The 576,716-nt window shown below is 48.3% G+C and overlaps 7 protein-coding genes and 3 long non-coding RNA genes across 30 annotated transcripts; 3 read left to right on the forward strand and 7 right to left on the reverse strand.

Moving 5' to 3' along the window:
• Window positions 1-268: 268 nt before the first annotated feature.
• Window positions 269-2,944, reverse strand: LOC141571739 (uncharacterized). The gene is made up of 2 exons (XR_012496830.1): window positions 660-2,944; window positions 269-421 (listed from the first exon to the last, which is right to left on the reverse strand). It is a non-coding gene; the product is annotated as an uncharacterized LOC141571739 (long non-coding RNA).
• Window positions 2,945-12,622: 9,678 nt separating this feature from the next.
• On the reverse strand, window positions 12,623-312,566 carry RPS6KA2 (ribosomal protein S6 kinase A2). 6 transcript variants are annotated; one of them, XM_074333812.1, is made up of 23 exons: window positions 312,150-312,566; window positions 308,002-308,061; window positions 263,669-263,722; window positions 92,215-92,331; window positions 87,952-88,033; window positions 68,898-68,978; window positions 66,696-66,775; window positions 63,807-63,913; window positions 61,045-61,082; window positions 58,403-58,545; window positions 52,499-52,569; window positions 50,787-50,875; window positions 50,215-50,279; window positions 43,275-43,377; window positions 37,652-37,782; window positions 36,550-36,675; window positions 29,086-29,175; window positions 27,357-27,515; window positions 25,561-25,722; window positions 22,632-22,708; window positions 20,904-21,021; window positions 17,626-17,763; window positions 12,623-15,767 (listed from the first exon to the last, which is right to left on the reverse strand). In XM_074333812.1, exons 1-23 carry the CDS (start codon window positions 312,210-312,212, stop codon window positions 15,642-15,644), a joined length of 2,280 nt encoding a protein of 759 aa, XP_074189913.1. In that variant the 5' UTR covers window positions 312,213-312,566; the 3' UTR covers window positions 12,623-15,641. The 6 variants fall into 6 exon arrangements, with proteins under 6 accessions (XP_074189913.1, XP_074189914.1, XP_074189917.1 ...); XM_074333813.1 differs by having other exon boundaries at window positions 36,550-36,672; window positions 312,150-312,334; XM_074333816.1 differs by lacking the exons at window positions 308,002-308,061; window positions 312,150-312,566 and adding an exon at window positions 263,821-263,925.
• LOC141571740 (uncharacterized) lies at window positions 241,617-251,027 on the forward strand. The gene is made up of 3 exons (XR_012496831.1): window positions 241,617-241,738; window positions 247,273-247,380; window positions 250,889-251,027. It is a non-coding gene; the product is annotated as an uncharacterized LOC141571740 (long non-coding RNA).
• Window positions 312,567-341,082: 28,516 nt separating the features above from the next.
• RNASET2 (ribonuclease T2) lies at window positions 341,083-360,458 on the reverse strand. Of its 4 annotated transcripts, none has more exons than XM_074333818.1 (10): window positions 360,345-360,458; window positions 359,982-360,155; window positions 357,835-357,895; window positions 355,014-355,069; window positions 353,792-353,849; window positions 350,505-350,575; window positions 347,027-347,140; window positions 344,160-344,205; window positions 342,767-342,841; window positions 341,083-341,482 (listed from the first exon to the last, which is right to left on the reverse strand). In XM_074333818.1, the coding sequence occupies exons 2-10, from the start codon at window positions 360,068-360,070 to the stop codon at window positions 341,291-341,293; spliced, it is 762 nt and encodes a 253-aa protein (XP_074189919.1). In that variant the 5' UTR covers window positions 360,071-360,155; window positions 360,345-360,458; the 3' UTR covers window positions 341,083-341,290. The 4 variants fall into 4 exon arrangements, with proteins under 4 accessions (XP_074189919.1, XP_074189922.1, XP_074189921.1 ...); XM_074333821.1 differs by having other exon boundaries at window positions 354,951-355,069; window positions 360,345-360,388; XM_074333820.1 differs by lacking the exons at window positions 355,014-355,069; window positions 357,835-357,895.
• Window positions 360,459-388,476: 28,018 nt separating this feature from the next.
• On the forward strand, window positions 388,477-419,164 carry CEP43 (centrosomal protein 43). 8 transcript variants are annotated; one of them, XM_019712399.2, is made up of 13 exons: window positions 388,477-388,700; window positions 389,285-389,338; window positions 392,592-392,646; window positions 393,008-393,096; window positions 393,805-393,942; window positions 396,450-396,530; window positions 399,397-399,456; window positions 406,264-406,490; window positions 408,506-408,618; window positions 410,576-410,644; window positions 415,081-415,120; window positions 416,024-416,120; window positions 417,228-419,164. In XM_019712399.2, exons 1-13 carry the CDS (start codon window positions 388,599-388,601, stop codon window positions 417,306-417,308), a joined length of 1,206 nt encoding a protein of 401 aa, XP_019567958.1. In that variant the 5' UTR covers window positions 388,477-388,598; the 3' UTR covers window positions 417,309-419,164. The 8 variants fall into 8 exon arrangements, with proteins under 8 accessions (XP_019567958.1, XP_019567961.1, XP_019567962.1 ...); XM_019712402.2 differs by having other exon boundaries at window positions 388,487-388,700; window positions 416,024-416,130; window positions 417,228-417,356; XM_074333822.1 differs by having other exon boundaries at window positions 388,489-388,700; window positions 406,267-406,490.
• A 52,158-nt stretch (window positions 419,165-471,322) lies between these two features.
• On the reverse strand, window positions 471,323-474,893 carry LOC141571741 (uncharacterized). Its single transcript, XR_012496832.1, has 3 exons — window positions 474,086-474,893; window positions 472,989-473,091; window positions 471,323-471,459 (listed from the first exon to the last, which is right to left on the reverse strand). It is a non-coding gene; the product is annotated as an uncharacterized LOC141571741 (long non-coding RNA).
• Window positions 471,339-484,093, forward strand: CCR6 (C-C motif chemokine receptor 6). 2 transcript variants are annotated; one of them, XM_019712413.2, is made up of 4 exons: window positions 471,339-471,477; window positions 471,751-471,834; window positions 481,143-481,249; window positions 481,349-484,093. In XM_019712413.2, exons 3-4 carry the CDS (start codon window positions 481,238-481,240, stop codon window positions 482,459-482,461), a joined length of 1,125 nt encoding a protein of 374 aa, XP_019567972.1. In that variant the 5' UTR covers window positions 471,339-471,477; window positions 471,751-471,834; window positions 481,143-481,237; the 3' UTR covers window positions 482,462-484,093. The 2 variants fall into 2 exon arrangements, with proteins under 2 accessions (XP_019567972.1, XP_019567970.1); XM_019712411.2 differs by having other exon boundaries at window positions 471,343-471,477; window positions 471,731-471,834.
• Window positions 484,094-492,040: 7,947 nt separating this feature from the next.
• GPR31 (G protein-coupled receptor 31) lies at window positions 492,041-493,830 on the reverse strand. Its single transcript, XM_019712392.2, has one exon. The coding sequence runs from the start codon at window positions 493,682-493,684 to the stop codon at window positions 492,680-492,682; it is 1,005 nt and encodes a 334-aa protein (XP_019567951.2). The 5' UTR covers window positions 493,685-493,830; the 3' UTR covers window positions 492,041-492,679.
• A 5,218-nt stretch (window positions 493,831-499,048) lies between these two features.
• Window positions 499,049-500,948, reverse strand: TTLL2 (tubulin tyrosine ligase like 2). The gene is made up of 2 exons (XM_074333970.1): window positions 500,892-500,948; window positions 499,049-500,656 (listed from the first exon to the last, which is right to left on the reverse strand). The coding sequence occupies exons 1-2, from the start codon at window positions 500,946-500,948 to the stop codon at window positions 499,049-499,051; spliced, it is 1,665 nt and encodes a 554-aa protein (XP_074190071.1).
• Window positions 500,949-515,657: 14,709 nt separating this feature from the next.
• Window positions 515,658-550,327, reverse strand: UNC93A (unc-93 homolog A). 5 transcript variants are annotated; one of them, XM_074333828.1, is made up of 10 exons: window positions 546,565-546,689; window positions 545,527-545,689; window positions 542,075-542,212; window positions 537,274-537,455; window positions 536,323-536,552; window positions 535,167-535,292; window positions 529,924-530,138; window positions 527,778-527,913; window positions 526,155-526,286; window positions 515,658-516,430 (listed from the first exon to the last, which is right to left on the reverse strand). In XM_074333828.1, the coding sequence occupies exons 3-10, from the start codon at window positions 542,159-542,161 to the stop codon at window positions 516,171-516,173; spliced, it is 1,368 nt and encodes a 455-aa protein (XP_074189929.1). In that variant the 5' UTR covers window positions 542,162-542,212; window positions 545,527-545,689; window positions 546,565-546,689; the 3' UTR covers window positions 515,658-516,170. The 5 variants fall into 5 exon arrangements, with proteins under 5 accessions (XP_074189929.1, XP_074189927.1, XP_074189928.1 ...); XM_074333826.1 differs by lacking the exons at window positions 545,527-545,689; window positions 546,565-546,689 and adding an exon at window positions 550,187-550,327; XM_074333827.1 differs by lacking the exon at window positions 545,527-545,689 and having other exon boundaries at window positions 546,565-546,658.
• Between the last annotated feature and the right edge of the window lie 26,389 nt (window positions 550,328-576,716).

Here is a 576,716-nt window from a genome sequence, read left to right on the forward strand (position 1 = left end):
GCTGGGCGCTCATAGGCAGCAGAGGCTGCCCAGGGATTCTGTGCACATTTACAAGGACGGATCATCTGGTCACCTAACATCACTTGGTACCCCCTGGGGCCGTGCAACATCAGGTACACAGCCCCATGGCGGGGCTGGGGGGACCCACCACCCCATAGCTTGAACCTGAATGTAATTGAGCCTGTAGCTCCATCCACCTCCAGGTCACAGGAAATGAAACGGTTGTGGGAACTAATCCAAGGAAACTCTGAGGAAGTAATCAAACATGTCCAGTGAGTGGGACGTTTACTAGGACAGCAGGACAACCGAACCGCTCTCTTCTACACACCCCCGCATGAAGAAAGGGGACTGTCCAGTTGGGCCCTGCCCAGCAGAAATGTGACAAGAGCCACACGCAGGACACACGTTTTCAGCAGCCACACTGAAATGTAAAAAGAAACCAGTAAAATTAATTATAATAGTCGATTTAGTCCAATATAGCCATTATTTCAGTATGTAATCAACATAAAAATTTTTATTGAAATATTTTATGTTCTTTTTGTACTAAGTCTTCAAAATCTTATAATTCATCACAGTTCAGATGCCAAATTTTCATTGGCAATGCTTGATCTGTATTTAAATTTCACAGAATTTACAGTTTAAAAAGTATATTCACATACCCAAGGTATTCCAAACATATGGAAAAGTTTCCTGGACTGAATTGAGGGGCCCCCAAGCTCATTTTCAGTTCACGTTTGCATTCATACTGACAAAACTGGCTCAGCTTTTTTAGAAGAATTTACTTTGAAGCAGAAGCAATGTCAGTTTCAAAATGACATCAGCTCAAGTTAAGTAAACTCACCCACTCTTGTTGCAACCGGTTGTTTTAACATTGAATCCAAAGCTCAGTTTATTGCACAATTTGAACAGCATCGCTTCAAATGGGGGGGGGGGCAGTTTTTGCAGCTAATTTACACACTGCTGTTTATTATTACTAAATGTTCTGCCTGCTCATGTTAGAGAATTTTGTCAAATCATGATTTGTATTCCAGAAATTCCAATTGCAAATAAATTCTCCTACCCATCTAGCCAGGTCACAAGGAAGCGCTGAAAGAAAGCCTTCCAGCTTCAGGTTTAGCTCATCCATATACAGTGTGATACTGGTGAGAAGACATACGTCACACTGCCCCTCTTCCTTGCTTAGCCAACGTGGCAAACATCCCCTTTGTTTTAAGAAAGTCTTGAATTGGAGGTAAAGGAGGAGTAAAGTCCCGTAAAACTCTTCCAGGACTCAACCGCCAGGCTTGTGGATTTTTCAGTAGTTCCGTGAACGGGTGATGATTCAGACCCTTTGCACATATTTGCCGAACAATTGAAAGAACTCTATCCATTACCCTCTCCAAAGTGTCTGCCTCCGGAAGCAGAATGTAAATATTTTCGACATGTATCACATAACGGAACAAAGCAGTAACACAAACTTCCGTGTCTTGTTTCAAAATTCCAACAAACCCCAATTTTCAGCCAACAGAGCTGGAGCACCGTCCATTGGGATAGAAATTCCTCTTTTTCACCTCTAGCTGACACTAAAAGACTCAAATACCCACTCCGTGGTTTTATTTTTCAGGCCTCGGGCTGGCAACGTTTCTTTGTACATTTGAAAGTTTGATGCTGGCCCAGGACGTGAGTCGTTCCAAGCAGCTGGCTGCTCTTCAGTCGTTCCTATGCTCTTCCATGTTGGGGTTGATGAGGTGTGTTTCAGACCAGTTTATTATTATAACTTCTTTTAACCTAAACGATGTTTCAAGCTGTCAAAAAGTCTGTAAATTCTGAATACATAATGTTGGCTTAACGTGTTTTTCATGAAGGTGATTTTCTTTAACCATCACAAATTGCAGGCCCGTCCTGCTATTTGTGCCTGGTCACACACTTTACACATCGTTTCCTCTGAGAAGGTGTCTTGCCAGTCATGACAGTGGTGCCACTTTCCTCTTGTCTCACTTGCGTTACGCCAGCCTTCCACGGTGGCACCTCTTCTTAATGGGTTGGAAACTTGAATTCTAAGGACGCTGTCTAAGCCTCATTTTCTACAATGTGATGTAAACCACAGTGATTAAAACAGCCAGCTGAATTGTGGCGAATTTTGTGACTACACTGTGAGTGTAATACTCTCACATCGGTTAACACACAGTAACATTAAAACACAGAAAGGGATCAGTCCTTTTCTGCAGAAATCTTTCACCCTCAAAGTGGGTTAAAGTTTGACTGAGGTAATTTTGCTTAGTTGGCCTCAGAGGAACTTCCACGCAGGCCAGGCTGCTGGGATCTGCAGGGCGGTTCTGAGCAGTGTATCAGAAAGCCAACAGTGCTTTGTCCTCATCCACTATCTCTAGCCTACTTCCTGGCTTCAAAAGAGAGACACAGCTTGGCAGAATTCTGTGCTGATTAAGCAAACTGGTGTCCTTGGGTCCATTTGCCTGAATGGGACGTTGGCTCCATGGGCGATAAAAGTGCCACGAGTGGGAAAGGAGGTGGTGTGGCTGAGCACCTGCCGTGTCCCGTGCACATTCACACTGTCCCCTGCAGGAGGGGGAGTGACACTCCCACTGGTGCTTCCTCCCACATTCATGTCACAGGAGCCCGAGGTGGTGGGCTTCACGCAGCTCTGCATGCCATGGCTGGCATTCCAGCTGCCAAAGTGAAGGCATTTCCTATTTCACTCAGCACTTGTACTGTGTGTTGAAAATGTTTTCCAGTGACTTTTGGGGTGGGACGGGGAGCAGGAGGAGGGAAAGTGTTTTCTCATAAGTGAAACCAGTTCGGGTCTTATGTGTGGGCTCCCACGCCTGTCTGCGCTATGGTCACTCTCGTTCCATGGTTCAGTCTCTCATCTGTCCCCCAGTTGGTATTGGCTGCTTCCCAAAGGTCAGTATTGTGTCTGGGGTTCAGGTAAACACAACAGATAAGGATTCTGCTGTGATCACAGTCCACCTGGAGAAACATGCAGAGGGTGAGGGGGTTAGAGAGGGAGAGAGAAGAGGGAGAGGGAGGAAGGGAGGGAGGAGGGAGGGAGGGAGGGCGAGAGAGAGAGAGAGAGAGAGAGAGAGAGAGAGAGAGAGAGAGAGAAGAGGGAGAGAGGAGGGAACTAGAGAGGGAGGAGGGAGGAAGGGAGAGAGAAAATGAATGCCAGGTTATGCTAAGTGCCGGGCGGGAGATGAGCAGGTGATGGGTAAGGCAGAACTTTGACAGGGCAGGTGGGTGGGGTGCTGGTTTGGGCGGGACGGTCAGAGAAAGCCTCTGAGGTGGCGAGGCCTAAATCACCAGCAGAAGCAGCCCTCAAGGCCTGGGGAAGAGAGTTCCAGGCAGGGGGAATGGAGCAGACCCGGGCTCGGTCTGTCCCAGTGACAGTCCCAGGCCGTGTGAGGGTCCGCAGGTCCCACAGCACAGGTGTGAGTGTAAGCAGGTGGCTCAGCCCCTTGGTACCATCCCTGTGGCCTCAGGGCTGCTCTCCCGACCTGCTGAGTGAGCAAGTTCTGCACACAGCTCCGCTAGTATGCTGACCTCACCGGCAGTTCTCCCGCCAGCAGCAGCAACGGGGCCGACCCAAAGCCTCAGCCACATGCTACCCACACAGCAAGAAGCTCACCGTTAAGGAGGTGCAATGGGCTGATGTTCGTGTCCCCTCAAACTCATTTGCTGAAGTCCTACCCCTCAGCGAGATGGTAATTGGAGGGGGACCTTTGGGTGGTGGTTAGGGTTAGATGAGGCCATGGGGTGGGGGGCCCTTATAAGAAGAGACCAGGGCCATCTCTGAACCAGGAAGCAGGTCCCCACCAGACACCGAATCTGCTGACACTCAGATCTTAGACTGACCAGCCTCAGAACTGTGAGAAACAAGGGAGAGGGGGGCACCTCTTTTAACTTCCTCTGGTTCCAAGGGCATATTTAGGGGATGTCGATTCCCCCCTCTAGTGGCGAATTGTGACAAGTGCAAACACGGAAAGCACTTTCCAGAGGAAGCAGTGACCTTCCGGGAAGAAGAAATGAATTCTGTGGTCAACCTGCCTTGGTCAGCAAAGTCATCTCATCCCTCCCACCTCCCCACCCCTGAGGACACCAAAGCCCTATTTAGAATTGCACATGGTCACATTTACAGGGTTGGCACAAGGTGGGTGTCACGCAGGGTCTCTAGTCCCGCTCCCCGCACAAGAATGCAGGACAGGGTGAGGCCAAAAAGGAACACCCACGGAGCCATAGATGGGGGAGTCATACCACTATATTCTCGTGGGCGGCTGGGTTGGAGACACAGGAAGCAGGAGCCACACGATCCACAATCCGCCGTCCCCTTCTCTGCCAACCAACGTACTTGCTAACTGCAATCCACGCCTGCTAGCGTAGCCACAGCAGTTATATCAGTGGCTGGTGGCTAACTGGTAACAGCTGACGGCCAACCAGTTACAGCTGACGGCCATCTACTACCCAAGCCAGCACCTTTCCATGTGAGGCCGAGAGCCTGGAAACTGCTCTCTGGGACTCTGTCCCACAGTGGGTCCTGTGGGTCCCAGCTCAGTACGTCACTCATTCATTCCCAGATGTTGTTTGCCAGGCATTGCACTGGAGCTAGGAATAGAAGAGGACGCCTGCCGTCAGGGCTGTGCCAGGCTGGGGGAGCCAGGCACACCAGGAGCAATTCCATTTCCATGTCTGTCTCGCTCGGGTACCAGGGTCTGTGGGGAGCAGTCAGGGCTGGAGAAGATTTTATGGAGGTAACGCCTGAGCTGAATGTAAAGGACCGGTGGGCTTAGTCTCCTGGACAGTAACCCTGCAATTTTAGGCAGCCGTTGTGACCCAAACTGCATTCAAACCTGCCTGCAGTACTTGGCCCCAAGTAGCTGAGCAGGAGGTACTGGGTATACAGGGAGTTATAGTTACAGCGGGTCTGAGGTCCTTTGCAAATAAAAGTTGTCTGGGGCCCTACTGAGAGCTTGATGTGTATGTGATGGCACACAGGGCTGACGTGGGGTGACTGTATCAGGCCCAGGTGACGACCAGATCTCCTCTTCATTTTCTGCAAGGTAGACAGTCTTAATGTATTAGAGTTCTCCAGAGAAACAGCACCAACAGGAGGTCCGTCTATTAATCAGTCATCTACCTATCATCTGTCCTATCATTTATCTATCTGTATCTATGTGTTCTAATCGCTCTCTCCTATCTATCTACCATCTTTCATCTATCGATCTATGGATCTATCATCTATCTATCTATCATCTGTCTATCTATATCTATCATCTGTCCTATCATCTCTCTACCTACCTACCTACCCACCCATTTCACTGGCAGGCTGGAGACTCAGGTAAGAGTTGATGTGCAGTCTTGAATCTGCTGGTTGGAAACTCAGGCAAGTTTCTATGCTGCAGCCTTGAGACTTCCTTCTTCAGAAACCTCAGTCTTTGCTCTCAAGGCCTTCAACTGACAGGATGAGGCCCACCGCATCATGGAGAGTCATCTGCTTTACTTAAAGTAAATGATGCTACTCAAGTTGAATTTTAAATACTGTTCTCACAACTGTGAGAGTTTGGGCTCTGCTGTTTTCCAACTGCCAGTTCCTACTGTTGGAGAAATTAGACAAAGAGGTGAATGGAAATCCCAAAGAGGTTAAACACATGTTAGAGGAAGTAGATACAGCCTACAGTTTCTTATCTGAGATACTTGGGGCCCTGTGTATTTCAGAATGCAGACTATTCTGGATTTTAGGAAGGTACTGTGGTGCAATGCTGTATATTACATTAGCGCCTCAGTGAGGTCTGGGGCTGAGCCTTAGCGCCCTGCAATCAAATATCTCTGCAGGAAAACATGAATATTCTGCACTAAACATGCATGTCTGTGCAAAGTACGGTAGTGAGGATAGCTGAGACCACCAGTTGCTCCACAACAGTTCAGGTTAGGCTTTGCTGCTGTAGAAGAGGACAAATAATCTTACCCTACCCTTCTGGTTCTTGGCCGAGACGCCCTGTAATGAAAGAAAGATTAGCAAGGAGTTTTATAACATGTATACTTCTGTTTTATAACATGTATACTTCTGTTCACAAGGTAGAGACCCAGGAAAAGAGAGTCCGAGGTGACCCCCATCACCCCCTGAATACCATCTTCAGCTAAAGACAAAAGAATGATGCTGGGGAGGGGACCTCAGCTCCGGGAGGCCACCAGGAAGAGCGCAGCAAAGTGGGAAGGTTGTCATGCAGATTTCTCCACGGAGGATACTCTGGGGTTAGTTACCCTTCTCTTCCAGGTAGAGCAGACTTAACCGACAAATGAGGGAGACACCCTGACAAACGCCGATTTCCTTTACAAACCTAAATGTCCCCTACAAAAGGGTAGCTTCTACTCTGTTTTCAGAGCTTCTGTATCTGCTGTTTCTTGAAAATAACCAGCTCAAATAAGCCTTAGGCCGAAGAGGCGTAATTTGAGGTGGCATATTCTGTTCCCCTTCATTCCTGTCTTTGAAACTTCCCCAAGAAGTTTCACAGCCACTTATTTGTAAAATACATCTTATCTCATTAAACTTGGCCTGGTTGTTGGCATAAGCACAGCAAAAATAGTAATTGACCATATGGGCTCCTTGTAAGTCTGCTTTTCTGGAACTTTCCATAACAAATCTTAGATAGGACTTTTAAAAAAGGCTCTCCCTGCCCTGCCCCTGCAGACCTCTCCCTATCCTGCCCCTGCAGACCTCTCCCTATCCTGCCCCTGCAGACCTCTCCCTGCCCTGCAGACCTCTCCCTGCCCCTGCAGACCTCTCCCTGCCCCTGCAGACCTCTCCCTGCCCTGCCCCTGCAGACCTCTCCCTGCCCCTGCAGACCTCTCCCTATCCTGCCCCTGCAGACCTCTCCCTGCCCCTGCAGACCTCTCCCTGTCCTGCAGACCTCTCCCTGCCCCTGCAGACCTCTCCCTGCCCCTGCAGACCTCTCCCTATCCTGCCCCTGCAGACCTCTCCCTATCCTGCCCCTGCAGACCTCTCCCTGCCCCTGCAGACCTCTCCCTGCCCCTGCAGACCTCTCCCTATCCTGCCCCTGTAGACCTCTCCCTGCCCCTGCAGACCTCTCCCTGCCCCTGCAGACCTCTCCCTGCCCCTGCAGACCTCTCCCTATCCTGCCCCTGTAGACCTCTCCCTGCCCCTGCAGACCTCTCCCTGCCCCTGCAGACCTCTCCCTATCCTGCCCCTGTAGACCTCTCCCTGCCCCTGCAGACCTCTCCCTATCCTGCCCCTGCAGACCTCTCCCTATCCTGCCCCTGCAGACCTCTCCCTATCCTGCCCCTGCAGACCTCTCCCTATCCTGCCCCTGCAGACCTCTCCCTGCCCCTGCAGACCTCTCCCTGCCCCTGCAAACCTCTCCCTGCCCCTGCAGACCTCTCCCTGCCCTGCCCCTGCAGACCTCTCCCTGCCCCTGCAGACCTCTCCCTGCCCTGCCCCTGCAGACCTCTCCCTGCCCCTGCAGACCTCTCCCTGCCCCTGCAGACCTCTCCCTGCCCCTGCAAACCTCTCCCTGCCCCTGCAGACCTCTCCCTATCCTGCCCCTGCAGACCTCTCCCTGTCCTGCCCCTGCAGACCTCTCCCTGCCCCTGCAGACCTCTCCCTATCCTGCCCCTGCAGACCTCTCCCTGCCCTGCCCCTGCAGACCTCTCCCTGCCCCTGCAGACCTCTCCCTGCCCCTGCAGACCTCTCCCTGCCCTGCCCCTGCAGACCTCTCCCTGTCCTGCCCCTGCAGACCTCTCCCTGCCCTGCAGACCTCTCCCTATCCTGCCCCTGCAGACCTCTCCCTGCCCCTGCAGACCTCTCCCTGTCCTGCAGACCTGTCTCGGGCCCACCAGCTCCTTCAACGCCCCTCCACATGGAACCTCCTCTGACCCCATGTCCCATAACTCTTTGCCATCTGACAGGCTACATCATTTGTGTCATTTATTTTGTGAATAAAAGGGGCTACGCAATAAACTTGACAAGCCCTGGTGTGGGGAGGGGGTGTCACATAGCAGGCCTGAGAAGCTCAGTGAATGACAGTCACTACACAGGATGGCCTGATCACAAATTCCCAACAGAGCAGCTCATGGCAGGTGGTCACAGGTAACAAAGGTCAGCCCTTACCTTAACTGAGCCCTGTCCACGTTCCCATGCATCTAGGGTAACATACCAGAGTACTGTTCTTTTCCTCTCTACCGAAGGCACAGCCACTGCACCAGAGCACGAGACCACAGACCCCCTCACTGTTACCTGGTACCCGAATACCATCTCTCTGTGCTGTGCGTGCTAATGATTAACTATCCTGCCCTCACCAAGGTGAAAGACGCATGTGTCCCTCCTTTTACTTCTTATCCAATCCTAGGGATTTCCCACTTTGCTTTCTCCCGCCCTCTTAACCTACCATCAAGGGATTTCATGTCTCTTCCTTACGTTTTCTACTTTGATTCTAAGTGCATGAAAGCAACTGCAAAACTGTTCTCTGGAGCATTATTTCAGTCCCTCAAGGCTTTGCTTCCAGGAAGGTCCTCAAATTTTGGCTCAAATAAAATCTTATCGGACTTTTCTATAGGGCGGACGTTGTTTGGCCGACAGTGTGTTTGCTTAGCTCTCCTCTCATTAGGACGGAAGCCAGTTGAGGGCGGAGTAGCAGGGAGACTCGCCTGCTCGCTCACTGTGGCTTCCGCCTTCCGTGGTGCCTGGTGAAGAGGGGGTGTCAACACCTATTTGTCTGAGTGAATGAATCAGTGGCTGGGCCAGCTGTCCCCGCAGTAGAATCTTCCAGACTGCGGTTCAGGGCACTGTCTTTGTGGTTTGTCCTTGCAATGTTTCCAGCAGCCATCCTGGATCCCCAAACCCCACGCCACACTGAGGGGTGCCAACTGTGCCCCTCTGGGGACACGGAGACACACAAGTGGCCCAGAGCTGCCCTGCAGTCTGCGATTTACATAGGGGCCCAGGAAGGTGTTGGAGGGAAGGAAGTATGGAGACCTCTGGGCCTCTGGAGGCGCTGGATGCGAGTCCCAGCCCCGTGCTGCGCGGGCTTGACCTACCTCCTGGCTTCCGTTTATCTCACACATCGGGTGGCTATGGAGCCAGACTTCATGCTTTCATCACTAATCTTCTCAACGGTTTAGAAATCCAATTTTCACCTCTGTTCATGTCAGAGTCTTTAATTTGGGTTTTATGTGATTTGGGATTTCTTTGGCTGTTTGGAGATATTTTGTCAATAGGCTTGACTTTATATTGTTAGCAAAACTTAAGGCTCTAAAAATATTTTTCAAATTTGTGTGAAGAGCCTAAATCTGATCTTAATTTCTCTCTCTTTTTAAAGACAAACCTTTCCTTCAGTCTGAACACCTACCTTTCCAACTGCTCTTTAGGCCTAGAAGCAATAAAACCTGACTGATCCACTCTAAGCCCATAGTTTTAAATGACAAACAAGCCGAGTTTGAAAGCCTGAGGTTTTGACGTATCTCCCTGTGAGTCGAGCTTCCGGGGTCACAGCGTCCCGCAGTCCAGCGTGGAACCCAGGAGAGCTGAGAGGCCAGTGAATCGTGTCCGCTTCCCTCAGGAGGGAAACACGTGTGGATAAAATTCCGGGGCCAACACTGAAACAAGTGGGGCTCCTTGCACACCATGACGTCTGGCTGGCATCACAGTGGCCATTCAGGAATGTGGCTTTCTTGCCTGAGCTCAGGTGTGACAGAAACAGCATACTGAGGCTTGTTTCTCTGTCAAATGTTTATTTGATGTTTTTCCTCAACGGAGTAAAGTGAAAAACATGAATCTGAATGCACATGTCATAAATGAGTGCTTTTGATCTTAGATCCTGAAGCCGTTACTGGGAATTAATTAACTAAAACCATGGAGGTCACAGGCTCCGCACTGAGAAGTTGGTGTGTATTGCTGAGAAGGGCGGGCAGATCTGAAGGACTGGGGAGCGGTCCCGCGCCCTGTGTTCCTGCAGGCGCTCAGGACCTGGGGACCTGCTGTGACACTGGCCCTGACCTGGTGCACTCTTCTCCCCACTGGAGAACCAGCCCCGCTGCGGAGGGCCTGGCCCTGAGGACAGCGGTGGCCTGTGGTCCGTGCTCAGGAAGCGTGTTCTGATTGAGTGACTCTGCCACGCAGGCTCGTCTGTTTAGCCTGTTTCCACATGGTGAGGTTATTGTCACTATGTAAAAATACCGACAAACGGAAGAAGCTGAAGGGGTGCCTGTCTGAGGGTGGCACCTTGTCCTGTGTGTGGCAGAGTGAGCCAGGCTCTGGGGATAGGGACGGAGACAGGCCTGATGCTGCGGGTGGCACAGCCAGGCCAACGCTCGCTGACAACTCTGGGTCCTGAGTCATGAGCGGCATTAGGAATCCCTCCCCCCAGAACTCGAAGGTCACAGGCCAGATAAGTTGCTAGCAGTTTGTGGGGCCTGAGAATTGGTGATGGGCTGGCCTTGAGCCCAGCAGCTCAGGCTGTTGCCCCCTTTACCCGCCTCCTTCCTCAGCATCTTGGGAAGCAGATGCGGCTGAGGCCTGGGGTGGTGTTGCTTACAAGTGACAGTTGGATGTGAGATTATGTATTCAATATTCTGAATGAAAGGTGTCTGGGGGCCTATCCTAAGTCCCAAAACAGATGGATGTTTCTATCCTCAGGTGCATTTGTGACTTGCTGACACTTGAGAGCTAGCTGACGGCCCCATGAGATAAGGGCAGCAGCGAACGTGCGGGCCAGCCTCCTCTCCCCGGCCTGCCGGCGGTCTCTCAGATGACACTCACTTCAGCATTTGGGGACAGTAGATACAAAATGGAGTGGCTTATTATTGGGAGACAAACCCCAATGGGTCTTGCATTTCTGCACACCTTCTCAACGTTTGCACAATGCACAGCCCAGGAAGATAGAGACCATGTCCCGCCTGGGGTTTTGGACTTTCCTAAATCGGGGTGTTCAGCTGTGACATAAGTCCACTGCTCATTCCTCCTCCTCCTGGGTCTCTCCATCACCCTGAGACTTGGGGGGTCAGGGAACGGACGTGTGCATGGGCACATGCTGTCTGCTCTGTGCACTCGGACCCCAGCTCTCGCGTTTCCGTCCGACATCCAGTGGCTCGGTGGCAGGACAACTCATCAGCCTGAGTTGGGCAAAGCCTCAGAAATGGCACAGTTCTTGACCTCATGTTTCCTGAACCAAACACACGCACACAGGCTGAAAACCATAAGCAGGTCTATACTCAGCTCGATGTAGTGTGGTTGACAGGATAATGGGCCCTCAAAAGTTGTCATGTCCTCGTCCCCAGAACCTGCGACTATGTCAGGTTACATGGAGAAGGGGGACCGAGACGGCTAATGAGTTGACCTTCAATAGCGGGAGTGTCCCAGTGTCCCCGTGTCATCACAAGCGTCCTCAGTAATGCAGGAGGAGGCAGAGGGGTGAGTGAGCGACAAAAGGGGAAGTGGACCTGCTGTGCCTGGCTCTGAGGAGGGAGGGAGGCAGGGACCTCCAGGAACTGGGGGAGGGGGTTCTGCCTCTCCCTGGAGCCTCCAGAAGGAGCGCAGTCTGGCCGACACCTTGATTTTAGCCCCAGAATACGTGTTTTGGACTTCTGACTTCCAGAACTGTAACCTAATGAATTGTGTCATGCCACCAGGTTTGTGGGACTTGGTCATGGCAGCAACAGAAAACAACACATGTTGAATGGAAGGGATGTTTTTCCAAGTTTGCAGCATTTTCAGTCAGCACTCTCCAAGCGCTCTGGTGAAGCAGGAGCCAGAACTTCTCGGGCAGCAGTTCTTGGCCCTGAAAGTCCCCTGCGGTTTCAATGCGCCTGCAGGCACAGGCAGTCTTGGGTTTCAGGGAGAGTCCCTTCCTCTGCTGGGGCAACATCCACAAAATGAGGGCAGAATGTGTGTATGTGTCACCTGGTGACATAGCAGGTTAGGAACTGGCCAAATGGGAAGAAGATGGTACATTGGAGAGCTGACGACCAAGCTCAGCTTCTTGGTTTGTTTCTGTATAAAGAAAGGATGGGTGGGCATGTGGGGGCAGGTGACACAGCAGGGATGGCCCCCAGCAGCCACCGCTGGGCCACCTGCTTCACCACCAACACCACCATCCACTGTCTCCTGCCAGCGCCCCCACCCTGTCCCATCACACAGCCAGGCTCTGCGTACACACACATGTGTACACACATGTTCTCACTCATGCAAATGCACACCACACATGTACACTACATACATGTTCACCACACAGGCATGTGCACACACACCATGTGTGCACCATAGATGCACACACATACACACCACACACAAACAGGCTGATACCACACACGTGCACAGTATACACACAAACATGTACACACATGCACACACCAAACATGCTCCCACGTCACATGGAAGTACATGCTCACATGACACAGTCACGTGCACACATGTACACACATACGAGCATGTACACACACACACACACACGGTGCTCCCTGTGGAGTGCATGGCAATACTGCCCGCATCCCCCAGGGAGATGCCATCTCGTAGCAGCAGAGGCTGGCAGCCGCCCCAAGACGGGGGAGTAAGGAGCTATCTGCAGACTATTGTTGGTGACTGTGTAGAAAGTCTAAAGGTTACTGTAATGCTAGAAAAATATTACACTTCATAAAACCCATGTTTATTTAAAAAATCTATTCAGAAAGTCTGGAAAGCGTAATAAATATCTGTACAGTGGCCGCCCATCTCCACATAAAACAGAAAGCATGAACAAAAGAATGGCCTGTAAACATCAACGCGGCTTGTAAACAAAGTGCTGAGTCAGGGGTCTGGGTAGAAAGCGTGCTCCATGCCAGCGACCACAGCGTCTGGACAGGTCTCGTCCTTTCCCCAGTGGTTTCCTGAGCTCTGCAAGGCCACCCTGGAGTCACCACTGCCTTTTCCTCACCACTCAGGGGCATTTTCTATTCTAGAGAATTCACGCCTCTCGGAGAGGTGAAGGGCAACCAGACCCCGTGGGAAATGAACAGAGTGCAAATCAAGTTATCACGTGCTTGAGGGACCCAGTAAGCACGAGGCAGTCCGAGAGGCCGCGTCAGGAATAACACCGTGTAACGAGCAATACTGGCTGACACTGAGCACTACTGTCACCGAGAAAGCCAATGCAGTTCCAAACATCAACACACACAACGCTAGTTTAAAACCAGACAACAATCTGACCTGAGGACAGAAGTGATGGACGGCTCACTCTTGCCCAGTCTGGGGGGTGGCATCTATGAAAGCTCCCACACTGGTGGGGCCACTCAGGTGTTTCTCCTAAACAGGGGGGCTGTCAGGGTGGGGTGACACCACACCTGTGGGTGCCGTGAAGGGGCCCTTGGCGGTGGGCTAGGAGGCCTGAGATGTGGGCCTTGGTTTTCTGGCGACAAATGCTGTGGTTTCCTGATCCAAGGGATGTGGTGAGAGGTGTGAGCAGGGCAGCTATTTAACTGTCACGTGTGCGATCCTACCCAGCCTTTCACTAAGAGAGGTGCCTGTACAGGCGCCATGAGAATGGCCATGACACCTTCATTCACATGCCGATGGCACAGCCATTGGCGTTTGAACGTTCACTTTGCGAAACGGTATCATCACTGCTCTAGGCTGACTTTCTGCTGAAGGGGCTGTTGTGGGTATAGGAGAGAAAGCGGTGGTACTGGACAGACATTCAAGTAGCGCTGGTTCAGCAGAGCAGCTGGCACAGTAGCTCTGGGGACGCACACCCACTCCCCGCTGAGGGCAGAGTGTGGGCTACAGGAGCCTGGGGATCCCGCTGGGGCCGGCAACTACAGCGCACGCAGGAGTGTAGCCTCCACACCTGCTGCTCCCCGGCACGCCCCTCAGTCCTCAGCCTCCCTTCCCTCCATCAGAACTGCGGACCTTAAGCAAACAAACCGCCCAGCAGACAGGCCAGGCCTAGGGGCTGAGCAGTTGCCCCTGCAGCCAACACAAGATGGAATGACTTGGGTCGACTTCTGAAGGCTCTCCAGTTTCTCCTAAGTTTCTAACAATAAGTGACATAACTCAGGTCTAAGATGAAGCTATTGTGGGTGGAGGTCACGTGAGCCTGGAGAAAGCATTTTCTGTTGAGAAAACATGAGACATGCCTAACGGGGCTTGGTGGGAAAACATGTGCATGAACTTGCCCCCCACCTTTTATTTCTTGTGGTTCTCTGAGAGAGAAAAAACACCTCATGGAATAATTAAAGCTTCTGAAATCGTTTATATTTTAAGGTCTGAAAATAGTAGACCAAGCTAAGGAGTAATTTTTCAGAACGCAGAGTGTGTGTGTGTGTGTGTGTGTGTGTGTGTGTGTGCGCGCGTGTGTGTGTTGGGTACCAGAGAGAGTTGAGATGCAGGGACAAAAGAAACAATGAAATAGCGTCTCCTTAGTGAAAACCTGGCTGTGAGCAACAGATGCTCCCGCAGTCCAGCCTCAGCGCAGAGGGACAATTGGACAGACAGAGGGCGGGCTTGAGTCTCCTGTCAGCCTGGCAGGTGGCTCCCTGGCTTGGGACCGGCTGGGAGGAGACAGGACACACGCACCGCTCCTCCAGGCCTGGGCAGTGGCACTGAGCCTGTGCCGGTTTTCTTTACCAAAGCAACGCACGCCCGCTTGCTCTGCACCACACCACACCTGTGTGAACACAGCCCAGGGGGACACTGCCCATCACTGACTGGCCAGGTGAGGACAGACTGTGCAACAGACACACAAGGAGACAGCTTCCACAAAGTGCATCACTGCTCTGCTCACGCAGCTTCCAGCTCCCCGGCCCCCAGGCTGGGGCAGCGGCCTCATGTGCCCATCCTGTCACCAGTGGGGCTGACAGAAGATTGATGGGAGGCAGCAGAGCTCACGGTTCTATGGTCATAGCTTTTCTGGGACCAGGAAAGCAGAGCAAACCCACAGCAGTGGGGAAACAGGTGGACCGGGCCCTCAGCCAGCGGAGCCAGGATCCTGGAAGCTCCAGTGGCCTCTGCGATCTAGAGCGGGGGGCAGGGGCATGGGCCCTGGGATGAGGGGGATGGGCGACTCTTGTGAAATGTGGTACCAAGGCAGACACCGCTGGCCGGTTCTGGGGGGCTCCTCCCGCTCAGATCCGCGACAGGACACAACACCTCAGTCAGAAACGCAGGCGCAACAAGACAGGGCTCTTTGGGTCAACTTGAGGGGGCCAGGCATCTGCTCCTAGTGCCATGTGTCCCCTGTCCTTCAGCCCGCCAGGAACTCCAGGACCACCAGCCAGCTCCTCCCAGGGAGGCACGGCCGTACACTGCTCGAGACATTCCCTTACATAACGACTAGGGTGCATGTGTCGGAAATCTCACCAGGAGACTGGCTTTACGATTGGAAAAAATGTCTCCGCAAAGCAGGAGCCATGGGTCAGAGGCCCACAGTCAGAAGGGACCCCACAGGCGTTCAGCGTGGGTGCCGGTGGTGACGGGAGTCCGTCTGGTTTTGCTGGGGAAGGAGGTGGCAGGTCAGCAGAGCGAGGAGCTGGGAGGTCACCGTTGATCCTCTCTGGGCTGAACAAGGAAACGCAGAGCAAGCAAAGGCGCTGTGCTCACTCCAGCAGCGCCCGTGACCGGATCCCAGGCCAGCGCCCGCGAGCCGACGATGCTGCAGGCCCTGCTGCTGCTACAACCTCGTGGACGTGAGTCTTTTCATGCCTCTGCGCTGGGCCAGGCTGGACGACAGCACTGGCTCCAGCCGTGGGGCCTGAGGGGTTCTGTTTAGAGCAAAGTAGGTGGCAGCCATTGCGCCCTGCAAAACAAAGGAAAGGGCCAGGTGACTGCAGTGTCACCAGCTCCTGAGTGGGAGCCTGCAGCCATAGGCCTCTCTGGGCCACTGCCGGACACTGGGGTGCTGAGCAGTGAGCCCAGGGCGCAGCCTGGCACACACTGGGCCCCTCGTAAATAACAGCGATTTGTTCTTCTCACCGCATCCATCCACCATCCCACACCAGCCTTGAGCTTTGCTTGTGATGTGCGGTAAATATTTCTGACTCATATGGCGCCCCAGGCTGAGGTCAATGACCCTCACTTCTGGCAAGGGGACCGGGTCTGCTCTGGCCTGCTAGGTCCGTAGGTGCATACTCACACCCCACAGGGGCCTGGCCACCTCCACTTTGCCCATTCGGAGGAGTTTGGACTAACGCGGGTAACTGGGTTTCTCCTGGAGCAGCTTGGAATCCTCAGCATGGTCTACATGGGACCGCTCTCAACTGAGTAACTCCATCCATCATCGGATGGCACGTCCTGCAGGTTGGGCCAGTCCCCAAAGGCAGCGCCACCTGCGAGAGGAATGCTGCTCTGGGGTAGGTCACTTGTAAAATGACAGCCTTGGTGGGCTTTATGTCATTTCTGGGTGTTGTACTGGGAGTTCTGGGTCTCACACATCCTACTGAGATGAAGAGGCCACGGGAAAGTGTTAGAATCATGAGCCGAGAGGCGAGTGTCACATCTCTGGCAAGGCTGTCCAAGATGGACAAAATACATAGATAAGTAGCTTAGTGAGCCGGTGGTATGCTGTAGACCTCCACAGCTGACCTCACAGGATTGGCATCAGCCCCCACGGGCTGACCCTGAGACCTGGCAGTATGTGGCCTCAGCCCTTTCCCACGCAGAGCAGCAAGAGGCCGCCCCCGGCATGTGAGGCAGAACTGGCTTGTGGCAGTGTAGACCCCCTGTCCTCGGGGTGGCCATCCGTCCGTCTGGACTGTACAAGAGGGTGCTGGTATGTCCCGACGGAGGTGACCAGAAGCCACTCACCGCCTTGCTAGGTAGGTTCGGGGACACCTGAGTGCAGTGACTCAGAAATAACAGCTGTACTAGTAGGTTGTCGGGTGGCAAGCGTCTGCTGTAACACATGAATGAAATGAGTGGCTCCACTGTCGGTGGGAACCTCTTGGTCCCTGGGAGTGACACATGTCTGCTGAGGTCTGGCATGAGCTCAGAGAGGACGGCCACACCCTGAGCTCTGCTCGGCCTATAGCCTTGTGCTTCTTTCATGGCCCCGAGGTCTCAGGACGCGCTCATTTAAGAGGTGAAGCCGATTCCTTGATGCACGTGCCAGGGGAAATCTATTAGGAAATTAAGGGAGAGAGCAGTGGCCCAGGCCACCTGCTTTGCAAATAAAGTTTTACTGAAACGCAGTCACACTGCCTGCAGATGCGCTGTGTAGGGGTGTTTCTGTGCTATATTGGTAGAGCTGAGTCATTGAGAGAGAGAGACATCGGGCTCAAAAAGCCTAAAATATTTACTGTCTGGGCTGTTATAGAGAAGTCTGCAGACCTTTGGTCTAGAATTGAGGATTTGGGGACCTGGAATTGTCACAGCCCCGAGACTCAGTCTCTCTCTCTCTCTCTCTCTCTCTCTCTCTCTCACACACACACACACACACACACACACTCACACACACACACTGAAGCTGTCAGCAATGTTCACAGAAGCTGTAACTCATGTATGTGCGGAAAGCTGTAAAATACAGGGTCAGGATCCCGGTTTGGGTCTGCGGCTCCCTTTCTGCACACTGCGATTCCTCAGGTTTGATCGTAAGGTATCAGAGCAGCTTTCCTGGGTCCCCCACCCCCACACTTTGCTGTCATGCCGCCTGTGGGTACCTTCACGAGGTGGACGTCCTGTCGGCTGAGCTGCTGCTGGGACAGGTACTCTCTGTTCACAATCCACGGGTGTTTGAGGACCTGCACCGCCGTCAGGCGCTGATGGGGGTCCACGTGCAGCATCTTGGACACCACGTCCTGTTGGGGGAGGTGGGGGGAGATGAGGGGCACCATGAGCACAGTCCTCAGAGCCTTCCCGGCAAAAGTCCTTTCTCCCTTTCTTGGCAAAACCCGACCACTGTTCTCAGTGACTCTTTGCATTTTAGGGTCAAATCTTTATTTTTAGGTTCACAAGTATGTGGATGATTTCTAAGCTTTAACCAGCACCAACTTTAGTGGTTCAGCCCCGGTTTATACTGTGTCAAAGATTTTTTGTCTACAGAGAAATCCAACATGGAGACGTCACATGCTGCAGGTAAGGCACTGAAATACCATTTTAGTACAGATGACATCTTCCAAAGGAAGAAGCTGAAATAATTAATATCCCACAGATATAAACTAATTCATAATAATGTATATAGTTCCATTTTTATCATATTATCCACAAATATTTGCTACAAATAACCATCAACCATGGAATAGACAATCTGCAGCCATCACATATGTCCAGAGGGCTCCCATCCAGGTGGCATGATTTTCTTATTTGATTTTAGAGTGACAATAAAAACTCCTAAATCTGGTTAAACACAGAGCTCCACGTTACATTTACACGATGCAATACAAGCACACATGTGTACATACGTGTACACACATGTACAGCCACAACTGTGGTTTGCATTTGCACAGCGTTTCTGCGAATGTCTTCACAGGCTGCTGCAGCTGTTGTCGTGAGCCATCAGATTGTCCTGGGGGGAGGGTAGTGATCTTCCCTGCTGTGCAGGTGAAGGTGTGGACGTCTGTGGTGATTAACTTAGTGCCCAAGAAAGACCTATGACGAGAATCCACACTTTCCCACTAGTTGCTCTCCTTCCCTTAGAGTTCCCACCAGACTTCAAAACGAAATGAATACATCCTGCGAAGCTGAATTACACAGCAGAATCATTGATCAAATGATTCTGAATCAAATGATCTTTCTGGTCATAAACGACCACAAAGAAATACCATGTACGATAACAATACCCTTTCTCCATAGAGAAACCCGCTGCTTTTAGTATGTGCTACCGTGAATCTTGGTAACTTCTTGAAACAAATATCTCCTGGAAGCATTGTTGTGCCTGTGGCCACGTGTAAAAGTGGAAGCAGAAAGACCGCTACTGACTTGCTCAAGGTGTCACGGGAAAGCAATATGTTTCTATACATGCAGGATGCAGGCCAAGTAAAAAGAGACGCCCCTGTGGGCTTTGCCTGTTTCTGCAGGACTGGAGGTTTTGTTGGGTGGTGAGCACAGAGATGGGGAAAGGTGCCAGGAACTGAGGAAGGAGAGGACATGGTGAGGACCGGGCAGGAAGAACTGTGCAAGGCCCTAGAGGCAGCAAAGCCCTCGGCCCACGGCTGTGATCTTGGTAATGCATCCCCTACATGACTTCACGCTTTTCCTGACACCTTCTCCCTGCCCCCACTCCTGCTTTGGAGATCCCGTCCCAGAGAAACCACCAGCACCCAGGTCCTGGTCTGTGGCTCTGCTGTGGGAAGCAGAACTAAGAGACTTCCTAGTTCTGAGACAGAGTGGATGGGAGGAAGCACTGGAAACGTCAGAGTCCGACACATGGAAAGTGCTCACTAAAGGCCAGCTACCATCACCCCCTCTGCCATCACCTCCTCCATGACCTCACCGTCACCTCCACATCTCCTCCATCACCTTCTTCACCATCCCATCTTCTTCACTACCACCTCCATCATCTCCTCTGCCATCACCTCCTCCATGACCTCACCGTCACCGTCACAATCACCTCCACATCTCCTCCACCACCTTCTTCACCATCCCATCTCCTTCACTACCACCTCCATCATCTCCTCTGCCATCACCTCCTCCATGACCTCACCGTCAGCTCCACCATCACCTCCACCATCACCTCCATCATTCCCTCTGCCATCACCTCCACCATCATCTCTACCATGTTCATCACCTTCTCTATCACCTCCTCCACCATCACCTCCTCCATGACCTCACCATCTCCTCCACCATCACTGTATGAAGTCACACTGTGCTGGTGATGGTAGAGTTGGAATCGTCTACTCTTCTTCCAGTCACTTTATAGTAACACAGGAAATACACTTGATGCTGCTTCTTACTAGTGGTTGGATTCTAATTTACTATTTGATTAGAGAGAAGTTTGATGACGTCAACTAAAAAAGACCAAGTCTGATGGACAGAAGAAACAGTTCTGGTCACAAAACAGTGCAGCTGTGGGGAAGCCCAGATGCAAAGTATTTTAAAATAAGGATACAGGGGTGGCCAGTTGGCTCAGTTGGTTAGAGCACAGTGCTCTTAACAACAAGGTTGCTGGTTCGATCCCCACATGGGCCACTGTGAGCTGTGCCCTCCACAACTAGATTGAGACAACTACTCAATTTGGAGCTGATGGGTCCTGGAAACACACACTTAAAATAAAATAAAAAAGTTAAAAAAGAAAAAACAAGGGAAATACAGCTCTGCTGCAAGCTGTCTGCTTGATCAGTCTGTGATCACCTTGGGCAGCCATTCTGCAACATCGCTACGAGTCTGATGGTTAATTTTAGGTCAACTTGGTTAGGCCGCGGTACCCAGCATTTGGTCAAACACCAGTCTAGCTGTTTCTGTGAGGTATTTCTTAGATGAGATGAACACTTATGTCTTTTGGCTCTGAATAAAGCAGACTACCCTGCATAACGTCGGGGCGCCTCGTCCAATCCGCTGAAGGTCTTAAGAGAAAAAAGACTGAGTTCCCAGAGGAAAATGGAGTTCTGTCAGCAGATGGCCTTTGGACTAGAGCTGCAACACACGTGCTCCCCTGAGTCTCCAGCCTGCTGCTCTGCCTTGCGGATGTTGGGCTCACCAGCCTCCATAGTCATGTAAGCAACTTCTCTAAAAGAAATGCGTCTCTGTCTCTCTCTCTATACATCCTGCTGGTTCTGACTCTCTGCAGAACCCTAATACAGCAAGACTGTATAAAATGTAAAAAATGCCATAAAATATTTTTGCCTGCAATTTTTAGTTTTTAGCTGAGCAGCTTTTAAAAAATCTATGAGGATAAAATAGCTCTATTGTTTACATGAAAGGTGTCCTCTAGCTTCGTCACAGACAGACGTGCAGTACAGAATCTCCACACCTCAGAGAGACTACTGGGCTATGAGCTCACCTTTGCCGCATCAGAGATGGAATCCCAGTTTCCCCCCGAAAGGGCATACTTCCCGCTGCCAATCCGCGCCAGAATCTCCTCGGGAGTGTCATCCGGTCCATTTGCAAAAGGGGTGAATCTGTGTAACGAGAGGGTTACGGGAATGAGAGCTTCCATTTTACCATCTAAACCACGGCTCACACTGAATACTGCCTCTTTGTTGTTAAAAAGAAGAGCTTTTTCTTCCTCCTTGTGTTCCAAATCCAGGATTCATGAAAATCACAGTTTATTTCTTAATGCTTCATCCACTTGTCTTGCCGGGTCATGCTAAGGGTCGATAGCACAGAAAGCTCTGTGGGGCCCGGATGACCCTTCTGGACTGTTTCTGGCTTCCGTGGTGACTGTCACAGTGGTCTGCCTGTGACTCAGTTTACATGGTGGTCGCATGATATAATGGATGAGGACCTGACATCTGAAGTCTGAGAAACCCCCGGTCGATCTATGACCAACTCTGGGTTCTTTGACAAATTATTCTTTTGAGCTTCAGTGGCAAGAGGGCCCTTGAATGGGTACGTGAATGATGTACTGACAGGATCTCAGCAGTGACGTGCACACACGCATATCAAGTGCATACATACTTGCCCCACTGGAAACGCGGGCACTGTCACCCCTTAGCATAAACCAGGGCATGTCAGTATATGCTTTCCTAGAAAGGGAATTATATGTGACTCTAGTGACACTCCCTTTAGTGGCAAAGTTGGTGGCCCTAGTTTAATGTACAGGCAAAGCGAGTATCAGAAGAATCACAAAGTAACAGCAGTGTGGCCTCAGGAAGCGCCGCAGGTTGTTCTCCTTCCATAGTGGACACTAATGACATTTACTATGAAATCGCGCATCAGGCCACAGACAGAGCAGGCCATTATTACCCATTCTGTGACGGCACTGTGCCAACCAGGACGGGATGGTCTAGGGACCCCATCCCTTTTATCCCCTCCACTCAAGTATTTAATAGACCTAACAATGTAGGGAGCCAGAGGAGTTCTTGGAATTCTAGACCTTTGAGGCTGGAAGGAGCCTTGACTCTCATGCAGTGTCCTCTCCTCACTGAAAGTGTGGGAAGTGCAGTCAGCGGAGGTCAGGAGTTCAGCCCGGGAGCAGAGCTGGCGAGGGCAGGGCTCAGGTGGCAGGCACGACCCTTCTGTAACACCGGTGTCCTGTCCGGGTACAGTCCAGTACACCTGTCCAGTACACCTGTCCAGTACACCTGTCCAGTAAACCGGTTCATGCCCGTCTGACAGGCACAGAAGTTGGTGGTCAGCGCCACTGCTGGCTGCCTTTCTCAGGGTGCTGTGTCACCATGAACCTACGGCTGCTTCTTGGCTCAGGAGGATGGTTTAAGGGGCAGATGTTTGGACCCTTTAAGGGAGGGCATGGAGCAGTGGCAAGAACGTGGGCACGCAGCCGAGGCCTGGGTTTTTGTGGAGGACCTGAGTTCTGTAGCCCCCCGCACAAGGGGGAAGAAAAAACTCTTCTTTTGAACAATTCTGGAGATAGCTTTTAACGAAAATGCAGGCAAAAACCCCTGTCTTTGGTCTTCAGTTCTGAAAGGGGCTGGGGAAGGCTTGCCCACACCCATGCCTGGGGCGGGCCCAGCGCTGGCCCCAGCAGGAACAACCGTGGACACCTACAGCCTAGCCTCATGGGGGACAATGCCCTTGGGTGCCGGCACCAGTCTGAGGTTCACATTACCCGGCCAGCATGGTGTACAACAGGATCCCCAGACTCCAGATGTCACACGCTGCATCATAGCCTTGCCGTTTCAGGACCTGGAAGGGGACACGCAGACAACAGATAAGCAAGCAGCACAGACAATGCGAGCTCACAGTATGCTATTCCGATGGCACCACGATCCTGGCAGGTGGACAGGGGATGACATTTATGAAGGTTGAGCCGACTCTAATGCACTGAATAGGGCCCCCAAAGACCAGCAAACACAGGCAACCATCGCTCTTGCCGGATACCCGACAGATAGACTGAGAAGGAAGCTTTTAATTTTAAGGCAGAAGAAATAGTCTTATTATGGTAAAATATACACATCATAAAATTTACCACCTTAACCATTTTTAAGTGTACATTCAGTGTCAAGGACACTCACACTGTTGTGCAGTTGTCTCCACCATCATCTCCAGAACTTGGCATCTTCCCAAACTGAACCTCTTTCCCCATGAAATGCTAACTCCCCCCCCCACCCCCAGCCCCTGGCACCACTATCTACTTTCTGTCTCTGTGAATGTGACGACTCCAGGAACCTCATATTAGAGGAATCACACAGCATCCATCCTTTTGTGTCTCGCTTATCTCACTTCACATGATGTCCCAAGGTTCATCCATGCCATAGCGTGAAGCAGGACTCCCTTCCTTTTGAAGGGCTGGCTAATGCTCCACGGGATGGAGGGACCACGTTTGGTCCACCATTCAGCCACTTCCACCTCTGGCTGCTGTGACTAACGCTGCTGTGAGCCTGGTGGATGGTTATCGGTTTGTGTCTCTGCTGTCAGCTCTTTGGCTGGGTCCCACGATCATTCCATGCTTAACTTTCTGAGGACTCGTGAAGGCGGGGTTTTCGCGTGTCCCTGGGTTACATGCTCCCACCGAGGGCAATCCCCTGATACGCTATAGCTGGGTCACAATAAGGAAGCAGCTAGCTCAGGGATTACCGTCGGGGTGCAGCGTTAAGTGTGGGTTCAGCGGAGCTTGTTCAAGGTCGCTGTCCCGTCTGTGTGTCTTTGTGCCTGCAGCCGGGCAGGGGTCAGCCAGTACGCGTGAACAAAGTGAGCACTCACCGCTCCCCTTGCCTCAGCGCTCACTGGCTGCGAGGTCTTCAAAAGTCACGTCAACACTTGCAGGCTGTTTGGGTTTGTTTGTGTCTGTGAAGCGTGGCTGACAGTATCTATCCTGTCCACTTCATACGATGTAAGAGGATACATGTTAGGAAAAAGTGGTCAAAGTGTTTTGCACACGGCAAAGCAATATACCAATTTAAGGAAGTCCATAATCGCTAAAATCAATACTATCAATATTAATACTGATCAAATAAAGCACTAATAGGGGCTTATTACCAGATTATGTTTGAAGGGGCCACAGGTAAGAGGCTGGAATAACAATGGATGACCTAACAATGGCCCCCAGCCAACCCACCGCTGCAGCGTGCATCCATCTGTTTCTCCACCAGGCCACTGACTGACACCCTCCTCGCAGGCCGGTGGCCGGGCGAACCTCTGACGGCTCACAGACCAACCACTAGGTGTCAGCATGCCTTCCTCTTGGGACTTGCTGTACAACTCACTGCACTCAGGCTAGGGCCTCTGATACAGTTCCATCAACAACCAGGAGGGTCCACACAGAATCTAATGTCTGTTTTCACCCCCGACCTCCTCTCCATCCGTCAGCAGGACCAGCCTCTACCTTCCACACCTGCTTTCACAGCATCTCAGGCTTGGGTGCTTTTCTAAAAAGCAAGAAACTGGATTCATCTTCATAAACATATCCATGACTTCAGAACTAATGGGCATGATCCCCGGGGATGGACATGATGCCTCTGCTGGGCTCCCGGGTCCTCTGAGATGAGGGCACGAGCCTGTGGGACTGATGTGAGCACTCATCTGCAAATCTCCATGGGGCCCTGACACGAAATTTGGTAGAAGCTGACTTGCTTCTGTCGTGGAAGATCGCCTGGAGTGAGAATTACGGCGCACAGTAGGTCCATGAACCTGCTGTCTCTCCCGGTGAGGTTGCAGGTAGGGTTCTGACCACAGGTGACCCACAGCTCCCTTTCTGGATGCACAAGAGCCTGATGGCATCAGTTCTCACTGTAACTCCTACCAGATATGCAGCTGTTATCCAAAAGGGCTGCAGCATAACGACATTTTACATGAAAGCATTATGTGTAATATATACATATACATACATATATACATATATATATGCATGTGTATATGGAGCCACTTTGAAATGGAGCTGGAGCTGCCCTCCCACAGGAACCGCCCTGCACGTCTGATGCCTCAGTCCTCTGGGTGTTCAAACAGGGCCAAGTGACCTGTGGCCTGGGCCTAAGCAACACTGTGCCCCAAAGAGCTGTTTGCGAGGGTGACAAGAAAACAGATAGTATGACAACCGGACTGATGACGACAGCACTGAAAACTAAAACACTGTTTACAATCAGCGTCACTATGTCATGTTATCTGCACGGAGAGCAGCGCCTTCCATCTGTGGATGTCACTGTCCCCGTCCCCTTCTCATATACACCATCGCCTTTCTCTCCTCATTGGAACATTATTTGGGTTTCTGGAAAGGCAGGAGGAAGATACTGACCTGGGAGGCCTAGGACGCAGAATTGCGAAGCACTGAGTCAGGCAGAAGCCCAAATCAGTTATTCCGATTAATCTCAAATCAGTGCTTATTGCCTCTTACTTTGAAAGCCTTTTATTTTTAGGTTAATGGTCACCATCAAACATTTTATAAAGAGGAAAATAAAACATTAAAACTGTGTTTGAGCAGGACTGGGGGCCGATTCTCCTCGGATTCATTTCTATTCTGACATTGATGCTGTGCTAAATCAGACGCCCCCACACACCAGGCGACACAGGCCTGTCTCCCACGGGCTCCGAGCCCTTCTTACCTCTGGGGCAACAAAGTTGGCCGTGTAGCAGGGCGTCATCAGCAGCCCATTCTCGGCTCGCAGCTGCTTGGCAAACCCAAAGTCACAGATCCGGATGGATTCAGGGTTCCCAGACTCATCCACATACAGGATATTACTCGGCTTCAGGTCCCGGTGAACGACCTGGATGGAAAGGCAGGAGAAAGACGCCTGTCTTGAAGGCCTCGGACGCGGCAGGACAGAGAAGGGGGGATGCATGCAGAAGGTAGGGCTTATTTTGGGGTTCCTTATTCTGAGCAGGTCCTGCAGCAGGAAGCAATTCAGCCTGGATGCTATATTTGGAGGGGCCCTCCCTCCTCTCTCTCTCTCTCTCTCTCTCTCTCTGACCCCTGTGATGGTGGATGACTATTTGAATGAATAAATAAATAAGCAGTTATCTAAGGTGAGGGACTCACTTACTGGGGTCATTACATAAAAGGGGATGTTGTGGTGAGTTCAGGTAATGTGAATGCAAAGATTTCCAAAGATAATCATTTGCCTCATGTCTGCCAAGGTCCAGCACGTTTAGGTGTGTGATGCAGGGACTGACGCAGGCAGGGACCTCTTCTGTGGGGCATCTGACACAAAAGCCCTGAAGCTGCACCTGAGCTGAGGGAGGGTCTGCAAAAGCCATAGTGACGGCTGGGCCAGTGACCCCTCAAAGCAAAGTGGTTACGTGGGGCACTCAGCGATTCCTCCTGAAGGGGACAGAAGCTGACACGAGGGCCAGAGGTGCCACTGCACACAGCTTGGATCCTGAGTGTGTCCACTGTCCTGGTAAAGCCCAGTGAGAGGACACAGGAGGGACATAAAAGGGACACACGCAGGCAGCTGGCTTAGTGTACAGAGGCCCGGGTGGCAGGAAGGCGAGTGTGCTTCCGGTTCCATGACCTCCTCTCATTAAAACAGAAGCTACTCTGCAAAAGCCAGCACGCAGGGGCTGCCTCTAGAAGGGGAGTGCTAGGAAAACCAGGGAATGCTTACTATTCCCAAATCACAAAAAGGGCCCATTGTGTGGTCCTGCAAGGATATCCTCCAGGATAAATGCAGCAATAACTGCATTTTCAAAGCTTCTGACCACACGCATGCTGGCCGAGGAAGTTCGCCTCCTTCATGGAAGCACTGAAATGGGGCAGGAGCGGTGATGTGGCACCAGCCTCCCCATGAGGCCACGTCTGGGGGCTGAGACGTGGGGTGGGGAAGCAGTATCCGGTGGAATGGCTCTATCACTCACTTGTGTGTGACCTGGGGCAAGATGTTTGACCTATGTGTGCTCTAGTGTCCTCATCTGTGACCTGGGTGTCATCCAGAGTCTAGCCGTGAATAAACAAGGAGCTGAGAACAGTGGCTGGGCCACGGGGAAGGCATGGGAAGCTCAGCTATATTGTCACTTTGTCCTACAGTATCCCCCCCGTTGGTTAAGGAATTCAAGTTTAAATAGGGCAAGCGATGAAAATTCCAACATTTCTCTCTATCAAGCTAAGAGCCTCTTTCTGCTGTAATGGATCCGGGTACACTTAACTTCCTCCCTCAGCTCCTGGATACACTACGGGCACGAATGACTTTAGACGCAAGAGGGACGCCCGTGATGCAGAAGGAAGCGGGACAGCAGCTCCCGCAGCTCCCGCGGCTCGCCGCCCCCTCCCTCCGGCCCCCTTCCCTCCCCCGCCGCCCCCTCCCTCCCCCCCCCCCCCCCCTCCCTCCCCCCCCCCCCCCCCTCCCTCCCGCCCCCCCGCCCCCTCCTTTCCCCCCCTCCCCCGCCGCCAGGGGCCGCTCACCCCCTGCGAGTGCAGGTAGTCCATGGTCTTGGCGATGGTGCACAGCACGTCGCTGGCCTCGCGCTCCGAGAAGCACCTCTGCCGCAGGATCCGGTCCAGCAGCTCCCCGCCGCGCATTAGCTCCATCACCAGGTACACGGACTTGCCGTCGTCGTAGACCTGCGAGGCGACCAGCGCACGAGCCTCATGAGCGGCCGTGCGTCACCGGGCGCTGCTCCCGGCAGCGGGGACAGCGCCACAGGGGCAGCAGCCCGTGCGTGCGCACATTGGCTGGGGTCCCCTGCTCCCCGAGTGGAAGCGGACTTCTGTAGGAAGGGCGGGAAGGCCCGTCCCGTCACCCCAGACGTGGCTCTTAGGACAAAACCGGCTACAGTAACTCGCACTGAGGGGGCGAGGCCAGGAGCTCACAGCTGCCCGAGGACATTTAGCTGAAAGGAAGGAACCTCGGCGGTGTCCCCCCTCCCCGCCCCCGGGAAGATGCGGACGCCTTTAGCCCCTTGGGGGATGTTGTTGACCGGCAGGTCTGACCCCGCAGGTCCGGGTGCAGCGTGACCCTGGTGTCTGACGAGCCCGGCGCCGCTGTGCGTGGAGCAGCCGGACGCCGGGAGAGTCCCAGCCGGGAGAGTCCCAGCCGTTAGGCGTTAAGCAAACTGTTGCAGTGAGTTCAGGAGAGCAATAGAAAGGGGGAGCTTCCGTCCTGCTACCTGTCATCTCTGGAACTTAAAGCAAAAACCCAAACAGCGCTCAGGCCCTTGTGAGGCCACGTGCTGTGTGCACCAGTCCGGCTCACAAGCCCGGCGCTGAGAGAACTGGACGGAAGCGCAGGAAAACACCTAAACACGGTTTCTTTCTAGCTTATAAATCAATGGATTTTCATAACAAATGACTAAAATAATTTACCTGACTCTGGAGTCCATAAAAGACGTTAATTTGCTGCATTTGTTTGAGTTTATGAGCTCAAATACTGTCCTTCTGACACTGTACACACGATGCCGTTTGTGACAGACATGGTTGGAAATGCTTAGACAGTTTTCAAACTAGTTGATTTGTTTGTGGGTCTTAACAGAAAAAAACGACAGGGCCAGGGGATTGGAGGTGGGTGTGACGACTAGGAATACACCCAAACTTTGTTGACATAAGGTACTTGTTTTGTGTTTTCTTCAGATGTGAAGTGGCATTGGCAGTCCTCTCACTCCAGGAATTTACGGGGCCCAACGGGAAATCGAGGTGGCCCCAATAATGTGTGGTTTCGGGTCCCTGAGGGGACGGTGGAGAGGAAGGAAACTCTCCCCTCTGGCCTCAAACACCACAGCCCCTAGGCCTTCGTGGATTGTGGGGGGCACCTCCTCATGGGGGCGGGGGCTCAATGGGGCCACTAACAGCCCACCAGGGAAGCTGTGAGGAGCCCCCACCGGAGCGGGAGCCTCCAGCCTGCCCTCTCCGTCTCATCCACCCATACTCCCCGTTGCTGCATCTTCAGGAATCTGTAGGAATGGCGATGGAAAGGAACGCTTCTGGATTGGAATTCACACCACTTATCTTTTTCTCTTTTACGTTATGTAGTTTGGGAGAACAGGGGGACGTGAGCAAACGGTCGGGTGGTGCGTGCGGCAGAAGCTGGCTCCGGCATGCGCCCGGGGGCCCTGAACATCAGCCGTGCAGAAAGCTGGCTTTTTGGTGCCAGGTGAACACAGAGTGGAAGCAGCACCGCTGCCTGGAGACCACTTACGTCTTTGAGGGTGATGATGTTCGGGTGCTGGCCGTACCTCAGGAGAATCTCAATCTCTTCCGAGGGGTCTCGTTTACTCTTATCGATAACCTGGGATAAACAGAGGACACGGGCTATGAGGTTCTCCGACTGGCGTCTGCCGGCTTGGACCCTTCCTGCCTCCTCCCCCTCCCCCCCAGCTCACACTCGACCCAGACAATTGATGCCTGGAAATCCATGACCGTCATCTTTCCCAGCGTAAGAGGGGCATTTACCAAAGAAGGGCGTGACCCTTTGGACGTCAATTTTAAGATATTACAGGGTTGGATGGAGAAGGTTGGGTTTGGGGAGCTCATGCAGGCCCCATCATGTAATGGAAGGTGCTTGTCAACCCTGATAGGCTCTGGGTAGGTGGCCTTTGCCCTCTGCTCTGCCCAAAATGAGACTCCCGCTGCTGTGTGTCTCTGGCTCCACACCAGCAGCAAAATGTGATCAGGTCACTGAGACGCGGGGCTGGTGTACATGCTGCCACTGGCGCTTAGACACAGACTCTCTCTCTTCTTTCTTTGTCCCCACTGCACATGTCAGGTAACACATACAAGCCTGTACCCGTGAAAGTGGATGGCTTCCAAGGACAGCGAGCGTGTCATGAAGGAAAGCCCACGTGAAACAGGGAGCCATCAGTTGGCAGATGGCTCACAGCTCTGTAGGTAGCTGACCTCCGCCCTCACTCCCACTTTTATGGGGATAGAATGGTGGGGGCAGGGGACCCCACTCATGTGAAACCTACCACTGTGTGTTAGAAACAACACTCAGAATAGAAGAGTAGTTTGTACTGTTCTTAGCATTAGTCCCACCTAATTTAAAAAGATTTGCAATTTGAAGAATGTGCAATCGTTTTACTACTAGAGTGTGAGGGAGCTTTGCTCTCACCTGTCTTGTCAAAGACTCTAAGCAGAGCTTCGCATAAAACCCTTTCGTGTAGATGAACAGCGTGCTTGGGCATCACTGGCCCCGCTGTCTGAGCTCTGCCCCAGCACCCATCCTCCCCTCCCTTCCCCTCGCTGCTGGGAGACATCGCCTTGGTGCCAGGTTTCTCTCCCATCTCGGTTTGAAGCCCACTGCCAAGCTCTGATGCCGTCGGTGCCCCAGAACTGTGAGTCCAAGGACATGGTAAGCATCAGAACCTCAGGCTCCCTCTCCTGACACAGCGTTTTTCTCCTCTTGCTACATTTAACTCTACGGCCATTCTAGCTGGGACACCAGGACTACTCAGTCATTGAAATGAGGCAACAGATGGAGCCTTGCTCTCAAGGACACACATGTGGAAGCCTCCTTCAGTGTGCGAGGCTGCCTAATATCTGACACTTGCCGGCCACGGGCAGGCGGGCCGGTCTTCACACAGCTGGGACTGCAAGTTGGCCAGCAGGGCTGTAGGAATGTCTCTGCCCCAACTACCTGCCAGGCACTCTGATCTTCCTGGGCTGGGACCTTCTCTTTGCAGTTCAAAAAGGTTAAAATACATTAGTGGGTTAAAAAAAAATTAGTAGTAGCTTCATTTTTCCCAAATAAATTTCACAATAAAAGAAATGTATTCGTTGCATAAATCTGTTTTGCCACCCTCCCAATGGAACATGGTGTAGGATAAACAAGAGAAATCTTTTACAGCTAGTGGCCGGGGGGAGGCGGTGCAGCCACATGGAGAGGGCTTCCCACAGGACCTGGGGGCTCACCGTCCTCCCACCCTCCTCCCTCCCTGTGGTGGCACTGACGGGAAGCAAAGCACCATGACGCAATCCCTAAAGGTCAGGGAGGTGAGGTGGTTCTGCAGAGAGATGAGACACCCAGCCTGGGAGGGAAGCCCCCCCACCTTATGTTCTCACTGCCCTCCTGGCCCACCTCCTACCTTCCCCCGACCTGCTCAGGGCCACTTCACACCTAACCTGAGCTGGCATGGGCCCAGCTGCACGTTTTTGTTCAGACCCCGTGTTTTGATCCTGTTGTCAGCAAGTGCTAGCTGCTTTTATCCACAAACCCTTTTCTGGTTTTTGTTTTGTTTTGTTCTGCAGGGATGAAGAGCTCTTTCCGGAAGGTAAGGAAGAAGAGTCCTAAGTGGCCCTGCGTGGTGAGGTGCTGCCACTGGCCCCTGAGCACAAAGCCTCAGCCTGTGCTGCGGACAGCAGAGCCCGCTCGGGCGTTGAACATATTGTCCAGACACGTCAAGGAAGGAATTTCTTCCCTGTGGGGTCAGTTTCGTGGACTTGATAGTGTTAGATCTGCTTCTAGTTCAAGAAGCCTTGGCAAGGCAAGTCCCTTATTTTGAGAATCATAGTGTTTTATAATCTTCCCTATGTAACAAAGCTGAGGGAAGACTTCTCAGTCAGCACATTCACGGGTGAGGTGTCCACTCAGCATTTCCATGCTCAGGTGACAAGGATGGGCCACCAAGAAGTCGGGGGAACAGTCTCTCTCATTGTTATCTGGTAATGGCCAGAGAACGGGCGCGGCCCAGAGGCCAGGCAGCCACCACGGCTGGTGAGGGAGCCTTTCCGGGGTTGCTCCGATAAGCAGCGTGTTTCCTGAGCCTTGTCAGGTTGGAATGCCCGTGCTGTGCAGGGTCTGGCCTTGGCAGCAATGGCCCATGGCGATGGCTGTCCTCAGCAGGGACACAGGGGCCACGTCACATCCATTCCTGTTCAGGGCGCTGAGATGGGGACAGGCCTGGGTGGGGCTTGACCACCAGCAGCGGCCTTTCCTCGTCCTTCTGTCCTTGTGTTTCCACATCTGCCTCGTCTTCCTCATCTCTCTCCAGCGGGGCCCCCTCTGCAGCATTGAGCACTGCGGAAATGGGCGCTGGGGTGGGGACTGAACACGACATGCGGTGGACGCCCTGGCCTGCAAAGCTCCCGCACGACGCAGGTTACTTCCGCTCACCGGTCAAAAAGCTCAATGTCACATTTGAAACGAAAGTAGCAGAGCATGTAATGGGTCCCTTGTTGGATTTAACAGACACCGTCTCCCATATGATTAATTTAAACAAATGAAACAGAGGAAGAACTCCATATTTTCCTGCTGGAAAAAAATTAAATTTCCACGCCAATCAGTTTTCCTTCTAAAAATGAGTTCTATTCATGTCAAACATCTGTTTTAATTCCACTGCTTTTTCAGTTGACAAATGACATACACAGTATGAAAGTGAGCACAGAAACGCTGCCACTATTGTACACGAGCTGTTGTGAATATAAATTGGGGCCCTTCTCAGGAGAGGCTGACCCAGCCTCAGGCGTACGTGTGTCAGCCACACTCCATCATTGCATCAAGAACTGGGTGACACAGACGTTGGCCCAACTGTAAAGCTCTCACGTTTTTTCTTTTAAGCCTGATTCTATTGCTAAAACAAACTAAGGCAATTTTAATAACATGACAACATGTTACTGAAAAGAAGCGTGGCCGTCTCTTAAGGCACGTGCTTCCCGCCAGGAACGCTTGGCCTGTGCTGGCGCTGGGCTCCAGCCCCGCACGGACCTTTCAGAAGGACAAAGGCGAAGCTTGGAAGTGGAACTTTGATGACCAGGTGCCTGTGTCCGTAGGTGTGGAGGTAAATGGCCGACGGGAAAAGCTGCCAGGGCAGTAAAGCTCACTGAGATGTGGACCCTTCAGTAACATCGCGCTTTCTGCTTCGGCCTATGGTTCTGTGGTCAGTGAATTCCTGAAGGGCTGGATGGTGGTGAGTTTCGCGAGGGCAGGTGCGCGTTCCTGCCTAGACGCTAGCACCGTGTCTGCAGTAGAAAAGGCGTCTGTAAGAAACTGCGGAAATGACTGAGAACCGGCTTGCTGAACACAGGCACGTTTGCTGAACAAAATGGAATCTTAGACAAGAAACGCTCTATGGAATAACTGTCATGTCAACCCGACAATACGAAAGCCAGAGAAAGGGGCAAAGTGACGTGGGATGTGAAGAAAGGCTCCTGACTCATCTTCCTCTTATCCTGGATGCCACCGAGCACTGCAATGGGCTGTGGGGACAGGAGCCAAGCTACGGGGACTGTCGGGGTAACAGCGGCCACACAGGAAGGTACGGCAGGCTGAGGAGCACGGCGTGGCAGGACAGCAGTCACAGGCTGCCCAAGAGCAGAGACCCGCAGAGACGAGGTGGCACCCACGCTCAGAGAAAGTTCCAGCCCAGGGAGGACAAGCCGGGTGGTCCAGGTGGGAGTTTCCTGTGTTGTGGGACCAGCTGGTGAGAGCTTCTGACCCCACACATGCCGCGAGGCTGTCGGAGGCCTGATCTTCGTGGAGGTGACAGCGGGCCTGCCGTCCTCTCAGAAAGACCTGCACTTGCACCTCCCCCGTGTCAGTGTCACAGTGTCAGTCAGGGCTGCCATGCCCCTGCACACAGCTGGGGAGTGCTGAGCTCTTGGACAAGTGTCATCCTGCTACCAGAATATTAAGCGGAAGCTTAACAGAGAACCCCTCCCCCCTCCCCAACACCAGCCTGCTGGCACTACCCCCACGCTCAGCGTTTGTGACATTCGGGCCTGGTAATTCGTTGTGGGGCAGTGGGATGGGCTGTCCTGGGAGGGAGGGGGAGGAGCTTCCTGGCCTCTGCACACCAGCCGCCTAGAGCGACTCGCTCCATCATGACCAGATGTCTGCAGACACTGCCAGTTTCCCCAGGGGGCAAAATACCGCCCCCCACCCCCGTCATGACTGCCCTAGGGTTCAACCCTGTATTCTGGCCACAGCCCAGCTGTTCAGCCAACATTGCAGGTTCTCTTTCCTGCTCCTTACTCAGTGGGGACGGTTCTGAGTCACCCACATAGCTGGGTGAGGGGCCCTAACTGACTGGGACTGGATTGCTTCTCAAAATGAAACAGACACCCTTTCCATCCAAGGATTTGGACGCTGAGCTTGCATACTGCTCCGGCGGCAGCTGAGAGAGGTGGTGCTAAATTCTAGTGACGGAATCAAGACCAGCCCCCAGGCCACACTCCGGCTTCTGCGTTATGTAGAAAACACACTTAATTCTTCTGTGTCTTAGTCTCTCCGTCAATAAGTGGGGGTATTGCTGCTTGTCAACAACTCAGCTGACACAGAAAGAGACACAGGAAATCTGAATTCCATTCTCCCTGGAAAATGCTGAAGACAAAAGTGACATGGGGACGTGAAGGCAGTTTCGGTAGCGAACGCTGACCTCTGCCACGAAACTCCTGCCGGCTCTCTCACCTCGGAGGGAAAGCCAGACAAGGTGTTACCTAAGCTCAGAGAGCTGGCTGCGGCCAGCCCCCCAGTAGCATACACATGCCCTCAGATAGCTCTGGCTCATGGAGAAAGTCACCCTCTGTGCTTGGCTTTTAAGCATCTTCCAGACAAAAAATGGTGGCCCATGTGGTCTCCGAGGGGATCAGGGACCTCCCTGTAAGGTCCAGCAGCTCAGCTGCCCAGGGAACTTCGACGCTCGTCATGGAGAAGCAGGAGGCCTGTTCTTCCTCTTACCGTCACCCGCGGCTGCGGCGCCAATGTTTCTCAGAAATCCTTATTGCAGAGTTTGGCCTCATCAAGGTCTTTGGGACAGAGTTATGAGCCACTTAACAAAGCTGCATTCAGATGGTGTCCTTTCATGAGCGCTGGACGTGGGAACACGAGGGGGAAACATCCCATGGCCTTTGTCAGTGGGGTTTGTTTTCAGAGGCACAAACGATGGCTGGTCAGCCTCACAGTAGCCGTGTGTCCTCTAGAAGGGCGTCATGGCTGCCCAGCTGGCTGAACAATACACCCGTTTCTTTGTGCTCACTGGCGGAGGCCATTGTTTTCAGGATTGCTGCAGGTCACCCGATAAACTAAAGAAATGCTGTGAGAAATGACCCACGCCAAAAACAACCCTAAGAAGCCCATGTATGAAGCGTATGTGAAGTACATTTCAACGTGGAAATGAAATTCTCTCGAATGAGGCAGAAGTCAGGTCTGCTCCCCACCATCCTCATCTTTGCATCTGTATACAGATGGGCGAATGCTGGGCGTCCACCCAAGCTCTCCTTTAAAGTCTCCCAAGGATGAGGGAAAATAAAAGGCTTCACCAAGTCAGACCCTAGAAACACAGCACATCACGTGCCCAGGCTGTGGAGGTAGCCGCGTCGTGACACAGCTGGTTCTCTCTCGCTCAGAAGTCCGCTGTTGGGCAGTGGGACACGACAGCAATCCTCAATGCAGTGTCAACCCTGTTCTCCCAGGAAGTTTAAGTAAAATTCAGGCCGAATTTTCTTCCTGCAAACTCTCCTTAATGTGTCAAGGCACGCGACAGGCTGGACATGGAGAACCTATCAGCGGAACTTACAAGTTAATTGTTCCTTCACATTCTTAGTTGTTCAAGGAAGTCAAGACAAATTTGTCAAAAAGCCATAAATTCCCAGCCCGGGTGCCTGAATTTTTTGCCCGGTGTCTTTGGACAGGGCTAAGCATTTTCCTAGCACAAGACACGCTGGGTACACATTCTGGTGAGCGTGCACGCCGTTCTTGGGAATCTACCTTTGGAAAGACCTGTGTCCACAAAACGGCAGTGGAGTCTGGGTGAGCTGCGATGGGTCAGGACGGGGTCATCTCACCTAGTCATTGTTTTGAACAATGCTTTTGGAGCCTAGGAGAATCACAGTGGATGGAATCCCTCCTTTTTACACTGCTGCCTGCTGAACAGGTTCCATCTTTATCCTAATGTCCTTTGAAGAACATGTACAGTGCCATGTGCTGCAGACATGTTTGGAATGAGCCAGAATAGGTCCAGTCACAATGACACCCAGGCTGGACCTGGCTTCTACAGCCTCCAGTTCAGCTTCATGGGAAAGTGATGGACTTAGAGTATCTCGTAGAGAGAATGTGCAGCTTATCCTTTTTCCATAAATTAGAGTATGATTTTAGCAGGAAACCTTAGTTGCAAGCCACACTTTACCAACCAGAAAACTCAAGAAACTGATATTTTGTATTTCTAGATCAAATATTTAATCTAGCAACAATTATAGAAGCTGAAGTTACTGTGTAGAGAATAACAAACTGGATTACAGAGAATTGTTACTATTTACTGTTGTTGATGATTGAGAGTAACACCAGCTGTCTGCTTAAGGTTTTGTAAATACTACCAGGTGGTGCTTCTACGTAACTCCTTGATTTGATTTTGGTGACTCTGTCTTCCTCCCTCCCTTTGCCAATGGCTATGCCCGTCCCCGGCTCTTATTCAAAACACAAAGTGCCCAAAGCTACTGCTCCAGTGTACACTACATACTAAGCTACTACAGGTAAGCAGCACCCAAATGCTGGATAGGACTGAAAATATTCATGATTTGAAAAACAATTTTTTAATGGATGACCTACTGTCAAAGCAAAGTAAATTCTACTATGTTCGCGCCTGGACAGTGGTGAAGGGAGAGAAGACTGCTGGTCAGAGGTGCCTGCTGGGGCCGGGGGCCAGCACCCCGCAGCCCAGGCGGGGCTCACCTTGACGGCGTACTCTGCGTCGGTGGCCTTGTGCACACATCGCTTGCACACGGAGTAGGAACCCACGCCGATGTCCTCCTTGACCTCATAGCCGTCCGTGAAGTGGATGTTGTTCCCGTGCAGCTGCTGGGAGACGGAGGCAGCGCATGGGGTCTGAGCCGTGTGCACGGGCACACGACATAGGAGCAAGGGGGTGCCCAGACTGTGCACTTGGGGACACTGGGGTCACAGGCAATGGAGTCCCCTGGCCAAGGTCACAGAGATAGTAGCGATGGCCCCCTGATCTCTCAGGTTCTGAGTTTTCAGACACCACCGTGCACTGTGTCAGCTGACAGGCCATGTTTCCCCCAAAGCTCTGAAAGCAGGAGAATGTGGAAGTGAAGGGACGGAGCCCTATAGCTCCAGGGCTGTGACTCTGATGCTTGTGTCCCAAGCAGGCATTTGGATGTCACCATCTAACTGGAAATCTGACCCCATCATGTGCCAGTCACAGCTGGCTTCGCCTGTGCACCCATCCAATCCTCCACCCCCTGCTCAGAGCGTACACAGGAAGCCACCAAGAGTGACATACACTGTCACAGCAAGTGCCCACTTTAGAAGGCTGCGTTTTTCCAAAAGGCTTTGGGGAGAGAAACATGGAAATCCAACGCCTTCCAATTTACCCCGTCTCAGTTCTTAGATAAAATTGAATCATAATTTCTTCTTAGAATTCTATCTGGTTATATTTTAAGGTAGGAAACTCCTTACAAAAATGTCACCACATTTGTTGACTTCCTCAAGAGTACGTTTCACAACCGGAAAATGGTACCCACAAACTCTCGGGGTACTGGCTCAACTGTGCACCGTGGAGATGCCCACATGTGACGTCTGTGGGCTCCAGCTGCAGCCCACCTTGGCGAACTTCACCTCACGACTCTGTCCCTTCTTTAGGGTGCGTGTGAAGCAGGGCAAAGGGCCACAGTGCAGACACCAGGGCCGACACTCAGCAACCCCGGAGGCCAGCGGAGAGGCAGGATGACAGGGCTGCCTGCATGTGACCTTGGTGCCAGCGACTCCTGGTCCTGACCCGCTGGGGACGCACCGAGCTGGGCACTCCCGTTACCTGCACGATGGGGTGAACTGTGGCCTTGTGCACATCTTGCTGGGGGGGCTCCTGGACCAGGCTGGAGGCCACAAAACTGAATCCTCTGAACAGGTGGTGAGCGTTGGCGCTGGGGGGGACGCCAGGCGAGTCTGCAGGGCACAAGGACAGAAGTCAGCCTTCCGCGAGGAGCCGAATCACAGTGACCGTGGAGGGTGATAGCTCCGTGGTGTGTGTGTGTGTGTGTGTGTGTGTGTGGTATGTGTGTGTATGTGTGTGTGTGTGCACACGTGAAATGTGTGGTGTGTGTGTATATGGTATGTGTAGTGTGTGTGTGTATGTGGTGTGTGTATGTGGTGTGTGTATGTGGTGTGTGTATGTGGTGTGTGTGTGTATGTGTGTGTGTGTGTATGTGGTGTATGTGTGTGTGTATGTGGTGTGTGTGTATGTGGTGTGTGTGTGTATGTGGTGTGTGTGTGTGTGGTGTGTGTGTGTGTGTTGGAAAAGGAGACAAAACGGAGGCTGAGAAACGTGGAACCATATGAAACTACACTTTATTTTGGGCAGTGCCAGGGGTGTGATTTTTAAACGGCAAAAATCCCTAGAACAAGCGCTTTAGGAAAATCACAGCTTACTAAATATTCTCAACCACAACCCTCTGCCCCTGTCCGCTGCAGACTGAGGCCCAAAGCTGAGGGTGCAGCTGTCAGGTCAGGACCCGTGCCCTGGGGCCGCGTCAAGTACTGAGGTTCAGCAGGAACCTCGCTCAGGGAGGGAACGGGGAGTGAAGGGCTTTGCTGCCCCTCCTGCTCTGCTGCGCTGCCAGCCCTGCCTGCCCCAGTCCGCTGAGCTGTGTGCAGCCGGAGCCTCTGCTCTTCAAGAAACAGTGGGGGACGGGGCACTCTGATCATGCAGGGCCGGGGTGACAGGGTTCACGGAGTAACTGTCCCCAACTATGGCTCCTCGCACTGCACCATTTGTTCAAAAGCTTGGCTGCTGTGTGAGACCGTCCCGTTTCAGGTTTATCATTAAGTAAAACAAAAGGATACATCACTGGTAGGGTGAAAATATTTGCACCATAAATAATAGACAAGGGGCTGAACTCTGTCACCCAAAGAGCACGCAGAAATTGATGAGAAAAAAGCAAAATGCCCAGAAGAAAAACGGGTAAAAGATGGACTGGCAATTGCTGTCCTGCGTAAGCAAGGTGCTCGTCTGTCTGACGAGCAGGCATAGGCGCATCTGAGATAACAAATTAGCAACAATGAAAGTGATCCATCATGACTGCTTGGGGGGGGGACGTGACGATGGTGGGTGGGAGCACGGCAGGCAGAGCCTTTGGAAGGTCATTTGGAAGTGCCTACCCAAATTTAAAGTTTGCGTGTCCTCTGAAGGCCACACCCCCTCTAGGAATGGATCCTACAGAATCACTTTCAAAAGTGCTTAGAAGTGTACAAAATGTTTGTTTCAGCCATATTTGTAACAGCAAAAACAACGGCGACAGCCTAAATGTTCAGCATTAAGGAAATCACAGGTGTGAGCAACCACACATGCACAGAGGGGGCCTTGCCCGGGGTGCACGTGACGCTATGAGACACCACGACCAGCATGGGACAGCCGCGGGGACTGACCCCAGGGATGGACCCAAGAGCTCGTCAAGTCAGAAAGAGAGAACAAGCTGCAGGATAAGATGGAGAACACATGCATTCAAGAAAAATGTAAAAACATGTAATGCATTGTCATATACATTATATTACAATGAAATGATAAGCAGTACATAACACTGTAATAAGAAATCCTATGTGTACATTACAAATATGTAAATCTATAAGAAAATGTGTTTAAGTTTTTTCTCACAATGTACATATACACAAAATTTAAAACACATCTTTTATATAAATCCCTGGAGCGTGGACTGGAAAACCCACAGGAGTGGCTTTGCCTTTCTGCTTTTCACCCTTTGTGTTCATACTTTATTTTGACATGGAAACCACACACGATAGTTTTAGTTTTATCCCTTCATGGTGGAGCAGGTGGGTGGGTGGTCCAAGAACAGGGTTCTTTCATCCTCAGCATTTTATCTGGGGACAGTGGCGAGGTAGGCGGCTCCTTCCAGCCCAGGCGCTGAACCTGAGCTCCTGGTCAGCACTGTGGACAGCGAGGGGCCAGACTCTGGGCTCAGCCCTGACCCGTTACCTTGCAAGCGCCTCCTCAGTCACCCACCCAGCAAAATGGTCAGAGCAGAAGGTGCTTGGAGACAAACGGCCAACATGCTAGAGATGCTTAATTAAAACCAAGGTGCTCGTCTGAGTAGATTTTAGGATGTAGAAATTACGGGCTTCGAGGCGCGAAGCAGAGGCAGCACGCACCTTCGGGAGACCCAGGGGCAGCACGTGGCCGGCCGCTCCAGATGGGGGCTCGCTCCTGGGCTAGCTCTGCACCCTGGTTCTCCTTTTCCTGTACAGAATTCTTGCTCTGAGGTTGCCCTGCTCATAAAAATCCTCCAAGCTACCATGTGCTGCACCGTCTCCAGCCAGCACATAGGTCCACCCTGTCTTAAGCAATCGCCCACCCAGGGGCGCTCCAGGTCCGCCCACAGGGCTCTGCATTGCAGAACTCAGCGCCCTGGTGACTGAGGGTGACCCTGCTAAGGTCGAGTAGACCAGCACAGAGGAGTATGCGCGGGCAGACGGCACAGCGCTGTTAATACCCTCCCTGTTATTTACCTTGAATTGATACAGTTTCATTAGGGATGGAAACTTGGTAGTCTTTTAACTCACAAAGGGGCGGGAAGGACACGGCCACGCCTCCCGTGGCCACGCCTCCCATGGCCACGCCTCCGGTGGCCACGCCTCCCATGGCCAGGGGCTGCCTCTTCCTATACAGGTCAGATACTACCTGAGGCTCTGAAGGATCTTTAGGTTAGACGCTAACAGTGGACTGGTGTGGCTAGATGGGAACAATGACAGATGGCACAAATAGCATTTAAAATGCTTTATAATCATCTTGGGGATGCTGATTTGCTTTAGCTCAGTACTTAAGAAAGATAATATATGATTTGGAAAGAATAATTAAAACTGAGTACAATCAACCTTTGTTAATCCCATGGGTATTTGCTGACTTGTGCAAAATGTTTGATGGGTTTTTAAATCTTAGACTGGTGTCGCTCTGCAGTCAGCACGCTACAATGGGCAGCTGATGTGTGACCAGGAACTATAAACTAGCTTTAGCTCTGACTGAAATATTAAAAAAAAAGAAAAGAAAAGACTCGGCTACTACTGGAAATCCCGACACTGCCTCCAGGAGCCTAACCGATGGCTGTGGACGATCTTCAGCTTCAGTCCCGTCGCTGCCGTCTCCCTGCAGTCCACCTATGTGCTCAGCTCACGTGCCTAGAAAACTCTACCCTGTTGTCAGTATACAGAGAAGGATTTTTCTGTGTCCTTAGCACTTCCATTGCTACCTACCTCAAAGGTGTAATAAACTAACTTTAAGTAAAATTGATTGGAGAACTCACAATAGTAAGGCATGAAAAACCCATTTCTAGACAGCATTAGAATGCACTGTGTCTAATTTTGTTTTCATTAGGCCAATACGAAAATGAAATTGAATTCTCTATGTGCACAAAAGCCTTATAAGGTGCTTAAAACAGCTAGCTGGCCGACTAGCTTGGAGTTCCTGTCCTTTATGGATCATGTAAAACGCATGTGTGTATGAATAGTTTAGAGTTGGCTGTATTACCATTTTCTTATTAGGTAGCACCAGTATGGTCCTTATTGCAGCATTTTAAACACACCGCTCCAAGTCATGTACACTCATGATGAAACACCACCATGCCCTTAAGGACTCAGAGGTTTGCGTCCATGCTCACAGGCAGTGCTTTTTGTGGGGGCGGAATGCGTTGGTGCTCCTTTCCCACTCAGGAAAACCACAACAGGAGAAATAAGGCCACCTGCTCAGCTAAGCTGTGGGCAGAGGCAGGATGCAATCCCTGGCTTTCCAACCTCTGATTCTGTGAAATGGGTCAATTTTGTCAACAATAAGGACCCACCCTGACATACAAATACTTCCTAAGGCAGTTGGGAGCCAGGTGAAAGTGCCCCGCCTCTATTAGAGAGGACAGACCCATGGCTCCCCTCCTTGGTAGCCTCATTAAATCTGGCACCAGTGGCCACTCAGCACTCTGACGGCTGTCATCACTCAGGCGACAGTCTTGGTTTCATCTGGGGACAACAGGAGGACCCGAAAGAACTCAGTGACAGTTTGTGTCAGGACTCCCTAGGGTGCCCTGAATCAGCTTTCTCCCAATTTTAGGAGCCAACGCCACCAGTCAGGAGCTGCTGGCCCCTTAGGGTCCCCAGAGAGCCCCGAGACTCCACCCCTCCCAGCTCTCACCTGGCGAGCTCACCCTGGTGGGCAGCGGCTTCTCCAACAGCCTAAACCAAAGGAGCGAGTGGATTGTTGGTCCCAATGTGACCCACTTGATGTTTGTATTTCAACATCTATGTATTTCTTCCAAACATCACAGAAAATTTCAGATTCCAAAATATTAATAGTAAGGACCCCAGTAACCACCAACAGGCTGACGCCGTCCCACCTAGATCTCCGGAAGGGGCTTGTTGATTTGTCTGTTTGTGAGTTTTTAAGTAACTACTAATGTTACGGACTGAATTGTGTCCCCAAAATTCCTGTTGGAGACTTAACCCCCAATGTGACTACATTTGGAAAAAGGGCCTTTGGGAAGGTAATTAAGATTAAATGAGGTCATGAGGGTGGGCGCTGCTCCAATAGGATGGTGTCCCTTATAAGAGGACGAAGAGACACCAGGGACCCCTCTCTCCTCAAGCACAGACTCAGGCTGTGTGAGGACACAGAGCGGGCAGCCGTCTGCCAGCTAGGAGGAGAGCCCGTACCAGACACCAAAATGAACGTCTGCTGTTTAAGCTGCCAGTCTGTGCTATTTTGTTATGGCAGGCTGAGCAGACTAAGACAATCACTGTATCTAAATATGTTACTATTAATTCATAATATCACAAAAGGATAACTTTTAAAGGGAGCTGACCAGGTCTACTTGAATCCGATAAGCCTTAAGAGCAATTTTAGACATACCATGAAAGCTAAGTTTATACATCCGTCTGCTAGATCCAGTGATATGCTGAGATCCAGTGATAACATGTTTCAAACAGGTGTTTGTTTTTGCACAAAGATCTGTAGTTCACAGAGCTATGCACTTAACTGACTGCCTCCTTCTTCCTGTAAAAACTCTCTAAATGAGGGATTTTCATTGTCCTGAGGTGCTTGCCTCTGTGTGTCCCTCTGGAAGAGGTGGTCACAGGACTAGCAACTCAGACCAAGAAGTGGAGGGTGGGGGGTCTGCAGGACACCTGGATGATTTCTCAACTGGATGTCACAGGGCAGGGCGGGGGGTGGGGTGGGGGGGTAGCTGAGAATTGGTTCTCACCTAAACCTTTACAATTGAGCAGAGAAAATTAAAACATCAAACAGCACTGACTGTTATCTTCCATGAAAGCATTCTTGATCCTCGGACTCTCTGGTTCTTGGGTATCCGTCCCTACCTGGCCAGGTAGGAGGACCCACCATTGGCAAGAACCACAGATCTGATCCCACTCATGCGGGCACACACCTGTGGGTGTCCGGGCTGTGAACTCAGGGTCAAAGTGGAAGGTGTCCTCGGGTCGGCCCACTGCTGGCTTGAAGGGCGGCTTGATCTCCTTTCTGTACAGCTTCTGCAGGAAAATCAAGTCAGGGACTGAGTGGGTGGGTGCAGGGGCCACAGATGGCACGAGAGCACGCTGAGCGGCAGCAGAGGCGTATGACAGCTCTGTGAGGACACTGGAAACTGCCTCCTGTAAACACTCCAGGGTCCCCTACTGTTCTCACACCCCAGGACCTGTGCTCTGGGGGCCTGGGCACCCTCCCTGCACACCTACTCTGCCTGTCCCCATATTTGGGCAGCCAGGCCTCTCTGCTCACATGGGTTGGGGCTGGCTTTTGCGCTCTTTCACACGGTGTTGTGCTCTCTAATGGCCGTCGGAACACCTGTGTCTGATGAGAACCAGCCTTCCTGGGGCAACATCTGGGGCCCTGAGCTTATTTCACTGCTATGACCTGGATGCAACGCACAGAAAACCCACACCGCCTCACTCCAGTCTCCAGCGCATTCGTGGAAATGCCTTCCAACCCGATAGACATTGTTTCCAGGCCTCTCAGGCATGGCCATAACTCATTTCGGGGGGGTTGGTGATTCAACTTAGGGAACAACACAAAGGCGTTTGGGACCAGGCTCAATGGTGCGTGGATGCCACTGCAGGTGTGGGTGGAAGGGAGCCGGGAGGCTTGGGGTGCCAGGCGGAGGAAGGGTTCTGGGCGGAGGGTGGCAGGGCACTGGGGAGGGGCTGAGCCTGCAGCAACCCTGCTCCCAAAGGAGCCCTGACAGGGGTTTCCTCCCAGGTGTGGAGGGGTTCCAGATGGGGAGGATTTAGAGGTCACAGTGATGGCCAATGTGCTGAGCAGCTGTGCACCTGGCAGGCTGGCACGCCAGCAGCTGGGCTTGGAAACCGGGAGGGTCTTGCCGTAACCACTTAGCAGGTATTTCTTGAATCCTGCCAATCAGAGTCCCCAGGTGCTGGCTGAAAACACCAGTTCCCAGACCTTCCATGGCTCTCTGCACCTCAGCTGAGTCAGGGACCCTGATGGCTGGGCAAGTTTGGGAAACAGACACAGTGACTCTTGTGGAAACTGCCCTAAATCTCTCAATAACGCTGAAAAGCAGATTTTTATCACTCCCATCTTACAGATGTGGAAACTGAGGCTCAGACAGGTTAGGTAACTTGTCTAAGGTCAAGAACAACTAAGGGGCTGACAGGAGGGCGAGGGGACCTGGGTCTTCTGACTCTTCCCGTTACAGAAGAGCTCGGATGAAGGTGCAGCTGGAGGCAGGAGGTGCAGATGTCCAGATCCCTGCCCAGAGCACAGCCTTCCGGAAGCCCCTGCGGCCTGAGGAAACTGCCGACTCAGCTCTCAGAGCCACAGCCATGTCCAGGGATAAGGTACCAGGAGGCCGTTCAGACTGGTGACCGCTGGGCTCCCACTCGCCTGTGCACTTGGGAGCCATCAGAGGAGGAACCATGAGTGAATGCAGCCCCGAATTATCTGGTCGTTTCCTGCCCCGCATGAATAGATTTCATTTGAAATTGAACTACTCCTTAAGCCCTTTTCAGAATGAAAGATGCTGCTTGCCGTGGTGAGGTACTTGTCGGGCTGGACAGACTCCTGGCTGCTGCACTTGTCAGAGGAAACCTAACAAGCGGGGCAGGCCCTGCACCCTGGTTAAAATGCAGTCGTGACCAGGACCCACAGCCACCCAGTGGGGCCATGGGCTTGGCCCTGCCCTTTGTACTAGTGAGTCTGCTTTTGCCACATCTGAGCCAGGTTATTAAATAAATGTCTGTCCTTCTCACATCAAAGTCACATCCCCTCCCTCTGCATGCTTCCCAGAGGGGAAGGAGGGTGGGAGGGAGGGAGGGGGAAGGGAAGCCTCTACCACAGGGCCAGGACCCTACTTTCATTCTCAAGGGGCATTTATTTACACAAGAGATTGCCACACACACACACACACACACACACACACACACACACACACACGCCTGGTCTTCACTTAATCCAAATGAAAGATGTTTTGCATCTGAAAGCTGAAACTTGTACATTTCAGTTCTTCTTTTCACCCCAACTCCACGCCACTGGGACCCACAGGAGCCCACAGGAGCAGGAGGGAGGGCAGGGCAGTCTCCCATGTCTGCCCCCAGCTTTACAGTGGCAGATAGAACCATCCCCTTGACCCAGTGCTTCTTGACCAGGCGGTTCTGCCCCCACGGGACAGCTGGGTTGCCACGCTGAGTACGACTGGCACCCGCTGGGCAGAGGCCAGTGGTGCTGCTCTCTGTCCACTGTGCTCAGATGGCCCAGCAGCCTCGCTTCCTGTCGCCCCTCAGCAGTGTGGCCGTCCATCAGCCTTGTTCTGGGATGTGGAGGTGACTCTGCTTTCCTGGGACCCCTCCCCAGCTCTCACGGCTTGTCTGCCATGGCCCCTACCCCTCCCTCCCACGGAGGACCTCAGTGACTCCAGGACCCAAGCTAACTGCAAGCACAGATTTCATCTGTAACCAGGCTGCCTCCCATGGCCTCACTGTCCCCAGCCCAACCCCCGTTTTCCCCGCTGCTTTCTACCCCAGGAGAGTTCGGCCGTCGGGCCGGGAGGCTGAGCCCTTGGAGGGGACGCCGCTTCCCACCTCCAAGTCTTCACCCACAAGGAAAAAGTTCACCAGCATCAGATCTGTAAGCCAGCAGCGGGGCTGCTGTGAACGTCCTTTGGCTGGAGAGCCCCGTGTCCCCCTCATTGAAGTATTTAGTGGTAACTCAGGGAGGGAGGGAAGCCATGGTGCCCCGGCACCCCCATCCCAGGACACCGTGTCACGGGTCTCAGATCCCACTTAAACCCGGCTCTGCCCTGCGCTGAGTCCCAATTCCAGCATGTCCCTATGTCATGGGACCCAGCAACCACGCAGCGTGTCAAGTCCACTGGCTTTACACCGTAGCTTGTCTGCTGTCCCTCGCCCTTTCCAAACCGTAGGTGTCAGCCTGTGCTTCAGGGAAGGAGATCCTAAGTGACCAGAAGGGAAAGCATGTGCGAGTCCCCAGGGCTGGGCCGGTGGGCGGGGTTTCGCCGTGTTGGTGGGCGGGGCTTCATCATGCCGGTGGGCGGGGCTTCATCAAGCCGCAGGAAGGTCCCGGCAGACCCTTCAGGCCCCCACTCTGGTCCCTGTGCCAGCGTCGTCTATGAGCGTAATCGGCCCCCAGGACAGCACCTGCTCCGAGCCCTGATGTCGCTGTGGCTTCGTTCTGGTTTCCCGCAGGCAAAACGGGCGGCATAGGCCCCCGGGTCTTCTGGAGCCGTCACGGGTTCGTTGGCGTCCCCTCGGGCTGGATGCAATCCCGAAGGCCGGCCACTCCTCCCGGTTACTGGATAACATTGTGGAAAGCGCTAGTATGTGTTACTTTTATACACGCTTTCCTTTCCGTGCCCAAACCTAGGAGTGGGTTTGAGGGTGCCATTGAGGGGAAAAGTAACCTGCTTTCCCTTTCCTAATGTTCACACAGGGTTAAACCCAGAATGGACCAGCAGCAGCGTTTTGCGTAGGAGTTTGAGCTGACGAGATGCATCACATTATAGTTCTGACCTAGATTTCCTCTCCGAGTCTCTGGAACAGTGCGTCCCACACGGATGACGTCTCCTGATCAAAGTCACCGGCCTCACTCCAACGTGTCGTCTGTCCCCAGATCGCAGGGGACACAAGTCGTAGGATGTCAGAAGGATTTCCCATACCTAGGAACCTCTGAGCAGGTGCATTAGGTTCCATTTATGTCTGAAAGATCATCAAAGGGAGTCAAATAAAAATGGCAACTGGATAATGCAATCGGAAAGTGTAGTGTTTGGGGTCACAGACCCCACATCTGCTTTCTGCAGGCACTTTTGGCCCAGGCATTTTAAAGTTCAATGTTCCAGTTAGGCAAAAGGCACAGCTACCGATGATTCCTGAAACTACACTGTCCAAGTCGGGCTGTGCGCAGAGCACTGCCAGGGGGCAGGGTCACCGGAAGAGCTTGGACGACACCAGTGCACCGTGGTGGCTCTCTGAGCCGGGGGTCGGAGGACCAGCACTCTGCCTGCACAGCTTTCTCCCACCATAAGCGATTCCAGCAAAAGTACCTCGATTCACAAATCTGCTGAAGCCCAGGGTGATCAGTCACTGAACAGAGTCCTGTTGGATCCCTGGAAAGGATGACTTTTCCTGGTGTATTTGACACGGGAATCAATGGATGGAAATCTTTTTCCTGAGCAGCGGAAGGGACAGCTGCACACTGCGGACTCCAGTTCTGCGAGGTACTGAGCTGTAGGGACAGGTCCCAGGAAGCAGCCCCCTGCCATCCACCTTCCGTGCAGTCCTGTGTGAACCCCACTGGTGGGAAAGGAGCCCTGGGGGCCTGCAGCCTTCTCTGCTTCTGCTGGTACGTGCTGTCAGACCACCCAGTGACCCTGGGCACTCTTCTCACTGCCCCGTGCCTCAGTTTCCCCCAGGACTTCCTCCCATCTCACAGAATAACAACTGATGATGCGCTTGGAAGGGTTTCGGAATGTCAGTAGAACAATGCGAGCACAAGCTCCCAGCATTAATAAGAGCAATTGCAATAACAAACACCCACCAGTTACAATGAGGGTCTCGCCTTGGGCAGGAGAGGAGAAAGCTGACCTGCAAACGGCCGTCCCGTGACGGGTGCTGTGGCAGCCCCTCACTCCCACTGAGGCTGACCGGAGTCCTCCACCTGCTCACCGGCCTGCACTGAGTCACATTTATGGAGCTCACCTGGGGTTTGTGCTGTGTTCTGGGCACCGCTCCAGCCCCAGGGCAAGGAAACACAGCTCACTGTCTGGCCGCTCCCCTAACCGTCCACTGAGGCATTCCATCTGTAATTAACTCTAATTTCTCATTCAGCTAATCAAATGGAGCACGCTTTCGGGAAGAAGCCTCCTGCACAAAGCTGGGCTCTGAAGGCAAGTGAAGGGCAGAACCAGGCAAACAGGCTGCGACCCCCACTTCTATTGTCAGTTTACTTATTCTGCTGCCGCAGGTCACCTGGAGACCCTGGAAGACGTGTTAGATGGCAGGTGTTTACTTGAAAAACAGACAGACTTCTGCTGGCAGTTTTGGGACACAGAAGGAAACAGGAAGCGAAATAAGTATCCTTGTCGTCCAGACTGCATCGGAGGCAGGCACAGGGCTGAGCTGAGAGCAGGCAGCCAGGGAACCGGCTTCTCACCACCCTGAGCGTCTTCTTGACAGAGGGGAGGCCTCTGGGTCACAGCACGTTTTACAAATGCGACTCCACTGTGGTTTTCAGTGATCAAAGCTGCTGAAAACGGGGCTAGGGAGTCAGGGTGCTGGGTGAGGAGCTGTTTTGTCAGGGGCAGGTTTCCATTTAAGAGAAGACTTGAGGAGATGAAGTGAGCTGTTCATCTTGGGGAGGAGGATTCCAGAGGACAGACCAGCTCCAGAGCAGGGAGGCCAGCAAGGAGAGCTGCGGGGGCAGTGAGGTCCCGACTCTCCCTCCCTTTTCTCCATGTCTCCAGCCCTCCCTGCTCATTCCTCTTCATCGCGTGGCCTTCTCTTTGTGACCAAGTGCAGGTCCCTTTGTTTATTGCCTCTCTCCCAATAAACAATCTTACCATTGCCCAGATGGTGAGCCCCAGTGGGTGTGGGGCTTTGCCCACCCCACCCACTATTCTGTCCCCAGGCCTGGAAAGTGCCTGAAACATGGTCAACAAGCATGGCTGAATAAATGGAGAAATGAGTAACAACTGAAGGGCCGTGCGGTTCTACCCTGAGTACTCATGGAAGGGGGGGGGGCAGGGGAGCGGGCGGGGGAGGGTGGAGCACGGCGGAGCCCCCTCACGTCACCAGAGTCACCAGTGCTCGTCCACCCAGGCGTGTGCCGCCCTGTGCTGTGTAACACACAGCCCCGTTGTCACCTAAATGGTTCGTCCGACGTCTAATTATCACGTGCAGCATAGTTTCCACCGAAAATCATTCCGGCTCACAATCAGCTGCGAATGGTCGTCAGGTGCCCATCCGTGAGCTGAGGACGGCCTGAGGTCCTTACAGGCCTACGTGTCAGGGAAGCTGAGAAAAAGGTTTCAGACGGAGGCTGTGGCCTTCACTCCTTTGAGGGCCTCGACTCTCAGTTTTGTGGGTGACAATTTAACAATCTGATTTCTACTTTGTCTTTAACAGGCTTTTTTTTTTTTTTTTAACCTGGCCTCAGAGGTCACAGATATGCTGATACTGTATCTGCTTCTCTCTAATCTTATCTTTGGAAAGAAGGCTAATCTCATAAAAGCTCTATAAGCAGAACTATAAAGCTCATCAGAGGTGAACCCCATTTCTCTCCCTGACTGAAGACCATGCTGCCAGGGTCCCTACACCCATCTCGACGGCCCCCTTGAATAGTCTTCCTTAGGTCTTTAACAAGTGTCATGAATAACTTTAACAGCCTGGGCCATATTTTTTCTTTAACAACAAGAGAGCTGTGTGGGCCTTAGCCCTGTTGGAGATCAGAAATGCAATGCAGAACCTGGGGTGTCCAGAGGCCCTAGCACTAAAAATGCCCGCACAGCCCCTCCGAGCAGCCCTCCGAGCACCCCAGGATCCTTGTTAGCTGAGGAGGATCTCTGCTCTGTCCTCAGTGTGGGGAAGGGCCGCAGGGTCACCTAAGCCCCCCTCTAACGGGCCAAGAATAGTAACAGATTTCAGGCCCAGAGCTGGTGGGGAGGGGTGGTGGTGGCTCCTGGGCTGCAGCTGTGAAATGCCAGCCCCTGCAGAAGGCTCGTGAGAGCCCACCCCCTTCCAGGGCACAAGCTGATGTTTACCTCTGGTTTGTACTGAGCGGCGGGTGTGCCCTGCACCCCACCTCCCTGCCATTCGTGTGCAGTGGGGACTGCAGCAACTTACGTTCCAATCTATGGTGACAAAGAAAGGGTGACGCTTGATCTCCTCCACGCCATCAATACCAGCACCTGTAACAACGACAAGAGCGGCACGAGGACAAAGATTGCAGTAGATGTGTGACCTATGGACGTTCTAAATACCCAGTCACACTGTGCGAGATTCCCACTGAAAGGCAACTATGGGAAATCTTTCTGTAAGGAATTATCTTAAAAATGAATTGGTACTTAGTTACCATTCATGCAAGTCTCGACTTCAATATATATTGAAATTTCTTAAGGGACATTAAACTGGAAGCAGCTTTTCAATTGTTCTGTCCTGAGTTTGTAGAGTTCCAAAAGTAAAGGAAGTAAAATAGTTTAAAAAAAAAAGTAAAAACAGTGACTTCTAGAAAATTGCTTCCACTAATGCTTGGGCGGTGACTGTGTGTTTGGGCGTCCTTGGAGCTCGCACAATATGTGGCAGTGTTCCCACCCACCTCAGGACCTTTTGCTTTCAGGGACCTAAGGGGCAGGCAGTTGGCCCATGTGTCCCCATGGCACCCCACCACAGCGGGTGCAGGGCCCTGGGGCTCTTACCCAGCCGGTTGCAGGGGTTCCGCTTGAAGAGGGCTCTCAGCAAACTCTGGGCCTCCATGCTGAGGAACTGGGGCATGCCCAGCTTGGCTCTGCAAAGCAAGTCAGACTTAGGGGGAGGGCAGCCCCTAGGGGACCGGCTTCTTCAGGCTTTGCCGTCCTGCTCAGTTAGCATCAACAGGCCAACAGGCTCAGCTCAGAGTGACCGCAGCAGTGCGCCCTGCCGTTTTGGCTGTAGGGCCTTTTGCATGGAGAGTCAGTGAGGACACCAGAGTTTTTGTTTATGTGGGTTGTACACATTAGAGACGGAAACAGAACATTGTACACTAGCTAGTTAATAATTGATCTTAAAAATAACCAAGCCTCGACAAATAGACAATCCCAATCCCAGGACTGTCGGTTGCATTTTTAAAGGGAATTAACTAGGATTTCCAAAGGAGCAACATGACGGCTTTGAGCCAAGCGGTGAGATCCACACTTTGGGAATCTCTTCCAGGCCTGCCGGAAACCAGCGGGGTTCTCTTTCCTGCCTCTGCGCTTCCTCTGTTGTACTATTACAAGGAAATCAGGGAAAGGGGTCTTGCAAGCCCCCAGAGGGTCTCAGGCCCCTGGGACCACACTTTGAGAACCACGGGACCACAGCTGGGTGCTGCGTCTCAGAAATGTGGCCCCTCCTAAGTGACCGGTCCCGAGCCCACACCTGGGATTTGCTGGAGGGACTTATTCTAGCTTTAGAAAAGGTACACATCTTATGACCCCTTAAAATAAACAGGAACTGAGGTAATCAATACAAAAACAAGGGACTGTTTTTGTCATTCATTGTTTTTGTTTTACAGATGTCATTCACAACGTAAGGTCACCTGACACAGGAAAACACTGATGAAATCTTCCTTTTGGGCCTCCTCCACCGACCTCTCTCCTTCTATTTATACAATGGCACCATCTACAAAAACTTAGGCTTTTTAGGTGCCTCTGGGTTGCATAAAGGTTACAGACCATTTGTAGGGTTTGAGAGAGCTGGTCGTGAGGACCAGCGGCTGTATGAGGTCCCCTTCAGGCGCACAGAAGTCCCCTTGTAATGGTTTCCTGGCCTCCTCCCCACTCCCGGGCACCCTCCCATCTGCTTTCTTCCTCCTAGAGCTCTCCCTCTGACATGCTGCTCAGACAGAGCCTGGACACATTGAAGACATCACAGTAGACTTCTTTCTGGGGCTAAACTTCTTTCTGGGGTTCTGGGAGCCAGAACTTGCACGGTAAATGATTCCTCATGAGCATTAAGGAGAGAACTATGTTTATATTCAGTCACCCGGGCAACTTGGTTCCTGCCAACGTCAGGCAGGAGAGCTCAGGTATCTGCACAAATGGGGTCAACAGGCAGAGAGGAAAAGAAGCCCCAGCCCTGCATCCTCTCTGGAGCCTTAAGTCCTCTGCCCGCTGATCTGTGCTTCACTTCTGATGGTCACCACTCATCACATCTAAACGCTTGCTGTTGGGCAACTTAGAGGATCCCTACTGCTGGAAAACTTTATCTACGGTAGAAGCGGTCGTCAGAATCACTCAGTGCCCCGTTCACGGCTGGCCATTCACTCCATCCACTGTAGCCATCATTACTGCCAGTAGCTGCCTATCACCCAGGTTTCGAAGACTGAAGCTCTGAATATCAGAGGTGCTAACAGCTCTGGGTGGGTCCCCAAGGGTGGGCGTTTCCTACTCACTTGAGGATGAGGGCCATGGTCTCCTTCCTGTCCTTCCCCTGGAACGGCAGGGATCCCGTGAGCATCTCGAACTGCAAAGGAACACAGGACAGGGAGAGCGCGTGTTCAGATGGCGGGACGCAGCCGCAGAGAGTTCCAGGCAGCCCAATGCAGCCCATTCACTTCCCGCTCAGTGGGATGCAGGCATCGCCGCCCTGCTTGGTGAACATCAGCGAGCAGAACTGCTCATGGAGGTCACGTGGGGGGGATGTGGACAAACGATAAAAGCAGTCAATAAATCAACTCTGTGGTAGGTGAGGAGGTGCTAAGTGCAATGGGCAAGAGAGAGTGGGTAGTGGGGGATGGGGGGAGGGCATCTCGGGCCATCCGTCTCCTGTGGGGTTGGCCGAGGACCCCGTCCTCTGGTGGGTGCTGGGGAGGGGGTGGCAGCTAAGTCATACTGAACATCATTACGTATCAGGACGGGCCGGGGAGCACACTGAAATGCACACAAACGCTTTCCTAAGAGTAGGACTCATCCTTCTCACAGTCTCCTAGGAGGGGAACTACAACCCTAAAGACATGGACGCATTTAAGGCTTCACTAATGTCACTGGTCTACTCTCTGAGAGCAAATTTCAGAAGAAATTAAAAAACCCTGTGCATTCGGGTGTTTGAAGCTCTCTCACATTAACTAACGTCTGCTGTCCCTGCCACGTGTACCCAGTGAGTGAAGGCACATAGAGCAGACAGGCTGCAGGAAACGATCAATATACAATAAAAAACGAGAGTGAGAGGGTCCAAGGAGAATCTAGAAATAGACAAACGCGATCAAATTGAAAGGCTCGAAAGCTCTGGCTGGCAGGTGAGCTAGTCTTCTGATAAAATAGGACACATTTTATAAATTGATCACACAAATTAAAATATTTCTTAAAAAAGAACCACATTAGCAGAGAAAATTCTCTTTCTATTTTAGTTCTTCCTTTTTCCCTCTTCTTTCTTTCTTGAGTCTAGTACGGATGAAATTCCATGTCAGAGGAAAGCCTGTCTGGCCACGTGAAATGAAAAGGCTATTACTTGACTTGCTGTTTAATCTTTGCCACGCAGACAGCGCCCATTCTGATGCCTGTATATCATCTACCTGTTGATGACGATATCATGCAAACACTTGCTGAGTGGTTTCTTTTCAGCTTTGACTACAAATCCCTAATGATCAGGGTCTAAATCCTTTGTGTTTCTCTCCTTCCGTCCTGTTCTTCCCTGCACTTTGTTCTTTCCCCTACAGGTCCTTAACCATTTATCAACCCGCAGAACATCCAACACAATGGTATGCATGGGTGTTCAGTAAATGTTTCTTGGGGATGAGGAGGTGGTGGTGGTGGTGAAGCTATTATTTTTCAGCCCACACGTGTCATGGTGCTCTGGCTTCACTTCCAGCCCCCTTCAGCGTGCCCTTTTCTGTCAGCTGTGGAGAAAGGGGATCGTGTCAGTATTGCCATTCTGAATAAAGCTGCTGAGGAATTTCTCAGCATTTAAGTGTCTCATGAAATCGGGCTATTACGGATGAGCACCCCTGAGACACCTGCCAGTTGTGCTCTAGTGTTGGACAGTCTCGAGACTGACCCAAGTCTCCAGGGCCAACTGATAAAAACCACGGTGGGCGGTGGGCTCCCACACTGGATCACATGTTTGGTGGGATACCTCCAAGAGATTCATTCACAAGTCAGCACCCAGGCCGGCTGCAGAAATGGAGAGGGGACCCGATAAAACATGGGTGCAGTTTCACTGTGAGTAGTTACGATGCTCCCAGGAGGGTAAATAATTCGATGTACTAAAGCAGTGGTTTTCAACTGGAGACAATTTTGAGGCCTGTCCCAATGTCCAGACACAGTTTTGCTGGTCAGCACTGGGGGTGCTGGTGCCCGTGGCCAGGGGTGCTTCTCAGCGGCCCACAAGGCCCAGGACAGTCTCCAGCACAAAGAACTGCCCGGCCCCAAACCCCAACAGTGGCGGGGTGGGAAGCCCTGTGTACACGGACATCTAATGAACCTAGAGGTGGCCAGCCCTGGGGCACAGGTATGTCACCACTCCAGGAGCCTAGATGGTGCTGGGCGCAGAAGAATGAGAAGGTCTCGGTAAGGGAGACACGGGTCAGAGGGGGCCAAGAATTCCAGTTCATTTGGCTGATCAACATTCTCAAAACAAAAGGAAGAGCAAGTTGCTGTCTTTATCTGCAAGTGAGACGGTCTGAGGGGGCAGCAGCCCCACTGTGTGGGGTGTGGGTGGGGCTGGATCTCACTCGCCAGACGAGCGTGTGAGCATGTGTCAGAGCCTGTGGGACACATGTCTTGTGTGAGAGCTTCAGATCTCGGCACTGACCCCTCCTCCAAACAGCCTCAGGAGAAAGGGGCAGCTCTTCCTGCCTGTTGCAGGGGCCGCGCCCCAGCCCAGAAGCAGCCCCGTTTACTGCAGCAGCATAAGCCTTCACACGGAACCCGCATGTGATGGTGCTCGCACTTGCAGGGCCGTGGTGAAGAAACAGGCGGAGAGTGGAAGGTGGGCTCCTGCACGAACCCAGAGCATTCAGCTGTGTGTGGAACGTGCACAAAATGCAACCCTGACGTTATCCTCAACACCGACGTCTAGGCCAGGGTGTGGATGTGCTGGCGATGCACTGTCGCCGTGTAGCCATCAGCGTTTGTTCGCGCTCCTTTCTGGTCACAAGTGCGTTGCCTCAGACGTTCCATTTGTGCAGCACAGGCAGCGCCACCATCAACACGAGCATCTTCCCTCCAGCCATGCGGAGGGATTGTGGATTATCAGAGGACAGGGGTGGACGGTCCCGACTGAGGAAATTCAAGGAGGGGATGGGCAGCGGCCCCTGTAGTGTGAAGACCCTTTCCACAGAGGTAAGTGTGGATTCTACAGCAAGGAAGGGGTCTTATCCAACCTCTCCTGTTCTTTGAGCCTTGGTGTCCACTTCTGTACACAGAAACAATGCTACCTTTCCTGCTTAACTTAATGATTTCTTGGTTCAGATCAAACAAACGTGAGGACGCTTTGTAAACTCTGAGTGCGGTGCAGACGTAACTTGTCATCAGTGTGACCGCCCCTCCCCCGCTTCACGCTAATGAGCAAAACCTCGGTTCTGGGACCAGCGTGATCCACTTCTCCAGCTGCAACGACACACTGAGTGTGGAGCCCCTTTGACCAAAATGACTGGACAACTCCAAGAAACAGGTGAGCCAGTCGGTTAGAAATGTGCTGGGTCCAGTGAGAAATGTCCGGGCCATTCCTGCTGTGTCAGAGATGCCAGGCGCCAGCCGGGGCAGGCGTCCTTTAGAAGAAGTAAGGAGCCAGCCTCTGCATCAGCTCCTCACTTCCCGGACCACTGGGGACATGGGGAAGGTCCCCTGGTGCTTAGGAAATGCCCTGTGCCGGAGATGCTCCGAGAAACGGATTTTCACAATGTAAGATGACAGATGTTGCAACAGCAACATGTTCAAGTGCCAAGAAGACACAAAAGACAGTGCCACCAGCTCTGCAGGGAGAACGGGAAAGGCTCCGGGAGTGCCTGTGCCGTCCTGGGGGACACTGAAGGGAGGTAGTCTGGGCAAGGCCTGGGGAAGGGAGATTAGCTCAAAACAAGTCGTATTTCCTCGTCTTCCTTGGTCCTCATTTCTGCTTGTCCTTTCTCTCAGGTGTGCGTGCATAGGTGTTTTTTCTTTCAATCTTTCTTGTTATATACCTCTGCTTTTCTTATTTTTTTCTTTCAGCTTCTCCATTTATTTCTTTAATTTGCAATGATTCTGACCAGGACACACTTTTGAGGTCTACTTTGTATTATGGGATAGATTTTATGGTCCATTGTGTTAATATATAGAAACAGATTAGGGGAATATCACATCCCCCTCTCCACCCCCCGGGAGGCTCCCCATAACTCAAGTGGGCTTTGACGTAAGTGTGGCTTTAGCTGCTGGCTCCTCACTGCGATCACCTGCTCAGTTGTCCCTTCTCTCCAGTCTCAGGCTGGCCTCCTGTTGAGACATCAGTTACACTGCGACACATGCAGTCCCAAGTCATGACTTCAGCTCACTAGGAGAGGGTTATCTGGAGGACCGCTGTGTGATCCCTCGCAAGCCCAGTTTAGTCACTACCTGTCATCTTCAAGGGTTTTGGGTTTGATTTCAGAGGAAGCGATAACAGCTGGGGGTCCCCAGCGAGGAAGGACAGAACTGAGCCAGGGACAGGATGAACCATGGGATGGGGTCCCCTATGGGAACCTGCCTTTCTGCAGAGGGATGCTCTTTGCAGGAGGGCGGGACTTAGAAACCGGAATTGCTCCTGAAGCTGCACACCTGTGACCTCCGACTTATCACCCAGTGTTGGGAAGGCAACCTCGAACTTCCCAGGGAACTCTGCAGCAGGCGGTGAGGCCGGTCCCCACCCCACCACCAACCTCTCCAAGCAGGGGACACAGGAAGCCCCGGCCAGTGAGAAGGAAGCAGAGCAGGGAAGTCTAGAAACAGCGGTGGGGTCTCCAGCGTGGGGACTGACTGCACTAGCTTATGCCACTCCATTTCTGAAAAACCATAAAGACAGTAACCCAACTCCTACTCTTAGCTGACATCTATGGAGCCTTATTATGTTGCAGACGTGTCTCGGTTTCTTTGCCTCTAATAAGCTGTTCAATGCGTTGTGATCCGTTTTAGGGAGTGGCCTTCTCATTACAATTCGAGTTTCCTGGCAGGTGGCTGACAGGCCAGAGAAGGTGCTGGCCCTGGGTACAGGAAACCACCAAGATGGTGTCATGTAGGTCTGCCCCACAGAGGGAGGTCAGTAGTCTGTCTGTGTGCTGACAACCAGACGCCGCCAGCCTTTCTGAGCCCATGGGGCTGAGGACCAGACCTACAGACCAGTGACCGTGCCCCTCAAGGAGTCCTGGGTGCCGGCCTAGGGCTCCCCAGTAACACCTGGGAACCATGGGAGGTGCAGCCCAGCAGGTCCATAGCAAGGGGAGCAGGTGTGTGCGGTGGGGTTGGGGGCTGGTTGCTGAGGGAAGCTGGGGTGCAGACGCACACAGCTGTGCCTCGTGCTGGCTGAGCGAACGTCGGCAAAGCTACTCAAGCTCCTGCAGCCTCAGTTTCCTCATGTGTTGCCTGTACAGGATGCAGGTGGGGTGGGGGGGGGACTTGGACAGCCCTGAAATGCCACCACACCACTGTCATCCAATGTCAGATTCCACAGTGTCTCAAGTCTGGTCTCCTCTGAGGGCTGGAGAGCATGGAGGCCACAACACGGCGTCTGGCTGGGAGGATGGACAGAGTGAGCGCGTAGAAGGAAGGGAGCGCGGGAAGGGCCACCTGGGCGTTGGGGACAGGGAGCCAACACCATTCCTATTATGACGACAGGGTGCCTGGTGGAGACAGGGCCTGTTTTATGCTCTATCTGTGAACATGATCGAAAGAAAATTCAGGTTTCTGGGTGTAGATATAAAAATGTTTAACTCCATGTATATTTTGGCTCATGTTAGTTTTTATGACTAAGTGGAAGGATTTTGTGTTTGAAGAAAAATATGTTTAATATGGAAATTGCGGCACCTCTTAAAATCTTCATGTTAAACCTGCAAGAGCATTAAGTATAAAGAAGGTTTGGCTCTTGCTACATTTGTGTCCTTATTTGAATCCCAGTTCTGTTTCCTGATGGTGGGAATTTGGGATGGGCAGAGAAGGAGGCGGCCAGGAAATGTAGGGGTCAGGACTGGGTGGCTGCGTCCTTGCTGAGTCACATAACGGGCACTGGTTGTGTACATTGCAAGCACTGTTTTCCCCGGGTCATTCCCGGATCTGTGAACCAGCCTGGGGCTGGAGGCGGGGGAAGCAGGTACCACGGGCACTGACGTGGACCGAGCAGGACGGGCCGTTACCATGAGCACACCGAAGGACCACCAGTCGGCGCTCTGCGTGTGTCCTCTCCGGTTCACCACCTCGGGCGCCATGTACTCGATTGTCCCACAGAAGGAGTAAGCTCTCTTGTCGTGGTCGATGGCCTCCTTACTCAGCCCGAAATCTAAAGGCAAATAGCACACAGCACTGCTCAGTCTCCGAGGGGCACTCAGGGCCATTCCCATGCCGAGTCCTAATGGGTGGGCTTCAGTGTCACTTCTGTGAATTCTGTCTGACCGGGCGTCACTTCCCCAGCTGCTCTACCTGGCCCCACAGAACCCCTCCCTCCCCCCTGGGGTGCAAGCATCATGGCCACACATGCTGTGGAAAGCCTGGGAATTCCCCAAGTCAACGGTCTTTAGGAATCTGCAGACTCAGGAGGCCTTGTGAGGAGGTGAAGAAATTGCATTTCTTAGTGACCAACATGTGCTCCCCAGGAGACCGCTTCCTAGCAGGCCCAGGCAGGTGGACCTCAGAGCGCTAAGCTGCAGGTCAGGCTGAGACAGGAAGGAAAGGACCGGAACGGAGGGCTACTTCAGAAGGAGGTCCCTGGTTGGCGAGGCTCGAAGCGGAAGACAGACAAGTGCGAGGGGACGTCAGGGCACCTGCCTGGGGTGTGCAGTGAGCACCCTCCCCTCCACCTCCTCCGTGAAATCTTCGTTAAGTTCTCCCTCCCTCTGATGCCCGTGTGCTCACGCACTTAGCGGAGGGAGCACACAGAGCACGTGGGTTCTAAGATTATAGCACCGCTCAGTTGATCATCTATGAAAATAAGGATGACATCAGCTCCTCCCAGGGCCACGTGAAGGTGGAGTGAGGCCATGTGCTGAGTGAGAGTGTCAAACACCCACGGGTGACTGCTCGTTCACTGCTGCAGTGACTTGCTCGGCACATTAGACTTTCAGGGGTTTGTTTGTAATTTGTGCCTGGCCAAAATGACAGATTACCACATATTATTTACTTGGGTCCCAAATAAATGATACAGACCCTGACAATTAAATCACAAAAAGCCAAAACTCTAATATTACAGATAAACTTGATGTGGTAGCTCTACTTTCTCCAGCTACCGCTGCACATGGGATTTATATAGGACACGGGCAGCTCCTCACTCAGCAGAGAAAACATACACAATATGAGCAGAATCTTAGATCCACACGAAAAGCCACCGTGAGCCACCCTAACCAGCTGTGGAAGCTGATTTGACTTTCTCAGCTTGTTAGGGGTGGATTCCTTCTGCCGTCACACTGGCCGGGGAAGGCACAAAAGGCAAGAACAGAACAAACTAGAAGGAGCCCAGGGGCAGCCCTGTCTGCTGCCCACTCCAGGTGCCCTAGAACCTGTGATTCTCCTGCCAGCTGCGTGTAGTCTGAAGGTTCTGCTAAAGGGATAATCACGATCTTGTGTATAATTAGAGAGAAATTGTAAAGGTCTAACTTTTCAACTTTAACAAGCATTTAAAAATATTTCCTGAGTACGTATGGTCAGCTATTCTGTTAGGTACTGGGGATCTGGAGAGAGCAGGGGAAACCTGCCTTGGAGAATGACTGTGTGGCCAGAAGCAGACCAGTAACTGAGTGGCAGGGAGACCGGGTGGGAGCCTCAGGAAGAAGGAGCAGCCAGGTAAGCTCTGAAGGAAGAGCAGGGGTTGACCAGCTGCTCGAGCAGGGATGTGCTTCCAAAAGAGGTGAGGAGAGAGCGTTAGTTCAGGGACATGTGGGAGGGGATGTGTGTGGAGGTGAGGCCGGGCCCAGGTCAACCCCGGAACCTGTGACTAAGTCACCGTGCACGGGAAAGGGACCCTACAGGTGTGGTTATGTCAAGGATTGTGACACAGGATGTTACCCTGGGTCACCACGTGGGCCCATGAAGCAAAGGACCCTTACGAGAAGGAGAGGGCAGAGGCCAGAGTCCCAGAGATGAGAGGCTACGCCACTGGCTCTGAAGATGGAGCACAGGCCTCGAGCCAAGGGACGCGGTGGCTCCTAGAGGCTGGGAAGACAAGGACACGATGCCCCTCTGGAGACTCTAGAAAGGAGCGTGGCCGGCCCACACCTGATTTCAGCCCCATGAGCCCCATTTTGGACTTCTGGCCTCTAGAACTGTAAGATGATATATTTGTGCTGTTTGAAGCCCCCACGTTTGTAGTAATTGGTGACAGAAGTCAGAGGAAACTAACACAGATGGGTGTCATGGAACTAGAGAGCACGTCTTCAGGGTGACTGAACTCGGCATTGATGAGAAGGGCTTGAGGTTTCAGCAGGGAATGGGTCCCTCAGAAATGATGAGGGTGGGAAGGGGTGCAGGGCTGGTCACGCTACAGTGAGATCATGGATATCTGTCCTAAGATCAGAGTGGTGCATCGACACTCCTGAGCCAAACACACAGTGGTGCCCAGTGTCCGCAGGGAAGGTGCTAGAAGGGTCTTAGGCCAGAAGGAGAGAAGGAAAGAGGGACAACCTGGGATGTTTGAGCATTTCTCGATGCTGCAAGGACACATAGCCCCACACTCATCCATAGCGATAGAAAGTCAGCCAAATCAGAGGCTCATGTCTGCACACACTAGCCCCAGATTTTACCAGGACTCAGATGTTGGCAGCGAGGGAGACCAGCACCTTTTACAAACCTGTGATTTTAATGTGTCCCTCTTCATCCAGGAGGATGCTGAAAGACAGGGGGAGAAAACAGATGCTTTATGAGACCTGACATGCTGGGGACATGGGAGCCAGGGCCGCTTGGGGTGCAGTGTCCATGCAGGAGTTGCCTGCTGTCCCAGACGGGGGCTTTCAGATTGCTGCTCCCTAGTCAGCAGCTTCTGCTGGGTAAGGGGGAGTTTGGATCCATGGTGCCTGGTTAACCAGGCACATGCTAGGACTACAGGTTTGAGAGCATAAGCCCACGGGGAAGGTTTGGGACCCTCCAGACTGTCCAGTGTGAGGAATGGGACCGAGAGGGCCCGGACTGCCCTGGGCCATGGACACTCAGAGCCGCTGAGGGGATGTTTCTGTCCCTGCAGCCCCTCAGTTGCCAGAGGCCTGCTCCTGCTCCCCTGATCGCTCCCGGAGCCCCACCTGGCTCTCGGGACCAACCTGACCTCCGGGGAAAGCCTGTGACACCTTGGGGGTCCTTGACACTGAGGAGCCTTGGGGTCGGCAATCTTCACCTCATTATAGGAGCTATTCCCACTGGGTCCCTGCCTTGTTCCCTGGTCCATGCCCTCGTCATGCCAGCATCTGACATCTAAATGCCCCACAATGGAGAGCTGGCCTTGCTCTGCCTAGCTCCCCAGTGGGCGGGTGGAGAGAGTCTACAGGGTGGATGCAGGCCAGCTCTCCTGAAGCCATTCTTCTAGGTGGTCAGCCCTCGGGGTCCCTGGGCTCCTAGCCTCCCGTTTCTCTTTTTTGCTGTAATTAAATCCTGTTCCACCAGCTCCCAAGAGACCAGGAAGTGGACAGGACAGAAACCAAAGCAGGCTATGAAGATTAATATGTGATAACTTAAAAAAATATCTGGGAAACGAAGGAAGTTCTGACACTTGCTCCCACATGGATGGACCTTGAGGTTTGTGAGTATTTGTCACAAAAAGACAAACACTTTACAATTCCACTCACATGATGTCTTAAAGGAGACAGAGTCACAGAGACAGAAGGTGGAAGGGCAGTTCCCGGGGACTGGGGGAGGGGTGGGGAGTTATTGATTCATGGGGACAGTTTCAGTTTTGCAAGATGAAGTGGGAGATGGACGGTGGGGATGGTTGCAGCACACTGAGAACACTGAACACTACGATACTGGACCCTTACACATGGTCACGATGCTGCAGTTTGTTAGGTTTATCTTACCACAACTTAAAACATCTGCCATGGGATTGAAAAATACCTACTATTTTATGGAGACAGGAAGGGAAATGTTACAGGGTGTAACTGAGATGACAATTTATAATGAAAGAGGCAATGTTTTTATCTTTGCTTTTCAGTTAGACTCAATCTTTGCCCAGAAATGAGCAGCGCTCAAGACAAATTCTAATTGACAACAAATCTTTTTTCTTCAACCCTGTAATTACACGTCACTATTTTTAACTGTAAAGATCCCTTTGACCTTTAAACAGAGAGAGAACCAGGGCTCACAACCGGTGAGCATGGGAGATCTGCCCTGCTCGCTGCAGGAAACAGCCTCATTAACAGGATGCTGATTTCTCTGGGGGGACCCTCGAGGGAGGGCCTGTTACAATTACACAGACGGTTATTTACATGTGCAGCTGTGATGCTGCACCGTGCTAGTTACGTCACAGTGTCAACGTGCACACACGTCACCGGGCACAGGCAGACGCCCTTTGCATCTCCCATAGACGACCCTGCGTGGCATAAAGTTGGCTTTGGAGAGGAGTTTGTGTCTGTCTCAGTCCATGCAGAAGAAAGAGGAAGGGATCTGGAGCACGGGCCAGAATCCCCCTTCCTGATAAGGTCTTAGCTCACGGCGGGGGCTGCCTGTGCCTAAAGCTGGTGGGTCCCACCAGGCGCCACCTTGTCCAGGGGAAGGAGTGGGCTGCACAGGACAGTGACTAGTGAGTGACAAAACCAGTGACTTTACCTTGGGGTCAACCACTAGGTCAGCACTTGAACCTGAAATGGCCTCCACTAGATCTCTCTCTCTTTTCAAGGGGCTCACTCCTAATTCGTGGGTCAGCTCTCCATGGAAAATATAAGAAAAAAACCTGAAATGGAAAGTGTTATTACAGAGGCACTTTCCTCTTCTAATTTAGACTAGATCAGCAAAATATCCCAGAAACGACATTACAGATGATCTCTGCCAAACAAGCATGGATCTTACTGGAACTTGGGCCTGGGCAATCCGGTGCCATTGTCTTTGAGAAAAACTCTGGGAAGAACTCATCTGACTTGTCACCTAGAAAGGGGCTTCTTGAAGTAGTCGAAAGGGCTTCCTAAAGCTGGGCACCGGAACAGAAGAGACAGACCAGCGGGGAGGAGGCCAGGTCTGACGCTCCCCAGGGCAGGATGGGCGCACCTCTGGGAAGGAGACGCCTCGTGGCAGGAAGCGGATGTGGGATCAGGAGGTGAGGGCGGGCTTCCCACCTATCCAGACTGACCTGAAGAAGAGGGACACGGGCCCTGCCTCGTCCCCCCCAGGATCAGGGCAGAGGGGGCTGGGAACGTACTCTACAGCTCACGTAAGCACACCTGTGTCTGGGTACCTCGTCAGGCAGCCAGGTGGAATCTGCTCACCACACCTGGAATCCCAGCCCGGGAGGTGCCAGCATGAGGATATGCCCAGCCTGCCTCCTGATGTGCAGTCATGTGGGAGCTACACACTGAGCAGACGTGGGCAGGCAAGAAACGGGGTGTGGGGGCTGCGCCCTGCTGGCTCACTTACTTCTCAGGCTTCAGGTCCCTGTAGATGATGCCCAGGCTGTGCAGGTGGTCCAAAGCCAAGGCTAACTCAGCCAGGTAGAACTTCACGTCCTCCTCCGTGAACATGACCTAGTGACAGGGACACAGACTGTTCAGCACCTTTGGGGGCTGGCTCGCTTTCAGGAAGTCTGCCCGAGAGACCATGCCTCAGCCCCACAAGTACACACTGGGGCTCTGTACAACATCATGGCCCCCCAGTGATGCACTCTGGCTCCTATCATGGGAACATGAGTTCTGTTTATAGCTTTAAGATCGGGGAAGGCAGAAGAGCGCTTCTTACAAAGACGGCTTTGTTGGTCTTGTGAGGGGAGCACGTGGATCTTAGTCACCTGCCGGTCCTTCAAGCCCTCACAGACCACGCAGCTCTGGACTGCAGCTCTGGGTTTATACTTTGGTACGAGCGCTTCTGATGTGAATTAGTAAGATTTTAATACACAACGAAACCACACTATAAAAGCCTGAAGAGCTCCTGGAAACATGTGTAACTCACTCTTCTCCCTTTGATTTCACATCTTCACGTTGGGTGCATGCAAACTAGCAACCTGCTGTCCAGCCAAAGTGGGCCGAGTTCTACCAAAGACAACAAGATTGTGCAGAGTCAGTAGGGTGCCCCAGGCCTGGGGAGGCTGGCTGGACAGGGGACGCGTGGGTATCAGGGTCCATGAGTCGGGGCACCCTGATTCAGGCAAGCTAAGTCACACATGAGTTCAAGGTCATGGTCTCATAGTGACACTTCTCTGTCCCTGGTGGTTCTGAGAAGCAGCACATGTTTCTGTAGTCACCTTACTAGGAAGGCAGATCATTATCAGAAACCATTTTTCACATTCACCATGAGGTCAATGTCACAGAGACTAGGAGTCCACGGTGCGCTCTCTGAAGGCAGACATATGAAAAATCAACACAAGGTTGTCTGATAAGCATGGACTTAGGAATCAGGGTGGCCAGGTGATGGATGGTGGATGTCAGGCTAATGCCGACGGCGCACATCCATGTCCCGGAAGGGGTGCTTCCCAGTGGGGCCGGGACGTGCCCCTCGTCCTGGTGGGGACGCTTAGGAGCTGCCCCCTCCAGCCCCTGGAACCTCCGGGTCCATCTCCCATGTGCAACCAGTGCCTTTCCTGGCTAGACGTTTATTTTCTAAACTCTTCACAAATTCATGGGCTTACTTACAGTCAAGTTCTGCTGGTCACCGACTTCTCCTTCCTCTGACCTTATGTATAAACACCACGGGGTCGTGTCTGCAGTTTAGTGCTCAGAGGGCAACCGGATTTCTCTACCTGCCCATGTGAGGGCACATCTCAGTGTAGCCCCCAAGTACAAATGACAGACCAAATCTCCACAGAAATTAAACACCTCAGGAATGTGAGTCCCTGAAGGCGGTCAGCATAGTGACCTGACTGACACACTGCAGGAGGCCGTCCAGCGGACGTGCTGAATGAGAACACACATGTTTCCGTTGTGCGGCGCCTGACAGCCTCACATCTACTCTGAGGTAAAGGACTAGGGGATTCTCCCCGTGAGGCGCGACAGGGCTTTCTGCTCATTACTGTTGCTTTTTTGGTCAAGGAGACCAAAACATGGTATCATACTAGACACTGAACAAAACCAAAACCAAGATGGCCTGATTTTCTGTAAACAAGAGAGGGGGAGGGAACAAATCAATAGAAATCAGATGAGAAACTGGAAGACGTCAACAATCTTCCATCTTTAGAAATGTGAGTGCAAACGGGGGGCATAGGAAGGGACTAGACTCCTGCCCCAGAAGCAATAAGACATCTGCTTGAGAAGGGACCAGAAGACAGCAGCTCCAGAAGGGACGAGACATCAGCTTCAGAAGGGACCAGATACCTGCTCTAGAAGGGCTTTTTCTAGAACTTAGATCTGATTCTTTAGCCTTAGGCTTTGAACCTATACTGCAAGGAGCCCAATTATGTCAATTTTGCCATCGCTGGAGGGACCATAGGAAATAGAGGGAGAGAGCAAACTGAGGTCCCTGGGCCCTTCATACCTGCCCCACCCTGATCTAGCATTCATTTTGGGGTCTCATGCAAGATGGAGGGAATCTCCTGATAAAAGAGGTGGAAGGGGTGAAAAACGGGGAGAGGGCAGTCTCAATCCGTTATAGTCCAATAAAAACCTTGTGCTGGGGTAGATTCCATCAGAAGGGCTGGAAACCTCTTCTAAGCATCTCTGTAATGTGTTGTTGCCTTTACCCCTCTGTATAAAGGATGTTCATATAGACTCAGGATGAAAGCCCAGTGTTATCTCCACCACGGTGATGGTTTCTACCACCCCATGAAGCAGAGGACTCTTCAGGTCAATTAGGGCCAGGGAGCCTTCATGTTGCATTAAGTAACATTCCAGAAAGTTCCTACGTCAGGTACTGACAGATCAAGGATAAATCTCGGGGCTGTGGAGTGGCAGCTGGTCATGGAGACCTCATGTGTGAAGACCTGAAGCTCCTCCCTGGATGTGTGGTGAGCGTGTTAATAGCATATTCATATGGTGGGAAGTGAGATACTGTGGGATACTGTCTTTCCCAACTGTCACCACAAACCAATCTCCTGTTTTCACCTGGTCTACATGGGGCAGGAAACAGAGTGCAAGGAAGGTTCGAGAGCTTCATAGGGGTCTTTGGAAGAGTCAGTTTTCTTAACATCTTTCAAGGACAGAGTTCTTCCCTGTGCAACATGTAACTTCTTACACACACACGCGTGCGCGCACACACCCCCTCTATATACCTCCCCATAATCACCCACACCCCACCCTTCCACTCTGTTTTCTGTCCCTCTTTGTCCCTTGAATCCCAGACAGAAGCCAACAGCCTGTGGCCTCCTAGGAGGGACATTACCTCTTTGGAGAGCCTGGTGAACAGGTCCCCACCCCGCAGGAAGTCCAAGATCAGGTAGAGTTTCCCTTCCGTCTGAAAGGCTGTGGGAGGACAGAGAGTGAGCATGTCAGTGTCACGGTCCTCATGGTCCCCTGGAGTGGACAGGGTGCTTTAACTCAAGCAATACTGTGTAGTCATTTCAGAAACGGGGCTGGAACCAGTTGCCGACAGCTTGCCAGGGGCAGAACTTAGGGACAGGGAGCCAATATTAATGAGTTCTGTCTGCCTCTGTCACTTTTATTACGAGTCTTGAGACTTTTTCCTCATTTCTCTCCCTTCCCTTCCTGTCTTCCTTCCCCCACTCCTTCCTTTTCTAATCATAAAGGGGATTGAAAGGCACAGGGAGAAAAGGATTTGTAGGTTCCGACTCACTGTCATTATCACCATGATCAGCGTTGGGCTTTGGGGACAAACAGGTGTCAGCAGAGACACTTTTGCTAGAAGCTGTTTGGAGGAGCAGGATGACAGCCTCTGACCATGTTTGGCCGAGTTCCCTTTCCTTCCTATCCCATTGCATTCTTACAACTTGGCGTTCAAGGGCACCCGTTATTCGAATCCTTCTTTAATGGCAGCACTGGTGACGGGTCGGCCCAGCTACTGGACATGGCAGTGGGGCTTGTGTTCTAGGTTTAATCAAATGCCACAATTATGGGCTTACTGCTTAGTCTTCAGGCCTCTGGCAGCACACAGCGTTCCCACCCACCAGTGAGCCAGGGCGTGCCTCAGTCAAAGGGGGCTGAATGCCATGTGAGGGTCAAGAGAGACCAGGACCATCACTACTGGGTGGCCAGCCAGTTCAGTGGGACTGATGCTGTGTCACTGGTCATCTATTTTACATGCATAGGAAGCACGGCAGGAAGGGTCCTGATGGCTGCACACCTCAACACTTTCTGATTTCTAAAAGTAAATGCTAAGGTCACTGTAGATGGTGGCTTTCAGAAACACATGGCCTCTAACTAGAAAACCCTTGGTTAGAATTGTGTGACCTGGAGTGTGGATTAAATGCTCTATCCTAGGGCCTGACGGGCAGACGGAGAACACGTATCATTTGATCAACCAGAGGTAATGCAGAGGATGCGATTAAAACTCTTTGTAAGACGTCCAGTTCTCAACTTCTGCAGAAAACACCCTGGATGCCAACTGCAATGACATGTGGTGTTGGATCTGCCAATAGGCCTGAGGGGTGACAGCCACCACATGGCTTCTAGAAAGTCCACACCTGTATCTGCTCATACTACTTCTTAAAGAAAAAGCCACAGAATTTCCAAACAGGAATGAACCGTTTTCTTAGTAAAATCAGAAACTCACCAGCACACAGCAGCAGGCCCCGCCCTCCCACCTCTGGGCCAGTGTTAACGCTTAGCTCCCGACTTGTGCAAATGTCACAACAGTGTCTTCCAACTCTGCCCTCCCCGGCACCTTTCAAACCAACAAGGTGCCACTTTTGTTCTTTTCTGTACGTTATTCATGTTAGTTACTCAAGCCAGGCGGTAAACTTTAACACGGCACGCATGGCTCCACTGTCCTCATTTTATCCGTTTTTATACTTATTGCTTCTCTGAGGAGATAAAAAGGCAGAAGACAAAGTGAGCGGAGTTGTGTGGTCCCCCAGATACGTGGTTCTGGGAAGACTGTTTGATCCCAGCCTCAGTTTGGTCTTCTGAGAAATGGAAGCAATACTCGTAACTTACCTTGAAAGCAAGTTTTGAAGGTTCAATAAACTAACATCTTTAAAATGCTTGAAACACAGTATTGACTTAAAATGCAGGAGGGGTCACCATTTCTGCTTTAAAGAAATTACTGGGTCACAAAGCATTTTATTTTGAAGCAACACAGAAATATGTCATAGATTCACCCCAATCTAGGTCAACAGGCGTGTTTTCATCATTTAATTAATAACAGTAATTTAATGAATAGTAATGTGTAGCCGCCTCACATTAGGTCTTGAGTGAAAGATAAGGCATCTTGCTCTTTTAAAGAAAAATACAGAGAGATTAAGGAATCGGGGAGAGGGTAACTCCGTCCAGACAGGGCTGGACACTGACCCAGGAGAGTCTCCCTCTGACAAATCATGATTTTTTGATGTCCTGTGATTTGGGGAAAGTTGCCCTAGGTTCTCTCAAAAGGAGGTTATTTTATTTTATTTATTTTTACTGTATTTACCATAATGAAGCTTTACAATGAAAGGGTGATTCACTTCTGCCAATATGTCTCTCTCCATTTTTGATCGGACTCGATCCCGAACTGCAAAACAGAAGAATAAAGACTGTTAAGAGGCAGGAATTAGGGTTCTGATGAACATGGAATATAAAACACTGAGGCAAATAATTTCCACCAACTGTTAACAAAAATTTTCAGACACATACAAAAGTTGAAATAGGAGAGTAATGATTGCCCTGAAACCCTCCACTAGATTCAACAATTGCTTACATTCTGATACATCATGTTCTCTCTCTCTCTCTCTCTCTCTCACACACACACACACACACTTTAGCTAAAAATCTGACAGTAAATGGTCAACACCATGACACCCGACTCTCAGGTGTACTGCCGTGCAGCACCCCTGTGAATAAGGACATCCTCTTACATAACTAACTCGACTGTCACGCCTAAGAAAATGAGCTGTCATTCCATAATAACATTTAATATCCAACCCAAATTCAAACCCCACCCCCATGTCATTTACAGCTGATTTTTTCCCCCCAAACCTAGGATCCTGTCAAGGTTCACACATTATATTTGGTTGTTATAGTTATGTGTTCTTTTTACTTTTACAAATAGCCCCACATCTTTCCCCGCCCTGTCCTTTTCTGGCCTAGACTTCTTGGTAAGTCCAGGCCAGTTTCCTATAGTTTCTTCCTCAATCTGGGTTTGATAGATTAACTGTTTGTTCTGATGCTTATATTTCTTCAAACTGAGGACAGGTCTGAAGGTTTTATGAGACAGAGGCTAAACATTTTTTCACAGACACCTCTGGGTGACGCTGTCGCCTTAGATGGAGGAGATGATGGGTGATGCTATGTTATTCTCACTATATGATGATAAATTCAGTGACATGGTTAAGGTGGCAGGTCATCAGTCTCTCACTGTAAAGAGCTACTCGTCCCTTTGTAAATGAGTCACCTGTGGGGTGATGTTTTGGTATCAAATGACTTGGGGTTCCCTACCAATTCTTCATCCAATGGTGACATCAGATACATATATATACCCTTGCTTGAATCATTTAGGGTTACAAAATGGCAGTTTCCTCATTTCTGGTGGAACTGGCAATCATGAGGAAGCTTCTTCTCCCTCTCTCCCTGAGACTAACTATGGAGTATGGATTTTGTTATAATGAATTACAATATTACTCTGTTTGGTGCTGACATTGTGCAATGTTTAGCCATCTGTGAAAACAGATGGAATTAGTTTTGAGGCAAAAATAAACCAACCAACAAACAAAGACCACCACTTGAGAATAAGAACAACTCCAAGATTCCCACAAACAAACTGGTACACCCAGGGCAGTATCCATGTGACCTCATGTGGTCCCGTGTGGGTGATGGCAGAGAATTTCCCCAAATACCAGTAAGTGTGACACGTAGGTGAGTATTGCATCGCTGGGCCAGGCACTTACATTCATCTGTACGTGGCCCTGTGAGACGCACTTTTACAGTGTCAGTTAAGAAGTCTCCCTACAGGTGGCCGTAATGAACAGTGGTCACAAGCACTGGCAAGGACATGGAGAACTTGGGAGCCTGTGCACTGCCGGTGGCTGGAACAGGCGCCATGGGAGGCAGCTTGGCAGGTCCTCAGAGAGGACGTACGCAGGGACTGTTAGGTTTTTAAGAACTGGTTTCTCTAAGTTTCCTCAGGCTACCGAGGAACAGTTTTTCCAAATAAGTGGATATGTTCATTTAAAATAACAAAGATAACACAGTTTCATTAAAAATACCTTGACTTTTTAGTTGCAATTAGACTTTTTCTCAGTGACTCCATTAGTTTTGCTGTTTTAAATACACAGTGAAACAGTATGTTAATTAATAATTTGAATTTTAGAATCTGAAGAAGTATACATTTATTTCAAGCAGTGGACAACAGACGTCTGCAAGAATTATTTTGTTCCTAACTGTTCTCCAATTAAAAGCAATCCCAGTCATAAAAATGGTGGCGTGAGGTGAGCCTCTTAAAATCTCCCCTGAAATTTACAACAAATTGAACAACTATAACTCCACATAGGACTCCCTCTACAGCAGACAGGTAAGACTAAGAGGCTCACTACTGAATTCACCTACAGGTGGGTGAATCGCGCGAGTGGGAAGGAGGGAAGGGAGAAGTGAGGAGATGGAGCCGCACGGGCGCAGGACGCAGACCCAGCTCAGTGCGCCGAGCTCGCTGCTTCCCGGAGCTACCGCAGCTGCGGGACAGGGAAGAACTCGGACTGCTAGGGCTCCGCTTATGGCCCACAGGGCTGAGGGGGCAGCATATACCACGGCTGAACCCAACGCTCATGGCAGAGACCTCGGAGAAAAGACTGAAGGAAAAAGGCTGAAAATGGTGGTTTAAGCCCTCACTGCTGAGCAGAGAACAGAGCCTTAGGCACTGAGACTAGCCGCCCCCTCCCTACCCATCCAGAGCTCGCCCCGCCCCCACCTGCCCGGTGCTAGAAGTGGAACAGTAGCAGTGTCAGATCAAAACAACAGAAAATTTGCAGTTCTGAGAACTGTGGTCTGCAGACACGGACTCGCAGCCCAACTAGTACCGGCAAAGGGGAGGGAGCTGTGGAAGCAGGACCGGCTGTGGTGGTGGTCGCTGCCATTGCTCTGGGCCACCTCTCACAATCCACCCTGCCCCAGTCCCCAGCTATCTGGGTGGATCCCTGCAGGAGTAAACAGAACTGCTGAAACACACGGGCTCTGAATCTGGTGCAGGAAGAGCTTTGAAACTTCAGAAGTTCTCCGCATCCCCGCACGGAGGTGGCGCTGTCAGACCCAGGTGAACTATTCACAGAGGAGAACCCCACCTTCCAGGGAATCCCCACATTGTGTGAGAAGCTGGAATAGCGCAGAGAAAACATAACACTACAGTGTGAGAGAGAATAAAAGGCTGCAATCAGAGAGAAAATAAAATATTCTACCAGCACCTACTGGAAAACAAAAGAAAGACCTCTTTCTATCAACCTATTGCAGAACCCATTCCTGTAGATGTCTAGGAAGAGAAATAATAAGTCATTAATTGCCATGGTATATTATGGAATACCATGGTATACATGGAATAACCAAGGTAACAAGACAGCTCAGAAAGAAAATGAAAAGTCTTCAGAAAATGAATTTAAAGACATGGAAATATGTGACTTAAATGACAGAGAATTCAAGATTGCAGTTCTGAAAAACTCAAAGAAATGCAAGAAAACACAGATAGGCAGTTTAATGAACTCAGAAACACAATCAAAGAAAAAAAATGAACATTTTACCAAAGAGATGGAAATTTAAAATAAGAACCAAATAGAATTTCTGAGGATTAAGAATTCAATAAAAGAAATGAAGAATGAAATAGCCAGCTTAGGTAGTAGAGTTGAGCAGATGGAGGAAAGAATCAGTGACATCGAAGACAGAAATCTGGAAATGCCATGGATGGAAGAAGAAAGAGACCTGAGACTTAAAAGAAATGAGAGTTCTATAAGAACTTTCTGATTCCTTCAGAAAGAGCAATATAAGAATAATGGGCATACCAGAAGGAGAAGAGAGAAGGGAACAGAGAGTATATTCAAACAAATAGTCGACAAGAACTTCCCAAACTTGTGGAAAGAACTGGATCCTTGAATCCAAGAAGCAAATAGAATGCCTAATTACCTCAACCCCAACAGGCCTTCTCCAAGGCACGTTGTATTGAAGCTGTCAAAAATTAACGACAAAGAAAGAATCCTCAAGGCACCCACGGAAAAGATGGTAACCTACAAAGGAAAGCCCATTAGATTATCACCAGCTTTTTCAGCAGAAACTCTACAATCCTGGAGGGAATGGAATCAAATATTCAAACTATTGAAAGAGACAAATTATGAGCCAAGAATAATATACCCAGCAAAGATATCCTTTAGATATGAAGGAGGAATAAAGACCTTTCCAGACATACAGAACCTGAGGTAATTTTCTAGCACATGACCTGCACTACAAGAAATACTAAAGGAGGCTATTCGACCACCATCAACAGGGATAATTTGTGACAACCAAAACATAAAAAGGGGGAGAGTAAAGGCCTGAACTGGAATATGGGACTGGAGAAAGTAAGCATGCTGAAGAAAGTGGAATACTCTAAATATGAAACTTTCTTTTACATAAACTTAAGGATAACCACTCAAAATAAATCCAGAATTGAAATATATACCGAAATAAAAGAAGAAACAGAGGGAAACATCATAGAATACCACCACACAGAAATAACAGACAACAACAAAAAGGCAAAGAAACAATGGAGACACAGTCTTACCAGAAAACTAAAGATAGAATGATAGGAAATCCTCACATATCAATAATCACCCTAAATGTAAATGGACTGAACTCACCAATAAAAAGGCACAGAGTAGCAGATTGGATCAAAAAACTAAACCCAACCATACGCTGCCTCCAAGAGACACATCTCAGCTACAAGGACAAACATAGAGTCAGAGTGAAAGGGTGGAAATTGACACTCCAAGCAAATGGTATCCAGAGAAATTCAGGTGTAGTCATACGGATATCAGATGAAACAGACTTCAGGATATAAAAGGTAACTAGACAAAGATGGACAGTTCATAGTGATAAAGAAGACATAACAGTCATCAATATTTATGCCCCCAATCAGGGAGCACCGAAATACACCAAGGAACTACTAACAGAACTAAAGGGAGAAATTGACCAAAACACAATTATACTAGGGGACCTAAATACATCATTGACAGCTATGGATAGATCATCCAAACAGAAAATAAAGAAAGATATAACAGCCCTAAATGACACATTAGATGAAATGGACATAATTGACATTTATAGAGCACTTCACCCTAGAACATCAGACTATACATTTTTTTCTAGTGTACATGGAACATTCTGAAGGATAGACCATATATTGGGACATAAAACTAGCCTCAGCAAATTTAAGAAGATTAAAACCATATCAAGCATATTCTCTGATCACAAGGCTTTGAAATTGGATATCAACTGCAAAAAGAAAGCAGAAAAAAACCACAAATATGTGGAGATTAAACAACATACTTTTAAAGAACGACCGGGTCAAAGAAGAAATAAGAGAAGAGATCAAAACATACACAGAAACAAATGAGAATGAAAATACATCCTACCAAAATTTTTGGGATGCAGCGAAAGTAGTTTCAAGAGGGAAATTTATATCATTACAGGTCTATCTCAAGAAACAAGAAAAATCCCAGAAAATAACCTCATCTTATACCTTAAAGAACTAGAAAAAGAAGAACAAATAAAACCCAAGATCAGCAGAAGAAAGGAAATAATAAAAACCAGAGCAGAACTAAATGAAATAGAGAACAAAAAGACAATAGAAAAAATTAATGTGACAAAGAGCTGGTTCTTTGAATAATTAACAAAGTTGACAAACCCTTGGCTAGACTCACTAACATAAAAAAAGAAAAGTCACTAATAAAATCAGAAATGAAAAGGGGGGAAGTTATCACGGATGCCACAGAAATACAAAGGATCATCCAAGAATACTATGAAAGACTATATGCCACCAAATTCAATAATCTAGAAGAAATAGACAACTTCTTAGAACCATATAGCCTTCATCGGCTGAACCATGAAGAACTGGAAACTCTAAACAGACCGATCACCAGTAAGGAAATTGAATCAGTCATCGTAAACCTTCCCAAAAGCAAAAGTCCGAGACCAAATGGCTTCGCTATTGAATTCTACCAAATCTTCAAAGAGGATCTAATACCAATCCTACTCAACCACTTCCAAAAAACTGAAGAATAAACAATACTCCCTAACTCATTTTATGAGGCCAACATTACCCTGATACCAAAACCTGGTAAGGACAGCACAAAAAAAGAAAACTACAGACCAATATCTCTGATGAATACAGATGCAAAAATCCTAAACAAAATTCTAGCAAATCAAATGCAACAATACATTAAAAAGATTATTCATCACGACCAAGTGGGGTTCATCCCCGGGGCACAAGGATGGTTCAACATATGCAAATCCATCAATGTGATACATCACATAAACAAAATAAAGGACAAAAATCATATGATTATATCAATTGATGCAGAAAAAGCATTTGACAAGATATAACATCCATTTATGATTAAAACACTTAATAAAATAGGTATAGAAGGAAAATACCTTAACATAATAAAGGCCATATATGACAAACCCTCAGCTAATCTCATAATTAACGGTGAAAAACTGAAGCCCTTTGCTCTACGTTCAGGAACATGACAGGGCTGTCCCCTATCACCTCAGCTTTTCAACACAGTGTTGGAAGTCCTCACCAGAGCAATCAGGCAAGAGAAATAAATAAAAGGTATCCAAATTGGGAGTGAAGAAGTTAAATTATCACTCTTTGCAGATGACATGATGCTATATGTAGAAAACCCTAAAGACTCCACCAAAAAGCTATTAGAAACAATAAACGAATACAGTAAAGTTCCCGGCTACAAAATCAATGTACAAAAGTCCATTGCATTCCTATATACTAACAATGAAATCTCAGAAAAAGAAACAACAAAAAAAACCAATTCCTTTTGAAATTGCAACAAAAAGAATAAAATACCTAGGAATAAACTTAATCAAGGATGTGAAAGACCTATATGCTGAAAACTATGACATTTTTAAAAGAAATAGAAGACACAAAGAAATGGAAAGACATTCCGTGCTCATGGATTGGAACAATCAACATAGTTAAAATGGCTGCATTACCCAAAGCAATATACAGATTTAATGCAATCCCCATCAAAATCCCAATGGCATTTTTTAAAGAAATAGAACAAAAAATCATCAGATTTGTTTGGAACCACAAAGGACCCCGAATAGCCAAAGCAATCTTAAGAAAAAGAACAATACTGGAGGTATCACACTCCCTGACTTTAGCTTGTACTACAGGGCAACAATAATCAAAATAGCATGGTAGTTGCGGAAAAACAGACACGTGGACCAATGGAATAGAATTGAGAACTCAGAAATAAAACCACATAAATATGGACAGATAATTTTTGAGAAAGAAGCAAAAAACATACAATGGAGAAAAGACAGCTTCCTCAATAAATGGTGCTGGGAGAATTAGAAAGCCACGTGCAAAAGAATGAAACTGGACTGCTGTCACCATGTACCAAAATTAATTCAAAATGGATCAAAGATTTAAGCATAAGACCTGAAACAATAAACTGCATAGAAGAAAACATAGGTACTAAACTTATGGACCTTGGGTTCAAAGAGCATTTTATGAATTTGACTCCAAAGGCAAGGGAAGTAAAAGCTAAAATAAATGAATGGGACTATATCAAACTTAAAAGCTTCTGCACAGCAAAAGAAACCATCGACAAAATAAAGAGGCAACCAACTGAATGGGAGAAGATTTTTGCAAACAGTGCCTCTGATAAGGGCTAATATCCAAAATATACAAGGAACTCATGCAACTCAACAACAAAAAACAAACAACCCAATTGAAAAATGGGCAGAGGACCTGAAGAGACATTTCTCCAAAGAGGACATACAAATGGCAAATAGACATATGAAAAATGCTCAACATCACTAATCATCAGAGAAATGCAAATAAAAACCACAATGAGATATCACCTCACCCCAGTCAGAATGGCTATCATCAACAAGACAAATAGTAACAAGTGTTGGAGAGGCTGTGGAGAAAAAGGAACCCTCATACACTGTTGGTGGGAATGCAGACTGGTGCAGCCGTTATGGAAGGCAGTGTGGAGGTTCCTCAAAGAATTAAGAATAGAATTACCATATGACCCAGCAATCCCTCTCCTGGGTATCTACCCAAAAAATCTGAAAACATTTATCCCTGAAGACATGTGTGCTCCAATGTTCATTGCAGTTTTATTTAAGGTGGCCAAGACATGGAAACAACCAAAATGTCCTTCGATAGATGAATGGATAAAGAAGTTGTGGTATATATACACAATGGAATACTGTTTGGTGTTAAGAAAAGATGAAATAGGACCATTTGTGACAACCTGGATGGGTCTTGAGATTATAATGCTAAGTGAAATAACTCAGACAGAAAAAGTTGAGAACCATATGATTTCACTGATATGTGGGATATAACACTGAAAATAACAAAAGAACAAGATAAACAAATGAAGAAACAAAAACTCATAGACACAGACAATAGTTTAGGGGTAATGAGAGGGTAAGGGGGAGAGTGGCTCTAGAAGAGGGTAAACGGAGTCTAATATATGGTGATGGAAAGAGAACTGATTCTGGGTGGTGAACACACAATGTGAGATATAGATAATGTATTACAGAATTGTACACCTGAAATCTATATAACTTTACTAACAATTGTCACCCCAATAAACTTTAATTTTAAAAAAAGCAATCTCACCTGCTATTTAAAAAACAGGAAAAAGGTATGTGTAAACACAGTACTGCTATACAACCCAGCAATTCCTGTCCTAGGTGTAGACCCAAGCTAATTAAAACGGCTCTAACAGACACCTGTAGTCCTGTTTTCACAGCAGCGTTATTCACAACAGTCAAAAGGTGGAAGCACCCCAAGTGTCCCTGGACAGATGACTGAGAAACGACATGTGGTTCATCCGTAAAATGGAGTATAATTCAGCCTTAAAAGGACATAAAATCCTGATACCTGCTCAATATGGATGAAGCTTGAAAACATTATGTTCAGTGAAATAAGCCAGACACAAGACATGAATACTGTGTGATTCCACGTCCATGAGGGACCTGGATTTCACATTTATAGAGACAGAAAGTGGAACGGTGGTGCCAGCGGCTGGGGGAGGGGAGTGAGGAGCAGTGTGTAATGGGGGCAGGTGTTGTTTGCGGTGATGGAAAGTTTGGGGGATAGATGGCAGTGATGGTTACACAATACTATGCATGTGTTTAGTGCCACTTACAAGTGGTGAAAAGGACCAATATTATATTATGGATTAGGGTTAGGGAACCCAAAGGCCATAACAGCCTGGTGAAACAATTAGAAAAAGATCTTACATCCAAATTTCCAAGGGCTGTCTAGTTATAGTGAAAAAATAAATATCTATTTCCTCCCTACATTTTACATAAAAAAGTCCATCTAGATCTATGAAAGAGTTAAGTGTTAAGCAGAATCGAGCCACAAAAATGGTAACGAAGATGAATACCTATCTGACGTCTGGGTGGGAATCTCTTTTTCATAAAGGCAACTGAAGCGATGACAGGAAAGAGAGAGAGGCTGAGTTACAAAACACCTGCAAATTGGCCATCCAGAAAGATCGTCACATTCAAAGGCAAACAAAAAATTGAGAGATTGTCTGAAACACACAGAAAAAGGGCCAGGAGCCTAAGTCACCACAATATATAAATCGTCTCATCAAGTCTAAAATAATAGAGAAAGGAACCAAGACTACAGCCCTGACAGACAACATGATGTAACACAGATTAAACACATCAGTTTGGGAAAACGTGTCCACAAATGTGTTTTATAAGATTGACTCCATGGGCACACATTGACAAAACGCAAGCAGACATCGGCTCTAGGGTGGCAGGAAACAGGAAATGGCTGTGTTCACTCCAGGACAGGATTTATCACTGCGGACAACTAACTGTGTAACTGACCATGCCTGGTTTCCATGGACCCATGCAGGGACACGTGAAACACGTCAAAGGACAGTCGTGACACCAGGCGATGCCCTTCAGATATGAAACAAGCCCCATGAGACCAGCTCTCCAAAGGTGACTGGGGGTTCTCCAGGTCTGTGCAAATTCTACTGTGTTGGGCAAGGTCCCCATTCTGACCACACCAGTGCCCTCTCTTTGTGGTGTTGGTCACTTCTGGGCCAGATCCACAGATGGAGTGAAAGGGCTGGGACCATGGCTCTGCCATTTGAGTGACAGCCACGGATGGTCCTTCCACTAAGAAAGAAACAGACATGAGGGAAGGTGCCCCATTTCTGAGGCCGAGCATGTTCACACTGCCTGGTGAACAACAAAGGCTTCCGAGACGCTTTCACTCCTAAGACCTAGATGCACGAAAAAGAAAGCCCAGAGATGACTCCTCAATCCTTCCACTGTTACTGTGCCAGTGAGTCACAGAAATCAGACAGCAACGTGTGGGCAGCACTCTCCCGCCGGGCAGTTGTAGACCAGTGTGTGGAGTCTGCAGCCAGGTCATGGGCCCCTGTGGTGGTTTTCCTCAGATACTTACGGGTGAGCCTGGAAACGAGTGGGTTTGCTACTATGGATGTAAAAAGAAAAATGTTCCAGGCTATTTTGAGATTCACTAACAAACCGTAGGTATTGGGGATAAATGAGCCTTTTTTGGCTTTAAATCAACCCTGTACGTGTGGCCCACCTGAAACGGGGAGCGCTAGGGGGACATGGTTCTGTGGTTTGCTTTGCTCTGTACAGCAATCTGTACCTGCCAGTACCAGCTCTGACCTTCATGTGTCCTTCAGCCGGCGTGGCCCTTGGCCGCCCCTAGGGCTGAGATGAAGGTGGGGACACCTATAAATTCATCCTGCTGTGCAGGACACAGGCTCCTCCCCAGGAACCCAGGGAGGAAGCACATTCTGACGTCACCCTGGTGGACATGAAACACTAGGAAACCCAGAGCGACCCTCTGGCCCCCTCCCCCTTTGGATCAGGCCACGTCTTCACGACTTCCAAGTCCCACAGCCCTTTACACGACTTTGGGTGGACCTGCTCCTTTGTGCTCATGAGGAACTGAAGGTTCAGGACATTCCGAACTGTTGATTTTGTTTCCGCAACCAGGTGGCCCGTTCTGAATGTTTATGAGTTAAAAAGTGGGCCAACGCCCCTGTCAGTCCTAACAAGATGTCTCCATAACCACAGTCCTTGGAGGGCTCAGGGCAAGTGAAAATCAAAATGCAAGCAGGCCTTTTTGCCAGAACCTGATGAGGTGGACACTGGAGCCAGTGGTTGTGAACCTGAGGCCACCTCTGGGCAGCTGCAGGCCCACCCTCCTGCGAGTCACCAAGACTCCCTGTAGATGGCCGACGCAATCTTATGGCGCTAGTTGGGGACATGCTCATGAAATTGATCTCAAAGTATGTGGCAACTGCAAGCTTCATAAGCCTCCCTGGTGAGAATAAGCAACTTATTTTGGAGGATGGATTTCCTTAGCAAAGCTCCATCTGCAACAAGGGGACCCGAAACCCTCTCTTCAGAGTTGGATACCATTGCCTGCATTTGTCTGAGTTTCAAATGATCTCTACCACTATAATTACTCTATGTTACATTATATACCAGATTGTGTCACATTACATTATGTTACATTACGTAACATTTCATTATATTATATATAGATGGTATTTTAAAAGAAAATTGAGGGTAAGATAAAAATAAATGTTAATAAGCGATCTATCAGTCACTGTGAAGATGAGAAAGGGGCAGCCAGTAAGCACACCTTAGGAGAGCACAGGGGGCATGGTGGGTGGGACGCTGCACGTGCAGTGACCACCCAGAGGACCGGAGAGGACAGCGTCCACCCACACCACTGCAGACTGCTCCAGTCACAAAGAGGCATGACGGTGACAGATGGTGGCTCGGGGGTCCAGGCAGCACAACTTTAAGGATTCTGAAGACAGAGGTGGGGCACAAGGTTTCAGCCACATCAGGTTCCGCCCGGCTGAGCGACCGCTGCTCACCACTTGTTCCTTTGCCCGTGAAACGCTACTGGGTTTGAGATCACGCTCTGAGCAGCCTCCTGGCTGCAGAATAACAATCCACCTTCACACACCGTCTTTTGCCTACAAAGGTCTAACTCAGCAAAAAGTGGCCCCCCATGAGAAGTGGCCGAAAGTTTGCACTGTTTACTCCAGAGAAAAAAGAGAGGAAGAAAACTGTGAGGAATAAACACTGTGAACCACGTGGATTACCAGGTCAGGCACAGCCCCCCAGGATGTCAGCCTCTTTCTCTATACTAAGTTATTTAAAAGAAAACCAACCTGCTTATTTAACTAACTTCTTTACCAGAGAACTTTTCTGTGGATCTGTCTTCTGTATTTACACTGCACAGATATTAAAGATGACAAGTAGTGGAAAAAAGCAATTTCCTACTTTTTCATATCTACAAGATATGCAAATTTGGTAGAAACAAACATACAGAGAACCCCCGCGTATACAGGTGGTGTATAATAACGAATGGGAGTACCTAGTACATTGGGACAAGGGACAAGACACACCCCCAAGAGCCCGAGAAAGACAGGAGCCAAAGGTGCCTAAGGGGGACTCATTTCATTGTACCTTTCATCTCAGACCATCTACTGGGAAAAGAAACGCCCGAGGGAGCAGAGCCCTCAGGCGCAACCAGCTGGCACATGGCCTCCTGATGAAGACACGCGGCCAGGTGTGGCAGGGAGGCGGACGGCCTCTGACTCCACGCCCTCCAAACCACGGGACTGTGTGTGAGGGCTTCACTGCGTTGTGCCTCAGTTTCCTCCTTTGTAAAACGAAGATGATAAGACCAGTAGGGACACTTAACACATATGGTTGAAATTGGCCTTAGCCCTCCACCCTCGGAATTTACAATCATCCAAATGCAAATCAAATAACATACATGAATTCGTGTAGAAATAATATCTATTCAAACTAAGGGGCTGATTGAAGCTTAGTTTCTGAGTAAGTCCGTTTCTAAAGGAAGCATCTCAGTGCAAGAGAGAAGGACATGAATAAAATGGTGCTGAAAGTGACATTCTGAGGTTGGAAAGCACTGAGCTGGCTCTGAGCAGGGACTAGGGCATGATGTTGTCACCCACAGGAATACAATACACGCGTCCCTGTCCTGGTCCCCACGTGCACTCCACACGGCCTAGTGCACCTGGGGACATTCCAGGAGATGGAAGCGGAGCTTCTTAAAGAAGGTGGGGGGTGAGCAGCAGTCAGCCTCAGGTCCACGTCCCTCCCCCCTCACCAGCCAGGCCACTGCCGGAACCCACCCACAGACGCCAAGAAACACACGTGAGATCACCAGAACTGTCTGTTCGTTACTTAACTGTATAAACAAAAAGATTTTCCCAGAATATTTTTCTTCTCCTTGAGAACCAACAGGACACAAACCCCATCAATTTCCTTCTGATTTCCTTCAAAGCAGGGGATGTATATCACCGTTGGCCTTTGAAAATGTATCTTACAGGGAAAATGGTGGAAAACCTAGCTAGGCATGAAAACACAGGTGAAGTCCTACCAGAAAATCATCACTGCAAAGAGCTACTTCACATAGAAGCTCTGTCCCTGTGGACGCTGAAACAGAGTGCAGGAGAGCTGCCCTGTGCGTGTGTGGCCGCGGTCACGACACAGGGACCAGCTGTCCTCTGGAATTGGCATGATCCCAGGCTCTTCACGCCACAGCTGGAGGCACGAGGCTGAACCAAGAGGTAACTTTTCTAACCTGACGGCCATGTCCTGTCCGCCTCCCTCCCCACTGCCCCACTCAATCAGACCCAAACCAAACCAAACCAAACCAAACAGGCCCAAAGACAGTTTTTATGGAGCAAAGACCACAGGGGAGCACAGCTGGCCCTTGCTGAAGCTCGGCTGTCCAGCAGCACCGCACAGGTAGCGGGGAAGCTCGTCCTCACTACGCTGTGAGACGGGCACTGTTCTGACACCAGGCCACGCTAAGGAGCCGGACACGGAGGCCAGGAGCGCTTGCCCAAGGGCACGCAGCCAGTCAAGTTCGGGATGGATGAGGCCCCCGAGTTGGGCTCCCAACCACAGCCCCAGGGGTGGCACACTACAGACACAGGGGTGGGGGTGTCCACCGGGGGGAAGGGGATACCAAGTCTCCCGCCCAGAACACTCCCAGAGCCACTAATTTAGAATCCTGGGGAGTGGCCCCCAGGTGTCAGCATTGTATGAATGTCCCATGGGCACTTCCAACCAGCAGTCAAGGCTGGGAACCACTATTATCACCATGGTGACAGCCGCCACTTGGCAGCTCACTAAACCGGGACTGAGATCAGGGGCGCTCCAGTTCTGGTGTCATCATGCTTGGGGTGTTTATAGTCTTTTATGCCGAATTCCCACAGCACCAAGTGGGCACGTCTCCCTTTGGCACTTATTCCACGGAACTGTGACCTAGAACAATGGAATGTGGCATTGTGGACACAGAAACTGTCAGCTGAAGAAGTTGAATATTTTCAAAGGGTCCTTAAGTGACGAGGAGACACGCAGTGCCATCCACGTGAGGTGGGAAGATGAGGAGAAAGGAGCCAGGCAGGGGCCAGCACCCCTGCCTGCCTGTGACACCTCCCGCTGCTGGAGCAGCTGGCTTTCCCGCAGAAACGAACGCACCACCTCTCTAAAGAGGGGCAGGCGCCTGACAACTGCAAACTGCTGAAAGACCAAACAGAGCTGTCAGACTTGCATCCTTCATGTCTAGTTATTTGTTACCCCACTGACAACAATTCTCACTTCACACACGACACTCGTGTCTTTGAGAACAATCTGGAGTTTTACAATTATTTCCACAAGACCTCCGCCCCCTTTCCATCTTTTCCTTTTGCAAACAATTTCCCTGTTGCATCTTCCCTCGGACGGTTGTCTGTACTTTCAGGTTTCATCGCTGACAGTGGGGCGTGTCAGGGCCATTGTCACAACACTCCTTTTCTCTTTCACATTCTTCAGAAAATGAACTGGCTTGCAAACTGCTGAGGCTGTACAGATGGAGCATGAGTTATGGACTATTTTCTGAGTTTACGGAATCTTTTAGTAACCCAGGCTAATGGAATGCAGAGGTGTCGGAGCAAAAACAGATTTAAATAATCCTTTGAACCAATCCTCCTCTTTCACAAAGGGGGAGAAGCGAAAGTGTAGAGGGGCCCAGCGGTGCACGAGGGCGGCGTCCCCTCTGTACGTCCCCATCCTCCTGTGACTGGCTGCAAGCACCACCTCACGCAAAGGACTGTGTCATCAAACTTTTTTGTTTTCTCTTAGGAAAACAAATTCCAGTTGCATTTCTGGAAATAAAAAACACCTGTTTTTTTAGTGATGGACCATTATGGGAAGCTGGAAAAAAACACTGTATGATATAAAATAAAGTTTGGGTTTAAAGCTGGGTTTTAAGGAGCACAGGGAACGGGAGATTTTTCTACTCCTTTATGCTTATATGGCCCATTGTCACGATGTAAAAGTGACTTTACACAGTCAAGCACATTGTTCCGGAATATTTTATAATAACTTTACATTACAAGTCAAGTATGTTTCATTTGTGTTGAAAACTTGAAATATGGAGAAGAGAGAAGAACGTAAACGCTACCAATAATCATACAGCTGTTTTCATTGTGGCATCTTTCCTGTGGCATATATTTAATATTTAGTGTTTAACATCAGTACATCTCCTGTACTGGTGGAGATGCTTGTGCCTTTAGCAATATTAGGATCGGTCTGCACACATGCTTATCTCCTGCCTCCTCCATGTAACACGGTGCCAGAGACTGTCTCGGGGACCCCGGGCTGGATGATAAATGAACCTGGAAAGTCATGCATCCACAGAGGTGAAATCACTGAGACAGGGCTTTGCACCTGAGCGGAGAGGTCAAGTTAACACAGATGGAGTACAGACTTAGCAGCCATTCAGCAGAGAGAATCCCAGCTCCTGGCCTGACCTCGCCCCTTCCGAGCAGCGTGGACAGCCAGTGCCTCAGGTTCCAACCCACTCCTACTTTTTCTCCTGGTCCTTTCAGGGGCAGGAGGAGGGGTTGTATTTGAGGAGAAAGAAGGAGCAGGTATGATTTAAAGAGAAAAGGAACAACTGAAGGTCACGGTGCCCTGACTGGCAAGTTGAATATGGAATCTGCTGATGGAAAGCAAGCTGCTGACGGGTGTGTGATCAGGATCGGAGGACAATCCGCCTGGGAGGATGAACCGTCACAGCTTCCCGTTTCCATCGCCTTTGTCTTAATCTGCAGAAACCTGCCTGCTCTGTCGGGGAGGGTCGATCTGAATGCTTTTAGGATGAAAAAGTGGGTTTTAGCAAATGGCCGTGTTATTTAGCAGCTATTGGCTTTAAAATGACAGCTTCACTGAGACGTAATTTGTATACTATTCAATTTTCTCGTTTAAAGTGCACAATTCAATGGTTTTTAGAACATTCACAGCTATGCAGCCATCACCACAATCAATTTTAAAACAGTTCCATCGCTCAAAAAGAAACCCCATCCCTATTATTAATCATCCCTTTTCTCCCTAAGTGCTCCCCAGCTCCTGGCAACCGCTAATCTACTTTCTGTCTATGGATTTGCCTCTGCTGTTCTTTCACATAAAGGGAATCATACAATCTGGGGAGCTTGCTGCCTGGCTTCTTTCACTTAGGTTGCAAGATTCATGTTCATTGTAGCATCAGTATTTCTTTTTTCTTTTTATTGCTGAATAATATGCCATTGCATGGCTATAACACATTTCATTTTCCCATTGATTGTGGGACATTTGGGGGTTTTGTCCACTTTTCGGCTACTGTGAGCTGGCTAGTGGGGCTATGAACACTTGTGAAAAGTTTCTGTGTGGACACGTTTTCATTTCTCTTAGTTACACACCTGGGAGTGGAACAAATGGGTCATAAGCTAACTTTGTGTGTGACCTTTGGAGCGAGGGTCAGAACGGCCATTCGTTTCTCAGACACCCAGGTGATTTGGAACTAAAAGCTGCCTAATTTTCTATTTCTCTGCAATTGTTCTTAAGTGAGGAGATTCTTTCACTATTAATAAAAGGTGGGGACAGAACGTCAAAACCTGTTTCCTATGCATCTTTGTTTCCCGCACATGCTTTAACGCAGGATAAGGAATTTGACAAAACCATTCTTCTTTTTTTAAAATTAAAGTTACTTGGGTTTACAATTGTCAGTAAAGTTACATAGATTTCAGGTGTACAGTTCTGTAATACATTATCTATATCTCGTATGGAACCACAAAAGACCCTGAATAGCCAAAGCAATCTTAAGAAAAAAGAATAATGGAGGTATCACACTCCCTGACATTAGCTTGTACTACAGGGCTACAATAATCAAAACAGCATGGTGTTGGCAGAAAAACAGACACACAGACCAATGGAATAGAACTGAGAACCCAGAAATAAAACCACATACATATGGACAGATAATTTTTGACAAAGAAGCTAAAAACATACAATGGAGGAAAGACAGCCTCTTCAATAAATGGTGCTGGGAGAATTGGAAAGCCATGTGCAAAAGAATGAAACTGGACTGCTATCTGTCACCATGTACCAAAGTTAATTCAAAATGGATCAAAGACTTAAGCATAAGACAAAATAATCCTTTAAAATTATATTATTATGAGAATCTTGGAATATGTGGCCAAGTTCAATTGACAGTTTTAGAAATATAATTATATGTTTCTATATAAATAATCATACATACATGTATATATTATAAAAAGCACTCACTATAAAAAGCAAGGCTTAAATTATGTTCTATTCATAGTGTGGCATTAAAAACTCAGGCGTCTGCAACAAAGCAGAAGGCCTAGTTCAGAGGGTCCAAAGCTTTGTACAGAGTCACTGGGACAAGCTGTTAGAACGGTCAGCTTCGAGGCTCTAAGGATTCTGATTCAGCAGGTCAGGAGGGGGCCTGGGCGTCTATTTTGAACAACTTTCTCTTCCCAGACACACATAGGTGGTTCTGTGCAGCCTCCAGTCTGGCCAAAGTGGGCACCACTGGCCGCGGTGACAGTGCCATCCTGATCCCTGCCTTTTCTTCACCCACCTTTGCAGACTGGAGTCTCACTTACCTTCTTACTCCCTCGTGAATGACCTCATTTGGAGCAGCTCTTCGCCTCCTTAGCATACTAAAATGTTTAGGTCTATCTATTTGGTGTATATTGTCCTACATTTGTAGTTCAGGATGTGTATCTGATTTACCAGCTAGACAGTAAGCGACTTGAGCACAGGGAATGACAGATTCTTTGCACTGCCCCACATGCACTTGCTGAGGCCACTGTGACATAGGACCGACACATTCAGAGTTGCCTTGACATCTTTGAGTTTCATGGCCCCAAAGCTTCACCATGAGTCCCTGCTCTTGAAAGGTGTCTGTCCTCCCCCATCCTGCTGGTTCCGCTATAGGCTGGACCAGCTGGACCTCATCTGGTCCTCAGACTAACAGGCTGCCGTTTCCTGCCCACCCACAGAATTATCCAAACAAGTCCATCACATCTGCCGAGGAACCAGAGGCCACCTCACCCTCTTGTTACTACAAAGCCACCTCCCACAGCCCCAGCTGGTTCAGGCTGCTGAGCACCACCTGTGTGGCCCAGCATGGCACGTGCCCTCCTCCCCGGGGGTGATGAGCTTAGGTGACTAATACAGTCCATTGTCTCACCTGCCCAGTGACGGTGTCAGGTGTTCAGCCCTCTTGCACTGTTAAGGGCACAGGATCCCTCCGTCACCAGCGGTGACTAGGAGGTGATCAGAGCAGACGCAGTAGGTGTTCAGTTCTTGTGTATTGTTGGCTAGATGACCATGACCGTGGAGTAGAGATTTTCGACAACAGCTTTAGTTTGACCTGGGTTTAGTGCTGTTGCTTTACCGGAGGGTAGGGGTACCGAGGGCTGGGAGCCAGGTGTGGGACTGTATTTCTAAATCCCAGTCACCAGGACAACAAAGGGGAATATTACAGCCATAGATCACGTTTTGTTTAAACCTGAGTAATCCAGTCGGACAAAGAATTTAGGCTGGACTGTTGTCTACAGGCAGCCGTGACAGTCTGCTTTGGCTCCCCCGCCATGCTTTCCGCCAAATGGTTCGCTACAGAAAAAAACACATGTGGAAAGATGGGATTTACGCATTACGGCTTTTCTCTCTAAAAGTGGTGGCAAGTTTGCAGGGATATGTGGACTATGCTGGGAAATGTTGATACCGTTCATCATCAACTAGAGAGTAACGTGTCTGATATACTCCTTTGGAGATAGCTTCTGAAACCCTGCGGCATGGAACGGAATGAGCAATTTACTCAAATAACGAGCGGAGCATAACGCAGTTATATGCCTCAAACATGACCTTTGTGAAATCCTCACCTTTTAAGGTAGCTTTCTTAAGAACCTTCATTGCGTAGAGCTGTCCTGCATCCGACCCCTTGATCTTCCTCACCAGGAACACCTGATAAAGAGAACGCAGAACACATGAAATTGACAAGACTTCACATGCAGTTTCCTTATTTGATCTGACAAGGGGTTTAGAAGAATTCCAATACAATAAGTATGCTGTAGGAAAAATTTCAATGTAAAATTTTCTCTGACATCCAGGCTGCCAGGAAAAGTGTCATCTAATTCACACAACTCTGTGGTGACATCATTACGTGTTTGTATGAAGAATTATCATGGTTTTGGCCATTGACTTTCCATTAAACGTTTTATAGAAGTAATAGCAACTTTCTTCTTTCTTTTCTTTCTTTTCCTTCCTTCCTTCCTTCCTTCCTTCCTTCCTTTCTTCCTTCCGAAGACTAGTTGTTTAGAAAACCAACTACTATTCACAAGTTTTAAGGGAGAGCATTTGGTTTACTGTAAATACCCCTTTGTAGCCCCGCCCCGTGAAGACCACCCGAGAGCTAGTACCAATCACACAAGACAGATTCTGAGTCTCAAGAGCAACTAGTTTCTCTTATTCTAAACTTGCTTTACTTGAACGTTAGCTTTGAGTGGCTTAAGCTTACAGACAGGCTGCTTTCTAAGAGGCTCTTACATGGACTCACGCGGACATTTAGGAGCGCTTTCTGAAACACTTTCTGGGGGGTACATTGAGAACCACCGAATGATCTTGCTGTATTTTCCAGTGTTTCATTGCTTTCCCGTTTCAACGCGAATGCGTAAATCGCTTTTCTGTTTGAAGATAAGGCTGTGTTTCTCTTGACCCAAGCCCTATTGCTACCCGTGCTCCCTGGACAGCACAGAAATCACGATGGTCTGAATGGACTGCAAAGGGCCATCGGCTGTCTCCTTTGTTCCAGCAAACTGGTCCAGCACTGGTTTGTTGGCTCCCAGTGCTTTGCAGGACTGACCTCCAAGATGAGAGCACATGCAAGTGTGTGGTCCTGTACGGAGGACACCTCACAGTTCAGCTGCCAGCTCAGCTGTCCCCGCACCAGGGGCTCATTCCTCCGGGGTTTAGTGTTGCCTCTGTTACAGGGACAATCTTCTTATGGCTGCCCAGCGGACAGTAGATATTGAGGATGAGATTAGTTAGTGAAGGACTCGTGCAGTCAGGATGCGATGACAAGTCACTCAGATGGTTCCTTGGAGTTTGGGGTCAGGAGCAAGCATCAGCGCAAAGGTCTACGTGGCAGAGACTGCACTTTGTTCATTTCTGCATCTTGAGCCTCTGCAGTCACTGACTGAATGAAAGAAGCACTGGGGGGACTGGTGATGGGCAACTGCGAGCCAGGGACACTGTGGTCCAATGTCACACCAGCTCTCAGCTCTTTGGAGCAGAGGCAAGAGGTAGAAACGTGTTTAACAGGCGTTTTCGGCAGGAGGAAAACATTTAGTGTCGCCTTTCTTTCTCGTATAGATAGCAAAAGGAAGATTACTCCCACATAAAGGCACTTATTTGGATTTACAGATGAGGAATAAAATAATACGGGCCATTAGAGCATACGGCTTTCCCTCCTCTTGTCATCAGTTCTGCTTTTATAAAACATTCATAACCAACAATACTGAGTGGACAAATACAAGTTGTACTGGGGCTCTCAGTTGCCTGACATTGGCTCTGTGCTGTTCCCGGGGAACCTCCGAGCGAGGATTTCCAGAATAATAACTCTCTTTTCCAGAGTCCTGGCACGTTACTTCAGCACCCTCATCCCCCCGCGTCCTGAACTTTCCCTCCAATGCCAACAATGGCACTGACCGGCCGGCTGACCCGGCCCCACACACATGTCATGGTTGAGCTGGTGAATCAGGTCGTTCGTGGAGGTTAAATGTTCATAGGAGCTGCCTCTGCCTTTCACTTCTCCTGTTCATTGTCTTCTGAACTTTATCTTTTTATTCCTCATATGATAACGGCTGGGAAGGGGAGATACGGACTCTTACCAAGGTGATCATGCCAAGAAGATCCTGCCAAACACCGGTGTGTCACGTGTGGTTTTCCACAGGACGGTTTCTTTTTTTAAAGCAAAATTGAAATTCAAACTTTGAAATTTGGAGGGAATTGGGAAAAGCCCTTTCCCTGTCACTGTTAACCTGCCAGCCTCCGAGGAGGATGTGGTCAAGTTGCTTTCATTCAGTCGAGCTTCTGAATGGACACACAGAGCCTCACGTGTGTCGCCACTGAGCCCAGAAAGCACTGCCCCATCTTTGCTGTCACCAAGCACCGGGACACGGGGGCAGCATCAGAGTGAAAGATGAGTCACTTGGTAACGACTAGTCAGCCATGGTCTGGCCGGTGCTCGCTGGACCTCGTCTTCCTTCACTGCGGACACAGGGCACCCGGCTGAGCCTTGCTGGCCTGGGTTGAATTCGTTCTCAGGACACAACACGGAGCACGTCTTCAAAGGTAGGAAAGGGAGACAGCTTTGTTGGTCTCTATTTCCAAGTCATGGTTCTTCGAGAAAGAATCTGCCCCTTTCCTTTTCGCCGACATTTCTAATCAATGGCGGGACATTCCATCACCACATCACATAGGTCCTATTTCTGTGTTTTCAGTTCCAGCTATTTTCACTGTGAGAGACTGAAATCTTTACTACCATAAATACCTGATAAACTACATCAAATAGCCATTTTTGTAAGGGACAAAATTTTGAATACTGGTAATCTCGTATGATCCAAACTAACATGCTTGCGTGTACATTAGTACAAACACATTCCTTACCACATTACAGTGTGGAAAAGAGAAAGAGAAAAGAAAAGACATTCCACCCGATAAGAATGCCAAAAGATAAATTTTGCACAATCGAATCTTTGTGGTCTGTAGGAGACCATCCAGAACATCATTAATATACTATTGAGCCTACATGAAATCAACAGGGCCCGAGTTCACTTTGGCACAAAGTCCCATGAAGAATGGAGAGTTTTGGGGAATGCCCACATACCATAAATAATAGTTATTTTAAAGAGCAAGGATTCTGTTCTGCTTATACTCCAGGAGAGGTTGGTGTCAGGGTTTATTTCATATTATGGAAATCATGCTGTTAGGGTCGACATACTTCTAACAACGACACCAAGGACGTAGGGAAATGAGCATGGCGCTGGAGTAACTCACCTCTCCCTGTAACGGACAGGATTTACTGATAGCCTGTTGTAGATGGACGTGGCCCTAAACAACCAGCTATTTCTCATTTCCTGAGGGGAGTTCGCTTTATTGTAATTGGAACATAAACAAGAAAGGAAACAAACAATTTATGCAAAATACATCTTAGGCAACTACTAGGAAGGATTCGTGTCAAATTAAATCACACAGTATTAACCCCCTTTTATAGATGGGAAACTGAGGCCTAACCAGGTAAAACAACCAGGCAATTGACTTGCAGGGTAAGGAGAGGAGCTGGTCCCAGGCTTCCTGAATCCTGAGTGACCAAAGGGGACGTCGTTTCCCCCTTTTCTTTCTTTCTTTCCTTTCTTTAAAAAAAATACCTGTAGAGCATGCACTGCCAAAGATGCATTGGCTCAAGTTCAATAACCTGCTCACTACGGTAATAAACTAAAAGCCCAGGGAAGCCATTAGAAGAGGGAAATGTATGTGATATTCTCGAGGGCTACGGGCAGCCCCTACTTTGCACAGCTCTGTGGTGATGGAATTCCAGCCACGCAGTGAGATCGCAGTTCTGACATGCTGCCGGGTTCCAGGTACTGTGTTTCCCCGAAAATAAGACCTAGCCGGACCATCAGCTCTAATGTGTCTTATGGAGCAAAAATTAATATAATACCCGGTCTTATTTTACTATAAGACCAGGTCTTATATAATATAATATAATATAATATAATATAATATAATATAATATAATATAATATAATATAATATAATAAATATAATAAATATAATATAATATAATATAATATAATATAATATAATATAATACCGGGTCTGATATTAATTTTTGCTCCAAAAGATGCATTAGAGCTGATTATCCGGCTAGGTCTTATTTTCGGGACACGCGGTAGCGTGGGACCCTGAAGCGGGAGGGCCGCCTGTAAATTTCATTCCGTCAGGCGCAAGGCCATGCTTCCTTTGTGCTCAGGAGGCATCAGCACCATCTTTCCTGTCACCAGACATTTGAGGACTTCCGCCTCGAGATGGGGACCAGCCCCAGTGGAACAAGACGCTCTCAGGAAAATCAAAGACCAGCTTACCTTTCCGTAGGACCCTTGTCCCAAAACCTTCAACAGCTCAAACTGGGAGGGGTCGGCCTTTTCAAACCCTTCCTTCACATGATGGCTGATGTCAATCTCCTTCACGACGCCTTCTTCCTACAAAACAGCAGTGACACCAGATAAGCACACAAGTCAGAGGGTCCGTGGAATTCACGTTTCATCCAACATGAAAGTTAGGATGAGTTGGGTATGCTATGGAATTTTAGGGTTGGAGTTTCAAAGTCATGATGTCATGTAGCCTTACATAATTAGCCTAGCTACTTGTGCTGATTACTCCATTTGCAGGCCACGTGAGCTGGTGCTTCTTTTCTCCATGGATTTTTGTCATGTGGTCTTACCAATACAACAAGGAAATGGAAAGGGACTCTCAATGAAATCCATTTTGCTTCTGAACAGTTTGGGCAAAAGTCTGGATAGGGATGGATATGGAAACTAGGGAACAAAATGGTCCTCGGAAAATGTGTGTTAATGTCCACACTGCCATGCTCGAAAGCGCCATCGGTGGGTCCCACGTGTGGAAGCAGCTTGTGCAATGCTGATTTATTTCTCTTCCTCCTCCTCCTCCTCCTCCTCCTTCTCTGTCTCCTTCCGACCATCCCTGGCATTTTTGCCACAGCTCACACAAGGAACGTTTCACTGCCACCCTAGAGATTTTATTTCAGAAGAAGCAGAAGACATGTGCTGCCAGTCCAGAAGCAAGATTCCCAACAGGAAAGAAAAGTCCCTGATCTTTGTTTTTTTTATTTTTTATACATTTTATTGGGGAATATTGGGGAACAGTGTGTTTCTCCAGGGCCAATCAGCTCCAAATTGTTGTCCTTCAATCTAGTTGTGGAGGGTGCAGCTCAGCTCCAAGTCCAGTCACCGTTTTCAATCTTTAGTTGCAGGGGGCGCAGCCCACCATCCCATGCGGGAATTGAACCAACAACCTTGTTGAGAGCTCGTGCTCTAACCAACTGAGCCATCCGGCCGCCCCTCCAGAAGCTCAGCAGCAGCTCATTGTCTTTGATCTAGTTTTGGAGGGCACAGCTCACTGGCCCATGTGGGAATCAAATCTGCAACCCTGTTGTTCAGAGCTCGCGCTCTAACCAACTGAGCCATCTGGCCGCCCCAAAAGTCCCTAATCTTTAAATTGAAACATGAACAGGAAGCACTAGAAACATTCATCAGAGAACTTCCTGTCCCCAAAGGTGTATTACTTCACTTGTAAAAGGCGATGCCATCTGCCCAAATGCCAGCAATTGGAAACTGGAGAGTTGGAAAGTAGGGTGTTTCCTGACATTAGAGCCTAACTGGTCTTTCAGGTTATCTCTGGCTTCTCCGGGATTGTCCTGCAATCCCTCCGTCCATCTGACTGTTCCTCCCTGCTTGTACTTTTGCCACTGGTTGGATATAGGAAAACGTCAACCTGGACTGGCAGAAAAGCTCTAAAAATAGCTGTCAGCGATTGCAAACTGTGTTCTGGGCACCCAGGGCTTTTCATAGATTATTTCTTTTCTTCCTTAAGAAATCCTATGAAGTAGAGATTTTGTCCCGATTAAGGTCACACAGCTATAAGTGTTAGAGTTGGGCTTCTAACCAAGGAGTACTTTAAAGCCACACATGTCCTCCCTATATTTAAATCTAAGGGCCAATATTTTCCAAAGAAATCATAATAGCAATAGTTTACAGTGGTATCTAAAATGTTTGAAAAATTCAGCTTCTCAAAAGTTACAAATTTTATCTCCATATAACCAATATGGGACGCCTTTAAGGGTAGGCAAGGTCATATGTGCTGTCAAACCTCACTCAGCAGGTCAGTGGCCTAAGCAGTTACCATTTGCTTTTTTTATTGCGATGGTTAAAGGAAACACTTCAATGTCTGCATCTGCAAGGATTATTTACCATTTTTGGAAAAACACTGGTTCTCGTATTTGTAAAAATAGCGAATATTGCCAGCCATGATGGAGTCTCTTTGGTCCGTTCATAAGGCTTGTATAAGCGCAGTTAGGAGACAATTGCTTTGCAATTACTTCCTGAATAAGTCAGTAAGAATGCTGGGACCAAGCCAGCCAACGTGCATTCTGCTTAGATCAGAGTTTTGGGGTCACATTGGAAGCCCCTTCAGCTTTTACTGTGGCTTTCTGGGGCTGCAGGACCCTTTTAGCCATGGGACAAATCTTTCCATCTGTAACAGGGAAAGAAGGGTACGGAACCTTGGGGCTCATGGTGTCACCTGGCTTTCTGACGGGGAACAGTCTGCAGCGCGGCTGTGGCAGACTGATTCCCCACTTAGAACACAAGGCCGAAAGCTGAAGTTCAAGAAAATTCTCCGAGTCCCCACAGAAACATAAATGCATATGTTGCCTTTTCCTCCTGGTGACTTTCCAGAAACGGAAGATGATTTGCCACTCAAACAAGAATAAAAGGCCCCTTGCCTGTTACAAAGCTCTTCCCGGGCAGTGGGCCCGTGGCCATCCTCTACCTACACCCCTGCACAGCGCGACTCATCCAGAACCCCAATTTCTTCCTAACATATCTTCAACCACGCAGCTGTGTTCATGCAACACCTGTGTTATGAAAAGGTGACGTTCAGCCAGTCACAGCTTTCTGTGACTTCATTTTGGTCCTGTGAACACATTAACGTCATGCTGCTGAATAAAATGTCAGATTCAACACCATCCAAAGATGGGGCGTGGGGTGGAGGGAGAATGTGACGCCAAGGAAAGGGCTATGGAGGCAGGTGACAATGGGGGCAGGGACTCTGCCTCTGCTGGTCTCTTCCCTGAGCACATTCCACAGCACACGTGTGCATTTACCGAAGGTTTCCAGACCATCCCTATTCTTCACTTGCTCTTCTTGGAGGTCCAGAGGCTCAGAACTGGGGTAAGTAAGGTCACTCAACCCGCTGGGACGGCAGCGGCCGCCTCTGCCTCTGCGAACCGGTCATCACAGGTTTGTCCAGCTCTGGGTGGGAATCTCGGGGCTCCCTGCCCCCTGTGCACGGTGCCCCAATCCTGGAGGTGGGGTTCACGCCTTTCTAAGAACACTGGGGTGAGCATCCCGCTCCTCTCTTCTCCGGTCCCTGCCCCCAACCCCATCTCAGTAGTTCACCTTCTTGAGTCATCGCCTTAACATTTCAAATCAAAGGTTTTGACACAAATCTCTCAACATTTCAAGTTTTGTGTGGATTCTTGCTGTCAAAGTATTTAGAGCCAACGTACCCAAAGCACACACCGGATTTCATCTCCGAGAATGGCACTGAAGCCTCAGGGTTATTCCCTGATATGACTGCAGTGCCGTTCACTTCCCACTTAAAGAATAAGGTCTTAATAGTGAAAAATTTCAACTGCTGGCAGATAAAGAACCAAGAGTGTCACACTGTCGATTTTAGAGTTCTGCATTCATACTGACGTTTTGGCTTGAACTTGCCTGAGGATACTTTGCTCTTCTCTTTCCCAAGAAGTTTAAAAAAAAAAAAAAAAAAAAAAAGAGGAAGGAAAGAAAAAAGGTCTGGGATCCAGTGCCGACTGCAGAGGTCTGTGTGCACAGAGAACATCTAGAAGGAGGCGGGAGGGGAACATGCCCAGGCACGTCTGCTTCTGTTTCTGGGATGGTCCCATTTTCTGGATCATTTCATAATTATTGCCCTAAAGGGCAACCAGAATTAAAATATCATACATGCCTTATTTTGAAATAATTGCCTTTTTTATGGGGCAGGTCGTTTTATCTAGAACTCTGGGTTTTAATGCCATTCCCCTAAGAAAATAAGGTCTGTTCCCAAATTCTCTACCTATAGTACTAAACATTTGGTTTCTAGCGTGATTCCTGTGAAAGGGTATTTTCTTTTTAATAATTTGGGGGAAGAGGCTGGTATCATGATCTGAGGCTTGTTCCTCAGGCAAGTATTTGAAACATGTTCTAATGTGAGAGATAGAAACTGGAGAAATAAATTGCTTGGGTGCCATTTTGATATGAAAAAATAATTTGTGACAATGAATTTTTAAATCCCCGTTGAACTGTATTTGAAGTTCTGACTGATTGGAGACATTCCCGGGCAGGTTAACTAGCAGCTGTCGTGAGAGGCTGGTGAGTTGGAGAGATGGTGATGAAAAGGGGCCAGAGGGAGAAACTCACAGCTGTTCACCCTTCTCTGCACCGAAGTCACCTTCGTAGGTAATTTCCTCTGTTCTGAATCGTCTGCTTTCATGTTTTTAAAAGGAGAATATTTATGATGCATAAATGCAAATTAAGTTGTGAATATTGATGATAAAGACATAAAAAATAAAAGTTGGGCAAATGCTAGCTTTATCTCCATAAAAAGGGGAGAGGTCATTCTAGAAATCCCCGATTCCCATGTAGGATATCAATTTATAGGAAGATTATGGAGATTTGAAGGGGGACAGGGACAGGTGTACCTCTGGAGGTCTCAGCTTTATGTAGGTAGGTAAGAGGTCTACTGGGAGCCAGCTGGGGATTGGTCACCTGTGCCCTGCCCTGGGGGGTAATGAGTTCACGAACCCCAAGTTCACCAGCTTTGCCAACTGCCCTCAAGGGGAAAGTTGGCTTCAACTGTCTTCTCACCCTGGGTTCTTCCTCTAACACAGATTTTGGCCTGTGGGTATTTCCTTCTAACTTCCCAATTCACCCATACATTTAAATATTTTAAAAAGGATATTTTATCCAGTACTTCTAATTGTTTTTAGCAAGAGGGCTTGCCACATTGTGGGGGCAGAGCCCCAGAAAGTAGTTTCCAGGCTCTCGGCCTCACATAGACAGGTGCTGGCTCAGGTAGTAAATGGCCACCAACTGTGATTGGATGGCCATCAGCTGTGGCTAGTTGGCCGTCAGCTGTAACCAGTGAGCCATTGGCCACTAATATAACTGCTGTGGCTACGCTAGGAGAGAGAGAAGAGAGAGAAAGAATGGGGCTAGCAAGAAGATGGCGGCTGGGCTGGCAAGCGTGGATGGCAGTTTGAGGACAGTGTGGATCCAGCCTCCAGTGAGAGTATAGTGCCGCCAGCGAGAATATAGTGGTATGACTCCCCTACCTATGGCTCCGTGGGTGTTCCTTTTTGGCCTCACCATATCCTGCGTTCTTGTATGGGGAGCGGGAGCAGAGACCCTGCAGGCCTCCCTGCACGACAAATGGCGCAGCGAGCAGGGTCTCCCGCACGACACACATCTAGTCTACAGTTATTGCTAGAAATGGAAGTTCAGGAATGCTTTCCACATGGAGAGCTACCACGTAGCTTTTGTGGCTCCTGTGGGGGGAAAGACAGGAGCAGACCCCCAAAGAGGTCCTCATGGGAGGGACGTCTCCCAGGGGCCTGTCGCTGTCTAACGCTTCACTGCTTGTAGTTTTGGGGTCTTCGTTACCAGCCAAGCAAATGGCACGAATGAACATACGCTGTGCACTACGACATCCTAGAATGGGTGTTTTTGTACAGATGACCAACATAAAGTAAGAATAACCAGACACTTGAGCCCTGGACTCTGGGAACCAGGAGGAAGCTCCTCCTTTCAGACAGGCTGGCGGCTTCTCCGAGAGAACCCCGGCAGCTGAGCCAAGAGCAGATTCTGACCTCCCGGTGCCTACACTCGCACTCCAGACAGCACCACTTCCCTCTAGCCAGGCCTCAGGAGGTTTGGAGAAGCAGCGGTCAATGAATTCCAGTGTCATCTCTGCTGTTTAAATAGCCTTTACGCGTCTCAGCAAATGCGTCTGCTTTCACGGCTGTGAGCAATTGTGAAATGGAATTATAGGACCAGCTGCACTTATCTAGTCATTTCTTAGGAAACTATTCCTACAAAAGCTTTCCTCTCCATCTCTGATGGGCTAACTAGAGGCTGAGCCTCTTAGGACGGTGGCACCACTCCCCACAAGTGTCAAGCTGGTTCCATGGGCACTTGCTGGAATTCAGACAAAAGGTGGCTTATTTAAGAAGAATGAACTCTCCATAAAATCAGGAGTCAGAGAAGCAGGAAGGATAAGGGGCGGGGAAGAAACAGGAAAATACTGGGTGAGATATTCAGACGGAGGCAGTAGCTCTGAAATTTCAGGCGTGTAACACACCACCCCTGAGTAGGAGGGAAAGACCTGCTCAGCTGGCCACCCGAGGTCTGTCCTCCACCCCTGGTAATTTTCAGTGCTTGAACTACAGATATATTTGCCATGATGCCGACTGGATGCAGCAGATTTCCCAGAGGAAATTTCTCATCTTTCCAGGAATATGGCTTTTCCTTTTTCTTACCAAAGAAAGTGATTCCACACCAGGGAGCCGTCATTGAAGCGGCTCACATGCAGTGAGAAGCAGAAAGGCGTGCGTTGGTAGCTGAGGGCCGGATTCCACCTTCAGAAAGAAACCGTACGCTGCTCACCGCAGCCCTCAGAGGTGCAACTGGGCTAAACTCGGGGTTCTTAGGTCACAGCACCATAAGAAGGGGCCGTGGAGGATGAAGGGAGGGGGGCTGATGAAGAAAAGCTCCAACAGTTGTTTTCTTTCTTTGCCTTTCTATCCAAACTCTTGCCTTTCAACCTCCTCCACTCCTAATAATTTTGGTTATTAAGGCAAGATGAATTTTCCCTCCATTTTTAAATGAAAGCTCCACCCTCACTGTTCCTGTCTTTCTCCGCCCCCATTGCCTATTGTTCCCCCAAATAATTTTCCCTTCCATCCTTCTGAAAACCTGTCGGTCTGCTGGTGTTTTTATAAATCACACTCTATGCAGGTCAGGCTCCCTGAGAGCTGGGATTATTAGCGGTGACGGCAGAGGGACCGCGGGTGTGCTTGGGCCTCCCTCACACGGATGGATTTGCAAAGGGTGGGGGACGGTGTCCCACAAACACAGGCTCCCAGGTTCTGACAGCCACCATCCTGGGCGCGGGTGAATTCTAGGAGGTTCCCTCAACCCCTGAGCTCCCCGAGAGAGCAACAGATAGCAGGTCTTCAAATACTGTGGTTTTGTTCACTGACGAGATGCTGCAGGAATCTAACTCTCGTTTCCATCAATTAGCCAAGAGTAACACTGGTTTTTTTTACACGTTGTTTCATCGCAATTCCAAGAACCCATTGATGACGTCAAGTGAGGACGGATTGTACTATGAAAAGCCAACCGTGAAGGGACAGTGACAGCGTGAGGCTCTGGCATCTGATGCTGTGTTTTACATGTTGACCATCTCATCTTGAAAGCTGCCTTCAGTGCTGGGCTTTATAGAGTCATTTCTAACAGGAGGGGATCAGGAACCTGTTACCTATTGATGCAAATGTGTTAACATGGACGGAAGAACCTCCCAAGAGCCTCAAAACTGGGAAGGGTGGGAAACGCACGCCGTTGGTCCAGCCGCAGAGGGGTGTCCTGACGGAACAGACAGCTTTGTCCGTGACAACGTCTGTTCCGGGCAGTGGGCTGTGTGCCCAAGGGGGCTCAATAAATCCTATTCTTCAGCACAACTTTAAGAGCACTGTCAAGGGAGACCCGGCAGAGGGTAACGCAGTGATAGCTGGCTGCCCGCCTGGTGGGACCGCCAGGCAGTGCTCACACTTCTCTTTCCCTCCCGCACACTCAGAACACGTCCTCTGTCTTTGGGATGCACAGTAGGGAAAAAGGATGCTCCCAGGGGAGAGAGACCTGGTCTCAAAGGCTGTAAAAGCCCAAACGGAGACCTACACGATGAAGCCCACGGGATCAGTATAATCAGGGAAATCACAGTCACGCCCCAGGGACATCTGCGGGGACGAGCTTCCTAATTTTTCCAGAAAAGGGAAGATGTCAATGACCTCAATGTCATCTTCTCCAAGACTTAATCATTTACATGTTTCTGACCCGATAGCCTAGTTTGTTTGTTGTTTTTCCAAGTCAACATTTTGGTAAACGTTTTGTAACTGTCTCTATCAGAACAAGTGTGGCTACCTGTGGGGCTGCTGATAAAGCGGAGTAAGGAAAGGCTGAATACCGGGCAGTCAGGACGCTGTGCTCACAGGACTCCTCACTCACACTGGACAGCGCCGTTTCTCGCCTCTGTAACTACTGGCCATGCGACGCTGGCTTCCCCGCTCCCACGACCGCCAGTCATGTGAGAATGTGCAGGCCGTCGTGAGAACAGCCAGAGGTCCGTTCTAACGACTGCTCATGGTCAGCGCTGGTCCCTCTCACATGACAGGTGGCAGAGTCATCACAAAACTACATACTCAGAGGCAGAAGACTAACTACGAGTATCATCCCAGAGGCTTCATTTATTTTTCTCATCAAGAGAATTCAAGGTGTGGTTCTCCAGAACCACCAAGAATTTCTTTACATTCGAGGCAGGTGGTCGGATGGGTTTGAATCTTCCAAAGGGCACAGACTATTCTCAAAGATAGTGTGAACGCTCAAAGCCTTCATGGATTGTTTTTCGTTTCCCTTGCCGTATTGGAAGGCCATCACTGTGAATTTGTCATTGGAACATTCAAGACAAACTGTCATGACAGTTACAGATTCTCTAGCCCTCAACTGGCAAACTAGACCTAAAAAGTGATTCAAGGGTGAATATCAAACTATTGGGCAGAACCATGGGCTGCATGAATTCCAGCATTCAGACGTTCACTGGGAGACACCAGTGTGACCCATTCTGCTATTTAGTGAGCAGAGAAAGGTGCACACACAGGACACACATAGCATCTCTGAGCAACACCTATGTAAAGAAAGGTAATTTGGGTTCTCCAAAGAAAAAGGTGCTTAATATAGTTTTTTTCATGGTCCAACAAATACACAGCAATAGTTACTAAAACCAGTTGCTATGACTAGGAAAGTCTTACTCAAGAAGGTCTATATTCACAGCTCTTCCCCTGAAAGCGGCGATGGAAAGTCCCCCCAACCCCCATAGAAGAGATGCAGGCGTATGTTTGTGACCTGCAATGGGGCAGGAAAAGCAGAACCTTTAGGGTGTAGAGAAGGATGACTTCTTCAAATTGATAACATCTTAGCAAATGTGAATAATTTGCAAGGGGATCAGAAGGGGCCACTTGGGTGGGAGGATGATGGCAGCACATTTAGCACATAGGCAAGTACGCAGGATGAGGTCATGATTTGGGGAAAGTAACTACCCTATCAGGAATTTTATATTATGATACAGAATAATCAACCCCAGTGCCCAAAAGGATCTAAAGAACCACTGAGTCCATGTTCTAGAAAGAGAAATGGCACTGTGACTGGTCGTATTGGGCAGACTGGCAGGCACTGTGTTCTTTTGTTCCACACACACCCCCCCTGGTCAGACAACAGGCTCAGGCGTCCAAACCTTCTGACCCAGGGATCTCCCTCCTCAGACTTCATGAAGAAAATCTGAATACGAAAGCTGTTTGTTACAATGTCTTTTATGAGAGTGAAGCAAGGGGAAACAATTTAAATGTCCAGCAAACATGGGAAAACGAAGTAGATGCTGACACCTCCACCAAATGAAATTTTATGTAGGCATTAAAAGTGATTGCGCCGTTTACACTTGCCCCCAGAATAATGAAACCCTTAGGGAAACGAACTTGTACAGTATCCGTGTGCTGAAAACGACAGACTGCTACGAAACGAGAGAAGGAGAGAGCTAAATAAATGGAGACGTGCGGTGTTCACAGATCAGAGGACTCAACACAGTAAAGACTTTAATTCTCCAAAAATTGATCTGTACGTATAACGCAATTCTTATCAAAATCCGAACAAGGCTTTTTGTAGATACAGAAAACTTTATTCTACAATTTATATGGAAATGCAAAAGACCTGGAGAGCTAAAAAGAGTTTTGAAAAAGAATGACAAACTGGGCGGGATTATTACTGCACGGGTGTTACAATGTAGCTGCAGCGATCAGGACAGGTGGTATTTGTGGACAGACAGATGCATAGACCAAAGGAACAGAAGAGGGGCCTGGAACAAATCTATTCAAATATACTCAACTGATTTGTGACAGGGATGACAAAGCAATTCAATGGAGGAAGGAGAGTCTTTGCAAGAAATGGTGCTGGAGCACTGGACCGCCAAAGGCCAAAAGAGAAAAAAGACATTTGATATAAATCCTGGACCAAGTTCTTGGAGAAAAATTCTTAAACGTGACAGCAAGAGCATGATCCATAGAGGAAAAAATATGTTAAATTAAACTCTAAATGTTAAATCAAAATTTAAAACATTTGCTCTGCAAAAATTCTGCTAAGATGAAAAGAGAAGCTACAGACTTAGAGAAGTATTTGCAAACCCCTTATCCAATAAAGGTCTTGTATCTGTAACATATAAAGAGTTCTCAAAACTCAACGGTAGAATAAAACAACCAATCTAATTAAAAAGTGGGCAAAAGAGATAAATGGTCATTTCACAAAAGAAGATACACAGATGGCAAATAAGCACATGAAAATATATTTCACATTGTTAGCCATTAGAGAAATGCAAAACTACAGTTAGATATCACTACATACCTATCAATGACTAAAATTTTAAAAATAATGATAACATCAAATGCTGGCAAGGATGCAGAGAAACGGGTCTCAAACGTTGGTGGTGGGAATGTCAAGTGGTACAGCCACTGGAAAACAGTCGGGTACTTTCCCATCAAACGAAACCTGCACCTACGTTACAGCCAGCGGTCGTGCCCTTGGGCATTTGTCCCCGGGAAATGAAGACCATCTTTTACACAAAAAGCTACATGCGATGGGTCCCAGGAGCTCATCGCTTAACACCGCAACTGGAAACAACCCAGACGTCCTCCAGTGGGTGAATGGTTAAGCAAACTGGGAGACCATCCCACAGCAATACACGGGAACAAGCCGCTGACACGCAACTTGGATGACTCTCCAGAGAATATGCTGAGTGATGAAAGCCAAACTCAAAAGATTGTATTTATAGAATTCCATTTGTATAACGTTCTTGAAATAACAATATTATAAAGAAAAAGACCAGTGGTTGCGGAGGTAAGGACGGTGTGTGTGTGTGTGTGTGTGTGTGTGTGTGTCCCTAAGAGTAGCAGCAGGGGTCTTTGTGGAGATGGAACAATTTTGTGTCTTGACTGTGGTGGTGGTTACATGAATCTGCACACGTTATGAAATTGCGTAGAACTAGGTGTGTGTGTGCACACGCGCACACATGCACACGCGCACACACATGCACACACACACGCACACCCATGCACACGCACACATACACACATGCACGCGCACACGCGCGCACACATGCACATGCACACACACATGCACGCACGCGTGCACACACACACGCGCGCACACACGCACGCACATGAAACGGGAAATCCAAGTAACTACTGATGGCATCAAACACAAATTCCTAGTTTTAATATTGTACTATAGTTTTGCAAAATATTACCAGGGTAACTGGGTGAAGGGCAGACAGGAGCTCTGCACTAGTTCTTGTAACTTCCCGCGACTCTGTAATTATTTCAGAATAAAAAACAATTCATAAGTGATTTTGAAGTCTATTCGGCAACGTTGAAAGAGCCTTGTTAGAATGTTTTAAAGAACTCACTAAATAAAATTTATATATGATGGTTACCATGACATTTAAAAGATGTGGGAAAAATATTACGGGAAATAATTTGAGATATTAATGGTGACAATATTAGAAGACTATAAATGGTTAATTTTCTTTCCTTTGTTTTCCAAATTTTTCTATATAGAAATATGAAAATGATCAATGCGACCCAGGCTTCTATATGAGCACATTTAAAACAATAAAGTCACCTCACTAACCTCCTATGTGGGGTTCCTACGTTCAGCCACTGCTAGCACCTCCAGCTACACTGATACACAATGCAAAGTGTAAGCAAAATACGCTGAGCTAATTAACCAAATACGATTAAATACCTGGCTGCAAGAAACGAAAAGACGGAAGCGAACATCAAATAATTTGGAGACCATTTCTGGATGCGATGAATCAACCTGCCATTTGGTGAAAAACAAAGGCTCAATATTTTTAAAGCTATCACAATTTTATACTCAACATGCAAGATTCATCTTGTAGATTAACACAGAATTTCTAATCAGGTACAGATGGTAAACATAAATACATGCATATGGAGACCCACACAAGCTTGCCAGCCTGGCAGGCAGCCAGGGCGCTAATAGGTTTTCTTCCTGGGAGGTGGGGGTGTTTGGGGGTGGGTGGTATGAATTTACTGGAAACTGACAAAAGAAAAAAACTGGTTTAAAGTGAAAGTAGAGATGACTGCTAGAGCTGTTTAGAATGAGTTAAGTAATACATTTATTTCTCTTAAATAATTTTGCAGCTATAAATATGAAGTGCTTAAATTCTTTTTCTTGAATAGTCATGAGTAATAATGAGTGAAATGAACTGTAGTCACTTCTGTAGTGTGTGTGTGTGTGTTGGATTAATAACCGCTTAATCGTTGAGGGGAGGTCCCATGTGAGTGATGTCCCTGTGAGGCCAGTGAATAAATGTGACACCTGGGGGGATGGGAGAGAACCGTTTCTGTCAATACTTTGATCTCAACGACTTTTCCAGTTTCCAGCGGCTAAAAGTAGGTCATCCCCAGTACCCTGAGGGAAGCTTGCCGACTTGGCGATCAGTCTCAGGACACGTGTGACGTGTAGTGGCCCTGCTGCATACACGATTTTTCCTATCGCAATGGTTCTCAACAATAACACTCAAAGACAGAAAGCTACCATGAACTTCAGAACTAAGTTTAAACAATTTCAGTGGTAATGTGCAGGTAATCTCTTACTAGTTTCCAAAATTGTTAAAAAGATGAAAGTTTTGGACAAAAACCTCATTCAAAGGAGTCAGCTGAATAACCGACCGTCCCCTGTTCATTTTTTAAACCAACTTAGTTGACATCTTAAAAGAAAAAAAAAATCAGATACGGCTTCAAGATTTCAAATCCCCCCACCAGCCCGCCCATCACATTGTCCTCGACCCCCCCAGAGCTGTCAGGCTGGGAGAACGTGGCCCAAAAGACCAACTCAAATGGAATTAAGCTAACTGTTGAAATCCACACATATGTTCGTTTTGCCAATCAGCTACAAATTACAGATCTCCACAGTCACGGCACAGATGCAGTATTTCAAGCGAGGTGACAAACTGAACTGGTTTGCACAGTACAGCACCCTTTTCGGCGCTCTTACAGCTCACTGCCACCACATTGCCACTGTTGTCCCCATCATGGGACACCAAGGCTCCTTGGAGGCATCCAGACAACTAGAATTTTACTCCACAGTAGGTGGATTTCCTCTGCCTAAAGTGGCCTGGGGTGCGGGGTGGAAGCTCGCCAAACTGGCGAACGCTTCTTGGACAAATCAGAGGTCGCGCACAGGGTGGCTCGGGATCAATTTCATTATCAGTTGACCCCCCATCGCCTGGCCCCTTCGTGTGAACCGCTGTTCTGATCTCGGTGGACCCTCCTACCTGGCCAGTGCCCAGCACGCAGTATTTACTAGGTGAGTGTTTGTACAGGAATAAAGGCAAGCTTGTGGGTGGTTTAAAAAGCATGTCACACCCTCACGTTTGGCATCCACAGGACGTCCGGCTCAAAGCGTCATCTGCGGAGCCACACGTGTGCATGGTCACGCCCCCGTGATGACAGGTCATCCCATGGACGGTCTAAGACGTGGACTTGGGAACTGTTCACACTCTTGGAGTCATTATTTGTATTACACATAATTTTTAAACTCAAAGAAACCATAAGCGTTTTTAAAAGTCTACCCTGGCTTGGGGTTTGGCCAAAATGCTTCAGTCACGTTCAACAATTCCAGTATCTGGCTGCAGGTCGAGACCACACACTTTGTCCATAACAGACGTAAGTGGGGGAGAAAATCCCACAACTTTTCTGAAGCTCTGGCAGGCACAGCATGCCAGAAAGTCATCTATACTAGAACAAATGATCTGAAAACTTGTCTAGAAAACCCCGTCAGGTGAGGATGTTCTACTGAACAGCTGAGAAGAACTTCTATCACCTCCTACAGAAGGCACAGCCGCGACAGACCCACACTACCCCGGCCCCTGAACTCCGGGTGCTGGCTGGCGTCCTGGCAGCAGCCACAGGCGCTCAGAGGCTCTCTCCATCCATTCTGTGGTCCAGCTGTGACATGCAACCCAGCAGGCTATGTTAAGGGTGTAAAATCGGAATGGTTCCGTAAGTCATTAGCAGACGAGCTCACTACTGTAACTTCGCAGAATGAAAATTCTCATGGTGGGCTGAGCTCATGTCTGTTGGCACCAAGGCCCTTAGCCACGGACTCATGTTTATTCTCTTTGCTTTTCTTTCATTTTCTTTTCTCCTTCTTCTCCTTCCCCTTCCCCTTCCTCTTCTTCTTCTTCTTTTTTGCTTCAACTCATTAATATGAGACAATGCCTACAAGGGACATGGCTCATTTAAGCAGAATGGCGGCCAGAGGTGGCGTGTAAGAGCAGCAGGCATCCTGGGCAGAGCAGGACGGACCCTGCAGGGTAGCCCCGCCCTCCCCTCTAATGCACTGCACCCCTCCTCTCTGCGGTGCCCCCCTCTGACTCAACTCACATGTCACATGTCTGACTCATTTCACTGTTGAAGACACTATGACCAAACATGGTACTGCTTTCCATGGACTTGGCTAATTCCTGTGCCAATTACAGCTGAGATATTTAATAAAGAGAACGAGGCTGCTATCATCTGTCTCTGAACGTTTCCAAACTGCTCTTCTTTCCCAGAATGACAGCTTCGAAACATCAGTGCAAATCCCACGAGATGTGCATTGTGCTCTTGGACCTTACCCAGAACTGACCCCGCAGAAGACACACAGGTTACGTCAAAGTCTGTCGGTGAGAAATGGGCACTAGTGGTCAGAAGGAGCTCCTGCCAGCAGGCTGCCCGATGCGATGGCTGCAACTGCACCAAACCCCATGGTGTGTATGTGTGTGTGTGTGTGTGTGTGTGTGTGTGTGTGTGTGTTGGGAGGGGCTGGATGGAATGATCTAGTGCAGTTCTCACAGCTGCCATCATTGAAGCAGTGGATGCAGTTCATAAGTTCAGCTTCCAGCTCCTTCTTCCCACAGAATGACATATTTTTCTTATTATCCTTGGAACTTTTCAAATAATGGTTACTGGGAAATGGCTATTTCCATAAGAACGCTGCACATTTTCACTAGCTCGTGCAAATTTTAACTTCTGTTTCGAGCCTCAGGACTACCAAATTCCCAGGCTAGCTTTGTAAAGTTGAATGTGACACAGAACTTAGCCTGCCTTCTTTTGCTGTGAAAATTGGATGCAAAGAATTCACAACTGGACTAGGAGCTGCTGACCGAGTAAAATTCCCACGGGAATTACGCTTCCGTTGCCATTCCTCTTCCCGACTCCAGATGTGCACCCGTGTGGGGGAGGGGGAGAGCGCAGGAAGAACTGAGCCCGAGGCTTCATGTGACGAGAAAGCAGAGGCAGGCGTGCCGCTGACGGGCAGGATGTGGTCTCCCTCTGCTGTGGTTCCCAAAGGACACACACTGGCCCAGAGGTGTCAGATCTGTAACAGGTTTTTTTTAAAGAAAAGAAGTGTGACCTTCCGCCCTGCGGAAAGCCGACCTAGGATGGGATTCTGACATACAGGTGAGGTGACACTCCCACACTGTGACTCCACCCGCAACTTTATTGCAAGTGTTAAAAATACACCAACTGCATGTGCACTCAGGGCCCATCAACGAATGGCAGTCATGAGTGTCACAAAGATAAGTTGGGAATCGAGAAAACCTGCTTTGAAATGGTTTTGGGATTTCTTTGCTCCTACACCCGTTCTCTGTGTAGCTAGAATACTGTTCAAATGACGGCACAAAACACCCATTCAATACACACCGTGTAAAAATTTACAATGTCTTTAGCAATTTGGACTCAAATACACTAAAAGCTTGAACCGGGAGCAGCCTAAGGGAATCTGCACTCCTCGCAGGTCTGTGCGTGGAGGGTTTTACAACCAGAAAAGGGGCTCTTCTTCAAGTGAGTTATTTACGCATCTCGTTACGAGACAGTTACCCTGTCACCTTTAGTATTGGAGGTTTCTTTATTCTGATAAAGGACAAAGAGTCATCATCATCAGACAGTGTCCTTCGCACAGAAAGGAAAGTGCCTGAGGCGTGTTGGCCTCCAGATAAGGGACCACGGAAGGTGAAGGTGAAGGTGACGGGAGAAGTCCTAGGACACTGCCAGGACCTAGATGTCGGGCTTCCCCAAATCCATACGATGAAGACTTAACCTGAAGTGTGACGGTATAGGAAGGGGTTCTGGGGTGACTAGGTCATGAGGGTGGAGCCCCCGTGATGGGATTAGTGCCCTTATAAAAGGGACCCAGAGAGCAAATGGTGAAGCTCTGGGGGTCTCTGCTGATGGGCCAAGACCTGTTTGCAGAACGCTGGGGACCCTCTGCGCAATGCTGAGAATGAAGCCTGTGCTGGCCATGCCTCGTGCTGTTTCCTAAGGAAACTGATCTAGTCAGACGAGCAGCCAGGCAACGTGGCCCAGGAAAAGTAAAAACTCATTCACAAAGCAATTAGGCCCGTTTTTATCTCCCTGTCCCCTCCAGGTCCTCACTGTGTCATCTGAACCTCTCTGCCGGTGATGAGATCAGAGACCAGCTATCACGTGTCACATTTAGACCTCGTTTTGGCCTCATTGGCACTTACGGCCCTGGACTCCTCCCCCCGCCCCCCTTTCCTGTCATGTTTCCTGGGTTGATTTTGGAGTGACGGGTGCTGTCTGGAGGCAGAGCCGTCACTCAGTTTCCAAACCCGGCCTGAGCCTGGCATTTACATCAGCAAAGTGCTTGGCAGCTTTTGTTCTTTTTGTGCATTTTATCTCTTAAGATATTTACTGTCTGTCCCACGCATTCCCTTTCTTTTTTCTGTCTCATCTCCAATCTTGAAGAGTTTCTGAAGGAAACAAAAATAAGAGTTGACAAATTTCTAGGCGCCTTTTTCTTCCTTTTAGCTGTCTGCCTCGCACCTGCACTTTAATCTGACATGTTCTGAATATTTCCTTCTGTTGTAGGAGTGCTCATGGTGACACTATAAAATGGGCATTTTGCTGGTACGCAGTGGGCAGTCTAAACAGATGGAAGCAAAATGTGGGAACTTTCCACCGAGGAGTTGCATGTTCTCCTGGAGGTCATCTACTGGGCATCAGTTCACTGTGACGGAGGGTCACCAGTCCTTCCTACATGGCCCAAGTGACCAGCTCTCATTTCAACAGACCCAAGTGCCAAGGAGAGGGTGGTGGCTTCAGGATCCATGACCCCTTTTCATATCTGAGCCGTCCATGTGTGGCCGTCAACGCTTTCAAAGGTGATCATTTTAATGACCTGTGAAGGGGCTTTTCCCAAGTTACACTAAGAGACCACCACAGGGAGCAAAGTGGACAACTGAGACCACTGGATAAGGTGGCGAGGGCCCTTCTTAGAATAAGTCACCCTTTCCAGGTGACTCCTGCTTGAAGTTCCTGAGGCTGGCAGACCCTCCCCCCTTACCCGCCAGGACCTCCAGTTTATGGGGTTTTAAGAGAAAAAAGCTGCCTCATGCATGACCACCAAATTGGTTCTATTCCTCTCAAAGGTTCCCGAAGTAAATGCCTAACATTAAAAAGAGAGAAGTGGAATGTTCTAGAAAACCTCACCAAAGATCACACTTCATGTTGTACAGCATAGAACTGTCTTACATTCCAGATGGAGACACGTGTAAGAGAAGCAAGTCTATTCTCCCACTAACATGAATCTAAGCAGTGACTCTACATGAACAGTGCGCGTGGGGCTCTTTTAAAGCTTAACCCCCCCCACTGGCCCCCACCGTGCCTGGAGCAGCTTTAGAACGACAGCTGCTTGGCCACCTACTGAGGGGTTACTGGCTCCGCCTGGACCTCCTTCTCCAAATAATTTAATTTACAACGAATTCCGAATCATTAAACTCAGGCTGGGGGACAGAGTGTCACTGTCTGAGCTATAAGACACTCGTGACAATGAGAAGGACTTGGCTTTACATTTTAAAATCCTGAATTCCCTCTTTGGCGTTGTACTTGGGTCTTTTTTCCAGCTTCCCTCAGGAGGTCTATGATGTGTGTCTTCTTCCGGCTCTTCGGTCCCTGGGATGCACACACCAGTCACCCTTGGTGATGTCAGTGATGTCCAGTGTCACGGGAGCCCTCCCCCGCTGGCTGTCCCGAGGGCTTGCCGAGCGTGTACAGTAACTTTGAGCCACCAGAACCAGCCTGCCCATTGCCAAGAGCTGGCCACTGCTCCTCGGCTGTGCTGGTATCTCGCAGGAGAGGACGGCCAGTCCCAGGTGGGTTAGACTTCTGTCAGCAGTTGGTGCCATGAGCCAGCCCACCATTGGCCGGAGGAGTCCAGTGCCAGACCGACGGGTGTGTGACAGCCTCGGAGGACCAGCAGGGCCCCAGACAACGTCCTTAAAGATGGGGCGCTCTGTGCGAGGGCTTGGGGTTGCACAGGGAGCTAGAGCCCCCTCACCAGGAGGGGCCATCGCTGGGGGGACGCCACCAGGAGGGACGTTTTCCTGTTTGGTGAAATTTCCTTGCAGTTCTGGTGACTACTGCTCAAGAGAGACGCATGGAACTTGGGGTAGTAGGGATAAAGAATGGGAAGGTTTTCACACAAATCCTGGCTAGAATTTTGGAATCAACCTATGAGTCAGGTCTGAGATCTGAGACAACTTATGACATCATCAGGGTTTGCACAAGAAGACAACAGACTTCTCCCTCCGCTCCCAGAACCAGTGTCCTCGGCCTGTCACCACCCATTACTGCAGGGTAAGGCCACCTGCCTGCTTCTGACTGCACTGCACTGGGAGGAGCCTACATCAGCGGCACTCCTGGAACATCCCCCCGAAAGTGTTCACGGCTGTTTCCGGCATCTCCCGAGGACCCTTGCACGCACGGCCCTGTCGCAGCCCGACGAGCTCAGGCCTGCTGTCCCTTCCAACCGCCTCGCCTGCTACGCCGCTGATGGAGGTGCTGCCCCTCCTTTGTCCCTGGGACCACTTGCCGGTGCCACAGGCTCTGCCTCCGGGTACCCTGGAGGCTGTGTCTCTGTATGGTTCGGAAGGGCCGCCCGTGGTGATCTCTGGGGGAGCAGAACCCACCAGGTGGGGACGACGGCTTTGTCTCTAACTGTGGGCCGTGCTTTGCCATCAGCCCCAAGCCCTCATGTGCATCTAAGCTCATCAGGCTCTGAACATCGCCCGCCCCTGCCTGGGAGGTCACCAAGCCCTTCACAGGAGGGGGCTGTGGATGGGGCTCCACCGTGGACAGCTAGAGGGGAGAGACGGACACTGGCTAGCGTCCCCTCCTGCACCCAGCTGGGCCCAGACAAGCCCTCTCACTCAAGGTCACACAGTAGCCGACTAGAGCAGTGCAGTGAGGAGAGAACACAAGCTCGTCACAGCCAGGGGAGCAGACTGACCAAAAGGGATTTCCCTCAGATTCAGTGCCACAGAGCAAAAGTCCTCTTTACACAGCAGATGGCGAGTGTGAACTGAAGGGCTGTGTTAGCCCACAGTGTGGGGAGGGCCCCAAAAGCTTCCAGATGGGCCAGGAGAATTAGCGCATCAAAACCCACGGTGAGCTATTGAGGTACATGAGGAGGGCGTTAAAACACCAGGGGTCCTGGTCCTACCTTCCACCAAACACCTTTTCCGCTTCCTGTAAAAACAGGCGCTTACACGGATTGACTGTGGGTTGTAGCCATTGTGGCCGGCAAGTCTGATGCTCCTTGTAATTTGAGAAGAAAGTCCCCTCCCGGCCCTCCCTGCGCTGTCCTCCTCGCTGAAGCCACGGCCACACATCCTGGCCAGTCTCCGCATTCCCTTTCCACATGGCCCTGGGCATGACGACAGGGGACCATCGCCAGAAGATTCACACTAGTGACTCCAAAGCCAGAAGGAAACCAGGGGCAGCTAAGTTAGAGTGACAGATGAGCAAAGCTCCCAGGGGGAAAGAAGGAAGATGACTAATTTCGGTCCATTTCCCAGGGCTCCAATTTAACACAAGAGTGCAGACAAGGACGGATTAACTATGGAGAAACGCCGACATGTTAACAGTATTAGGTTTCTAAGAAAATGCTTTTTGACCAGGAAACCAGCTTAAAACAGAGTGCTCCATCAGCAGTTGACTGCCTAGCTTATAATACGAAGTATGATTAATTCACCGCATCACTGAACCGAGCCCGGGTGAGACTAGCTGGATCGGGACATCCCAGCACTCGCTGCCCAGTCTGAACCGGGAAATCTGCTCAGAGGAAACCCATGGTTTTGCAAGGAAATAGGCAGAATTTCTCAGGCCCGTAGTGTACAGGAGGTTACACCTCTCTCAGGCAATCTAAGATCAACTTAAATTTCCCAAGGGTCTGTTAGAAATAATGGCTCAGAGAAACCTATTTCCCTTTTCTTAATCGAAAAGCTAACCATTTGGGGAAAGAGCACAGCACCCCAGTGAAATGACCCCACACTGCAGGTCGCCCCCTGGGAACCCACAGGCAGGCTCACGTCTCGCATCCAGGTGGAGGACAGACACCCCCCTGCTGGCCTCGGGGTGGTCCCCTCAATGCCACTCCCTGCTCTCTGTAACCACCAAGGGGAACCTGGTGTCATGTAACAGATCTCGGCTTTCCTGCTGACAGAAATCCTTGAGAACATGACAAAATCTTGGCACCTTCTCCCCAGAACACTACACAAGTGACACACACACGAAATGTATCCCAGAATGTCAGCAATTCCCGAGGTCCATCCACAGAACCCCGAGTTAGGAATGCCTGTTCACGTTAAGAGAACAGAATTAGGAGTCTATAATTGACTATTATCTTCTGGGGCTGAATTTATTTCAGTGTTTCTGAAACATAGCAGACATCAGAAAATCCACTCGGCCTAGAGTCTGTACATAGAGTCTAACTGTCACACATCTCTGGGTAGCTGGTAACCACAGCACAGACCCCAAGCCTTCTCTGACTGGGACCACTGAAGGTTTTTGGCAAAATTCCAGATACTGGAAAACAAACAAATAAATGTCCAGGCCGCCAGTTCCCTGTCCTTCTAACGGCGATGTCCCTTCCGCGAAGGTGTGAGGACCGGAGCTGCCAGAGGCCGCCTTACGTACGGGGGCAGCATCCATGTGTGCTTACTTTTTGTACATTCCTCTCCCTTTCTGTATCCCATGTATTGATGTGTGCTGTCTTTTTCTATGGAAGGACCTGGGTGGCTTGGAAAAGGCAGGACCATCCTTTCGGGTGGTCTGTGCTTTGTCACGGGTTCTCCCTTCTGACTGCCTGTCTGAGGCCAAGCTTCCTTGCTGGGCTCTGGCGGTGGGTCCGGCAGCTCTCGCGCTGGCCTCCTGGTCCTCAGTGGGAATGCTCTGTGGGGGCCCTCTGGCCACTCCTACGATGCCCCCCAACTCCACCCTCATCAACTGTGAGGACTGTACCTCGTGGGCTGTTTTCTGGATTCTCAGGTCTTCACAATCCCGCTGGCGAAGGACATTTTTCCTGCCACTGTGACTCGGGAAAATGTTTCTGAAAAGACTTCCCTCGCTAACCACACATCTTCCCAGCATGGAGTTGGTGCTATTTCCTAGAAAAGCATCTTCGCCTCCGCCCACACAGTTGCTGGGGGAAAGCTGCAGCTTAACATTTGAATTCTGCCTTCCCAGGAGAAAAGAAAACTTTTAACCCCTTCCTATGCCCTCCCAGAGAGAATGCCCAGAAGTGATTAAAATTCTTTTTTCACTTTGGGGTTCCAAAAGCTCATAATACAAGTATTGGTAAGACAGTTACCACTTGGAAAGACATTCAGGAAATCATATACATAGACCTGAGGAAGAAGCCCCAGCATTTAGGATGAACTAAAAACATGTTGACACGCTCCGCAGCCTGAGCTACCGTGCTTTGTTCATTTAATACCGACTGACACTTGTGCTCTGTGCTACGCCAACTTCCAGAGACATAGCTGGGTTGACCTGGCCACTGCCCCCGAGGAAGGCTCACCGACAAAGCTCCAAAACCCGTGGGACAGCGACCCTGCACACGCAGGCTGGGACGTCTCAGCACGGGCCATTATGATCCAGTCCATAAGATGCACATATGACAGTCCCTCAGAAGAGGCGTGTGTGACGGCCTGCTGCCACCTACCTGTAGGAAGCTAATGCTGACAGCTATCACCGTTCCACAGTCGGAAAGTAATGTCGCCAATGAAAATACTTTAATTTTCGTTTCTTGTATTTCATGCAAAACACAACAACCAAAACACCCGAAACTACAGGATTTACAAAGGTACACATAATTACCACCATTACTTGCCTCTCCCCTAGAAATTCGAGAAAGTGCGATAAGCACAGAAATAGAAATAAGAGTGGTAAACATAGCTCAAAGGCAGTGTGTGCATTTATATGGCCCCAAAGAGCATAAACCAAAATAAATACAGTAGATCTAATAATAGAGGGTTTCAACACAAAACAAAACACACAACTCAATTCCGTTCTTATCAACCAAAATTAGCAAGATAGTAAAAGCAGCAGGGAACCAGGTAACAGGCAAAGCAGTAATAAAATATCAAACATAACACCTCACAGGTATATAGAAAAGCAGAGTAAAACATTATAGAGACACAAAAGTAGATTTGAATAAGTAGAAAGAAATGGCGGGAAGACAGTGCTGGTAATTCTTTCTGGTGTACGTATGTTTAACCCAGTTTATTGAGGTATATGGACAAATAAAATGGTGAGCTATCTCAGGTCATTCGTGCAGATGTGCTATACAATGTGTGCCCACACTGGGGACAGGGTGCCCCATCCAGCGACGCAAAACATCCATCACCTCATATATTTATAACCAACTTGGTTTAAGTCTAAATTTTAAGAGGTTTCTTCTGGGATTTAAAAACAAAATTTTCCTAAACTTTATGTGAAATAATAAAGAGTAGCACCAAAATTTTGCAAAAATAAAAAGCCTCTCAGGGGATTTGCTCTCTCAGGGACTGAACACTATGGTAAGTATGTAGCCGTGCAATGGTGTGTAATGTGTGCGATCACTGCTAGAGGAATGGGTACACGCACTGAGACCTTGGGCCGACGCTGCAGACACGGAGCCTCACACACGGTGACAGTGCCGGCATTCGGTGACAGGGAGTAGGAGGCAACCAGCAACTGAACTGGGAGAACTGCCTGGGCATTGGGGGAAATTCAGTCCTTCCCCCACTGACATCAGATACCCAAATACCTTCCAGTTGGTTTAATGGAAACGTGCACACACACTGACACACACACACCCCCCCCCCCACAGAAAACTAGGAAAAATCCAGGCGAAGACATCACCGCTGTCAGAACAGAAGGAAGTCTAGAAGGAAAGGCAGAGCAGAAGGGTAAAGATTTAACCACGTGAATCGTTCTGGACTTGAAAAGCTCACCAAAAGCACTAAAAAGCAAACGACAAACGGAAACTATTTGGAACCTAAACAGCTGTCCATGTATGGGCTCCAGCGCCCGAAAGAAAAAGCGGCCAGTGCACTGAGTGGGAAAGTCTCGTGCAAGGAAATCAAACATCTGAGAAATGCATGTTCAAAGTCGTCTCCCCAGTGCGCATAGAGGAAAAATATTAAATAGATGAGACACTTTTATTTTGTTGGTCTATCTAGTTAGTCAAGATCCTGAAAATAAAATCGACCAATGTTTGCTGAATTGAAACCAGGTGACCCCCTGCTGACACAAACACAGTTAAGTTCCTGCCAGGAAGCTACTTGGGACCTTCGTGCCCTCAACCTTCATCTTGAAACAAACGATTTCACTTTCAGGATTTCTGGAAACAATCAGGGGTAGGGACATATAGTTCAGTGTACAATGCCTACCAGCTCAGCATTATTTATAGTGAAAAGATTAGGGGGGAAAAATCCAAAACATTCTGTGTTGTTTAAATAAATTGAAGATATACAACTGACCATTATATAAAACATACTATTAATTTTGATGGTATTTAATGAGATGGGAACACACTTATGCTATAATATTCATTGTTTTAAGGAATCAAATTTCTATGTTCAGAATGATAACAAAATTCCTACGTAGGCATACACTTCAGAAAGAATGCACGTGTCCCCAAAACTAACATATAAACGGTGCCAAAAATATGTATACACATTTTAAAAAAGGAAAAAACTATTAAAATAGAAATAGTCAATATATACTGCTAACAAAAGATGAATACAAGTCACATGTGACTTCTGCAATGACAAGAGGTGCTCAAAGTGGTTCCCATCAGCGTCCAGACACTTCTGGTTATGGCGAACTCCTGCTTGAGCAACATTGACCAACGTGTCCACTTGTACACTTTGTTTTTGGCTCCCCCGGTATTTCGTTCTGTGCAGTGGGATTCAGGAGGGCGTCTAACTTGCTGGGTAATGTTCTGCATCCTGGTGCAGTGTATCCAACAAATGAATTAATAAGTATTGGTGAAGAGAAGGAAAGCATTTCAAATTACCAGCATGAACATATATACAACTACTAATTTTATATTAAGAACAAAAACAACACATTATAAAACAAAAATTAATTTAAAAATGATCGGTGTACGAGGGCAGTCCCATGCCTCCAGCAAGTGGCCTGTCACCTAGCTGTCCTCCTCGGCTCAGGGGGTGTCAGATCTCACATGCTCAGCTGCTCCCTCGGCAGCTCTAGAGGATTTGAGGCGCTTCTTACATACACGCGAGACAACTCCCCTCACAGCACACACTGCCCACTGCTTCCCTGAACAGCTGTCAGCCCTGCCCCTGTTGCCACTGGCAGTGACAGATACCAGGGGACGCAGGTTGTGGAGCCTGTCCCTCCCAACACCGAGTTTCCTGGGGAGCAGCAGCACGGGGGGGGGGGGGCCTACCCACATATCAGAGCTCCCACCTCCCAGGGCCCCTAGAATCACATCTTGGGGTCTCACCACTGCCCACCTGCAGGAGGGCAAGGGGAGTCTATTCAAGGTCAGGGAACAGAGGCCGTGGCGGGATGGGAGCAAAGGCTGCCTCTGCCAAGCCCCTTGGCTTCACCAGGGGACAGTGGTGCCCATGAGTACCCAGGAGTGCCCAGGGACTGTCAGGACGCACGTAGGGAACGTCCTCCCTCCGTGCTGGGGCTGCCCGCATGGGGAGAGAGGGAGGCGACAGCTTCCTTGGTCTCAGGGCGTGAAGCTGCCCCAGATGCGGAAAGTCCATTTCAGAGACAGCACTGGTGGCAGAGTTCAGCTGCTCATGGCCTCATGGGGTCACACTCCCTGGGAAAAGCATGGGCTTGCTTCTAGCTTAGCTCCTTGTGACCTGCAAGCTCCATCACACACACAGACGTGGGATGTCACTGTCATCCCAGAGGAGGTGGACGACCGCTGAGGATGACCAGGCAGGCTTGCAGGGAATTTATCGTCTTCTGTGTCAAGGACAACAAACCACATGCAGATACACCAGCTCTGGAGGACTGACTGCTCTTCATTTAAAGTCTGGACCAAGGCAAAACTGGCCGGGGAGGTGGCCAGGTGCCTCTGTGCAGAATGTGCGCCGGGTCGTCCCGTGTGGTTGACAGCTTACAGAGGTGGCTTGTCCTGCAAAGGCGCACGTGGTTCTACCACAGCGGTCGTCAGGCGCTGCCGACTGTGCTGGTGTGACCCCTGCCTAAGGTGCCGGGGTCATTCTCCGAAACACTCAAGTTCTCTCTGACAGCCTGAGAGGGTGACAGTCCAACCTTGAGGCAATGAGCTGGGTAGTGAAGTTGTGCTGGATTTGGCCAATTTTGAAATAAAATTAAAGATAATACAATAAAGGGTTCAAAGGCAGATGTTCAGTTCTCATCTAATTGAAATAAAATCATTCCTGTTCAATGCAATGAAGATATCCTTAGGCAACGTCACGGGTTATCACGTTATCTCTTTACCACATAGAAGGTTAAAACATAGACTCCTCACTCGTTTCCTAAGTCCTAATATACTGACCATAGCTGACCACACGAGTATTGTAAATATAACCTTATATAGATATCACGGTAAAATAGAAACAGAAACCACACAGATGATTACAGGAAAACCATGTTAACTCACCAGCTGGCTTGCTTGAAAGGCAGTACTTTCTGAAGTAGTAAAATATCTGACTAATAGTCCTTATAAAAACAACACTTTTATTACCTTAACTATAACAGTCTTATTAAGATGCTGAGAACAACCCAGAAGAGCTCCGTGGGGATCCTACTTTTGCCAACAGATAAGAATGACTTTAAATTGACAAAGTAGGATGGAGCAAATGCTCTCAGAACTCCCCTCTCTACATTGCGCACTGTTTCTATCCGAGCCAACAACCACAGGCACCGCCAGTCTGAGCTGCACACATAAACCTCCAGGCTCTGAAACACAGCTTTGGCTTCGAAGCTGAAGGCTGATAAAAGCAATTCTGCTTCTCACAGCGCATTGGATAAATATAAAAACGATGGAGTTAAACTATAGAAAACTATAACGCTTTATGTCATTTTTTTTTGGTCTTTACGGTAAAATACAGAAGCATGACACTAGGCTGCATTTGGCCAGGGCTCGGCAGGGGCACTCAGGAACTGAGAACCGTTTTCCGTGCTGGTTTTGGCGTGGAGGCCTGAGTCTCCAGATCTGGCAAGGACGGGTACCTTAGTGCAACATAGAAAGCACTTCATCGGTGTGGGGGCAGAGCCCCAGAAAGTAGTTTACAGGCTCTCGGCCTCACGTGGAGGGGTGCTGGCTCGGGTAGTAGATGGCCGTCAGCTGTGGCTGGTTGGCCGTCAGCTGTAGCCAGTTAGCCAATTAGCCGCCAATATAACTGCTGCGGCTACGCTAGCAGAGAGAGAAGAAGAAGAGAGAAAAGAATGGGGGCTAGCAAGAAGATGGCAGCTGGGCTGGCAAGTGTGCATGGCGGTTTGCGGACAGTGTGGATCCAGCCTCCAGTGAGAGTATAGTGCCGCCAGAGAGAATATAGTGGTGTGACCCCCCTACCTATGGCTCCGTGGGTGTTCCTTTTTGGCCTCACCATATCCTGCGTTATGAGGGGAGCGGGACCAGAGACCCCGCAGGCCGCCCCGCACGACAAATGGCGCAGCGAGCAGGGTCTCCCGCACGACAATCGGCTTTGTCCATCACATGCAAACGTGGAATGTCACTGTGCAATCTCAGAGGAGGTGCTCAGGTGGTTCATTCTGTTTGTTTTGTTTGTCATGAGATAAACAAACTGGATTTTCAGAGAAAAAAGCCAATTTCTGTTTTACATGATAAAGCACTGATTAGCCAATGAGTTTAGTGGTGTTTTTTGTTTATTCTCCACATCTGGAAGTATCTCAACATTTTGATGTCACAGAAATTGAGTGTCTGTCACATGCGCTTTTGTTATTAAACAGTTTATCTGAAGAGTTAAGAACTCAAGACAATGCCCATCCCCCTAAATGAATGGAAGATGGTGGTGGTGGTAAACATGATGGGTCTGTTGTCTCTTTATCAGCAAGGATCATCATCTCTCTTTACAAAGAGGGTTCCCTTCTCACTTGACTCTGAAGAATACAATCTTCAGGTGGAAGGGAGCTCGTTGGGAAATCAATCAGTTCATTTCAGATGAAGAAATGGGCTCCAAGGCGACAGTGAATGACTTAAAGTCATAAACAGGACAACCTGGGCCCCTTCTTCCTGAAAGCATGTGCCATGCACCCCTCATCCCTGCCCTGGATGGGTGGCTGCCACACACAGGTGTGCCATTACCTGATGAAAGAGTTTATAACTGAGCAATCATGTGAAGTTGAAGGCTCCCGAAACAGCAAGTCTGGAAGAGACCCCTTATGAGAGTGAAGCAGCCTGTTAGCCCTCAGACCCGAGGACACTGGATGGGCGGCCTGGGTCCAAACCATAACCCTAACCCTAACCCCTAACTCTAACCCTATCTCCTAACACTAATACTAACCCTAACCCTAACCCTAATCCTCTCACCCTAACCCTAACCCCTAACCCTAACCCTAACCCTAAGTGTTCATGAGCTGTGTGACCTCAGCAGGTGTCTTCATCATTTGGTACCTTACTTGTCCCCTCTGTGAAGCGGAGGTGAGTACCTCAACAGTGACAGTCAACACTGTTAGATTCTGTGGAGCCAAGAAAGCATTTGAAGAACCTTAGCTCCTATTGTAATACAGTTCTCTCTTCTTTCTTAAAAAATTGTGGCCTAAAAACCCTCTGGACCACCAGGCTCCAATGTAGGGGAGGTTCTGCCAAGCTCATCCTTAGGTGACGGCTCGTGTCCAAGCCAGCAGGGCGCTTCCTGCCAGGTAGGGTGCTGGGCATGGCCTGTAAATCAGGGCCTCTGGGCTCAGGCAGTGAACTGTCACCATGTGTCCCAGGCCATTGTTACACGGAGAAAAGTGTGTGCACTGACCCAGGTATTGCAAGGATTCACAGAGACACGGACAGCTGTGGAACAGCTTAGAAATGAGACTGACGAGATTCCAAACTTAGCGTAAGTGCATTCAGACAGACAGACAGACAGACAGACAGACAGACAGACAGACACACACACACACACACACACACACACACACACACACACACACACACGAGCCTCTGCATTTCACCTTCAGTCTTCAGTGCGGAAACCCAGGTGGAGAGGAACAGTCAGTCGGAAGGAGAGCAACATGGAACAGAGACGATCACAGCAGAGGAGCCGGTGAGTCCGACCCGCCCAGAGTCGTGGGCTCGGCCACGGCCAAGGACGGATTTGAGAACGTGCACGTGTGTTGTGTACGCCATCCAGTAAACTGCATACAGTTGTGTTCTGTTTTCTGGGCTCAGCCCTTTTTGCAGCAACGCGTATGTTGTCATCTTAAAGTTATTACAAAACGCAGGTTGCCATGGGCCCAGGGGACGTCACTGCTTCGTGTACAGAATGGGAAGCAGAGCCCGCCACAGAAGGGCGCCCCAACAAGACGCCCTGGTGCGCCAGCCTCGTGCTGCTTTCCGCCCTGCAGTGTGCGCACCTCCCGGGGGTGGGTGTGGGCAGGTGTGAGAGAGCAGTGCGCTTCCAAGGGCTCGGTGGCAGCAATTCCACCGCGATTCATAAAAATACATTATCCTGGCATTGCTAGTTATAAGAAGATCGTATTTAAAGAAAATTTAGAGAAAAACATTTTTTAAATGTTGCTAAGTACAAAACCGTTTTCGGAGAAGATGGACGCTATGTCACCGTGACGTCGGCACAGCTGAGTTCAGGCCAGTAGGAAGTAGACTGGCCATGGGCAGGGCGCAGGGCCGTAAACTCTGGTACAGCTCACTGGGCAGAAAACCGGCAGTTCCGTGGTATTTCACGTTACTACATTTCACGATTTCACATCCTCCACATGTTCTCTTTTTCCACGATGTAAAGATCACATAATAATCTCATTTCTAGATTAAAAACGAACCTTTTAAAAAGTCCCCTTTTGTGATTACACAGAAACTCAAATGCTGTTTTCAGAAGGAAAAAACAGACAATTAAATACTTTGACAATGATTTTTCGGACCTCCAGGCCAGAAAACAAAGCGGAACGCAAAATTAGAAGGCACCTCAATTGTGACTGTCAGAATCCCGGCACTTCATCAATTCATGGCATTCAAAGTGCTGAAAAGAGCTATTTTTCTACAACACGCACCCAGAGGTTCTGGGTCGTCCTCCCATCATCACAGCGGCCTGTTCCCTCACTCTGGTGACCAAGGATGTCCCCACTTACCCAGCCACCTAACCCCCGAGCCAGAGGCCATGAGGAGCTGGAGGTGAAAGGGCCCATGGCCCTCAGGAATGTGGGGGCAGGCCACGTCAACTCAGGTGCCCACTGTGCCCAGCCTAAGATGGCGGCCTCAGACCCTGGCTCCAACACACCTCGGTTGGCCTGTCCTGTGAATGTCCACAGGTCTGAAAGAAACCTGAGGCTCCACCAAGCCCACGCATGGCCTTGGATGGAACTAAACGAAGCAGAAAGATCTGATGTGGTCACTGAGTGTCAGTCAGTGGTGGTTTTCAGTTTACTCCTGCCCCCTCCTCGTCCTCCATCCATACCCCACGGGGCATGAGGGGGTATTGCTGACTGTCGAGGCCTCTGCCCTGAGTCCTGGGCTGTGGGGCACAGGGTGGATGGGGCACAGCAGAGCTTTCTTGTGAGACGTGCAGACACTGCAGGAGGCCGTGGGTGTTAGGGACGAGCAGTACATGGAGTCAGGGGACCTCCGGGGCATTGTAAAATGTAAAGCGTCTTACAAAGCACAGTCATGATGGGCTGACACCCTCCAGGGATGGCTGTCCCCACAGTGTTACCCTCATCCCCTGGTGACACTCCCACCAAGTGAGGAAACACAGGCGTCAGCACACGTGGTGGCGGGCAAGGCCCACCCGGGGTGACATGACACGTGCCGGTCACCGTCCCTGGGGCTGGGCGAGGACTAGATGTCATGTCTGGTGGGGGGAGGAGAACTGGGGACATCAAACCTCTACGTGGCTAAAGACACAAAACTCACAGCAATTAAAACCTCCTCACTGCATAGACACACTGCCCATCATTCTCCATTTGAAAATCCACTCAAATATCCATTCAGCTTTTGACATTATCCACTTTTCTCAACCCAAAAACTTTCCCACGGCGATATGTCCCAGGACCCTGGCCCAATGTGTCCTCTGGGCCTCTCTGACCTGGGGCCCTCTCCACCCAGACTTGGCCCCACCCCATATCCAACTGGACACGAGGTCCACCTTGCTCCCCAGGAGGGAGCTGATGTCCCCTTACCCCCCCAGGAGGGATTCAGTATTTCCCACAAACCCAGGAAGTCACATGAGCAGAATATCACATAGACGAGAGGTTAGTGGGGACGGCCAGGTAATGCGTTGTGAATGTTTACTGTACATCACCTTTCCATTTGTGCGGAGATGCCCACTAGTTTAGATCTGAAAAGCCCATGGCTTTCGTCACTTGCACCTCAGCCAAACAGGTGCGGCCCAGAGCAGGAGGGCCCAGTAACAGGGCCTGTGGAAGGCACACACTGCCCATCTACCCACTGTGCCATCAAAGGCGGCTGGATCTGGGAGTCTGGCTGCTGGGGACGCAAACTTTTTGAAATATAGCCTTCTACATGTCCAATAAAACCAAACTTCTAGGGAGAGGGAAAGATTTTTAAATTTTCATCTCCTGGCCCATCTCATGGACCTTTCAAAGCAGCTTAGCTCTGTGACCTCAGGAATGGGTGTCCATGGATATGCAATAATCTTACAAGTACAAACTATACTCACAAGTTAAACGTGCCATGGATCTGTGGGAGTCATTTTTTATCACAAGTGTTATAGTATGACATTAATTTTTACCAAATTCCTAGCATAACATAAACATATACAAAATTTAACAGGCATTTATTTTCTCTATGGCAATAAAGTGCCAACAGATAAGCAGATGGTGATAAAATTTCTATTATTAAAAATGTTAGATGTGATTTCCATCTTAACTGAAAAAGCAGAAATTGGAAAGCACATTTTAGAGGTCTTATGTCAGGACGCACTTATGCATCCAATTTACAGAGTGGGAAGAAACCTCTTGAATATGAAATGCATAAAATACAGCAGTGTAATGATGAGCTGGTTTTAGGACTTAAATATTTCTGTAACTTGCTGTGGATAAAATTTGAAGGCTTAGGAAAAATACCTCACAATGTTTCTTATCCTCCGTGCTTTCTACTAGTTTGAAATTCATTCAACTCATCTCAATTTGATTGCTGACTTCTTTATTCATAAAAAATTCACTTTGGGGAAAAGAGAATGAAAGCATATACACATATTAAACTTGGAAAAACAAAATAATTATTTCAATGTCAATTCTAATTAAGATAAAGCAATCTAAGTGTTACTGTAAATTTGCATGTTTTTCAAAGCATTATATTACACATAAATTAGTTCCTGGAAATTACCAAATTGCTGTGTGTGAGCTAAAAGCACTGAAATTGTGCTTACTTAGTAAGCACATGGCCTGCCTGTGTGGGTTTGATCCATCATCAGTCACCAGGCTCCTGGCAGGACCGTCTCAGCGTCCATCACCTTTGACCTGTGAAAGTGACACCCTCCACTTTGCCTCCCAGGTATCTTAGTGGCTGAACTGAACAGCTCACGAGATTCTCGCACAACTTCGAGAGTGCAGGGGGGAAAACCCAACTGCTAGAAGGAATTGGTTAGGAAGGGTATGGGTATCCTGCACATCTTTCATAGCTCTGGTCAGGCTAGTGTGGGACTTTCGGGCACACATACCTACACAGGCTCCCTCCACTGCCCAGATGTGACGAAAAGAGACGCCCCTGAGAAATATTTGCATGTGACAGCATGTCGTAAAAAATGAGGTAAAGCCATCACATTCCTTTTGGGTGCTTATTAAAAGCACCCACAGCCAAGAGCGACGACAGCATCACGAGACCCTCGGCTTGCCCTCTGTGAGACTGTGGACGCGCCTCTCTAGTCTCATTTCCAACCAGGGGCACCGCGCCAAATGAAGACTGCGTCTGTTCAAGAAGCAATGTGCAAGCTTGCTGGTGCTCCTGTTTTTCTACAGCACTTTACCTCCATCAATGTACCAAGGTTCTGTTTAACGGGCACACCGCTTACAGCAAGACGCAGTCAGTATATTTGTTTTATTGATAGTAATCTCAAAAGCTCACCCCGTGCAGGGGTGAACAGAGACTCTCCAATTAAGTGCCCATAAAAATGTACATCTTAACATCTAATTTATGGCCAGGAAATGCCATATAGTTATGCCATGAAATACTGTCACTAAGTGAAAAAAGCCCAGGCTTCCTATGGCTACCACACAGCCCTCAGTGTGTAAAGAACGCCAATACTGTACCCCAGTTTGCTCATTTTCACACTGTGACTGTGGCCGTGTGTGGCAATCTTGTCCCCCTTATTTTATAGCATGTCCAACTAAAAGTTTAAACAAGACAAAGAGGTGACGCTGCCATGCCCACTTTTCAGTGAATAAATTCTTTCAAGAGCTGTGAACACAGACATCATTGCAGGAGATTTCGTTTCCCATGGAGCAGATCATGAGTGACCTATTTGAAATGTGATACGGGTCCAGAAACTCACACTTTTGGAGAACTCGGGGTTTGCACAAACAACAGCAACTAAAGATTCACTTTGGGGATGTTTAAGATCTTCGGAGGGGGTGGCCCATCAGAGTGTCTTGGAAACATACAGCAGGTTTCTATTACGGCCATTCATGGGCGAAACCTACAGCTTCTGGGCCGTCTGTGCCCCTCCCGGCACCGGCCACACCCACGCAGACAAACGTCCACAAGGAGGCAGGGCTCTGGGAGCGTAGTCTCCAGAAGAAGCCCAGGGCCAACACATTTTCTTTCCACCCAGAATGTCCTGAATTGACAAAGGAGCCCCAGCACTGCTACATGCAGAAGGTGGTGGGCTGCGAGGGGGTGGGAAATCACGGCACCGCCCCCCAGGATACCATTTTGCACACGTTCAGAAACTGCATCTTCTTTGTTATGATATTTTTCCTTTGGAAAATGAGGAATTGAGGGTTGCTCACATATAGCATTGACTAGTTACAGTTCTCCATTATGTCCAGCTGTCAATCTAAGCACAGAACCTAATTCTGAAATTTATTTATAACTGTTTGCAACTGTCCAGGCTGATTGTTTTTAACATTAAAGTGAAAAACTCAAACATGATATCAAAAGATTTTTTAAAAAAAATAAGGCCTATGAACTTCTCCATAGAATTAGCAGTTTATTCTGAAGTAATGACAGATTTAATGTAAATCAGTTATACATGAAGTCAAATTTCCTATTACCACTGTGAACAGAAATCTATCTTCTGCTGTACTGCAAGGGCCTCCTAGCAGGACTACATTTCCCAGCCTTCCTTGCAGCCAGATAGGGTCATATGACTAGTTCTCACCAATGGAAGGGGAGGGGATAGTATACCTTTAAGAAGCTGCAGCCTCCTTCAGTTCCTTCCCCTTAATGGGGAATGCAGAGTCCTTCTGGTGGGGGTGGGGGGGTGGGATGGGGGATTGAGGGGATTGAGGGGATGGGGGTGGTGGTGGTGGGGAGTGGTGCTTGGGGGACAGAGGGGTGGAGCTATAAGATGTAGAGACTGTAGCCCCAACTCACCACCACAAGGAAGAAAACTGGCCCCTGACCAGGATCACTGACATTAGACTGATACTTGATCAAGAAATGAACTTTTATTAACTCACTGCGATATCGTGTATGGCATTGCTTTAAAATACCAAGAAGGTGCAGAGCCCCTGGGAAACTCTACAGGCCCAAGAACCGCTGGGTAAGCCTGGCGTCTGAGCTCACACACTATGTGGGACAGCACGACACAGGTGAACGCAGAGCAAATGAGCACAGCCGGAGCTAAGCGTCTGCTTTCACGAGGGAGCAATGGCACCAGAACCGATCCAATTCCTAGCATCCCGATGGTGTGACACTGGGCAAACACCTTACGCTTTCTTGACTTTGCTCTCTCCTCCACAGAAAGGGCAATCCTCCCTTAATTGGTTATCATGAGAAATAAATGAGCTGTCACAGGTGAAACACTCATATCAGTCCCTGGAACGTGGTAGGCACTCAAAATATTACTTGTCATAATAAATATCATTATTATTATTATTCCTGAATATCTGACACAGTGATATGTAATGTCTCCTTCAAAAAAGTTTTTGCTTCCACAGTAAAAGATCCAGAATTTACGTCATCATAAAGTCATCATAAAATAATACACAAACTCAGAAGTATAGGATGGAGGGCCTGAATCTTTGAAAAAACAAAGCTTTAGATGATAACACTAGAGAGTTGGTTTCACTGGAATATCCAGTAGAGTCTGACTTTCTCCTGGCAGGTAACAGTGTCATATACGGCAGGATTTTATAAATACTTGTTTTCCTGCAGTGTTGGGGAGACCCGGCTCCCCGCCTACTGTGAGTATCCTGAGGCGAAAATCCTCACCTGCCATACTCCCCTCGCCCTCCAGACAGGCCTTCAGTCAGTGGGTTTATTTTGTTTTTATTTGTCTTCTGATTACATCCTAATGGGAAAGTCTTGGCATAAAATGAATGAAAATGGAGACCCACGTGTTGGTCAGAGAATATCAGTACCATGAACTAAATGTGGACTTCTTCAAAATAGGAGGTATCTTCCTTTTGCTCCCCAATTTAAAACCTCAAATGCAGGCCTGACGTAACCCGGTGCTCCCGTGGAGAACGCAGGAACTGAGTCCCATCACACTGCCTGCACCCTGGGCTGCTTTGGGACGAAGTGTGAGAAAAGGGGTGGACACGTCCACAAAGTGGGCTCCACAATGAGGGAGACTAGCAATAGCAAATCTTCTCATGGAAATCGCACACACCTGTACACATGTGTGAGTTCGTGTGCAGACGTGTGTGCCTGTGTGTGCGCCACCCTCCCTGACACCCTCGGGGCACGGAGGCTGGGGGGCGTTATACTTTGTGAGATAACCTGCGCGAAACTCCACCCTCCCCACCACCATAAACAGCCGTGGGACCCTGAGGAAATGAGTTAACCTTCCCAAACGTACTTTCTTCCTCTTCAGGACAACGTGGAAAATAATATCTACAGTAAGATTGTTTTGAGAATTGGATAAAAAATTAAAGTTTTAAAGAAACACTGAAAGCACCATTTATAGGACTTGTTACATGGTAGCTGCTCAAAAAATATATTACTGTTTTCAGGTGAGGAGAGAGCAAGTCACCGCACTTCCGGTGGGTGAGCTGGACCGCCAGGTGCTAGTACATCTGGGGCATGTCGCTCCTGGAACTCGGGTGGCAGAGGACTCCTCTGTCCCCTGCTGGCCTCTCTCCACAGAGGACCCTGAGCTGAGGGCCCCCAGCAGGCGCCTAACAGGCCGCAGTTCCAGTAAAGCTCTGCATGTCCCCACCCTCTGCCCCGGGCCAGGCTGAGGGTGTCAGCATGAGAGCAGACTCACCTGGTGACCTGTAGCTGTGCATGTACATGATTCCTAGTCCTACAGGAAAGCAATCAAAGGTTTACTGGTTCCCGCCACCTCAGTGCCACCACTGCCAACTTTGTTGCTGGGCGATTGGGAGCACCGCTAGCCTGGGGTTTCTGTGTGGCCCTGTCACGTGTACAGGGGTCCCTGGATGCCCGCGGTCCTGCTGAACATGGTGCTGCATATTCGGGCCAGAAACAGTCACTATGCCTGCTGGATGCCATCTACTAAAGCCCAGGTGTGGCTTCGTGCCTGTGAGCAAGTCACCGGAAAGGTAGCTTTGTCAGAGCTTATTCCAAGTGGGGGAGGAGGAGTGGGTGGTTAGGGGACGCTAGGGGCCGGGGGGCCGGGGTTGGGCCCTGCGCACAACAGGCGGAGAAAGCTCTCAGCCTTTGATGCATCACAGCCGGAAGCAATAACGTACCTCCCAAAGACATCCAGTTGTCACCTCTCTCTCATAAGTTAAGTGCTGTGTAAAAGAGCCCTGGCACAGATGGTCACATTGAAATGAAAATACTGGCCGTGGGGCCGATTGCCTCCTACCACCACCAAAAGCCAAAGTCCACTGTGTTTCACAGCCAGTGGGTAAATACTGAGCTCAACATGTCACCACGGAACTGAGTGTCCCCAGGGCCCTGCACAGCACACCTTTTCCATTTTCACATGAAGAAGCAAAGGGAATGGGTGGGATGAGTCTGCAGCTCAGATAAGTATGTGGTTTTGTGAACACAGGATCGAAACGACGGCCGTCACATAGTCACACTGCAGGTGGAAAATAAGCCGGTTCTCTCACTGGCCCAGTGGACCCAGCCTCCATGGTCGGAGTCCACCCTACTCCTGACAGCAGACATGGTGCCTCCGGAATAGAAATCAGCTGCACTTTGTCATGTTTTATGGAAAACTGCGTTAACAAGGCATTCTGCGCGTAGGTCTTTTATCCATTTTTTTAAACTCAAGGACGATAAGGGCGTAACTTGTGGAGACTGGAAACTGGCCTTGCTTTTAACACTGGCTCCGATGTTGGCTGCTAGTAGGAAGAGAGTGAAAAGTGGTGCTGATGCTGAAGAAAACGGAACACTCTCAATATGAAACTTTCTTTTACACAGACTTAATGGTAACCACTCAAGAAAAATCCAGAACTGAAATATAGAACATAATAAAAGAAGAAACAGGGAAAAATCATAGACTATCACTACACTAAAATAATAGCAACAAAAAGGCAAAGAAACAATGGAGACACAGCCTTACCAGAAAACCGAAGATAGAATGACAGGAAATCCTCACATGTCAATAATCACCCTAAATGTAAATGGACTGAACTCACCAATAAAAAGGCACAGAGTAGTAGACTGGATCAAAAAACTAAACCGAACCATATGCTGCCTCCAAGAGACACATCTCAGCTACAAGGACAAACATAGACTCAAAGTGAAAGGGTGGAAATTGACACTCCAAGCAAATGGTATTCAGAGAAAAATCAGGTGTATCCATACCGATATCAGATGAAACAGACTTCAGGATTTAAAAGGTAACAAGAGACAAAGATGGACATTTCATAATGGTGAAGAGGACTGTACAACAAGAAGACATAACAGTCATCAATATTTATGCCCCCAATCAGGGAGCACCGAAATGTACCAAGCAACTCGTAACAGAACTAAAGGGAGAAATTGACCAAAACACAATTATACTAGGGGACTTAAATACATCATTGACAGCTATGGATAGATCATCCAAACAGAAACTAAAGAAAGAAACATCAGCCATAAATGACACATTAGATGAAATGGACATAATTGACATTTATAGAGCACTTCATCCTAAAACATCAGACCAGCAAAAGAAACCATTGATAAAATGAAGAGGCAACCAACTGAATGGGAGAAGATTTTTGCAAACAGTGCCTCCAATAAGGGGCTAATATCCAAAATATACAAGGAACTCATGAAACTCAACAAAAAAACCCCAAACAATCCAATTAAAAAATGGGCAGAGGACCTGAAGAGACATTTCTCCAAAGAGGACATACAAATGGCAAATAGACATATGAAAATATGCTCAACATCACTAATCATCAGAGAAATGCAAATCAAAACCACAATGAGATATCACCTCACCCCAGTCAGAATGACTATCATCAACAAGACAAACAGTAACAAGTGTTGGAGAGGCTGTGGAGAAAAAGGAACCCTCATACACTGTTGGTGGGAATGCAGACTGGTGCAGCCGCTATGGAAGGCAGTGTGGAGGTTCCTCAAAAAATTACCAATAGAATTACCGTATGACCCAGCAATCCCTCTCCTGGGTATCTACCCAAAAAGTCTGAAAATATTTATCCATTAAGACATGTGTGCTCCAATGTTCATTGCAGCTTTGTTTACGGTGGCCAAGACATGGAAACACCAAAATGTCCTCCAATAGATGAATGGATAAAGAATTTGTGGTATGTATACACAATGGAATACTATTTGGAGGTTAGAAAAGATGAAATAGGACCATTTATGACAACATGGATGGATCTTGAGATTATAATACTAAGCGAAATAAGTCAGACAGAAAAAGTCGAGAACCATATGATTTCACTGATAGGTGGTATATAAAACTGAAAACAACAAAAGAACAAGACAAATGAAGAAACTAAAACTCATAGACATAGACAATAGTTTACGGGTTACTAGAGGGTAAGGGGGTTGGGGGGTGGTAGATGAGGGTAAAGGGGATCAAATACATGGTGATGGAAGGAGAACTGACTCTGAGTGGTGAACACACAATGGGATTTATAGATGATGTAATACAGAATTGTACACCTGAAATTTATGTAATTTTACTAACAATTGTCACCCCAATAAACTTTAATTTAAAAAAAAGAAAAGAAAAGTAATGCTGGGCTTTAAAGACACATCACTTGTGCCCCCAACATGTCTTCATTAAAAACAGCATGTGATATCAGTCTCATAAAAGACATTCAAGAAATGTTTAGACCCAATTGTATTTGTGAGAAACATTTTTAGACCCAGTTGTACTTGTGAGAAACATATTCAAAATTTCTAACTCTCTTCCTTTGTAAACCAAATAAACTAAACTCTCACAATGAGAACAGAATGGAGATAAACTTGTAGTCTCACTGGGAGACCAGATCACATATCCTCAGACAGAAACATGGAGGTCATGGAGATGCAATATGAGATGTGTGGACAATGAGAGAAGGAGAGGTCAGATGAGGGAGGTCAGAGGATGGGAATGGGTCTGGCTTGATAAGGGCTTGCTTCCCGGAGGAAACAGGGCAATTGGAGGGATCAAGGATTGTGGCAGGGAGAGGACCTTCCAGGTGAGACAAACAGCTCAAGTGAAAGACGCAGGGGCTGGAGGAGGCAAGCATCTTTTGGACAACAAGGCCTAAGTCTATCTGATTAGAACAGGCTTCTTTTCTTTGTGGTTGTTTTATTTTTATTTTTTGCTTAAAATGTGGCAATGGTGGCAAATAAGATCAGATTAGTAAGTCACGAGTTTCCACGTCAGTGAGCTTGGAGAAACAAGGACCTCCCAAGAATTAAGGTCTGGCAGATAAAACATCAATTTAAGATTGGTTTACAGATGCCCAGATGTGACCTCAAATGTCCCTCAGAGCTGGGAGAGACAAGATCCTATTTCGGGGCCCAGCGCACCCAGATGGATCACTTTAATCTTTAATAGATGGAGGAATGGAACGACAGCTAATACCAAGGGCTCACTCAGCAAAGATACCAAGCGTGCCTTCTGGTTCCAGCGGTGCTGAGGGCGAATCTGAATGACATCAGATAGGGAGCAAAGCTAAGAGCTCAACAACACACAAGTTCTACGCATATGTGGCACTAGCAGCATGTGTGTGGCCTGGCAGTGGTGGGGCTGCTCCCACCAAATGGTCATTAACATGTGCTAGGGATTGAATCGTGTCCCACAAGAAATACATGTTGAAGTCCTAGCCCCTAGTCCCTGAGACTGTTACCTTGCTTGGAAATAGGGTCGCTGTACATGTCATTAGTTAAGATGAGCTCAGACTGTAGCAGGGTGGGTCCTGATCCAATAGACGACCACGAGAACGCACACACAGACGAGTGTCACGCAATGACGGGCGGAGGCTGGGGTGATGATTCCACAAGCCCAGGAACGCCTGGGGCCAGCAGAGGCTGGAGGAGGTGAGGGAGGGAGGGTTCTCCCCGAGAAGCTGTGAAACAGCAGGGCCCTGCTGACACCTTGATTAAGCCCCCAGTTTGTGGTAGTTACGCCCACCACAGGAAACTAACCTAGCACGCACCAAACACTGACCCTTACTAAAACATCGTCAGTGACCAATGTCCCCCAGTGGTGAGCATGACCACCTTTGGGATTGTCTACGTTATACAATTTATACCACAAAATATAATAACAATAAAATCCAAACCAACTCAAAAATCATTCATACCTTTAAGGGAAAGAAAGCATGTCTGATATAGAAATAGTTTACCGTTTACGAAATGAGAAAAGGACGGAAGGTTTACTTAATAGAAAGATAACTACCCCACAGCCTTGCTGGAGACCCCGGCAGGATGCAGTAGTGGACCAGAGAGTTTGCAGAAATCCTGAAAGGTGGGCAAGAGACAGGACACTGATGTCACAGAACGAGGACCATTCCCAAGGGAATCGGGAGGGTCAAAATTATAAACGGCAGGCGTGGTCATGGGAAAATCAACGGGATAACTGATGAGCAAGTGCATTGGGAAAAGCTGGCCTCTAAAGAGCGGCAGCTGGGTGTTGCCTCCGACTGAAACCAGGGAACTGCTCTCCCGGAAGGAAGGACCTGGCGTGGGTGCTGCGGCCACTGACAGCAGCAGGTGACCCTCGACGCCTGCCCTGCAGGCTGTTCTCCGTGCTTTCTACACACCAAGTGAACCCACGGCCCTGTGTGTTAGCCTCCTTCATGTGGGGGCCTAAGTAACTTACCAGTCCCTGACTTAACTAGTAGTAAGTGAGGAGCTGGAATTTGAACCCAGGACCCAGAGTCGATTTCTGACCACTCGACTCTAATGTCTGACACACAGGAGGCAGCACATCAGGACGGGAGCCTGTGCCGGCCCCTCCATCAGACCCTGAGTGATGAGAGAGAGGCGTCGGGAGACAGGGAGGGGGCAGGTGGCGGAGAGCAGGCAGGCTGCCGGAGCCTGCTCTCTATGGGAACAGCACCCCACCTGAGAACAGGCTTGTGGGAAAGCAGACCAGAGCAGCACCTGTCCTAAGTATCTCCATTTAGTCAGAAGTATGACTCAGTGACAAAGAATCATTAGGAGTCTGAGAACAGAAACAACACCAGCACGAAATCTTGAGTATTCTGAACTTCTAAGCCAATGTCTAGCTGCAACATTCCTCAGAGGACAGGGCACAACAAAAACACTTTAAAATGTTATTCAAGGTCTCAGCTTATGACTCCCAGGTGCACCAGCGACAGAGCAACACAGGAGAAAGGGTGACATGAGTCACCGGAGAGAGAGGCTGGGGAGCGTGATGTGAGAGCCAGACGGCAGGTGAGACACCCGACAGAGCGCATTCGGTCTCAACACTTAATTTTCCTGAGTAACTGATGAGTTTATTCCAACCCCAATCAAATCCCAACGTGTATTTTTGGGTCCTGAAAAGAATTTTAAGTGTTTGGAAGAGAAATGCTTTCAAGGTTACACCAGTGCTAAAAGAGAAAGAAGGGACGGAAGAAAACAGAGTAGGACAGAGTGAAGTCAGTCTGAGAACATATTAAAAACGCACATGACAAAAGTAGCACTTAAAATTGTGGGTAGTTAGCTGGTTCCAAAGGCAAGATGCTGTCTCGCGCTACAAAATTATGTGAAGTCATTGTGATGAGCTGTTAAAAGAGAAAATGAAAACACAACTAGTGTAAGTAAAGGTAACATCTTCCTAAATCTCACAAGGATGCAGATCTTTCTTATTTAGGTTCAAGAGCAAAGGGAGATGTTACAAAGGAAATGATTTACGGATTTGGTTACGTTATTATTTGTATGAGGTTGGTGCAAAAGTAACTGCAGTTTAAAAGGTTAAAAAATTACAAAAACCACAATTACTTTTACACCAACCCAATCCTCACACAACCTACTAGTTGATGAAGACAGGCAGAAGGGTATAAAAGAAGCTCGGAAGAACTCCCAACTAATGGAAGGGATTCCCTTCAACTGATCATTGCCCAATCATTAAGCCGGTCTGAGGACTCAGGCAAATGCAAGCCAAGGGCAGACCGAGACCTCCAGAATGGCTCTCAGAATGCAGTGGGGTGGTACGCAACTAAGTTTTAAAAGCTTAACATTAGATAAGTGTAGAGGCACAGACGGGGTCTGGATACAGAAATCCTTGAGCAGTCACTGCTATCTGACCTCGTAGAAAGGGACCTGCACGCCGATGTCATGGGCACTGCTCTGGACTCCACATGCAGGATAGTCTGGACAGCGGGACAACCTCGCGGCCGTGGGAAAAGCTGTGAGGACCAGACTGAAGGGAGGAAAAGGCAGATTTGCGTTTCATGGCACACACCATGCGAGCAAACGCACACACTGGACCTGCACGTGGACGATGAGGCGTGGAGGATTCCAGCATGGAGACTGTCACTCTGACCTGAGAATGGTGGTGCCACTGCAGAGAGATGCGAGGGAGGAGGGGAGATTCTGAGGGAAGATGGTAACATCCACTGACGTGTGGTGTGAAAACCTCGAGAGACAGGCCTGCGTGACAGTCACATGGAGATGGTGGGAACACCCTGCCAGCGGGTGAGCTCGCGAAGGGAGAGAAGGGAAAGCTGCTGAAACCAGAATCTGACACTTTAGCTGTGCAGCTTGCCCACGTTACCAAGGAAAAGGAAAAATCAGCGACAAGTTAGACAGGGTGATATGTCAGAGAGAAAGGGGGCGAATGAGATCGAAACTCGGCAGCAAGGGGGCGGGAGCCAAGTGGTTCCAGTGGAGATGGCAAGTGAGTCAGGAAACTGGTGACCTGAGCTGGGGGCGGGGCTGTTGGTGAGATAAAGATATTCAGTCTGTCAGGGAAAGTTAAGATGGCAGTGATTTCAGGAAGAAAATGCAATGACTGTGTAGTTGATAATGCACAAGATTATAGATCTAAACATAATATGGGCAAAACCACCATTTTCATGGGGTTTTCTTTGATTTAACCAGCAGCATGGACACACATCTGCAGAGCCGGGCGGACGACGACGGTCCCGGGTACCCACCCGCTCTCCAGTCGTCCAGCCTGCAGTGCAAGCGTCGCTCTGGGCTTTCACACCAGCTCCTGCTGCTTCATTTGCAGCACTTGTCCCCTAATGGAACCACCGCAACCATGCAGCAGGCAGAGCTCTGGTGCAAGCGGCACTGTCTTCTGCTGTTACCATGTTCCACTGTTCCCACCTAAATGGGCTCAGGAGCAGCCCAGGGACATCTGCAGTCACACTGGGCATGGTCTGCTGTGACACAGGCGCCTGACAACCATAATTGTTGCTACTGTTCACCTCTTGGGCAGAAGCTGCACTTCTTAGGAGGGAGGGAGGGAGGGAGGAAAGGGTAAAGCAGGCATTGTGGGGCCCGCGGGAGCACAGGAGCGGCCTCTGTTGGAGGCTGACTTCCTCTGGTGTCACCACCCTGCTGTGGGACACAAAGCCTGTCCCCCTCCTCAGCCTGGCCTGGAAGGCGGCCCTGCAAAAGGCAGTGGGGACAGACCCACCACACTCTTTCCTCACAGGCCTTTATGCTCCTACAGAAATAATGTAGAGAGGCACACGGATGGATTACATAGTTTTCAAAATTAAGACGGGATTCTCAACAATGGAGACAGGCAGGAAACACAGAGGAATGAAAAGTCAGGCGACATCCGGAGCTGTTTCAAAGCCAGCTCTGGATGGAGACTGTGGAATCAGATAACCCTTTGAACTTCAAGGCATTTGGTTAAACAACCTGGAATCTGCTCACCATGAACTGAATCCTGAGTGGTTTGTGTAGGTAAAGCTCTAAACATTTTGGTTGTAAGTGTCTTTGTTTATACAACATTCTTTCCTGTTGCGTCAGGAAAAGGAAGCCTGTTTTCTTTGAGAGAACGGAGGCAAGAAGAGAAAGCATGTCCGGCCTCTGCTGGCTTCTGGAGCCGTCCAGCAAGCAAAGGGGCTCCCGTGAGTGGGCACCAGTTTTCTCCTTCCTGCTGCCCAGCTTTCTGTCCTCCGTCCTCGTCCTCCTTCCCAGCTGACCGGGACTCAGCCGCCAGGCACCACCTCCATCGCTCTCAGATGACAGGCTCATCTGGTGCTCAGAGCCCAAGTGGGGAGGGCTGGTGCGGGCAGGAGGACGGGCATGGCCCAGGTCACCTGCCAGGCCCCATCCCGTGGTGTCAGTGTCACATCTCAGTACCTGAAGACCCACTCCTGCTGATATTTGAATAAGCTGAACTGACACTAAGGACAGGCAAGGACTTTAGGATGGCAGATTCTGTAACCTGTGGGCCAGGGGGCTTGAGGGTAGTTAGAACGCGTTAGACAGGAGGCCAGGATCGACGGTGGTCAGAGTGACACTAAAAGTAGGCTGAGTTCCTTTCCTTCTGTCATGAGGCTACCAGACGGGTGGATGAGGGTGATGAGGTAAACATACTGTCTCTGGCCCTCGGGAAGACATTATACAAGTTGTTCTCAGAGCTGCACTGAATAAAATGGACCAGTAATGGCTGGTGGGCTAAGTGCTGCTGCTAAGTCCCCCGAAGCGGAGCATGGCTCAACCAGGAGGCAGGTTTCCAATGGGGATCCTTGGCCCTCTGCCAGGCCGCATTCTCACGTGTGCCTGGGTGACGCAGGCAGCTGCCTGAAGCTGAAGGGACAGAGCTCTTGCAGGGTGACAGAATACATATGTGTCTCTAAAAATAGTGACAAATGGCAAGGAAGGATTTAACAACAAAGACAACTGAAATACAAAAAATAAATCTATGGCCTCACTCTCGTTAAACAAAAACCAAACAAGCTGCAGAATAGCGATGGGTTTGAGCCCCATGTGAGGTCAGCAACATGACAATAATGACAATGGTGAGAATTACACGCAACAGGGCACAGGACAGTTCAAGTGTCTTCTGAGAAAGTCAGCTCACATCTAGAGTTACTGCTCCTCTTCCTCCCAGGAACACGCCCTCGACCTTGGCTTGTGCAGTCTCCCTTTGGTTTGCATGTTCCCCTCCAACTATAGTTGCCACTCACTGACCTGTCACTCCTTTGTTAAGACTTGGAGCAAACGCCACCTCTTCTAGGAGGCCTTTCCTGATCACCAGTTAGGGTAGATCCCTCAGTTATATGTGCCATGGCACGCTCTGGTCTTCTGGTTACGTGTGACACTACATGCTGGTTCCCCAGTAGATCACGGCTCCGAGGACAGACACTGTTTCTGTCTCCCTCTTGGAGTTTTCCCCAAGGTAGGGCCTGGCATGCTGTAGAAACCCAATAAAGAGGTATTCGATGAAGAAATGAATGAGTCACCCAGTCAGATGTGACATCTCCTCTCTGCAGTTATCTAGCGTTTCCTCTTTGACACACTGCCCCAGGAACTGGGGGCCAGCTCTCACTTTTGACGGATTTAAGACCCCTTAGAGCTGGAAGCATGCCTCACTGGTCTTCGAATGAGCACCTACGAGAGTGTCATGCCCCAAGGTTGGCTGGATAAGTGAGTGGGAGCACAAAACAATGATTCTTTTAACACACAAGTTGCTGTTCTTGCCCCATTTTCAGGACTAGATAATAAAAGCTGCATGTCGACTATTTTAAGTGAAAGAAAATTTCAAACATGTAGAAATCAGTGAAAGAAGCTCCTTTTTTCACAAAGTGAATAGAAATGGCAAATGGAATACTTGTGCATTTTGAAAATGGTCTTATCACCATCAGTAGGAAATTAAATTTAAACTTGAAGTCACTTTTATTGCATTATCCTACTGAAATATCTTGCTTTTGCCTAGTCGACATAGGGAGCAACTTATTAAAATATCCTGCATATCCAGTACTTCTTAAAAGGAAAAAGAAAAAATCGAAAAACCTCTTGCCCTCACCTCAAAAAGATGGTAATAAATGAAGAAAGAGAAATATAAAAAAACCAAAACCGGCTAACTGGTTTACCTGAGCCTGGCTAACTTATGATTCCGTTCTGGTATTTACTGAGCACTACAGTCCACATGACATTATAAAGAGAAAGTAATAAAAATCAAGCCATATTTCTTTACTTGTAAGCAAGTTATATACTAGCAGACACATGGACTATAGAGAGGGATCTTAAATCCATATAAACCACGACACTCATGATACGAATATCCACAACTCAAATGTACACAGCACTCCACTGCTCATAAAATACTTCCACGTCAGACTTCCTATTTAATTTGAGAGCAAGCTAATCTGGTTAAGGTACAGGGCTGTGTCAATGACCAGCTCTCTCTAAAGGCAGCTGGGAGTGTAAAGCCAAGACGCTATTGAAGAACAATGTGAACGTAGGAAAGACTTGCTGCTTTTGATGTCAAGACTGACTCCACAGCGATGACAAATAAGTCAGCGTGGGTCTGGCCCAGGAGAAGTGGAAGAGACATAGGCCCAGTCCTTCTGGGAACCTCGTAATGTGACACAGTGGCCGCGAAGGCCAGTGGTGAAAGGATGGACAATTCAATAAGCAGTGGTGAGAAAACTGGTTATCTTATTTTACAAAACAGAAAACAAACTTAGTTCCATATCTGGGTAAAGAGCTGCAGCCTGAGGCAGCTGGACTCCTGTGAGGTCCTCATCAGTGCTCTGCAGCTGCAACCGGCAGGGCACCGTGAAGACGGCCGCACGTTGGAGGGTCCTCAGTGTGGCTGAGCCTTGGGGCACGCTGGGGATGGGCTGTGGCCCAGGCGCTGCACAGGACGGACTGTCAGGGATGGTGGAGGGTCCAAAGGGCCCTTGAGCCAACACCAGCCAACCTGGCAGTCAGGGCTGGTCCAGGCTGAAGCGGACACCTCCATGTGTGTGTGTTGGAAACGGTGAGGCTGCAGCTAAGAACCTGTCCAGCTGTCCCCAAGGCATCCCCCCCTTCTAAGGTCACTAAGGAAAAGGGGAGGGGCCACAGAACAAGGGGAATGAAATGTCCAAACGTTTAACAGTGAAAAGGAGTGATAATAATAAAATCAAGAGAAGCTCCATTCTTACTAACCCTCCATGAAGAAATTCCCAAGAAGACAGTCCCCATTTAAAGTGTTTAACTGTGCGCGACACGATTTTAAAAGACACGGGCACTAACTTCCCCCTTGCAAACAGCTCTGGCTTTGAGATGTAAGGACAAATGGTCTAGGAAAAAATTAAAATCAGTGTTTGGAAGTTTCAGACTTTACTTAAATTGGAACATCACAGTTCACGAACAAAAGTAAGAAAAATGCCTTCCTTTCTGTTTAAAGCTTCCCCGCAACACAGGTTTCCTTGAGGACCTGTTTGGGGGTTTGGAGTGGGCTTGTGGAAAACTCAAGGAGAAAAAGGGAGAAAAGCCAGAAGCAAACAAAGGAATGGACTCCACATTTCCTACTGTCCAGAGCGGCCACATTCCCTGGTCGGTGACTGAAATCGCCCTGAGCTACTTAGCGGGGGGTGCTCAACAGCAGACGGGGTGAGAGGGCTGGGCCAGCTGAGCGGGAGGCGAGGCTGGGCTGCTGGCTGGCCCTGGACCTCCGGGGATGGGTGACGGGGCCTCCGAGCCCTCACGGCCTCACCAGCGAGGCGGTTGATCCAAGTGCTATCTGATGGGACTGCTGTGTGAACCCAGCAGAAATGTGGAGCGAGCGCAGAGCACGGTGCCTGAGGTCGGCGGAAGCACACCACTGTCACACAGGGACATTTCCACAGCAAAGCAACTGTCCACAAGATGTGAGGCGACGATGAGACGGCAGAGCGGCCCCTCGTGGGGGCACAGCTCTCCTCACCGGCGTACCCTCCCTTCTCCAGGCCAGCACCCACTCCCTTTGCCTCTCCACAACCACCTCCAGTCTGACGTTGTCTGAAGATCCCAGCCGGGGAGACGCTGCAACTGGCAGCCAGGTCTGCGTTTGGGTCCTGGTTCCTAAGGCCTGTCCGCGGACATTTGTTCATTACATCTATGAGGAGGAGCTCGGCCCTCCAAGACTTTCCTTTCTTCTAAAGCCCCATGGTTTTACAGTCGATTTATTTACAGTAGACCCCTGCTGGTCTGTGCCACGCACGTAACATAAAATCCTACCGCATTCACAATTATTTCAAGAATACTACTCTTGTCTCCTTAATTAGGTTATAAGCTCCTTAAAAGGTCATCACATAGCCCGAAAGATGAGCCTTAACATGGGTTCCTAATATGCCAGTCTGGCTTGGACCTTCAAATTGCTTGTTGAGGCTTAATCCAATTACAATAGCATAATTTATATTTGTGAGTCTCCAGGAGATATCTGTATTTAAAATATCACGCTTTCTATCTTGGGCATTTAAATTTGATGTGACATTACAACAAAAAATTAACAGACAGCTTATGATTCTAACAGCAAAAGGGCTGCGTCGGGGTGGCATTTTAGAAAGAAATACACGCAGGAGTATGCACACACTCCCCGTTATGCATCCAGCGGAGACGTGTTAAAGGGTTCATAAAAATAAAAATGGCACACAAATTTTACTGAAAAGAGCAAACTGCTTTTTGGGGTGGTAAGACCTGAAACAAAAACATGGTGAATGGATGAGCTATAAAGACATTATCCTGCCTAAGACATAGCAACTCAAATAGACAGGTTTTTACTTGGCAGGCTGCTGTGAACTTAGCCAAAGCCACAAAACACCACTGGCCTCTGGGCCCTGATTTCCTCCTGCAGGTTCAGAACCCAGTTCGTGTCTACAGGAAGGCAACACCTGTGCAAGGTCGCCCCATGGATGGGAGGAGGGGGCGCCACATATTAGATTCTCAGTACTTCTCTGTTACAGCTGCAGCCCAGGCGTCAGCAGTCCTGCCTGTGTGAAAATAAAATGGTGAACACAGTACGAGACTGTTTAAATAGATCAGACGTTAGCCAACTGTACTCTGTTTCTTTTGTGACCCATAGAGATGCTTGTAGAAGGTTAAAATTGGTTTCTTTGAAACACGCTGTGGGGGAACCAAGCTAAAGAGACACCTTGCCTTCCTTGCTTTATGACACGAGACAAGCAAGTGGCACTGTGAGTTTGATTCTGCACAAATCTATCCTGAACACAACACCCCACTAGAAATCTGGATGTCTGAGCAGGGCTGCAAAGGCCCTTCAAAGTGCCTGCAAATCCTGGTGGATGACATAGTTGACACAAAACTTACGGCATTCGTGCTGTAAACTATACCACCAGGAAAGTGAAGAGAGCCTGCAAAATTCAGAGAAATATTTGCAAATAACATATCTACTAAGGGACTTGCACCCAGAATATATAAATAACTCTGGCAACTCAATAATAATTTTTAAGTCACCTGATTTTTAAAACGGGCACGTGATCTGAACAGACGTGTCTCCAAAGAAGACGTCACTCATATGAAAAGATGCTCAATACCAGTAGTCATTCGGGAAATGCAGCTCAAAACGACACTCATACAGCCCTTCACACGCACTAGGATGGCTGGGACCATAAAGCAAACGACAACAAGAGTTCGTGAGACACCGGAGGGGACATGCACCCCTCTGCTGCTGTCGGTGGGGATGGAAACTGCCTCAGCCACTTGGGAAACAGCCTGGAAGTTCCTCCAAAACTTAAACAGAGTTACCATCTACCCAGCAATTCTAGTCCCAGGTTTAATACCAAGAGACATGCAATCGTGTCCACCCAGGAGCTTGTACACAGCGTACACAGCGGCACTAGTTACAAGAGCAAAACAGTGGGAACAACTTACATGTCTATCAACTGATTATTGGATAAACAATGTGTGTTATGTCCATAAAACAGAACATTTGGTGATAAAGAGAAATACCTGCCATGATGTGGATGAACCTTGACAACTACACTACATGAAGCCCATCACAAAACACCACGTTTTATGATTCCATTTACACGCGATGTCCAGAATCGGCCAAGCTGCAGAGACACAAAGCGACTGGCGGTTACCTAGGGCTGTTGGAGGGGCTGTGGAGGGAGGGGAGTGTCACAGCTAATGCGTACAAGGGATTTTTCTGGGGGGGTGATGAAAGGTTCTAGAGTGTGACGATTGCGTAGCTCTGCGAACATACTAAAAAGCTTGGAACCGTACTCTTTAGATGGGGAGTTGTGTGTATGTGATTACAAAAACAAGAAAAAGTCATGGCATTCAAGGGAATTTAGGACAAAACGACTGGTGACTGAAAGAGGAAACTTTCTTGCTGGCTTTTATGATAATGCAACTTCTAACATGGCACAGAGTTCATTTTTCTCATCAACCTCATTACCTCATTTTAATTTTGAATCAGTTCTCGGGAAAAATTTTGGAGTTGGCCCAATGTATGATGGGCAATCTCCACAGGGTATCTGCTTACTGACAGCGTGAGAGAATTCAGGATGGGGCCATTGCACATTTCAGAAATGGACAACCACTGCTCCCCTAAAACTGTATAAACAGCCACGTACATTTAGAAGTTGGGTACCTTTACTTGTGTGGTGGCAACCAGTATCTCTATATCCACAGAAACTTAACCCAATTTGGCGCTACAAAAATAAAACACTTGTCTCAAAATTCTCACATCGGATTTAACCACCTATGGGTATGTGGAAGAAAAAATCCCATCGAAGAATTTCCAGTTATAGATTCGGGATTGTTTGGTCCATGAGGGAGGAAAAATCAGGAGTGACTTTTGAGTCTCAGGGAGAACCTAACATTTTGACTACTGTTTGGATCTAGACGGATTAGAGCAAAGCCCCTGGACGCCACGCAGATAAGGCAACATTTTAGATGTGGGTAAAGGGCTGTCACGGCTTTATTCCATCTCTCCCACAGTTGATAGACATTCACGCACAAAGTCAAATCCAAACAATCGGGAAGCGCAGGATATCTTTTTATAATAGAACTTTCATGAAATAGAAAAATGAACGAAACACAAATAACTAAACAATTTAAGATCAGATTTACTTCCAGGGTGCATAATGGGATCAGCCCAAATTCAACCAAATGGCTGGGGACATGCGGAAAACTGTCAGGTAGGACACAGCGGGGGGCTTTGTTTCCTCAGGGTGGGACAGTGGCAGGAGATGATAAAGATGAAAAACGCTCATCTAGGCTGGTGGTTTTCAAACTGGGGTTCTCTGGGACCCTGGAGTTCTGTGGCCTAGTCTCAGTCCCTCAGAGGGACCAGGCGGAAGCCACAGGGACATCAAGACCCCCCACATCCCATGCAACCAGAGTGGCTCTTTGTCAAAATCTATTTCATATACTGCAGTTCTGCAGAAGACGTTTGAAAACGGGGTCCCAGTGTATGAGACGAATGGAAACATTTTGATTTAAATTTACTTGCAGTGTTATTACAGGAAGGACCGCTGGGCTGCTCGGCAGCTGGATTAGATATCCCATCATTTTTATGATATGCTATAGTTAAAGCTATGGTTGTGGATGGCAGTGTCTGAATTTATATCAATGACCTAAGAACATTGAAACATCATAGAGCATATTCTGAATTATCAAAAGCTTAATTTTATTTAGAAAATATATTCTATAAAATGAATACATGCATAACCATTTATTATATAAAGTTGTAACTCAGGATAATTTTGAGAAGTGGGAAGCCAAGTATAATAAATAAAAGACCTTTTCTAGATCCCGTCCCCATTTCTGTCTTGTTTTGAATCCCTCTTGAAATTATTTACAGTCTAGATTTTAGGCTGAAGGTTACTATGAGAAAGCAATGCAGAGAGGAAAGGGACAAAGCATCCGTGGCCCCACTCAATCCAATGAGAGGGATGTTTCAGCTGTGCTGTAGGAGATTTCACGCACTGCGGGGTCCCCTACCGACACGTGGACACTGAATTCACTTGCGGCTGGCGTCCTGGAGTTCTCGATGCCTCAGCTACACGCAGGCGAGGAGGAAACTGTGCTGGATGCCGCTGCCCCTCTCCTGGCCACTGGGCTAATCCCGTGACTCTACTGAGGGTCAGGAAGACAGTGCTCGGAGCCCACAGGTGTCACCCCACCCACTGCGGTGCCGGAGGCCTGTTCAGGTGCTGACGTCTCCCCGTCTGACGCTCTTCCTAAGAGGTCAGACCAGATCTGCTCAGTGTCGTCTCGCACCTTTTTAATGCATCTTTCTCTCTCCCTGTGCTACTTCCTTGGGCTCCTGCGGACGGCACCCTTCCCTTCCCTTTGCTTCCCTCTCTTCTCTCCTTCACTCCCACCCATTAAGTATTTCTTCTTAAAAGTAAGTTGTTGGGTGTGCCCAGGACGCACAAAGGCGGCTTAGCCAGAGGAATGGAGCCGTCCGTTTGTATTCCATTTTCAGGACCTTTCCTTGAATTACAAGCCTTTGGTGAAAAGCATCGTGTCTGAATTGTCTAAGTCAGAGGGGAAGTTCGACCTCACAGTCAGGAGCAGTTCCAGCCCTGGAACGTGGCCGCTCGGCCTGGAGCGCCTCACTTTGCGCTGCATTTGCGACTTTGTACTAATGCTCCCGACGCACGACTTACCAACCTCACTGAGTTGCGGCGAGTCCCAGGCTGGCACGCAGGACCCGCAGCAGTGCTTCGAGAAGCTGGACTCGGTGTTGTAAACAGACGGCAGTGTAAGGGGAAGGATGGAGCTTTTCAAAAACAATTTTGTCTACTGCCTTAATTTGCTAAGCAAATCGCTGTCTGAAGGCATCTGGAAGCCGCACCTACACAGGGAGTCCCGATGTGCTTCCCACCCCCACACCCGCAGGTCTTCCCACTCAGATGACACCTCCACCGGCAGCTCTGGCCAAGGCCTGGAGTCATGCGATTCCTCCCTCGCGTATGCCGGGTGGTCTGGGTTCAGAACAGCCGCAAGACCTACCACGCCCGTCAAGTGGCAACTTCTCCTGCTCCTTCTGCCACCTGGTGTCCAGCTCCCACACCCCATCCAGAGGGCGTGCCAAGCCAGACCTGCTACCACGCCCTGGCGTGACACCCTCAGGGTCTCCATGAACGGTGCACTGCAGCCCATCCCTCCCATGCTCTGGCCTCGTGTTTCTGGGTCCTGCGCCCTCATCCCACCCCTCCTCTCCATCCCCTCCTCCTCACCCCTCCTTCCTGCTCTGGGGACACAGACCTACTAGGGTCCCACCTCAGGACCCACACACGTGCTTCTCCTTCGGAAACACTCAGAAACACGTGCTGCTCCCCATTTCACTCAGCTCTGCTAAATGACCCAAGACATTTTCCTGGGCCTCCTTATCAAAACTTGTTCTCCGCTGCCCCCCACCCCCGGAGTCCCCCACTCACTCTGCAGGGATTTTCTCACCAACATGTGTCGCTACTTGAAGTTGGTGCATTTTTCTGTGTAAACCTGGCTTTTCCTTCCTCCCCACTAGAATAAAAGCTCGCGGAAACAGGTACTTCACCCTGCTGGTGAGTGACCCACCAATATTGTGTGCACGACACAGGAGCCTCCTGTGACGACAGGGGTAGAATGCCAGGCACCAATCCTGGGATGCACAGAGAAGGCGAGCGGTGGGGTCCGGCATTGGCCACGCTCCTGGAGCCCCTGCAGGGGAGCCCTGCACCTCCCGACACCCCGGGATGCCCCCACATACATGCTCAGCGTCGATTGCTCCTGCCACTGTTTCCTGACCTGCCCCATCCCCCGAGACTGGAGAGGGGAGGTGAGCGCTCACCGCCTCACTCTTCCTCTCCCAAAAACTGGAATCTTCCCTCGAACTAGACTGATCTGTTACGTCAGTTCCCTTCTGCTGCTGTGACAAATCACCACAGACCTAGTAGCTTGAAACAGCGCACGTTTTTCTCTTGTGCTTCCAGAGGCCAGACGCCTGAAATCCATGTCACTGGTGTGGACGGAGCGGTGCCTTCTGGAGGCTCCGGGAGAATCCGGTCCTGGCCTTTCCTGGTTCGTGTCCCTTTCCTCCATCACCAGTCTACTTCTGCCGTCACACCCCCGCTCCTTCTGATGTCACGCCTCCCTCAGCCCCCCTCCTGGAAGGACACCTGTGATTACATTTAGGGCGGACACTCCAGGACCATCTCAGATCCTTAATTTAACCCAATCTGCTGCGTGCCTTTCGCCAGGTGTGCTGACCTTCACAGTGTCCAGCCCCCCAGGTGCCGTGTGCCCGCACTAGAGCCCAGAGAGTCCATCATGTGGACACTGGGCTGGGTCCTCGGGCGCTCAGGGCCTGGATGTGGGGGCTTCGTGGGGTCTTTTTACTTTATTCCCTGCCACAGGAATCCCAGCAGGACACGCCAGCCTTGTTCATTAGCACCTAAATGGACGTTTCCTCTCAGTGGACTCACCCGACTAGGAAACAAGCATGTGGACTCCATGGGTGTGGACACTACGCCCGTCGGCTTTGCCGTAGAGAACACGGCCCCATACTTGCGGGCTCTCGCGGCACTGTTGGCGTCCCGAGCGCATGGGCCAGGCCTGGCAGAAGGAAAGAGGCAGAGGAGCAGAGAGCAGACTGGGATGAGGGCTGGCTTGGGAAGATGCCAGATATGGGGGCTTTTTCCTTTTCACCGAGGGGAGTCCTGGATGCAGGTGAGGGTAGGATTTCACGTCATGTCGGGATGGACTGCTGACCTGGAACCTGAGAGTAGCCGTCACTTTCCTGCCTAAACCATGAAGAACAGAAAGTTCTTGCCCATAAAGTGTCACCTGGGCTTGAAGGGGAGCAGTGACAGTAAAATGCCCGGGGCTGGGAAGGGTGGAGGGAGGCTACAGATTAGATACTGAGGGAGGGTGCCCACACTTAAGAGGGGGAACAAAATGAGGACCCAAGAAAGAGCTGAGCCCGGACCGCCACATGCCTGGAGGGAATCCTGGACAGAGCCCGCCCTCCTGTGGGGAGGTACCACCTCACGGAAAGCAGCCCTGGGCTTATAAGCTTGAAACTGACATTGTTTATCGCCAAAAAATCAGCCTTAGGAGTTCAAAAGCTTTTAAATTTGATTAGAAACTTCCTTCAGGGATGTCACCAGAGCCGTCCATCTTCCTGGAATCAAACCTATTCTTCCGTAAGCACCAGCTTTTCAAACAAAAACCCTTATTGACTTGTCGTATTTACCAGTTATTAAAAATTGCTAGAGGGAATACACTTTAAAATTTCTGAATTTACTTTGAAAATGTTGAGAGTTTCTCCACCTTTTAAGATATTTTACAGCTTTAGAATTTTTAAGTGATAAAAATGATTTGCTCTGTTTCTGCCCACAATCCTTACTGTGAGATGGCACTCGCCTGCCTGCTGTGTCGTGAGTGTAGGTTAGATGCCATTTCCATGGGACGTTTTGGATCACTGAACAGTAGACTTAAGGTTTGTAAACTGCCTAGTGCCAGGAATAGCTAAAGTTGACATGCGGTGCTAATGGCTTCTTAGTGATTTCATACATGCAGTGGTTTTGATCCCCCCCACTGGTCTCAGGTCACAACCGTGTTTCCTACATTTCAACCCCTAGACCTACGTCCTACAGATCATTTCCAGGCACCTGGTGAGTATTCAGTTAAGACCTGAGACAGAAGTGTCTAAGGGACCTCCAAGGACCCAGAGACATGCACTTCACAGAGAACGGCCATGTAGGACAGAGCGTGGGAATGGTCTTGACAGTCAGTCCTGGCTGTACCTGGACACGGAGCCACCGGAGTCCAGCCTGATGTGGCCCAGACCTGCCACACGATGGTTCAGGAAGGTTTTGTACAAATGCACGTGTGACGACCAAGTCCTGAACTAGCACGGAGGAGTTGTCGGGTCCACACAGATGACACTGGTGGGAGGACAGAGGGAGGCCCGGCATATTCTGCCCCAACAGCAGAGGGAGCACAGAGCTCCCGAGCCCTGGCCTGGCCTGCAGAAGGACACGTTATGCAGAGAACTCTCCGAAACGCCTGAACATCACAGGAATGCGTGCCAAGCCCACAACACAGGGGAGAACTCTTCCGGTCGTCTCTCCGTCCAACACACTACCCTCCCCTTAGATGCGATTTTGGACACGAACCACCCTGTAGGCTGGACTCAGGGCCAGTGCACTGCACTCCAGCCTTGGCCATTCAGCAAAGGACACTTCCCCTCCCCGCGTCCCACAGATCCTCCCATCCAAATCCGAGAGCTCAAGGGCTGGAGTCCTCCAAAGAAAGAGATGACTCTGAACCCAACTGGCAGATGAGCTCAGAGCAAGGCGGGCTGGGTGTGGACGGAGAGCAGGGTGCAGGGCCATGGGCTGACAGCAGCCCCGAAGGACAGACAGTCAGGGGAGGGAGGACTCGTGGGGTAGAAAGTGACACGAGGGAGGGTCCACAGATGGACCAGGCTGGGGTGCAGGCTAAGGAGTGATGACAGAAGAGCCATCTCATAGGTGGTGAGAGGTGCTGTTTGGCTTGCGCAGCTGGGTGGGAGGTGGAGATGTTAACACGGAAACACAGGGCTGCTCCTGACCTCCCATGACAGTTTGGACAAAGGTCCATCACCCTATTAAGCGTAGGTTCTGTCAGGGTCGGGATGGCGTCTCAAACACACCTCTTCTCCATCCCTCATCCACATAGAGAATGACTACAGCCCGTTTATTGTAACAAGTCACTGTCACTTCCTTAAATCGATCACTGGAGTTCTACCCCCTACCGGGGGTGGGGGGAGTCACCAAGCTCAGCAACACACAGGGTGTCACAGGAAACAGGAAGACATGCTGGTGGGGATTTAAGCCAAAGGCCTGAATACTTACACCCACTGCAGTGCCCCCTGAGCGTGTCGGGGAGCTCGGCCTCTCAGCGCCCACATAGCCGGCTGGCCGGACATCTGTGTTCACTTCTCAGTTGGGGTGCACCCTACAAAGTCTTGACTGAGTCACACATCAACTTTCATGCCTTCCCTTTTTGCTGAGGTCTATAAACACAGAAGTCCTGCTCACCCCATGCGGTTCCCCCGGTTCTCCGGGATGAAGGCCACTCGCTAGAATTGCTCCGTTTTCCAGCGCCCGTCTTCCCTGATCCCCCACGAGACCACAAACCAAGTGATTGCAAGGAGCCCACCGTGCTCTAAAAATAATGTCTGTTCTGCTTTGTTTGCCTGGTTTCCTGTCCTTACTGTATCTTCAAAGTCAACCAGAGTCACTATGGCAAGTCATAGAACGAGAGTGTCTCTGGTGGCACCTCGCACGTCAGCCACGTGGGCCATGGGATGTGATGCACCAGCATCTCCAGCGTTTCACTGACAGCCGTGCAAATGGGGTGCCTGGTGGGTGCTGCAGGGTGGGCACACTTCTAGGGGCCCCTGCAACCTCTGTCGGCCGGGCCTCTGCTTTTCCAGCCCCGTGCCATCTCCTGTCACACAGTCTAAGGCATCTCTCCCCTCCTCTGGGGTTACTCACATTTCTGGGTTTTTGCATCCTTAGAAAGAGACTGTCCACACTATACTTTGGATGTAAAAATACATGTGGCTATTAATATTGTGTCTAACCTTAGTTCTAGAGAGTTTGCAATTATCCTGGGTCAGGAAATGATCAAATTGGGACCGTCAACGAATGAGCAATTTTTTAAGTAGGCACTAGAGCATTTCTACCAAACCATTCCAAAATAAGTCTTTCGAAGGCAAGTCCCCCATCCTTTTCCCTGAAAAAGTCGGCCACACATTTTAATGAGTAAACACTGTGAGTCTGTGGGTCTTGGGCAGGATGGTGTGGCCGGGATGTCACACCACAAAGCATGTCACAGCTCACGCTGACCGCACAGACACGCCAAGGCAGGTCCCAGCCTTGAGTTCTGGTTAGTGTCCAGCTGACAATGCCAAGGCTGGGAAACGGGGCAGAAGAATCGATCCAGGGAAGCCTGTTTTTCTTAGTTTGTCAATCTTATTTAGAACCTTTTCTTTGGCCACTGGAGGAAACGTGCAGCCAACAACCTAAACGTCCATTCTCCGATTCATGTTTCAGAAACTTACGCATTTCACACAGGACAGCGGGATAGCCAAAAGAAAACACCAATTCTTTTCTGTAAGAAGCCAGATACTTTCTGCCGCTCCTCACCCCTCCCACAATGAGGTAGGGGGCTGACCCCAGGAACAGCAGGAACCCCATTCTCTGCTTCACAAGAGCCACTATTTCCCTGAATTATGTTTAAAATGGCAGCAGTGTAGATCAAATCTTCACTCTTGGGAAACTTAACAGAGTTACAACCTAGGAAAAGCTGGCTTCCTGGTGATAATACTAATTAGAAACAGATGTGTCCTCAGAAGGTGAGGAAGAGGAGGCTATCAAGAGGAAAACCTCCCCCTGCCCCGTTCCCCCCCACACAATATAGTGCAAAACCCCACAGACGGGGTCCAAGCAAAGCCAGCTTGGTGTAACGCCACAGAAGGTGAAGTGCAAACTCTTCCCTGACAAGGCACAGGCCGCGTTTGTAGCATCCGGTCACTTGAGGTCAGCATTATGTGGTCATCCCGGATTTGTAGCTGAGGAGACAGAAGGATGAAGTGGCCTCTGAGGCCGATGCCAGGCAGGACGAGGGAACATGAGGGACCAGGATGGGCGGTCAGCAAGCTTGGGCATGTCCAACGCAGGGAGCTCCGTGGGGGTGGGGGACAGGAACACAGCCTGTGGGTCGTGGGGACCTTTGCAAATGAACCCTGTGGACAAGAAGTGGCTGCCGAGTACCTGTGGTTGTGATCAAGCAGGGCTCTCTGCTCAGTGCTGGTCCTGGATGCCCTTTAATGGTCTCAACCAACACATGCAAATGACCCACAAAATACGTGCTGTTCTGATGCTGGCTGGGGACGTAAGAAGCCTTTTTTCAAGGGACCACTAAGGTGGGGGAGGGCTTGAGCCAACGTAAGGAGGAAGCGTAGGGAGTTATGGGCCAGGGAGTGTGTGTGGGGGGGGTGGTCAGTGATGGAAATGTACTAAGAGGGCCCGCTGATTCCTCCCAAAGTGACCGACCAGGGTTCTTGTGGAAGGAAGGTCAGGGTCACCAGACATCACCCAGGGGATGGTGGGGATGAGGAATGTGATCAGACATGGAGGGTGGGGGTCCTCTCTGAACCGACTCAGCAGGATTCTTGCTAAAACTGGGTGCTGCACGTCCTGCAAGGACCACAGAGAAGCTCAAGGTCAGGGCCTGGTGGAGAAGGGGTCAGGTGACGCTGAGTAAAGCTGCTGGAGGACAGTCTTCCTCAGTGCACATCCCGGCGGTGCCAAGCCCTGCTCTTGCTTCGTGACAAATCACAGCAGTATGGCTCCCGCACAGTCACCCTGTGTGCCCTGGTGTGCAGGTCCTCACACTTAATTATAGCTGCACTCCATGACGTCGCCTCAGCCAACACGTCAGCAGCAAAGGCTTCTGACACAGCTGCACATTCTATACGATGAACCAGACTGTACACCGAATAGATTTGTGTCTGAGCCATTTGCTTCATTAAAGTCACACTGTAGCTTAAGACTATTTGTTGGTCATTCCACTTGAGTGTAATGTAATAGCTTTTACCGGTGTAAATGTATCAGCAAACACACAATGCTGGGGGAAATGCAACGCAACATAAGCCAGTGTCCTCAGGAGTAAAAGGAGAGCATTCTAGAGAACGCTGTTTGTGCTGGGCTAGCTTTGCTTATAAACAAGCACAGAGCCTGGGAGAAGTATTTCTGGCTAAGCAGCGGGCAGCCCTCCTCTCCAGACAGAACGAACTCATCTTCGGTCTCCCCACATTTCAAAGGGGCACATCCCACTGCAGCCCAGCCCCAAATGCACTGAGCGACCCACACCACACCGCTGCTGTGCCCCGTTCTTCATCTGTCTGCTCAAGCACCAGGGCCCCTGTCCCCACCCCTCCCTGTCTCAGGGAGTGCAGATGTCCATCTCCCATTATTAATTTGCCACAGCTAAGACACTGCCCCCACCCACCCCCAGCATGCAAGACAGCGTGAAATCCCGGGTGATCAGTAAGTCAGAGGAAGTGCAGAAACACTCCGCCTCCTCACTAACTGAGCTTTCATGTCAGTCTCTGCTTCTGAAGGCATGAAACATACAACCACATAGTCACTGTTGCATCGAGGCGTGTGCTAGAGGAGACGGCACACGGGGTTACTGAAAGAATGGGTAGAGGGGATGAAGAAAGAAGAAGGGCTGAAATCTCAGTATTTTTGGCAGTCTTCTCACATATATTTGAATAAGCAGCAATACTCTGGGACGTTTACTTGGATGTAAGGAGAGAAAGTATGTAACGAACTTGCAAAGATAAGGCGTACCACAGAAACAGTGACCACAAATAAGGAATGTGATTTAGGGTCTTTAAAATGGTGATACACAAATTAAATAGTCACTAATATGCACCATTTATTGTGGTCCTCTCTGATTTTTTTTGGTCCTGTTGCCCTAAAGTCCAATAAAAATCAAGATTAACATAGAATTCCTTTGGGTGCATGTATTGAAAGTACCTGAAAATTATTTTAATTAGAAATGGTTTTCCTGGAAAGCACCCAACATCCAGAAGAAGAGCTTTACCTATCAAACACCAAGAAAAAGCCTTAATGTTTAACTTTCCAGGAAGCCTTTTTTTCCATGACTGGAGCCAGCACTGCTCACAATATTTGCTAAGAGTCCCTTTATTTTAGTAGGACACCATGTTTCTCTTAAGAAGGGGGAAGCAGTTAAAATACATTCATATGTACATACAGATAGCATTTGGTTATCTGCAACCACAAGAGATAAAAAAGACTTGACAATTGACACCATGATGCTACTCCAGTGATGGCAGAGACGTCTCAGGATTTCACCCTACAAAGCAGTCTTGCATTTCCGTTTTGGCCTCTCTCGCTAGATGTTAAGTTCATTGAGGGCAAGGCTCCCGCCCTTCCACTCCAATCGCTCAGCACAACACATGTGGGATATGCTCATTTTTCTGAGTGTGCAACAAATGAGCACATATAGAAATAAATGAAATTCTTCTTCCACTAACAGTTTATCACGATCAATATCCCATGTAAAAACTTCCATTTTGTTCTTCTTACACGCCCCCAATCATCTTTCAGTAAAAATGTCAACAACAGGTGAAATAATAGGTAATGGAAGAGAACCAAGCCCGACCTTGCTATCCCCAAACTAAATAACCATTCCCCAAATGAAGTACTTCGGGTATTGATATCTGTAGGAAATTGGTAGATAAATTGTACCCTGAGTAAATCATATCACTTTTCATTCATTGAAAACCTATAAACCCTCCTAGCCACCTCTCTCAACTCTCCCCAGCCCCCCAGCCAGGCTTGGAATCTTGCAGGTCCGGTCTTTGGTGGCTTTCCCGGAGTCCTGAAGGTGAGGTGGGGGAGGATTCCTTCTGGAAGATCTGCTAAGTTGGGACACTGGTGCTGGCATTTCCTGGCTCTCGAAGCCGCCTTAGCTCATGCTGCCACGGCGAGAGCACCTGCATGGCGATGCGTTCGCAGATCAGGACAGCTGACTCACGGGCGACGTGCAGGCTACGGAAGAGGAACACTGACATCCCGGGACGCACTTTACCAATATCCACAGCTAACAATGACTGACTAGCGTTTTTATCATCCAGACTCCATGTTGTCTTTACATATGGTAGCTCATAACTGTCCTGTCGATCCTATGACGTGGGGACTATTATCACCCCATTCCACAGGGGAGGAAAAGGAGGCTCACAGAGTTTAAGAAACCGCCCTGCTCGAGAAAGGTAGAGCTGAGAATCCAATTCAAGTGCACCTGATGCGAAGCCCAAATCTGCCAGAACTTTCTAACTTCCAGAAAAGGCTCTCTAGCATAATTTTAGGTTGTGGAGCATATTCCAAAATACCTCAGAGAGTGATTTCTTTTTTAAAATGACAGTAGCCCTCCTTCCTGTCTCGTCTAATACATGGTAAACTCCAATACCCACATGACCGAAATGGCTAAAATTAAAAATAGATAGCATTTGCTCTTACATTAAAAACTTCCTTTAAAATATTTTAGGAGTAGGAGCATAATAAGCAAGTCATTCTGCTTCCCCAGACCCCGTTTTCTCATGTGTGAAATGGACTGACGAGTGAGGCAATGGTTACACCTTCCAGCTAGGGGCTGGTTCTTAGCCAGTGTTGGCAATGACCTGAAACCACAGCTTTCCTGTGGGTGAGAGTCTAGCAGCCCCTGAACCTGGACACTTTTCCGGGGTGTGTACATGGCAGTGTATGCAAGGCATCCGATTCCCTTTAGAAAGCCTGAGACCATTCTTGCCAGAGTCAATTAGGTAGCCATCTCACCTGCTGCAATGCTGATACACCACAAAAATATTTAAGCTGTAATTCATAAACAGTTCCCAAATCTGATTAAGTAACCTGCCTTCTCTGGTGGTTAGAGTTTACCAAATGTTGGGTTCTTGATGTACAGTTACTTTTAAACTCAAGTATGAAAACATAAATCTCTCTGTGAAAGTCTTTTTAATAAAATGATACTATTTTAAACTTACAGTAACTACTGTTACTTTCCTGTTTGTGTCACTAGATTTTGAATTTCAAATAACATTTTTGAAAGTCTCCGTGTATATTTTAAAATATAAATTTCACAGAAACAATAAAACCTTTTTTTTTTAAACAGAATGTGTTTTCTTTTTTATTAGTCCAAACAGAGGAATTACACATCTTTGTTAAGTGCTCCGTATGTCCTATTTCTCACCTTCAAACTATTGACAGACCTTCCCTCCTAAATTTGACATTTTTTTTTGACAGGTGATTCTTAGGCTATAATCTGCTGTGAATATACAAACGAATAGGCAGGCTTCTGTGGAAAAAGATGGGGAGGCAGCTGGGCAGGGATATGGAATTTACTGGACTGAGGCACAGGGTCAGACCCCACAGGTTGGGACACAACGACACCAGGCATTCTGAGTCTTGTATTTTTTTGGAGCTACAATGCCCAGAAAAGGGCTGAACCCACAGCAGGTTCTCCATAAACACGTGCAGAATAAATTGGTTGGTAAGCTTCCAGCAAGACCCTCCATTTCTCAGGGCTTTTCCGCCTAGAATAGAATGAGGATAGTAAAACATGCCTGCCCAGATTTTCACAAGTACCAACCGACAGAAGCTGGCAAGGACACGTGCAGTGATCAGAGCATGGGCCAGTGATGCTCATCTTTATTAGGGCTTCACCCGGCACCCAGCACAGCCTCTGGGTCAGATGGAGTGCTCACTGATTACATACCCACAGACTGCATTTCTTTCTAGACAATTTGACCTTCTGCGTATCTGATGGTTTACTAATGGTTTTTAGATACTTAGTTTCACAATGAAAAAAATCTCATTTCTCTCCCCTCCCACTCTTGGCTCCCATTATATTTTCTGAGGCACTTCCACAACCCAGTTCTCCTTTTTGAACCGTAACATGGGGGTGGGGGGGAGGATGGGGGGGAGTGTATCCTCCCCCACCCCCCCCCATGGGTTCGCCCGGTGCCTTCCTGAACATGCCAGGAGCTGGGTCACACGTGTGCCTCCCCTTGGAAAGAACAATAAATGGAAAGTGACGAGGAGCTGTATAATAATAAACCTGGTGTTTTGATGACTAAAAACTTATCAGGTATAAAGGTAAATACTGTTCTGAGTTTCTGTTCTTGTCAACTTTAGCTTTTGAAAGTGCATAAGATGCAGGAAAAATGACTTACTTCAATGAACTTAGGTTTAATTTCTGTCAGCCTGAGGTTTAAAGCAAGCCCTCCTCCATTATTTGATTAATAGTTGCATTTGTTTGAAAAGACATTTTACCGTCAGAAACCAGCCACAAAGACCCTTTCCAGTACTTTAAATTCTGATTTACTGATACCATAACAGAAACTTTTTAAATAAGTAATTCCCTGTTGCTTTCATGTCTATTGCTGAGCTTTGCTTTAAGATCTCTTAATTACAGAATCCATGCCTGTAGCTCATATCATGGCAGCTGCAACAAAGAACACCAAGATGAAAAATGTGGCATTGTTCCAATTGATTTGACTTCATTAAAACAGACACGCCAGAAACCTCCATAGGTGCCCGCCTTGTGGCAAAGCCAAGGGCACCGTTGAAGGAAATCCCTACCGTTGTGTCATAAGCCCCCCCCCCTCTGCCACAATGTATCTTTTTCACTTGAATGTATTTCACCATTTTGTCATCTGTAGCTTCAACAATACAATTCGGACACTGGGATGAAGATAAGATTTGATTGTTGAAGAAAGAAGGAAAACACATTACAGTACCAACTGTCCACAGATGACTTTGGAAATCTGAAGATGACAAGACGAGGGACAGGAGAAAAGGACATGATTTTCAGGGTTCCCTGGGTTTCAGGACGAATCCCTATGAAACACAGAGCGGCAGGGGCATTGCATGAGCACCTTTCAGACGGGCTGGAGTCGATTGTGTTGCTGCAATTTTTTTTCATCATTTTTCGTTAATTCTACACCGATTGAAATACTCGAAGGATCTGCCCCGTGGAGTAGTACTTGTGTGGCTCCAGCTACTGTAATACAAACCCCATCAACATGAGCAGAGGGCAGGGCTGGGGGGTCCAGCAGAGGGGGCTTCTGAGGTGCCAACCTGAGCGGCCGGCTAGCCTTCCTCATCCAGCTGACTACCCAAATCCTGCTGTGACCGTGGAACAAAATTAGTTAGAAATTCAGCAGGGGCAGAGTTTAGTCCCCGCGGAGAACCGAGGACCAGTCCAGTTATTACTAGTAAGTCCCAACGATAACGTTCGATGTTAGGAAACCAGGACCAGCTCTCAAATAACTTTCACTCCCTGACATGCGCCTGCGGGCACAGTGCATGTGACAATGGGAAGGGCTCGGACGGCCCCGGGACCCGCGGCGGGGACCGGGAACCTGCGTGCGTGAAGGCAAAAGCATTTACCTCGAGCCGACTTAGACTGGAGCTCTTGGAGCGCGATTTCTTGCGCAGGTACACGGAGAAGAACCTGCGCACGGTGAACTTCTTCATGCTCAGCTCCATCACCCCGCGCCCAGCCGGGAGCAGCCGCAGGGCCGGAGGACGCGCATCCCCGGCGCATCCCAGGCGCGGAGGTTAGGTCCGTGGGCTGGCGCGCGTGGCCAGGGAGCGCGGCGCTGCGGCCAGCCGCGCGGGGCGTAGGCTGCGGGCACAAAGGGCAGGCCAAGCGGGCCACCGCGGTCGGGGCCGCGATCCCTCCTCCTCCACCTCCTACTGCTGCCGCCGCCCGGCGAGGACCAGGCAGCCCCGCCCCGGCCCGCCCCACCCGCCGCCACTACCACCAATCAGCGCCCGCAGCTCCAGGCGCTCCGAGCAACCAGCTCCAAGCAACCCCGCCCCGCCCCGCCCCCGGCTACTACTGCCAATCGGCGTCCGCCGCCACGCCCAGCCACGCCCACCTTCTCCCTCTCCTCCACTACCACCAATTAGCGCCCACCGCTCCACTGCTCCAGGCATCACTCCTCCCCCTCCTCCTCCTCTTCCCCCCTCCCTCCGAGTAGTCCGCGCTCGGAGAGGCCCGCTTTGCCTCCGCTCCGCCCACCGCACCCAGCCAATCAGCGCCCGCCGTGGAGCATGCCTAATAAGCCGGGGCGCTGCGCAGCACCACACAGGGACGGTAGTGCCGGGACTCTGCTACGCCGGTCGCGTGTTCTCTGTTTTCCTCCAGTGGCCTACTAGGCTTTTTTTCTACTTTAGGAGGTGTCGTTATGTTTTCCTTCCCTAAAACATCCTTTTACTCACTTTGGCACAATGCTGTTCTGTGCCGAACAAAACTTTGCTGATGAGCAAACACTTCTAGAAGATGGAACAAAATCGGGAATACGTGCACTCTGCACCTCTCCCCGATCCAGCCCCATGACCCTTTCCTCGCTCCAGGTCCTGCAGCCCCAGCGCCCCGATAGGGGAGTCCACCCGTCACTAGCCCCACGTGGTCGGGACGCCGGCAGCCAGCTGGGAAGCCGCCCTTGGCAATGGTTGGAGAACAAAGACACATCCGTTCACCTTGACCTCCGACTCCATATATAGAAAATTATCCAAGGGATGACCTATCAGGGCCTGCACAGACAGTGTCCTGAGACAGGGCTCTCAGAGGCCAGCGGCTGGCTGTGGGTCTGCAAGAGATTTGCCTGAAAGGGAAATATTTTTTTTTTTTTTTACAAATGCAGTCCCAGATAGGCAGGCGGGCTCTGTGCAGCCTGTCCTGTTTCACTCGTGTGCAATGTCCACCTGTGGAGTTTATGTTTAAGATAGGGTCAGCCGATCTCATTAGCACACTGCCACCAGCTGCTGAAAGGTCCCGAAACAGTTATGTGGTGTTGCTCAGACTGAAAATCCATGTGTCATGCTATGCCCTTGGCTAGATCAAAAGTTGTATTAATACCTGTGATAGGGGAGCAGCCAGATAACTCAGTTGGTTAGAGTGCAAGCTCTGAACAACAGGGTTGCAGGTTCGATTCCCACATGGGCCAGTGAGCTGCACCCTCCACAACTAGATTGAAGACAGCAACTTGGAGCTGATGGGCCCTGGAGAAACACACTGTACCCCAATATTCCCCAATAAAAAAAATAATAACCTGTGATAGACTATCTTTGCTGAAGTGAGTAAAGAGGGACCCCAATAAGAGTTCATGCTGCACCCAGGTCACAGATGACGCCAGATGGCTCTTGGGGATTCATGGATGCCGCAGGTTCCGTGGTGACAAGCACCGAGTTCGGTGTCAGGAGGCTGGTGCTGCCACCTCTTTGCTTGGTGAACTTGAGTTCACCGGCATGTTTTGTGTTCCCACCGCAAATGTCTAAGGTAAAACTATGCCAGTGAAAACCGGTTCCTGTTTCCCTGGAGGGTTCTGGTGGAGGGCGATTATTCCGACTTTGGGAACCAGCTTCTTACCACCCTGTGTCCACCACCCTCACCCAACCATTACCCCATACCACTCAGGCATCCCTGCTCTAAGCACACAGGCTGTGCCACGTTGCTGTTCTGACAGACACTGGACATCTGGCTGGTCACCAGCAAGGGATGAGGGAGGGCACATCTCCTTCAAGCTTCACTGCGGGGAGTGGGTCCAACTTACTGGCCAGGAGTACCATATGCCAGTTACGCCAGCTCAAGGCAAAAGGCTTGGAGCAGGCATAAATCCAGGCTGCATTTTACAACAAGAGCACCTGACCTGGTGTGACAGAGCCGGAAAGGAGACGTCTTATGGGACATTCATGACTCTCCAAAATTTGTACAACAAAACTGTTCTATTGTACTTGGACACCTCAAAAGAAAAAAGAAAAAAAGCTTTCATATTTCAACTGTGTAATTCATTTCTTTGCTAGAACAAATCTGTTTGCCTTTGTCTGCGCTGGTAAAACAGAGGTATGTCAACATCCCTAGCAGTCACCTACCACCATTCCATGTGCTTATACAATGAAACCCTCCAGGCCACCACATCTGGCATCGGTCTCAGGACCCACTTGAACCTGGGCCCAAATGATCCTTACCAAACACTGGAGAAGAAAATGTGAACTTCACAAAGGCTGGTGCCCAGAGTGGGTGGAGGGGCTTGGAGAGAAGACACAGAGTTCTATAGACCCCTGGTTATCTCCAGTTTCTCTCTGACTTAGGCACCTAAGTGTGTGACTGAACTCCATGGCTGCTGCGTGTAGAGTCCCAGCATGACCAGTGCACATTCAGTTTAGTCCACCCAATGGCTATGGGTCACCTCCTAGCTCTTGGCACTGTGCTTGGCATCAGGAACGCAAAACAAAGGTGACATGGCTCCTGACCTCCACATGTCCACAGTCGTGTGGCAGAGAGGGGGAGTGGACAGACAAACGCAATGCAGTTTTATGAAATGTGAAGAAACATAAGAAAATGCTATGTGAACAGAGATAAGAAAGAAGTCCATTCTAACTGGAGAAGCGCAGGAGGAGCTGGCATTTGGGGTGACCCCTGGGGTTAAGGAGATGTTTTCTGAGCAGGCAGGGTCCCAGGCTGCCGAGAAGTTAGAACAGGATTTCGTGACTGATTAATAAAAAAGTAAAAGTTAAAGTTCCTACCAAATGCTCCAGATACAGGAGGTATAAAATTTCAAAATTTCAAGGGCAAATGATTATGTCAATCAAAGGAGATGCTGAGAGCCTGTTCCCCACGCGGGGGACTTCCACCGGCTCTGAGAACACACAGTGTCCTGGACACTGCAGGAGTGGATGCTTTTGTCAGGAAGGTGACTGAAGCAGAGCATGCGGTCGCAGCCTTCCCTCTCCTCCCCTCAAAGGCCTAGGAACGGGTGTCGCCTCCCTTATTTTAAACCCCACCACGAGACCTGTGACCTGCTGGGGACATGGCAGCTTAGGTCTGGCATCTGGAGGAGAGAGCAAGGATGGACGTCTCTCAGGGAGGCCCAGAGGGGCTGCTCATTGAGCGGACCTGTATTCACAGGGCCTGTGTCAGGCAGGACACAGGACAGTTTCCTACAGACCAGAAGTGACCACGCAGGACGGGGGCCAGTCTGGAAGTGTCTGAAACCCTGTCGGGAGCAGAAATGTGTGTGCAGCACCAGGCCCAGAGAAGAATTCTACGTGACCCCCAAACCGAGGGCCCTCTGTCTTGTAAGTGGGCTGCAGCCTGGGGCGGGAGTTTTCAGTCACAAAAACCTTGGAAGAGGACACGACAGTTCTCCCTGAGAGAAAGGGTCAGGCTGGGCTCAGGGACGGGGGCCAGCGCACTTGGGAGCAACGCAAGTAAATTTCTCTATGCCTTATCTCTCCTCTCCTCCATGAAAGGGACCCTGCAGGCTGCCAGTGTGACGACGGGAACTCAAGCCAGGCAAAGAGGACACGTCTGAGTTGGATCAGTCCCTTGGATGGGAAATCCCAATTTCTTAATCAAGTTTTAAAACTTAAAACAAATGTGACAGTGGGAAGAAAAGCTAGAAATTCACAAGAGTCCTTCGTCATTTGCTCCACAAATACTGAAGGGTGTGTTTTGATCTGATCACAGGCCAGGTTTGTTCAACAAACCAGTTACACCTGGATGCAGTGAGAGAGGAGAAGGAGGAGTCAAGGTTGGTGTCCAGGTTACATCACAGAGATTCCATTTTGACAGCCGGCAGGGCCCCAGAGGACAGGAGCCCACCCACCCGTGTGTGGGCGCCTCGCAGGGCTGAGCCTTCAGTGAGAGGCTGGGCTACCATAACCCCCTGCAGACATGACCCAACTCTGGCACTAAGGGGGTGTGACAAGTGTGCCCTGGGATTCGTGAGCCCAGGCAGCCCTTACATAAGCTGTGGCTTCGATCACTCTCACTCTCTGTGCAATCCAAAAACAACAACAACAGTTGGAGCTGAGAATTTCAAGGAGCCTCAAGTTGTTCTTAAACCAGGTTCCTAGTAAAGATGCACATGAAATCCAGGCTTCAGAGAATTCCTGGGATACAGTTCGGGGCTCCCAGTTACTGAAAATGCAGTTCACAAGGACACTGGGTATCACCGATACAAGACAACTGGCCACAGATTCAGACATGTGAAGTTCGGCTCCTGGACTTGTCAGACGGAGAATAAAAAACTCATCACGCAACACTGTGTTTAAGGGAATGAAAGAAATGAAAATACAAGGTGTGATCAAACAATACAGTGAATGTTTACATTTTTTAAAATTTATTACAGTAAAAGTCACATTGCCATTCATCCTCCTCAAAATAGTCCCCCTCACTTCGAACACACTTATCCCATTGTTCTTGCCACTTTCTGAAGCAGTTCTGGAAATCATCTTTCGTGAGTGTCTTTAGTTGCACTGTCCTGGCTGCCTCGATGTCCTGAATCATTTTGACCTTGGGGAAGAGCCAGAAGTTTCACGGTGCCGGATCCGGCGAATAAGATGGATGAGGAGACACCGTCATGTTTTTATTTGACAGAAATTGCCACACCAGAAGGGATGTGTGACACGGAGCGTTGTCATGATGGACAATGACATAAAGACATTCAGGAAAGAGGATGTCCAGAACTGCTTCAGAAAGTGGTAAGAACGATGGGATACATGTGTTTGAAGCGAGGGGGAGTATTTTGAGGGGGATCAATGGCACTGTGTCTTTTACTGTAACAAATTTTTTTATTTAAACTTTCACTATATTTTGTGATCACACCACATGATTGAAGAACAAGAGACTCTAGAAGTGACCGAACAAATAGAAAAATGAACAATATACTTCTGGAAATGAAATGATGTCATACTAGACACAAAACAGATACAGCTGAACATAAAGTGCTTGTCATGCAGGGACTCATGTGGGGTCTCTGGTCCTGCTCCCCGCACAAGAACACAGGATATGGTGAGGCCAAAAAGGAACACCCACGGAGCCATAGGTAGGGGAGTCACACCACTATATTCTCGCTGGCGGCTGGGTTGGAGACACAGGAAGCAGGAGCCACACTGTCCGGAACCCGTCGTCCTAACTGCAATCCGCTCTTGCTAGCTCAGCCACCGTCTTCTTGCCAGTTATATCAGTGGCCAATGGCTCACTGGTTACAGCTGATGGCCATCCAATCACAGCTGATGGCCATTTACTACCTGAGCCAGCACCTTTCCACGTGAGGCCGAGAGCCTGGAAACTGCACTCCTGGCTCTGTCCCCACAGTGCTCCTTGTTACAGAGCAGATCTGCCAGCTGCAGACGGTGAGAGACCTAAGCTGACGAAGCAACACGTGAAGTAATGTAAAGGAACATGCATAGGAAAGTGACTGTGGGGGCGGAGCCCCAGAGAGTAGTTTCCAGGCTCTCGGCCTCACATAGACAGGTGCTGGCTCAGGTAGTAAATGGCCAACTGTGATTGCATGGCCATCAGCTGTGGCTAGTTGGCCGTCAGCTGTAACTAGTGAGCCATTGGCCACTAATATAACCGCTGTGGCTATGCTAGGAGAAGGAGAGAAGAGAAGAATGGGGCCTAGCAAGAAGATGGCGGCTGGGCTGGCAAGCGTGGATGGCGGTTTGCGGACAGTGTGGATCCAGCCTCCAGTGAGAGTATAGTGCCGCCAGAGAGAATATAGTGGTATGACTCCCCTACCTATGGCTCCGTGGGTGTTCCTTTTTGGCCTCACCATGTCCTGCGTTCTTGTATGGGGAGCGGGAGCAGAGATCCCCCGAGGCTGCCCTGCATGACAGTGACATATCTTGAATTAAATTTCTACCCGCTGTTCTGAGGGTGACTTCACCTTTGCTGAGATTCTCTGAGTCTTGAGAACAGGGGTTCTCAACTGGAGGGGACTTTTTCCCTAAGGGACATTGGGCAATATCTGGGGACATTTTTGGCTGTCACTGCTGGGGTTAACAGGAGGGGTGCTATTAGCATCTAGTGGGAGGAGGCCAGGGATGTTAAAGACCATCCCATAGTGCACAGGACGGCCCCTCAACAAAGAACGCCCCCCGCCCCACCACGCAATGAACAGGGAGCAAGGGGAAGGCAAAGGGGGAGTAGAAACCTGCGGCACTTTTCTCATAAGACGGTTATCTGCAAACATGGCAGTTCCATGCAGTTAAACTACTAATGTGGGAGCACCCTATACAGTGTAAAATGCTCAACAAAGTTATTTGTTAAAACCCTAGAGATCCACACAGAAAACCAATGACATAACTGGGCAAGGAGCAGGTCCCCCGTTCTAGAATTTTTATCTGAAAGCTCTCTCTATGAGACTATGCTTTTTATGCAGGACACGGCCATTCACCCCATTGTCCAACCCAGAAGGTGAGAAATACCACTCCCTTCCGTCACTTCCTTATTCCCTGGGTCTAACACTCACTTATGTCAACGATCCTTTCTAAACACTGTTCACATCTCCCCTTCTTCCCAGCCCTGCTCTCAGTAACACAGTATGGACCCCAGTCAGGTCTTACCAGAACATAGTAATTACCGGCCAAATGTTGTCCCCCACAGCCCACCTGCAATCCTGCTACCGAGCTGACCTTTTTAGAAGTAAGTGGGTCGAGTAACCGTAATGCAACACAGCTGCCGCGTCAGCCAGGATGGAGTGCAACCCCAGGCTCGGCAACCATGTTTTGATCACGGCTCCTTGCTTGCCCTTGGCCTCTCCTCTCTCTCCCCCAGAGCATGGCTGTGCCCTGACACGCGGTGTGAAGTTGAACTTCCAGTCCCCTCCCGATGCTTTGTGCACTGTGGCCACTGCCCAGGACGTCTTTCCTGCCCTCCGGCCACACCTACCAGCCACACGTCTTTCCCACATTCTCCATGATTCACTATTGCTCCTGGAGAAGCCCACTGACATCCCTCCACGCCACGGCTGTTAGGGAGTCTGCGCCTGGGGCCCTCAGTTCCCTTGTTACAACTCCTGGCTTCTCTGTCTGCCTCTCCCACCAACTTGGAAACACTCAGGGGCCACTGTCTATAGCAACCGGGACATGTTTGTTTCATGGGATTTTAGATGGTTATTTTCAGAGATTTACTGGCAGTGAAGAACTGGTCCTATATCATAATGTCATCTCTGTAGCAGGCTTATGAAATCTACAAAACAGACACCAGGTCGCCAGTCTCACGAGGTGAAGAGACTGAGGCCCAGGAGGCCAGCCGACCAGCTACACTTCCACAGGATGAAAAGGGTTCCGACAAGGTCTGGGTGTCAGCGAGTTCTCAGATTCTCCACGTGCCAAGCACTATACCAGCTGCGATCCAGAGAAATCACAAGAGGGAGTGGCACCGAGAGGGTGACAGACCGGGGTCCTCACTTCCCTAGACACTTCCACTTGGCCCAGACATGCCACAAGGCCACCCTCCTGCGGTCAGAGCATCTCTCAGACGGAAGTCTGGGAGGCGGCCTCAGACGCTGAGGGTGCCCTGACAGCTGGCATGCTGTGGTCCAGAGGCAGAATGGCTAGGTTTTCTTGTTAACGTTTTCGTTACTCACGAGACGGCAGAGGGATCCCAAAGTGAGACTCATTCCATGCAGTCATGGCCTTCAGAGGAAAAGGCGCCCTGCTAGGCATGCTGAGGGTAAGAAATGGGAAGACATTTGAGGCGGATGTTATGACTTGCCTGGTCTTCCTTAACCGTGGTATTTTTAAAGGGGCAAAGGAGCTGTTCTTTCATTCGGAGGTGACAGCATCTGTAACTTTACTATTGCTTACATGTTGTTGTGGGTTGAGCGGTATCCACACCCACCCCCACAACAAAAAAAAAAAAAAAAAAGTTATATTGAGGTCCTGACCCCCAGGGCCTCAGAATGTGACTTTATTTGGAGATGGGGCGGTTGCAGGTGTAATTAGTTAAGATGAAGTCACATTGGGGTAGGGTGGGTCCTAGTCCAATATGACTGGTCCTCCTGAGGCCACGTGAAGGCCGAGACAGCATGAAGAAGGCCATGTGACAATGACGGCAGAGGTTGGAGCTGTGCAGCCACAAGCCAAAGACTGTCACGGCCACCAGAGAAGCTAGAGGAGACAAAGAAGAATTCCTTGACACATGTCAGAGCAGCGCGGCCATGCAGACCCCTTGATTTCAGACTCCTGGCCTCCGGGACTGTCAGATAATCCATTTCTGTTGTTTTAGGCCCCAGTTTGTGGTGCTCTGTCACGGCAGCCACAGGAGACGAACACACTTCTCATTCCATAAATGTTACAGGGAACCTTTGTGACAAAGATGGTCCATAGAAAGTCTCCCCTGTTGAAGAGAGTCTTTGGGCTAGCAGTATATAAGGAAACTTAGCTGTAAACAGAGAAATAAGGGGCTTTTGGGGGGTCAATCCAAGCCTAGCCATAAATTACAGAGGAACTTTCAAAGGGAGCTCGCAGGAAAGAGGAAACAGGTTAGAACTATAGCAGGAAGGATTTCTGTTACTTAAAGAGGAAAAATAAAATCCTCGTAATAGAAAAGTCTCCCAAGACCTGGAACAGATACAAAGGAGAATATAAAAGTCTTGCCAGAATTTTTCTTTTTTTTTTTTTTAGGCAAGAAATGTTCATCTTTTAAAAATATTTCATAGACATCTACCGCATTTCAGGTAGTAAATACTTACATTAGAGATGGGAACTAGATGGACTCACAGAAGAAGCCCTCAGGGACACCAAACACAAGGGCGTTTAGGGTCCCTGGCACGTCATGCCTGCTGTTCCATCTCCCCTCCTACTCGTCAGAGGGGTCCGAGGGCCACGGGACGGGGTGGGGGCACCATTCTTGGCAACACAATGGATTACATATGTAGACACATAAAAATGCTGGACAACAGAAGGGGACTAGCCTCTTCTTTTAAAAGCGTGGCTGATCTAATAGTAAGTGGGGGAGGGGGAAAGGAATTTAGGCAAACAGTAGGGAAAGAAGATATTCCCCCAAGGTAAGCAATGTTGCAAGTATGTGTGGGGTCTATGTGGAGCCGAGGTTTTCACAGGGTCTGGAGACGTGGGAAGTGGAGAAGGCCAGGGCCCCACGCGGCGTGGGGGTTCCGTCAGACCCTCAGAGAACAAACTGTACCGTGAGCTGGGAGAATCTCTGTGCTGGAGGAGAGGGGCTTCTTCAGGTGTGAGCGCTGGACAGGGCGTGGGAAGGGACTGTCCCCTCTCAGACTGCACCAGCTCATGTCTACTAGTGAGGCAAACCGAAATCACTGCCTGGAAAACATCCGCCAAAAAATTTACTCTGTAAAGGTCCAGATTGTAGCGCCTCACGGGCCAGGCAGAGGTAACCAAGTCCTCTGACACAGCTGTACGTGTGTCTCAAGCTCACACACAGAGAACATTCTAAGGGACACGACTCATAATCCTGAATTGCTGCGTACCGACCGGGAACAAGAGTCGGGAGAGACGACAAACTGCAGAATGAGACTTGTAAAGACTGCAGAGGGTGACATTTTTCTAAAAATAATAAAAAACGTTTGCTTAACATGTTTAAAAACCAAAAAGGGAGATTGAATGCATTATATGGAAATTAGAGATGATAAAACACTCAAGCAGATTGGTAAGCGTAAGTAAAACTTTAAAACTTACACTATTATACTTTAAATTATAATCTCAATAGACAGATTAAACAGCAGTTTAGAGGAAGTCCGAGAAAGAGTTAATAAGAGACAAGTTAGGTCAGCTGAAAATTGAAAAAACCAGCAAGTCAGAAAGGCAGGAAATACAGGCAGACTGGAGAAACATCCAGCACGCCTCTGAGTCTTAGAGTAAGACAGCAGAAAGAGAGAAAGGAGATAGGCACCATCCAAAGAGGTGAGACAACAGTTGAGAATTATTCAGAGTTGATAAAAATACCAATCCTCATATTTGTAAAGGCCCAAAAATCTTAAGGAGAATTAAGTAAGTATAAACCCATTCCTAAATACATCATATTAAATCATCAGAATGCAAAAAATAAAAAAAAAAAACAAAAAAAAATAAAAAATCTCTCTCCAAAGCACCCAGAAGAAAAGACAGATTTTCTACAAATGAAGGCTAAAGTGTCAACTAACATATCACTGGAAGCCAAAAGAGAGTTTCATATATGTGAAGTGCTAAAATAATTTCAACCTCAACTTCTCGACCTTGCTAAAGATCTTTGAAGAACAAGGATGAAATAAGGACACTTGTAGGTGAACAACCAGAGGAAGTTTACTTCAGGTAAAGGTAAACACTCATGACTGCATGACAGAAATAAAAGTATCGCATACTTTGTGGACTTAATTCAAGTCAGGAATGAAACACTGATTTTAAAAATAGCATGTACAGAAGGAGGGTGATCAGAGTTACAATCGTCTCATGTCCTTGTATTTCTCAGGAAGTCAATGAAGATGTGGGTTAATAGTAGACTAAGTAAACATATGTGCTAAAATTGCTAGGGTAAGCAATAACAAACAGAAATTCACTGTGTAATTGCTAAACTAATAGAGCATAGAACAAGAAAAACACTCCAAGAGTAAGGGGAAAAAGAAACTCAGGGATAGGAGAACGCACAGGAAACACACAGCCGGAGCGGCAGCACCATGACCTGAGTGTCTCTGTCAGGGATAGGAGAATGCACAGGAAACACACACAGTCGGAGCGGCAGCACCATGACCTGAGTGTCTCTGTCAGGGATAGGAGAACGCACAGGAAACACACAGCCGGAGCGGCAGCGCCATGACCTGAGTGTCTCTGTCATTCAGTCTTGAGTGATTTCATGGCCGTGTCGGTCAGTCTCGCTGAGCACGTGAAGAATAGCAGCCCCTGCCCATTCTTGACCCACCATTTCTCAGGGCTGTGTCTGCAACCAGCAACCTTGAGGAATGAGGCTCTGTTCCCTCCAAGACAGAGCAGGCTTGCTCACCCCTTATTATAAAACAGTAGGGACCCCAAGTTCAGGCTCCCTGGATTGGGTTGCAGTTTCACTGTCAGCATAGCATCCATCTGGGCCCCCCTCCATTAGCCACTTGAGATTTGTGGGGCAAAGGAAACCAACGCAAACATGGTACTCATGCCACGTGAGTGATAAAGTCCCTTCTTGCCGATCCTGGAAGCTGTGTCTTCTTTTAGCACCCACAGAACAGTAACGGGTGAATTATTAGTTTGTAAGTAAGGTGAAATGAAATCCTAGACCTTACACAAACTAAACGGGTAAAAACAAATCAAAATATTACAATCAATGTTCATGGGCTACATCTTCCAGTTAAAAGACAGAGTGTCAAACTGCTCTAAAGTAAATGTATAGAGACACGTCTAAAACAAGAGACATGGAAAGTTTCAAATAAAATAATTAAAAAAGATATATCATGCAAGTACTAACGAAAAGAGCTGATGCAGCAATATTAGCGTCACACAAATTACACAACAAGCATTCAAAGATACAAAAAATTCACTACATATTGATGAATGTTTCAATTCACTAGGGAGATACAATAATTATAAACTTGGACACACCATGTAGTTTCAAAATATACAGTATTAATCAAAAAAGGCAGAACCAAGAGGGGAAACCCATTATCATTTCAGGAAATACTTAACACATCTCTGAATAAATGATAAATCAGCAGAAAAACAAAAATCAGTAAGTATATGAATAATCAAACAATACACTTAAGAAAGTTGACTTAACACTTTGTGTGCGGGCATTTTCCCGCCAAATCGCGTCGTAACGCGGGGCTTTTTTGACATTTTCTCGCCAAAATTAGACTTTCCGTAAAATATTCATATCTTTCGATCTATTTGATATTTTTCTATGAAACTTTCAGTGTTTTAGTTTAAAAAGAGGTCTCTATTTATTTACTTTGCAAAATTTTTGCCGGTTCCAACTAGAGGCGATATGACGAGTTTACTCGTTTCCCACAAACAATGTGATATTATTTAAGGAACACGCATTGCACACAACAACCAGCCACTTCAGATTGCGTCTTCTTTCCAAGTACACATGAAATAGTTACAAAAATTGATCACGTTGTAATCTAGGCCACAAAGCTCAGGTCAGGAAATTAACTAGAGAAGAATCTCACAAGTAATTGTTATCATATAGATTAATAGTTTCTTACCAAACCATAAAGACCACTTCCATTTCGTGTGACTAGCTCCGTGTGACTAGATTCCACACACTCCAGTGTACAGAAGCCAGGTGCTCTAACAGGAGGCTTCCCGAACCACCCAGGACGTCCTGATACACGCCTGGGCCCTATTTCCAGATCAATGACTTGGGCTACATTTCTTTTCCTACAAACCCAGGCAAGGCTGCTGGTCTCCTCCAGTTCTACAGAGCCAACCTGATGTCAACACGCCCCCTGAGCTCGGCTCTCTGTGCCCATCTCACCACACGCTTTCTCTTGCTGCCTGACTCAGGGTTTCAGATCCGCCATGCTTCTTGCTGTCTCAGGGCCACGGACATCCGGTTACCATCCTCTGGGCCATGCTGCACCCCCACTCTAACTCACTGAGATTAGCCCTCCTCCAGCTCTCACCTCCAACACCAGTCTGTCAGGGACGCTTTCCATGCACCCCAGAATCAGCCCGGCCCCCGGAACATGCACTGAAGGTAACGGGAATACTTAGGTGTACGAGGATGATCGTTCGGCTTGTGCTGTCATTCCCACGGGACTGTAGACTCTGAGGCCAGGAACTGTGTGTTTTTCCAGGCACTATTCACAGCACCCGTTGTGATGCCTGGTACATGTGGAACCAATATGTGCTGACTGCAGATAAGCGACTTGGGCAGTGGACGGGTAGCCCGTCAGCCACGATCACTTTTGGACACGACGTGACCCAGCACAGAGTGCAGAGTGAGGACTGACTGGGAAGGGTCGCCCGCCACCACTGTGATTATTAGCACATCACCTCCACTACCTGAGGCGACAGCGACCCTCAATGCTATTTCTAGGACTGCTAAGGACCTATGACACATACTATTTACAGAACACGGAATTCTTTAGTAGAGAACAGATGTTAGGTGCACAATGGCACATCCTGAAGCTCAGCACTATGTACGTACAGCCCACATTTCTGACCCGACGTGTGTCCCCTGCACCGTTCCTGCTCCCCGGCCGGTGACGTCACTGCTTCCAGTCATTCTTGTGATTGCACTTCCTTCCCGGGACAACTGGCTGGGGAGTCTGGTGACTTTTCAGGACGTCTGACACTCCAGTCCTGTCACCACTCGCCAGGGACAACTGCTAGAGCTCAATTTCCCAATCTCTTCAGGGAGGTATTAGATGCAAGTTGCAAACAGGAACGAACGTATGTTGCAAAAGCATTTTAGCTTGGAAGTATTTTAAATAACAGACTAAAAATATGAAAACCCAAAAGGAAGTTAAGGTCTGAGAATTTTTCTTTTCTATGTAGTGTGAACGTGACTACTGTGGTGATGTGCTCCCTCCCACAAAAGATGGAAGTCCCAGCCCTACACCTGTGAATGGGACCCTATTTGGAAATAAGGTCTTATTTGCAAATGGAATCAAGTTAAGATGCTGCCATAACTGGATCAGGGAGGACCATAAACCCAATATCTGTCATGTTCTGATAAGAGACACACACGCAGAACGCCATGTGAAGGTGGAGACAGAGGTTGGGGTGACGCGTCCACACGCCAAGGGCCACAAAGGACCACGGCAGCACCGCAAGCTGCACAGAGGCCCAGGACAGAGTCCGAACCTTCAGCGAGAATACGGCCCAGCCCACACCTCGCTCGTGAAGTCCTGGCAGGAGGAGACCATCTGAGAGTCAGGGTGGGGGAGGGGCCTTACTAGGGTGACTTCCACGGGGTAAGCCCTGGAGCGAGAAGCCCCGGTCAAAAAGGCAAGAGTCCCTGCAAGCAGCGAGGTGTCCTCTTTCTTTCATCGTCCTCTTTCTACTGCCAGCACTTGAGGGTCAAGGAATGATTATTTCTTTTCAGGCCTGTGTCCTACACGCACCATTCATTACAACTTGCCTCAGACACAAAGTCCATTGGCATCCTTCTCTTGCAAGGTCGTGTGTAAAGGTAAATTGAGTCAGACACATTCTACAGGCTGGGGAAAGCTCAACGTGTTGGCTTCAAACTCATCCAATTCCTCCCCCTCCTGTGTGTCCCTGGGAAATTCTAAATGATTTCAGCTCTCGGAGCAATCTGTAGAAAGGTACCCCCACCCAGGACCCTGGACAAGACTGCGGGTTGTGTCTGCATCTGGACCCCCGAGCAGGATTTGGGTGGGTGCGTAAGCTGGGGAGGCTCAGGACGGTTTGGGTCTATACCTGGTCAGGCTGTATTTCTGTTTTCAGCACCTACATGATGGCCCACGCACATCTCCATGCGAAGGTCCCCTGCCTGCTGGGACAGGGACCAGCTACAACCGCATTCTGTGCCCTTGCCCAGCTTCTCATTTTACAGCTGCGGACACGTGTAGCAAAAGATGTCGGTGCTTTGCTCAGGCTCACGATTTAGGTCAGAACCCCGGTCTCTGGGTTTTACATTGCTACTTTTTCTACTTTATCTCATAGTTACATCTTAAATTTTTTTCTCTTTCTTTTTTGGTGAAAAGCAGAATATATCTTCTACTTCTAGTTGACCATCTGCAACCACTTGCACAACTCAGCAAGTACAGAAAAGTGTGGTAGTATGTGGGCAGCATTTCAAAGGTTTTTTTTTTTTTTTTTTTTTTTTACCAGATTATGCAATTATCTCAATGCACTGAATTATGTAAGCGTACCTGAAAAACAGGTTACTGCAAACGGTAAAACTAGAGATTTGAAGTGGATCTACTTCTTACATATTTCTAATCTTTGCAAAGGATTTGTAATGTCCACTGGCTATTTTCTTGCTTAGTTTAACATTTTTGTCAATAGTAGAAAATTCCTCACTGAAAGATACAGAAAAGCCCAGGAAAGGCATGAAGGCTGTTAGCTTAAGAGGAGGAAAACTTCTTTTAGCACTTCACACTGTCACTTTGAAATACTGGTGACAATGATCAAATATGCCACCAATTCCTAAGCTTGCTTAGAATCCACACAGATGACCACAACACTTACACATGGTCTTAACTATTATGTGTGACAGGCCAGCTAATGATGACATTTACGTGGTGACGTGTGGCTTATGAGGTGTGTACACAATACTCTGTTGGCCGGCTATTCAGTGAAGACATCACAGGAGGTTTTCCCTGCATCCATGTGGAAAGTGACATCGCTCCTAGGAGCCACGTGCCAGCTGCTGCTCTGTATTATTTCAGGTGTCCAGGCAACCGTAGCCAGGCCAGTCAGTCCTTTGTTTTCTGCCCCACCCTGAACGCTGGCAGTGAGCCGTCCACATCCAGGGCAGGACGCTCGGCCTTTCAATTGTGTTCATATTCCCGCCACACTTCCACTCACCTGCACTTATTTCTGCTCTTAGGTTCTTACAAGCATGGATGCGAAAAGAATTTAAGAATGTTGAAGAATGTTAAAAGAGAGCGTCCATGAGAATGTTGTCCTTAAAACATGGTCAATATATGAAGAGTAGTGGAAGTTGGAAGGCTGGGCTGAGGATTTTCCTAAAGAAAACACCTTGAAACTACATGTGGCAAAGGCCATTTTGGGGTATTCCATCCTCTCGTCTCTATTTGGTATTTTGAAAAAAATAAAATCTCCCCAAGAACTTATTTCCATGTGCATTTTCATTCCAATTCTCTCCTCACTTCAAAAAGAGCATTGAGTATCTAAGCTTGCTTGGGAAATTTACACCAACTGGTTCTACCCAAAGGGCAGTTGACGAAGCTTAGCCAGTTTTCAAAGCAACAGCAATTCATCTGCTTTCCTTTAAATGTCTCCCACGTGAGTGGACTGGACAATCTTCACTTTGTTCCCTCGAGGAACTTAGCAAAAGGCTTTCAGATGACGTAGCCGCAAACCCAACACCATTTCTTGACTTAACCAACTTATTTCCTATTTTTGCTCAGAACGAGCTTCTTTATGTTGCTGAAAGACAGCCTGTACCCTTGGCAGAGGGCGAAACTGTCACAGGCTACACTGGTACCTTGTTGTAACACCCTCTTGGATGTCTGGTGTTAGCGGACATCCAGGGTAGGAACCTCAGGCTGGACAGCCTGCGGACCTGTTGGTCACTCTGAGTGGGCTGATTTTCAAGACCGGTCTTGAACGGTGTAGCGTGATACAACCGTTGCTTCATTAAAGGGCGAGCAGCGCGATTCAACTCCCATGTCACCAGCTCTGGCAGAGCACACGCAGCGTGCTGGGTCCCCCCCACGGCCCAGGCTCCCCGGCTGGCCCCTCACAGGCCCCACTGGGCCCGGACACCGGGCTGCAGAGGTCCTGTCTTCCCAGAGTCGTCCTGGGCCTCAGAACCCGCCACAGTGCTGCTCATTACTCCACGTTTTCTCCTACGTCCTGAGTCAGGCTCATTCTTGGTACGAGCGCCAAGCAAGCCGGGCCCCTCAGTTCCTGAATCAGACACAAGAAGGCAGAATGTCTACTGTCATCAGCGTTTAGAAAGCTGGTAAGCGCTTCGCAAATCAAGCTTCCCTCCATGGAAAAGCACGCACGTTTCCTTGGATTTCGTTAGTAACAGGCATGCTGAGGGCAGAGCAACCTAAAGCCCACACAGGTTTTGTATGACTTGACTAAAGTAGCCAACAGGATGGAGAAGAGAAAGGATGATAATGCCTTCAGGTCTAAGAGGCCCGTGAAACTCCAGTTAGGGGTGTCCCAGTTTAAAACAAGAACAGAAATAAATGGGGTGCGGCGGGGGAAAGCGGGGAATACACCCAGAAATCCCAGAAAGGGGGAAGTGATGCAAAGCGCGTTCACTTGTTTCATAAAATGCAAATAAATGTGCTCAGTAACCCCTATGTTTTATTTAAAACATATATTTTCAAAGGTTTACTAACATGGATTATATGGCTTTGTAAAAACCCCCGAGTACTCTTCATCTGTTCCACTGAGACATTGTCCCACCACACACTGTGAGGCTGAGCAGGTCCCCTGCAGGAAAAATACCTGTCGTGACAATGCGGGAACACAAACAAGACCGAAGAGCGGATTGTATCTTTATCTAAGTTGAATGATTCTCCAACCACACTGGTCAAGGTTTCAAAGGCATTTACTTGCCCATTCTTCAGGGTAAAAGGTTCTTAATATCCTCTCATTTAATGAGTGTTTGCCTCCCAACTATAGAAACAAGAAAGATCCACAGTTAATTACAGAGAGTAATGTGCCCCATGCTGCATGTGACCCTTGTGGAAATTAGACATTTTTCTATGGATGTTCTGTGGAACAGCAAGAAAGGTCGTCACAACGCTTCCCACTGGCATTGAACATGGAGCAAGCAGCCCTTCCCAGCTCCACTCAGCAGGACAGGGCCTGGGTGTCCTTCTGTGGGCTCCCCTGTCACAGCAACCTTGGCAGGAGGGGGTGCAGCCGAGGCTGCGGGAGGGTGGAGTCAGGGGCTGGTCCTGAGGGCAGCTGACTTAGTCCCTCTCAGCCCTTCATCCTCAGTAAAGTCAGGGTGTTTTACTGCATAGCTCACAGATGGTTTCCAACACATTATGATCAAAGAGTTTAATTTTCTCAAATAAGAGGAAATAACCTGGAATGTGTGAAATAAGGCCCACTAGGATGTCCCCCTTCCTCCACGTGCCATTGCCTCTCCATGTCCCCTAAAGTGACACGGCAGAGGTAGGGGTGGGTAAGCCACCTCTGAGACAGCTGAGAGCTATTGAGGGTCTCGGGACCCGGGGGGGCTTCAGAGCCTGCACCTCCCTCTGCTTTCCACCCCGTGTGACTGACAAGCTGTCACAGACCCACCAGACCAAGGAACGCCAAGGGACAAAGTCCCCCCGTGTCCATAGGCCTGCAGGTGAGCGAGTTTAGGACTGAAAAGGAAACTCCCGGGATCTGGAAGACCCTGTGAGGTCCCTCATTTCCTCCCAGCTCACACAAGCTGCCGGACACTCAGCGGGAAGTGAGAACTCACCCTCATGGAGGCCTACGCTGCACCTCGTCTGAGATGCTCCCCGTCTAAGACGCACTCCATTTCGCTAGTGTTAACACGGACACAAATGTGCATCTCAGCACCAGTAGGCTATGGGGAAGTTTTAACCTTAATTTAACTGGCCAGTTTAGTTCATGGAAGTCAGGGGGTCTGTGACCTGTGGGAGGGCTAATGCGCTCTTTTCTTGGCCGGAGGGGTTCGACACACATCTGCCCGTAATCCCATTAGCTGTCTGTGTACCTGCTGTACCCCTCGTGGATCTGACTGACCAGAAATGCTGTGGACCCCAGCCCCGCTCCGAGGACAACCCCTCGGCGGCCGTGAGCTCAGAACACTTTTGTTTGTCACAAAGTCGTGACCCACCATACCAGGAATCACTCAGACACGGTGCGTCTCCCCACTGTGTGCTTCCTGAAGGGGAGACTGCAAGTCCCTAAAATAGAGCCGTCTGCAAGCAGTTTGTACTCAGCAAATGTGCATTGATGGGCACGGAGTGAGTGGTTCAATGAGCCTCATGTAACTCTTCCCACCGCCCGCACACCAGCTGTGTGCTCCAGGAAAGACGAGGGCACACAGAGTGCTGCCTGGTTTCTAGGAACTCTGATTTAGGTTGGGGAGCGGGGAGTGTGGGGGAGCAGCCATTCGCACCGAAGCATGAAGCCCACAGGCTGTGAGCACGGCAGACCTGCACACAGGGCAGTAAGCTCTGCCACCAGCACTCAAGCCACGTGGCAGGATATGCAGCAGGACAGCCCTGACCCAGAACACAGGCTCAGGCGCAGGCCGGAACATTCTGGCACCTCTCAACCCATTTATCCAAGAAGATGCCACCCCTCCCAGGACTGGTGATCGGACACACGCTGGTGGAGGTAAACAGGTGGTGCTCAGTTAACAGAACAAGTCCTGCCAGCATTTGGGTTTTGGGAGATGTCAGCTGACTAAGAACATGAAGACAGGACAGCTGTATTTTCAGTCCCTAGGACCAAGGTCTGAGCCACATACTCACTCCACACCTTCAGCAAGACCCTCAAACCCCCGAGGGTCGGCTCCATCACCTCGCAAGGGGCATAACCAGGCTGAGGTGATGAGCCAATGGGAGTGCTTGAAGCTGTAAGCACCACCTGGGCGTCTGGCATTGTCACCAGGCCCTGGGCCCAGGAGCCCCGTGGTGAAAATTAGAACTGTCATCATTGGATCTGAAGCCCACCCCTCTTCTGGTTTGGAAACACACAGAACAGAAAGCAAGCTGGACAACGGGACCCTGTCCTCACGCTGGACAACGGGACCCTGTCCTCACGCTGGGTAAAAGTTAGATGATAAACACCGGTTCTGCTCTTGCTGATTTTCTTAAAAAACAACAACAAAAAACAAAAAACTTTAGGGAAGCTTTCAATAGCTACTAGGAGAGAAAAACAAAGTTTCAACAACTAAAGTTCACCAAAGGATGACCCAGATGAGGCTCAAATATGTATAACACACATATTCCTCGTGTTCTGTAACAGGTGCCGCAAAACTTGGGGGAGTGGTGGGGGGTTCTGCAGAGCAGTGCGCAAACGGTCACAGAAGCACGTGTGCAAATACGCACGAGACGTTCGGGGCAGAAACCCAGAACTGTGGCGGCAGGTCCGCAAACAGGCAGCCAGCATCAGCCTCCCGTCTGAAGGAGGGTTGGTTTCTGAGTCCAGCGTCGCTGGGACACCAGGCAAACAGTAAAGCAGGTGACCCAGACGGGTCGCAAGTGTTCACACTTACTGCGCGTGCGCTATGGGTCCCCAACTCTAAGAGTTCACATGGATTCTCACCGTATCCTCCGCACAGCCCGTCCGACAAGTGACTGGGGCCTCGAGAGTGGGCCCTGAGGACGCCAGGGCCCGGTCTGCCTGCTGCACTTCGCAGCCCTCACTTTAGGTGACCCCGCGGGTGACACGCAGCAGGTCAGCACCCGAGGGGCACAGGTCAGCTTAAAATTGTGTGAAGGTCCTTCACATACGAGGCCTGACTGCCAACAACAGCCATCTTCAATCTGAGGATGCACCTGGACACCTTGACAGAATCGCCAATGGCCCGGGGGACGGCAAAGAAGCCCCCCTGAGAGGGGCTCCCAGGGCTCCCCGCACAGCGCAGGAGCGGTTGTGGCTTCACGGTGGCAATTCTGACACCCCTGCCCCCCGCATCTCAAGGGGACTTGCTGAACGGACATCCTGAGGAACTCAGGCCCCTCCCCTCCGTGTCCCTTAGCGTCCTTAGAAAGATCCTAGGGAGTCAAGTTGTGGCTGGGACTTGTCCTTGGGGGGCCGGAGTGGACAAACGCTGCCCTCATGCCCCTTGGGAATGGGCTCGTGGTGTGGGTTATTGGGCCGCAGGCTGCACCCCAAGGTGAATGACCAGGGAAGGCACCGAACAGGTGAGCAAACTTGGTCCCGCAGAAGATCAGCCCGAGTCCCCTCGGTTCCTTGTGTGCTGGGTGTGACGTGTGTGTCAGCTGTGGCGCAGGAGCTCATGGGTCAGAGAGGGGAATGCATGGGGACACACCTTGAGCCTCAGTATCACAGCTCTGACACGTGGCTAAAAAACTAGATTCCACGGAACAACGAATTCTAAGTTGTGCCCCTTGACAAGCGTGTGAAGGGTCCACGTCCCTTCCAGAATTCTATACACTTCTCCAGTAAATGAACCTCTGTCTTCTTCCTCACCCCCAATGGACGTGACGGTTAAGCAACTTCACTTCTCAAAGGCCTTCGGTGGCACTCACATGGGGACCCCAGAGCCATCAGCTGAATAGGGACAAATGTTCCAAAAGAAGTGGCAATGAGGCAGGAAGAAAAACAAGTCAAGTGTGTAAATATATTAAGACGGCGAGTCCCCTCTCCCAATCTCAGCCTAATAATTAAAAACCAAAATCAAAATTATGTAGGATAAGTCATTAAGTCTTTCATTTAAACACAGGCTGGCAAAACTAATTGCACTGAAACTGTCCCCCAGCTGTTCCCTGCAGCCTCAGTTCTGGAAGGACTCGGTGACGGTGAAGGCACAGAGGGCTCTTGCTGGCCACAGAAGGACCCCACGCCGCCCGTGGCCCGTCCGCAGGAGGACAGTGCTGAAGCAATTCAGCGGTGACGGGATTGTTTCCTTTTCTACCCTGGAAAGAAAGTACTTCCGTCCAAATTTTGCTTTGTTTCTTTCCTAAACGGGCTGGAGCTACAAACATGCTCTGTGCAAATAAGTGGCATGGGTTCTTAGGCCCAGGGATTTGGACAGAGGAGAAGGAGGGGGTCAGGGCTGCTGGTCCTGGGAGGCGGTGATGGGAGCCCACGGGGTGATGTGCACACTTGGGTCCCGGAGCTCCAGTCTCGGTCCTACTGCCCTCTGGCTCCAGCGCCAGTCACATGACCGGGGACAGTGCCCCGGATCGCATTCCCTTCGTGGGAAGCTGTGGGAGACTGCTCTTATTTTACTGGGCAAATCCAAGGAATCAAAGGAAATTAAGAACATTCAAAAATCACTTTTGTAAACTGGAAAACACTAGACAAGCACAAGGCATTAATACTCACTATGAGGAGAACAGAGGAATTTTAAAGTCGTTTTAATTTCTTTGTAGTACTTACGATAGATGGTTGTTTCCTAAATCAGATGGGAACATATGCCATTTTTTAAAAGTAAAGAATCTTACTTCTGTAATCAGTACTAATATTTTGGCATATTCTCTTACAATGCATATGAGTCAGCCTGTAGCTCACTCCCTTTGTGTGTGTGTGTGTGTGTGTGTGTGTGTGCGAAAGAGAGAGAGAGAGAGAGAGAGAGAGAGAGAGATTACTGAACAAATATTTGAGAAATATTTATATTTGACTGTCTGCCAAACACACGGCATGCTGGGAATATCCCTGGGGATTCCGTGGCCAAGAAGATACACACAGTACCCACCTCCTGGGCACCAGTTCTGTTCAGAGGAACATAAATAACCACACAATTAAAGTTTAATCACAGAAAGGGCAAGCATTACGACGAATACTTTGGGTGACAGGAGAGTGTGTAATGGGAGAGCACCTACCAAACTGACCCTTTACAGCTCACACAGTTTTTAAGCCTGATCTCCCCACTTAACATTGTTTAAAAGGCATTTCTGCAAGCTTTCATACTGTTGTATAATAGTCTCATGTTGTGGGGTAACATAATTTGACCATCTTCCCGTTTATTTTTAAGTGAAAATATAATACTGCAAGGAGCATTCTTGAACATAAATCATCGATTAATGTCTTATTATTTCCTTAGAAGACATTTCAACAAATTGCAATACTGAGTTAAAAGTCCCCAAAACTTCTAGGTTAATAATACATATGCCAAATTGTTTTAAAAAAGCTTGAAGCAATTCATACCCCCCCGGCAGAGTTAAACCACATCGCTCAAAGAACACCTACCAGTGGTCAAGTTTTGCCCTTAAAAAAGTGCCAAAGTTCATGGCCAAAAGTCATTTACTATTTTAATTTGCATCTATTTGATTATTAGTGTTTAAAAACATTTGGTGGTTGTTTGGATTACTTTTCTATTCTGTAAATATATCCACGTCCTTGCTCCCTTTTTTTAGAGTTAATATTTTGCTTATTGTTTTCTAAGAGTTCTTTGTACATTAAGGAACTAAGCCTTTGTCAAAGTTTATGTATAGATATTTTCCCAGTCTATCGCCTTCTCATTTTATTTACAAAGTGTGACATAGAAACGTTTTAAAAAATAGTTTAGAAAGTCACATCAAATGATGCCTTTTATGAAACACTTTCCTTTAACTGTATGCCTAGAAAATCCTTTTCCACCCTGAGATTGGTTAAATGTTCAACTATATTTTCTTTCTTTCTTATTTAGCTATTTCTATTTAACTTTGATCCATCTGTAGGTTTTTGGAGTGCATCCTTCTTTACCCAGACTCGATTTTCCAATGTGATTTCCTGAATCGTATATATGCCCCCATTTCCAATGCATCTTTAATAATACACTAAGTATTAAAGGACTATTTCAGGCTGTTTGCTCCTGTCCTGTACCTCATGACACAAACTCTCAATGGTCCAGTGGGAAGCCTTACTTTATTCCTGACTTAATGGGGCTGCAAATTAAGTGAGTGAAGATAGGTTTTCTTTATCATCTTATGAATATTTCTTTATTTGTAACTATTTAATATCTTAAAATCAGAAATTATCTTCGATTTTAGAAAATTACTTTTTCTCTTTTAAGATTGTCATGGGTGTAGAATTCACTGCGAACATAAATCCTATTTCTGGGATATTGTCATTCTAAGAGCTGTTGCAATTGTGAGTGACAGCCTTTTGGTAAAGTAATTTAGCTGTCGACTGGCTGGTGATGGACACGCTTGACGCAGGGTGGCAAGCGGTGGCAGCACAGGAGGCTCGGAGGCTTTCCAGACTCCACATTACATTACAGGACTCCATTAGGCGCCTGCGCTGGGGGGTGTAAGCACGGGTCTGCCTGCAAACCCACCCCTTGTCACACTAACACGTTTTCATGTTTGGGAGTCGCTTAGCATTACGAGGGGTCGTTTATGGATCAATACCAGTCAGTCAGTACCAGCTCCAGGATGCGGGAACATGGAAAGGGACCAGCAATGAAATTCAAAAGAGAAGACTGGTTTCTTCACTTAAGCACAACAGGTGAACAAGTATGTCCTCTGAACCAGCCCAGCCTCACGCAGAACCATCTGTGCCTCCCTGGCTCCCTAAACTCGGTGCAAGCGTGGAACCAAACTGAAAAATAAGCTTTACATGGCGACCCAGTTTAACACATGTGAATGGAATCAAACATGGTGTTGGGGCTCTCAGTGTGGCTTGGACCAGCCTGGGTGCTGATTTAGCTTATAAATCCAGTATTTCATCATAGCATAGCCCTTTAAGCCAAGTAACGGTGGGGGGCTTCACCTAGCTCCCTGCAAGCCATGTGCTAAGGCCCCAGGACCACAGAATGTGGCTGCATTTGGAGCTGAGGCCTTTTAAGAGGTGATTAAGGTAAAAGCAGACCGTTATGGGCCCTGATTCAGCATGATGGGCGTCCTTGAAAGGAGCAGAGATTTGGGCATGGACAGAAACCAGGGATGCGCACACAGAGGAAAGACCATGACAAGAGGGAACAAGAAGACGGCTGTCTGCACGCTGAGGATGAGGCCTCAGAAGGAACCAGCCCTGCCAACACTGTGTCGACTGCTTCCTCACCAGAGATCTGCACGGCGAGACTGTCCAGAAACAGCCAGTGGACGACCAGCGTCCTCCTGCGGCCGGTGTGCACGCCCGACCTTTACCGAGCAGCTCTGCTTCCAGCCTGGGCTGTGCTGTCAGACGCAGTGTGCCAGGACGGCTCCGGGACAGGAGGAAACCCAGGGTTGCAGCTTCGTCGGCCGCAGCACTCTGTCACTCATCCCACCCAGGGATCTGGGTGTCACATTTGTGAGACGTGGAAGCACGGTGAGCTCCCCACAGAGGGGCCTCCCCATCAGGGCCCAGGGCTCTTCAGGAACGTGCCAAAGGCTGGGGGCATGGAAAGGGCCTGCCCGTCCTCGGTGGCTTGGACCTACCTCTGCTCCAAAAGGAGGACGGATTGTAGTTTCTGCAGCACGATGGTTAGAATAATTATTCCCATCCTCCCTGGAAGACTCTAAAACACCCAGAACGGCACTTTGTGGAGAAGCAGCTGTTGGAGGTGCTCTCCGTCCTTCGGGGTGGGCTCTAGGGGAGGGAATCGGGGGAGGAGGGACCCTGCAGATGGGGAGGCAGCATGGCCACTGCGACTGGCTCCAGTGCCCAGGACACAGGCGGCGGGCACCACACGCGTCCACTGCTGAAAGGGAGGAGCAGGTGTCAGGAAACAGCACGAGACGCCACGTCAGGGCCCGAGTCTGAGTTCTACACTGACGAGCCAGTAGTTGTGGGACTTTAAACAAACTACTTAGACTTGTGACATCTCGGTTTTGTTTCCTGTAAATCAGGACCACCCCTCTTGCAGGTTTTCTGGAAGTTCAATGACGGTTGACAATGGTCTGTAAACTTTGCATTCTAGAGGAAGTTCGTTAGGACTGTTAGAAACACATGTGTCACGTGCACGTTGCGAGCAGCATGGGCCGTCCAGCACTGCGCTGGCACTGATTTCATGTCCCTCGTTCTGCCCAGCCTCCTAGACCTGCGCTGACTCTGTGCCATCTGCACTGGCCTTTGCTCTGCGCAAACCACGGCAAGGTCCAGGGCGACGTGCCTCTTCCTGCGGAGCCAGCCCCAACCCCCACCTGCCCCCCCCACACACACACTGGACCAGGGCTCCAGACAAGTGGGAAATGAACACACTGTACGAGACAAGTCATCGCTGGTCACGGTCAAAGTCTCCCATGTTCATGAAGAAGAAACTTTGTTAGAACCACTCACTGACCAAAACACACACTCAGCACCAGCTGTGAGCTTAAGACATTCAAGACCTGTGTCAAGAAGAGGAGGTTGTGCTGAGCTTGAGCTACTGAGGCGCGCACACACACACACACACACACATTCACACACATGAACATTTACACACATTCATACATTTACACACATTCATACACACATTCACACATGTAAACATTTAGACACACACCAACACATTCATACACACATTTACACAGACATTTGTTTTATTTCATTTCACTGTGTTTTGCTTGTTTAAGAATAGAATTTGCAAAGCTGTATGTAAAGAATCTTGAATGGTATAATAAACAAATTATTAGGGTGAGCCACATGAAATTGCCAAAATTTTTAGCATTTTTCAATAAAAATTATGATTCTTATACGTCATATGTTAGAACCTAAAGAACACACCATGTACCAAAATTAACTCAAAATGGATCAAAGACTTAAGCATAAGACCTGAAACAATAAACTGCATACAACAAAACATAGGTACTAAACTTATGGACCTTGGATTCAAAGAGCATTTTATGAATTTGACTCCAAAGGCAATGGAAGTAAAAGTTAAAATAAATGAATGGGACTATATCAAACTTAAAAGCTTCTACACAGCAAAAGAAACCATCGACAAAATAAGAGGCAACCAACTGAATGGGAGAAGATTTTTGCAAACAGTGCCTCCAATAAGGGGCTAATATCCAAAATATACAAGGAACAAATGTAACTCAACAACAAAAAATAAACAAACAACCCAATTGAAAAAACGGGCAGAGGACCTGAAGAGACATTTCTCCAAAGAGGACATACAAATGGCAAGTAGACATATGAAAAAATGCTCAACATCACTAATCATCAGAGAAATGCAAATCAAAACCACAATGAGATATCACCTCACCCAAGTCAGAATGGCTGTCATCAACAAGACAAATAGTAACAAGTGTTGGAGAGGCTGTGGAGAAAAAGGAACCCTCATACACTGTTGGTGGGAATGCAGACTGGTGCAGCCGTTATGGAAGGCAGTGTGGAGGTTCCTCAAAAAATTACGAATAGAATTACTGTATGACCCAGCAATCCCTCTCCTGGGTATCTACCCAAAAAATCTGAAAACATTTAGAGATAAAGACACGTGTGCTCCAATGTTCATTGCGGCTTTGTTTACGGTGGCCAAGACATGGGAACAACCAAAATGTCCTTTGATAGATGAATGGATGAAGAAGTTGTGGTATATATACACAATGGAATACTATTCGGCGGTAAGAAAGATGAAATAGGACCATTTGTGACAACATGGATAGATCTTGAGATTATAACGCTGAGCGAAATAAGTCAGACAGAAAAAGCCGAGAACCATATGATTTCACTGATATGTGGTATATAAACCAAAAACAACAAAAGAACAAGACAAACAAATGAGAAACAGAAACTCATAGACACTGACAATAGTTTAGTGGTTACCAGAGGGTAAGGGGGGTTGGGGGTGGGGGGTGGGAGATGAGGGTAAAGGGGGATCAAATATATGGTGATGGAAGGAGAACTGACTCTGGGTGGTGAACACACAATGGGATTTATAGATGATGTAATACAGAACTGTACACCTGAAATCTATGTAATTTTCTAACTGTCATTCCAATAAACTTTAACTAAAAGAAAACAAACAACAAAACCCCCCCACAAAAACAAACAAACAAAAAAAGCGATCACACCCCCCAAAAAAAAAGTGAAAAAAAAGAGCCTGAAGAACAAGAAAAGTCTATGAAGTGGTATTTGTGGAGATTATTCTCATGGGTGGTGGACGAGGAAAGGAAAGAGGAGACAATACGAATGACAACACACCGCCAAACTGGAGGTGCACACGAGCAGTGATTAGTGACCCAAAGCAGAACAGTTATGGAAGGCAACGTGCTTCCAGCGGATTGACCTGGAAATGATGGAAGAAAAAGCTGAACTCTCATCAGAAGTCCATGTCGACAACCAGGGACTCGCACCGTAAGGCACGCCTGGGTCACCATGTCCACCAGCTCCAGAGGCTCTGTACGTCAGAGAGAGGGCACGTCCTGTGGCACCTTCCCAGGGGAACACGGGCCAGGAAAGTGCCCTTTAAAAGTCACTGATGGTTTCTAAACCAATCCATTTTCCTGCTAATGTCAATAATAATATTCCACTTAGTGAAATGTTTGGTCAGGTGTCTGACGGCTGACACTTGTCTGTTCTGTAGAAATGCAAGAAAGTGGCATTTTTAAGAGCTAGTAAGTTTTGTTTTTGTTCATGGAACATGAAGATACTTTCTCCAAAGAAGAGACACGGATGGCTAACAAGCACATGAAAAGATGCTCAATGTCACCAATTATCAGGGCAATGCAAACTGAAGCCACAACGAGATGTCACCTCACACCCATTAGAACTGCTACAATTAGGATGAGAATGTAGAAAACAGTACAGCAATTACTCAAAAAATTAAACACAGAACTGCCACAGGAGCCAGCAATCCCACTTTTGGGTACACACCCCCAAAAATTGAAAGCACGGCCTCAAAGAGAGACACGCACACCCATATTCATAGATGTGTTATTCACGTCTGACTGTGCGTGTGCAGCGGGCTGAGGAGCTGACTGGGTGGGGGGGACTGGGGTAAAACCCTCCATGCTTCCTTCTGATAAAGAAAGTCGGGGAGCAGCACAGATGCCCCTGTAGAGCCGGAAACAGGAAAAGCCGAGTTCCTCCCCAACACAATCCGTTACAGCCATCCATGTCAAGAAATAGATTACGTTTAAAAAGAAAGCAACGTAATGCATTCAGTAAGTTATTTATGGGAAACAGGAAAGTTTGCGTTGGAAAAAGCTTTTGACTTCAATTAGGGACAATGGTGCTTTGAACACAGTGGCAGGTGGCTCTTGGGGAAACCACTGCCTGGCCAGGCTAGCGAGGGAAACACGTGAATTCCCGTTTGGTCCTGGAGGAGGACGCGTGGTAGGGCGCTGACCCAGGGGAGAGAGGGAGGTCACCCAGTTGTAACATCTTGAGTCTGAGGGGACCGCTGCACACATTTCCAACAGGCACCCAGAACAATGGCTGATGTCTTTGGAGGGAGGTCGGGGTGAGACGAGGACGGAGGAATCTGGAAGCACACAATAGGAAGTCAAGGAATGCACTCAAGAGTTATTTATGGAAACAACAAATCTACTTGAAAGAGGTAGGAAGTGACAGAAATAAGCATTATGATCGCAAAGGATTTCTTTTTTAAACTGTGTTTCTACAAAATCTTTCTGACACTAATGCAGATAGATACGTGGAAAGTGACCTTCGGCCAACAGATAAACCAGGTCCTGAGGATCTAGAGAGACTCCTTTCTCCTACCAAGGCCACGGCTGTGCTCTCTGCACATGCCCCCACCCAGCTCACTGAGGACCCAAGGTCAGTATCAGACCCAACTCTTCATTTCAAAAGGATGCAGAAAGACAGACACAGCAAAGAGAGTCTGGCAGGCATGTTTCACCTTGACCCTCACTTGTTCCCGACGGGTAAGGACCCTGGTCGTCCCACCCCCACCCGCACCTTCAATCCCACTTTCCCCATCATCATCTCCCAGCCCTGACGCCGGCCCCAATTGTCACCCCCATTTCTCCTCTTTGTTCATAAGCTACCTTTACAAATATTCATGACAGGTCCTACATGCAGAAGGTCATCAACTAAACAAAACAGAAAGGCTGGGGACACACGGCAAGTCCCCGGCATCTCCCCACAGTCCCAGTGTGAGATGGTCCTGACATCAGCCTTTCTGGATGGTTCCCTCCGAGGGTCTGGATAATGCGAGATACCTTCTGTCTTGGTGCTTGAAGACTATGATGGCGTCACCGACAGGACAGGTGAAGATCGAATGAGGTTTCTCCTCTTTTTGATCATATGTTCTCTGTCTGTTTCCTACATCTACATACTAGAAGAATTCCTCAACATTTTCCTAACTTTTCTGGTGTTTTTTTCCCCCAGCAATCATATCTTAAATCTGGAAGAACGCTTTCTTCTTCCACGGTGATTCCTCCTTCATTTCATCCTGTTTGATTTATGCCGTTAGTGTCCTATTTTCTGAAATCTCTCAGGGTTTTAAAGGTCTCGTCTGTTCCCTGAGCTAATCTGCTTCTTCTGAGGTCAGTTTGTTTGCGTTTGTGTCAGTGGGTAAGGGAGCTGGCAGGGAAGAGACAGAAGACCCAGTGCAACCTGGCTCAGCTGTGATAAGCGACTTTGCCGGCTCACACGTGAGCTCTCCACGGAGTCCAGCTTCAGACACCGCCTTATCATTTCTTTGCCCTGAACTTCCGAAGCACCCTTCTCTGGCCTCCCCTCCAACACAGCAGATTAATCTCCTAAGTGCCATCCCATTCTTGTCACTGTGCTCCTTAGGTCACAGTGGTTCCTCAGCCTAGTACACTCTTTAATGCCTCACGCTGCCAAGGAGAGTCATCGCAGTAAGCGCTCACCTAAGCCCCATGGAACTTAGATCCAGACGGTTCCCACTCTGCCTGCCCTGCTTTCCCTCTGGGAGTGTCCCCGAGCCACACCCAGGAAACCAGCTTTCTGGACCCCAGCTGCTAAGACTTCCCCCCTCTGAACTCCGCTCTCACTTATGGCACTCATCATGTTGTGGGGTGAACGTGACTCTGCAAGTCTACACGTTTGGACCCCATCAAACTTCCGTCAGCGTATAGCTCTGTATGTCCCCGCAGCCAGGCAGAGTGCACTGCACATGCCAGAGGCTGATGATGGCGCCTGAACTATTTCCCTTGTTCTCCTCACATTCTGACTAATCAGTTGTAGACACCGCCCTTCATAACCCAGCACAAAAGACAGCTGTGTGAGGGGGACTGCAGTTCTCTTCGATGTAGTTTTAGTTAAATGGATAAAACTCTCCTATTACTATTGTACGCGACTCTAGCAAACGTAGGAGAATTCCCATAGAGTTGTTTGCGTATTTTGAGAATTTATAATCCAACACAGAAAATACTTCCAATACGTCAACAACTCCCCCAGGGAGCTGGGCTGGTGTGGAGGTGGGGAGGGCCAGCACTGGCTGTCCTCCCAGAGGCAGGACGAAGGACCAGTTTTCCACACACGAGGCAGGACTTCCTGGTGTCAGAATTGGGCAACACCCAATGGGACACAGGGAGGCGCACGGTCTCACTACAGGGAGTTTAAAAATAATAACCTTGCTCACATCAGCTTTATTTGTCAACTTGAGTAGGTGTTGGGGCTGCTCACTTTCTACCCTTTAAAGGAGGAGGGGAGATTTTCGGATTAAATTATAGGATTATTAGGATGTGTCTCAAAATAATGTGGAGCTGGTGGGGGTTGGTACAGGAAGGTTAGATGCATAAATAAAACAAGGCTGGCCTTTACTTGATAATTTTTGAAATCACATATCTGTGACAGATCCACGGAGGTTTCTTATACTCTTCTATGCGCGCTTGTAATTTTTGATAATAAAATTCATTTTTTAAAGAAGGGATTTAACCTCTCAAGCAAATGAGTGTGGTTGTAGATTATTTGTAGCGAATATGACTTTTTAAATGCTTCTAATATTAACATCACTCCCAGAGCAGCATGGAGTAAGTCATTTTTAAAGGGTGTGCTCTGATGTGGCCGCGATCCGGCAAACAGAGAACTAACTTCATATGTCTCCACACCTGGGAGGTACTCACCCCGCCAGCCCCGCTCCAGATGCTCTGCCATGTCTCACCACTGTCTCCTGCACCACCCAGGCTCCCCTCAGGGTTCAAGCCCCAGGCCCCTTATCTTTCCACTTCTCTCCCTCCGCTTTCCAGCCTCACTCTCCTCTCGGGCGCCTCAAAGCCCCTCTGCCCCATACAATGGCTGTTCCATTCTTTGGAGCATCTCACCCTCCCTCCCACCACAGAAGCAAATCTTCTCGCAGCTGCATTCTTCAGGATGCAGGGTACGTCGATGATCACAGGCAGTTGTATTCCTCAATCATTTAGATCAAAGTGTTCTCTTCTCAATTTTCATTTCACTTAAATACAACATACAGTTTACTCTTGAACACTGAGGGGGCTTGGGGCCCTGATACCTTGTGCAGTCAAAAACTTGCATATAACTTTGGACTCTCACAAACTTGATTGCCCCTTGGTGTCCATGGGGGATAGGTTCCAGGACCCCTGCAGATACCAAAATTCAAGGACGCTCAAGTCCCTTGTATAAAATGGTGTAGACACAGTCAGCCCTTTGCAACCGCTGACTCCCAGCCATAAATGGAAAACAGCTCAGGAGTTTATTGAAAAATAATCTGCATATACGTGGACCTGCACAGTTCAAACCCATGTTGCTCAAGGGTCGTCTGTAAAAAGAAACTCAGTGCTCTGCCTCCAATTCTTCTATTTTTAATTTCTTATAAGTAATTTTGGTTCTCTTGAGACTTGCGCTCTGCACGATGAGGAGAGTGTTTTCATGTCTTTCCCAGCAGGTAAGCGCCTCTGTGTAGACTTTACAGTGTGTGTTCTCATACATCCCAACAGGTACATCAGTGCGATTCCTGATTCCTACCCAGGAGGGCTGGGGAGAGGTGACAAAGGACGACAGGGACTGAGGTCCCAAGAAGCAGGACCGACGCATCCGACTCCAGCGAGAAAGTGGCCAACAGGGGCTCAAAGTCCGGTCTTCTCACTCTGAGTGCCTTCTGCCTTCCGCTGTGCTGGGCGACATTCAACCCTGAAGGCACAGCTGATATCGGGTGACCAAAAATGAATTTCTAAAGTTTGGCCAAAGGGTCAAGAACTCCAGGAACTGTGCACATTTAGATGTCTACTCCCCAAGTGACTTTATTACTAATTAGAATACATTTTTTGGATCATGGACTTTCGTAGATGAAACCAGATTTGTTCACCACAGATACGAATTCTATAGGATTTAGTTCATGTTACAAAACCTGGCTGCCCACCTATCAGCACCAGTAGCAGAGTGGTAAGTCTGGAAAGTCAAACGGCGAAGAGAAAGACAATTACACGAGAGTTGTTGCTTTGTCAATCACCGCACCACAAAAATAATAACTATTTTCTCTTCTATTTGCCATTTAAATAAGATAACGAAGATTTAGAAAATAAGTAGGACACAGCCAAAAAGAGAACGTAAGGTAAAATAGACATTCTGCCACCAGCCACGTCGCTGAAGTTTCGTCCAGATGTAAAAGCAGACAGTGCCCCCGCCCCTCTGCCATTCTTCTCTGACCTTGACCCTGAGCAGGCCAGCCGTGGCCGTGAACTCGCCCCTCAAACCGAGTGCCCTTCTTCCCTATCAGCCACTGTCTCCCTGTCTCTTCTTATCTGCTTTTGCTCTAAGTGAACCTTTGCTCTGCAGTTAGGAGCAAAGGCAGGAGGAGAGTTTAAAAAAGAAAAAAAAAAAAAGCCAGAAAGACAAAGGAGTGAAAATTAGAGCACGAGCAGAGTATTCCACGATGTGCCAACCCGTACACGCCTGGAAGAACACAAAGAAATACACACAAAGCCCGCAGCTTCAAACGCGCCATTTGAAGACTCACCTGAGTGCAAGAAGTAGCTACGACACTCCAGGGCAGAAAGAACCAGAGGGCTGCAGGGCGACTGTCACCTTTCCTAGCACAAATGACCCTCACTCTCAAGCAAACGAGGCACATTCGATGTCCTAGGAGACAACGCTATAAACCAGTTACTGCCCCTGGAAGCCAAGGCCCTGCCCAAGCTCTGTCTTGACACAGGGGCCAGGCCCCTCTCTCACACTTGCCGTCCAGGACCGACCAGGACCCCAGGAAGGTTAGCATCACACCTCGGGTTCTGGGTGGCCTCAGCCTCAGCCCCTCCCTCCTCACGTGACTCCAGTTCTGAGGACCACCCTTCTTGGTTTCTGCCAAAGACTTGCTCCTGGTGGCGTCTCTCCCAGAGACGGAGTCCCGTGCTGACCCCCCGAGCTGGGGCTGGGGCCCTGACACCCCAGTGGCCTCCTAGGATGCTAGGACAATGGCTCCCCCGTGTCCACAGCTGAGTACCCTGGTCCCTCAGCCCTCCTGTGAGGGGACCCTGGACTCAGTTCCTTCTGTGTGTCTCAATTCACCATGCCGTTCTCCCCCAAGGTGGTGGGCTGAGGTTTACATTTTATAATGAGCAGTAAGAATATAAAAGAGAAATGGCCTATACAATATGCTGTTTAATTGTAAAATTTGACCCATCCTGAAGTAGAATTCTAAGGGTTTTCAGATGCCGCCTTTATGTTTAACCTACAGGCAATGACCCGAGGAAGACGTTTCAGAACAAGGCTCCACTGAGGAATTACAGGTGACAAACTGCCCCAGCTTTCTTCCTTGTTCTTCATGAATGAACTGGGGAACCTAAAACTCAAACATGGAGACGCAGGCATCACTTAGTGGGTCTCTCAGACCTGTTAACTTAGTAAGAGCTGGTGTCGAAATGCCATTGCACAAAGTAAGTGTCACGGTTCTTGCTCTTGCCGGGGTTCACATCCAGCTCACATCGGACGGCCGGGGGCCGGCTCGCCTGAAATCTCAGGTCCAGGGACAAATGAGGACAAACTGCGGGAGTAAGTCGGTGCCTTCCCAGACCCCACAGCGGGGGAGAGCGTTTGATGAGGCAGAGACACCAAGCCCACTGTGAGGGGGCAGCGAGGGTCTGGAGAGCCAGGGCCCCGGGGCTGTCCTCTGACGGAGCCAGGTCGGTCCTGCTGGCCCATCACCAGCGACAGAAAGCAGAGCTAGTGCTGGTGCCAGGAGGGGATGTGGGAAGACCCCAGAACAGTTTGCTCATCTCCAGGCATGGGAACTGAGAGGAAGGGGACATCCTCATCCCCTCATGGACCCCTGAGCTCCTTGGCACTTGGGGTGCAGGTTGGGGAGATGCTTCAGGATGAGCTCTGAGCTGGAAGCCTGATGTGTCACTGCTGAGCACCACCAGGGCAGTGCCACCGCCGGCCAGGTAAACGCGACCCAGCGCACACCTGAGCACCCATGGCAGCCTGCGCCGAACCTGGGGACCCCACGCCTTCCGCGGCAGTGCACGCCCTGGCCTCAGGGCTGCCACCCACCACACTCGGCCCACCCTGTTCATCCTGTGGGACATGTCGCTTCTTCCATGAAGCCTGCCTTGGCTGCCCCAGACTACACTCCTCCAGACTGCGTTTCCAGCACCTGCGTCCGCGCTCTCAGCAGGCTTGCACGAGGATGATTGGTTCGTGCCGCTGTCGCCCCACAAGCTGAGAGCTCCCTGCAGGCGGCACCGTGTCATCATCTGTTTCTTTGCAGCCGGCATCTCACAGAGCCGCTGCACTGACCCCTGCCAGCACCAGTGCCATGCAGTGGCAAGCATGCATGCTGGAATGACCCTTCCGTTCCTCGCCAGCAGTTTGAAGGGGACAGGGAAGCGGAGGATGGCGGGGTCCGAGGGTAAGTGGTGAGGACAGAGTCTGTGGGGGGCCTTAGGACACAGTTCTGGAGCCCTGCCCTCCACTGTGATGACAACCGCGCAGAAGAGAGAACGCGCAGACGGTCTGCAGTGACTTTGTGTCTGTCCCCCGCAGACCTGGGCACAGAAATGGCCAGCACAGCTCCTGCAAGTATTCAGCTCCCCCTGCCACTGTCCCTGATCCTGAGGACAGCGTGTAAGCAGCAGCCACCACATGGTGCATGTGCCACGTGCCGGGGCGATGTGAACGCTAACACTGCTGTCTCGCGGGAGCTGGGCCACAGGCCCAGGCAGCAGGCTCGCGCATTCTGCCCATTCTCAGAGGGGCACGTGGGGTCGCCCGCTGTACTGAAGAGCTGGGGGCTGCAGTGCTGCAGAGTACACACCACTGTCACCAGTGTAAACTGGCCATTTAAACACGTGCGACAGAGGACAGCGGCAGGCCCCCTGCTGACCCTGGGCGTCTGTGTCGTGGCTGTAGAGTCGGGAGGCCAGGGGATTTCCAGCCACTAACACGAGAAAATGGAGGAGGTCGCTGGAGGAACAAGTTTGTCTATAAAAATTCTATGTCATCATATTTACCGTGTTTCCCCGAAAATAAGACCTAGCCAGACCATCAGCTCTAATGCGTCTTTTGGAGCAAAAATTAATATAAGACCCAATCTTATTTCACTATAACACCGGGTCGTATATAATATAATATAATATAATATAATATAATATAATATAATATAATACTGGGTCTTATATTAATTTTTGCTCCAAAAGACGCATTAGAGCTGATGGTCTGGCTAGGTCTTATTTTCGGGGAAACAGTATTTTTCCATTAAGATACTTTACTAGAGTACGTGGTGTGCAGGAATCCACCCACTTTTATTTGCTCAGAGGTGACTTGTTAAACTCTGATTTTCTGAGCTGAAGAGCAAACACAGAAGGTCGAAACAGCCTAGCTTTGAGGATGTTTGAAGGTGGGACAGCACTGCCCATGAGCCAGCGGAGGTGGATGGTGAGCGCCACCCAGGTTCGGAGCTCGCCCAGAGTGAGCACAGCCAAGCGAAGCTGCCACTCCCCGGAACCACTGCCCACGGCCTGTAACGCTAAGAAACACTTGTAATCCACCTGCAGTAGGAATGAGACCCAGGGGATTTACTCAATGACCCGAAGCCACCCAAGTGCCCCTGGGGAAGGTTCTGCTCATGGGTTTCGTCACTAGTTCACATGCCCCAGTTTGGGGCCAGAGATGGCAGAGCTGGCACCGCTCCCGGTGGCCTGGTGAGGATAAGATTCCCGCCACTACAGCAGCGCCTGTGAGGAGGGACAGAGCTCCCCAAGGAGCTCGTGAGGGGGAACCACTTGTTAAGTCAACACTAAGTCATTTTTACCAGGGCCACTTACAGCCACTGGTAAAGAGCAGAGCCATGAAGCAATACAGCCTGGTGGGTGCTGAGGACACAGAAGGAGCCCAGGGGCCACGCAGTGTCGCCCCTGCGAGAGAAGTGGTGCCTGGTCAGAAGGAAGTGGGAGGCGAGGCTGAGGACAGGAGCGGGTGATGGGGAAACCGAACCCGCTGGAATCATGACTCTGGTTAGGGTCCAGGAAATGCCCCAGGGGAGCGACGGGACACAAACCCTGTGTGAGAGGCAGTCTTGGGAACATGCCAACACACTTACGGGACCCTGTATACTTGACCTCGTACCTCAATTTCCTCTTCTGTAAAATGGGGTAATAAGTGTGCTCCTCCCGAGGGTTATGAGGATTAGATGAATGGTTATGTGGAATGCACGGCGTGCCTTGGATCGCTGAAGAACCTGGGATCTCACCCCAACTGCTTCGCTTCCCAGGTCTAAACCTGAGGTTCGAAGGGCTTAACTGGCTTCGCTAACATCACACTTGGTTAATTAGGAGAGACTTGGAGTGAGTATGCACATACCAGTCATGGCTGCTGGGACAGAGAGGGTCAGAATCCAAAGGTCAAGAGGAAATGAACCAGCACAGGGACAGGAATCCTGGGAGCTGGAGACAGGAGTCAGCTCCGTGCACACATGAACACCACGCACGCACACACGGATGCACACACGTACACGCTTGCACACATGCGTACACATACAGATGTCCACACATGCACACCCAGATATGCACACATACACGCTTGCACACATGCGTACACATACAGATGTCCACACATGCACACCCAGATGTGCACACATGCACACAGTGTACACATACAGATGTACACACATGCACACCCAGATGTGCACACATGCACACTTACACACACGTGTACACATACAGATGTACACACATGCACACCCAGATGTGCATACATACACACTTGCACACACGTTTACACATACAGATGTCCACACATGCACACCCAGATGTGCACACATGCACACTTGTACACATACGTACATATACAGATGTCCACACATGCACACACAGATGTGCACACATGCACAATTGCACACACACGTACACATACAGATGTCCACACATGCACACACAGATGTGCACACATGCACACTTGCACACACGCGTACACATACAGATGTCCACACATGCACACGAGGATTCACACACACCTCTCACACCTAGCTCCCAGGAAATCACAACCAGGAAGAGAACCTGGGCTTAACCCTGAGTGAGGTGGAAAGTGAACGCAGAGGAAGACACCACAGCCGTGGGAATTAACAGAGGGAGAGTGTGACCTGGGGAACCGGGAAGGCACAAATCACAGGAATTGTGCATCCAGGCCTCCCAGCGTGGGGACCGGCCACAGGAGCGCCAGGGCCTGACAGTGAGCCTCCGTCCTGAGGCAGGTCAGGCTCAGGACACGCTGGCCCCGCAGACAGCTGCCCACAAGGCCACCCAACCTTTCTGGGCTCCAGAACCCTCCCTCTTCATCCCATGTCTCCCCAGCTTGTCCCAGCACAGGTAGGGCCTGTTGTGCCTTTGGGGGTAAGAGGGTTTCACAGCGCCAGGTGCCCAAACACACATCTGTGACACACAACACGCTTGTTGCTTCTCATCACAGTCTCACAGTGGCGTGGGTCCCCCACATTCATCAGGCTCCCCTCTTTTGGAGGAAAAAGGGTCCTCATGTCCACAGGCCACGGACGCATATGTTTCTAAAAGGTGCAGCTGCCCACAGGGGCCTGGCCCGCCCAGCTGGCTGACTGCTTTAAAGCTCAGCAGGTTCTCTCAAATGACCCACATTTCCTGAGAAAGGGGGTCTGTCCCCCCCCTTCCTCTACAGGCATCATCAGCACGGAGTGAAATGCTTCAGTTGAGTGAAAATACATGTCACTTCGTCCCTCAGTGACGACTTGGAACAACAGCAGTGAAAACAGCTTAAACAACAGGACCCATCCACCCACACCCGAGGCAAACCAGAGCCCCCTTCCTTCTCCCTGATGAGTGTCGGGGCCCCCCCAGCCGTCCATGCACGCAGGCTGCTGTGCTAAAGACCCTGGTCCCCACCCCGTGTGACTCATGCTTTTGGGTGAATTGATGCTGTTGCTTTACTTCCGTGAAGGGCTGTTGTCCCTTTGCACAAACAGAATTCATGTCTGATTTCACGGAAGATAAACCCAACCCTGGGAGTCAGCCTGGGAGTCAGAGCACAGACTGTGATATGTCCCTGTAATGTGTTCGGGGAAATCCTGATGAGAGACCTCTGAGTGTGCCTGCCATGGGAACGTGTGTCCCCTCAAACTCGCAAGGAAAAGGATTAAAAAAAGGGTATGTACCACATAAAAATGTTACATACCTACTTGAATGAGCAAACAAAGAACACCGGGAAGAGTGGAGGTGAAACAGGGCAGGTCAGTTCCACTCGTTAAACTTCCCAGTGTGTCTCCAGGACCAGATCTGCCAGCTGTGCCCCCAGATCTGCGTGACCGGTCCCTGTAGGACAGGCATGGTAACCGAGTACATCTCTTAAGACAGCTGCCAGAAGCTGCACACTTACATAAACTCCCCATAGTTTATAGGCAAATATTTGGCACTTCTGGACAAAACTGTCGCCTGTCACTCAGGAAGCTGGCACAGCGGTGCCAGCACCTTCTCCACGAATGGCTGAGCCCAGCGTCCCCGAGCGGTTTGCTGGGGCAGCACACTCTGCCTGCCCTGCAGGGGGGAGCTGTGACCGCCGAAGCCGTGCGTCAGGCTGTGCCCAGCCCCTCATGCTGCACAGCGGGGCACACGCCAGCATGTCAGCCCCCGATGATGACAGGGGCTCAGGTGGGACCGCCAGCATTGCCAACGCCCCCGATCTTGCCAGTGGAGCCCGGGAGTCCTGACTACGACCCTCCCCAGGGAGAGACAGAGTGGGAGGCGGAGCTCCGAGGGCCCTGGGAGGTGGCCGGTGAGGACTGGAGGGAGAAGGGTACGGACAGACGCCGCACGTCTCTGCAATGTAACGTGACGGTCCTGGGTCAGGACCCGCTCCTGCACTGGGTCACGTCACAGCTCTCAAGCCCGTCCTCAGCACCCACTGCTGGAGTGGCAGAGGCCCTGCTCCTGGGGCTCTGACATAACCCCAGTCCTGTGGGATGATGTGCCAGGGCGCTTACACCCAGCAGGGGCCCCTGAGAGCTACTCACCAAATCCTCCCATTGCACCGGCTCTGATCCTGCACACCGCACGCGCGCCCCGGAGCCGAGACAGACACACAGACCCGTCAGCTCAGAAAGCCACACAGGACTCCCGTCCGGTGCCTGTCACCGAACCAGACACCGATGTGCCTTTGCTGCTGGAATTATGTCTCATGGCCCCACACACGATAACCCCAGCTCTGCCGTATATGAGACCCGTGGACCGGACGGACACGTCTGCATGGTTCCTTGAGCTGTTTTCCTCATTGGCAGCTGAGGCTAATTCACTCCGGGCAGGACTGCGTGGGGACCCCTGCTCTGCATCCAGCATGCCGGGCTCGCACTCCGCATTTCATCAAGAACTGTCTGAGTAACTGAACAAGTCATTCACTGAGATAAGCCTCAGTTTTCTCATCTACAAAATGGGCTTAAACATCCTATTTAGCAAGCGCTGCTCCTCTACGGCAAGTCCCAGCAGCGACTTGTTTCAGACTTAAATGGCCACTGTATACACACAAGTACTGAGTGTTTGCGTGGATGGAGACCTCTGCACGTCCCCACCACGGGCAGATGTGGCATGCACATTGCGACTGTCATGTTTGATAAGGAACACTCACTAAATGAAAACATTAAATAAGCGACTTGTTAACTGGTCATGACCAGCGTGCAGGACCTGTGATAGCAGCAACGTGCAGTTATGCTATATATTCTTGAGCGCTTTAAAATAAAATGAAAGTAAAAAACACAAAATTCCTAGGTTTAGAAGGTTCAGGCACTGCCAATGCACTTTGCGAAACCTGAGCTCACTGTGATACTATCTTTCTTGCTTTGCATGTGGCTGTGCCATGTGGTGTGGAAATTATGAAAAGGAAAACCACGCGGGAGCAGAGCCAGCCTTGGAGTCTCGTCCTCAGATGGAGGGTGTCAGGACTTGACCTGAGCAGCTCTTTCCACTCCTTCCCTCCTGTGCGTTCTCACCACTCCCGGGCCTGCTCGGGCCTCCCCCACGTTGGGACCCGCTGACTGTGACAACCTCCACAAGACTTCCTGGTTTCGGTCGCCCCAACCTCCCGTCAGCCAGCCTAAGGCCTGCCAGGCGGACGTTCCAAAATAGCTCCGCTCCTCTGTCCCTGCCCACTCAGTGCCTCCCCGCTGCCTGTGGGGCCTCCACCCCCGTACTTCCCACCTCTGGCACCTGAGAGCTTGGAGCGCTCAGCCCACTGCCCCCCGTGGGAGTCTTTGCCCCTGCAGGGCCCAGGAAGGTCGGACCCTCCCCACGGAGCTTTCTTAACATTGCACCCACTTTCCTCTGAACCCCACCATGGTGGCATGATGGGTGTGACATGCCAGATGGGTTACATTTTCCAAGGACCCCCCCCATCTCAATAGTTTATCTTCAAAAGGATTGGAGGCTCCTTGGGTTTGAGGCAAAGGCATATTACAAAAGGACAGTGCTGTGTCTTTTCCAGCATTTATTTCTGTAATAACCTATTTATCCAAAGATTAGACTAGAAGATCAAGAATCTTCTAGGGAAGGCTAGACGGCAGCTAATCGGGCCAAAGGCCCCCATGCAGCCATTCAGGAGGTGCAGTGAACAGCCACTGACCAACTGAAATCATTGCCTTGATCGGCATGAGGAAAAGAACCGGGCAGCTGCATTGGGGGAAAACAACTACAAATTAGCAACAATGCAATGAAACTAAATGATATTCAAGACGAAGAACCAGAGAGATGGGCTTGAGGGGCCTCGTGACAAAGTCCCATGGACCAAGGACCCCACCCCCAGCTGACTGTCTCAGGGGAGGAGGAACAGGACAAGACAGGTGGGATAAAATGAGAGAAAGATGAGAGAAAAGTGAGGAGAGGAACTATAAGAAAAAGAAGTAAGCACGGCCCATCCTACCACCTGTGCTCCAAGCTCTTGATAAACGAGTCACCCCTTTCCAGAGACAAACCACGGGAAGTTCACGGTCAGCATTCCCTCGTGATCCGAACTTGCAGAGAGAAATCCGAGAGTAGCTGACTGCCATCAAACTCAAGGACGAGATCAAGTGACACTAGACAGGGAACGGATGTGATGCAGAACGGGAAAGGTGCAAGCCAAAATTTAAAGAAAAACAAAAATAAAGGACAACACTTTGATACCTGAACAAAGAAAACAATGAGGAAGGTGCTAAAAATCATACTTCAAGTTTCATACTAAGTAAAATATTAAGACGTGAGGGGGAAAAGTTTACCAATGTCATACATAACTTTGAAAATATAATTACTTAGCTGACTGGCCAGTTTGGCTTCCACATAAGATTGGGAGACCATCTTAAAATAAGAAAAGAAACACCACCGCATACTCCAAACTGCTTTTTAAAAACGCAAACACAGGTACTTACTAACAGTGCCCCATAGAATTTAGAGAAGGCTTGGCGGAAGCGAGAAAGCATGTCGCCAAAGCAGCGATGATGATGGTGACGGCCAGGGAGCCACAGTCCTCCCCTTCAAGCATGGAGACTGTCACCCTCCACGTGTCCCAGAGCACACCTCCGGCGAAGTCTGTAAACATTCGGGCTGATTCTCAGCGGGCACCCTCCAAAGGCAGCAGCAGTGAGGAGAAGTCACAGGCACTTTTAGTAACTGACTTAACCCAACACCTCGGGTCACTTACTTAATATAGGGAGTGCTATTCCCATTGGGCAGCAAGCGAGCAAGGCTGGCCACCTGTTCTGCTGCCCGTCTGCCTGTCTTGAGCGAAGCCCAGATTGGAGGGAGCCACGAACGTGATGCCAACCGAGGCGCTGGCAGTGGGCTGACACCTCCGCCCCGCAGCTCTGTCCAGAGGTCCTGTTCCTCCCACATGCCGGGAAGATGGCAAATCAAGTTGCCGAGAAGCAGTGATTCTGCTTCTTGTTGTGAATATTGCCTTTATGCCTTTCTTTTCCAGAGACCATTTTTGTCATTGTAAGACTCTGATCGACTTGTCGCACTGGTAGAGACGCTGCTAAAGAAACTTAAAATGGGGAGAATGTAAGCTACGTCCCAGTGGCCACACAGCTTAATCTCAAAAGCCACAAAGAGTCACTCTTCCTCATGGGCAGCTGCCCCTCTCGTCTCCTGAATCAGAACGGCACTCCAAACCTGTGGCCACAAATGTCTCACGGAGACGGACTGGCGGTCAGTTTTGTAATGATGTACCTACAGACACCTCCCACTGACACGCCACCCGCAGTCCTGACGGGAGGGGCCGGCCGCTCAGGCCAGCGTGCCCAGCAGCTTGACACTCAGCCATACCCACTAGCTTTCCCAAACAGCTTGACTGCTGCTAACATCTGGGGAGAACGCCAACAAAAGTAAAAGCAATCTGTACAGAGCACATTCCACTCGCCACACTCTGGCTCCGCCTGGTTCCTGAGTGAAGGGGCCAACACTCCGTTCACATCGCCTCTGGGTTCTAAGAGTCTCCCGTCCTCCTGCAAGGATGCCCCTCTCTGACTTCACTACGACTGTCACCGTTCCGTTGAATGACAACAGTGCTAACGGTGCCTGTTGTGCGTCATCTGATGCTGCTGTTGGTCGGGAATCCATGTGGCATTTTTCATAAACGGATTGAGACTATCTCTATGCCCGTAAACCCCCACAGAGGGGTGGCCCTATCCAACCACCCCACACACTTGACCTGCCTCACGGGCACCTGCCTGGCGAACAAGCTCATGTGGCAGCTCGTCTGACCCACACAGAAGCCGCCTGCTTTGTTTCATGTTGCAGTGGTCACCTGCACCACAGACGAGCAGGAGAACGTCCTCCGGGGATTTGCTGAGACGTCCCGTGTGATTTGGAATCTCCCCCCATGTGTTCACTCAAGGTCTCCCCAGGCAGGGAAGGCACCATCACAGGAGCTGCTGACTCATTAGCTGGTGAAATTGTGGGGCCATCTGTCCGCAGGCTGAGGCGCTGAGAGGAGCTCGCGATCGGATGCAAAACTACCTGAAGCAGCCAGGTGCAGTCTGGCCCAGAGGGCTCTGCCTTCCATCTTCTGAGTGTGCCCAGCTGGGGTAGCTGGCAGGTGTTGTCCTGGGTGTTTCACTGAAGTCGCAGTTCCATGATCCGGAAGGTGGGGTTTGCTTCCACCCACGCAGGGGGGACCCCTTACCTTCCCATGGCTGAACATCACTCACTGCTGGGTCCTCGGTGTCTCTAGCTGACACCTGTCCTGAGCCAAAACCTGCCCCAGCCACCTGCTGAGAAGGTCCTCCGGATGTCAGGGTGTCCGGTGGGCGACAGCATCCCAGACGGCCCTCCTGCTCGCCCATGGCTGCTTGTGCCCCGTAACTGTCAGTCACAGCACATCCTCCGCCCAGCCGCTCAGGCCAAACATATGGGAAGCTGTTTTCATTGTCCTTCCTCTTCATCTCCCACAGTGACTCAGTCTCTCTATCGTGTCCTTGAATCGCCCTTCCCCTCCCCCCATGGGTGGTTTCTCGGGTCAGAGAGCCCCGTGTCTCCCTAGGATTTGTTTCCAGTCTCCCCACCTCACTCCGTCCCCCACAGGGCAACCAGACCGACTCCAAAATGAAACCCGTGAAACTCCTTCAGGACCCCGTCCTCACCTGCACACGCACCCCCAGCCCGGGAGGGCCCACAAGCAGATTCTCCTAGGAGTGCTGCTCCTCCACTCCCACATCGTCAGTCTGTCCGACCTTCTCTCCCCCTTCAGCTCTCAACGTCACTTCCTCCACCAGCCCGCACTGACCCCCAGGATGGGGTGAGGCCCCGATCCTACCTGCTTCCCGAACACCCTGGATTCCCCTGCATGGAAATCACTGTCTTGGTCTGTGTCGTCCCCTCGTCTTAGGCCACCCAAGCCAAGGAAGGAACTTACTCATCCTTGTATACCACAGCACCCCCGTACCCAGGAAGGACTGGGCCCCGTGCTTTAGGAGCCGCATGTTTCACACACACAACCAATTATTAAAGAATGTTTGTGCACAGCACAGCCCGTAACCATGAAGGTTCACTGCCATGACGAAGTCCACTCAGGATCCAAGAAGTGCTATTCCAAACTCTCACCCTGCATGTCAAAACCCAAGTAGGTGACAGCTATGAAGGTGAGTTCTATGGTGCCCTTGGGGACAGACGCCGTCCCAGACTCTGAGAAGCAGAGCCCTTAGGTAAGAGAAAGGGAATGTAATTCTCAAATCCATTCCCTCGGTGTGGATGCAACAGATTCTTGCATATCAATGTCCCTTCCCAGTGGTGCCACTTGTACACTTTCTTGCGTTTCTTCATGGTCCAATTCATGATTTAAGAAGTACTCAGGAACTGCTGCGGGATTTGCACAAACTGTATGTGGGGCTGGCTCACGTTTTGCATATTAAACCATTTACATTGCTTTTACATTTGCACTTGTAGCCCTAAATATATGTACGCATGCACGAGCAAGCCACTGATTCTTTAGTCTTTACTGTATGAAACCAGGTGCTGCTTTAAGAAATAGTGAAAGTAGCAATATGGACAATATCTATTTATATGCTGCAATAAAACGCTTTGTAATATTGTTAACAATATGACAATCATGGGCCCTCATTACAACGTTTGAGCATGACATGCAAAATTCACAGTTTGTATCTGAATCTAAGTATTCCTTAAAGGATTTTACTGACAATTTCAATTGTTTGGGGCAGAGTTAATTTCTCTAAAATTAAATGAGAGAAAGTTAACTACACTGATTCAAGAAAGAGTAACTAACTTGTCATTACTGTTCATAAAACACAGTGTATGTGAGAGAAACCGTCCCCAGGAGCTGGGAAGACACTGACCCAACCACCTGTCACTCAGGTGTGAGGGGTGATGGGAGAGCAAATAGCTGGAGGGGGTCCCAAAGGGAGTGCGTTCTCGGGCCACCCGGGCCAGAGGTAAAGCCAGCAGGAGGAACACTGAGAGGAGAGTTTAGGAGGCAGGGAACGGAGATCGGGGAGAGGGCTGTCCAGGGACGCCAGTGTCTGGGAGGACGTATGGGGCAACAGCAGGAATGTGTGACAGTAACAAACGACTGGTGAGGCGGCCCTCTGAGTGGTGACCTACAACAAGGGAGGCCGCAGGTGCTCATTTCTGGGCATCTTCAGGAGCGTGCCCTGCCTCTGGAAAGTTTCCTTCGGGTTCATAAATTAATTACAGCTGTAACTCCATCTTTTATCCTTGTGTAATTATTTGACAAAGACTCTGCATTGTGTTTGTCTGCTGATATAAATAAGGTCAGTCTGATTTGGCTGGTTCTTTATCAATCGCTTTTTCTTTTGTAGATACTCGTGAACTGCCATTTTAACTGTCCTGCCCTACAGTGTACCCCAAAACAAGAAGGCTGGGGGTCAGAGAGTAGGTCTGCTGAGTCCTGGCTCTGCTCATTACCAGCTCTGCGACCCTGAGAGGCTTATGGGGACGCCGAGCATTGCAATTTCTTCCTCTTACAATGGAAATAAATGCACTATGCTATTCGCCCTGTGGGTTGTTGTCGCCGTTGAGTGGTGAGACCTCCGTGAAATACGGCGTGCTATCACGCTCACAGTAAGCGTGCAGTAATTACTGACTTTTTGTTCCAAGCACAACATAAGACAACATACATGTTTAAAAATACCTCTTACCCAAGTTGGGGCTTATTCTTTCTGGTGCTCTAATTGGATTTCTGTGCACTCACCTGGTGTGTTTGCTTGTCACCTTTCACACCTGTCCTATTCCGAAACTGTCCCAGGGACGCTGCTGTGTGATCACATGGGATTTTTTGTAAAGTAGCTTCTCCATTTTCCTTTCGTTAGGACCACATGAGGTTGTCTCACCGCAACTATGCAAAGTGAACGTCTCTCTTCTCGGGGGACTCACTTCCCTCAGGCTTTGTCACCGTACCTACTTCACAGACCTGCCTCCCCGAAAGCTGGGGACACGTCCCACGTCCTGGCTCTTTTCCTTAACACGATTCAGACCCTCCCTCCAGTGAACCTTTGCTATTTCCCTTCTTACAGGATTTTCCTGCAACGCCTGCCTTTGGGGTGGGGGTGGGACGGTGCTTACAGCGTTATTAGGTGGAGTCTGACCCCCCCCATCGTCTCTGAATCATTCATAGGCACCTCCTAACCCCGACGCATCTCACCAAACAAACGGGTGAAGTCACATTATCATCTATGTAACAATGTTAAGTTTAGTTCGCTATCCACAGAATGCTTCTTCATAGGTGGAGGTCAGTGGCCACCATACGGATTAACACTCGCTTTCCAGCTATGTCATCGCGGAATGACCGGACACATTTCAAATGTTAATTTTCTTTTTGTGTTATATCTTAAGTCGGATGAGAGGTCAGCTTCTCCGTGGGAGGGTTATATACAGGGCTCAACTCACATTAGCTGAGACCAGCTTTTAAATTCAGAGAATATACATATTAACTTCATTCAGAAGCAGAGAACTTGATTTTACCAAGCTCCACATTAATCAAATAGAGACACAGCCTTGAACAGGAGCTAGTCTATAATCAAAGCTAAAGCAGAACAGCGTGTTACACAAGAAAGGCTGATATCTAAGAGTGTCATTTCTTTCATACCCCGCGTCATTAAAAATACCTCTGTTTTTGTTCTCAAGTCTTTCTCTTGATTGTTCAAAATTTCTTCACAGAAGACATATGAAGAAGAAAAACGGTGATACAGAATGTGAAATCAGAGAAGCAGGGTTTTGTTTAGAAGAATGCAAAGCTGTATTTACCGTGACTGCAATTCAAAATTACTGGCAGCTTCCAAGTTCTGTGCAATTCAATTAGCCTTGTGTGTACCTTTTTGCTTTGAGGGGTTAATTTTTCCACTTGAGAAAAAAACAAAAGGAGAATGGATGGAATGATGAGAACGTGAAATGTACCTGATGGTGGCACGGAACAGTTTGGCATGTTTTCTGCAGGTGATATTTGTTTGAAGAGCCTTCTTTCAATTCCTCTAACTGCTGTCTTCAGAGGAACTTAAGTGGATTCTCGCTGCTATTCTCATTTTTTGGAAGAAACTGGCTCACATTTCTTACAGACAGTCAAGGCGTTGGAAACTGCTTTTGCACAAGAGGTGGGGGTTATGTGTGGCAAAGAACTGCCCCAGTCCCCAGTCAGGAGAAGTTCAACTAGACCATAAGTAACACACACCCAGGCACTGAAACACCCCTCCCACTTAGGAGAAAATCTTACAATAAAACAGTAAGAAGGCAGGTGCTGACAACACACAGCACGTAGCCAAGGTGATTCGAGATGACGTTCTGCTTCTAGAAGTATCGGCAGATAGCCAGCATCTCCCTGCCGTCTGCCCAGCCTTCTCTACAAGAAAAGGAAAGCCCACATTGGCAAGCTGCTGATGAAACGCAGCTTGGTTTGCTACGGGCGTATGTTTCATAAAATGCGTTTGCAATTGAAGGGGTTGGGACTGACGAGGTATAGCTACAACGCAAATGTGGCCGTGGACATAGGCACATTTCTCTGGCACACGGAAGTTCTACGTCGCCACAGAGATCGCAAGTGAACACAACGAGACACGCAAGAGAACTCTTCCATGAACGATGCCCTCTGACCCCACGTTTTTCCACTTGATTCTGTTTGGCCACATGTTCAGCCTTGAAAATGTTTTTGCATGGCTTTCCTGGATCTTTGTGAAAGCAAGCATAGACAACGGTCCAGAACACCCGCTGCTGGCATCACCGCGTTTCGGGCAAAGCCTGCAGTCATTGGTCTCTGTCCTTGTCTCCGAGGCCTGACACCCCCATCTGTCCTTACCTGTCCTTTCTCTGTATTACAATAAAGTTCTGTGTACTGCGGCCTATTTCAGTTATTAGAACTCTAGTACATTTTTTTCTACACAAGGATTTTTAATTAGGACTCTTCCTTTTTTTGGTTAGTGCTCTGGTTCCAAATTTTCCAAGGTTTTAAGTGTTCTGTCCCAACCCCATGTTTTCCCACATGCTTGCTATTTTCAGTGGGTGATTCTGCAGGTTTTCTCAGGAGCACATGTTACTTTACAGCTCACACACTTGCACTGCTAATCTCTTAGTGGAAACTCTAAACCTAAACCACCTCATTGCTCACTTTGTTCCAGATATGCTGTTGCTGTACGGAGTTTAATCCATACAGGCAAAATGCATTAGCTTCTATTAGTTCATGTTTATTAACGAACCTTTCAGGAGTTTATAATCATTCACTTATCCAGACATTTAGGTGCAATTGCTGTAATTTGTGATGTAACATTTAGGCCGTACGAACAAACTTTCTGCCCAGATGAGAGTCTCTCCAATTTCCCCGCAGTATGATGACCTCTTAAGTCGATTTCTGAGTTTTCCCCCCCAGATAAATAGTTATTTTCAACTGTGTCTCTGGTTATTGCTACTGTTTTGGCTGTTCCCCCAAATTGCTACTGTATTGTGTCCCCCGGAACACCTCAAATTCTGACTTCACTCCGGTTTCCCACTGTTCCACGCCTATCAGTTTTGACGATGTGTCAACCGGGCCTGAGACGACCACCCCCACACTCCAGGCCCCTCTATCCAACATCTACTCAACATCTTGTCTCAAAACATGTCGCTTCAGTATGTGCAGAGTCAGTCTCACCTGCGGCACAGCTTTGCCAACCCGGTTACGCAAGCCAAGACCTGGCGTCATCGTGACGTTTCCCTCTCCTCTTCTCCCCGTCAGGCTGTTACCGAGTCCCATCGATTTCACCCAAGTGTTTCTCAGGTCATCCACTCCCTCGTCGCCACCACCACCTCAGAGATGGACCACTGCCCAGCCCTCTCCTGACCCTCCACTCACAGTGGCCAGAGGGACCCTTACGACACTCAAATCTCAGCATATCACCACTTTCTGCACTCACGTCCAGAAAACCAGGAGTAGCAGAAAATACCTTCAACTTGGTAAAAGCTAAACTCCCAAACATTTAGAATATATCACACTTAGTGGAGAAACCTTAAAATCACAAGCTAGATGCCCATTTCCATCACAACAGTGTAACATGGCACCAAAGGTCGTCACCGGTGAAATGAGGTAGAAAGAGGACGCGGGGAGGAGAGAGAGGGACAGGAGGGGGCAGTAGGCGGAGGGGCAGAGGAGAAAAGGAATGAGTGGCCTACGGTTTGGAAAGCGGAAGAAGGAAAACTATCCTTACTGACAGATCACATGACCCCATGCACAGAAATTCCAGCAGAATAGAGAAACTTAAAGCTAACGGCAGTTGAAAAATGTTGATAGATGTAAAATCAGCTTAAAAATCAATAGCATTTCTCTCTGCCTACAATAACCAATTAAAATTTTTATCAAACTTATGTGATGAAATTTTATCAACTGCCTTTTCTGTATCAATAGATATAATCACATAATCAGCGTGGTTTTCAATGAGAAGAGTCAGGGACCTGATCAAACAATAGGAAAATTATGAAAACAGTTTGGAGCAAAAGAAATTTGTGGGACTGTATATGACTAAACATAACTCACTAAACATAATCAGAAAAACATAAAGTGAGAAATGTCACTTTGCAACTGTCATATTTAAAAGTCTAAAAGTACAATGGAACCAAGAGTTGGTGAGCATGGAGAGAAATACGGATGCCCGTGCAGCTCTCCTGGGAATGTGAAGGGCTGTAAGTGCTTGGGAGAACATTCTAGCAGTAATGAAAATTACGTTAGTAGGATCTGTGGTCTGTCCATCCAATGCTATATGGCCTGGAGACCCTTCCCCAGTGACTGGAAGGACACATGGGCCAGGGGACAACCACTAGGGCAGGCTTTAAAAACAGCACTGGAGGGGAGAGTAAGCCCCTGTGACAATAGCAGTGTAAATGAAGACCTCACACGTGGCCTCTTACTCTGCACTGTACGAGGTGTGTATATATCTAAGGACATAGAGGTGGCCCAGCACAGCATATTCCCATGGGAAGGGAGGTAGGAGGGGAAAATGAAACCAAGTAAAATAAGAAGTGCGTTGATGGGGACACCTGTATATGGTGACCTGAACAGTAGCAGTGAAACTCGGCATCCGAAGTTTTCAAACAACGCTGAAAGATTCAATGGTGATCTTTAGAATCATTGCAGAGTGGTGATGGCCAGTCAAATGAGTAGTTCAGTTTAGGGAAGGATTCCCTAAATAGAACAATTTCCAAGATGCCTATAACTAGTGTTGTGAAGAAGAAAACTATCCAGGAAAGTTCAGAATAAAGGGTGCTCAGAGAAGAGAGCCAGAAGGAAAGGGTGAGACAGCCAGCACCGACCAGGTGCCTACTTTCATGTATCACCTCTGCAATGTCCTCAGTGTCACTGAGGTCCTTAGGAGTGTCATCTTCTTATATGTCCGGAGAGCTGACGTCCCTGAAGCCACACAGGAGGACTAGAACCCGGCTCTGTCCCTCCCAAAGAGCTCGAGTTCAGATGGCAGAGAGCCTGTCCAGAATAACAGAGTGACCCATTTCCAAAATGAGGCATTATTCTTACTGAGAAAACACTGTTGATTTACTGAGAAACAGGTACACAGGAACCTTCTAGAAACAACTTCAGGGGTGTGGTGAGGATTATAGGTGGAGTACAATGGGGAGGCAATGTAAGAATTAAAATATCTTGACTGATATTAAGGATAGTGAATATCTGGGCACATTTGAAATGATGGAAGAAAATCTGGAAGAAATATAGGTTAAAGGTGCTAATGAGATAAAGGTCAATTATGAGAAAGCAGTTCCAGAGACAGAGAGAGGAACTGGATTGAGAAGTTGACTAAAGAATGATCCCATTATTTTCTTTATTATTATTATTATTGCTTGTTATCTTTATAGAAGAGAATTTTTCATGCTAATATTGTATAACCACAGAAAAAGAGGAAAACGTTCTCTAGTATAATTAAATCTATATATTAACATTTAAATTCATATTTAGTTCACTAAAATGTTTGTGATCTTTATTGGACCAGAAAAAAAATGAATTTAAATCAGTATACAAGGTGTGATCAAAATAAATGGTGAATACTGCTGCTTGTGACATCAAGGTCATGTTAATTGTGTGTTTTGACCTTGATGGAACTGTACAAGCTGAGTTTGTACCCAGGAAGACTACGATGAACTCTGAATACTAAAAGGGCTTAGTGGAGCATTTAAGAAACAATGTGTGTAGGAAACGGCCTGAGGAATGGGCAAACAGTTTCATCCTCCATCATGACAATGCTCTGTGTCACACATCGCTTCTGGTATACAGCAAGTCTGTCAAACAAAAACATTACAGTGTGTCCTCATCCACCTTGTTCACTAGATCTAGCACCGTGTGACTTCTGGCTCTTCCCCAAAGTAAAAAATGATTCAGGACATCAAGGCAGCCACGACAGCACAACTAAAGACACTCACGAAAGAGGACTTGCAGAACTGCTTCAGAAAGTGGCAAGAATGATGGATAAGTGTGTTTGAAGCGAGGGGGAATAGTTTGAGGGGGATTCATGGCAATATGTCTTTTACTGTAATAAATTTTTTAAATTTAAACATTCACCGTATTGTTTGATCACACCTCGCACTTTTGTTTTTATGTAATAATTCTGTTGGAAACATAATAGGATGGAGCTTGATGTCAAATAACGGAGTTAAATCACTTTTGAGAGAAGTTACTTGGATTCTACGTAGAAAATTCCTATCTCACAAAGTTAAGCTATACCCAATAATCTTTATTAGAATGTTGTCAAGAGTTAGGATATTAACCAGATAATTTCATTGTAAATAAAGACTCTTCCTTGCAACTCCCCATTTCTCCTGCCTGTGACACAGAAGGTGCTCAGTGATGTCCCCAGACCCAACATTTTAACGCACATGTAATGTGGCAGTGGACAGACGTCACTACTAACGAAATAATCACCACTTGTTCACTTACTCTACGGTTTTACCACAATGACTTACTTTGCACAACAACTGAAATCTTTTCATTTTCAACTTTAGTTTACATTTTCAGGACGGGTGACTTCTGAATTGAAGTTTCCACCATTGATTTTCATGAGCAATAAATGATAGAAAGAGTAAACTGTACCACAAAAGTAAAGTGTATTAATTAAGTTCTGTGAACTCAACTGAGCTAATCATGCCGACAACTGCGGGAAACACGAAGCAGAGGTAATGTGCTGCTCAGTGCAGCAATATTCAAAGAAACTGAAAAACGGGAACAGGATTACGCACGTGCCACAAGCAGTGAGCCCGGACAATGGTCGTTCCTGACTCTGCCACTGACCATTGCCTGCTCTTGTCCTGACTGGGGCTCAGTTACTCTTACTGAAAACTGGGCAGTAATTCATGCTGCTCCCCACACGGGGCTGTGTCAAGGTGTGCCAGGACGATGCGTGTGGGGTGCTGTCTACACCGAGTCACCGCTTTTAGTAATAGAGGAACAGGACGACAGTCTCAGAAGCCAGAAATGAAAACAGGACATGTACTTAAGGAAAAATACAGCACAGAGAAGATGAAACTATTTAAGATTGCTTTGTGTTTTACCTTAATTTCAAGTCCCATTCCATTTCTAAGCATTGTTATTCTTTATATCACTTTTTCCCTCCAAGTCAGAATCTCAAGTGAAATTGGTGAAGAGCCTGATGTACAGGTGGGTTAAGAGGATTAGTAAATGTCAAAGAACAACAAAAGGAAAAGAAAGAAAGGGATGAAATTAAATCCTGGCACATTCTTTAGTCAGCGGTATTTAATCTTTCTGGCCCTCGCCATCTCCTGGACTTACAGGTGTGTAACTGTACCCATGATTCTCCACGAAGGATTTAATTATCAAGAAGTGTTTTTCAAATAAACACTTCAGTTTCTGCGTCTGCCTCTGACTCATCGCAGCTGAAAGCAAAAGGGTTGAAAGGTCCATATCGTGCACAGAACAACTGTGAGTTTTCTAAATGGAAGGACAGCTTTAAACATTTGAGGGCTTCAATTTTCCTATGTGCCATATTCTGTATTTAACCAGAATCTTCAATATAAAGTCATTTTCAGAACCCCAATGGAATACTAATCAAATCCATGCATCTTACGTTGAATTGTGTTTACGTGCTCTATCACCATGGAATGTCTTTTTCCCATTTGGGTACCAATCCCTCGGGACTTGGCGCCAGAGTTAACACCCATCATGTAGGTTTTTGTATGAGGCTTTGCAGCTGTACCATTTATTACTGAACAAGTATTTACGGGGTGCTTGTGATGAGCAGGAGCTGGGCTAAGCTTACAGTCTGGTGATAGAAAGAGACACAAATGGAACTGTGGCAGCCTGGGGAGAGAGGTGTGACCTGCCTACAGTATTGGTTGAGCCCCACATACCCTGGTTTGCTCACTGCTCTCCCCACGCTGTTTCTATGTGGTCCCACCGAGGTCCACAGGTTTGCTGTATCTCTAGGTGTCCAGAAAATGTACTGACAGCAGAGGGCTCTGCCTTCTCAATTCCTCATCATATATGTCGCTATGTGTTCCACGGATAGACAGACATCACCTGTGTAGCTACTATGACAAAAAGTTTACCCTGGGCTTGCTGTTTTGATTGGTAAGGAGGTGAGCTAGTCAGCATCTCACCAAGGTGAGTTCATTAGAACATACTGGTGCATATTCAAATGGGAGCTGACTACCTGAGATTTCCCACCTGGCAGTTATTTCTTCAACACTGTTTACTACTGCCTCCTCTACCCTCAGGTGGGAGTCAAGGTTCTGCTGAGAACAGAGGAGTGCTCAGTGATGAAGGCCTGGATTCCTGACAGCTTATTTAGAAGTTGAGCCAAAAACAGGCCCAGATCAAGAAAGCATAGTCATATGATCACCAGACATGATCCACCTTCTCGCCATGCTCTTGGGTTTGTTCCCAACATTGGTTTTTGATGAGCTTTCATCATTTCCCTGTAATCCACAGGCTGCCACATCCCCTTGGCACGTACGTCCTCGGCTACACCACCTACACTTTGTCACCACTGAGTTTCACTCACCACCCTAGTCCAAGAATACATCGTACGTTTGTTTCTTTTCAAAGTGTAGGAAGCCCAACCTGTGGCTGGCCGGGGTCCTATAAATCAGAAGAACAGGACAAATCCGTGGTTGGTTTGCACACCTGGCAAAGGGCGAGGGTTGTTTTTTTTTTAAATCATACTTGACTGGATAAAATGAAGAAAAAACGTAAACCTAAGGGATACTGAAGGGGAAGAAAGAGCAGATTTTTTACGAAAAATGGGTGAGATGTCTGTGCGATGGCCCAAGCAGGAAAAAATATAGAAAGCAGCTACTGCTTGTGGCCACTACTTTTAAATGACCAACGACTAGAAATCTGGGTGACAGCGCTGGGCAGAAATACAAAAACATTCATGCATGATATGGAGGGAATACAGAGAACAGAAATATCTAAGAGTGGCTGAAAACACAAAAAGAACAAACAACGAATGAACGAGGTGTCCTAGAGGCAGAATCACTCCTTACCGCAAGCAGTCATCTGTTCACATTCACTTAACTAGTGACTAAAAACCACAAATCAGTTCCGTGCACTAGTCAGAATGCAACCACAGGCAAAAGTAAATGAGTCAATCAGTTGTCTGTGATGGACATCCTGGAGGTCAGTTTGGCCCCGCCATTTGTGGCGGTGACTGATGGCACGGCGTGATGCTCTAAAAACACAGGAAGTTGACCAGCTCATTAGCGTACCAATAGGTCAGCCAGGCACCATGTCCTATTGGTTTTTTCTACTAAGTCGCTCTGCTGTCACCCATATTGACCCCATCACTGCTGTCATCACCCAGTTCAAAGTCTCCATGCTTCATGCCTCAGCTCCAGCACTAGCTTGTCTGATCCTGCTTCTCCTTCTGGTTCATCTCGAGACGCTATTGGGCTAGTCTTCCTGACGCCCTGCTCCAGCCACCTGAGTTCCCCAAACAGTTGTCTGTGATGGATCCGTCCTTCCTGGCCTGTTGGGTCTGACTCCAGCCCCCACAATATCATCCAGGGGCTCCCCAACTTCCTTTAGTGGGCAGGCCGGGAGGGGCTTGTACTCAAGCTTTGTTTGTGTGCTACTGTCTTGAAACATGGAAGACAGCAGCCTCACAAGAAGCAACACCTTGTGCCATTTTTGGTTTTTCATGAGAAACCACAGAAAAATCATTTGACTCAGAGCTGAGCCTTGGTACTTGAGGCCCAGGTCTTAAGAAGACACGGCCATGAGATGGAAGACGTAGGAGAAAGAAAGTTAGTTTATTTCTTGGTCTGTTATGGCTTGAATGTGTCCCCCATAAGAGGTGCTGAAGTCTCAACGTCCAGGGCCGGTGAAGGGACCTTACTTGGAAATACCATGGTGGGCCCTCATCCACTTGACTGGCGTCCGTATAAGACGAGGAGCCAAGATGCACAAAGGGGAGAGGCCCGTGAAGACGGAGGCAGACAGTGGGGTGCTGCACCTGCAGGCCAAGCACGCCAAGGACCGCCCACAACACCGGAAGCTCAGAGAACAGCGTGGAACAGCTTCTCCTTCAGAGCGCCCAGGAGGAACCAACTCTGCTGACACCTGATTTCAGCCTCCTGGCTTCCAGACTGGGAGAGAATACATTTCTGTTGTTTAAGTCCCCCGGTTTGTGGTTCTTAGTCACAGCACTCTAGGACTCCGACACCTGTCCCTGGGCAAATGTTTGTCAAAAGGCACAATTTGGCTACAGCACCCTGTGTTGAACCCCACCTTCTAGATTGTTCTCTTTGGGTGCGAGGGCCCAGGTCTCGCTCAGTCCTCGGCATCTGTGCAGAGGCTGTCCCAGGCCTGGCCTTGCATCCTGCCAGTGCTTCTCCTTCTTGGGATCCTGCTGAGGGACTGGATAACTCAAACGCAGTGGTTCAGTAAGGAGCTCAGGACCAAGCCCTCTGCGTTGTGACAGTGAGAAAGGAAAGAACAAGGACAAGTGGCAGGAGGGTCCCTGGAGAGGGAGGCACACAGGAGGCTGCAGAGCGCCACCTCCCGGCTCACCTGGTCCGACCTGAAGCTGGAAGCCCGGAGTCCAGGCCACCCCTTCCCATTGCCTCCTCTCCACCTCGGCTCAGGCAAGTCAGGAAAACTGCTTCAGGAGGAGGGAACCGGTACCTGGAACCAGCCTTCTGAGCCGCAGTTCTTCTAGTGTGCGGACATGTCCCCTCAGTATCAAATCAGGTGGGGATGTGACATGCACTGAGGAAGCCCTCACAGCCCCGTGAGCTGCCTTTTAAAAAGGAACACCTTCAGGTGCAGGGTGGAAAAATGGGTGAAGGGGGTGAAAGGTACAAACTTCCAGTTATAAGGTAAGTCCTGGGGCTGTAACGTGCAGCAAGGCAACTGTAGTTAACAACTATACTGCGTACTTGAAATTTGCAAAGAGAGTAGATCTTAGAGGTTCTCATTACAAGAAAAAAGTGTTGTAACTACGTGTGATAGATGTTAAATAGACCTATTGTGGTGATCATTTTGCAACACATATGAATATCAAATCATTATGTTGTCCACCTGAAACTTCTATGTTATATGTCAGTTATATCTCCATACAAATGATTTTAAAAATTAAAAAGGAATGTACTTATCCAGAAGACAAAATAACCCAGAAATTATTGGAAAAGAAGAGGAACAAGAGGGAACTTATCGCAGCAAATGTTAAAATATAAAATTAAAAATTGGCAATGAATTTTTGGGTATGAAACCAAACGCATGAGCAGCAACAGCAAAACTTAATAAATGGGACTACATGAAACTAGAAAGCTTCTGTGCAGCAAAAGAACCCATCAACAAAATGAAAAGGCAACCTAGGCAACCTATGGAACGAGAGAAAATATCTGCAAACCATATATCTGATAAAGGGTTAATGCCCAAAACATATAAAGAATTCATACAACTCAATAAGAAAAAAAATCTGATTTAAAATAGGGCAGAGGATCTGAATAGACATTTTTTTCAAAGAAGACACACAAATGGCCAACAGGTACATGAAAATGTACCTGTCACTAATCAATATCGCTAATCATCAGGGAAATGCAAATCAAAACCACAGTGAGATGTTACCTCACAGCTGTTAGAATGACTATCATCAAAAATACAAGCAATAACAAGGATTGGCAAGGATGTGGAGAAAAGGGAACCCTTGTGCACTGTGGGACTGTAAACTGGTTCAGCCACTATGGAGAACAGCGTGGAGGTTTCTCACAAAATTAAAACTAGAACGCCCATAGGATCCAGCAATTCCACTTCCGGGCGTATATCCAAAGGAAATGGAAACAGGGTCTCAAAGAGAGATCCGCAGTCCATGTTCACTGCAGTGTTATTCACAACAGCCAGGACATGGAAACAACCTACATTGTTCACAATAGATAAAGAATATACAGACGGTGCCAAAAAAATGCACCCACATTTTAAGAAAGGAAAAAATTGTATTAAAATCGCAATACTCAGTATATACCGATAACAAAAGGCGAATACAAATCATGTGTATACATATTTTTGGTACCCCTGGTGTGTGTGTGTGTGTGTGTATATAATGGAATAGCGGAATTATATGCATCCGTGAGGAAGGAGGACATCCTGCCACCTGCGACAACATGAATGGACCTTGAGGGCGTTATGCTTAGTGCAATAAGTCACACAGAGAAAGGGAAACACCGTATGATGTGACTTCTATGTGGACTCTAAAAGAAGCCTGACTCACAGAAATAGAGGAGAGAGGCGGTTACCAGGGGCTGGGGGGTGAGGGGAAGGGCAGATGTTGGTCAAAGGGTACAAACTTCCGGTTATAACATGAATAAGCGTGGTGATTATAGTTAATAGTACGCTACTGTATATTTGAAGTTGCTAAGAGAGTAGATCCTGAATGTTCTCTCCACAAAAAAGAAACAGAGATTACGGACAATGCCGCAGGGGCTAGCTAACGCTGCGGTCATCCTTTTGCCATATGTAAGTGTATCAGATTACTACACCTTAAATGTATGTAATATTACATGTCAATTTTATCTGAATAAAGCTGGAAAAAATAGTATGAAAAGTCAGATAAATGGAAGAGAAAAATCCAAAAACAGACCCAGGTATATGTAAGACTTGAGGATAGAAGTGACATCTGAAGTCATAACAGAAAGACAAGGTTATAATAATAAGTGAGTAGTGAAAAACAACTGAGCAGTTTGGAAAAATTAATTAAATCTCTAGGATACACCTCACGATCCAAAACGCCAGAAAAACCAAAAGTCTAAGTGTAAAAATTTAACACCCAAGTACTAAAATAGAATGAGGCTGAATGTTTATGTTATCTTTTGATGGGTGCAAGTTTCCGAAGCATGAAATCAAGACTAAATGTAAAACTTTTGGATGTCAAAACACTACAGTCAAAATCTAAATCAACTGCCAAGAAACAGTGTCAACATGGATAACAAAGGGTTGGTGCGCGATGGAAAGAGCGCACACAAATTAGGAGGAGATAATGAACCAGTTTGTAAGCTGAGGGAGAGACGGAATTGCAGACTGGAGAACGGGCGGGTGGACAGTCTGGGCGGGAGCGGAGACAGAAAGGAAACAAAGGTGGAGGTTCGAGAACATTGCGGTGGAGGAGGGGACGGGGCGTGCTGGACATATAGAGCACATGTGTTGATGTCCCCGAATGTTCCCACAGTACAAATCAGCGTGCCGGAAATGGCCCAGAAATGTCACCAGTAACGTGTCTCGTAATGAACTCGTACTTGGGACAGGTACCTTTGATACGGACTTTTCACTAATGATTGTTTTAGTGGACATTTTTCTACAAAGACAAAAACAGCTTTGTGAGTCTCCATTCACTTGCCCTGAAACAGTTTCCTTACTTACAGGCACAAAGGGAACTCGTGACAATCCTGTTTGCCACGGGCCACCATTCAGCCTGGCAGAGGGCAGTTAGGAGAGGCTGGCCTTGGGAGAAGCTGGTGCCTGGAGCTGCCTTAGGAAATGGTGCCTGGCCTTACTTGTCAGACTGAATTTCAGTTTCCAGAAGGACTCCTACACCAACCCATCAGGCAAAACTGAAAGCTTTTGAAAACGATTTTCCCTCTAAAGGGACTAAGCATTCCACGTCCATTGGAATAAAATTCATAACCTTAAGGTGATACCAAAATCTAAACCAGAATGTACTGACTTTTTAATCCTACAATGTAATACAAACATATCTGAAATTACAAGATGAAAGGGTCTGTGCCCACATTCCTTTTCAAGTGGTCAAAATAACGTGACCCCCAAAACATGGAGTAATGGTGATGTATTTTCAATAAAATAACTAGCAAATATTTCAATGCATACACCATGTGAGGTACCTGAGCCTCACATGTGAGAGGGGGGTAAACTCGGCCATCACTTGGGGTCAGTTGTGTCTCAATAACTGATCTTGAGCTCATGAAACATCAGATCCCAATATTTCTAAACACACTCAACAGGCCTTTTGCTTGCTGATGAAACTGGGGGAGAAAGAAGAATAACCAGGTTAAAAATCCAGCCATTACACTTTTCTGACTAGGATGTGTGTGTTCACATGTACACAAGTGTGTAGATATAAACATTGGACTTTCGAAGGTTACTTAGAATTGCAGTAAGCCAAAGATTCTGAGATTTGCCTACAAAGCACAGGGACGAAATCCTCAAGGCTTTGCCAGGAAGGTAACTCTGAAAACAAAGCCAGTAGATTCTGGTAGCAGTCAGCAAACTTTTCCCGCATAGGGGCAGGAGGTAAAGATTTTAGGGGCCACATGGCATCTGTCACAACCACTCGACTCTGTGTTCTTCCTTCTGCTCTTTATTTCTGCCTGACCTATGGCCACCTCCTAAAAATGGCCCCAGGTACTCCCAGGCCTCTTCCTTCTTCACATTTCCCAGGACCAGAACTTGTGCGAGGTTTGTCATCAGTGAGGACCTTAAGCAAACCTACGTCTGCTCCAAAGTCAAGTATGTGCTGCCTCACTCGGCCAGGTCCCCCATGTCACGCTGTCACTCAAACAACACATGCTCAATTTCTCTCTACAGCCACTTCCAAATGATTTTCTTAAACCCCACGATGGATATTCTGGATCTAGTCCAGTTCTTGGCAATGTCTTGTTAAACTGTCAGATGTGGAAATGATTAAACGAATGAGTCTCAAAGTCTGCTCACTTATCATGAAAACTCTCATCAATGAAGAGATAATCCATTTCACCCTTTTCCAGGTTGGAAACTGCTCAGGAATTGCAAGGGAGCGTGGTCAGTAGCCTTGTTTTCGTCTCAACAAACACCATCCTAGCAACGTTGATCAGGCAGCCCACGGCGTCTTGTAAGGAATGTTCATATTACAATTTGCAAATTCTAGGTCCCAACAGTGAATCATGATCTTCCCAAGGGAATTCATGTCAAATTTCTAAAAAATGGCAGCTTTGGGATGTGTGGGAGGAAGAATTTAGATCTAATCTTTAGCTGGCTTCTTAAATTCCCAGTTTAGAAAGCTTCAAGCATGCCTCCTCCCCTCCGCCCCCCCACTATGGGTGAAAAAGGTGAAGGGATTAAGAAGCACAAATTGGTAGTTACAAAATCGCAATGGGGATGTAAAGTCCAGCATAGGGAATAGAGTCAGTAATATTGTGCTAGCGTGGGACGGTGTCAGATGGTTGCTGGACTTACCATGGTGACCACTTCTTTAGGTGTATAAATGTTGAACTCTGGTGTACCCCTGAAACTAATATAATAGTGTGTGTTAGCTATACTTTTACTAAAAATCTTTTTTAAAAGTGGAAGACAAAGAAAGGCATTAGAGAAGAAAACTGAGTGAGTCCTTGAGTGAAGAACGAGCATTGAATAATTAGCTTTCTGAGATGGTTTCAGCATAATCCTACCTCAAACTGAGGGTAGTAAGAAACGTGGCCTCCGTGTAGTACCTGCCTAGTCTGTGCCAGGGACTTACATTTCTGTCACCTCACATGTTTACTGCAGCCCTATTAACTTGTTATCACCACTCTCATTTAACTGAGAAGAAAGAAAGAGGAGGCACAAAGAGTTTGATTTGTCCAGTGACAAGGCCACGCCCCGCTCTCTTCACTCCTCCCACAAAGTACCCAAGGCCACGCCCTGCTCTCTTCACTCCTCCCACAAAGTACCCAAGGCCACGCCCCGCTCTCTTCACTCCTCCCACAAAGTACCCAAGGCCACGCCCTGCTCTCTTCACTCCTCCCACAAAGTACCCAAGGCCACGCCCACCTTCTCTTCACTCCTCCCACAAAGTACCCAAGGCCACGCCCCGCTCTCTTCACTCCTCCCACAAAGTACCCAAGGCCACGCCCCGCTTTCTTCACTCCTCCCACAAAGTACCCAAGCAGCTATGCAATGAAGGCCCCGGTTTAACCTAAGGGATTTGAGGAGAAGACACTTTCTGAGAAGTTGCGTGTTTAACAGGAAAGGGTAATTGTTACAAGTCCTGTCACACAAAGTGCACAGAAAATGGAAGCAACTTCCCCGGCTTGCACGTGTTAAACCCCTGAGTTCACACAAGTACTCTGTTGTCATTTTGTGAGATGCGTCATTGCTGGTCGCCTTAGTGAGGATCTCAAACCAAAATCTGTAATTAAAATTGTGTCACTAATTGAAGAGTTTAATGCTGAAAACATTATAGACCAGGGCAAATTGAACAACAAAAGTGTCGCCATTAGAGACATTGATGGTGTCACTTGAGGTCCCCTTTCTTTGAGCGGTTTTCCAAAATACCTGCAGCCACCAAGTGACAAAAACCACCAAGAGGCGTCATCATGGAGCGTCCTAGAATAGAGCCTGCTGGCCAGGCCCCCAACATGGAAGACCACCTCTCGGGCATCCTGGTTTCTGTACCTGAACGAGACATTCGGTTTCGGATGATGGGGCCAGCATGAGAGGGGCCTGTTGCTGGGGAAGCTGAGCCAACACCGCGGTCTCAGGTGGGGCTCAGTGAGCTGGCGGAAGTCAGACTGCTTCCCTGTGGCTGTCAACAGTCAGTCTCCAAGTCTGAGCTTCCTCACCTTTCAAATGGGGAAGTTGGAGCTGATGGCTGTGGGGGTTCTATTGGACCCTGTAAATGCAAAGTTGGGAGACTTCTTCAGGCAGGGTCAGGCTGGCACTAGGAAGGTGGTTAGCAGGCCATCAGTCCTGAGATACTCAAACATCGGTGTTTATAATAGGAAAAACCAAAATACCCGCCTACAGGGAAATGACTTACTATGCTACGGCACTTTCCTGCTGCTGTTTAAAAAAAATAATGGAGATTTACCTCCGAGACACGCTGTTGAGAGCAAAAAGCAAGTTGCAGCCTGTAATGATATTAATCCTCTCAAAATACTACCGTATATTTTATAACCAAATATAAGTTTCTATAAATAAGAATAAAACCACTCTAAAAATAGGTGCCTTTGGTGGGATGAGCAAAAGGGTGGGAGTGTACTTTATGGTTTTAGTAGATTTTCACCTTATCCATAATGTTTCTATTTTTCACAAGAACATTATATTTAAATAATAATGTACAACGAGCGGCATCTGGGGTGTCTGTCATGTGACTGTGGGTGCGCTAAGGCTGCACTTTTTCCGGTTTGTCTGGCGAGCCTGGTCCTATGGGACCGGCCTCCCCACGGGGACCCATGTTGCACTCAGGCTCTCTCTGTCAGGCCTGCCTGTGAGCAGCATCCCTGGGGACATGGGGTCCAGGACAGCACACCCAGCCTGCACTGGGCCCTGGCCTGAGGTACCCCACTGGTCCAGCTGAGAGCCCTTGGAGATGGACAGGACCCGGGTCATGGTCAGTTGGGCCTTGAGAGGTGGGAGAAGCAGCTGCACAGGGGTGTGGATGGGCCCCGAGGCCTCTGGGGCGCTGACAAGCCGATCCTTACGTCTGATGAAGAAGGAGCCGCAGAGCTGGCGCCCAGGCTTGGAGTGAGGACATGGGGTCAGCCCTGCGCTCGGCCACTGGGGGTTTTGGATACAGGGTGTGGCTTCTCTGAGCTTCAGTTTCCTTGTCTGGAAAATACGGCTACTCTGACACAGTTCCACTTCCCACGGTAGATTTAGGAGTCAGTGAGAGAACGTACAACAACATCAGCTGTAGACGGTACAGCTCTTTAACGATACATCTGCGACAAAACACTAATTTCCTCAAAGCCTCTGAAAACTTTGTACAGCTCCAACTATCAATCCAGAGCAAAGGATGTCAACAAAAAGAGTCGGCAGGAACAATGCCAAAGCCCGCACAAAACAGGCAGGCTCCAAGGAGACGATGGTGAAATCGGGTGGGTCATCAGTGGATTAAACAAGTGGCCCTGAATAAACGAAAAGCTCGCACGCTGTCAGTCACTACATGAAAGCAAGTGGTTGAGAGCAGAGTCCACAGCCAGATGGCACAGGTTCAAACTCCACGTCCCCCTATCAGGAGGAGTGTCACCTTGGCCAAGCACCCAACATCTCTGCTCTGCAGTTTCCTCCTCTGTAAAATATGATAGTATTTGCCTCCCAATTGTTATGAGGACTAAATGAGTCAATACTCATAAAGGACTTAGAACAAGGCCTGGCACACAGCTAGTAATGGATAGTCATTTGTGAAAGAAAGAAAGAGCATGACCATGGTCTTCACACCTATTACGAGGACGCCTGGACTTTCCTGTACATTCCCATGATGCTTCGGGGCTCATAAAGCATTCCCAGGCAGTGCAGTGCTCGGTGGGGCGGCCTTGTTTTTCTCATAGCTTCCTGCATCTCATTGCTTACTCGTGGGAACACTAGGTTTGAAACTGCCTTGTGCATACTTCATTCATTGATTCACCCATTCATTGATTCACCCATCCATCCATTCCAACATTGCAAGGTTCTTTGCTGGGAGCTGTGGAGGACAGAAGGTAATGGAAGCTAGAGTCTTTGTTTTCACGGTGTTGATAATTTAGAAAGGAGATATGTCATCAGACAGATACTAACATTTCAGGACGATATGCACTTTCTTTGTCAAATCTCTCTCCCCCTCTTTGCAGAGAATTTGATTTTTTTGCATTTGATCATAGCCTTCCATTCTAGTTTCCAACTTTGTCTTTCTGCCATCATCCAGTGATGACTGTTAGAACAGGAGGAGCAGTCCCAGCCCAGCTTCCCGGCGTCCTCGTGCAGCAGGGACGGTGGCCACAGCCCTTGGCTCCAATCTCCATTTTCAAGTCCCTCCCTCTCCAGGGATTTCTCCAGACAGTGTTTGTTTTTTAAAAAGCTTCTAGAAGATCTAATTTTTAAAGTGGCTCTTTCTTAAAAGACCATTGCTAGTTTTCTGAGCAAACATCACATATACACATGGTAGAGCTTCCCCAAAACAAAACTGTAGGGTGCTTTCTTGGCAATGCCGGCTGATCACCGTCAATTTGGGATGAAGCCCTTTCTTCCCAAGGTGAACCCCATGGAAAGGCCAGACACACTGAGCTGCTTTGGGGATGCTGTATAACAGAACTAGCAGAACTGGGAGTTTCATCGAAGCCCCTTCCTTGTTTTGCTTCTGTCCGTCGACTGAGCCATTTGCCTTCAGAAACTGCCAACTGAGAGCTGAAAGGGTAAATGCCAATGTGGGGTCTCACTGAGATCCAGGTTCTTCATCTCAAAATCAGCCCTGCTTCTGTTACTCGTACACTACGCTGCTGCTAGGGCGTCATTTCTGTGAAACACTTAGGTGCCCATTTCACACGTAGAAATGTCATACAGAGTAAATATAAAATATAGTAGGAAACATAATCAGGACAAAAATACAGTGAGAATATAGTAGTATAATCATGAAAAACCGGAATACCATATATACGCAGAATAAATCTGTAGGTGGTAGTCTTCTCAGGGGCTAGTTATGAAACACTGGATTGCCTAGAAAAGCAATTTACATTTGGGGAATCGGTTAAAAGGATGTAGGGTAATAGCTAAGACGGTCCAAAAAGTTCATTCTAAATTCTAGTGCTGTGTGCCAACCACTGAACAGACCTCCTCTTTTCAAAGTCCTGTCAGAACAAGGGCCTGAGGTCAGAGACCCCACTTCTCTTTTTCTCCAAGAGATGGAGAGGCGGAAAACACAGTTAAAGGGGAAGACGGTTGTGTCAAGTCGGGCAGATAGTCACCAAAGCGGACCCAAAGGATGCAGGAGTGGAGGAGCTGGGGGAGCGGGAGACACAAAGCACAATGGGTAGGAGACCCCCCACCTCGTTACCTTGTCCCTCTCTCTGTCAGTCCTCAGGACTCACAGGTCACCGGGTCCCAAAACACTGTTGCCCATGTCAGGAGGAACCAGTCCACCACTGGGGGCAGCTTCTGAGCTCAGCATCACCCATCAACCATCAACCATCCCTTGGGGTAAAATGCTCATTCAACTTTGAGTTTATCGTTTGCACTTCTATCCTCCTTTCTCTGGAGGTCCAGAAGGAAAATGCTGACACCTGTCAGTTGGAGCTGCCTGAGGTCTGTTGTCGGAAAGGTTTTTGTTTTCTCTGATCCCATCTCAGAAACCTTTGACACTTCATGCACCTCCCTTCTTGTGATTGGCCCTGGTCTGTTTAGATTTTACTTCCAATCATTCTTCAGTTTCTATGAGATCTCCTGCTCTATTTTCAGTTCATGAACGCTTTACCTCTGTACGTTTCTGGAATAACTGCAGTTCCTCTTCTGTGAGCAGCTCCAGCTCCACATGTCCACGTGACTCCCTGTGATTCCACATGACACCAACACCTCAACACATGTCTGTTGCTGTCCTTAGCTCCTTGTAAAGGTCCCTAAGCTGGTGGCACCCTTGTTGGCCTATATTCCCAGGGGTACCCAGCGTCCTTGGGTACTCGTGTAGAGTCTCATAAATTCTTTTTACATTCTGAGAATGACCGGGGGTTAATTCTACACCAAGACAAAAAGACCAGCAGTGACTTAAGGCAAGTATGTCTTCCATAGGACCCAGCCCAGCAGGAAGAGCCTGGGCCAAGAGCAAGCGTCCTGGGTTTGATGCCACTTCTACTGCTTACAAGCCCCATGGCCCTGGCTCATTGCAGATTCCCCAGGCTCCCTTCTGAAAGGTAATCAAGATCAAGTGAGGCTTCACGTGGGAGCACGCACACACACCACACACATATCCACGCAATGGTACATGTGACGAGAGAGATGAAGCCACACGCTGAAAGCAGACTGTGCCCGCCCTACAAGCATCCACACAGCGTGTTGCAAAACGTGCTCTAATTCTCTCCTCCAAGAAAAACTCTGTCATCTCTTACAAGCAGAATTAGTTCAGACCCTGTTCTCTGATCACACTGCAACGATGGAGAGAGAACACGCTGGCTTTTGTTTTCTTTTTTCTCCTGTGTTTGGTTCCCGCTGCCACCGTGAGGCATGAAGTCTGGGCTGAGGAGGGCAGCTCAGAGCACAGGCATCCTAACAGGCGAGCGAAGTTCCTGCCTTGGTGATTCCTTTTCTCCTGTATTTCCTGCAGTTTTGGCTTCATGAGCTTTGAAACTGATGGTTGATTTACGGCATTTACAACAGTTAGAACCTCCCTGTGGATTATGCCTTTAAATCACAATAAGTGTCCTTCTCTAGTCTTTTTCTTCAATTGTTTGTTATTCATGTTGCAAACTTTGCTTCCTTTTTCATTTGAAAGCCTCTTAATCCAAACTTTTAGAGTCTGTATTTCACAGCTACACAGCTAGGATGCATTTTTTTTATACAAATAGGTAGGGTTGATTTTATTAACTAAACCTGAGAATTATTTTTAATATGTGTTTATCCCATTTAAATTTTTTGAAGTTATAACTATGCTGGGTCTTAGTTTCGTCACCATACTTTATGTTATGTTCTTGGTTTCCTGTTCCATACTTTTCTATCTTTTGACAATTGGCCTGGTTTCTTAGGTTTATGTTGTGAGTCTGTTTCTACTCTGTCACCTGGGACCATCTGTAGCTTGTTTTAATTACAAAGTCTTACAATAAATGTAAACATCTATTCCTTGATTCATCAACTTCATACAGACTCCCTTACTAACCTATTATAAAAGATAAACATGTTTTCTTCCGTCCCCCAGCTCCTTTCATTTTGGTTTATTAAATTACAATATTTAATTATTCTAGTAATTCAGTATCTTTATACTTGATTCATTAAGCTGAAATACTCCCTACTGATACAGGCTTTCCCCATCACATCCTCTGTCACTCCAGAGCTTAATTATTATTTTACGTGTTTAAAGTTGATGATATTTACATTCTCTTTTATAACAAAATCCCCACTTATTTGGCTTTGCTTCTATATTTAAATAGACTCTATGTTTTCTTTATTCCTCCCCCACTCCCCCCACACCATGACTTTTTTTGTGTATCCTTTTGTTTGCTGGACTTGATTTTTTTTTTTTTAAGACAGGCTCATGATTGCTCCGTTATTTGATTTCTCCTATATTTAAAAATGTCTCAATTTTCTTTATCCTTGAAGACAACCTTGGTTCAGTATTAAATCCCTGTGTGTTACGCCATGTGATGTTTTCTCTTTTAAACATTACATTTAGAAAAACTGGGTGCAGTATAATGCCCTACATTCTAGAACTTAATTCTCAATCTTTATTTATTTATTATCTATTAAGATGAACAATTTTCATTTGTTAAAAATTACGACTGAAAATCATCTGAGACAATATCAAAAATCAGATAATAGTTTAAGAATCCTACACATCAAAAGAAAAATATTCAGACTTGCATTTAATTTTAAAAATTGGTGGTGAGTATGATCAACTCCTGTTTCAATATCCTATTACTTAGTAGCCAAATCCGCTTTAGCTTTCTTAAGATTTAGATCTCATTAGGTGGTAAATTGCCCGTTATGTCTCACTAGCGTGTTTCCCTGAAAATAAGACGTAGCCGGACCACCAGCTCTAATGCATTTTTGGAGCAAAAATTAATATAAGACCTGATCCTATTTTACTATAAGACTGGATCTTATATAATATAATAATATAATATAATAAAATATATATCAATATAATAATAATATAATACCGGGTCTTATATTAATTTTTGCTCCAAAAGACGCATTAGAGCTGATGTGTCTAGGTCAATAAGACCAGCTAGGTCTTATTTTTGGGGAAACATGGTATGTGCATGATAGAAACATGTGCGATTGCTTTCAAACTATCAGCAATTAAGCTAACAGTGATAGGTGGGACATAGGGCAGAAATCAGCCCTCTATTAAAGTATGTATTTCCCAAACTGAAGAAAAATAGTTTTCTGAGTGAAAGTGGACTGTGCACACACTAAATGAACGTGGTTGTGAAGGGCTGTGCATTTCTCTATCCAGTACTTCAGGGCCTACCCAGAGCCAGGCTTTGCGTGTCTGTGAATGAACACGTACATATCACACTTTCATACCCCTCAGCCTCCAACAGTCCTGCTCGTCTGCTGCTGAGGAGTTTGAATCAGAAAGGAGAAGCAAAGGGAGGGCAGAGCTGCCTCCCCTACCAGAGGGAGAGGGGTGAGATGAGAGGCAGGCTGGGAGAAGGGTGGGCTACACCCGGGAAAGTGGAGGAAATGCTGGTTGGGAAGCCAGGGACACAGGGGTTTCCTCGAGGCATAAAAGAAGATGGACAGACAGCTGTGCACATCACGGCGGGACACAGAATTGGGCTGGAGAAATGACCGATGGCCCGCTCTCCTTTTCCCTGTGTCTCCTCGTTTATGTGGCCTCAAGTATCTCTGGAACACTTTGAGACAAGTCCCCTTTCCCGCTGCTCGTCCTAGAAAAGTTATGGATGACCAGGGCCAAAACTATCCTAACCAGCAACCCAGCTCACTTTCACAAATGACCCGTGGGCCTCACTTCACAGTTGACAGCAAGGTCTCGGGGAGGTGACGACATGCCCGGGTCACATAGCTTTCAAAGGGCTGACAACCTTGACGTTGACTCTACTACAAACATCTACTTGAATGACACGTCTACAGTTACTAGTCAGAGGTTTGGAAGTCGGAGTTCCCACGCCTGTCTGCCGTGGAGGCAGGGACACCCAGGTGACAGTGCTGTTCTTAGGACAACTGTGGCATGCCAGCGCCCTAGGGCAGGCAGTGGGGGGACTTCACGCTACTGGCATAGGTTTGTCAGAAAAAAAGAGTCTGGAATTGCCAGAGCTTGGAAAAAACAGCAGCTTGCAAATCTGAAAACAAGAGACCAGACAATGGGTTCCGGGAACGGAGTGTTAGGGGAGGGACATGACAGCAGGACTGGCCGCTCAGGGCGTGTTCCCCAACTCCCCAGAGACTCTGGTTCTATGGGATCCTGACGGCAGGACCCCAGTTGTCTCCAGGAAACTCCCCTGCAGCCCAAACCTACTCCTGCCGAAGGAAGCTGGGAATTCGTGTTCTGTGGGTTTTCCAACAGGATCGCGGAGCGTGCGATCAACACCACATGCTTCCTTCCGTATTTCCAAGGTGGCCATGTCTTCGTTTGCATGGGTCACAGCTCTTCCTTGGAATCAGCTACGGAGGCTGGAGGGGAACGGACGTGCCTGGAGGATGTGAGGTGAAGCCAGACAAGCCGCACACGTGGTCTCCGTGGCCAGAGCTGGCGTGTCTAACTCTAAGGCACTGGTGGCACCCTTGCCAGTTTTACTTGCTTTGCTTGGTAGAATTTACTTGGTGAGCTGCCCTTTAATAATCATATAAGCTGAGAAAGAAGCGACCACTGGAAAAACTGAACAAAATCAGATAAAAGGCTGGTCTCCATAAAGTGCCAGGCACGTGGCACGTGCTCCAACCAAACAGGGTCTTTCCTTTCCTGACTCTTTTCTAGGACCCTTCCCGCTAGGCGACACCTGAGTCTCTACAGAGTACGGACACTATCTACAACCAGCCTTCAGCCAGACCCCACAGCTCACTGCCTGCTCAGCAGGGACACAGCGCGGGGGGCATTTCCCACTGGCCCCCGATGAAAGGGGCTGCCATCACTCAGGCACGCAGAGACAACACGGGCTGATCAGCCACAGTGACTCTAGGGACGTGCAAGGGACATCAGAGTCACCCACCACTGCTTTGCATGTTGTTTCTAATAACACAAACAAAGAAATACAGACATTTTCTTTCAGGAAATTTTTTAAAAAGTTATGGGAACTTCCAATCCTTCGCTCTTGACTGACTAACCTGACAAGCCACTCAGAATGAGTCTGCGGGGAGCATAGGGCGGAGAAGGGAACTGTCATGACTTGAACCCGCCTACTGCCCAGAAGCCAGTAGTCTCCAAGTGGGAGACAACTGTCGAGTTGTGCCCCCCCGCCACGAAAGGATGTGGAAGTCCGAACCCCACAACCTCAGAACATCTCCTCCTCTGGAAATAGATAATCAAGTTAAAATGAGGCCATTAGGGTCAGCCCTCATCCACCGTGACCAGGGCCCTTCTGTAAGGGGAGATCGGCGCACAGACACGCACGGGGAGAACGCCATCAAAGACAGAGGCTGGGGTGATGCGTCTACAAGCCCAGGAAGCAGGGACTGCCAGCAGAGAAGGTGCCGCTGGGGGCAGGCCTGCTTTGCCCTCACAGCCTCAAAAGGAACCAGCCTTTGATCTCACCCACAGCTGGATCTTGGACTTCTGGCCTCCAGAAACGTGAGGAATAAATTTCTGTTTTTAAGTCACCAAGTCTGTGGTACAGTGTGACAGCAGCCCTAGCAGACTAATACAAAAAGGGCACTTCTGAAACCTGACTTTAAAAGCATTCTATCAGTCCGAACTTCTTCTGCTCCCTTGTTCCTATCTGACTCTCCCCTGCAGCCCTTCCCAGCTGTGTCCAGAGACTAAATGCAGGGCTGTCACCTAAGTCAGAGGCCACGGGTCCCCAGGCCATGGGCTGCCTCTGGCCAGGCCACTGCCCCAACCCGTGTTCAGACCTTGAGCTCTCTGGCTCCATGTGGGCCACGCACCACCAGCGTCACCTCCACTCTTCTCCTGTTGACCTGCCACAGACGCCAGGGCCATGCCACCCGGCGCAGGCCCACCAGAGCTGAGCGACGGAGCATGGCCGCAGGGTGGGACCTCCTGAGCTCCACGGCCCACGAGGGTGATGTGGACGGGTGAGGAGCGCCCCACACACTCTATTTCTAACATCTGTCTGGTGGCAGTCAGTATATAATGAATTCTGAGCCCAAAAGACAGTTCTAAGAAACTTCTGGAGAGAGGTTTGGCAACAGCTAGTGAAACTGAACACGTCCTTGCTCGGCACACAGCGATTCCATTCTAGACACACAGGAGAGAGAAGGGGCGTGGTGGTGTTGGGATGTGCCCAGAATGGAATCTGCAGCCTTGGTTGTCCTCATGAGAAATCAGAACCATTCCCAGGTGAAACACAAGCAGCAGTGAGAAGGAGTGAACAGCCGCAGGTAAATCTTAGCAACACACGCGGAGTGAAATATATACCCTAAATACACAAGGGGCGGCCCAGGAGAACCTCTTCCTGGACAGGCCATGACAGAGGTGAGTTTTGGAGGCCGTCTGAGGGTGACCCTAGTGGCCCTGGCAGTGAGTAGCCAAAACAGAGGCTGGAGGCATCCAGGGGATGTCTGGACTGATGTGCAGGGGACATGCCAAATACAGGTGGCCTCAAGCCTGGGGGGCCGTGCCCTCTACCCTCTGTCCAGACACACATCCTTGGTTGGCCCCTAGCTCTGCAGGCCACTCCTACCCGTCCGCCTACCTGGGGATGGGGGGTGCCCATTACCATGGACACAGGACTCAGGTTTTAGTGAGCAACCGAGGAGTTCGCTTACCAAGATTTCTCGGGGTGCATAACCTCGCGCTTAGTCACTTAACACTCCTCAAAATTCGTTACGGACAAATCAGAGTCACAGGAAAACTCTGTACCTTCTCCCTAGAAAATGCACCGAATGTCGCATCCATGAGTATGTCTGGTGACTCAGGACAGCCTTCGAGGGGGCTTTCAGGAGCCTGGGGCAGGAAGCTCTGTCCAGAGAGAGGTGAGCCTGCCCTGCTGGCCCCGCCGACACCCATCAGTCTGCACCCTGAGGGCTCTGTGCCAATTACATGGGACGTGGCGTTTTCAGCCTAAACAGGAAGGGATATTAAGAGAAAAGCTGCTGCCATCAGGCTGCAGGGACATTGCTAATCGTGCTTTTCCTGAAGGCACAGACCCACTTTATAGGCCCAGGGAGTGGTGTCTGCCCAGACAGTGACAAGCAGCTTTCATTCCCTGGACCAACGCATCGCCTGGAGATGATGGCCCACTAACTAACTGGCCTCTCCCTGCACTGTCACCTAGGAAACGTAGAGGCACACAAGGGCGAGTGTTTACCTCTTTCTGAAGGTCAGAGAGACCCCTAAGGTGGGAATGGTGGACGCCAGCCTTGTGCATCTGCTCTTCCCCAGCCTGACCTTGCCCTCAGCCTCCTGGGCTCGTCCGCATACAGTGTTCTGATTTTATCTTGTAGTGTGGACTATGTGAGCCAATGTCAATCCTTTTGGGAACAAGGTGGGTAAACAGACACCCCTGGGTTTGGAGATGCAGAGGTTACCAGTGTCCCTGGCGGGGCACCTGGCACAGGTTGCAGGACAGTGGGTTCTGGAGCTGTCACGGGCCCCCAGCTCAGTCTGGAGCCAGCTGGGGAAGAAGCGACCACCCTGCAGATATTATCCCCAAGCTGCTGAGGAGAGAAGGGGACAAAAGGGAAAGCCAAGGGGAATTGTGAACAAAGGAAAGTTTCTGAGTTTCTTTGTGAGAAAGGATATGAGAAAGAGAGAGAAACCTGGTGACATAAGAGAGAAAGTAAAATGAACAAAATAAGATCTCAAAGGACACTGTGGGGGTGGGACCGGTTGCTGCATTAGGGAGTGTTGACCTCCAGTGGGATGAGGGCCTGTCATCCCTGGGCCATGGGGATCAGAGAAGGAGGGTCGGGCAGATGTGTCGGGAAGGGGGAGACAGGAAGTTACGGTAATCTAATGGATCCTTTGGTTTCCTCAAACAGTAGGAGATGAGTCCATCTGCTCAGAAGTTGGAGGGCCTTGATAAGGAGATGACCGTTCAGGATGGCCGCTGACCAGCAAGGAGGAGCCCAGCGCCCCACATGAGCTGACAGATGGCAGGTGTGAGCTGGGCTTCCGGCTGCCCATCCGTAGCGCCCTTTAACGGACCCAACTTCTGCCACCTGGCGCTCTCTCTTCAGTGAGGTCTAAGGTTTTCACATACACCCTTTAGTGGGATTGTTTATACTGAGGTGGCCACAGGCACGAGCTTTTCTCCTGCACCACCTCCCAGGTGGAACACCAGCGCCTTCTCCCGTCCACATTCAGACTCCGGGAAACAAATCTAAGTTCTCAGCAAGTGTGTCCGCATCTTCCACTTCAGGAGGCTGGCATCACGCTGCTCATGAGCGGCGACTGACAGTTGCAAAGTAATTAGTAGGTTCTAGCAATCAATTCTTTTACCGTGTTTCCCCGAAAATAAGACCTAACCAGAAAATAAGCCCTAGCACAATTTTTCAGGATGACATCCCCTGAACAGAAGCCCTAATGCGTCTTTTGGAGCAAACCTTAATATAAGATCCGGTCTTATTTTCGGGGAAACACAGTATTCGCCAGTTACAACAGTCAGCCACTATTTATTAAGAGCATGAAGAAGCCTAATGAATTGAAACACAGGGACGTGGGGCCTGACAGCATGGCTAGTGTAACGATGGCAGGTTTACGTTCCCAGCGACACGGTGCGTGTCCCACGCCTGACACACCTGACCCAGAGCCAGTGCTCAGCAAAGCCTTGTTTTATTTTTAAAGCAGTTTCTCCTTTAGGGGCCTGTAAAACATCTTCTAAACCTCTCTCGTGAAATATTAAACTACCCCCCCTTTCTGAGGACCGCCTTCATACACAGAATGATAAAACATCCTAGATTTGGAAAGTTTGTGTCCCCTTGTTACTGCCATAGTAAAACACTATTCATGCAGAAAGCGTCTCAGTTTGCAGACTGTACAGCTCTGCACCTATGTCCGTGTGCTACTTTAGATCCAATTTCTGAGTCATGCTTCATGGTAAAATGACCTCACATTAAAGTCCCACCACACCTAAAAGAATCATGAGGTTACGTTGCTTAGCCACATGGGTGAACCATTCAGCAGCACCAGCAAATGGAAATGATCACGCTTTCTTCCCAGCCATTCCACTTCAGGCACATGCCAGACACATGAGGAAATATGTTTATGGCAATGATTTACAGAGCAAAATAATAACACCAAAAATGGGAGGAAAGCTGAATGTCTACAGGTAACAGAGCTGATAAAACCCTCTCGTGATAGACTACACATTTAAGGACAAACTACAACAGAACTCTCTAGAAACCTTAGTAAGAAAGAGGCTGTATGGTGTATGACTTACAGGTACAACTGGAATCCAACTGAATAACGTACTGATTGTTTTGTTAAAAATGTTATGTAGGTGCCCAAATGATAAAGTTCATCGTAAAACTCCCTAAAACAGCCAGACCCATCAAGAAATGCAGAGCAAACAATTTTTCAGTTGTGTGTCACTGAAATAAGACTGAACATATGCAAATAATTAGGAAATTACATCGACCTGGGTGATAGCTCTGTTTTACCGTCAGAAAACTCTTGTGGCTCATGGCGCTTCACATCTTACAAGATGGAGCTGAAGTCATTTGTCTCAAAACATATTCCATCCGCGAATTCATCCCATTCTGTTCTTTCTTAGACGTTACTTCAAAGCAGTGATCTTGGCTGATTTTTCTCGTCACTTGCAATCATTCCATGTGAGAAGAGCACGTTGTAAAATTCTGTGTCGCCTGAATGCTTTTCTCCTGTGATTCCCAAACTGCAATTTTATTTCTGCCACCTTTGCCATTTGCCATTTTAATGGACTCCACTGACTGGATTCTGTAATGTTTTTCCTGTCCTTTTCTTCCAGTTCCTTTCATTTCTTCAGTATAATTTATTCAAACTCAAAAGAGGTACGAAATATCCAGCTGCACATAGTGGGGAAGGTCAAGACCACTCTAACGCTTTTCCTGGCCACATAGAAATCCACTCACAAATCTGCAAAACTCTAAAAACTCTAAAATGCCATCTGCAGTTTATCCTACCAAGACAGTAGTCTAGTTTCTCACCCAGGTTCAGCGCCGCCCCGCCCCCAATCCCTGCAACAACCTCTGTGGGGTATCAGAGATTAGGGAACGGATTCGGAAGCAAAGAGGGGGCGGGTGGCTAATTGATGACGGGGATTTTAGAGGGAGTTGGAAAAGCCTTTCTCTTCCAGTTATAAAGTTCATGAACCACCGCCTAGCTGACAGTTATAACGGCAAGAGGAAATGACAGACATCTCCTGGCAGATTTGACAAAATTGGAAAACCCCTAAAGATCTGTAGGACCAGACCATGACTGACGGAAGGGAGGGAAGACAGGAGGGGGGAGATGCCTTGGAGACAGGAAGGCCTCTGTTCATAGACCTACACTTTTATAACAGGTGAAAGGATAGACAGACATAAAGATCTGACATCCCTTTGTCTCCTATTGTGAGGAAGGTTCTAGATTTGGAATTTATCTGAAATCCTAAGACACAAATTTTTCAGGTCATTTCTTGCCCGTTGCAGAACAGTGATAATTCTGTGCTTAATCAACAAAGAGAGGGACTGCACTTGTAAGATTATTTAGAAACAAAGAGATCTGCAAAGCTGTCAACGTCTCATTCCCTAATAAATCATGCTAAGCCACGACCCTTCACTCCAGTGGCAGCCTGGTGTAAAACTGCTACTGTGTTTCCCTGAAAATAAGACCTAGCCGGACCATCAGCTCTAACATGTCTTTTGTAGCAAAAATTAATATAAGACCAGGTCTTATTTTACTATAATATAAGACCTGGTCATATATAATATAATATGACATGACATGACATGACATGACATGACATAACATAAAATATTGGGTCTTATATTAATGTACCCAGTTTGCTTTTCACTCCAAAAAGCCTTATCTCCCTGCGATTACTAGGTGTGTATGTCCAGACACCTTGTGAAATGACTCAGACCTTACTCACCTGATATATAGTCAGAACCATGCAGACAGGAAAAAAATCTGTAAATTAGAGAGAAGCTGCACACTCTAGAGGTATGAAAGAGAATTCTAAACTTCCTCTTTACGAATTGGGAAGTTAAACACAGAATGAGCTTTCTCACAGTAGGAAACTACCATTTACGCATTTAAAGCTACAGAGACAAAAAAAGACGTGGGGAGCGCCCGCACACTAGGATGGCCCCTCGGTGTGGGCCCCTGGCCTGACGCTGGTGTGGAGGGTCCACTGACAGTTATGGCTCAACCAGTGCTGTGCCTGGGGAAGGGGGCGCTGTCCAGGGCCGCTTCAGGCAGGAGAAGCGGTGACTCTCTGACTCTACATGTTGTCCCGAAGCTCTGCACTTAGTCACTCTTCCTCCCTTCATGTAATGACCTTGACATCTGAAAAACTGGACCAAAAAACAGAGAAAACTTGCCATTCCCTTCTGAGGGAGGAAAAGCAAAGTGCTGCAAAGGGCTGTGCTTCCTTTGAAAGGACTATGAGGAGGGTCACGTTTCTAAAATTAAGGTCACTGTTTTACTCACTGCCCCTTGCTTTTGCTCAAGCTATCCTGGGTACCCACCCCAAAAAAACTGCATCACGTGGCAGGCAGCCTTCTCTCGTGAACCCCACTGAACACATCACCCAGTATGCAGCCCCTCGTGCCACCCCTCCCCTTAAAGTGTGGACTAGAAGGTCCCTGCTGGTTGCCATTAGGGTGCAGGAGATTGTAACTTCTGCCTTGCCAGCAATGGAGTGCTTTTGTTGCCTGCCTGCTGTGGCAGAGCAAGCTGCTGAGTTGGAGATTCTCACATGTCAAGGAATGGAGGCTCGCAGGCCAGTAGCCCCGGGCCGGGGACCTGAATCCTCCCTCAAGCAAGCGAGGTTGGAAGTGGGTCCTTCCCAGCTGAGCCTCAGGTGGAACCATCCCTCACCAACACCCAGACTGCAGCCCGTGAGGTGCCCTGAAGCTTAGGACCCAGATTCCCGGGACCCAGGAACCACAAAATAATAAATATGTGTTAATTTAAGCCACTAAGATTCTTTGCACAGCAACAAATAACTAATACACCCATCTTTTATTGCGTTGTCCAAATACCACCTTCTTCCTGGAAACTTCTTGCTCTTCTCACCTTCTCCTCACTCCGCTACTAGAAGTAATGTTTCCTTCCTGATCTTTCCACGATACACCTGTCTCCTCTCGTCAGCACCGCACTTACCCCTTTCTGATCTGTCTCAAAGAGTTTTGAGCCTACGGCCCTAGCTCGATCAGCTAGCCGAGGCCAGCCCTTCCCAGGCCCTTTGAGCCCCAACGTGGCCAGACACAGCAAGAGCTCAGATATCGGCTGATTTCACCTGGCGGTAACAAGGTGTGCCTCTACTTTTGGAAAATCTCGGGCAGGAGGCGCACGGCCGTCAGAGGACACAAGAGGCCACCAGGACCAGCAGCCACTATCCCCATTCTCACCGCCCAGAAAAATTCTGAAAACACATTGCCTGTGTATTGCTAATTTATTCATAAAGGAAAATAAACCTATTTTTTCTGAAGATTAAAAGAAACACTACTTCTTATTGCAAAAGAAATGGAAAAGTTTACCAAGTAAAAGAAAATAATAACCTGTCACAGCATCACTCAGTCACTTTGACATTGCCTTTCACGTCCTTCTAGAATTTATACGTCTACACACTTACTGACTTTTAATTAAATTACACTTTTTGCCATATGACTGTCTCATAGCCTGCCTTTTGCATTTCATACATGTGGATATTTTTCTTACCAATTAACATTTGAATATCTATTGGATTGTGTAACATTCAAATCCTGTATTAATGTACATTTAGGTTGTTTCCAGTTTATTACTATCATAAATAAAACGACAGAAAGGGAAGTTATAACTTAACAATCCCAGAAGCCACTGTTTGGGAAGGAAGTCCCCAACATTTTAGAAACCCTTCCAGCAAATTCCCTAGGTCAATTCCCAGGCACATATCTTGCAAATTCTCACTTACTGCTGGAAGGCCAAAGGGAACAGTGGGTGGAAACCAGGAGGGACAGGTGCAGGGAAGAGGGGCGGGCCGGCCGCCAAGGCCGTTCCAGAGCAGAGCAGAGACTAAGGCAGAGCTTGGACACAGAGGAGTCCCCTGAAGGCCACGGTCTGGTGAGAGACCAGCCAGGGCCACAGAAGCTAACACTCTGTCCTGGTGCCTCGGAGTCTGGCCCTGCCTCCCATCTTGGCAGATTTAATTGTCCTCAGGCTAGGCTAATTCCATCGTCCCTACAGCCCTAGAAGGAGTTACCAGAATTAGTCCCATTTTACCAATGAAAGAGAATGTGACTAATCCATGGAGTTGCAAAAGAAAAGTCCCGATTGAGAAATGTCCCAGCAAAGGGACCCGCCACCAAGAAACTATGCAAAGGTGTTAGATGTTATTCATGCCTTTCCTGCCAATGGTTCTCATGAGATATCCCCGAATCTCACACAGCAGGTGCACAGTTAGAGCCGAGACACACCCACCTGTATGTTTGCAGGACGAGTGTTTGTGGAAACACATACGCGGCGGGTTTGGAAATGTGCACAGTCTCATACAAGTGCCAGCAATATCGTTCAATGGAGATGGTAGGAAAAACCAAGAGTTATTTTTAAACTGAGAGACAAAAATGAGAGAGAGAGAAAAATACCCTAACATCAGAAACAAAATTTACAAGAGTTAGCAGATATTTATAAAACTCCTGACAATCTTAACGTCTGCAGTGAGTCATTCAGATTTAACTTGTCTAAACTTGTGTCTTCAACAATTTTACATTTCCTATTTTCCTTGATATTTTCCATGGTGCTGTTTCCATATTTAAATAGTTCTAAATGTGCGAGTCACTTAAAGCTATAATGCATGAAAACTTTAAGCAGATAAACTTAGCAATGTGAACTCCAAGAAGCCCACTAAGTATAAGGTTCCCAAATGAATTCCTTGAACACAACTGTCAGGTCAAAAGCATAATCCTCAATGTTTGTGAAAACACTTCGGCTTTCTATCGAGGAAGCTTAGACCAGACTGCGAGCCCATCAGTTTCATTTGCAAAGGTTTCACCTGTGCTTGAGTCAGGTGCCTGAGACAGTACAAGACGCCACTGTAAATTCCATGAAGGACAGAAAAAGGGCTTGTCACCAAATCGGGAGCTTCAGGTTACGGGACCCCACAGTCGTGGAGAACAAGCACACGTCCACACAACCCTCTCTCTGGCCAGTGCAGCCACACGGGAGACCCCTAGAGACAGGGCACACATCTCTACCTGGGCAGCCGTTCATCCTTGGCAGGTTCTGGTTTGAGAAGAGCTGGTGTGAACCAGACCTGCCTCCTCACAGCTCCCACCCACCGGTCCCCTGGTCTCTAGAGCCCCTCTCCACGAAAAGGCTAAGCATTTGAAAACCTACCCTATTTGTACTATGTCCGTCCCCTCAGGTTAAGGATACCAGCTCCTTCACTGTTTGCTACAGGGCATGCTTTAAGATAATTTACTCACTAAATATTTATAGAACACCGACCAGGGCCAAGATCCAGAGCCAGGGCCCTTGCATGCCGGCAGATGGGGGAAGGGTGTCCCGAAAGCCTCTTCTACGAACACGAACACACTCCTGGTTGTTTCCAGTCCTTACGTAGTGCAGGGCGTGAGCTGAACACAGTAGTTGGGTGTGGGCCGCCCTCCCTCCCGCGGCACCCTAAGGCATAAAGGGATGTGAGCCCAGCACTGACGTCCTGGCGCCCAGGCCAAGGTCACTGTCATCCTAATAATGTTTACTTTACTGGTGCCCAAGGGACTCGTAGCGCCTAACGTGTACGTTTAAAAGCAGCAAAAAAATATATACAGAGGGGGCCAAAAATATATATATATACACATTTTAAGAAAGGAAAAAAATGATTAAAATTGTAATACTCAATATATACCAATGACAAAAGATGAATACAAGTCATGTTTGACGTCTGCAATTACAAGAGGTGCTCAGAGTGGTTACCATCAGCGTCCAGACACTTCTGATGATGGCAAATGACTGCTTGAGCAACGTTGACCAAAGTGACCACTTGTATACATTTTTTTGGCATATAATATAGTATTATATAAAATATTATATTAAAATTATATAAAATATTACATAAAATATATGTTATATGTAGTCATCCAAAGAAGTAGAGAGACATTATTCAAAGATGGGCTATTCACTGATCCATAAAGAATAATTGTCTTTCTATGGGAAAAATAAAAATAGATTCCTATACCACCATACATAAAATTGAATTTAGGACACTAATTTAGTACTAGAAGAAAAAAGAGATAGTCTTTATGTTTTTAGGTAGGAAGAACTTCTTAAACAACAACCCCAAAAAATTAACTAGAGTACCAATTGGTTTGAGAAATTTGAAACTTTCTTAACTACTAAAGACCCCACACAGAGAAAGGCACAGACCACAAACCACTTGGAGATATTTGCAGCATTTGTGGCCAGGGATTAACGTCCAGAATTTACAAGGCACATCAGCAATCATTAAGGAGAGGACAGGTAACCTAACTGAAAAATAAATGATGGATATGAACAGACATTTCACAAACAAGGAAACCAAAATGGCCAAGAAAATATTTCAATAAATGCCCCACGTGCCCCGTAACGTAGAAACACAAATTAAAATACTTCATGGATCAGGTTGGCAATCTGGGTAAAAGGTCTGAAAACATCAGAAGTTCTCCCACTCGGCAGAAAGCTGCACAGAGAGGAACGGGCAGTACCTAATAAGATTGAAAACGTGCGCACTTTTTGATGCAATCCACTTCTGTGCATACAATTGCGAGAAAGGACCCCGCTACAGGGACATCTAACACCCCAGATTTGGAGACAATGAGATGCCCATCAGGAGGGTGAGACCAGGAAAATCAGTAACATGCGGAAGGAAAAGGCAGGTTGCAGAAATGTAACACACTGCAATTCCACTGATGCAACTTTGAAAACGCCCAGAACGCCACGTACCATTTATACATATATTCTTATCCATATGCTATACAACGGAAAGGCGCACGTACAAAGGGCTACACACCAAGTACAAGCTGGTGGCTGCCTTTGGTGCAGGAGGGGTGGTGGGGAGGGATTGGGAAGCTTCTCAAAGGGGCTTCCGCGTGATTCGAGCACCATCAGATGCGCATGTACTAACGCAGTTCTGGTGCCTACTAGCGGGCTGTGTGGCAGCGTCGGATGTTGAAGGTCAAATCATCCTTTGTGCTTCCCTAAATTTAACTTCCTCCCAACTGGAAAAGGGAAAGCACAAAAATAAAAGTAAGCTGGAACTTGAGTGGATAACTTGGCCCCTGATTAGCACACCACCTAATGGAATTAGAATAATTAGGAGGCCCATGTCACTAGTAACCAGCTCATGACTCATCAACTGCTCACACACCCTATGTGTGCCAGCACGGGGCCGGCCTGCACAAGGTGGGAGCGTCCGTCCTGGTGCCCGAGCGCTGGGTGCAAAGGGGCTTGCAGGCTCACCTTGTGCCACGTACCACCCCTTGCTTCACTCACCCCACCAGCACCCTTCCCAGCGCTCCATTCTTCTCTGTGCTTTATTGTTCTCCACTGCACACATCACTGTCCCACACCATATCTTTTTTATTAATTATAATGTTGATGAATTGTTTAGTCAAATGAAGGTTCCACGTGGGTAAGGGTTTGGCATTATCTTACTGGCACAGGCCCCAGGGATGAGAGGATAAGGGTGGGGTTCCTTGCACCAACGCTGAGGGGCAGGCACACGCACAGGCCCAGCACAACGGGAAAGTCCCCAGAAAGAAGCAGGAATGGCTCCCCACGGGCACTGGGGTCACGACCATGACCATCCACCCAGCAGGGAGCCAGAATTCCTCCCGAGACGTTTATCACAGGGCTAAAGACCTGGTATAGAAAAAGCTAATATATTTCCCCAAAGACTATTCTGATCACAAAAAAACAGGGCAAGACACACCCGTGTCCACTGCACCCAATCTGGCATTTCCTTCCCATGCTTTTCCTCTGCATATTTCCACAGTGATGCACTTAAGCTCTGGAACTGGGGCTGTCCAAGTGACCCCAACCTGCCAGCATGAGACTCCTGCACTGGGTGCAGCTGTCACCCCAGGACAGGAGTCACAAGGGGAACCTCAGGGTGAGCTCCATGGGGAGGACTGAACCAGCACACGTGGGGCGCAGCCCGTGAAAGCTGCTTTAGCAGGGTCTCGGGCTCACGGGCCCAGGTGGCAGGTGAGGGCCCTCCTGGCACCGCCCATGGCCCCCAGCAGCCCACAGGCAGGAAGGACTTGTTGCAGGACACCACCTGGGAGAAGCACACAGCCCGACCGACTGAAAAACGAGTAGGACCCACACAACTTCCAAATCCACGGCTCAGCTGTGTCCCACCCCTTAAGTGAACAGCAGGTGGGCAGATGTGCAACGCTACACATGTGTGAACATCAGCGGAGGCTGTGCCCTTAGTTGCTATGACAACCATGCTGCTTACACTACAGAGTCATTAGCGCTCCCTGCACCCCACGGGGCCGAACCCCTGGCAGTCAGGACCTGAATGCGGATTCTACGTCGGTATTCACCTGGCTGACGGTTGCTGCAAGGGGGTTCACCTCCTCCTTCCCTGTATCACCCAAATTACAAACCAGGCCTCCATCAGGCAGGTCCCAGGCTCCCTCCCGATTAGCCCTCCCAGTCAGTGGTCGGCCCGGCCCTTTCCCAGCAGAAATGAGGAAACGGGAGATGGAGACACGTTACAGCTTTGAATAGTTTCTTTGTTATACCAGCTTCTGACACTGTCTCCCATGAACCAGCGAGGTCAGCGCTGGGACCCTGACATTTCGCAGCTGCAAGTCTACGTGTCTCTGTGGGTCCCCCGAGTGTCCCCTGAGCACCAAGTGTCTGCGGGCGGCGCCCTATTACCACACTCAGGAGCAAAGGCTTAGGAGCCGGACACGGGCCCTCCTTGCACTCCTGACATGCCTTCCACCAACCTGCATCTTCCTTTTCAAACGGTCCTGAGGGCATGCATCCTGCAGCTATGGTGACTCCCCGGGGCCATCAGCCGTCCCTCGCCCTCCACCGGGGAAGCAAAGGGCTCCGAGCACAGGTGCTCCCTGGCCGCCACCCTGTGGTCACTTGTGGGCCATGGTGGCCACCGGCGTGAACACACGGAAGCTTGGCAACTGCTGCCAGCACATTCCCGTGGTCTGGGGCGGGCGCGGAGCCAGGAGGCCACCCCTGGTGTCATTAGGATCCCGGGGGCATTTGTCTCCTCTGCAAACACAGCCTCTATGGCAACAAGCTCGGTAAAGAACAGCGCCGGGTCCTGCACTCTGTGGACACTGAAGCAACAGGACCAGAGGGCAGGGAGGACACACCAGGATGAACACAGGGCCCACAGGATGGCAGACAGCGGCGTCCTCCCACCGGCTTGGACATGGCTGTGTCCCCTTAAGGAGAGGCACAGAACAACTGTGAGGTGAGAACACCTGGGGAGAGTGTGGGATGGGGCCCAGCGCTTTGTTTATCTTGTGTGTCCTGTCAGCCTTGCTCTGTCCCCACTGACGGGAGCAAGCGCGAGTGGTCACCCAGATTCAGTGGGTGATAGGACTCTGCCCTGCTGTGGCTCCAGCTGGAGACAGCGGAGGCGGCCTGCAGGACTGAGGCCCCTCCCCAAAGCTCCCGGGCACAGCACCCCCAGCACAGGGAACACGGCTGCTCTGCGTGTCCTCGGTGCCCTCAGGGCAGAGTTGGCTCGGGCTGCCCAACATATACTGCACACATGTATTCCTCACAGTTCTGGGGGATGGAGTGGCGAGCGGCGGCCGGCACGGCTGGTCTCTCCTGAGGCCTCGGTCCTCGGCATGAAGATGGCCATCTTTTCTCTGGGTCATCACATGGTTGTCCCTCTGTCTGTGTCTGTGTCCTAATCTCTTCTTATAAGGACACCTGTCTGCCTGAGGGCCTGTCTGCAGGGAGAATCGCCCGTTGGTGACAGACAGATAGCAGATGAGGCTGGGGTGTGGGCACAGGGACCCTCCCCCCTGCTAGACTGCATGCTGTGGTGACCTGAGTCTTTCTGGAAATGCCGGGGTCCCATGTGCAGCCTGGAAAGGACCCTACACAGGAGGAGCCAAGCATCTCTGAGCTTTGAATGGTGGGGTTCCTGACTTTTCAGTCCATGAGCCCCATAAATTATTGTTTACTCAAACCAATTGGATTGGACTTTGTATCACTAGTGGATTCCAACACTCAGTCAATTGGGGGATTTTTTGCAAAGCCAACAGACACACAGACTCCTGGAAATCTATACAATAACCAGAATGTTCTCATAACTATTCAGTCAAGCCCTATTTCGCTATTCATGGAGCGAAAAAAAAAAAAATGCCAAAAGGCAGAAGCCTGTCTCCCCTTGAGAAAGAGACCCCACCGAGCAGAGGGCCAGGAACAGGCAGGATGTGTGGAGGTCGCGATTCTTCTCTGCCTGCCAGTCCCGCTGACAGGGTATTTAATCTGTACCCGGGAGCTGGAATGTTCACAAATCTTGCTGTAAAGGCTCTGTCAATGGCTCATGGGCACTGATTAGAAACTAGGTAAAGTCAATGTTCATTATTTTAAATAGAGGCTTTGTTTATAAGTATTCAGTTGTTCATGACCTGTGACCTTCCACACAGCGACAGCCCAGCTCCCTGGGCAGCACGGGAGGCCTCGGGGTAACTTCAGGGAGAGGAGACGGGTATGAGACACACGGCTGTTGGAAAGAGCACTAGAGCACAGACCGATGCTTTGCAAACCTCAGCTTCAGATCGGAGGACCAGGGCACACACTTAAGTTTACAGAGACAACTTAGAATTAAGTGGAAGAGAAATCTTAAAAGAGAGAGAGAGAAATCTTGGGTTATGCATTAGATTGTAAAATGGTAGGGAGGCAGCTACTTCAAAAGATATCAGCTAAATATATGGTGATGGAAGGAGAACTGACTCTGGGTGGTGAACACACAATGGGACTTATAGATGATGTAATACAGAATTGTACACCTGAAATCTATGTAATTTTACTAACAATTGTCACCCCAATAAATTTAAAAAGTAAATTAAAAAAAAGAGATATCAGCTAAGAATATTGATGAGTCTTAAGTATTCATACTAAGTCCAGGATGACAGAGCCACAATGAGGGCTAAGGCGGTCACAGAGGAGGGCAATTCCCTGTCTTGGGATCACTGACCCAAACCCTCTATTGTGCAGATGGAAGGACTGTGGCCACAGGGCCGGTCACCTCCCTGGGAGGGTGACGCAGGTCAGAGCCGTCCCACTGTGTCCCCTGCCTGCTGGGATTAGTCCCCACCCATTCCCCTCAGTTTTGAGGTGACGAGGCTTTACTTCTTGGTGAAATCTGGCCCACATGGGTGCACACCCTGGGGGGACGTTCAGCCGGTGGTGACCGCGGCCAGGCCCTGACCCCATATGAGCCTCATGATGCCCTGGGCAGCTGACGGGTCCCACCCTGGCTCTGACGCATGGCCTGGGTCACTGTTCTGTGGGCTCAATTCTGCAGAAGGCAGAAGCAAGATGCCATGGCATTAACTGCCACCCCTCCCGTCTGCCGTTACCCTATTTCTGTGTGAGTGCCATTGACCCTTGAACAACGAGGTGGGGCACCCACCCCGCGGTGTTGGAAATCCGTAAACAACGTTTGACTTTACATGGGCCCTTCGCATGGTAGGTTTCCACCCACAGATCAACCAACTGCACACTGAAAACAGTTCCCATCACGGTTGGGAATCCGCTGCTGGGAAAGGGAAAATACTTACTCAGCCTGCAGCTGGCTGGTTGACTCCCCCAGTGTGAGACCCGCAGATCGGAAGGGTGGGCTGTATTTATTGAAAATCAATCAGCATATAAGTGAAGCACGTAGTTCAAACCTGGTTGTTTAAGGATCAAGGACACATCCTTTGCCCAGGACAGAGGGGCTGCTGGGGGGAGGCCCACCGACCCGTTCAGGGGTGCACCCCTAGTACCCAGCTTGCAAAACTCAACTGCTCCATAAAGAAATACTGTGGAATGGGTGCACCAACGTCCTTAGTTAGAACACAGAGAGGCCATCTCTGGTTAGACAGCAGTACTCACCTGACTTTCTTTGTCCATTTCAAAATTAACCTCTTGCAAATTAAACTTTAGTCATAACTTCAGAAAAGTCATCTCTGCAAAGAGCCAATGAAATCTCTTAAAATCTCTGTTGCGTTTTTCAACGTGAGCAAGCTGGATACTAACTGGGGGGGGCATCTTGATGTCATCTTGATGTTCACCACCCTTTGTGACTGAAAGTGGATCCATGTTTCTGTCCACTCTGGTTTGTAAAAGCAGCGTCCCTAGTCCCATGCACTGCCCCCATGTGTCTCCAGGAAAATCTTTTACTGTAGCAGATGAATGAACCAGTATCAGACTCCACCGAGCTGAGAAGAAGAGGTTTTAAGAGCCACAAGAGCGACCCGAAACTATTGGAGCCACAGAAACACGTCAATCCACCGCATTCTAAGAATTACCTGAACTTCTGTAAGATTCCAGCTGCTACATTTTCACCTACTCGTCACAATTTCTCTAAAGCTTCACTGCTACAGATTTGCTTGAAAGAGAATCTTTCCTTGACAAAGTGGGAAGAGAGAATGACTAAATCGACAAACGTTTATTGAACTAGTTTGTAGACTGTCTCCTTCTCTGTGAGGTAGGCCATTACACCCCGCAGCCACTTTTTAACAATTCAAATAGTAAATGTTTTGAGTTAGCTGTCCTTAATAACATTCAAAAATAAACTGCTTTGTAAAATTCCTATCCAATTTGTGCTTTAAATGTCTCTTAAAAGTGATAGAAATATATCTCAATTTTTTGTTTCTAAAGCAATATAATTATATTTCTCCTCCCTCATTCCAGGCAAGTCAAAACCTACTTGACCTAGATTTTATTATCTAACCCAACTAAATTGTTGCTTACACTTTATATTACAAAACAACTGTGTATAATGCTGTCAGAGTTTTTCTTGTCCTATATTAAACACAAAAGGTCCTATATAGCTATGAAAATCACCAATTGGTGTCGGCCTTGTTCCACGCTCTTCTACAGCTATCTTTCTAATATTCACCACATTCTAAAAACAATAATGTGTCAACTCGGATAAGTAAATAATAAATCACACTGCAGGTTAGAAATGCGTCCCCAGGGGACATTTAACTGTTGTCACTCTGAGAGATTACAACTCACTAGAAACACATCCTGCTGTTACCTACTTAGATTGTGTTCATGAGATGTGCTTAATTAAGCTGTTATTTTTTTTATTATTATTATTACATGCAATGTGGTTAAACAGTCGCAAACATCTATGAAACTGGGAAAATATATGGACTTGCCCGCGGGCCATCAAGAGTTCACCAGGAGGGGCCCCTTAGAGACAGACCAGTATCAGAAACGGCCCATCCAGCCCAACAATGACGAGGAACCAACATTCTGGAAATCGCCTTTGCTTGTGCTGGTGCTGGATCATTCTCTCCGGCTGCCCCTCACCCGCTGTGACCCACCCAGGGTGCCCCCACCGCACACGCTCGGCAGGGCACAGGGTCACTCCCGTATTGGTGCCTGCATTTCATGCCACCCCCTCGAGTGTCCATCTTATCTCCTGGAGTGGTTTCTCACATGCAGGTACTTGGTCTTACCTATCTTCTCATCTCCTACGACATATAGGTTGAGTGTTCTGAAAAGAACTGACAGTGTTTTAAAACACAGATTTTATTATTATTCAGGTACGTCCAGGCCAATAGATCAGAAGACAACTGCCGCTTAGAAGACAGCTTGCTACTCACAGTTCCTAAGGGGAGGGGCTATGCCACACCGAGAGCCCTGGGGTCAGTCAGGAGGCAGGGAGAGTGGGGAAATGTGGGCGAGAGCCTTTCCTGCGGTTCCCACGGAAGGAGCAGGCGAGCTCGGGGAGGCAGGCTTGGGACTGGCTAATCTGCAGATTCCAGCAGCCTCTGGGGCCCATGGCTGCCCCTAGTTGTCTGGTCCTGGCTCTGGGGTGATTAGGGCAGGAGGATGTGGCCCCCAGTGTGAGTTCCTAGAGGAGGTAGGCTCAGGCTTGGTTGAAACGTACACTCCTGGGTGAGTTGTTTACTGTCTTAGAAATCAGCTAAGCCGGGGAGGGACAGTCTCCAGGGCCAGTATTCCCCAGATGTCAAAGTATCAGATGCAGAAAATAACAACCTGCTTAACACAGGTGGGGAGGCTCACTTTCCCGACGCTCTGATTCTCGGGCCATTATACTGAACCCTCCCACTGCCCTTCTTGACCATCATGTGAAGGGAGGCGCTCTGAGTGGGTGTCCACAGCCAAGGGTCTGGCCCCCCGCTCTGCCACTCACTCACTAGATGATCTTGGACAAGGCATTTCAACGTCTGGGACCCTCGGTCTCCTTGTCTATAAAATGAAGTGGATGGGCTATGTGATTTCTAAGACTCCCTCCAGTTCCCAAATTTTATGAGCCCCTCCTGTAACCTGCAACATAGAAGATCTGCACTTATCAAAGAATCCAAACTCAAGACCACCACATTCTAACAAAATGCGTGGGTCCCCCCACTCGCCAACATGTCGGGGGATTGTCTGAGGTGTGGCTCCCACTTGTGTTTCCAGATGGCTGCAATGTCCCTGGATGAAGTCAGATTTTCAGGGAGCTGTTGACGTGGACCCCATAGGGTGGACTTCTCATAGAAATGCTTTCTCCTGCTTTGTATTATATTTGATCTCACCCCCTCCGCCTACAATTCAGGGCATCACAAAAGACATGACTCAGAAACACACTGTACTTTACAGAGGCTATTATGGGGGCCTGCCTTTTCCGGGTGCCCTGGTTTGAATGACCTGCGGGAGACACTTGTCTCTGGGCTCAAGGGACAGAAAGTGCCCTGGAGAGCCGGCTTTTATTTTTTGTTGGGTTGGTTAGGTTTTTGTTTTTTGGCTTGTCTGTTTTAGCTTTCATGGCCGGTGTCCTGTCCTTGGGAAGCCAGCCGTCTCAGAATGAAGCCCACCGCCCACCTCTGGAAGCCTGCTGCGCCTCGCACCTCCTCGGGGAGCTGAACCGTAGGCTACCTTATTTCCTTTACCTCAACATACGTACTTACTTCTGGTAAATCTCATAGTGAATGTTAGTTAACTTACTGAAGTCTTTGGGAATGAGAACAGTATCAGGAAGGAAATGCCCCCAGGGGTGTGGTGTTCATGTCTTCAGAGCCCACGGCCCCCTGAGGGATGGCTGTGGGTCACAGTGGGCTAGGACTAGGGACACTGGGGTGCGGGCTGGAACTCGGGGTGCCACTTCCACTGGACTGTGCCTCCAACCTGTATACATGACCTTGCTTGCTTTACCCCCAAAGTATGAGAAAACCCTTTTCATTCACCTTATAAAAGCATTTAAAAAATTATTCTAGGAGTGATTTTAAAGTGAAATGTAAGTTCACCTTAAAATTATATGTTCACGCATAGAGATGTACAAATACAAAACTACTGATTAAGCCCAAGTCTGCACATACGCGCTTAGAGACAGTGAGTCAAGCAGGGTCAGGGTATCTCCTGCCCGGCTTACACGGCTGTATGCGCATAGCTGGACAGCCACAGATGTGCCTCAAAACAGTGGTGAGACTCACAAAGCCCGTGCTCACGTGTGTGGCCGTGATTTTCACATCCCTGTGTCTCACACTCTCCTTTTTACAGAGTTATGGTGACACAGTGCCGAGTAATTCCTCTAACGAATCCAGCAGGCATTGTAGGAGCTGTTCTCGTGACCTGTTGGACTGTAACCTGATGCACATACGAGTTATTTAATTTAAAAATGGGAGAAGTCTGGGGGCTGGGGGAGGGGGAGTTAGCGCTTCATGGGGACCGAGTCTCAGTTTGGGGGTGAAGAGCTCTGGCGATGACGGAGGGGACGGCAGAGCAGTGTGACTGAGCTGTGAGCCTGAGGTGGTTAAGATGGTGACTTTCAGGTTGCACATGTTACAATTTAAAAAGTTTTTTAAAAAGCAAAAAGAAAATTTAAATCCGATTCTTCTTACCTAAAATATTACCTTTTAGTAATAGTTTTAACAAACACGTACTTTGTCACATTTTCCCCCTTAGCTTCTAATATTGCAGGAAAATGACAGTATCCTCACTCTCCTTGATCGTGAAAATACTCGTGAGACCCATAACACTGAACTCATTTGTGCTGCAAAGGACCCTCAAAACCAAGACGTGCTTCTGAGGGACAGCGTTCACCAGAGTTGTCACCTGCCCTTTGCCTATTTCTGTGATCTGACACTTTCCCGTTTGATGACACACAGACTTTCACTCGGCCTCCGAAAACAGCTTTTGAACTTGCCCTTTACTGGCCCAAATCTATCACATTAGTAATTTCCCAGCAAAAAACACAAATCGTTGAAACTTGCCCAGAGCCCCAGTCCCGGAGCGCAGCCCCCCCTACCTTCCTGAGGAACAGGTCCTGCAGCTTCCTGTGCGGCTGCCTGGTCATCCCGCAGCCGTGGCGCCCAGGGGCCAGGTCCACAGCCTTGGAGCCATCCCGCGCCTCTTCAGTTATCACCGCCCACGGCCGCTGCTGCTCGTCACCAGGCAGCGTCTCCCTGCACATCCGCCCGCCCCGCCCTCCTCCCAGCAGCAACAGATTTGCAATCAAAGGAGTCCTCAGGCTCTCCCTCCTTCCACACCCCAGTCCGGCTGTGAGACGCCAGGCTGCAGACAAAACCCCGCCTGGGACTCACCAGAGGGAAAGGGGGCCGTGGGAGAGGTGCAGTCTCCGGCTGTCCCCTTCTGATCTGAGGGCAAAGTAGCGTGCTCAGCTCTGATAAAGATAAGCACACACTTTATCTAACCCCACCTCTGCCAAACAGTCAAAGGTTCAAAACTGTCAGAGACCCTGAGAGGGGCAGGCCACGAGACCTCTCCCCACAGGGCACCTGCCACCTGCCAGAGCGTGAAAAGGCAACTCCCAGTCTTCTTTTTAATAATTAGTCATAATTTCAGTCCTTTCAACTAAAAGGAGGGAGATAATAAAGGTGGTGGCTTATTTTTTAGGTGATGCTGGGTCAGCTAACACACATTGATTTTGCAAGGATTGCATTCATTATCCATCGTATTAGTTCTTTGAGTAATACCTCACCATGCTGACACGCACACATGCACACACACACACACACACACACACACACCTGTGCACACACATGTACACACAGTTTCTCTCTGCAGCTACCACGGGCTCACTTGTAGTATGTCCTGTCTGGGTAATAGAAAAATCTGCTTTGCCTTCCTCGTGAAAACTGGGTTCTCACATTTCCTCCACAACAGCCAGCCCTTTATGGCTGTCCCTTGCCTCATGCCTGGCCTTGGTCCAGACAGAGGTGTGCAAGGTTTAGTGTGAACGCAACCTCGGAACAGCGAGCAATAGGTTAGAGGCAGAGCTGTGATGCTGGCCAAGTGACCTTTCTGATTTTTATTTTTTAAGCCTCTTGTTAGTATATAAATAGGCTTCTCCTCTGAAGTTGGAAAGATGCACTATGACAAAATGACCAACTAGTAATTAGTTTTTAGACAACAGATAACAAAAGTCATGGTGAAGGACATGGGTGTAGAATTAAACTGGAATAAAAATATAGGGCTTAAAAAAAGGACTCAAAGGCAAAGAGGAAATTCAAGACAGAAATGGACAGAAATTGCCCTGATTTACGGCTGGGCAAGTGAGAGGTATGGCCCTGTGGTCTCTTCCTTACTCTAAAATGCTGAAGAATATGTCTTTTCCAGCCAAATGAAAACAGTCAAAGTACAATTGTCCTTTCTTAAGTGGCCACTATTCCAGGAAATTTGTTCTAACCAGGCTTTCATTCACCCCATTGCTCCTGGAGCAGATGCACTGTGTGCTCTTTTTCTCAAATAGGACATTGATTATCGTGCATCTATCCGTGTGACTGTGTTTTCGTGTGTAAGTGTGTATATACATACACATGCGCACATATCTCATACAAACAACACAGGAGATAATGGAAGAGTAATTAGTTCAGCCCTTTGAGGGGCATTCTAAGATATAATTCTCATTAATCATACGTTCCATTAGAAAAATTATTAGGAACCTACTATACAGGATTTTTAAAAACGTGTACCATATGTCTACCATTATACATGCATCTTTTCCGTTCTGGAGCCATCGGCCATTAGGATATCTAAGCAGGCTGATCGTCCTCGGGAGCTGTCACTTGGAGAATAAAGCATATGCTCTGCTCAGGCCATGTTATGGCAATAGAGCAAAATGCCTCTGTTTGTAAAAATCTCTCAATTACTTTTTGCTACTGATAACTAGCACAGAATAGTAACAGGGAAATAAAGAGAAACTGGCGTTCTTCCTCTTCTCACCAAATTTCTTACCCATTATTCTGTGTGGGTCTAGGCAGTCCCTGCCCATTGAGTCTTGAGTTCTCCCTTTGTCAAATCAGCAGAAGCTTAAAAACAATTCCAGGTCTATACCTTTTCCCTAAAATGAATGCACATCTCACCCATTTCCAAGGTCCTAGATCTTAAACTCTACCGTACGTGCTTTCTTTCACAGAAACAAGCAGTCTTTCTTGGGAACACCCTTCACCACGAACAGAAGACGCGCTCGCACTACAAGCATGGCGCAGCCCACTCCTGCCCTCTTGTGGGCACCACGCAGAAGCGTGGAGGATATTACAGAGCGATAGCTTCTCTTCAAACCCCACGCCACCACATTTCTGAGTGCTTAAGGAGGACAGTATGAAATACTTTCCTTAAAACCTGGGTTCTTGTGGTCTTCCATGAATACATTGTTTAATTACTTTATTATTAGTCCTTGTTTTAATTATGTTATTATTAGTTCTTTGCTTTAGCCAAAGAATATAGTACCAGGCTGAATTGAGACTTAAAAGAATTTTTTACTGACTTTCTGCTGGGGGGCAGTGTTTAGACTCTGGTATTATACTTCACACACACCAGGCTACAAATGGAAAGGTTTTTGCCACTATCAGTCTGTAACGTATTGAACCCCTTAGAAACGGTGCTTCTCTCACATGAAAAGTATTCCCAACTTAGCCAACAGCAGTGCCACCAGCAAGTGGCTATAAGACAAAAGAGAGTGGGCTTATTTGGGGCACCATCACTTCCTTGGATTATTTTGTATGCGGAAAAAAAGAAAGGCTTCTTAAGACAATGTTTAAACATCTACTTCTAAGGGTATATCTATCTGATCTACCACATAAAGAAGAAATCCCCAGAGCTAAACAAGAAGCACCTCAACCACACCCAAGAGAAGCTCACAGAGCTCTTTGTTGACCGTGAGGTCGACCAGATAGACGATTGCTCAGTGGAGACTCCCTCACTCAGTCTGTCTGTAGACAAGGAGGAAGTATGAGCCTGGTCTGTTTTTCCCAGGAAACTCTCTAGGTTAGATCAACACAAGCCACACAAAACTCGAAAAAGTTTCAACCAAAAAACTGTCATCTTTCCTACACTACACATTTTGCCCAAATCACTTTAAACAGCCTGTTTACTTGTCCCTCACGACCAGGGTTGTGGGGAGGGAGAAGGGTGGTGCAGGGCTAAGAAAAGACAGTAGCCAAGGTTAGAGTGCTAGCAGGGCCAAGGGACTCCAGCCTCAAGGACTGACTCCGACTGGGCCAACGCATAGTTTTTATTGGTAAACTCCTAAAGAGGTAAAAGATTGTTAATCTCAGGATCTGTGCGTTACGTAGCCTGCGGGCTGTCTTTCCGAAAGTTCCCATTGTGTTCCAGCTTGTACTTTGCCTTCACACACGCACATCTCCAAGGAATCCATTGAAGGGGAGGGACCGATATAATTCCATCGGGCCTCAGTTTGCTGAAGCACTCCCTTGTGAAATCCTGGGAAGAGCACAGGGCAACAAACGGTTTGGCAGCTACAAGGCAACACTTACTGACAATTCTTGTTCCCTGTCTGGTGGCGGTATGCCCGAGGACCAGAAGAGAGATGGAGGGGCAGACGGTCTGAACAAGCCTGACCTAAAGTTAGTGGGTTTTTTATAACAATATCCCAACTGCAATTCAATGCAAATTTCCATAAGAATTAAAAGGTAATTATCTAGAGCTTGGTCCCTTTGAAAATGCATTAGCAAAATAGATGCGGGTCTTTGGTCTCTGGCTGAATGGCAGTCATGTTAGATCTAGTTGCTTTGCAATAGAAACCTTTCATTTTTAATGGGACTTAATTGTAGGTATATGTAGTATGTGAACTGAATGTTACCATGGTGACTATGGCATGAAATTGCCTTTTATCTTGTGCATGAGAGATTGTCCTAACAATCTTGGCTTACTCATCTTCAAATTATTTTGAAAAACAGCTATCACTGTTTATTGGCCGCTGCTTTGAAGGGACTGCTGCTGCCATCCCTTGGGGCGTCCATCCTCCAGCAACAGAACCAAAATGCTCACACAATTAAACCCAAGAAATATACAACTGCCACCACAACAAAAAGCATTCCTTTCATGTTTGCATTAGACCACCATCATGTCAACCCTGAAGCTTTAGTTTGTGTCTTCCTCTGCAAAACCTATGATTCCGTTTCCTTGGCCCGTCCCATAGAATCAGACAGGCCACCCTAGTGCAGTGTCCAAGACAACACTAGGTATTCATCATGTCTTTTCTCTTCCCCGGCCCCAGGGACAGTAGGCAGCATGTGTGCGGTTAGGTTGGGACCGCATGGCTGAGTCCTCACAGCTGGGAACAGGAATGGAAGTGATGTTAAGAGGGCAAGAGATAATCACGCCCACCCAGCCCTTGTGACTGGAACAGAGAACCTGGAATAGTGGGGTTGCCAGATGGAAGACTCCTGCAGATCCGAGCCTGCTGGACCGAGCTGCCAAGGACAGCCCCTAGGCTTGGCAACCTGTGTGCCTCTTGTGGTAAGACCCTGGCATTTGGTGCTTATTGGTCACCACAAAACAATGTAGTCTTTGCCATAGGCCTAAGACACGTGGCTAAAACATTACAGATGGATCGCCTGGCTTCACAGAAAGGAAACTGAAGCCCAAAGAGGCCACACAGCAGGGTGGCAATAGGGCTATGTCTCCTACACTTCCTTCCTCAGTCTCCCCTCTGTCCCCCATCCCACCACTGCACCCCCAGACGTGTCACAGTCATTGTGCTCATCACGTCACCATGTTGACTGAATCCCTTAGCACCTTTAGAGGTGATAGGTGTGTGTGTGTGTGTGTGCACGCTTATGTATATGTGTGTCTGCCTACATGCACGTGTGCTTATTTATGTGTGTGTACATGTTGGGGGGGAGGGAAACAGGACATATCCTAAATTCCCCCCCAGACCTCTCCAGGTGCTGGCACATGGCATGTGTAAAGACATTTTTTAATGAAGCATCATTAGGGAAGCTGCCCCCCCTGCAGGGGTAGAGCTGGTCTCTAACCACTCAAGTATCACATACCAAGTATGTGTGTGGAGTATCTGGTGTCAGGTACTCCCTCAATTCCAGTCACTGGGAAACTCAGCCTCTAGTGGAAGTCCAGTCAGCTTCTCGTTGGCAGGACCATCAATGATCCACAGAGTAAAAGCAGCCCGTTGCCATCCCATCCACCCCCAGACTTCCAGGGGCAAACAAGACAATGGAGCAATCATGACCCCCAAGTTTTCCATGTAGGACACAGAGGCCACTGTAAGCTGCTGGTGAACACCTGGGGACACAGGTCACTCCCAAGTACACGTGATACTACTTACAAACATGGAAACTATCATGATGAATACCATTTAATTGCATGTAGAATTGAAGGACTGGTGAGGCTTTCCCAATGCATGGATAACAGGAATACAAATGCTGTGACGTGGGGTCTGTGATTCATTGTTATTCATTTTTATTACTATTATTTTAAACAAGGAGTTTCATTTTGAAAAAACACTTGGGACCCACTAACTCAGAAGCCCCAGGAGCAATAGCCGGGCTGTGGGCGGAGCCTGATTTGGTTCCTCGCAGTCTCTGGTTTCCAAGCTCAGCCGAACCCTATTAGATGTCATTTGCTTAACATGAAAAAAAAGTAAGTGTATGAAAAGACACTCTACTGAATGGGAGAGGCTGCCAATGATACATCTGATAAGGGGCTAATATCCAAATTTATATAAACAAACAAACAAAAAATTCATACAACTCAACACCAAAAAACACACAAAAAAACAAATCAAACAACTTAAAAAATGGGCAGAGGACCTGAATAGACATTTCTCCAAAGAGGACATACAGATGGCCAATAGACACATGAAAAGATGCTCAGTGTCACTAATCATCAGGGAAATGCAAATTAAAACCACAATGAGATATCATTTCACTCCTATTGGAATGGCCATCATCAACAAATCAACAAACAAGTGCTAGTGAGGATGTGGAAAAAAGGGAACACTCGTGCACTGTTGGTGGGATTGCAGATTGGTGCAGCCACTATGGAAAACAGTACGGAGAGTCCTCAAAAAACTAAAAACAGAACAACCTTATGACCCAGCAATTCCACTCCTGGGTATCTATCTAAAACACTAATTAGAAAAGATAGATGCACCCCTATGTTCATTGCAGTATTACTTACAATAGTCAAGATATGGAAGCAACCTAAGTGCCCATTAATAGATGACTGGATAAAGAAGTGGTACATTTATACAATGGACTATTACTTGGCCATAAAAAAGAAGGGAATCTTACCATTTGCAACAACATAGATGGACCTAGAGGATATTATGCTGAGTGAAATAAGTCAGACAAAGAAAGTCAAATACCATATGATCTCACTTATTATATGAGGTCGGACAATTAAGTTTGCAAACTCATCCTAGAAAAAGTTCTACCTACCTCATTGCTGAATATCACTATGGTCACCTTTGAAGTACTCCCCTCGGTAAGCTATGCACTGACACCAGTACCTAGTGCACCTTTCAAAGCAATTTTGGAACTCTTTTTCCGGAATGGCCATCAGAGCTGTCGTCATATTACCCTTGATGTCCTGAATGTCATCAAAATGTCTCCCTTTCAATATTTCCTTTATCTTCGGATAAAGAAAGAAGTCATTGGGGGCCAGATCAGGTGAGTAGGACGGGTGTTCCAATACAGTTATTTGTTTACTGGCTAAAAACTCCCTCACAGACAGTGCTGTGTGAGCTGGTGCATTGTCGTGATGCAAGAGCCATGAATTGTTGGCGAAAAGTTCAGGTCGTCTAACTTTTTCACGCAGCCTTTTCAGCACTTCTAAATAGCCAAGTTGGTTAACTGTTTTTCCAGTTGGTACAAATTCATAATGAATAATCCCTCTGATATCAAAAAAGGTTGCAACAAGTTCTCAAACTTAATTGCCAGACCTTGTATGTGAAATCTAAAGAACAAAATAAGCAAACAAACAAAACAGAAACAAACACAGATACAGAGAACAAACTGATGGGAAGGGAGTTGGGGAATGGGTGAGAAAGGTGAAGGGATTAGAAAGTACAAATTGGTAGTCAAGGGGATGTGAAACACAGTATGGGGAATATAGTCAATAATGTTATAAAAACTACGTAGGGTGCCAGATGGGCACTAGAGGTGTCAGGGGGATCAATGCATAAAACATGTAAATGCCTAATCACTACCCTATACACCTAAAACTAATATGAAATAATATTGAATGTCAACTATAATTTTAAAAAATACATATTCCCAGGGTGTAAAGTACAGCACAGGGAACATAGTCAATGGTACTGTAACAGCTATGTACGGTGTCAGAGTGGTAGTAGACTGGGGCGTTATCACTTTGTGAGGGGTGTAAATGTCTAATTAGTATGTTGTTTTGTACACCTGAAACTAATATAAAAAGGTTAAAAAAAAGGAAAAAGAAAATTTAAAAGGTCAATGAAACTCCAAAGAAAAAAGTAAGTGTAAGAGAAATTAAAAATTTTTTTTGACCCATCAAGAGGTTCTGTGACGAGACTGTAAAACTGTTTTTACTTCACAAAAGAAATTACAGGAGAAATTTATCTTTGATTTTGGCAGATGTCCACATCATAGCACCCGAGTTTTGCTAAGACTCTAGAGCCAGATGGCTCATGTTCAAACCCCAGAGCCAGCCCTTGGCTGTGTGGCCTTGAGCGCTAATTGTCTCAGTGTTTTCATCTATAAAATGGGGGTAGTAACAGTGGTTTTGGTTATGAGTGTTACCTGAGATAACATTCGTAAGGTGCTGGAATAGTGCCTGGGACATAAGTATATGTAAGGGTTCGTTAAATAAATTAAAGGAAAATAAAAAAACAGGAAAAAGGAAAGATACCCTTGATTGCATTGAGAGACCACTCTGGCAATAAAGTGGTAAGAAAGAGTGCTTTGTCCAGTGTCCTCACTGCACATAAAAGGGCTTTACGAGAAAAGCATTTTATAAATTAGAAGGCACTGTACGGACGAGCGAATGACTTCCTTCATTGGTCTGGTCATTATAAATCAAATTCCAAGTGTCCCATCCTGACACCACCATAAACAATTAACAGCAAAACAAGAGCTATGAGTGTCCTTGCACCTCGAGAAAAACGGAACCACGGAGCAGTCCTTTAAAGATCTTTTTTCAAATTCATGACTACATGATCCGGTTTTGCCTACATGTCCACCATCAAATACGGAGCCATACCGCTCAGTCATAGGCTTTTCCTGAATGACTGCAAAGCCATTTCTTTTAGAATTCTACTGTTTAGCTAGAAATGATGGAAAGCATCCAGAGAGTCCTGAGTGGTAAAGGAGTGAGCCTGCGTGCACTGTGCGAGCCCCGGGCCGTAGTGCAGCTTCTCCTAACCACGCCCAGCGTTGCACTCCCACTAGGGCCACTACTCAGGGGCCGTGACCCCACTGCCACGGGGGGCGGGGGACGGGACCACCGGGCACACGTGAGCCAGGAAGCCACTGACAGTGTTTGCCGTTTAAGGACATTTAAGTGACAGGCAGAAGATAAGGACCCAAAGGAGGAGACTCACGAGGAAGAGCCATGAGGAGGACAGCACTGCCTCCATGGCCTGAAGGGAGCGGACACTCCCAGGAGCGTCCACAGTGCATTGTCAGCTGCCAGACTGAGCTGGGACGGACCCAAAAATCGTGGGGCTGACAACATGGAGCTCGTTTTTCCTGTCTTACAAGAGTAGGTACGATGGACTCTAAGGCAGGGGATCACCATGGGGCAAAAAGGGACTGAGAGTGGGGAGAAGGGATGCAGAAACACCCCCAGGGGTGTGGGTGTGGGGCAGGGGTGCAGCCCATGTGGGGCGGGTCCTGTCCTCCAGGCCTTGAGCTGAAGTGCCCCATCCTTTGAAAACGAAACGGAAGTCTGGACCGGGAATGAGCAACTTTTGATAACGTGAGGGGACATGTAAAAAGAACCTGGAGACCAACAGGAATAAATGTGTCTGGATCTTTATAAATATATCAGACATCTGTGGACCACATGTTCCCATCCTTCTGTGTATGTACGTGTGTTTATATGCATACGAGTAAGAATCAACATCCGTATGAAAGGAAAACCAAGTTCCCAAGGCCTGACAGTGTGTCTCATTCCACTTGGGCCTGTCAGCTGTCGCCCCAGGTGGCAGCCTCACCAGGGAGGGCCCAGCTGCTCAGTGACGCAGGCAGGAGTCCGGCCCAGGTCTAGGGCGGACCCCACAGCACTGCTAGCATTGCTGGGACTGTAACAATGTGAAATGCGTCTCTGTGTGCTGGGAAATGAAAACACCCCACAGCAAAATCACATAAAAGAACCGGGTGTTAGATTACGTTCCACTTCTGACACAGGAGAACTCAGGCTGAAAGCCAGTCGAGGCAATTGCGGGTGTTGACATCGAAAGGACTGTGACAGTCTAGACTAAGAAATCGTCTGTCACGCTGTGCCCCCCGAAAGCCAAGGCCCAGAGACGCCTCCCAAGCTGCCTGGCTGCCACCCACAGCCTCTGCCGGCCTCTGACTCTTCGTGACGTCCGGCGACAGACAGTGCTGCCACGAGCTCAGCACCAGCGCCTCCCCCACGCTCCCACCTCTGACGTGTTTAGCACCTTCTTAGTGTGGAGGAAACGGGGTTCCTTGGTGCATCTATTGGTCATGGACAAGCACAGTGCACATCAAGAGTCTCTAGAAGCCCCACTGTGATAAAGAAATACTAGCATTTCATAGATTCAAAAGGAGAGGCATAATTTCCTATCGCTCCTGAGACCATCATTTAGAAAACACTGGCCTCAATTGGAGCAGAGGGTGTAAGACGTCAAGCTGGCATCCGCAAAAGAGAATTTAAAAAGCATCCTAGTTGTTTGAAAGACATGAGGCCAAAAGCATAACCTTTTAGCAAACAATGCAGCAATCACTCCACTTCTTGTGACCTGCATTTTCATCTATGAAATACAACAACGATAGTAAAGAAACAGTAACCATGTACAATTGCCTGGGACGATGGCAGGTCCTCAGTAATTATCAGTTCTTCTGATGAGTGAAAGGAGCTAATGGGAAGTAAGTATGCTGTCCCTCCACAGTGACACAGGTCTAAATGGCTGTTAAAAGTAAACAGAGCACTTCCTACTTCTTCTGGTTCACCAGAGGTCAGAGTCAAAATGGCTACCATTATGTTATGAGACATTCATAAGGCGATTACAAATTTCAAACAGAAAGTTCCCGTTGGGTTTTTGGGGGTATTATTTTGATAATGACATCTTTCATTCTGTATTAATAACTGGCAGTGACTTGTCAATTAATGATCTACTTCTTCTCATGTTATTTGTCACTAAATGTCACTAAATTTCACCCTCAACTGGCGAAATTATCTAAGACAGTAGAGTTACCCATGTGTTACTAGCCCAACATATCTGTAATAGATCATCATCCAATGACTATAATTAATTTAATATTTTTAGGATGAGTTGAGCCTTAACAAATTAATTTCTTAAAATATAATTATGTATTAGTAATTTAGGTATCTTCGGAAATTTTGGAAAAATATGGAAAAAAAAATCACCTGTGATCCTAGAATTTCATGAAAAACCTTGGGATTTTTTTTTTTTTCTTCTAGAAATCTTGTCTGGTTTTCTTGGGAGTTGGGACGTAGGCTATAGCCGAATATACTAAAATTTGGGGTCAATGTTTTTTCCTAAAGTTAATGCTTGGTTTTTCTCCAGCTATCTCCAAAGGAAATTTAACAGCGTAACCCTGATTGAAGGGTTTTCCTGGCTCAAAATTTGCCTCTAACACTTAACTAGTTTCTATGGGAGTGCTGCAGAGACTGGGAGAAACTTTCCACTGATCACAGTAATAGGAGTGAGTCTGTATTAGCCCCATTTTAGATTATTCAAGGATGGAATTTAAAAAACTCAGAGGTTGCCGATGAGCTTCTTTTCAGTTACAGGTACCTCCTTCTGCTAACACCCCTGTTCTGGAACCTTCCTGCCCATGGAGAGTCCGCCCCACCCTGTGGCCGACTGCAGTCCCGACGATGACCACCAGGGGGCCCTCGGGGCCCCTTAACACACCCAAGGTCTGTGAGGGCGAATGCATCCTCCCCCAGGCATCCCCGGCCCTCACAGCCAGCATGAAGGGATGCAGCGGCCGTGACTGGGAGCTGAGCTAGCCAGCCCCAAGGTGGCATGTTTGTGCCTGAAAACAGACTGGAAAACCAGGATTCTGTATTTTACTCCCTCTACTTCACCCATTTTCCAAGGTCACCTGTCACCTTCACATTATCAACACCATCTGAAAGCAAAATGCATCTGTGAACCCCATTTCATATGCTTCAGGATGCACAGCAGAAGCGAGGAAAGATTGCGTGAAAAAGAAAAGACAAAGACAAACAGGAAGAGCAGCCATCTTCAGTGGCGATGAAGGCTCGGAGGACCCGTGTGGCCCCAGGAGAGAGACGAAAACTCAGGAGAAAGAAAAACAGGAGGGAGAACCCAGCTCATGGTCCAGTGTCAGAATCCTAATCTGAAATCTGGTGTTGTGACTCTACTAGGGGCTCATGTGACAGGAGCCTCTTAGGCAGGGCCTCTGCTCGCCAAGAACGGTGACAAGAAGCTGGGGTGGGGGTCACGTTCGAACAGTGTTTGCTGAGTGGCCACCACCTACCATGTTTCCCCGAAAATAAGACCGAGCCAGACCATCAGCTCTAATGTGTCTTTTGGAGCAAACATTAATATAAGACCTGGTCTTATTTTACTATAAGACCAGGTATAATATAATATAACATAACATAATACCTGGTTTTATATAAGACTGGGTATAATATAACATAACATAACATAATATAATATAATACCGGATCTTATATAATAAAAGACCGGGTCTTATATTAATTTTTGCTCCAAAAGACGCATTAGAGCTGATGGTCCAGGTAGGTCTTATTTTCGGGGAAACATGGTAATAGGCACATTAGAATTTTAGCTCTCTAAGGTTCTTCTCAAAAGACTAGGTTTGAGTCATCAGTCATTTTATTTGCATATCGAGGTGTCTGGCAAAAGAACAGATTGTTTCACAAATTATTAAGAATTGAAACAACACCAAAGCACACACACACACACACACACACACACACACACACAGATGTCAGGCAGGCAGCTGATATGTGTGTATCAGGCACATGGCATGTTATCACTGTCCAACCACAAGAGTTAGAGTTATGTTTCCTCCTTTACCAAGGGCTGAGTGGTCAGCCTTGGTCCGTTCATCGGAAAGCTGTGGCCTGGCCTCCAGTCTACACCTTACTGATCAGTAGTGGCCACTCCCTGTCTCCAAATAGCCGGAGACCTAAGGAACAGTTGTTTTTCTTTATTCAAGTCCCAGGGAATCAATGGATGTCTGAGCGATGCAGTCCTACAAAGAGGACGTGTGTGTTCACGCCAAAACAGTAAAAAAAGAGGAAAAGGAAGGAATGGAGACAGCCCAAGGGGCAGGAGCTGAATCAGAGACCCTCTTCAGGGCTGCGTGCCTGCACAGGTGACACGTCTGCCCCCGACAGCCACCCTCCCTGCTCTCCTTTTTACATTTCTTTTTAGAAAATCAAATAAATGCAGAGTGAAACCATAACAGAGAAAGAGAATTCAGCCAGCTGTTAGACTGGAGCGAGCTTGCACGTCCATCTGGTGAAACACCTGCGAGACGGCTAATTGAGGTGTTGGTCACATGGGCAGCTTCCGCCACTTTCCTGGTAACACTCACGCTTCTCAGCAGAGATGTACCCACTCCTGTCTGCCCCACAGCTAAGAGTGTGTTAGGATTTTAAACAGGAGGCCCTACAAGCCTCTCACTCACTATAATGATCCATTTAACACAGGGCTGTCAGAGAGAAGGAAAGGCAAACACTTCCCTTTTACGTCACTGCTACCTGACTAGCTGTCATATTTCCAGAGTGTTCCCAGTGATGCTGTGAGGGGCAGTTGTGCTTTTACATCCTGGACATAAGATGTGCCTCCTGCCTGTCATACGAGGGCGAATCTGAGACGTGAGTGGGCTGGCCACCCAGGCCCCTGACCTGCAGTGTGGTCAGGTCCTGAGGGAGACAGCACTGGCCTTGGAAAGCTTTCCAACTCTGGCTCGTGTTGGTGCCACCTTGTAGCACTGGTCATTGGTTTCCAGGGAATGATTCTCAAGTGACACCCACGTGCATCTCACAACCTAGGATTCAGTTCTGATTACGCAGCAGACTCGGTCTCATTCAATCTGCCTACATTCATTTCTACAAGAGAAGAGAAACGTACTCAGTACTGAAACTCTTCTTTCCTGTTCGGCGAGGCCAGTCTAAATGTGGACAGTGATGGTTGGTGGGAAAATGTCACTTGAGTTTTTGCAAGAGACACAGTCCCTCACATCATATAAAGCCAAAAACAAGTTTTCCTAAGAATCACCAATGAGGGCTTAGCTGTTTTCTGCTTGACCGGGTTACAAACTACACTGAAAGGAAGTTAGAAGAAAAGAGGAAAGGGGCCAGTTCCTCTCCCAAGACATCTCATTTGCTGGGTTTATGTAAATTAGGAAGCAATTCGAGAGTATTCAGACATTTTTCTAGTCACATAGCTCAAATAATTTCAACCACCTTGAGATTTTTCTCATTATCCTAAATCAGTCATTATTAACCTTCAGTTCTACCGCCACAATATGTATGTCTAGTCAGGAAATCTAACTTGTACAAGCTAACTTGAACCTTTTTTCCCCAACAAAATTCTTAGTGTTACGCTGGTAATGGAAACATAGTCAGACCCAGACAGGAGTACTGCAAGTTTGTAAAAAGTAAAACAGTGGAATTCGCTCATAAGTGATGCAAATTCAGTGAATGACAGCAATCAAATGTAAGGTCAGCCACTCGGTGATGGGGTGCCTTTGCTCCAGGTTACAGGCTCCTGATACCAGATGGCACTCTGCAGCCCTCAGGTGAGCTGCTAAGAAGCCCATGATGGCAGTACAGCTCCCTACCTACACACGTTACAAGGCCGGTGAGGTAGGGCTATCAAAAAGCAACCAGATGTGCAGGGAACCAGGAGTATCTCTGTTTAGTGTGAACCTCAGTGTAGTTTGATGCATTCATGTAAATTAAAGAAATCTGACCAGAAGCACTGTACCTGCCATGCCTGCCGTGAACACTGAGCCCAACAGCTATCAATGCCATGGCCTACCTGCACACGTGGCATCACTACCTACCAGGACTGGCAAAAACACCATAAAACTACATCATAAGACTTTTTGTTTATAATGTTACCACTCAAACCACACAGCTGCTTGAAATAGAGAAATCTACCTCCACCTAAAATGATCCATTTTAGGCCTAATTCCTAGAACAGCTTCCCACATGACCCAGGACTCTACCTGCGGTTGGCTGTTAAAGCCACTTGGCCACCGAGCCACAGCCTGTGGGCCGGCTGACACAGCACAGGGCTGGCCCCACATCCCAACTGGGACTCGCTTTGATGTCTTTTTGGCCATTTGTAACTCCAGTTTATTGTGAAAGGATATCATAGCATTTTAAAAGGAATACTGCACATAAAATCATGTGTATGATATCCATGATGGTCTACAAATGCAGAATAAAACAGTCTTAGTGGAAAGCAGGAGGGCATTTCCAATTTCTTACATGAGATGGACCCCTGCTGTACAAAGACCCTGTTGCATAACTCAAGGCATTTCTGTATTTCACACAGAATGTCAAATGATTTCCATTTCTGTCGTGCCCCACTCTCAGCACGCCACAGCTGGCTGTGCTGGACGTTGGGCCATGTATAAAACCCAAAAGACTGAAAAACGATTTCACATTTAACATTTTTAAAAAATGTAATTCATATTCACATGGAGAAAAAGAAACCGATGCGAGTATCTCTTACCTCTGCTGGCGCAGCTGATCTCGCCTTCGGCAGCAAGGTTGAGTCACATTTGCCCTGTTGAGGCAGAAAGTAAAGAGAGAATCCCTTTGATTCACAGGACGTCACTTGCAGTGAGCAGCTTTGTTATGGAAGACATTTACACGGACACTCACCAAGCCTGGGACTTTCTTGTTTCTGAACATTAATCTCCACATGGTTTTAAATAATTTGAGGGGCCTCTCTAGCTTTTGGGAGCCCTTTAGTGCACCCTGAAAGAAGGGAACTTGCAAACTTTTGTGCAATTTACATTCAGCCAAAGGAAGTGACGATGTTCCCATCACCAACCTCAAAACGCAAGCCAAAAAGAAAAAAAAAAAAGTTGCTTGTTCAATCTCCTGATGCACGGTATTTAACTAATCAGCCGTGGTTTCAGTAAGGGAACGAGACAGACACTGTATGGTGACTTCTAGGTTCTCCATTCTAAGAACATTCATTCCAGCTATAGGAGAGCAAATTGTAACCTGTAAACACACGTCTAATTAAAATTCTAATCAGGGTCGGTCACCGCGGTTCAGGCCCATCTTCCGGGCACCAGACATTGGGCAAATCCCTTAAGCAGTGGCCTTGGTTTCACCATTTGCAAAGCTGAGGTCAGGCAGCACCTGCCTTATAGGGCAGTTAGGAGAACCGAGCTGGTACATTCGCGCCCAGCAGTCACGGGGGGCCATGGTAGTGATGTACCGTGTTCCCCTGAAAACAAAACCTAGCCGGACCATCAGCTGTAATGCATCTTTTGGAGCAAAAATTAACATAAGACTCAGTCTTATAAAATATAATACCAGATATAATATAGTATAATATAATATAAGACAGGGTCTTACATTAATTTTTGCTCCAAAAGACGCATTAGAGCTGACTGTCCAGCTAGGTCTTATCTTCCAGGAAACACGTAGGAATGAAGGGGGTCCCCACACTGGAGGTCCCCGAGACATCTCGCCCTTCTTTGAGAACACTGGCATGGGTTTCTCATCTGGGATCCCTTAGGAGTTGACCCTCCAGGTGTTAGACTAACTGTCCTTGTTTGTGACTGGGCTCCAACTTCTGACTCGTGAGGGTGGAACAGCAAAGGAGAACCAGTAGATGGCGCCATTGTCCACAGGACCCAGGACCTGCGGCCCCTGGAGACAGGCTCAGCCTCCCCCTCGGAATTAGGCCATAATTCCGTGTCAGGCTGGGCATTTTGAAACCGTCTAGAAATTACCTACATAGGTTATTTAAGAGGTTGGTTTTCTCCAGCCCTTTCTCTGCAGTATAGAGTCTTTAAATGTCTCTGGGTGGTGGGTGGTTTCGATACACACATCCACCCCCACCCCACACGCCCCTGGAAGGCTCACAGCCCTCCACTGGGCGACTCCTGGTCCCAGCTAGTAAATACGGCGGGGGCTCCCTCCCAACCTGCACCAAGTCCGCCAGGAGATGGCAGCAGAGGACGCAGCCGAGGGCAACCTCCAGGACTGGTACTGCTGCAGGAGATAGGCCTCTGCTCTGTGAGGCCTGAATGATGTGTCCCGGGTGACAAAACGCGAATTCCTTCCACGCGGGACCAAACTGTCAGGAAGTGGATCTTGTTTCCCACAGCACCTGCCTGTCCCTTCACGGCCCCTGGTCCTCTCCCCTGGGGACCCAAGGCTCCATAGACCTATCAGCTCAACCTGGACGTGTACAGACTAAAGCACGGGTGTCAAAACTGCGGCCTGCGGGCCAACTGCGGTCCGCAATCCGTTGTTAATTGGCTGGCAGCAAATGCCAAAAATATATTTAGTTTACTTAAATAAACCAGGTGAGGCAATACGTACTTCACCTCGAGTGAGTGGCCCGGCTGTTTGAGTATTTTACCGCATATGGCCCTTGGTGAAAACCGTTGAAATAAGTTTTGACACACCTGGACTAAAGGGTTAGTGGTGGTGCTACAGCGTCCAAGAAATGCTCCCTCTTCTGCTGTTGGCTGGTTCCTGGGCTGTGGCCTGTTTCTTTTCTAGATAAAACAGGCCAAGAGGGTGTCTGACTCATCTCAGCGATGGCCAAGCCACGACTAGAAGTGGGTGTCTCAATCGCAGCTTACCTACCCCCAGTTCTATGGGTCAATCCGTGATGAAGGAGAGGAACAGAGAGCTGCCCAGGGGACTTCTAAGGCCAGCAAGATGGGCAGGTAAAAATCCCGAGAACTCTCTCACTATGCACACGTGGGAATGATGGAAAATCAAAACAAAAAGTGCCTCAATGAATAGCCAAGCCGTAAGAAGGAAGGAGGGGCGAACCCACAGGGGCTGAAAGGGAGCAACGGAGGGGCTGGACCACTGCTGAGGCTGCCCTGGGAGGGGGGTTCACTCGCTATAATCCTTGAATTCAGATTTTTTAAAAGCATTTTTTAATCGAGGTGACTTTCAGATAACACAAAATTAACCACTTTAAAGTGAATGATTCAGTGACATTTGGTACATTCACGAAGTGTGTAACCATCACCACTATCTAGTCCCAGAGTATTTTCATCAGTCCAAAAGAAACCCTGTAGCACTATTTCCATAGCCTAGAAGTGGAAGCAACCTGGGTGTCCATCGATGGATGGCTGGCTAAAGAAGAGGCGGTACATTTATACAATGGAACGTTAATTGAAAATGCCAGACCTGTGCCTTCCGTGAGTTTCGGTGTGACTTATAATGCCAGCCTGATTCACCTTAAGTTCCACATGAAAGTTGGTCTTATGCCAGGAATATGCTTCAGTTGCCCAGTGGACACAAAGCAAACACACCTCTGGGGGGACATGACCCCAAACCAGGCCCCGAGGACGTCCCACAGAAGAAGCAAGACCTGGAAAGTGTGCTCACTATCAAAAAATTGCAAAAACCCAAGGAAACAATACACCCCCGGAAAAAATAGCAGACACATGAAAAAGCAAGAGTTGAGCCAAGAACGTCAGAGAGCACAGGGACAATATAAGAGAGAATATAAAATAAGTATTTTTACGTTCTAAAGACATAGTGAAAGCAATAAATGTAAACAAGCCGGGAAGAATAAAATAAAACCGTTATGATTCATAAATGATATAATCCTCTGTGAAATACAAGAGAATGCACTGACAATTTATTAATTCTAATCAGAGACTATGAAAAGTTTACTGGACACAAGAGTAATATTCAAAAGTTACCATGCTTGTGTACATCACCAGGAAACAAAGAGATGGCATTTGCAAAAGCAAAAAAGGAGAAGCAGGGGGAAAGAAAAGAACAGAGTAGAAAAGGAAACCAGTAAAATGCATAAGAACTTTACAGAAAATATGGTAAAGTTTATTGAAAGAAATAAAAAACAAAAACCAATGCAATAAAGTTAAATATCATATTCAAGAATGGAAATCTTAATGTGATAAAAACAAACGTCAACTTCCCCTAGATCAGTCTGTAACTTTAATGTCATAACAATCCAAATCTAAGCAGGCTTAATTTTTCCTGGAATTCAAATCCAAGAGTGCAGGTGGACGGCCAGGCACCACTATTTGAAGCAGAAGGGCAAGCAGGAGACATACTTCCAACCAGACAGCAGCCCTTAACTGATGGTCGTACCTGAATCTGTTCAGGGAACAAACGGAACCTGGAAGACCCACCTGTACAGAGAGCTCGGAGAAGGGCAGACTTGACGCTGAAGGATAATGGGGGGAAAATGGTCTCTTCAATGAATGACGCTGGCCAATTGAGCCATCAGCCTCATGCCATGTACAAAAATAAATTCAAAACCAAAATGGGAAAAAGCTGAACTACATAATTTTTAAAAGGACATTCAAGAGATTGTATTTTTTCACTTGTAGTACTCAAGGCTTTTTTCAACCAAGTCAAAAATCCATACGTCATTTTTTAAATATCAATAGATTTGACTCCATTTACATAAGATATTTTGCATGACAAAAGATACCACAAGGTCAAAATAGGCCACAGACCAGAATAATATACTTGTAGCCCATATGGTTCTTAAAGAGTTAGCACGAGGGGCATATGAAAAGTCAAGGTTAGTACTTGCAGGAGAGCTGTTTCCCTGTCATCAGACAGGTGAAGCCTTTGCTCCCACCAATAGCACACGTGTGCCAAATTGTCTCCAGTGGGAGTGGGCGAGCATAGAGAAAAACAGAAACCCTGATACATTGCTAGAGGGAGAACAAAAGAGGTCAACTACACTGCAGAGGGATTTGTCAAGAGCAAGTTAATTTGTGAATGTGCAGATCTTGTGGCCCACCAATTTCACTTCTCAGTATCAAGACTGGGAGCAAAAACTCAAGTATATGTGGGGGCGGGGCATACAAAGTTTTTCATTGAGCGCAGCTTTAAAAGAGGAAAAAATGAACATTATCTAACTTGGTTCCTTGGTAGGGAATGGAAAAAGAAATGGGCATATTTCATACCATGAAATACTATATAGCACTCAAAATGAACAAGATCGAACTGCATGAAAGCATGAATACATCCCCAGAGGGGTTATTTGTGGGCCAACCCAGAATAGCCAGAGAAGCAGGTCAGTGTATCCCCTGACTGTAGTCACTGCACTTGAAATATGAGCCAAACCCAGACACGGAAGAGTCTATTGGGGTTGTTCTGTGGGCACTTGTGCTATTTATAGCCTTTCTCTGCACTTGTAGGAAACGTGTACTTATCTTAGAGACTCAGGCTAACTGATGTGCCCACAACATAGCTTTGCAAATCAGCCTGGCTGGGTCATGGAGACCGGGCCTGGCATTTTTCTAATGACTCTGAGCCAAGCATTAACACTGCTTGGTCTGTAGTCCAAGTAGCCGGAATCAGAACCACTCAGACGCACGTGTCACTTTGCTTCCAAAGAGAGACTGCCAACTGCTTGTCGACACGTCCTACTGCAGCAGCAAACTCCTCTGCGGACTGGAGATCTCTCTAGAGCAGCAGGACTGCAGGACCACAGAAACGCAAACCATCCTGGACGTTCCCTCTTTGCCTCCCCTGAGAAAGCCATACCGTTAGATCAATGGCGTGTAGTCTGAAGGCCGAGGACCCGGGTGTACAGACACATCCATCCACCAGGCGGCTACCAGAGTACTTAGAACAGGGTGTCAAGTACTCTCCCAAAGCAATGGAACTACATTTCCTTCTCAAAGAACCATAACTTGCCGGTGCCTTCTGGGATTATTTGAGATACTGCAGGGGCTTCTCCCCACACTGGGAGCACGTCCTTATTTGGCCTTACACTGAGGCAAGCACGGTGGGGTCATGACCCCAGAACTGCACGCACTCACCAGGGTTGGGAGGGAGCTCGGCAAACAGGGTCCAGCTGCGAGGGATGAGGTAACCACATTCCTGCCTGTGGATAACAGAGCAGCCCAGGTGTGCGAGATGGCGTCTGGAAATCAGTGAGGAGCTGAGCCCGGAGCCAGAGCTGGGCGGCACTCAGGCCCCCAGCAAGGTCCCCTGACGCCAGCATCTGGGCCGCAGGCCCCCGTCAGCCCTGGGACACTTGTCTGGGTAACTGTTGGTCTGAGGGCTTCCTGTGCGCTGTGGGATGACCTCCTACATCCCAAGGACCCCCCCCCCCAAGTTATGACCAAAACTGTGTCCACACCTCACTAAGCATCCTCCACGGGGGTAGGACCGCCCCTGGTTGAGAACCAGCCACATCTTTAGGAGCAAGGCTCCAGCCTGGCAGGGGACATGGCAGGTTTGGGGTGTGGAAAAGACCCACATCCACAGGACGGTGAAAACAGGCCTGAGTCGTGCTCGCAGCGCAGGTCAGAAGCCCCAGTCCTAAGACTATGACTCAAGGTCACAGCCACCAGCAGAAAGTGTCTCCATTCAGAGGCCCAGGGAGCTGGGCCGGTTCCCTCCGCCCCTCTGAGCACAGGCTGGACTCATCCCAGGCCTCACCTGCAGGTGGGAGGCAAATGGCTACAGCTGTGCTCCTGGAGAGGCCGCGGCCAGGCCAATGCGGCCCCACTCCCGATGTCAGGGACGGGCCCCCCTCAGCCTGGAGGATGCCACAAAGCAGGGCAGGAGCACACACTTATAAACGCATTCATTAAGTGATTTGGAGTTTATGAGGCAGAGTGCTTCTCCCTCTGTCCCTGAGAGTCCATTGAGACCCCAGGACCTGTCTGCTCACCCTTAGCCAATGACCTTCAGTTCCTGGGAAGGTTAACTTACCTGTCGACTTGACTGGGCCTCGGTGCCCGGTCGTTTGGTTAAACACTAGTCTGGATGTTGTGAAGCTTTTCTCAGATGTGACTAACCTTTAAATCAGGCGGCTCTGAGTAAAGCAGACGTCCCATCACGAGGTAAGTGGGACTCAGTCATCAGCTGGGCCTTAGGAGAGAAGCAGCCTGAGGTCCACCTAGAACAGGGGTGTCCAAACTTTTTTCAACGGTTTTCACCAAGGGCCATATGCGGTAAAATACACAAACAGCTGGGCCACTCACTCGAGGTGAAGTACGTATTGCCTCACCTGGTTTATTTAAGTAAACTAAATATATTTTTGGAATTTGCTGCGGGCCAATTAACAATGGATTTCAGACCGCAGTTGGCCCGTGGGCCGCAGTTTGGACACCCCTGACCTAGAAGGAAGGGGTGTCCGCCTCCAGACGGCCCCAGACTACACCTCCACTGCTGCTGGATTTTCCAGCCTGCCGGCCTACACATTTCCGACTTCCCCCACAATCGCATGTGCCAATTCCTTCAAATAAATCTCTCCCCGCCCCCTCTGTCATATTCACATCCATGCTAGTGGTCGGTTTCTTTGGAGAACCCTGACTAGCATGTCCCTCTCTTTCCTAACGGTAGTTCTGATTCTGAAATTAGGAGATCCCCATTCCGTGTAATTCTCAAAGCTTCTAGCTTGGTATAAAAGTCTCTGTGTTCCTGGGGTCTAGCCCAGGAAGCCAGGGAACAACCTGGTGCCTCTTCCCATCAGCCCTTCGTGTGTCACCACTCACTCTGCTGCCTGGACAGGTCACCCCGATTCTGGGGGCCTGGGTCGCCTCACCACCAGGTCAGAAGTTGTAGGTGTGAAACACAACTTATATGTTTGCTTTTTCGGTCTATGGGAGCGACTGCTCTCTTCTGTTTACTCGAGGGTTTGTTACTTCTAAAGTAATTACTTTCCATAGACTACGTCCCAGGACACCTCTGAAGGACAGCAAACGAGCTGGATGATCTCGGGGGCCTCCACTAGGGTCCTCACGGCATCTCCACGCGGTGCGAGCTCCCTGTGTCCCAATGAAATGAACGGTGAGGGATTTTCCCAATCACACAGCTAGTTGTTGTAGAGCCAGGGTTTGAACTGAAATTGAGCAAATTTCGAAGCTTCTATTCTTAACCATGTGATTCGCACCCAAGCATTTTGCTGTCTTAAAGCACTTGGGCTCTTACTGCATTAGTCTTGTATGTATGAGATTTGTCTTCTGATGTATTGTTAGAACATGCTAGTATAAAACTAAAGTATTGCCAAGAGAATTCTACCTTTATTCCTTTCTGTTCTAGCTCAATAATAATCTAACAAAATTATAGCAGATAACAATTGAGCACATAAAATCTGACATTTAAAATTCCAGGATCAAAAGGGTTTTGACAAATGTGACAGCGAAAAATGCACACGTCAGTGTTCCTTTTCCTATAATCATTAGGGGCATTTCTTCTTATTTGAGGGAACTAGGATAGGCACCATGGTCACCCCATCCACGGACCCATGTCGAAAGCTGTCCCAGTTGATTGCCTCCCTCCCATGGTAAACCCGCTGCATTACTGCTAATCTCAGGGGAGCTCGACTAAGATAAAAACACACGAGGACACAGGTTGGGTCCCCGTGAAGCCAGCGCAGTCAGCTGTCACCCCATGGGTGGAGGGCTTGCATTGCAGGCGCTGGGTGGTCTTGGAGCCACTTCTCCGATGGCTGCTCCCCGAAACACCCTCTCTTCTCTGCCTGCCGTCCGCCTGAATCTCTCATCACCAGGCGCCAGGCAAGATAAATGAAAACAACACCCGGAAATAGCCTGCTGCCCTTTTTGACACGCGAGTCCAAAACACTGCACTTCCTACACCCCAGGGGGTTTTGTCCACAAAATGTCCAGTGAGGTTGGCCAGGATGTTCTCTTCAAAAACCCTTAATTGCAGAGTTTTGAGAGAAAAAGACGGTGGCCCAAGAGTTCTGTATTCACATCAGTCGTTATTCAGATTTAAGACAACAGACAGAACTTCTCAGTTTATCATTCATCTTAGTCAGTTCAGTCTGCTGAGCCAGAATACAGACTGGGGGGCTTATCAACAACGAAACTATTTTCTCACGGTGCTGGAGGCTGGAAGTCCGAGGTCGAGTGCAGCTCAGCGGGGTCCTGGGCAGGGGCCTCGCCCCAGGTCATACTGGCTGTCTCCTCACTTTGTCCTCACACACAGGGAGAGGGGAGGGCGCTCTCTGGGGTCCCATTTATGAGGACACTGATGCCATTCTCGAGGGCGCCACCCTCTTCGCCTCCCAAAGGCCACCTCCACACACCATCACATTGAGAGTAGGATTTCAACGGATGAATTTGGGGGGAACAGAAGCATTCAGTCATTCCATCATTCATGTACTTGTCCCAGGAGAATTACCTCTAAAAGTGCATTAGTCTAATACACCCCGATTCAAAATAAATAATGTAAGAAAGACAATTTACAGGTAAATAACAGCATCAGCAGGAAAGGAAGTAAATCAGTGAACACAGAATTGAGTGAGACTAGGAGTCACTAATATGGCTATGAAACGACGCAAATGACAACACGAATTATTAAAGTAGAAAAGACGACAAAATAACTTATTAATGATAGCAAAGATATTTTTAAAATCCTGACTATATCAAGAAACACTTGTAAATGGTGGGGAGTGGGAGAGAAGAATGTAAATGTATTCTTTTAAAATGTATTTCAAACTCTGCTGGGTTAATACATGTGTCATTTTATAGCGATAGAAATAAAAATGCTAAACGTATTGTTTTAAAAGGTTGAATAACTTCCACATCCTGGAGAAAAAATGTTTAAAAATCCACATATCAAAAGAGAAGGAAATAGAAGTTATACTATGTTAAATGTTTAGCAATTGTGTTCTAACCCATCAGTAGTCTAGTTTATGTCCCTTTATGCTTAATTTTGGTTATATTTTTATCAGTTGAATGACATAATTCCCTAGCCACATTTTTTGGTCTCACTGCTTCTCAGGACAGCCACCAGGGGGCAGGAGAGGAGTCCCAGAAGCGGGGAAACCAGCCGAAAAAGCAGGTGTGGGTGGGTGTTGTTGCTTAAGGGCTGCCCATCCAGGAATTGGGATTTTGCTGTGCCTGTTACCTACGTGCGAGTTGCAGTATCTGTAGAGAGAACTCGAGCCTGGAAGTAAAATGTTCTGCCTAAATGAAGCCTAAAAATATTGTTTTGCATAAGACTTATAAGATGTAAAATAAGCGTGTGTGTAAAAAAATATCCAAATTCTTTGACCCAATAACTTGTAGGAGTTGATCCGAAGATAAAGACTTATATATATGGGCGTTTATTATAGTAATTTTATAATGGTGAGAAATTGAAAGTGTACCCAAATATTCAACAACAGACAAGTGGACAAATTACGGTATAGCTGTCTGATGGAAATGTCTACAGTTGTTAAAAATATTTATGAGTCTTTTGGGGAAAGTTATAAAATGTTAAGAACTTATGAAAAGTATGATGCGATGTTGATAAATTATAAAACTGTGATGATGTAAATATAGACACATATATAGATACTGACCTAGATAACCACACAGGAATGGATGTGTGGATACAGATATGAAGAGAGGAAGGTCCTGGAAAAACGGTCACGAGATAAAGAAATACACCCACTAGTAAGAACGATCGTCTCTTCTTTGTTACATGAAGGTGATGTTAAATGTCTTATTTATACTTTTCTATGTTCTTCACACTTTCTATTTTGCAATATATTCCTTTTAAATTCAGGGAGAAAAAGAAATATACATTGTGTGTATTTATAAAACAAAAATGAAATGTTGGTCTGTCAACGTCTTAAAATCACGAAGCCCCAACCATCTGGGATAGACTGAAATCTGAAGTTCAAGGAAATCTACGCATCCCAACTGTGTTTGTATTTATTTTGCTGTTCTAACAAAGCTGTTTTATCACAATGGGAAAAACTAAGGAAAAGCAGTCTTTAAATTAAAAGAACACGACACATACACACGCCAACTGCTTTTACTCCAAAACCCTACAGCTACTAGACACTGAAACTAGTCCCCAAGGGAGACTGACCGTGACCATGAGGCAGTGAAGAGCCACAGCCGCACCAAGGAGGCCCCCCCTCCCGACCTACTTCCTGTAAAGCCACGCGGAGCCCTCGCTGCCCCCACACCCACACACAGTATCTCCGCTGCTCTCCACGCCTACACGCGGGGCCCTCGCTGCCCCCACGCCCACACGCGGGGCCCTTGCTGCCCAGGCCCCCCTGAGTTTTGCAGGCTCTCCCGTTCCCTGCACACTCCAGGTAACCATCAGATGGGGGCTCTCCGGGTCCCCTGCACCCAGCTAAGCACCAGGGCTCCCTGGAGGAACTCAATGCTCAGAGAGGCTGACAGCTCAGCTCCCAGGTGTGACAGGTGCCCTGCAAACTCAGGTGTGGGCGTGCATGTACTGCGGTGGCTGTCACCAGGACCTGTGCTTGAGCCTGGACTCTGGGGAGACTGGAGCAGGGTAGGTGTCCCACAGAAGGAAGAGAGCAAGACCAGACAGATCCAGGACGGAGGCTGAGTTCATGTCTTGTGGACAAGAAGTCAAGGACGGAGTAGGATGTGGGAACAGCCCCTACCTGCTGCGGATTCACTCAGAACCCCAGCGCTGCGCTAAGGATGATTTTAAGCTGAAGACACTTGAAAGCCAACAGGTGCAGAAAGCAGCCTTTTCCGAGCTGCCCTCCTCTGACTAAAAGCGGACACTTAAATGACCCCTGCCGTGAATGTCCTGTTGGGGCAGCTTTTATTCCCAGGGGAGACTTAAGAGCAAACTACCGTAAATCTCCTTACGAAGTTTTACAGCCTTATGAAGATGGAAAGACCACTCACACCTGTATAGAGCAAGAGTATCACAAACTTTCTCCTAAAAACCTCCTTACCTTTCCTAAGGGAAGCTGTTCTTCCCATAGGAGCCTCTTCTCCCTCCGCCCTTTCCCTACTAAGTTAGGTGTAGCAGACCCAAATCTAACTACCCCTTTGAGTTACTCGGCACTGAGCACGGCCCTGTGTACGCGCGCTGCACTCGTGCACACACAACCTTTCTTTTCTCTTGCCAGTCTGTCTTGTCAGTGTCACTCGCCTGATCATGTGGTATTATCACCCATTTGGGAAACGTGCCACCAGGTCTGGCTGTGTTCACACTCTCAGGGGTAGAACGTGGCCCGGTTCTAGAACCAGCAAGAGAGAGGTGGCCTACGAGCGATGTTCACCACTGCACAGAAGTCCAAACGTGAAGCCTGGCACGAAACACTCACGAGGGTGAGTGTGAACTCTTCACTACTGAAAGGAGACGACTCTGGCATTGATATTTTGTGCCCGTAACAGCTCATCCGGGCAAAATCTCTGGAATCTTTGTGCCAAACGAGGTCATTCCCGAGCTTGCCCCAACAAGCCCCAAATGACCTCTGCCAATCTGAGCTCAGTGCAGACTGTCACCTGCCTGGCTCTCCCAAGGGCTGTGCTGAGACCTGTATGCTGGCCCTGCCCTGGGTGTGAGACCCTCTCACCTCAGGGGCCCTCTCACTGGGCAAGTGTAAGTGCAGAGACCTTCCCGGGGCCGTGTGCATATAACATTTTTAAAGCAATTATTTATAATTTCCAGATCCTCCACTCCATCCTAAAAATGATGTAAGAGCCCCTCGGCCCAGTTCCCTTTGCTACCTCCCCTTCACAATCTCCATCTCCCCTCTTCAGACAAAAGGCTCACCTCTCCCCCCTTACGTCCCCACCCCCAGTGCATTTTCCTGGGGGGTGGAAACCTCCCCCACACTAGGCAGAATCCTGTTTGAAGTATTAGTACCTCCCTGTCTTCCAACGACCAAAGGACCAATTCTCCGGCGAGTCCAACAGTCTCTAACTCTGCTGTCAAGAAATTTGCAGGAGCAGCTACTCAAATTGTCAGCCAACAGAGCTTTAAAAATAATCTCTTATGAACATCACAAGGTGATTTTTGGCATTCAGCTCAAAAGGAGCTCAAAAAAATTGTGACATTATTATTACAAATCTTTTTCTGTTGCCATCTTTCATTCTTATTTATGTGAACAAGTTTCTTCAGCTGATAAGAATAAAAACTAGGGAAAATATTGGTGCTGAGACCTTCCCACTGTGGGCGCTCTCCAAGCACACATAGCCCTGGGAGGGGGCTGTCCCCATCAGCTGTTCATGTCACCTACTCTGAATTTCCTATCATTCCACTTGTTACATTTAATAATTATCAACTTTAAAAGTATTTTCCTCAATTGTATCCCAATAATAATTATAATAATTCAAAAGTTAACACTTAGTCTTGTTACAGAAAATTAAATTTAAAAGTCAATTTCAATTTGTAAACAGATTTCTACTGCACGAATATAAAGGAATGAATAAAAGACTTTTTAGCAAATATCCACATAAATGATAATACTCTAAGGAGTAGGTAGGATGGAAATCTGAATTCAAGGAGAAAACGGAGTCACAAAACGTTTTGCCTGCTCAGAGAAAAGCATTTCCATGTCACTTTTTAGAAAGGATGGTGGTGATCTAGCCATTATTGCATTTGGATTCCAGGGGAAACACTTAAGAGAGATGTTCCAGTTTATTCTGAAATACCAATATTTTTAAATGCCGGAAGACACCCCTTTGTGACTAATAGGACCTACACTTGGATGCACGTTTTAAAGGCGTCATCTGGTATGTCCTCCTCAGCCCCAGCTAAGGCGACCCCTCAGGCTGCCTAGGGGTATCTGCTCAGCAGCAGCTACGTCAGGATTGTGGGGTCCCCTTTCAGAACGTAAGCCCTTGTTTGGGTCCTAGCCGTCTGGCAGCCTCTGATGTAACCCTGGAGAATGAAGCTGGTAATATTGCCATTTCAGCCGGGCCGACTCCTTAGGCATTCTGGAGAAATATTTGAAGCCAATGACTCATTTGAGTCCTAGGTGAGTGGACACTGGTTCAATTAGGCGGACACAGCAGGAGTCCCGGAAAGAGGTTTAGAGGTTTGAAGTGATTTTGACGTGTTTTAGGTGAGGTCTGTCATCAGCCCTCCACAACACAGGCAAGGATGGAGACACAGCCAGCCCCCCAAGGCTGTGGGCACGGCCCCCTCCACACTCTGCTCCCTGCTGCATTGGGGGGGGGGGGGGTCTGCTTATAATTTTAAAAAGAACAAAGTCGGGGAGGGAAATATACACAGTAAGAATGAGCTACCAGCCAAATTACACCTGCATGGATTTGTGTGGCATTTCTTTACCTGTAATTTCAAATTCCAGGGCCCTCAACTTGAATGCTTGTCCCAGGGCAAACATTTTATTTTGTTAGAAACACTGGAAACATAGGCCTTCGCTTTGCCCTGTAACTAGAGAATATTTATAATGTAAAAGAACTGAAATAGGATTCCTCATTTCAGCTTTTAAAACAGGAACAATCTAACAGGATTAAAACGTCTCTACAAAAGGATTGGATAAATGCCAAAGTTTTAGCTATAACAGAAATTAAAAAAACTGAGGGTTGCTAGATGGGAGGGGGGTGGGGACGAGGGAGAAGTTAAGGGGATTAGAAAGCACAATCGGTAACCACAAGATTGACACGGGGATACTAAAGACAGTTTGGGGAACATAATCAATAATGTTGTACAGATTTTGTAGGGTCTCCGATGGACACTTGTCTTATTAGGGAGCCCACTTCAGGGATGATGTAGATGCCTGATCGCTGCATTGTACACCTAAAGCTGATAATACTGTATGTCAACTATAATTTAATATATACATAGTCACGGGATGTGAAGTGCAGCATAGGGAATAGAGTTAATGGAATTGTAACAGCATATACGGTGTCAGAGGGGTAGTAGGTTGGGGGACAGGGGTTATCACTTTGTGAGGGGTGTAAATGTCTATAACATTGTTTTGTACACCTGAAACTAATAATAAAAGAAGGAAGGAAAGAAAGAAAGAAAAGAAAGAAAGAAAAGAAAGAAAGAAAGAAAAGAAAGAAAAAGGAAAAGTGAAGAGAAATTCTCTCGTTTTTCAGGGGCTTGTGTCTCGGTGGAGGCAAGAAGATGAGGAAACATTTAAACCCTGGCATGAGCACTTTTGTAAATGGTTTTGCTGACAGTGTCACCATCAGTTTTGAAATAATTTGATTATGTAGATTTTTTTTAAAAACTTAAAGCACTTAAAAGGATCTGATATGCTAGACTTGTGAAAAGTTTAATTGATAAAGTTTGTGACCAAAACATAAAAGAGTGTTTGGAGAGAACAGAGAGGTTGAAACACAGGGGAGGGGAAAAGGCAAAGAGAAAGTAAAGGGAAGGGGAGGTTTATACGATTTTACTGAATCTAATTCTCTTCATCTTACTTTCAACTTTTAAACACTAAAAATATTTTGTTTATTTAAATGTTCTATGTACATATACTCACACATATAATTTTAAATAAATGAGCATTTTTCATTGCAAAAAACATAATGTTTTGAGAAATCAAATCAGTCAAATTTTTGTTTTATTATTTTTAGTTGTGTAAAGAGTTTATAACTGATTGGAGGAAAACTACTTGGAGGAATAATTATTTAACAGTCTCAAAGGTGTGTAATTTCAAAAAACTGGGGGAAAGGAACTTTCAAAATTTGTTTTTTTAAAATCCCTCCCTAGACATCAGCAAACACTAAAAGAGAAGCGGATTACTTTTAATTAGTTGTAGTGACCCTTTACTTTAACTTATTTATGCAAGAAGGAATACTAGGCAACTACACTATATTAAATAAGATTCTAAAATAAGACCCAGCCTAGGATCAGCAAGGTTCTTGTGTGCTCAGTATAAGGGGAAATCGGACAAAAGGTGACAGGCGGCGCAGACACGTGCCGCTGCCCCAGGGGTGTATGCTGTGAGCTCGGTGCTGTGCTGGGTGTTTTTCAGGTGGACTCTTGGTTTTCAGGACATGCCGCTGAGGGAGTGTCACAGGTATGCCCAATTTGCAGGTGGAAAGTCTGAAACAGAGATCTGCATGGTCTCTCCAGGTGCCCCCAGCTGGCCAGTGACCCAGGCAATTCCCAGGACGAGAATACATCAAGTAAAGTTTAGCCAGCGGTTCGAAGTTTGTCATTTATTAAGAAATAGAGAAAATTAGACAAGCCACCTTATTAATAGAGAAAACAATTTACTGGTAATTAACCATAGTGTTAATTGCTACTTAAATTATTGTTACTATTTTTAAAATGATCTCTGTGATCAAGTGATAAACACAGATAGCACTGTAAGGGTGACACTCAGTAGATCAATAATGTAATAAACTTAGCTAGTTTGCAGTTTGATCCATCCGTATATTCAGCTGTTTCCTCTTTGTTTCTCCTCCCACTGATTAACTGAAGAGCTCTGTTCAACAACATCCTAACCTGAAAAGAGCGGTTTCTTTAATCCTCAGGCGCCCGGATGTCGGATGTCAGGGCCCATGACCACAACTGCCGAGCAGTTTTTCACAGATGACTTTCCCACTATGGACAATGAGATTTAAGATAACACAGAGGCAGATCTGAGGCCCCAGAAGATGCCAGAAGATGCCTTCTCAACTATTAGCCCTGAGGCCTGCTTTCCTTTGTTCTTTGCCATCTACTCGACTGTAAAACCTCTTTTACATTTTGGTTCTGTGGTTTTTTAGACATGAGTCTGCGATATTTCCTAGCTGCTGGCATCTGGAATAAAGGGTGCTTTTCTCCTCACCAACCCTTGTCACTCTCGTTTTGGGCTCTTCAGCAAGCAAGCGGCACTGAGCCTGAGTCTGGTAACAATATGTATGTAGAATCGTGAAGTGAGACCATTAGAATAATTTTAAAAACGTACATTGATTTTATGTTATCTCTTTTCACCTATACTCCTTAAATAGGGGCTATGAAATCTGTCTCTTTGGCCCTGAGACTTTGTGCAAACTAACTGGGGTCTAAGAGCAAAGGATGTCCAGGGATAGAGACCAGAAATCATCGTGCACTTTGACTAAATTTCCTCCGAGTGGAAAATCACAAGTATTCGAGAAGTGAAGCTTCCACCGGTGAAGTACAGGAAGAGCTGATGGTTGTTAAACCACTCAGTAGGTGTCACCTGGACAGGTGACATGTGCCTGGATTTCCAGGACAAGTGTACCAACAGACGTCACCAAGTGTCACCCTTGCCCAGGGTTCTTAAACCCTGCTGAGATGCAGACGAATGTGTCATGTAAATGCCCTTCTTACTTCAGACACGGTTTTGTTCGGGTAAACAGAAGCCCGCAGCAGGAAGTCCCCCCCACACACACACAGACAGGTCAGGCCGTCCCCCCCTGTGAACAAAGTACTAAGGAAACAGCAAACCAAACCCTCTCATATTCAGCACCAAACAGTTAATGTAAAGATCTGAGTCTGAACCATCGCGTGGCAGGGATTCTCCTGACAAGCCCAGGTGACAAGACGTGCATTATGGGCCCAGCCATGACAACCAATGTCATTTACACACGTGGGACTTTCACAGGGTCTGTGACGAGGACCCCACAGAGAGGCTGTGCCCCTGAGCTATTCACAGTCACCATGAAGTAAAAGCTGGGAAGCATGTGATGTTTCAATTTATATAAAATCTAGAAAATTACCCCTAATTTTCCATGGCTGAGCTGTATTCCTAAGACTTTAAAAAAGAAATTCAAAAATGGAACCTTCCTTGAGGATGAGCAAAAAATGACTGAAAATGGCTTTAAGACGTGAGCGGATGGCTAAACGTAATGCTGCTGTAAAATTGCAGCTGAGATACGCTAATGTCGCCTTCCAATCTGTTCTTGTGGGACCCAGATAACATGCTGAAGCCATGACCCCCTACATTGTTTCCACTTGAAATGTCTGTCAGGTTTCTAAATCCTCTGGTGATTCTGGCTGTTGATCTGATACAGCAGCTGATTTCTATAATTGGGTTTTAAAAGTTAAGCACTGTGATGTGGTAATAAAAGGTGACTAAAATAGTGTATAGACAAAAAGATAAATTAGTTACTAAAGCTGGAGTTAACACTAAAGTTTCTTACTATAGGATAAATAACGACCCATAAAAATAAAGAGTTCAGTGAAAGGTCAGGGCACTCCCTGGAGAGCTTGATATCTGTCTGTGTATAAGTATCTTATGTTTGTGTGTTTTATCCCTTTTGTTGTTATTATCCATTAAATTTTAAAATTCTACCAAAGATAGTAAGCATTCTGTACATTCATGTTCTCTGGTTTCCTCTGTGGGGAGATGAAAACTTGTTCTCTTTGAACAGGGGTGACAGGTGCCCCTATTAACAGGAGGCATGATCTGCGGCAACAGGATGAAAAGCACCCCAAATACACAGATTTTATCGAAGAAAAAGAACCTAATAGTGATATCATAAAAGAAAATACTCTCACAGGTACCTGAGCCAAGGCAGCAGGCTGACCTTTCTTCCTATCTCCTCAGACATTATTATTATTATTAAAAAGAAATATACCCGGGGTAGATGGGTGGCTCAGCTCTGGGCAGTGGGGCTGCCGGTTCAATTCCCACGTGAACCAGCGAGCTGCGCCCTCCGCAACTAGAATGAAGTCAATGAGCTGCTGCTCAGCTCCTGGGTGGCCAGATGGCTCAGTTGTTTAGAGCACGGGCTCTCAACCACAAGGTTGTCAGTTTGACTCCTCGACTCCCACAGGGGATGGTGGGCTGTGCCCCCTGCAACTAGCAACGGCAACTGGACCTGGAGCTGAGCTGCGCCCTCCACAACTGAGATTGAAAGGACAACAACTTGACTTGGAAAAGTCCCAGAAGTACACACTGTTCCCCGATAAAGTCCTGCCCCCCGTCCCCAATAAAATCTTTCTAAAAAAAGAAATATTCCTTCCCCACTGTCCCCCAAAGCGGCCAATAGACTCGTCCCCCCTTATCCACAGGGGAGACATTCCAAGACCTCCAGTGGGTGCCTGAAACCACAGATAGAACCTGTATATACTGTTTTTTTCCTCTACATGCTCACCTTTCACTTACAGGAAGCACTTTACAGCTTCACTCTGGCAAATATGAATGGCCACTATCACTACTCTTGTGCTTTGGGGTCATTACTAGGTAAATAAGAGTGACTTCAACACAAGCCCTGTGATACCCAACAGTATCGATAATCGATCAGTTGATTTGATCTGATAACCAAGACGGTTACTTAGTGACCAATGGGTGGGGAGGGTCTACAATGTGGGGACACCAACGGGAGGATTCACGTCCCAGGTGGGACAGCATGAGATTTCATTGGGCTACGCAGATAAAGGGGCCTACTGTGCACACTGCTGTAATCATAGGCCCCAGGTCAGCTGTGGACAGACAGTGCTGGATGTCTCCCGAGCCCTTCCCAGGACCGCAGGACAGAGGGTGCTATGTCAGCCTCGGGAAGCTTGGCTTATCCCAAAGCTAACCCACATTTCCCAGGACTTATGTCTGATGTGAAGTGTCTGCAGAGCTTACAGGCATGGAAAACATGTGGAGACAGTGACACCCAAGGCCTTGCACCTCAGACCATTTCTGGAATTAAAAAGTGAGTTTCCTGCTGTTGCCCACAGCAAACGAGCATGAGTCTCGCCCAGCGACTTCACTTTCCTGGTTCTGTCGAAAGCTCCTCTTCTGGAAGAGCCAGTCCAGCCGAGATGTGTAGTGCAGGGTGTGGAGTCATCGCCCACCCTGTTGGGCCCTGGCCACCACGGGGACGGGCCACTGCAGGCCGGTGACTCCGCTGGCATGACCTGTGCTCATCACCCTCAAAGTGCAGGAGTGGTTGGTTACAAAGACAAAATTAAAACTCTAGAGCAGAAAGTGCCCCAAATGTGTGGCAACAGAATTTTTAACTGGTGTGAAGCGTCCCTTTGGAATCTCATGCAATCGGGGCTCCCCATAGGAAGACGAGATTGACAGGGCACCTGCATGTGGTAGGTAGGCCCATTCACATAGAAATGCTCGTGGGCTCACAGACAAGTGTCGGGTAAGTAAGGCTGCCTCAGACAAGTTCACCTTACAAAAATCAATAACATCTATCCATCCCAGCAAAAACCAACTAAAGATACAATAGAAATAAGCATCATTCACAATGACCGGAAGTGCCCATCTCGGCATTAATGTAGCAGGAGACACCATAGGCCAGGGGTCAAGGACACAGGCCCTGAGCGTGGGCCTGCCTGCGGCTCCCTAGCAAGTTTACTGGGTTCCCCAGCCTCGAGGCTCCCGCTACAGGAGGGGCGAGTAGCACACAACGCCCGCTTCCCCGCTGCCCACTCCCCCTGCCTACCACTCCCCCTCCCCCCACCACGCCCACTTCCGGTTTCTTTGATTCTCCTTCTTCAGCTTCTCTCCTCCCATCTCTCTGGAACTCGCCCCTCAACCTCAGCTGCTGTCCGTGTTGCTAAATCAAGCTGTCATTCTCAGTCCCCACTTTGCCTGCCACACTAGACAACTCGCTCCTTCTTGGAGCCCCTCCTCACTCAGTCTTCAGCACACAAACTCATACGACCAATCTTTCAGACTGTCTTTCTGGAAATGCCGTTGGCTCTGCAAACCACATATGCCCATAACGTGACCGCTTGTGACCACTTCCCTAGCTACCTACCCCTCCAAGCCATCGTGCTCTCTTGCTTGGATTATTACAGAAGTCTCCCTGCTTCTGCTCTTGTCCCTCTCAGTCTCTTCCCAACATGGTGGCTGGGGTGACCCAGTGAGAACACAAGCTGGTTATCACACAATCCCATTCACTGAGTAGCCCCATCCTGACAATGGTCTGGGAAGCCCCCCAGAGTCTAGTCCCATGACCTCTGTGACCCCACCCCAGTGTCCTCCCCGCCCTGGCTCTGCACCAGTCATGCTGGCCTTTCCCTCTTCCTCATGGTCTTCAAATGGCCAGTGCTCTCCTGTCTGTGCCTGGGACACTCGGACTCACTCCCTCGTCTCCTCCCGTCTTGATTCAGATGGCATCTTAGTGAGAACTTCCTTGAACAACTGCTCTTCTCCCAGATTCCCAACTCCCCTTACCCTGCTGTACTCACTTCTTCCGTGGCACTTGTCACTGTCCCGCATACCAGATAATTTCCTTGACGTGGTAGCCCTGTTAACACAGAGCTCAGCTCTCCTGCTGGGAGCATGGTAAGCTGACCACCAGCTGCTGCCTACCTGAGACTCTGCCGTCCTGCCCTTTCCTTCCTTCTCTCCTTCCAGGTGTCAGACCTGCTTGGTGGTCTGTGCACTCCCTGCCCAGTAAGTCTCATGCCTGTCTAAGCCTGAGTTGGCATCTGCTTTAATCTGATCTTTACTTGGTGGTTTTGGGAGAAGACGATCGCTGCATAAGGTCAGATTCCCAGTATCACTACAGGTAATGACAGGATCCTGGAAGGTTCAAGAACTAAACGCGGAAAACTAAACTATAAAACTCATAGAAGATGCATCAGCATATATTCTACATAAAAGGAGCATCAGCATATATTCTACAAAAGAAGATTTTTGTGACTCAAGATGGAGAAAGGTGTTTAAATAAAAAAAAAAAACCCAAAGCTCAACCCTAAGGCAAAAAGAAGGTGGGTTTGATAACATCAACTTTAGAATTTGTATTCACTGAAGAGCAAAGTTACTTACAATAAATTAGGAGACGGTGTTTGCAATTTTTAAACCAACAAGGGACAGCATCAAGAAGAAATGAAGACAGCCTCATTAAAGACAAGAATTCAAACACAGAAATGGGCAGAGGACATGGACGGATGATTTTCAAAACCCAAATGGAGACCAAACCTATGAAGACATAGCTAAAACTGTAATAAATTAGAGGGGTGCGGAAACAAGATACCACCACACACACGTCAGATTGGTGACGTTGGAATGTGGGACAGTGCCAGGGGTGGTGGGGTGGGAATGCAAGGCTTCACTGCCCGGCAGTGGGGTGTGGACAGTGTTGGTGCAGATTAAAAACACACACGGCCATGACAGAAAGTCCTTCCCTAAGAACATACCCAGTTACAAGGCCCATAAGGGGCCTGTATGAGGATGTTCAGGGTGGCGTTGTTCGTGGCAATGGAGATCACCAAAATCATGATAATGGCCCCAAAACAGTGTAGCACATGTCTCCACACAGCGTCACACTGGTTGAGACGGCTGAAACCTCAGTGGGAATCGGGGAGAACACTCTCTTCTCCCGGGAAGCCAGGACTGGACAGAGCCAGCACCCTGAGGCCTGTGCAGCTGGCAAGCGGCTGACAGATTTTCAGACAGACTGCCTCTTAAGGGCCAAGACTGTGACAGTGAACGGAGTCGAGAAGAGACGACGCGATCTTAGAAAACCACTGTACAGTGTAGGTCAAATGCACTTGCCGTGCGAGTGCCCAGGAGGTGGGCAGAGTGCTGCTACTGGGAGAATCATTCCTGTTTCCCCCAAAATAAGACCTAGCCGCACAATCAGCTCTAATGCGTCTTTTGGAGCAAAATTTAATATAAGACCCGGTATTATATTATATTATATTATATTATATTATATTATATTATATTATATTATACTATATTACATTATGTTAAGACCCAGTCTTATATTATAGTAAAATAAGACTGGGTATTATATTATACTACATTATATTATGTTATATAAGACCTGGTCTTATATTATATTAAAATAAGACCGGGTCTTACATTAATTTTTGCTCCAATAGACGCATTAGAGCTGATGGTCCAGCTAGGTCTTATTTTCAGGGAAACATGGTAGTACCTCCAATTACACTGACTTGACTTTGCACTGTCATCTAGTCCACCTGCCCCAGCACCTGTCAGGCCCTAAGCACTGGCCGCCAATCACCCTGGGCCCCTCTCGGCCTTAGCCCAAGCTTGCCCAGAATATTATTATCTATGCCATATTTCCAAATGCTTATCAGCTCATGCTATTATTATAAGCTTTATTCTACCCTGTACTGTACACCTGAATGGGCTCCCGAAATCTTAACTACATGAACTTAGTAATAAGAAATAACGAGTAATAACTTAGCAAGATACAGTGGACCCTCATTATTAGTAGATTCCATACTTGGAATATTTGGATATTCACGAGGTCACTTACAACAAAAGCCTCCCCATTCATGTGGGAAGACCAGCGCCTGGCCCATCCTGTGTGGTAGGTGGGGCCAGACCCAAACACCATTCCCTTAGGCAGCCATTATCCAGTTCTCTCTCCCTGCATAGAAACGTGCCTGCTCACTGGTCAGAGCAGGTCTCATGCTGGTGGGGGAGCTCGTGGTCACAGATGGGTCCCCTTTGTCTAGAGCACAATTGTCCCTATTGGACATGGAGAGAAACAGCTGTGGAAATGTCCTCGTGCCTAGCAGTCTACTTGCACTTAGGTGGTACTGATGGGAGTGTGGACGCCGGGGTGCAGGAAGAGTCTGTGGAGAAGCAGGCCCTCTGTTAACGCCCCCAGATCAGAGCCCGTGGCACCTGACACTGATGTTGGGGAATCTGCATGAACTTTTGGCCCCTTCAAAGCACGACACTCTTAGGAGGTACTGAATCCCTACCTACTCTGAATCAACATTCACTAATTACAAGAGATATTTTCATTTACAACTTTTAAAAATCTTTTGACCTATAGAAGGCATCCCCTGACCTTTAAAAATAAGACCTTTAAAAACATCAATTTTGCAAATCTGACTAAAGTATGGTTTCTGCTACTGTTGCATTGTCAAGAAGTGAAAAATCTTGGTTAATTACCTGCTCTTCTTAATTGAGTTATCACATATATAACTCCTGGAACAATAGCTCACAAAAATTAAAATTTACTTAGAAAGAAAATTCTCCTGAGCACAATGCAATCTTCCTCTAGCGATTTCACAGTCCTCTGTGGATATTTCAGTGCCTCGTTCAAGGTATTAATTAGGAAGCTGAACAATAGTTAGCAGCTCACTGTAGACTTGGGATTGTATAGAGGGAACTTCTTATAAAATCTGGCAAACATCGTCTCCTCTTGGGAGATGAGGGGTGAAAGCAAGTGTCAGGCCCTCACAGACGTTTGTCTCCCACCCACCGCCCCTGCTTTCCACCTGCAGCCCCCTTCACCTTCCTTTCATGTAACACAAAGGAAATCCTCGACACCATGTGTGTTCAACGCCTGGCCTCCCTCCCTCCCCACTCAACTGCACGAGGTGCGATCAAAATATATGGTGAATGTTTAAATAAAAATAAATATACAGTTTAAGTCACATTGCTATTAATCCCCCTCAAAATACTCCCCTTCGCTTCAAACACTCTTATCCCATCATTCTTGCCACTTTCTGAAGCAGTTCTGGAAGCCCTCTTTCATGAGTGTCTTCAGTTGCGCTGTCGTGGCTGCCTTGATATTCTGACTCAATTCAAAACGCTTTCCTTTCATGGTCATTTTGACTTTGGGGAAGAGCCAGAAGTTACACAGTGCCAGATCTGGTGAATAAGGTGGTTGCAGACACACCGTAATGTTTTTATTTGACAGAAATTGCTGTACCAGAAGCGATGTGTGACCCAGTGTTGTTACGATGGACGATGAAAGAGGACTTCCAGAACTGCTTCAGAAAGTGGCAAGAATGATGGGATGAGTGTATTTGAAGCAAGGGGGATTATTCTGAGGGGGATTAATGGCAATGTGTCTTTTACTGTAATAATATTTTTAAATTTAAACATTCACCGTATTTTTTGATCACACATCGTAAATGGGTAAAGCTCAGGTGACCTGCTTCCAGCACCTTCTCAGGCAGGTCCAAGGACCTATTCTCTGCAACTTCACACCTCATTTCATGAGTAATTTTAAGCTAAAAACGTAAAGTACCTTAAAAGACCCTACCATTTGCACATTTTCAAGGGATCAGTTTAACTGCATCGGTTTTTCACCATTTGGCTTCACCATTATTTCACAAAGAAGTTATAAATTCAACAATCCTATTCAAAACTGAAGAGCGCGCAGATAAACAGCACTTCCAACAGAGTCAGAAAACTCTTCCTCTCTAACAAGATAATTTTAAGACAATTCAGAGGGAAAACAGTCTCATAGGTTTTATTTTCAAATAACTCAAACTAAGTGTTGACACCCTTGACCTTCTCGCTGTACGCTCCATCCTGTTTGTAGCTCAAGGGCTGAGGGGAAGTTGGAGGTCCCAGGCAGGAGCGAGAACCCCAGCTGACAGGTCCCCCTCACTTTCTTCTATCGACCCTCAGAGTTACCTCCATCCCAGCTTCCTAGGATGGCCTAAACTTGCGGAGCAATTCCACTAAAACCCTACGTTTGATCTGTTTAACTCTAATGAGATTACAAGGTCTGTGTTCTATATTTTATAATTTGTTTCCAAGGCCATTTATAATGCATTGTATTAGTGTGCTAGGGCTGCCATAACAAAGTACCACAAACTCATTGGCTTACGACATAGAATCCTGCCGCACTGTTCTGCAGGCTAGAAGTCGGAATCCAGGTGTAGACAGGGCACCCTCCCTCCGAAATCTGTAGGGGAGGGTCCTTCCTTGTTCTTCCAGCTCCTGGTGTTCACTGGCAATGCTTGGTGTCCTCAGCTTGTAGGCACATCACCCCACTCTCTGCCTCTGTCTTCACGTGGCCTTCTCTCTGTGTTTTTGTATCTGTGTCTCTTCTCTTCTGATAAGGACACTGGTCATATGGATTAGGGCCCACCCTGATGACCTCATTTCAACTTGAGCACATCTGTAAAGTTTCTCCTTCCAAACAGTCACATTCACAGGTCCTGGGGTTAGGACGACAACACCTCTTTTGAGGGGACTCGAGTCAACCCATAACATATAGTGTAGAAAATCTACTTTCAGTATAAAGAAAACTCTGGGCATTTTTGATTTTTACTAAAGGAAATATATTAATATTATGACTGAGTGTAGAGTACATTCTGGAGTAATAACTAGATTTTTACTTCATCTTCCTCCAGCACATTGACATTGGTTATTTAGGTCAGGTTATCTTGTGCTTCAAAGTTTAATTATGGCTGGTACCTAGTATTCTACCTGGCACAAAGCAGGCATTAAATAAATATGAACTGACTGTTTGATAGTTACTGATTAATTCCATGTTACTAGTGTACACACATTTTATAATAATAAACACAAAATATATTTAAAGTTTTTCAAAGATATGAATGGCTTTACATTTAAAACTTTTAATGGCACCAGGATCATCTCATTGGAACACCATTTAGAAGGCATTATGTGGTGTGTTGTTTTTTTAAAGATTGTCTTTTAAAAAATAACAGTTAAAATCAAGAACCATTTTTAAATTTGGCTATATTAACCAGTAAAGAACAAAGAGAAAAATATGTTTAAAACCTAATCTAAAAATCATGTGAGGTTTTTCACTTTAAGGCACAGTAGATCAAGGACAAACACCTTTCTTTTAAATTGCTCATTATTAGTCACTGAAGCTAAAGAAAAGACCTCAGCAGTACATGCTAATGCTTTCTCATGAAGCCATGAAAGCTAGAATGTATCACCCCAGCATTTGAGAGATGGCATTCTGCGTTATGACAAAGAAGAAAAGAGAACTCTAAGGGAAGGCCTGTTTCTTGTATATGATCTGTTAAAGAAACAATGATCAAAGATCACTTTTTATGAAGACGAAACGTGAGTTAAAAATTGTTCTGCAGTCACCATTCCACATAGTCTAGAAATATTTTCATCTCTTTCATTTTCCCTCGTAGTGAGGCAGTGAGGTGCCTGGGGCACAGTGGGGTGACCAGGTTGATGGAGTCAGGCTGCTCACTGCTTGCAAAGGCTGCTCACCAAATGCTTTGTTGGATGTGATATGGGGGAGGGGTGAACGCTTATTTTGTCAAACTGCTGAGCTATTAGGATAGTTATTGCTTTAACCCCGCTTTGATCTCTAGTTGCTAACATACAGTAATACCCTTCTGACACAGACACTACTGAAACCTAAATTGAAACTAATACTCTACCAAAACGGTATCATCTAGCTTGTAACTTAAGACCTTCACGTACCAGTCAATTTAGGAAGCAACCTAGGGCACAAAAGGAGACATCTTCACTGACAGCGGGCAGTGGCCTGCACGTTCCAACCCGTCGCTTCTCCCTGTACACAGGGCCGTTTGACTAACTGTGACAGGTGTTTCAGGAAGGCAGTATGGGTCTGAGAATGGCGACGGAATTGGAGAGGCGGAGACAATACAAAGAGGAATTCAGAAGACTCACTGACTGAGAGGTAGGGAGTGACCGCAGAAGTGTGCGGCCTGAGGGAGAAGGGTTCAGGACCGTGGACAGGGCTCCTGTAGCTGCCTCCTTCCCTGCTTCTTCATCTAAGCGAGTTCACTCTACAAGGAAAGGAGTGAACTCACACCAAGTGTAGCTTTTATAGGGTAGCAGCCGGCCTACTTATTTCTACATAGCACCAAGCCTGCGCGAGAGCTCTCAATAGCTTTAAAAACAATGATTGTGGTCTTCATGCTGCTTCTGAAGAGGAAAAAAATGTGCCAGAAAGGAAGAAGTGCAAAAACTACACCTTAGTTTTTTAAACGTGAATATGGATGACGGGCGACGGTAAGACTTTCGTGGAGAAATTTTAAAATAAGGTAAGAATTGTCCCATAACCTGCATAGCAAAATCCTGTTTTGTTCCCCACAACGCTGCCTCCATAGCCACACCTTCACCCCACAAGGGCCCTGCAGGGTCTGTGTTAGTAGCATGTGCAGTTTGCTTTGACCAGTTACTGAACTGAAGATGGTGAATTGGAAGATGGTGGTAACGCCTTCCCCGTTCCTCGTTCCTCGAGGAAAATAAATAAGAAATGGATGTAAAATGACTCAGTCTGATTACACAGCATTTTAAACAGAACTTCTTGCATGTGTTTCTCCAAGGAAATATTGAACAATGAGTGCTGTCTCAGGAGGTTGTTGAACAGCCAGGTGGGAAACAAAGTGAACTAACTTCATGCATTCTCACACGCTTCTTTCCTAAGGCAGGTGAACTGTTTTTCAAAAAATAACTCACAAGGCCCTGCTCTGCAGAGTGGCAACCCACTGACAAGTACCTGGGGTGAACATGGGCTGGAATCTCCAAGGCCCCACACCCAGGGGTCCACAGCCAAACACAGTCAGGCACAGGTCCCCGGATGGGGCTGTAGTGACCTGAAGCCATGATTCCAACAAAGTAGGCAGCATCTTATTTTGCACAGAATTGGGATGAAATGTGGGAGTAAAGGGTGAACAGGTGCAGAGAAAACACAGATTTCGTTTTAAGAGCATCCAATAAAAGTCACAACTCAGGCCTGAATATCAAAGAGCAGTGTCCCCCTTCCCAATCCCCCCTTAGCACATGATTTAAGCACTGAATTTGTAAAACGTTATCGGGAGCCAGTGGTATTTATTTCCCAGCCACAAAATTCAGGACTCCTCCTGGTGGCTCCGTCTGCCCATGGCATACAGTAGTGCCACTACTCTGCAGTCGGACGGGGAACTCAGATCCACAGGAATCCAACAAGAAACACACACATGTGCACACTCACAGCCCCACACATGCCCGTGCACACACCATGAGCCACACACAGAGATCGACACATACAATCAAAAACCTGCCGGGTAACTACTATGAGAATGCCAAGAGTGTATTAGCAAGCTTCTGAACTTCTGCAGACAACGACAGATGACAAGGGATATGTCAGGGTGGTCTTAACCACATTTTCTGTCCCATGAGTATGGTTAAGGGTCACTTGTTTATTGTTTCATGCGTTATCTGTGCATACCTTTGTTCTTTTATAGTGCGTATCCAGGTAACTGAACAAAACCTAAATTCTGAGGCTCTTTCCTTCTAGATCTGTTCATATGCCTTTGTATGGAAGACTGCCAGCCCTCCTCCACCTCTGGCCGTCCCACCCCTCCCCTCCCACCTTCATGCCTGGCCAACTCCTAACCATCCTACTGCCCCCACACTAATGCCTTTTCCCTCCCTCCCTCTGTCTCAACCTGAGATTGAGTTCAATGCCTCTCCTTTGTGTCCCAAGTTATCTGATCTGACCTTGGTTTAAATTATGTTTGGATTCCTAGGCTGTGTCAATGGAATTTAAGAAGAAGCCTTGAGCAAGCAAAGGGTTTTGCCTTGGAAATGTGAAGCCCCAGGCTGCTCAAAAACAGAAGAACAAGTCAGAAAACATTCACATTCTTGCTAACATATGATTCAAAGTGAACGCTCAAATTGTTACCATAAAGTTGAGTGACTATGTATGTCTTTTTGCTATGAAGACCAAATTCCTTCTGATAATATTGAAAGATTTGTTCCAATGATTCCAAGAAGAGTTGACTTGCAGCCTTGAATTATACCAGGGGTGCCAAAAAATGTATACAAGTGGACACTCTGGTCAACGTTGCTCAAGCAGTAGTTCATCGTAATCAGAAGTGTCTGGACGCTGATGGTAACCACTTTGAGCACCTCTTGTAATTGCAGAAGTCACACGTGACTTGTATTCATCTTTTGTTATGGGTATATACTGAGTATTACAATTTTAATCGTCTTTTTCACTTTCTTAAAATGTGTATACATGTTTCTGGCACCCTCTTATATATACGTTATAGGAAACCACATTTCTCAGAAGGCTTGTTATAAAGAATTATGCTTGTGAAATTTTAAACTCCATTTGTCATAGGAGACTAAATTGCCTCCTTAAAAAAATAATTAACCCACCTATGATAGCATCAAATTATTTTAATTATAATGAACCAATTACTAAGTTAAAAGAGCACTGTTAATTACTAGTTTAGGAACATTATTTTAAATCACTCCTCTTTGCCTAAATTCTAAGCAAATAAAAATCAGTAAGTATCTCTAACAACTGGATTTTTAGACATAGCACAAAATAGTATTTTATCACAGAGGGGGCTTCAGGCCCAGGGCTACTGAGATTTGAGCACTGCCATTGGGGAGGGGGGACCATATTTGTATTTACAGGCTAGATGAGCTAGAACATGTGAGTTATATGCATTGATTGGGATGAAAACGTGTAAATTAGGCACATTTGAAGTGTTACTTCAAATTTTTTAATGGTTTTATTTTTTTAAATAGAGATGTGCCCACATAACACCAAGACAACATTTCTTAAGCTCTTTTTCTACCAAACACACCCCAAGAATGACAGGTGACATTTACGTCATCTGGACCCTGCTCGGAGGACAGCACAGAGAACTGAATTGGAGTAAACTAGGAGTGGCTTTGCCATACAGATGAGCTTGAATCCACCCTAATTGGAAAAGTAAAGGAAATCATTTGCAAACAACCCTACATTAGTAAAAACACCTCCTCTCAGTTATTGAAGATGAGCTATTGGTGTGTTGGTTGTGACCAAATAATTTCCATCGAGTCTCATAAATCCTCCAGATGATCTGGCATATTTAAAAATTGTCTCTCTTCTTTCTTGCAGACTGGGAGAGAGGATGTCACAACAAGCCCTAGTTAATGGAAGGGATGAGTGGTCTTTGAAATTTCCAACTTCTCAGAAGGCGATTGCAGACAGGCACCCAGTGCGTGGGTCTGTGGTGTTGATGAGGAAATTGATGGGCATGATAATTGTGCCCCTCTTAGCTACTGAGTAAGGATGATAAATCCTATACAGATGCCAAAATGCAAAACACCTTTAAAAACTATTATGGAATATGATTCATCATTTTAAAAATGGGCTATCAAGCCATGAAAAGACGTGGGGAAACTTAAATGCACATTACTAAGTGAAAAAAGCCTATCAGAAAAGTCTGCACACTGTTTGATTCCAACTATATGACATTCTGGAAAAGGCAAAACTGGAGACAGAAGGAAGATCATGGTTGCTGGGGTTGGAGAGAAGGAGGAATGAACAAGCAGAGCACAGAAGATATTTAGGGCAGTGAAACTAGTCTGTATGATACCATAATGGTGGGTACAGGTCATTATACATTTGTCCAAACCCACAGAATGTACAACACAAATGCTCTTTGGGTGAAAATGATGTTTCAATGTAGGTTCATCAATTGTAACAAGTATCCTACTTTCCTAGGGGTTCTGATGGGGGGGGCTATGCATGCATGAGGCCAGGGGTATTTGGGAACTCTCTGTACTTTTTGCTCAATTGTGCTGTGATCCTAAAACTGCTCTAAAAAATGAAGTCTATTTAATCTGCTGGGATTTCAGTTGGCATTGCATTAGACCTCAAAATCAGTTTGGAAATGGAGCACCTTAATAATATGTCTTCTTATCCATGAACATAGTACATCTCTTCATTACCTTAAATCTTCTCTAATCTCTCAAACCTGCTTAAAATGTTCAGTATACAAACCCTGCATTGACTGTATTCTGTTAGAATTATCCCTATGCGTTGCAGTTCAGGGATGCTGCAGTATATGATTTTCATTTCAATTTCCAATTCTTATTGCTAATATATAGAAGTACAGTAGGAGTGTGGAGGGATTCCTGACCCTCTCTCTTTAGTTCGCTTTAGCCTGTACATCTTCCTCCACGTGCAGGGCCCTGCCTCCCACCAAGTGGGTTAGGCTTTGCATCACGTGAGGTGGGTGGGATTATGAGCCAGTGCATCTCTGAGGGGGCCTCCTTCAGTTCCTGCCCAGTGCACTGTCTTCCTCACATAAGAGGTCTGACAATTAAGTTCGCGAACTCATCCTAGAAAAAGTGCTATGTACCTCGTTGCTGAATATCACTATGGTCACCTTTGAAATACTCCCCTTGGGAAGCTATGTACTGATTCCAGTGCCTAGTCCACCCTTCAAAACAACTTTGGAACTCTTTTCCTGGAATGGCCATCAGAACTCTTGTCGTATTACCTTTGATGTTCTGAATGTCGTGAAAATGTCTGTCTTTCGATACTTCCTTTATCATTGGATAAAGAAAGAAGTCATTGGGGGCAGGATCAGGTGAGTCGGGAGGGTGTTCCAATACAGTTATGTGTTTACTGGCTAAAAACTCCCTCACAGACAGTGCCGTGTGAGCTGGTGCATTGTCGTGATGCAAGAGCCGTGAATTGTTGGCGAAAATTTCAGGTCGTCTAACTTTTTCACGCAGCCTTTTCAGCACTGCCAAATAATAAACTTGGTTAATTGTTTGTCCAGTTTGTACAAATTCATAATGAATAATTCCTCTGATATCAAAAAAGTTAGCAACATCGTTTCAAGTTCTTGAACTTAATTGTCAGACCTTGTACCTCCAGTGAAGGCCTGTGGAGAGGAGATGTGAGGCCATGTGGCCCCTGGGCTTGCTCCCCACCCCTCGTAAGCTGGTGCATGAGCCTGCTCGCAGCTGTTTTCTTTCTACCCATTTTGATGATGGCTGCATTTTCCACCTGATCTCCACCACAGGTGAAGTAGATCATGTCCCAACACCCTAGAAGGGGCTTGTCATCCTTTGGGATTAAATTCACACGGTTGTCTTGCTCTCTGATGGGTTCAAGGCAAGTTAGGACTTTGTGGCTTATCTGGCTTTTCTCAGTGTTGACAATGTTCTCTGTGGCTACTTACATCCCAAGCGAACCAGAACGCCTATGTTTTTTGTTGCTTGACTGCTTGTTTGCTGGCTTGCTCACACCAATATCTATCCAATAGTTTTCCTTCAGAACTAAACAAAGCTTTCATGTGAGAAATGACAATCAAGAAGCAGAATTTGCCCTAATTCACAAATAGCTAGTTTTCACTCTGGCTTTCATGGCACACAAAAGTAACCCTGACTCTGCATGGTGGGCACTCCTAGGCGGAGGCTCTGGATACCGCCCTGAATCAGGGGTGGGGCACCAGTTCTTTAAAAGCCTCATATGAGGGGGTCATCAGCTCACGCCCTTTGTTAAAATCAACAGCTAGAAATCAATGCCCTGTCCAACAAAAGTACAAATTAGCTGGAATTGATTCTTTTCTGGAGGAAGTAAAATAAATGAAGAGAAGGGTGGGTAGCTTTTAACTTATAAAGTGAAGTGCTTCCTAATTCAATGGTTTTGAGGAAGGCAGAATGAAAGCATCCACTGTCAGTCAAAACGGCATTTGCTTAGGTAGGAAATGTTCTTATTTTTGAGAGAGGCACATTGACATATTTAGAGGTAAAATGTATAGTTTATATACTTCAACTTGAAATACTTTAGCAAAAATTATTAACAAAAAAATGAACAAAAGTCTTGGAAACAACCAAAGTGTCCTTCGATAGATGGTGAGATAAAGAAGATATGGTATATATATATACACAATGGAATACTATTTGGCCATAAGAAAAGGTGAAATAGTGCCATTTGTGACAACATGGATGGATCTTGAGATGATCATGCTAAGTGAAATAAGTCAGATGGAAAAAATCTAGAACCATATGACTTCACTCATCTGTGAGATATAAAACTGAAAGCAAGAAATAAACAAGACAAACAAACAAAAACTCATAGACACAGACAACAGGTTAGCGGTTACCAGCGGGAAAGGGGAGAGGGGGATAGATGAGAGAAAAGGGGGTCAAATCCTATATGGTGATGGAAGGAGCACTGACTTTGGGTGGTGAACATACAGTGTAATAGACAGATGATGTATTATAGAATTGTACATTGAAATCTATATAATTTTACTAACCAATATCACACCAATAAATATTTTTAAAAATTAAAGAAAAATAAACAAAAATATTATCTAGTTCACATTCAAAATTCTCCAGTTGTCCCAAGACATATATTTTACAGTTGCTGTCTTCAAATCAATACCCAACTAAGAAGTATGCACTCAAGTTTGTTGTCATATCCCCATGGTTCTATAATACCCAGCAGTCCCTCCCTAGTTTTTTGTTTCAGACTTGTTAAGAGACCACACCAGTTGCCCCATAGATGGTACCACTATGGTAGACAAAATGATGGCTCCCCAAAGATGTCCGCATGCTCAGCCCCAGAACTGTGACTGTGCCACCTTCCATGGAAAAGGGGACATTGCGGTTGTGCTACAATAAGGATCTTGAGATGGGAAGTTATCCTGGATTACATGGATGGGTTTGATGTCATCACAGGGGTCCTTATAAGAGGGAGACCAGAGGGTCAGAGATGGGGAACAAGATGTGACAACAGAAGTAGAGGTCAGAGCAATGCCATTGCTGGAGGGGACCCTGAGTCAAAGAATTTGGGCAACTCTAGGGGCTGGAAAAGCAAGGAAACTAATTCTGGAAATAAAACACTGCCCTGCCAACACCTAGATTTTAGGACTTCTGACCTCCAGAACTGTAAGATAATAAATTTGTGTTGCTTTAAGCCACTAGGCTTGTGGTCATTTGTTTCAGCAGCAATCAGAAACTAATACTGCCACCTGCTCGCGTTACGCTAATCACAGTATCTGTTCCCGTGTTTCTTTATCCATTTCCCCCATAACTTGGTCGTTATGTTTAAAGTAATGTTCTGCATTGTTTTTGACTTATCACCATATACCTTGCCATCACTTCTACACTCCAAGCACCCTGAAGACTGGGGCATGTGCCATTCATCTCTATACCTTCTAAGTTGCCTCCTTCAGGATAGAGTCTGAAGAAACAGTTTGTGGATAAATGTTCACACTTCATATGGTAACTTTAAAGGAAAGTAAAAGAAGATGGAGTGAAGAGGAAGGGGGACCTTTACCATATCTGAGAGTTTAGTTACTTCATACTTAACAGCATTTTCTAAATGTAAAACTAAACCGACTCACTTCTTGTCTTATAATGTGGACTTCTGAGTAGTACAGTTCACCGGTTTAGAAACAGATGCCGTCCCAGTGTAATCACACAGGTCTTGTGAGGGGAAGGCAGAAGGATCCCAGGGAGACAGAGGAGATGTGAGGATGGAGGCAGGAGGCAGGAGGGAGGACACCATGCTGCTGGCTTTGAAGAGGGAAGAAGGGTCCACGAGCCAAGGAATGAGGTGCCTCCAGGGTGAGGAAAAGCAGTGAAACAGATTCTCTCCTGGTGTTTCCACAAGCGACACAGGTCTGCCAACACCTGACTTAGCCCAGTGAGTCTGACTGCAGACGTCTCTGCTCTCCAGAACAGCAAGATGATAAACGATGATAAATTCATGTTTATTAAAAATAATAATAATTAAAATAGAATGGACTAAAGTCTACCTCCTAATAGGTAATGACTTGAAATACTGAATAAAATTAGCGTACACACACACACACACACACACACACACACACACACACACACATATATATGAATGACACAGCAGTAAATGTAGGTACTAAAATTTAAAAAAAACTAGGGCCAGCCCGGTGGCTCAGGCGGTTAGAGCTCTGGGCTCTTAACTCCAAAGGCTGCCGGTTCGATTCCCACATGGGCCAGTGGGCTCTCAACCACAAGGTTGCCAGTTCAATTCCTCGAGTCCCGCAAGGGATGGTGGGCTCTGCCCCCTGCAACTAAAATTGAACACGACACCTTGAGCTGAGCTGCCGCTGAGCTCCCAGATGGCTCAGTTGGTTGGAGCGTGTCCTCTCAACCACAAGGTGGCCAGTTCGACTCCCGCAAAGGATGGTGGGCTGTGCCCCCTGCAACTAGCAAGGCAACTGGACCTGGAGCTGAACGGCACCCTCCACAACTAAGACTGAAAGGACAACAACTTGAAGCTGAACAGAACCCTCCACAACTAAGATTGAAAGGACAACAACTTGATTGAAAAAAAAAGTCCTGACGTACACACTGTTCCCCAATAAAGTCCTGTTCGCCATCCCCAATAAAAACAAACAAACAAAAAAAACAACTAGATGTCACAATGCCACTTGCTTGGAGAAAAAAGGATTTGGAAGTCAATGACCGACAGTGTCCTCGCCCAGGTCACTCCCTTGCTTCTAGAACAGACTTCTCTAGCATCAAGTATCATGCCCTTGTTCTGAGGTCCCCGCCACTGGGACTCAAAGTGGGATCTGAGCGCAGCCCTGGGAAGGAGCCGATTAGAGATGCAGCATCTCTGGGGCCCCAAATCCACCGAACCAGCATCTGCAGCTTTTCCCAAATCCCCAGAGGTCCTGGAACACAGCAGAGAGAACCCGACTGAAGCAGGACAGCTCCCCACTTCCCCCTCAAGGCTGATACAGCTGGAGGTGCCTGGGGACCTGCTGTGGCACAGCCCAAGCCCGCAAAGAAGCTGACACCAGGCCTGCAGGCAGTGGTCTGGGAGCTGAGTTCCAAATGTGCCATCACAGCCCCACATAACACAAAGTACAGGACGCCCTCACCTTTGGTCAGCAGTACTTGTGGCCCGGACCACTAACCGTGTCCTCACCTCTGTGGTGACCGCACTGACCTGTCACAACAGGCTTTGTGAGCACAGGCTTCACTACCACGCATCAAACGACACATTGCAGCGTCTCACGCTGCTGAAGACGGAAGCGGAATGTTCCTGAACGTGCCCATTCCACAGTGTCTTGTGTGTGGAAGAAGTGATACCTGGAAGCCCACGTGCTTCTCGCCACTGAGGCAGGGAGGGGGCTGCCACCCCTACTCCCTGCCAGGCAGGGTCTCGGGGAATCACAGCCAGCGGAGGCAGAAGGGGAGCGAGTCACGTGTCAGGAAAGTTGCAGAAGATACGGTTTTCAGATCCAAAGGAAGAAACGTGAGTACAGGAGTGGACTCTACCTGCAGAGCTAGAAAACATGAACCATCGCAAGGCGTGACAGTGGCTGTTTAGACAAGAAGAGGGACTGCTCCTGGCCTCCCAGAGGCACACAGCAAAGAACCTGGTGACCAGCCTTGTTTGCCGAGAAAAGCTGCGTGAGGGTCCACAGCACCAGAACACGATGTGGGCTTTCTTCCTTCCTTTCAACACAGTGTCTGTGTGACACCCCACGACCATGCTCTGAAAGGGACAAGGGCTGACCAGGGGTGAGGGTTGTGTGGGGAGAGGACAGGTGATCTAATGCAAAACAACGCCCAATGTGTTCTCTAGTCCCAAACTGGCCCCTTCCGCAGCGGAGCGGCCAGGTCTGCCACAGGCACACCTGGGTTCTGGTGCCTCCGACGCGTCTTGTGTCTCGAGTGACCTAGAGTCTCCTCAGTGAAGCAAGGGCCACACACAGTGCAGCAGAGAGAAGCTCTGCCCACTGCCCAGCCAGGAGCAGAAGCAGAAATGCTGAGAGCAGCAGCAGCACGCACTCCAGGATCTCAGTCCAGGCCCTAAAACGGGGTATCTGGCAAAGTCTCCGAGACCCATGAAACCAGCAAAAGCGGGCTGTCCAGGCAGCATACTGTGGTGGGTTGAGCTCTGCCCCCAAAGAGAGGCTGAAGTCCATAGTCCAGAACCTCCGAATGGGACCTTACTTGGAAATGGGGTCATTACAGATGTAACTAGTTAGGAGGAAGTCACTGGGGACGGGGAGGGGGAGCAGAATGCCATATGACTGGTGTCTTTATAAGAAGACAGCCGTGTGAAGACAGGAGAATGCCATGGGGAGATGGAGGCAGAGACTGGGTGCTGCGTCCACAGCCAAGGGACACCAAGGATTGCCAGCCACCCCCAGAGGCCAGGGGACAGGCGTGGGCACTCTCCCCATGGCCTCAGAAGGACCAACCTCCATCTCAGACATCCAGACTCCAGAGCTGCAAGAGAACCGACTTTGGCTGTTTGAGCCCCAGTTGCGGAACTATTTCTGCAGCCTAGTGGGGAGCCCAGTGTATTGAAGCCAGAGGTGCCATCGCAACAACTGACAGACCGGCTGGCCTTGCCTTCCAACCACAGCCTCTTGCCTGGACGCCTGCAGCAGCCTCTGAACCAGTCTCTCCGATCTAACTGTTTCTCTATTAACCCAACACCCAGAATGACTGTGCTTGAAAATATCAACGAGATCACACCATTTTCCTGCTTACAAGGCCCAGTGGCTTCCCAGAAAACCTGGAATAAAATCCAAACACCTGCCCTGCTCTCCACATCCCTACTGCTCCCTCCGCCTCTGCCTCCGGTGGCAGCTCCCCCAGCCCGTTGCAGGCAGGTGCTACTGGGTCCCCGCAGCTCTCACACTGACCCTCCCGAGGCCGCCAGGCTGATCCCTCTGCCTTGAACCATCTTCCCCCAGGCTTCGTTGGTTGGTCCCTTCCCAGCATTCGAGTCCCCACCTAAAGCCCCCGCTCTGCTCAAATGCCGCCCCCTGCACGTCACTCTGTTTCCCTACTTTCTTTCTCCACAGCACTTCTCACTCTATGGAATGATCTTAATGAGTTGTTTATTTGCAAGAACACTAAATGTGAGGTCCAGCTGCAGACTTTTTCTGCCTCACTTATCTGAGTCACCGGGTCTGGCCCAGTGCCAGGCACATGGCGCTCCCTCCAACAACATTTGCCGAGAGAACTGAGAAGGGAGGCCGAGGGAGGCAGGAGGAAGGCGGGGACGACTGGCTGCAGCGTGGGGGCTGTGATGCCGATGGCAACCCGCCACGCTCGCCCGTGGGGACACACGAGCCCGCCCTCACTTCCAGGACCCTGGAAATTGCACGCTTGTTGTGTTTATCTGACGACTTTGGACATGCACATGTACGGTCTGAGTCCTGAGACTGTATTTCCTGAAGGACAGGGGTGTGTCAGTCGTATTCCTGTAAAGCTTAACACAGATACTCAACAACTGTTTCTAGAATGATTTCCTCAGCGACACTGCGTCCTTACTTATATGTAGTTTGCGCCGTCTATTCCACGTGACACAACAGCAGGTGACAGTGTGACCGTAGGGACGGAGCGAACCTCAGCCCTCAGCAGTGCTCCCGTGGGGAGAGAAGCGTGCTGGCGGGTCACTCAGCACGCACTTGGCACTGTGGGGTGTTTTGCACGACATCTTGGAAAAAATATGTTTCAACGACTCCCTAGAGATTTTCATGACTCACACAAACTGCAAAGCCTGTCTCCACACCCAGTTCCCAGCTGCGTCTGTGTCATGAGGGTGAGATTTTGCTCGTTTTACTTTTATTACTTCAGTCTATCTGCGAGACAAGAAGCTGCACAATTTTCTACCTGACACCTTGCATCTGACCCACACACATGCAGCAGGACACAGAGGAAAATCCACTCAAATAAAACATATAGATCTTTTCTACCATTATTATCCAAATTACCCATTTGAATAATTAATAAAATATCAGGATTTTACAAAAGGAGCTTTTATCACTCGTGTAAGTTGATAATGTATTCCACCCATGACAGAGACAAAAGAGAAAAAGCTGGGGGACATACAATTTTCAACAACGTCTCCAGCGAAAACTCCCCTGGATTTTTGGCACACGTTACTAAAAAGAACAATTTTGTATTTTCCCAATATGCAGACAGAAGAGAAAAGGAAGGCGAATCCTCGTGTGACACAGTGGAGTCAGTGAGTCCCCACAGCCATGGCCAGCACAGATCTGGGCCCAGTGACGCTGCTGCTGGGATCTCCGTGTGGGCGCAGCAGGAGATGGAGGGGCGGGAAGGCACAGGCAGTGAGGGCCAGGCCACCGGGTCACCGAGGGCCTTACTGTTGCTTGAAACCCAGAGGAAAGGACCAGCCATCGCACTTGACCCTGGGCCCTGTTCCATTAGCCAAACGCACTGCCCGTCAACAGGGCCGTGATGGACACTCAGTAATTCTAGGAAACTACGTCCATAGGAAAAGCTCATTGGAAATTATTCGTTGGCTCTCTGCTATGCTCAGCAAACGACATCCCCTTTGCTGCCTCAATTTCACCTCCTGAAAAAGAGGGAAAGTAACAGACCCCTCCTACCTCGGGGGCTCAGGAAGGATGGGCGGGGGTGTGAATCAGATCACTGAACAGGCAAGGTCCTGTTTCATCACGTTATTGTTTCCTCTGCAGAAGGACAGGTGCACTGCCATTCCTCAGGTGTTCAAACACAGGAGCCCCTCAGACACCCTGAACTTGATCTCAGGGCTTCCAACCACGCACAGCTCTGCATCCAAGTGCAGGGAGCAGACAGTTTTAATGAGGTGTTTTGCTTTGTGACTTAGCAATGATCTCAACGTGGAAGGTCTGTCATTCTTGCCCATGGGAGGAGAAGCACAATTTCCCAGGAGAAGCAGTGTTTCTGTAGACGGCCCGTGAAGTCTGTGCTGGCACGAACGCTGGGCTCCTGGAGGCGTCGACACAGCCACTGAGGGAGCCAGCTCTTAGTAAGATATGAACAATGTGCTCTGCTTGCCCAAATAAGGGACCGTGTCACCTTCTGATGTGTCCAAGACAGCAGGACAGAGTCACCATGGTGCCGGGGTTGGAGAGAGCATTGTCATTAGCACCGAGAAATCCATTCATTTTCAGAGAGAAAGCACTCTCAGAAATGTGCTACCTGCTGACCTTGTTACTGGAGCAGAAAGGTGAGGGTGGCAGAGCCTAGAAGAGCTGTGAGGCCCCTTCATCCACCCAGCAGTGATTCCCAGCAAGCAGTGAGTGGTAACGCAACAGCTAGAAGGACACATCTACGGATGACAGAGCCGGACTTCTGGTCTTGTGTTGATTCTTGCAAATATCCCCACTTACACATCAGACAACATGCCACACCACTTTTCATTATAAAATCTTGCATCTTCCTTCACTTCTGCCTCAATATGCGCTAATGTTTCTGGAAGCCGGTGTTTTTGTGACCCGCCCTGTGGTGTGTTTACACAGATGGGGTTCCCAATGGCATGGCTACATCACCCTTCCTACTAAATGCACTGCTCTTCTAGAACTTCTGTAAGGACTGAAGTGATTCCTGTCTGTTGCTGGACAGAAAAACAATAAGAAATACAAAAGTAAACGGGTGAGCTAGTCGTCGCGACTTCACTGACACCAGCCTGTAGAGAAGTGACAGATGCTTTAAAGGCAGGTTCATAGGCCAGGCTTCCAGGGCTGTTGCATCCATCTCTTTCCAGAGTTATTATCTGTCTCTGTAAACCAACTGCATCACTCCTACTTGCTTTATTAGCTCTGAAAATTCATTATTCTTGTCTCATTTCTATTCAAACCAGTTTGGGTTCTTTCTTTCTTTCCTTCCTTTCTCCCTCCCTCCTTCCCTCCCTTCTTCCCTCCCTCCCTTCCTTCCTTCCAAGGAATGATGAAACTCTCGCCTAGATGATGGCAGGACAGGTGGGACGTTGTAACCTACAGGTGGTCTGGGTCCAGGTGGCTCGTCCTGACCTGGGTACGATCCTGCTGTTACCGACGTCAGTCCAAAGGGCTCTGATAACACCCTTTGGCTGTTCTTTCCTTCGAGCAGGAAGGGTCCCCTGTGGTCCCCCAAATCTCTTCCCTGGCCTTGCTCTGAGTCCCTCTCTCCCCAAGTAGAGAAATCGAGGGTACAAGCCATAGCTGCTCTGAAGTAGGCTTGCTGGTTGCTGAAGGGCGTCATGGATGCTGGGCAGTCACAGGACATCCTGCCCCGAGGACCTGCCCACGGGTTCACCTGACCGCTGAGAAGAGGCCAGGGGCCAGGCAGCTGGGGCCACATCTTCGAGCACCCTCCCAAGGCCACAGAGTTTCTTCTTTGTCCCGCCTGGGGGCAGGTGGCCCGCAGAGCACTCCCGCCAGCTGAGGAGCCAGCTGACATCAAGGGGTGCCACCTTCCCACTCCCAGTTCTGCTGGGACCAGAATCTCTGCTATCAAACAGAGAACAGAGTTCCAGCAGGGAGAGGAACAGCGCAGGGCTCACGAGGACATGAAACCATGCTGCTCTGCGACTGGCACCTCTGGCCTGGTCTCCAACACTGGCCAGACCACACGATGGTCTTTATCAGTAAGCATAACCCTGAAATCAACGCCCTTTAAAAAACACATACGACAAACGCTCATATTTTTCACAGGTTGTTCTGTGAAATGAGAAGCCCCCTTAAAAATCACGTATGTGTCTAAAACACGGAGACAGAGGTTAACCGCTGTGTGTCCATGAAGGAGTCTGGGGCTGGGCTGTACTGAGCGGCTCGGTGTCCACACCGTGGAAACAGCCGGTACCACTGGCCCTGCTCCTCCGTCCCCACAGGCAGCCCCCACAGGCTGTGCGGTGGGTGGGGGGCCCACAGGGCTTCCCGGACACTGAGTGACCGGCGGGGACCCGAGTCTGCAGCTCCACGTCCAGGCCCAGCGAGGCCTGCTCTGCACTGAGCTTTAACATCTCTGGTGCATTTTGAAGGGCTTTGTGACGCAGAACCTGCAAAAAGGACGTAAGGCCTTACAAAGCGGCACCTCAGACACGTGCACGGGGAGACTTTCTTCCAGCCTCTTCTTTCAGGGCCGTGGCTGTCCCTAAAGTGAGCCCCTGCCAGGAACGCTGTGAAGACTTAGCTGAGGGAATACTTCCTAATGGGACCTGCTCAGGTTTTGGTCTGTTTTTTCTTCCCAGAATCTAAAGGGTGCCACCCCTGCCGTGAATTTAGACTAAGGGTGACCCCTCCCATGACTTTATGACAGGAGCTCCCACTTAGGGACGCCACGGCTGGAGAGAGGAAACCTTTCTCTCAGCGGCGCTGGGGAGAAGGCCCAGTGAGTTCACAGCCAGCCTCCAACACTGACTGCCTGTCCTATTTTCACTCTTAATCCTGACCTGTCAGAAGCTGGCTGGAGCCACTGACACGAGACATAAATGGACAACAACATACACCATCCCAAATGTGTTCTATACTTAAATATGTAGAAAGACAACATTCCACACACAAAAAGCCGTATCAGTTAAAGCAATTCCTAGGTTGGAGTGTTACAGTTACAGCCCAGCCCTCCTGCAAGACAAGCCCTAACTCCATCCTCAATGATGAGCGTCATGTTTTACCACAGGTTGTCAACAAACATTCCTTCTTGATTGAATGAATGAATAAGTGAGTGAGTGAATGAATGAATTGTTGATTCAATGACTTTGTTTCCTAAATAAGTGTGTTTTTAGTATCATACACATCCAGACTGGCAAAAGTGAGGGAAACCTGTTATACTCAGTTCTGTTGCCCTCTACTCGTATGTAATTCCCCTCATTACCTGAGTGACAAACCCTTCAGCTATGACCTTGCAGATCACCACTCTGAAGGTCAAGGAGGATATAGGAGGAAAGCTTGGCCCTAAGAAAAAACGAGACAACAGCCCAGGAAACCCAAATGATATCCATCTTCTGCCAGGCTGGAAAAACGCACGTTGGGGTTTCAGCATCTTCTCAGAAACGTCATAAACAGCTGGTCTCCGGAGTATTTTTCAGCGTTCCCACAAACACCACAAACATATCTACACAGCAACATATGTCATGCAAAATGCTCCTAAAATTTGTTTGCGACAATCTTCCTTCATTGACTAAGAGCCAAAGGTACACTGCTTTCTGTCATGCAGACAAGATCACACCAGGAAGCTGTAATAATCTCCTTTATCTCATTTTCCATGATCAGTAGTACCTTTGAAGAGGTTGATAGTTTTCCCTGCCTTCCTGCAATAAATTACCGTCTACATTTCTATAAAAAAAATGTGAAGACTAAGACAACTGGAGATTAGGAGGTCTGGGAAACAAATACTGGTAATGGGTTAAAAGACCCTGTTTGCCGCCTAAGTGTGTGTGAGCAGAGCCTGCCACACGGTCGTGTTGCCTACCCAATCGCTTGGCCCCCAAAATGAACAGTCTCCACACCCATGTTGGCTTAGAGCCACCGCCTGCCTCCTGCGACTAATTGCTAAATTACCACATTAATCTGCCTGTAAGGAACACACTGAAGGTTTCCTGGAAACCAAAGTCCCCACAAACGCCTAAAAGTGTTATTAAAAGTGGCAGGCTGTGTTTGGCTCCTCCAAGACCCAGGACTTTTGACCTTGTTAGTTTGCATGAGGGATACTCCTCCGTCCCTTACTCTGCTGCTGTGTGGGCAGCAAGTTGAACAGCCATCTTTTCAGGCAAGCCACTGGCTCACATGTCCATTCACTCTTGACCTCCGTGGAACTGGCAGAAGCAGGACTACCCCTACTCTCCCAGGGAATGCAAAGCTGCAGGGCCAGGCCAAATGTCTTGTTCAAGAAAGCAGGAAGACAGACCACTGCAGAGCTCGGAGCAGAGCCGGTCCACTCTCCCGGATCAGCGACAAAAGCCCAGGACTGACAGGCAGCCAGCTAAGGTCAAAGTAGCTTTGTGCGCCTTTCTTTATTTAGCCAACATATGATGTCACGTGATCACAAGATCCGGTGGCACTAGGCTTAAAATGTGTACTGCTGTGCATGCGTTTGGACGGAAGTGAAATGCAGCTCTCAGCATCTGAGCCGACCGTTCCGAAAAGCCAGCAGTGTTCACTGACCTCACCAGCTATTTTTAAAAGTCAACAGAGTCGCAAATTTTACAACTTTCATGGTTCCAAGTGATGCACGGCCAAGCAACCCCCCAGGTGGCTAAGTCTTCATAACTAACTGCCTTGTCAACTTTCCACGGTTCCAGCTGCCTTTGAAAGAATTTCTTTACTAGTGACAGAAATCTGACTGCTCAAGTAGAATTCCTTTACCATTGCTCCAACCCAGCTTTGCAACATCCAGTGTTCCCTCATACAATACCTGTCGTTACCACAATTTCCCCTGGGATACCACGGTGCCCTGCAGCTTCTCACTCTGTCAAGAAATGCTCCCTGTTGCTCCTACGTGACAAGAAACACACAGTGACAGCCCAGGCACTCTCTTCTTTCTCATCTTATGTCCACCTCAGGATGTTCCCCGCCCAGCACACCCCACCCCTTAGTTTCCACTCGCTGTCCCCACCCCCTCCCTGAGGCGGCCCCTGACTGCCCCCCAGCTCTCATTCGCTCTCCCCCCACCCTCCCGTACACATCACCAGACAGGTAAAGGGGCTACACCTCCCACCTTCCGGCACGTACAATGACGTATCACTTCTGTGCCCTGCTGGTGTTTCGTACACATCTTTGTTGATAAAAAGGTGCCTTTTCCCCTCTGAAAAGTCCATACCAGAACACTAGCAACTTTACCTGGTTTGTAATCGTTCTCCCTGTTTCTCATCACCCCTTCTGAGGGAAATGTTGGCTATAACATGCACACAACATGTGTGTCTGTGTATGTGTGTGTACAGACACACTAAAACAACAGCTCCTCGTGGGCTCTGCCAGCTTGCATCCCCCTCCCCGATCACCAGGCCATAATAGAAAGTGCATAGTTACTTCTCCCGCGGTCTCTTCTGCAGCAGCCTCGGAGTCCACGTTCAGCTCCTCCTCGGTGGTCTGGTAACAGAGACATATATGAAATAGTTAGCACGACAACGTCCTTGCAAACAGCATCGCACAGGCAGTGGATGCAAAGGCCTAAGGATCATTCCACGTAAGTACAGCAGATGCGGGACCTGGAGCAGGGCCCTTCCTGCCTGAATCAAGCTTCCTGCCAGACACGGGACCTTTAGAAGACAGGCAGCAAATGAGGCAGTGAGCGTTTAGAACCACAATTACAAATTACCACATCGAGCAGTGTGTGTGACTTATGCACAACTGAAAGGAGCAGCAAGGTGACTTATGTCACTTGCTGGCCTACAAGGGCTGGGGGGGAAGACGAGGGGCCAAACCCTTAACGCTGGGAAGACAGACAGACGTGACGGAGGGTGCCTGGGTGGCTGGGTCCTGTTTGAATGGAATAAAGTCATGATCTCAGGGTAAAGCTCCGAGCATGAATTAAATCACGGAGGATAAAGTCCTCGCCAGAAAGACAGAAAGCGCAGTCTGCAGGATGAGGGTGGAACAGGAACATGAGGAGTCTTCACTCGCGGCTCAACAGTTTCAGACAAATTGCTTAATGTGGGCCTTGGTCTCCCCACACACTACACCAGGGACCAACAGCGCACACGGCCTAGAGCTGCAGAGAGGACTCGGTGACCTCAGGCCAGCTCAGCACTCAGGTCGGTGCTATGGGGGGGCAGACACCCAAGGTAGCTACTGTCACCACCATCTCTGGTTTCACCTTCTAGCCTGTAGCCCTAAGACAATCCTCGTTGTAACAGCTGGGCTCTGAGACTTCCAGGGAGTCGGGTTTGATCTGCATTGCTTAAAAATGGGGCTTTTTCACTGAGGGTTGCTAGATGGGAGGGGGGTGGGGATAAGGGGGAAGGTGAGGGGATTAGAAAGCACAATCAGTAACCACAAGATGGCCATGGGGATACGAAAGTCATTTTGGGGAATGTAATCAATAATGTTGTAAAGATTTTGTAGGGTATGCGATGGACACTTGTCTCGTTAGGGAGACCACCTCAGGGATGATGTAGATGCCTGATCACTGCACTGTACACCTGAAGCTGAAGCTGAACAATAATGAATGTCAACTACAATTTTAAATACATATATAGTTACAAGAAGTGGACTTCAGCATTAGGAATAGGGACAGTGGAAATGCAACGGCTGTGTGAGATGTCAGAGGGGTAGTGGATGGGGGGAGGGGAGTTGTCACTATCTGAGGGATATAAATGATGAATGTCTATTACATTGTTTTGTACACCTAAAACTAATTTTAAAAAAGAAAGAAAGAAAGAAATGGGGCTTTTCTTCTCTAATGCCTGATGACATCCCAGGAAGCAAACGCATGCTTAGTTCTCTGAAAGAGCCAGTCAAACGGGCCATCAGACCTGTGAGCTGGCTCAGTACTTGCCGCCCTCAGCCCGTCTACAATTTTCTCAGCTCTCCAAGGTGTGCCCTTGGCCTTTGTAACCAACCCTCCATTTGAGACCTGCGTTTCACTTCCTAAACGCAATTCCCACAATAGTGTGCGCTTCTTTTTTGTGCCCGGTTCTTTGGGAAGTTTATGGAGGTCCCAGTTTTTAATTAGCACACGTTTCCTGGTCAACACACCTCATTAATGGGCAAAATATCCCACCCCAATTATCTCAAAACAATTCATAGAACCACAGATACATGCCCTACACAACCAACTTAATTTCCCTGGGTTTACAGGTTGATGATTTTTATAAAGGAGAGACAGAATTTTCTCGTACAGTGAACCTCACGCCCAACTTAGCTCAGGTCCCTCAGACGACAGATGAGAAAACAAGTCAAAAGGAGGCAGCTCACAAAGGCTAAACAAAATGACAGCCCAAGGGCGTCAGTTCCCAGCCCCAGAAACCATGCATCTGTGTAAAAGCAAGTAACACAAGCACTACCACCCCAGAGATTCCTTGGAAGAAGAACGTGTGTGCTCTCTTGCCAGGATTTTATCACTAATTTGGAGTTCAGAATCCAAGCATCCTCCATCTAGTTTTGCCTGACTTCTTGGTGAGTTATTTCAACATCATACAACACACAAGATGGGCAGAACTGGAAAGCAAACTCAGCCTCTGTGTTCCCAGTGTTCACATCTCTGTGCACTTGCTGGTTGCCTCCAGGTCAAGATGTCAGGTTTAATCTTTGGGTAGAAAGATCTCTGATTTTCTGGGTTTCTAGTCTACAGGGATGCAATGCTCTTGCAATAGACACACGCCACAGGGCATACTGTTCTGAACCCTTTACCAGGAAGCCTTTCTTTGGCTGTGGGACCATCTAAGTGTTCCCATTTTTAGTTTCTTTTTTGTTGTTGTTGCCCCCAAAACTTTTAAAATCTGCCCTCTAACCAGGTGGCAAGGCAGTGCAATCTATCCATCAAACTCTGACTCAAATTCTTTCTATTTCTAAGCTCTTTCTAGGATCATGACATAGTTCTAAAATAATAGGAGTGTATTCATTGCTGGTCCATTTTCAGTCAATTTAAAAAATACCTGAAACACAAGCTGCTCCTTCGAGCTTTGGTCAGAGGCATAATGTGAAGCCTGGACCTCCAGGAGATATCCTCAGGGCCCTCTTCTCCCCTCTCCCGACCTCTCCAAGCCCACGGCCAAATCCTACCCTGCACAGGGGCCTCCTTCACGGGGCCCAGTTGTTGGGGGGAGGGGGGGCTGACAGCTAGGCCTCTACCAGGGCCACACATAGTTCAGATACCCAGAGGGCTTCAGAAAGCACCAGGACACAAGCAAAGGACTTCTGGCTAATCACTAATTCAATTCATTAACTCCATTAAAAAAATAAACTTGAACTGGCAACCCTGGTAAGTGACAGGCTGTCTAAGGCACTGCCTTCAATGCCGAGAGCAGCAGCATTATAATAATTAACAAACAGAACAACCAACAGCAGGAAAGGGCCATGGTGTCACCTCTCTCCCGAAGTAGGAGCTTCCCAGAGGCAGCTCTGTGGTGTCCCATCCCAAAACAGGCTTAGTGTGTGTGCTGTGCTCAGCGGCTCCCACTGGACCCCAAGATCAAGTTGTTCTGTTTGCAGGTGAAGGATTAAGTACAAAACATTAAGTGCATCGTCTTCTAGAACAGAATCTCTCCTTCAGTTCGAAATTGCTACGTGAGTGACGCAACCCATAGTATGTTCACATAAAAATAAGGTTTAAAATAGTAAGCATTGAATGTATAAACATGGTGCTGGGTATAGGACATAAGGCACAAATTAAAGCTTGGATGTTGTGCAGATTGAGTCAGTTATTACAATGAGCCATTTTCAAGTGCAATTTGAGTTGCTGGTCCCACAGCCCAGGTGTATCTATCTAATCATTCACTCGGTGGCAAGAACTTTGGGGAACTTTCTCTTTTAGGAGAAAAGTATATTGATTGTCTGTAATTTCAATGAAGCAAATCAAATTCCGGGGACAGAGTCCTGTGTCCCTAGGGAAGCACCCAGTACACAAGTCAGAGGGTCCCTGCCCTCCAGCCGACCCTGGGACAGGAATAGACACATTCATTTCCTTAGGTCTCAGCCTTCAAACTCCTCTCCCCTGTACACGTCCCTCTGAAGATGGCATTCTCTGCTTGCCTCTGCCCCTTCAGAAAGAATTCGTCATTTGTTTGCCCTCTGGCTGCATCCGTCACTGTAGCAACTGGAGTTCACCTCATTTACAGGGACTTGTTGGAGTCCCTTTACATGTTGGCAATCAAAGCCATGCAGATTAATGTAGAAGCATATGAAGACTTCACGACACACAGACTTTAGGAAGCATGCTGAAGTTGGGCTTCGGAGCCACCATTTTTGTCTTCATTCATTTCCATTTAGATATTCATACCCCACCGCATGCCATGTGTGTGTGTACATACAGACAGTTTATGTGTATGCGCATATATACACATGCATACAGTACAACGCAATAGATGTGTCTATACACGTTAGATAGCCAAGCCCCTGTCGCATAATTGTCACTCATAAATCTGAATTCATTATAGTAAAGAAACATTCTGTTTGCTACAGAGTGTGAATTTTCAGGAGACGGTGAAGAAGTAGACTCTCTTCTCCTCTGTACTCACCTCTATCTCCATGGGCTCCACCTCTATCTTCTTCCATAGCTCCAGCAAATGTGCAATCGGCATTTTCAAAAACTTTCCTTTCCCTCTGACCAAGTATTGACAGTGAGACAGGAAGCAGAGGCACCAAACAGTACAGAGAGGTGGCCAGACAGGACGTCAGAGCCGGAGGGCAGAGGCCGGCAGCCTGGGAGGAAGAGAGATGCTGAGAACGAGACGGAGAGGACCGACCGCGGGCGCCGAGCTGGGTCCTGGGGTGGAGGGGCCCAGGGGTCTCCAATATGGCTGCTGGATGCGTCCTCTCCCCGCCAACCCCGGGGCTCGGGCAGGAGCTGCAGCTGCTTCCCGCTGGCTCGGGCTGGAAGAGGGAAGGAGGAGACGGAATCGCAGCTTCAGAGTCTGCTGCGACTTTGGCCGAGCCGGCTGTACTAGCAGCATCGGACTGGATTCCCTGCCTCGCCCCTCCCCCTCCATTGCCACTCCCTCCCTCCCGCCTCCCCTCACTATTTTACCTTAATTGTCTCTAAACGATGGGTGAAAGTTGGGTCTGAGGATGCTGCTGCCATAGAAACTGCATAGCAACCAAGGGCTGGGGAAGAGGGGAGGGGAGGAAGGAGGGGGGCCCTGCAGCAGGTTCTGCCCTCTTCCCTCCCAGCTTGGGCGCACACACACACACACACACACACACACACACACACACACACACACCTCCCTCCTTTTGCCTAGGGCTCCTCTAAGCCCCACAGGACCACCTTTAGCCACCGGGACACTAGGGGACAAGGGAAGAAGCCATGTGCTGAAGGGCTGCATTTCCTGCATCAATCCTGAAGAGACTCCCTGAGTCTGGGTCCCCACTGATGGGGCAGCAGAGGCAGCGGCCTCCCTCATGCCCCCACCCGCGCGCCCCAAGCACTGGGGAAACACCTAGGAAAGCAGTAAAGTGAGGCCCAAGCAGGGAGGAATGGGAGTGGGCACCTGGCTGCTGGTCTGGCACCTCGCTGCCTCCTGCAGGAGCCCGGGTCCTGAGGCAGAGCAATGGCCTCAGTGACCTGGACTGTGGCAGCGTGCTGTCGTCACTGGGACAGAGAATGCAAAGAGTGGGCTGTTAAACTCCCAAATGACAGGATCTGCTGAAGTCAGGACCAGGACTGTGGGGAGAGGGAGATTCATTCAAACAATGTAACACCAACCGTCCATGCAGTCCCAGGCAGAATGCCATGTGCATGGTGCCCAGTTCCCCTTTAACCTCCCATCGAATGTGGAGATGACAGTCCCGTGTCACAGCTGAGAAAGTCCTGAGGTTCAGAGAGAAGGCACTGGCCCAGGACACACACCCAAGAGGAAATGAGGTCCTGGGGTTTGACTCATGGAGGGTTGGTCTTCTCTGTCTCCCAAGAGGGAACACTATGGGTGAATTTTCTGGGGGGACAATTCCCAGTTATTTTCTTTCCTTTTTTTTCTTTATTTGGTCTCTTGTCTTTTTTTTTTTTTTTTCACTCCATTTCTATCTTAGCATAAAACACATGTGAAAATTCATTAATTTCCCCAGATTTCTGAGTGCTAATCTGAGTGTTTTTGGGTCCCTCTTTTGGGAAATAGCATTAAAGTCTAATACAATTTAATGTTGCTTCTGGAGTGCATTCATTTCTATAGCAAATGCCTTTCACTTTGAGAAAAACATCTAAGGAAATGGCTTACGGCTTCCAAAAATTACCAATCCTTTTGCTTTTCCATCTTTATAAACTCACTAAGAAATCCAGTTTATTAGCAAAAAAAATAATTCAAAACTCATAAAATCCCAGATACTTCATATTTCAGAGTAAAAATGAATAGAGTCAGAGTTAAGAGGTTTCTCAATGTTGATTTACAAGAGTCACTTTATCTTTCTACAAAATGAGGCCAGTAAGGATCTTGAAACTTAATTCCATTCACGATAAAAATAATAATATTGTTCATTTTCAAAGTGGACGTCCGCTGACTGACAGCAGATCAAAGGGTTCTGACAGTTCGCCACCATGAGGGGATCTGGAATGATATGAAAGGTCACAGATTAACCACAGATAAAACGAAATGGTTTTTATGTACTAAAGATAGGAAGACCGTTGGTATAAAATATAGTGCTGAAGAGATGGCAACATTTTTTCATCTGAAGGACTGAAAACATCGGGAAAGGAAATGAGTGGGGAGTCCTTACTGGGTGTTTTCAAAGCTTCCACCTCCTGGGATTTCCCATCAGTGCTGCGAGTTGGGGCAGACAGAGGGGAAATGCCAGTCCTTTCATTTGGGGGAGGAATGTGGAGGAGAAGAATGTTGCCGGAACCTCCCGTGACTGTTCGTGGGTCCACTGAGGAGGGCGACGTGACCTCTGCTGAGAGCTGACAGAGCAGAGCCCTTGGGTGCTGGGCTGGCACCTCACCAGTCATTGTCATCAAACACGGAAGAGCTATCACTACAGCCGTATCTTAGGAATTGCTGAAAATATGGTTCATAATTGAGCACGCTGTCTCTTTTTAAAGTATGCAAATGTGACCGTAATAAAGGGACTGAATATCATTCAGTTCCCTCGCAGGTGAAGCCGAGGACCCTGGAACAATGACGTGATTGGCCAGAGGGCCGGACGAGACATCATGCAGCCCACGGGCTCTGGGTTCACATTTCCACGCTGAATTCACTCTTCTGGGTTGCCTTGTAAATACCTAAGATTGTCATTTAAAAGCAAACAACCACCTCAACGAGTTATCCGTCCTCCTCGCCCCCCCGACCCCCCTCCACCCCAGTTTTTACGCCTGGCACTTCTTTCTCTGGGTCCAACCTGCCAAGACGTGTGCTGGACAGAGCTGGGAGAAGGACACGGAAACAGACCACCTAGGAAAACGAAAAATAAAAGACAACTTTCAAGAAAATGTCAATCCAACAAATGTTAGCTCCATTTAAAGTTGCATCAGGAAACATGAGCAGTTAGAGAGGACACTTTTTCTGAACAGAAACAATGATTCCCTCTTAATACCTAAAGGGATGGAGCTGCAGAGAAAAGACCAAAGAAATCACATGTGATGGGATCAGAGTGTCCAACTAGATCCCAAGAAGCCTTGAACAACGTTTTCAAGAGAAACACCACCTTAAAAAGCTAATTTCCAGGAAGCCTGGCACACGAGCATCAGTTTCCAAGCAGTACCTGTGCTGAAGCTCACTTGCTGAGATGGGTCCTTAATGAGGCCCACGCGCATGAACAGCAGAGGGCAGCGCTTCAAGAGTCCCCAGTGACAGACTCTGTGAAATGAGACATGTGAATCAGCCTCAAAGTCACTGAAACCGGTGCTCAGTAAAAATCATCCTCTCCTAAGCAAATGAAAATCTGAGGACTGCCGCATAAATCTTACAAAGTGTCTCTTTTCTTAGAAAGGAGGGAGGGGGAAGGGGGAGGAGAGGATATGGGAGAGAGCCCTTCAGTCTGTGGATTTCTGAAAACCAAGGAAAAGCTCCGTCTCCCCAAGCACAGACGTGGGTGTCAGGAAGTGTGACACCGGCAACTTCTCTGAAGTTCATCTCCTCTAGGGAAGAGCTGTTGTGATGTCTCACAGATTATGTGACAATAAAGGAGTGGCTGTGAATGTTTCCTGATGGAGAGGAGGGACTCCAGCTAACCCCTTGGGCACCTGCGGCTTGAGATAAGACTGGCTTGGCGTCTGTGCTCACTGCCCCGGACATTGTGTAATGACCCAAACAGTTTATCCTGGGCTGTTCCATTTTGCAAGTTAATACCGGGGGTGCCACAAAGAATGTACACAAGTGACACTTTGGTCAGCGCTGCTCAAGCAGTAGTTCACCATAATCAGAATTATCTGGACACTGATGGTAACCACTCTGAGCACCTCTTGTAATTGCAGAAGTCAAACATGACTTGTATTCATCTTTTGTTATAAGTATATATCGAGTATTACAATTTTAATAGTTTTTTCCTTTCTTAAAGTGTGTATACATTTTTTTGGCACCCTCTGCATGTCCAGTTGATTTGGTAAAGTGAGGAGAATTATTAATTTCTAGTGGTGTGATCACCACTAGCCTTGGCATTTTCACTTTCCAGAAACCTCAAAAACAAATTAATTTAATTGTAACAAAAAGGCATGGGGAGGCCGGATGGCTCAGTTGGTTAGAGCGCGAGCTCTGGACGACAGGGTTGCCTGTTCGGTTCCCACGTGGGATGGTGGGCTGCGTCCCCTGCAACTAAAGATTGAAAACGACAACTGGACTTGGAGCTGAGCTGCGCCCTCCACAACTAGATTGAAGGACAATGACTTGGAGCTGATGGTTCCTGGAGAAACACACTGTTCCCCAATATTACCCCAAAAAAGTTTTTTTAAAAGGGCATGTTACCCATTGTTATGGGCTGAATTGTGTCCCCCCCCCAAAAAAAACACACACACAACAGTTACCCTGTTGAAGCTGTAAGCGCTTGCCTTAGAGTGTGGCCTTTTGAAACAGTGTCTATGTGGTTGTAATTCATTACGACGAGGTCATTCTGGAGATGGGTGGCCCCGATCCAATGTGGCTGGTGTCCTTATAAAAGGGGAGAGGTAGACACAGACATGCACAGGGAGGACGCCATGTGAGACTGGAGTGACACTGCCACAGCCAAGGGGCTGCGGGGCCCTGGAGAGAAACCTGGGACAGACCTCACCAGCATCCTCAGAGGGAGCTGGCCCTGCCCACACCCGGACCTTGGGCTTCCAGCCTCTAGAGCTGTGAGACAACGCATTTCTGTTGGTTAAGCCCCCCAGTTTGCGGTACTTTGTTATGGCAGAGGAGCTGACATACCCCTGAGGAGGAGGAGAGAGGGTGACAATAAATCAGGAAGCACCATCACACTTCAGTTCCACAGTGGTCAGGAGCCAGAGGCCCAGGTGCAATGGGTGCGTGAAGTCCCACAGGCCCCGGCCAGGGCACAGGACATCATGTCAGATGGCAACTGTTCAGCTTCAGAGAAACTAACAGAGGCTCTGGAGCCCACTTTACATACATCCTGCAGTTTGGTGCGAAAGACACAAAAGGTAACTAGATGCTACCCAACGCCTTTAGCAGGATAAACCCAAAGCCCCATTTCCAACACAACGGAATCGTGACACACTGAACCATAACAGCAGCTTTTTTCCAAACGAAATTATTCACAAGGAAGAAAGAAAAGGCTGAGCGCAGAGTAAACAGCCTCTATTATGAAAAGCAAATTATGTGCTAGGAGAACATTTTAGAGAAGAAGCGTTTACACGTCGTCCTCGTAAGCCTCCCAACTAATTTCTCATCTCCCTGGTGAGAAACGTGAGTCACCGTGACGCAGGCCACGTGGGGTCCCAGTCACCCCCAACTAGGCCCCCGGGCTTCGTGTGTTGTGAAGATCTCTCCCTGGCAAACACTTACCAGTTCCAGTTCCATGAATCTCCTACTGAAGATAAGCGAGAACACACACACACACACACACACACACACACACTACTGAAGGAGCAAAAATGGTGAAACATGTAAACATGCATTTTTTAGTCACTCATCTTATTGGTGTATAGAGCACTCATTCTGAACACGAAATGGACTCTAAGCACCCTGCTATGTCCGTCACAAAGTGACTTCATGCCAGAGCATCCCGGGAAAGGTGCACCCAGGGAACGCCCTGACCAGGTAACTCCAGACACAGGGCGCAGTGTGGCATCTGACGGTTTATCGGACCACAGACGGGGGCACCGCACCGGGTCTCCGGCATAAGAACGGAGCTCTCTGACGGCTCCTCGCTCAGGCCTCAGCCGCCGAGCTCACAGCCGCACCTGCACTCGCCCCAGACGGAGCGCTCGAAGCCTCGCCTGCTGACCGTCTCACCGGCCTGGCCTGACACCCGACACTGAGGACCCCAGCGCCCAAGGGACTCTTGCTGAACACCGACTCTCTCATCCTCCTTGCATGAGACTCTCTGTCCGCCTGGCCTAACCCTATCGCTTGCAAACTTGTGTGACCTTCTCGTGTGAAACCGCTCTACCCCGACTATTGGAGCTGTCCTCTGGCTGGACCCTGTTTCATGCCCAGGGGAAACCGAGTCGGTAGGACTAGATCCATGGCTTTATTCTAATCAAGTCTGACATTGTGGGAAGACACAAATGTGTGTGAGACGGCTACGGTGATAGCCGTGTCCAGCTCACGACAATTGAATACTTCCCAGAACTTAGCACAATGGTGTGAAAAAACTCCACAGTGTTTCCTAGCCTGCCTGCAGAGATGCTAAGACAGTAGCTGTACCTTTTCTAACTGGGCACACCTTGCAGTAGTCGTCCATAAGAACTTTGCAAGGATTTATTTAATTTAGCCTCAGGTCCAACGTATTTGTTCCAAAATTTACTTCCACTTTCCGAAGGCTGATCGTGCAACACTTCAACTCAGGCCATGTAAGCAAAATAGCACTTAGGGGGTACACCCTTGGCCTTTCCCCGAAGCCATGCCTCGCCCACAGACGTTTGCGACGCACAGACCAGCGTTTCTACTGAAATTCGCATGAGTGACCGTGGCCTTCAAGGAAGACTCAAGGAAAACACATGTGTTTCTAGATTTCTTAAAAAGCACCACCTGTCAAACCAACTCAAGTTCCTTTTGAAAACAAAATGTTGCCATTGATGTCTATAAGTTGAACGTGTAAAACGACTTTCTGAGAAAAAACAGGGTGAAATCTGTGGAAAGTATAGCATCTGGCCTTGAGAACAAGCAACAGAGCACTGACTACACGGAGGTCGTGGGAGACATTCTGGAGACGCACTGCCTTCCCTCCTTCCTGTGGCTGAGGGCCTACAGCCTTATTATTACTACTACTATTATTTACCTAAGTGTGAATAGTACTTGAGTTTCTACTGAGAAAAAATGACCATCAGTTATCAGGTTAAGAATGGAAGAAGGCAAGAAATAAATCCATAAAAATGACAAAAGACTATAACTGGTAAAACTTAGAAGACCGTGGTTTCCTAGACTCTACATTAGGTGGTACTAGACTTTGGAAGGAACTGGAACCTGTCATAATTTGTACTAACAATAGAAAATTAAGTATATCCACGAATGGGACTTGGTAAATTCTTAAAACCAGGCTAGTTACTTTCTTAGAAAATAAATAATCACTGGAAACATGACATTTATAGGAATCTTCCAAACGTCCTATGGAATCAAGTATCTACTCCTGCCGAAAGTATTTAAAGTACATCGTAATATTCACAGTTACAGAATAATGTCTATTGTGATATGGAATTCCCTTCTATAAAAGAAAAGGAGAAGTTTGAAATGTGGTGTGTCATTTGAATCCACAAATGAATGAGGCTCCTTGAGAAAAGAAACTAAGGTCAGGAGCGTGTCCAATGTAAATGCAAGCTTCCAATGACAAGAACACATCCAAATTCCAGAGTCCGTAAGACCCAACTCTGGTTCTTGCGTCTGCGTGGAATGGACCTTTCATGTTCTTCACTTTAACTTCATCTGATTTAAAAAAAAAAAAAAAAAGCCCAAGGTCAATGTCAGTGGCAGAGTCACTGCCACGGGTGGCGTTTGCTGGACCCACACAACCAGGCAAGGCCCATGTGTGAAGAAGTGCAGGACAGCCAGGGTTCAAGAGAATACGCAACGTGCTGGCACCGTCGCATGTTCTCCACCAACGCCACCTCGTTTCTACCAGTTTTTTGAAAATACAGATAGTGTATCACTGGAATTAAGGGACTTTTCATCTGAAGATTTGCATAGGGTCTGTGAGGGGTCAACAGAGAAACACAAGAAAGGGCACTTGACAGGCAGGACCCCACAGTAGAGTCCAGAAGAGCAGGCAGAGAGGACGGCTTGCTGGGCTGCATGGCCACCCGTTCCCATGTGGCTCCCTCCGGAGGGACACATGCCTTCTCATCTCTGCTTCCCCCGCGCCCAGGGTTGGACAGCTCAGTGGGTCCTCAGAAATGTTGAACAGAGACTGAGGGCTCCTGCCTTCTCTGGCCGGCTACACAGTCACGCTCAGCTGTAGACGTTCCACCTAGAGACCCACTCACGCTCAGCACTTAGCCGGAGTCCCACTAGCCAGGGTGGTAGCCCCGCTTTGCAAATTTAACTTCACGCTTCAGGATGGTGAAGGGACTTGCCCAGGATCACTCCAGCTGGTGGCAGACCAAAAACGTATGCCCATCTGTCTCATCCAGAACACTGCTTCATGCCTGTGGTCTGGCTGAAGAAAATTCAAATGAGAGAACCTCTGCTCTTTTCTGAATAGAGGAAATAAGGGTAAATTCATTGAGATCCCTGCATTCTACTTTTCAACAGACACCGCCCTGTAAAAGAATTAGTCCTAAAAAAGTGTTGGCTGAAAGCCCATCTGTTCCAAGCAAATAGGATTGCTAGAATAACACCCTTTCGTTGCCATCACGACTGCTCATTTTCTTCCAAAAGCATGACCTCTGCTTTGAGGGGGGAGATGGCGCCTGAAGCAAAGCCCAACAAGGATTAGACAGTATGTTGTTCCCTTTATAAGCTCAGGTGGTAGGTGAAACACAGCACATGCACACACATACATGGACAGACACACACGTCGGAATAATGGAAAACTGGCATTGACATTGAGTACGAGGTTGAATGGTGTCCTCCCCCAAATTCAGGTCCACCTAGAACATGTGACTGTGTCGTTCTTTGGAACTAGGGCCTTTGCAGGTGTGATAAGCTAAAGCCATACTGGATTAGGGAGGGCCCACATCCAATGTCTGGTCTCCTCATAAGAAGAGAGAACTTGGGACACAGACACACAGGGAGGAGCCATGTGACAATGGAGGTAGAGATGGGAGCAATGCAGCCACAAGCTGTGAAGCGCCTAGAGCCCCCAGAAGCTGAAAGAGGAGGAAGGACCCTCCCTCCCTCCATGCAGAACGAGCGTGGCCCTGCTGGTGCCTTGGTTTTGGACTTCCAGCCTCCAGGACTGAGTGGGAGAGAACAAATGCCCACGTTTGAAGCCATCCAGTTTGTAGGAATTAGTTGTGACAGCCCTAGGACATGAATACCAGCGAGACATCTCCTTCCAGCTCCATCGCCCATGCTCAGTGGAAATGGGCAGGTGTGCAGTCCTGGCATGAGGTGAAACCGAGTGAGAGCTGACGCAGCAGCCCGGACACGCTCCCAGGGCCACCGCTGTGTGGCCTTCACTCCCACAAGAGCGTCTGCCTGGAGGGCGTAGTTATCCTGTCCGTGTGACTGATAACACGGTGGCAGCCGGCCTGCTGCCCACAGGACCACGGACAACTGAATGTTGGAGGTCTAGTCCCAGGGTCACCCCTGTGCAGAGGCACAGGGGACAGACATGGTGGCAGAAGACGTGCAGAGGGGCTGCGGTCCTGACTGTTCACTTCTGTCCCTGGGCCTGCGATCTGTGCTTCAGAGCCAAGACACGTCTGTCTGTCCTGAGCTGAGAAGCTGCGCAGCCAGTTTCCCTTCCAGAAGCAGCTCTCACTGGGGCTACCTGAAGGCTGAATCCTACCCAGAATGAAGCAGGACTTCTGCCAGCTCTCACTCATTGAGGAGAGTTTTTGGTGGGTTTATTGACCACCGATACGAGCAGGCGCCCAGATTTAATATTTCCTCCCAGGGTTTGGAGAGGATATGCTGGGTTCATCACTATGTGTCAGAGTTTGGGAACACAACAGACACCAGATACTGAAACCAGAGACTCACACGTGGCCCTGTCTCTAGTCTGGCCAACAGATGTGAAAGAGGTGGGTGTCCTTTCCCAGAGGTGTTAAGAAGTAGCTGTGCCGCCTTCCAGCCAAGATGGCAGAGCAGGTAAACGCTGTGCTTGGCTACTCCCTCAAACACGTCAGAATTACAACGGAACTGCAGCACAACCTTCATTGAGAACCACCTGAAGTCAGCTGAACCGAAGTCCTACAACTAAACACATATAGAAGAAGCCACCTGGCGACAGGTAAGGGGGCAGAGACATAGAACAGGCTGGTCCCACACCTGTGTGCGACAGTTAAAAATCAGGAGGGATTTCCCAGCTGCAGAGGTTCTCCCCTGAGGAGCGCAGGGTCCCAGGGCCACACCAGGTTCCCCAGCCTAGGGTTCCAGTGACGGGAGAGAAGTCCCCATAGCTTCTGGCTGTGAAAACCAGTGCAAATTATGGTTGAGTGAGACGAGGATGGCTGCAGTCACGGCCACTCCTCCTAAAGGACCCGCCCAGCTCTGTGCCCCAGTTGTGTCACCTGAAACCACACTTCTCACATGTCCTCTGGGACCCTGTGAAAATGCAGATCTAGGAGGGGCCGAGTCTGCATTTCTCACCAGCTCCCGGGTGGTGCTGATACTGCTGCTGGCTGGGGGCCACACTGGGCGACACTGACCTCTAGGACGTTGGTTTTCTAGCCTTTACAAGGGGTGTGAGCCAAACGTGCTCAACCAGCTCCCTGGGCTGCCGAGGACCATGTGTGTCACAGCAGGAGGAAGCAGTGAGGCCACAAAGCACAGCTCACACCTCAGTGGTCTGCTCACTGCCTTGGGGACCTTTGGGTTCCTGCTGCCAGTCTCTGTGGAATCAGAGGGGAGATTTAGCACCTCAAGAAGGGATGATGGCAGGGGCTGGCTGGCTGTCAGGCCACACAGAGGACGAGGACAACAGCAGGGGCCAGCGAGGATACAGCAGCCACGAGACGCCACTCATCTGACGGTTCCTGGCTCGGCTCCCGACATGGGTGACACTGGCTCGGAACAGCACTGCATGTTACAGTACCAGGGGCAAAAGGCGCCGGCAAATCCCAGCCTAGGATGGGGCTGGGGTGGAACTGAAAGGTGAAAACACTGTAGCGCTGGCGGCCTGTCCCTTGCCTTTTGAAGGCTTAACTTTAATAAATGTTAGAGCCACTGCACACTTGCCTACGGGGTCCCCACAGCCTTCTGATCCACCCGGTCATTCTCCGCGCGTACACACAGCTGAGAAAGAAACCTCCATGGGTGGGTGCCGGACGCCGGGCAAAAGAAGGAACATGGGCACGTCAGCGGGCTGCTGCCTGGGCACTGAACCCCGAACCCTGGCTTGAGCCCAGCCAGACGTGGGCAGTACACCCTCAGGTCACACTCGCAGCGCTGAGAGCACAGTGCAGCATGTAGCTCTCTGTGTTCTATGGCAGAACACATAAGATTCTATTCTACTGCTGGCCTCCTTCCTGTCTCGGCGGGAGGGAGACCACTGGCTGAGCAAACGGGGCTTCCATGGAGGTGCCACATGCTCTGTGCCCCCCCCCCCAGCACTCTGTTCTGGACGCAGACAAAAGCGCGTGTGCAACACCCACAGCTGTCAGCAAGGACATCCAGTGGTCTTGACTTCCTCAGACGCTTCGGGGGCTTCGCAGAGACAGATTTCGTTTTTTTCTCTTCTGGAAACCATGGAGACAGGGAGGGGTAGAATCTCTACTGAAGAAATCAAACAGAAGGTGGGAGCAAAGAGAAGAGACACGTGGGTGTCCTGAGCGTGGCCTGTGACGTCCTCGGTGGCTTCCTGTGTCCCAACGCTGTGCCCGCCCTGGCTCACCCTCACCACCCCCATCACACTAGACCATTTAAGTGTCGGTCTTCTCTGGTCAACAGAAGAGGGAGGGGCTGCACTTCTCCTGTTCACATCATGTCCCAAGCCCCTGGCTCACTCCTCACCCCCCCAAGTAGGCCCTCGCGAATAAGTAAAGGTGACGCCGAGTGGGAAGAATGAGAGTTGCAGAACCAGACTCACTGGAACAGCTCCTGTCACCATAAATACACCCACAGCACACGTGTTTCCTCCCAGTCCAACTGTCTGCATCGTATCCCTTGCAGAGGCCTGATTCATCGCCTAGTCTACGTGGCAGCTCATACCACCCAGGCTTCTGGGAGGCCCTGCCTCGCTCTCCCACCTGTCAGCGTCCTCTGAAGCCAGCTCAAATCCCATCAGAGGCCGCTGTCCCTTCCTCGTGGTCTGTACCACATTCGGGCCAGCTCTCATTTCCTGCCTGTGCAGCGATTTCTTCTGAACGTGCTGTCTGCCCAGCTCTACGACAAGCCCCTGACGGCTGGGGCCACGTCCCATTCTCCTCTGTACCCTTTCTGAGTCCTTACATGGAGTCCTATGAATGAATTGATCATGAAGATACTATGAAGCATCCCCTGGGCACATCACGGCAAAAATGTCATTCACTCTGAAAAATCAGGGGCTAAAATAAGACGGGTGACAGGCAGGACCCGCCCCCCGAGTGAGCAAAAAGTCTGAATTATGTACACAGCAGCAAACTCTATTCCGCCAGCAGCACACGTGAATTGATCACAGCCACCTTTCTTGAGCTTATAGTGTACAGACGCTCCTGCCCGTGGACTGGATTTCCCTTTTCACGCAGTAATTGCTCCCCATCCTGACCACTAAGCTGAATTACGAGCTTATGCCTGCAGATCATTACTAGTAACTCACTCAGTATCCAGTGTCCTCTTCTCGTGCACAGGTGCACGGTCCCTGTACAGGAAGGGGGCCGTGACGGGCAGCCCAACCCTTTCGAGGAAGGTGGGAAAACTCAGACCTTCTGGCTCCTGCTGAGAGCCTGCAGGGCACCAGGAATGAAGGTGCCGCTGACAGTGTCCCCTTTCGGCCACCGGCATGCTCCAGATGCCTCCCGGAAGGCCTTGAGATGCCACATTGAAAAAAACTTTCTTTAAGGGGATCAGACCCCCCCAAGATGACTGTATTTGGAGTCACAGGCTCAGCTGGATTTGGTTCCTGCTAGAGACCAAGTATCTGTGTCCCCAAATATTCATGTCGAAACCTAACCCCAATGTGATGGTATATGGAGGAGGGGCCTCTGGGTGATTAGGTCATGGGGGGGGGGTCATGAATAAAAGGGACCCAGAGAGCCCTGGACCTCCACCATGTGAGGACACAGAGCGGGCAGCGGTGTGTGAACCAGGAAGAGGGTTCTCCCGACACAGACCCTGCTGGCGCCCGGATCTCAGGCTTGCACCCCCCAGACTGCGAGGTATAAAGTTGTGTTGGTTCTAAGCCTCCGTCTGTGGTGCTTTGTTCTGGCAGCCAGACGGGCTGAGACAGTCCCAGCCACAGGACGAGGGTGGTGTGTCCAGGGCACTGGGGGTGCTCTCTCAGTGGCCGCACTTCTGACTGAATGGACACCCCCAGTTTCCAACTTGTCCAGTGGCCGCAGCATCCACGGAAATGGGTAAAACTGATCAGGGACATATCTGGCTACATATCTGGATAGAAGAAAACTGTCACTGAGATGGGACAAATGGCAGCTGGGCTTCAGACTGGGGCAGACCTGAGCTTGAATTCTTGGCCCGGCACTTGGCATCCGTGTGGCCCAGGTCAGGTCACCTCATCTGTCACATCTGCTTAGCACTCAGACACCCTTTGTGTTGTGAAATCACGGGTAAGACGTAAGATGCCCACTAGGCAGAAGCACTCGAGCGACAGCTACATGTTAATAATAAACATTACAGAATTCACACGAAAGGAAGAATAATTAATTACAGCCACAGATTAGAAGGCCAAGGAGAAGTGGGGGGTGCGGTGAGGGTGGCATAGGGACGGGAGACGCACCAGCTGGAGGGGTCTGGGGGCAGGGCCGGCACGAGGCAGCGGGCTGGTCATGGGGGGGGGGGTAGAGCAACGGCTCCTCCAAGCCTCTGATGGCAGAAAATGAAGTCACAGCTCTCCTGCACGTGCTTCCCGCAGAGGCGGGGGGGTGCCCACCAGCTGGGCCCTAGGAAGCCGTTGTGCCGGCAGGTTTGGGGTGCCAGCGCCCCCTCGCAGCCCTGGCCCAGCAGACGACAAGCATAGCGGTGTCCGAGCTGGCTGAACATCAGTGGACACGGGTGGACGAGGCTGGCTTCCCACGGGCTGCAGGGTCACGAGCCGCCCTACCGCCTCGCCTTCTTGGATGAAAATCCCCCTGATGCTTTTCTTTCATGCTGGTTAGTGAGTCCCACCTGACCGACTTTCTCCTAATTTAACACATCTCGCCTTTTGTGAGCACTGTCAACAGCTTCTCATGGCAACCTGAGAATCACGGTGAGCATCTGGCTTAAGCTGAAAAGTTAGTCCTCATAATGCAAAAGATTTAAAAAGAGGCTTTTATTCCCTCATCTCCTGAACGTCCCTCTCCACTGGGCTCTCGTCCTCTGTCCCTAAGCCATATGCGCCCCACTACCCTCCGAACGGCTCTCCCGCCTTGGGGACACCATGCAAGTATTGCTCTCAGGTGTGACTAGCAAACGACAATTGATTAGGTGTCTCAAGCTAACATGGCCGCTCGCTCATAAACACCCTGCTAGGGGTCGGTGGGGCACATGAGTTCAACAACCGTGTTTGCCAGGATTTCCTCAGCTTCATTTTGACCAAGACAGAGCACGTGAGGACCAAAGCACGGGCATACACACGACTTGGGGGCGAGGGGCAGATACTGGTGGCCACTTTCTGTGCCTGCCCTTGACCCCTAAGCCGCTGATGGGCATGTGACGGTCAGTCGGGGGTGGCACTGCCTGAGGCTGAGGGTCAGGTCTGAGTGTCTGCCTGGCAGAGCTGCTGGCGTGTTGCACGACTCTTCTCATGACTCACAAACGAATGACAGTGTCCCCCTCGTTCACCCACTGGGGGTGAAACCAACGGAAGATGGCATATAAACAGCAGGAGAGTCACATACTGACTGTCCAGCATGTCAAAATATGGAGATTTTCATACCTAGAAATTCTGCTTCTTTGGTCTCCTACCTTTGGGAATTTCTGTGGTAAATCGGAGAGGGAAAGACGTTTTTAAAATGACACCGCATGCTATACACCTGCCACGTGACCTCTGGGAAGAGATGGTGCCCGTGCCATCCCCATGGCTTCACTCAGGCCGCCCTCGCTGGACACCTGTTACGCTCAATGGCATGTGCAGCAACGTGACATCTCTCCCCACAGCTCAAGGTCATTTCTCTCACGCTGGCTCTCTAACAAGGCAGGGCGCCTGCTCCTCAGCTTTCCTGGACCCTTTTCCTCCCGCTTCCTCAGGTCACCGCCAGGCTTCCAGCTGACACTCTCTCCTGGGGACGCACACATCCATGGAAGGCCCCGGGGCCCCTGCCAGTCAGCCCCGAAAGCAGATGTGGCGAAACAAATTGTTTTTAAAAGGTGTCATGACATCATCACCAAACTCCAGGATAAAGGGAACCAGAAACGCCGAGTCGGCAGGAGGTGACTCCATGCCAGCTGGACCTCTGCCCGGCGGGGAGATACCCAGGCAGCCTCTGCGTTCATGTAACACTCGGACGAGGCTCCTAGCAGCGCCCCACACAGACGAGCACGGCAGATGCAATCATGTGAGCGTTTGCTGTTGAAACACTTTCATTACCACACAGATCATCCTTTTCTTACTGCTTCCGTTTTACATCTTCTTGAGAATTTCAGTGCCCAGACATGCCCGTGCATGGACTTTATACACTGTAAAGGGCAAACACTGTAATAATGCCTTAAAGGTGCTAAAACTGCCCTATCTCTCCCGGTCCTTTCCTCCTGCCTTCCCTCTGGGGTGTTGGGGACCCCAAGGGGATGAGGATGACAGAGGCCAGCGTGGGGTGTCAGACTTGTGCACAGTGAGGAACCATCCCGGATCTGAGAGGAACAGCCGCTGGGACATGAGAGTCGCAGAAGCCCCGAGGAATGTTCCAGACTGAAACTGACTAAGGGGCACGGCCACTAAGTACAAGGAGGGGTCACCTCAGCCCAGGCAGGGTGACCCACGAAATGAACCATCAGTCTGCTCTGAGCTGCTCATCTTTCTTGGAGGTGGACAGGAAGCCCTGCATGGAGCGGTCATGTTCTCTCTCCATTTGCCCTTGAAAAGGAGAACCTCAGGAAATCAGCTAGGTGCGAGCCTGGCAGGTGTGAAACAGGCAATGTTAGCTTCACCCAGTGTATATATTTGTCAGGGGTCTCCAGAGAAGCAGAACCAATAGAACCAATCTCGTTTAGGGGAGGGGCGGGGAGACTGATTTAGTTTGAGCACTGGCTCGTGCAATCACGAAGGCTGGCAAGTCCAAAGTCTGCCCTTCAGGGCTGAAGTCTGCTGGAGAATCCCTCTCATTAGGGGAGCTCAGTCTTTGTTCTCCCCGGGTGGCCGATCAGATGAGGCCCATCGTTTAAAAGTTAATCTCATCCAAAAACACCCTCACAGAAACATTTGGAATAATGTTTGCCCACGTATGTGGGCGCCGTGACCCAGCCACGCTGACACGAAATTCACCCTCACAGTGGATCAAGGCGCTGTTGATTGGAAAGACCAAAGGGAAAGCCGAGCAAGGGCCATATTGCCGTGTGATAGTTTCATTCTCTTACTGCAGAAATGGTGCACTTCACAGCTGAGGGCCAACGTCAGTGCCTCCCAAACATCCATGTCCCTGACCCTCCTTACCACGTACGTAAAGGGCACAGTGACCCCAGAAGCACTGAAGACCACACAGAGCAGAACCATTCTGAGCTCAGGTTAAAAATGACTGACCAGTCTGTGCAAATTAAAATAAGTCTAAGACGTGCCACATTCAACAGGCTCTTTCCAAGAGAGATTGTCAACTACAGAAAATCACTGATGGAAAAACATGGATCCTATCAGACAGGGAAGAAACAACGTTACCATGAAGACCAAGGGGAGCTGCACAGCAGGGTCTGCTTATCGCTGCCAATGCTGTTTTGTGAACTAAGGGGGAGAGGAGGAGGCGGGGGAGGGAGAGCAGCCAACACTAAGACTTCAGAGGAAACCCACACTTCCCACTCAACAAGCCGCCTCACCTGAGGAAAGCACTAACTGCCACTGCCTCTGCTTATAGCCTCAGGCAGTCAGCATCCAGTTTCTTCTAACCCACAAACACGGCTGTCACTGGAAAATTAACTGTGAACAAGTACATGAACGCCCCTGGGCCCCAGCCGCCTGCGGTGAAGGGAGGCCAGCTGAGCACAGGCTGAGACCCGCACATGCTTCCAGATCCAGTCGGCGCCTCAGGCTTAGGCCCCTCTCACCCAAATCTGACCTATTTGGTGTAAGTCGAGATTAAGAAAACAGGGACTGTGACATGAGGCAAATAGCGCACAACCAGGAAACAGTTTTGCTTCAGTCTCAAATGGTCTTCGGAGAGCTCATCCCCAGGACACAGACGCCAGGGAACCCTGCCTCCTACGTCCAGCATAGAAGGAGGTAGAGCTCTCACTGGACACAGTGACTGCAAGGCAGGCAGCATGTGACATGCACCGAGCAGACAGCGTCAGGCCTGAGTCACCACCTGCCTCCTGGTCTCAGAAGAAAGATGGAGAAAAGGGGGTCATCACAAACCCAATCTGCCCTAGTGTAAAAAAACTGCTCGGTAGTTAATCGCATTCCCGGCCAGTGGCACGACTGCCCTGAGAGCAGCCGGATGTCTCTGAGCGGGAGTAGACGCCCAGGTCTCAGTGCATTCTATGAGTCGCACTTTGGCGAGTGGGGACTGCTCCCTGCCCAATGGGGAGGGGCAGTGTCCCCAGGAGCCCTGTCCTGCACCGCTCCCTCACCTGCAAACGTGGGCATGTGGGGTTTGCACCTTGCACTTCGTGCAAAGCCTTGGTGTAAGCGCTACCTGTCCCAGGACCGCCCTGCCAACTCCTCTCTCCCTGTGCAGGAACTGGGGCCCAGAAGAGAGGGTGATAAAAAGGCTCAGCCTCGGGGCAGCCGCTTAGCTCAGTTGGTTAGAGCACGGTGCTCTTAACAACAAGGTTGCTGGTTCGATCCCCACATGGGCCACTGTGAGCTGCGCCCTCCACAACTAGATTGAAACAACTACTTGACTTGGAGCTGATGGGTCCTGGAAAAACACACTTAAAATAAATACAAGTTTAAAAACAAACAAGAAAAAGTTTCAAGAAAAAAAAAGGCTCAGCCTCAACCTCAGAGTTAGGGAAGCTGGAAGGCGCTGGCAGTGGGCAGCTGTGTGTGCTGAGGATGGAATGACTGCGTCAACTCAGCTCCACAGCACCAGCTGTTTGCGCAGAGCACCGATGGCTGGTGGTGGGAAGTGCCCTGCAAGGCAGCGGCTGCTCCCTCGGCCTCCTTACTCCTTTCACAAAGATACTTCGGAATCTGCTTTGTGGTAAGGAGTGGGCTCAGCTGGTGCTTTGAAAAGTTCAAATGCTTTTCTTAACTCCAGGCACCATCACTGCGTCCCTAGGAAGGTTGGTTAATTACCTATTCCTGTTTTCAGGTGAAAAGGCAACGATTACACCCTGCAGGGCTGCTGTGAGAATTAAATAAGAACATACACGGAAAATACCCAGATTATGGCTTTAGGCACTTATTATATACTATAATCAAACATAAAACATACAATGTGGTCCTTTCACTACAATCCTCTTGTGGGGACAGAGCCAGGAGTGCAGTTTCCAGGCTCTCAGCCTCACATAGACAGGTGCTGGCTCAGGTAGTAAAAGGCCATCAACTGTGATTGGACGGCCATCAGCTGTGGCTAGTTGGCCGTCAGCTGTAACCAGTGAGCCATTGGACACTAATATAACTGCTGTGGCTAGGCTAGCGGAAAATGGGGGCTAGCAAGAAGATGGTAGCTGAGCCTGCAAGCGGTGCAGTGAGGGTTGCGAACAGTGTGGCTCCTGCTTCCTGTGTCTCCAACCCAGCCGCCAGCAAGAATATAGTGGTATGACTCCCTTACCTATGGCTCCGTGGGTGTTCCTTTTTGGCCTCACCATGTCCTGCGTTCTTATGTGGGGAGCGGGACCAGAGACCCTGCAGTTCCCTTGCATGACAACTCTAGCTCTGAATAATGCCTTAAGACGGGGACCACCTGTCCTAACTCCTGCACAGAAAAAATGAGAGGCTTCCGGTCAAGATGGTGGAATGGGTCAACGCTGTGCTCGCTCCTCTCACGACCACATCAATTACAACTGAACCACAGAACCATCCTTCAGAACCACCTGCAGTCTAGCCAAACAGAAGTCCTGCCTCTAAGGACACACAGAAGAAGCCACTTTGAGACTGGTAGGAGGGGTAGAGACGCGGAATGGCCTGGTCCCACACCTACATGTGGCGGTTAAAAATCAGGAGGGGTGTCTCGGCAGTTGAGGTCCCCCCTGAGAAGTGAGGGGTCCTAGCCCCACACCAGGCTCCCCAGCCCAGGGTTTCAGTGCCAGAAGGAGAAGTCCCCATGATTTCTGGCTGTGAAAACCAGTGATTGTGGCTGAGTGACACAGAGGGTGGCTGGAGTCCCAGGCACTCCTCTTAAAGGGCCCACACATGAACTTACTCGCTGGTGGACTTACTCTGAGCTCCAGGACTGGGACAGCAGCTCAAAAGGCTCCAGGGACATACAGGGAGAACCGAGTTGTCTGGCCTGAGAGCGAGGACTGGAGGGGAAGCTTCCTCCCAGACAGAAGTGCTACCAGGTGCCATTGTTCCTTTGTTGAGCCCTCCGTTCTCCTGGCATGCAGACACAGGTGGCAGCCATATCTGAGTTTCCATCCACCTGGCTAACACTGTTCACCCCAACCTGCTGATTCCCTGAGACCCTGCCCACCTTGTGGACCCACCCAAGCCAGTCCCAGTGGCTTTTCAGTGCAAATGGCCTGTTTTGGCTCAGGCTGTGGACTTTCCTAAAACCTCTCATATGTTCACAAACCCCAAACAAGCAGCATCTGTCCTCAGCATGTGTCATACGTCTTGCTAAGCAGCCCTGAGCCCAGCATTGGCAGCAGCTGGCCTCAGTTTACAGCTCAGGCTCTCGTGGGCACCTCCAAGCCTAGCACAGGTGGCAACCATCTGCAGATTACATTGTAGCTCATATCAACTGGCCCCAGCAGGGCACAGGTAGCAGCTGATTCTGTCCTGCACCAGAGCCACTCCCAAGAGGCCACAGAACTAATATAACTGGTGGCCAGCTTCAGACAATATCAAACCACCACCCAACCACCTCCACAAATGACACACACAAAGGGAAAACTGGGCAGGCACCAAGCCCTGCTAAAGTGAGTCCTGCTCTGTAGGGTCAGACCCTGCACTACAGCTCCTCCACTGTAGTCATGGCCATTCCTCACAACCAACCAGCCTGAGGATCAGTCCCTCCCACTGATGTGACAACAGCAACCAAGGTTCAACTAAAACAGGAGGACACACACAACCCACACAAAGTAAACACCTGGAGCACCTGGCTCAGGTGACCAGGGAGACTGCACCACTGGGTCCCACAGGACACCTACTACATAAGTTCACTCTACTAAGACTGGGAGACATAGCAGCTCTACCTGATACACAGAAATAAACACAGGGAGCCAAAATGGGAGACAAAGGAACATGTCCCAAATTAAAGAACAGAGCAAAGCTCCAGAAAGAGAACTAAACAAAATGAAGAAAAGCAACCTACCACACACAGAATTCCTAACACTGATTATGAAGATGCTCAGTGACCTCAGGGAGAACTTCAACAAAGAGATAGGAAACATAAAAATACAGATAGAAAACATAAAAGAGAACCAGTCGGAAATAAAGGATACAATAACTGAAATGAATAATATATTTAGAGGGATACAGTAGGTTATAATGAAGCAGTGCATCGAATCAGCGATTTGGAAGATAAGGGAGCAGAAAGCACCAAATCAGAACAGAAACAAACAAACAAAAGAATCAAAAAAAAAAAAAAATGAAGTTTAAGGGGCCTCTGGGACACCATAAAGCATACCAACATTTGCATCATAAGGGTACCAGAAGGAGAAAAGAGGGAGCAAGGGATTGAGAACCTATCTGGAGAAATAATGATGGAAAACTTCTCTAACCTGGTGAAGAAAATAGACATACAAGCCCAGGAAGCAGAGAGTCAAAAACAAGATGAACCCAAAGAGGCCCTCACCAAGACACATAATTAAAATGCCAAAAGTTAAAGACAAAGAGAGAATCTTAAAAGCAGCGAGAGAAAAAAAGCCATTAGTTGCCTACAAGGGCGCTCCTATAAGACTGTTAGCTGTTTTCTCAACAGAAACTTTGCAGGCCAGAAAGTATTGGCATGAAATATTCAAAGTGATAAAAAGCAAGGACCTACAATCAAGGATACTCTACCCAGCAAAGCTATCATGTAGAATCAAAGACCAGATAAAGAGCTTCCCAGACAAGAAAAAGCTAAAGGAGTTCATCACCACCAAACCAGTATTACAAGGAATGTTAGAGGGATTTCTTTATGAAGAAGAAAATAAAGATAAAAAATATGAATAATAAAATGGGAATACCTACACATCTGTCGACAATTCCTTTGAATGTAAAGGGATTAAATGCTCGAATCAAAAGATATGGGGTGGCTGAATCAACAAGAAAACAAGACCCCTAAATATGCTGCCTACAAGAGACTCACTTCAGATTGAAAGACACACACAGATTGAAAGTAAAGGGATGGAAAAATATATTTCATGAAAATGGAAACAAACAAAAAAAGATGGGGTAGCAATACTTACACCAGACAAAACAGACTTTAAAACAGAGCCTATAACAAGAGACAAAGAAGGACCCAATAATCCCACTTCTGGGTATTTATCCAAAGAAACCCAAACCGCTGTTTGAAAAGACATGTGCATCTATATGTTAATTGCAGCATTTACAGTGGCCAAGATATAAAAGCAACCTAAGTGTTTATTAACAGATGAACGGATAAAGAAGACATGGTACATATATACAATAACATATTACTCAGCCATAAAAAAGAATGCAATGTTGCTCTCTGTAACAACGTGAGTGGGCCTAGAGGGTGTTGTGCTGAGTGAAATTAAGTCAGACAGTGAAACACAAATACCATATGATCTCATTTATATGTAGAAAGAAGAAAAGCAAAATAAATGAACAAGCAGAAACAAACTCACAGATACAGGAAACATGCATCTCATGGTTGCCACATGAGAGGGACTGGGGAGATGGGTGGATAAAAGGGAAGGGATTAAGAAGTACAGACTGGTAGTCACGAGGGAGTCACGGGGATGTAAAGTACAGCCCAGGGAACATAACCAGTGATATGGTGATAACTATGTATGGTGTCAGATGGGTGCTAGGCTTACTGGGGCAATCACTTCATAAATTACATAAATGTCTAACCATTAAGCTGTGCACCTGAAAGTAATATAATATTGTGTTGTATGTCAACTGGACTTGAAAAATAAAAATTATTTAAAAAAAAAATAAAAAGGAATTATTTTTAAAAAAACCACACACACGAAAGAGAATAAGGATAAGTTTAGGGAGACTCGATTTGAGGGAAGTGTTCTGCTTTACGAAGGAAACGACGTGGAACCTTCTGGAGGGATCAGAGGCCTGGCCATAGTCCGTGCAGAAGGCCGGGCAAAGCTGCCATGTGGAGGATGACAGAACACAGCCAGCTGCGCAGTAACTGAGCTGGACCCTGATCACACTGTACCTGAAGGCAAAGGTCTCAATTATCTGAGCCAGTTAACTGCCTTCATTTTTAAGATAGCTTCCACTCTTCTGTTATTTATAACTGTAAGGGTCCTAAGTGATAAGCATATATGTACATCGTGTTTCCTTGAATGTGTATAGTTCTATTTACCTTGGTGATATATATCATAAATGTGAAAGAAATATCTATAAATGTGGTCGGGGCTCACAAAGTCACACACTCACAGGGCAAGCGTCTCCCAGGTCTAGTAACCCCGCTTTCAGCAGTGCCCGCCTGGTACCACCCTACACCGCAGATCTCTCACCCCTCTGCGCCAGAGAAAAACCCTCCCGGTGACATTCAAGTCTGTGATTGGTGGGGTCCCATGCACCAGAACAAGGGAAAGATGCTGGTGATTGGCTAATTTTCCACATTCAGCTATTGGTGGCTTTTGATGGAAAAGGTCATCTTTGGGCCATTACTGACCGTCTCTCTTCAGTTCTGGTTAAACTCCATCCAAGCAGCTGTGGGGCACTGTGCCAGCACAGGGAGCTCCCACCTCGAGGTGGAGACCACAATGTACCCCAATACTAAAGAGAGCAGGGCAGCATGACCGGGCCACCCTAGCTGCACCAACATCTTTGCTGTAAAAATGGGGTTGCGGGACTCTGCAGGCTCTTTGCAACACCAATAAGAAATAGGAAAAGTCCTTGCATAATCTCTGCTTCCTGAAAAAAAAAAGGGATTGTGAACGTATGAGAGCTGCACAGGTCTGAAATATCCGAGGCAAATTAGTGTAAATTCAGGGCGGCTGGTGACAGCTCTTAACCTCACACACCTGCAGTTTTCTAATAACCTGATCATGAGCCTGAAACACTAATTCTGTCCTTCGGGTCTAAAATGAATGGAAGACTCATTATAGTTACCCCCAAAAAAAGAATTCCCATCAGAAAAATAGCGTAAAGTTGCAGTGTTTCTCATTGTCTGTCATAGGTTTTTGCTTAGGATAAAGAAATCCTAGCTACTGCCTGCCCCCTTCTGTGGGAAAATCGGCCCACCCCATTGTGGGGACAGAGCCCCAGAAAGTAGTTTACAGGCTCTCGGCCTCACGTGGAGGAGTGCTGGCTCGGGTAGTAGATGGCCGTCAGCTGTGGCTGGTTGGCCGTCAGCTGTAGCCAGTTAGCCAATTAGCCGCCAATATAACTGCTGTGGCTACGGAGGAGAGTGAAAGAGAGTCATCGGTGGGTTGCAGACAAAACGGACAGCAGGTCGCACGTCCAGTGAACCCAGCCTCCAGTGAGACCGTAGTGGTATGACTCCCCTACCTAAGGCTCCGTGGGTGTTCCTTTTTGGCCTCACCATATCCTGCGTTCTTGTATGGGGAGCGGGAGCAGAGACCCTGCAGGGCCTCCCGCACGACACCATAAACAATGTAAGACATGTCTTGTTACCAAAACACAATTTAAAATCTGGGACTGTGGCCGCTCATTTCATGAGTCAGAGCCTGGGAAGGATCGCTATCTTAACCTCATCTAAGTGTCTTCAGCGCTCTACAATGAGTACAGGTAACACAGTTGAATTTTGGAAAAACATTTACAGCACAATTTTCAATTGCCTCGGGACCTGGATTAAATTCTCTGTGTTCCTGGTCCAAAGTTCACAAACACCACCGAGCAAATTTGGCAGCTCATTGCTTTCCCGTGTGGCCTCGGTGAGAAGCGACTGGCTGCTTCCCCCTCAGCACTGGGTCCCACAGCAGAGAGACGAGGGCCATCTGTCGTAAGTGCTGAGGTGCACTTATGACAAAGACTCGTCTGCAGTCAGGAGTGGTGCTAAGTCAGCGAGGGAAAGGAGGAAATGACTATGCTTAAGAAATTCTTTTCATGATCGAGGGGAAACAGTAACGAAAAAGAAAAGCTCCAAGTCAACTCTGCAGTTCTCACCTGGGTGAGAGCGGGGACAGTGACATCACTGAGACCGAGGGGAAGAGGTTTCCACGGGGAGATGAACTCAGCGAGTGCACCACAGCAGCTGGGCAGGGTGGTGGGCACAGGTGTGATGCCCTCGGCCTGTGAGCCCCATGGAGGCTGTGCTACCCTGAGGCCGCAGACAAGCCCCGGGTGGAGGGCCGGCCGCCTTCCGAGGCCACACACAGGCCTCAGGCGACCCTGCCGACCAGGGCCTGTGGTCTCTTCTCACTTTGCTCAGCATGTCTTTCCACCACGGCCACTGTCCTCTGGCTCCACTTCCAGGGTCCCTTATGGATGCTCCCAGGCAAAGGCGTGCTGCTCTGCGAGCCCCCAGCAGGGCCCTGGGCTGCCCTCCTCCTGGTGGGCGTCAGTCTGTGGTCGCCCCTCCTGCCCCAGCCCCGGCTTGCACACCACCCCCACCCAGACCCTCCTCTCTGCACACGTTCAAACCCTCCAACCAGCTCGGCCCTGAGGCCTTGAGCGGCCTGTCAGCGACCATGGCCGGCGTGAGTTGACAGGGACAATGGCCTGCCCAGAGCTGCGTTCTGAATGATGTAATCATTTGGTGCTGAGCCCTCCGGATGCAGACCTCTACTTCCCCACCTCCATGGTCATCGCCGTGCCTTGGACTCATTCGATTTGATCCAAGTTACCAAACACGTACTTACTACCGGCTACCATGCTCTCCACCAAACAGAAACGTTGATAAAAAGTCACAAGCACTTATGGAGCCAGGCGCCCATTACAAATGGCGAAGCTTTCTCGTGGGTTCTACTCCGTGTGGTCCCCACAACAGCTCTGAAGCCTGTGTGACCCTGAGCATGTCCCACGCCCCACATTTCACCCCACAGCCTGTCCCTCTCACTCCTATGCCTCCTGTTTAAGCCCAGTCTACCCTCAAGACATGCTCAGACTAGTACAATAATACATATATCTTACTCTTAAAGGAACAGCTTATTAAAAACCGAAACAGTGCATTTAGACAGACTGATGGTGCCAGACCTGTGTGCCTTGATTCTGCAGGGCAGAAAATAAACGCAACCAGACAGGAAGTTTGTTTAAACTCATCGGCTAGTCTGCAAATAACAAGACCTGGAAACCCCAGCCATGAGTCAGGTATTTGCAAAAATGATTCAAAGGAAACAACAGCCATCTTTGAAAGGACTCTGAGGTACAAAGGTCCCACACGAAGGGCAGTGCCGGAGGACAGGGGCATGACAGGGACAGCGTAACAGGTGACATCCCTTCATGTTTTCACCAACAGCCCAAGACAGACCAGTCAGAAGAGAAGCACACTCCGGCCCGCAGGCCCGCAGGAAACGCGGGAGACAGGGCTGCTCACCTTGGCGAGGGCGGGCAGGGTCGCTTCTCTCCCACGAGGCTGCACCTGGCCCCCACCCACAGCACACAGAAAGCAGGGCCAAGTTCCTCCCTCCGTTACAGAAAAGAGAAAATAAAGGTACCGCTTTTATCAAACTCCTGATACGGCCACTTTGTCACCCGTCTGAAGTAGCACCATGCGGCACCACGTAGCATGTTTGGGAAAACCTCAGGGTGGTGCTTGCTCTTTGGCGTGACCAAGCTCTCGCTGCCCGAGTGCCCCGGGAGACACGGATCCGCGGGGTCTGGTATGAGGGCCACACCTGCTTCCCTGCTGTCTGCGTTGCCCAGCGAACCTCTGCCCCGCATTTACTTTTTGCTTTGCTGAATCATGCATTTCAGGTGTGTCTCTTTTACACACCGTGGAGCTAGGCTTTGCTTTTGAGCCAATTTTAAGATCTCTTTTGAAATGGCCAAGTCCACTCACATGTATTTATGTGGCTATTGTGTCTGGTGTCGGGTCTGTCATTTGTATGACGCTGCAGTTACTGTGTGTATATTGTGCACCATTTCCCTATGTGGTGTGTCCTTGCTTTGTTAAAAATTTTGGTACTTAGGAAGGTTTGCATTTTCACTCGAGTGGCTACTGTTGATTAAGACTCTTCACAGTGTATGTAATTGCTGCCCCTAAAAAGGAAAAGTATAACATCAGCACTAACAGTTATAACTACAATCCTTGAAAACATTCCAGAGATAAAGGATGAGCCTCTACATGTGGGAGGAGAAATTGACCTCAGGAACCGCTGAGACACATCCGGCAAAACTTCCCCAGGGAGCCAACGTCGTGGGCCTCACCAGCTACCACGTCCTCTCCCCAGCGTTAGGCCGTTAGCAGCCTTCTCTGTGCCCCAGTTTATGCATCTGTCAGGGTCCCGAGTGCCAGTTAGCTGTGACTACACTGCACACATCTTGAATGTACCTGTCAAGAATCTATAGGTGTGATTATCTCATTTTAGTCTTTACACATTATCAGACAGGCAAAGTCACAAGGGATAATCTTCATCCTGTTTACAGAATCCCTTCGGCCCTGACCAATGAAGCAACTTGATTGCACGGGTTTTACCTGCGTAAGATCCTTCAAAGCTCTCGTTCTGTGATTCCCAGACTCCTCGTTTTCTTATGTGGATAATTTGTAGCGGGCTCCTCTTTGGAGCATTTAGACATCATGCCAGTAAGAGCTGAAAAACACAAAGACAGGCAGCCAGACCGGTCCTGCCTATTGGTAGGTGTTTTGGGTGAACTGTGTTCTCCAAAGACATGTCCACATCCAAACCCACAGGCTCTGTGAAAGGGACCTTATTTGGAAATGGAGTCTTTGCAGATGTGATCAAGTGAAAACGAGGTCATTGGGGTGCGTCCTCATCCATGTGACTGGTGTCGTTCTAAGAGAAAGGAGAGGAGATTTACATAGAGACAGACACACAGGGAGAAGCCATGGGACCAGAGGCAGAGACTGGAGTGACGTGTCTAGAAGTCAAGAATTGTCAGAAGCATCCTTCCTGTCGGACAAAGGACCCTCCCTGAGCCTTCAGAGGGAGCAGCCCTGGCCACGCCTGAGTCGCTCAGACTTCCGGCCTCCACACAGTGAGAGAACCCACTCCTGTTTTAAGCCACCTGGTTCGTGGTGATTAGTCATGGCGGCCCCAAGGACACACAAAAAGCCTTAGTGATTCACCCTGCAGGGAACTAAAATCAGGATTTTCTCTGAGGAGGAATTCAGAGAAATCCTGAATTTTTATGCTATTGGAATCAATCATAGCTACTTGTTAGCTAACGATAGTTACAAAACATGAAAAGAGAAACTTTGTTCCTAACAGTACCATCATCTTTCAGAGTAATTCAATTTACAGCAAACCCCCTCATCTATGGTTCTGCTTTCTGCAGCTTCAGTTACCCACAACCATGGTCTGAAATATTAAATGAAAAATTCCAGAAAGAAACGATTCATAAGTTACAAACTGCTCACCATTCTGAGTAGTGTGATGAAATCTCACGCTGTCCCACTCCGTCCTGCCCAGGGTGTGGACCTCCCCTCTGTCCCCTTTGTCCCATGTCTCCACACTGTACGCATGTACATACGAGATATTTTTCAGAGAGAGAACCACATAACTTTTATTACAGTATATTGTTCTATTGTATTATTAGCTAGTTGTTAATTTCTTATTGTGCCAAATTTATAAATTAACCTTTATCATGGGTAGAAATGTAGAGGAAACACAGTATATGTAAGGTGCAATATTATCCGTGGTTTCAGGGTCTTGGAACGTGTCCCCTGCAGATAAGGGCGGACGACTGTAATAGGTTTTTAAAGATAGGATTATTTTGAAAATATGCTTGTTCTGAGGATTAAATAAATTGATATTTTAAAGCACACAGAGCAATGCCTCACAAATAATAAGTTCTATTTTAAGTGTTTATTAAATAAAATAGATAGGACATCAACCTGATTTAGACAAACAGATGAGCCGTATTTTAACCCCCACAGCTAAAAACATTAAAAAAGGGCGAAGACCAGGGAGAAATAATGCTAAAAGGCCGTTTTAACAAAGCCTGGGAAGTCCACTAGGTGTCCTCGTTTTACAAGCCAAGTCCCACTGCCGCAGGTGAGGACAGGTATGCAGCAGCCCAGAGGCTGGGCTCTCAGCATGTGCAAAAGCCACCTCATCGTCCACCAACAGGAAGGGCTGCACGGGGCCACATCTCATCAATATTTCTAAGTACGGACTTACCAGCAGCCCAGGCCACCTCCTGACAGAAAGCATGTGAAATCTGTATGAACTGACCTGCAGGTTTTGTTCTACAAGGCAGCATCTACTGCCTGGACAGGAAGCTACCTCCAGTCTATAAAGCACCCACATTTCCTCTGGCAAGAGAAGAATCCACAGGCCACAGAGGGAGACGCTCATTCCCAGGTGACCGTGTTTTGTCACCCGTGGCTTCGTGGAACAATGAGAACTGTCAACCCTGAGGCAGGAGGCAGAGACACCCTCCAGCTTGACAGCAGGTCCCAAGATGCCCCCACCGCCCCCACCTCCAGGCCAAGAAGGCAGCTTCCTGAGGAAACTGGCGAGAGTTGCCCTGAGTCTGTGCCATCTGCCCAAACACCCAGGGGCCTGCCTTGTCTTCCAAAGATGCCACAGAGATTAATAAAGGAGAAAAAAAAGAAAACCTAAGCTTTATTCCATGTTCTACAAAAATCAACTCACAGACCGGAAGTGAAAAGCAAAACAACAAAACAGGCTAACATTATAGGAAGTTGTAAGAATGTGATTTCACATTGGAGTTGCCCTTTGAAAAGTAATGCTTTGAGAATTTCTCTTGCTGTTCAAACCAGAGTATTTCCAAAATGTGGAAATCAGCGGTTGGTCTCCTGGGGAGGGGGGTAAAAGACGGGGCCATCCTCACAGACCTGCAGGTTCATGGCTGCCCCTGCCGGCTGCGCTCCCTGCCCGACGGCCACAGGCTCCCCAGGCTCCGTACAGTTTCGCAGCTGCAGGTCCTTGGTGAAGCACAGCTCGATCTGACCGATGGACTGTACCTCCTCCCCCTAAAGATGGGCAATGGAAAACATGTTAGGATTCAGAGCTGGGATAACGGTCACAGCTGTACGACCATCACGACTCGGAACTTGAACAATAGGCAGCTGTGACCTGGAGTCTGGGCTCCAGGAACAAGCTCCTGCCTAATGCTGAGCTGGGCGAGGGGCCCAAAGCGCCTGCTATGACGCCAGGTCCCCACCCAGAGGCTTTCGCGCCCATGTGGCGGCCGTGTGTGAAGCGCTTTCACCTCGGAAATCTGCACAGCCAGAGAGGCAGTGTAGACATAAGCACACACGTGGCACAGGCGTCGCGATCCCGGAGAGGACAGGCTCCTGCAGACACACAGGTGGAGAGCATCCTGCCGCCCAAAGAACTGAGTCTCCATCAGCTGACAGAGCAAACCACAGCTCGTGTGTATTTGGACAGGTAACCCCAGCTGGTGTCACTAAGACTGACAATGTGAACATCCCCACCTCCGAAATGTTGAGTACAGAAGCACCCCACTTCCCACTCCACTGGCCCTTCCAGAAAGGTGCCTTGGTGGGAGGGGAGTCGGGAGAGAGCAAACCCTGTCTTAGCACGGCGGCCAAGGACAGCCTGCTATTCAACACACAGCACACGCCCTGCACATGCCCGAGTGCAAATGCACACGTGCACGCACAGCACGCGCCCAGAGCATGCCCATGTGCAAATGCCCACGCATGCACGCACAGGCACGCACACACACACACGGCACATGCCCAGCACATGCCCATATGCACACACAGCACACACAGCACATGCCCAGCACATGCCCATATGCACACACAGCACACAGCACATGCCCAGCACATGCCCATATGCACACACAGCACACACGGCACATGCCCAGGGCGTACCCACGTGCAACTGCACACACGTGCACACACAGCACACACCCAGAGCATGCCCATGTGCAAATGCCCACGCATGCACGCACAGGCACGCACACGCACACACAGCACATGCCCAGCACATGCCCATATGCACACACAGCACATGCCCAGCACATGCCCATATGCACACACGGCACATGCCCAGCACATGCCCATATGCACACACAGCACATGCCCATATGCACACACGGCACATGCCCAGCACATGTCCATATGCACACACAGCACACACGGCACATGCCCAGGGCGCACCCACGTGCAACTGCACACACAGCACACACATGCAACCCCACCCCAGGAACTGCACAGAGAGCACAGCTGCCAGGGAAGGGGCCTTGTCTTCTCAGTAAAGACAGAGGACAGAGCAGCACGTCCGACCTGCTTTGGCAGAAGACACTGGATCTTTGGTACGACTCCATATAGGCCGGCTAGGGCATCTCTGATATCCGCGATCTGAAATTCAACAAAGTACATTAGAAATGAAACTTCAACAGAGAAAATCGAAGCACTGTCTATTCAGGCAGGACAGATGCTGAAAACGAGCCCCACCCCCACCGGGGGACAGGATGTGGCCTCCACCCACCTGCCATCACTCACTTTCTGTTCTCCTCTATCCACTCTTCTGTCTACACCCAGAGCCTGGGTGCCGGCTGCAAAGCAGAAAATCTGCTGATGGCAAATCACAGCAGCTCTCACAGGCCAGCACCCACCTGTCTCGCTTAGGCGGCGCGCTAGCTCTGATACCTGACAGTGCCTCCAGCACAGAGAAGCTCAGGAACACTTGCTGTCATTGTTGCTTTATTATCATTGAAATTGGTTCCCTGCATGTCAAGTCCGGGCAACAGTGTAACACACATTCCCCTTATCTACTGGAACGTGTCCCGATGAGGGCCGAAGGGCTCAAACACACACTCTCGTGGCTTCCTGGAAGGGGGGGTCACAGGGCAGCTGATGCTGTCCCCAAGGTCACCGTCCCCCGCCTCTACGCTCCATGCAGGGAGGGAAATAGGCTGCCAGCTGAGCACAGACACCACAGAGCAGGGCAGAAGCGTATGGATTTCAACACCGTCAAGACACCTCAGATGCTTCCGTCTCCGGCCACGATGCCAGAACCACAGGGTTACTCTCACAGACTAAACTTTTTCATCCACACCTGTGATAAATATAGAAACTATCTCCAAGAATCTGATATGCTTCTCTAAAACGAGTCAGCAAGCTTCTCCAGGAAAGGGCTAGAGAGTATGTCAGGCTCTGCAGGTCACGCAGTGTCTCTGCTGGACGGCTCCTCAGGCAGGTACCACAGACGACAGATCGGAAAAGGGCAGGCGTGGCCAATGCGACACTGCTTAGAAAACAGGCTGCCCCGAGGTGAAAACTGCTACCTTCTGTGTATGCTTACCAGCCAATAAGATCTGGTCATGCTTAAGTTCCTATAGTTTTATCATAAAAACAAAAACAAATTGCATGTTTCTTCCTCAAAAATAGAAAACTGAATGCTTTCCAAACTTATTCCACCTGCCCTGTCCGAACCCGAAACACACCTGTGTGCTTCCAAATCACTGCTTTAGTCGTCCCCAGCCCTTACCCACTGGGCACAGGGAAACAAAATGGAAACAAAACCCACTTAGCAACGTAACAGTCATGTAGGAAGGGAGCTTGTTTGGGTCCCTGTCACACCCACGTGCAGCTAGCTCACAGGCTGAAGTGACAGCTGTGCTGCCAGGTGCCCCTTACAAGAGGCATTTGACAGGAAGCTGAAAGCAAGACTTACCTGATAGTAATTGCCAGAAGGGATTATCCCCAGTTTCTGCAGCATGCTAAAAGGAAAACACAGGAGCTGTAGAATGAAGCTACGTGTCCTTCATTGTTCCTTTCAAACATCACATTTCACAGTAAAAATTAAGATGCTCCTAAAGGTGAGTGCTTCCTTCCAGTCTTTTGGGCAGTAAATCTGTTAACAAGGACAGTAAATAAGGGCTCCCGCACCCCAGGCCCCACTGAGCAGGCCCTCTCCAGGCCCTAGATCTTCTCTCCTACCGAAGCACCAAGTGCTTAACCTACTACATTATGGAGGTATATAATAGAATTCTTAGCTTCCAAATTCCAGACAACTACTCCAGCCCCATAACGCCCCTCGGGTGACAGCCACAGGGCAGATGTGGGCACGTGGGCTGTCTCTCTGGGCGCGGACGTCCTTGGGCAGTGAGTGACAGCGGCCTGGGAAAACAAGCCTGCCCAGGACGCATCTTCAGCCATGACTTTCGACAACCGTATACTGTTAACACGACAGCTTCTCAGGACAGCTGGTCTCCAGGTCTGGGCTGTGGTACGCCTGCAGCCAGCAAGGGTGGGGGGGTGGGTGGTGGGTGAGGGTCCTTGAAGCCCCTAAACAGACTTGCCCACTGCCTGACCTTGTGTTGTCAGCATGGGATAAACTCCAGATTTCAAAGACTTTGTGCCCCAAGAGGCAAGATTTCTCAAATTTTTATATTTACTACAAGTTGCAGTGATAATGTTTTAGACATGTTGGATTAAACAAAATATCAAGTTAACCTGTTTGTTTTTGCTCTTTTACACGAGGCTACTAGAAAAGTAAAAAGTGCCCATGTGGCTTGTACCCGACATGCCCTGGGCTGCACCATGTAGAACCCTCCTGACAGGTCGAGGAAATAAGGGGGAAATGCTTGGGGAGGCGGCCTCTCGCCCCAAACAGCGCAGCATTTTCCCGCGGAGCTCCAGCTGCTCGGGCATTCACCCCAGGCCCACCCCGTGGTCATCCGACAAGTTCCGGACAGTTAGCATTTTGTCGGGTTGGCTACCTTCGCATTCTAAAGTGAATTAAAAACTCCTGCCTTATGATAACGTGACAGGCTTGCCTCTGAGAAAAAGGCAATCTGTAGTAATGGTTTATAATAGAGAGAAAAAATACAAGGGATTTTGAGGTTGGACGTAATGCTAATTTTGGGAGTGCTAAGATTTTAGATTTTCCTTGGAGAAACTGGGAAGGAATGTGATTTCTCTGCAATTGTCCTACTTAGTTTTTGACAGACAGGAGCTCCCCAGTCACGCTCGTCCCTCGGCAAACACCGGGTCTCCCCCACCCACGGGTGGGCCATGCTAGCTTGCTTGTGAGCATGGACGTGCCACTGTGCACATGTGTGCCCACATGTAAAGCTGCCGAGACTCAAAGGTGTGAACTAAGAAGTACTTAGTAAGGAGTTGAGATATTTAAATCTTGCAGCAGTATCCACCTCTTCTCCTCGCCCGGGGCTGCAGGCAGCCGGAACTCGCACAGCACGTGGTCTGTGCCTGGACATCATGGCTCACAGTGGACTCCCTCAGTCCTGCTTCTCCCTCCCTGCCCTCTCCGCTGCCCCCGGCACTGGACACTGTCACTGAATTCTGTAAGGACCTGGGAAGCGGACATCACCTACATTCTCAAGCAAGGGAACGTTTCCATAGGTCCTGCTCTTGCTGCAAGAAAACACGGCTTCCCGGACAAAAACCTAGATAATCACATAATCACACCACACAGGACTGGGACACGCTGCTGCCCCCGCCACGTCCCGAGTCATGTACTCAGTGCTGCAGACGGAAAAGCTGGAAGGGACTGCAGAGTCTGGGGAGCCCCAGTCATCATCCCACAGCACGGAAGGAGGCCCGAAGAGGAAGAGGGCAACCAAAGGTCCAGCTGGTGGGTCAGGGCACAGCGGGGTCCCGCAGGAGCTCGGTGAGCCGGCCTGTAAACCGTGTGTGAGGGGCAGCCCTGCTGTTCCGTCCCAGCCGTCACAGCAAGCGGGACAGTACGTGTGGGACAATGACAGCCTTGGGGACGCCTCCAGACGCCGAGGGGTGGAGGCTCAGCCATCTCCCAGCAGATTTCATTCACAGCTGACCAGCAAAGATTCTCCACAGTGCTGCTCTAACCAACACACGCTGTATCTTCTCCTGTTCCGGTTATGAAAACTAGTCAACGGTTTATTATGACCACTTACATAAGGGAGAGTAAGAAGTCACAACACCAGAAACGCTGCTCAGTGATGGGCCAGGCCTGATGGACGGGCTGGGCTGGCCCTTAACAGGACAGCTTGGTGGTGGTTTTTACAAGTTTGGCAGCTCATAGGCGGTGACCTGCCTGTCTCCAGGGCTGAGACGAGGGGCAGGCAATGGCAGGACTGCGCAGGTCTGGGTACGTTCTGAGGCTTCAAGGACCCTCAGCCACCACCTCTCCTTGCTTGTTCGAGGACCATACAGCAAAGACCCAAAGGGTACTGCTCAGTCCCGAGAAGCCGATGTGCTAAGGTATACTGTTGTCGGAAGTCATGGCTGAAGACGCGCCCCGGACAGACTTGTTCCCAGGCTGCCTTCACTCACCATCCAATGACATCTGTGTCCGGAGAGGTAGCCCAAGTGTCCATGTCCACCCTGTGTCCACCCTACATGGCCATCGCCCAGAGTAACTTGGGAAGGCCTGGCAGGACACGCGAATATTAGACAGATCCCACTGGCCGTTCACTAGGGTCCCCAGCACTCGAGGCAGGGCTCTGCTGTCATCCCCATGATGGGGACCGTCACACCTGAGAGTGTCAGGTGCAGAGGTGACGCACCTGTGTGGAGCAGCAGCCGAGCGTCACCTACCTGTTTAGGGCGAGTCCCTTGTACAGATCCAGACCTTTCCCGAAGTATTTCTTTTGTGAATTGAGAGCGTCCAGCTGGGCTGCACAGGTCCCATGCTTCTGCCACTCATGCTTCCTGTGGGGATGTTTAAAAAAGTCTAGTTGAAAAGTAATGGAACTAATAAAAGGTTCACAGGTTCTCTCCTAGTACAGGGTATTCACATGCCAGGGACATCTCACTTCTTTCACAAAATAGAAAAAATAAAACTTGTTTGTAACACAGGCCGTGATTTAAGCTTCTCCTCCGCTTAGAACAAGGCCGTGATTTAAGCTTCACCGTCTGCCCAGGTCTGCACAGCCGACCAGCTCCATCGCCTCCTACCATTAACCACAAGTGAGGCTGAGAGCAGAGCCAACGCCATGGCGCCCACACCACCGACACCAGCATTCTCCTGCCAGAGCTGGTGCTCTGCGCAGGGCCTTCCATGGCAAGGGTGAGGCAAACGTCACTTCTAAGCAGCTGGCAAGAAAGCCAAGAAATGCCCGAGGACCCGTCCCCATTTCAGCCTCTGCTCACTATGACAGCCTGTACGGCAGTGTAACAACAGCCAAACCAAGGTCTGCAAACACACAGCCATTTGTATCCAAGAAAAATGTTGTTATTGATAATAATCCCCTACATTATTGCAGATCAAAGTTTTACAGAATGTTTTCAATCTTCATTCTCACAACTCTGTAATGCGAAAATATCATTGCTGGTTTAGAAATGGGGAAACTGAGGCTCGGAGGAGTAGCTAGCTGCCTTACTGAGGGCCAGTCAGCCCGGAAGTCCCAGGGCTCGCACTTCAGTGTCATTCTGACCCCACGTTCAAGGCCATCCCGTGGCGCTGCCACACAATCCTTCCAGTCAGGACTGAGGGTAATTTACAGCCACCTCAGAACGGCCACCAGCCCGTCAACGCAGGCGGCAGCCACTGTGAGCATGACACATGAAACGGGCATCAGGTGTCTGGTGGCTTTATCGGCAGCTAAGCCATGAGGTGTCCTAAGTGACATCATGCGCGCGTTCACGAGGCACTCGGACGCAAACCGTCAGGACACCACCAGCACACGCTCCCATTCACCAAGACCGGCCCGGGAACTGTTCTCAACGCCTGCAGTGGCTGGGGGTCAGCCCGTCAGACCCGAGCAAGCCGCGAGGAAGACCACACATGGTGATTAACCAACACTCTTCACCTAGAACAGTTTCTAGAATCAGTTATCTGATGACTTCCTCTCTTCTGTGGAGCAGGAATGGGAGAGTCTTTCCAATAACTGAAAATGTAACCTGAATTGTCGGTGTCTTAGTTTGTGCCAAACAGGAACCATTGTCCTGGAGCCTTTCCTTGGGGAGCTGGGGGGGTGATGAGAGGAAGCCCTCATTTTTACACTCTGTACAAGCAAACACAGTTCCTAGCTCATAATAAATATTCAATGTCAACTATTACTATTTTTGGAGCAGGTTTAACTCAACAGACATCAGGGATAAAAATATATTAAAGTATCGAGATTAATATAATTCAAAACATTTAACATCATTTGGAGCTGGACACTTTCCAAGCAACACAGCTGTCGGTTACCAATCAGAAGTGACTCTCGTGTGGCCCTCTCAGGGCCCAGCCCCGCCCAGGCAGGACACAGGAGCAGATGCTGGGATCACCCTCCCGCTATCACCTGGGCCACCTCAGGGATGACAGGCAACTCGGCCCAGGGACCGACCGCCGAGGCCCAGGGCCACCTCGCACAGCGGGGCTGCCTCGCCAAGCCAGGCACGGCCCAACTCGGGTTCTTTTTCTGACAAACCAAAACAACAGACCAAACCCTATGCTGCTGAGGGTTGTGTACATAGCATTTTTCAATATGGCTCATTTTACTAATAGATTTAATCTCAGGAATGAGCTCAGGGCCTTCACTCTGCATACTCTGTTCTTATATGGACTGAAAACAACAGTTTTCTGACTGACAACAAAGCCAAGGTGGAGAGGCCCAGGGACGCCTCCAGCAACTGGTGCAGTAAATGTGATTCGGGGACCGTGACCCGACTGCATAATTAGGGGGACAGCACCCCACAGCGACCTCCACATGTCCTTTTGTACTTGGGAGCTCCAGAAAGCATAAATATGAATCAGTCTTCACAGTGACCTTTCTGATTTAGAACAAAAATTGTGTAATTTGACTATCCAACCTCAAAAAGTAAACCATTTTGCCTTTATCAAGCACAAAAAAAGTGCATAGTTTGCCCGTATTATTTTGATTAAATGTTCAAGGGCCCAGCCCACAGGAGGTCTTCATCTATGTTAGGTGGTTTGTTTTTAAGCCCTTGGTCACAAACTTGGCACACTGTAACAACTAGAACTATTGTATTTGTGTCCTTAGTTACCATATGGTCACGATTTCAAAGTGTACTGTGAGGTGCTATATCAATGTTTTTTCATTGTTTTCCCTATTTCAGTTCAGTAAGGCCACCACCCATTTCGAAAGCACTGTCTGGAATCCCGGCTGCACACAGGTGCTAGGGACCCAAACGATCCACCTGTCCACTCTTCACGAATGGTTCTTTTTTGTGTTGAAGGGATTTCAAGCTACAGACCCAGGATCCACGGGTCCTAAACCATTTTCCTGCCACTTCCCCGCGAGAGGAACCTCAACCTGAACACCAGTGACCAGGACCACACACGTTATTTTCATTCTATTTTGTTTTCAAAAGCTTTTCTCTAAACTCTTTTCCTAAAAAGTCTACACAAAAGTAGTCTAGGTAAAATTAACTGCTCTGGACAAAAGCTGATCAGTTGTAACCTGAATGATAAATTGCCACATTGGAGTGCGATGGAGAGAATAAAGAATTAGCTTCACTTAATATAAATAAAAGGAATGTTAATCTTATCTTCTTCAAAAGCAATGATTTTAAAAGCCGTCTTCAATTAAACACAGTATTGTTCGCTCAGCTCTTGCTAAATTGAGAGGCATTTTACTGGCACAGACTGGGGACTGAGCCTCAAGTGAAAACCTCACTTTCTCGCCTCCGTGAGTCATTTGAAGGAGACCATTAACTATGTCTTAACCACGTCTTCTTTTTTCCGGGTATGTTTCAAGATAGCAGAACAATTTCTTTAAGAACTATACTATCCTGTCTGCGTTGGAGAGACAGCTTCTTAGATATGCAAATATTGGTCTGAGTTAAACCTCGGTAGAGGACATTTTTAAAATGAAGTAATGAATGAAACAACAGCTCAAAAACAAGTTTATAAGTAAATCCCACTTGTCCTCATTTTTTATCCATTGGTGAAAGGCACCAAAAATGGCCTCACATATAAAGGGTTGCTCCAGATTAAAGGTTGTTCGAACCTCTCGGCCCAGAAGACAGTCCCAGCGTCTGCCATCTGTGCTTCCCAGGTTCATTCAGAGCGCATGTGTGAGGCTCTCGCCTGCGTCTCAAGGCGCGTGAGGGCTGTCATACTCACCAGAAGGCGCTGCGATTAGCAGACGAGTGGATCACATCAGGCCAGTACATCTTCATATCTTGCAAAAGATCCTAAGCATATAAAAAAGAACGTATGTAGTAAGATCTAACAACCAGAAACCCAGAAGGCAAACTTGACAAACTAATACACTAAAAGAACTGAGCTGGTCACTAACAACGCTCAGGTGAGTAAAACGATTCTGCTTCTTTTGCCCCAAGTGTTACACATCTAAGGAGAAATTTGAGTAATGAAAAAAGTGCATTTGAAAATACAAGCTCATAGGTGAATGGATAACAAACCGTGGTCCACCCAGACAACGGAATATTATTCAGCTCTAAAAAGAAGTAAGCTATCAAGCCATGAAAAGAACGTGAGAGAAGCCAGTCTGAAAAGGCTACACACCGCAGGTTCCAGCTATAAGACATTCTGGAAAAGATAAAACTACGGAGACTGTAAAAGGATCCATGATTGCCAGGAGGTGGAGAGGGGGATGCAGGGATGAACAGACAGAGCACAGAGGTTTTAGGGCAGTGAAACTATGTATGATACCGTAATGGTGGGTACAGGTCATTGTACATTTGTCCAAAACCCACAGAATGTACTACACAAAGAGGGATCCCAACGTAGTCTACAAACTTTAGTTAATAATAAAGTATCAATATTGGTTCATCAATTGTAATGTGCTACACTAATGCAAGCCACTTAATTTTTCTAAAGATCTCTAAAACTGCTCCGAAAAGTAGCATCGGCTAATTGAAACAAACAACACGAAACACAGCTCTCCTCCCCACAGAAGAACCCCTTGGGGCTGGGCAGTCTGCGCCCCTACACTCTGCTCGTTAACCTAAACTGAACGGTGTTCCAGTTTACTTTTCACTTTCCAACACCCGCTACACCAAAAGAGAAGGTTCTGTTAAAAAGGTGTACAAACCAACAGGATGATGTTTCTCAGCTTTGTCACCACGCCCAGTGTGGGGGTCCTGCCATGAACCCCTCAGTGCTGAACAGATTCAAGCCCCGGCTCCTCCCCTGCCCAGGCAGCCGTGGCCTGAGCCTCGTGGCCTGAGCCTCGTCCTCCCCTGGCTGAACATCTCTCAGGAAGCTGTCTGCGTGGCTATCTGCATTCCCACCTCCACGGTCTGGCTTCAGCCCCCCCAGCCCTGGGGGAATGATGTGCAGTGAGTAGGCAATACATTGCCCGAACTAGGCCACTTTGGTTTGGGACAAATACTCAGTGGGACACTCTGCTACAAGTAAAGCAACACTATCTGAACAAAGCCTAGGTCACGGTCACCTCCCTGCTTTGACAAAGGGCATTTCAGTGCCTTTCACAAGCCTGTTAACGCCCTCAGGATCTGAACCTCCTTCTCCCGGCTACTCCTGCTCCCCCACTTGCCCTCTCCTCTCTCCTGCTTTTCAGACAACAGGGCTTCTGGTGGCTTGCTCCCACCTTCCTGCCCCCTCCATTCACACCCACAGTGTGAATTTGGCATCTCGCTGCTGATTGAGTTCATGGCCAGCCCAGACCTCTCTGGGGACACACTCAACCCACCTGGGCTATTTCCTGGGCACTTCGAACACAACTGCCAAAGCCCAGTCCCCTAGCAGTGTCCCCTGTGCCTGGGAAGGAGACTGACGCCCACCTTCACAAGCTCATAAGCACAGTCCTGCCTGACGCGGCCTCTCCAGGCCAGTCAGTGAGCCCAAGAGTCTCCTTCTAGGACATCCTCTCCCCTCTCCCTTGGCACAGGCGGCCTCCAAGTAGTCAACCTCTTCACTCCCCGCACCGACTCTCAGCACTAACACGACAGGCAGGCAACACCAGCAAGATCCCCTGGACTATTTCACCTCCGGCTGCAACGCTTCGAGACTTCCCACTGGGACTTGGGTCAGAGAAACAATTCTTAACGGGCACACCAGGCTCCGTAGCATCTGGCGCTGAACACTATCCAGGCTCCGAGCTCACCCACAATGCCTTCCTCCCACTTCCCCAAAAGCTCCGTACTTTCTACCCCAGGGCCTTTGCACATGCAGCTTCCGCAGCCTTCCTCGCCCTTCACCTAGCTGAGTCAGATCATAGCTCGCACGTCACTTCCTCAGAGGAGCCTCGCTCAGTCCCACTGTCCTCAGCTCTGGCCACTTTTCTCTCCAGACACCAGGCTGTAATTCTGTGTGTGCAGTGACTCCATCAGTGCCCGGCCCCCGACTATGAGCAGGCGGGCCAGACGCCGTCTGGTTCTGCTCACCGTGCGTCTCCAGCCCCAGCACAGCACCTGGCCGACAGCAGACGCTCAGCATGCTGTTACTGAATAAGTTCAGTTCTAATTCCACTTACAGGGCCGACAATTTACCCAGAAGCATCCCTAAGGTATTCGGGGAGGTGACATGAGTCTGGGAAGAAGTGTCTGAGGAGGGAGATGTCACCAGGCTTTGGTGCGTACTGATTCCTATAGCTGGTCCAGCTTCTCGAGCCGCCTGGCCCAGGCCACGGAAGGACAAGGTGGAAAATCATGCCTTTTGGCCCAGAGCCTGAGAAGGGTTTAGAACTAATTACGTTGTCCTTCTGGGGGCTGCACATTCCTGGGAAGGACACATCATTCTAGCAAATCCTGACTCTGTCGGCATCGTCAGGGAGGCCCCAGTGACCTTGGGGACCACGGCCTCTAAGTTCAGGTACCAGTTACCCTGACAGATGACTGGTTACACACAGGCTTGTTGGCTTGCTGAGGAAAGGTGAGCACGTGCGTGCGTGCGTGCGTGTGTGTGCGTGAGGCAGGCGTCTCTCCAAGGAGCACTTCCGCTAACACCATTCATCACTCCGTCCTGTGAGTTACTTGGTAACACAAGCCCTTGTACTGGTAAGGCTGGCTCATCACTGCCCCCCATCCCCGTGCCTACTGAAACCTACCCCACCCACAGCCAGAAAGGCCAGCCGTGGGTACCACGTGCCTTTTCCCAAGCCCAGACGTCTGGAAGTCCCTGACCAGGAGTGACAAGATGGGGGACTGTGGGGCTGGCAGGCGAGAGGCGCCCCCGTGCTCACGGCCACTTGCACTTCCCAGTGGGTCACTCCCCACGGTTTGGGCCCAGGACAGAGGAGGTTAGTTCTTGTGTAATTTGTGGGGATAGTTTAGACACTCATGTATAGTAAAGTACCAGGAGTGCAAGCCTGGTGAACACATTCACGATCCCCTCATTTTGCAACACGACTTGGAGGGCGCTCCTAGGAAGAAAAGACAGGCCCTCGTGCAGTGCCCTGCAGCAGTGAGCTAGTTAAAGGTTACTACCTTAATCTCTTCTAAATGAAAGTGCCAGGATCGATTACATTCTTCTGCTTTATCGGGCCTGAAAATGAAAACGAAAACGACAGAGAGAGAGATTAGTCTTGGTTGGGATGGCTTCCCAATGACATGAGAAAACAACGCAAACACAGAGGAAGACTAATAAACACCCGGGTCCGTTAGGGTTTGCAGCTGGGTCCAAGCAACTGCCCTCCGCAAACCCGTCTCCACAAACACAGCATGACAACAGCAGTGTTCCCGCCTCATTAGATGGCGGGTGGAATAAGGGACAACGTGAACAATGGGCCCAGTGCCTGGTAACGGCAGAAGACGGCCCAGGGTGATCTTTTTACACCATAAGCACGTTGCCTCATATGTCACTCTGTCCTCACTGTGTCAATTCCGCATGTGTCAACTCTCAGTCTTGAGATGCAGCTTAGTCCACAAGGTCACCAACTCTACTCCCTAGACCCCTATTGTGTGCCCACCGTCAACAGCTGGCCCTGACCTAAAACCAGCGTGACCCAGAGGGAGGGGAGCGTCACAGCACTGTCATCCCTGCTCACAGGTGAGGCAGCAGAAGCATCAGAAAACCCCAGAAAACTAGGGTCCCAGAGACCTAAGTGTCCAGGTCACCGACAAGCCTGGGAGAAGGTGGGACTCCAGGCCGGGTCCCCAGGCCCCAGTTTAATCTGCCTCCTGCTACCCGTTTCTGCAGGACACACGTGTGTCAGCAAAGGCTGGACGGGCCTCCTCTCATCCCAGCAGTGGGACAGGACGATCCCTTTGATGGGACAAGCTACTGTGCACACTAATGCCATGAAGACATGTGCAAGTAATGAAATAGTAAAGAGAATGCAGGCAAAATCAGAAAAATAACTGGGTGTCTGCGAAGTGTGCACGATAGTAGAAAAAACCTATATACACACATTTACGTACTGTCCCAAAAGAATAACATGAGGAAATTAAAATTTAGTGATGCTAAAATATACGCAGAATCCTTACATGCATATTAAACTAGACTGTTACTGTTCTATCACAAGAGAACAACAGAATTAGCGTTATTTTCAAAAGACTAAAGATATTTTTAAATGAGGACTTAGTCTAATGAATAAACTATAGGGTCCACTAAAATAATATTAAAACCAACTCCTAACAAAATCACAGGGATAAACGTGAGCCCAGACTCGAGCTCGAGTCTCCAGTTCCCAGCGCATTGAGTGCTTGCCATAACCCGTGTATTGTCCAATAATCCGGGGGATTTCTGCAGTCATTTTCAACTTCCTAGGGAGCAAAGACACAAAGAAAATAGTTGGGTCGTGGCTTATTTAAATTCATCTAGCAACCTAATTTTCTTCTGGCATCAGTGACATACAGTACAGGACCAGCACAAAATACATTCCGCGTTAATTTACAGTAAACTCATCTGGCGGTACGTTCATGGGGAAACTACACAGGGCCAGGTGTTCTATTTGTAATGAGGGGACCATTCTTCAATCTAAATAACAATTAAAAACCTATGTTAGCTCTTTTTGTATGTGCTCAGAAATTAAGTAAATCTGATGGGAACACTCATACTTGCCCATGAATAATCTTATCATATAACCATAAATAAATGTTTGAGAAGACTGATGGTAAACTGCTAGACTCAAGTTTGTTCAGGCACCAAGTTCAAATACATCAGTGACATATAAAGCACTGAAAATTTGGAGCCATAAAAATGCCAAGGTGAGAGTAGGAGAATGTACTTAATAACAGAGATAAGATCAGAGATAAAAACCTCAGTCTAACACTTTTTAGGGAGCTCCAAATTGTTCAGCTAAAATGGAGTTTTCCCCAAATAAACAGTCATTAAGAAACAGATTTTCACTTTCAAATCCCCATGGTGAATGCACAGATAAAAAGCAGACATCAGTGGAGAGCAGCAGGTGAGGGGGCATGCCACATTCTCACCCCCGTCCTCTGCTATCATGGTGTGAGGGGAGGCAGCTTCTTTCCATGGCTGCTCTGGACATGAGGGTCTATGGGTGACTGAAACACCTGATGTCAGGAGGCTACAGAGTCACAAGGCAGAAGAGTAGGTGACAAAGTGCGGGAAAAGAGCCACAGGTCCCAGATGTCACCTCTACCAACACGCCCATTTCATCCCTAAGAAACCACAGGCAGAAGCAGGCAGGTCATTTCCCACAGTGCCCAGCAGGTGAGGGGCAAAGCCAGGACCCAGCACCCAGGGTGGGTCTTCTGCCGGCTCTTCGTCCAGGGTCTTGGAGGTGCCTTTATGGGGTGACTGGGGCCAAGGGTCGCTCTCTTTCATGGGCAGCAAGTATTCACCTGCTCCTGGCAGGCGCCTGAGGTGTGGTGCTGAGCACAACACAGCTGTCCCAGAACCTGCAGTGCCCACATCACTCATGGGGAAAGGCGCCCAGACGCCCAGTGCCCAGGGGACACCTCGACCTTGTCCGACTAACAGAACCTCTGCCATGGACTCTAGATTGAAATTAATTCCCTAACAATGACACTGCACTGGTAATTCATTTTGTAATTTCATTTCTAAAGCCTCAGGCAGGAAGGCACTTCCCTGCATATTTGCATCAGCACACAGGCACACCCACATTGTGTCACAGAAATGCCTCACCCACCTAAGGACCGTGTCCCACGCCCGAAGGACAGAGGCTCCAGCGGTACCCAAAACAGGAGCTCCCGGGCATAGGTCCTGCCTGCACGAAGCAGGGGCTGCCGCAGTTCCTAACTGCCCGGGGTCCAGGTTTCCAACAAAACTGAACACTGGGACAGGCAACTGCACTCGCCTCATCCAGGGCCGCTCTGTCCCAGAGCAGGGACAGCGACGGAGGGAGAAGGGGACAGGAAGTTGCAGAGAGAACGAGAGCAGAATGGCCTCACACAGTCAGTGCACATTTTAGAAACGAGTTTCCACATCGAGAGTATAATTTGGTGAGACTAACAAGTGAAATTTCATTTTCACTTGTCAACAGGAAAATAAATCAGTGAGGAGTGGGAAAGAATGCCACCAGTCTGAGTGCTCCAAACGGCTGACAAGCCCAAACGACCCAGCAATTACAGGCTGCTTCCAGCTCATAGAAATTAAAAGACCTCTTCTGATTTCTTGAGTGAAAATATCAGAAACACTGTCAGTAAAATTAGGGATAGCCCAGCAATATGATGAAACACGTGAGAACTGGAATGCATACCAGCTTTACAAACTGCCCAAAAGTCGGGTGCGCAGGGGTAGAGTCTGTAGGGAGCAGACTGAGGCAGCGCCTCCACTGGCACAGGGTCCCCTCTATCTCAGGCAGCGCCCCTCCACTGGCACAGGGTCCCCTCCATCTCAGGCAGCGCCTCCACTGAGCCAGGGTCCCCGCCATCTCAGGCAGCACCCCTCCACTGGCACAGGGCTCCCTCCAGCTGACTGCTCCACGAGAGCCTCAGCAGTGACACTCTAAAAGGGTAGGTGCCTGTGGGGGGTCGAGTGTGTCTCCCAGGAGTTATGCTGAAGTCCTGACCCTCGATATCTGTGAATGTGACCTTATTTGGAAATAGGATCAAAAGTCATCAAGGTAGGGTGAGGTCAGACTGGATTGGGGAGGCCCCAAATCCAACCTCTGGGCTTCTTACAGCAGCAGAGACACAAAATGGACAGCAGCATGGGACGACGGAGCAGAGACTGGGGTGACATGTCCACCAGCCACGCAACGGCAGGAGCGAGGAAAAGGCCTTCCGGAAGTGCCTGACCCTGTCACCCTCTTAGCTTGACTTAGTCTCCAGAGCCGCGGGACATCTTTGACATTCTGAGGCACCCAGTCTGTGGTGCTGTGTCACGGTCCCCAGGAGTCTAACACAGGGCCCTCCTGGAGAAAGTGTCCTGAGGGAAGGCCCCGCTGTGTGGGAGCAGCTAGCTACCCCCACGCCTGGCAGGACACGGGCAGGGAGCAAGGCTGTCAGCCAGAGGCACTCAGGGAGAAAACGTCACGTACGCCAGCTCTTTACGGGTTCCCCTGATCAAAGCGTTCAGAGGAGGCTGACACACTCACCTGGCACACTGTCGCAGGCCAATGATGGACCATAATTAGTTTCTGCCACTCTTGGTCGCCACTGTTAAAAGACAAGGAACTCATTTTTCAAGAACTTTTTTAAAGTAACAAAAAACTCATCCATCCATCCACCCATCCACCCATCTATTCACGCCATCATTCATTCAAGAAACACTGAGTGCCTGCGACAGGCCAGACACCACTATGGAAGGAGTGCAACACCCTGAGCGCAGGGCGAGTCGCGTCTCCTGAGGTGCACGGGCCTGTGAAGGAGTAAAGCCCATTCCTGGTGTCTGACAGTGAGACGTGGTGAACACTGTACCTGAGGAAGCAACAGACATGGCAGGGGACGTTTATTTAGAATGGGAGCAAGGAGGTCCTGCGGGCAGCAGAGACCTGCAGTGAGGGAACAAGCCGCCAAGTGCCTTAGCGGCACTGGTGAAACTCACAGGCCCTGAACACAGGACTGTTTGGTCGTCCATTTGGCAGCAAACAGGACCTGCACTAGCCTGCGGAGCTCCAGACAGCACCCACTCGGAGTGAAGCTTCCCTTGTCTGCAGAGGCGACATCTGAGCCCCACGCGCTCCTTCAGAGCCCGGGCTCTGTCTAGACCTGGCTAGGACTTCCCCATAGGGGACAGCGGAGCTGTGTCACACTGGGAACTCTCAGCAGGAAGCACCAGGAGGCAGAAAGGACTGCCTGCCTGCAAAAGCACTGACAGTACAGACGACGGAAAGCAGCAGCAACGGAGTACGCAAGCAGATGCTTCATTCGGGGACATCTGAGGCAAGAGTCACAAGGAAATGAGAACTAAGTCCTCACACGTTCGCTTTTGTAAATAAGTGAGCACTGCTGAGTAAGCACAGAACTCACAACACCTGAAACTTGGTTTTAAATAGGAAATCCTGATGCAGATGCTCAATACGAGAGAGGAACCACAGCGTGAGATTAGAGCTGGGGAAGTGTGAGCAGCGTCCACCGCCCCCAGGGGCAAAACCTGGTTTTACACAGGTGAACAGAGGCTGGAAGCTTAGGCCATGGCCAGGAGACGCGACCATCAGTCATTGTCCCATTGACAATAAAACTATCAAGACTCAGAATGTCCGTCTGTAACACAATGTCCACCTGCAACCCAAGCAAAATGCATGTGGGGGCAGAGAAGCATCTCCCCAAAAGCACAGCCCACTGAGCGGAGGACGAGGCCCATCCCCGGGTTCTCGGGCTGGTTCGCACTGGCGGACCTGTGCAGGCCTCCAGATCCAGGGGATCAGCTGTGTGTGCCACAAGCCTTGCTCAGGTGCTTGTCCAGTTCAATCAGGTGCACGAATGGGGCGGGGGGGGGGGGGGTACCACATATTCCAGCCTAGGTCTGCAGGTCCCATTGACTGATGACTCTTGGTCAGGCGGGGTTTCTACCTACAGGGACTGATTTAAGGGCAGATGCTGCTTTTATTTCTACTTGACAGATGAGCAAACTGCCACCCAGAGAGTCCCGAGGTCACACACCTACATCTGAACCAGCAGCTCATACTCAGCCAGCACAGCACCCCCCCCTCCAGTGACAGACGCCTAACACGAGGGGCAATAAGTAACTGATGAACGAAGCTCTTCTTGAGAAAGTGGCTTTCTGGGAAAACTGAAATACAATGTTACCTTTCAAAGTACACGATAAAACAGCAATGGTTTAATTAAAACGTTCGTTAAAAAGTTAAAAGCCACCTTTTCCCACACCTACTATATAAGTATGAAACCCTTCTATTAGGTCGACCATTAGCCAAATACAATAGAAGGAAAAAACTCGCATCTGGTATTCAAATTTCCGTTTCCTGTACAAAGTGAAGGGTCAGCCACAACACTGCCATTTACCCTAATCCGTGCGCTGCGACAGAAAGAACAAAGGGGCCGCTGAGGGGGGGAGGGAGGCTGGCTCGAGAAACTCAAAAAAAGGAACTACCACCATGTCAGATTAAAGCACTGAATCTAAACTAAAGGTGTGTCAGCCACCTCTGACCCGAGGCCTTCAGCGCACGGAGGCGCTGCGTCCGCCCGGCACCTCCCCGGGGATGCTGCGACCCTCCGCGGCCCACCCCGGCCCGGCCCTCGGCCGCGCAGGAACCCGGGGCGCCCCACGCGCCCGGCGCCGCACCGTCTCCAGAGCCCGTGCGCGCAGCACAGGGACCCGAGCGCCAGGCAGAGGCAGCACAGGAGCACGTGGCCGGGGGCTGCAGGCTTCATGGCGCCGAGATCGGTGAGAACGGCAGGCGGGCACCCACGCTGCCAAACACGCGAGGCTCTCTGTCCAGCGCCGGCCCCGCTGTCCCTGAAAACGGACGTGGTTCCTTAAGCCAGTCTGCGCGCGGGCCTGGGGGAGCGCCGGCGGCGCCTTCAACCCGCCCACCAGGAGGCTCCAGCCCGCAGGGCCCCGCCCCGAGCCCGCCGTCACGAGTGGGCCCGGGCCTCGCCCGCAGACCACCCGGAGCCCCCAGCGCCGCCGGGCCCGCTGCCTCACCGGAGCCCGCCAGACGTGCACTGCGCGCCCTCCGGCACCCAAGGGCTCCGAGAGCTTCCGCCTCCGGGCGCCGCACACCGCGCCCAGCCCCAGACACGCCCCCACAGGCGGACACGCCCCCGCAGGCGGACACGCCCCCCAGGCGGACACGCCCCCAGGCGGACACGCCCCACAGGTGGACACGCCCCGCAGGCGGACACGCCCCCACAGGCGGACACGCCCCCGACGCCGCACACTGCAGGCCCAGCTCCAGACACGCCCCCACAGGCGGACACGCCCCCGACGCCGGACGCCGCGACCCCGGACACGCCCCTAGCCCGGAGGACGCGCCCCCGCCCCGGGTTGTCCTGTTTGTCCTTTGTCCCGTTGAGTAGGCTTTCTTTTCAAGCTGGTCCTGCCTCCCTCCCGTCCCGCACCCACGAGGTAGATTTTAGAGACACCTTCTCTGACGTCCTCGGTGTCCCGTCACCTCCTCCCCGCGCTGCGGCGGAGAACGTTGCTTTCTGAGGCCAGGCTGGTACGTTAAAGGAGCTCGGACCCTCACGGTCCTGGCAGGCGGAGTGTCACCTGTCCCCTGACCGCCCTGCTGCGGGGCCTGCTGGAGCAGCAGCCGTTGATCTCCATCAGGGTCCTGTCTGTCCAGATCCAGGACCACGGAGGGCACCCCTGCACCAACCCCCTTCCTTCTGTCTGGCTGGGTTCGGTTCACATGGTCCCGACTGCGGCAGCACTTGGGACACTGGAGAAAAGAAAGGGCCGGCCTGTCAGACCTGAGGCTGCCTCCCCTTCTCACTCCCCCCACCAACACCCCATGGTTAGGTCTCTGAATGTCAGGTCTCAGAGACCTTGACTTACAGGCAGAGCCATGTGTGCAAGGAAACAACAAAGTGTTTGCTGGCCTGTCCCTGCAGACAGAGAGAAACTTGCGATAACAGAAAACGCCACAAAACAGCCACTGGCTTGCAGGCAGCCAGCGTTTTCTGTTCCAACAATGCTACCCTGTCGGCACAGCCCCTATAAAACCCTCCTCATCCTCTCCCTCGGGGCTGCAAGTCTCCTTTAGACGTACAGCCCGGGCTGCAGCGGTCTTTGCTCAGCCCGATATACTTTTCTCTCTTACAATAAAAACTTGCTTAACTTGTCTGACCATTCGTGTTCCTTTACCAGCTGACCTATCACCCATCAGCCTTCTTTGAGAACAGTCAAATGGAAAAGCAGGCCTGCGGAGCAAACCTGCCACCAACCAGCAGCAGACGTCCTTGGGCCTAAGAACCAGGGAGGTGCAATTGATGTAAATGATGTGGGATCTGCCAGCAGTTTCTGAGTGTGGGCCGGATCGGGTCTCGTGAGACCAAAGAATGGAAACACGGACCAGGACAGGCAAAGAGTTTTAAAAAGAGGACAGTTTATTGAAAGCAAAGGGTCAGAGCTCTCAAGCAGGAGGGGGTCCCGAATGGGGGTGCCCAGTGGCTGAGGCAAAGCTCTTACTTTTATACCTTCCCTTGCCTGCTTGGGGAAGGGGGCTGGAGACTTGTAATGGAATTTACCTATTAGGTTTGTCCTGTTTGCTCATCCTGCAGGGATTAGTGAACCAACCCATTCCTATCTATCAGATCTGCTTCTTTGACCGGCCAAAAGGGATTTGAGATAATTTATTAACCTTAAGGCATGTTCTCAAATCCTTGTCCTGGAGTGAAGGGAAGGGAGAGGAGGGAGGGAGGCCTGCTCCCAAATGATGGCCCTCCCACCCCTTTGCCACTTGCTTCTCAGGGCTTTACAGCCCACATTACTCCTTCCAGGTCCTCAAACACTCTACCCTCAGGGATTGTTGGTGACCTCACTGCAAAAAGTGCCTCATCCTGTGGGTTTTCTGCTGCTCTGACAACCCTCACTCTCCATGCTGAGGCCCAAGGGTGGCTCTAAAATTAGACATGATCTGATCAGGGCAATTCCCCTGGAAAAAGGATTCAGGGTCTTGTAATCAGTCTTTGGGTATAGGACAGAAAGCACACACCCATCCCAGAGGCTCCACTCCACAAACGCTGACCTTTTCAGTTCCTTAGCCATTGCTCTGTTGAGATGCTCCACTCCTGCCTTCCCCTACCCACACACGCATTCCCAAACGAGTTAATGCCCATTCTTATCTACCTCTTGAGTAAAAAACATATGGCTTCCTCAGGGTCCTCTGCCACCCAGGACTGTCTGACTATCAGATGCACAGGACATATGTGCTGGCTAACCCTGCCAAGCTAACTGGCTTCTCTAAGCCCTGGGTTCCTCATTTGTGGAGTAGGAAAGCAATACTCCCTAATAGTGTGTCATGATGATTAAAAGATGTCAGCTGTGGCTTATTTGTGCCTGGCACGTATTAGCTCAGTGTTGCTTTATCTCTTATTACAGAATCAACGGACCCTCACCTGGGAGGGAAGGAAAGCAAGGGGTTCCCGGTGGGAAATCTGGAGATGCTGCCTCTGGCCAGAGCCTGGCGTCGGGGGGTTGGTTAGACCCCGTGTGTTAAAGGCCTGACAAGAGGACTTTGTCTCCAGTCTCTGTTGCATCCATTCAGGATTCTCAAGCTCTAAATAGCTTTCTTATGCTTTCAGGAATCGTCCCTGAAAAGCTCCTTTACAGTCTAAATTATTTTCATACTGAGAAAGTTAGGACATCTGGGCATTTGCCCTCTGGATTTCCTCTTCCTCTAGTACCAAACCGTGGCCTCCCCACGTCAGCCTGCGACTGTGGTACCAGTGAGGTGAAGTTGGTTTATTCTGAGCTATGGCTATGACCAAACAGGGACAGGAAAGGAACAGAAAGAGTCACTCAAGTGTTTCTCACAGTATAATTTTTCTCGAAGACATCACTTTAATAGTTGGAACAACAGGGAAGAAGTGTTTTGAAACAGAAAGACTAAATCAAATCAAACAGCATGATATTCTGAAATGTGAAATAAAGGAATGTATTACCTTTCTTCTTTGATGACAAATTTTAGACCTCAAGGCCAAAGAATCATCTCCAAAATTTTCCCTAAAAAGTCATTATTTGTAATATTTCTGACTCTTATTGCAAAAGGCTCCAAAACAGAAAAAGAAAAACATAAGCTCGCTGGCACACATGTGTACCCATGTGCATACCCCCACACATATTCATATAAACTACATGATATTAGAAATGACTGTTCCCTTGGGGGGTTTTCAAAAATTATCTTAAAAGCGTATGTAAATTTCTGAAGTTTTACTACATAACTGAGCTGCTTTTCTTTAGAGAAGCACGCTGCATTATGGATAACAGTTGAATATTACATTAACAATTAATGTAGTAGATATGCTCTAAATATTTAGTCTTGACTGATAGCTTTTAGTACCATGTTTCCCCGAAAATAAGACCTAGCCAGACCATCAGCTCTAATGCGTCTTTTGGAGCAAAAATTAATATAAGACCAGGTCTTATTTTATTATAAGACCAGGTATAATGTAATGTAATATATAATATAATATAATATAATATAATATAATATAATATAATATAATACCAGGTCTTATGTTAATTTTTGCTCCAAAAGATGCATTAGAGCTGATGGTCCGGCTAGGTCTTATTTTTGGGGAAACACGGTAGCTGATGTAAATACAAAGAAAGAACTAATGCCCAAATATCCGGAAAGAGTGCTGGCTCCAAAACCAGCCCCCGACGTGCACCAGAGCGTCTTCATTGCCTCCGCGGCCTTCGACAAGGTCACATGAGGTTTCAAGGTGTGGCCACGAGCGCCTAGGAGAGCGCCTGGCACACTGTACTCATTCCACCACCCCCACCCTTTCCCTAGAGAGACCCTCTGAGTGAGATGGGCAGAGGGAGTCCCTACATGTTATGTAGGAGCTGCTTGCACTTACTTTGAATGTAAGTCCTAGAATAATAACTATCCCTCATATAGAAGCGTTTACAAGTCAGTTTTTATAAATCTCAACTCCTTCAAACAGGAATAAGCTTCCTTATTCCTGTCGACTGGACAAATAATTCTCCAGGTAATCCACCAAAAGAACGGTTTATTCGGGAAAAGAAAACGAAACAAAGCCACCAAGGAGTGTGTATATGCACACTCACCAATGGTGTCCCAACCAGCCACCCACGCAGAAACAAGAGGCAAGACCCACACGGCCTCCCCCTTTGTTTGCATCCCTCCCGCAGAAGTTACCACAAAGTTCAACAGGAAGTGAAGACCAGAGAGTTAACAAGGGGCCCAGCTTCACCCCATAGTCCTCCCAGCTCTATGGTTAAGCATCTTAAGATGCCAGTTCCCTTTTGTCACTCCCCATAGTAAATGGAGAAATATGTGCTTCCTGCTGGCATTACAGATCAGTTCTCATTCTCAGTTCTTAGGCCCCACTTCCTTTCTTGTGGCTTCTGTGCTCCTTGTCACCACCAGGGCCCAAAGCCAACACACTATGGAAGGCTGTTATCCAGCTTTGCCATTTCTTCTCCTGTCTCTAAACATTCCAAATGGAAGGGCAACTCAAAACCTCATTAAAATGTGATACTTCGCATTTTCCCAAAGTGGCCATGGCATTCCTTCCAGCCCTGAGACCCTTCCAGAGCTCGACCATTCCATTGAGATTTGGAGACACCCGTCCCCTGTGCTGGCTGGCCCCTGCCAGGCAGAAGGCAGCAGAGCGATGCTGTACATTTCTGAGGTCACATGGCCTTCACAGGCTTCTTGTCAATTATCTCAGGACACCAGGTGGCAGGCCGTGTGGAGAGGCTCATGGCCCGTCCCCCGGGAAAGTCTGAGAGCCAGCAGCCCTGCTACAGGCGCCCCACACCCAGCCTTGGACTCCCCCAGCTGAGGCCTGCACATGAGGAAGCAGACTCAACTCATCCTGTCTGGCCCTCTGAACTGCTGAACCACAAGGTCAGGGAGGGTCATAAATGGTCGCCCACTCACTAAGTCTTGGGTAATTTGTCCCACAGCCTTAGGAACTGGAGCAAAGCATTATCCATGGAGGGAACTAACAAAGGGGACAAGTGTGGGAGCCCGAACTTTTGGAGAGCGATTGTGTTGTAGACTTAACTTTACAAGCACGTAAATGTCGCACATCACTATGAAACACAATTTCATTCTTCAAGAGGCAGCCCCTAACAATTGAAAGCAAAGTGGAAGACATGGACGTCAGGTAGGTATTGAGTAGATTGCTTAACCACACGCAGAAGAATTTCAAGTAACTTTAAAATACAGTAATTTGTACTCAGGAAATGCAGGGATGTGTCCTCAGGCAAAAAGCCTGCAGAAGAAACTTAAACTTTTCAGTCCCTGTTCTGTTAGTAGTTACATAATAGTAAGTGTAATACAAAGACGATGCAAAAATAAAAATTAAAGAAATCAAGAAATGTATTAAAAAGGAGATAAAAGTTCTGTCATGCTAAGTTTGAATTGTAAATCGCAGTAGGAACTCATGATACATTTTCTGCAAAAACAGAGAAAACTGCAAACAGCTGTTGACGAGAAAACATCCAGCCTGAGAGAAAACTTACAAGAGTTTATTTGACAATTGCTGGGAAGCAAAGTCTCAACGGATTGAGAAAATGCTCTGGAACATGGCAGTTTGCAGCTTATTTTATACATACAATCAAAGGAGGAGGGTTCCAGGAAATCCACTGGTGGTAGATTAAGGGGGTGGGAGAAAGCAAAGCGGAAAAATCTCTGGGATTGGATAAAAAATAAATTGGGGAGACAGGTACTTCTTTCACATTAGTGGGTACAGGGCAATTAATAGTAAGCATTTCACAGCACATAGAGATGGTCTTCAGGAGACAAGAATAACAATGAGGGACTCTGTAGTTTCCTGCTTTGGTCAAAAAGGGATGACTGCCTTTCCAAGGACATGTTATCTTAGATGCACAGAGACAACAGACAGGCTCACTTAAGGTAAAGACTGACCTTTGTCAAGGAAGCTACAGGCCAAGGGTGTGACTACTGGCCATAACCCACTTTTAGTTAGGACTTTTCATGTTCAGACCATCCTGTGTGGTTACTTTCAGTCTCTGAGTTTGTAGGGCCTGCCGTGTGGCTCCCCTGAGCTCGTCAGGTTTAGTGTGTGGCCCCCTTTTCATCCACACTGCAAACAAAACACCTTATTACCTAGCTCTACCCACCGAAAAGTCCTAGTAACAATGACCAGCTCAGTACACACAGCACCAGGACTGTGCTGTCTAAATGCAACTGTTTCCTGAAAGAAACCAGGGTTCCTGGAGAAAGTGGCTACTTCCAGGTCTGAAGGAGAAAACGTTCAACACAAGTCCTGGAATACGCCCGTCACATCAGAAATCACCATGCCTCTGGGCCAGGTCAGAAGAACTCAGAAGCAGACTCGAGGGGCAAAATGAAATGACTTTTGAGCATCAAAAAGAATAATCACTGCAATGGGTTGAAACACATCGACTATGTTAAAATCCATGAATGCTTAATGAAAACCCCCAGGAAAAAGCCCTCATTTTGTAATGGTGACCCTATATCTTCTATTTTTGAAATTTAAACCTCTGATATAACTTGGTTTGACTGAGGTTTGGCTTGGGACGTTTTAAAAAATTTTTTGCTTTCCTTCCCTCCCGCCAAACTTTAACACTATTTGCTATACACTCACTGTGCAAACCAGTTTCAATGGTTCTGTTTACTCCAGGCCAGTGTGCATGCCTGGAAGCCCTTTTTCCTGAGTTTACCTGGCCAACTTCTCCTTCCTTTGTTCTGCCGCTCCATTGCATGTCTGTAAAACCTTTTGGTGGTATTAAGAGAGGGAAGGCAGTCCTTGTGACAGGGAGTCGCTGTCTTGCCCTAATGCAGGCACTTTGGAATAAACCTGCTTTTCTTTCCACCAACTTCCTCTCTGGAGTTTTGGCTTTCGTGCAGCGAGCAGCCAGACCTTTGACCTGGTAACAGTATGTCACCTTAGGAACTGCAAGGGAAGCAGCTCGTTATTCTGAAAACTTGTGACTCAAGAGTAAGAATCACACATTTATTCTTCCCTTCCTATATGAAGCGCACCTCAGGCTAATCAAATAATTGGTGAGGGAAAGTTTGCCTTTATAGAATCCCAGCTAAAAAATGAATAATAATATTACAGTATTACCATTTCGCAACTCCCCTCCCTTCCTCCCCCGCCCCCCCCCCAAAATAATGAATCTGGGTGATGAGCATCAACAGAAGTTAAAACCATGAAGAAAAAGCCGAGAGGGAAATTTAAAAAGGACGGATCACTGTGATGACCCTGAAACCTTGGTCAGAGGTGACAGCCCGGATGTGACGCCTTCCTGATTGGATACCACAGGAATCACACTGCACCGCGGGGGTCCTGTGTGTCTGCGCATTTTGCTTTTGGGTCATTTGGTGCTCTAGCTTCAGGTTTTCTTGATAAAGTTTCCCTTTTATAATTAAAAAAGTCCCTTTTTTATAATATATTGGCCTCCAACTGTACAGCAGTTAATATCCACATTGCAGCCCCTGTCTGATTGTGTTAAAAGGAACCCCGGTTTCTTTCAGCGAAAATTTGTATTTGGAGCCCACGGTCTTGGTGGTTACTGCTATGGGGTTAGTCACAGCTTCCAGGCCTTTGCAGTGGACAGAGCTAGGAAGTAACCACCAAGTTGTTGGTGGTGTTCCGTGTGTTCATTTGTTTGGTGTTTGTTTCTTTTAGAGAAAATACATCATGAGTTCATGCTGACACTTATGAATCAAACTAGGATGACAGAACTTAATTGTCTTATTATTTTGATACATCTTTGCTTCTCCCTTTGATCTCTTTTCAAGCATTTAATTGGCCACAGACTTAAAAGGGGACTCTACTTAGTCTAAATGCTATCTTGCTCCTTCTTCAAAATCTAGCCAGTCATTACAGTAATCTGCCGTCTCCCTTGGGGCTGATTTTGGCCTGGGAAGCTGATGAAACCAAAGGATATTTCACCTGGACCGATGAAGACGCGGACTCATTGTGCTTTAAGCAGCTTACACAGCACTTCAGCGTAACTTGGCTTTCATCATTGTCTTAAGAAGTCTGTGTTGTGGGGGAGTGCTTTGCGTCACCAATAATATTAACCTGTTGTACCTGTTTCTAACACAACATCAAACACAGCACCTGGAACAAGAGTTAAAAGCAGGTCCTGGGGAAGAAAGCAAAGGCTGCTTCTCGCTAGCCCAGCAGTCGGACTAGAGCTTAGCAGGGCCCCAAATGTAACCCAAATGTAAAGGTGGCCATGGCCAGGGGCCTGAGAATACCACAAGTCATGCTTCCTCCCAGCCTTAACTGTTCCTGCTGACGGGCTCGGTTTTATTTGGGTCCCGTTGGGGCTGCTGCTCTCCTGTACTTCAGAGCCCATCCTGTGAAACCTGCAATGTGGTGACAACACCAAATGGCACATCTGAAAGCTGCTAAGAGAGTAGATCTTAAAAGTTCTCATCACAAGAAAAAAATGTGTCCCTGTGTGGAGATAGGTGTTACCCAGATGTGTGGTGGTGATCGGTTCACGGTACAGGTGACCCTTGAATAACATGGTTTGAACGGTGTGGGGCCACATAGGCAGGTTTTTTCAATAAATTGTACAAATTTTCTCTTCCTCATGATTTTCTTAGCCGTGTTGTCTTTAGGTTACTTTAAGAATATGGTATATAACCCACGTAACATACAAATGCATTAAATTGACTGTGTTATCGGTGAGGCCTCCGGTCAACAGTAGGCCATTAGTAGTTAAGTTTTCGGGGAGTCACAAGTTATGTCAGGTTTCTGACTGTGAGGGTGGTCGGTCCCCATGCTGTTCAAGGGTCAACTGTGCAGTATACACACATATCCCGTCACCATGTCGTGCACCTGAAACTACTGCTGTCAATGATGTCTTAACAAGAAAAGGAAGAAACCCTGTCCTCAAGGCACAACTCCTGTTTCATCATTTCTTGAAACTTGGCCCCTTCACCTCACCCCTCTGTCCCATACCTGAACTTTACTTTCTCTTACAGCCTAAATCCACTGACAATATCGTCTTGCGTGTTGACTTTATCGCTCTCTCACACAAAATTATAAGCACCTCAGGACAGAGCTGGGCCTTCTACTTCTTGCAGGCCACGACCATGCTGTGACGAGGGTGGGCATTTAGTAGACACTGGCTAAGTTATTGTTTTAGCTGTGCTTCATCCGCTGGGCCAAAAGCACTTTGTCCACAGATAGCCCCATATATGCTAAAGAAAATACATTTACATGGATTAGAAAACATTTCACTTTAACGATCTTATGTAGTCTTCTAACAACCCTGTAGGTAGACAAAGCAGGCGTTTGTACCCATTTCCCAGAGGAGGGAAGTGAGGCCTTGAGAAGCTCAGCATGTGTTGGAGGAGACAGCTCCTCAGTGGGTGACCCCGGTGTCCTGAGTCCTCGTAGAATTTTCTTCCCCCAAACCACAGCGGTTCTAGAAAATATTGAAGAAATGTGAACTCTAATGGAAACAATGCGAAATGTCGCTCTCAGGGCCTTGCAGTGTCACCCTGGAACATCATTTCAGCAGCACAGCCAAGACTGCTTTCTTCTTTATCATAGCAGTTCTCAGACGTGCTGGGCTCAGGCTGCCTTACACCCGTACAATTACTGAGGACTCCAAGTAACTTCTGTTTATATGTGTTATATTTAACAATATTCACCTTATTTGAAACTAAACCTGAGAACATGTAAAACATTTTTTAATTAATTAAAAAATAATGGTAAACCCATTAAGTATTAACATAAGTAACATTTTAAATACAAATTACTGTTTTCCTAAACTGAAAAATTTAGTGGGAAGAGTGGCATTGTTTTTACATTTTTGCAAATCTTGTTAATGTCTGCTTTAATGGAAGAAAACTGAATTCTCATATCTGCTTCTGTACTCAGTTTGTTGCGAAAGGTTGCTTGGTTAGAGTTTGTAAAGAAAATTCAGTCCCACACAGATATGTGCTGGGACGGGCAGGAGTAATAGTCTTTTAGATGCTAGATAAAAACTCTCAATTTATAAAACGTCAGCTGCTATGTGCAATACAAAACTGTTTCAGTGAACTCTGCCCACTTAGAACCCACTGCTCTGTCTGGAATTTGAAGGCATCTGTTGTCCATGTGTGGCAGGCAGAAAAAACGGCCCCGAAGGCATCCACATCCTGCCACCCCCCAATCTGGGACTATGTTACCTCACCTGGCAAAAGTTTGCTGATGTGACTATTAGGGACATTGAGAGGGAACTTTAATGACAGAAGAGAGAGAGATGCCATGTGGAAGGACTCAAGCCACCTTTGCTGGCTTGGAAGAAGGAAGCAGAGTCTCATGGATCAAAGAAGGTGTGGCCTCGAGAGGCTGGAAAAAACCGGGAGCCTCCAGAAAGGAACGCAGCCAGTGCAGCAGCGGGTCCGTAGCCCAGGGGCACTGCAGACTTCGGGCCTGCAGAATTGCAGGGTAAGAGTTGGATCGTTTTAAGCCACTACATCTGCATCTGCGATAGTTTGTTCCAGCAGCACAAGGAAACTCCAACAGCACACAAGCCTATGTGGCACCAGGCATCGGTCTTTGGGGAAACAGTGGTTGCCTCAGTTACACGCAGACTTTCCCACTACCAACATGTTTCACTGTACACGATCGAAGAATCATCTTCACTAATATCCCGCTGACCTCATCAGAAAACTTTTCCAATGTTGGAAGCTTTCAAGTACCCGTGGCATGACAGACACCAGCCTTCCAAAATTTTCACTTGAAAACTCGAATTTTATCATTGGCAACAAATATTGTAGGTTGTTTTCCTTGAGGTGATAGACTGACTTCATTCATTTTTGAAAAAACGTCTTCTAAAGCTGATGCTTGAGTAACCAGATTATCTGTCAGTTGTTCTTTCGATGGCCTGCAGCTGGCGACGCAGCCCCGACGTGCTTTGGAGGCATCTCAGCACCAGGGTGCAGCCCCACAGGCCCCCACTTCTCTCTGAGATAGTTCGGACGGTGTGCACAGGGTCAGGACTGGGTAAAGCGACCACACACTCTACTCCCTCATCAAGGACACTGCACGTGAACTGCCTTTTCTTGAAATTTGTTGTTTTAGTTTAATTTTTAATTCTATTTCGTAAAACAGCTTTTTATTTAACATTAAAATGATGTTTTGAATAGCGTAACACGGTAGTGAATAAAATTGACCCTCAGAATCAGGGCCCGTTCTCAGCCCTGTTGACACTTGGGCCCCAATAATCCTTGCATGTGTGTTGGGGGATGTGGAGGCAGTGCTGGCCCCCCCACTAGATGCTAGGAGCGCCCCTCAGCGGTGGTAACCAATGTTTCCAGACTCTGCAAATGCCCCTGAGGAGCGAAGTTGCCCCAGCTGAGAACCAGCGCCCCAGAAGGCACCCAACTCCTACCACTGACCTGGCTGGCATGTGACTGTGACGTGGCCAGTGGACTTCAAAGGGTTGTGCTCTCACACTTCTGAAAGAGTTTTGGAAACTGTAAACATTTTGTCAGTTAACATCTAAGCGTTTTTATCGTAAGTTCAAATAATTATAAAGAATCTATTTTCTACTGTATTATATATTCGAGACATGCTCTATTTTATTCAAACCTTAAACCTGGAGAGAACTGATTAAATTTGTGGAGCCTGTCAGCTAGAAACCTGATCTTGTCCTTAGAATAAAACCCATCGGCCAACTCAGGCTTACTCTTGATTAGAAAAAGAATCTTACCTTCCTAACTGAAATAAGCATATTAGGCTCTCACTGTCTAATTCTAATGTGCAGATAAGGCATCTCAGGATTAAGTCTTTCCTCTCTGGGAAACTCCCTGAGGGGCTGTCTTCTTTAATTGTCCTTTTGTTGCCCTAGAATGTTTGTTCCAACTAGGAACACCCCAGGCAACGCCCCACAGAGAGGGTCTCCAGGGGCGTAAGATGACATCTTTTATATCTAGGATCGGAGGAGGTATAGACAGAGATCCTGGATGGGCCAGAAAGAAGTCGCTGGGTCTAAAGCACATGAAGCCTGAGACATCGCTGGCGGCAAGTGACAAAATGGGAGCTGTCCTACTTCGGGCACATGAGGAGAGGGCAGGGTTCTTTGGGAAAGACAAGAATGTGGGGGAAAACAGAAGGCTGCGGAAAAAGAGGAAGGTCAAACCAGACTGACAGATTCCATCAAAGAAACCACAGGCTGAGTGTGCAGGAGCTGAGGAGGGCAGTGAGGACAGGACACTCAGGACGTCACTCATTCATAGGGTCACCAGGGGTCAGCGCTCACTCAATCTCATGTAACACTCAGGAGAAGGCTCCCTCGTCTCAAGACTCCCTTCCAAGAAGATCTGTACTGGGGAAAAGTATCCTTGGAAGTTGTAACGTGGCACTCAGTCTCACAGTTCTGCCATCCTTGCAAAACCTGTGTCCCCAAGGATGTAAGCATCCTTAGAGTGACAAAAGACGAAGGCGCACGGACTGAGCTGGGACAGATTTTGCTTCACCGACTAACGGCTCCTTAAGGAAGCTCTCACACAATTTTATTAACTTTATTATTTATTAAGAAGTCTCTGGTGTAAAATGAGGGCTCATGTTCAGACAGTGGTACGAAGTTATGTGACTGAATAGTCTTCATACACAAATACAAATGCCCTTTGGATAAGGCGGTGCCTCACACTCTTGGTGGCACTCCCTGGGCTGTGCCAACAATGGTGACATGCGCTATGGCCATTGGGACCCAGACCTCATTCCTTGGAAGTATCGACAGCAGAAAGCATGTGAGATGAACCTCAGAGGGGAGAAACCTGTGCTAGGAGAAGCATGCTTTTGGATCAGGGAAAACTGCTTGTTTCCTCCTGATTAAAGTGAACTGACATGTTGGGATGCTTAACCATGGAGCTGGGAGGACTGTGGGTGGAGCTGCCCCCCCCCTTGACTCTCCAGCCCTGACTTCCTACTGAACTTTGTGGTAACTTCAGGGGGAGGGATGCTAATAAATAGAATAGCCATCTTGGAACTGGGGGCATTATTTTCCTTTTTCATGAGGCAGCCTGTTGGAGCCCCGGGTTGGAGGTGTGCGGTCCTGCGCTGTGGTTGTGGTTTTTGTTTCTTTTTCCTGTTTTCCCGAATAAACCGTTTTTCTTGTGGATTTATCTGGAGAGTTATTTTTGCCAGTAAACACTCCACTGGTAGAGGTGTACGCATTGGAGGCTGGCAACCAGCTCTCATCTGAGAAAAACTCAGAGGCAACTCAGTAAAGGAGACTTTGAATGTGGCTTTAAGGAGAAACCTCTCGATCCTTAGGGTGACAATTTGGATCGCGCTGCAAACAGAAGTTTGGCGCTGTGTTCACAGAGCCCTTCAGGAGAAGAACACATGGCTGGCTGCCTCCTGGGGCGCGTTTAGGAGCTTCTGACGCTGAAGTTAGAGGCTGGCCCTGCACCTGTTCAGGTTTCTTCCGGCTCAAGGAGGCCACGTATGCAAATAATAGGTAATTATTCCTATTAAATATTAACCCATATAGGTTGTACTGAATCGTATGCAAACCTAGGAGTAGTGTTGTTGGTGGAAAAGCAGTGGAAATTCTGGACCTAGCTTTGCCCGTAGTAGCGGTGGGTTCTGGAGCAGGTCACTTAGTCCCTTGGTTACAGCCCCTCTGTGCTGTGCACCGGTCTGTGGGTATGAGCAAATGCTGTCACGCACGGAAAAGCACTAGGTAAATGCAGGTTAGAAGTAAGACTGTCAGCAACAGGCACCGTTGTTTCCCTAAGCCCAGGGCCCTAATCAGCCTAGACATGCCGGCAGCCTAACCCCAGCCCCCGCTGACACTGCACTGCCTCGGTCACATGTATCCGTCAGTCCTGTCGAAATGCCCCTTGGCTCTGTGCTGTTCTCTCCAGGCTCGGTGTTCACTCTGCTGCAGAGAAACCACTCCAGGCTTTGCAGCGTGAACCAGCAACACTGTTATAATTGTACAGACAGATGGCATGGAAAGGCCCAGCTGGGAGTCTGTCCTTGCTCAGGCATCTGGGGGCTCTCCTGGGAAGAAAGACTCAGTGGGCTGGGGCTGGAGGATGCACTTCCAGGCTGTGCCTGGGCTGGGATGGCTGCAAGGTGGCCCCCGGGGACCATCGCCCAGAGCCCCTGCATGTGTCCTCACCACGTGGTGGGGGACCTCCCACTGTGGCGGGCGACTGGGAGAGGAATGTTCCAGGAGGGCTCGTGGAATAAGGGCCCACGGAGCACCAGACGGCGCTGCAGGCCCCTCCAGCTGACTCACCCAGATGCCAGAGAGGGACAGAGTCCACCTCGCAAGGGGAGGAGCGTCAGAGAATTGGGCGCATGCGTCTCCAGGAATCCTTGCTTAGGTTGGATCAAGCCCCTGCGTTGGTCCTACTACGCTAGTCCATTCCTCTTCCAATCCACTGTAGAGCATATAAATGTATTACATATGTTAGATTGAGGTTTGCAAAGCAAGTTGTTTACTAGTAGGGACAGGACTGTGGCCACACATGTGTGAGACTGATAAGAGTGAAGTAAAAAACATGTTTTTGACTGAAACTGAGCATCACAAAATTGAGTGATAAACCAAGCAACTTCTGGTTATCACCTAAGAGATAAACGACTCCTGGCAAACCACTTCTGATTACCACCTAAGAGGTAAACAAGTGCAGGGAAAAGAGGATAAAAGCAGAACTGCAGAGCAATGCTGTGAGTGGTCTGCCTGGGCGCTCTGGCTAAGAACCTCTGTGAGGCTCTGGGTGAGACACTATCCGACAGAGTCCTGTGCGAGGTGCAAGCTGCGATAATCCGGGACTCTCCGAAGTTCTTCCCTGCAAGACCAGCTCGCCTCAGACCCGTCGAGGGCCCAGTCGTCTCTCCCGGACAAGGGACCTTCATCACCTCAATTGATTCTGGAACTTGGTTCGTTATTAAATTTGATTCTATTCTGTATAACCTTCTGTGCTTACCAGAGCGTTGGCTTCTGGAGGGACATTGGCTCCCAAATAAAGCTGTGTGACTCATTCTATCTGAACATGTGTGCTGGGACTTTGTTCCCCACTCATGTCACGAGTACCACGCAGGGATGTAGGGCTCTGCCGAAGAGTTAATGTCCCCTTGACTTTCAGGAAGAGACTGAAGTATGGTGACTGCCCTACAGGCGCTCGCAACATTAAATTGGCGTAGTCGGCAGGATATGAAAATTTTTTTCTTGAAATCTATCTGGTGCTCGAGGACAGCGGGTAACAACGTATGGCACGTTGGATAGCCAAAATAATATATGAAAGAGCTGACTGGTGTGAGGAAAAATTGAGACAGAATTTGTTAACAGCTGGAACTGTGAAATAGAATTTTTTTTTTGAAATGGAAATTTTTGGTTTGGAAAACTAACTGCTTATATTCTCTTGCATCCAAACTCCTATAGCATATTTTCTGTTTCCTCTCTCTCTCTCTCTCTCTCTCTCTCTCTCTCTCTCTCTCTTCTATAGGATGTGGACCCTAGCTAAGTCCCTAAAAAAGGAGCTTCGTGTTAGGAGACGTCCAAATACTGTGCTTATTAAGGACCCATGGTATGAGACAGAGGTAGAAGTCAGGAAACAGCTTCCCGTACAAACCCCTGAGGATGTATGGATGGACCTCAAAAATCCTAAAAATGCGAATCCTTTCATTTCAAGGGCACCCACACAGGAAATTCCTGCGATTTTGCTTAAAAGCCTCTTGCAGGTCGGTGAGGACAGGAATAAATGAAAGACACTGACCAGGACAGTATTGAGCAGATCTGCAGAAAACCTAAAAGTTAGGTTTAAAAATGACAATGAATGGAAACCAACGGATCCGCACTCGGAGGATCCAGGAGATTATGATAATCCGTGGGCCCCAGAGGAAGTCTACCAGGCTAGACCGGTAATAACTAGAAAACAGGTTACAGATTATAACCATGAGCAGGGAAAACCACAACACCTAGAGGAAGGAAGAGAATTCACTAGAGCAGAACTCCAAACCATGAGGACTGATTTCTCACAAAAAGATCTGGCAGACGCAGAATGGCTCCTTCATATTTGGGATAAAGGAGCAAACACTATCAAGCTTCCAGGAACAGGGATGAGGCAAATATCAGCCGTCACTGAGCAACCTCAGTTGAATGACCAGCTATTGGCCACAACTCAGGCATCCCCGACAGGGATACTGACACTGTGGGATTGGATCGCAGAGGCCTGGCGAGCCATATACCCTATAGTGGACCTAACTTCCCTGGGGGGTGGTTTACACTGGAAGGACACAGCTCAAGCCATCAAAGTCACTAGAAAATTGGCAATTCTGGCCATGATATATGACGAAAATATTAACACTCCCGTGCAAGTTACTGCTTCAAATGCAATAAAGAAAGCCATTCTCAGAGGAGTCCTGCCACACCTAAAAATGTCAAAGGAATTCAACAGCACAGGAATGGATAATTGAAGACATAATTGGGGTCTTCAGACTGGCGGAGGAACTCCAAGGCATTCCAAAATTTATATTCAATGCAAAAATCAGGAATCTGAGCAGAGGCTCTATGCCACAGCAACAAACCAGGAAACAGGAAAATCCTAGGCAGATATTTAACAGGCCCTGGAATGGCAGATTTTTCCAAAAACCAGGACCAATTATTAATATGTTCAGGGGATGGTCTCCAATAAATTGGACTCGAAGAAACCAGCAGGTGAATAACTTTTCAGGGAATCCACAGCGGAATTCCAATTTTCAGGGTAATTCTTACAGGAGCCCTAATTTTCAAAATAAGTGTAGGGGAAATACCCAACCCTTAAGACGACCTCTCAATAGGAATCCTAGATGGAATCCTAGAGATGACCAACAATCACAGGTACAATGTACTAAAAAATTCTTTTCAAAAAACAGGTAAACCCGCGGGTGGACACGGCTAACATCCATGATCGACCCGGGGATAATAGACCTTATATAAAGTTATATAGAGAAATTTTTTCACACCCTCAGGTGGCCGAATTCTTAACTGATACAGGCTCACAGGTTACTCTGTTGAATCAAACAGATAGCAGGAATTTGGGAACATTCCCATCCTGCAATATTGAAGGGCTTGGGGGTACACTCTCCAAAGCAAATAAAATTCCTATCATTATACGTAATTATGATGGAAACCCAATTAACACCTGTGCCTCTATGGGACAAAATTTAGAAAACACCCTGGGGATATACTTTATTTTCTTTCTTTATTCCACTTAAAACCTTAAAAAAGAATGTAGTTGGCTTCACATGTAATTTAGCGTCTGTCCAGATTGACCCAGTAAAATTTCCAAAACCTATTGGACAATGCTTTACTAAACAGTGCCCTCTTAAGGGGGGACATAGGGAAATTACTGCTAAAATTCAGGAAAAGGTGACTGAGGGCATAATCCCTAAAGGTCACTCTCACAGATTTAATAGCCCTGTGTGACTGGTTTTAAAACCAAATGGGCAATACAGATTGACTATTGACTACAGAAATATTAATAAAAATAGATCCAAAATGCCAGGGGCATTGCCTGGCCCTGAGGAGGTAATTAATAAAATTACCCAGAGAAACAGCAAATTTTATGTGACAATTGACATGTCAGATATGTTCTTTGCCATTCTTATTACAGAGGACAGCGAGGAATATACCACCTTTACGTGGGAAGGTGCACAATATCAATTCAACAGGTTACCACAGGGATACGTGAATCGTCCAATCATTGCGCATTCCATTTTGGCATCACAAATTGACAACTCCAAATACTCCCCTCTTATTGTCTCCTACATTGATGATGTCATTATGATGCGTGATGAGGAACACATATTGGAACAGGAGAAACAAAAATCGATACTGGACTTAAGATCAAAAGGATGGACCAAAAATGAGGAAAAGACCTTGGGTCCCGCAAGAGCTGTTAATTTTTTAGGCATAACATGTAATTCACAAAGCAGACAAGCACCGCCATCAGCCGGTGACAAAATGAAAGCTCTCACAGCACCAAGGATAAGGTACAGGCTCAGAGGCTGACAGGGTTATCTGGCTGTTGGAGACAGCGCATTCCTTATACGGGAGCGTTGCTGGCACCATTGTACAAAGTAACTAAGACGGCAGAACATTTTGTTTGGGATTCAGAACAGGAAAAAGCTTTTCAGCAGCTGGAAGACTATATTATCACCTTTCAAACCCTAGCATATCCAGCACAAGGCGATGACTTGTGCTTGGAACTAGTACAGACAGGTGATCATGGCACATGGTCTCTATGGACCAGAAAGAAGGGGGTTAAGCTGTTCAAACGATGTGGTTTCTGGACCAAGCGATTTCCATACTCTCCTAATATACTAAATTTGAGCAATCAGTCTGGCTCATATATGAAGCTTTAAAATCAACGGAGCCTCTCACGGGCAACACCCAGCTCACTGTCCGAAGCACTATACATGTCCTACACTGGACTAAGCTGACGCCAGAAGAAACAGTGGGCGTCCCATGTGACCAGTGGTAGCTCGCCTGGAAATGGTATATCCAAGGCAGCGATATTGCCACGAAGGGGCAACCTAGTCTTCTCACAGAGGAGAGTCACAAGGCAGAGAGATAGACTTGCCAGACCCTGGTCCGAGGGATGAGCAAATAAATCCATGTCCCAATTGGAAAATGGGGCTCATCCTGGTCTCCTGTCTTGCAGAACATCTGGTTCACGGACGGGTCAGCAATGGTAACTACGGGCATGACTGCATGGACAGCAGCAGCTTTCAGGCCAGAGGATGGGGTGGTTTTCAAAGAACAATGTGAGAGCCGTTCTGCTCAACACGCAGAGCTCATAGCTGTGGTGCTGGCAGTGAGACACTCAGTACAGGAAAGGCAACCTATGGTCAGAATTTTTACTGACTCCTGGGCAGTTGCTAATGGAATTACAATGTGGTCACGAAGATAGAAAAAGACAGATTTCAAAATTAATGGCAGTGAGGTCTGGTGCAGGGATTATTGCAAAGAACTAAGCCTATTGGATGAAGAGATTAAGATCTTAGTTACACATGTATCAGCGCATAGAAAGGGAGAAACGCCAGAAGAATATTATAATAACATGACAGGCTCTCTCACCAAGGAATAAGAGGTAAGGGTAGAATCTAAGGACTCACTATCTAAGCTAAAGAGACAAATCAAATTTCCTATTAAGTATCAGGACGATGATACAACTGAAGCATTTAAGGTTCCTAATGAACCAGACAAAACACAAGCCTTAGACCCCAAAACACAACCACATAGACCATAGAGGGAGCATTAGCCTCCAGCTCATCTAAAGGACTATGCAACACAAGTTACAGAACAAAAACCTGTTATAGTTGATGATACTATTAAACAGATCCATAATAACTTAGGGCATTTAGGAACACATTCCACTTATAATTGGCTGACTAAAAGAGGTTTACAAATTCCATGGCAACGCATTAAGCATATTATTTCTACATGCGTTGACAGCAAAACATTTAGTGACAAATATAGATACAAAGAACCACCGGATACTACATCTATACACACGTTTCATTTTCTTTGTCAAATTGATTTTATTGGACCCTTAACACTCTCATACACCCAAAAACATACATGCACCTTGGTGGATAAATACCCTGGCATCGGCGTTGCACTAGCCTGTCACAAACGCACATCGAGGGCAGCCCGAGCGATTCTTCGATGGAGTTGTTTCTATGGACCACCTAAGGTTATTGAAAGCGATCAAGGTTCACATTTTACCTCCACAGCAACTAAAAAACTGGCACAACGTTTAGAAATCCAATGGCAATATCATTTGCCTCATAGTCCCACTGCTTCAGGCAATATTGTAAGATTCAACCGACTTTTAAAAAGGGAACTGAAATTACCAGAGCAACATTCTTCTTTTCAGTCGGCACTGGATGTTGCATGTTTCCAATCAAATCAAAGGGAAAGACTTGGCCGTGAGCCGCCTCACTCCTAGTATCTAAATCACTCACCAGACATTGTCGATTTGCCATTGACAACAAACCTTGTAAAGTTCCTTATGAAGGCGCCATTAAGGATCATAAAAATAAACTCTCCCACAGGATATGATCGGTGATGGAGGAGGGACTGCTTACTGGACTCCAGGAGGACGCGGACGGTTACAGCGCCACAAAGCCAACCGAGTCTCCCCAGACTTTTAAGTATTCTTGCTTCTTTCATCCATGCACTTAAGAAAACTCAATGACTACAAGAATGATATGAGCAGTTAGAACAAAGTGTTTTCTTTCTTAGATCCCAACACTTCGAAAACCAGCTAAGAGGACGCTGTGATAAAATGTACACTTTGCTGCAGCTTGCCTATGCTGACATTCAGAGACTCCTTCATTATGGTATTGCATCTACTAATTCTTGGAACACTTCTTCTCTGTTAGAAATGGACTATTCCAGGCCATCTGGCTGTACAGCTGATGGTGAATGTCAGATCAATCTAATAGAATGAATAGATACAGCTTCAGTACTTTCTATGGCATTTATACTACACCCATCACAATTCAGGGACGGACCTCTGTTCCTCTTGAAAGCCCCTTTTATCTACAAGGCTATTACCTTTCTGGAGATCTTGTTCATCCTTTCACTTCATCTATTTACTTCACTATGCATCCTGTGGAAATTACCTTCTCTGATATTCCTATGGTACAAATTGAAACCCCAACACTGGTAAAGAGTTTGGGTGATGGCGCATGGATTTCGTGTACACGCAACACATCTCAGTTACTCTATTTTAATCACACAGCCATGTCAGATAACAAGTTAACCTTTACAGCTTGCATTCATGTTTTGAATGTCATTAATATTACTTTTAATGGTCATAGTTATATGACACCTACCAATACACATTTCTCATACTGCTTCCTTCCACCACGATGGCAGATACTAGCAAACCAATTCCTTGGATTAATTCCACCACAGTCAAGGAAACTATCCATCAAAATCTGGACGTGCTAAAGACCACTCATGATGACACCATTAAACACCTCTAGGCATTGGAGGCACATACAACAAAAACACAGGCATTGGTTTATACCATGAATGCAGGGGTATCCAAGGAAGGCATAGCCACTGAATTAAGTACAGCTTGTTCCCTTTGGGGACTCATGAAGAGATCCCTGTGCCTACACATTTGTTCTGGCTCGTGGAGCACATATAACCCTGTGTATTTCTTTTGCAATACCTGGAATTCTATCATTGGAAATGTTTGGTGTCGACTTAGAGAAATTTTGCTTTTTATGATATGTATTGTTTTAGGATGGTATTTGCTGAAATATATAATACACACCTGTTGCACAGGTAAACTTTTTGCTAAAACACAATAATTGTGATTTCCTCAAAGTTTTCTTTGTAACATTTCAGAAATCAGGGGATGGCATGTATAGAGCATATAGAATGTATTATATGTATTGGATTGAGGTTTGCAAAACAAGTTGTTTACTAGTATGGACAGGACTGTGGCCACACATGTGTGAGACTGATAAGAGTGAAGTAAAAAACATGTTTTTGACTGAAACTGAGCACAACAAAATTGAGTGATAAACACATTTACCGAGCAACTTCTGGTTATCATCTAAGAGGTAAACGACTCCTGGCAAACCACTTCTGGTTTTCACCTAAGAAGTAAACAAGTCCAGGGAAAAGAGGATAAAAGCAGAGCTCCAGAGCAATGCTGTGAGCAGTCTGCCTGGGTGCTCTGGCTAAGCCCCTCCGCGAGGCTCTGGGTGAGACACTATCCGACAGAGTCCTGTGCGAGGTGCAAGCCGTGATACTCCGGGACTCTCCGTAGTTCTTCCTCTCAAGACCAGCTCACCTCAGACCCGTCGTGGGCCCAGTCGTCTCTCTCTGACCAGGACCTTCACCATCCCGATCGACTCTGGGACTTGGTTCGTTATTAAATTCTATTCTACTCTGTATAACCTTCTGTGCTTACCAGAGCATTGGCCTCTGGAGGGACACTGGCTCCCAAATAAAGCTGTGTGACTCGCTCTATCTGAACCTGTGTGCTGGGACTTTGTTCCCCACTCACCTCACAAGTACCACGTAGGGACGTAGGGCCCTGCGGAGGGGTTAATGTCCCCTTGACGTTCAGGAAGAGACTGAATCGTGGTGACTGCTTTACAGGCGCGCGCAACATCCACCCACACTCCTGTATTAACCACGTCTTTTTTCTTCTTGTTTTGGATACTTTGACAGCTGGGGCAGTGGTGACTGGAGGACTAGCCCTCCCAGGGTAGACAATTCCTAGAGCTAGTGGAACCTCACCGTACAGAGAGCCTTTCATGTGCAAAGCAAGCAAGCCAGAGCCCCACCCCCACCACCTCCACTATGGCTTTCACACTCAGACCACATCCTCCGGCTCAAATCCACAAGGGCAGGTACCAGACAACCAGGGACGCCCCCGTGCCGCAGAGCCTGCCGGGATCATTCCAACTCCCCGATCCTCACCCTGACACGCTGTCTCGCCTGGAACTGCCCATGGAATCGCAATAAAGGCTCTTGGCCACATGTCCCTCACCCCTGCATCCTGACCGTTACAGTGCTTCCCCGTGTGGCACGAATGGTGTGGCATGGCGTGCCCTGCCTCCTGCTTCTAGGGCTCCCTGAGGATGCACTTCATCCTCCATGACAGTCATTCTGTGTCTGCCTGGCTCACCACACCAGGTTAAAACAAATCCCTGTTATCCTCAGACCACTCCCACCAGAGTGCATTTCTGAATGTAACCGGATGACTTCTCCTCCGAGAGTTCTCAGTGTCCCGTCGTCGGCTGTTGGGTACATTCCAGACTTCTTAGCCTGGCCATTCCTTCATGATGACCACCCCCCCGTTCAACCTGTTCTCCCCACTGCCCGTACGAACTCTGCGTTGGCCGAGTCCAGCTATTGTTCAAGGGCCCCGGACACGGGAGGCCCGCACGGTCCTCTCCGTTCCCCACCTGGAACAGGCTTCCTTGTGTTGTCTGCCCCTAAACCCCTCCTTCCCTTGAAGATCCAGCTCAGGTGTGTCTCAGGGGCAGCGTAGCCGCTCTCTTTCCACGTCCACACAGCAGTCACCCAGCCCTCCTCTGTCACACGTCCCACACTGCTGCACTTGTGTGTCGCTTACGGACCATTTACAAGTGTTTGTCTCAGTAGATCACAGACCCTTTCAGGAAAGGGTTTCCTTTTAGGAAAACCAATTTCTTTTTGTACTTATTTCCCCCAAATAGATGCCAGGCATAGGGTAGGAAACATATGCGTTGAGTGAATAGATTACTGGAATGACTCTAGTGTCATCATCTATAGAAGAGATATTTTCCTCCTACAAGAAAATACAGGGAGTAAATATGCAGACATTACTCTGAGTAATATTTTTACTGCTATATCCCCTTGGGCAAAGGAAGTAAAAGAAAAATATATGGAATTACATCAAACTTAAAAGTTTTTCACAGCAAAGGAATCCATCAATAAAACAAAAAAGCAGCCTACTGTGTGGGAGAAGATAATTGTCAATGATACATCTGATAAGGGGTTAATATCCAAAATTTATAAAACACTCATTCAGCAAACTCCAAAAAAACAAACAACCCAATTAAAAAATGGGCGGAGGACATGAAGAGACATTTCTCCAAAGAGGACATACAAATGGCAAACAGACACATGAAAAAATGCTCAACCTCACTAATCTTTAGAGAAATGCAAATAAAAACCACAATGAGATACCACCTCACTCCTGTCAGAATGGCTATCATCAATAAATCAACAAACAACAAGTGCTGGCGAGGATGTGGAGAAAAGGGTACCCTGGTGCACTGTTGGTGGGATTGCAGATTGGTGCAGCCACTATGGAAATCAGTATGGAGGTACCTCAAAAACCTGGAAATGGAACTACCTTATGACCCAGCAATTCTACTCTTAGGTATCTATCCAGAGAAATCCAAGATGGTAATTTGAAAAAATATATGCACCCCTATGTTTATTGCAGCATTATTCACAATAGCCAAAACTTGGAAACAACCGAAATGTCTATCGGTAGACGACTGGATTAAGAAACTGTGGCACATTTATACAATGGAATATTACTTGACTGTAAAGAAGAATGAAATCTTACCATTTGCAACAATGTGGCTGGACCTAGAGAACATTATGCTAAGTGAAATAAGTCAGACAGAGAAAGACAAATACCATATGATCTCACTTATATGTGGAATCTAAAGGTCTGAATAAATGAGCAAAGTAAACAGAAATAGTCTCAGATATAGAGGAAAAACTGATGGTTGACAGAAGGGAGGGGGGTAGGGATGAGGGAGAAGGGGAGGGGATTACACAGCATACATTGGTAATTACAATATTGCCACGGGGATATGAAAAATAGTTTGGGGAATATAATCAATAATGTTGTAAAGATTTTGTAGGGTGTCAGATAGGCACGTCTTATTAGGGAGACCACTTCATGGTATAGATGCCTGACCACTGCACTGCACACCTGAAGCTGAAGCTGAATAGTGCTGTATATGAACTATAATATATATATCTAGTCATGGGGTATGGAGTACAGCACAGGGAATGGAGTTAATGGAATTGTAATAGACATACAGTGTCAGAGGGTTAATAGATTGGGGGAGGGGGGTTATCACTTTGTGAGGGGTGAAATGTCTAACTATTGCATTGTTTTGTACACCTGAAACTAATTTTTAAAACTTGTATAAAAAATAAAATAAAATAAAAGATATTTTCAATCAGCACACACGTGATGTGTATATATACATATACGTGTGTGTATGTGTGTGCGTGTCTGTATCTCACAGGCAATGTTTTGCAAGAGAAACCAGATACAAATATAAAGTCTCTGAATTTTTCATTCTTTGTCCTTTTAGAGGCTTCCTTTCTATTGGTTAGCATTTGAGTGGCTCTTAGGATAGTTCCTTGACAAACAGAATGGAAAATTTAAGTTCTCTGTACTTTATGATTTATACCAATTTTACATAATTTAAGCAATTTAAGGCTGAATTTTTCAGCTTATAACTAGGGTTTTAAAGCACCCATTTTGGAATTAAAATAAGACTGGTATCTAATGGTTTTAATTAATTTATCTTAGCTTTCATGCACTGGCCAAATTCTGAGCTTGAATGTTAAAGACATTTAAGTAATGGGTTAAAACAGTGATTCAAAATATAGTAACAGCTAGTCAAAGTCATTTTTGAAAACCCCGATTCTTCAAGTGTGAGTAGTACACAGCTTCTGAAACACTGAGAAGGTGCGTTTCCAAGGTTTGAGTGGATAGTTATGTCTTCCGTAACAATCGGTTATGTGTACACTCAGCAACAGGCTGGTTAAATTCACAGAGAAGGCTGGCATTGTGAGGCTAAATAAATAAGACCACAGGGGAGCAGAGGAGGAGAACGCAAGTGCTTTCCTAGTCTTCTCAGCATTGAAGAACAGCTCGTGTACAGACGTCAGTTAAATGGAGAGTCCATTAACTGATGGCCCTAGCTGTCCACTTCCATGTCACACCTTTCAGCAGTTAATGAAAGACAATGAAGAAGGAGGCCCTGCCATTTGTCCTGGTGCACACTGTCCCCTGGTGGCAATGAATGTGTCTTTGGGAAGGTAGAATCACCTTTCCTCTCTCGTTTAATTGAATTACATTCTATAAATATTGGGAGGAAAACATGCGGTGGAAAGAGTATGTATTGGGAACTGAATAGACTTGGTGGTTAATCTTAGCTGCCAGCTGTGTGACTGTGGATAAGCTACCTAACTTTTCTGAGCATTAGTTGCAACAAAATAACAAGTAACTCAAAAAAGAAGCATCATGGAGAGAATGAAACCAGGTTGTATATACAAAACAACTACTCACAGTTAATACTTATTGTACTTTCTGTGCTCAGACATTCAGTTCTACCTACATATAGCAATCATTCTAACCACCTGCACAGGGAGATTTTTACCCCATTTACAAATGGGAAACTGGGGCACAGAGAGATTAAGGAACTTGCTACAGTCAACACAACCAGAAGTGAATTTGAACCTGTGTGGTGGGGCTCACAATGTCCTTCTGTAACTGCTACACAAAACCTGGTGTCAAGTCCTTGCTCAAATGATGAGCTAAGCAATTTCAGTGAAGTGTGATGACTATTCCCATGGGAGAGACGCAGGCGTCTTCTCCTTCCCCAGCATGCTGCTGGCTTTTGCACAAACTATAAAACATTTATGGAAACACACAGGCCATTGAGCACCTCAATCATTCTCCACCTCTCTGTAAACTATCCCAACCCTGACACACACGGGATGGCTGACCTCAAGAGAGAAAGCATGGATATTCCTAAATTCACCCTGAAAGGCTACCACCGTGGTTCAGTACACCTTTTCTATGTTTGACTGTTAAAGACACAGGGACTGTCTAGGCCAAAAATGTGTGACTGGGAAGTCAAAGGCATTTCCCCTGCTCTGGCCTCCTGCGCTTACTGTCAGAGTCTGGTTGCAGAGTTGGTCCCTGTAGCACATTTGTAGCTCAGATCCATTCTCTTCTCTGCACCATCGCTGTAGCATAAGTCCAGGCCCTTCCTCTTTTTTTTTTTTTAAAGGCAAGTTGTCTTTAATTTTAGGTGTCAATCTGAAATATGCTGAATAAGTATATGTTCACACAAAAACGTGTATACGAGTGTTCATAGCAGCATTGTTCTTGACAGCCCAAACTAGGAAACAAGGCAAATATCCATCAACTGATGAATAAACAAATGGCGTTGTAATACAGGGTCTCTGGTCCCGCTCTCGGCAGGTGGACAGACAATATGGTGAGGCCAAAAAGGAACAACAACAGAGCCATAGATAGGGGTCATACCAGTATATTCTCGATGGCAGCTGGTCGAGACACAAAAGCAAACATCCGCCAGTACCCCAACGAGGGGTCTTCCTGCACCCCATTCTCACTGGCAGCTGGGCGAGACACAGGAAGTAGGATCTACACAATCCACAACCCGCCATCCGCGCTTGGTAACCACACTTGCTAGCTTCAATCCGCACTTGCCAGCATAGCCACGGCAGTTATATTAGTGTCTAATGGCTCACTGGTTACAGCTGATGGCCATCGGATCACAGCTGATGGCCTCTACTACCCGAGCCAGCACCTTTCCACGTGAGGTCGAGAGCCTGGAAACTGCTCTCTGGGACTCTGTCCCTACAGGCGTCCATCCATCCAATGGACTATTACCCGATATTGGTAGTAAAACATTAATCGTTGGTAGGAAATGCAGTAGGGACACAGGCTACAACATGGATGAACCTTGAATACATTAGGCGACCTGAGAGAAGCCAGTCACAAAAGACCACGTTATATGATTCCGTGTATAGAGATTGACCAGATAGGCAAAATTACAGAGACCTAAAGTAGATTCATGTTTGCCTAGGGCTGCGGAGTGGGGTGCAGAGTGAATGCTGGTGAGTATGGGGTACTTTTAGGGGCACCAAAATATCCTACAATTACAATGTGATGATGCTACATATTTCCGTAACTATGCTAAAATCATTGTACACTTTAAATGGATGAACATATATGTGAATTATTTCTCAACAAAGCTGTGAAAAAAGAGCATCATATAGAATAGCTGGGATAAGGAAGTGAATTAAATAACATAAAATCGTCAACTGTGCAGTTGTTCCTTCTTTATAATGTTCTAACATAAAATATGGAGACCAAATTGGTAAAAACAAGAACAAGCTAAATGTGAAGCACATAATTAGTATCACATTTAAGGGCATTTTTTTCATCGTTTTAACCTTAATTCCATCAATTTTGGTGAGATATGAAAATTAATAAGTTAATAGCTGTCTTAACTCCCAAGCCAACCAGTGATGCATTTCCCATTTCTGCCTTCTTAATTTAAGGCTTGTTTGGGATATTCTTTAAATGTAATAGTATGTTTTCCTTCAATTATTAAAAATTTTAAGCATCACCCCAGACCCCCACCGCAGGCACCGAGACCACGCCCCTTATCCCTAAGACCCCGCCTTTCCTTACCTACCCGCGTCACGAGGCCGTGGGGGCGCCTCCGCGGTCAAACCTCCCGCCTCCGTTGACTCGAGGCCCCGCCCCGCGCCCTGAGGCCCCGCCCCGGCCCCGCCCCCGCGTCGGCTGCGCTCCGAGGCCCCGCCCCTGGCGTGAGGGGCTGCGCACCGGCGCCGGGGCGTGGCCTCGCCGCGTTGCCGCGAGGAGTCTGCGGCGGCCGTTGGCCGTTGGCGCGGCTTGGCCGGTTGTCTTGGAGAAGCAAGATGGCGGCGACGGCGGCGGCGGTGGTGGCGGAGGAGGACACCGAGCTGCGGGACCTGCTGGTGCAGACGCTGGAGAACAGCGGGGTCCTGAATCGCATCAAGGTGGGCGGGAGGCCGGCCGGCCGGGGCCTGGCGGAGGGGCCGGCCGCGCCTGCGGGCCGTGGAGCCGGTGTGGACGGTCGGCGTCACAGAGGGACGCGCGGAGCGTCAGGCTGGCCTAGGGCAGGGCCCGGGCCCGCGGGCGGCGGCCGGCCATCTCGGGGGTCGGGGGTCACTCCCGGGCGGGGAGACCGCGGGCCGCGCGGCGCCTGCGGGACAGGAGGCCGCCACCGGCTTGCGGGCGGTTGAGGCGCCGCCGTCCCGGGCGGGGGGGGGGTGCCCTCCGCTTCGCTGCACCTGGCGGGCGGCCGGCCGGCGCGGCGTTGCTCGGCGTGTCCCGCTCGGACCTCGTCGGGGCCGGTGCGCTGCGCCGATCCGGAGGGTGGAAGCTGGGAAATGCCGGGGGACGGAGCTGGGGACTGGCCAGCGCCGCGGGAGGCGTTTCCGGCCGCCTTGCACCTGCCCACGAAGCCCTGTCCTGCCCGGGTGCGATGGGGGGACGGTGCCGGTGGGACCTGACGTCCTGCTTTTCTTGTCCTGAAAGTTGTCTTGAAGCAGTTTCTGTTCCATTGCCCCCCTTTTTAAAGGCTGAACTCCGAGCAGCTGTGTTCTTGGCACTAGAGGAGCAAGAAAAAGTGGAGGTATGAAATCTACAGATTTTAATATGACTGTATTCGTTTATGTTTAGTTTCTGCTTAAAAACCGTTGTAAAACACGACATGTGGTAGTGTGCAAGCAGGGATCGTTTTGAACTGTTAAGGATTGCATTTCTTTGCAATAGAGTGAACATTAACCCTTTTGTGTATATTTCAGAAGTTTGGGGCCATCTGAGGAAAGCTAAGGTGCCACAGGACTCCTGAGGCCAGTGTTAATCTTAGGTGTCATAGGTCCTCTTGTGTGGGGGACAGTGAAACACAAGGTCATGGGAGCTGGTGGGAGGAATGGTTCTGTTGGCAGAGTTGACTGCAGGATCCCTCAGGACCGTTACTGTGCGTTGTGAACCCCCACCAGGTGGGGGGAATACAGTGTGCCAGTTTTCCCCAAACTCTCAGACCACCTAGTTATTGTAAAATCACGTCGTCTTTCCTACCGTCACAAGTCCCACCTCCTCTCTGTAGTTAAGTGTGTTTAGTGTTTTCTCCCGACTCCAAGTCTCAGCACCACCCTGAGTGAAGATCCTGGATCCTTGTCCGCGTAGTCACTCCATAATCAAGGTCTTCAGCTTGTTCTGTGACAAATCAGCCTCCTCTCCTGTCACTTCTTCAGACCCAGATGCCTGCGCCTCTCTAACCTCCCGAAGCTCTTCAGCTCTTGGCTCTTGGCTGTTCATCCAGGCATCAGTCTGCTCTTGGCTGCCGTTCGGCCCTGACTAGTCTGGACCCATGGTCCAGATCTCCAGAAGCCTGACTGCCTTGCCTTCCAGCTATACTTGGTCTGGAAAAAAGATCTTGTTGGTCATTTAATTCAGCAAATTAACTGCCTTCCTGTTTGTCACCCAAGCCTGGGGATTGCTGGTGTCACTGAACGGAGGCTGCAGCCTGAGCAAGGCCCTGACAGGCCCAGGCCTCTGCTGTCTGCATAGCAGCTCCCGCTTCAGCCTCAGCGTAGCCTTCCGCCCGACCCCCTTCATCTTGACAGCAGGTCTTGTCTTTCCCTTGCAGGGAAACAGAAGCCTCGGCGTCAGGCCCTCACTGTGTGTCCTCCAGCTTCCCTGCCTCTGCACACTGCACTTCTTTCCTTCCTGCTTGCTGTCGGAGGCTCTCTCTTCACCAAGAATCATCACCTTCTCTGGGTTTGCCGTGCTGGTCCTCTCGGCTCCTCCCTCTTTGTTGGCTCTTCTCTTGAGCGTGAAAACAAGTTTATATCTCAAGGAGAAAGCTGTTGCCCTCGTCTCATGTTCTGCTTTTAATACCACTGTTTCCCCCCACTGTCAATTTTTGAAAGAATGTGTATGTCTTACACGATTTATATTCCAGGCACCCTTTAATCCATTAACGTCTTAAATCCATCACTGCTACACCTTAGTACTTTCTTTTGCTGCTGTCAAGAAGAATCCTAAGTAAGTATATGTTCTTACCTATCTTAGTGGCTCTTTGTGGCATTTGACATTCTTAATTCCTTCTTCCTTTCTGAAAATCTCCTTTGAATTTTGGGACTTTTTGTCTTCTGTCTCTTTTTCCTTTTTCCTTTGTGCATTCCTTGGTTTTTGCAGCATGACCTTTTCCTGTACATCGCACTTAAATTCTTGGTGCAGTATCCCACGATCCCCGTCTGGGTTCTCTGCCTGGGTGACCTTGACCACACCAGTAACTCAGCCCTGTATCTCTGATCCATATCACCCTCCTGAGCTGCAGACTGTAGGTCACACTGTTTGTCTACGGGGACCATCACTTATCCAAGTTGGAAATCCGAGGGCCCTTGCTCTTCTTTCCACATGTCTGTCAGTTCTGTACCTGAGGTGTTTGAGGAGGTACCCTGCTGACCCCCTGGCCTGCGCTTAGTTATTCTTTCCAAATCACTTGACCTCTGCCTACTCTCCTTCATTGGTAGTCCTGACGTCCTTTCCACGTCGCTCCTAGACTGGCTAGTCGTAACACACGTTTGATTTTGCCCCTCCGTTTTCTTCAAATATTTCAGTTGACCCAATGTCTTCAAATTTCCTGGACCAGCCTACTGAGGACCTTTGTGATCTTTCCCCTCATCCTTTTTGGGTTTTCTTAAAACTTTATTGAAGTATACTTGACCTACAGTAAACTCAGCATGCTTAAAATGTACAATTTGATACATTATAACATACTTACGCAAAAAAGACACAGTCGAGATAGTGAACATATCCATGACCGGCAAAAATTTCTTCCAGCCCCTTTGCAATACCTCCATCCTCACCCAGTGTTTGGCACCCAGTGTTTCTCACAGCTATGCAAATGGAATCACACAATCCGTACATTCTTTCTTTTTGTTTTTGTCTGGCTGCTTTCATTCAGCATGATGCATTTGAGATTCATTCACATTGTCATTTGCATGGGTAGTTCATCCCATTTGATTCCTGTTATTCCATTGTATGAATCTACGATAATTTACCTAGTCATTCACAAATTGTTGAGGGACATTTGGGTTGTTTCCAGTTTTCAACTCTTATACGGCTGCTGTGAACATTCAGGTACATGTTTGTTGCTTGGGTCTGTGCTCTCTTTGCTCTTGAGAGAATACCTAGCGGTAGAGCATTTGGCAGGGGCATGTTTAACTTTGTAAAAACTCCACCAGATCGCTGTCCAGAGTGCTGGCGCCATGTTACGGCAGGCAACCCGCGTAAGACTGCTGCTGTGCCTGTAATTCATGTGGTCTGCTTAAAGAAGCTTTGCTGTGCTCAGAGCGTTTTTTTCTTTACTCAAATAATTGTCTAATGACAAAAATCAGTTGACCTGTGCACTACGTAAAGTCATCTCACATCCTACTGATGGACTGGGAATTGTGAGTGTATAATTAAAGTCTTGTTCATAATAAGTATGCCACAAATGGTACATGTCGAAGATGACAAAATAGCAAACTTCATATATTTGAAACAATAATCAGGTTTTTTTAAGTAAAGTTGAGGTCATTTCACATGAGTATTTGAAGATCTAGCTTCTAAAGCAGTTTAATCAATTTATAAAACATTTAAAAATTAAAAATAAGCACAAATCTATATGTGGCTTTCTTTTATTAACTTTGAGATATTATTAAATAGCACAAAACAGTTCTTTTAGTAATCAGTTGTGGAATGGGGTTAGCCATAATTTTATGACTGACAATATTTTACTTATATCTTTGCTAAAAAAATTAAACTTTAATCCACATTTTGTAGTTGTTCTTAGGGTAATCACATGACACTTACAGTCTTTCATTTTTTAACAGAACAAAACGCCTTTAGTCAATGAAAGCCTGGAAAAATTTTTAAATACGAAAGATGGTAAGATGTTTAGCTTGTTCTTGTTTATTTTGTCTGTCTCTGAATTTTCAAATCTTGACTCTATTTGGGAGAAATCAGGAATTTCAGGTTATTGTTTGAAGTCTGATTCTTCTAAGTCCTTACTTTAAAATCATATTTTATTGGACAACTAATAAGTTGTTATAAATTTTATTGGTCATGGGAAACTGTTGGATGAAACCAGTTTTACTGTAAGAAGCAGAACACTCAAGTCCGTTTATATTGAGAAGCCTCTTTTCTCCCATTAATTTAGTTTATCCCTTTTGACAGCGTTAGTGAAGAAGCCCCAGAAGCCCCAGGGCTCAGACTTGCTCACCATCTCTCTCCCTCTCGCCCTTCGCAGGCCGGCTGGTGGCGAGTCTAGTTGCAGAATTTCTTCAGTTTTTTAATCTTGACTTCACCTTGGCCGTGTTCCAACCTGAAACTAGCACAGTAAGAATGATGCCTTTTACTTACACCTGCTTTTGAAGACTTTGATACAAATGAGTTCATTATAAGCTGAACGTTAACAAAATTGGACAATTTACAGTGTCTCACATAAAGATTATTCTTTGTAGTTAGCGGTTTTTCCTGAAAGCCATCTGAGCTGTCAGCTGGCACCAGTGTCCCTACTTTATGAACTTGAAACAAGCGTTGCTGTAGAGTTAATTTGTTAAGAGTTAGACTGTACCTGTTAATGTAGACTTTGAATGTAGAGACTTGGTAAAAGAAATATATAATTAAAAAAAAATTGACTTGCATTTCCTGTATGCAGAATTTCAAGTAGGAATTTGCTCATGAGTGGTGTTGTATTTAATGTGTTTTTAACACTCACATGAGCAACTCTGCTTCCTGTGAAAAGAAAAGAATACCACTAAACAGTGTGGGTGTTGGAGCCTACTGTTTCATTCAGTGAGTGTGTATTTGGGAGTGAGCCTCAGGGAGGGGCGAACTTGTGGCTCCCATGGCCACTATTACTCAGTCCCCCTGCCCCCAGGTGTATATAATTTATAAAAATGGACATTTCATTCACTAGGAAAACGGTCTCTGAGTTTAGAGATGTCTTTGAGTTCTGGAAATATTTTTCTTTAAACTCTGAAAATAATTTCGCTATATTTTTGTGCACTTGTAGCTTATTTTTACATCTTATTTCTTCCCTAGTTTCAAGGTCTTGAAGGTCGAGAGAATTTAGCCCGAGATTTAGGTATTATTGAAGCAGAAGGGACTGTGGGTGGACCCTTATTATTAGAAGTGATCAGACGTTGTCAACAGAAAGAGAAAGGGCCAACCAATGGGGAAGTAAGTACAATCCTATCCTTTGTTATCTCTTTAATTATTGGCTACCTAGTGTAGCCATGCAGATTAGTGCATACGTAGTGAATCAAGGTTTAAATAAAAAAGGCTGTTCTTTAAAAACAAACTGACGCACACTCAGATTGTACAGATACACATTTTAGTGAAAATCAGGGAGGTGGCCACTCAGGCTGCTGCTGGCCTGCTCTGTGGATCGACACTCAGCAGTGTTGGGCCTGGCTGTGGGGGACCCACCCCCGCTCCTCTGCCGGCTGGCGCTGCTCCTCTCCCGGGTCCTTCTCTGAGAACGGGAGCGGGGGACAGGACAGCAGACTGGGGGCGTGGTAAGGCTTCCACACAGGAGTTGGTGCCTGTGGAATGGGATGGCGCCCAACCTTGTTACTGTCTCAAACAGGAAAGGGCTGCGCTGTGTACATGCTCATTAGCTAAGTCTGAACTGAAAGGCTTGTTTAAACTACGCCTGAAACTGTTTAAGCTATTGATTTTGCTGAGTTTCTAAACATTGTTAAATTTCTGTTTTTTGGATTAGCCGTTACCTTTCTTACTCGTATCCTTTCCTTTTAGCAGTACTGCTAATGAGATTAATGGTCTGATTTGTATTTACATACATTGCTTTATGTAAAGATACAATTCTCGACGTAGACAGCACCCTACCTGGTCCAGATACCTGGTTAAGTGTGTGCTTTTAGTCACAAGTTTACAGGTAAGAATGTGCAGGGTTATGGCTGCCATTCATTCCATTTGGAGTGGCTCAGAGTATGTTTTCTGGTAGAATTTTTGGAAATCAGTAAACTTGACTGAGTACTCGTTGCATCTGAGGCATCATAAATAGATTCTTTTAATTAAACGTGTACTAGAGGAGTTGAGAGCTATTCCAGGTAAGATGCTTTCATAAGAAAATGGGCATTTAAACAATGGTCTATGGCTGTAGAGGAAGTAGCGTAGAATAATGATTAGTTCTCAGCATCCTGAGTAGTTAGTTTTAGTTAAAAGAGGGCAGTGGTGGTTTCATGTTGAAAGTTTGTTAAACTCAGCTTCGGTGTGAGCACTGGGGAGGGTGTTCCTGGAAGGACGTGGAAGCTGATGAGAGGGCGGGAAGCAGGACCACACCTGGCAGTGGGCGTCGCCAGCCAGCCCGCCAACCTGTCCAGGGCACAGGTGGTCACCACAGCCCGTGCGTTTCCGTTTCATTCCTGCGTAATTATATGACGAGTTTTTGTGTGTGCTCATTATGTGATGGGCATTGTGCTAGACGGTAGTGAATAAAAGATCCAGAAATGTAAAGAACAGTTTGGTACCTGCTCTCCCCTGAGCCAGCAGTCTGCAGCTGGTGGCGACATCTGACTTCTGTGGCCCTGACCTCTGTCTCTTTACCAACCTTTTGTTTCCTTTCCTACTTGCTCTTGGGTTCACCCCTGGGTTGCTCACATTTTCTGCCTGTATGCTTTCCCTTTGTCAGTCTCCCAGTAACAGCTTGGACTCTGGGGCCAGACTGCTTAGGTTCACCTCCAAGCTCTGCCACGTCCTGTGCATGGCCATCCGAAGTCACTTAAGCTTCCTGTCCCTTAGGTCCCTCACCTGTGGGATAGAGCTAAGAGAAGTATCAGCGTTTGCGGTTGTAGTGGGAGGGCTGAAGGGCTCAGCGCAGGGACGGCCTGGGAGCAGTGCGTGGCATATGGTGACCATACAGGCTGGCCATCCTCCTTACTGTTCCTAACTGCACCATTACTGTCGGATGGGTCCCCAAGGCCAGCTCAATCCTCACCCCAGCTTAAGACCAGAGCCTCATACTCCTCACGTGACATACCCACCTGCTTGACCCTCCAGCCACTGGAGTCCCGTGTGAAAAACAGGACTTGATTCTCTTTACTTGTGACAATAGTGGAAGCCATAGGAGACAGAAGACCCCCCAGCACTCGTTCTTCCACACTTCTCTCTTCCGCAGACTCCTTGGTTTCAGCCCAAGGAGTTGCCCGTCCACTTGCTAGAGTATTCTTTAGTACCCAGTTAGCTCTGTGAAGTTGGGCACAGAGGCAGCTGGACCGGAACCTGTGCTCTAAGAAATGAAAAGGAAGTGATGGGTGTGAAGGAGGAAGGCAAGTTGTGCCATATGAGGAGAGCACGTTGCACGAGAGGCTGGCTGTTTGTTATGCCTTCTTGAGACTAAACGATGTAGGAGGAAGACCAGCTGCCCAAGAATCCCAGGACCTGGGGCAAGGGCTTCCTGCTGGAAAGGAAGCTGGGGGCATATTTAAATGCTGACTGATGAAGTGACAATGTAGGTAGTTGGGATCTAATTGCATTTTATTTTGTTGTGGTTTTTAATTAAAATTAGGGGAAAATTGAAGTGTGTTTACATTAATCAGGAAGAAATAAACGTACCAATATGTATAGTGGTTTTATAAGCTGAAATTCTGTTGAGATATAATTGTTAATAGTATATTTATGTTTATTTTAAAATATGTTTTAATTTTAAACTGTGGCTATTTTAGGGTGTACTAGATCTGTCTGATGTACATTCTCCACCGAAGTCACCCGAAGGAAAACCAAGTACACACACAGCACCCAGCAAGGTGAGTTGGCCACCCAAGGTGACCCTGCACTGAGACCCTCGGGGGCTGGTCTGCTCCCTCTGGTCTTACTTCTTACAGGTTGTGTTGTTTGGCAACACAAGTGCTGTTTAGTTTCTTGAAAGTGCTTTTTCCCCTTTGATGAAGTATATATTTTAAAAGATTAATTATTTTGCTTTGTTGGTAGTTTTTGAATTTTGTGTCATAGGAATATGCTATTAAATAACAGTTGTACAGTAGTTGGGCTAATTTGGTACTTTGAACATTTTTTTCCTTCATTGAACAAAGAGGTTTACTTAGTTTTCATTTACAAAATTCCTAGCTTGAGAATATTAGGTTCTAGAATATAAAACCTTTGTGTTGAATATGTAGATGGGTGACCAGGCTTGGAATTGTAAATCATGATGGATTTTTTTATATGAATGAGCCATTTTGAGGATTTACAAGAAAAGCTGTGTGCTCTGGTTATACAGAGGGGCCCCAAAAAATGCATACACATTTTAAGAAAGGAAAACTATTAAAATTGTAATACTTGATATATACCGGTAACAAAAGATGAATATAAGTCACGTTTGACTTCTGCAATGACAAGAGGTGCTCAGAGTGGTTCCCATCGGCGTCCAGACACTTCTGATTACAGCGAACTCCTGCTTGAGCAGCGCTGACCAAAGTGTCACTTGTACACATTTCTTTGGCCCCCTGGCATTTGTGAGGCTTGTTAAAGTGAAGGCCGTCTCATTCCAGGGACTTGGTATATAATGGAGAAATAAGTTGAGTGGGCTCTTGAATTTCAAGTCAAGGGTGTTTGTGCTGCTAGCAGGAGTGGATAGAAAGATGATTGCCGGGAAGCTGCTGTCCCGTTGGAGTAGACAGTGCGTTGATAGAGCCAGCCTGTGTCAGCAAAGGGTGTGGTTGCAGCCGAGTGTGGGCTCTGGGTGGTCCTCTGGGTTCCACCCCCCAGCAGTGGACTGGTGCCCTGGAGTACATCCCAAAGGTTCCTCGTAGATATACATCGTGTCCTTAAAATCAGGTGATCTGGGAGAGGGTAGTCATTATTCTGCTAGATTTCTTTTTCCTCGGTGCCTGGGTACAGAACACTGGTGAGTGGTTCCCGTTTGTTGCTGGCTCTTTGGTGATGTTGCTTCTTTTTATCTTTTAAATTTAGAAGTGAAAGGAATTCTATGCTTTATTTCTAATCAAAGAGAGAGACCATCATGCTGTTGATACCATGTTTCCCCGAAAATAAGACCTAACCGGATAATCAGCTCTAATGTGTCTTTTGGAGCAAAAATTAATATAAGACTTGGTCTTATGGTTAGATAAGATGTGGTCTTATGTTATAGTAAAATAAGACCGGTCTTATATTAATTTTTGCTTCAAAAGATGCATTAGAGCTGATTGTCCGGCTAGGTCTTATTTTCGGGGAAACACGGTAGTAGTTCCTTTTCTCGGAGATCTGGTTAGCCTGTTCCGTAGGGAAGGTTGGTCTTTGAAGGCTTGTCCCGTTGATGCTGTGGGAGGCCGTAACCACGGTAACAGAGAATGCAGTCCTGAGAAAATGTGAAGTCCTTTCAGTGGACTGCCAGGTATAGAGCCTTTGTAAGAAAGCTGTGCTTTCTGTGACAGTAACTAGCTTCAGAGGGGTTAAGATGAACACATAGTCCAAAATAGTTATCATGAACTTTTGGAAGTTTTCTTTTTAGCAAATTAGTTTTTTAAAGCAAATTAGCAATACTAACCTTCCATAAGTTGTGTGTCTTCAAGACAAAGTATTAATGTGTGTTTTACATATAAGAGGATTCTCTTTAAGTTTTTTTTTTGTTTGTTTGGTTTTTTTTTAAGATTTAAGAATTATGATGAGAATCTTATGTTTTAAGTCAAGTTAGGAAATGTTGCTCTAAACCAGGGGTGTCCTAACTTTTTTCAACATTTTTCACCAAGGGCCATATGCGGTAAAATACACAAACAGCCGGGCCACTCACTCAAGGTGAAGTACGTATTGCCTCACGTGGTTTATTTAAATAAACTAAATATATTTTTGGAATTTGCTGCAGGCCAATAAAAAATGGATCGCAGGCCGCAGTTTGGACACCCCTGCTCTAAATAGTCACAGGAATTGGTGGTGATTTTTCAGGTTGGTTTAGAGAACAGTGATGTGTCCTGCAGATGCGGCCACACTCCTGCCTTCTGTGGTTCTCAGTTAGTGTCCTAGGCCTGCGGTGGCAGGGGTCGCTTCTGAGACACTGGAGCTCTCTGCTGGGGCTGGGGTGGATCTGTTTTAGGACAGGGCTTTTTTGGGGGCAGCTAAAATGCAATTCCCCTCCAGTCTTAAAGGATCTGGATTTGGGATTCCGGTACTTTGCTCACCCTTTTCTTGCCAGCTGCCTTCTTTCTCTCAGTGGCCTTCGAATACTTCTTAGGGTGCCTCCTCACTCCTCAGACTGGGAGCGCTGGGGACTCCAGGGAGCTGTGGCCCAGCCCAGGGTCCAGCCCAAACTTGGGGAGCCTGCCTGGTGCACTCCTGACGGAGGTCGGCAAAGCCGGGGCTTGTTCAAGGCCGCCGCTCGGGACTGCGGCTGGATGGAGTGTGCTGCGTGCTTCTCCACGGCGCTGGCACCGGGTGTGCCGGGCAGGCCAGGGGCTACACTGGGGCAGGTACCTGCTGGACAGGAATCGACGGAAGCTGAAACCACTGCAGGAAGAGAGTTAGAAAAAGACCAAAAAAGGGGGTTTAAAAAAGGAACATGTTAATTCGATTTTTCCATGTTTAAGAAATTTTCTAATAGGAATCTTTTAGTTTGGTTATGAATTAGTTTATTTTAAAATATTTGTACTTTGTGGTAAAATGTCATTTTATTCTCATGCTCAGATACCAAGGTATACAGGACAAGGTAAGAAGAAGACAAGCGGGCAGAAGTCTGGTGCCAAGGTAACACGCGTGAGGGCAGAGGGCGCAGCGCCCGAGCCGGGCAGGCCGGGCTCTGCTAGTGCCGCCTCCGGTGGGCCTGGGCTCCGTGGGCCCGGGCTCCGTGGGCCTGGGCTCCGTGGGCCTGGGCTCCGTGGGCCTGGGGTCAGTTTGCTTTGCAGACGGCACTCTGTCTCTAGTCAGAACGTGATGGCGGTGGGGTGGCGTAGAACTAACTACAAGTGACCTGACTTCCAGTTTTTACCTGGGTGAAAATCATACTGTTGTAGTTGAAAACTACGCTCCTAGTTTTATTTTGCGAATTCCTTGCTTTTTGGCAATAAAAGAAGTTGTAAATGTTTATTTTTTTAATGGATCGTCATGTGTATATTCTTAATTATGACTTTTATCTGAGGTAAATAGAGCATCCTATTACTTTTTGGATAAGTTCCAGTCAATAAAGTAAAGGCTAAACTTAGTTTCCTTGCAGACGTCTTCGTGATCAGCAGCTTATGAAACCACATTGATTAGCTGCCTCTGGTAGTGGGGCCCCGCCATTGTCGGTGGCTTGGCTGCTTCTGTTTCGTCCCCAAAAATGACAGAAGTTAACTGAGCCAGTCAATTAGTGACCTTTAAAATGTACATATTGGAGGCCTTAGAGTGTTACTATCCAGTTCTTAACAATTAGAATCAGAGAGTTATGTAACTGAATTCTGTGAGATTGATTAGTCCTGTTCAAACCTTGGTTTTATGTGTAGATTATTGAGGACCTCCAAATGAAAGGGTTGTTAAAAAATTGTGTTTGTTGTGTTTGCTGGCTTTAGTTCTGTTGGTTTCAGTGGGAAATTCCTATTGTATTTTGTTCGCACTATTTTTTCTGCGTTGCTGCATGAGAAGATGTTGTGATGTTATTTAGTGAGCATTTGCGCTGCCCTCGTGAAAGTCACCTTAACACGATGCTCTGGGCAAGACCCTTCAGAGGCCCTCGCTCACGCACTTGACAGCCTTATTGGAGAGCCAAGGCAGGAGGAAGAGAATTTAAAATATAAAACAGCATGTTTTCTATACATGCTTTTAATCTGTTTCCTGGACTTCTAAGAAAAATGAGTATATTTCATCATATTAAATTTTTGTAATCTTCCTGGTGCCGTGGGTTTTAAAGAAGTTAAAACCTTCTGGAGAAATTGCTCCCTAGGCCCAGAGCACACAGAGACGCATTTGTACTGTGTGAGGCCCAGCCGTGACCTTCACTCTGGGACGGGCACAGCCTCCACTGCTCCCCTGCACTGGGGGCACTGAAGTGCAGCCCCTGCCTGCAGTGGGAGGCTGTTTGTCGGCCCCTTTTATTGACCATCATTTATTCCTGAGCCCAGGGTACTTCCTCCATCACTTGGAAAGCTGCTTCTCTCTACTTCCTGATCTGGTTTCTGAATTGCCTTATAAGGAGTCTGTTGTACCCAGCACTGAGAGATGAGCCCTTAGCTCTTCATGCCTCTGCCTTTCTGCTTTGCCTCGTGCATGTAGTAGGTCCCCAGTATCCTTAATGTCCTAACATCTTAACAAGTTAATAAGCCAAATACCAAGCTGCCCTTGGAGCTTGAGGTCGGACACAGCAGGACTCCAGGGGGAGCCATTGCTCAGCTGGGCAAAGCCCTAAGTGGTGGCCTTGCTGGTCCATGAAGCAGGCCTTCAGTGCGTGACCAGACTGGACCAGCGGGCGGGCCCAGCGCACCCAGCAGGCCGTGTTGCTCGTCTGTCTGGTGGCTGCTGTTGTAGGCAGAAGGCACATGTGTTAATGGCTTGTTCTGAGGCCCTTGGCTGTTTTCAGAGAAGTTATATTCATATCACAAATGAACTTTTAAAGTCATTCATGTGTATGTAAAACTGGTAATTACCTACCATGCACCTGTCAATACGCAAAGCAAAATCTAAAGTTTCTGAGCTAATTTATTAAGTTAATGTGGGTAAAAATAAGTTACATTTCTGGCTTGGTTATTATGAGAGTTATGGATGGATAGAAGAATTGGAATACAAGGTGGATAGATGCTGGAAGGGAGGGTATTTCTTTAATGAGTTAACATTGTTAAATATATGTTAACACTTACTTCCAAAGTATCATATTTCACTGTAAACCATGTCCTACCATTGTGCTAGTTGTCTGAAAACAAACAAACAAAAAAGACATCAAAATACAGCAGGCTGTTTTTGGTAGGCTCCACTAACTTAGGTTTTTACACTCAGTTGGAAAACCCGAATAAGATATTAGATGGTTTTTTGTTTTGAACATTTAGAATAAGATGTTTTTTAATCATCATATTAAATGTAACATGAATGGTTAGCTTTCTTATAATCAGTTTTCGGGTGTTTTAAACTAGTATATATTGAGGAATTTTTTTGTTTCAAGTTCTTAAAAGAGAACAGTTCTTAATCCATTGCTCCTTATTTTCAGGAGCTTTGGATTGATTAGGGCAGTGATGGGGGTTACATTGTGTGTATGCTGGGGGTGTTTTTGCGGTTAGTCTCGCAGTCACACAGGGTTTTCTAGATAACCCAAGTATTGTCCCCTGCACCCCCTCACCCCCCCCATGAATGAATCCACACGGAGGAGGAGGAGCAAGCCCAGGCCCCGCCCTTTGCCCTTGGCTGCTGCCTGGCTGGTGGCTCCACCAGTGCCAGCTGCTGCTTCACACACAGACCGACACCTTGGCACTACTCGCTCAGCCCTGAGCGGCAGGCTGGGTGGGGACAGGGCAGCTGTGCGCGTGTCGCCATGTCTGACTTGGGAGCCCGGGAGCCAGCTCTCCTGTGCATCTGCGGGGGTCACAGGTGTTCACACAGCACAGCAGCAGTTTCTCTAGAAACCTGGGTTTTCAGAAAGGGCTTTACGTTTTGTGATGCTAGAATTCCACAGTGTTTACTTTCTAGGTGAGTGAACGCAAGTTTCGAATATGTGAGTGTGTGTTACAGCTGTAGTAAATCACTTTTCCAAGTAAATGAAGGCGGGGTCAGCGCTGCTGTTGGCGGGGCGTGGAGGTGGGGGTGTGGGCAGGAAGCCAGTGTGGTGGGAAGTGTTTGCGAACCTGCAAAGTGGGGTCTCCTTGGCTTTGATGGTCCTCTATTATGAGCAGTGCAGATCAAGGCTTTTATTTACAAAAACACTTTTTTCTAGGTTCATAAGACATGCTAGTGGTAATTCAAGTTTTTGGCTAATGGAAAATTAGTAGTTACTTTTACTGTGAAACAGCTCCATGATGCCGATTTTCTGTTAATCTAGAAATACTTGCAAGTTTGAATATATCACTGTACTAGTAGAAAATTAAATATATACTAAAACTTTCCTACGAATTTACTGTAATTTACCATAAAACTTATTAGTCTTGAGATCCAGCCAAAGGAACTGAATGGCTGCTCCCATGCTGTGCAGGGGTCTCTCGCTTTTGGGAAGAGGCAAACTTTTTTATAAGTTGTAGTTACTGTATTTGTTATAAACACCTCTCAGTTCCTAGCTTTGCTGTGACAAAGCACCACAAACTTAGTGGCCTAAAACAGCCGAAATTTCCTGCCTCGTGTTCTGGAGGCTGGATGTCTGAGATCGAGGTGTGGCAGGGTCGGTCCCCAGTGAGGACTGGAGGGGGAGTGGCCAGGCCTTGTCCGGCTTCTGGTGGCTCCCGGCAATCCCAGGCGGCCCTCGACTGTTCTCTGGCACCATGCTCACATGGCGTTCTCCTGTGTGAGGACCCCAGGCATGCGGGGTGAGGGGCTATCCCACTCGAGGGGGACGTCAGCTGGCTCCCTCTGTCGTGACCTGACCTGTGCATAAGGAGTGGCATACTCTGGAGTAGTGGCAGTTGGCACCCACGAACGTGTTTGGGGAGACACAGTGTGACCCGGAACCGCCCTGAGGCCACTGGGGTTGTCCAGGGAGTGGATTCCAAGGCATTGTGGTGCCATTCTTTTTGGTGGTTGATGTTCACACAACTTGTTTTAAACAGTTCTTAACTTTAGCTGTTGATTCATCCTGAATCTGAACTCTATCCCCAGCTAGTTGATAGAACCAGTAACCGAAGTTTCTGTATGTGAGGTGAAGACTGCTCTTAAGCCAGGATGGAGGTTTGGAAGCAGATCCCGTGGGGGCCGCCAGGAGTCGGTTTGTTGCTCAAAGATGTGGCGTCCGTGGAAACTGCTCTTCAGTTGTCCTTTTGTTTTAATCTGCAGAATGTTTCGATAAATCTCCTCTTAGTTTGGATTTTTTAAATAGGAAACATTTGGAATTAATTTAGTGAATACATTAGTAACCCAGTGGGTAGTGGTCTTTTGGTTAAAAACATAAAAAAGCCTAGTTAATAAAGTAATGCTACCTTCTTGTGTGGTGTAGACATTGATTTTGAGAGCAGTTCCAAAGCAGATTGAGTATTTTAAAGTTTAATTTTACTCCATAAATAGGATTGTAGCTGTAAAACAAACTGGTGTCTTTAAAAGTGTGTGTTGTGTTGGACATGATGGTGTCCTTTCCTCCGTGAAGCCTGTTGTCCTGAGACTGTTCTCTCCGCAGCGGGTGGCACTAACCCAGGGAGAAGGGTGGTGGGTGCACGTCAGTTACTAAGTAGAGAGCTCATTATGTGGCCTGGGTCGTGCTGGTTTGGGGACCGCTGGGAGAATTAATTACTGCTTGTCGTAGTGTTGCTGTGCGTCTACGGTTCCCTTCGTTTTTATGCCTGTTACCTTTGAGTCTATGACTATCATAGTCTCTCTAATTGTAAATGTGTTCAGATATCACAAGACTTGGGGTATTTGTTTCCAACAGCATGTGCTTTTGCAAAGGTAGAAATCAACTTTTAAAACACTTGTAAATTAGAAATTACAGTGGGCATGAATCTAAGAAGTACATAGGTGGATGTTGCTTCTCTACATTTGAAAATGTGTACCAGGAAAACGTCAAGAAAGCTGGTACGACGTTTTTTAAAGCTTCCACTTCTTTGAAAGTATCCTGTGTCGTCTGAAAGGATGGTAACTGGGTATTTGTTTCCCCAGCCGTCTTTTTACAGCCATTGTTTGGTCTGTGTTAATGACACGTGGCGTGCAGAACTGCAAGCCCTAAAAATTGTGTAGCGTATATCTTGGCTGCTGCCAACTAATTGTGGCCGGTTACTAGTATGAAAACATAAATGTCTGAGTATGTATACAGTACGTTTTGTCTATTCACATATTAAAACTGAAATCATCCTTAGAGAGAGTCTTACTCAGTAATTTCTAACCCACGTTTTTACTACCTGGCTTTAAGTCAGTCACTTTTCCACAGCTTCCCGTTCTTAACTCATAGCAATAGTGGGATTTGGAAAATGCTACGCTGGTTCAGTTTTTTATTTTAGTTAATTTTATTGGGGTGACAATTGTTAGTAAAGTTACATAGATTTCAAGCGTGCCATTCTGTATTATATCATGTATATATCACATTGTGTGTTAGCCACCCAGAGTCAGTTCTCCTTCCATCACCATGTGTTTGTGGTTCAATTCTTGAGGAAATTCATGCCTGGGAACATTAGTGTTCAAGATTGAGTGGTTAGTAGCAGAGTGTGAACTGTGCTCCCCATCTGTGTTTCAGGAGAGCGCTTCTCTCGCATACCACCGGCCTTTTACACAGCACTGCTCTCTATAGGGTGGAAGGTGGAATCTTGAGAAATTGCCATTTTGAACCCACAAAAACTGCAATTTCATATGACTCAAGCTAATAGTGTAACATATGTATTAAGAGCTAACCCCTGGCATCATATTTGATGTTGCCCTGACCCTTTAGCTCCCCAGGGACCTTGGCAAGTGCCTGAAATTCTGTATGTTTCCTTTTCCATATCTGCAGAGAAAACAGAACCTACCCCCAGGCCATAGGGTTATTTTGAGGATTAAAATGACATAACGTGGGGGAAGCATTTGAAAGCTTTATGTAAATGGTAGCTACTTTATTATTGCTATCTTGGTGTTTTATTGTTATTTTTATTGTTGACATAGGCATGTCTAAGGACAAAAGGAAATCTGAAGGAGGGAATAAACTAGGTTATCAAGGTCAGGGTTAGCTGCAAACGAGGAAGCACAATGCTGTTTTGTTCCAGCACCGCCAGCTCAGTAGGATACGTGAGTCGAAATGCTTGAGAATTTTGTACATTGGTGGTTTAAGATACATAGGGACATGTACGTACACGTGTCCGTGGACATTTAAGAGGTGTGGATTAGGGAGTTACTCTGAAAGTCTGAGTCAAGGTCAGTGTTGAGACTTTACTGGTAGCAGTTGTGTATGTTAGAAGCATGAGTGGTCCAGGCGTCATCTTTCACCCTGATGTCTGTTATATTTGGCGCTGGATGGAAAACTGCTGTCTTTACTGATGAGCACTTTGTTTTACTATTTGGTTAGTGTGTGTGAACTAATCTCTACTAATTATCCATTTTCCTATTTGCAAGTTGAAAGCAGTAAGATAATGTATGAAGCAGCGCTATATATATGTAAGAAGAAATGGAAAAGTTATTTATAAATGGGATAGGTATAGCAAACATACTTCCATTTAGGGAGGGTTGAAAGGAATGGTGTGGGCATATTTCTGTGACATTTTCCCCTTCCAAAGTTAGCCATGGCGTGAAGCCCAGGGATGAGCTGATAGGTCGTAGGGTTCCTCTGGACCTCATGCAGTTCAAGACCCCCCCGCCCCCCTCCCGCCACACACACTTGTGCTCACGCGCCTACAGACACAGATTGCATATGTTCACATGACTTTATATTATGTAAAATATTAAAGTTTTATTTCACCAAGTAGACCTTTTCTCTTTCCCTCTCTCTTTTTCTAGAAGGCCAGCAGTGATGCTAGTCAGAGTGATACAAGCATTTCCTCCTCAGAACCCAAAAGCAAAAATAGTCTTCACTTATTGGCCCATGAAACAAAAATTGGATCTTTCCTAAGCAACAAAGGCCTAGATGACAAAGACGGAGCTGGTCTTTGTCCAGATGAAGATGATACGGAAGGAGACTCTTTCTTCGATGACCCCATTCCTAAACCAGAGAAAACGTATGGGTGGTGAGTAAACTGTGTTTATGGATTATCAGACTAGAGGCTTAAAAATACAATTTCTAAATGTTTTACAGTTAAAAAATAGCTGCTAAAGCTTCTAAAATGACTGAATTCATAGGTCTGATCTTGTGCCATTAAAGCATCTTGTGTTGTAGTGCAATTGCAGATTTGTAAAAACCTAGTGGTGATGTCAGTGGGAAGGTGCACACTGAGCGTCCCTCAGGTGCCAGGTACAGTGTGACGTGCAGGGCGCAGCGGCGAGAAGAGGCGGAAAGCCCGCCTCGGGTGAGAGCTGCCTCTGGACAGAGGCGGGGAGAAGTGAGAGTCACGTGTGGTGGGTGTAGTTGGTGTCCGGGAGAACAGGGCAGTGAAGGGAGGGTGAGGTGGGGGGGCGTGTTTTCAGTGGGGTGTCAGAGAAGGCCTGCCTTCGAGGGGCCTTTTGAGCTAAGAGCCCGAGGAGGTGCGAGTGGTGACAAGGGCCGTGGGAGCTCTGGGACGAGCCTGCAGAGGGGGTGACAGGTCGGAGAGGCAAGGGACAGTTGTAGGAGATGGGCTTGGGCGAGGGGCGGACCCGCCGCAGGAGGGGGCTGGCTCTGCTTGGAGACTGCGTGACTGCACCCCACACACACTGTCGGGGTACCCTCTGGCTGCTGGGATTCGAGCGCAGGTGCAGGGCTTCCAGGTGCGAAGCTTTTGGGATTGTCCGGGTGAGAGGTGGTGGTGGACGTGCTGAGAAACAGGTGTGTGGAGGTCCAGGAGGACGAGCTGGGGAGTGTGAGAGAAAACAGCACATTCCCGTCTGCAGGTGGAGAAACAGAAGGGGGCCACTCCCTGGACTGAGCTGAGCAGTGGGAAGAAGGCGGGGCCCCGGCGGGGGTGGGGTGGGGGCAGCGCTCACTTCCCACCCATTACCTCCGAGAAGACTATGGAAAGGTGAACAAGTCTGGGCCTGAGGGAGGGTCTGGTGCCAGGTACCCAGTAGGGACTCATCAGTGTTAGTGCGGAAACGCTGGGGCGCAGGAGGAGGTGGGAAGGGGCTGAGAGAACTGCTAGTGGCCCCCTTGGAGCAGGGGGCGGGCTGGGTGAGCAGCACGTTGCCTTGAGCCCATGACCAGAGGTCCAGTCGGAATGGTGGCAGGTGAGGGGGTGGGTCTTAAAGGAGTACAGTGGGTTCAAGAAAGAACGATGGAGAGGTTTGTGGGTGGTGAAGACTCTTCTGATGACTTGATTGTAAAGGGGTGCCGAGGAATGGGGTGAAGGCTGGAGGGCGGGGTGTGGAGTTCAGAACCGCAGAGTGGGAAAAATAACAGCACGTGTGCATGTTGATGAGAAAATCTGGTTTTGGAGAGGGAAAGGTAGCCATGTCAAGAGTGAGGGCCCCTGGAGTGCTGCGCGTGGTGCCTGGTGCAGAACCCAGTCCCCAGGGGGACGCTGGAGAGTGGGTGTGGAGGCTGGCGGGCGGATTTGATGGTGGGAGCCGCGGGTGTTCTCGTGGGTCACAGTGAAGGACAGAGGAGGGCTGGAGGTGTGAGGTCGGCAGGAGGCAGGAGGCCGCTGGGTGAGCAGGTGCAGGGAGTGGGCTGGGGCGCTGGGCAGTGCCAGATGCCACCTGAGGCTGTGACCGAAGGCGGGTGCAGCCGGCGTGGCTTCCAGGCGCTGTCTGGTCTCATGTCACGGTGTTGTGGCCTGTGCCAGCTGAGTCCTACGTTGGCCGTTGTGGACATTCCTGGGCCGTGGAAGCGGCTTCTGGTAGGATCGCAGACAGTGGAGGTCGAACAGTTTAAGTGTAAGGTGTTCAATAGAATCCTAGAGACCGGCGAGCTGACACCTCCCCGCCGCCCGCTGCCCTGCCGCCGCGCTCCTGAGCCTCGGTACCCGGGCCGCCTCTCCACTGGCACTACCTGTTGTTCTGCACATTCTTCATCTCCCTGCCACTGTGTGCAGATACGATCTGTTTAAGTTCTACTGTTCTAGTGCAGAGCCTAAGAGGACCGTTTAACTGTACACTTGTTTCTTGTTAGGAGAAGTGAACCTAGTAAGCGAGTCGGAAGTCTGGCATCGCTCTCTGACGCACCCCCCCTAAAAAGTGGACTCAGCTCTCTTACGGGAGCCCCCTCATTGAAAGACTCTGAAAGTGAGTGCCGGCTCCCTAGATGTGTGACTGAAGACGTGGACGTTGAATACTGATGTTATTTTTCTCTCTAATGAATTAAGTAGTATGTGATCATTGTTTTTGTTTTTTCCAGAAAAAAATTGTATTAAATCTTAAAAATAGCTCATAATTTTACCGCTCAGAGATTGTTCCTGTTACTATTGTGTCCTGTTTCTTCATTTCTTTTTAATATAGTCTGTATTCTGCTTTTCCTGTGCCATCAAAATATGTACTTGTAGGAAAATGATTTTTTGGCTGCCTGTCATAATAGATATGTAATTTTCAAGCCCTCTTCCTTATTGGACATTTAGACGGACTTGAATAGGATTTAAATTGAATTAATTTTTAAATGTTTGTTTTCTGATTTATGTGCCACCACAGCAGTCATCACAGGGTGTGAGAAAAGGCTGCTGCCTTCAGGGGTTGGACCTGGCACAGCTTTCTGTGCAGCAAACAGAGGGAGTGTTAGCTATGTCCACGTGGAAGGGCCGTGCTACTGTCCAGAGCGTGACAGGACCAGGGGTTTAGAAACATGGAGATATGTAGATGAACTTGTATGCACATCGTAGTAAGTATAGGATTTAATCGGCAGTGTTTACAGCATAAATGTGCCTCTTCTGAGAACATTCTCTAAAAAGCAGATCTTTATTAGGAAATTAGAGAGTGATTCTGCATAACTGCAGTCCTTACTAACCTTTTTTTTTTTAAACACTTCTTCCTCCCCCCCCCCCCTTTTTTTAATTTTATTGGGGAAGGGGAACAGTGTGTACTTCCAGGACTTTTTTTTTTTTCCCCAAGTCAAGTTGTTATCCTTTCAGTCTTAGTTGTGGAGGGCGCAGCTCAGCTCCAGGTCCAGTTGCCATTGCTAGTTGCAGGGGGCAGAGCCCACCATCCCTTGCGGGAGTCGAACCAGCAACCTTGTGGTTGAGAGGACGCGTTCCAACCAACTGAGCCATCTGGGAGGCAGCTCAGCTCAAGGTGCCGTGTTCAATCTTAGTTGCAGGGGGCGCTGCCCACCATCCCTTGCGGGACTCGAGGAATCAAACTGGTAACCTTGTGGTTGAGAGCCCAGTGGCCCATGTGGGAATCGAACTGGCAGCCTTTGGAGTTAGGAGCACGGAGCTCCAACCGCCTGAGCCACCGGGCCAGTCCCTTACTAACGTTTTTGTGTTCCGTGATAGAACTGGAGGATACTCCAGGACACGCACAAGAGATGGCTTGTGGCGTCTCTTACCGTCTAGTGAACTAGGCATGTATCTGAATATGGCCCACTGCAGTTTCCCTCTCATGCTTCTTTCCCATGGCTATTGTCACCTTCAGTAAAGGAATGCAGAATGTCATGATCGAGTCCCTCTCAACACTGATTAGGGAAGAATGACTTAGAGAGCACATTGCAAATGAAGGACTGGGCGGCCGCGTGGCTCAGTTGGTTAGAGCGCAGTGCTCATAACACCCAGGTCGCTGGTTTGAGTCCCACATGGGCCGGTGAGCTGCACCCTCCACAACTAGATAGAAAACAAAGACGACCTGGAGCTGATGGGTCCTGGAAAAACACACTGTTCCTCAATATTCCCCAATGAAAAATAAAAGAAAACTAAGGACTGAAGAAATAAAACCAGTGAAAGGAGGTCAGTTAGGTAAATGAAATAGAGTTTGAATTGAAGCAAAGTTTAGAGGTTCAAACGAAAATGAATGAGAATCGCTGTAGTCCAAGAATTCGTACCCAGTGGGGCTTTAAAAGAAAGAAGGTGGTATCTTGACAGTTGGGCAAAAAGTTACTTGGATGGTCAGGTTCCAGTAAAGAATAGTATTATGTGTGGCTGAAAAAGGGATGTTTCTGTTGTAAAGAAACCCTGTTTTGTAAACACTAGTTGATGTGTTTTAGAGAGTGTTGTATTCTAGATGTTGATGTAATGTGGATATTCTTTCCTGTTCACAGGTAAAAGAGGAAACACAGTTCTGAAAGATCTGAAATTGGTCAATGACAAAATGGGATCCCTGGGATTAGGTAACGAGATTTCTAATTTTCGTGCCGATTGCTTGAAGATGATTCTTTTTTAGAGTAACATTTTAAATGAAGTGACTTGGTCGGCCTGCAGCGCGCACCTCCTGAGCACACGTTTGCATGGTTTTTATGTCCAGGCTCACTCCGTGTGCCCGGCGTGGACATAGTGGCAGCCATGCAGACTGTCCTCATGGAGGTTTGTTCTCGTAGGGCAGATGGGCAGCGGACGGCTGCTGCAGACACACTGAGTGGTGGCAGAGTCAGGGTGCACTGCTGTGAAAACGGGGAGTGGGGTGACGATCCAAGCCAGGCATTCCGGGACAGCCCCTCCTAGGAAGTGATGTCTCTGCCGAGACCTGATGGGTAAGGGAGGAGGGAGGAGATGGTGATTCAGGCTGGGGCTGGACCGTTTGTGCAAAGGCAGAGGCGCCCCTGGGTGCCTGCAGGCCCTTGGGAGTTGGTCTAAGGGAGGAGCCAGATGGGTGCCCGGAAGCACGGGGATGTGGGGTGCAGCTCTGTTATGTGGCGCCGCACACTGTCCTGCAGAAGCCAGAGCCCCTGTGGACCCTAGAGCCTTGGGCCACTTGTGGAGAACGGGGTTCGCATCCGGGTTTCTGTCTGTGCACAGCTGCAGATGCTACGACAGGCATATTTTAGGCATGCTTTACTCAGTCGCTGACCAGAGGAAGCAGACAGCTCAGCTGGTTCTCGCTGGCCATTTTCTTCCTGTCTGGGGATGTGAAGTGTGTGTGTGAAACAGCGTTAGGCTCTCCCTGGTCTCAGGACTCGCTCGCACGTGGCGGCGCTGGGGCACGTGCCACAGGCAGGTTGGCAAAAGGGATGTGTAGCCCCTGGGCTCTGTACCCCTGTGATTGCAGGCGTCTGAGTGGGACAGCTCCGAGAAGTGCCCTTCCCTCTTCTGGAGGGACATTCTAGAGAGTGGCATAGATTTAAGTAACACCGCAGATGTGGCATTAATTGTTTAGTACGGTAGGTGGGCAAACTGAGCTGTTTCCTCGTCTGTGAAGCGGGACTAATAACAGCTACCTCGAGGGAGGGAGGGAGGGGCTGTACGTGCCGTGCAGTGCCGAGCAGGGCAGGTGAGTGCCTAGTAAATGCTGGTTCCCTCTTGTTCCCTTGTTCCCGTTGGCAGCCATTGCCACAGAGCAGGTGTTCCCTGAGCTGCTGGACTCTGTTCACCGGTGACCTGGACTCGTGGGAACTGCCGAGTTGCCAGTTGCTGGCTGGCCAGCGAGGGGCTGCTCCCCTCTTGTTCCTTCCCCATTTTCACTTAGACACTCTCTTCCACAGCCTCAGGTACGCGTCTGCTCCAGGCTCGGTTCCATTGGACAGCCACCTGCCTGTCACCTCTGGGTTTTGTGTGTCTCCCCTTTGAACGGCTCACTCTTGCCGAGCCCTCGCTTCCCCCGACTGCTCTGTTCCCCCCGTCTGTGGTTGGGGAGGAGCTGCTGAGAATTGTCCTCGGTGATACCCCCTCAGCGGGGCTTCTGCCGCCTCCGAAGGGGCTGTGGGGTACGGAGGCTGTCTGAGCTTCACCCCGCTCCCTGCTGGAGCCTGGGCAGGCTTGGGGCTGGCAGTTTGGCTGGTCACACAGGTGAGACTCACCATTCCCAGGCTGGGTGTCTGGTCACCAAACCAGACATTAGGATTCAGGGTAAATAAGGTTTTATTCAGTTTTGTTTGTTGGTATTGCAACAGTATTGTTTTGTGTTTGTTTTAACTTTCATTGTAAATATACGTTATTCTCACTGTTGTAATAATATGTGAATGTTAATGGCCCAGCCTAGGATGATGACGCTAGTGATTTCCCTGGCACTGTGCCAAGACACGGTGTTATCTCAGTTCTTATTCCACGCGGCAGGTTTTGTTATCACCTCCATTTTTACAGGTGAAGCACTTGGGTTACGTTAGTTACCTGAGATGCGCTGCTTTTAGAACCCGGATGTAGCACTGACCCTGAACCAACCGCGTGCTTCATGGCGCAGACATGATGTCGTGGGAAGTCAGCTCTGGGTCCCAAAGAAACAATTGACACACAGAACGTTAGAGCACAACTTGCTCTAGTTTGGTAGAAGATACTAGCCACAGGCATCCATGTTTGGATAGGCTCTTCACATGTTTAAAGCACAAATCGGCAAACTTTCTGTAAAGGGCCACGTAGTAGACCTTCAGGCTTTGTGGGCTACCTGTGGTCTCTGCTGCATAGCCTTTGTTTTTCTTTAAACCATCCTTGAAAAATATAAGAGCCATTCTTAGCTTGCAGGCTGTACAAAAACAGGTTGTTAGCTGGACGTGGCCTGCAGGCCGCACTTACGTGCTGTGTCTGGAGCCCATAGGTAACGGAGTCAGTGTCAGGGTGTGCTCCCCACACTTACTCGGGGCCTGTTGGGTCTCTGCATGGCTGCAAGAGCTGGAAGGTGGGGTTCGCTTAGCTCTTCGTCCGCACTGCAGCTCTGCTGTGCCCACCGTCTTGGCTGAGCTTTCGCTTCTGTCTGCACTGGAGTTCACATGAGGACACTGCGACTGGTCTTGGATGCTGCCCCCCGGCTCTCGTAGTGGCCGCTGCTGTGCTGTGTCGTGACATTTGCACACCAGCCACCTGTGTGGCTTGTTTGATCAGACGGTTTCCACCCCCGTTGTGTCCCACGTTTGGCGTGATGGGTCTGTTTTCTGTTGAGCATCGTACACCCCTAACCGTTGAGTCCATGAGTTGTGTTGGCTGCGGATGCAGACGGGCTGTTTATCCCAGAGGGGAAAGCCACCTGGAAACTGCCCACCTGCTGCCTGTTGTCAGCGACTTCTGGTTCGTGTCGCAGTGACTGGGGAGCAGTAGCTGTGATTCTTGTTTCTTTCGTTTCCTCCATTGCCCTCCCGTCCCGTGCCGTCCGCCCCCTCCAGCCTGCAGGACACTTCCCTCCCCACCCCTTAGCCCCGTCGCCTGGCCTGGGCCTCGCAGTGGTGGCCTTCAGCTTCCCTGAGCCATTTCTTCCTGCAGTGGTGGGCAGTCTGTGGAAAGGAGAAATCAGACCTCGCTTACCTGTTCTCTGTCACTCCTGCCTCCCCCCATTTGGGCTGAAGTCCTGATCGTGACCTTCCGGCACTACATGTGCTGCTCTCTCTCCTCGTCTTTCCCCACCCCACCCCCAAATCCATGATTCTGTGCTTACACTGGCTTCCTCTCTTTTCCAAACCACCACCCATCCCCCATCGGGGCTTTTGCACGTGTGTCTTCTAGGAGCACCGTCCCCGGGAATGTGTGCGTTGCTGCCTTCTTAGGTTTCCTGTCAGCGGCCACCCCCGGCGTCTGGTCTGTGCAGCTGCTGGCTGCCCCTTCCTTCTGCTGGACTGTGGGCTCTGTGAGATCCGAGCCGTCGCCTCTCTCACCGCTGTACCTCGGGGCCCTGAGAGTCCCTCGTGTGCCACGGGCGAATGAACTCTCCATGCCTCTGATGGGGAGAGGCGGCTCGGCTGGCCTGGCTGCCCACCCTCGGCGGTGCCCATGACGTAGGGATGGCCCGGCGTGACAGGGCTTCGTAGGACGCGGGCACCCACACCGGAGCTGCCTCTCCGTGGTCTGCGCCCTGCTGGGTGACATATGACCCCACGTGTCTTCCCCGCACCGGTCATCCCGGTTTAACACGGCTCTCACGGCCCCTGAGTCTTTGCTTTGAGGTTGGCAGCCCTGTGTGCTCCACCATCGATGTCTCAGAGGACCTGGCGGGAGTGACAGGTGATGTGACCGTCCCAGGCTCCCGTGGTGCACTGCAGATGCGAGCAGCCGGCTTGTTAATCGGCAGCCGTCCCCCATCCCGTCATGTCCCTTTAGGAAATGCTGCGTGTTAGCACTACACACCCTGCGCGTGGGTGGGTGTGCCACGCCTAGAGCTGAGGCCACCTGCCTGCCCGCAGCTCGCGACCTCTTCAGGGCCGGGTCCAGGACTTGAACCCAGTTCTGTCTGAGTGAAGGTGCTCGCGCGTGCTGTGCTCTGCTGCTCCTCACACCTCGGGGCCCGTTTTAATTTTAGAGCCGGGCTGAGTGAAGGCTTCCGCAGTTCAGACGGGAGCCCCTGGGGCTGGCTGTGTCCCACCTCGTCAAATCCTGGGTGTGATACCAAATGGCGTTGTAAATGGGAAACACACAACATGCTTCAGGTTTGGAGCACTTGGAGTAAAAGGCTAGATATTAACTGTATTTGATGATAGGGTATAACATTTTATTATTTCTTAGGTAGTTTATTTTGTCCTTTGCTGTCATGCTACATGTGGTAAAAGTATTATCTCTGACCTTTGAGACTTCTTTTTTAATGACGCAATATAATTCAGTGATGTAGTTTTTTTGGAAGAAAATGTATTTAATTGTAGATAAATCGTGAGGTGTGTTTGTATAAATGTAACGTGTGTCTTTTTCCTAAACTCAGGGACTGGAGAAGGTGATGACTACGTTGATGACTTTAACAGGTAAGAAGAACAGTTGGCAGCAAAGATAGAGACTAAAAACATCCGTGGGCACAGGAAGTAGCACAACATTACGCTGGTGCTTATTTTAGTGTATTTAACTTCTTGTTTTCATTCATTGAAACTGAGTAAAAGATGGTGGTTAATCCAGAATTATACATTGGACTTTGAAGCATGTTTTTGATTTTATGTTAGCGTGTGAATGTCCATCTACGCTATGTTCAGGAAACTTGATAAGAATAGATAAGAAATGACACTGAGGAAGTGACTCTGAAGTCAGTCAGAAGCAGCTGAGTCACATGTGACAGGTACTTTCTCCTCTCATCTGTCTCTGGTGGGAGTGGTCCTCGTTCGGCTTAAAAGATTGCCTTCTCACGTTATTGTTCTGCTTCAGATGACATTTCGTAACATTTTGTTTCAGACAACATTTTTACATACTCGTACATAATCTGCGTTGGCTGATGATTAATTTGGAGGCAGTATCTCCTGTGGGTATGATTAGAAATTATAGAATCTGAGAATTTTATATGATTGACTGGTTTTTTCCCCTCCCAAAATTGGGAATTTATGCTTATTTTTTAACAGTGATTTATTATGCAGTTGTTTTGAGAAGATGGCATGTCATAGTAGATGAAATCATGGAAGTCTGCGTTTGCTTCTGTCATGTGGTGGTGATCAGTGTCACCGTTATGAAGCTTCTTTTCTCCTCTGTCACATTGACTTCCTGCTGCCTTTGCTAAGTTATTTTAAGGGTCAAGTGAGAGAACGTGTGTGCAATTAATGATATGTAATCTTTCATTATATATTTTAAGGATTAAAATAAATATTTGAAAGGTTGAAGAATGGTAGTTACTCTTTAAGTGTTAATATTTAGAATTCTTTTTTTTCTTTTGCACCTGAAATTAGTACCAGCCATCGCTCAGAAAAGAGTGAGCTAAGTATTGGTGAAGAGATCGAGGAAGACCTCTCCGTGGAGCTAGACGACGCCAATCCCAGTGACAAAGTAGGGTGGTGTGCGTTTCCCATGCAGTGCTGCCTTGATTTACTGTAAAGCTTCAGGAATTTACACAAATGAGGAAAAATAGAGTTGAAAATTGTGAAAAGTTTATGACAGAGTTACCTGATCCAAGTCTAAAAAGAATGCCTTTACTGAATAATGTAAGATTGTTTTCAGTTGTCACTTAGTTAGGTGGCTGATCAGGTGCTTCTGAAACGTGTGTGTATTGTCACTGGGCCATCCCTGCGATGGCTTCAGGTGGGCCGCGTGGGTCAGCACTGCAGTGGTGTAGACCGTCGGTATGCAAGAGGTCATTTTCAGAGAAGTCGGCACCAAAATCTGGTGTGTGTGTGAGCCCTGTGTGTGTGAGCCCTGTGTGTGTGTGTGTGGGGGGGTGCAGCTGCGACTGAACGCAGTGTTGGTGAGCTCTGGGCTTCAGGTCGGGCGTGAGACACCCCGGGGAGATAAGACAGCTAGCACAGAATCAGAGCATAAAATGAGGGGTCTGTGCTGGAGACCCGAATTGGACCTGTTGGGCGGAGAGAGAATGCACTTCTGAGATGTGTGTTAGATGGGAGAGGGGAGGTAGCATTTGAGGGACGCTGATGGGTGCCCACAGGATGCTGGACCCTGGGCGTGGTTCTTACTCTTATGAGTTGTTTTCTTAGGCAAGCCTTTACCCTTTGGTCCTTTGTTTCTGTCCTCGTGATGTGGAAGTTTTAATGCCTGCCTCATGGGATTGTTTGGAAGTTAAGTGATATATGTGAAGTGCCTGCTCTAATTCCTGACATACGGGCTTATACTTTCTTTCTCTTGCCTTTTCACGTTATGTTATCCTTAAGAGGCCTAAAACTTTTGCATTAAAGTAACCAAAAGAACTACAGAAGGATTATTTTAACAATCAGTTTTCTTGTTTACGTTGAGTTCAACTGTTAGCTTAGCCTTTTGGTCTGACCACAAATTTCAAACTAGGAAGAAGGTGAGGAAACGGACTTTTGAGTGTGAAGCAGTTTGTAGCGTGTCAGATAACGTTTAAAGTACAGCAGGATGTTTTAAAACTGACTTACGACTCTGCTTGCACCTGACACTAATCTTTTCCTCTGAACCCCAAAGCTTGACGACCTGACGCAGGACCTGACTGCGTCCCAGCTCAGCGACGTCGCGGATTACCTGGAAGATGTGGCGCACACCTGAGGAAGGGAGGACAGACGGAAGGGAGGACGGACGGAAGGGAGGACTCTCATCCACGGAGACAAAGGGTCCAACCAGTTCCGTTTTGTTTTTAACAGACAATCACTCTGCTGGAATGTCTGCTCCCTATTGGTGCCTTGTTTCAAAAAGACTGCAGATATTTTTAAAAATTAACTTTTCATTATACTAAACAAGGTACTTCCTGTTTGAGCCCACGTGGGGAAGATTTACTGTTCTTAATTTGGTTCACCAACACGTCTGAGGAAATTGGTTACACTCAAACTCATGACCAGGAGCGAGCCCACGAAAATCCCAGGATTGAAAGCGTCATGAAAGGTGTCAATAAAGCTGTAGGTCCCCACAACTCTACGTGTGTGTGTGGGTTCAGCCATCTGGAGTCAGCGTGTCTGAGGTCCTGTGGTTCTACAGGCAGCTGGCAAGGTGGCTGGTGGTACTGAAGCCTGTCACTAAGTTAAGTGTGATGTGGCAGCTTTATTTTGTATTTCCTTCCATTTGGAAGGTTTGTTAGACCATGAAGGTTCTATTCAAACTCTCCTGTGTGTGCTGCCTAATTTTGCTCCTTTTTAAAAAAATGTAGAGGTGGTGAAGACTGTTAATGAACGCACTTGTCACTGGCAGCATTTGCGCTTGCTGCCTCTGTCTGTGTGAGGTGCTTCAGTCCTAGGTCATCGTCGTCATCGTGGCTCTAATTTATTATTCGTAGATGCCTAGAAATGTTAAATACCAAAATGCATCTGAAACCAATAAGCAGTGCTTTTCTTTCAGGTCTGGGAGTTGATTATATTAAAATCCAGATTGGACTGTAGCAGTAGCAATGGCCTAAGACCATCTCCGGATTGGCAAGCTGTCTACACTGCACGTAGTCTCATCGTAACCTTTTAAAATGGAGTCAGCAGTGGCGTTTCAGGCAGTCTTGTTTACACTGTCCATCGTGCTATTTATTTATGTAGGTTACTGCCATTTGTGGCACTGATGTACTGAAAAGAACAGTCTGAAGGGATGCATGCGTATAAATGTAAGTAAAGCTGTGAGTGTGTGTGAAATTTTGTACTTTTTGTTTCAATTAAATGGTGGCTTTTTGTTAAAAGTCAGCAAATTATACCTAATTCACTGATTTTAGAAGGTGAGCCGACTTTTTGGTTTGTGTAATGCCAGTTTTCATTCCTATTAGCCTCACCATCACCAGAGTATTTGCTGGGCCCTGTTATGTAAAGGGAGGAGCAGAGTCATATAACATTAGAATCTGAACCTAGAAAATTGAAGTGAAACTGAGCCGTAAACACCGAGAGGAAGCAGGGCAAAACGGGCTGCCAGCCTGCCCTTCGTCGGTGGGCCTGGAGCTCAGTCTTGAGCTTTCTGTGTTTATGTGTGTGAACAGCACTATGTGAAGATGCAATCTGTTGCTAAAAGTCCCCCAATATGCTCGTTACAAAATGCATTTCCTTGGATGTCATCTCTGTCCAGTCACTTCCTGTAAAACATTATAGTTCTCTTTTGGCCCTCTGGAATCGGTGTCAAATGTGTGATTTATTTTTGATATTATTTGATAGGAGCTAGATTTCAGTGAAACGATTTGAAACTATAATAGGAGGTAGCTTTTTAAATTTGTGAAAAACTTTTGAATAGTAGCATCTAAAATTTGTCATTTTTCTGTTACCCAGAGAATCTGACCTTTTGATAATATCTGGAAGGATGGGGAGAAAAATGCCAAATATGAAACTTCCTTTGTCATCAGCACTGCATACATCTGATGGAATAATTTTAAATAACTTAAAATTCAGCTGTGAACATGTCTTATTTCCATGTGTTTTCCTCGATTAAATAGATTTTGAGTGTGATTAGTGTTTCCTTTGTGTTAAGAAATATACATAACAGTATGGAGATTCCTCAAAAAAAAAAAACACAGTAGAACTACCATATGACTCAGCAATTCCACTTCTGGGTATTTTCCGAAGTAACTAGAAAAGATATACGCACCCCTATATTCATTGCAGCGTTATTTACAATAGCCAAGATACGGAAGCAACCTAAATGCCCATCAATAAACGAATGGATCAAGAAGATGTAGTAGATACAATGGAACATTACTTTGCCATAAAAAAGAATGAAATGTTATCATTGACATGGATGGACCTAGAGGGTATTAGGCTAAGTGAGATAAGTCAGGCAGAGAAAGACAAATACCATGTGATCTCACTTATATGTGGAATCTAAAGAACAGAATAAGGAAAACAAACAGACTCATAGATACGGAGAACAGAGGGTCTCCATATGGGAGGGGGTTGGGGACAGGGTGAAAAAGGTGAAGGGATTAAGCAGTACAACTTGGTAGTCACAAAACAGTCCTGGGGATGTAAAGTACAGCACAGGGAATATAGTCAGTAATAACGGTGATAACTATGTATGGTGCCAGGTGGGTACTAGGCTAGTCAGGGGGTCACTTGGTAAATTACATAGATGTCTAACCACAATGCTGTACACCTGAAATTAATATAAAACAAGATTGAATATCGACTGTAATTGAAAAAAAATCTGTAGAAAAAAAGTTCTCAAAAAATTAAAAATGACATACTGAAACGTTAACCCATGAAATGCATTCTTATGGTAAAACTTGTATTTTACAGAGGAGTTTTCAAGTGCTAGTCTCACTTTATGCCGGTAACTAATAGTGAGGAGGAAGCTCCCGCCCTGGATTCTGTGCTGTGCCAGTAACCAGGCGTCGGGTCCCTGTCCCGGCCCCTTCCTGCCCTGCCCAGCGCAGCACAGCGCCTGCCTGTGAACTCATCTGGCCGCCTGTCCCCAGACCTGGGCCAGGCTGGCTTGTCACCACCTCGTCCTCGGAGAAGTTCCAGCTTGCCCCTCAGTCGCGTTTCCCTTTATCCCTGCATTTTACTCCCCTCGCCAATCTGAAACAGGCCTGTCTGTTGCCCACAAGCCCCATCAGAGCAGGGGCATTTTAAACCACCGTGTCCCCGGTGCCTGGGAGAGCACTCGGCCCATAGCATGTGCTCAGTAAGGCTCTCGGGATGCACACGAGCCCTTTAAGCTTTGACAAGACAAGGGGGCCTGGTAAATGTAGTTTCTGGGGGGCCAGCTGTCCTTTCCTTTCCCTGGAAGAGGTTGGGCTCCCGGTGTAGTAAAGGCTCTCATTATAATGGACAGCAGGTCCCTGGCTGCCCCTTCCACCACGACGAGGTGGGACATTGCTGTCAAAGGAAGTGGCTTGGTGTGGATGCCGCACAGGAGAGAAGCAGAGCGGGTCCTAAGTAGCTGACTGACCCCTCTGGACAAGGAAGGGGGGCAAGCAGAGAAGGGCCACACTGTCCAGACAGAACTACCCACCGAGCGAAGTGGGGCGTCCAGCTGGCTAGGATCACACCGAGTTGCCCAGGCCCTTTGGATATAGTCTATACTGCTGCCTTCCATTCTAGGAAAGGGCATGTTTGGGGAAGCTGTGGGTGGAATTGGGGCGTCTCCATTTAGGAGCCATCATGCTACTTGCGGAATGAAGCCTGGCCTGTAAGGAAAGTGAGCCACGTGTTTGAAAAGGCTGAGATGAACAAACAAGTTTATCTCAGAAGAAACAATTCAGGGAACAAAATAAGTAAAGAATGAAAACATCACGCTACACATGGTTGGAGATAACTTGTACCTAAGAGACTGCTGTGAAAAAGGTGCGATCAAAATGCTGCTCGTTAAAAAGTGTGGGCTAAGTCATTCTGTAGAGGGCTCAATGCTGGGGCCACTGAAAGCAAGAAAAACTAGTAAGTGAGCTCTGCGTGTTGAGCAAAAAGACCGAGGCGGCAACAGAAGGGCCCCGAGAGGACAGAGGACAGTTAGGGACGGCAGCCTGGCCGAGGCCGGGATGCGGCCACAGGTGCAAATAGCAGGCAGAGGTGGGTGCTGAGCCAGACGGCGAATATGGCCCACAGTGATGTGTCCTTGTGACACTGGGCGATTCTTAGTGTAAAAGACTCTTCCAAGGTGACCAACCGAGCGAGAGTGGAACCTCCTACACTGGATGCTGGCGATAACGCCAATAACTGCATGTGAGGAGGCAAAACGGTGCTGAACGTGAAGTTGTACCTGGTGAGGACTCTGTCTGCCGGGAGGAAGCGAATCCAAAGGTGTGGTCCACCAGCAGGGAGGACCCACGAGAGCCCTGCCCGGGACACACCGCACCTCTGTCCCTGCCTCGCCTGCTGGAGGCACAGCCGCTAAGTCGGGTGAGGTCGGCCGCTTCCCCAGAAACGGAAGGAGAGCGGGCAGGGCACGTCATGGGCCCTGGGCCTGTTCTCAGGTAGACTAACCGCAGGAAGAGAGGTCGGTGAGGCACAGCGTGATGGGATCCGGGCCATGTTCTCTGCGATGGGCATTTCTCGTTTTAACTTGAGTTTGTTGTTCTGGGCAATTTATGCAGTCTTCAGATTTGACGAAATTATTTTTCCCATAAATGTTTAGTTTCAAACATTTGTAGTTGCAAAAAAAGCCAATTTTGGCAAGTTGCCAGATGTTGAATATAGACCTGAAATTTTCTGTTAAATCATTTCTAGTTTGTGAAACTGAATGGCAGCTTTTCTGAAATGAAGACTTGATGAGCTTCCATTTTCATTTAGCGCATTTAGCATTTCTCAGTCCATGTGGTGTGTGGTTTGGATCTGACCTGACTCGCTTTAGATTTGGGGAGACGGTGGTACCCTGCGCCAACCACACTTGATCCTGTGTCCGGGCCCTGGGGCCACGCGCCTGCCGCTGCCCTGTTGCCCGGTACACGCGCCTTCCTGCCCTTCCCCCGCCCCCTTCCTCCTCACACACACCTGGCAACTCGTCTTTCTCTTTCAAGGCCCCTTCACAGAGCAAACATTCTCTGTTCGCTCCGTGTGCCAGGAACTTGTCACTGTTCCCTTTTACTCCCTGCACACCCTGTCCCCAGGGGAAATGGCACCAAATTTTCCACAAACGTTTAGGGTTCTGGGAGCGAGGCACTGTGCCAGGTGTGCCCACAGGCAGTGACTGGGGCCTGCAGCGGGGGAGGGTGTTGCCCGCCGTGCTTTGCAGAAACCTCACGGAGGGAAGAATGGACTCGGTCCCTGCGTGGGGCCTGGTAGAGTGTCACACACAACTACCAGAAAGACCATATCTGGGATGATTTTGAATTTTGGTTCCCTGGCAAACGGCTGGTGGGGTCTGCCCAGGACTGATGGCATCACATGCAGTGAGCAAAGGGCCGTTCTGAGAGGGTGGGTGTCACCAGGCACGCGGTGGGTGGAGCGGAGATGCAGGCTGCCCAGTGGCAGGTGCACATTTTGGACCTACTGTGTGGATTAGAAGCCCGAGTGCCACATTCTCAGCCTACTCAGGTGAGAGGGAGAGCAGATGCTCCGACCTCCCGGGGCTGCTGAGTAATGCAGGTCACGCCTGTGCTGTGATTGGCATTGTCCTTGGCAGGCAGTAAATACCCATCAGTGTTATCGATTCTTCCTGAGAAGCTGGGAGTCACAGGGCTAGGTGTTACTTGGATGTTGAGGGAAGGAGAAGAGAGTGCCTTGGGTGATTGCTCACTTTCTGATGAATTTCTGTTCCTCCTTTAAGGCCCGGTTCACATGTCACTTCCTCTAAAGTCTACCCCTGCCCCCAGCCACTTCCTGCGTGACATCGTCATGATCTGGTCTCTCTCTCACATCCCTGTTGATGGCATCAGAACCTGGATTTCCAGTCGTGACTCCTCCACTACTTAAAGGAGACGGGGCATATTAAAAAGATGAAAACCAACATGGAAAAATCAGGGTACGTCATAAAAGTTCACATTGGATTTGATCCTGACACCCCAAAATGCACTATAATTCTGCTCCCAGGAGAATCAAAGGATTGACAAGCAGCCCCTGCAAACACTGTCCAGGGATGTGGTGCAGACGCTCTCCTGACGTCAAAAGCTAATTGTCACAACATACCTTTGAGATTATGCCCAAAATAGTAATTCATGAGTTAAATTTTGAATAGAAATAACGAATACACTCTTGCATTGTTTGATAACCCAATTAATGAGTGCATCAAGTAAAAATACTTAAATTTATTACTGATTTGACACAATACTGATAAAGATAAAGCTATAATATGCCACTATGACAAGGGCGTTAATTAAAAACTGGTGAATATCATTAAAAGAGCATTTATATTACAAATAGTTACCAGTCACTGAAAGAAAATTTAAAATACTGTAAGTCCTAAACTCATAGGTGAAAAAAGAACTTGAAAAAAGTTTCCATAATTTGACAATGCTGAAACTTACATGACATTTCCAAAAGTGAATTGTAAAGTTCGATGATGCTCTTAAAATACATCAATAATTGAACAAGCATTTTGATCTATCATTCTACAGTAAAATTATTGTTTGTTTTCATAGAAAGATATATATATATATATATATATATATATATATATATATATATATATATATATATATACATATTTAAAGATTTTATTGGGGAAGGGGAACAGGACATTATTGGGGAACAGTGTGTACTTCCAGGATTTTTTTCCAAGTCAAGTTGTTGTCCTTTCAGTCTTAGTTGTGGAGGGTGTCGTTCAGCTTCAAGTTGTTCTTTCAGTCTTACTTGTGGAGGGCGCAGCTCAGCTCCAGGTCCAGTTGCCATTTCTAGTTGCAGGGGGCACAGCCACCATCCCTTGTGGGAGTTGAACTGGCAACCTTGTGGTTGAGAGGACGCGCTCCAACCAACTGAGCCGTCCGGGAGCTCAGCGGCAGCTCAGCTCAAGGTGCCATGTTCAATTTTAGTTGCAGGGGGCGCTGCACACCGTCATCCCTTGCAGGAGTCGAACTGGCAACCTTGTGGTTGAGAGCCCACTGGCCCATGTGGGAATTGAACCGGCAGCCTTCGGAGTTAGCAGCATGGAGCTCCAACCGCCTGAGCCACCGGCCCAGCCCAGAAAGATATTTTTAAAAGTTATTTCAAAATAAATAGCTGATATTAAAAAAGTATGCCACTAAATCAATGTAGGAAAAATGTATTTTAAAGATATGTCAGGCAATTAATGAAAGTATGTGATTATTTTAGTATATTTTGTGACGTTTGTGGCATTTGTCAGCTTTTTAAAATTTATACTTTGTTGGGATTCTGTTTCTTATTACAAATATTTATTTTTATAGTTCATTTTTGTATGCCTTTTCTAAAAGAAGGTAATACCAAATGTTACAGCTTCAAGCCTATAAAACAAACCCCGCCCGGTCAGTAGGTGAGGGATCTACTGGAAAAAATAGTGCAGCTGGAAAAAATTTAAATCCATTACCAAGTAGCATTGGTAGTTATGGAAAATATGCAGTAGTCTGAAATTTGAGCAGAGTTTGCACATCAGGTAACTTTGAGAAATACTGAGTTTCTTTCCTGAAACTCAGATCCTGAGAACCTTTGATGGAAGGGCCTACCCCTTACGTGACCATCCGCTTCTTCCCTCATCCTCACCCCATTTCACGCGGATGAGTGTGTGAAGCCATTGAGTTGTGACCTGAGCCTTTCCTGACGAGATGCTCAGGAGCAGGACAGGAGTTCGTTCGGAACGCAGCCTGTGGAGAACCTGGGGGCCCGTCTGCCTTCACACAGCTCTGATAGTAATTTGCGTAAGTTTGGGTTGGAATCTGTAGAGTGGTCTAGGATTGATTCTGACAGTGACAAGCTCAGACACGGACATGGCTTCATAAGTTTTCAATATCCGTATTTATTTGTATTGTCCTGAAAGTAGACAAGGGATTCCTAGGAAAGGGCCATATTATGCCTCAGAGCAATAACCAGATTTGTCTCCTTGATGCTAATTCTTTCTCCTTCTGTGGTGATGTGGTGAGGGCAGGTCAACACCAGGTTACCCATTCTGGGGTCTGTATGTGGGGGAGAACCCCCAACATAGGAAGCTGGGGGCTTATATGCACACTGTTCCTCTCCCGTCTTGAGAGAGGAAAAGAAACTTCCCAAAGGAACTAAATGCTCCTCAGGAAGAGAAGGGGAGATTCTGGGCCTTCCTCCTTGGGGTATAATTACATGTCTCAGGAGGAGAGACTCCAAGTGTCTCTGTGGCTCCTGGGCCTCAAACCCTCTTGCAGTGAAAGCACAGACCACAGGAAAGATGAGCCTCTTACTCTCTCTTCAGTGACTTCTGAGGCCTATTCTTTATCACAGGTCCCAGTACAATTTGTTCAGAAAGCCCTAACCATGAAGAAATAGAAAACTACCTCTCTACCGCCTGCAGCCCCACACCCAGCATCTACTGGGCAGAATGCACCAAACAACAAGCCGACGAGCCATGAGCTGGAACTGCTGAGACAAACTTCGGGGCCAGGAAAAGGCTGGGCTGAGCATGGCAGGGCAGGTCATGCCATAATGTACGTCATGTCACTTTCCAGTAATGATTTTAACAGCTTTATTGCGATACTGCTCACACACGATACAAGTCACCCGTGTAAATGTACACTTCAGTATTTTTAGTACATTCATAGCATTGTGCCGCTGTCCCCACACCCGATTCTGAAACGTTTTCATCACTCCCAAAAGCACCTCGTACCCATTAGCAGTCACTGCCCATTTTCCACCACCCCTCCCACCTCAACCCAAGGCAGCACTTCCTGTCTCTACAGAGCTGCCTCTTCCGGACGTGTCGTGTAAATGGAGTCATGCAACATGGCATAATGTGTTGTCTTTCGTGGCTGGCTTCTTTCACTTAACATAATGTTTTCTAGCTTCATCCATGTTGTGGCATCTTTTCACTTTCATTTTTTTTTATTGTCACATGCTGTTCCACTGTATGGATCTGTCATATTTGATATAGCCATTCATAATCTGGTGGACACGTGTTGTTTCCACATTTTATTCTACATTATGAATGATACTGGTAAGGACATCCACAAACAAGTTTTTGTGTGGACGTGTGGACTTTTCGTAGGTGCATACGTAGAAGTGGGATTTGTGGGTCATCTGAAAACTGTTCAGTGTTTTGAGGAATTGCTACAGTGAATTCCAAAGCAGCGGTGCCATTTACACGCCCACCGGCAGTGCACGAAGCTCCGTGTTTCTCCACGTCCTCACCCCTCTCTCTTTTTAAATGTAGCCGTTCTGGTGGGTGTCAGTGGTGTCACCCTAGTCTGAGTTTGCATTTGGAGCATGTTTTCTGTGCACCTGAGAAGGATTTGTGTTCTGCTGTTGTTAGAAGTATTCTTTAGACATCTTTTAGTGTTCGAGTTTGCTCTTTCCTCACAATTTCATTCTTAGTTGTTCTATCCATTATTGAAAATCGGGTATTGAAATCTCTATTGTGGAATTATCTATGTCTTCTCTGAATTCTGTCAATTTTTTTCTGTAACTGTCAGCTTTAAAATCTCAGTGACTTAACATACTAGAACTTTCTCACTCACATAAAAATCCAGTCATCTAATCAGCCTCCAGGAGGGAGTGGCAGGCTTACTCCACGCAGCTACTTATGGACTCAGACTCCTCCCTCTCGCTCCCCATTCTCTGTGGCCTTTGTAGGGTGACTTCAAAGGTGACATACAAGGTGACAGCTGGAAAACAGCAGCATTTGGGTGTAAATGTAGCGTTTTCCCTACTGCTCTGCGGTGAGAACTGAGACGACGTTGACACTGAGGACGACGATCCTGAGTTAATGAAAGATCCTAAATTATTTAAAAAGTTGAGTGTTCAGTAAGATGACTAATTTGTATTTTAAACATGTTTTCAATGTTAAAGTTTTCAAATCTTTCATTTAAAGAGAAAACTCATTTAAGGAGAGCACTCCATCTCTGAGTCATCATGAGCCAGGGTTTTACCTTATGTAAGTGTGGCTGAAAAAAGGCAGATGGACAAGGGGCGTACAGTCGCTATTACATAATAGAACACACTTTGAGCGCACACATTATTTCTAAAACCACAGAGGCCAAACCACAGTGGAAAATTCAGCTACTCTGGAGAGAAATAGCAAGATAATCTTCTGCAAAGTTTCCTATTTTGATATGCATTCTAAGGTGGCCTATATTTCTAATGCTTCTTAAAACCCACGCAATTAAGGAGGAGTTAGTCTCTATGCAGAAAGTGTACATATAAACTTCATATTATGATGGATAAAATTGGGAACGGATGGTATATTAAATAGTGCTTGTAATGCTATGCTTTGTGGAAAAGAATCATTTGTCCATTCTTTCCTGCCTTCCTTCATTTCTGCTTTTAATACTATGAGGTATCTACCCTGTGCTAGGTATTGTACAAAAATAAATCCTTTCTATTAAGTTGTTTTCTTGATATTTGCTTTACTCTTAAGGTGATGAATAGAAACAAATTTTAGTACAATGTTTCTTATTAGAGGGATTCAATCAAAGGCAAATTTTACTGAATTACTTGGGGTAAAATAACACATTGGAGGGAAACAATAACAATAAGTCAGGGTGATGAGGAATGGCAATGACTATCACTGAAAGGTTACATTTTCTTGCTCCTTTTCCTCTACCGTTAAGAATAGTTCTTATTCACCAAAAATGATAGCCATGCTAAGAACCTGAGCAGGACATTTTGTTGTTGTTGTTTAAAAAAACAAATGTACTCTTAATACATAATCCTGGGGAAAGAGATCTATTAGAAAGTCGATAGCAGAACAACGATGACAGAGGAATGAATCGGGGAACTGCAAGACTGATCAACAAAATTGTATAATTTGAACAACAGAGGAAAAAGAAAATGAACAGAGTCAGTGAACTTTGGGATAATACCAAAAAAGGCTAACATTTGTGTCATTGAAAAACCAGAAACATGAAAAAGAGTGTGCAGAAAAAATATTTGTAAAAAACAATGGCTAAAAACTTTCTAAATAATAGCAAAACATATAAGTCTACAGATTTAAAAACCTTAGCAACCTCCAAACAGAATAAACCCAAAGAAATCCATCTCTAGACAATCAAACTACTGAAAATTATACACAAAAATGTCTTGAGAACAGTGGAAGTAAAACAGTACATTACTTATAGAGAAAAAAAGATTCAAATGAATGCAGATTTCTCATTAGAAACTGAATGAAAGAAGGATGTACTGAAATAAAAGAATTGTCAGCTAAGAATTCTATATCCAGTGACAATGTTCTTCAAGAATAAAGGTACAATAAAGATGTTTTCAAATGAAGGAAAACAGAAAATTCATTGGTAGGAGATCTGCTCTAAAAGAACTTCTAAAGGAAGTTTTTCAGACAAAAGAGATGCTACCAGAGGGAAACCTGAAATGTCAGGAATAAAGAGAAACATCACAAATGGTAATTATATAAGTAAATATCATATAGTAATCTTCTCTTGAGTTTTTAAAATATGTTTGGTAATTAAAAACAGGAAGCATTGCATTGCCTGTTGGGGTTTTCAGTGTATGTAATGTATATTGATGCAATACATAATAATATAAAGGCAAGAAGTAAAGGGACCCACATGGTGATTCAGTCTCTCTATTTAGCTTGAAGTGGTAAAATGTTGATTCTAAGAAGACTATGAAAGTTAATTATGTATAGTGAAATCCCTCAAACAACCGCTAAAAAAAAAAACCTGTACAAAGAGATATAGTAAAAGACAAATAGCAATAGAATACCATAATATGTTCAAATAATCCAAAAGAAAGCAGGAATGAAGAAACAGATAAATGAAAAACAGACAAAAACAAAACAAATAATGAGATAATAAACCTGAAGGCAAATGTAGCAATTAAATTGAATGCAAATGATCTAAACACCAATTAAGACAGACAATTTCAGAGTAGATTTAGAGATAGAGCATAACTGCTGTCTATAAGAAACTTACTTTGGTTAGAATGATATAAATAAGTTAAAAGGATGGAATGCATCTTTTACTTTTTTACAGAGCAAAAACTGACAAAAATGAAGCGAGAAATAATTCAACAATAATCATTGGAAACTTCAATATCTAATTTCAAGTAACTGATAAAACAACTAGAAAGAAGATCAACAAGCAAACGGAAAACTTTGAATAATACTATAAATCAACTAAACCTAATAGACATCTATAGAACACTACACCCAACAACAGACTATACATCTTCTCAAGTGCACGTGGAACATTCTCCAGGATAAACCATATGCTAAGCCAAAAGCAACCTTTAATAAATTTAGAAGTCTAGAAATAATATAAAGTATGTTCTCCCACCATTTTGAAATTAAATTAGAAGTCAATAACAGGAAAAAAATAGGGGAAATCACAAATATGTGGAAATTTAAAAACAAAGTACTAAGTAACAAATAGACAAAGAAGAACTGAAAAGGGAGATTAGAAAATACTTTGAGATGGGTGAAAATGAAGACACAACATACCAAATCGTATGGGGTGCAGCTAAAGCAGGGCTTAGAGGAAAATTAATAGCTATAAAATGACTATATTAAGAAAGAAAAAAGATCCCAACTTAATAACCTACACTTCCATGTTAGGATACTGGAATAAGCAGAGAAAACTAAACCTAAAGTTCAGAAGAAAGGAAATAATAAAGATTAGGTGGAAATTAATGAACTAGAGACTAGAAAAACAATAGATAAAATCAATGAAACCCAAAACTGGTTCTATGATAATTATCAACAAAATTGACAAACCTTTAGCTTGATTGACTATGAATAAAAGAGGGAAGATTCAAATTACTAGAATCAGAAATACAAAACATTAATTCTGAATTTACAGAAATAAAAATGATTGTAAAGAAAAGTTATGAACAATTATATGCCAACAAATTAAATAACTTAGATGAAATGGGAAAATTCCTAGAGAAACATAAAAAACCATAATCGACTCAAGAAGAAATAGAAAATCTGAATAGACCTATAACAAATGAAGAGATTGAATTATTTGTCCAAAAAAATTACCCACAAAGAAAATCTCAGTCCCAAATTGCTTCACCATTGAATTCTACCAAATACACACACACACACACACACACACACACACACACACGCACACACAGGTAAAAGAGGTAGTCTCAAGAAATATTAGAAAATATTTTGAACTAAATGAAAATAAAAATACAATATCTCAAAATGTATGGGTGCTTAGAAAGAAGCCATACAAGCAGTGTTTAGAAGAAAACTTAAAGCATTCAGGGGCTTATATTAAAAAAGAAAGAAATCAATCTAAGCAACTAATCAAATCAATCTAAGCAACTGTAAGAAACTACAAAAAAATAAATAAATACAAAGATGATAGAAGTTAAATGAAATTGAAAACAGAAAAACAATAGAGAGAATCAATGAAACCCAAAGCTTGCTCTTTGAAAAATCGTTTTTTCTTTTTTAGGAATTTTTTTTTAAATTTATCGGGGTGACAATTGTTACTAAAATTACATAGATTTCAGGTGTACAATTCTGTATTACATCATCTATAAATCCCATTGTGTTCACCCAGAGTCAGTTCTCCTTCCATCACCATGTATTTGATCTTTGAAAAATCTTTGCAATTCATTAAGCTTTAGTAAGGAAAAAGAAGACACACATTTTAATATAATAATAAATAAAATATATGGACTGCACCGACATTCAAAGGATAATAAAGGAATACTACAAACAACACTATGCACATAAAATTGACAACTTAGATAAAATAGACAAATTCTTTGATAAACACAAGCTACCATAATTCACTCAAGAGGAATAAACCTGAATGGTCCTAAGTCTGTTAGAGAAATTGGATTTGAAGCTAAAAACCTTTCAATAAAGGAAACTCAAGATCCAGATGATTTCACTGGTAAATTCTACCAAATATTTAAAGACAAAAATAATACAAATCCTGGGCCGGCCTGGTGGCTCAGGTAGTTGGAGCTCCATGCTCCTAACTCCGAAGGCTGCCAGTTTGATTCCCACATGGGCCAGTGGGCTCTCAACCACAAGGTTACCAGTTCGATTCCTCGAGTCCCGCAAGGGATGGTGGGCTCTGCCCCCTGCAACTAAGATTGAACATGGCACCTTGAGCTGAGCTGCCCCTGAGCTCCTGGATGGCTCAGTTGGTTGGAGCACATCCTCTCAACCACAAGGTTGCCGGTTTGACTCCCCATCCAAGGGTTGAAGGGCTGTGCCCACTGCAACTAACAACGGCAACTGGACCTGGAGCTGAGCTGCGCCCTCCACAACTAAGATTGAAAGGACAACAACTTGACTTGGAAAAAGTCCTGGAAGTACACACTGTTCCCCAATAAAGTCCTGTTCCCCTTCCCAATAAAATCTTTAAAAAATAATAATAATACAAATCCTTTACTAGGTCAAATTCAAAGAAGAGGGAACACTTCCAAACTCATTTTATAAGGCCAGCATTAACCCGACACCAAAACAGATACAAGAATAGGAAATGTGTCGATATCCCTTATAAACACGGATACAGAAACATTCAACAAAATATTAGGGTATTGACTCCAGCAACAGATACATAATACGTGATGGCTAAGTGTCGTTTATCAGGGGAATGGTAGGGTAGTTCAGTATTTGAAAAACACCCAGTGTAATTCAACACGCTAACATTCGAAAATACACCACATGATCATGTCAACTGATATCGATAAAACATTTGATAAAATTCAACATCCATTCATGATTTAAAAAACTCAGAAAACTAGGACTAGAAAGGAACTTTTTCACTCTGACCGAGCACGTCAACAAAAAACCCACAGCCCACATGTTAGTGAGGAAATGAATGCCGTCCGTCTAAGACTGGGGACAGGACAAGAATATCCAGTGTCATCACTCCTCTCTCATATTGTACTGGGAGTGACAGCCAGTGCGGTGAAGCAAGAAAAAGAAATAGCAGGCACACAGACTTGAACAAAGATACGAAACCGTCCATATTTACAAAGTATGTGATTTCCTATGTATAAATCCTGGGCTGGTGACTTTGTGCAGCCTGAACCCCTCTACCTTGTCTGGCTCCTTGCCAAGTGACAAAGGGCCCTGACCTCTGCAGGACATCTTTGTTGCCAAGGTCAGAGGCAGAAGGCGCTGCCCCAGGTGTGTGTCTGTCCTCATGGGGCTCCAGCTCAGGCCTTCGGGTCCAGCTGCCCTTCTTCCCTGATTTATATCCATATTCCTTCGTGCCTGTCTGTCCTGTGGACTTCAAGCTCCAGCATGAGAGGCACAGAAAACGGACTTAGAGACTGAATATGTACATATTTTACTGGTTTTGCTTCTCTGGGTGAACCCTGACTCAGTTATCTAACCTGTCAGTTGATCGTCTAAAAAATGGAGATAATTGTACCTGTTTCATCAGTTCATGTACATTAAAATTGAGGTAGCATATGTTCCAAGTCTGTATTTATTATGTCAGATTCTTGGAGGATTCTCTGCTTTCATTATATAATGGTTTTTATTTTAGAAAATAAATGGAATTAGCAAACTGTGGTGTCTTCCCTAAAGACAAGTGATACACATTGTGTGTTGTGCATGGGAGATGAGAGTGTTTACAAAATGTGTTATGTTTACAAAATTCCTGTGAAAATTCCCTTTATTTCTAGAAGTATGCTACCTTGTTATTTTTTCTCTTAGAGAAAAAAATAGAAGGTAAATCCCTTTTCTCTTTTTTGTTTCAAATGTAGTGAGAAGGATAATTAATGTCCTCACTGAACCCTGGCCCAAAGACAGGAGTTATGCTTGAATAGCAACACTGGTCTACATTTCTGTACAGTGGGACGTGTTTAAAGGGGTGAGAATACCCCCCTTTGTGAAGGTGTCACTGGCCAGTGCCGAGTCCAGTGTGGCAGAGCACCTCCCAGCGTCTGCCCCTGAACCTCTGTGAGCTCACGCAGGCGTGGGGCGGGTGCAGTGGTTTGGGTTGGACTAATGAGACAGTGAAAATGCTCCACTTTCAACAGGGGGCTGGGGACAAAGCAAGGGACATTTGGACACTAGCAAGCATTGTACCTAATAGGGACAAGGGACAGCAGGATCATTTGGCTGGACTGTTTCTTAGTAGCCTGGGACGTGCCTCACTGTAATTCAATCAGCCCTAGTTAGACTTTGTCCAGGGGGGTGAAGCCACCTCTAATTTTATCCCGATTCTGAGTCAGGTCCTGGACCACTTAGCATTTGGACCTGCTCCCTCCCCTCCCCTCTCCTGGGTGTTTACATGGAACATTTTTGTTGGTGAAACTCTTTTTACAGTGGAGGGAATGAGACATGCATTTTATACATCCCAGTTAGGAGATTTCTTAAGTTAAATTTCCAGGTAGTTTTAGTCTAAACTAAAATAATTCCTTGATTTTTAATTAAAAGTAACCAGGATAGAAATAGAGTTGGCCCTTCAATTTTTAAAGAAGTTTTATTAAATTTATTGGGGTAACATTGGTTAGTAAAATTGTGTAGATTTCATTCTGTACTACGTGTACATTTCTGTAATACGTCATCTATCTATTGCATTGTGTGTTCACCACTCAAGAGTTAGTTCTCCTTCCATCACCATATATTTGACCCCCTTTTCCCTCTTCAACCACCCTTCTCACTCTGGTAACCACTAAACTATTGTCTGTGTCTATTTTTGTTTGTTTGTTTATGTGTCTTGTTCATTTGTTGCTTTCAGTTTTATATCCCGCATGTGAGTGAAATCATATGGTTCTTGACTTTTTCTGTCTGACTTATTTTGCTTAGCATGATAATCTCAAGATCCATCCATGCTATCGGAAATGACAGTATTCCATAGTGTATATATACCACATCTTCTTTATCCAGTCGTGAGTCGAAGGACACCTTGGTTGTTTCCATGTCTTTGACACTGTGAATAATGCTGCAGTGAACATAGGGGTACATATCGTGTTTCCCGGAAAATAAGACCAAGCTGGACCATCAGCTCTAATGCATCTTTTGGAGCAAAAATTAATATAAGATCTGGTCTTATTTTACTATAATATAAGACTGGGCTTAATATAATATAATATAATATAATATAATATAATATATAATATAATATAATATAATATAATATAATATAATATAATATAATATAATATAATATAATATAATATAATATAATTATAATACTGGGTCTTATATTAATTTTTGCTCCAAAAGACTCATTAGAGCTGATTTTCTGGCTAGGTCTTATTTTCGGGGAAGCACGGCATATCTTTACAGATAAATGTTTTCATATTTTTTTGGTAAATACCCAGGAGAGGGATTGCTGGGTCATATGGTAATTGTATTCGTAATTCTTTGAGGAACCTCCACACTGCCTTCCATAACGGCTACACCAGTCTGCATTCCCACCAACAGGGTATGAGGGTTCCTTTTTCTCCAAAGCCTCTCCAACACTTGTTACTATTTGTCTTGTTGATGATAGCCATTCTGACTGGGGTGAGGTAATATCTCACTGTGGTTTTTATTTGCATTTCCCTAATAGCTAGTGAAGTTGAGCATTTTTTCATATGTCTGTTGGCCGTTTGTATGTCTTTGTGCAAGAAGGGTCTGTTCAGGTCCTCTGCCCATTTTTAAAATTGGATTGTTTGTTTTTTTGTTCTTGAGCTGTATGAGTTTTTTAAATGTATTTTGGATATTAGCCCCTGATTGGAGGCGTTGTTTGCAAATGTGTTTTCCCATTCGGTTGGTTGCCTCTTTATTTTGTCGATGGTTTCTTTTGCTGTGCAGAAGCTTTTTAGTTTGATATAGTCCCGTTCGTTTTTATTTTTGCTTTTACTTCCCTTCCCTTTGAGGTCAAATTCATAAAATCCTCTCTGAACCCAAGACCCATAAGTTTAGTAACTATGTTTTCTCCTATGCAATTTATTGTTTCAGATCTTTTGATAATATATTCTCCAGCTGAGTGACCATGTATCCGAAATGAGGGGAGAATGGATTTGGTGGGAAAACCAGCTGCAATTAAATTGCCTTTTTCTGTCCAAAATGAAATCTTACCAGTTTATCCAAAAAGCCGTTAGATTCTGATTTCTCCTTAAAAGAACCTGGACAGTTGATGATTTGAATCAGAGCTGACTGGGAATGGAAGCAGCTTCCCTCTGACCCGTGGCCTGTGGGACGGAATTCTGAAGCAGTAGGGCTTCCTTCCGCTGCCTTTTCAGCATTTCTCATCCCTCGTGTCCGTGGCCCTGTTCCCCACGCTGCAGCTGTCCAGGCACCTGGTCTTTCTGGAGACCTCCAGGGACAGTTACCTGCCCTCTGCAACCCAGTTCTGTGAGGCCTTGCGCCGTGATATGGGGAAAGGAATGACTTTTAGGAATCGCATCTTCTAGGAGCTAATAAGCAGATAGAGATGGATTTGGACCTGTCCACTTGGAGCCCGGAGCCGTGAGCTTATCAGTGATGCAAACCTGCATATAAATGGTCCTAATAGCTATTAAGTATTTAATACATAATTGGTGCAGCAGAGATACTGATAGCACAACTTTTGCAAAAAAGACAACAGATTCCTAGAGACTATATTCCCACTTAAATAAAACATTAAAATAAAACATCAGAGGAAAGTTATTATTATTGGTGACAACTTTCCTGCTGACAGATCTGTTGTTAAATAAGACCCCACGAGTTCTCTGTTATGTCAGGGAACTCGTCTTTCCTAAGATCTTTCTTTTTTTTTTTTTTTTTTTTTTTTTAGATTTTATTGGGGAAAGGGAACAGGACTTTATTGGGGGAACAATGGTCAAATTGTTGTCCTTTCAATCTTAGTTGTAGGGGGTTCTGTTCAGCTTCAAGTTGCTGTCCTTTCAGTCTTAGTTGTGGAGGGCGCAGCTCAGCTCCAGGTCCAGTTGCCGTTGCTAGTTGCAGGGGGCACAGCCCACCATCCCTTGCGGGAGTCGAACCAGCAACCTTGTGGTTGAGAGAATGTGCTCCAACCAACTGAGCCATCTTGGAGCTCAGCTCAAGGTGCCGTGTTCAATTTTAGTTGCAGGGGACAGAGCCCACCATCCCTTGCGGGAGTCGAGGAATTGAACTGGCAACCTTGTGGTTGAGAGCCCACTGGCCCATGTGGGAATTGAACCGGCAGCCTTTGGAGTTAGGAGCACGGAGCTCTAACCGCCTGAGCCACCGGGCTGGCCCCAAGATCTTTCTTTAAGTAAGAACGATCGAACGCCAGTGTGCACATTTCCAAACGAGCGGTAGCTTTAGGAGGTGATCCCCGCAGTTGGCTTTAGCGTAAACTGTGTTCCTCAATACAGAGGCAACACTCACAGCAGAAACACTAGGCGGACTAAGTAATGACAGTGACAAGGACAAGTCCGGTTGTCAGCGGGTAAATTCCAGGGATTAGGGGATTAGAAATAGTCAGACAAAAAGAAGCGAAACTGACGAGTAACAAATTTATAACTTTCCCCGGGTGTGTGGTAATGCTTTCATTTGCCGAGGGTGCATTTGTTTGGAAAATAAGTAAGTAACGACCACTGGGATAACAACGCACCTGAAAACGCTTCGCTTGGTGTCTGGCTGACAGTGGGCGCTTGGCAAGGTTCATGGATCACAGACGTGTTGCGTGGCGCTGCCACTGGTCGTGTTTCTGCTGCGCGCTGGGTGTGCCTGGGAGCCTTGGGGAAGTCCCAGCTGTGTCACCGAGGCCCTTTATAAAAGTGTCAGTTTCAGGTCCTGAAGGTGAGAGATATCCTTTCAGCCAGCTTGTGCCACCGCCAGTATCAGAGCAGGCCTCGTGAGGCCTGTGAGTGCCCTTCATGCTTGGTGGGCCCACGTCCAACTCATGGTGTGTTCCAGCACCTGCTGCTCTAAGTGGGGTCCTCGCACTGTGTTAGCTCGTGTGGCCCAGAGCGCGTTAGACGTGCAGCCTGTCGGGCCCTGCGCAGGGCGGTGGCATCCGCAGCTGAGTTTCCATAAGACTTCAGGACATTTGTGTGCATGTTCGAGCTTGAGAAAGCAGCAGCCTAGGGAACAACTCCGCATTCCTGTCAGATTGAAAACGATGCTTTTCTGGGGCTTTTCCCTAAAAACGGACAGATGCACAGCTAATCAACGAAGACTGCTTTGCAACCCCCGACTTTTAAACTTCTGGCAGGAAGTCATGGCTTTCTTTTCTCCCACACTTTGCTCTCCAATGATGATGACCGGAGCTCCTCATGGGACAACAGATCAGTGACACTCAGCCCAGCCCACGGCAGGTGACCCAAAGACAACACTGTCAGAGTGTTCCCTCGTGTCTGGTCCTGGCCCTGTCCACCCGCCTCGTCTATGCCGGCCATTCTGACTGTCCGTTGAATGTGGACCACTCGCAGTGTTCTGACCACGTCAGCCAAGGAGGGGCCAAGTCCTGTGGAGGCGGCGCCAGTGAGGTGAAGTGAGCACCTGGTCCCAGGGGGTCCACAGGCTCTTCTTGGAATCACGACTCTGCCCGCCTTTTGATTTTAACGATCTGCTCTACGGGTGTGTTTCCTTGCTTCGCAGCTTTCGTGGCTTTCCCTCATGTGTTTGGCCCTGCTCTTGAGAGCCAGTCCCTGGTTTCACCTTCTGCCCTCCCTGGGACTGCCTGTGGTCACTGTCCCCAGTCTCCACTAAGTCTTTACCTGGTGCGTCACCTTCTTAGCCTGGTCAGGGCTCTAATGGATTTTACCCAGCACAGAAGGAAGGGAATTAAACACATTATTAAAAGGTGAGAGTCTCTTGTGAAGGGGATGCGTTGGTTTGTCCCAGCCCCCAGAGTCACACAGTGTTTAGGATTAAACGCCCACTCTTACTGGATGTCTGCCTCTTCTTTCTGTGCAGAAAGCCTCAGGAGACAATTGCTCCCATGCTTCAATAAAGCAACACTAGGTCATCTACAAAATCACAGCTTTTCTTGAGCCCTTCAAAGACCTTCAGGTGCAAGACAACTGTGTGAGCTGAATTCCAAAGAGAAAGAAGCCCCTTTGGGACAGATGGGACTCACGATCTATGCCAAGCTTGGCAGAGGAGGTAGAAAGAGGTGGCTGCCATACCATGGGTAAGAACAAAGCAGTTAGTTTTAAAGCATTTGGGCTAACAGAACAGTTTAAAATAGGGGATCTCTGGGACACAGGGAAGTTCCTCTGCACTAGCAGACTCTTTTCTGTGGTCCCTCCCAAGAGATGTTGGGGGTGAGGCCTGGAAAGAGCCCCTTGGCACCACAGGCTTGTAGGAGGCCATTGGCGGCTCCTGGGAAGGTGACACAAAACTGTGTCCTTTCTCCATTCCTTTTTCTGCCAGTATAAACAAAGCCTTGAGCTACTGAGAGAAGGTCAGGTAAGCCTCTCATCCCAGAATACTCACAGAGATCAAGTGTTGCAGGGTCAGGACAGGAAACTTTCTCCCACCAACACCAACCACAAACACAAGGCCAAGTTTGGCTTCCATGGGAAGGAGGAGCAGGGATGCTTAGAAAACCTTGCCTGCAAGGCCCAGATTCACGGTGTTTGCCTAAGACTCAGGACCATACAGAAGCCTTCCTTTGATCACTAGCAGCTTAGCACATAATGAGCAACAGTTGTCTATTTCTGCAAGAGGGGCAAGAGCAGGACAGAGAACCTCTTTCTAGCACAAACACGCAGGAAAGCCTGAGAGGGGAAGACAGAGCAGGAACACTGAGAGAAATCCTCTATCACTTCAGTGCTGGAAGCAGCCTAGAGGGTTTTGAAGTCTGTGGTACACAGAACATAATGATTAAAGACATAACAAAACTCAAACCCAGCTCAATTCCTGACTAGATTGACAACCACCTTGCCCCTTGCACCACACATAAAATGATTTTTATAGGCATAAAAACAACTTACTTCAGGTTCTGCTATGGATGCATAATTTTCAGCAGTCAATCAAAAGTTGACACAAAACAAAACAAAACAAACAAAAAATTAATCGTCAAAGTAATCAACAGAACCAGAACTAGACATGACCTAGATGTTAAAGACAGAGACTTTAAAATAACCATGATAAATATGCTAAATGATTTAGAGAAAAAAGTATATAGCATGCACGAACAGATGGGAAATTTAAACAGAGATAGAAGCTATAAGAGACAACCAGGATTGCTACAAATAAAAAAACAAATACAGAAAACATAAGTAATTCTTTTGGTCAGCAAGTCAGTAGACTAGTCTCAGCTGAAGAAAGATTAATGAACTTGAAGATAGGTTAATAGCATATAAAGTGATAAACAAAAAGAATAATAGAGTGACCAAAAGAGAGGGACATCCAAGAGCTGTGGGACAGTATAGAATAATCTAATATACATGCAATTGGAGTTCCAGAATAAAAGAGAGTGAATAGAGTATAAGAAACAAAGATAATGGCTAAGAAATTTCCAAAAATAATGTAAGACGATAAACCTCAGATCCACAAAGCTCAGAGAACCTCAACAGTATAAATAAAAAACAGCAACCAAAAAAACTCAAAACAGCCAAAAGATAGATAAATAAATTAAACAAACAAACAAACAAACAAACTCCACTGAGACATGTCATAACTGAACTGTTAAAAACCAGAGACAAGGAGAAAATAGAATAATACATCCAGAGGGGGAAAAACATTATATATAGAAGAAGAAAGACAATTATAATAGATTTCTTGTCCAATATTATGAAAGCTAGAAGATAATGGTGTGACACCTTAAAAGTACTAAAAGGAAAAAAATCTATTAACCCAGAATTCTATACCCAGTAAAAATGTTTTTTAATATTGAAGGCAAAAAATTAAACTTTTGTGGGCAAACAAAAACTGAGATAACTCATTGCCAACAGAGCTGTGCTACAAAAAAATGTTGAAGGAAGTTCTTTGGGCTCTAGGAGAATTATACCAGATAGAAATTTGGATCTACATACAAAAAAATGGAGAGCACCAGAAATGGTAAAAATAAAGTAGATATTTAAAATATTTTTTCTTGGGGGCAGCTGGATGGCTCAGTTGGTTAGAGCACGAGCTCTCAACAACAAGGTTGCTGGTTCAATTCCTGCATGTGATGGTGGGTTCTGCCCCCCACAACTGGATTGAAAACGGCAACTGGACTTGGAGCTGAGCTGTGCCCTCCACAACTAGATTGAAGGACAATGACTTGGAGCTGATGGGCCCTGGAGAAACACACCGTTCCCCAATATGCCCTAATAGAATTAAAAAAAAAATATGTATATGTATATACATGTATATGTATATATGTATATGTATACATATATACATATATATATTTTTCTTATAGTTAATTCTTTAAAAGATTGAAGAAAATAGTAAAGGCGTTCATGACATGTGTTGAAGCAAAAGACATGGAAATAATTACACAAAAGATGGGATGAAGGAGTTGGAATTACGTTGTAAATGCAAACTGCTCAGGCATGATAATTTTTTGAAAATTTGAGATTTTTTTTTTAGGCTTAAAGCAGTAATTATAGTTCAATTGTTAGGGTCAGTGAAAACTGTTATATGTGAAAAAAAGTACAAGTGTCAGTCTGAGACCTAGGTTTTGAGGAAAAAGAACCTTTTTATTTAATCAGTGGTTCTCAAATTCAGCTAACATCAGAATCACTTAAGGGAGTTCGTTAAAATATTGAACTTTCTGGGCGCCACCCTGAAAAGTCAGATGACGTGGATGTCCCTGAGGCAATGTCCCGTTTAACTCAGGTGAAGCTTCCTTGCACACGTCCTCCAGAAGGGCCTGGGGCGGCCCTCTGGGGTGGGCGATGTTGTGTGGCTCCTGAGCCAAGTGCGGCAGCCCGAGCCACTGCCAAGACAACCCCTCCCCCCCAAGAGGTTGTGTTCCAGCAGGGTCAGCGTGGGGAAATGGGGGTGCCTGGGGACAACGGGATGTGCTTGATAAGTCTAAGGGCCTTTCACTGCAGGAACTTGGGGACCACGGAAACTGGGCCACGGGCGGCCATGTGGTTTAGAACGGAGCCTGTGTGTCACGGAGAGCTCCCGCTGCCCTTCCCTCCAGAACAAGGCCACAGGTCAGCAGCGGCATCTCTTCAGGGACCCAGGCTGGCCGTGGGGGCAGCATGTTCCGTGAGCCCTCGACATACAGACAAGCTTGCCAAGAGCTCCTGAGTCAGTCTCGGTTTCGGTCCAGAGGTGAAGATGACAGCAGAAGCAGCCCTGAGTGCTGGGCCCAGTCCCCAAGGATGGGGATCAGAGGTGGCTGGGCCCTTAGGCTGGGGCGCCAGGGCAGGACCAGAGTGGGCCCTTCCTCCCACGGTTAGAGCAGCAGATGGAGGGTTTTCTTTGTCCCACTCAGGAGGGGAAGTTTGTAGGCTCTGCCAAGTAACCCAAATAATAGAAACTCTGACATCTCCTTAATTAGCCTTGTATCTCGTCCAGGTGCCAGGAAGAACAGCAGTCACCCCGCCTCTTGTGGCTGTTTTGTTTTCCCCTTCTTTTCTTGTTCCTCCAGACCCACTTCCTCCATTTGGGGGTTCCTGTATGTAAAGCACTGGTGGGCTGACGCAGTGACTGTACCTGTCAACCTTACACCCGGTGAGTAACTTTCCTACCAGCTTTCTGCAGAGATGGGTCCCCCGTCAGCGTCGCTGGCCGTGCATCTGCAGCCATCGTCCAGAGCTGTGGCTGTGCCTCTGGAAGTTGCCGTGCCCTCTGACAAGTGGATTCCTATAAAACTAGATGTGCCCTTGCTGTCTGAGCTGACTGCGACATCACATGTGTGCTCCTCGCCTCTCAGCTCTGGACTCTGTAACGCCCACTGCATGTCCAGCACACCCTGCCCAGCACACGTGGCCACATCCCCATGTGTCACACGTGAGGGAACAGGCCCGGAGAGACGAGCGCTTCATACAGCCTCCCAGGAATAAGCGGTGGGGCCGTCAACTCCGCCCGAGCTCTGGGGCTGGTCCCCTGAGTCCTAGTCCAGCCCAGTGAGCCTGGCCTCTGCACTCACCCCCGCCAGTGTCCCGACTGTCACTTCCAGGTCCTAGGCTGGACCTCTGGAGTCATTTACCGAGGAGGGAATTTCAGCTTTGAAAGGAAATCCCAAAGTAACAAGGCCCTGGGTGGGATTGCATCCATCGCCCTGAAATGTGTTTGTCCCAATGCCAGAAGCCTGGCTGTGTCTTGTGTCAGACTGAGAAGCTTTGGTGCACACGGGCTTTACAGACACCGGTGGCCTCTGGCCAGGCGCTGAACGTGTGAAGGGCGTCCAGAGCAAGGAAACGTCAGAAAGGAAGTTGCCTGGCCCCGCTGAGCTTCGGGTAGTGTCCCACATAAAGGCCACCTACATTTTTCTCTCTTTCAAGTGAAAACCTCTTCCCTTTTTGAGATGACAAATCACAAAGTCGGCTTGCCCCAGATTGTGGTGATCGCCCCCTATCTTTGCATCAACTAGAGCCTGATAGGAGATCAGGTCTAAAGATTGCTGCAAAAATGAGATAAGCTTTTTAAAAACCTACGCTCTTTAATTGTCATGACAATCACTGCTTCACTCATTTGTTCCCTCAGCAAGTATTTCGGGAGTGGCTGCCGTTGGCAAGGCTGTGTCCCGGCGCGTGGGGTTTAGCTGTGAGCAGAACAGGAAGACCTCCTTGTCTCCTGACCACACGCTGGTGGCCACAGACCGGCAACGGTGCCAGACGGGAAGCCTTGAGCAGGACCTCGGAAAGTGCTGTGAGCCCCGTGGTCAGGACGGCCTAGCGTTTGGGTAGACACCCAAGGAAGTGACGGGGAGGCCTGCTTACAGAGAAATAGCAAGGACAAAGGCCCCAAATCAGAAACATGCTCAGCAAGCTCAAGGAGAAGCCTGGTCGCCAGGGTGACTGGTGTCAACAGCCAGGGCTGGGGGCTGGGGGGTGATAAGGCAGGGAGGGGACGAGGGCACAGGTGGGCAAGTCCTGTGTGGGTCCTGGAGGTCATGCTGAGGATGCAAAGTTTTTTTCTGATGTATTTGGGATGCCCCTGGAGAATTTCAAACAGACAGGATTCGAATAATTTTAAAAGTCCCACTTTGTCGCATGGAGAGCAGACTGCTGAGGGCAGAAAAGCCCTTAGAAAATGAAAACATTGGTCTGTCCAGGCTGTCAGTGGGGAAGGGGCTGAGAAGCCACTGGTTTGGGATCCAAGAAACATATTAATCCCAGTGGAGAGCAAAGAGGATTTGCTGACGCGTTTGATGGAGAGCAGGAGCGAACTCGGGGTGACTCGGTGGTTTGTGTCCTGAGCACCGGAAGGCGCTGTCCATGGCTGAGACAGGCAGGGCTCGTGGACGAGGTGCCTGAGATCCTTCTGAACATCCTGAGTGGGCATCTGAGTCTGGAGTTGCGGAGAGAGCTCTGGACTAGAGATATAATTTAGGGGGCGTAGATGGTTGAATAGCGTCTCCCTGAAATTCACATCCGCCAGGAACCTCAGACTGTGACCTTATTTGGAAAGAGAGTTTGCTGATGTAATTAGGGGTCTAGAGATGGAGTCATCTTGGCTTGAAGATGAGGTGCCTTCTCGCTCCCCCCGCCCCCCGCAATGCAGTGTCATTATAAGAGGAGAGGACTCAGGGAGACCAGAAAAGAAGATGAACGCAGAGACTAGAGTGATGCGTCTACAGGCAGGGGGCAGGAGGGAGGCGTGGGTGGTTCCTCTGTCAGAACCTTCAGGAGGAACCAGCCCTGATCCTGGACTCTGGCCTCCCAAACTGTGAGAGAGAGAGTACCTACCTGGTGTTTGAAGCCGCCAGGTGTGTGGTACTTTGTGACGGCAGCCCCAGGACCCTGGAGCAGGGTGTCAGGGCACCCTGATGTTCCCGGAGGAGCGGTGAGAAGGGTCAGCAGAGAAGCTGACAAGTCCCTCCCCTTTCACCCGTCCCATGGAATTTAGAGACAGTAACCCGTGGAAAGCAGCAGAGGAAGTGGGGAGCATAGTTGCAGAGGACTGAGGACACTCCTGCGTGGCCTTCTCTGTGAAAGCGTTGTTCCTGATTCACCATCATGAACTCTGACCCCTACCCCTGTGCCCAGTACTAGAAATCAACCCGAGAATATCTCAACTAGCTTGGGAGGGGTGTCATGTTTTTAAAATCAGCTTTATTGAGATATAATTTGCATACAACAAAGTGCACCCATTGTCAGGGTTATGTCTGCGAGTTCTGACAAATATATACCCGGGTACCCACAACTACAGTTAAAATATGGAGTGCCTCAACCACCCCTCGCAAGTTTGCTAAGCTCCTTCCCTGCCAGTCCCTGCCCCTCCCTCCCTGCTCCACGCAATTACTGGTCCTCTTTCTGTCCCTCTGTATTAGCTGTTTCCCCTGGAGTCTCACGTCCACAAAACCACACAGAAGGCACTTGTGTGTGCTGTGTTCAGAGTCCTCCTGGCGTGGTGTGTCCGATGCTCGGCTGGTACGAGCAGTGCATCCCGCCCAATCCTGTCCCCTAGCATCTGGGAGGTGGCTCAACTGGCCAAGGCGGGAGTGTTTACACCACAGAAATGGGCAGGTGCTGTCACTCAGGGATTTTCCTCTCCTGAAGAGCCTGTTGATAAACGTCCACCCGCCCCCACTGGTCATGTCACTTAGTATTCAGAGGAATTTCCCCATCACTCTCTGGTCACATTAGCAGCAAACAGCAAATTAGCTGTTGCTACTCCCGTCTCCCAGCCCCGCTCACGCCTCACTCCTCCATGTCCCACAAGAGTCCTGGCAACCTGGCCTCAAGCGCTGGTCTGCCTCCAAAGGCACCACAGAGACACATGAAGGTTCTGATCCCTCCCCTAGCTTGAACATGTGGGGACACATTTTCTGTTGTCATTGCTTCTGCCACACGGAGAACTGGTCCTGTGGCAGGAAGGTGAGTGGTGCCCTGCCATGGTTTGTGTAGGACCATGTGCAGGCCGGAGGGGTTTTTCAAAGGCAGCTGATGCCACCCCTGAGTTAAGGGTATGTTCTGTGCTCACACATGCTCCACGTTATTCTGACAGGCACTCAGCTCCCTGGTGGGGGGACAGGAACCTCTGATCAATCTTGTGGGAGAGTGTTGAGTCCTGGTCCCCTTTCTTCATGGCTTATTTCTCCCAGGGGCTCTTGATGTTCGTTTAGCCGGAACACTTCAGCTGAGACTGCCCTGTGCATCAGAGAAGTTTCAGTGATGTGGAACCTAAAAAGAAAGACACTTCTTTTCTCCTAGGGGTGCCCCTGGCTCTGATGCCAGTCTTCCCAGGGCCAATGAGGGACGTTTCATTCAACGTTGCAAACTCAGAGTCAAAGAACAGATGTAGTTGAGCCAGCGCCCAAAGGTCTCGTGGCAGCTCGCGTCCCTGACCCACTTGTTCTGTTTACGTAACTTCTGAGAACCCGGCTCTGTTTAGGGCGCCTCACGGTTTCTCCTGAGACAGAGGGAGGCTGTCCACTTTGAACTCTCCGCTTTGGTGGTTTTTGATTTCTGGAGAATCTGCGACCACACCTGTCTCCCACAGCACTTCCCAGCATGAACTCCTCAAAGCTTCATGGGTCTCTTGCTTTTGTCAGGAAACAGAAGCAACTCAGCGTGATGCTCTTGCTGTTCACACAAACCCCACATCTCACAGTTCTGAATTGTAACTCTTGTTCTATTAACAATAGGCTTTCCGTTAGGCTCAAGTCAATAATTTCTCTGTGGGAAGGAGTAAACTTCACCAACTACATGGGAACCATGACTCTACTGAGAAGTCAGGGCACATGGCATTCTTTCAGGGTCTGTGGTCAGAGCCAGGATGGTGTGCTCTGCACACATCAGCACCCACAGTCTCTGTTTCACTTCCAGTTTATCCAGTTGTCTCACGTGATCTTCAGTCACTTAACCATCCTGTACTTTAGTGTAACAAAACAATTTACTAAACACCTAGCAACTTGGGACTGGTTTTAACATCGATTGTGACGTCTGACTGGAGCACTGTGTATATCTAAATGTGTCTGTACACACAAACCGAGCCCGAATGTGTTCCCACAGATCAAACCATCGGAGGCCAGCTTCTAGAGCTGAGAGCTGGAAGGTCGCTCAGAAGGCAGCAATATGACCCACATGGGAGAGGAATTCCCTCATAATGCCTGTGTGTTAGTCCTTTCTGTTTCAGAACTCACCTGTGGCAGGTGAATTATTTGATAGTAATGATGTGTTTCACTTGTTAGAAAGTTCTCCTTTGGATGAACAAATATCTACTGAAACTTCACTCATTCTGCTTTCGTCTCTGCATCTAGCAATTCCTGGCATGTAACAAACCCTCAGAAAATATTAGGGAACTGAGAACAAGATGGTTTCTTGCACAGGACAGCTCTTCACGATTTGAAGATGGCTTTCATGTGGTCTAATTTCTCATTTTGGGACTGAACACATTCAGTTCCTATGATTCTTTATAAAAAGGTGGTCCCAAGTGCTCCGCCATCCAGGCTGCAGTCCTGAATGCCGGCCACACCACTTCTAAGATGTGGCGCCCAGGTCTGGAAGAAATGATCCTCTTGTTGTCCGATCAGCATAGATACCTGCTGTTTCCCACTTCAGGAGGATCGATGGCATCAGTGACCCCAAATAAGGGCTCCCAGCACCCCTGTCCTTAGCTGTGTCACCTCAGAAGGCAGACTGGGCTTCAGACAGTGAACTGGCCTTGGCCTGAGACTTGCTTTGGTTAATGGGATGTGGCAAAGTGTTGGCGTGCCTGTTCTGAGGGTAGCCCCTATCATGAGGGCAGGCTTGGGCTGGTCTGGTGAGGACGAGAGATGAGTTGTCCCAGCTGCAGCCATTCTATAGCAGCCAGCAGTGGCTGACCTGCTGGCTGAACACAGGAGCTCAGGCACACTGGCTGTTTGGCCCAATCAATAGAACCATTTAGCTCACCTGTGGACTTGTGAACAATAATAAAGGGTTAGTGTTGCATGCCCCTGAGGTTTTAGGGTTGTTTCTCATATACCATACTATCAAGTGCCATCCAAGATTGAATTATTGTAGCAGCTTATGTCAAATTTGTGATGAAGTGCCTTCATCTGATAATTTTTGCCATTTTTTGATCTATACTGCCCAATATAGTAGCTATTAGCCACATGTGACAGTGGAGCTTTTGAAATGTGGTTAGTCTGAATAGAGATGTGCTATAAATATCAAATGCACATTTGATTTTGAAGACAGTACAAAAAAAGGGTAAAATATCCCATTGATAATTTTTATATTGATTACATGTTGAAATGATTATATTTTGTATATAGAGTTTAAAATATTTTGAAGATTAATTCCCCAGTTTCTTTTCACCTTTTCAATGTGACTACTAGAAAATTTTAAATTACATATGTGACTCACATCATGTCTGTGCATAACAACACCATTCAAGACAGTGTCCTTTCAGCCTATATGTTTATTATTTTCTTATCTCTCTTACAGCTTTCAGCTCAGAATTCCAACTACATAAAATAATATGGAACTTTGAGCACTGTCTGCACTATTAGTTATTCATCACAAAGCTTATTTTTCAGAAAATTAGATAAATATCAAAATGATATTTTTGTCCAATTCATTGATCCAAAATAATTCTTGTGAGCACAAGATTACTATCATAATCCCATAGCATTTCATTACTCAATTCCAGGATTTACCATTTCTGGTTGTACACAGTGGTTCAACCAGCTAAGAATCTGCCTAAGAGTAGTGTCATTCAAACTACATTTTACTACATTATACAGAAAGATTTAAAGAGAATCTTTGTGAAATTCTTTGCTAAAATCAAGATATTTTGTGGAAATCAAGAGTTGCATTAAGGGTGGTAAAATCAAGATCTGGAGTCCAGGAGGTGTTCCCTGAGGCACTGTCATGAGGGAGACCCTGCTCGCTGTGCCATTTGTTGTGCAAGGCGGCCTGCAGGGTCTCAGCTCTTGCTCCCCACATAAGAACTCAGGATATGGCTAGGCCAAAAAGGAACACCCACGGAGCCATAGGTAGGGGAGTCATACCACTATAGTCTCACTGGAGGCTGGATCCACACGACCTGCAACCTGCTGTCCACTTCTCGGCCTGCCAACCAACCAACTGACTAACCAGCACAGCCGCAGCAGTTATATCAGTGGCTAATTGACTAACTGGTTACAGCTGATGGTCAGTTAGCCACAGCTGATGGCCATCTACTACCCAAGCCAGCCCCTTTCCACGTGAGGCCGAGAGCCTGGAAACTGCACTCTGGGACTCTGTCCCCATAGGCACCAACAAACTAACACACCCAGAAAGGAAACAAGGCAGGAATCAATCAAGATGGTGACATAGGAGATTCCCGGGCCCCATCTCACATGGACACACTGAATATACAACTTCACATGGAACAAGTCCCTCTGAAAGATGTCTGGAAACTACTGAGTGACTGCCATACTTTGGATGAATGAGAGAATATCCCCATCTAATTGGACAGGAAAGGCTGAGGCACACTCTCACCATAAACCCCATTCCCACAAGACCATTTTTACTCAGTCTGGAAGAGGTGGCTGTTTTACCTCATGTGCAGAAACCAACACAAAGAGTCAAGGAAAATGAAGAAACAAAGGAATGTGCTCTAAGCAAAGAACAAGATTAATATCCAGAAAATGATCTTAATAAAGCAGAGATAAGTGATTTACTAGTTAGAGAATTCAAAATTATGATTATAAAGGTGCTCACCAAGGTCAAGAGAGCAACGCAAGAACAAAGTTAGAATTTCAACAAAGGGGTAGAAAATACAGTGGTACCTCGGTTTTCGAACGTAATCCGTTTCAGAAGACTGTTAGAGTTCTGAAATGCTCGAAAACCGAGGCGCGTTTTCCCCGTAGAAGGTAATGCAAAATAGATTAATCCATTCCAGACCTTTAAAATCAACCCCGAAAACTGCAAATTTAGCATGAATTTTACTATCTAATGATACCATAGATCGATAAAATTTACGGCCTTCGTAAACCAAAATGTTCGTCAATGGAGACGTTTGAAAACTGAGGTACTACTGTATTAAAAAGTACCATTCAAATTCACAGAGCTAAAGAATACCATAACTGAATTGAAAAATTCAATAGAGGGGTTCAACAACAGACCAAGTCAAGTGGAAGAAAGAATCAATGAACTCAAAGACAGAGCAGTGGGATTAAATTGGAGGAGCAAAAAGGATAAAGAATAAAAAAAAGTGAAGATTGCTTAAAGGATTATGGGACACCATCAAATGGATCAATATATGCATTATACAGATCCCGGAAGGAGAACAGAGAGAACGGGGCAGAAAATTTATTCAAATTAGTAATGGCTGAAAACTTCCCTAACCTAGAGAAAGAAACACTTCTAGATCCAAGAAGCCAAGAAAGTTCCAAAGAAGATGAATCTAAAGAGACCTACACTGAGACACATTATACTTAAATTGTCAAATGTTAAAGACAAGGAGAGAATCTTAAAAGCAGCAAGAGAAAAGCACCTTCTTAGGTAAAAGGAACTCCCCATAAGACCATCAGCAGATTTTTCAACAGAAGCTTTGCAGGTCAGAAAGGACCAGGGAAAATATATTCAAAGTGCTGAAAGAAAAATGTTGCTAACCATGAATACTCTACCTGGCAAAGTTGTCCTTCAGAATTGAAGGAGAGATAAAAAGTTTTCCAAACAAACAAAAGCTGAAGGAGTTCATCACCACTAGAGTGGCCTTTCCGAAAACATTAAGGGGAGTTCTTCAAGCTGAAACAAAAGACCACTAATTGGTAACAGGAAAACATATGAAAGTGTAAAACTCATGGATAAAGGTAAATATACAGTTAAATTCAAAATACCTTAATGTTGCAGTGATGGTGGGTAAGTCTAGTATGAAGGTTAAAGGACAAAGTATTAAAAATAACGATACTACAATTTGTTAATGGATACACTCTGTAAAAAGATGCAAATTGTGATATAAAAATGTGTAAGTAGGGGAGATTTGGTATGTGTTCAAAGCAGAGTTATTATCAGCTTAAAATAGACTGTAATAAATATAAGGTGTGTTATGTAAGCTTCATGGTAGCCATAAAGCAAAAGCCTATAGTAGTAGATATACAAATGATAAAGAAATACAAGCATACCTGTCATAAAATCACCAAATCACAAAGGTAGAGGGCAGAGGGGGAGAAATGAACAAAGAAATACAAAACAACCAGAAAACAATTAACAAAATGGCAACACTAAGTCCATACCTATCAATAATTACTTTAAAGGTAAATGGACTAAATTCAGTAAAAATCATACAGTGACTGAATGGATAAAAAATAAGACCCAACTATATGTTGCCTACAAGAAATTCACCTCAGCTTTTAGGGCAGAAATAGACAAAGTGAAGGAATAGAGAAAGATATTCCATGCAAATGGAATTTTTTTTTAATAAAGCAGAAGTAGCTATACTTAGACAAAATAGACTTTAAGCCAAAGACTATAACAAAGAAGGTTGTTATTTAATAGAAAATGGGTCACTTCATCAAGAGGATATAACAATTATAAATATTTATGCACTGAAAATAGCACTGAAATATATAAAGCAAAAATTAACATATCTGAAGGGAGAGATAGACATCAATACAGTCATAACAGGGACTCCAATACCCCACTTTTAACAATGGATACATCATCCAGACAGAAAACCAATAATGAAAGTTAAACTACACATTAGATCAGATGCTCCTAACAGACGTATGGAGAACATTCCATCCGACAGCAGCAGAATACACATTCTTCTCAGGTGTACATGGAACAGTCCCCAGATTATATGTTAGGCCACAAAACAGTTCTTAATAAATTTAAGAAGACCAAAACCATCAAGCCATCTTTTCCATCAACAATGGTGTGAAACTAGAAATCAATTACAAGAAGAAAACTGGACAATTCACATATATGTGGAGATTAGACAAGCCCCTGAGCAACCAATGAGTCAAAGAAGTAAAAAAGAAATAAAAAAGTATATTGAGACAAACGAAGATGGAAACACAACACACCAAAACTTATGTGATGCAGCAAAAGCAGTTCTGAGAGGGAAGTGGTGAATATGTTCATTAAAACAAAAGAAAGATCTCAAACAACTTAATTTTACACCTCAAGGGACTTCCTACCTCAAGAAACTTAAAAAAGCAGAACAACCTAAACCCAAAGTTAGTAGAAGGAAGGAAATTAAGATCAGAGCAGACAAATTAAATAGAAACTAAAAAGTTAGTGGAAAGATCAATGAAACTAAGAGCTGCTTTTTTGAGACAATAAACAAAATAGATACACCTTTACACTTTAAAAAGGGAGAGAGGACGCAAATAAAATTAGAAATAAAAGAGGAGATGTTACAATAGATACCATAGCAATGCAAAGGATCACAGAGACTACTCTGAAAAATTATACACCAAAAGATTAGATAACCTGGAAGAAATGGATAAATCCTAAAACAAACAACATACCAAGGCTAAATCATGACAAAATAGAAAATTTGAATATATTAATTACTAGCACAGGGATTGAATCAGTAATCAAAAACCTCCAAGCAAACAAAAGTCCAAGACCAGATGGTTTCACTGGTGAAGTCTCCCAAACATTTAAAATAAAATTAATACCAATCCTCTCAAACTCTTCCATAAAAAAAAAAAGAGGAGGAAACACTTCTGAACTCATTTTATGGAGGCCAGCATTACCCTGATACCAAAGCCAGAAAAAGACATTGCCTGAAAAGAAAATTATAGGCCAATATCCCCAATGAATATAGACGTAAAAATCCGCAGCAAAATATTAGCAAACTATATTCAACAATCTGTTCAATGGATCATACACCACAATTAAGTGGGATTTATTCCAGGGAGGCAAGGATAGCTTAACATCTGCAAATAAATTAATGTGATACACGACATTAACAAAATGAAGGAAAATCTCATCATCTCAATAGATGCAGGAAAAGCATGATATCCTTTCATGATAAAAACTCTCAACAAACTGGGTATAGAGAGAACACAGCTCAACATAATAAAGGCCCCATAATATGACAATCCTACCGCTATCATCATACTTAATGGTGAAACACTGGAAGCTTTGTCTCAGAGACCACAAACAAGGCAAAGATGCCCTCTCTTACCACTGTTATGCAACACACCGTGCTTCCCCAAAAATAAGACGGAGCCGGGCAGTCAGCTCTAATGCGTCTGTTGGAGCAAAAATTAATATAAGCCCGGGTCTTATAGAAAAGTGGTTGTCTGGGGTTGGGGGAAATAGGGAGAGGTTGTTTTAAATATTACAAACTTTCAGTTATAAGATGAAAAAGGTCTGAGGATCTAATGTATAACATGGTGACTGTAGTTGATAGCACTGTGTTGTATCATTTAAATTTGCTAAGATAGTAGAATTTAAATGTTCTCGCCAAAACAAAACAAAAAGTTAATTAGGTGATGAATGCATTAATTAACTCAATGGGGGAAATCCTTTCACAGTGTATGTCAAATCAGCACGTTGTATACTTTGATTATCTTACCATTTTTTTCATCAATTACGTCTCAGTACAGCTGGCAAAAATGAAGAAATGAAGTTGCTTTGTGATGATGCTCTGATACTGTTTACCACACTCTTTTCTAAATGCTCAGAGAAATATTTATGAAATAATATGTTTTAAAATATTTCTGGGGTTTCAAGTCATGACTGGTCTTAGTGATTGTTTTCCATGCTGCGTCACTTTTTCTTGATGCCACAGAGGCTGGTGTGCAGACTTAGGGTCTTTTCTCTGGGTGCCCATGTGTCCAGGCCAAACAATTCTATTATGGAAGGAGAGACCAGAGTCAGGGGAGGTCGTCTCTGCCACAATGCCCACCTTCACTCCCTTCACACGCTCAGTCGGCGAAAGGAGGCAGAGACCTCCCTGTCGCCTCCCCCGTGGGGCCACACGTGGGCCTGAAGACAAAACAGTCAAGAAGTTTTGGTGGCTTGTTTGTTCCAGGCCTTTCTGTTTGTTCAGAGGTGGTGCCTGACCCAACCGTCTTCCTGGAGTCCAACGGAAGCACGTTATTTCCATTCTTCCTACAAAAGGTGCAGTTTTAGCTGGTTTAAAAGCAGAAAATACACATGTAAGTGCTTAGAGTCTCATAACAGTAAGGGAAGACAGGCTGCTATCATCCTAGATTTGTCCTACAAATGGGATGGACAGCTAAGACCTGGAAGAGCTGGGATGGTGAGCTCAGTGCCTGCCCCCCGGTAACTGAGAGAAAAGGAAGCCGACCTGGGCGGGGGACGACACTGAAAGTGCTGTGGTGCAGGATGCCCTCCCATTGCCGCTGGTAACTAACACGCTCAGAGTTTGTTTGGTTAAAACCACGACCCCTCAGGAAGTGAATGGGAGAAAAATAAGAGACAAAGCATTTGTGAACAAGAAAAATAGGCTTTGTTTCCAGGATGCTCAGAGAAAGTACATAACTAATGACTTTTACTGGTACTAACTAGAATGACTAGTGATGGACAAAAATCACTTCTGACACTTGTATGTCCAAGGAAACATCCCAGGAAGTAAAGGTCACAGTCCCCGGAAGATATCTTGATTCTGGGGACTAAATGAAGAATGCAAGTTTGGACTCAGTGATATTTCTGCCAGAAATGTGTATCCTGAATCGAATTGCAAGGACCCACTAGACAAACCCAAACTGAGGAACACTCTACAATCTGCCATCCTTGGAAGTGTCAAGGTCACGAGACCAGGGGAAGACTAAGAAACTGTTTGATTTTGAAGGAGACCTTGAGAAGTAAACATGTGATTCTAGGCTGGATCGTGTTGCTATGAGCAGCTTTCATAGGACGGTTGGTGAGACTCGTGGTGACACTCGGAAGGTGTCAGGATCAGATGGCAGGGACCTGTGCCAATGGCGCAGGGGTCTTCTTGTTTCAGTGTATCAGTTAATCCTCACCCCTCCTTCATAAGGTCACAAAGTGCACGTGGGCCACAAAGAGTCTCTTCTACGTTTTCTGACCACTTAGAGCTGTGAGACATGATGGTGACAAGCAAAAGAGAAAAAATGTCAGGAAAAGAGAGGAGCATAAAAGTAGATTTGGAAGAAATTTAATGGAGAATGAGACATGAGAGAGATCTGTCCAGTGGGTGAACCATGCAGACCATGGAATATATATATATATATATATATATATATATATATATATATATATTCATCTCTTATCCTTTTAGCATCAGACATTTGGGATCTTGATCTACGTTTTAGGGTTAACTTTTCATTTATTTTTATTAACACTTTGTTTTATTTGACCATATGTTGGTTCCAAAGCATTAACGTACAGAAACAGGCGAAACCACCGAGAAACGCCCTCTGCAGCTCCTACCTGAATGCCTCAAGGTGGCAGACGTTTCAAAATGTACTCCTGAGCAGTAATAGGCTTATGGCTGGGAATGATAATGGCAGGTTCCAGCTATTCTGAGTTCAGCGAAGACTTTCCACATGGGCGCCTTGTCTTGGGAGACGGTGGAGGGAAATGAGGACGGAGGATGGAGCCTTTCTGTTCCAGTCATTGAAATCTGGCTTTTAGTTAATAATCGCGTCAATCCGATACACAATAACAGATGCCAGCAGGCAATCTTTCTAAACAGTTCGATCCTGATAGAGATTAGAGGAGGTGATAACCCTGAGGATTAGAATGAGTCTTAATCGTTCGTATTCACACTGAACTTCCCAGTTCCTCTGTGTCCAGGACGTTCTCCAGTCGTCACAATCCAAATGCTCTCAGTAGTCGCTGGTTCTTACTTAAAAATAGTCCAGTGCTTCAACAGTGTTCCATCTGGCTGGAGGAGGCGGAAATGGGATCGTTTCGTTCTTTCCGAGTAAATGAATTTTGTCACTCGCATGCGTTTCTTCTGCAAACATAAGGAACTTTCTTTCCAGGTGGTTCTTTTGTTCACTCTGCCATGTCCCATTGGCATCGTTAGGACTGTGTATATCAACAAACCAAAACAAAATGTTTAACTGTAATATATTTTTGTGTGTACTGAAAAAAACAGTGAGCCGCGCGTCATTACTCTTGGGGAGAACCAGGACGTGTGACAGAGATATTTCCAAATGTCAAGTGTCCTTCGCTGTGTAGATGAAGTGTGTGCCACAGCCGCGCCGCTGTAGATGGAGCCTTCCTTGGAGGAATGCCTGAGCTGTCAGGAGGTCAACACCACACCTTGCTTGCTGGAGGGGGAGGGCTTGTTCGTTCTCTAAGGAGAGTTTACAGGAGATCGGGCCACAAGAAAGACGTGCAAGTGTGACCTTCTCCTGGAGCTGGAGGAGAGGCTGCACTGGACGCCGGCTGGGGCCTGGGGCAGCCTGGCCTGGATGTGTGTGGCTGTCCAGGGAGTGTGACTTTTCAGGGTGACATCTAAACCAGGTGAACTGACCCTAATGGTATGTGGTGACTCTTCTGTCGGGATGGGGGCTGCTCCTGTGGATGGTCTGGGTGGGGTGGCGATGCCCATGGTTTCTGAAGGCAGAAGCTCCCGCCGTTGATGGGGCTGGAATGAGAGGTCAGGGCCTCAGAGGAGGGTGCTGGGCGAGGCTGGAAATGTCCTCTTCACTGGCTTCTGGAGCAGGGCCTTGGGGTCTGTGGCTGACTGATCGAACTTCCCCTGACCGCCTTGCCCAGTGAGATGGCAGCCAGGTGACCACCCAGGAGCCCAGCACCGAGGTCCTCTGAGGGTTCCCTGAGGACGGCTCTTGAGATGTGAAGGTGGAGGTCGCTTTTTTTTAATTTATTGGGGTGACAATTGTTAGTAAAATTACAGATTTCAGGTATACAATTCTGTATTACATCATCTATAAATCCCATTGTGTGTTCACCACCCAGAGTCAGTTCTCCTTCCATCACCATATATTTGATCCCCTTTACCCTCATCTCCCACCCCCCACCCCCCACCCCCCTTACCCTCTGGTAACCACTAAACTATTGTCTGTGTCTATGAGTTTCTGTTTCTCATTTGTTTGTCTTGTTCTTTTGTTGTTTTTGGTTTATATACCACATATCAGTGAAATCACATGGTTCTCTGCTTTTTCTGTCTGACTTATTTCGCTTAGCATTACACTCTCAAGATCCATCCATGTTGTCACAAATGGTCCTATATCATCTTTTCTTACCGCTGAATAGTATTCCATTGTGTATATATACCACAACTTCTTTATCCATTCATCTATCGAAGGACACTTTGGTTGTTTCCATGTCTTGGCCACCGTAAACAAAGCTGCAATGAACATTGGAGCACACGTGTCTTTATCTCTAAATGTTTTCAGATTTTTTGGGTAGATACCCAGGAGAGGGATTGCTGGGTCATATGGCAATTCTATTCGTAATTCTTTGAGAAACCTCCACACTGCCTTCCATAACGGCTGCACCAGTCTGCATTCCCACCAACAGTGTATGAGGGTTCCTTTTTCTCCACAGCCTCTCCAACACTTGTTACTATTTGTCTTGTTGATGATAGCCATTCTGACTGGGGTGAGGTGATATTTCACTGTGGTTTTTATTTGCATTTCTCTGATGGTTAGTGATGTTGAGCATTTTTTCATATGTCTATTTACCATTTGTATGTCCTCTTTGGAGAAATGTCTCTTCAGGTCCTCTGCCCATTTTTCAATTGGGTTGTTTGTTTTTTTGTTGTTGAGTTGCATGAGTTCCTTGTATATTCTGGATATTAGCCCCTTATCGGAGGCACTGTTTGCAAAAATCTTCTCCCATTCAGTTGGTTGCCTCTTTATTTTGTCAATGGTTTCTTTTGCTGTGCAGAAGCTTTTAAGTTTCATATAGTCCCATTCGTTTATTTTAGCTTTTACTTCCATTGCCTTTGGAGTCAAATTTATAAAATGTTCTTGAACCCAAGGTCCATAAGTTTAGTACCTATGTTTTCTTCTATGCAGTTTATTGTGTTAGGTCTTATGCTTAAGTCTTTGATCCATTTTGAATTAACTTTGGTTCATGGTGACAGATAGCAGTCCAGTTTCATTCTTTTGCACGTGGCTTTCCAATTCTCCCAGCACCATTTGTTGAAGAGGCTGTCTTTGCTCCATTGTATGTTTTTAGCTTCTTTGTCAAAAATTATCTGTCCATATTTATGTGGTTTTATTTCTGGGTTCTCAATTCTATTCCATTGGTCTATGTGTCTGTTTTTCTGCCAATACATGTTGTTTTGATTATTGTTGCCCTGTAGTACAAGCCAAAGTCAGGGAGTGTGATAGGAGGTTGCTTTTAATAGCAAGTTCAGTTCCCGCATAGATTGTAGCTTCCTTTTGTTGTTCCCTAACGTTCAGTAAGATCTCGCTCAAGAACTGGTCTCTATCACACAAGGGAAGAGGTATAAGGCCTCACTTCGTGCCTGAGTGGAGCAGAGAAGGGGGAGCGGAAGCCCTGTGTCAAGGCCAGGTCAGAGTGGCAGCCGACACACCGTGGATGTGGCGATGGCTGCCCTCCAGCCAGGACCAGCCTGAGAATCCACTGAGAGCCGACATCTCAGGTCATCCAGTACGTGGTTGGGAGTAAGACAGTCCCACACGTTGCTCCAAATGCCATAGGATCTAGGGCAGAGTGGTGCCTTCTGAGTGGTGAGGAATTTCAGCCCCAGATGCCTGGGTCCACAGGGACATGGCCGAGGACACAGGTCCTTTTGACGTTGGAGCACTTACTACCGCCCTCTGACCCATGTGAGTCTTTTCAAAGCATTTCAGCTTTCTGCTCTTTCGCCTTCTCAGCAACTAAGACACCACGGTAGTGAACCAGTGTGTTGTCTGCGGGTGGTGCCCCAACGAGCTGTATTCACTTCCGTGTGTGCAGATGATGAGGTCATTCCAGGCGGTGAAACTCTGAGCTGACGGAGCAGAGCTCAGGGCCCCCTCCCAACCTCATGCTTCTCTGTAGGGCATGGGAAGCCCTCCCTGCAGCGAGGACACATGTCGAGGGAGACGCCCAGAGAGCAGACACCCGGGGCACGCCCTGGGCTCTGCCCGAGTCCCCTTGTTTCTAACATTATTCTGGGCCCCTGGCCTCACTTGCACTTTAGGTGCCAAATTCTGAGGACCCTCTTTTCTCTTGATTCCTCTAAACCACCTCGAACATAGGTCTGATGTACATGTGACAGAATTTTTCTCACGGTTTGAGGATATTGGAGTGCTGCTATCTCACAGAAAAGGTCAGGACAACCTGAAATCAAACATTAGAAATTTTTGTCCCCAAGTTCATCCTATTTTATTATGTAGACTAATGTCTCTCAAACCGCAACCCAGGTTGCTCTCTGGGCCTACATTTGATGTCCAAAAGCACCCATTAGCAAACTTGCTTTGTCAACAGGACAGATAGCCCCACGATTCCTTGTATTATTTATTGCACCATCCAGGAACGCACAAGCCATTTCTGTTAGCTTCAGCTTATATAGCATTTTTACCTTTCTGAAATATATATATAGTAGGAATTGGCAGACACAGCAGCAACTATTATCAAGATGTTGCTGTACTGTGCCTGGGACTGCTTGCTGAATATCAGAATATTAGCTACATGAGAAAAGTCAGTCAGCGTGAAAAAAAATGAAAGTGTTGCTTTTATAGATCATAACAAGTCAGAAATTAATTGCCCCAAGAACTGGCAGGGGCACAATTAATTTAAAAAGTAAAATAACATTGAAATGTTTGGGGTATTGATTTTTACAGGGAGCAAGGGTTTGATTAGCAATGATACTAAATGTGCACTTGACATAGAGCAGGGTAATGACCTTCATCACGGCGACCTCTTGGTCCCAGTGCCTGAGACAGAGCTGTGGGTTGGGTAGACCGTGTCTGAAACTAGATGGGTCATTATGCTTCTCAGGTTAATCTGTCTTTGAGCCGTCACTAGGATATCCTGGGGTGAAGCGGTTAGAAGGCAGCGTAACACTTCTATTACACACACTCTCCACCATGGCCCCTCTCAGTCTTATTCAGTTGATTAACCACAGCTCTGGTTGAATTTAACCCTCCTTCCCCTCAGCACGTGTGCCTGCATAACTAAGAGTGTCCAGTATCAGAGCGCCAGCAGAGGTGGTGGCTGGTCTCACTTGAAATCCATGGCTGCTCCCCTCCTGTTTCCTGGCAGTTGTATAATTCTCTAGACTCCCTCAATGGCTGTTTCATTCCTCCTCCTCTCTGGTCAAAACTCTGAAACCTCTTTTTCCATCTTCACTCTCAGCCGATGACCTGGTTTCTTCTTTCACTGAGAACAGAGGAACAATCAGGAAAGAACCTGCATAAACAGTCACCCCCACACACTCCTGTCTCGCCTACATCTGGAAGGGTGGGGCCGCCACCCACCCCTAACACAGGCCAGCCCCTCCCTCCGCTGTCCCCAGCCTCCTTAGTCTACTCAAGGTTGGGCGCAAACACTTCTCCCTTCTTTCCTGCATGGTCGCCGTTTCCTAGTCACTGGGTCATTCCCGTAGGTATGGATGTCTCTTCTGTCTCCCATCTTTGACTCTGGCGTCATCTCCAGCTATTGCCTACGTTCACCCCGTACAAACTCACTGAGATGAATGTGTGTATTCTCTGCTGTCGTCATCCCTCTTCCAGCCAGGTTTTTCCTACACCACTCAACAAACAAAAGCCTTGTCAAGGTGGCAGTGGTCTGCATGTTGCTAAATCGAATGGCGGCTTGTTTCTTCCGTTTTGTGTTGCTGGATCTGCCAGCAGCAGTAACATGGCTGATTGTTCTCTCCTTCTTGAAACGCATTTGTGCTTGGCCTTCAGAGCTCAGCCCCCGGCCCACTTTTCTTTCCATCCGTGCCCACGCCTTGGGGATGGCATCCACTCAGAAGCTGATGACCCTAAGTGTGCGTGTGCAGCCCGGGGCCCCCTCTGAACGCCATGTTCAAGTGAGCAGCTCTGTACCCGGCATCTCCATGGGGAGGGTCTACCAGGCATCATTCTTCTCAAGTTCCTGATTTCCTGATATCCTTTCCCACCGCACACCTGCTTCTTCTGCAGTATTTCCCTCATTTTTTTAGTGAATTCCTTCTTTCCATTGTTCAGGTCAAGTACCTTGGAGTCATATTTTGCACCTGTCTTTCTCTCAAACCCCGTATCCGATCTGTCAGCAAATTGTGTTTACTTTATCTCCAGAATAGATCCATCATATCTCCCCAGGAAGGTCTTCCCAATTCTACCTGGGTTCCCTCTGATCTATTTTTGACACGGCCACCAGGGTAACCTTAAAATGCAAGTCAGATAATGTCACTCAAGCCTTCCACTAGCTTCCCATCTCCCCCGAGGAGAAGGCACGTCACTGTGATGAACTGCACCAGCTGTCCCCTGCCAGCTCTGTGACCTCAACTCCATCGCCCACCCTCTGGCTCACGCTAGCCACACGCCAGGCCTCGAACACGCCAGGCAGAAGTCCGGCTCTGGGACACTGCCCTCACTGTTCCTTTATCCTGAAATGTCCCTCCTCCAGATAGACACGTGGCTCACGGCCACACCCCCTTCATGGCGCTGCGTAAGTGTCACTTTGCCAGCCAAACCCTCCCTGTTCATTCTACTTACAATGGCCTGGCAGTCCCGACCTGCTCTCTCTGCTTGGTTTTTCTCCATGACACTAGCATCACCTACCATATTATACATCTTTTTATGTTCTTTATTTGTGGTCCAGCTCCCATGACAGAACTGTAAATCCCATGAGGCCAAGGTTTTTGTCTGCTTTGTCCACTGCTGTAAACTTCTGCCCAGAAAAGTGCCACGCACATAGTAGGTCTGCAGTAAGTGTTTGCTGTAGGAGCAAATGAATGGCGGATGTGGGAGCCCCAGGCCTTCCTTTCTGTGCCCACGACTCCTGATTCATACTCTCTTGGACAGATTACTTAATATCTTTATGTGCTAGTTTGTTTCCACCTGTAAAACATTTGACCAAAATTTTGTGTCAGGGTTAAATGAGATGATAAATACGAAAAGGACTTTCCAATTTGTATTGCACAGTGTTAATTGACATGAAACATACTATTTATAATCACAAGACAAAGAAAGGGGATGGCAGCTGGACAAACCACAGACGTATATTCTCACTCCTTGCCCTGCAGCCTTTGGTGTTTTGTATCAACGGCCAATTTGGGACTTTTCTCAGTGGCATTTGTAGCTTGGCTGAGGCTTGTTTCAGACCTAGGAGGAGAAGGTACCCAGAGTCGCCTCACATTACAGGGCTGTTCCCAAACGGAATGCCGACAGCCGCTCTGGGGTATGGAAATCTCAGCTTTCTGCTCCCGAAACAGGTCAAGTTACACATGATATAATGAGCACACGCTGTACAAGACGGTTCATGAATCTTCTGAGGTCGCATTTCTCCTGTGCAGCTGGGTGTTGCCTCCTTTGGGATCACAGACCTACAATGTTTGTGACATTCTGATTCTGTCTCCATCATGTTTTACCTATAACAGCTCTTAGAAGTCATAGAGATTTTTAGGCTTTTTATTCTTTTCAGTATAGAAACATGGGTCATTGGTTACACAGCATATGAAGTATGGTGTGCAGCTTTTCAGAGAACTTTATAATCATTCTCAGTAGTTTGGAATTTCCAAGAAATTAAAAACATTCCACAGACTAATAATTCTGAAACACACAAAAAAATCTGTGTCTAAAATTGAAATTAAGTGACCTAGTTGCATAAACTTGTCTTCCTCTCCCCTCCTTACTTGTCACCTTTATATGATCTGAAGTGTGTATTGGAAGAAGAAAATTTGTGGTGAGGCAGCTCACCGCACCACACGGCATGTGGGTGACGGAGGAGAGGCCACATGCCTGAGAGCGCACAGACGTCCCCAGGCAGCGTCCTGCAGGCGGCCCAGGGTCTCACTGTTTTGATCAGTAAGCGAGCCCTGCGTCTCCACTGCTGAAGAGGCCTGAAGGTTTATGAAATCTGAACTTTTAAGGGAAAACCCGGGTGCGTGCTCCTCTGTGGGACAAAAAGCACCTTGTCTCTTGGTAAGTGTTCGTTTTGTCTTGGAATTTAGAAAGTCGTGTACCTCTGTTGTCTTAATAACTGCTTTGTGCTTTGAAGGTAAGAGTGTTTTAAAGTGTGTATTATCAAGTCAGGTGTTGCTTGGTTGCTTATTTATTTGGAACGTCAGTCACGTCGTGAGAACAGAAGAGACACTAGCTTCTGTCAAGTCTGTTAGGTGCTCTACACCATGCTAAAGACTGCATGTGCATGGTTTTGTGCAAATCTGATGAAAGCCCTGGGAGGTGGAGGTGGTTAAAGAGTTAGAGACCAAGTCACTCATTGCGTGTAGCAGTGGCAGCACCCAAGTCCAGATTCTTCTGATTCCAGCAGAGACAGTAAATACTACCTTCCAGACCCCTGTGCCTGGATGATGGTGACTAGTGCTTGTGGAAAACCTATAGGAACCTTTGCCAGGGACCTAATAAACCAGAGCCACCATGAAAGAGCAGTCATTAGCCTGAGGCACAACTACGGAGGAGAAATGCGGATTCCACAAACCCAAACCGAACACAGGCTGCTTTGCTTCCCATTCAGGCTGTGCCTGTGCCTGAGCGTGAGTGTCGGGTGGATGTAAAAGTAGATGAAACTCAGGGAGGTGGTCGACTGTGAGAGGGGAGGGGAGGTGATACAGGGGCAGGGAAGTACTTGGGCGAGGGGAGCAGAGCAGGGACAAGTCCCCCGTGGACAGGATGGCGGGGTGCTGACAAGACAGGGTGGGACTGGGCACCGGGAGCCTGCTCAGCAGAACGCACACACCCGTGTGGGAACGCCTGCCCGCATGTGGAGATGCTCCCCGTTCTGCCTCAAGAGAATTCACACAGTGCTGTGATTCATGGGAAGAGGTTCTCGTGATGATATCGCCTTCCAAGTGAAAGTGATAAGTGGGGGGTAAGCAGTTTCACCACGCTGTGGGTTAATGCATTTGTGCCGTTTAAAATATTGTTATGTGCATTTATGCGACAGTATTGGAGGCATCTGCTTTCATCTTGCGTTACGTCTTCTCTTATTAAATGTCTGAACCTTCTGAGCCCTCACTTACCTGGAGGTCTCTCATCTATTACATCAACCCTCTAAGACAAGCTGAGGAAGAGGAAATGAACAGAAAAAGAGACGGCAGCCCAAGCAGACACCACCAAGCCCACAGCTTCACGCCTGTGAGTTAGGCTCCCAGGGGACACCCTCAGGTGCACATTTGGGTGTTCTGACTTATTTTGGGTGCAGTTCTGATAAGTAGGACTCTGGTTTCCCAGCCCAGCACTTATTAGTAACAAAAGGTTAGAAGTGGGAAGGCAGCTACAGAGTCAGACCCTGGAAGAGCCCAAGTGTGATAGGACTGGCTGCCGTCAGAAGCGGGGGTGGAAAACCTGCGATATGGGCGGACAAGCCACTATACTTCACTTGGGGCCATTTACTGCAGAAGCGAATAGTGCTACAGGCTTCAACGACCTGCGGGCCCCGGGCCCTGGGCGCCCGGCTGCAGAGGCCCCGGGCCCTGGGCGCCCGGCTGCAAAGGAGCACAGCACTGGCCCACTGTGCTGACTGCAAATGGCAGAGGCTGGACGGCTGTGATTTTACTAGAAGACGCATTTGAGCAGGAATTTTATCAGTCAAGTCTCAGATTTTTAAAACTTTAAAACTGGAAGTTAACTGGGAAGGGCTTACCCCAGAACGAGGTTGATTGGTGCTGGGTTATATGTGACATGCGCCAGGCATCCTGTGCAGGGTCAGGGGCTCAGGGGACATGGTGGCCAGAAGCTTCAAACCCTGAAGAGATTCCACCTCAGGGAAGACTGACTTTCAGGACACACCCTTTTTTACGCTATACGACCTTTCTACTGTGGGCATAGAGTGAGGAGTTGGTACGTGAGGAGAGAGAAAGCTGAACGAAGAAGGAACAAAGGTAGAAAGGAGGAGCAGGCTGAGGAGGAAGGGTGAGGAATGAGGGAGGACGGGAACGTCCCGACAGGCCGCGCAGGGAGGGGGGAGGCCGCAGCCACCTGTGGCCGAGGGTGGAGCCGGGCGGGCGCATGGACGTGGCCCCAGCTCAGCAGACCCTCATGTAGCGAGCAGTCAGACGCAGAGTGGGGCTGCCCGTGCGTCTGGTGGCTGTGGATCCAGAGGCACCTGCAGTTGGGGTCGGGCCAGGCCCCGGGGGCAGGTTGCTGCCTGTCCTCGTCACAGCTTTCTCCTCTGCGGGGCTTCAGACTTAGAAGGACTCCGTGCTCCTACACTGTGCTTCCCACCCGCTGTACCCAACCGTCTGCGTTCTGGCGGCGAGTGGAGGATGAGCAGAAGGAGTTAGAAACTACATGCACTTAGCTGAGCTTTCTGGGTCCTTCCTGCGCAAGCGTGGTGTCCCGAGCAAGACCTCAGGCCTCACTCCAGGCCTGCTCAGTCAGAACCTGCGTTTTCCCCTGGGAGGGGTGATTCCTATGCACCCCTCTTCTAGACACAGAACCGTAATCCAAGAGGACATCAGCGTTTAGGGGCTGGGTGCTTGAGTCTATTGTGTTACGTACATTTTAAACATGGCTCAGAGATGAGCCTGCTGTCTCTATCCCAAACCATCTTAGCAGCTGCCTACAGTGACCGCGGGGCAGGGGGCATGGAGTAGTCTGTGGCTATCACCAGAGTATCACAATGTTGCCCTTTCTCATTTCTGCAGCACCTTTATGTGTCAGCCTGGCCATTCCCGTTAGACAGAAGGGAAACGGAGGCCCTGAATCTGGGTCACAGGGACGCAGTGAATCAGAGAGGCCCCAGGCCCTTTGCTCGGGAGCCTGTCCCCATCATGCGTGGTGACATGTGAGCACCACTGGGGACTCAGGTGGTGCTGTCTTTACAGAGTCAGAGAAGGAGGCGTTAGGTTTTATGCAAGGGTTTATCTAACAGCAAAATCATTCTGTTGGAGGCCCCCAACACAAAACGGATGTGTGGCTTTCAGATTTATTTCTGATAGATAAACAGATATATTAGTAAATCTAAAAATCACTGTCTTGTATGGATAATGAAATGAAAATCACTAAAATAAGTCGGTCTCCTCCAGTCTTTTTTGTCAATTTGAGCCTTTTCAGATTCTGTAAAATAGGTTAAAATGGTTTGCATATCCCCTCCCACCTACTCTTCTGAAACTCTGGCTGCCAAGTAGACGCTTTCATATCCTCTGTTCAGACTTCTGTGGGGTCCTAAACTCTCAATGCCAAGGTGGCCAGAGGCTCAGAGCCCAGCCTGACGGGGTCACAGTCTCCTTCCACCTCCTGATTTGGGAGACCAGCTGATGGGGAGGCCCTTCTGTCGCTCCCACGCTGTCTCTTCTGGTGAAATGAATCATGTCCTCATTGGAGAGTTTGTGCCACTTTTAAGTAAGTCTGAGCAAAAGCCAGTTCCACGGGGAGTTGCTTTCAGAGCTCCTCAGAGCTGTTTTATTGACCGTAATAATCTCACTAGGTCCAAAGTGCCATGTGTCTGGTCTGCCCGGCTGAGCAGGGTTCTGTCCTTTCCACCATTTCCTGGGTCTCACTTGGAGCAAAGGAATGTGCTCAGGGCTCTGGAAATGGACAAAGAAGAAATCGTGATCATGGAGCCCTCGGGCGATGAGGGTAATCAGGAACTATAGAAGGTGTCACTTTCCAGCTGGGAATATTGGTGACACTGAAAAGTCCTGTCACTCTTAGAAATTCTGTTTCACCAGAGAACAAATATAGGTCACTATTAAACGTGGCGCCTACAATGGTGTAGAAAATCATGGTGTCGCATCTGCTTCTACCTCCCCAAGCAACCACCGTTAGCATTTTGGTGTGTTTTTTCCCCGACTGTATTCTGAGCAGAGTTTTGTCATAGTTGTCGCTTTTACTTACACATTTTGGTAAGAATAAGGTCATGTGTTGTGCTCAGGGTTAGGACGTTAAATTTAGGACTGCGAATAAAATTTTGCAGAGGGGCCACTATTTTCATGAAGCCAAATCAAATTTTTGCAAACCCCCCTCTCCTCCTCCCATTTCAAAGTTCCCCAAGCATTATACAAAGAATGAACGTTTCTTTGGTCGAATTCTTCCTGAAAATAATAGCTGTGAGTAGCATTGACATAAGCATAGAACACCATGTGGGGGGGTTAATGCCTCTCCATTTTTGAGAAGCTTGGCAGTCAGACACCTGAAGAGATCAGGGAGAGAGAATTCCAGACTCTCACTTGTGTCTCCTGAAGAACATTCTGGAGGTTGAACCCACAGGGGCACTTGTTTACTCTGCCTTGCCTGCCTCCCCAGTTCTCTCAGACTCTCCAGGTGCCCAGGAACCTTTCGAAGAACCCCAAACTCATTCACCCACGTTCAGGTTTCAGCTCCAGCTTTTCACTAGTTGTTTTTTTTTTAGGTCAGATGAGTCTTTTGGGCCTATCCTCCTTTCCTTCAGCACACACGTCACAACCTTTCTGTCAGGCTCCTGACTGAGCTCCACAGTACACCTGGGGAGGCAGGGACTGGCGACAGGAGGAAAGCACAAACCCCATGATGGGCAGCCCGATTACCTCAGAATTGCTCCTTGCACCTTCACATCCTTTGGCCCAAGGTTTCCTTTTGGTACAACTGAGAGTAAGGCCATTCCTTTTCTCCTAGTGTCCTTCACATACTGAAGGCAGCCGTGTGGGCTCCCACTCGCCCCCAGGCGAGCCAGCCGCCCTCCTCCTTTCTCGGAGTCCTGGTTTCAGGCCCCGTCACAACCCCAGCTATACCCTGTGACATGGTGCCTACTGTGCCCTGACCATTGCAGAGCAGAAGGGTTCCTGCACACAGGCCTGGGTGCCATCACTTTTACTAGACCCAGAGTGACCGACTTTCCTGGTTTTCCCAGGACTGTCTGGTTTTAGCACTGAAGTTTCCACATTTCAGAATCCCCTTCAGGTTCCGGCAAACCAGGATGGTTTTCCACCCTAATCCTGGCAGCCCCACAAGGAGAAAATCCTGGAGGTCGGTGCTGGTGTGAAATGCTGGCTCCTGTCCTTGTGGGTTGAGGGTTGACTCCTCCACATGTGGTTGAGGGGCCCCCCGCACTGGTCCATCGGGGCCTTTAACTCCTCTACCTTTGGGCTGTAACCAAGGGCTGAGCAGGAAAAGACTTGCGTCAGAAAACCAGAGCTTTGGGTGCTTGAGATGGGAGCTGTCCCAGAGGGGCAGAATGTGTGCTCCACAGCTGCAGCTGAAACCGGAAGTGGGTCAAGGGTATAGCGTGGGAAAATCCAAAGTGGTGTCTGCCGACCCTCCAGGGCAAAATAAATACAATTTTACTGTGTTCTTTCCTCTCTGTAACTCTGTTCTCTTTCTTTGATTCTCACTGCCATTTTTAAAAAAGCAAATTTTCTACACCTGCTGTCTCTATTTCCTCAGTAGTCTCTCTCAAAGCCTTATAATAAAGCGTGCACTTGGTCATTCATACCGAAAGTTTATCTTCAAAGAGCACTGTCAACATTAGTGATTATATACAGAGGTCAGTTTTCAGTCCTCAAATTCTCCACTCTGCAGGTTTTTCTCCCTTGTCTGCCCAGTAATTCTGTGTTAATTTTGAGGGACCTAGCCTTCTGGCCACTTTTTTCTGTCTTATTTCCCCTAACTTCAATTTGTCTTCTGCTCCCTAAGCAGAAGCACAAGTTCCCAGAACTTTTGTCCACATCTCTGAGCTCAATTACCATTTCTCTGTACATAACTATTCCTGTACCTCTCACTACAGCTCCTTTTTCATACCCCACCATCACCACCATCATCACCATCATCACTGTCTGCCAAACACTGTGAAAGAGGCATTTTATGTGTCTCAAATCTTCACACTAATCCTGTAGCTATCTCTAATTATTTTATCAATGAGGAGACAGACACCCAGAGATTAACTTGAAAAATGGCCAATAGCTGTGGCTGACATGGCTTTAAAGTCACGTCTAATCACCAGTTACACAATGCCTCAGTCTCCTCACATTCTGTGTACCTTAAATGAAACCCATTTCCTTCCCCTTAGGTCAGTTTTTATAACTTCTCCATGTAGAAATATGTTAGAAACAAGTTTCCAGTCCTGATTTCCCCATTTCTATTGAGGTGGAAAATTTGGTATCAGTTTCATTCCTCCTTCCTCTTGGTCCTTAACTGATTTTCCATCATTCCCTCTTCATGTTCATCCTAGAAATGCATGGACTTTGGGATCAGATGACACGGCTTTGAGGTGGGTGAATTTGAGGAAGTTGCTTTATCTCTGAGTTTCAGTTTGACGACACCAACACTGTCTAGGCTTGTTGTGAAGACTCATGAAACAGAATAAAGGAAACAGCAAGGTCTGAACGCCAGACGCCGAGAAGCACTGTGATCGGCCTGCGACCGATCCCAGCCCCCACTCCCTGACAGCTCGCCTGTCCTGTCAGTTCTGGGACCCTGCTCCCTGTCCCTCCGCAGCTCACAGGACGCCCACTGCAGTCCAGCCCGGCACCTGCTCTCTCTCGTGTTTAGCCTGTGCCTGTACCTTCCTTTGCTGTTGGCCTCCCTCCCCTTCCTACCTGGCCAGGCTTCTGCCATCTCCCTGGCTGAGCTCCAGCCCTTCTTCACAAAGTCTGCTCAGAAGGCTGCAGTGGACACACATGCGCTCCATCTCTCCTTTCAACTCTTCTCATTGTCAGTAGTTTCCTCAGCAATTAATCGGACACTGCCCTGCATGGCTGCCATTGCATTGCTTGCAGTCTCATGCATGTATTGGTACCTCAACTTTCCAACGGTGGGTGGAAATTCCTTAAAGGAAGGTAGCTGCATGCCTTAGGATCTCTGCTGTGTGTCACAGACTCCCTTCCATTCTAAGTTTCGTGGGGTCCTACGGTTCAAAGCGCTGCTTTTTCTCGCCCAATGGTGAAAGCCGGCAGTTGGAATGAACAGGCCCTGTAAACCCTGGACTACACATATCGTCCTCAGGAGTCTGGCAAGCAGCCTCACCCCAAACTTGAAAGCAGTGCCTTATGGCGATGATAGGAATTTACCAAACTGTCATTGGACTTTGTTCTGAATGGAATTTTCACATTTACTGTCAGACTTTCAGACTGGGAAATTGTTCACATAAAATGTGTAATTGGATGCTGCATTCCTTACTTTTTCCGTACCTCAGTGTCTATGCAAATGAGCAGCGTAACTTTAAATGTGAGGAAGGTCGAGTAGGAGCGAGATCCCACAAGTTCTTTAAGTCAGAGAGACCAAAACAGAATGGGACTGAGCTTCCCAAGGCTGACGTAGCATTTGGATTTTACTTTGAAATACAGAAGGGATATGGGGACATAGAACACGCCAGCCCAGTGAATCCACAGAGTAGCAACCTCGGGGATCGAACGGAAAGGCCACAGCCTCAGGGTTGGCACTGGAAGCCATTCGAAGTCCAGGTCCAAAGCCACTGCCAATTGACTTCCCTCTGGGGGCAGAGAAGGCGTAAGGGGGGGGCAGTCACTCCGGGAGACTCCTTCCAGCTGACTCTTTGCACTCCACTTCTGAGAGGTGGTCTGCATTTTGGTGGCGAACCTCGGTGTTTGCCAGGCAAGGAGCCTTCTCGGTCCGTCAGTCTCTGTGTTTGGCCACACAAGATGGCTTTTCTCAATATGCTGAATTGTGCTCGCTTCCCCCCTCCTCACCCCACCCCGGACTCCCCCGCCCAAACTTCATGCTAAAGAAGACCATTGAAGAGGAGTATTAGAGAGAACAAGTAGAAACAACGGGTCTAGAGAGAGTGCAATGCAGCATGTTCCCCAGTTCCCCATGCGGCCTGGTCGTTTGTCTGCTAGGAATTTGGGGTCTCTAGTCAGCAGCCCTTCCAGGACCTTCCACCACAGCAAGAATCAGAACCTCCGTGGAGATGTCGGAGATGAGAAGGGGGTGACGAGGCGGCCCTGGGAAGAGCAGAAAGGAGAGTTCCCTTTTGTCTCCATCCTGTGATCAGCCTGTCACAGCTCAGGGAGAAAGAGGGACGTCACATGGAGGCTTCTTTTCAAACAGACGAGGGGACAGGGCACCTCGTATGGAGGGAATTTTAAGTTACATCAGAGGAAAACAAGTCAGGACTTAGTGAAAAAAGTTGTATTCAAAAGCCTTCTTGTAAGGGAGGATAGGGGTCTCTTTGCAATTGGGTCCTGTGACCATAAGGTCCGTGAGCATGTGTCACACAGAAGGGCTTTCTTCTCACAGGGTCGGGAGAAGGCAAACGGGGAAGCAGAGTCTTTGGAGGGAAGTGCCTAGTGGAGTTTTCCCGGAAAAGCGTCCCGTTGTGGTCAGATAAGTCACCAGAGAGGCTGACAGGGGGACATGCCCCACTCTTGGTCCTTGCTCAGCTCAGGCTTGGGGAGAAGCAGACTTGGGGTGTGTAGGAAGGAGTGAGGCCTGAGTAACGTTGGGTCAAGACAAAATGGGGGGTAAGCAATGGGAGTCGTGCACACTTGGTCAGCTCGGGAAGTGAAAGGAGGCAACGGGCTCCGAGCAGTGAGCACAGGCGTCAGCCCGTCTGGCTTCGTACAGACCCTCGCACCTTTCGCTATAGATTTCCGTGTTTCCTGAGGCTTGATTCGCAGCAGCACACAGTAGGATGGTAAGCACCTCTATAATCCTTCGCTTTTCTGTTATGTTTTTAACCACTTGCAGGTAAGAATGAGTTCCCCGAGAGAGTCACCAATGGCTGGTCCTTCCATCAATCGTTACAGCTAATGACAAAGCACTCATTAGATCTGTCACCTGCCATAAAGATCATGTGCCCAGCTTTTTAGGGACTTGTGTGTGTTTGTTTTATTATTGAGATATGAGTGACATATAACATTGGAACTCACTTCAGGTACATGACACAATGATTTGATATTTGTGTACGTTGTGAAATGATGGCCACAATAGCTCTAGTTGACAATTGTTGCCACACGGAGCGTTTTTGATCCCAAATTATTACTCGTGTTTTTGATCCCAAGTTGCACAATCGTATTCGCTGACATTGATTAAGAACCCTGCAGGTACTGTGTTAACCACCTTACCTGGCCTAACCCGGTTGTTTCCACGTGGCACTCTGAGGTTAGAATGGTCGTGGCTTTTATCTTACAGAGACGGGCCCTGTGACATGGAGCGGTTGGCGACCTGCCTGTGAGTACACAGCTTTTATGGTGAATCCACGTTCAGGGGCTCCAACGCGGCATCACTAGCAAGAACTCAGTGGAGACGCAGTCAATACGCTGAGCCACGCGGTCTGGAGCACTTACGAGTAGCACATCTTCCCGCTCAACTTGCCAAGCGTCCGTGCTGACAAGAGAGAATCAGGTAAAGGACTGTGAATGTTTGACTCATTCTTTGGGGGGCACCACCACCCAGATCCTCCCTGCTTGTCAACTTTACTGCCGGTTGGACTTCCGTCCCAGGGAGTCATATGATTATTTTATGCTTTACAGGATACAGACAGTTAACCATCTGCATTTGGGCAAATAGGCGTTACTTTTAAGTAGGAAGTGGTAATTCAGCAATTTGCTTTTGGCCAATTCTGGTCTCTCACTGCATTTTTCTTAATGACCATTAGAAATTCCACCTTGTTGACAGAACCCCAGTGGTGGTGTGGGCGCCTGGAGGGAGCAGCAGTGAGCAGAGCGTAAGGGGACAGGTCTCAGTGGATCACAGACTAAGGTAAGCATGGCTGAGCCGCCTGCATGCCTTTCAAAAATACCTTAACTTCTTTGGTACCCTGTTCTAAGGAATATTAGACACGGAACTGTTTCACTCTTAGGAATTCCAGAACGCTTGGCATACTGACTGTGCCTACACTTAATTAAACACTCACTGGCACGGGTACACTGTCCTTACAGTTTTAGTAATAGCACTGTGCTCTCAAGAAGTTCCCTGTTCCTCTAAATGCACAGTGAGTGATTTTATTCTAATTGCCTCTCACCACAGCTTGCGTGATGGTTGGGCACTCCTTCTTCCTGTATTAAATATCTGCAGGCATTGATCTGGAGAGACACGCAATTCTTTGTTTAACGAAGTACACAAAAAGAGTTTGAAAAGCTACAAACTCAGCTAAGAAATGCTTTGGAGGCCATGCAAAAAGTGATGTATGCCGTGAAACATAAGACGCGGGCATCACGAATCCCTGGAGGTGGAGTGGGAAGGAGTTTGTAAGGGGAGCTGTGTATGAGAAATGGATGGGGTGGGGGTTTTTATGAGACTCAGTGCAATACAGGAACAGCTCTGATTACTGATACAAATGCCATAATAATTATGAAGTCAGTGTCTAATGATCTTTAGGAGCATCTGCTACAGATCCCTCCCCACATAGCCTAAGCACCGTGTTTTCCTGAAAATAAGACCTAGCCGGACAATCAGCTCTAATATGTCTTTTGGAGCAAAAATTAATATAAGACCCAGTCTTATTTTACTATAAGACCGGGTCTATAATATAATATAATATAATATAATATAATATAATATAATATAATATAATATAATATAATACCGGGTATAACATAATATAATATAATATAATATAATATAATATAATATAATATAATATAATATAATACCAGGTCTTATATTAATTTTTGCTCCAAAGACGCATTAGAGCTGGTGGTCCAGCTAGGTCTTATTTTCGGGGAAACACGGCAGGAGCAGAAAGGAGGTACTGGAGAGGTCGGCACTATAAAGAGATAAATGCAACATCTGAATGAAAGCTACTCTTGAAATGATTAAAGATATAATTTCTGTAAATAAAAGAGAAAATGTAAAAGCAAGTTTCTAGAGAGGCAAAAGGAACCAAAAGGTAAAAGAAAAAAAAAATCACAAACCTATATACAAATCACTGGAAAAAACCTTCTGACCTCTTTCTTAACCACTCTTATTCAAAAGCAGAAGGAAGCCAGCCTAGAGTTTCGGTCCACCGAGGTACATCTAAAAAAGGACAAAACACTGCAAGTCCAGTGATTTTGATGAATTGAGAAAACATGCATTTATACAACACAGACCATTGCAGTATGTGAGATTCTGGTATCAGTAGGAGGTTTTAAAATAAATACATGATTTAAGATCTTGTGGCAATTTTACAGTCCCTCAGGAAGATCCTCTGGGGACCAAGTGAATTACAATGGTGAGGGGTCAAGCGCCCCAGATGAGTGGCAGTCTTCCCATCTATAAAATGGGTATCGTGTCTACTGTAAAGGGGTTTTGTGAGGTCAAAGACATAAAGGATGGAAATCAGTGATCCCAATGGCCAGAATGTAATTGGAACTTAATTTCTAGCATGCACACACACGTATGTACACAGGCACATAACACAACACATAAAAACATACACACAACATACATGCACGTGGGTACACATGTATACATGCACACAAGACACACATGCATGTATGTACAAAACAAACTCTCGTACACATGCACACACACAGACCACACACCTGAACACACACAGGCAAACACACACAACACATGCCTATACACGTGCACACACAGGTACACGCATACACACAACACACACATTCTTTTTAGTTCTTGTTCCTTGGCTTTCAGGCCATTGCTATTTATGAAAATAAGCACAGATTTTAGATCTTCTGCTTTAATTTAATTTTAACCAGCTTTTAAACTAGTTATTCAATTTGTCAAAATTAAATTTCTGTTTTCCTTGCTGATAGTATTTCAGTAAATATTATTAATGTGTTCCACCTATTTAATTTCCTGGGTAGATTCTGCCCTTGGCCACATAGACAAACAAGTGAGCAGGTCTGGTTAGCCACGCCTCCTCCCTCTACAGCCACCTCCTCGCCCCTGTGTCTGTGGCCATCCCGGTCCTGTCCCCCCACACAGCCGGCCAATGGTTCCTCTCTCTGAGACGTGATTGGCAGTTAACTGGCACCAGCTAAGACGCTTGCTGCTACAGACTTACCCTAGATCCCACCTGTCCCTGGTCACCTGTGTGTGACCACAGCGCTCCCAAAGCATCAAAGTCCAAAGAGATGGTTTCTGCGAAGTAGAGGCCGGGGGAGGCCGCTGGCGATGAGGGTGGGTGTGCTGGGGGAGCACAGAGCGCTGCCTGGTGCTCTTAAGCGGGGTCCTGTGGTTATCGTCCTTCCCTTGGCTCGCTGGGCTGGTTCTGATTGTCAGGGCATGGATTATCCGTGTTCTTTTCATTTTTGAATGAATTCATCAATTAGCTGTTAGTTTCTGAGACATTGTCTTTTGGTCATGGCACCTAACAAAAATGGTACTAGGAAACCACGTTATTTTAGTGACTAAGAATGTAAGTTGACATTTTAAATACTATGTTAAAAATGTACTCTAATCGAGTAACATTAAGTTTTACTTAAAGTAACACTTTCTTCCCATTGTGTGGTGACATCTTCGAAACATTAACATTGAGAGGCAGAGTGTAAGTTACCACCAGCTGCGTACGTTGAACTTGGCGAGTTCAGCATATTTGCTTCTCATTGAAAAAGGTAGTGTATTTATATGGTTTCAAACTCAAAACGCAAGTCAGACAAAGGTCTAGCCTATTATTCTGTGCCTCTAAGAAAGGAAGGGAAGCCACTGCAAGGCAAATCTTTTGGTCAAAGTGGATTTCCAGCCTTGTCCACGATGATAAAACAGTTGGTCAGAAGTTACCTTGAGGTCCGCGTAATCTGTCTGACGCGATTTCTCAGTGATGGCGTCCTCTCCAAGTTGGAGATCGGCGTGGAGCCCCGCATGCTGCCTGCGGGCTGATGACCCACTTGCCTTGCTGGTACCCCTCGCACGCTCGCCGCCTCAGACAATGTGACACTGGAGAGAACGAGCTGGTGGGGTGAGCAGCGTGTGCCTGGCACTCACACTCGTCTCTGATCTGATGGATGAATGAGCATGTCCTCTAGGTCAGCTTTGCCCGTGTTCCCCAGAGAACACTGCCTCTCAGGGTCCCGGGGGTGAGGAACTTTGGGTTCCTTGAATGGGGCTGTGAAGCGCCATCCCCACTAACTGCCATGTAGATATCCGAAGGATGGTGCCCCTGGCGCCTGCCCAAACTTTCCTCACCCCAGAGCACTCTCTCCACCCCACTCTCCCTTCATTCGACTCTGAGCGCCCCTGCGACTCACATTTAAGTGCTGGTCTGTCCCAGTGATCTAGTCCCTTGATGCTAGAATTCCCTATGTAGCAACCGTCCCACACACTCGAATGTGCATTCGAATAAGGAGACTGAATGCCCCGGGCAGGGATGAAAGCAGACATCCAGAGGACCCAGGTCTCACCTACCATCAACGTGTGTTAGCGATTCAAAAGAGCCAGGCAAGCACTACGCACAGAGCAACACCCCTTTCCTGGAGAAGCCCTAAACCGTCCATCTCAGCTCGCTAAAAATGGGTTCTGGTGACAGCTTAAAAGGAGCCCCTAGACAGCGCATGTGAAAACATTGTCCTCGAGGCGCCCGGGTTCACCCACTCATCGCACAGGTGGAAGCTGCCTGTGTGCCCACTTCCTGTGCTCCTCTGGGGACCATGCCCCAACAGTCCAGAACCCCAGGTCTGTGTGCAGCAAGCCACCTGGGCACTCAGGCACAGTCTGCTTAAGGGCGTCATTCCGTGGAGACCCGGGGTGCTTTCCCCTAGTAACTGGTATTAGCAGGTTTCCCAGGAGGCTGGTCAAGGTTAAGGAGGGCAGGAAGGGAGTGTCCTGGCCCACTGTTAACCCTTTCCTTTATGAAGAGCTCTGGCTCCAGCGGATTTGGGGCCTGACTGCCCCGTTGCCCCTCATATTCCGTGAGGACTCCCCCACATGTGCTAACTCTCTCCTAAGGCAGCCGTGCCGTTCTCGGTAAGCTGTGTGGGCAAATCTGTCTCTGCATTCTCTACTCACTGGGCATATTCTTACCCTTCAGCGGGCGGGGGACGGGGGCTGTAAGCCTAGGCCCCCTTTCGAATGACAACCTTGCAAGTAGCAGATGACCTCATTCCTGCCAGCCCTTCAGTGTTTGAGGCTGCACAACTCCAGTTCTGACAGTCTCTTCCATGACCACGGCCACTGTGCGGCAGCTGCGTCCAGCCTGTCATTTCCCCAGTAATGTGTCATTGCTGTGTGACCCTGACCCGTGCACCTGCGGGGAACTCTGCCTCACCTCGTTCTAAACTCCATCATTATAACAATTTGGCCTGAAAAAAATTTTTAAATAAAGTTTATTGGGGTGACAATTGTTAGTAAAGTTACATAGACTTCAGGTGTACAATTCTGTGACACATCATCTATATATCACGTTGTGTGTTCACCACCCAAGTCAGTTCTCTTCCTGAAAATTAAACACGCATGTATTCTAACAGGCTATTTACTGAGCACCGTTCCAGTTTCCTATTTGCTTTTCTATAGCACTGTCTCAGTATTATACCAAATCACTGCAAACACAGCCGCTTGAGTAGCCCAGATGTAGCACCTCACATCCAGCCCTCACATCCACCTCACATGCAGCACCACGCCGCATGGATGTGGTGCCACCAGCCCCGAGTCCAGGAACTGGTGGGGCTGCACTCCTGCCGTTTCTAAAAGTGGATCTGTTTTCTCGCTCAGCCCCGCTGCTGCCAGGACTCAGCTTTAGGTGGTTGTAGGACCAAGAACCCCATTTGCTTGTTGGCTGTCAGCTGAGGCCCTTCCCAGCTCCCAGAGGCCACTCACACGGCTGGGTTGGTGGCCCTTTCTCCCACCTTTGCTCAGGCAGCTGAATACTAGAAAAGCAGGCGCTAAACTACAAAACCAAATTGAATAAAACAATATCTCTTGGTGTATCCTCATGTGATTTCCTCTTGGAGGCCTCAAAACTCTTCCTCCGAAGGACAGATTAGAACGGTTTGTTCTGCACATTCTCCTAAGACCAGCTGATTTGTACAAGCTTTAGGACACCCACCTATTTGAGAAACACAGTTTAGGAGACTTAAATCCCAAAGAAAAGCCAGTTACACTTCAGGAATCAGGTGCATTGAATGGATCTTACATGTGCTTTAATGACTGCAAAGTGAGCCTGGCACAAATGGGGGTGACGAGGGGTCGGAAAGAGGAGTCAACGTGCTGGGCAAGACTCCTGTTCCAGGGCTTACAACTGCCCATGTGTTTGCTGCTTCGCCAAGAAATGGACAATGACTGAGCCATCAACCTGCAACGGTCACCAACCACTGGTGGACGTTAGTATGTTTTACTTTCAGGTCATTAGCAAAGGGACAGAAATACCTATTTTAAAACCCCTCAGTGTCTTTACTGTCACAATTTTCATAACAGAAGGGCCACAGCTTGTTTCTCCAAAGAGCTGCAGTTGATTTGAGGCAATTTGCTTGAACAACATGTGCACAGGCTTCTTTACATGTTGTGGTGGAATCATCTGTCACACAATTTCCTTAAACAATTCACATGCTTTCTGTGGTGAAAACGGCGGTCTGGGGCAAGCTGAATCATTTCCAGTAACTGTTAGTGACTGGAGTCCACGTAAACTTGGCAACAATCCTTTGATTGAGAATGTTGATTCTTAACCACAATAGCACTGCTTTTGTCACTATCCAGATTTGTATGTTGTCTGTCCCCCGCAGGTATGTAATGCCATCCCTAAGCGATGGGGAATTTACACACTTGGGGTTATTGTGGTGTGCTCTGCCATTCTAATAAGAGATAAGAATGAATGAAAGGAAATTAAAATAATGCCTCATGAATAGACATAACTCAGACCAGTTTCTGAGCATCCAGCTCTTCTGCTGACCACTCACTACAACGCTGTTTCCGACACTGCTCTTCTGTCTTGTTTCTCTGCACACCCCATATGATTGTAAGCGTCATACCGCTCTGTACTGGCTTGTTTCCCTGACAGATTCCTGAATCTCAAGCTAACGTTTGGTTCAGCTTTGTAGCCTCAGTGCCCATCCTCAGTAGACGTTGCATAAACATTTGAACTGACTTAAATTTGAATTCAGAAAATGTTATATATTACAGTGTGGCCAAAGATATTTTCCTTAAATGAATGTTCAGCTGGGCCCCATATGCTGGGCCACCCCTCACAAGGTCTTCGTAAATTGTGGGTACAATCCATCATCAGACATAAGCTTACAAAACATTTTTTTTCCCCAGTCAATGGTTTGTTTTTTTTCATTTTCCTAAGTGTCTTTCAAAGAGCAGAAACTTTAAATCTGATCAAGCACAATTAATCAGTCTTTTCACAGTTCATGCTTTTTACGATTTATATAAGAAGACGTCCATTCCCAAGGTCACAAAGATCTTCTATATTTCTTCCAGAGGTGTTATGGTTTTAGCTCTCCTATTTAGATCTAAAACTCATTTTTTGCTTATGGTGTGAGGTTAGGGACGAGGACCGAGTCTATTTATACACGAATAGCGTTGTTCCAGCACCATTTACTGAAAAGACTGTTTTATCCAAATTGAACAGAGAGAAAGGACACAAGCTCTCACGTGTCTCTTCTCATAAGGGCCCTAATCCCATTCGCAAGGGGAGGCCCCTCCAAATGCTATCACACTGGGGATCAGGCTTCAGCAAAAGAATTTTGGGGAGACACAAACATTCCAGCTACTGTGGTCTGGAAATTTTTGTTTGGATGCTGGACATCATGAGTTTTACATGGCTGAGGGCTGGAGTTTGTTGCATTTCTTTAAATACTTTGGGCTTTGTTCTGGAATGTAGTTATATTATTGGGATCGAGTGGGTCATTCGAGAATCTCTCTCAAGCTTTGTTACAGCAGGTCTAGTGCAGTGTTTAACATAGGGTTCTGTTGGCCCCGTCCCTCCTGTGGTGGTACCCTTCTGAGGATGCTGTCTGATGCCCGCGGTACGGGAAGAGCTGCAGTCTGTCTGCGGGAGAGACCTACGCCCAGCCTGTGAGAGCTCTGAGAATGTTTCTACCCCTTGTTTCCGCAGACCCTTGTCCAGTCTTGTGTTTCTTCCTCTCAAGAACACCTCTCTGCAGGTATCCTAATTGCTAGGAGGGTAGCTCCCTCGCCTCTCACATCTTGCCCTACAATGTACAGGTGCTCTGGCCTCCTGGAACTCCAACCCCTGTATCTTAACTCAGAGAGATTGCTATGTCAGGTTATCCGCCGGCTCTGAGGTTGGAAACTGCTCCCGGTGTAAGCTGGGGGCTTCGCTGAGCTTGTAGCTGAGCTGACTTCACTTGTTCTCCTGTCAGGGACCATATGTCTGTCACCCAATGTCTGAACATTGTTATTTAATATATTGTATAGGTTTTTCTGGCTGTTTGCTGCAGTGGGGTACATTTGGTCTCTGCTAACCCGTCATGGCTGGAGGCGCAAGTCTTGCCATTATATTTTGATGGATGTGTTCTGTCTGAGAGTCTGATTGACCTGTGTGTCTCCACATGTGCCTTTGCCGCATGGGGGCTCTATATCACACTTCCTCTGCACGCTCTAAACACTCATCACAAGTGTACCCTGCAGGCGACTGCAAAGTGTGGAGGGGGTTCCTGCCTCCATCCAGTCATATCCAGAGCAGGGAGAGAGAGGCGGGCAATGACAGCTCCAGGCATCAGGACAGAAGGGGTTGAGGCCAACGGTCCATGACTGTGTGAACGACAAAGTGAGAACCAAGTCATACGAGAAGTATGTCGGGAGAACCCTTCAGGGTGAGCTTTCTGTCATGCCGACTCCTCCTCAGATATGGGGGATCAACACTGACTCTGCAGGGGACAACTGACCTGGCACAGTGTGATGGGAAAGTTTCCCCTTCTCCACCTGTGCTCCTGACGTCTGCATTTCTGTTGTTTCTCCCTCTTCTTGACCTTTCTAGACTAAGCGGCAAGGGGGCAGGATAGAGGAAGAGAGTGAATGAGATGGCAGACAGCACAGTTAACATGAATACCAGAGAACTGTAGGCGAGGAGCGCTTTCTCTCTGTCTCTGTCTCTCTGCCTCTGTCTCTCAGAAATAGTAAAGCAGAATTCTTCTTCCTTTCCTTACTGAGTTTGTTTCAAACGACAGGGTTCAGAGTCCCTCCCTCTAAGACTCCAGCTGCGTCCTCCACTCGTCTCCTGGTGAATTTCTTGAGCCCGGCCCCATGCATCCCCCCCCCCCGCCCGGCACTCCCAGTACGCCGCATGCTCAGCACATCCGTATGATATGATAGTGGCAAGTCGACCTGGCCGGGCCGGTCGCACCGTTTCACAAACACGCAATGCTCACGATTCCTTTTCAGCCAGAGCCGTGCTGGTCACCTCCTGCCAGCCCTCGGCCTGCAGTCTGCTCGTTCTCCAAGGACCCAGAGAGGGTCTGTGCACAGTGTCTCCTAACCGTGCCAGCCTTGACCTTCCTTGCCACTCTGGCTTCTGAGGATTATGATGTGTCTGCTTCAGTACATTAGTGGCTGTTAAATGGAGTGTACATTGGATATGCATATGTATAATGTATATACATTCCTACTGCCTTTCCAGGCCAGACAGTCTTATTCAGTGGACATGAGCGTGACCCTCACATTCAAGCTGAAAAAAATTTCTGCCAGCGATTCTCATGTGCCACATGGGTGGAAATCACTGAACTGCATTGTAAACTATCTGCAGGCTAGGACTATAAATTCAAGATATTTTGGACCTACCTTCACTAAGTTTTGTCCAGGAGAATCTTGCTGAATGTACTGAAGTTGAGTTTTGCAGGAAGATTTTTGTGCAACTCAGAATCTGTGGTGTTGCTGGTATCGCCCTTGTAGAAGCTGCAGGTAGGAGTCGGCCATGTCTGGTCGAGCCCTTCACTTGTGTCATCGTCTAGGACCACCTACAAGCTGCCAGGGTAGACCTGAGTGTCTGTCACAGAGACTATATGACCTGGCCCTTCGCAGAGAGGCTGCTGGGCCCTGTCCTCAGTGGATGTTTCCACGTAGGTCGGTGTGCAGACGGTGTGGACGGTGTGAAGATGGACCAGAGTGCTTTAAATGGGTGCTGAGAACACTTGTCTTCACTGCGCTGTTTTGCTTTCTTTCCTCCTCAGATTCGTCTTTGTCCTGTGACCTCTGCTGGTGAGCCAGGGGCTTGAAGTTCCTTCCCTTCTATACCAGGCACGGATTTCTGCCCAGGTCAAGTGTCATGATGAATGCGGTGAGCATCTATGTTATGTTGGCTGGGAGTATGAATTCGGTCCGTTGTGGATCCTTGAAAATTGCAGCCCCGCTAACTCTACCTTCATTCATTTTACAGGAACCAGAGAATTCCACCATCCCCTACTATTTTGGTGACTATGATCTTGAGTTGAGCAGTACTGTGGATTATTCTATGGATGCCTTAGTATGCAGTTTGCAGGAGATCAGGGACTTCTCCAGGCTGTTTTTGCCTATTGCATACTCCCTGATCTGTGTCTTTGGCCTCCTGGGCAATACTCTGGTGGTGATCACCTTCGCTTTCTATAAGAAAGCCAAGTCTATGACCGACGTGTACCTCCTGAACATGGCCGTGGCAGACATCCTGTTTGTCCTGACACTCCCCTTCTGGGGATTCCAGCACGCCACTGGCCAGTGGATTTTCAGCAACATCACGTGCAAATTGATGAAAGGCGTCTACGCCATCAACTTCCACTGTGGGATGCTGCTGCTGGCCTGCGTGAGCGTGGACCGTTACATCGCCATCGTGCAGGCCACCAAGTCCTTCCGCCTGCGGTCCAGGACCTTAGCGCACCACCGGGCCATCTGCCTGGCGGTGTGGGCCGTGTCCATCCTGATCTCCAGCCCCACATTCACCTTCAGCCAGAAGTACAGCATGCAGGGCAGAGACGTCTGCGAGCCCAGGTACAACCCAGACTCCGAGCCCGTCCACTGGAAGCTGCTGGTGCTGGGGCTGCAGCTACTCTTTGGGTTCTTTGTCCCGCTGGTGTTTATGATGTTTTGCTACCTGTTTATCGTCAAAACCTTAGTGCATGCCCAGAACTCTAAACGGCACAGAGCCATCCGTGTGATCATAGCAGTGGTACTTGTGTTCTTGGCTTGTCAGATCCCTCACAATGTGGTGCTGCTGGTGACCGCTGCCAAATTGGGCAAAGTGAACCGATCCTGCAACAGCGAGAAGGTGATGCGCTACACCGAGAACTTGACTGAGGTCTTGGCCTTCCTGCATTGCTGTCTCAACCCTGTGCTGTATGCATTTATCGGCCAGAAGTTCAGAAACTACTTTCTGAAGATCATGAAGGACCTGTGGTGCGTGAGAAGGACGCAGAAGGCCGCGGGCTTCTCCTGCTCCAAGCTGTACTCAGAAACCTTCATCTCCAGGCAGAACAGCGAGACTGTGGACAATGACAATGCATCCTCCTTCACTATGTGATGTGACCTGGGGCGTGCTGTGGACATGCTAGCAGACGTGACGCAGACATGCACACAAGGTAGAAACTCAGCAAAAGCCCCGAGTGCCCACGGGACTGGACTACACTGCTGTCAGGCTGCGGTGGTTGGCTGGGCTCTGAGAGGCAGCGTCTCCCAAATTTCCTTCCTCAGAAACACTCGGGGACTCTGTAGCCTCTTACAGCTGGCAGTCCCCAAAACAGACTTTGGGAAAGGCTGAATTAAAGGGAATTGTTTACAAACACGAACATTTTTAGAAATAGTCATAAAGCAGTTGTAGACTCCAATTTCTTGTGATCACAGCAGAAAGTCACATGGGTTGAAAAACCAACCAACCAACCAACCAACCAACCAACCAACCAACCAACCAACCAACCAAACAACAAATGAAAGCCCTTGTACAACTCATGTTAGGCAAAAGGTACACGTTTTATCCATCAAGAAGTTTACTATTGCTGCTTACAAGCAGCTCATGGGCTGCCTCAAGTTGTTGCTCGTCCGCTCTGATGTACTCGACAAGCATGAGATTACAAAAAGGCAGCAGTATTAGGGACAGTTGTCACATGGATAAGGCCCTTTGGGCTGTGATGGGCCATCGGGAAAGTGGAGTGTGATGTATCTCTCGGCAATGGGTAATGCTCTAAAACCCCGTCAGACTGAGCGATCTAGGAAGATAGGCTGCCGACAGCACACGTCCAGCACACAGACGGGCTGTTATCTGTTCAGCAAATCGTAGTGAAATTGGAGTTTCAGGTACAGCTGAAAAATGAGGTCTTCACAATTTCTTAAAAATATAATATTATTTCTTTTAAAAAAAGAACAAGGACACTTTATGGAGAAAATATAGCAAGAGTTTCTATCCCATGTCCCCGGCGGAGTGGCCGGTGTGAGGCTGGACGCTTGGCAGGGCCTGCTGCTGGCTCACAGAGCCAGAACCCTGCTGGCTTCTGCTGTGGGTTTTCAAGCGGTTTTACCTGCAGCCTGAGGAGAATCAGGAGTCAGATTTCAACAATTCTCTTCAACTTCATAGAACTCATGTTTGGAAGCCGTGTGTAAGTAGATGAACATTTAAGTGAGAAAATATGAGTGTGTATTACAAAAAGACAGATATGCACTAGGGAAATACTGACCTGAACTGCAGACACACTGACGTGTTTAATACTGACAGCCGTGCTCTTCAAAACTTTCTCTTGTTCTCATAAGCTTTAAGTAGGCCTCTACATGAAATCCAAAGTGATACCGTAGCGTTCCAAGTCTGTGAGTTTAAAACATGGTTTTGGCTTTGCAAACTCAAACTATGTGGAGTAGGAATTGCCTTCCAGCTTCAGTGTTCTGTCTGGGGGACTGGTGTTTGGGGAGTTCACATCCTTCAAACCTGCCAGTGGTTGACTCCAGGAATCAAGCACAGGAGATGTTACTCAGACGCTCCTTTCGTTGTGACTGATGCACGGATACAGTGATGTTTCTATCCTGGCACAGAAGCACTTGCTTACTTGGCATAACTAGGAAATAAGCTCTTCTGTATAATTTAAATCTTCAGCTAATTGAAGCTTACTCTTTGCAATAGCCCTTTTAAAGTTGCAGCCATCATGAATAAAAATGTTTCTAAAATGTACCATATATTTTATTTCATTAAATAGCATCTTTATTCCTCACCGCCTCAGGCGTCGGGTACGTCAGGCGCATCGATACCGGTTTGGGGCTGCCATGCGTTGACACCCTGGGACTCAGCTCTGTGGGCATTTGCTCCTACATTAAATGCCTCTGGATTGTTCTTTAACAATTCTTGCGTCTTTTCATCGATCTCCCCTTATCTTCTCTCACTGTCTGACTCTGGCTGCACCTCAAGTGTGTCTGCTGTTAGTCGCTCCTCCGGACTCTTTGCAAACATTATTTGGTTGTGTTTGGGGCAGCGGCCATCCTGTTGTTAATAAAGTAATGGTGTACAGATGCACACACTTATTTCAAACACACAGGCATGTGCTTGTGCATAATCACGTCGACTTGTCCCACCCAGAGACAATTTCTCCTGGTCCCTGCCAGAAAGAGTTGAGATGGTCTCAATCAGTTATTTCTGGATACATGAGATTTCACTATACACGTATATGAATCTGAACAGAGGTGGAAACTGAGGCACTGAAGTATCATCTTGCAAATTGCACACCTTGGTGACAGGCTCTTAAGTACTGCCGTGCAAAGTGCATGCTGATTTGCTTCTGGGGATGGACAGGCTAGTTTTTAAATGAGGTCAGGAGAGCACAATATTTTCAAATCCTTTTCAGATTTCTAACACTGAGTGCTGATTGCACAGACTCTGGCCTGAGTGAACACATGTATACACTCGCAGGACACAAGTGCATCCGTTTGCTGGAGCCACCATAACAAGGAGCTGGAAGTCCAAGGTCAAGGTGTGGGCACATGGGTTTCTCCCAAGGCCTGTCTCCTTGGCATGCAGACGGCCGCCTTTCACTGTGTCCTCACGTGGTTTTTCCCTCTGTGCTCCCACATTCCTGCTGTCTCTCTCTGTGTCCTCACGCCCTCTTCTTATGAGGACCCAGTCATACTGGACTCGGGCCCACGCTGAAGACCTCATTTTACCTTAACCACCTCTGTAAAGGTCTTGTCTCAATATGGTCACATTCTGAGGACTAGGGACTTAGAACTTCAACATAGGAATTGTGGGGGGGGGGGACACAATGCAGCCCATAAACACTAATTTTCTGAAGGTAGGACAACTCTTCATATTAAAATTTACTTCAAACACTTGAGAATTCACTTCCTGGTAGTTTCCTCCTCCCTGATAAATTGTGTTGCAAATTATCTTTCCCACATCAGTTTTTTCAGTTTTCTAGACTACGTTGTATCCCCATAGAATGAAGACGACAAAGGACACATGGTCTCAGGTCACACTGCAACTACCTGTTAACCTGTACAGCCACTGAGCTCCACCCAACACCCACTATTGTGGGTGTTACACTTCTTCTGAGAAAGTCTTCAGTGTCATGATGCCAGGGGCCAATCTGCTGTCCTTCTTCGTGCCCCGGGAGGGCTTCCCCCCCCCCCCCCGATGCCAAGTTTCTGCAGTGCAGTGGGCATTTCCCCAACCCTGGTGGCTTCCATACTCAATGCAGACACTGCCCTCTCTTCTAGGGGACCTCAGAACGGTGGGCAGCAGAAGTCTGCCATGGCGGGGTCCCCCGTTTGTACATCCAGGGCAGTCCTGGCTCCTGTCTCCAGGGTGGCCTCTTGTCATAATCCAATCCCTAGAGCACCACACAGCTTGCCTCCCAACTCTGGGAAGAACGGCGGCGGTTCATGTTCTGTCAGACTAGTCGCATCAGCAGCCCCCTTACCCCCACCCCAACCCCGAGAAGTGCATCTCCTCTGATGTGGTCTGCACGCTGTCTTGTGCTCAGGGATTTGACACATCGGGGAGGCTGTAGCATGCAGAGCTCAGAGTGACTGGCTGTGACTTACTTTCACATTCCGTGATTCAGGATGTATGCTGTAACACTCACTGCAAATGGCCAGATTGCAATCTGACGAGCTTCCTTGAGTTGCATTTGGCAGTATGATAATTTTCCTGATGTCTTATTAGGTAAACCCGTAAGAGGGCTAACGCAGGAGATGTAACTTTCTTATCCCTTGGTCTGTTTCTCTTGCCTCAGACTCCAGGTAGGCAATCCAGGATGGCCAGCAGCGTGCTGTTATCCTCAAGTCCAGGCTGTCCTCATGGTCCAAGGGGGCTGCTGTAGCTCCTGCCATCACATTTCCATTCTAGCAACAGGAGAAAAACGGGAAAGCAGGTGTCCTTTTCTTTCAGGGCACAACTTGACAGCTGTGGAAATCACGTCTCCCAATCTCTTGGCCTTAATGTAGTCGTGTGGCTAAACCAGGTGAAAGCAAGTCTAAGAAACGCCGACCGCCTGGCAGCGCTGTGTCCACATCCAGGCCATCACAGCGGACACTGTGACCCGATCAGTGTGTGGGAGGGGAGGGGGACTGCAGGGAAAGCAGGACTCACTTCAGAAAAAGAACGGAGGTTGTGAAAGTAAGGAAACGTTCAAGCTGCAGGAAAAGAATGCGCACAAGGGGGGTTTACAGGACGGTGACAGACGCTGGCTCAGAGCCCTGGGGGCGCCTGCGAGCGCCTCTCCTCCCGCGTTTCCGTGGTCACCAGTGTCCGGAGCCGGTCGGTCCGAGTGCTCAGGGCACTGCATCTGGAATTAGGGTCAGTATTTGAATAAGAAAGGCCATTTTCTGCCTCCATGTGTAACATTAACTGGATTCCTGAATTGGAGATGACGTTTCGGGACCCTTTCTCAGAACCTGTCACGTAAGCGGAGGAGGTTGCACGCTGCGCGTGGACACAGGCATTTCGGGGACGTGGACGGTCCTCACTTCACCACGAAGCGAGGCTGGGACGGTGAAGGGCGCAGCGACGGCCACTCGACGGGGCGCCGCCGCCCTCTGCTGGCCGGAGGCTGCGCGCAGGCACGGTCCCTGCGCAGCGTGCACTCTCTCCGGATGTCACCTTGCAAACTGGCATGTAGTGCAGACGCTTTAAATTAATAGGATCTTACACTATGGCTTCTAACAACGGGTATAAGCTCCTTAGAATAATTTTTTAAGTTTAAAAATCTTACTGCAAAATTGCTGCAATTCAGTTTTTTTTCTTATTGCCTTTAATATTCATTTAATAGTAGATTGGCTCCTTAATATTTTTCTTTTTTGCTCTGTGACTATCTATGTTTTGTTTGTGTGTGTGTTTGCTTGTATGTTTGTTTTGGTTATAGCATATTCATGTGTTTATGAATGTGTATATATATGCATATATATGATTTGGTAAATAAGATATCTATATGTATAGTAGGACAATTTTTAGGGTATAATAACCAATAAAGACAAGATTTTATTTTAAAAGATGAGACATAATCGCCTACTCACCAGAAATTATTCTAAAACTCTAAAATGAAGCAGTCTCATTTTTCTAGCTTTCTAAACTCCAGGTGCGTCTGAATTTGTTTTGCCCTAGTTATTAGGTCAACAGGAATAGGGTGAGTCCGCATTCATCAAGGATTGTACTGCATCTGGTCTGCATGGCATGCTGGGTGGGGGTGGGAGGGGTGCTCCGTCTGGAGATACCTGCCAAAGGCTGACAATGGCGCTCCATGTCCAGTCTCGGGAGCGTGTCCTTGCCTTTGGAAAAAGTGCTCTCAACAAGCTGTTCCTCAGCCGTGTACAGCACTGACTTCAAATGACTCCCACCCCACAGGAAGTGGCCACAGCTAAAGGTGAGGCTTGAGAGCCACCAGCAGTGTGCCCCCCCCCCCCCGCCCATGACCCAGCTTCTGGCCTCGCTCAGTAATCTGGGGAGCAGGGCTGTGGGGTCACCACCATGGAAATGGCCATGACCTCGTCAGCTGTTTCATCGGCAGTTTGCCCCTTCTATCGATTATTCTTAATCAGCCTATTTCTATGGTTGATTCTATGATGTCTCTGAGGACAGACAGCTGCCCCCCGCAGATCGGCTCTTCCCGGGCACACAGCCTCCTCTGGCATGTGACTCTGTTTTGCACAGATGCTGAGTGTAAGGGCACTGCATCATTTCTAGGTCTGGCCCACAAAGATGCCGAGCATGTGTTTCCTCACTTTTCCCAGTTAGCTGGAATGGAGCTGACCCCAGGTGACCTTAGACACCAGATGTTGCAAATAGCAGAATCTGCCTTAGTCTGAATTCCCATGGATTCTACTCCCCAGAGCTCCTAAATGAACAAGCAATTAAATTCTATTATGTTTCAGCCAGCCTACATTTTATTGTTGTTTCTCCACAATTGAGCCAGTCCAAGGGTTGCGGTCCCTCTGAACCTGACGGTTCTCCTACAGAGAGTCACCTTCCACTCCTGCAGGTTCTCCTACAGAGAGTCACCTTCCACCCCTGGGGTTCTCCTACAGAGAGTCACCTTCCACCCCTGCGGGTTCTCCTACAGAGAGGCACTTTCCACCCCTGCGGGTTCTCCTACAGAGAGTCACCTTCCACCCCTGCGGGTTCTCCTACAGAGAGGCACCTTCCACCCCTGCGGGTTCTCCTACAGAGAGTCACCTTCCACCCCTGCGGGTTCTCCTACAGAGAGTCACCTTCCACCCCTGCGGGTTCTCCTACAGAGAGTCACCTTCCACCCCTGCGGGTTCTCCTACAGAGAGTCACCTTCCACCCCTGCGGGTTCTCCTACAGAGAGGCACCTTCCACCCCTGCGGGTTCTCCTACAGAGAGTCACCTTCCACCCCTGCGGGTTCTCCTACTCTCTTCCACTCACCCATTCTGACTTCAGAGCCCGGGGTCAGGGGAGAGGCGACGCAGTGACAATCTGCGCAGCTCCACCAACTCCCACCCACGCAGAAGGTCCTCAGGCCCTGCCATCCAGGTGACCGGTCTCTGACAGGATTCCTTGATACACATTTCCTCCGGCCTATGGTTTCAGTGAAGAAGAGACTTAAAACTGAATTGTGACGACTCAGTGGCTACAAAACGGATTTGTGCAGCCCTGGGTGTGTTTTCCCGGGATCCTGTTGTGAGAGTTCTTCTTAGTCTCTGAGGACAGTAATAAGCGTTTTCTGATTTTCAAAGAGGCATTTCTCCACCTCGCACCCATTGGGATGGCTGCTTTGAAAACACACGAAGAAAAGCCCCAGAAAATAACAAGGGTTGGCGAGGATGTGGAAAATGGGAACCCTTGTGCCCTGTTGGTGGGTTTGTAAAGTGCTGCAGCTGCTGTGGAAAATATGGCGGTTCCTCAAACGAAAAGCTGCAATGTTACATGATCCAGCAAGGGCACTTCTGGTCACACACAGAAAAGTGTCGAAAGCAGGGTCTTGGGAAGATGTGTGTGCACCCCTGTTCACAACAGCATTATTCACAAAAGCAAGAGATGGAAGCGCCCCAAGTGTCCGTCGAGGGGTGAACGGACAACCAAACGTGCAACATCCGTACAATGGAGTGTCACTCAGCCTTAAACAGGAAGGAAATTCTGACACAGGCTACAACGTGGATAAACCCTGAGGACATTATGCTCAGTGAAATAAGCCAGAAGCAAAAGGACAAATACTCTACGATTCCACTTCTATGGGGGACCTGGAGTCCTGAAATTCACAGAGACAGAGAATAGTATGGCGGTGCCAGGGGCTGGGGGAGGGGCATGGGGAGGGCGCTCAGCGTGTAATGAGGGGGACTCAGGTGTGAGCCTGGGAGGGTGAAGAGTTCTGGAGGTGACGGTGGTGACGACTGCACAACAATGTGAATGTACACGATGCCACTGAGCCACACACTGAAAAACGGCTGAGACAGTCAGTTTTATGTTATGTACATTTTACCACAATTTAAAAAGAGGCATTTTGAGGATGACAATTGTTTGGGGGCTCCATGAACACTAGCAGTATGTTCCAGAAGCCTATGAGAGTCACATGACACATTTCACAGCCCCCAACCAAGCCCACAGGCTAACATGGAGTCCCTTTGTTATCCCGACCCCTAAATAAATCAAAACTGTTAACTGTTGGCTAAAATGATTATAAAAATATAGGAAAAAAATCTTTATCCAATAAATATGAAAATTATTATATTTTCATTTGCATTAGCATCTTTCTGGAAGATTCCTTAAGATACAATTTTAAGTTTGCCAATGGACTCACACTTTTAAAGTATATTTTTAAAAACAACCTATTAAATAAAGTTAACTTGTTAATTTTAAATCGGGTTAATTTGTTCATTTATTTATTATTTATTCCACATGCTTATTAAGCACCTACTGTGTACCAGGCCCTGGGCAAGTGCTGAGGATGCAGAATGGACACGGTTTCAGCTTGGAGGTGCTGGCGTGGGGTGAGGGCAGGCAGCCATGAGCTCCGCAGGACGGCCTGTGGTGGGGAGTGAGTGGCCACCATGCTGGGGTGTGGGGTGCTGGCAGCGAGGGTTCACGCTGCAGGCAGGTCAGGGGCTGGACCAGAAAAGGCAAGGAGGAATTCTCAAGACAAATGGGACTGGAACATTCCATGCAGGATGCCTGCACCTGGAAGCTGGTATATGCCAAGGAGGAGCCAGTGGCTGACTGGATTCTGGAAAGAGAAACGATGAGATTAGCAGTGTGAAAACAGCAATAGCATTTTCTGAACAGGAGAGAAATTTGTCACTCAAGCCGACATTTGGGCTCTTGGCTGCCCTTCCCAGATATCCCAGGATTCTGGCAATGCTGAGATTGACAGGACTCGCAGACAGCACTGCACCTGCTGTATTACAGGAAGTGAGCCATGGAGAAAAGAAACTAAAACTTGCTACTGACAGCAAAATACTGTGGTTCTGTGGCCCATCATTTACTGACTGCCCACACTTTCCTTTTGAGTCATTTCCTTACTCAGAGAAAATCATTTGGGGAAGAGTAAGAACCTCGTTGCTCCATCTCTTTAAAGAAGAAACCACGTGGGCACAGGACTGCCGGGAGTCCTTGATGATACTGATGGGACAGGGCGCCAAAGACACCCTCAGAGATGGGCAGTCACAGAATCCTAAACAAAATATTGTCCACTTCACAGGGTGTGGACTAAAACCCGAGTCAGACAGAACCCTGACATAAAGCCTGGAAAGGATTTGCCAGAAAGGAAGAATGGTGGTAACTTAGCTTGGCAGAACTTTTTGACACCCAGTTCACTGAGCACCTGCCCTGTGCCAGGCTCTGTGTTGCAAGTGTGCAGGGGAAAGCTTTGTCCCCAAAGGGCGCAGTCTGGCTGGGGATGAAAACAAAGAGAATAGAACAAATTGATGACTTGAATACAGCAAAGGCACACCTACCGGGTGTGTGTCACATGCCAGGCCCTGCTCGGCATTTTATTCATTATTTTATTGAATGCCCACAATATTCCCACGGGTGGGTTTTTATTATCCCCATATTACAGAAGAGGAAAGTTCAGGGAATTTTGGTGGTTCGCCCCAGGTGGCAAAGCAGGAGTGACAGAGCAGGATGCTGACTTAAAGACCTAGACTTTGGCCACTGACTCTCAGCCCTGACTGCCCAGTAACAGGACCAATGAGGGAACGTCAAAACTACCAGTGCCCGGGCCGCTCCCCAGGCCAGCTGAGTCAGCACACAGGGCTCGCTGACACATCTTGGTTTTCCCCAGGCTGTGCGATGAGCAGGCCCATGGCTGAGCAGAGAGGAGGGCCACCGGCTGTGCCCAGGAAGCTGTGACAAGACTCTGAGAGGCAGTCACTGTGATGAGACTTCCCCCTTTGCCAGTGAACATGAGAGTGGGGGAGGGGCCGAGTGCAGCCAGCTTCAGTGTCGGGGAGGCAGGCAGCATCCAGGGAGGGGGCAGGAGGGGCCTGTGTTTGGGACGCAGTTAGTGCCCAGTGCTGGCCCACAAGCCTTGCAGCTAGTTGGTGCGGGCTGGCTTTGTCTCATATCTGTCAGGTGACATGTGACTTCACAGTGTGGGTTTTCCTGTGTAGACAGTTACAGACCTCCATGTCCCACGACAGAAAAATGGTTAAGAAACATCTTCTGGGAGACTTTTGGTCATTCAAATTTAAAAAGAAGTTCTAGAGGCAATTTTGAGACATTTAGTAGGAAAGTATTTCTTACAATAAACTAGGGAACTAGCTGTATTGTCCTTGATGTAATGTATAATCTACACAAATTAAGTGACTAGTTATCAAACTAAACACATCATGTGCCAAATGGAGCTGAGTAGGGAAGACAGCGTATACACACCAGAACCTCTTTGTAGAACCCCAAGCCCCCTTTCCCAGGTCAGTCATCACACGTCTGTGCAACAGATGGGACGGAAGCACAGAGTTCTTGCATTTACAAACTGCAGAAAAGGACAATGACTCACGAGGACCAGCTGGAGGCAGAACGACACCCGCTTCCAGCCCCCTCTCGTCCACGACTGCCCCATCAGTACCTTTCTTCAGGTGTGAATATGCAGTGGCTGCCTAAGTTTCAACTGAGCAGTTTAGCCTGCATTGTAACTGTGTACGAGGGCTTCCTAATTTTGGTTTGCTGCTCTGTTATGTACAGTCGCAGAAGAAAACCCTGGTAAGCACAATAAATCACAGCCTTTGCTGCCATTTTGCCCACGTTTGCAGCCTGATCTCTGCAGCGCCGTCTCAGGTTTCCTTTTCTTCCGGGATCGTAGCTACTGGTCGTTCTTACTGAGCTCCCAGGCATTGCCCACGAACACGGGGCTGGGGGAGCGGGCTGTCCTGCTCCTCAGGAGTCGGAGTGTCCGAGGTCGCAGCCCCGAGCCTCGGCGTCCTGCCTTGGCCTCTGAGGGTGGAGAAGACCTTGCGGTACGAGTGCCTGAACGCGGGGTTGGAGAAGCAGTACACCACCGGGTTCAGCACGCTCTGCAGGCTGGTCAGGCTGCTGGTCACGTCCGCCGTGTGCTCCAGCGCCCTCAGGACCCTGCAGCTGTGCACCCCGCGGACGATGGCCATCAGGCTCTGGGCCAGGAAGCTGGGCAGGAAGCACAGAGCGAACAGCACCACGACGGCGGCCACCAGCGCCCGGGCGCGCTGCAGTTTGGGCTGTCTGTCTGGGTCTCGGAGCCGCTTCTGCAGGGTCCTGATGATGCCGGCATTGCAGAACAAGATGAGGCTGAAGGGAAGAACGAACTGGAGGAAGGCGAGGGCTTCCTGCCACGTAAGGCTGAAGGAGGCACCCCGGCTGGCGTCAGACCTGGGGCACTGGGCTTCCGAGGTGAACAAGCTTTGGTGGGTGAGGGCGACCATCAGGAGCCAGATGAGGATTGAGACTCCCCGGGCCCCCCGCGAGGACAGGAGGTTGACCTTGAGCCGAGGGTGGACCACTCGGAGGTAACGGTCCAAAGCCACGGCGGTGAGGAAGGCGACGCTCACCTGGTGGCTGAGGGTGTGCAGGAACAGCAGGGCTCGGCAAGACGCGTGGCCCCAGCCCCAGGTCTTGTGTCTCAGGAAGAAGGCCATGTGGAAGGGCAGGCAGATGGCCAGCAGGAGGTCCGCGACTGCCAGGTTGAACAGGTAGACGGCGTACGGCCGCCACACCTTCAGGCGGCAGAAGAAGGTCCAGAGCGCCACAGCGTTGCCCAGCAGGCCCAGCGCGCCCTCCAGCAGCAGAAGTGTGGCCACAGACACCTCCACGGCGTCACTGTGCGTGGAGCAGTTAGCGGGGTACATGTCGCTGCCAGGCTGCTGTGGTCCCCACGCGAAAGCAGCAGAGTGCTGAGAACCAGTCCTTTGTTAGACTTGTCCCACGAAAGGACACAGACGGCCTTTCCCTGCAAAGATCACACGAGTTCTGCATTTTCTCAGCAAGGGAAAATGCTGACGCAGCATCAGAATAGAGTTAAAAGCAAAATAAACTTGTTTGGGAATGAGGGTCAGTGGGAGAGGCAAACAACAAAAAAAAAACCCTTACAGTTTCATTCTGTTTTGTTTTGCCTTAAAAAAGGGGAAATTCTGTTTCACTTCACATCATCTGGCGTTAAATTAAACCACCAGTGTCCTAGTAATATCTGGGTGAGCAGAGTTGCTGCAGAAGGAACTGGAAATGTTTAATTACATGAAGACTTTTTTTGTCTTTAGAAAGTTAAAATAATGATTGAAACAAAGATCATTCTCCAGTTTGAATATGTTTTGTGCGGGAGCTCTGCTTTTCACAAATCAGGGACCCTTCTGCACGGGACTCAGTTTTACACACTGGTGAGTCAGGTCTCTTTCCTACATTCACCTGGAAGAGGATGGCGAGGGCCTGGCCGTTTCATAGTTGACCATTTTCACTTGCACTTGTGTTTCGTCAAATTTTATTTTCTGCTGAGTCTCCCCTTCCCTCCCACACGACCTGGGTTACATTCTAGATCCCTGGGCTTCAGTTGGCGCTGAAAGCCTTGTAAAATCAATGGTGGGCCAAGATGCACACAACCCACCATAAGGCAACTCCGTGAGCCCAGTGTCATGCTCTGCTTGTCCAGTGACAAAGCAATTCTGGTGCATGATGGGAGTCAGTAAATATTGAATGACTCCAGTCTTCCCTCCCCACAGCTGACTCTCATTCACCGTGGTTAGTTCATCCTGGTTTGGGCTTTGGAGTCAAATGGACTATAGTGCTAGTTCTGGTTTCTCCACTTAGCAGCACTGTGGCTTTGGGGAAGCAAATGAATATCTGTGTACCCCAGCCTCTCTACCTGAGAGGTGAAAGGGACCCTGCTTGCAGGGTCATTGTGAGTGTTTGGGATACAGGGAAAGCACTTTGCACCATATCTGGGACACTGTGGGTGGTTGACACATTTTCTACAGTTGTTTTTGACAGTGTTGTGTGCTCTCCTGTATTACTGCAGTGAGCCATACCACCATGGGTGAAGTAGGGCAAATTCTAAGCTCCATGTTATGGGTGAGGAAGTAGAGCCACAGAGACGTTAGGTGATTTGCTGACCTTCAGAGGATCCTCCCAGCCCAGGGTCCAACCAGAGTTTTGACCTTGATGCTCAGCTGATTCCCAATTGGCAACAGCTTCACTCTGTGTTCGTAAAACGTCCACGTCTCTGGAAGCCCACCAGGACTATTCATTTTCATGATGTTTCAGGTAATTTGACTTGCATATCTTCTTGCTTTAATTTTACCAGGGTTACCTTTCCAACTGGACCACCAGCCCACATATCACCCCATCTCTGCATCATGCAGGTTCACTCGCTTCTTTGTTTTCTGAGAAGGTGCATTTGGAGGGTCCTCCAAGCATCAGGAATTGTAGAAATGTCCCAACTGGCACCGCCACAGTGACACCTATGAATGAGGATTTGCCAGCCATATGCCCATTATAAATAATTTCTGGGAAGTGCAAAAGGTTGAAATACAGCCATGAGGTCCAGGCGAGAGCTGGCTGGAGACCCTGTGCCATCTCTAAAAATGCCGTAGCACACAATGACACGCAGAAGAGCTGGTAACTAACCCAGATCTTCAGGGATGGAAGTTACATAAATGCAGGAGAGAAATGGATTAAATTTCTTTCTCTCAACACATTGAAAACTTTGACAGACCTTGAAAGCTACTCCTTAATTACAAATTGCCTAAATCTCTGATTATTACACACACAGGAGTTTCGATAAGAAATGATGGCTAACGTTTAACCCTGAACACTGACCCTCCCGCTGATTCCTCATCTCAGGGACGACTTAGATGGCATCGTGTGAAATGACGAGATGTGAAGTAATTCCTCCTGTTTAAACTTGAGTATCTTATATTCTCCTCTTGAACGTCTCTTCTAGCGAGCAGTTTGCTTTGACAGCAAAAATGCAGTTTATATTTCTTCAAGAATAAGTACTAAGAGGATAAATTTTCACTACATATCGTGTATTGAGAACTTGATATTAAACCCATTCTTTTTGGTGAGTTGGGCGAGGAAAGTTTTCCATGTCCAGTTTCCTATGTGGGTAGGTATATTCCACTGACTATGAGCTTACTACATTCAAATAACACATTAGTAAATAGTTAATTATAATTTAATCTTACGTAATCATAAAGCTTGGTAGTGTATTGGGGAGTGTGCCCAGGGTGTGTGCCCCTTTAGGACAGGGAGTCAGTTTAGAATCAACACACTGGTTCTTGGCTTTCTCACATGGGGTGGGAGGGGCCATGAGCAGCGTTGGGGGGGACATGGCCTAGAGGGACAGGATCCTGGCCCAAGTGACTGCTATGGACTAGTGAGGTGACAAAATCTGGTTGGGGTGGCTGAGAGAAGGGGTCTTCTAGACTGAGGGGTTTGAGAATTTGGGGACACCTATCGTTTATTTATTAATTTAGATAAATGACAACGAATTGCCTTTTTAGGGTTATAAGAATGACAAACTCAAACCAACTTCCAAGTGAAACTTTAGTAAAACCCAGCTGAAGAACGATTGAATTATTAGGTTAGTCATTAATTTTTGCTGTTGGAAGATTTGATTATCTTCCTTCATGAAACAAAGGCTTTAAACCAGGTTATGTTTCTATCACTGTAGTTAAATTATTCATTCTTACATTTATATATAGTTGGAAGTTTATGATAAGTGCATTTCTGTTTATACACAGGAGACGTGTTGTAATTTGAGTTGTGCCATAAGCCCCCCTCTCGCCCACGTGTTCCTCATGTGAAAGTCCTCCATCTCCTTCTGAGTTGGCCTTGCTCCTCCTTTTGATAAAGAGCCTGCTTCCTAAGGTTGCAAGGATGGACACAGTAGATGTGTCGCCACTGTATAAACAGAGATGGTATCAATAGAAAGAAGAAAACCATGTCTCTTCCTTAATAAAAGAGATAAAATTAAATGCATCCTGTTACATTCCTTTGTATTATAACTATTTCATGTATTTTACATTAACTTTTTGTTGAACATCATTTTAAACTCATAGATTCAAGAGTAGGCTCAGGCTTCTTTGGTCTGTGTCCACTTGCGTTTCTGGGCTGGCGGCTGTTTTAGTGCCCATCTTGGGTACACAAGGCAAAAACCAACCAACCAACCAACCAACCAACCAACCAACCAACCAACCAAATGACTAACCCCAGGGAGCTCACCACCCCACCTTTCTTGGGGTCTGTAGCAAGGCTGTCTTCTTTCCACCTTTCAGTGACTTCTTATGTTTGTTTTATTCATACTGCCCAAGGTTTTTGGTTGTATTTGGTAGAGGAATAGCGAAATGCATGACAATTCCATCTTCCCGGAAGCGGAATTCCAAGGATTTTTAAATAACTACCATGTAGCCATCTCCTTAATATGTCTCTTGATGTTGTATGTGTCTGTTCTACCTCAGCAAGACTGTGTTTATGGTTTTTCCTCCTTAAGCACCTGTGTATCCGGGTGCAAATTTTATGCACATAGGTTGCCTGTTGCGTTTGAAATTCTTACATTAACTCGTTATCATTTCAATTTAGTTAGGCCACATTTTACCATAGAGCTATACTGTCCAGAATTTGCATGTTTTCCCTGAGAGATGGCCCAAAACTTCAAGTGCTTGAATAATACCATCTTTCCTTAATTACACAGGCTTTGCTCATCTCTGTAAGATTCACCTGTACATCTGGGGAGTGATTGGCACCTGGCTCATGATAAATGAGGATTTAAAAACACGGAGGGAGAGCGAGAACTATGCTTGGGTTTTGAGTGATGGCAGTTGCCTGACTTGGTCTCATTAGAATGCCCGAGCATTTGTGGGACAGGCCCACGTATTTGCCAGACAATATACAGTGAGAGCCTGAGCAACATAGGAGATCAGATCAACCTTGATGTGATTATATATATTCTTACTTGACCCCTTTAAATGTTTCCTGGAACAAGGTGGGGAGCAAATAAATGTACACACGCAGGAAAACAGGCAGGGAACAAAAGATGCACGACAGCCTCACGTGTAAACTCGCTGGGATTTTTCCCCCTCTTTTTTTTCTGAACCACCCAGGTCAAGTAAAAGCATTTCATCAGTCATTTCACAAGTCCCTCCATGTGCACCCAACCACAGTGGGTAATTATTGTCTTGACATCGATAGCACTATGCATCATTAGTCACAATAGTGTTAGGCTTGCTGTTTTATTTTTGCTTTAACTTTTTTTACTGTGATAAAATAAGCGCAATATAAAATTGACCACTAGTGACACTTAGCACATTCACAATGTTGTGCAGCCATCTAGTTGTAGAACATTTTCATCATCCCAAGGAAACCATGTCCCCAATAGCAGTCATTTCCCCGCCCCCCGTCGCCCCCCCCCCCACCAGTGCCCAGCCCCTGGAAATCATCAATGTACTTTCTGTGCTGATGGGCTTGCTGACTGTGGACATCTCGCCTAAATGGAATGCTGCAGCATGGGCCTTTGGTGTCTGGCTTTCTTCACTTAGCATCATGTTTTCAAATAAACACTGGGGCTTTTACAGCTTAGGACCCTTCTAATGTTCTGAGAGCTGGCAGGAAGGAAACATACCTGGGCCCGGGACGCTCTGCCGTCGCCCACCAGGACAGCGATCTGACAGTGACAAGGTGAAGAAGAGGGGGCATTTTTCCAATGTGGCTGCTCCCAGAGGGAAGCTGCTTTCACAATGTTTAATTGAAGGCCCAGGATCTGCAGGTAATACTCATTGGGTACTCGGTGGGGGAGGTTGTCAATACTTCACTTCACTCTAGATGACTGATCAAATTAAAAAAAAAATTTTGAACAAAAAAACAGACAATTAAAAACCAAAAACTTAGCTCCTGATCTTTTTTTGTTCTGTTCTCACCCAAGAGTCCTGAATGTTACAATAACCCTGTTTTCATGTTTAAATCAGTGCACAGCGTACTGGTAATAAGGCATCTTCACGTAGGATGAGGGGCCATATGACATTTCCCCCTCCCCCGAGGGATCTGAGCAAACCAGCCAGTGATGGAACTGAATCAGCACGGAATGTCTTCCACTTCCCAGCTGTTATAAACATATTCATGCACACACACACCTGCAGCCCCAGCAACCTGACTAGGGGGATGCACTCACATGGCAGGGGCTGGGCTCCCCCGGCCGAGCAGTCCCAGGCTGGCAGAAAACCAGGTCACCTCTGCGTTTTCTTTTCCGCCACTTGCGAATGTTGCTTATTCATTCGTTTCTGGAGCACTTGGATTATTCTCTTGACATTTAATCCATTCCTGGATGCCCCAAAAGTAGCTTCATTGAAAGGAAAAATGAGAACGAAGTTGCCTGCCTGGGGATGTGGCACCTGGCTGCTGTCCGACGTGTCCCTCAGGGAGGCGCTGGTCTTGTGGGCAGGGGACTGAAGGAGCGACACGCAGGGGGTGAACGTCGTGGGAGCCGTGGGCCTGCCCTTGAACTGTGGCTTGGTTTTGGGGGGCTCTCTTGTTGACAGAAGTACATCCTTCCTGTTCATCATTTCTCTCGGCTGGGCGGCAGGTTTGTTTTCTGCGTGTATTTTGACAGCTTTCTTTATAGCAGGTTTATCCTTATTAAGTGTTCCACTTGTGAACTGCAAGAGAGACCCACAGGGGAGACGGCTGCAGGTGTCACCGAGTCCTTTATCAGAATCAGCAAGGGGGACACTGGGATTCCCATGGGCATGGTCACCGTGTTCTTTCCTCTCGTTTCTCAGGCCACGTAAGTAAATGAGTTCAATCGTATCATGGATGAGTTTTCTCTTCACCGACACATCCGTGGAACAATCTAAGGACAGGGCTGGGCTGTAGTTGACCTCTAAAAGCCACGGTTTCAAGTTGTCGTCAATCAAAATGTCAAATCCAAAGAGCTCAAAGCAATTGGTGGCGAAGGGGACGGATGGCGCGATGGCGAGCACGGTGAGAATGACCATGTGCTGGATTTGCTGCCACAGACACAGGTCGTCCATGTCCTGGCTGCGCAGGTAGAAGAAGAGCCTTCTGAGTGTCCACTTGCAACCACAGCCGACCACTTCTTTGATCTTCCTGTACGAGGCCCCAGATTTATTGATGCTGCTGTTGATCAAATGTGCGTAACTGTTTCGCAGATTACTGAGGTCAAACTTTTCCGTGGCAAAACGCACTAACCCTTCCTGGTAAATATAGATGGTCAGGGGCTTAAAGCTGGTGACACAGACGTAGATGCGGAGGTCACATTTATATCGACCCACAAGCAAAGGGTTGCAGATATATTTCTGCACTATATATGTGTCATCAAAGGTTAAGTCTTTAATGTCACTGAAAATTACTATTCCCCTTCCACGAGACAGTTCTGCCGGCTTGCAAATCCAAAAGCCGGGCTTGGCACCCAGGGCCTGCTTCTCCTTAAAGTACTCGGCCACAAACTTGCAGTAGTCGTTGGGCATGACGAAGGTGGAGGGGATGAACTCGTAGAGGGGGGAGCCGTGGGTCCTCTTCATATGCTTCAGCAGCTTGCCCAGGCAGTCCTTCCTGGTGAGCTTGCTGGTGCCCGGGTGGTGGTTTAGTCGTTGCCATGGCTTCATGTTGACATGCTCAGCCCTCCGGAATGACGAGGTCCTCCAGTACAAGTTCCAGTCCTCAACGTCTTGCTCTCGGTTGTCAAATTTGTCCCATCCACGCTCCAGGAGGACACTCTGCACCACGTCCGGTGTCGTCTCATCCACACGAAACACCAGTGGTTTCCAGGTGGCCCCCGAAGGTTGGTCTTCTGCCACCAAGTCAGGTTTTCCTTTCTAGGAGTTGATGACCAGAGCAGTGTTAGAGGGTGGCCCAAGAGACCAGAATCTAGTGGGGTTTTCACGCAAAGATTCCACGCCACGCTGCCAGCCGACTTCTCTGCGCTTCCCTCCCAGCATGCAGTCTCTAGGGGCCCGCCTCTCCTCACAGACCCACCCACCTCTGCTGCCTCCACAAACACAGACCCACCTCATCCTGTGCGCTTCTGTTCTCTGTCCCTTCAGAGCACACCTGCACATTTCCTTCTCTTAGCGACATGTTAAGAAGGTTTGCAATCACACCGTCCATGCTGAGGGCCACTCTGTTGTAGCTGCAGCTGTAGAGAAACCTGGTGGTCTAAAAAGCGATTGTTACTTAGAACAATAAAGCAAATGTCCAATTTTCTAGAGTTAAGTGAATTAGAGCAGGTGACAAGCTAGAGATGATGGTGTTATGTGGTTAGTGAGTCATGTTGGTCTGAGAAGTGTAAGGGACACCGGCCACCCACCTCTGAGGTGCCCTGCTACCCACCTCATAACCCCGGACCCCGGACGTGTTCCAGGGGTCAGAGGCTCGGTTTATTCAAATAAGTGGTAATTTGCTAGAGTTGAGAAAGACAATTTGTGCTTTTAAAAACTCATTCTGCAAAAACAATGATTTTGTGAGGGTTGCAGCTCACATTTGCAAGATAAACAGAAAATGAGGATTCAGCATTTTCTGAACTTCCAAAGAAAGAAAACGAGGTAGTGTTTGAAAAAAACAAAAGTGATGATGGAGCAGGTTTTGTTACAATCTAGAAACAAGGTAACAAGCAGCAAAGCCTCTGGGGAATGTCGATATTCCACGGTCCAGAACAACGTGCTCATCACAGATTCCAAGAGAAGGCAATTTAGCTCGAGCTTTCGACAATCGTAGCGCTGTTCCTGCATAATGTGTCACGTAAGGCAACTTAATGCCTTATTTGGTGGAGATTCTGTGCTGTTTGGGAGATTCTGATTGATGCAAAAGGAGTAAAATTTGACATATACTGCATTTTTAATGAAGCCAGTTTTGACAAGAAAGCAAGAAAAAAAGCAAGCAAGCAAGAGAGGGAGTCAGGAGGTGAATAGAGAGGGAGGGGGGTGGGAGAAGGGGGTGGCAGCAAAGGGGAGGTCCAGCTTGCTCACCCTCCTTTCTCTCCAGATTTGACATTGGGAGGAGTCCTCAGGGAATGAAGGAGACAACTTGTTTCCAGGTGACGAGGTTCCCCAACCTCGTTGGGAAACAGTGGAAAACCCGGCTTGCCTCTGACACTGGGATGGCACTTCCAGAGAAGGGCTGGAACCGGCTGTGCACAGCAGCGGCATGGACAAGACCCCTGCGTGCCTTGTCAGGGCGGTGACTGCTCTGACCAGGAGCACATCATATGCGGAAGTCTGGCGTGGCTGCGAAAAACTATCTTTGCAATTTACAGCGATGTTTTCCAACTGTGTTCAATGGTATTAACGGGTATTGCAAACTGTGTGTGTGTGTGTGTGTGTGTATGTGTGTGTGTGTGCGTGTGTGCTAGAGAGGGGACAGTGGGGTGACACCACCGTAGCCTCCTCTCAGGGGGAATGTCCATTTCTCAGTCCTCTCTCACTGTCCTTTCCAGGTCCTGCAGGCCAATGTGTTTTGGAAATGGCCATTGTCTATGTCACCCACTGAAATACGAGATTTTGAGGTTGGAGGTTTTTTTAATCCATATTCCCAGAACAAGTGTCTTGTACGTGTGTGTAATAAATGAATGAACCAACAGATCAAAGTGTGAAGGTGGGGATAGATATAGGAGTCTACATTTTTTCCTGTAAATCACGGGAATAAAACATTTCATATACTTGTTTCTTCATTTCGATCACTGATAAGTAATACTGAGTCTAGATAACATACATCAGATGTGTGTTTTATTGTTCATTTGCGCCTAATTAAAATTTCCTGTCCCTTTTCATCACATCCCACTCTCTCCAGGTCAGAAGCCCACATAACTCAGCCTTTTTGGCCTTGAAACAATAATTCAGTGGAAAAGTCTACTCCTCATTTAAATGGACCTCACAAAAGCTGACACTTTATCAAATAGAGTGAACATGTGACCTTACACCTTTGCCCCAAGTGACCACAGGCTTAAATCAGTCACTACATGTATATTTGGATATTTGGACTTCCGGCCTGAAACACACAAGATGTACTGGTGGGATGCAGTGATTACTCATGCAGTAAAACTAATTAAAGACACAAATGAATTATAAACTCACAGCGTTCTGGGGCGTTTTACTGCAGATGCAAAGAGTTCCGGCTATTTCCTGAAGGCATCAATTTATATTAATTGATGCTTATAATACTTTAAATCATCCATAAAAGATCAAGTTGGGCTCCCTGTATTCAGATTTAAAAGGCAAAGGAACGTATAATGTGATACAAATATACAAATGTACAAATATTTATAACATAAAAATACAATTTGAAATTATTCATTATTTAAAAACACCTGCCGCTTATCCAGGGCAGAAGCTGAGGTGTGGGCCATTGAGCCTGAACTTAGTTTTACACCTGAACTTAATAAATGGAACAGCCGATCGGAAGAGCTGTCACAGGGTTGTAGACTTCATTCTGAAAAGACGCCATTAAGCGTTCTCTCAGATAGAAAACTTTTATTTGAAACTACAATCTCTCTCAGTCTCACGGGGCAGTCACACGAATGAGTCATCATCAGCCCTAAAAAGTGTCCACGTGTACTTTTACAGAAACTACCTGTGGGGGCGGAGCCCCAGAAAGCAGTTTCCAGGCTCTCGGCCTCACATAGACAGGTGCTGGCTCAGGTAGTAAATGGCCAACTGTGATTGCATGGCCATCAGCTGTGGCTAGTTGGCCGTCAGCTGTGGCCAGTGAGCCATTGGCCACTAGTATAACTGCTGTGGCTACGCTAGCAGAGGGAGAGAGAGGGAGAATGGGGGCTAGCAAGAAGATGGCGGCTGGGCTGGCAAGCGTGGATGGCGGTTTGCGGACAGTGTGGATCCAGCCTCCAGTGAGAGTATAGTGCCGCCAGAGAGAATATAGTGGTATGACTCCCCTACCTATGGCTCTGTGGGTGTTCCTTTTTGGCCTCACCATATCCTGCGTTCTTGTGTGGGGAGCGGGACCAGAGACCCTGCAGGCCTCCCTGCACGACACTACCCAAGTTCATTGCAAAAAATTGTTATAGAGAGAGTCACACGGAGTGTCACGACCTCCCACTTGCATTTCCAGCACGGTCTCAGGTGGGAATTTCTCAGGTGTGGCTCATGGGAGGGTCTCTGCCAAGTGGGCATGCCCTTGGCAGGTATGTGCCCATCGGCCTACAGACACCAACCAGCTCAGTTGTCAGGAGACCTGGTTGGGAAACAGTCCCTGTCAGTGTTCCAGGAGGTGAAGGTCAGGTCGACATGAAAGCACCGGCAGGAAGCGGGAGCAACTCGAGCTGCCCCCTAAGCCACTGACCCAAGGCAGACGGGAGCCCCTGACCCCGGGGATGAAGGTGTGCCATGTCTCCATCCTGCCAGGGTCCTCGTTAACTTGCTGATGGTCCACAGCACCCAGCACAGTGCCCTGACCTCGGCCTGGGGGTCAGCAGAGTGGTTCCCATCACTGCCGGCAGCAGCAGGAGACAGAGGAGAATGTCCTGTGTGTGTGTGTCCCACTCTGTTACTTTGAACATCACATTCCCAAGGTCAAAGCCCTCACCTGGATGGAAAATACAGCATGCTTTGTCACAGACCAGCATTTCACTAGGCTGTGTATGCACCTGGGACAAGCAGAGGCGTGGCTAAGCTTGTAAGATGCCCCCAAAGACAAATGTTTTGTCAGCTGAGTTCTCGTGTCTTCTGTTGGTCACAGCACAGCTGACTTAATCAGAGCATGGTTAGCAGCCAAGCCACATCCAAACACTTGATTAGGTCATTGTTAGAATCACAGGGCTGTGAGCTCTTGGAGTCTGGTTCCGCGCCAACCACATGCTCGCCTGCCTTTTGCCGGGAAATCTTCTCGACCCCACGGGGAGGAAGTCAGCCCAACACAGCATGTTCCATCACTGCGGGAATCGTGCATCCCAGGAACGCCCCCGTGGGCCCTTTGCTTCTCCCAGAACACTGATCCCCGAAAAACAGTTATGTGTGTGGAAGGGGTGGCTCCCAGCGCCGAGCCTGGCAGGCTGCTGGTTCTCACGCTTTCTGCCCTCCAAAATAGGCCCTCAGAAAAGAATGAGGAACCCATTCTTTCTATTCACACTTGACCATTACCACTTGCTGACTAAAGGACAGGCGACCTCAGGCAACTTTCCATCTGAACTGGGCTCCAGTTAAAGCGTTCAACCATGTGGTCTTGTGCCTGGCACTTCACTTGTCACTGAACTCACAGAGGAAATATTTTGGGGTGGGGGAGAGGGACCCTTTTAAGGTGACCCTGAAATCAGATGCTTCAAAAGCAAACAGATTCCACCGATGCAGAGAGCAGCAGCCGATTACTCTCAGGAGCATCAGTCAGGGGATGTAACCAGTTTCTGTTTACATTTCAGACATGCAGAAGGTGAAAGGAATGGAGCAGCACAAGTTTCTATAAAAAGCCCCACACTGGAGGACTTTAATTCCCCAACATTCCTCTTGCCTTTGTTTGAAATTCCTGGGGACGTCCTCTCTGTATCTTCAGCGCTCTTGTGAACACGTGTTTTCATTAACTCAGTAGCCCTGTTCCCAGTCATACTGCAGACATAGGAAACCACACGCCATCCTGTTGTGAATACAAATTCATACCCACATGGCATGTTTCACACTACTTAGCACAGCGGTTCTCAAATTCAGAAGGTAGTTATTTAGACATAGAAACATTCCATTTTTATTAAAGAGGAGCGAGCAGTAGCCGTGGGCTCTTATGTGAGTTTTCCAGCTAAGAGAAGCCCTTGACCGAGAAAAACAGCCATCATCTCATCCGTCCTTATATGGAACATAGGCACCTTTTCATGATAAAAAACACACATATACCATTTGCGCCATTTTCTAAGTTGGTTGATTTAAAAACAGAGTTCCTACATACTACATACATGTCCTTTTGAAAAGAAGTTGGTATTGCTTTAAACCCAGAACAATTTTTTATGATTCTAAGTCAGAGTCTATGCACTATTTTTTGTGTTAACTGTAAGGAAAGTTCTGTTTAATTGTTAGAAGCTTCAGTTTTCCGAGGGCAAAGACCACTTCCAATACTACCTTGCCCCCAGACTGCCGAGCGTGTGCTCACATCAGTAAACACTGGTGGAACAGAACTACCTGAAATGAAAGCTGCCTGCAGTGAAGGACTTAGAGCTGACAGCGCCTTCACAATGGACACAGGAAGGCAGTGTTGGCCTCCCGGGGAGGCTGCAGCAATGCCCTGCCTCCACCTGCAGGCCGCACTTCTCAGCATGGCATTCAAAGCCTTCAGCTGCTGTCTGGCCTGTCGCAGGCCCACGTCCCAGCCCCTCACCTAAGGGTCATGAGCCCAGTGTCTGGACACAAGGACCCAGGACCCAAGGTACTAGAGGGGCCCAGGCGTCTGCATCTGCTGCCTCTTGGCCCAGAGGCCCTCCCTCCTCCTATCACAGTCCCTCTGGCTTCAGAGCCCACTTGCTCGCTCTTCCTTTCTCCCCTCCTCTGAGCCCCACGCTGCTTCCTACTGACAAAAGGGACCTGGCATCTTAGGATGACTAACCATAGAGCTGGGAGGTCTGCGGGTGGAGCTGGGCCCCTTGTTCACTCTCTAGTCCTGACTTCCTGTTAAAACTTCATGGTTCCAACTTCTGGGGGAGGGAGTTACATAGGGGACCATCTTGGGAAGAGCTGTCTTCTTTTTGCATGTGGGCGGCCGGCCGGAGGTGCACGTCCTCACACTGCTGTGGCGGTGTTTCCTTTTCTTTTCCCGAATAAACCCTCTGTGGTGGGCTACCTGGGGAACTACTTGCTCCAGTCGACACTGCTTACCTTACGGAGAAGACTGTTCCCTCCTACCTTACGGCCATTTGTGCTCTGGGAGACCATCTCCTCCGACTTCTAAGGCAGCACCGACCAGTTTGGAAAACACTGGCCGTTGACGTGCTCTGCTTGAAGCCAGATGGATTTCCCACACTCACGATGGGCTGCGTGTAAGCCCAGCTCTCTCCCTTGGATAACTTTCGTTGCAGAAACTGTTAACCCTGTTCACTCTTGTATCGCTACCTCCTAGCACACAGTGGGCACTGCACGTGATTTCTGGGCTGACAGCGCGTTGGAGAGAGACGGCCCGGGTGCGGGGGGCTTTCCTCCTAGTCCTCGTGAGGGCTGGACGGCGCCACGTGCCCGGTCGGAATGCATACTCACCGCTCCTAGCGGCCCTGGCCCCCTGTGCTCTCGGGAAGGGTGGGGTCCCGGGATGGAGGCACACACTGCCCTCCAGCTCTGGGTGTGACGTCCATAGGCTTGTCCCTGGGCCTGGCTTGGTGTAAGGACCACAGGAATGCTTTCTTGTCAGGCCTGATCCTGAGGGTGGATGTGGTGGTCTTTTTGAGCAGCTACTGAGCCCAGTTGAGAAGGGCAGGACTGGACATGCTGGTTGCTTAGTGACAAAAACCTGCTCTCCTCACAAAGGGGGCAGTCACCATGTCAAGGACAGGTCCGGGCTAGGGACCCCATTCAGAAGCTGGACCCAAGGGCTCACTTGCATTTTCCTTCATCTATGCCCCAGAGAAAAATCTTTCCATGGACTCACACACAACCCTGGGCGTTGTGGCCCCTGTCAGCTACAGACTTGGGGCCTCAGAGGGGTCCCCGAGCAGCTGACGGATGGACAAGAAGAGGCAGGCGGCTTTCTCTGGTGGGCTCCCTGGGTTCTCATTGTGTTTCACCCTAGTGGGACCTCAAATGGATTATTTTTACCTGAAAACAGTTGCATTTCCAAAATGAATCTTTATTATTTGTTTAAGCCAAATTTACAGCGGGACCCCAGAAAGACCCATCCTTCCAGCCAAGGCTGAGCACTGCTCGCTGATCTCGCTCCGCCTCCAGGTCCTATGTGTGCCATGCCTGTGGACCTTACGACATCAGGCAGAGAACATGCTGGCATTTCAAAGCTGGGAGCCTTCCTGTGGCGTCTCTGTGCTCAGCTCCTTTAGGCTCCAACCTGTTACTAAGTTTGTTGATTAAAGTTTAATGTTTCGTTGCCTTGTCCTTAATTACATGCATTGTTATAACCTTTCAGGACCAATAAATTGCTCCTTGTAACTATACAAAGTTCAGAACACAACAGCCAAAGATGTTGGTGAGTTACATCAAGCTAGAGGGAAACTGCAGATTTCCCAATTAGCAAAACGAGACTGAAAACAATTCATCACGTGCAGCCTGGAAGGCATTTTCCTTCTGTGGTTTGACATGTTCGTTTGTTCATTACTTATTGTTACCCTCCAGCACTATGTGCTGGTGAACTTTGTGTAAGTGAAATGACGGTCTTCTCGAGCAGCGGGTAAGGGCTGGAGACGCAGTGATGCTGAGGGATGGGCTCAGCCAGGCAGGCGGTCCTGCCACAGGTGAGGATATCTGGGCCCGGATTTTCTAGTGGAGCAATCTCTAAAGCCTGAATTTGTTCAACGACTTTTAATCTTCCCCTCCAATCTGAGGTGTTCCCATGAGTTTCCAAACGTCATGGTAACTCTTTACCTGGATGTCTGGGCTGAGAAGGGAGACTAGCTCACACATTAGAGGAGAATCCTTGGGGTACCTAGAAAAAGCCGCGTGTACTTACCTGATGAAAATGAGTTGCTTGTCTCCAAAAGCACTGTGAGCAAACAGATGTTCCCAAGTTGTTTCTTTTCCACATTCATCCTCCTTTGGATGATTTCTCTGAGTTTGTTCCTGGGGTCAGTTGTCTCCTTGGCTTTGTTCTCATGGGATGTCAGGTCCTCCTGAGACATGGAAAGGTGTCGGGATGGCTCAGTGCCTCCCCATGTCTGACTGCGTGGACTTTGGACCTTGTGGTCAGAGAACCAACCCACGCGCATGGCCGCCTGGTTCTGGACCACTTCCCACCCCTCTTTCCTGCTGAGGCGGACGCCATCTGGGGCCCTCTTTCAGGTATGTGGACGAGCAAACATCCGCTATCTGAGGTGCCAGTCGAAGTTCTCCAAATGGAACACTTGCTCTTTGTGCCAGGACAAGCTTTCTGACATGCCTCCTGTGATGGGACCAAGAGGGAGTTGGCATTATTATGACGCTGAAGTCTAGAATTATGGTGAAGTCCAAAGAAACTCTGGACCAATACATAGAATTGTCATTATTTTGTGACATCTCAGTCCTACCCACCCCCTCCCCCCAGTGAGTGCAAAGACCCACACCCAGGGTGACTGACGGAAAAGAACCCCTTGTGCCATCTACCAAGGGAGAGACACAGCAAACCCGCATGATCCAAGGGGACTTGGGGACCTTTCCCACTGAGGTCCTCCAGCCAGTGACCAAGCCTTTGACACTTTGCCAGTAGGCACTCCCTGAAAACCCACAGCTAGCACAGCACCTGGTTGGTTTGAAGGTTGGTGACACTAAGTGAGAACGGACTTGTATTGATACTGCGATCACCTCAGTGCTGCCTGAAGGAGTCACACGAACATGGTACTATTATAATAAAAACTTAATCAAGAGAGAAATACATACACTTAAGTAGAAAACATGAATCTGTGTTTGGGGGAGTTGTCGGCCTTGGGGAAGTATTGGGAATGGATCCCCAGGGGTCCACGCTTGCGGTGTTCCGTTTCTTGGTCTGGGGCTGGTTACATGGAAGCATTCAATTTGTGGAAATTTATCAAACTATATATATATCTGTACACTTCCTGTCTTTATGCTCTAATTCAACAAAACATTTCAAAACATGAAGTGCCTATCTCTCAGTTGAAGAATAGCGTTTGGAGTTATTCACTAGCCTTTTAGTAGAAAAACACCCTCGACCAGGAATTACAAATCCAAGTTCTAGTCCCATTTCTTCAACTACCCAACTGGGTGACCTAGGGCAAGCCGTTAGTTTTATTAATTATTCTTCCTTTTCTCATCACATCACATGAAGAATTTGAACTAGAATATTCTTCGTTCTCTGTCCTTCCCAACCCCTGAATACTCCAAGCAGGTAATGACCCCACACCCCATGCTGGGCTCCAGCTCGTGAGTCTTTTCTGGAGATACCCTCTGGGGAGAATTGGAATTCCTCACCGGCTACGCTTCTCCCCCATCTTTGAGCCCCTTGGGTCAGGTCTTCGTCTCCCAAATCCCACTTAGCTGCTCTGCCCGTGGACACTGTGACCTCACTGTCACCAAATCAGTGACCCATCCTCCATCCTCATCTGACCAATATACCAGCAGCAGTGGACACCGGTGCTCACCACGTCTTTGTGGGCCATTTTCTCTCACTGGGCTCTGGGCTATCACTTTCTCGGGGGTTCTTATTTATCCCGCTGGTTACTTTTTCTTGCCTCCCTTTCCCCGGCCTCTAAAGCCAGGACGATGCAACGATTCAGATCCCAGATCTTGGTTTTTCTTCCATGCCCCCTCCTCACTCAGGGTTGGTCTCTCTTTCTGTGCCAGGACTTCCAACTTGATCTGTCTGTGTGTGAGCTCTCTCATGAATTCCTGTCTCATATCACTAACTGCCACTCAAGAAAACCAATTGATGTCTCATCACATGTCAAAACTAACATACTCAACACCAAACGCCTGAAGTTTTTCACCCCACAAACCTGCTTCCAGCCAGGTTTCCCCGATCTAAGTAAGCGGTCACTTCATTTTTCCAGTTCTCTGTTCAGCCAAACTTCTGGAGTTTTCTTCCTCTGCTTCAGCACATCCTGTAGACTCTGCCTTTAGAGAACCTCCTGAATCTGACCACTTCTCACTGCCACAGCCACCTGCGTGCAGCCACTGTTGTTTCCACTGGGGTAGGGTGGGTCCTGATCCAATATGATTGGTATCATCATGAGAGAAGGGAGAAGACAGAGACAGACACAGGAAAGCCGGCCACGTGATGCGGAGGCAGCGCTCAGAGTGATGCAGCCACAGGTAAGGACACTGAGGGCGGCCTGTGGCACCAGCAGGTGGGAGAGGCTGGGAGGACGGGCCAGGAGCCGGCTGTCAGAGGGCGCCTCGCCCTGCCTGCACCTGGACTTCCGACTTCTGGCTTCCAGAACTGGGAGAGGATGCAGTCGTGCTGTGCTAGCCCCCCAGGATTGTGGGACTTCATTACGGCAGCTTTGGGGACTGATGCAGGTCCCTGCGCTGTTCACACTCAACGCAAAGTCTTTCCTTGGTCTGCGGGCCCTCGGTGACCAGACTGGGTCGCTGGCCCGCCTCCTCTGACCACACCCACCCCACGCTGCAGGTGCCCTGGCCCGGCTGCCTCGGGCTGCTGGCAGCTCCCTTCTTTCTAACTGAGCCCTGTTCTGCCAGACACCTCCCGAGTGTCCCCTCAGAGGAGCTGGACACCCACCTCTGACTTCCCCTGACACCCTCCTGGTTTATTAGTGCTCCTCGACCGCCATTCAGGCCACGACTTACTACGCATTCCTCGTTCAGAACAGAAATTTCGTGAGAGCAGAACTTTGCTGTTTGGTTCACGGGGCAAGCCTACAACAAAGGCGCCTAGCAAGCTCTTAAGGCTGCTTTGCCCGTCGCATGAACGAATGAATACACTCTAATTTGCTTGCCAGATAACGTCCTTGTGTGACAGGGTACATCGCGTCCTCTTGGACCGTGTGGGGGTCAAGGATGGAAGCCACAAGCACAGCATGAAGTTTCGGGGAGGCTGCCGGTCAGCAGGAATCAGGGCTCCTCTGAGGCTCGGGGCAGCAGAGTAGAGGGCAGGCGGGAAAGACCTTCCACGGGGGCCTGCTCGGTGCGAACGCCGCCAGATGGTCTTGGCTTTAAGGACAGAGCTCCAGGGATGGGCCGGCCTCGCCGCGCGTGAACGAGCACTGGTGCGCGCTGCTGCCCTCGCAAGCCGGCCAGGGAGGCCTGTGGGTGTCAGGGTCACAGTGTGTCTCCAGCGCCCTCACTGACCGCCTCTCCGCAGAGGAAGACAGAACTTGCAGAGACTGGCGGGAAAGGTCTATTCCCTAATTAAGGACCGGCACGCCCTCCGGGTACGGGGACGTCACCCAGTGCCTGGAGCATTGCTTTTGAACTCCCAGCCGTGTAGCTGTCTCTTGTTTTACTTTCCTAAGGAAACCGGGAGCAGGGGTGAAGCGGCGTCGCGCTGGCAGATTTATGTCCCCCGTAGAGAAACAATGAACAGGGCACCGCGCCGGCAGCAGGTGGACAGGGGACGTGGACGCTGACGGTCGGTCGGCCCTGTGCTTCGCGGCGCCAGCAAACTGATGGGCGGTGTTTTCGCCCTGGGGGAGGGGAGGACGGAGCCTTCTCCGCCCACGTCTGTTAAGGCCACGATGGCCACCAGGGGGAGCCGTGTGACCACCGTCGTCCGCTGCTGGCGCCGGGGATGGCGGAGCGCGGCCAGCCCGGGACGTGGTCGGCCTGGCAAAGGCAGGCGCATGCGCTTGCGCGCACTTGGCTTTCGCACGCTCACGGGCCCGCTGGTCACGCTTCCTTCCCCTGTCCCGGCGCGCGGGGCGCTGAGCCCCCGTGGGAGAGAAGAACAGGGGCGTCTGACGGCCGCTCCGGCCGCTCCCGGTTCAGGTCTCCCCGGCTGTGTCATCAGCCCACTCCCTCACCCTCACCCTGGGGAGGGGACAGAGAAGGGGACAGGTTGTTATTGCGGGAAGAGCTTCAAGTGCCAGCGCAGAAGAAAGGGCACGAGGCTCCGGCGAGGGCAGCACTGGGAGGGCACCTGACTCAGCAGGTTGCTGCCTGGGGGAGCAGGGCAGTTTTAATAAGATTTCCCACAGGAAGCGCCATCTAAGCTGAATTTTGAGCACTCAATTTCTGCTAGCACGTGGGACATTGGTAGAGCTGACGTGACCCAGGGGACAGACCCTTGGTCCTTGCCCCACAGACCAGCCAGAGATGAGCCGGAGTGGAACCTTCCTGGAGGACTGGCTCCGGGACACTGGGGCGCCTTCACAAATTCTTCTCATCACCAAGTGTAAGTATGAAGAGAAAACAGAAGGGCGCGGTGAGGCAGGCGCTCATCCAGGGAGCATGAGGGTGCCCAGCCAAGTATCTGCTTGCAGGCTCCGCACATGGGAAAGGGCGCCCGACGGCGCTGCCAGCTGCTGCCCAGACCAGCAGGCAGCCCGCGCCCCGTGCCGAGCCTGCCTACACCTCCCAGTCACTCCATCATCTGGCACATTTTCCTGTGAGCATAGACAGCAGCAAAGTGACATGTGCTCATCAGATTCCCGACACCCTTCAGCCGCCAGCAAAGTCTTTTAGTCCAGTGACATCTCTGCTTCAGAAACACCCGGAGAAGCTGTCCTGTCCCACATCGCCTCTTACCCTGAAATAGGCTTTGCTCCCTGCAATTGAGACGAGTGGGTCTTTGAGCCTGAAGTTCAAGACGGCCTCTCTGCCCACATTCTCCTCATTTTCAAGTGTCTGATGGATCATCAGAGAAATCCCTATGGGACCCGGGCTCGGGAGGAACGGGGCTCGCCCAGCTACAGGCCTGAGCGTCTAACCGTGGCCTTGTAACCAGGCCGGCCCATCTGAACAGCCCACTGAGGTTCTCAGGAGCAGGCTGCCCCACGCATCAGGTCATACCCGATGTCCAGGACCACTGAGGGCGGCGCCCAGGCATCTGAGCGGCTTGGCCCCCTCCGGCCGTGGGCTCTGACACCAGGACACTCTGGGACCTGGACCTGTTTCTCTGGAGGTCCCAAAGAAACGCACGTCCTGACTCTCCTCTCAGCTCGGAGGTCCTTTCCCCCTGGACCTCTGGCACAGGGCACCCTGCTCAGTGCCACCTATAGCTCAGGAGATGGGCTTGGTGGGGTCAGGAAAATCTGGTCTGTCATCTCCAGCATAATCGCCATGGGCCTTCCTAGAAGGTCTGAGGGACCCCTGAGGAAGTTAGGGTAACTCACGTCAGATGCTCTGAGCTGAGTGAACGACCAGCGAGCACTTCCAAAGCAGGCTGCCAGGAGCACCACGGACTCACTACAGAGCCTGAACCTCCACGTCGGAGGGGACGCGTGTGTCAGCTTCCTTCATTCAAGGCCTTCTACACCAATGCTCATTGAGCTTTGACTCTGTGTGAAATAACCCAAGCTCCACGTCGTGGGAAATGCAATGCTGGTCCAGTCTGTAGAAACAAATACAACCCAAGGCAGCCTGCGATAAAGGGCAGGAAAGGGGAAACCCGTGTAACGAGGTTGAGAGGACACAGAGAGCCAGCTTTGCTAAGAAGATTATTGACAACTTCAAGAAGTTATGGCATCTCCTTTGGGTCTGGGAGGATGGAAATGCTTTGGAGAGAGACTTAGGAGCAGCAGAGCTGAGAGCCCACGAGGGGGAGAAGCCGGCGTCCAGGAGAAATGTGGGATAGTTCAGTTTGGCTCAAATGGACGTGAGGCGAAAGAAGCAGCTGGGACTAAATCACAAAGGGCCTGGAAAGTCATGGTCAGGTGTTCAGACTGTGATCGTTAGATGGGAGAAAACCCTGACAGGGGTTTGAGCTGCAGGGTGGAGTCTCAGTCCTGTGCCAAGGGGAAGGGCTGGTGTCCTGCGGGAAGGACAGGAAGTTAGGAAACGGGGGAAAGAGGTAGTGGCTCCATGAATGGACCCAAAGGGACTGGTGGAAGAGCTGAGCCAATGGGCAGTGGAGAGACAAGGTACCACACAGCTGAGGGACAGCCGAGCCTGGGTGATGGGAGGAAAGGTGCTACCAGTCACAGGCGCTGGGCGTGAAGGGCAAATCCTCATAGGTGGGAAAGGCATATCTGCGAGGTCATTAACGCGAAGCAGTAGAAATTTTATATTTATTTGATCAATACCTGTCTCCTCACTTGGCTGAAAACTGACCACAGGAAGAAAGGCAAATGTCTGTATTTGCTCCCCATTAGATCCCCAGCATAACTATTAAATGAGTGAATGGATGGAGGAGGGAGTGAAGGGGCCAGGGTTTGGCTAGAATTTCATGGAGAGGCCAAGAATGGGTTAATGATTTTTTGAATTGTTGATACGTTTTCTTCACTCGACAGACATTCATTAAGCACCTGCTAGTGTTACACACTAGACACCAGAGAGCTTAAGGTCTGGAATGGGGAGACATTCCTGCAAAAAATAAATACAATGGAGTGTATGTTACATAGGCTCTGAGGACAGTCCAGAAGCTTGATGAATGGGTGTTGAGAGGCAGGAGGCGTTCCAGGTTGAGGAAGCGTGTGAGCCAAGGTCCAGGGAAAGAGCGCCCTTGAGAGGAGGCTGGCGGCCCCCTGGAGGGCCCTGTGCTGGATTCGGGAACTTCCCTCACCCGACACTACACGGGAGTCGCTGCAAGGTTATAAACAGGAGTCTGACCTGACAGGACTTCGCTTCAGGACTGGAGGAAGCCTGGGCAGGGGTGGGGGCTGGGGCCGACCCTCAGACAGGTGGGACGTGCCGAGGACATGCAGAGGTGCCACCTTCACAGGACATGTACAGAGAAGCCGTGGAGAAGAGCACAGACTGAGGAGAAAAGTGGGGGAAGGAGGCATCTTGGGGTGAGTGAAGTAAAAACACAGGGAACACTGGCAGAGAATGCCAGAAGGCGCATAGTGAAGAAAGAAGTGCTGAAAAAAAGATAGCGGGCGGCATTACCAGTGGCTTCCCAGCCATTAAAGACAACGAGGAATGGAAAAGATGGTTGATAAATGTAGGCACTGATTCAAGATGGACCTAGAACACATACCAAACATGCCGTGTGTCTAGTTGTATCGCGTCAGGAGTCTTACATGTTGTCACCCATGTGAAGACTCCTATGGTCTACGGCTGAATCACTTATTTGATGACGTGTGTGTGCGATCTAGATGGGTGTTTAGAATAAAAGTATTTGGACAGGAGGTAAGTTCATAACATAATTACATTTATTTAGAAACTTGAACTCTGTAAGTTTGAAGAAACATAGACTCTAGTCGGGCTGTGTTACTCGCTGGACTGGGAGGTAGTCAGCTGACACCCCTGCACGTCAGGTTACCCTTTGTAAAATCCTGGTATTGGGTTCATTATTTTAGACAGACTTCCAATTCTGAGACCATCAACAGTGACAACAACGAGCACAAGTGCAAGTTGTTGATTCTGTGATTCTAAGCGGGTTCCAACTGACTGTACCCTAAACTTTTTTCTTTTCTATCTGAAATTAACTGGATTTTTTTCACGCATGCCCTTGATCTCTACTGATGAGATGGTGGACTAAAAATGTGATAGAATAGAAAAAAAATTTACATAAAAAAATATTACATCTTTCAAATGGCCACATATTGCTAAAATAGTTGTAAAAATCAACTATAAACTCTGAGGCAGCTTCAGATAAAACTCTTGCCGATGCCCAGCTCGTCTGCCATGGAGTTTGCTGCTTTCACATTTTTGTCTGTGTTTCTGTTTCCTCTGCTTCTCTTCTCACAGCAAGTGGCCTGGTCAGGTTCTTAGCCTCCAGGTATTCCACGATTCCGTAGGCCACCATGGTCAGACACAGGACTCCCAGGAGAATGTAGAGCTTCACATTGACGCACAAAAACGTGCTGTACCCAAACGCAATGACGAAGCCCAGGGCTTCCCAGAGGCGGTAGTTGGCAAAAGCGGCCTCCTTGTTCTTCTCAAACAGAACGCCAAACAGAACTGGGGGTGGGGGGGCGGGGGTGGGGGAGGGGGGAAGAGACAGAACACAAGTGTTACCGGAAAGAGCTGGCGGGCAAAGACCAAATGGAAATGTTACCAGAAAGCCTCTGATGATTCTTTTAATTATCGCTGAAAGTAGCTTTCCCACTGTTCAGTGTTCTTGGCAAAGTCAGGACCTTTTTCTTTTTAGAAAGCAGAATAATCTTATGCTGTGCATTATAGCATAAAAATGGTGACATTTCTCACAGTGAAGACTCATCCTATGTATAGAAACAGGATTGAGGAAATGTTAGCAGTAGCGGGCCCCTTGTGTGCTGCCCCCCGGGCCTCTCCACTGCCTGCCCCACCTGTGACTCTGTTCTCTGTGACCACCATGCCACCAACATCCTCAGGGCTCTCCTTCCTCCTCTCACAGCGTAGACATAGTCCTGTCCCACCGTTTACACCACTCACTGTTCTTTCTCCATCTGTCCTCTCATAGACTGTGGACTCCCTGAGGCAAGGCCCATTCTTACCTGGAATGATAATTCCAGCGAAAATACTTAGGAAACGACTAAGTAGACGAATAGGAAGTAGGAGAGACCGCGCAGGAACTTTGCTTCCTTAGCATGCGTTCGCTATAATCCAAGCTCCTTTTGTTTCGCCTCATAGAACTCTGACTCCCCTGTGTTCTTTCCCTGGACCCTCCTGCCCGGACGTATACTGTACGTCCACTCCTTCTCATCAGTAAGCCCTTAGGACATTGGGTTCTGCTCAGTGTCAAGCTCTCTTAAGAATACAGTCAGGTCTATCAACCATAACCAGGATACAATGAGCAAACTGGAATGAGGTTTTAGTCAAACAAAGCTCACACCTTGGTCTCAGTTATGTGTCAGCTCCGCACCCATGAGAGCAGAACAGCCCCCCGGACCAATCCCCTGGGAACTGGACGGAACGATGCCATGATTGACAGGAGGACCTGATAATCAATCGCTCCCGCCTTAATCCCGACCAATCAGGAGCGCCCACGCCCCCAGCTCCCACAGTAACCGTGATTAATGATTGTTCCCTTATCTAACCTGGCACTGAAGGCCATCAGGGAGCGGGTTTCTGAGAGTGCTGGCTCACCTGTGTCCCCAGGGTTGCAGCCAACACCTCAAATAAACCTTTATTTCCTTTGCTGCAAACTCCCGCTCATGTCTTCTTTGGCTTGGATATGCGCTGGCAAGCGGACCCTTTGAGTCTGTGGTGACAGCAGGGTCCCAACAGGTCAAGCATCAAGCCCATGTCCTCAGGGTCGCCACTTGGTCAGACCTAACATCCCTTTTCAAAGGTTTGCACGAAAAAGGCGTTCTGTGGAAACTGTGATCTGACCGTAACTTCCTAACTGGGCAGGTCATGGTGAGCAGTCACGGCCCAAGCCGGCAACGTTTTAGTGAAGGCTTATGTTTGCTTTAAGCCAGCCCTGACCACTGTTTCTGTGACTCTCCGTTAACACACCTTTGAAATGCCATAAGTAATACCCCTCAAAGGGGGTCAATGGAGCACACAATCTCATTAATTAGCCTATAACCCAGTCCCCGCCTTGCTGTCTCCCATCCTCATGTAATCTTCCTTACATTCCCTCCTTAATTCCAAATGCATAAAAGAAGCTGCAAAACTGGCATTCTCGGGAGCATTTGAGGTCTTGCTGGCGGCATATGTCGTCAGTTTGGCTCAGATAAACTCATAAAAATTCTCTACACGTTTGGACGTTTCTCATGTCAACAAAAGATAAATAATTAACACAATTATACAGTAGGGCAATTCCAACGGGAGAGCTGTTCTTTCCTCTTCTCCCCTTTCTGTTAGAAACAAAAGCCCACCCCAGGGAGGGAGTGGAAGTAATATGGGACATGTAACCCCAGACATCAGGGGACAGACAAGCAAAGGCACCACCTTTGCATGAGTGAGGCAATCAGCGAAACAAAATGTCAAGTGTGGGCCTCCGTGTTGGGCAGGATGAACAGACAGCCCCCTGCCCCCAGGCGCAGTGGCCCCAGATACCATCGTCACCATGGAGACCATTATTCCTGGGGGCAGCTGACTTCTGCAACGTTGTGAAGATTTTCTTAGCACTGTCCTTCCTCCAGGGTGAGCTAATGATGGACTTTCAGACACACATTGTTTTTTCAGCTTTCATCCTGTTCCTCTCCTCTAGCCCTTCTCCTTCTTCCTGCTTCACAGGGGAGGGGAGAGGGTGGTAGGGATTCCAGGCCCTGCCAGCGTTGGGGGGAAGGTTGGAAACCAGCAGCAAAGTCTCCTGCAACTCTTCTTGGAAAGGTCGACTCCCAGAAGACGCCTCTTGGCATCTGGTTACTCAACTGTTCATCCACTGAGGGAGGGACTCAGGAGGGCAAGGCCATCAGGCAGATATGATGTAAGATAAGATACGCGTTTTAAACAACATATGTGTGTTTGGGAAAACAAGAACCTGTTTGGAGCACTCAGAAGAAAGCGACTTTCCTGCCTGCGAGTCTGCAAAACATTCCCCTTCGTAAAAGGAAACATGCAAAGAGAGTCCAATAGTAACAGTGTGAGCGCAAATGCACCCAACTTCATGAACGTTCTGGCAGCGTGGGCAGCGTGAAGCCAGTATTTTTGCTCTGTAAGTCAGTGTCTTTTGGGGATTTCAAGATTCAATTTAGATTGTGATGATTACAAATCACTGCGCTCCAGGCTAAGGGGCCTTTCTCGCTGCTCTCTCTCGATCAAGTTCAAGTCCAGCTCAGCCTCTTAAGTAGCCATGTGCTCCAAAACTTCCTGAGTCCTTTCATCAGCGTGGCTTTCCGGGCCTCCATAGGCTTCTGTGCCAAGGGAAGAACTTGACATTCCCTGAGCCTGATTGGAATTGATCCCCAGTGAGGAGACTCCCCAGCAGGATAGAGGTCCAGAATGTCTGCTAGCTCACACCCTCACGTTCAAAACAACCTCGCCGAGCTTGAGAGGAGGAGGAACCCTCAGGACGGGAGGACTCAGAGCCCAGAGGCTGGTGGGAAAGCCAGCTATGCCTCTGGCTGTGCCACGGAGCTGACGAGACAGAAGACGTGTGGCATCTGGATAAGAGGTGGAACCCTTTCTCCTTCCTCCTTCCCAAGCATGGCTCTGACCAAAAGGGCTGGCTCAGAGTCAGAAGGAGGAGTAAGCCAACGGACCCTGACGTCGGCAATCAGAATTGTCTTAAGAAAATGACGAGAAAGGAATCTGGGGGAAACCCATTTGCTCCGTTTGGGAACATGGGCAAGTGACACAGGCCCAGCCTGAAGGAGGAGCTGGCAGGGCCAGTCTTCACTGATCCCTGATGGAGTGAACCTCGGTCGCTGGTTCAACCTTAAACAAAGCCCGGCTTTTCAGGAAATTACTCATGATCTGGTCCCTATTTTAATCCAAACATCAAGAAACCGAACACGTTAATTGTGTCAAAGTCCAGCAGTCAATGAGACGGTGGGCAGAGGGGAGAGACATTAAAATCAGGAAAAGTATGCTAAAAACAGTATTTCCACGTTTCTGAGGTCACTGTACATGTCTACCAAGATTGGACAAATGTATCATTGTGGTATGCCTGGTGGGAACCAGGTTTCTCACGGTCAGAGCAAGAAATGACAGAACGGCACGTGGGAGATGAGAATGAGCCCGGCTGCTGGAGTGGGGGCGGCCGTCAGTGTGAACGCCTTGTTCAGTACGTACACGGAGAGGCAGGTAGAGAAGGTGTGTGTGCAGATGTGCTGAATGGGCTGAGAAGCAATGTCACCTCAGTAACACCCACCACACAGACCTGGTTTCCGACACCATTCTCCGGGAAAATGAAGCCGGCGCCTTGGAGAAATGGCTGGTTCCAGGGCTGGCACAGGAGAACGACAGATGGACCTGGAGTATTTCATAGTGTAAGAAAGTAAGGAAGTTCTTAAAAAATAGACGAGGCGTGTCAAAGGACACCGGCCGCAACATGAAAGAGCTCCCAATGGCCAAAGCTGGAGCAACCAAAGCAACCCGATGTACAAAGTGGTAGGATTGTAAGCAAAGGATACAGTCGACACACTGCATTCCATGGTGTGCAGGTGAATGGCTGAGCCAATAACTAAATAAAGTGGGAGAAGGGACACATATTCCTTATGTAGAATTACACGTAATATCTGTGCACATGCCCTCGAGGAGCTAGAGATTGATCACTTCCCCTTGGTTGTTGGCTAGCCATGGTGAGTAGAAAGGACGAATAGCAGCTCTGAGTTGGGGATGTCTGGCAGATGCCCCGTCGACCAGCGACCAAGGTTTATGCCACCAGGATTAGTCACGTGCTGTCAGATACCCCTGACTGATGTGATGAGAACGGCACTTCACTCTGGGGTCTTCCTCCCCCAAACCCATAACCTGAGCCAAATCATGAGAAAACATCAGACAAACCTAAATTAAGGGACAATCTATAAACTACCTGACCAGTATTCTTCAAAAGTGTCAAGGTTGGGGTGGTCAGTTAACTCAGTTGGTTAGAGCGTGGTGCTGGTAGCACCAAGGTTGCGATGTCGATCCTCTTGTGGGTCATTGTGAGCTGTGACATTCTAAATAAATAAATAAATAAATAAATAAATAAATAAATAAATAAAATTTTAAAAAGTGTCAAGGTCACGATAAAAAACAGAAAAATGAGAAACTGTCACAGTCCTGACAAAGGAGATGTGACAACTAAATGCTACGTGGTGCCCTGGATGGACTCTTGGGGACAGAAAAGACATCAGTGGGAAAACTGGAGAAATCCAAATAAGGTCTGAAGTTCAGTTCAGTCATGAACCGAAACTAATTCTTAGTTTTGACAAATGTTCCAGGGTTTGTAAGATGTTAGCAGTGGGGAAACTGAGTGGATGAGAATTCTCTGCACGGGCTTTGCAACTTTCCTATAAATGTAAAATTATTCCAAAATAAAAAGCTTATTTAAAAAGGAAAAAATCCTCGCTCTCAGCCTGACCTGCCTGCCTCATCTTCCCGGGGAAGACACTAGATGCAACCCGTCTTCAGATGAGAAGACGTGGACAAGTGGTCAGGGAGTCTTGTTTGGTTAGAAAATACAGGTTAAGTGAACTGGATATGTAGAGAAGTCAGGTTTTCTGAGTTTATCAAACCAATAACAGCCCCTTTGGCAGCTACCAGGGCACAAGAGTATTTTTAGACCAGACATTCTGAGTCTTAAATGCAGCGCATTGGCGTGTAAGGGTTGCTATGGCAATGGCACCCTTCTTTCATGAACTGTCAGGGCGAATAAACAGATAGGAGTTACTGGCCCAGACTGACTGCTCCAGGGGCTGGAGGAACTTGGAACCCAGTGGGAAACACCGAGCGGGGAGTCGCAGTTTCCACCCCGGGCCCAGGGGCTTGGGTGGTTCATATGACCTGCTTCTGAGTTTCAACTGAGAATGATCAGTGTTTCAACTGAGACGGGATGAGGGGAGAAAAGGGTCAACTTGCGCTGACATGTACTCAGTCTCATTCATTGGAAAGTATGTGGCTCACGTATTTTCTTAAAAAAACAACAACACTCAGGGAGAAAAGGATTAGAAATCCAATTTGCTTTTAAAAATTAACAACAAGAATGAGAGAGCAGCTCTTGGGAGGTGGCAAAACCTACACACAATTTCCTGCGTTAAAGAAATACAGACCGTACGGATGTGCCCCCCTGCAGGGTGGCAAGTTCTGGGAGAGCCCGGTGGAGCCAGCTGGCCTGGAATCAGTCAGCAAAACATCACTCTCGACGATTGTGAGTAGAGACCCCAAAGGGAATGCTCAAATATACGAGAATAACAATTTCCCCCAACAACTGATTTTTCCTTGAAAAAAATTACTTTCCATCTGTACAAAAAGACAGAAAGAATTCATTTTAAATGAGCACTCCTTCTTCAAGGGAGTCTCTGCAAGTCATTCACTGGACCTCATGTCATTCTGCACCATCTTGACAAAGGCTTTACCTGACAGCCTCTCACGTCCGTGACCAGAGAGGGAGAGTTAAAGCAACCATCCTAGAGCTCAGGGAAGGAAACTGTCATGCAGGGTCTCTGGTCCCGCTCCCCACATAAGAACGCAGGACATGGTGAGGCCAAAAAGGAGCACCCCCGGAGCCATAGGTAGGGGAGTCATACCACTATATTCTCGCTGGCGGCTGGGTTGGAGACACAGGAAGCAAACATCCGCCAGCACCCCATTTTCTGCTAGCGTAGCCACAGCAGTTATATTAGTGGCCAGTGGCTCACTGGTTACAGCTGACGGCCAACTAGCCACAGCTGATGGCCATCCAATCACAGTTGATGGCCATTTACTACCTGAGCCAGCACCTTTCCACGTAAGGCTGAGAGCCTGGAAACTGCAATCCTGGCTCTGTCCCCACAGAAACCAAACATTTTTACTGCAGTTATTTGAAGCATCTAGAGAATTATTGCATAGAGTATTGCGTGGCTTCTTACCCCAGTACTTTACCTGACTTTTATGTGTAAATACGTTTAAAAATTCAAGTGACTTCAGAGACACCAGCTAACATCTTAGGAAGCAAGATGGCATTTGCATTTGGGGTGTGCAGTAAATACTGGGTATCTTTCACACATCACAGGGATGATGAAAGAAATCCTCTCCTGATGCGCGCTGGGTAAGGTGTGTAGGATTCCTGCAGGTGACGTGTCCTACCTGCCACTAGTCGGATTCCAGGCTGCCAAGAGGAGCTGAGAGTTTCTGTTTCTCTCTACTGCCCTGACTCACGCTTCTGCTGTTGAGCAACACTGAAGCCTCGCCTGTGAGAAGTTTCGGTCATCCCTTCTGAGTGTTGGCCTTCATCCACACACACCAGACTACAGCACTGAGCCAAACACATTTGTCACCTGGATCAGAGCTTCGTAGGAGCCACCTGCATTACTGAGCCCGTAGAAACGATTATGAAACCCGCACTCTTAAAACCCAACAACATGACATTTGTTCAGAGGTGTTTATACAGCTGTCCTAAGCTGGCAAAGCACTGAGACCCTAAGGCAGGGGCCATCCTGTGGTGAGGTCACGGGCACCAGTTGTCCTTTGTGTAGGGACAGCAGCCAGGCCTCCCATCCCTGGAAACGCTGGCTTGTGGCTTGTTTGGGGATTGGCCCGACCCAGTTTCTAGGCGCCAGGTGTTTCCTGGATGAGGGCTGAACGGTGATGTCTACAAGGGAAGAGGCTCTCTTCTGAGGGGCCCGGGTGTCTCACTATCTGCAGACTGCCAGATGCACAGCTGGCGGCCTCCTGGAGCCTCCGACACCCCCAACCCCGCCCTGTGCCGGCCTCACATGGGCCTGCGGGGAGCTCAGGGCTAAGGGTGCCCGCCCTAAGCCCTCCCCTGTCATTTTCAACCACCACCCAAATGTCGCCCTGTAGTCACCGTCCCCCACGTGCTGTCACTCACTCTCTGCTTCCTCCTCTCCTGGGGGCCTCCCTCCAAAACTCTCTCAGCTACAGCTCATCTTGTATAAAACGGGACCAGCCAGCCGCCCGAAGGTGTCTTGCTGGTGCTCCAATCACCTGGGTGACACTCTCACGTCCAGCCCCCATACTGGCTGCCCCAGCCTCCCTGCTCAGGCCTCGTGTGGCACCCCTCCTCCTGGCCCTGCTGTCCTGCTCAGCACGGGTGACTGTGACCTCCACCCCACAGTCAGTCCTCCCTGCTCAGCTGGACAGCTCCCTGCACGTGGCAGCTCCCCCCACGTTCACTGTGGGCCTTCACCTCCACCCTGAACCTCTGGTTCCAACGTCCCGCACTGCAGCTCTGGCGCTCTGACCTCTTTGATGCCACCAGCCCCTCCTCTCCCATGTCCCTCTCACCGTCCTCCTGTGTCACCGAATCACCCATGTCAAGCCTGCCACCTCCCCGCCCTGCCCCACCTCTGCTCTGGTGACGGGCACTGAGGCGCCAGGCTGCAGGGAGCTCCACTGTCACTGGCCTGAAGGCAGCTCAACCCCCCCGCCCTGGCAGGCCCTTCCCACACCCTCAGCAGCTGTCCCAGGCCTCCATTCACACCTGTTGACCTCAGAGACTGCATAGCGTAAAGGCCGAGGTCTTAGGGTACCTGGCACACAGGCAGTGCTCAGTAACGGCTCTGCGTGGACGCCATCGGCGTTTCACCACTCCTCCCCCCATGACGACAAAGTCTCCCATGCGTCTTTCATTCCAGCATCCTTCCCCTTGTCCCCAAAGAAAAGGCACCCCTCCTCCTGGTCGAGGGAAACCTCTCCGCGGTCCTCCCATTGCACTGACCCCTTAAATCATCATTCAGCTCCCCACGTCCTCTCAGCTTCCTTCCCTCCCCCATCTTCTCATCACAACCATTAACTCTGAAATGAAAAATAACCGTCATAATTGACAGACATTAAAAACAGCCACTCCTAAGTGCTATGTCCCCCTGATCAGTGACCTCTTTTGGACCCTTCAAAGCCAAGGCCGTCAGCAGGTGCACCCAGCCCTGCCACCTCCGTCTGTCTGCACTCCATGCCTCCACCTGTGAATCCAGGTCCCACCACGCTGGGAACGCTGTACACGTGGCCGCTCACTCTGACGGCCCTGCAAGGACTCCCACCTCCTGCGCTCTCAGGCCTCCCTTCCCACGCCCTCCTGGTGCACGGCTGCTGCCGACCTGCAGGTCAGCTGTGTCAGCCAACTGACCGACAGCTGGAGTTACCACACAGCCCTGTTCTCACACAGCTGACCCTGACACCCTGCTGCAAACCTTCTTTCTGTTGCTTCCACCGGGGGGCCAGCCAGCCTCTGCACCTCACCCCTCAGCAGTCCCCATCTGCTGTGGTAGGAATGCTGTATCCCCCAAATTCACATGCTAAGCTCACCCGAATGTGAGGGTGTTGGGGGGCCTCTGGGAGGTGATTTAATCATGAGCATGGAGCCCCCATGATGGGATCCGTGTCCTTAGAAACTGGACCCTGAAGCTCCTTGGCCCTTCCACCCCATGAGGACACAGCAAGAAGACGGCCCTCTATGAACCAGGAAGAGCCTGTCCCCAGACATGGAATTTACCAGCGCCTTGATCTTGGCCTTCCAGCCTCAGAGTGGTGAGAAGTAAAGGTCTGCTGTGTCCAGGCCTCTGATCTGTGGTGTCTTGGTCAGCATCCCAAACTGACTGACAGCTTCCTCCCGAGTCCCGCCTCCTGCTGCTTGGGCCTCCTACACCACCGGCGCCACCAGGAGCCGACTCAGGGTGACCTCCTCTCCCACCTCTCACTTGGTTCTCCCAGATGGACAGCCCCAGTGTCCCCTGCTTGGACATTGTCACAGTAACCTGTAAGCATTCTCCTGCAGAAGTTACACATGCACCTCCCTGTCTCAGCCGAGAGCACCCAAGGATTCTCCATCCCCCGGGTGCCAGCACCAGGCACGCAGCAAGCACATCATGCCGCTCGGACAGGTGCCTCAAGTGCCAAGCCATGAGGAGCGTCACTCTTAGGACAGGAAGTTGCACACTCTTTTGCCTCATGCATCTGAATAAATGCTCAGAGAAAGTACTTCGAACCCACGGTATGAATGAAGCCGGAGTCCTCTTGCCTGTTTGGTCCCCATTCCACTCCGCTTGCTGGAGCACAGCACCATGTTTCCTGGGTGTCCCGCAGCTGGCCGGTCCTCCACCCACCCCATGTCCCCCCACAGCCGCCCAGGTAGGGGACCTGAGCAGGAAATGGCTCTGTGCTGGGTACTCACCATTGTTCTGTGTCTGCCACACGGCATCAGCCATACCCCAAAGGCCAGAAAAAACAAAGAACACAGCCAGCTGGTCAGGGTTCGGTTTCCACAGCAAGAGGGCGATTATGCAAGAGAAGTGGGTGACCGCACCTGTGCACATGCAGAGGGGACAAAATCGCCCAGGAGATGAGTGCTGTGCCAGCAGCTGCGTTAGCGCGTCTTAGATGCATTCATGCTAAAGGAAATTTCTTCCCAATCATTTGCTTCATGTCTGAAGTGTTGTTTCCTTAAAACACTCCAGACCGATTTCTGCAGGTGGGTTTTGACATTGAACATGGGGTGCCGATGTGTGTGCACTTTGCAGAGTCTGACTGCAGCTCTGCTCACCTCTGGTCTGCACACCGACAGGGCAGGACAGAGGGGTGACGAGTCACAGAGGGACACATCGTCTTGCCCAGGCTGAGGAGCCCCCAGATTATGAGGGTTCAGACACAGTGAAAGAGAGGAGGGCTTCTTCATGAGGGGTGAGTCATAGGACCCCAGCTTCTCACTGAGTGGTGGGGGTGTGGGGAGTGGGAGGGGGTGTGCCCCCCGTGGGAGCTGGGCCTTTTCTCCTGACTTTTACCCCAGTGCACCCTAACTTTTGGCCTCATGATTTCTGCAGACACTGTGGCGTCTCCAGAATGTAGTAACAGAACAGCTTGTGACACTCCAGAAACTGCTGCCCAGGGGCGGCTGGAGGGCTCAGTTGGTTAGAGTGTGAGCTCTCAACAACAAGGTTGCCAGTTCTAAACCCCAACTGGACTTGGAGCTGAGCTGTGCCCTCCAAAACTAGATTGAAGGACAACGACTTGGAGCTGATGGGCCCTGGAGAAACACACTATTCCCCAATAAAATTTTTTAAAAAATTAAAAAAAAAAAAGAAACTGCTGCCCAGTGGGACGAGCAGGGTCTGCGGGGTCAGAAGCAGCAGGTGCATACTGGGCTCCCTGAGGCTGTGTGACCGTGGGCAAGTCACTACACTTCTCTGTTCCTCATTTCCTCATCTGGCAGGTGGGCAGTGTCTGCTCCACAGGACGACGGTGAGGATGAAATAGAGAGACATGCATAGGACTCGCCCTCTGTCGGCCCTGACAACGGTTTATTGTTCCCCCTCTTCTTGCTCCGTGCACACAGACCCCTTAGACCTGGACTGGGAGCTGGGTAACTGTTCTGTTTGCGCCCTCATTTCTCACGGCTCACATCGTCCCTGATGCTCCTTCCTTCCTTCCCAAGTGGAATAGAAGGTGCCGCGTGTTTAGCACGCAGTCTGTCTGCCTTGCAAGGTCAGGCTTCATGCACTATGTGAACACAGGTCGTGTCCTCCAGAAGCCGGCCCTCACTCGCCCTGAGGACCAGTCAAGACACCGCTTCACGTGCCTGCAGAAACCCTGTGCTTAGCCCAGCCCTAGCCCTCATCACAGGACCCACAGCGGGGCAGCCCTGCCTGCTGGAGGGAGCGAGGGAGGGGCGGAGGGGGTGAGTGGGTTTCTAAGGGGCTTGACAGATTTCCAGGCAGTTCCCCGCATGCTCTCAGCCCTCACCCACCCTCTGGGCGGCAGTGTCGCTGTTCTTGCTGGCATCTGGGAAAGTGACACCTACCGAGTGCGTAGAGAGCGATCCTGCCCGTGTACTGGGACAGCCGTCCATACAGCTCGGAGCACAGGGAGTTGGTGGCTGAGAAGCAGATCATCACGTAGCCCACAAAGTGGATGCCCAGGGCGCAGGTGGCATAGGACTGCAGAGGGAGCACAGAGCCGCGTCACAGCCGTGCTCGGCGCTGGGCACTCAGCGGGCACGGGGGGCTTTCATCAGGGATGGGTGCAGGCTAACACGCATCCCACCGGGTGACAGCTGATTTGCTGAATCGGCCTGGAACCTCTGTCTAGAATTTCTAGCTCCCAGTGTAGAGAAAAATGCTGGTGCTGGCGCTTCTGAGAAAAATCCTCTCCAGGGCAAAATCTAATAAAGAATGGCTGGGACAGACATCTGGACATATTTGTGGCACACTTATTATTTATTTAGGGGCTAATCGGAGCTCCTCCTGGTGGGGGTTGATCATGTCCTGCCCAGCTGATGAGACGGTGGAAAGGTGGAGGGAGAGCGGGCTGGGTAGGGGGAGCACAGAGGGTTTTAGGGCAGTGAGACGCTCGTGGGTACATGTCACTATCCAAACCACAGAATGTACAACACCAAGTGACCCTCACGTAAACTACGGACTCAGGTATTTATGGTGTGTAGGTACAGATTCACAGATTGTGACAAATGCACCCTCCAGGAGGGATGTTGACAGTGGGACAGGATTTGGGGGGCATGTGGGAAATCTCTGTACCTTCCTCTAATTTTGTCGTGAACCTAAAACTGCTCTAAAAAATAAAGTCTCAGTGAAAGAGAACATGGAAAGCACGTGAAGGGAATCTCAACAGAGACGAGGAGAAAGGGCTTCTGCACAAGAGCGTGAGGCTCCCAGAAGCCTCCAGGCCTGTGCTCAGGCAGAGTCAGGACAGACACACAGACGAGGGAGCTGGCTGGGGGCCCACGGCATCTGGACGGCGGGGCGATGGCTGAGGTCACATGAGGGTGGTCAGCAACACGACCGATGGGAGGTGCCATGGCCAGACACCATGGGAGTGTGTGCTTATTTTGTCTTTACCTTTGGAGCCCTGAGATGCCCCATCCGACTGCCCTAGGAGAAGGGAGGCCGGAGAAAACCTAGGACGCCAGGTACTGCACACACCATACTTGTACCACAGACATTTGTGCTGTATCTGAAATTCCAACTTAGCGGGACCCTACTTCTTATCTTGCTGATTTGGCAAGTCTGCCTGGGAGGGAGAGTGGTGGGGACGAGGCAGGGAACGTTCCCTTCCTGGATAAGGAGGGCGACCCTCCGAGGGGTCCCCTGGGCTTGGCCCCAGCTCTCTCCACACACACATGGCCCAGTTCCCACCCAACACTTTCTGGAAAAAGGAATTTCAACTCTCTAAAGTCCCCATTTGTGACATCGCTTCTATGACATTCCAGAAGGTTCTTTAGGACAGTATACCACCTGGGCAGGGGAGCTAGAGAGACACAAACTAAGTGACAGGTCCACGAGGGAAGGTGGCTGTGAGTTCCAATTGTGTCCACCCCAAGGGATAAGGGTCACTCTGCCTGCCTGTCCAGTGTTGCCACACTGCTCACCGCCACCAAAGAGGGCGTCCACCTATCCACAAAGGGGGCATCTAGGGAAAGAGGGTGATCTGAGCAGACAGGGTGACAAGGCCTGAGAGCCACATCCATTTCTAGATGGTGAGGCATAGTTTAAAAACTAGAGTGATAAGGAATATCAGCGTTATTGTGGATTTCATGTTTTCCCTGTATTTTTTTACTCTAAAATAAGGACCTGAGGGAGATGCAAGTAAGCACTACACAAATGGATGTCATATGTAATGACTCACGAATAGCTTTGGTCCTTTCCCCCGAAGGTACATCTCAAGACAGAAAGGTCCCCTTCCAAGCTCAGGGGGGTGGAAGTCACCTAGACGGTGACATCCTGAGCAATAAACTCAGCTACCCTAGTGCCAAGAAGGACCTAGCACAGCACCAAGAGCCCTGTTCCCTCGGCCGGACTCAGGTGGGTGGCCCTGTGATACCCAGTCATCCCTTCAGTTACAAACACAGCTTGGTGCAATAGCCACACCACGTTCTGTGAGTGTGGCTTTTTGCTTTCTCTCGCTCCCCCATGGACTCGCCCGCCAGGTCATACCCTCGTGTAGTCGCCTGCCAAGAAGGCCTGTTCGAATCCACTGTACATTGGTAGCAGCACGAGGAAACGCAGGCGTTTGTCTCTAAAAAGCTTGAAAGTCGACAGTAAGGTGGACCAAAATGATGAAGGTTTCTTCTCTCCTTCACTTCTCTGCTGATTGTCTCTTACGGGTTCGAGAAAGAACGCTACCAGCAGGACCGCCAGGACGCCACTCCCTGAGAGGCAAACAAGAGACAAATGCTACTGTTAAGGGACCCAGGGCCACCAGCCCCTGGCACAGGCGGATTCAGTCACTTCTTCCCTCTCTGGAGGTGCAGGGCCAACTGCAAACCCTGATGGAAGATCAGAGCGCACAGGCCCAGCCTGACAAAGCCATTTGGAGTCTTACACACGCTACCTTGACCGCACACGTGTCGGTTCTGTGATTAACTTGTGACTGTCAAGCTCTCACAGGAGACCTGTCACCCTAGGTCTGTATTGTCTTCAGTGGCATAAAGTACAAAAACTTGAAGAGACCCCTGGATGTCCTCAGCACCCTTAGCCATCAAATATTGTCTCGTCCTAACACTCAAGCCATTTCTACCAGCAGCCAGTGCCCCTTCTCAGGACGGAGTCCCAGGAGGTTACCGTCTGCTCCACACTTATCCCAAATCTACTTGTCTAGACGTCGTGCAGGAGGAACAGCTCACACGCACCGTGGTCTGTCCCCTGCCTGGGAGCGCGTGCACTGCCTTGCTGTGCTGAGACGGGGAGGTGCCCCAGAGAAATGGCCGAGAGCAAAAACAGGGGTGGGACTGTGTGTCTGTTGTGCCACCATTGTGTTTAATAAGGCATGGAGGACATGAAAACATATTTCTTTATATGCTCATCAAATACATCTAAGAATGAAAGAAGACATAGTTGCCTGTGGGTGCAGGAGAACTGGGTGGTGAGACATGGCCGTGACAGGGGCCTGGTCCTTTTTACAATGTTTGCATTTTGAACCATATGAATGGGCTATCTACACACACACACACACACACACACACACACACACAGAAAATGAAAGAAAATGACTCAGTTTCCCCCGGGAGGGGACATCCTCCCATAACTCCAGGACAATGACAAAACGGCTTTGTCTACAGCAGCCCTTCATTAGTAGAAACACCTCCCTTTCTCTAGGTCAAAAACCAATGTTTGTGTAGCCTTGGTTTTTTTCTTTACATGACAACCTTTTTGCTCCCTCCCTGACTTTAATAGCTTTGTGGTATCTTTATACCTCCACTGCTTTTCTTCCGTCTGGCCGTGGTAATTATGCACAGTGCTTGGGAGTCACAGATCAACTCAAGAGCAGAGACCGTCTTCCTTCCCCTGCTGGTTTGGACCAGAAGCTTTCAGAACAGGCTTTAGTCACTTATTCCTACCTGGCCCTACCACAGTGTGGGTCTGTCATCCTTTAACGACGATTTGAGTTGCTTTATCTCTTTACTTTGTCTTGCGCACCTCATCTACCATATTTTCTACCTCTTATAGCCAGCAGGTACCTTCCTGCAGCCCTTGACCGCCGGCTCGCCACCTCATGACGGCACAGCCGGCTGAGCATGACTGAAACCGTGAGGTTTACAGTCAGAACTCTCCCCAATTGTTTGCAGAAATGGTAAAACCAGTCTTGCACCCATCTCAGAAAACTATGCTGTGAATACATTTCCACCCAGAGAAGCACTAATGTACTTCTAAGCTTTATTTCTGTAAACATAACCCCTCCCCCCACTTCAACATTTTAATAAAGTTTGTTAAACAGCGTGTGACAGCGCGCAGAGCTCATCCCACCAAACCGTGAAGCCAGGTCACCATGCCTGGGCACGGGGCCCTCTTCCAAACCAACTCATCAACTGACTGCGTGTAGTCACGTGAAAAAGGCATCTCCGTGGTCCACTCACTGGCCTCAGCTCCTTCTGCACAGTCTCACCTTGTGGGTTCTGCCTGCCTCACTAGGACCCTCCCCTCCCAGCCCCAGGGACAAGTGCCACGCAGGCGCCTGTGAGACGGGTCATGGGTGCAGAAGCCGCATGTTTACTAGGAAATATGTGTGTGTGCAGAGCTGCCCTGGGACCCAGAGCCTCCCGGGGCGTGAGTTGGGAAACTGCTGGCGTTGCACAACTAACGTGCTGTATTCTGAAGAGAAGGGCTTTGCAAGACACCTCTTTATGAGGACGAAGCTCAGAAATCCAGGAAAATCACTCCAGGGAGATGGTGTTCTGTCTCCTTTAGTCCATTTTTCTCCTTTGTTGTTTTTCTTTTGTGTTTATGGTAATGTGGCTTTGCTTAAAGGAAAGAGACATATAAGATCCTGTAAGAAAGGCTGGATTCAAATGCTAAGAGACACCCCCTCCATGTTACACATGCACAATGTGTGTCTCACGTAAACCTCGGACATCAGCTCCCTCGGGCTGCAGGACTCTCTGCACCAGGCACTGTGTGCAGCGTGCAGGTGGGACTTGGGCTGCTGCCAGACTACGTGCAAAGGGGACTCCAGGGCACCTGCTGGGTGGGGAAGCACACAGAGAGCCTGGCGTTGAGGAGAGAATGTAACAAAGGGCCTGCAGTGCAGACTATCTCCTTGCCATGGCCCGGGCTGTCCCGTGAGAACGGGGTCAGCAAACTCCAGTCTGCGGGCCACATCCTGCTCTGCACCTGCTTTTTAACTAGAGTTTCACTGGCACACAGCCGTGGTCACTCGTGTACACGTCTGTGTCTTCTCCATGGCAAAGAAAGCACTGAATAGTAAGCAGACCATACGGTCCTCAGGCCTAAATATTTACTATCTGGCCCGTTACGGAAACAGCTCGCCACCACTGCTCAGAGCATCACGGCTCACAGAGGGGAGGTCTCATGCCGGGGACTGCATGGCCAGAATGACAGAGCCAGGATGAGACACGTGGGCCTGGAATCGGCCAGTAACTTCCATGAGGCCCTGGCCTGTCTGCTGGGGGCGTGGGGGGAAAATGTCAAGAGGGCACCAGCTGGGCTGACTCCCGTTCCCCTCACCACATTGATGGGACACCGGGACCTGCTGGGAAAACACTCAAGCAGCTCCAGTCTGCAGAAGCCTTAGAGGCAGTGGGAGCCCAGCAGGCCTCCTTTCCACGGGTTCCCTTCCCACCTCCCACTCACTTCTCAGACCACTCCGCTCTGGCCCGGCACCCCAGCCTGACCACATTGCTCTCTCAGTGGGTGTCCATGCCTCTTGATGTGGACCTCACTGCCCGAGAGTCCCGGGAGCCTTTGTCCCTTGTGACCATCTTAGCCCCCCGAGCCCCACTGCTGCTGCAACCTGGGGTGTCCCCCAGGACCTCTGGCTTTGTGATCCACCTTCCTCAAAGGCTCCCACCCTCCACCAGGCTGTCAGCGTGGGTCACCCAGTTCCAGGCTGCACGCACCTCCTCCCTAAGAATCTCATCTTAGGGAATTTCTTTCCCTAAGAATCTTGCTGCTCCCGAGGTTTCAGCCATCACCTAAAGAGCTGCTCCCAGCTGCTAGCGGCTCTCCAGTCCGCGGCCTGAGCCCACCACTCCTAACGGCCAGCCTAGTGGGCACCCTGCAGCTGTGCGGACACATCGGGGGAGCGCGTCCGAAACTGCGCGAATTCTTCTTTCGCCCTCAGGGTTGTTTGGCCCTTCCTCTCCCACATCCTGAGTGCACTCCGTGGAAAAGCCCTGTTGGTCTTTGCCCTAAACTCTCCTGATCTCCCTGTCCACTTGCTCGGCCACTGTCCTTCTTCTTCGTTCCTCTGTGGGTCACTGTACTTGCCCCTAACTGGACTCTGCCCACCGTCTTTCCACACTTCCTAGTTATGCTGACACTAGATTGTATCTAGGGAACGAACCTGTGCATGTCCAGACCCTTTGGCACAGCAGCAAGCCCTGTCCCAATGGGCCGCAGCTAGCCGCCCCCACTTCCGGCTTCTCTGCCCCTGATCACAGCCATGCCAACCCCTCGTCTCTGCCTTCAGTGCCCTTCTCTGCTCGGGTACCAACTCCTCATCAATGCGGCCCTAAAACCCAATTTCCCAAGAAGATGTAACTACATGCCAACTGGGAACTTTGTTCAAAGCACTTGTATCCAATTTTGGTTAGTTGAATGTGCAGGACTAAGCTTACTGAAGGCGAGGTTCTTGTCTTGCTAGGTTTGGGGCCTTAGCAGGTCTAGTGCACTGCTTAGCACACACTAAGCTCACTCTGCTTTGTCACCATCCAGTGACTGTTTTACAGGGGCTCACTCAGCGCCTCCGGTTTGGAGATAGTTTCAAAACAGATCTGAGGATTGGTGGCATCTTATCATGTCGCCTTAGAGACACTCCGACAGTGCATGCGGCCTTTCTAACCTTTAATGCCCAGCAGAATCCTGGCTGCCGTCCCACCAGATCGACATGCATCAGACCCTTGAGTCTTAAGAAGGAAACATTCCAAGACCTTTATGAATTCCAAATTCAAGAATGACGAAGAAATAGATGTAAATTCCCTTCAAAATGGTAAAAACAAACAAACGAAAAAGCTTTCAAGGTATTCCCTTCGAAATAGTAATACATCTATGACTGCAGAGTGAAGTCACTTAGAAAAGAGGTGACATAAACTTTTCCCATGAAGAGGCACTTCTAAGGATTAGAATCATTACACAATTACCTTCCTCCGGGCAACCATCAGCTACACTGTGACCAGTAAATGACATCCCTGAGGCCTCATTCATCCCGGGTGATGGGGGCAGGAGAAACCCGCGCCCCACACTAGCCTGTCAGGAGGAGCTGCTCAAATATATTCCTCAGAAAATGATGACAATTTATAGGGATTTTGGATTTCCACAGTCACTTGGACGTAGGTGAAACAGACCACCCACCAGTGCCGTGTTCTACCATGTTCCACCATGGTGGCCATCAGCCCCACTGGGCCGTGGAGCACCTGCAATGTGGCTGTCACACTTAACAACAGTATTTTCAATTTACTTGATTAAAATTTAAATAAGCACACGTGGCTAATGGCTGCTGTGGTGGACTGTACCAAGGTACCGCGACCCCATCACCACAGGAAACCATGAAGCAGCACTGTCGGCCGTATTCGACTCTGTGTGAAAATCCCTGAGAGCGGTCCCGCGGAACACACCCGTGGGAGGTCATTTATACTCTGGGGAGAGCGTCTTTTCCGACACAGGAAGGAGTTGGATCTGGCTTCTGCTGGGGCTTGGCCCGGAGCCGCGGCGCACACTCATACCTGTGTAAATGCCCAGCAGGGTGTAGATGAGCTCCTGGGACGGCCGCTGAGTGCCGTTGGTGGGCACCGTGGCCATCAGGCAGTCACTGGCCCCACAGGACAGGAGCTGCTCCTCAGGGATGGCACCTGTGAAGAGAGAGCAAGCAGGTGACGTGAGAACGCAGGTGTTGGACAGGACATGGGACACGAGGAACGGCAGGAGTGTGGACACGCCCAGGGCCAGGAACATAACTCCATGTCACAGAACATGGTTTGTTTGACCAAGTGTCTCAAAATACATTTCCCTTAAGGCACATGTGTATACGAGTAATTTTAAGACACTCTGGACAAATGTGCAATAAATGTTGGGGACTTGTTATATTACTTTCTTGGACATAAATGAAAATTTTCAACATTCAAAGAGTTAATTAAGAAGAAACAAAGTGTGAATCTTTCTGATTCACCTATATCTATTTCCATGACCTTGGGCAGGTTATTTCATACCTTTTCTAAAAGGTTGTTTCCTTGTCTGTTAAAAGATAAAATTTGAACTATCACATCATATGAGAGAAAAGGGAAGAAGGGCTTTGATTACAGTTTACATGGGATGGCAGGATGGAGGCCCAGGATTAGGAGACACTGTAACGGACAGGAGAGGTAGGACTCTCCCCTCTCCACCCCCATAAAAGTCTCCTGTGAGAATTGAAGAGATCTGTATCCTCTGCCTTTGGTTGGAACCCTCAGACATCAAAGGTGCAGGCTTTATACCCATGTCTGGGCCAACTCAGGTAAAAACAGATGCTTTAAAACGTCAGTCATCAAATGTTCAAATCAGTTAAGGAATAAATGGTCTTATGTGTAACATTGAAAACACTAGTCAGTAGATCAATTCAGAGGGAAAGGAAATCAGTCAACCCCGTTCTTACACAGCCTAAAAGATAGGGCTCACTCCACGAGCCCAAGGTCCACTGGCAGCGACCAGAATGGCAGGGCACCTGGGGATGCAATGGACGCTCAGGCCCACCCACATGTGGGGAAGAGGCTGAGGCCCAGGCCAGCTGGGAACCACATCGTTTGGGCCTCGTGTGTCCACCTGCTCAAGCCATGGAATGAAGACGTGGGATGTCCATGGGATTGGGGACCCTCAGCGGTCATCACCGAGCCTTGTTCCTTGTACCTTGCGTGGGAGTCTGGCCAAACACCAGAGATGAGATGAGGTTGCCCCACACACCAGACGACTGGAATATGAGGAAGAACATGCCGAAATAATGGTTCACCACGTCCTTGCCAGCTTTTCCTGCCTTCTTGGCGTGCGTGCTTCCCATGATGGTGAGGTAGGTGGAGTGAGCCGACCAGAGCGGGGCGGCCCCGAGTCCCAGCAGGACCGACGTGGGGATCAGAGTGTACCTGTGGAGAGGAGTGCAGACATGCGGGGCCTGGGTCCCCTCGGTCCTTACCTCGGGGGAGAAGGGCAGTCACGAGGGGCGCACTGTCAGCACGATGACATTTGTGGATGGGTTACATGGATGCAGTCACCATGAGACCCAGTATAAATGCACAAATTCAGTGCCTTTTCTGGTTCAGGCTCGTCTGTAAGCATGAACTGCAGAGCTGGTGAAGTGCCACGGGCTGATGACAAATAAGGATGGCAGTTTTTAGGTGCTTCTAACAGCTTTGCATTTAAACATCACTGATTGATATGGATTGATTTTTGCCCTCCTCAATGAGGGTTCTGCATGAAAACTCTATGGCAACCAGAAAAAGAAGACTGTGAAGCCATGGTAATCAGTCAGTGTCCTGGGTAACAAGGGGGTGTCTCGGGTTCTTCGGACATCTTAGGTTCTCCCCTACATTCATCCCTGGGGCCACAAAGGTACCCTGGTGCGGAGAGGGAGCCTGGCACCAGCCTTAGGACGGGTCGGCAGGGGGCGGTGTGCCAGTGGAGGGGACGGAGCCACCCAATTGTCCTGACCCAGGAGCTGAGAGAGGGTTTCAGGACGCAGAGCTCATTTTAAGGCGGAGGCAGTGGGCGGGCAGGGGGTGAGGGAACGCGTGTGCCAGCTGCGTGTCCCGAGCGTCTAGCCCTCCCTGGACCCGGGTGCCCGGGGCCGCGAGCTGCGGGGAGTACCAGCTGGCGTAGAAGTTGCCCAGGGAGAAGGTCACGTAGCAGCTCATCGAGAGGACGATGGTCCACTTGCAGCCCAGCGTCCTGATGAGCAGCGGCGGCAGGAACATGGAGGACAGCAGCATGGCGCCATACAGGGTGCTGAGCACCGTCACCCCCAGGCCCTCCTCACTGTACAGGCTGCTCTGTGGGGACAAGGCAGCCCAGGTCAGGGGCCAGGGCCACAGGCAGACGGCTCTGCTCCCCGCATGCCCCAGCCAGCTCAGCGGGCTTTCCGGAGGTGGCCTCTTCCCCTGCGGGAGCAAACTGTTGGGGATGCTGAAAAAAGTGAGTCAAACGCTTCTACACCAGGTGGAAGCAAGGCCGATGGGGCGGGGTGGGACCCTCTGTGCCACCTGCTGCATCTATAGGACGAGGCTGCTGGACCATGAGTGTCCCTATGTCCTCAGGCCCCTCAGGACGGGACAGGGCAGTCAGAGGCAGCCGGCCAGCCTTCTGGTTCACACTGTACCCCGGAGCTCACTGCTGCCTCCTGGCTCACACTGTACCCCGGAGCTCACTGCTGTCTCCTGGCTCACACTGTACCCCGGAGCTCACTGCTGCCTCCTGGCTCACACTGTACCCCGGAGCTCACTGCTGCCTCCTGGCTCACACTGTACCCCGGAGCTCACTGCTGCCTGTTTTTGTCATTTTTCACTTGAGACCTAGCAGCTGGGTATGGTGACCAAAAGATTACATAGGTCACTAGACCCAGCTTGGCCAAGGCAGTCGCAGGGGTGAAGTGTGGCTTTTGCTGTGAAAGAAAAATCAGCATAATTGTTTCTTTTTATTACCCTTGTAAGAGGAAAGAGGATGAGGTAGAAGAGGAGGGGAAGGAAGAGGACGGAAGACAGCAGGCAGGAAGGGAAGGAGCGGGAGGGGAGCAGAGGGGAGAGGGCGTTCCCACGGACAGCGTGTCTTCCTGTCTTGTGCTCCAGGTAACTGGCCATACCCCAGAGGAGAAAAATCGTCTGGCACAGGGGTTCTCCTTGCAGAGCCAAGGCCAAATCACACATAAGCACCTTCCCCGAGTGCTGACAAGCAGACCCTGGAATGACAGCGTTCATTTTCCTTCTGCTTATGGCCTGGCCGGGAGACGGCATTCCCATCCTCGTGGAACAGGTGAAGGATTTACTGAACGCCTCGTAGCATCACAGGCCCAGCCAGGGAGTCCAGGTGACCGCCCTGTGCCTGCACTGTAACAGTGCCTCCTACCTGGTCCCCCATGCGACGGGATCGCAGCAAAGGGTCCTACAGCGGCCAGGGGCAGCCCTGGAACACCCCTGGGCATCCTCCTCCTGCCCACTGGGCCCCCAAGCCCCTCGGCGGCGCTCTGACCAGCATGGCACCCAACCCCCGGGTTTTCTCCTCCTTCCCTCTTCCAGACACCTCCAGCCCCAAACAAGCTCTGACCATTCTTGTTCTCTTTCCAAAGGTGCCGTCAGGGGTCTCCAAGGCCCTCCCTGAAAAGCGCCACCCGAGCCTACAGCTCTCCGCTTTGACACTGAGTTAACATTTCTCTCTGGACAGCCCCTGGCCTCTAGCGCACACCACCTGGTGTCCCTCACGTCCACCCCAGCCTTCCCAATGCCTTGCCTAAAGGCACTGGAGCCAGAATTTAATAATATGTGTTGATTCATTTAAACTGAAAGTATTACAAGAACATCCTGGAACATTCTGAAGTCTGGTTGGAAGATGAGAGCTGAGAACTGCGCTCTGAGGTGGGGGCCATCTGGAAACTTCTGTTTATAAAACTCTAGCTGCCAAGAACAGGAGAAAATCAGTTCGGCCTCAGCCTTTTGTGTCCTTGACACTTGTGTGTTAGATTCTCATGTATTAATGAGCTCACCATGTTGTGTGCTAACGAGAAGCTCAGCACTCTCTGCACAAAAGTTCCTTTCCCACCCACAGAGCTGCTGCACGTCAACAAGCTCTATCTGTCACTTGTCACTTATAATCGCACATGATTGCAAACCACTGTCAATATCCAAAGTGGGCACCAAATTTTAAAAGCAAATTTCTTTTCTATGTGAACGACCACTTTCAAACACCCGTATCTGCTTGTGTGAGGAGAGCCAACCCACAAAATACACACGTGGAGATACGCACACATGCACGTAGAATTTGTGAAGCCTGCTTGCGTAAACAGACATTCGCTCAACGCCTGCAACGCAGATTCTTCAGCAGTTACTGGGGGAGGCTCTCTGCGTGGCTTCAGTGACACAAAAAATGCAATAGCCACCGCCCTCCAGGAGTGGATGGTGACAGGAGCTGACAGGTGTCTGTAACACCAGAAGCAGGCCACTGCAATGGGGCTGTGAGTCCTGGGGGTGCGGTGGGGGTGGAGCTCAGGGGCTGGTTCCCAGAAGGCTGCTAATGTCAGCCTAGGACAATCAGGGAGACCTTCTAGAAGGAGTGAAGGCCACATGAGAACCAGACTAGGAGGAGGTGACGTGGGAAAGAGCAGGAGGGGCAGACGGGGGGAGATGTTTGGGGGCTGCGTTTGCACAAGCCTGTCCTGGGATGAGACAGCAGGGAATGCGTGATGCTTCCGGTGGGATGAGCCGGCCAGACCGGACCCTGGGGTGCCCTGGACTCCACCCCGGGAAACTGGATTGGGTCTTTAAGCTCATGGAGAGCCCCTGAAGGGAGTTCAGCTGACTAACACACCTTGCCCAGATTTAGGTTCCAGGGCACAGGGAAGGGGGAGAAGGCTGTGACATCCAAGCTGAGACCTCAATGATAAATAGGAGATCCACCGCCAAAAAGGTGGCGAGGCCAGCAGCTGCTGCGGTGGGAGGGGTGCAGGTGTGTGTCCAGGTCTGGGGTGGGCTCACCACTCTGGCTGGGGCCTGAGGAGGCTCACAACCACCTTTGCCGCCCCTTTGGGGTGTGACAATGAAGCCGACCCGATGAAAGCAGAAGGAAATGACAGAGGCAGGCCGGTCCCTCCAGTGTGGCTGGGACGTACTCCTTCCTAAAGTCACTTCTACCCACCTCACCCATTCTTTGGCCTGAGCCAGTTCTGACTGGCAGACATAGCACCACAGTTAAAACACATGTACGTGGTCTGGATGGGGGAGGGGGAAAGGAAAGAGGGCGGGGTTAGGGCTGGAAGGAGGGTGGTGAGTGGGTGGGTGGGACGGGCCATGTCAGACTCAGAGCTCTGCTTCCCTAATATGTCCCGTCTTCTGGGGCAGAGGGGGCCACACCAACGACAGCAGGTGCTCTACTCCCAAGAGCCCGAGCCGGCCACTAAGACCTGGTGCAAGGTGGGGCTCCCCTCAGCTGCACTGCTGTCCCCCAGCTGCTGCCACTGTTTCCTGAGTGAAGCTCCCACTGACCTGGGGGCAGAGGCAAATGTTGTCTGCCCACATTCATCTGTGGCCTCCCCCGCCCCCCTCCCCCCAGTCACAGCCTGATGGAGGGACCCCAGCAGCTTCTAAGGCTCTGGCCCCTCCCTGCCCTCCCCCTTCCTCTCTGCCTCCCTACCTTCCCTCCCTTCTTCCCACTCACTCTGGCTTCCAAGTCCAGAGGTCATTTGCTATAATTCCACCTAACAGCTGTCAGATGCCAGTAAGTGCTTCCTGAGAGTTCTGGCCCCACACAAGGTGGGGCAGGTGTGGTCTGCAGGGTTCCCTTCGTGGGGGCTCTCCATGGGGAAACATACCGGGGGCCCACACCCTCGTCAGGTCCTCCTTCCAGAAATCACCTGCTACATTAAGGTGAGCTCCATTCAGCACAACCAGACAGTGCTGGACACACAGACATGTCGCACAGTCAGGTTTCCGGAGGGGACAGCGCCTGGAGTCCTGACTGCACTCGCAGGAAAGGCCACTGCTTCCGGGAGGACCCGATGGTCAGAGTCAGTGTCGGCTACAATTTTGTTCTCTGTGGGCCTCACTGGAAACAAGAGCAAGTCAGGCTCCACTGCGGAGACACACACTCGAGAATTCAAGGTTGAATCTGAGCTTCTTGCCAACCTACACGTGCAGAGAGCTGGCGTCCCAGCCGCAAGGATGGGAAATTCGAGCCTCTGCCTTCCTGTCCTGCACCTTTGGTCCTGAACCCCAGGTTCAATACCAGGCACACGCAGGGGCCTGCTTCTTGTCTCTGATTGACAAACCATGTAAGACACTCAGGTGTCATGAGAAGCCCCAAAGATGTTTCAGGATGTGGCAGTTCCTGGGCCACAGCCCTGGGCCTGAACATGGGTCTTCTTCCCGACCCGCCTTTGGGGTTCCCAGAGGCTTTAGTCAGAGTTAAAGACCAGATTAAAATGTAACTGCCTGGGGAAGGTGTGGCAAGTCTGCTCCCAAGCACACGTGTCCGCTGCCACTGCCCTTTAGAGTGAGCCACGGAGGAGAGAATGCCACAGATGGTGAAACGCACAGACTGCTTGTCCCAGAATCTATATGGCCTTAGTGGAATCTGATGAATTCCCATTACTGCCCCTGACCACAAAGCCGCGGCACCAAATCAAAGAATTCACAATGATTCTTCTTGTGTTTTCACCCAGAGGCGAAGAATATCTTATCATATCACTAACCCATGACCAGCCCTTTGGTCCAAGGTTCAAACACACACTCGCTGTTATGTGCTCCCACTGGAACGGGGGTGGGGTCGGCACTGGGGGATGGACGGCATGTCAAAGCCTCTGCCTGTTTCAGAGGGTTTGGGGGCTGAGTTGCACAACAAGACCTTGGCGTCTGTGACCACAGGGACTCTTGGAGGCCAAGAGAGCATGACGCCTGTGCACACATACCTGCAAATTCTGCAGACCTCCGTAGGCAGTAAAGAGGAGCAGAAATCCAAGGGAAACCACAAGGACGTTCCTCAGGCTTCTGTCCATTGTGCTGATTACAGGCGCCCACCGTCCGTGGCCGTGCAGACTCGCGGTTCCCTAGAAGAAGGCAGTCAGGCCCAGGGATCAGTCCAAGAGGTGTCATCGCCTCCCGTCTGAGGTGGAGCGTTCGTCCCTAAGGCTGCCTGGAGCTCATGAACTCGGCTATCACCAATGCCATGAAGCCCCGGTGTCGTTATGCATCTAACTTTGCCGCTGTTCACAGGAACCAGTGTCCAACAGGCCAGAGGTTAGGACTCACCAGCTTGTACTCATGTGTGCTTTTTTCCCTGTTAATTTCCAGTAGATGTGGTCCTTGCAGTAAAGTGGTGATTTCACATTATAGACTACAATTATGCGTTACGTAATAGCACCTTTTTGCCCTGTCCTGTATGTATAATGGGCCCTCCCACATAAAGGGACATTGTCAATGGTGCAGGATGTGAAATGAACTTCAGACTCATAGACCCAAGTATAAATGGCAGCTTCAAGACACACAGTTCAACTTCTGGAAAGGCGGTCACGAGATTATAAGGCCCGAGGGCCAAAGTGTCAGCGCCTCCAGGACTCGGTGACTTCACAGCTCTGCACGAATTGACAAAGACACTCAAGTGTGGGGGGGCAGCGCTCTGACGCACGGCTCCCATTGTCCCCCAGCACTGCTGCCGTGGTGTCCTTAGGACTCCGGGGCCCGAGCCCCACAGGGCGCTGAGCTGCAGAAGGGCTCAGAGAGCCTGCCTTTCAGGCAGAGCAGTGGTGTCTGAGACAACTCTCTGTGCTGCCGGTCATACGCGGCTGTGAGCCCTGAAATGTGGCTCGTGCAATTCAGGAAATGAACTCATAACTGCGTTAATTTTCATTCAGCACAATTTCAGTTTAAATAGCTACGCGGGGCCACTGGCACGGCACTGGACTAGAGTTGCAAACCACTTAGTCTGTACCTCATAGCTAACACGCAAGCAAAACCGTTTGTTTTATCCACTTGTTGGTGAAAACTCGGTGTTTGAAGATGGTGCCCCAAGGTCTGTGAAGCCAGTGCTGTTCATCCAGTTGGGCTCAGTAAGACACACCTGACTGTGCTGGTACATGTGACACGTGGCGGGGGCACTGCTCACGGAAGCACGCCGCCCCATTGGAACAGCACGAGGAAGTCCTTGCCCTCGCAGCTCAACTTATTCTAATGAAAATGAATTTTCAGGAAAATAATGGTTTAGAGTGTTGACTGAGTGTGGGTTATCACTTACGTAGACGCGTGAGCAGCATGGTCTGGGAGAAGGTATGCTGACCACGGGGACACATGAGGTCTAGAGGGTCAAACCCTCATCCTGCTCTTCTTCGCTGGGGAACCTCAGGTGGATCGGAAAACTCTCTGAACCTCAGTCTCCTCTTGAAAAAGGAGGGTTGCAGAATTCAAGAGGCCAGTCACTGTGGAAGCCCCTGAGCAGCCCTGACACAGAGTACACCCCAGTTAATTGGCTAAGGTGACATTTTAACTCTCAGAGAAAATGCCAGCTGGAACAATATTTAAAAACGTATAATACGTAGTATATAACATGCACTTTTTCATACCAATCTTGTCATCAATTAATGAATCGACAACTGACTTCCTTTTCACTTTTCAGCAGTCCTTTAGTTCACTTTCTTTCTTTCTTTCTTTTTTTTTTGTAGCGCACTTCAATTCTGGCCTGTCTATAACTACCTACAAATGACTTATGTGCTGATACTAGAGACCTCCCTGAGGTTTTCTTCTGCTCCCCACTCTTCAGACTTACCAGAATGTTTATTTATTTATTTATTTTTAAGTTATTATATTTTTAATTCTCTTCCTCCCCCTCTTCCCCTCTGGCAAACATCAGCTGGTTCTCCGTATCAAAGGGTCTGTTCCATTTTGTTTTGCTTATTCATTTGTTTTGTTATTTTTAGATTCCACATATAAGTGAGATCATATGGTATTTGTTTTTCTCTGTCTGACTTATTTCACTTAGCATAATACCCTCTTGGTCCATCCATGTTGTTGCAAATGGTAAGATTTTATTCTTTTTTATGGGTAATATTCCATTGTATATATGTACCACATCTTTGTTACCCATTTGTCTATTGATAGGCACATAGATTGCTTCCATATCTTGGCTATTACTAGTAATGCTGAGATGAACATGGGGTACAGATTTCTTTTCAAACTAGTGTTTTTGTTTTCTTCAGATAACAAAAGTCCCTCTTTTGAAGGATTTTTAAATGACAGGTATTTTACAACCTCCCTTGTCTGTCTAGCGGGACAAAATGCTTCTTGTCAGAGGTGCCCACCAGCACTGACCCCAAGTTGTTAATGTGACAAGCACAGGTTTAGATGATGAGGTCGCCAATGTTTTCCTCGTAACCAAAGGAACCCAGACTCAGAAGCGACCCCGACCACTTCCACCTTCCTTCAGAAACGTGGTTGGGGTGGGGACAGGCTGGGAAACTCCAGACACTCGGAAGATGTGTGGACTTTTCCGCCAGTTTCAGCAAAGAGCAAACCTCAAATGGCTGAAGAGATGTAGGTCTGAATGACTCAGAAGAGACCATCATTTCACCCCGTAGAATTAACATCAATACCGTATCACTTCGCGGAAAACAGATGACGTTGTCGAACTGCCTGAGTTCTCATGATCACTCATTGGCTGTCAAAGCGAAAGGGGCAGTGGCGTGCGCACTGCAGAGAGTGAATGTTTAGAGGACACACCACTCTGGACAATGCGCGTGGTGCTTCCAGCCACTAGATGTCACTGTTCTGCTAGCACAGAGTTCTCCAAAGTGGAGCGGGGTTTGCGGGCTGTGAACCACATTTTAAATCAGTAAACTTCCCACTAAGAAGCGAAAGATTGCTCTTAATATAAGGGAGGTCTAATCGATGGTTTTCTCTTTTAAATAAAGTACTTTGTAGCAAATCAATATCAATGTTCTTGACATTTAAATCTGACCCCTTTGTTAATAAACGCGGCACCAAATATATTCAGATTTGTCCTATTCATTTATACTTTCATCTACATAAAGTTGAAAAAACATATATAAAGGGAATGGGAAAAATCATTGCCTAAGTTAGGAATTCTTACTTTTTGGAAATAAATGTGCTTGGTGCTTTTTTTTAAGCAATTTCTATTAGCACAATTCTGCCTTGAAAAAGTGTTTTCTCTCAGTGACTACTCCAACGCAGCTACAGCTGTGAGTCAGGGGGTGGCTGGGCTGTGACAGTGAGCCTGGCAAGACAGCCCTGAGGAGTCAGGTGGGGCTTCGGGATCCAGTGCTCCCTGGGCCGAGGCACTAGTGCAGAGCCCGTCAGGAAAGGCTGGGCATAAGGGCTGCTGGGGCAGCAACCGTCCTCAGGGCACGCTCACCTGAAGCGGGGCCCAGAGACAAAGTAGTCCAAACACTTTCCCTTCACAGTCTCACAAGGCGTGTCAGTCCTCTAAGCCCGGACAGATTCCGGGTCTTCACTGGTCTGTCCGCATGGCGACGCTGAGTGAGTCAGCGAGAGAAGCTACTTCACTCCCCAGGCTCCTATTCAGAGAGGATGGAGGCTGCTGGTTTAGGGCACACTCCTTCCTGCACGTGCACATGTTGCAGACGTGCGCGCACACACACACACACACACCCACACACACACCCCCTTTGTCCTCCAAATGCATAGCCCTTTTCCATTTCCCATGAACCTCTGCTGCCGTTGAGGTGGCCCCGACTTCCACCGCATCCCACTGACACCTGGTGGTGCTGCCTTGTGCCAGGTGTTGTTCTGGGCTGGGGCCACTGCACTCGTCTACACGTGAGCTCAGGACTCCTGTTCTCAGAGGCTTAGTGCCGACGGAGGCAGCAGACAGTACACAACTAAGCGCACAGAGAAGTCAAACAAATCGGACGATATGTGCTCTCCCCAAATCAAGCAGGTGATAAGCATGGGGAGGGTGGTCCCCCTTGGGGCGCACCCCCCACATCTCCGCAAAGGTAGAGGAGTGACACCCAGCCACCGACCCAGCTGCTCAGCGTCACGGATGCTGACCTAGGCAGACTCTCTGTGGACAGAAACTGAACATGCCAGTTCTGCAGCTCACGGAACGTCCGAGGGAACCCGCAGGTCGGAGCACGCATTTCTAACAGGGGGCCATTGAGCAGCTGAGGAAACAGGAACTGTAAAGTGGACAGCTGAGGGCACATTTGTCCACGACAACCAGATGAGGGCCAAACACTGTGACTGTGCTGGAATTTTCTACGGAGTTTTCAATCACTAATTTTGTGGACAGGCGAAACCACAGAAATGTAAAATTACCTTGGTAAAGCTCCAAAGACAATTCTGTGCCTTTGCTCTCCCAGTGCATAAACATCCATAAAATTTAAAATTTGCCCCCAAATTCAATAATACCACCCTCTGTAGATTTTACCTAGTTTTGTAGCCTCTTAGTTACAGTCACTATTGTGGCGCATGGCTTCTTAAATCTTGGAGCGTGTCAGACGTGGAGACGCTGTCCTCGTCTGCCGTTGTTTGCCAGGGAGGACGCCTGACTGTACAACTGAACACTGGGAATCATTGCGAAACACCTGTGTCACTTGAGCAAGTGGCCTGGCATGTTTGAAAATCACAGTCCCCAACAGCCACTTAGCTGCAGCTACGTAACTGTGGGAAAGATTCGCTGGAAGGTGCAGGAAACTGGACTGGAACAGTACTCGATGTGATTAAGTGAGGACATTTTTAAAAGACTTCTATTAGAAATTATCGCTTGGTTTTTGAATAAAAACAGCATGAGCTCATTTTAATGAAAACAATTATGCACATACATGTATGCACCTCTGAATATAAATGCATGTGTGTGCACACACATGCATATACGTGCATATGTACACCGACCTACAATGCGTCTGTGAGTAGGCTCACAGCAAACCCTTCTCTGGACAATGGAATCTGCGGGAGGAAGGGCCATGAGCATCTTCCTATGTGATGTGTCTGTAAACTATTGCCACATTTTTTAGAAAGAACATCTAATTAAAAAAAACGTTGTCGTGCGGGAGACCCTGCTCGCTGCGCCATTTGTCGTGCGGGGCGGCCTGCAGGGTCTCTGCTCCCGCTCCCCACAAGAGAACGCAGGATATGGTGAGGCCAAAAAGGAACACCCACAGAGCCATAGGTGGGGGAGTCATACCACTATATTCTCTCTGGCAGCACTATACTCTCACTGGAGGCTGGATCCACACTGTCCGCAAACCGCCATCCGCGCTTGCCAGCCCAGCCGCCATCTTCTTGCTAGCCCCCTTCTTCCTCTCTTCTTCTCTCCTCTCCTCCATAGCCGCAGCAGTTATATTAGCGGCTAATTGGCTAACTGGCTACAGCTGACGGCCAACCAGCCACAGCTGACGGCCATCTACTACCCGAGCCAGCACCTTTCCACATGAGGCCGAGAGCCTGGAAACTACTTTCTGGGGCTCTGCCCCCACACTCCACCCCTACAGGCTCTCGCCTCACAATCTACGCGACAAGCGTCTTCCGCGAGGGGACCTGTGCGAGGAGCCTGGGGGTGAATGCAATATCCTGGACACAGCCAGGCTCTCTGGGCACAGCCAGGGTTTCTCAGGGCACCACCAGTGCTTCTGGGCACGGCCAGACTTCCTGGACTTCTTAGGGTACCACCTGTCTTCCCGGACACAGCCAGGGTTTCTCAGGGCACCACCAGTACTCCTGGGCACTGCCAGACTTCCTGGACTTCTTAGGGTACCACCTGTCTTCCCGGACACAGCCAGGGTTTCTCAGGGCACCACCAGTACTCCTGGGCACAGCCAGACTTCCTGGACTTCTTAGGGTACCACCTGTCTTCCCGGACACAGCCAGGGTTTCTCAGGGCACCACCAGTACTCCTGGGCACAGCCAGACTTCCTGGACTTCTTAGGGTACCACCTGTCTTCCCGGACACAGCCAGGGTTTCTCAGGGCACCACCAGTACTCCTGGGCACAGCCAGACTTCCTGGACTTCTTAGGGTACCACCTGTCTTCCCGGACACAGCCAGGGTTTCTCAGGGCACCACCAGTACTTCTGGGCACGGCCAGACTTCCTGGACTTCTTAGGGTATCACTAGTTTCCCTGGGCACAGCTAGGATTTCTTAGGGCACTGCCACTCTCTGTGGGAACAGCCACACTTCCTGGACTCAGCCAGGGCTTTCAGGGCACTGCCACTCTCTCTGGGAACAGCCCGACTTCCTGGGCACAGCCAGGGTATCTTCAGGGCTCAGCCAGACTTCCTGGACTCAGCCAGGGCTCTCAGGGCACTGCCACTCTCTCTGTGCCTCTCAGGGTACCCTGCTGGAACAACAGCGACTCACAATCAAGGTGCTTACATATTCTCAATGGCGGCCAGTCAAGAGACAAAAGCAAATATCCCCCAGTTCCACTAACAACAGTTCCCAAACAAACAGTCAAGCGGTCCATTAAATTAGGGATGGAAGGCAATTCCCCATAGTCCATAGTCATTCACCAGGGCTGTCCTAGGGGTGAGGGATGACCTTGACCTCACCCTCATCTCCCACGGAGGACTCAGCAAGCGTTACCTCCTGGGACTATAAGTCCTGCATCCGGGCTGCCTGAGCAGGAACTTCCCGGCCCACAGGGCTGCAACGACCTTCGCTTTCTCCGGCCTGTGCTGGTTGGGGAACCGTCCACATCTTTCCACCTCTCCACGGGGCTCCATCTCTCCAGCAGCTGCATGGCTTTTCCTGTGCTGGTGGGAGAACCGTCCACGTCCTCCCACCCCTCCACGGGGGTCCAGCTCTCCGGCAGCTGCTCCTCCTGGTCTTCCAGAGACTCAGTGTTCATACACACAAACTGCTCCACCGTCCTTTGGAGAGCTTTGGCGGGCACCATACCCTGCTCGCTGCGCCATTTGTCATGCGGGAGACCCTGCTCGCTGCGCCATGTGTCATGCAGGGCGTCCGGCGGGGTCTCTGGTCCCGCTCCCCATACAAGAACGCAGGATATGGTGAGGCCAAAAAGGAACACCCACGGAGCCATAGGTAGGGGAGTCATACCACTATATTCTCTCTGGCGGCACTATACTCTCACTGGAGGCTGGATCCACACTGTCCGCAAACCGCCATCCACACTTGCCAGCCCAACCGCCATCTTCTTGCTAGCCCCCATTCTTTTCTCTCTTCTCTCTCTCCCTCTAGCGTAGCCACAGCAGTTATATTAGTGGCCAATGGCTCACTGGTTACAGCTGACGGCCAACTAGCCACAGCTGATGGCCATGCAATCACAGTTGATGACCATTTACTACCTGAGCCAGCACCTGTCTATGTGAGGCCAAGAGCCTGGAAACTACTTTCTGGGGCTCTGCCCCCACAAACGTGTTTCAAAGAAATAGACTTTTACAAAGAAATTTTGTTATAAAGATCTTGAAAGATTACACTCAAACTCCAACATATTTTTAGGCATCTTATTTTCATCACTAACCTGTTTCCACTCAGCTTTTCTTAACCCCACCCCCTCCACTCCCCCACACTCCCACGCTCGTGGTTTACAGAGCAAACACACAGCCATGCCCAGGCTTCAGGTGCCAAACGCCAGACACCACGAGAGCTGCGGCTGAGCCCTGCTCACAGCGTCCTGTGTTTCCAGGTGGACTGTCACTGTCCCTCCTCACCCCTGCCCGGCACACCCATGTAGGTCAGGTAGGGCACCGTCTGGGTACAGTGGTGCTGCCACCGTGATTCTGTTGCTACCGTGACACATTCCAGAACTGATTCCCTGTCTATGGTGAGCTGGGAAGACTCAAGAAATGTGGCTGGGGCGCTGGAGGACGCCTGGCAGACAGCTGTGCAGACAGCTGTTTGTGTTCAGGAATTACTCCCAGGGTTCTACTGTGCACTAGACACAGGCGACATGTGTAGTGAAAAAAACAGGGCCTTCCTGCAGCCTGGAATGCACGGCCAGGGACGCTCTCAGTGGCGGCCAGCATGACTGGACATTGCTCCCAGTCCCAAAGTCTCTGCTGCCCTCCCTCGGGGAGATGACCACATACCTGCTCATCTTAGTCGAGAAGCACGTCCTGGCCCTCTGTGACAGGGACAGGATGGCAGGAGCAAGGTAGGGAGTGCTCTCTCGCTCAGGTGAGGAGAAATCAGGCTGATGATGTTGTGAGGACAGAGTCCCAGAGAGCAGTTGCCAGGCTCTCAGCCTCACGTGGAAAGGTGCTGGCTCAAGAATTAGATGACCACCAGCTGTGACTAGTTGGCCATCAGCTGTAACCAGTTAGTCATTAGCCACTGATATAACTGCCGTGGCTAAACCAGCAAGCGCAGACTGCGGCTAGCAACTGCGGTTAGCAAGCGGATTACATTGCAGATTGTGTGGATCCTACTTCCTGTGTCTCACCCAGCCGCCAGCGAGACTGGGGTGCAGGAAGACCCCTCGTTGCGATACTGGCGGATGTTTGTTTTTGTGTCTCAACCAGCCCCCAGTGAGAATATAGTGGTATGAACCCCCTGTCTGTGGCTCCGTTTTTTTTTTTTTTGCCTCGCCTTGTCCTGTGGGGAGCGGGAGCTGAGTCCCTGCATTACAATGTGTTGTGAGAACTGGAAGGATTGTGACTCACAAGGGTCAGTAAGAGATCTGTGCTCACAGCATGTCCCAGGCAGGAGGGCTGGACCTCTGTGGTCTGGGTCCAGTCACCTTAAGCCACGTGTCCAGTGTTCCCAAGGCAGGGCACCCAGCTGGTGTATGCGGCTCAAGGTCTCCTGAATGGCCTTAAACAGCCAAGAATCACAGTGCATGCAGCTCTACCAAGGCCTCCTGAATCCCAGCGGCCTGCACCTGAGCTTGGGGACAGGGCTTTCCTGGAAGAATGCCCCCGGCCACAACTCGTTACCCAGTATCATTCCTAGCGCGTTCTCAGCGTGCATTCAGTCAGTGGCACGGAATTAACTGGTGTTCCCAGCCAAGCTCGGACACGTGAGCTCTTCCCCTGAAAGACAATGAAAGCCAGGACTGGGGGGAGCCTGCGTTGCCAGTCGGCTCTCCTCTTCCCCAGCCTGGGGGCTGTAACACTCTGGGATCAATTTTCTCGCTGCGTTCACACTGCAGGCCTTTTATCGTCTAAGAGCTCAGCGTCTTGACCCCTTTCTCAGCAGCTGTTTATTGAACACCTGCTTGGTGCGTCCACTGTGCTGATGGGCGTCCGGGAGCCACAAGCCTTGGTCCCCAGAATCCACAGCAGAAAACGTTATATAAAATTGAAAAATCGGTGGATAGAGTAGTGTTGTCCTGTGCTGCAGGAGGAGGTGTGTGAGGGGCTTGAAAATGTCAGCGCACGTCCCTATGACCCCTCCCGCCTCTGGGGCTTGAAGAGTCCAGGTTGGCTCTGTGGCCACCCAGGCCAGGACCTGGGGAGGGCCGGCGGCCACCACAGCCAGGTGTCCTGTGACCTGAGGGTGTCGTGTCCTGTGATTTGCAGTCTTCAGTAAATGTTGTGGATTTGGGAGAACAGTCAGACTCCTCCAACGTAAGAGCCTGGACTATAACCGCTAACATTCTGTGAGTTTCTGAGCCTGTAAAATCATTTTCTGAAGTGCCCTGGAGTCCAGAAAAGTCAAGTCATCCTTGAAAGGTTGGGAAATTGCTGTGTTTTTGGCCTCCTACGTTACGATTGATGTTGCTGGTTGGAAGTTCTCTGTTGGGTCCGTACTCTTACAACAACTGAGCAGTTACAGCTTCTCTTTCATCCTTATGAGGTCTCTGTTACCGAGCCTCTTTTTCTGCAGACCCGTGACTAAAGAATGACAGTTAAGGTGATGTGTGTGCTCGCAGGTGTACACGTGTATGTGTGCAAATGTGTGTGCTTGAGCGTGTGTGTGTGTGTGTGTGTATTGTGTGTGCATGAGTGTGTGTGAGTCTCAATTGGGGGGCTGTTCCTCTCCAGATGGTAGGCCATGAGGGGGTGACCATACTTCAGGGCTGGGCTTGTCCAGATGTACTTGCAACACACCTCCCCCTCCCCCCCACTTTCGTATAGGGATACACACCCTTCCCTGGGACTCGGGGAGCAAGGACCTCTGACTGTCAATGCCACAGCCCGGGAACATTCTATGCTGCTGTTCGCTGGCAGTGCTGAGCTTCTCCTGCGTCCCTGGTCCCAGATGGGAGCACGGTGCACTTATGATCCCGACCCCCCTACAGTGTTTTAGAAAATCTCCCTCTGTTGTGTCCCAGGAAATGTCTCACTACAAAGAGCCTCTCCGCACAGGACATAGATGAGAGTCCGTTCACACTCGTGAGCCCGTAACACTCACGGATGACCCCTGGTGCACCTGCAATGAGCCAGACCCAGCCCTTCTGCTCCCCATTCTTGGTCTCATGGTGGATTAGTGGTGATGGAGCCGTGTATCCCCCTGACACCAGCTGTGCGCAGACGGAGACATTTCTGATAAGTTCTGTGCCTCAGATACCCACCCATCCACAGCTCGTCTGCTCCTCCCCAGGAGTCCCCAAGGCCACCACCCTGCTGCCCATGACCTGCACGTCTGGGCTCTTCTGCTGCCAAGGTCAAGTGCAACCCATTTCCTGACCTTTGACCTCACACACGCATTTATGTTTGAATCTTACAGAAACACTGGTCATATGTTGACATGATTAAATACACCCCCCTGTTTCTTTCTGATGGCTGCATGGACCATGCGCCATATGGAAGGATCACGGTTTGCCCGGCAGCCAGCCCCTCATTCGCCACACGTAAGCGGCTTCTAGCTTCCTGCTGCTCCAAACAAAGCCACAGCAAACATACTGCATCTGTTTTGGAACACATGTTCTGGCTTTGGAGACGAAATCTATAGAACCAGGATTACGGAGTATACACTTGTTAAATTTCGACCTTAACCCATTTCCCCCACAAGGTTATGCTGACTGCGAATGCAGCACGGCGGTCCTGGTTCCCCAGCCCTCACACACCGTTATTATCAGTCACCTTAATTTTGCGTTCTGTTGGGTGGGAAGAGGTATCTAGTGGCTTTACTTTGCATTTCTTTAATTACAAGTGATACGGGGCATCATTTGCTGTGTTTTTACGTCATCTGTACTTCTCTTCCTATAAATTGGCTTTTCATATCACTCTTGTTATTTTATTAAGACTTTCTTATTAATGTCTAAATGTTCGCTCACTGTTTGTTAAGAAACTGGCACGCGAATACATTCAGGGTCCGTCTTCTCTCCCAGCCTGAAGTCCTCTGCCCTGTATCCCTGTTCATGGACAAACTGTGGGCATCTTGGTAACTCTGTCCACACCGGTGGCGGCAGGGAATTCCCGCCCTGCGTCCTTCACCCAGCTAACTTCATTCCTTCTCGAGAGATCTCCCTCAAAGGTGACTTCCTTCAGAAATCTTTCCTTGAATCCTCTCAGTCTTGGTGAAGCCCTGCCCTTGTCTGCACAGCACTTCCCAAACACCTCTATCCTGGAACCTACCACCATTTATTTTCTGAGTCTGTCTGCTGCACCGCCTCCTGCAAGGAGCTGTGCCTCCGTACAAAGACGAAGTGTGTTAGTGCAGCGCCACTCCATGGACGTGCACCGCTGGCTACTGAGGAAATAAACGGATATGAAGTCTGAAAGCATTCAGTGAATTCATCCGATAGTTCCACATGGAGTTTGCCTGACTGCTCACATTGGCTGATTGTAAATCAAGGAGGCAGTTGCCTTCAATAGTTTGCCACAATTTTCTGACCTTTATACCTACAAGTTATGACCGGAAGTTTTGAAAGCAAAACAAACCAAATCAGGCTGTGAACTGAAGTGGAAAAAGAAGGCCGAGGCAGAGAAGGAAGGTGTTTAAGTCATTTAAACATCTGCAAAAATTTAACTGAAGTCAGCCCAGAGGGCAGGTCTGAGCTGACTTCCTAAGGCTCCAGCGTCACCTCAGTGCAGTGGCTTTAATCTAGGACCCAGAGCTCTGTCTCATGGTGAACGGGGGCTCATATTCCACGTCTGTTTCCCTTCTTTCAAAGTAAATCTTTGTGGTTTGTGGTTGATTTTGTGACTGAAGGCGTTTGGTGCTTTATTTATTCAAAGATCAATGAGATGGTCGTTTCACAGGAACTGGATTAACCTTTGGGTCAATGGAGCTTCCCGACAAGACCCCCCACTCCCCTCCACTGTCCCAGGATGGAGCTCCTGCTGAAAGGAGAGTTCCCTGAGTGCCCATTCCAGGATTTGCAGATCTGGGTCAGCATCCTGGCTTCAGGGGACAACTGAGGCGGGATTGAAACAGACACCCACAGAATAGGCGGAAAGCAAACTGCTCGTCTGATAAGGTCCTAGTGTCAAGAGCATACAAATGTAATGGCTGTGTGTGATGTCAGAGGGGTAGTAGATTGGGGGAGGGGGTATCACTTTGTGAGGGGTGTAAATGTCTAACTATTACATTGTTTTATACACCTGACACTAAAAAAAGAAGAAGAAGAAGAAGAACTCTTACAGCTCAACAATAAAAAGAAAATTCCCCAACTGGAAAATAGACTTTTATCCAAAAAGACATTTACACCGATGGCCGTCAGCACATGACAAGATGGGCAGCGTCATTAGCCAGGGGCTCCAGCAAATAAAAACTGTCACACTTAAGAAAAAATGTATATTCTTTAAATTTTAATACAGAGTGACATATATGCATACACTCTATTTATCAGGTGAAGCTAGTTTAGTGTGCTTCTAAAATCATTCTGTATTTTTACTAGTTTTTCTCTGCAACTGTTATAATTGGGAGAAATAAGATTAAATTTGGCGCTATTGAGGTGGATTTGTCAATGACTCCCCAATAGAACCATAAGATTTGCTTTAAATATTTTAAAGCTTATTTCTTTACAAGTTTAGATTTGTTATAGCTTCTCATTGAATCAATCCTTACAATTATGTATTGACCCTATTTATTAATAATAATGCTCTTCTGATCCAATTATAATGATAAAGTTCTAAAAATCACTATTTGCTTAATATATGTGTTTTCGTACCTTCATACCCTTATCATGTAGGTGTGTCTCTGAAACAAAACATAGCTGAATTAAAAAAAATTTTGATCTGAAAAATCCATCTAGTCGCTTAAGATTTAGTCCAATAATATTGTGACTAATATTTAACTTGCTTTCTCAGCATTCTTTGTGACTTTTCTTTGTGCAGAGAAACTAAGATGTGGGTAGAGGAGAGGTGTTTTCCTCCCTAACACTACTCTCTCCTTCCCATCGCTCTTGGCGATGCCCAGATGCTCAGAGCAGCCAGCTCCCATCTTTCTCCTTATCGCTATGGAAACCGTGCATTGCTCTCCCCAGCTGGAAAGCCTTCCTCCCGCCCTCCTTCTACTGCCTCCCTCCCTCCCTCCCTCCCTCCCCCTCTCTCTTTCCTTCCTTCCTTCCTTCCTTCCTTCCTTCCTTCCTTCCTCCCTCCCTCCCTCCCTCCCTCCTTCCTTCCTTCCTTCCTTCCTTCCTTTTTTCCTTCCTTCCTTCCTTCCTTCCTTCCTTCCTTCCTTCCTTCCTTAGCAAACTCTTACTTATAACTTAGGTCCTGGCAGAAAGTCACGCCCTCTCAGGAACCTGGTCCAACTCCTCCAGCCAGAGTGGGTATTGTGTGTGCCGTTCTCCCAGCGTGCTTGTCATGATGGCCAACCACTAACCTGTACAGTAACTTCTACTGAACGCGACTCTCTCCCTTATCTGAATATTTTCCATGTGACAGCCTCTGGAATACAAGTTCCACGTGCATTAATTCACTTAATGCTCACAATCCTTTGAGATCGGTACTAATAATATTCCCATTTTAGAGGTGAAGAAATAGGCTGAAAGATTGTGATAGGTCATTTTATGTGTCAGCGTGACTGGACCACAGAGCGTCCAGATAGCTGGTTAAACGTGAGTCTGGGTGTGCCTGTGAGGGTGTTTCTGGACGAGATTCACATTTGAACTGTGAGCTGAGTAAAGCCATGGGCCTCCATGTGGGCGCCCCCCCCCCCACTCAGCCGAAGGCCCAACTAGGACAGAAAGGCTGACTGGGGGAGAATTCGGTCTCTCAACTTGACTGTTTTCAAGGTGGGACACTGGTCGCCACTTTGGACTTAGACTGGAACTTACACCATCAGCCCCTGTGGGTCTCCAGCTTCAGATGGAGGTCTTGGGACTCTACAATCATGCCTATGATTGCATCCTCCTAATACCGTGTTTCCCCGAAAATAAGACCTAGCCAGACAATCAGTCTAATGCGTCTTTTGGAGCAAAAATTAATATGAGACCCAGTATTATATTATATTATATTATATTATATTATATTATATTATATTATACTGTATTGTATTATATTATTATATTATATTGTATTGTATTATATTATATTATATTATATTATATTATATTATATTATATTATATTATATTATATTATATTATATTATAATAAAATAAGACCGAGTCTTATATTAATTTTTGCTCCAAAAGACGTATTAGAGCTGATTGTCTGGCTAGGTCTTATTTTCGGGGAAACACGGTATATCTATCCCCTATCGGGCTGTTGCCCTGGAGGACCTAACTAATACGAAGATACTAGGAGACTTGTCCACAGCCAAACAAGTAACAGCTTGTGGACATTCAGAATTAGGGGGTATTTTGAAATTTGTACACTGCATTGTATCTTAAGGATGTTTTGCAATATCACGCCAATACTGAGTAATAACAGGAACTAAAAGATAAGAAGCATTTGTAAAGGAAGAACATGGAAGCACAGAGAGCTGACAAGATGGCTCTGGAAGGCCGAGGGGCCACGGCCGGCACTAACTCCGAGCCCCTGTCCCGAGGGTGTGAGCGCCACCTGTGCGCTGTCCTCTGCATGGAGCTTTGTCTTGTGCCAAGTGCTTTGTCTCCTGCATTTGGTGACAATGGCGCAGTGAGGCCCACAGATAGCTGTGCTTCTAAATTCTCAGCTGGGAACCCTGTAACAAAAGGCAGATTCACAAGAGAAAAACAAATAGAAGTTTATTAGCAGGTACACGCTAATAGGAGGAGAAACCCAGGGAAAAATGAGCGGCTCCGGCTGATGAGGTTGAAGAGGGGACGCCAGGTCCGGGAGGCCACCAGGAAAAGCACAGTAAGCCAGGAAGGTGGTCATGCAGATGAAGTCACTGATGATAGGGTGGTTAGTCACCCTTCTCTTCTCGGTACAGAGAGGGAGACACCCTGACAAATGCAGATTTCCTTTACAAACCTAAAAGTCCCCTACAAAAGGGTAACTGCCACTCTGTTTTCAGAGCTTCTCCTGTGTCCGTTGTTTCTCAGAGTAATCGGTTCAAAACAATCTTTATGCCAAGAGACATACTTTAGGGTGGCGTGTTCTGCCTCTGCAGTGAAGCCCTTCTCGTACGTACATCCCTCCTCCTTGGGGGACCGACATCCCCTGCGAGTTCAGGCTCTGGCTCTGTGGAATTGTTTGCCTCAATTTGAGAAAAGGAGGACAAAGAACAGCAATGGCGTGTGAGGATTTTCCAGGCATTAGGCCGGGGATAAAACTACAGCCCAGAAGTGACTAGCAGTGAGGAGGGGAGCGGCACAGCCCGAATGCCAGGACTGCAGGCTCTGGGACGTGATGGCTACTTCAGGCTCGGCCATGTCACAAACTGTGGGTCCGTTAGGAAGCTACGGCAGCTGTCTGGGCTCAGTTCTCTAGCCTGCAAAACAAGGGGAGTAATACTACTTACGCAAGGGGGTGGAAATTACAGATGAAGAACGTGAAGGACTTCACACTTAGCAGACCTTTAATAATTGAAGCAACTCTTCTTAGAGCCTGAAGTTTGGCTGGGTGATGCAGCCATGAGTGACAGGGGAGGGGTCCGGATGGCAGCACCTCAGGAACTCGGTCACCTTCCACCGCAGGGAAGCCTGGTCTCCCGGGCAGACCTGGGACTTGGGACTCCACCCTGCTGGTAGTGAGAGCTATAGTCCTCTGCAGGTGGGGAAACGCCCGTGTCACTCACTGCTGTGGCCTGTCCTGTTCTGGTTCCCGCGTCTCCCTTACTCACAGAGCCCCAGAATTGTCGGACGTGGCGGTGTGCCCACAGGAAGCACACACCGTTCTCAGCTCTCTAGCCGTCACGGGTGGTGGTGACCAGCTCTGTCCGAGGAACTGGCATGCTCCGATGGCCTGCGCTCTTGGCCCTTCCTCCCAGAGCTGAAAGCTGCCCAGGTACAGGCGGGAAGTATGTCACTGGTGAAACGTGGGAGCCCTGCACCAGCTCAGAGCTGCCGCCTCCTCACTCCTTGCTGCACAAGGAACATAAGGCCTGTTGTGAGCCTGCTCCTTGCTGCGTCCGGGGTGACTTGCAGCCACGCACATTCCTGTTTGAGAGGCTTTTGGATGAAAAAGGGGGTGCTATGGCAAGTGACCTCACAGGGAGATCTGACCAAAGCTTCCTAACTGGGCCCCGTCATGGTGGGTGGTCTCGCCCCAGGCCTGTAATTTCTTTAGTAAAAGGTTTATCTTTGCCTTAAGCAGCCCTGTCCATTGTTTCTGTTTATCTATTAACACACCTTTGAAAGAAGCCTTAGCCACCCTTAAACAAGCACATATCTCATTAACTCTCCTGTAATCCCAGCCCTGCCTTACTTTCTCCCACCTTTATGTATGTTCCCTTGATTCCAAATGCATAAAAGAAGCTGTAAAACTGTCGTTCTCCAGAGCATTTGAGATCTTGCTCCCTAGCAAATGTCATCAGCTTGGACTCCAATAAACTCATAAAAATTCTCTACAGGTTTGGATGTTTTCTATGTCGACATTCTTAAATTCTTCTAATCTCAACATGCCTAAAGCCCATGCTTGTGGCTCTTTCCCCAATGTCAGAGAATTCAGCTCAGATACAATCAAAAGAAAGACTCCTTTTTGGTTTCCAGAGCCTGGAGGAGTGCTGTGTTTGCTCACACAGAACAGGGACCAAGGCAGAGGGCAAACCTCAGGAGGACAGGGTGCCCCTTCCCTCTGGGTGGAGAGGAGGTGTCATTGAGTGGAGACCAGTTGGCCTGCAAGTTTGCGCTCTGATGTGACTTTCACAGAGCCAGGCCTGCTGGCTGACTGTTTGGGACACGAGGTTGCTGAAAATGAACAACCTGACCTCATTTGTATGGAAATACTCCTGTCTCCCTGTGGCAAAGGGCCCAGCCCCACGCTCCTTGGCCGCAGTGCACCCCCATCTGGCTTGCTCTGCTCCCTGAAGCAGTCACCTTGTTTAGGGGCTTCAACCAGCCCCAAAAGGAAGGACATCTTGCCATGCGACAACATGAACAAACCCGAGGGCGTTACATGAAGTGAGATGAGTCAGGCACAGAAAGACAAACGTTGCATGATGTCACCTGAGTGTGAAATCTAAAATGTCGAGCTCAATGGGTGTCAAACTCCTAGTAAAAGACAAGACAAGTATGTTCTGGGGACCGAAGTTACAGCATGGTGACTCTGGTTAATTACACTGTTCTCTATACTTGAAAGTTGCTCAGCGAGTAGGTCTTCAGTGTTCTCCTCCTGGGAACAAAAGGGAACCATGGAGGCGATGAATGTCCATAAGTGGAGGGTGGTAACCATTTCACAAGTACACCTACGCCAAACGTCATGCTGTGCACCTCAGACACTCAATGTCCATCCGTCAACTATATCTCAATAAAGCTGAGCAAGAATAAATTAATTTTTTTAACAAGCAGCATACGATACAGCATATAGATGCATGTATTACAAAGTGCACCTGGAATGTGTGCTGTCATTAACCAATGTTACCCTAACATTTAATTTAAATGAGGTGGAGCCTGCTCTGTGAGCCGCCCTGGGCCTAGGGAAGTGTGGGTGGCTGAGCCCAGAAACAGGCCGACCTCAGGCCAGGGCTCCGGCCGGCCCCCGTCATGGCAGTGGGGTCTCAGTGTGTGTCTGCCTGAATGTGCGTCTGGCACAGGTGTGTGACTACAGGCTATTACACTGTGATTTCAGGCTGGTCCCAACCGGCAGTGACTTCATTGTCCTGCTGATTATGGGACTGAAGCCCTTCTATTATCGGGGAGGCTGGATGGACAGACGCACTTGTCCTGCTGTTCCGGTTTTGCTCCACTTCCTGTGGGTCTGTTACTACAAAGGACTTATCATGGCAGGAGATGGGGTGCACCCTATGCTGTGTCATGTGCTCTCCTCCCTGAAATGTTATGGGCGGTTGTAACGATTTTTATCTCACACAAATGAACAAAGTGATGGAGAAGTTTCAAGGAAAGCGGCTACGATCATTGGAGACGGAGAGGCCGTCTTAAAAGTGGGGGAACAAACATTCATCAAGCACCTGCCAAGGCCAGATGTTGGTCAGGGGGCACCCGAAAGTCCATGTCATGTGACCTTGGCTTGAATACAGAAAGGCAGGTGTTATTATTCCTCACACTGTGTAGACGAGAAATCTAAGGCTAAGAGGGGTAAGTGGCAGCCCATGTTTCTTGGGCAAGGCTAGCTGCCCCCACACATAAACCCCCAAATCTCAGTGTCTTAATCCAAGGAAGTTAATTTTTGCTTAGAAAAGTGCAATGTTACGTTCCTGGTTGTTAAATGAGGTCGTGCAGGGGTCCCTCGAGCTCCTCACCCTCCCACCAGAAAGGAAGGAGAGAGGCCTGCCTTCTGTCAGAAGCTTCCAGAGCCAGCCTGCAAGAAGCCCATTTCCCACTGGCCAGACTCTGTCACGTGGCCGTGCCCGCCAGGAGGAGAAGCTGGGTGCACAGGATGTGGTCTGCATGAACAGGTGGCTGTCGGGGCCACATTCCCCACCTCCGTCAGCCCGAGTCCAAGCCCCTGCTTTCTCTCGGACTTACGCTTCCAGACCCAGGGTCTCCCCCTAGAGAGCGGAGCCAATGCCACAGTGAAAGAGAAAATGCCTGCGGAAGGGATTTGGGAGCAGTTAGGTACGTGCAGGGGTACCAAGAGAAAAGGTGGTGGCTTATGTCTCCTTCGTCCTTAGTTAGGGACTGGGCGTGTCACCAAACAAAACGGGGCACCTGCTCACTAGGCGGCTGTGGCCGTGAACAGAAATGGATCCCCTGCTGGCCTGGCCCGGCCTGCGCAGACGTCCGATCGCGCACTGGCCAGGCCGTTCAGTGAAGCGTGACCAGGGCAGCACGGGCGTCTCGGAAACCACAGTCTCGCTAACTTGGCAGAGAAATCTGGAAGAGAAAAGAATATGAGTTGCTTGCTGTAAGGGAGCAATAAATAACTGTCGTCCATCTTCAAAGCAGCTTTCAAAACTGAAGCACGGTGCTGGCTGCGGGGCTGTCCTTTGATGTTGGAACCTCCAGACACGGCCAGGATTCCCTTGAGAGCACGTGCACCATTGCTAGGAGGTGACCAGTTGTATATTTGAAAATTCCAGTTTGTATTCCTTCCTTCAATATATTAACCTACAAAATAAAAAAATAAAAGTGAGAGGCAGCAAGCATTGATCTGAGCTCAATCAGAACAGCGATTCAGGAAGCGCTGATTCAGGCAGGAGCCCAGATAATGTTCCGATGAGGAGACAAAGGCGATGGTGTGTATGAGAAGGGGACGGGACAGTGACATCCACAGATGGAAGGCGCTGCTCTCCGTGTGGATAACATGACATAGTGACGCTGATTGTAAACAGTGTTTTTAGTTTTCCGTGCTGTCGTCATCAGTCCGGCAGTCATACTATCTGTTTTTTTGGGACACTGTTTTCGTAGGCCCAGTTCAAAGGTTATTTTGCCCTGTTTGAACATCCCAGAAGTCTAAGGCATCAGACGTGCCAAGCGGTTCCTTTGGGACGGCAGCTGCAGCTCCATTTCAAAGTGGTTTTGTTTACATTACTTTTTTACAACACCACCCCAAAAATAGGCGAGAGTGGAAGTGACTGCTTGATTGACAAAGTGGAGAAAGCCACCCTCTGTGTGATTTTCATGGCTAATTGGCCTGAGTCCCCAGGAATGCTCTCTGCTTCCTGACCATGAGGCTCAGATTCCCAGCAGACTGCGGCCAGGAGACCGTCCAGGTCAACTTCGGGGTCACCTGAGGCTGAATTAGCATATGGCTCTTTAGAGCGGCCTCCAGTTGCATAAGGTTTTCTAGAGACAGAACTGAGATGTCAGTAGAGGAAGAAAATAAAAATCCTGCAGGCCACAGGTCATTTACTATTTTCTGAGTTGGCTCATCTTGGCAGTGTGGGTCCAGAAAACAGAGTGAGGGCAGGGCTTGTTGTGAGGGCAGGGCTCGTCCGCTGGCTGTCTAAGGGACAAGCAGGAAGGCTCTGGCCGGTGGCTACGGACACAGAGTTCCCTGATCAAGGACCTGAGCCTGGAGTGCTTCCCTCATGGCTTGATAAGCCCCGATCTAGTCTCGTGCGTGGCTCCTTATTTCCAACTTACTGAGCATGGACCCAGCTTATCAACACGGTCTTCTTGTTTGAAAAGCAGAATCCAGGAGCCGTCTGTGAGGCATGATTCGAGAGGCACCAGAAAATTCCCACTTACCGCTCAATCTTTCTCTGCCATGTTTCCTAAACCTGCCCATTAGAAATAGATTCTAGTAAGACCTTGAAGCATTTCTGTCTCAACAGAGCCTGATAAAAATGCCCACGGCCCCGAGAACGTCCTCCCAGGAACCGTTCTCATAAACACGCTTCAGCTTTATCAGACCACACCCCACTGTGACAAGTATTTGGTGATGCTCCTTTGTGATCTTCAGATGGAACTCACACACAGCACAACCTCTTTCAAAAGCAATAGGCTGCAATGCCCTCATCTTTACACAAAGGAGAAGTAAAAGGAACGTAATTGTGATGGTTAGTTTTATGTGTCAGCCTGACTGGACGTTATCTGGGTGTGTCTGTGAGGGTGTTTCTGGACAAGAGCAGCAGTTGAGTCAGTGGGCTCCATAAAGCAGATGCCCCCCACCATGTGGGTGGGCCTCGTCCAATCTGCTGAAGGGCCCGATAGAACCAAAGGCGGAGGAAGGAGAAATCACCCTTTTCCCGCCTCACTGGGGAACCGGGCCAGCTCACCTCCCCCCCTCCTGGCCTCAGACGGGCTGCCCCGTGGGCTCCCCTGGGTCTTCAGGCTCGGGCTGAACCTCACCACAGCTCCCCTGGGTCTCCAGCTTGCAGACGGCAGTCATGGGACTTCTCAGTCTCCATAATTGCATGAGCTAGTTTCTTTCAGAAATATGAATATGAATGTAAAAATATAAATATAAATGTACATATAAATGTAATTGTAGGTAACTGTGAATGTAAACTGCTCGGTTGCCGTAACCTGCGAGGTCTGCTGAGCACTCTCGTGCTGACCGGCCACACCCCAGATGCAGACCTGTACCCAGAGATCATGCGGCCAATCGAGTAAAGCAAAGGAGTGAACATTTCAAACAGAATCAAGTGCAATCTGCCTTCAAGTCAGGTGTTTGTACATTCCAGGTCAACTCCATCACGTTGAGACTGCGTGACTGGAGTTAAAGGGTGAACAGGCTGAGGCTCTGTGCTTGCACAGGTGGCAGTGGGTTGGCACCTGCAGGGATGTCCCATTCTCAGGAGTGGCAGCGTCCTGCTCCTGGCCCAAGTGCCACATCATTGATCACTGAGAAGATAACATGCTGACAGTGTCCCCTAGGGGGCGATGTCACACCGGTTGAGAAGCAGCTACTGGCACCATATGGTGAAATGATGGTCCCCAAGAGAACAGAATGAAAAAGAAAAGGAGGCCACTAGTGGGCTCCTAGAAAGGGGAGAATGTGCTGCAAAGGAAGGTGGGCAGCAACCAGGCAGGATGCAGGTGTAAGGGTCCCATGTGGCCCGTGGTGAAGTCATGCCACATTTAAGCACATACTCATTGAAGAAGTTTCTGCACAGTGGTTGCCCACTCACGCTAGTACCCATGATTTGGATGGGGCTGCACGTGCTCTCTTCCCACCATCAGCCCACACGACTCAGGGTCCAAACTGTGCCAGACGGGCACCTGGAAAATGCCTGATGATGGCACAAAGGGACACGTTTTCGTGTTTCAATAGAGAGTATTTGTAAGGCTAGGGACACAAGCAGGAAGGGGGCTGCCCACCCCCTTACTGGGAGACGTCATGGGGGCTGGATTGGTATCCTGGCCAGGCTCGATTTGGGACCCTTTGGCGAGACCAATCCTTGCCTTCAGGCTTCAGGCTGAGGTTCTTTCTAAAACATCTGCATGATCAAAAGTATTAATTAGTCCATGTCTTCAAAAGAACTAAATAGATCTTTACAGCAGGCTTTAAATAGCATCTACTTCTAAATTGTTGTTTAGAAGGAGGAAAACCCAGACCACAAAAAATGAGTAGGGAACTAGCCGTCTTGATAAAGATCTCCTAAGTGTCAGGTGCTTTCCAGGCACTTCCCTTTGACCATCCAAACGTCCCTGCTGTAAGGGTCAGGACGGTAAGGAACTCCTCCCAGGGGTACAATCAGGAACTGCCCGCAGGGCATCCAGGTGGAGGGTCCTCAGGTAGAAGAAGGTCCTCAGGTAGAAGGGCTTGAGCAAGAACCATGAATTCTCAGAGCTTTTTACCTGACTTCCTATTTCCTGGGGCCAAAAGAGACTTAACAGAAAATGAGAATATAATTTTAGGTAGAGAATCTTCTCAACTTCAGCTCTGGGTATTTTGCAGTGAAGTTCGCTCTCCCTCATTCACCTAAAACCAGTGAAATGTCTGGGTCACTCTCATTCAGTTTGCAACAAGCACAGAGTGAACTTGTCGGAAGTGAGGTCTGGCTGAGCTCCCCCTTCCTCAAACCAGCGTGGGAGCACTGAGCAGCGTCCACACTCCCTAAGGATCCCCCCAGGGCTGACATGCTCCCAGGGGGTCAGCGGGCAGGTCGCCCACGCTCCAGCTTTCTGTGCAGAAACCCTTCATATCAATACAAGATGTCTTTCAGTGAGGTTTCAAACTGTGTTCTGGAAAGTCGGATTAGACCTCAGAAGAGGCCATTCAGAAGCCATCTTATAGCTAAGCTGGGCGTCTACTGGGGTCACTGCTAAGACAACAAGCAGAAAAGTATCTTGCTGCTAAATGCTGTCATTGTTTTACATTTGGCAGCATCAGAAGAAGCATCTTCAAAGTCCTGAGACACATTCTTGATGAAAAAGCCGAGTTGGGTGGGAGCCGCGAGGCCTCCTCTTGCTTACAATGCTGACGGGGAGCTGGCAGCTTGGCCTGCAGTGCACCTGGTGAATCGCATCTCAACTGCAGGTAAAGTGTCCAGGTATACATCATTCCTTGAGCGACAAACTTGTTTCTTGCTACACTAGGGAGAAATGAATGTGCAGCTTTTTGGCATATGTCACAAAATGTGATTGAACATTTGTATTTTGTTTCTTAAATTATTAAAAACATTAAGTGAAATATAACATAAATAATAAACATTTAACATATTATGACTCCAATATAATTGGCACATAAACAAAAATAGTTTTATTAAATATACCAGGGCTGCCAAAAAAGTATATACAAGTGGACACTTTGGTCAACGTTGCTCAAGCAGTAGTTCACCATAATCAGAAGTGTCTGGACGCTGATGGGAACCACTTTGAGCACCTCTTGTCATTGTAGAAGTCAAGCATGACTTGTATTCACCTTTTGTTATCGGTATATATTGAGTATTACAATTTTAATACAGTTTTCCTTTCTGAAAATGTGTATACATTTTTGGCACCCTCTGTAGACAACTAAACATCATAATGAAATCAAGAAAATTTAATCATCTATACAAATTAAAGTGGCATACTATTTCGTATTTTAACAAAAGTTCTCAATGGTGTTCTTATTGTGAGAGAAGCATGTTTGTGTGTGTGCAAATTTTCCAGAGTTAACCTGTTACACTGCACATGGGTTCATCTTTTTTTTGTTTTTTTGCATAACTCAAATAATTGAGCCAATGGTCTTGATTTTAAAATGTAAGTACTTTAGATTTTAAGTTTTTAAACAGTGGTATTATTGTAGTATGCCAACAAACATACTGGTATTTCAGTACTTTAAAACAGTGCTACATATCAGAATCTCAGAATATAAAAAGTACATGCTGCTATCATTAGCAATGTGAAGATTTAGGGTAAATGTAAATATCTGATAGTTATTTAAAATTCATCAGTCACCATTTCCTCTTTGGATGTCTCTTTGAGGTGAATTACAATCTTAATTGTGAGACATATTAAGGAAGGGAATTATTCAAAGCAGAAAAACTTAACCTGATGGGTTTCATTACCTCCTAAAGAGTCTACCCCTGAAAACTTGGGCAACAGTTGAAGGAAGACACAGTCAGGAAAACGAGAGGGGAACTCACCAAAGGGCTAAGTGTTGGTCTATATCATGCCAGCTCCGCCTGTATTTTCTATTTGTGGTTCTCACTGTCAAATTCTGGAATTTCTAAAATAGCACAAGTGAAGACTCATGAGTGATAAGTGGCAGATGCATATCCAAGGGAAAGAAATGTCTTATACTCTGGCAGAGTTTCAAGTCACTAAAACATCAGGCACCTAGACCTGCTTGCTTTGCTGAACACACACCTTCTCTGTTTACACTCCCTCCATGTTTCCTATGGAACCGGGTGATGACAAGATTGGTTATAGACAGAAAAACGACATGGGGTTGACCCAGCGGAGCCTCACCATTTTGGGGGGGCGTTCTTGGAGTCAAACTTGGACTGAGTTTATCATCATGCCCCATAAATTAATCAAACATTTACTAAAGAATGCAATTGTACAAATGTACTGAGTGCTTTGGCAAAACACGTGCACTCGAAAAATGCCCTTCCGGTTCCACTTACATTCCATCATCTATTCACATGGATAACTGCATCTTTTCCAGAAAAAAAGTAAAATTGTAACTCAGAGCGTTTTGCTAACCAACCAAGGACAACATGGAAGCCGAAAATGTGACTCCTTAAAATGACCAGACCAGGGCTTAGTCGCGTGGGAAAGGCAAATGCGAGAGCCAATTGGGTTGAAATTTGAAGAATGAAAGCTTTTCCAGTTTTTTTTAAGACAACCTGAGTATAAGATGCTAATTGTTTCAAGTAATTACTGTGCCTTTTGAAATCAAGTGGAAGAGCAGTTTGTGTGGAAAGCAGAAGACATGGTACCCCAGAGGAGCTGAGAAAATGCCATCGTGCTCTCTGTGGGGTCCCTGACCCCAGGAAGTGACTGAATGTCCTGTCTGGGCACCACACCTCTCCATGGCACGTGGCCAAGCTCACCGCTTCCGAGTAACCTGGTCCCGACATGCTCTAGGGGCTGGTGTTGGGTTTTAAAGCTGTGCTTTTGGCTTCCTGTCTGAAGCTGAAAATTTGCCTGAAGGATGGATGGGTCATATCTTAGTCATCAGCCAGAATGTGTTCACTTTTAAAGGCATTTTAAAGGTTGCTTATTATTAGCGATACAACAGAAAATGTCCTTGACAAGTGCGGGGGAGTTCATCCCCGGAGGCACCGGACAGAAGGGGGTGGGATCTGAGGCAGAGCTGATATCATCATGCAGGCGAGGGTGTCAGGCGCTGCCTTCCTCCATAATGCTGTGTGATCAGACACCCGCTTCCCTGCCTCTGACAGCAGCAAGGAGGACGCAGACGCGGGGGTTTGCCGGGCAGAGGCTGCATCAGCTGGCAGAAACCCCGTCTCCCCTGGGGCCTGGACACCCAGGGCATCAGAGTGCTCTCGGGAGACAAACATTTTAGTACCTTCCTTGAGGCTGCTGGGTTTTAATGTCAATGGCTCTTGACAACAGCCTCGGTCCTTCCCTAAAGGACCACAGCATGAGACAGGTCATGTGTGCAGCTCGGCTTCATTTTAGCCACACGAGCCCTCTTACTGGCTGCCGGTGTCTTAATGGACGAGCACGTGGAAATGTTTGGGTCTCTGGTTTTCACTCCAGTTTCTACAGAAATAATGACTTTGTCAGAAGATTTCTAGGAACATCGTGACTGGGACAATGGCAACCAGACTTTGTTTTTTGACCAAAAGCAAAGAAATTTCACCCGCCCCCTCGGACCCATTCTGACATCCAGATGTCTGAGGTCATGAATCACCTGACTTCAGACTCTCCTGTTCCCCCTCCCCTGACATGGAAGAAGCCTGAATTCTGTGCTTCCTCAAGGTCATTCTTGAGCAGGCTAGTACGTCATCTTTTCTAGCTTTTCAAATACAGTCACTCACTTCTTGCCTCAACTCCTTGTTGCTCGACCTACTGGCTGTCGTGCAGCAAGCGGCTTGAGCTTTCACTCAGTTACACCGTAAGCAAAGAGCGTGAAGTGGGAGCCGCGAGGCCTGGCTCTAACACTAATGCTACGTGAGCTCGAACAAACCCTGCACTTCTCTGGGATGGTCACCTCACCTGTGACATAGGGCTAGGGCTCCTTTCTCAGGTGTGGGAGGTTGGGTTACTAACCCCAGTTCTTGCACCAGCCTCAAAAGGACTGTGGGAGTTCCCACCCTTTGCCACATGACTTTGCAGTGTCTCCCAGGAGACTGATACTGGGCATGACCGCGGGACTCGCCTACCAGTGGGACATGGGCAGAAGGGTCCGTGTGTCAGCTCTGGGAGGACACTGCGGTGGTCCCTGTGTGTTTCTGTCACTCTTTCCATGCTCACTTGAACATTCCACCCCGAGAAGATATGCCCGGCCAGCGGCAGACCTTTAGCTGCAGCCCCAGGGTGGGGGATGAGGGCAAACCTGGAGCCCAGCCACCCAGCCAACCCAGCAGAGCCCAGTGGAGACCATCTGAGCCACTGTTGCCTCAGGGACCCCTACAGTGAAAAGCAATGCTTATTCTTGGAAACCACGGAGTTTGGGGCTGGTTTGTTACCTGTTAACTATGACAAGTGCTAACTAACATCCCAAGCCCCTTCACAGATTTGTTGTGAGGTTATCATAAAACAGTGAATGCAAAACTGCTTTGCAAACTATTTTCGTTAAAAAAAAGGTATTTATCCAAAGTAAACTCTCTATAAAGGCTGCCATTTTTGTTACTGTACCTTGAAGCATTCTTGACACAAAACAGTAACTCAATAGACAGGGTATTAATTGAACTGAAGGATGGACGGATGGATGGATGGATGTTTGGGTGAATGGATGGAATAAAATATATGTGTAATAACCTTGGAACTTCTACCATAGGCATTTTTTTCTTGGATCTAAATAATTAACTTCTGTTAAATATAAATACCCCTGAGAAAGATACATTTTTGTTTGTTATAACACTTGAATTGGAGGATGTTCAATGCTTGATAGTGGAGTGATTAGAGAAATTGTAAAAAACCAGAGGTGAAGAACAGGCATCTAAGAGGTAGAGCCCCCACTTTGGCCCATGGCTGGTCTCTGTGGAACCTTTGGCAAAGGCCTTGGGGGGTTTACTATAACCAGCATTCTACCTCAGACACGTTTCTTAAATAAAGTACATACACAGAGGTAAACACTCAAACATGTAGATCGATGTGGTCCTGTGTGCACTTACATAGGCCATATCTGTGTCTGTCACCTATCGTCTATCATTTTCAAGCTCTTTTTACAGGGAGAGAGATTTTCTGGAATGACCAGGAAACTGATGGTTTTTTCTATCTGTGTATCTCCTATCTCTATCTATCTATCTATCTATCTATCTATCTATCTATCTATCTATCTATCATCTATTATCTATCTATCCATCCATGGGGACAGAGTCCCAGAGAGCAGTTTCCAGGCTCTCGGCCTCACGTGGAAAGGTACTGGCTCAGGTAGTAGGTGGCCATCAGCTGTGACTAGTTGGCCGTCAGCTGTTACCGGTTAGCCACTAGCCACTGATATAACTGCCGTGGCTCCACTAGCAAGCACGGATTGCAGTCAGCATGTGAGGTTGGTTGGAAGAAAAGCAGACGGCAGGTTGCGGATCGTGTGTCTCCTGCTTCCTGTGTCTCCAACCCAGTCGCCAGCGAGAATATAGTGGTGTGACTCCCCTACCTATGGCTCCGTGGGTGTTCCTTTTTGGCCTCACCATATCCTGCGTTCTTGTGTGGGGAGTGGGACCAGAGACCCTGCATGGCACAATCTATCATCTTCTATCTCTTTATGCAGAGAGAATGGTTGGAACCACTAGGGAACTGATGTGGTTTGTCCCGAGCTCTCTGCTCCGGGAGGTAAAATACAGAGCTTTGTGGGAATTATTCAAATTGTTCTGAATTTAGGCACAAAACATGTGTCATGCAGGGTGTAAGGCGGGTCTCTGCTCCCACTCCCCACATAAGAACGCAGGATATGGTGAGGACAAAAAGCAACACCCAGTGAGCCATAGATAGGGGAGTCATACCACTATATTCCGCACCTTTCTGCAATCCACGCTTGCTAGCTCAGCCACCATCTTGCTAGCCCCCATTTGCTGCTAGTGTAGCCATGACAGTTATATTAGTGGCTAATGGCTCACTGGTTACAGCTGATGACCAACTAGCCATAGCTGATCGCCATCCAATCACGGTTGATGGCCATTTACTACCTGAGCCAGCACCTTTCCACGTGAGGCCGAGAGCCTGGAAACTGTACTCCTGGGTCTGTCTCTACAATGTGTGCTTCGATGAGGCAGTGCCCAAAAATGTGGGCTAGAGCCTTTGCTTCTAACATTGGTGGTGCAACGTTGGACAAAACATAAAGTAAGGGACTTGGGTTAGGCGAACTCCAAATTCTCTGAAATTTGACTATTCGCTATAGCTTATAAAGGCAAAAAACAACAACAAAAAACGAAACAAGAGAGTGTTTACCTGAGTAGTCATTTGGTGATCGCACTGCGTTAATGCAGGCCTGGCCCTCACACGCGGGCACAGTTCCTTCAAAGAGTCTCCTGGAGATCGTTAATTTCGAGATCTGCCCAGTGATGGCTCCCATATCCACATCTCCCCCACCCCACTATCCCAGCGCCTGGGTAGGGGCATATTTGCTAAGAAACCTGCAATTCCAAGAGGATGAACTGAATGCAGGGTGTGGTTTGATTGTGAGAGATTTGCGTCCTGGCATAAGAGCCTGAGTAAGCCACAGGCTGCCAGGATACGTTGCTTCTGGAAGTTTGTTTGTGTCGTTTCCTCTGTTATTTGTGGTGGTCAAAGTTTCTCTAAACTTGGATGCTCCTGGGGCCAAACGCAGCCATCTGGATGTCTTTTGAAAACTCCCATCAACCAAATGGCGTTGCATGGACCACACTCACTCTTCAAAGGAGGACAGGTGTCAGCCTAACACGGCAATGGCTCTTCAGCTATTTATAATTGGGGGTGTTTGTTCCCTGGTTGGGGGCAGCAAGGAGCATTTGGAGACCTCCCCGTGGTGGCAGTGTTCACGGCGTGCCTCTGTCCCACCCCCATCTGTGCAAACTGTGGTTTATTTATAATTTTAGATTGGAGAAGCAGGCTCTCTCCCCTGTGGTCTCCCCGGGTTACTGTAGATGGCAAACATGACAGCATGCCGCCAGCCCAGGTCCTGGGTGCGCGATGCAGATGGCCAGGAGGTGCCATCGCTGGGCCCTGAGTTGTCCTCGCCGTGCCCTCATGCCTTCAGCTCGGCAGCACCTCTCACCTTAGGCAGCCGTCCCCCCGATGGTGCCCGCAGGGCTGCTGAGTTTACCTGCTCTTTCTGAATTCTGGGAGCAACTATTGTCTATGTTGCTGGTTGGGGCGGGGTTTCAACTCTGGGCTTTGGGGACATAGGAGCACGTGGTCCAGGTTCCAAAGCTCCACTGCACCGTGGTCTCAAGATAGAGACACTTGTCGGAGCAGGGCCTTGGCTGTCATTTGGCCTCATGAGAGAGAGCTGTGGCCTTGTCCTCATGCCCCTGACGCCTGCCCCAGGGACACTCAGCACACGTGACCCCCCCACCCCCACTCGCTGCAGGAACGCCAGGCAGGAAGCGAGGCGGCCGAGCCTGTCCGGACCCAATACCACGTGGGTGATCTGCGTAGGAAGAGGGCGGGGCAGGCGAGGACGTGTGGTGCAGGACAAGCCTTGGGACAGGAGCGACCCCCTCGCCCCCACCCGCTTTAGACTGTGGCTCGCGGGTGTCTGGGCTGAGCCCCCATTCCCTAATCCCCTGGGCAGTTTGGCTGGGACAGCTGTTGGTGGGTTGGGACCCCTGAGTCTTCTTCCTCTGGCTGGGGCGCCTGGGTCCCTCCCGCCTCCTCCACTGCTCAGGGCTCAGGGAGGAGGGAGCTTCGGGGAGATGGCAGGTTGCAGTGGGCTTGGCAAGGGGAAATGGTGGGGAACCACGAAGAGTGCCAGGCTCTGTGCAGCTGGGCTGCTTTGAGCTCCCCCCTCCCCCCCTCCCTCCCTTCGCCCTCCCTCCAGGCTTCCCCACCACAGGCAGCGGCTGACAAACGGGAGCCCTTTCTTAGCTTGTTTTTCTCCTTTAAAATGTCAAGCTACTCATTATCCAGCCGCACCCCCCTCTTGGCAGCTTACTGAAGAGCAGAGTGAACGTTGATTTGTGCCTGTGTCACAAGTAGAATCAATAAGCCACCGCACTGCCGCCCAGGGACCTTGGTCTGCAGGACCATTGGCCGTTGCGGGGAGAGCATTAAATCGTGGGGCCTCCTGCGCAGGGCTTCGCACTCAGGTGGTGTTTGGTCAATGCTTCTGGCATCTGATTGAAACAGGGACATAAGTGAGGCTGCGCCCGACTTCCTTTCTAGTCTAACTTTATCAGCACCTGCTGCTTCCATGCTGGGACTGGACCCTCTTCTGAGACCTCAGAGGACACTGAGGGTGCCGCCGGGCACAGACCGTGGGCTCTGGGGTCAGGTCAGAGACCCGCGAGCCATGTGGCTTTCACCTGGAAACCAGGGGCCTTTGCCGCAGTTCCCGCAGCTGTAAATGGGACAATAGGAACAGTGTGAGCTCAGGGTCCTTTGGAGGGTGCAGTGAACGAAAACACAACAGGTTGTCAGAACGATGCCTGGATCGAGAAAGCACTCGGGACTTAGCTGTCACACCTCTGTCAGCCCCCTGTATGCTGCTGCCTGCCTCTGGTCCCTCCACTGCCCTCTCAGTAGATGCCTCATACCCCTGACTCTCCTCGCCGCCCTGCAGACCTGAGCCCGGCCCGGCCCATCTCACGTGGACACTTGGGTCTTGGTCTTGGTCTTGCTCCTGCAAGTGACCCTGAATCAAAGGAGTGTGGAGGGGCACCCGGATAAGGGCAGCCACAACAGCGACTGTTGTCTACACCAGAGAGCAGGCCCTTTACACAGGCCACGTCATTCATTTCCCCAAATGGCATGGGCGGCATTGTCACACCTACCTAGAGATGAAAACTAAGGCCCAGAGAAGGAAAGTCATTAGCTGAGGCCACACAGCACAGGTGGGGTTGGAAGACAGCCCTTGCATTAGCCCCCGGACACCAGTGTATGCCCTTGGCATGGCCCCCACGAAGGGCAGGGGTCCAGGTGGCTCCTGGGCACAGGACTCTATTCTCTTGGCCTGAAGGCGCCTCAGGATTCTGAAACCTCCCGCCCCTGCTCCCCCCGACCACCACTGCGTCCCTGCTGGCAACTGGTTAGGGCCGTGGGAGAGAAGCATCCGCCCTACTGTGCACGGCTCCTTGTGGGCAGCCGGCACCCTGCAGACAGGTAGGGAAGAACTCATGTGCACATTTACGTCCCCAGGATGCCGAAGGGCAGACATACCTCCCTGTTCTTCTGGCCAGTCCATCAGAGTCTCTTACACTCAGGCCTTCTCTTCTCAGAAAGAAACCAAAAGCCTGTACTCTGGATTCCCGAAGAAGGCTTGGTCCTCTCGGAGCTCAGCTCCTGCATCAGCAGGGAGCATGACCCATCAGGCAGTCACAGGAACAAATAGATTGGGGGGCTCACGCGATGGTGCCCAGGAAATGACAGAAAGCTGTGCGTTTGTCCACACTTTACACATCGGATAAGACAAGTGGGGTTATTACTCCCCCCACAGACCAGATGAGGTCCATCCCACCCGATGGGGTGCAGTGTCGCCCCTCCTGGAATGACCAGCTGACCGCCCATGCACCGTCCCTGCCCTTTCCACAGCATCAGCAGACATGGCACGAGCCCTCAGTGGTGCTTGCACAGATTAGCTGGTGATCAGAGTCAGGTCAGCTGGTCGGAGGAGGCCTGGGAAGGGAGCTGACATTCGATGAGGCCTGCATCGCCTGTTGCCCGTCTTACGTGGGGCACTGGCCTTGCTCACATTCAGAGCACATGCACGGTGGCAGAGGGAGCTCACAACAGTCACACGAATGAGCCCGTGCTCTGTGCCAGCAGCTGTACCAGGACCCTCACTTCTGTCATGACTCTGTGAGATGGAGCCACCGTTTTGCAGATGACACCAGGGACAACTGAGCCAGCGCCACCAGACCCCGTCCCCAGGCCAGGACTCCTTCAACGCTGCGGGTCGGAGCCTCGTACAGACACAGGATCCCCCCTCCCCTGGGGATCTGACTCGGTCTGTCTGGCCTGGAGTTCAGAAATTGATACTGAAAACCAGCACACCCAGGACCCCCTGCAGGCCCCCCACTGTCTTCCAGTCTGAGAGACAAGCTCTGGTGCCATCGACTGGTCTTTCCCCTCAGCAGAACATCAGGCCCCACACTCGGTGCTTGTTTAAGTCTGGGGATCCCCGGGTAGAGGCTATTGCTCTGATGAGTATAAATGGTCAGCCTAGCATGCTGACGCAGTCCCTTAGCTCGTCCATGAGGCATGGTCAGCAAGGCGTGGCTGCCCGGGGTGCTTAGCTCAATGCCTGGCTCACGGTGAGAACTCAGAACAATAGCTTCGCTGCCAGCAACGACGTGGACGTTGCAGCATGCCTACTCGTTTTTCACTTCCTATTTCCTTTCATGCTCTTTGTTTGCAGTGCGCTGTGGTGGCTGCTCCCTGTGCCCTGCCCCTGTTCCCTTGCAGCCAGATGACCTGCAGTCACAAGCCTGGTGGTCACCCCTCCGGCTACCCCGTGCTGGGCTTGCTCCTGCCAGTGTGGTGGCAGGGCTCAGAACTAGCCTGGCCTTCTGAGCTGCTGTACACCCCACACACATAGCATGTCCCAGGCCACTGTCCCTTCTGAGAGGCCTGCACCTGCCTGCAGCCTGGAGCTCAGGTGACCAGCAGCCTGACGCAGAGCTGTCCAGTGGACCCACTGTGAGAAAGAAAGCACTGCTGCTGTGAGTCCCTAAGAAGCCAGGGATGTTTGTTACACAGCCAGAAACCTGACCAATGTTTGTGGGCAGGCACTGACTTTGTTCAAAATTCACACGTACAGAAGTGTTTACAGTGACACGTCTCCTCCAACCCCGTCCCTCAGTTTCACGGTTCCACTATCCCAAGACAACTAGTATTATTATTATAACAATTCTTAATTGTGTGATGATTGTATATAATCTTAGGGAAAGGCATTAAAAATAATGGCACTATGTGGTCCTGCAAACTGTTGCAAAATGATCTGGAAAGAGATCAGAAGTGGATCAGATGCAATGTCATTATCTGAAAACTCCCCTGGCCCCATTCCTAGCCAACCTTCCTACCTCCAGAAAGAAAAGGAAGGAAAGAAGGAAGAAAGGAGAGAGGAGGAGAGAGATGGGGCGGGAGAGGGAGGAAGCAATGCAGAGCGGGGGTGATGGGAGCCTGCTTCGCGCCTGTAGGAGGAGGCACTGACATCGGTTCAGATTCTTCTGTGTGATAATTACAGCCGCTAAACGCTAAGCAGTTCACCTTGTCAGCGACGCTACACCTGTGTGCTGTTTGCTTTGGGTAATCGGAGCAGTTGGTCCCCTGTCCCTCCCTCGAGCTCCACCGAGAATGACAGCAGGTGAGGTGAGCTGCTGGGGGTGGGGACAGGGAGGCGACCGGGTCCTGCCTCCTGTCGGCTGCTCATGCTGGTCCCAGTTTCTGTCTGTGTGTCATGGTTGCTTGATTCTATCCCCTTCTACCTGCCACTCACATGTCTCTCGTTGAGTCTCCGTGTTTACAGATCTAAGAGTCATTTCTGAGATGGTAGCCTGTCAGATTCACCTCCAGTTGTCCCCACCCAGGCCACAAAAAGACTCTAACGAACGCGTTAAATAAAACGTGGAGGGAAGAGAGGAACGCGCACAAGCACGTGGTCTTCTCACCCTGTGGTGGCTCCTCGTGCAGAGTGGGAGGGCGTGACCATGACGCCCTCCTTGCTAAGGGCACTCGGGGTGTCCCCTCACTCGGTCCGGGGTCCTCAGATTTTGTCGGGTTGCCGACCTTCCCTTCCCTGCTCGCTGTCCTTACGCCATCACCCCTCTCACTACGCAGCTCACCGAGGGTCCGTGACTGCCGGCTACACCCATAGGCTGAGGACTTTACAAGGATCCGAGGAAGGTCCCTTGCCCTCACCCCGTGCTGCGAGCCCCCTCACTGCTGCAGCCTAGCCTCCCACCTGGCGGACGAGATCAGGCTCAGAGATATTTATTGAAGGGGATTAAAAAATGCCCCTCCACTGACACCAAATGCTCTTTATTTCAGTTCATGGTTTTGTTGGGCTGTTACCATCACAGGTCATTCAGGATAAAG

Source organism: Rhinolophus sinicus, linkage group LG05 (assembly GCF_036562045.2).
Source record: "Rhinolophus sinicus isolate RSC01 linkage group LG05, ASM3656204v1, whole genome shotgun sequence".
NCBI classification, from domain to species: domain Eukaryota; kingdom Metazoa; phylum Chordata; class Mammalia; order Chiroptera; family Rhinolophidae; genus Rhinolophus; species Rhinolophus sinicus.

Coding starts and splice junctions, on each gene's coding strand:
- RNASET2 (XM_074333821.1), bottom strand. CDS start 360,070: ATGAAGCCTGCAGCCCCCGGCCACGTGCTCCTGTGCTGCCTCTGCCTG. Junction 357,896..359,981: donor GCGCACGGGCTCTGGAGACG/GTGCGGCGCCGG, acceptor GTCTTTTAACAG/TGGCGACCAAGAGTGGCAGA. Junction 347,141..350,504: donor GCTAATCGCAGCGCCTTCTG/GTGAGTATGACA, acceptor ACATCCCCACAG/GAAGCATGAGTGGCAGAAGC.
- GPR31 (XM_019712392.2), bottom strand. CDS start 493,684: ATGTACCCCGCTAACTGCTCCACGCACAGTGACGCCGTGGAGGTGTCT.
- TTLL2 (XM_074333970.1), bottom strand. CDS start 500,948: ATGGACGGTGTGATTGCAAACCTTCTTAACATGTCGCTAAGAGAAGGA. Junction 500,657..500,891: donor TAAGAGAAGGAAATGTGCAG/GTGTGCTCTGAA, acceptor ATCAACTCCTAG/AAAGGAAAACCTGACTTGGT.
- CEP43 (XM_019712399.2), top strand. CDS start 388,599: ATGGCGGCGACGGCGGCGGCGGTGGTGGCGGAGGAGGACACCGAGCTG. Junction 406,491..408,505: donor CCAGAGAAAACGTATGGGTG/GTGAGTAAACTG, acceptor GTTTCTTGTTAG/GAGAAGTGAACCTAGTAAGC. Junction 410,645..415,080: donor AATGGGATCCCTGGGATTAG/GTAACGAGATTT, acceptor TCCTAAACTCAG/GGACTGGAGAAGGTGATGAC.
- RPS6KA2 (XM_074333812.1), bottom strand. CDS start 312,212: ATGCCGATTGCACATTTGCTGGAGCTATGGAAGAAGATAGAGGTGGAG. Junction 63,914..66,695: donor TCACCAGGCTCTCCAAAGAG/GTAATGTCCCTC, acceptor CCCTGTCACTAG/GTCATGTTCACGGAGGAGGA. Junction 17,764..20,903: donor CCATCTCTGATGCGGCAAAG/GTGAGCTCATAG, acceptor CTCCCCCAACAG/GACGTGGTGTCCAAGATGCT.
- UNC93A (XM_074333826.1), bottom strand. CDS start 542,161: ATGGACAGAAGCCTGAGGAACGTCCTTGTGGTTTCCCTTGGATTTCTG. Junction 527,914..529,923: donor TGGCAGGCGACTACACGAGG/GTATGACCTGGC, acceptor CTCCCTCTGCAG/TCCTATGCCACCTGCGCCCT. Junction 516,431..526,154: donor GTGGCAGACACAGAACAATG/GTGAGTACCCAG, acceptor CCCCACCCCCAG/TTCTGTTTGGCGTTCTGTTT.